General features: G+C 43.8%; 1 protein-coding gene across 2 annotated transcripts; it reads left to right on the top strand.

Annotated features, from left to right (window-relative positions):
• Nucleotides 1-63,873: 63,873 nt before the first annotated feature.
• On the top strand, nucleotides 63,874-515,585 carry PARP8 (poly(ADP-ribose) polymerase family member 8). 2 transcript variants are annotated; one of them, XM_029577668.1, is made up of 27 exons: nucleotides 63,874-64,163; nucleotides 64,569-64,669; nucleotides 65,538-65,592; nucleotides 185,571-185,608; nucleotides 212,838-212,927; nucleotides 221,631-221,701; nucleotides 228,419-228,496; nucleotides 234,418-234,512; nucleotides 244,735-244,795; nucleotides 255,212-255,302; nucleotides 270,147-270,213; nucleotides 272,975-273,097; nucleotides 283,867-284,422; nucleotides 320,938-320,991; nucleotides 321,083-321,178; nucleotides 332,184-332,276; nucleotides 336,792-336,917; nucleotides 348,159-348,224; nucleotides 387,251-387,318; nucleotides 400,323-400,371; nucleotides 406,763-406,875; nucleotides 410,513-410,585; nucleotides 446,412-446,481; nucleotides 452,844-452,920; nucleotides 472,736-472,805; nucleotides 476,269-476,353; nucleotides 512,314-515,585. In XM_029577668.1, exons 2-27 carry the CDS (start codon nucleotides 64,579-64,581, stop codon nucleotides 512,414-512,416), a joined length of 2,559 nt encoding a protein of 852 aa, XP_029433528.1. In that variant the 5' UTR covers nucleotides 63,874-64,163; nucleotides 64,569-64,578; the 3' UTR covers nucleotides 512,417-515,585. The 2 variants fall into 2 exon arrangements, with proteins under 2 accessions (XP_029433528.1, XP_029433536.1); XM_029577676.1 differs by lacking the exon at nucleotides 63,874-64,163 and adding an exon at nucleotides 64,196-64,466.
• The last annotated feature ends 20,208 nt before the right edge of the window (nucleotides 515,586-535,793 follow it).

Below are 535,793 nucleotides of genomic sequence, written 5' to 3'. Positions count from 1 at the left end.
AAAGTGTTCTCCATTTTTATGTTTAAATGAAATTCTATACGGAGTAGAGCGTGTCAGTGAGGAAGGCCGGGAATAGGTGCAGTCTAGGAGTCTCGCTTTTCTCAGCAGAAATGTGAATTATTCTGCAACAGCACTACCGAGTCCTGACTCCCCTTTACAGGCTTACCTGGTGGCTGGGACACCAGAAATGTCTTGTCAGATCATTCCCCCCAGAGCCGCTGCATTATGTTTCCGCAGTTATTTAAATTTTAGTCCTGTGGCAGTGAAAGTTGCAGTCTAAGTGAAGTTCATGATTTTGGTGCGTGGAAGAAGATAGCAATAATTCTTCCTAGAAGTATATCCGAGAAAGTTGTCAGAGTAAGGCTCTCAGAATTAGTTTTATATATTGTATTTGTTTCCTCTAATTTTTTTTCAGCACGTTTAAAAAATTTGAAAAATGCATTTTTATGCTGGTGTAGCAGGTACTCAGAATTCAGTAGAGTAGGCTGTAAACCAGTAAACCAGGTTCAAACATTCCTGCTTCTGCTCCTTTTGGCCTAGGGCAAGTCACTTCCCCCTAAATTATTTCAGAGGGCTCTCTAGAGTAAGGGAGATACCTACAGTTCCTGAAAAAGTGGAATATAAAATAAATAAATTCAGCTTGTTGATTGTTTTCATTTCTCCTTTGGTAAGGCTTACCAGCTTCTCAGGAAAACAGAAAGAGCTAGAGAGAAAAAATGTATTTGTTTTAACCAAAGATATAACTTTCTATATTTAACTTACACATGAAAAAAAATTGTTTCTTCATCAGCTATGAAACTAATATTAAATCATGTTTTTTTTCTACAATTTGATTTTTTTTAGCAAACAGGAAAAGAAAACTCAATTTCCTAATTGCCCAGAGTTCAGACTTTTTGTTACTTGTAACTTTCTTCCCTAATAGGAGATCCAGTTTCTGAAGTTTTGCTTTTACCAATCTTTTAGGCAAGTTTCTACAACTTGAGTCCTGCATCCCGCGTTGATTTCCACTGGCCTCTGGGCTATAGCTATCCTGTTGGCAGGTTTGCTGCCTCCTCTGGGGTCTATGCAGGACTGATAAAAAAAAAAACAAAAACCACCCTTCTGCTGGCTACATGCATTTATTCCATGTGCAGTTTCTCCAGCTACTGAGCATGTGTATTGCCCTTAAGCATGGCTGCTCTAAAGCAACAGCATCCAACAACTGAGCATGCTTTATGCCCTTCTCGCTCTCAAGGCTTCATAAAGAGAAAATCTGTGTAAATTCCATCCATGGGGTTAAATCTGCATCTAGTTATATATTTCCCTGTTCAACGTTCTGTCCTGTTGTCTATTCCAGGAGTCATCCATTCTAGACCACGATGGTGAAGAGCACTGGAATACCCCTTGGCATTTGTTTTATTCTGCATATGCAATTTTCTCCTTGAAACCATATGTTCTGATATCACTGGAGAGCAATTTTTAACATAATTCCTGTTCAGTTCCATTTTTCAGCTGTTTTAGACTTAAATAAGCATGCTGATTTCAAAACTGCAGTTTTCTTCTGTCACATGAAGTGTTTTTTCTACAGCCTATCTTAGGCCTGGATTTATCAAAATGCACTACATATTGCATGCAATAGGAAAAGGGGCGTGTTTTATGGTAATAGGCTGTTTATCGCAAAGTGTGCTTTCTTAGCGCTTCACATAGGTATTACTGCAAACCTGGTGATCCAAACATTCTACATGAGCCACTTGTTGACAGAAAGAACATTATATTCCCACCTCTGCACATAAAACTGGGTCTCATGAAGCAATTTGTTAAAGCTTTGCCAACTGAAGGAGACTGTTTCAAGTATCTCATTTTGGCATTTCCTAGCCTGTTGTTTGAAAAGGTAAAGGCTGGTGTGTTTGACGGTCCACAGATTTGGCAGCTCATTAAAGATGAACATTTCATCTGGACGATGTCAGAACTCCAAAAGAATGCTTGGTTGTCATTCAAAAACCTTGTCAAGGACTTTCTTGGAAATACACAAGCACCCAATTACACCGAAATTGTCCAGAAACTCTTGGAGAGCTTCAAAATGCTTCGTTGCAATATGAGCATCAAGGTGCATTTTCTGCATAGCCATCTTGTTGACTTCCTGAAAAACATTGGTGCAGTCAGTGATGAGCAAGGTGAACGATTCCACCAAGATTTGAAGGTCATGGAGGCACGGTATCAGGGTAGATGGGATGTACATAAGATGGCTGACTATTGTTGGAGCATCAGGCGAAATAGTCCACAGATTGAACACTGCCGGAAAAGCTATAAGCATAAATATTTACCTTAATATGTATGTTTGGTAGCAGAACTTTACGTCTTGTACACAATTTGACTTATAGTAACAATATATAGCCTTTGTATGAATAAAATAACTCTAAATAAACAGTATATTCAGGTAATTCTTTTCTTTTATTTCCTTTGTATGTACATTTTGTATGATTTTTGGGACAAAGGGAAGGCTTCCTGTACCTTAAAAAGTTGACGTGATAAAAAATGACCCCAGTTTTTCTCTGATTCAGATGTCAAAAGTTAGTCAAAAACAAGTGTCAGATCTAACTCAACAAAAATTGTGTTCCCCAGTGTAAGAGATTGCATGGGGGAGGAACTGCAGCACTATCTTTGTCACCATACAAATAATCATTTGAACATCAGTGTTGATTTGAAAACAATATAAAAGGCACAGGAGTTTCCATTGAGTGATGATGGTTTTGTGCACTGAGGGCTGATGTAGTAAAACATGATGACCTGAAGCACTTTTTATTGTGTTACACATGCCTTCCATAGCAGACCCGCAGCGCGGCCCTCTCACCTTTCTATACAGACTCCAGCTTCTGGTTCCTCCTCGCTAGTGGCGGTGGGCCGCCAGCTTCGACCTCAGACCACCCCTGGTGCATCCGGCTCCGCCACAGTTCCCAGTGACTCAGCTCAAAATGTCACTGCTCGTCAGGCCTCTCCGCGTGGCCCGCGGAGAGACGCCACTAGGTGCGCAAGCTTCACTGATCCTTTTGAAGGGCCCACGGCAGGAACCTGGCCACAGCCCCAGATGATGACGTCAAACTCTTCAGTGTATTTAAGCTCAGACCTCGCTACATAGCATTGCCTTTGCAACAGGTCTCCTCCCTACTCGAGTACTCGCTGATAGAGAATCGTCTCTGCGCTTTGTTCCTGACCCTCGTTATTCCTGGTTCTTCTTCTCCTTGTTCCTGTCCTGTCTATGTTTTGGATTGACTGTACGGATATTGACTTTGCTTTGCCTGACCATGCTTCAGCCTATCTCCAGACCCAGACCTCCGCTACGCCTGACCACGCTACTGCCTATCTCCAGACCCAGACCTCCGTTACGCCTGACCACGCTTCTGCCTATCTCCATACTCAGACCGCCGCTACGCCTGACCACGCTTCTGCCTATCTCCATACTCAGACCGCCGCTACGCCTGACCACGCTACTGCCTATCTCCAGACCCAGACCTCCACTACGCCTGACCACGCTACTGCCTATCTCCATACTCAGACCGCCGCTACGCCTGACCACGCTTCTGCCTATCTCCAGACCCAGACCTCTGCTACACCTGACTACGCTACTGCCTATCTCCAGACCCAGGCCTCTGCTACGCCTGACTATGCTACTGCCTATCTCCAGACCCAGACCTTTGCTACATTTGACTACACTACTGCCTATCTCCAGCCCTTGATCATTGCTTTGATTGACTCTCGCTATTGACTTCTCTGTGATCAGATCTCAGCATTGCTTGCCACAACCTCCGCTTTGCCACCGGTCCTGATCCAAGCTTGTCATTGATGCCTCTCCTAGCCTACTCCCTGGACATGGACTTATTAGGCTCCGGCCTACCTTTTCTCGAGCGCCCTCAGCCAACCTCGAGGCCAACCTCGAGGCCCACCTAAGTCCTGCCAGCCTCGGCACCCAAAGGCTCAACCCGCGGGGAACGAGGGCTGGTATAGGTGAGGTTCCAGCGGCCTCTGCAAATCAGCCCACTCCACCTGCTGACTGTGGGGACCCATAGGTCCCTACCTACGGGTAGTGTCAACCCCACCTCGGCACAAGGGTGCACCTCCGACATAAGGTTGCAAAGGCCATGGACTCAGTGGAGCCACGTGCCCTCCAGGCCATCCCAGGCCTGGCATCCAAGGTACAAGAACAGCAGCAGTTTCTTGAGGCACTGGCCTCCTCCATGGATCATCTTCATGCCTGACTTGATGCCCTCACTAATAATCCAGTTTCAAGTCCTGCTCCTCCTCATCCACAGCCATCTCCATCGATGCCTCGAGCCTTGTTGGCCCTCCCAGCGCCCCCGCACTTCAATGGTGACTCCAGGCTTTGCAGAGGGTTTATTAACCAATGTTACATGCAATTTGCTCTGCAGCCTTCTGTCTTCCAGGACAAATTGAATAAAGTCACCTTCATCTTATCCCGCCTTGAGGGTAAGGCGCTGGCTTGGGCTTCCCCCCTGTGGGAACACTCTGATTCTTTGTTAAAAGAACTGACTCAGTTTGTGGCTGTGTTCCAACAGACTTTCGATGATCCTGGGTGACATGCCATGGCAAGCACTAGTCTTCTACATCTCCGTCAAGGTCAAAGACGTCTCTTCGACTATACCATTGAATTTCGGACTTTGGCTACAGAGCTCGGTTGGCAGGAAGACTGCCTCCGAGCTCTCTACCTGGATGGACTCTCCCCGCAGCTGAAGGATAAGTTGGCTGCACGGGAGCAAACATCCTCTCTTGGGGACCATATAGACCTGGTAGGCCTAATCGACCACTATCTTCAAGAGCTTCACCGGGAGAGTCGGATGCCCAAGAAGCCTTCGTGAGCTTGCTCCCGTTCACCTCCTATTACCAACCCTGCTTCTAGTAGAGACACTATGGTGGCTAAGACGGAAGAGCCTCTGCAGTTGGGTCGTGGGCGGCTGACACCGGAAGAGCGCCTCCGGCGGAGACAAACCGGTCTGTGTCTGTATTGCGGAGCACCTGGCCACCATCTACAGACTTGCCCCATCTATCCGGGAAACTTCCTGGCCTGAGTTCAATAGGGGTCCTGAACTTGGGTGCAGCCTCTCCGGCCCCTCAGTTATCTGTACCAATTACCCTGTTCTGGGATTCCAGGTCCTTTCCGGTTCTTGCTCTGGTGGATTCTGGAGCAGGAGGTAATTTTAGTCTCAAGGACCTCGTTCAGCTCTTGGGTACCTCTCTATGCATTGCTTCTATCTATGGAGAGCCGTTACCTGGCCAAATTTCCTTGACTACGGGACCTGTCCAGCTACGCACTGGTACCTTACATTCTGAGGAAATCGAATTGTTAGTGTTGGAGAAATCCATCCAGCCAATAGTTCTTGGCTCCCTTGACTACAGAAGCATTCTCCCCAATTCAACTGGGGTTTGTTGCACCTGGTGGAGTGGGGTCCTGCCTGCCACCAGACCTGTCTCCAGAAAGTGATACCTCCATCTGTTGTTCCTCTGGCTACTATGTCCTCTGGCATTCCTGTGCCCTACACAGCCTTTGAGGACGTGCTCTCCAAGCAAAAAGCTGATCTTCTTCCGCCTCTTCGAAGGTTTGATTGTCCAATCGATCTCCTTCCAGGGACCACGCCTCCTCGAGGATGCACCTATCCCCTGTCTCTCACTGAGACAAAGGCTATGATGGAATATATCCAAGAAAATCTTGTGAAAGGATTCATCTGCCCCTCTACTTCACCTGCTGGGGCACGATTCTTTTTTGTTGACCAATAAAGACGGGTCACTTAGGCCATGTATTGACTACCGTGGCCTAAACGCCATTACCCATAAGGATAAATATCCCTTGCCATTAATTTCTGAAATGTTTGATCGCCTCCAGGGTGCATCCATATTTACAAAGCTGGACCTGCGCGGAGCGTAAAGCCTGGTCAGAATCCGTCCCGATGACATTTGGAAAACCACCTTTAATACCCGGCATGGGCACTACAAATACTTGGTGATGCCCTTTGGCCTCTGTAATGCGCCCACAGTATGCCAACGAATGATGAACAAAATTTAGAGATCTATTGTACACCAAAGTCGTGGCTTACCTGGATCATATCGTTGTCTTTTCCAAAGACCTCGAGACTCATCGCACTGATGTCCAAACCGTTCTTCAACACCGTCGTGAGAACCATCTGTTTGCGAAATTGGACACATACTTGTTCGAGAAATCCATCCTACCTTTCCTTGGTTATATCATCTCCCAACAAGGGTTCTCCATGGACCCAGCCAAATTAAAAGGAATCTGGGATTGGCATAGCCTGTGGGTCTCAAGATGCTCCAGGGCTTCCTGGGATTCCTCAACTACTATCATCACTTCATTCCACATTATTCTACCCTGGCTGCTCCATTGATGGCCTTGACTCGTAAAGGTCAAGACATGCGGAACTGGACTCCGGAGGCCTTTGCAGCCTTCCATCACCTGAAAGAAGCTTTCCAGAAAGGGTCCTGTCTGTAACATCCTGACCCAAATCATCCTTTCCTAGTGGAAGTTGACGCCTCCGCCATTGGGGCTGGGGCAGTCCTAAGTCAACGCACTACCTCTGGTACCATAGTTCCTTGCTCTTTTTAGTCCCGGAAGTATTCATCTACAGAGCAAAATTACAGCATAGGGGATCATGAGCTGCTCGCCATAAAATTGGCTCTCGAGGAATGGCGCCTGTGGCTAGAGGGCACGCAACACAAATTTACTGTGTTCACCAATCATAAGCCCAACGTCTCAATGCCCATCAAGCTCGATGGGCGTTGATCTTTTCCAGGTTTTATTTTGAACTCCGCTATTGCCCAGCCAACAAGAATCTTCGGGCAGATGCCTTATCACGATCCTTCGAGCCTGAAGATACTCTGGAGGAACCTACTCATATAATAGACCTGGCCTGTATTTGTCTATCTGCCACTCATCCAGTTCCTGCTGGAAAGACGGTCATGCCCCAATGACTCCGTGAAAAAGTTCTCTGCTGGGCACATGATTCCAAATTCACTGGTCACCCAGGATGAGCACGGACCTTGGCACTGCTCCAGCGGTTCTTCTGGTGGCCCACCATGGTCTCCGATGCTAAAGCATATGTCGAATCCTGTAACATCTGTGCACAGCAAATACCCCTGGTCAGTCAACCTTTGGGTCTTCTACAACCACATCCAGCACCTGAGGAACCGTGGACTCACCTGTCTACGGATTTCATCGTGGATTTGCTGCCTTCAAAGGGTCACACCGTAATATGGGTAACCATAGACCGATTTTCAAGAATGGCCCATTTCATCCCTCTACTGGGCCTACCATCTGCTCCAGAGTTAGCACGTTTGCTTTTCCACCATATTTTCAGACTGCATGGCCTACCCAAAGACATTGTTTCGGATAGAGGGCCTCAGTTCATTGCCAGGTATTGGTGTGCTCTTTGCCAAAAATTCAGTATTAACATCAGTTTAACAACTGCTAATCATCCCCAAGCTAACGGAAAAGCTGAGCGAATGAATCGCTCCTTGAAAGCCTTCTTGCATGCGAACATCAATGACCACCAAGACAATTGGTCTGAACTTCTATCCTGGAAAGAGTTTTCTCACAACTCTCATATCGCCTCTGCTACTGGAACATCTCCATTCTCTATTGTCTATGGGAAACAACCATGACCACCATTGCCCATACCTCTATCAGTGCCGTCCCCTGCAGCACAGGCTACCGCAGATGCCCTTAAGATGTTATGGGAGCAGACAAATCTCCACTTGCGTCAGGCCGCTTCCCGGGCCAAAAGAACTGCTGACAGTCGACGTCGCTCGGCTCCTGAATTCCTCCCTGACCAGAAAGTCTGGTTAAGTACTCGGTATATCCGACTTCGAATATCATCCCAGAGATTTGCCCCTAGATATATTGGTCCTTTCTCAGTTACCAGATGCATTGGACCTGTCACATACTAGCTTCAGCTGCCTCCTATGCTGGGAATACATAATACATTTCATATGTCACTTTTAAAACCTGTGATCCTGTCTTGGCCTGCCCGGAAGGCTCCTGAGCTACCTCCATTGGTGGCAGAAACCGATATGACGTATAAGGTGCACAAAGTCCTAGACGTCTGCCGTAGGGGCCGCTGGTGGGAATACCTCATTTCCTTGGAGGGTTACAGACCCGAAGAGAATTCGTGGAAACCAGCTCAGAACATCCTGAACAAAACTCTCCTCCTGAATTTCCATCGTGCCCATCCTGGCAAACCCCGACCTCCAAGAGGGGGGCATAAAAGGGAGGGTACTGTTATGCATGCTGTTCGCAGCAGACCCACAGCGCGGCCCTTTCACCTTTCTATACAGACTCCAGCTTCTGGTTCCTCCTCGCTAGCGGCAGTGGGCTGCCGGCTCCGACCTCGGGCCGCCTCTGGTGCCTCCAGCTGTCAATAATTTCTGGACTCAAAGCCAGGGCAACAAGAACACTTCAACTCAGCAAAAGGTTTAAAATTTAATTTATTTTGGCTTTTTTAAAGAAGAGTCAAAGACAAGTGTTCCTGGGAGTTGCTATATGCCCTCTATCTGTAATAACTAGCATCTCAATGAATATATGACATGCCCTGACTTATATAATCAAAATACAGCACTACCGAAGTTTCCAGAATGAATGACGTGACTGCCCAAAGACTTATTTACAAAGATACATTATGCTGTTGTCATGACAATCTATCATGTATAGGAAATGCTTGTGAGGACATCCTCCATTCATTTGTAAAAATCATACTATTTACTTGTCTTCCCTGAAACCACCCTTCCACCATAAAAGTTCCTTTATCACCACGGCTTTGATGCACTCTGTTCCTTCTAGTATCCTGTTGTTCTTCTTTGTTGTGTAAACAAATAGCAAGTCTGTGGCTTCAATAGGAGTTAGGCCTGAATTCCGTTTCTTGGCACCAGGATTTAATTAAAACTGTAACTTTAAAAGAAGAATCTTTTCACCTGGCTCCTGTCCGTTGAGATAGGCATTTGTAAGACAAAAGCTTGCATCCTGGACCCAGCTTCCCTGTATTGTGGTGCAAACATGGTCATTGATGCCTTCCTGGCCTGTAATTATAGGCTTTGCAGAGCCTACAAGTTTCCAGATCTTTCACATTCTTTGAGTCTGATGATTAGAATTTCACTATATTTCAACAGTGTCAGTATGAATCAGCCCTCTGATGATTCTGGGAATGGCTGAATAAGCCACAGTTCTGAACCAGAATTATGAATTATATCACAGCTCCACCACAGTTCCCAGCTCAAAATGCGATTGTGAGTGCAGTTAGTATAGCTGTGTTTAAAAAAGGATTGGATAGGCAAATAATAGTCAGGCTAAATTTTATGGTTTCCCCATCTGGGTTTATCCAGATGTGGTTAAATCGACACAACAACGCCGAAAGGAATTCCTATCAATGAGAGCAGATTTAATTAAGATTGGGGCCCGCTTTACTTTAAAATACCCTTGTAGGGCTTGTATACTCTACAAAAGCAATAATTATATATTTCTAGAGCCTAAACAGTTAAAAGAGTTTTTGGTTGCTCACTCCCCACAGGTATCAGCAGCAGTTTTGGAGTAGAATGAGAAGGGGTTCCGTGTAGTGCTCAGTTAATTAGTCACAAATAGGAAAATGTTGTATTAATTTCTTGTAAAATGCTTTAGTTGTTATCTCCTTATTATCCTATAATAATGTTGTCTAAAATGCATTAAGATGTAATATGAACTTCAGGTGTTTTACGTTATTTTATTTAGATTTCTATGCATTAGACATCAAATTTTTCTGTAAAGAGTTTATATCTTGGAAAAAGTTTCAAAAATTGAAAATAAAGAATTGAAAAAAAAAAAAAAAAGGATTGGATAAGTTCTTGGAGGAGAAGTCCATTACCTGCTATTAATTAAGTTTACTTAGAAAATAGCCACTGCTATTACTAGCAGCGGGAACATGGAATGGACTTGGTTTTTGGGTGCTTGCCAGGTTCTTGTGGCCTGGATTGGCCACTGTTGGAAACAGGATGCTGGGCTTGATGGACCCTTGGTCTGACCCAGTATGGCATATTCTTATGTTCTTATGTTAGGCCTCTCTGCATGGCCCGCGGAGAGACGCCACTACTCGCACCACACCCTCCCTAGGTGCACGCGCACACTTCACTGAGCCTTTTGAAGGGCCCATGGCGGGAACCTGGCAGCAGTCCCGGATGATGACGTCAAACTCTTCAATTTAAGCTCAGGCTTCGCTCCACAGTGTTGCCTTTGCAACAGGTCTCCTCGCTACTAGAGTACTCGCTGCTGACAGAGAATCGTCTCTACGCTTTGTTCCTGACCCTTGTTGTTCCTGGTTCCTGTTCTCCTCGTTCCTGTCCTGTCTATGTTTTGGATTGACTGCACGGGTTTTGACTTTGCTTTGCCTGACCATGCTTCAGCCTACTTCCGGACCCAGACCTCCGCTACGCCTGACCACGCTTCTGCCTATCTCCAGACCCAGACCTCCGTTATGCCTGAATACGCTACTCCCTATCTCCAGAGCCAGACCTCCACTACGCCTGACTATGTACTGCCTATCTCCAGACCCAGCCCTCTGCCTCACCTGACTACGCTACTGCCTATCTCCAGACCTTGATCATTGCTTTGATTGACTCTCACTATTGACTTCTCCATTATCAGATCTCAGCATTGCTTGCCACGACCTTTGCTTTGCCGCCGGCCCTGATCCAAGCTTGTCATTGACGCCTCTCCTAGCCTACTCCCTGGACGTGGACTTATTAGGCTCCTGCCTACCTTTGCTCAAGCACCCTCAGCCAACCTCAGTTCCATTGGTGCCCGAGTTCCAGTACCTTACCCAGTCCAGAGTAGGACTATGCCACCTATCGTCTGCTGTCTCTGTGCTGAACCAATCACTCTTGCTAACCATTCTCAAGGCCCACCTAAGTCCTGCCAGCCCCGGCACCCAAAGGCTCAACCCGTGGGGAATGAGGGCTGGTATAAGTGAAGCTCCAGCGTCCTCTGCCAATCAGCCCACTCCACCTGCCGATGGTGGGGACCCATAGGTCCCTACCTATGGGTTGCATCAACTCCACCTCGGCCCAAGTATCCACCTCCAATGTAACATTTTGTAATTCAAATTTTGAGTTATTCACATATTTTACTTGTACATAAACATCAATAATCATATAATACATAATCAAAATACAAGATGAAACCCAGTTCACAATTTCACAATTTCACAATCTTATTTTCAATTTTCTCCCCTTCCCAACCACCCAGTCCTTACTGTGATAGCTGTAGCTGCAATAGCAATATTATTTCCTTTTTATCATCCTTATTATTCTAGATATTACAGTGTCAATGGCATGGGATGCAGTACACAGATATCAATCACAGGATGTGAAATGATCATATATATCAAAAAGATAGTGCAGTAATGTAGTAATATTAAGGATAATATATATGTATATATTAAAAGGAAGAGTTAAAACGAAAGGAAAGAAAACCTTATGTGAAAGTAATGACACATCAACTAGAGGGTTCAGATTGTTTAGTCCTCCAACTACATAGGGAGCCCAAATTTTCTCGAACTTGAAAAGAGAATGTCTCTTAATAACAGTACATTTGATAAGTGTGTATACATGATGTAATTTCCTTGAAACATCTAATAGAGAAGGAGGTTCACTTTTCTTCCAGTGATAGGCTAGTTCACAATGAGCCATTATTAAAATCTGATGAATCAATGACCACATATGAGTATCTTCTGAAAATTTAGGAATATTTAGAAGAGTGCTCTTAGGAGATAAAGTTAGAGATACCCCTGTAATCAATTGTGCCAGAGAGAATATTGCAACCCAATAGATACAGATGTATATGGACATTCCCACCAAATGAGGTAGAAAGTCTATATGGCCACATCAATGCCAGCATTTGTCATAAATGTTAGGGTAAGACTTTTGAAGACGCTCTGGGGTCAGGTACTATCTCATAAAAACCTTATATATATTTTCTAAGATAGAAATGGATATAGAGTTCCCGACAGTATGTAAAAAAAAAAAAAAGCTATTAGCCACTGTCCTGGAGAAGCGAGCACTGGCAGCTGGCCTGCGCACGCAGATTACTTTTGCTCTGGAGGAGCAGTAAATATTAAAATAAAAAAATTAGAGATAGGGTAGGTTTAGGGGGCAGGGAGGAAGGATAGAGTTAGGTGGAGGAGGGAGGCCCGATTGCATCACCACATGTTGCTTTGTAAAATTCCCCTCCCCCTCCCCCCCCCCGTGTGCATGAGTCGCAGGCTGCCCACATATGCGCATGCGGATTTTAAAATCTGGCGCGCATGTGCATATAGCCATCGGATTTTATAACGTGTACGCTGGCGCGTATATGTTATAAAATCGGCACAGCCATGTGCATGCGCTAGGAACCGTGCGCCACATGGCTGCATGCTTGATCCTTATAAAATCGACCCCATTGTATTCAGTTCTGGTCACCACATCTCAAGAAAGATATAGCAGAATTAGAAAAGATACAGAGAAGGGCAACCAAGATGATAAAGTGGTTGGAACAATCCCCCTATGAAGAAAGGCTAAAGATGAAGGACTCTTTTGTTGGAAACTGGACACTGAGCTTGATGGACTCTTGGTCTGACCTAGTATGGCGAGCCTTATGTTCTTATGGATTGCCAAATCATAGCCCTTAGTGGTATTATTCCTGCTAATGACTGTTCCAAAGCTACCCATTGTTTTCTCTCACCTTTTTTATTCCAATCTATAATGACTCTCAACTGTGCTGCAATATAGTATTTATTTATTTATTTAACACTTTTCTATACCGACCTTCATGGTAATAAACATATCAAATCGATTTACATAGAACAGGGTAAGAACTTTAACAATAAACAATCCAGGCCTTGTGTTCCTACAAGTGTTTGACCTCCATTGCTGTGCCTGTTCATCCAGGCCTTATGTCCCAAGGTGGGATTGACCTCTGTCCTCGACTGCTTTGCCTGTCAGTCCAGGCCTTGTGTTCCTTCAAGAGTTTGACCTCGATTGCTGTGCCTGTTCATCCAGGCCTTGTGTTCCTTCAAGTGTTTGACCTTGACTGCTTTGCCTGTCAGTCCAGGCCTTGTGTTCCTTCAAGTGATTGACCTCGATTGCTGTGCCTGTTCATCCAGGCCTTATGTCCCTAGGTGGGATTGACCTCTGTCCTCGACTGCTTTGCCTGTCAGTACAGGCCTTGTGTTCCTACAAGTGTTTGACCTCGACTGCTTTGCCTGTCAGTACAGGCCTTGTGTTCCTACAAGTGTTTGACCTTGATTGCTATTCCTGTTCATCCAGGCCTTGTGTCTCTAGGTGGGATTGACCTCTGTCCTCGACTGCTTTGCCTGTCAGTACAGGCCTTGTGTTCCTACAAGTGTTTGACCTCGACTGCTTTGCCTGTCAGTACAGGCCTTGTGTTCCTACAAGTGTTTGACCTCCATTGCTGTGCCTGTTCATCCAGGCCTTGTGTTCCTTCAAGTATTTGACCTTGACTGCTTTGCCTGTCAGTCCAGGCCTTGTGTTCCTACAAGTGTTTGACCTCCATTGCTGTCCCTGTTCATCCAGGCCTTGTGTTCCTTCAAGTGTTTGAACTCGACTGCTTTGCCTGTCAGTCCAGGCCTTGTGTTCCTACAAGTGTTTGACCTCCATTGCTGTGCCTGTTCATCCAGGCCTTATGTCCCTAGGTGGGATTGACCTCTGTCCTCGACTGCTTTGCCTGTCAGTCCAGGCCTTGTGTTCCTACAAGTGTTTCACCTCCATTGCTGTGCCTGTTCATCCAGGCCTTATGTCCCTAGGTGGGATTGACCTCTGTCCTCGACTGCTTTGCCTGTCAATCCAGGCCTTGTGTTCCTACAAGTGTTTGACCTCCATTGCTGTGCCTGTTCATCCAGGCCTTATGTCCCTAGGTGGGATTGACCTCTGTCCTCGACTGCTTTGCCTGTCAGTCCAGGCCTTGTGTTCCTTCAAGTGTTTGACCTCCATTGCTGTGCCTGTTCATCCAGGTCTTATGTCCCTAGGTGGGATTGACCTGTGTCCTTGACTGCTTTGCCTGTCAGTCCAGGCCTTGTGTTCCTACAAGTGTTTGACCTCGATTGCTGTGCCTGTTCATCCAGGCCTTATGTCCCTTGGTGGGATTGACCTCTGTCCTCGACTGCTTGGCCTGTCAGTCCAGGCCTTGTGTTCCTACAAGTGTTTGACCTCGACTGCTTTGCCTGTCAGTCCAGGCCTTGTGTTCCTACAAGTGTTTGACCTCCATTGCTGTGCCTGTTCATCCAGGCCTTGTGTTCCTTCAAGTGTTTGACCTCGACTGCTTTGCCTGTCAGTCCAGGCCTTGTGTTCCTTCAAGTGTTTGACCTCGATTGCTGTGCCTGTTCATCCAGGCCTTATGTCCCTAGGTGGGATTGACCTCTGTCCTCGACTGCTTTGCCTGTCAGTCCAGGCCTTGTGTTCCTACAAGTGTTTGACCTCGCCTGCTTTGCCTGTCAGTCCAGGCCTTGTGTTCCTACAAGTGTTTGACCTCCATTGCTGTGCCTGTTCATCCAGGCCTTGTGTTCCTTCAAGTGTTTGACCTCGACTGCTTTGCCTGTCAATCCAGGCCTTGTGTTCCTTCAAGTGTTTGACCTCGATTGCTGTGCCTGTTCATCCAGGCCTTATGTCCCTAGGTGGGATTGACCTCTGTCCTCGACTGCTTTGCCTGTCAGTCCAGGCCTTGTGTTCCTACAAGTGTTTGACCTCGCCTGCTTTGCCTGTCAGTCCAGGCCTTGTGTTCCTACAAGTGTTTGATCTCCATTGCTGTGCCTGTTCATCCAGACCTTGTGTTAGTTCAAGTGTTAGACCTCGACTGCTTTGCCTGTCTGTCCAGACCTTGTGTTCCTTCAAGTGTTTGACCTCGATTGCTGTGCCTGTTCATCCAGGCCTTATGTCCCTAGGTGGGATTGACCTCTGTCCTCGACTGCTTTGCCTGTCAGTCCAGGCCTTGTGTTCCTACAAGTGTTTGACCTCGACTGCTTTGCCTGTCAGTCCAGGACTTATGTTCCTACAAGTCTTTGACCTCCATTGCTGTGCCTGTTCATCCAGGCCTTGTGTTCCTTCAAGTGTTTGACCTCGATTGCTTTGCCTGTCAGTCCAGGCCTTGTGTTCCTACAAGTGTTTGACCTCGACTGCTTTGCCTGTCAGTCCAGGCCTTGTGTTCCTTCAAGTGTTTGACCTCGATTGCTGTGCCTGTTCATCCAGGCCTTATGTCCCTAGGTGGGATTGACCTGTGTCCTCGACTGCTTTGCCTGTCAATCCAGGCCTTGTGTTCCTTCAAGTGTTTGACCTCGATTGCTGTGCCTGTTCATCCAGGCCTTATGTCCCTGGGTGGGATTGACCTCTGTCCTCGACTGCTTTGCCTGTCAGTCCAAGCCTTGTGTTCCTTCAAGTGTTTGACCTCGATTGCTGTGCCTGTTCATCCAGGCCTTATGTTCCTGGGTGGGATTGACCTCTGTCTTTGTCTGCTTTGCCTGTCTGTCCAGGCCTTATGTCCCTACCAGGGCTCGACCTCTAACGCTGTGCCTGTCTGTTCAGCTTGGAGCTAGGATATAGTTTTCATGACCTTCATAATACGGGCCATTTTCACAAGATGTTTCTTAGTTGCTACATTAATGTTTCTAGTGCTATAGAAAACTGGTGGTAGTTGTACTTTAGTTCATCCTCTGAGTTCCCATTGTTTACAGAGGCACTGTACGGTACAAAGTCAACATAGGTTGATATTGTAGATTTGGACTTGAGTAGCAGTTTTCTTATTTCTGAGAGCTCTTCAAGTTCCTTTGTCATCAGCTGAAGTGCGTAAGTACAGTCAGTAGCTTCTGGGTATTCACTAGACGCCAATGGAAACACCCCACTCTAGGGGTGAACCCATTCTAGGGAGTCCTTTCCTGCACAAAGGAAAGGGAACTCTCTCCTGGGCCAGCCTGTCTTTCCCCCTATCAAAACCACAGGGACCAGACTACCTCCACTCTGCCAGCCTGTCTTGCCCCTATCAGCTTTCTGCCACTCTGCTTTGCTGCCATACACCAGATGACTCACTTAACTCCTTGTGGTGTTCTTGCCACTATCATGGTTCCTCAGTGTGTTGGTCTAGTCTATCTGCTTGCTATGTTCCCCCTTCATTGTCCTGTTGGATGTCAATGCCACTTGTCTTGCCGCTTTGCCTGTCGTACTGCCTTCGATGGTTCATGCATCTGCTATCGGTGCTCTCTTTTAAAGCTGTGGCGTGTTTTTGACACTCTCACTGCTGCTTTGTGCCTCTGTTAAAGCACTCTTGCCACTTCTGGTACCCCTTTGCACCTTTACAGTGCCTTAGGCTATTCATGCCACTTTGCCACAGTCTAAGTACCTTGGAGCTCTTTTGTTGTTGTGATGATTACTCCCCAGAAGTTTCATCAAAATTGATAATAAAACCCCAATTCTGCAGCCAAAAATAGGCTGGAAATCCTTCCCCCACTGACTTTAATGGGAACCGGAAAACAAATTCACATATCGACGTATCGGATTCTCCATACGTCTGAATGCAACGGAAATGACCCCCGACGAATATGTATCATGAATGCAACAAAATTTTTTTGGCTGCACATCCCTAGCCACTGCTACTACTGGCATCAGTAATATGGGATGTACTTAGTGTTTGGGTACTTGCTAGGTACTTGTAGCCTGGATTGGCCACTGTTGGAAACAGGATGCTGGACTTGATGGACCCTTGGTCTGACCCAATATGGCAATTTTTTATGTTCTTATGGGTTTTTGACATATGTTTGTATTTTTTTACCTTGGCTCTGGCAGCTTGCAGTATCTGCAGGGTTGAAAACCATTTTTTTGACAGGTCCAAAATACTTCACTCTGATCCAAACGCAGCTCAGTCCACATACTAAGGCTCCAACACAAGATTAACTATACAAATAATGCCACAAATCAAATTTTCAAACAAAAAAACTGGTATTCATGTTTTTTTACACAACATTTATAAATAAGTTAGACAAATCGAATAAGACAGATGCTATTTAAAGAGACTCTCACATTATAAATGTCAATGTAATCTATGTTTCTCCATACTCATTTAGTTAGTCATCAAGCTCTTATTGTAGTTTATGAATCGTATGAGTGTCCAAAAATCATTTAATGCCATTTAAAATGATCTGATTTCTCATGTGTGCAGATCAACATATTCATGAAAAAGACTTAGACAGGGTCATTTTCTTACATCACAGGTAACTTATGCGGCAGCTACGCACATATCTTACACCAGTTTTCAAAGCAAGCTTATGTGAATACAATAAGCTTGCATTACAAATTATGCCAAATAACATGCACAAACTCACTTGCACAAAGGTATACCTATTCTTTTCAGGGCATAACTTGTGCACGTGGATTCATATGCATACTTTTAAAAATCAAAAGTATGCACATGCATAAAACCCAACTCTACCACCTGGAATGCTTCTTTTTTGTGCGCATAATAATATGCACAAATTGGATTACATACATACTTTTATGCATGCATACACTGGGCAATTTTATAACAAGTCATTTATGCACCTAAATCCATATTTTATGCATATAAATGACTTTGAAATCTATCCCCATAAAATTCATATGAAGGAAATAATTTCCAGCGACGAAGATATCAGTTCTTTTAAATTATGGTGCCATCCTTCACACAAAACAACTATTAGATGATTCTTTTGGAACTATTTCTGTCAAAATATTAGAGAAACACCTGAGAAAGTGAAAAAGAAGGTTCCTGACGCAGATTCATATCGAAACATGGCTGACATCTGATTAATCAACATTGAGCTTAAAATGCTCTCTTAAAGCTGAATTTAAAAACCTGGCATGCATATTAATCGGGGGACATACCGATAATAAGAATAGGGATGTGCATTCATTTCAAATGAATTTTAAAAATGCGATAAATAAGGGCAATTTTTTCATTCAAGGGGCCCTGAAATGAATCAGGGCCCACCCCAAAATTAAACAAACTTTATTTGTTGCATTTGTTTGAAATTAATTTATCGATACCTAGGTCTGGTCACGAAGCTGGGGCCTCGCCTAAAGTTTAGGCTGAGGCCCAAAGTAGGGCCATGGGATATGCCCTAGCACAATACCAGTGCCTCTGCCTATGTTTAGGCCTAGGACCAAAGCCGGTGCCTCACCTAGGGCATATGCCGAGACCCAAAGTAGGAACCATGGCCTGGGCCTGAGCACAATGCCGGGGTCTCTTACCTGATCCATTGGGGATATCTGATGGGAAGGCCGTACCTCGAGTCCCGAAGTCTGGGTCTAGCCTGGGCCCAGGCCCGATGATGCAGCCTGGCCTGGAGGGTGGGTCTCGACGCTTGGGCCTCGGACTAGCCACAGCCTGGACCCATCTCGATGCCATGACTTGGCCCGGAGGCCAAATCCCAGTGCCTGGGATTTGGTTCAAACCCAGGCCTGATGCTGTGACCCGGCCTGGAGGTCAAGTCCTGACACCGGGGCCTTGACCAGGACTCAGGCCCATCGTCAGACCAGACATGGAGTCTGGTTTCCGATGCCTGGGCTTTGGTCTCTGTTCAGGCCTAGGTCCGGAGCAAAGACTTCATGCTGCACCCTCATTGTCCTCTTCTTTCTTCTGATACCATCCGCTGGGTTTGTGCCAGAGTTAATTAACTCAGGTGTATTCACCCCACTGGACAGCACCATTTTGATGGACGGCAATTGTATGGCAGTGCCATGCATCAAAATGGTGTCATCCAGTGGAGAAAATAGCTGTTAAGTCCAGCGCAACCCCAGATGGCACAACTCTAGTGGAGCTGTAAGAAGAAAGAAGACGACGACAAGGGAGCAATGCGAGGCCTGGGCTCCCCATAATTTGGGCTTATACACACCTAGGAAATTTTAAAAGCTCCAAGATGCACACATATCTCACAGAGATTCCAAAAGGGGCGGATTGTGGGCATGGTCTGGACAGGGCATAGGTGTTCTGGGACGGGTCCCAGATATGTGCACATAAATACTTACACGCTTGCTATGGAGGAGATGTAACTTAAAAATTAAAACTAAAAGCCATTTCTGATGTGTTTAAAGGTTTTGGAGCAGCTGGGGGAAGTTCAGGCTATTAAAAGAGAGAGGTTTGGAGGACCTAGCTCTGAAATAGGCAAACTAGTTAATGAAACACTGAAACTGGCAATAGCATGGATCTTGCCCATTATAAAAAAAAAACACCTTGACTTATGCAGTAGAAACAGGATTTATGCACATAGGCACTTGCCCACTTAAAATTGGGTGCACATGTGCCCACGGCCAGTGTGTTTTCTAACGTGTGTACATATGTGCGTGTAAGTTATAAAATCTCCATGTCCCTGGGTGTACACCGATGCACACGTATTAGTGTGAGCCTATGTGCCACTTTGAAAGTTACCATCCCTGGGATCTTGTGATTGAAGCTACTCTATGTGGATCTTTCAATAATGAATAATCAAAAAATCCATCTTCTGATATTTAATTTATATTCTGCTTTTCAGGCACTTTAAAGTGGATTGCATTCAGGTATTCTATGTATTTCTCTTTTCCTAATAGGCTCACAATCTAAGTCTGAGACAATATAAGTTGAAGTGACTTGACTAAGTCACAAGGAGCAATAGCAGGATTTGTACACTGGTTTCCATTGTTCTCAGCTCACTGCTCAAACCACTTTTCACTTTGTGTCCAACTATGCAATAATACAGTCCTGCAATAATATGTGATATATTTATGTATCCCCACAAAGGAACTAAGATAGAAACTTTCAAACGGGCGCACAGACGCACATACATTTGTATGTTATAAAATAGCCTGGGCACGCGTATGTGTGCACCCATGCAAATTCGAGTATATGCCATGCAAGTGGGGGAATTTTATAACAGGCGCACGCACATCCATGCCATGACCAGTTTCACCAGTTCATCCACCAGTTTGCTCAGTGTAGGCCTAAGTCTTCCAAAACCCCTGGTTCTTTAGCCTGCACTGCCCCCAGTTACACAGGCCCTTAAACCCCTCAGGGATGCTTCTGCTTTTATTTTTTTGTAACTTATACCACATCCCTAGCAGACGTAATTTACACGGCAGGCGTATAAATATTTGCATGCACGTCTCTTGGGCCCACCCTGGAACACATTATGCCCCTTTTATGTTCGAAGTGAGATAGCCATGTATAGTGAGATGTGCGCACGTGTAGGTACCTTTTAAAATTGGGTGGACATGTGAATGTCCTACATGCACGCATATCTCCCGATTTTGGTGGGCATATCCATTTTAAAATTCACCTAATGCCTGAAGTAGGGGTTGTATAAACCGGTTTCTTCACGCAATAGTGAGTATTTCAGATGTTGCAGGGGACAGAACACAGGTTTCAAGATACTCCAGCCACCTTAAATATATATACCAGGGATGTTCCTCAGGCCCTAAGAGTAGAAATACTACCAGACAAATGTAGAACTCATAGGACTCCTTTAACCTCACAGGAGAAAAATATTGCTCTGATCTGCTAAAGTTATCAAGCAATTGTATTGCTTGCAATAGATGATGCTACCTGTAGAATCTTTAAATATGCTGGTGCTGTTAGAATTTTTCATTATTGTGAGCTGCTTGTCCGGGAGGAGTACTCTTCTTCTCCTTTGAGAGTAAGAGGTTAGGGCATGTTGATGGCTCCTTCTGCTCAGCTGTACATGAATAGTAGAATCCTGACATCCTGAGTTGAAGGAACCAAAGAGAAGGAGAGAAATACCAGGGTGTAGTTAGACCATGTTATAGCCCCGATCCAAGCACTAGGAATGAAGGGTATGGATGATTGTTCCCCCAGTAACAGATTAATTCTAGAGTAAGTATACTGAAGGTAATGTTCAAAGGAATTAGGAGTGTAAATGTAACAAACTTTCGTAGCAATTTTCAAAAGCCATGTACTCAAGTAATGTGCACTTACACAAGTAAATCTTAAGGACAATTCAACAGCATATATTGTAGCAATTTTCAAACGCCCACTCACTCAAGTAACGTGCATTTACCTGTGTAAAACCCAATTTTAAGCATGTAAATGCTTTTTTAAAATCAGGCTCTATTATTTATAATACAGTCCACCATCTTACCAGACAAACTGTACATGTGGATGAGCGGATGAGTAAAATGTATATGCCCTATCATGTGATTAGTCAAGCTTCCATACATCAGTCAGACACTCCTCCTTCAGCTGATAGGGACCAGCTATATTTGATCCATAATAGAGTTGGGGCAATTTTTTTTTTTTTGGAATAGCACTGTCATCTCTTTTGAAATAAACAGAATTGTGCTCAAACAGAATACCATGTCCATTTTAATTTCTTTTCTTGTATCATGATTTTTAGTCATTACTACTTTTAGGAATTGCAGCTCCTTCCTGTTCATGGTAAGGGACGTTTCATTTTCAATTTCTTTGATCCAGCCATTTTCTGTGGTGATGAAGGGTTTTGATTGGACCATAACCCTAAACACTAATAGTATGATTGCATTGGAGGTCCAAGGCAGCATTGAGGTAGGCCATCACTCTAACAAATTTTGAGCAAGCTTGGGACAGATAAGGGAAGAGGGTTGAGATGTCATGTAGAAGACATGGGTGAGGGATGAGTAGATGTTGGGTTGCATTTAGGAATTTATATGTGTGTCTACCCAAAATAGACAAATCTCAACCGGGCAGACTGAGTGGGCCGTTTGTTTTTTATGTGCTATCATTTATTTTGCTACTATGTGATGCCAAAAAAGTAATTTCAATTTCACTTGATTTACTCCTAGCCCTGACAGTTATCGCCTTCTATTAGTATTTGGAAGGGACAGCAATTTTACTTCTAGCGTTTACTGAATTTTGATTATTTCCTCAGAGATCAGATCTCTTACACATTCATCCAGCAACAAGCTCTCTAGTGCCTTCCTTCTCCCCCCTTATATAAAATTACAATTAAATCATCTATAACTAATGTATAATATTTGTAATGATTTCAGCTGCTGAGCAGCTTCCCGTCAACCAGGGGACCCCAGTGAGTATACTCTACAGGCTGGCCAAGCTCCTTCCTGCATGCACTACACCCAGACTCCAGCCCTACTTAAACCTATCTGTCTCTTGCCACAATGCTTCTGGTTCGAGCCTTTGTTGGCTCCCTGCCTTAGCCATCTTTGCCTTGTGGTCTACCCAGGCTTTTCCTTGTCTTGCCTCGTGGCCTCTGATCCCATTCTTGCCTTGCCTTGTCTTGTGGTCCTCAGGCCTTCTGCTCTTAGCTATGTCTTGCCTTGTGGCCATTCAGCCTTCCTGTGCTCTGGCCTATTTAGGCCTTGCTTAGCTCTGTGGCCTCCCTTGGCCTCTCTCTGTCATGCCCCTCTGGACCTTCCTGTACGGTTGCCTTCAGGCTTTATGTTACATGCTCTGTGTTGTCCTTGCTTGCCCTGTCTTGGCCTGTCTTAATCGATTTCGGTCCCAGCCTCAGTCACAGTCTTACTCACATGGTTTTCCAGAGTTCCTGTCTTACCAGCATTCTTTTCCTGAGTTCCAGTATTACCTACACTCTGTTCCTGAGTTCCAGTCTTACCAGCACTCTTATTCAAGTTCTAGTCTAAACTGCACTATTCCAGAGTTCCAGCCTTGCCTGCACACTGTTCCTGAGTTCCAGTCTTATCTTTACACTGTTCCAATCCAAGCCTTGGTTCTAGCATTGTCTGCACTCTGTACCAGACTGTTCAAGCTTTGCCCCAGCCTTACCGGACTGCCCAAGCCTTGCACCTGTCTCACCCTGTCGTCCTGCAACATTCTGGATGTAGACGTCAACCATCACCTTCTCGAGTGGGGACAGGACCGAAAACCAGCCCAGTAAGTCTTATGAAGTTTTCTCTACTTTTAACCACTCCCTAGCTATAGCCAAGTCCCATCTCAAGACTGCAAAAAGAAAGTCCAGGATTTTCCAATCCAGTCATATGGGAGTGCAAGGGGTACAAATGTATAAATCCCACGTCTACAAGGATTTGTCTTGTCTATTGTTAGGAAGCGCTAGGAGAGCGGTTCCACTTTCCAGGGGTTGTGTGTTCTTGGACCATGACTCAACCCCAGAGGAACTCCGAAGAGGTGCCATGGCAGGCGAGGCATGCCTGAGCATGGGTTGGACAGGAGCGAGGCTGGACTGAAGACAGATGACTGAAGAAACTGACCCTCCTCTGGACCTGCATGCTTCGGAAGACCAGCAACGCAATGGTGGTCTTATGAACAGTCCTCCGACCATTCCAAGCCCTTTTGGATCTACCGCAGGGTACGGCAAGAAGTGGCAGGCCAGATGGAGGCCAGGACGGTGAAGACCAGAACATGGAGATTCAGACGAAGACTCAGGAACAAGGTACTAGGAAGCACAGACGAGACTCTGGAACGAGGTACTTGGAAGCACAGACGAGACTCAGGATCGAGGTACCTCGAAGCACAGACGAGACTCAGGCAAGGTTCTAGGTATTCAGAAGACTCAGGCAGGATTCAAGGTATTCAGAAGAGTCAAGCAAAGTACTGGGTTGAGACTGCGATGCAGCGCGCCCTACCCAGTCCACCCGCGGGACTGGTCACGGACCATGCTGGACTCGAAGAGCTTCTAGACGGGATGTGAAGCAATGAAAAGGAACATGTCTCAGAAGCTGTAGAGGCTTGCACCAAGGCGCGCCCTACACAGCCACCAGTGGCTGGTCGCGGACCACGCTGGGACGGTACAGGTTCTGGCAGAGTCTTTGGCACGGACGGAGTAAGCACAAGGGACTCCATAGACCAGGAATAAGGACAGAAGCAGAAGTCTCCCGGAGGCTTGTGCTGAAGAAGTGGAGGAGGCATTGCACCACAAAGTGCCCTACACAGCCCGCCCATGGGGCTGGTCGTGGACCACGACATGGCACACCAGGAAGGGTGGCAATGAGGAACCAGGGGTTCAGAATAACTGGACCACGGACATCAGGATCAGGAGAACAAACATCTGGACTGGATCACAGATTACAGGATCAGGAGACAGACCTCAGGACTGGATCACGAACATCAGGAGCAGCAGGCGGACATCTGGACTGGAACATGGACATCAGGACAAGTCAAGGAGCTCCAACGAAGAACAGGAACACAGGACCTTGAAGAAGTGCTGGAACATGGACAACTCCTGGAGCGAAGGACAGCAGGATCCCAGGAGTGTCTAACTCCTTGCGAAGGCAAAGCTGGAATGAACGCTGGGCCCTTTAGTTGGGCTGTAGAGGACAACCCCAGGGAGAAGCTTGCAGAGGGCCACACCTGGCTGGCCCTTGAAAAGCAGGAGAGAGGCACATGCCCGCGCCTAGGGAAGCTGGAAGAAGAGCAGGGTCCGCTGGTGGCATTCTTGGTCATGTGGAAGGCCCAGAAAGCAAGGTAAGCAGCAGAAGTGGCTTCCAGCTGCGAAGAAGTCAAGCAGAGAGAGTAGGAAGCTGCAGGCATGGCAGGGACAGCCTCCCTGCCAGGCAAGGACCTGAGCAGCAGCAGGCACCGGTAGGGATGGCTTCCTGCCGGCTGAGGACCCCGGGAGCGGCTGCAGCGCGTCGGGGAGGGCAGGAGCGGCAGCGGAGGTCCCAGCCACATGGGAGAGCTCTCAGTGGCCCGACCCTGCTGCGCAGGACTGGCAGCAGCTGGAGAGGATCCCGGCGACGGCGGCACGCTTGCCGTGAAGAAAACAGTGTCAGCGGCCCAACTGGCTGTGTGGGGTAAGGCGCCTGCCCGCGCTACTCGCGGGCAGGTTCATAATAGTCTATAATGTTCCTAAATGTGATGCTTCTAAATCAATTTGTGAAAGAAAACCTGCTCTCCCAAAAGTTTTACAAAGAAAGTCTGTCTCAACATTGGTTTCAAGTAAAATACACTTTTTGAGATCCCTAGTTCACTCAGTGATTGATCTGCAGCACCAGGCACCAAAAACAGCAAAACCTGTACCTGAATTATAACCCCTTATTTTTTCTCCTTTTTGCAAACAAGGCAAAAACTGTGAGGATTGACACAAACCTTGAATACAGTGACACTGTGGCTTCCCTGCTCCATTTGCAGACACCAGACTATCTGAAGCAGAAAGGGCTAATTAACTCAGGCAAATCTCAGTCCTTGTCAAGTGCAATCCAGCAGTCACTAACAAGCCCTTCGGTGAAGCCTCTGAGAGTAGCATGTGCTTTTACTAAGCTTAAGCTATACACAAAACCCAGATCTCCAGACCCAGAAGAGTTTTGCCTCAGATACTCAGTGCTCAGAAAAAAAGCACTGTCCATTCCCTCAGCCCATGAAAGGACCTTAGATCTGTTCCAGCCAGCCTAGCAAAGGGCCACAGGTTTGTTCCAGCCAGCCTAGCAAAGGGCTCCAGCTTTGTTCCAGCCAGCCCAGCAAAGGGCTCCAGTATTGTTCCAGTTAGCCCAGCAAAGGGCCCCAACTTTGTTCCAACCACCAGAAAGGGCCCCAGGTTTGTTCCAGTTAGCCCAGCAAAGGGCTCCAGCATTGTTCCAGTTAGCCCAGCAAAAGGCTCCAGCTTTGTTCCAGTTAGCCCAGCAAAAGGCTCCAGATTTGTTCCAGCCAGCTCAGAGAAGGGTTCCAGTTTTGTTCAGCCAGGCCAGCAAAGGGCCCCAACTCTGTTCCAGTTAGCCCTACAATGGGCCCAGTCCCAGATATTGTTACCCCAGCTGAGAACTCTCGGCCTGATGCAACCATCCCAATGGAGGGCTCTTGCCCAGCTGCAGTCAGTCCAGTGGAGGGCTCTTGTCCAGCTGTGCTAGCCCAGCAGAAGGCTCTCACTGAGATGTACCCAGCCTAGGAGAGGACTCCCGCCCTGATACAGCCAGTCCAGTGGAAGGTATTCATCCCACCATCCGCCCAATAAAGGGCGTTCTTCTACAGCTTGACTGCTCCAAAGAAGCTGCTGTACCACAGCTTGACTGCCCAGCAAAGAGTAGTCTTCCACAGCCAGATCACCCAGAGGAGGGCACTTTTCCCCAGTCTGATCGCCCAGAAGAAGGAGCTCTTCTAAAGCCTGATTGCCCAGAAAAGGGCATCCTTCTGCAGTTTGTTCACTAAGCAGGGGGCTCCTGTCTATAGCAGGTCTGCTCAGCAGGGGATGTCTGTCCACAGCCAGTTCACCCAGCAGAGCGCATCCACCTACAGTCCATCTGCCCAGGAGAGAACATCCATTCACAGCCAATCTGCCTAGCAAGAGCTTTCTGCCCTGACCAACAACCTCTCAGTCAATCTCAACTCACTCACCCAGTTTTGACACCCATGGAAAATGGGACCCAGGAGGAGGGTGTCTTAAAGGTGGGGTACAGTTATGATTTCAGCTGCTGTGCAGCCTCCCCTCCACCAGGGGATTCCAGTAAGCATACTCTATAGGCTGGACAAGCTCCTCCTTCCTGCCTGCACCACACCCAGACTCCAGCCCTACTTAACCCTGCCTGTCCCTTGCCTCAATGCTTCTGCATCGTCTCTATATGCTCCATGCCTTGGCCACTTTCCCTTGCATCAAACCCAGGCCTTTCCTCATCTTGCCTTGTGGCCTCTGGGTCTTCTGATCCCAATCTTGCCTTGCCTTGTCTTGTGGCCTCCAGGCCTTCTGACCTCAGCCTTGCCTTGCCTTGTCTTTTGGACCTCAAGCCTTCTGCTCTTAGCCTTGTCTTGTCTTGTGGCCATTCAGCCTTCCTGACTCTGCGGCCTTCTAAGCTTATTTCTGACCTCCGGCCTATCCAAGCCACGCTTAACTCTGTGGCCTCCCTAGACTTCGCTCTGTCATGACCCTCTGGGCCTTCCTGCACCTCTGCCTTCAGGCTTTATGTTCCATTTTCTGTGTTGTCCTTTTCTTACCCTGTCTTATTCTGTCTTAGTCTGTTCCTGCCCCAACCTCAATCCCAGTCTTACCTGCATGCTGCTACAGAGTTCCAGTCTTACCTACACTCTGTTCCTGAGTTCCAGTCTTACCTGTACACTGTTCTAGTCCAAGACTTGATTCCAGCATTGTCTGCACTCTGTACCAGACTGTCCAAGCCTTGCTCCAGCCTTAATGGACTGCCCAAGCCTTGCTCCAGTCTCATCCTGTCATCCTATACCACTTCAGAGGTAGTGTTCCCTATGATCTACCTGAACCGAAGCCACAACAATATTGTCTGCCAGCATTTTGGCAATTCAACATATGCGATCTTTGTTATATTTTGTTGAAATGCTTCTTTGGAAAGGGACCTTTTGTTGCATCATAAACCTCAAAAGAAAAAGGAAACTGCATCTCTATTGCTTTACTTCTGTGCTAATATAATTTCTTCTTTGATATGGGATATACAGTTCATAAATGTGTTTTAAGTGTTATAATAGATAATTGTATTCCCTGGCTAGATTATGCTCCAGAATGACTGACTTACTGCAGGTGATATCTAGTTAACTAACAGCAAAAATAATCTAGTTGAGGGATATTAGAGACTGAAAAGCAACACAGCTCAACAAAAAATGACAGAACTAGAGGAAGGCTGAGAAGAGGAAATTGCTGCTATGTGTTGCGACCATCGCTGCCCGACGTCTCCACTACGCCCACCTTACCTCTTTGGCGACCCCTCTTTGCCTGTTGGAAGTTTGGCTGCCGTGGCGTCATCTTGCCGTTCCCCTCCGGCATCCCCAGACCGGCTAGATGCCGCACTCTGCCATGTTTCCCAGCAGCCTAAGGGCGCACGCGCAGCCCCGACTCAAGTACCAGCAGTGGCGCGAACCTCAGGGGCGTCCCCCTGAGGTGATGTCATCTTCACAGGATATTTAAGGTCTCTGAAATCGCTAACAAATCGAGTTAGCAAGGGCTTTCCACCAGGTATCGGCGGATGGGATTCGCTCTCCGCATACCTAGCTACTCTGCCTCCTCGGACTTACCAGGGGTACCCGCTCCTCGGGGTCCTTGCTTTCTCTTTGCTTTTCAGATCACAGTTTGGAACCGGTACTCGCTCGAGGGCCCACGTTCCCTGACTTGCTACTGAATACTACTTCTGCCAGGAAGTCATCGCTGTCTACAACACCAGTGAGTTACCATCTCTCTCTCAGAGCATTCCCTGGAACCAGGTACTCGCTCCTCGAGGGCCTACTTCATTCCAGCTCCTGGGCTGCTTCTAAGAGGCTGTTGTGTGAGTGTTACCATCAAGGTTCTGTTCCTGAACTCTGCATACCCTGCCTACTCACTATATTCAGTTTCTCTACAGCTCAGTTATTCAGGATCGCTGTTCCAATATCTGAGGAACTACAGCCCAGCCGGGTGCTTCCAGCTCACTACTGCCACCTCTGGTGATTCGATATACTGTTTAATAAAAGAACTAGTGTGTGTCTGTCTCCATACTCTGAGCCTGACCGATGGTCCCTCTCGGGATCTTCCCCCGGGGACGTGGTCATCTGCCACCAGCCCAAGGATCCACCCACAACTACCACGAACACCAACAGATTGCTAACTCCATGGATCCGGCACAACTCAATGCCTTGCAGGCCATATCTGGCCTGGCCCAGCGCACTATGGAGCAGCAAGACGCCTTGGAGAAACTTACTTCAGCGTTTCATCAGCTACACACAAGAAGGTTCAAGGCACAGCTTCCAACCATGAAGGTCAGTTACAGGAGGTAACTTTAAAAACTGCTGTACTACTGGCGACTCCAATCCGCTTTTCCGGTGAAATCCAGAAGGCCCGGGGCTTCTTAAACCAGTGCTGCATGCATTTTGCCTTACAGCCATCTTTATTTCCTTCGGCTCTTTCCAAGACTACCCACATCCTTTCATACCTGGATGGTAGAGCCTTGTCTTGGACATCTACCTTGTGGGAGCACAAGGACCCCATTTTGCAGGACATAGAAGGATTTATGGACTTATTTAAATCCATTTTCAATGACCCTGCTCGAACTGCTGTAGCCAGTTCTGCTTTGGTAAAATTGAAGCAAGGCAGCAGATCACTGGCTGAATTTGCCATCGAGTTCAAAACTCTTGCGGCAGAACTCCGCTCGGACCCCAAATGTCTCAAGACACTCTTTTGCAGAAGCCTGGAGACCCGTTTAAAGGATGAGCTGGCTGTTCGCGAAACACCTGTCTTGCTGGATGAATTAGTAGCCTTGGCCACTTGGATTGATCACCGGCTTTGGGACAAGGTGAAGGAACTTCAGCCTAAGGCGTTACCTGGGTTGAAACAGGCTAGTTCTATATCCGCACCTCGGATGGTTCCAGTAATTCTTGCTGCTGATAAAGATGAACCAATGCATCTTGGTCATAAACGTTTAACTTCCAAAGAAAGAAGACTTCAGAAAAAGAGCGGCCTTTGCATGTCCTGTGGTCAGACCGGCCATAATGTCTCTACATGCACCATTCGTCCGGAAAAAGGATGGGCCTAAGTCCTGCAGAAGGACTGTTCTTAGGCCATACCGCACCCTCTCCTCTGCTTTCACTTCCAGTCTCTTTGACTTATGGACCGGTCACGGTTCAGACTCTTGCCCTGGTGGATTCAGGGACAGGAGGCAACTTCATTCTCCGATGTCTAGTGGAATACTTGAGGATTCCCCTCATCAAGTTGAAAGATCCACTATTGTTATCCTCCATTCATGGAAAGCCCTTACCGGGCGACGTGACTTGCCAAACCGTACCAGTTACTTTCCGCACTGGAGCTCTCCAAACGGAATCGCTCTCCTTCTTTGTACTGGAAAAGGCCATGCATCCTATCATCCCGGGGTTACCCTAGTTACAAGTACACCAACCTCAATTTGACTGGGCATCCTTGGATCTCTCCCGCTGGGGCCCAGAATGTCATGGGAAGTGTCATCAGGAGATCTCACCTATCATGTGCATGACCATGACTCCAGTGATGCCAGGGCTGCCGCCCCAATACACATCCTTCAGGGATGTATTCTCAAAAGAAGCAGCTGATTTTCTTCCTCCACATAGGCCCAGATGTGGGTGTAGGGGTTGTGTTAAGCCAAACAGGAGACTCGAAAGCCTTACACCGTACCCTGCTCAAGATACAGGAGCTATATTGGTGGCCTACTATCAAAAAGGATATCTATTCCTACGTGGCATCCTGCACCAATTGTGCTAAGAACAAACCTGCTTCTGGACAACTGTGGGGTCAGATGCAACCACTGCCAGTTCCAGATCGGCCCTGGTCACACATTGCTACTGACTTTGTAGTCGATTTTCCTACTTCCGGAGGAATGAATAACATCTGGGTGACAGTGGATCGATTTAGCAAGATGGCACACTTCATGGCACTCCCTGGCATACCTTCAGCCCTGGAGCTCGCAAAGCTCTTCATAAAGCACATATTCCGCCTCCACGGACTACCTTCTCACATCATATCTGACTGTGGATCCCAATTCACGGCACAATTTTGAAAGGCCTTGTGCAAATTGTTCAACATCACTCTAGACTATACTTCAGCCTACCATCCACAGTCGAATGGCCAAACTGAATGGATGAATCGTACCATGAAGCAGTTCATTCGAGCCTTTGTCATGTCACGACAGAACAACTGGGCCGAATTGCTTCCATGGGCTGAATTCGCCATCAACTCTCATCCAGCAACATCTACTGGATTGTCACAATTTGAAATGGTTTATGGACATTCTGCAACACCGCCACTTCCACTGAAACTCTCAGTGATGTCCCCAGCAGCTCAATCCACTGCGGATGATATCCACATTCTGTGGGTTCAGACAAAGGACATGCTGATCAAAGCGAGTGACCATGCTAACAAATACTACGATGTGCACCATTCGCAAGCCCCAGTCTTCAAACCAGGAGACAAGGTCTGGCTGTCAACCAAGCACCTCAGACTTAAACTACCTTCATCTCAGTTTGCTCCTCGCTATGTGGGACCATTCCCAGTCCTTCAACGTATTGGCAATGTCACCTACCGTCTGAAGCTACCACCTGGGCTCAACATTCATAATGCTTTCCACGTTTAACTTCTGAAACCACTCATACTCAGCAAATTTTCTTCCAAACCTCAAGATCCACCTGTCATCAATGCAGAAGATGACTTAGAATTCAAAGTCGAAGAGGTCCTGGATGTTCGTAAAAGAGGCAATACTTTTGAATACCTTCTAAAGTGGGAAGGTTTTGGCCCCGAAGAAAACTCTTGGGAGCCTCGGACCAATATTCTGGACAAAGAGATGCTTCATCCGTTCCACCTCGCACATCCTTCAAAACCCAAACCTGGTACCCGAAGAGGAAATCGCCCTTTGAACGGGGTACTGTTGTGACCTTCGCTGCCCGTCTCCACTACGCCCACCTTACCTTTTTGGCGACTCCCTCTTTGCCTGTTGGATGTTTGGCTGCCATGGCGTCATCTTGCCATTCCCCTCTGGCGTCCCCGGACCGGCTAGACGCTGCACTCTGCCATGTTTCCAGCAGCCTAAGGGCTAACACGCGGCGTGGCCCCGACTCAAGTAAAAGCAGTGGCGCGAACCTCAGGGGCGTCCCTCTGAGGTAATGTCATCTCCACCCACAACTACCATGAACACTAACACTATGATCTGATGTAAGATATTACAGTGAGTTTTTTTGGAAAAAAAATCCAACTTAGCAAAGTTTTGGAGGGCAGGGAGAGCCTGGAAGGTACAAAAAAATAAGTGGGTGAGAACCCAGTGAAAGTTAAAAATGTACTTGTATATGTTTCTTTTTGCACTGTGTATGATACATGCACTATGTATCCCAGTCTTTTCAGTGTGATTTAACAGTGGAAGAATAAATTCTCCTTCACTGATTTTCATTTGGGCTGACTCATGTATTGTTAAGTCCGTACAAGTGAGCCTAGCAGCTACAAAATGAAAGAAGATACAACCTTGCTACCCCAACACATCTATGAGTACCTGTATATATCAGAACCTAAGAACATAAGAACATGCCATACTGGGTCAGACTAAGGGTCCATCAAGCCCAGCATCCTCTTTCCAACAGTGGCCAATCCAGGCCATAAGAACCTGGCAAATACCCAAAAACTAAGTCTATTCCATGTTACTGTTCCTAGTAATAGCGGTGGTTATTATCTAAGTCAACTTAATAGCAGGCAATGGACTTCTCCTCCAAGAAATTATCCAATCCTTTTTTAAACACAGCTACACTAACTGCACTAACCACATCTTCTGGCAACAGATTCCAGAGTTTAATTGTGCACTGAGTGAAAAAGAACTTTCTCTGATTAGTTTTAAATGTGCCACATACTAACTTCATGGAGTGCCCCCTAGTCTTTCTATTATCTGAAAGAGTAAAAAACCGATTCACATCTACCCGTTCTAGACCTCTCATGATTTTAAACATCTCTATCATATCCCCCCTCAGCCGTCTCTTCTCCAAGCTGAAAAGTCCTAACCTCTCTAGTCTTTCCTCATAGGGGAGCTGTTCCATTCCCTTTATCATTTTGGTCGCCCTTCTCTGTACCTTCTCCATCGCAATTATATCTTTTTTGAGATGCGGCGACCAGAATTATACACAGCATTCAAGGTGCGGTCTCACCATGGAGCGATACAGAGGCATTATGACATTTTCCGTTTTATTCACCATTCCCTTTCTAATAATTCCCAACATTCTGTTTGCTTTTTTGACTTCTGCAGCACACTGAACTGACGATTTCAATGATGCCTAGATCTCTTTCTTGGGTAGTAGCACCTAATATGGAACCTAACATTGTGTAACTATAGCATGGGTTATTTTGCCCTATATGCATCACCTTGCACTTATCCACATTAAATTTCATTTGCCATTTGGATGCCCAATTTTCCAGCCTCACAAGGTCTTCCTGCAATTTATCTCAATCTGCTTGTGATTTAACTACTCTGAACAATTTTGTATCATCTGCAAATTTGATTACCTCATTTGCCATATTTCTTTCCAGATCATTTATAAACATATTGAAAAGTAAGGGTCCCAATACAGATCCCTGAGGCACTCCACTGCCCACACCCTTCCACTGAGAAAATTGTCCATTTAATCCTACTCTCTGTTTCCTGTCTTTTAGCCAGTTTGTAATCCACGAAAGGACATCGCCAACTATCCCATGACTTTTTATTTTTCCTAGAAGCCTCTCATGAGGAACTTTGTCAAATGTCTTCTGAAAATCCAAGTACACTACATCTACAGGTTCACCTTTATCCACATGTTTATTAACTCCTTCAAGAAAGTGAAGCAGATTTGTGAGGCAAGACTTACCTTGGGTAAAGCCATGCTGACTTTGTTCCATTAAACCATGTCTTTCTATATGTTCTGTGATTTTGATGTTTAGAATACTTTCCACTATATTTCCTGGCACTGAAGTCAGGCTAATCGGTCTGTAGTTTCCCGGATCACCCCTGGAGCCCTTTTTAAATATGGGGGTTACATTAGCTATCCTCCAGTCTTCAGGTACAATGGATGATTTTAATGACAGGTTACAAATTTTTACTAATAGGTCTGAAATTTCATTTTTTAGTTCCTTCAGAACTCTGGGGTATATACCATCTGGTCCAGGGTATTTATTTATGTATTTATTTATTTGAAGGCTTTTATATACCGAAGATCATGTACTGGTACATATCGCTTCGGTTTTCAGAGAACCAAAAATTGGAAATTACAGCAAACAAAATGAATGAATACATTGAACATGGAATACATAATACGTATTAAAGAGAACCTCAAGAAAGGCAAAACATCCAAACATAATAACAAGCATAGTATCAACTCAAACACAGACTATAAAGAGTATCATCTGGAACACGTAGATATTTGGGCCTTTGCCATAAGAACATAAGAAATTTCCATGCTGTGTCAGACCAAGGGTCCATCCAGCCCAGCATCCTGTTTCCAACAGAGGCCAAAACCAGGCCACAAGAACCTGGCAATTACCCAAACACTAAGAAGATCCCATGCTACTGATGCAATTAATAGCAGTGGCTATTCCCTAAGTAAAATTGATTAATAGCCATTAATGGACTTCTCCTCCAAGAACTTATCCAAACCTTTTTTGAACCCAGCTACACTAACTGCACTAACCACATCCTCTGGCAACAAATTCCAGAGCTTTATTGTGCGTTGAGTGAAAAAGAATTTTCTCCGATTAGTCTTAAATGTGCTACTTGCTAACGTCATGGAATGCCCCCTAGTCCTTCTATTATTCGAAAGTGAAAATAACCGAGTCACATCTACTCGTTCAAGACCTCTCATGATCTTAAAGACCTCTATCATATCCCACCTCAGCCGTCTCTTCTCAGAGCTGAACAGCCCTAATCTCTTCAGCCTTTCCTCATAGGAAAGCTGTTCCATCCCCTTTATCATTTTGGTTGCCCTTCTCTGTACTTTCTCCATCGCAACTATATCTTTTTTGAGATGCGGCGACCAGAATTGTACACAGTATTCAAGGTGTGGTCTCACCATGGAGCGATATAGAGGCATTATGACATTTTCCGTTCTATTAACCATTCCCTTCCTAATAATTCCTAACATTCTATTTGCTTTTTTGACTGTTGCAGCACACTGAGCCATTTGGATGTCCAATCTTCCAGTTTTGCAAGGTCCTCCTGTAATGTATCACAGTCTGCTTGTGATTTAACTACTCTGAATAATTTTGTATCATCAACAAATTTGATAACCTCACTCGTCGTATTCCTTTCCAGATCATTTATATATATATTGAAAAGCACCGGTCCAAGTACAGATCCCTGAGGCACTCCACTGTTTACCCTTTTCCACTGAGAAAATTGACCATTTAATCCTACTCTCTATTTCCTGTCTTTTAACCAGCTTGTAATCCACGAAAGGACATCACCTCCTATCCCATGACTTTTTAGTTTTCGTAGAAGCCTCTCAGAGGGACTTTGTCAAACGCCTTCTGAAAATCCAAATACACTACATCTACCGGTTCACCTTTTTCCACATGTTTATTAACCCCTTCAAAAAAATGAAGCAGATTTGTTAGGCAAGACTTCCCTTAGGTAAATCCATGTTGACTATGTTCCATTACATCATGTCTTTCTATATGCTTTACAATTTTGTTCTTGAGAATAGTTTCCACTATTTTTCCCAGCACTGAAGTCAGGCTCACTGGTCTATAGTTACCTGGATCACCCCTGGAGCCTTTTTTAAATATTGGGGTTACATTGGCCACCCTCCAGTCTTCAGGTACAATGGATGATTTTAATGATAGGTTACAAATTTTAACTAATAGATCAGAAATTTCATTTTTGAGTTCCTTCAGAACCCTAGGATGCATACCATCCGGTCCAGGTGATTTGCTACTCTTTAGTTTGTCAATCTGGCCTACTAAATCTTCCAGGTTCACAGTGATTTCGTTCAGTTCGTCTGACTCATCACCCCTGAAAACCATCTAACCTGCAACCTTAGATCCGGGGGTGATCTATTCCAATGAAGTAATAAGAGCATAAATACGGATAACAGATTTACTACTCTTCAGTTTGTCAATCAGGTCTACCACATCTTCTAGGTTCACCGTGATTTGGTTCAGTCCATCTGAATCATTACCCATGAAAACCTTCTCCAGTACGGGTACCTCCCCAACACCCTCTTTAGTAAACACCGAAGAAAATAAATCATTTAATCTTTCCGCGATGGCCTTATCATCTCTAAGTGCCCCTTTAACCCCTCGATCATCTAACGGTCCAACTGACTCCCTCACAGGCTTTCTGCTTCGGATATATTTAAAAAAGGTTTTTACTGTGAGTTTTTGCCTTTACAGCCAACTTCTTTACAAATTCTCTCTTAGCCTGTCTTATCAATGTCTTACATTTAACTTGCCAATGTTTATGCATTATCCTATTTTCTTCTGTTGGATCCTTCTTCCAATTTTTGAATGAAGATCTTTTGGCTAAAATAGCTTCTTTCATCTCCCCTTTTAACCATGCCAGTAATCATTTTGCCTTCTTTCCATCTTTCTTAATGTTTGGAATACATCTGGATTGTGCTTCTAGGATGGTATTTTTTAACAATGACCACACCTCTTGCACACTTTTTACCTTTGTAGCTGCTCCTTTCAGTTTTTTTCTATTTTTCTCATTTTATCAAAGTTTCCCTTTTGAAAGTTTAGCACGAGAGCCGTGGATTTGCTTACTGTCCCCCTTCCAGTCATGAAATCAAATTTGATCATATTATGATCACTATTGCCAAGCGGCCCCACCACCGTTACCTCTCTCACCAAATCCTGTTCTCCACTGAGAATTAGATCTAAAATTGCTCCCTTTCTCGTCAGTTCCTGAACCAATTGCTCCATAAAGCTATCATTTAATCCATCCAGGAACTTTATCTCTCTAGCGTTTCCCGATGATACATTTACCCAATCAATATTGGGGTAATTGAAGTCTCCCATTATTACCGCACTACCAATTTGGTTAGTTTCCTCTGTATACTGCTTACAGGAAAGAAAAATCCCCAACCTGTCACCAAATATGGGAGACTGAGAGGTATTTCCCAGGCTGGAGACACATTGACTCCAGTCTTTCCAAAACAGTTTTATCTTTATTTATAACACCAACAGATACATAGTAGTATTCTGTCTTTAGCCCAGGACAATGTATGTTCAGTACTTACAGCTTCTTTACAAGCTTCAACATTTGGACAGCAATATTCCACAGGAGCTTTCTTCCTCCTGGAGACCTGGGCCTCCTCCCTGGCTCCCAGTTCTTATTCCACCCCACGAAGAAAGAGCTCTCTCTCTCTCTCACAGGGAGTTAAGGTGGATCAGACATCTAGCCTGCTCCCACACAGGGCTAAGGAGTTAAAATAGGACCACTCCATCAATCTTGATAAACATTTTATCAATGTAGTCCTCAATCTCCAGGATATCTTTCAGTCTCGCCATCTCTTCTCCGAGTTTCACCATCTCTTTCCTGAGGGAGCCAATTTGCACACATCTTTCACACTGAAACAGTTTCTCACAGTAGATCAGGTCATCGCAGAAGAAGAGGACCGGAAGGCTCATCTGCATACTGCTCCCAGCATCCCCCGGGAGATGAGTCCAGAAGTCACCGCAAGTGATCCAGGGATTGAATTCCACAGCACCAGCTTCCAGAGGCCCCGTACCCTTTGCAGTAGAAGAGGACCGGAAGGCTCATCTGCATACTGTACCCAGCATCCCCCGGGAGAGGAGTCGAGAGGTCACCACAAGCGTACCAGGGATTGAATTCCACAGCCCCAGCTTCCAGAGGCCCCGCACCCTTTGCAGTAGAAGAGGACCGGAAGGGTGTGCCTAACGGCGTGTGACTCTCAAACCCTTCAATTATTTGAGTAAAGTGAAGATCAATTTAATGATGGTTAAAAAGGATTGGTAAGTATAGCTTTGGGAAATCTTTGGACTTATAAAAGTTTCAAGAAAGGTGAAATAATGGGATATATTCTTTAGAGTTTGTGTGTGCCTGAGGTAATAAGCAAGCCAGAGATAGTTAATTCTAGTGTCTGTCTTTCCACCCACTCAACCCTTGATTTTTAGGCAAGAGACTCTTTCTCATTAAAAATCAATCAGGCTCTTATCTAAATCATACTATTGTATTAGCCCTTATTGAAAGTTTAATCATCCCCTTGTAGGACACTAGCTGATTAATTGGTAAATTCACCAGTAAATATAAAGTACTCTAATTCTAACTCCCTTAGTATCCTAAACTTAACTAAGAACTCAACAAAATCAAGATGAAGGCAGCAGTCCAGCAGCAAGAGGGGGGCTTTCCAGTCTTTTGCATTGAGTGTCACATGCATGATTTTTTACCTGCTGGTGAAAGATTTTCTGTGTGCACTTGGTGCAAAGAGCTCCTGGCTCTCAGGGAACTAGTCTGATCTCTGGAGGCTAGAGTGGTATAGCAGGAAGTGATCCTAGAGCAAGGACCTGCTCTCCAGGTGATGTATTGTCCTCTTGCACTGAGAACAATTCTCCCAGGGCTACTGCCCAGGAGGGAAGGGTTAGGCTGGCATCATAGTTGGTGATTCAATTATTAGAAATGTAAATAGCACGGTGGCTGGTGGATGTGAGGACCGCCTGATAACTTGCCTGCCTGGTACGAAGGTGGCAGACGTCATGTGTCACCTAGATAGCATTTTAGACAGTGCTGGGTAGGAGCTGGCTGTCATGGTACATGTGGGCACTAACAACATAGGAAAATGTGAGAGAGAGGTTCTGGAAGCCAAATTTAGGATTTTAGGTAGAAAGCTGAAATCCAGAACCTCCAGGGTGGCATTCTTTGAAATTTTTGTGTTCCACGTGCAGGTCCCCAGAGGCAGGCAGAGCTCCAGAGTTTCAATGCATGGATGAGACGATGGTGCAGGAAGGAGGGATTCAGTTTTGTAAGGAACTGAGGAAACTTTGGGGGAAGGGGGGGACTTTTCCGAAAGGACGGGCTCCACCTTAACCAGATTGGAACCAAGCTGCTGGCACTAACTTTTAAAAACGAGATCGAGCAGCTTTTAAACTAGAACAAGGGGGAAAGCCAACAGTCACTCAGCAGTGCATGGTTTGGAGAGTTAGGGCATCCCAACAGAAAGGTTCCAATAAAAGCAAATGTAGTCCATGTGCCTATATGTAAAAAATCACCTGAGCTAAAGATTTCCAAATTATCCCTAAGAACTGAAAAGCAGGTTGTTAATACAAACAAAAAACACACTTTGAAATGTCTCTGTATGCCAATGCCAGAAGTCTAAGAAGTAAGATGGGAGAGTTAGAGTGTATAGCAGTAAATGATGAGATTGACATAATTGGCATCACAGAGACCTGGTGCATGGGATCTTCTTGGTATTTGGGTACTTGCCAGGTTCTTGTGACCTGGTTTGGCCTCTGTTGGAAACAGGATGCTGGGCTTGATGGACCCTTGGTCTGACCCAGCATGGCAATTTCTTATGTTCTTATTTGTCTGGACAGTGGTGGAACTGGTAACAGCGGCGACAGCTCTGGTGATGTTTCCCAGCCGTTCTACAGTTGCTGATGGCTTGTGGTACCTGTTAAAAAAAGAAAATGAGAAAGACCTTTTCCTCCAAATGAGAAAGACCTTTTCCTCAATTGCCCTGCAAGTAAAATTAGGTAGCCTGTGGAATCTAACTTCCACCTCTACACTCAGAATCTCTGATTGTAGTCCTGTTCGCTTGTTTAATTGATGCTTGGAAGTATGAAGTATCTTTCAGACTACAAAAATATTTATAAATCTATGAGATATGTATTTCATATAGTTTCTTTCTATGAGTCATTAGTTCTTGAGTCAAATCTAATGACTTCCACATATTCATTTTAAAGGAAATCTTACCTTGAATGTCGATTGAAGCAATCCTTTCCCAAACCCTTTCCCATAATTAAATAGTAAAAATAAAATATAATATAATATATATTATAATACATGAGACAAGATACCTATGTCACTGTTACAAACCAACATATACTATATTGTTTGAGTTATCATAAATCTTTGGCATTTTAAATCTGATATTCGGAGTTATCCGGTTACTTTCTGCGGCTAACTCTGGTCAGGCCATAGAGCTGTCTTAAAGTTATACATAACCAGCTAATTTTAAGACTGTGCCGCTGAATACACCCTGCTAGTTAGCTGGTTATATATAACACAGCAGCTGAATATGGACCCCTGTATTTTTAAATGTGAATGTAAACATGTTATTTTTACCATTTGAAAATTCAAGAAGATTTACTCACAGTCGAGAAATAATTGACAATCTAGCATGATAAATCATTTTAATAATTGTACAGATGGGGAAACCTCAAGGCTTTCTCTTCTTGTCTTGGAAAAGGTTAAACCTATGCTATGAGGTGAAAATAGGCATAAGGAATTGATGTTTAGAAAAGGACTTATGAAATAAGAACTCTGATGCCCTATAGAATTAATGTTGAAATTAACTTTTTACTTTTTTGACACAGATTTGCTATGTTAATTGTGTTTTTAATAATGGAGTCAGATTAATCATTTATGTGCCAATGGTTGATCAATTGTGTAATTTTAGATAGAGGCATGCATTAAATTATTTATTGATATGGGTCATTTGGAGACCCCCAATTATTTCTGCCCTTTTGTGAACCTGGTAGGCGTACAGAAGGCTCAGGAGTTATCAATATGTCTGGTTTGGGAAATGTTTAAATGTTTGTGCATGCAGTAATATTAGTTGACCACTGGATGGCATTTTAGGAAGATATTTATTAAATTGTGATAATGTGTTAATGGGAAAATGTGTGTCTGTTTCCTTAAAATACTGGGGTTTCTTGACAGATAGCCCTGGTTGAAGTGGGAGGTAAAAAAGTGAGGGGTTTGGGTGGGATTTTTGGTCTTTCTTTCCCTGCCTTTGCCAATATAGGGTAGAGTTCAGGGACTTCCAAAAAATGTGATATTTTGGAGTACACAGAGTGTTGGCTGCGAGGCTCAAGATCTTCCAAGGGGTGTGGGACCCTGCAAAAGCTCTCCCCCTCAAGAGTGAAGCAGAATTCCCCACTCTCTCCCCCCCCCCCCCCCCCGCTAAAAGCTTGGGACAAGTGTGGTGAAGGTTTGGAGGATGTTTTATAGGTCTAGCCACGTGATGTCATCAGAGTGCACCGCAGGACCTTTCCCGCCATGGGCTCTTTAAATTGGGCAGCGTCGGCCATGTGCATGCCTAGGGGAGACATGGCAGCATGGAGTCGGTGGCATCCTGCCACGAGGCAAGCTGGTGGTTCGTTGCTGCGAAGGACAGCTGGGCCTAGCATGGAGTAGACAGTGTCCTGCTGTGAAGCCAGCTGTGACCGGGACCCGGCCCAAGAGGAGAGGGCAGCAGTTCGTAGGGTTAGTCCGCAAACCGCCAAACGCAACAAGTATAAATCATAGTTCCTGCTCTCAGTGTTTCATTTTTCGGTGGGGACTATTTTGTCTCTGCACATACATCTAAATTCATCCAGTCATTTCTCCCTAATCCTGTACAGATCCCTACAAAACATGGAAATCCCATTACATCATTTTATGTACCCAGTCGGGGGTTGTACATGCCTATTGCATTGAAGTGCAGTCTGCTGTCAAAATTTAGATGGATTTTCCATCAAACAAGCAGAAGTTGCAAGGCTATGGTAGAAAAACCCACACATGAAGAAAGCCCATATTTGTTGCTAGGAGACCCATTTCCTTTTTCAGAGCATGGCTGACCCACAGGACATCCTCTGCTACTTCCTTCAGGTATAATCATAGATAGAATATAAGAATCTCCTTTTTGGGTCTAAGAAAAAAAGTGCTTTTTTTATAGAACCAAGGGGCTTTAAAAGCCTATTGCATAAGCCTTTATTATGGCACTACAGACTTCTATAGGAAACACCTCATAGAGTCACAAACAATACAATGACAGGGGACTTAGCACTATGGGAACCTTTCTCTGATAGTGCATTTCTCATGCACTATCAGAGACATATTTTGCAGACTTTACTTTCAACTAGAACCTTTTTCCTTCACTTTCTTTTGGAATATAAAGACATTAACATATACTTTTTATCTACTTTATGGGATCTGCCAGATACTTACAATCTGGATTTGCCACTGTTGGAGACAGATGCTGAGCTCAATGGACCTTGGTCTGAATCAGCATGGAAATTCCTTTGTATGTTCTTAACGATGGTATATAACTTAGCGACGGTATAGAAAAGTTTTTAAATAAATAAATAAATAAAAATAGAATCAAGCATCTGCAAGAGAGGTGTTGCAGTGGAAAGTCAGGAGGTTGCTTTGAAAAGGATGTAGCTCTCAACTAAGTCCTATACTTGACATACAGGTGGAACTAGGAAGGAAGAGGAGAAGGTAGCCTTTTGTTCCCAAAGTTGTGATGGTCATTTTCAACCCTACCACCTATACTGTGTTACACTCTGTGGTAGGTTCTCCTGCATGGCATGAAAAGAGTGGATGACAAAGAATTGGAGAGTTTTGATTTGCTTGAGTACAGGGGCCGGTCACATCTTAGTATGTATGATGTCTATTTGTCCATTGAGGTCTGCAGGTTGTTCGAGCCTTTAGGAATTACATTCCTCAGGACTTCAGTGTTTTTATGCATAAGGCACAGATGTTTCATGATTGATTGCAAGTATGGAGTGATAGTGCAAATCTGATTACCTCACTCATTGTTCCCTGTGCCACATCATTTATAAATAAACAAAACAACTGGTCATGATACAGATCCTTGAGGCACATCAATGTTTACCTTTCTCCACTGAGAAAACTGACCATTTAATCCTACTTTCCATTTCCTGTCTTTTAACCAGTTTATAGTCCACAAAAGGACAGTGCCTCCTATCCTATGACTTTTTAATTTTATTAGGAATCTCTCATGTGGGATTTTGTCAAATGTCTTCTGAAAATCCAAATGGACTAAATCTACTGACTCACTTTTTGTCACATGTTTATTAACCCCTTCAAAAAATGTAGCAGGTCTGTGAGGCAAGACATCCCTTGGGTAAATCCATGCTGTCTGTACCCTATTAAACCATATCAATCTATATGTTATGTGATTTTGTTCTTTAGAATAGTTTCCATGATTTTACCTGGCACTGAAGTTAGGTTTACTGGTCTATAGTTTTAAAATATTGGGGTTACATTGGCCACCCTCCAGGTATAATGAATGATTTTAATGATAGGTTACAAATTACTAGTAATAGAACTAAAAAATGAAATTTCAGGTCTTTCAGAACCCTGAGGTGTATATCATCTGGTCCAGGCAATTTGCTACTCTTCAGTTTGTCAATCTGCCCTACTACATCTTCCAGGTTCACCATATCTGAATCAACACCTTTGAAAACTGTTTCCTGAACAGGTATCTCCCCAACATCCTAATTAGTTAACACGAAACAAAGAATTCATTTAGTCTTTCCGCAATGACCTTATCTTCCCTACATTCTCCTTCAGCTCCTTGATTCCTAATGGTCCAACCAATTCCCTCATAGGCTTCGTGCTTTGATGTATTTTAAAAAGTTTTTAAGAGATTTTGCCTCTATGGCAAGCTTCTTTTCAAATTGTCTCTTAGCCTGTCTCATCAATATTTTACATTTAACTTGCCAATTCTTATGCTTTTTCCTATTTTCTTCAGATGAATGCTTCTTCTAATTTTTGAAGTAAGTCTTTTGGCTAAAATAGCTTCTTTCGCCTAGCTGTTTAACCATGGTGGCAATTGTTTGGCCTTCCTTTCGCCTATTTTAATGCATCAAAAACATCTGGACTGGGCTTCTAGGATGGTATTTTTAAACAATGACCATGCCTATTGTGCACTCTTAACCTTTGTAGCTGCATCTTTTAGTTGTTTTCTATTTTCCTCATTTTATCAAAATCTCTGTATCAGAGTATATTGACACTCCCTCATTCTACCTTAAGGAGCCCAGTTCAAGGTTTTAACCCAGTTTTCCTTAAGGCAGAACACCACAAGGGATTCTAGGTGAAGGGAGTTTCCTTTCATCCTACCATATGAACCCAGGCCTAGAAAAGCTTGGGGAGGCCCCAGAGAGCTGGTAGGACCTCACAATACACCTAGATGATGGACATTTACCTATTTGTGCCTGATGCAAGGTGAGCAACTATCTTGATTCTTGTATTTTTGAAGCCCTGTAAATACATATCTGTACCATAAATAAGTTGGTCCAGTCTTATTATATGCTTGAACTATGCCTGCGGCCACAGTAGCCATGAATATGCAATATATGGTGTCAGTTCAGGGTTTTGGTTTTTTTTTTGCTTAAGCAGGAAGTCCAAGTAAAAACCCACAGCCTCTAAGAATAAGAACAACAAAAAAACTGCTTGCAGAGTTTTTTCTTGGGCCTTCTGAATTCAATTTCTACTACAGCAGGCCAAGGGAGCTATCCCACCCTGGCAGTCATAATAATAAGTTAGGGCCAGACAGGCCAGCAGGTATTTTTCATTTTCTCCACCTTGTGTGAGTTATCCATTTGGGAGCTGGCCCCAAATGGAGATAAAATGGAGTAGGTAATACAGGTCCTGGCCACAAGACAGCAACAGCTGCAAAACACTGTAGAAACACAAATAGATAAACAGCAGCAGCCACAAGACCAATTAACGCAACAAGGTGCAGTCTCAACTCAGCAAGCTGAGGCTCTGTAATCAGCTATGTCCAGAATCCCTCTGGCACCTTCACCTTTGTATATTCTTTTAAAAATGAAGAGAGGAGAGGACCCAGAAGTCTTTCTAAAGAAATTTGAATGGACCTCCCACCTGTCAGCCTGAAAGAAGACTAGGTAGACAAGTTACTTGGTTAACTTGCTCGCCGGGAAGAGTCAAGCGGCATTCCAGGCTACCAATACAGATAGTAGGACTTCTTATGAGGATGTCAAGGCCACTATACTAATGAGAGCAGGGTACTCCCCAGAATACTATCTGCAGCAGTTCTGATGGGCAGCCCTACAGCCTGTGAAGAGCCCCAGAAACCTCTTTCATTGTTTGAAAGTTGCTGGGTGGAAGTGGCTCCAGCCGGAGGCATGATCAGAACTGGAAGTGGTTCATCAAATACTCCTAGAGCAGTTCCTAGATGGTTTGGACTAGCTCATTCAGAATTGTATCTGTTGACATGCCGGTCTCACCCTGGAGAGAGCCCTGGAATTGGTTGAAGCCTTCCACCAGGCACAGTCAATGCCTGCCTGCATAAGAGGCTTAGAGAAACAACCCATAACAATTCCTTGGCATGGTACAGAGAGGACCTCAGCAATGAACCTCCGAGATAGGGGGCTTGGGCCTCCATAACTGGTTTCCAGATGTAAATCTTCTCCAAATCTTTTAACTGTGGACACAAAGCACACTTTGTAAGGGATTGTCAGCATGGCCATAGCACACCTATGGATGTTTACTTAGTGACCCAGCCAACACCAGAAGAGGAAGGGCGCTTACTTAAAAATAATGATCTGAAGCAGCAATGTTCTACAACCTGGAAAAAAAAAAAGGGGAATCTAGCGAGGTGGGAACAACCCAGAAACGGAGCCTTGAAGACCCTCTCTGAATGTGCCCTTTGTGTGGAGAGTGGGCATAAAGAAGACCGCTCTCCATATAGGCAGCCAGAAACCTAAGATTCTTTAAGTGAACCTGGTAGGGCAGAAACTCAACCGGCACTATGGGAGTGTTCTTTCTGTAAAACAGAAGGTGATTGAAAGGAAGAATATCCTTGACTTGATGACCTTGAGTGTGAGTGCAAGTTAGCGGATCAATGTGAGAAGAAGCAAAGCTGCAATTTTGTGGGTGTCCTTTATAATCCAGGTGGAACTGGAAGGAGCTTCTACCCAGGCCTTGGTAGATTCCAGCTGTAGCAAAACGCTTGCTTCAGCAGGACATACTATTTCAAGGACATATTAATGACAAGAAAATAGAGATAGTAACATGTATACATGGGGACAAATAAAAGTGTTCAAATTCCTATGTACTCTTGATGATAATTGCAGGACAAACCATGTTAGAAGTGACTGTCCTCTCCGAACTTCCATACCCAGTAGCCCTGGGTCGAGATTATCTCCATTTTGCAATGTTATGCATACAACTCACGAGTGTTTGGGGCAGTACAGCCCAAGAAGAGAGGCACTTGAGACAGAACTGGGATGTGCCCCGGGCACGTCTGTTGACCAGACATGACCGAGTTGAGGAGGAGGATATATAATGGAGGGTACAGACAACTCCCTCATTCTATCTTAAGGAGCACAGTTCAAGTTTTTAACCAGTCTTCCTTAAGGTAGAATGCCACAAGGGATTCTGGGTGAAGGGAGGTTCCCTTCACCTTACCATAAGAATCCAGGCCTAGAAAGGCTGGTAGGACCTCACAATGCACCCAGACTGTGGATGTTTACCTGTTAGTTGTGCCTGATGCAAGCTGAGCTACTATATTGATTCTTGTATCTTAGAAGTACTGTAAATAAATATCTGCACCATAACTAAGTTGGTCCAGCCTTATTATATGCCTGAACTATTCCTGTGGTCGCAGCAGGCCAGAATAGACTACACTTCCTTTTGAAAGTTTAGTGCTAGATCCATAGATTTACTTCCAGTCATTACATCAAATTTGATCATGTTGCGTTCACTGAGTGGCCCCACCACTGTTACCTCTCGTACCAGATCCTGCATACCACTAAGAATTAGATCTAAAATGGCTCCCTTTCTTGTCAATTCATGAACAATTGGTCCATGAAGCAGTCATTTATTTCATCCAGAAATTTTTTCCTCCCTAGCATGTCCTGGTGTTACATTTACGTAGTCTATATTGGGGTAATTGAAATTTCCCATTATTACTATGCTGCTAAATTTGTTAGTTTCCCTTATTTCTCTTACCGTTTGATCGACCGTTTGATCATTTTAGCCAGGTGGACAGTAGTATACCCCCATCACTATACTCTTCCCTAACACACATGGGATTTCTATCCATATAGATGTTATTGTGCATTTAGTCTCCTGCAGGATCTTTATCCTGTTGGACTCTATGCCATCCCAAACATAAAGTGTCACCCCCCTACCAAATTGATCCACCCTATTGTTGCGATATAATTTTTACCTGGTATAGCATTGTCCCATTGTTTAGCCTCCTTCTACCAGGTCTCTGAGATGCCTATTATGTCAATTTCTTCATTCAGTGCTATACACATTAACTCTCCCATCTTACTTCTTTGACTTTTGGTATTGGCATACAGACATTTCAAAATATGTTCTTTGTATTAACAAACTGTTTATCATTTCACAAGGATAATTTGGAATCTTTGGTTCTTTTGCTTTGTTATTGGAATCTCTCTATTGGGGTATCCGAACTCTCCTGATTCATTAGTATCTTTCGAAGATACCTCCCTCTGAGCAATACATTCTTAACAACTGTTGCCTTTCCCCCTTTTTCTAGTTTAAAAGCTACTCTACCTTATTTTTTAAAGATTAGTGCCAACAATGTAAACTAAATCTGTAAAAGTTAGAGATTTCATGGTTAAGGAAACCATTTCTAATATTTTCTTCTCCATCCTTTGTATTGGATGGTTTCAGTTGATCCCATCAAATCATGTTCTCTGCAGTTATTAAATCTACTACTTATTACTTTGACTAGTAATGCAGTGGTATCAATTTTTGATAAGAGATGATTAGGTTGCAGCAGTTGTTTGGTATTGTCCAAAATGGACTACTGCAATATCATTGTAATCCCATTTTCGGGTAGCAGCTAGCTACCAATGGGGCCATAAATTAATTTATAGTTCTTAGGAGCTGGATCCACTCACGCTAGTTCTTACACAAGTGTCTTTCCCAAGGGCATCGATTCTTTGCTGGTGGGGAGTCAGAATTTCTCCTTCAAAGGCCAGAATGACAGGGATAACTATATAACTTTTTTCCCTGGGAGAGGTATAAATCCTTTACTACTATGAGTACTGTAGGTGCCAATAACATACAGGAGACTCAGACTGGAGTGTCCAAAAAGTAGACTTTACTGAAGGTGAATTGATAAGTAAATGGCACAGTTCAAACAATTTTCAGCACCACAGTTTGATTTTTGCTGTTCATAGTCCTTCCTCTATCTGTGCAAGAGTAGGGTAGGGGAAACACTCAACCTCCAGGGTATGGATAAATGAGGTTCCCTAGTGGACAGGGTATCCTTGTATGAGCATGAAAAACCCTTCCAAAGCTGGTAAAAATTGGCAAAACAGTCTAAACAGAGTCTCAATTGCCTTTCTTCCAGGGTGATGACTCAGAGTTGGTGTCCTCAGAATTAGTTCTATATTGGTCTTACTCACTGTTCCTTAGATGGAAAGGATTATCTCAGGAACATGCAGCTCTCAGATGTTCCTCTTGTCAGGGTATGAAGGGAGAGCAAAATGCTTCCTCCCACTTCTTGCAACCAAAACCTCTTTCTCAAAACTGAGTCCAAAACAACAGAAGTTCTCTGTAGCAAGTCACCACCATACCTCTGACCTCCATGAGGTTGCAGAGAGGCAGGTTTTCCCTATCTTGGGCCCCCAGGGAAGAGTTGCTCCATTACCTCTCTCCAGGCAACACCCAGGGGTCTCAATGGCTTCCTACAAATAAGTCTCTGAAATCCCAAACACAACCCTGGAAGCAAAGCCAGTCAGTGAGTGGATTGAAAGGGCAGTTTCCTGACCTTTCCTCAGTGATCACAGGCAGGGCTTGCCTGAATCCCAGAGATAGGCCCAAAAGTCCAAAGAAGGAAATGACTCCTGTACTTCCTTCAAACTCTACTCAAACTGCACTGCCTCCAAATATCTTAGGAGAGAGCTACTTTTATTTCCTCACCAGGGGGATGGCCATCCCAGCATCCTCAAAGTGAGAGACTATACCAAATGATGCCTCATCTTAATCTCTATCTTGTCTCTCTCTAGCTAAAGGAGTTAAACTAAGGACTTTACTGGTAATGAACCACAATGGGTTAGACAGTTTACCGTGGCCTGCCCAAGAAATAGGTGATTCATGGGCTTCAAATAATTCAAAATAATGCTGCCAGGCTGTTAAATGGGCTAAATAATAGGAAACATGCCATGCTATTATTGGCTGGACTTCACTGATTGCCCATATTTTTTGTCAGATTCAGTTTAAAAAGCTCATAGTGGTTTTCTCAAATTAGGTCCCATCCCAGACATAGATACAGTTCTCCTTCATATTCAAATGAAAGGGTTTTATTTACAAATACAGATTTTCTTACAACACAAAACCCTTTCAGTAGTCTTTTATTCACAGTGGATATTTTATCCATATCTGTTCATACCAGGTTGCTTTGATAGTAATCCGAATTCAGAGTCCAGGCCTTTGTTAATGCAATGGAACTTTGCCTTTCAACTCTATTGTACAACCTTCAGCCATCAAGTTTCCTGAACATTAAGCCTTTCCCAGCAACCATTTTGAGTCCCATGAGGGCCAATCTGGATCCTTGGGGATGGGACCATGTCTCAAGCTAACACGGATCTAAAGCTGTCTCGGTTTAATTCACTCTGTGGCTTCACCGACAGGGCACCAGTCTTTGATTAGGCAGACCCCAGTTCAAGGCCTGCCAAATGTGTTTTTACACTGACAACACTGCCCTCTCCAGGGTAACCTACAGGTATCTAACATAAACTCTCCCTGGGTCCTGGATCACCTATCTTACCCCTAGATTCATCATTCTGCTATGTTTATAGCTTGCGAAAAAAAAGGGGCGAGGGCGAAAGTGAGCAGCCAGCTGCATCATGTCGGTGCAGTTTTGCCTGCCACGGTGTGGCTGTACCGCACACTATCGCCACCCACAATACTGCTGGCGATAATGTGAAAAACTAGAGATGTGCTTAGTTTTAAGTTTTCGGGTTGGGCTTCGGGTCGGACGCTTCATGGAAAACAGTTTTCCTATGTTTCTTTTTTTTTTCGACAAAATGGACCGAACCCCCCCCCCACCCCTTCAAATTTACTTAATTACAACCCCCCCACCATCCCGATCCCTCCCAAGACTTACTAAAAGCCCTGGTGGTCCAGCGGGGTCCCGGGAGCGATCTCTCCCTCTTGGGCCGTCGGCTGCCACTAATCAAAATGGTGTCAGTGGCGCTTTGTCCTTACCATGTGACAGGGGCTACCGGTGCCATTGGTTGGCCCCTGTCACATGGAAGGAGAAATGGCGTGCCCACACCATTTTCAAAGATGGCGCCGGCCGTCCATTGCTCCTACCATGTGACAAGGGCCGACCAATGTCTCTGGTAGCCCCTTTCACATGGTAAGGGCAAAGGGCCACGGTGCCATTTTGATTCCTGGCAGGCCCGATGGACCAAGAGCAGAAGATCGCTCCCGGGACCCCCACTGGACCACCAGGGCTTTCAGTAAGTCTTAGGGAGGGATCTGGATGGTGGTGGGGGGGGTTGTAATTAAGTAAATTTGAAGGGTTGGGTTTGGTTTTTTTAAAAAATAAATGTACCCCTCCCCCCCCGCGCTAACTCGAAAAATACATTTTTTCCGAATTTCGGGGAAAATCTGTTTCAGGATTCGGGTCCTCCGAACCATGCTGAATTAGACAATTTCGTTGAAATTGTCCAATTCGGCAAAAACAAATATACATCTCTATGAAAAACATTATCACCCGCAGTGCTGCCGAGAGATCTCCACCCAAACCCCACCCACATTCCTCCCCTTCCCCTAATTTTAATAATACCCCTCGCGATACTGGCACATCGCACAATAAAGAATGACTTAATGGATGACCCTCCATCATCCATTAAGGCAGGATTCAAGGTCTCTTCATAACCCAATCCAGGGTTTCATTGCAGTAGTGAGCCACTGGGAGGCTGGAGTTCAATCCAACAGGGAGGAGGACAAGGCCTCTGGGGCCCTTAGAGTTAATGGTGTCAGTCTCACACAGTCTTTCTCTCACAATGTTTCATTTGGTACTCACTGGTGCAGCTTTCTCTTCATTGGAACTTCTCAGATGGAATTAAAAAAAATTCAGACAAAGACAGGGGAGTGGTGTTCAAAATAAAAGTATTTACTGAAGTTTAAAGAAAAGTATCCATGCAAGGATTACAAAGATCATCATCATGAAAAGCAAAATAATCACTCTCAAACTCACCATCTCCTTGTCCATCTTCCAACAGAACCAGGTCTTCACCATTCTTGAAAAGGGGAAAAAACGGCTTTTTCAAAATAGCAGCAACCCGAACAACTTCTTTTGGGCCGAGAACTCTTTTCTTCAGCACTGCACACCTCCTTGACTTTTAGAAAGGCAAGCAGGTCCAAAAACAACTTCTACCCTGAAGTAGGACTTCCCTTCATGGTTGGAAAAAAACGCACTAAGCAGGCCCACTCTCTAAAAGTCCAAAGACCTCTTCTTTTTCACTTCTGCACACAGGGAAAACCCCTTTTGACCAGGGGGAGAACGGAAATTGAATTTCTCCTGCTTTTCCTTGTAGAATACTGGGGCGCCACTTGGATCTCCAACTTCTAAAAATCTCAAGCCTTCAAAACTCCAAAATAGTAGGCAGCTCCCAACTATAACAGCAACTCCATCTCAAGCAACTCAACTCAAACTAAACTCCAACTTAGGAACCTGAGAACTCAAGAACTCAGAACTAAGCTAATCATGCTCAATTCCAGAATATAAAGGGGGAACACTGACCAATCCCAAAAGCAGGGGGCATGACCATCACCTGGGGAACTCAAAAATGTAAAAAACACCTCCCAGCAAATGAAAAAACAAAACAAAAAACAAACTACTTGATATGAATGCAAAGCCTCTATTACATATATGTAGCCAGTCCCCTGTTTGAGAGGTTATCATCAGTCAAGGGTGCTACAGGTCCAGGTCCAAGTTTGTATGGGGAGAAAGAATTATCTTTCAGGGTCTCTGGTTCTGTCAATCACTATCTCAGTCTCAATATCACACTCTAGCCAAATTGTCCAGAATAGTAGCAAAGAAGCCAAAACCAACAAAAGGATAGAAAACAAGAACCAACCCAATGTCCATCCATTCAGTTCTTGCACTATAGACAAAGAAAAAAAAACCAACTAGAGTCCAAAGTGGGGTTGAAAATGAAGTTTTTAGTGTAACTTAAAGAAAAGTATTCAAGCCAAAATCACAAAAATCAAAATCTGCAGACAATATATCACCATAACAAAACAGATAGTTTCCTTGTCTATTTTAAATCTTCTGTACCTTCAGCCTTAGAAAATATATCCGCACCAGTGAGGGTAGACTAACTAGAGTGTAGCTCCAGCATAAAAAAAACTGGTCCAGTGGAAAACTTATCCCCAAGCACAAAAATACTATAGAAAAAATGGAAAACTCCCAACTTGGGTCAAAACTCTCAACTTTAATCCAACTCTAAAAATTCTTCAAGTCTCTAGAGTTCTTGTTCTCAAAAGTCTTAGTCTTTCTCTTCACCCACACCCTTCACTGGTTGCATGGGCAAAAAGAGCTTTGATCCAGTACTTTGGGATACCAGGGGTATGCCCTTCCCTCTGGCACTGGTCAATTAATTTTCATCCAAAATCTTCTTTAAGTCTCTTTCCTCCAAAACCCTTACTCAAGATCCTGGAGAAATCTCTGGAGCTACTCTTCAACTCTCTCACGAGATCCTGAGGGAATCTCTATAACCACTGCTTATCCACTCTCCAGTCTCCTTCCCACTGAATCTGAGCATGCTCATAGGGACATTTATATCCCACACAAGCCTCCCCCAAAAAGGTGGGATTATAGCAATGGGAGGAATGCTAAATAACAAAAACCCTTCTACTGCTCTTGCTAGAAAATGATACATGGGAGCAGATATTAGTGACTGGCATAGCCTGTCACATACATATGAAACAAAGTTTAATATTTAAAAGTATATTGTCCAATTATGTGTTTTTAAAGGATTGTTCTTGGGTGGATGGAATGGTGAGGGAGTGTAATTTTATTTATTTATTAAAATCATATCTTATCAATAGAAGGCAGACTGTACTAACTAAGTGGGTCATATAAAATGCAACCATTAAAACATAAAACAAACAATAAAAATACATCCCTATAATAGATAAAACATTCAGAAGCAGTACTTTTGGCTTACTGATACATCATGCACTTTTCCTCCAGTAAAGCAATCCATAAGAATGGCCCAGTCAAAGAAAAAGCTTGGGTATGGGTCTCATGATGACAGTGATGACACTGCAAGCAAGAATTTATTCACTGAGAACAGGTGGCGAGAAGGAGTGTACATAATAAGCAAATTGGCCAAACATGATGGAGCATCCCCTCTAAAAGCCTTGAAAACAAGAGTAAGGACTTTAAATGTTGCCTTCTGAATTACTCTGTTAACCAATGTAACTACATAAATAGAGGGATAATATGCACTCTTGGGGACTTTATACCGGTACAGTAATTTAAAAAAATGCAAGCTGCGTCTACGGTAAGAAGCATCCGTGAAGCGTTAGGCCCGCACAACCCATTTTACTGTATAGAGCGCTATACAGTATCCTGGGTGCGCTGGCCTAACGCTTCACGGACACGCTGGTACCGGTATCTGTCATTTCAAATGACATTTCAAATGACAGGTACCAGGAAGTGGACGGTTCTCCTACGCTTGGGACTGCCAGTCCTCTCCCCTCCTCCCGAAGCAAGGCACAAAAAGCAGCCTTGCTCCGGGAGGAGGGGAGAGGACTGGCAGTGTAAAGCAACGATGTGACTTACTTTTTTCACAGCCCTCCTCCGGAGACGGACATCGACGGACACAGATCGCGGCTCTCCTGCCTCCCGGTGGTGAAGATGGATGCCTGCACGGGCGAAAGCGGCCCCTGTGCGTGCGATTGGGCCGCTCAATGTGTGACGTCACGACGTTTGGCGTCACGGCATGTGACGTCACGCATTGAGCGGCCCAATCGCACGTACAGGGGCCGCTTTCGCCCGTGCAGGCATCCATCTTCGCCTCCGGGAGGCAGGGGAGCCGCGATCTGTGTCCGTCGATGTCCGTCTCCGGAGGAGGGCTGTAAAAAAAGTAAGTCACATCGTTGTTTTACACTGCCAGTCCTCTCCCCTCCTCCCGGAGCAAGGCTGCTTTTCACGCCTTGCTTCGGGAGGAGGGGAGAGGACTGGCAGTCCCGCGCGTAGAATCGCCCGTCCTCTTTCCCCTCTCTCCCTTGCAACTTTTTTCGCTTTTTTTTTTTTTTTGCTTTTTCGCTTTTTTTTGTGCTTTCATTGCTTCGGGAAGTGGGGAGAGGACTGGGGCTGCCCCGGAGACCATCACCCATGGACGCGGCCAGGGCAGGTGAGCGGGGGCTGGGGGAAAGTTTGCCGCCTACCCTTACCCCTGCCTCTAACGCAGGGGTAAGGGTAGGCGGTAAGTTAGCAGGTTAAACGCGCGGCAAAACGGCAGGGGCGCGCGTTACTGTATGGGAGGGAATACCGTAGCTAATTCGATCATTTACATGTACTATGTGCTAGGTCTTACTTTCGGGGGAGGTCTTACATTTAGCAATTTGGCAAAACCTCTACGAGGTCTTATTTTCGGGGGATGTCTTATTTTCGGGGAAACACGGTAGGCTACAGCACCTGGCATTCCTGGTCCAGCCACCACTTCCATCGCTTCACGTCGGGCCGCTCCATGTGGCCCATAGAGAGACGCTGCTACATGGCACCACGCCCCTCTGTAGGTGCGTGCGCATCACCAATGCTTAAGTAGGGCCCGCGGCGGGAACCGAGCTGCAGGAACTGAGCTGCGGCCCCGGATGATGACGTCAGCGGAGCACCGGTACTTAAGCCCGGGCTCCGCTCTCTAGCTTTGCCTTTGCAACAGGACTCCTCGCTGGCTGAGTACCCGTTGCCTCCTGAGAGATTCGTCTCACTCCCGTGTTCCTGTTCCTCAATGTTCCTGGTTCCTGATCCCTTGCTTCTACGTTCCTGCTCTTCACCTTTCCTCGGATTGCCTACATGGACTTTGACTCTGCCTTGCCTGACCACGCCATTGACTCTCTCCAAGCCCGGACCTCTGCTTCACCTGACCATGCCACTGACTCTCTCCAAGCCCGGACCTCTGCTTTGCCTGACTACGCCATTGCCTCTCTCCAGACCCAGACCTCTGCATTGCCTGACTACGCTCTTGCCTCTCTCCAGACCTCTGCATTGCTTGACTACGCTTGACCATCTCCATGTTCAGACCTTAGCCTTGCTTGCCACTGCTTCCAGATTGCCACCAGCCCTGACTCAAGCCTGTTCTTTGACGCCTCTTCAGCCTACTTCCTGGACTTGGTCTATTCAGGCTTCGGCCTGCTCTTGCTTGGGCGCTCCCTGTCTGCTTACGTTCCTTTGGTGCTCGAGTCTCCAGGACACTACCTCATCCAGTGTAAAACTGTACCATCTTCCTTCTGCTGTCTATGGGCTGATCACGATCTCCTCATTGACGACATACAGAGGCCATCTAAATCTAGCTGGCCCCGGCACCCAAAGGCTCAACCCGCGGGGAACAAGGGCTGGTATTGGTGAAGCTCCAGCTGGTCTCTGTTCATCAGCCCACTCCACCTGCCAACGGTGGGGACCCATAGGTCCCTATCTATGGGTTGCGTCAACCCCACCTCGGCCCAAGGTTCCACCTCTGGCGCAACAGGTTGCAAAGGCCATGGACTCAGCAGAGTCGCATGCCCTCCAGGCCATTCCTGGTCTGGCATCCAAATTACAAGAGCAGAAGCAGTTTCTTGAGGCACTGGCCACCTCCATTGTCTCCATGCCCAGCTTGATGCCCTCACCAGTAATCCGGTTCCAGTATCTGCTCCTTCTCATCCATAGTCATCATCTACTAAGCTTCGAGCCATGTCGGCCCTACCAGTGCCCCCATGCTTCAACAGTGACTCCAAGCTCTGCAGAGGGTTCATCAACCAATGCTATATGCAGTTCGCTCTGCAGCCCTCCGTCTTCCAGGATGAATTAACCAAGGTCACCTTTATCCTGTCTCGTCTTGAAGGGAAGGTGCTGGCCTGGGCTTCTCCCCTGTGCAAACGATCAGACTCCCTCCTAAGGGAGTTGTCCTGGTTCATGGCTGTGTTTTGATGGACGTTTGATGATCCAGGGCAGCATGCCGTGGAAAGCACCAGTTTGTTACACCTTTGTCAAGGTCAAAGAAGTCTCTTTGACTGTACTATTGAATTTCAGATTTTGGCTTCTGGACTCACTTGGCAGGAATACTGCCTACGAGCTATCTACCTGGATGGACTTTCTCCACAGTTGAAGGATGAGCTGGCTGCACGGGAGCTCCCTTCCTCTCTTGAGGACCTTATAGATTTAACAGGCCGAAGTGATCATCGTCTCCAAGAGCGTCACCAGGAGAGTCGGATGCCCAAGAAGCCCTCTCAGGTTCGATCCCATTCGCCACTGACCACTAGCCCTGCCTCCAGTGGGGTCCCTATTGTGGCCAAGACGGAAGAGCTCATGCAGCTGGGCTGTGGGCGGCTAACCCCGGAAAAGCGCCTCCGGCGGAGACAAACCGGTCTGTGTCTGTATTGTGGAGTGCCTGGCCACCATCTACAGACCTGCCCCGTCCGTCCGGGAAACGTCCAGGCCTAAGTTCAGTAGGGGTCCTGAACTTGGGCGCAACCTCTCCGGCCCCTCAATTGTCTGTACCGGTCACCCTGATCTGGGACTCCCGGTCCTTTCCAGTCCTTGCTCTGGTGGATTCTGGAGCAGGAGGTAATTTTATCCTCAAGGATCTAGTTCAACTCCTGGGTATAAAGACCCGTCCTCTGGAGACTTCCCTGTGCATAGCTTCCATTTATGAAGAACCATTACCTGTTCGAATATTCCTCACTACAGAGCCAGTTCAATTATGCACTGGCGCTCTCCACACGGAAGAAATTGAATTACTAGTACTGGAGAAATCCATTCATCTGGTGGTCTTTGGACTACCCTGGCTCCAACGTCACTCTCCCCAATTTGATTGGGGTTCACTTCAACTGGTGGAATGGAGTTCCACCTGCCACCAGTCCTGTCTACGTAAAGTGGTTTCGCCACTTGTGGTTCCTCTGGCTACCACTTCTTCAGGCATACCCGCTCCCTATGCGGATTTTGAAGACGTATTCTCCAAGCAAAAAGCAGACCTTCTTCCACCTCTTCGGAGGTTTGATTGTCCCATAGACCTCCTACCTGGGACCACGCCTCCCCGAGGGCATACCTATCCTCTGTCTCTTCCCTAGACAAAGGCCATGACGGAGTACATTCAAGAAAATTTTGCAAAGGGATTCATCCGCCCCTCTACAACGCCTGCCAGAGCAGGATTATTTTTTGTGACAAAGAAGGATGGGTCTCTCAGGCTGTGTATTGACTACTGCGGCCTGAACTCCATTACCTGTAAAGACAAGTACCCTCTGCCGCTTATCTTGGAACAATTCGATCGCCTGCATGGAGCATTCATATTCACTAAGTTGGACCTATGCGAGGTGTACAACTTGGTATGAATCTGTCCTGATGATATTTGGAAGACAGCTTTTAACATCAGAGACGGGCTTTACAAATACCTGGTGATGCCCTTTGGTCTCTGTAACACGCCTGCAGTTTTCCAACAAATTATGAATGAAATTTTCAGATTTGCCAGAAAAATCTACGATCTCAAAACACGGGCATCCTTATCATCCCCCCCCCCCCAAACTAGCACACCTCTCCTCCACCAGACAACGCTCTTTCTCTGTAGCTGGCCCCACCCTCTGGAACAAGCTTCCCCCCCAACTCAGACTGGAACCCTCCATCCACGCATTCAAAAAGAAATTGAAAACCTGGTTATTCCAAAACGCCTACCAACTCCCCACTTAACCCCTCCCTCCCCCCGGCTCTCCCTCCCCTCGCTCTCATTCCTTTAGACCCCTCCCGCAATCTCTCTACACACCACATCCAACTTTGAGACCCTCCCCCCCTCACTAATCCCCCCTTTAACACCCACCCTCCCCCTTGTTTAAATTTTATCCTGGCTACATGTACCGTCTCTCCTGTTTAACCGTTTATTCTGGTTACTTGTGCCCCCTCAAGGCTTTCCGCCACTAGTTTATTAAAGTTCGCTTCCTAATTTCTCGTTACCCTGTAACCTTAGTTCCAACCACAGTTATTGTTAAATGTAAAATAGTACGACCCCTAGTCATACTATTCCAATTGTTGCCATGTGAATCGATATGATGTACGCCAACGAATGTCGGTATATAAAAGCAAATAAATAAAATAAATAAATGTGTGCTCCAGGTAAGGGTATTCTGCAAGCTTGTAGATTCTGTGTAGGGATCTATAACAGATTGGCTTGTTCTGTTTTCCTAATAGAAGGTGTATTGGTGTTTAGGACCTGATTAAATATTTGTAGCGTTACTTTTTCATAGATAGGGTTGTTACTGTTTGAGTGCATACCATAATGCAGGTGTAACTTTTTGCGCATTATCGAGTATTTTAAATGGGCCACGCACGCAAATACCGGCAGTTATGCGTGTGGTTGGGCCCTGTGCACGTCACATGCATTGTCAAAAGGGCCCGGTCATGAGCGAAAGTGCTGATACACGCACATGTGCCGGGTCCTGAAAAAGGGGCGGGTTGGGGGCGTGGTCTGGCTGGGGAGGGGCAGAGGTCAGCTGGGTCAGCGGCCACGTGCTGGCAGTCGGCTGGTACGCACAAACTACTTCTGCTCCAGGGGAGCAGTAAGTAGTAAAACAAAAAAAAATTAAGTCACTGGGTTTAGGGGTTGGGGAGGAGAGGGGAAGAGGGAAGGAGTTTAGGTAGAGGGGTAGGGAAGTTCCATCCCAATCTGCTCCTTAATTGGAGCAGACTGGGAGGGAATTGGGAAAGACCCGACTGCGTTGCTGCATGATATTTGCAAAAATTCACCCCCTGTTGAGCGCGCCACCCGCACACGCAAGTGCGGATTCTAAAATCTGGCGCACATTTATTTATTTTATTTATTTAAAACTTTTATATACCGACGTTAGTGTACATCACGCCGGTTCACATTAGAACTGATAGGAGGAAAATACAAAGAACAGGGTTTGGGGTGGGGATACAATAATGCAAGACTAGATAAAGGAAGAAGGAAGAGCAAACAAGCTAACCAACAGAAAATAAACAGAGTATAACATGAGGATGAGAAACTGATATATTTACATATTTACAGAATCATGCAGCACTGGAGGCAGTGGGAATTCAGGGTAGAGTCAGAAAAGTATGGTGGGAGCTAGTCAGGGAAGGCTTGTCTAAAAAGCCAGGTCTTCAAGTTCTTTCTGAATTTAGATGTACACGGTTCGAGACGGAGTGGAGCAGGGAGGGAGTTCCAATGCTTGGGGCCAGCAATAGAAAATGCACGAGCACATGTGCGCGAAGCCACCCAATTTTATGACATGTGCGTGCCAGCGCACACATGTTATAAAATCGGCACGTCCTGCATCTTTTAAAATCTACCCCTAATTTGTGTACATTAAAGCAGAGCCTGGGAGTCTGTTAGGTACTATATTTCTGTTTCCATTTCTCCAGTTTTGCACTGCATACAGAGTGGATTTTTTGGGTTTCCATTCCAGTCTCTGTCTCCATAATTGTAATATGCAGTTTTTCTGTACTTTGTGAAGGTCGATTCTACGTATGTGCCAAGGTGAGGTATTTTACTAGCATGTAGGCATTTGTATCAATCGTATTTGTTATATTTTCTCAATAGGACATGCATTTGTGGTAACTTACTTTCTTTTCATAAGGAGGGCTATTGGGTCTGGTAGGAAGGAGAGTTTATGTTACTGAGATGACACTAGAAATACCTTTTTTGCATGGTGAACTGTATGGTGTTAGGGGCGTGGACTCATGAGTCGGCTGAGATGGATGGTGATGCACTGTGGGAACCCACAGTGGATGTCACAGCCGGGAGGCGGCGCTGAGGAGAAGGCCCTGGAAGACTTCACGCTTGGAAGCCCGCGGTCCCCCCGGGAGGAGCCCGTGAGGAACCGAGCCGCTGGGACTTAGGCGAGGCCTCCTGGTGGGCGAAGAACTGGATACCTGTGGATGGAGTGAAGCCAGAAGCCGGAGTCCAGCTGGGGGCGGAAGCTGAAGCCAGGGTCAGTGGACGGACCAAGGTCGGAAGCCAGGGTGCTGGGCTCCCTCCAACCACTGGTGCCATTCCTCGAAGGCCAATTTGATGGCCAGAAGTTCCTTGTCTCCTATGCCATACATTTTTTCTGTGGGTAAGAACTTCCAGGAAAAGTAAGAACATGGCAGGGATCTACCGTTGCCGGATATTTGACTCAGGACGGCTCCAACCCCCATGTCGGAGGCGTCAACTTCCACAATGAACTGACGTTGGGGATCCGGATGATGGAGACAAGTGTCCTGAAGGAAGGCTGTCTTTAGTTCTTGGAATGCTTGTAGCGCAGCTGCAGACCAATTTCTAGCATCAGCCCCCTTCTTGGTGAGGGCTGTGAGCAGGGCCACCATCTTGGAATAGTGGGGTATAAATTGTCAGTAGAAATTGGCGAAGCCAAGGAAGCATTGAAGTGCTTTGACCCCCACAGGTTGAGGCCAATCCTTGATGGCCATTACCTTCTCAGGGTCCATGTGGAAACCCGTGGAGGACACAATGTACCCGAGAAAGGGTAGGGACTCTTGCTCAAATTGACACTTCTCCATTTTGGCAAAAAGCCGGTTATCCTGAAGCTTCTGCAGCAACTTGCAGACATCTCTGCGGTGCGTGTCCAGGTCCTTCGAGTGTATCAGCACGTCGTCCAGGTAAACGATGACTGAGGTATGCAACATATCCCTCAATACCTCGTTCATGAGATTCTGGAAAACCGCGGGAGCGTTACAGAGGCCGAAGGGCATGACCAGGTATTCGTAGTGACTGTCCCTTGTATTTAACACGGTCTTCCACTTGTCGCCTGGTCGTATCCTCACCAGGTTGAACGCCCCACGGAGGTCCAACTTCGTGAACACCTTGGCTCCTTGTAGTCGATCTAGTAGCTCCGGAATCAATGGTAGCGGGTATCGGTCGCTTCGGGTAATAATATTCAGACCACGATAATCTATACAAGGCCGGAGAGACCCATCCTTCTTTGCCACAAAGAAGAACCCGGCTCTTGCTGGGGAGTTAGATGGTCGAATGAACCCTCTGTCCAAGTTCTCCTGGATATACGTGGACATGGCCCAAGTTTCTGGGAGCGACAAGGGATATACCCATCCTCATGGGGGTGTGGTACCCGGGATCAGGTTGATAGCACAGTCAAAGGGTTGGTGCTCCAGAAGGAGCTCGGCCTTTTCCTTCTAAAAGACATCCATATAGTGTTGATATTGTAGTGACAGTGCCGGGCGGGGGGGGGGGGGGGTCAGGAGAGGTATCGAGGGTCAGTGGTCAGGCAGGTGTCAAAGCAAGACGAGCCCCAGGATGCAATCTGGAGAGTACCCCAATGGATAACTGGGGAGTGCTTCCAAAGCCAGGGTAGACCCAAGATGACCGGATGCATGGAATGAGGAATGAGATCTCCTCCACATGCAGGAGACCCATGCGAAGTGTTAGGGGCTTGGTACAAATAGAAATAGTCCCTGGAAGGGGGGTCCCGTGAATGGAAGACACTCGGATGGGAGGCTTTTGAGGTTGCACCCCGATCTGTAGTTGCTGGACTAAATCCCAGAGGATAAAGTTCCCTCCGGCTCTGGAGTCAATCAAGGCTAGCGTATCAAAGTTCCCTCCGGGGAGGAGGATAGTGACTGGGACAGTACACGAGGAGGTAGAAGTGGTGTTATCTAGGGTTAGCTCTACGACTATGCCTAGGTCCTGGCATTTCCCGGCCGCTCCCCACACTGAGCCAGGAAGTGGCCCTTGCCACCACCATATGGGCACAGGCCCTGGACACGACGTCGTCTTCTCTCCTCCTGAGAGATTGGGCCCCGGCCCAATGGCATGGGTTCTGTGTCTTGATTTCCTGGAGATGCAGAAGGAGAAGGTACAGGTTGGGAAAATGGGGTTCCAGAGTTCCCTAGTCTCCGAGCAGGCTTCCCCTCCCGGAACCGGCATTGGACACGGCGGCCCACGCGACCTGCCAAGTCAATGAGGCTGTTCAGGTCGTTTGGGAGGTCCCTGGCCACCAGCTCATCTTGGAGTCTTGGGGAAAGACCCTCCAAGAATATGCCGTGAAGGCTGTCGTTTCCCCAGTTCAGCTCGACTGCTAGTATCTGGAATTCCACTGAATACTCGGACAGGGGCCGGTTGCCCTGGCGTAGCTGAAGTAACTCTGAGACGGCAGTAGGCCTGGGGGAGGGCTCATCGAAGATCTGCCGGAAAGCTGCAACAAATTGCTTCAGGTTAGCCAGACGGGAGTCCTGATGCTCCCATAGTGAGGAGGCCCATGCCAGAGGTTTCCCGTCCAACAAGATAATAATGTAGTTGGTTTTAATCCAATCTGTGGTAAACTGGGCTGGCAGTAGGTTGAACCGGATGAAACATTGATTAAGAAATCCTCGGCATAACTTGGCATCCCCAGAGTACCGTGAGGGCGCTGGCAGTTGTGTGGGCGTGATCAGTCCGATATCTGCCACAGGTACGGGTACCAGGGGGCTGACTGCGGCGGCTCCATCTATCCGATTGGCTAATCTCTGCACGGTCGTCATCAGGGAGCCAATGCATATTTGCTGTTTTTGCAACCGCTGTGCCATATCGGGAATGGCTTTCAGGCCCTTGGCATCCACTGGGTCCAAGGCCTTGCAAACTGTTAGGGGCATGGACCCTTGAGTCGGCTGAGATGGATGGTGATGCACTGTGAGAGCCCACGGTGGATGTCGCAGCCGGGAGGCGGTGCTGAGGAGAAGACCCTGGAAGATTTCACCATTGGAAGCCCGCAGTCCCCCCGGGAGGAGCCCGTGAGGACCCGAGCCGCTGGGACTTAGGCAAGGCCTCCTGGTGAGCGAAGAACTGGATACCTGTGGATGGAGAGAAGCCAGAAGTCGGAGTCCAGCCGCGGGCGGAAGCTGAAGTTAGAGTCAGTGGACGGACCAAGGTCGGAAACCAGAAGTCAGAAACCGAAGACAAAGCCAAGGACAGAAGATGAAGCCAGACGTCAGGAGACGGCCCAAGGTCGGAAGCCAGAAGTCAGAAGCTGAAGTCAAAGCCAAGGACGGAGGCAGAATCAGAAGTCCAGGAATGGAGCCGGAGTCAAAAACCAGAAGTCAGAAGCCGGAGAGATGATCAGGGATCCGATATAGCAACTAGCAACTCTATCCAGAGTGAACCTTGTTGCAAGGCAAGGCTACAGCCGGCTGCAGGGTTTAAATAACCCTGCAGCGTCTGACGTCACTCCCGGGACTGTGCTTAGTTTTCCCGCGCTGGCCCCTTTAAACCCGGAGCCCCTGCATGTGCACCTAGAGGGCATGGCCAGCCACGGAGGATTGGTGGCGTCTCCCTCGAGCCAGGTCGGGCCTAGACGGCCGAAGAGCAGTTCCAGTAGCCCGGGCCGGCCCCGAGGTAGGTGGAGGGACCGGGGCACGGCCCGGGACGTAACATATGGGAAATTCCTAGTTCTGCTCTGCACCCATTGCTGGGGAGTCAGGGCGTTCCAGTAGATGCAGAGTATATGTTTTACATTTAGCCACATGATGGTCATGTGTTCAGTGTGTCATGCATGTGAGAACCATCTATCAGGGGCGTCCCGACCAAAAAAAGGTTGAGAACCACTCTTCTAAACTGCCTCATGTTTGGAAGCTGCATCTACTGTGTCTTAAGTGTGTCAGGAAATAAATCAGATGGTTAGACTTAAAGAGATTGGATTCCATAGTTTTATTTGTATTCACAAGAGTGCATGGAGGGTAGAGGGACTGGACAGTATACACCCAAACAAAGCCTACCCCTTGGAAAAAAAATCCTACTAGTTTAAAATAACTAGAGGGCAGGCTATATGAGCTGGCAATCCTACTCTGTGCCTGTAACCTTAGCAGCAGGGAGCAGCAGTGGCTCACACCTCACACCCAGGTTTACATCTAGTTGTGCCTCCATATACATGTAATTTAGCTTAATAGCTCACTAACATGGGCATATACTTCTTTTGTATCATTTAATAACTGATTATTTAGTTGTATGTGTACATGTACCTGGGTATGCAGTGTGCCCATCATGTTCCCTGCTCTGGTTACTTAGGTTGCATATTTTGAAGATATATTGCTTGACTCTAGCATATAGCAGATGAACCAGTTCTCACTGAAAATCTTTGGCAAGGCTTTCAAAAAAGATCTTCTCCTATGTTCCTTATAACCAGGAAACGTGTGCCTGGTGAGGGGAAGCACCTTACCTCAGTGCCAATATATTAATATTTACATTAGGTACAGTACGAGTACACATGTTTATTGTGAGCCTAAGTACATCCCAACGGAACTGGATTTAAGATTTTGACATTCACTGCCAGGACGGGAAAGTCCAGGGGCGGGGGTGGTCTTAGCAGCCTGGGTATTTGGCATCTTCATCATTGGGGGCTCTAGAGGCAGTTGCCTGTGTCTAAATCCGGGGCTGCTTCCTGAACTTTTTTCTTTTTAAATTCAGCTCTGAGCAATCCACCGGAGAGATAAAAGGCCTTGGAAGCCCACAACCGTCGCTCCTTAGGGCTGAAGCGATCGGTGCACACCTCACGCTGGGGGTTCATAAACCCACCGGCACATGCAGCTTGGGCTTCGCGTTCCTGGTTTAGGCCTGGGGGCCGAGGTCCGCGCCAGCCCGCGCTCCACGGTACGGAAGGGAGCAGGCCCCGAGCTCGCCCCCGCTTTCTAGGGCGCCTCTGGGCCTGGGTCTCTGCCTGTGGCTGCCTCGCTGATTAGTGGCGTCGTTCCCCGCCCCCCTCCCCGCTCTCTAACTAACGCTGCGGAGAGCAGCAGCGGCGGCGACGACGTTACCTGCTGTCAGGAAGAGAGGAGGAGGAGGAGACTGCGAAGGAGCGACGGGAGGTGCTGGCAGTAGCAGCAGGGCGGTCACGGCGGGGAAAGCGCTCCTTTATAACGTCTTCTCTCTCTTTCTCACGCCCGCAGAAGAGAGGTTTCTGCTGGGGCTTTTTTTTTTTTGTCTGTTTGTTTGTTTAATTTATTTTTGACAGATCAACAGGGGGAAAGAAGGTCTCTCTTTTTTTTTCCTCCCAAGGATTCATTACATGGGGATGTGTTCAAGGCAAGAGAGAATTCAGAAGGATATCGACATCGTGATCCAGAAGTGCAAGGCGGAGAAGGACTGCCTGTTTTCAGGTGAGCACTCCCAGGTTACGTTCAATAATAACAATGATAATAAACGGAACAGGTTTTCCCCTTCTTCCTTTTTTTTTTTTTTTTTTTTTTTTAATTGTTGCTTTCCTAGCCTTTCTACCGATGAGTCACACATTTATAAGATGCTTTGTGCTGGGCCATTTCTTTTGGAGATGAGAGGATAATCCAAAACGTCAGTGAAATGAACTTCCTCCGGTGGGTTCCGCCATCAATCTCTTAAATTAACATATACACATATATGTATATGTACATATATATATACACATACACACACACTCATACATACAAATAAATATATTTGGGGTGGGGGGGGGTATGCAATGAAATTTTTTCAGTAAGTAGTTTCATGCAAAACATCGAGCAGCTCTGGTTCTGGCTCAGTGTTAGTGATGGTGGCCCATTGTTTTGTAATGACTTCCTGAACGCAGTTCTAATTGTACTGACGTTCTTCACTGCAAGGATTTCAAAGAACGCCTGCTAGAATTTTTTTTTTTTTAAAGAATGCTTTATCTCTCTCTCTCTCCCCCCCCCCCCCCCCATGCTTCCCCTCTCCTCTTCCCTGCCCTCCCCATGCATGGGTTAACGGCTCAACACTTCTGCGTCTGCTGCTGCTTCCTTGCTTGAGAATGGAGAGCGCTGCTGTTGCCATAGCACCGGGGTACTTGTTGAAAGGTCTGGGGCTTTCCTGCCCCGCCGATCCACCCCGTCTCTGGGCAGGGAGGGGGGAAGGAGGGAAGTGAGGGGGGGTATTGCATACCCATTTTAACCTGGGGGGAAAAAAAGACAGCTTTCAAATATAATGAATCGTCAGAAGAAAAAAACCCAAATAAAACAATTCTTTCTTTTGTAGATTTCCGATACTCCGACTCCACTTTCACCTTTACCTACAGCGGAAGCTCTAAAAGGTACAGTGCTTCGCTTCCACGAGTTAATCTCCCGTCTCTCTGATCTCTTGTGTATTTGCAAACAAATGCCGATGAATGATTGATTATCTTTTGTAGCTCATACATAAGAGTAGAGGATGGGCAGCCGGCTGTTGACAAGGAACAGGTGATACAGCACCCTATGGCTCCAGAGTTCATTTTATCAAATTCTCATTGCCTGTGCAATCAACTGATCAACTGACTTTTCTCAAAGTCTACAGTGGCTGCAAAGATAATTTGTATGATTGAAAAATATTTTTCAAATTCAGTTTGATTAAAAATTGTTAAATCAACACAAAAACAATTCAGTGCTTATCTAAAAGGTATTATAAATACATTAGCTTATTTGTTTTGTTTTGAACATCATAACTATAAACATCACTGTGATTCTAGTTAAGCTGTAATTGTAGATATTTACATTATGTATTTGTTAATGGATTAAAATCTATGTATCTTATACTAGCAAGCACATATAGCACTGAAGAAGAAAAGAATTCAGCCAGCAAATCAGAAAATTATTAAAGTAACCCAAAATAGATTATAGTTGACCATTGCAGTGCCTATCATTTCACCTGTTCCAGAAGCAACAGAGCAATTTTTAGTATGCAAAGTCTGTTTAAATTGCAAGCTGAATCTCAGTTGATTTGACAGTTGTTAGTGTACACATTTTGATCAGTCTTTGGACATCAGTTAAAGTTAGACATGTTAATGATCCTCTGTAATGCCTGCGAGTTCATTGTAAAAGTGAAACCAAGTATTGTGCTTCTCATGCTAATAGGAAATTCAATAAATTCTGTTCAATTATTTATTAATTTTGTTAACTCTGTTTCTTGATTTCTGTAACATAAAATTACTCTTGTAATCCAAGCTTTTAAAAAAAAACCTTTTCGAGGACATAGATAAAAATAAACTACAGAATAAGTCATGTATACAAACAGGGCTTAATTTGTGGAAGAATGTGCAGCCAGAAGTTCTGCTCCAGCCCCTCCACTTCAGGCAACCTGCAGGAAAGAGGAGGGGAAAATAGTGAGTCTGGAACAGACAGAACATAGAATAAGCACTCTGCTCTCTAATCCAGGCCCTTCCCTCGTGTTGCTTCCCTTTCCCCCTCTCTTCTACAGGGAACCGGAGGAGAAGGGATGATACTGAGGCAGATACTGCAGAGCAAAGAACAGACCCAAAAAGGGGTTGAATTAGCACAAGTTTGAAACTTATGAGCAGTAGCACCAATTGTGAATGCTTCAATCCTGGCCTTCTGGAGGCTAGAGTGGCAGACCTAGAGTTGCTGAGGCAGACAGAGGGGAACAGTGATGAGACCTTCATGGACATAGTAGCCAAGTCCCAAATCTAGTCTGGCAGCCCCAGTGCTGCCTTGGATCAGAAAGGTCTCCTGGTTGGAGAGCATCACCCTGGTGTAGCAGGAAGTGATCCTGTAACAAGAAACCTGCTCTTAGATGATGCATTTTCCTCTTGCACCGAGAACAAGTCTCCCAGGGCTACTGCCCAGGAATGAAGGGTTAGGTCGGCCATCATAGTGATTCAACTGTTAGAAATGTAGATAGCTGGGTGGTTGGTGGACATGAGGACTGCCTGGTAAACTTGCCTGCCTGGTGAGAAGGTGACTGATCTCAAGCATCACCTAACTAGGATTTTAGACAGTGCTGGGGAGGAGCCAGCTGTCGTGGTACATGTGGGCACCAACGACATAGGAAAATGTGGGAGGGAGGTTCTAGAAGCCAAATTTAGAAAGCTGAAATCCAGAACCACCAGGGTAGCATTCTCTGAAATGTTCCGTGTTCCACGTGTAGGTCCCCAGATTCAGGCAAAGCTCCAGAGTCTCAATGCATGGATGAGATGATGGAGCAGGGAAGATGGATTCAGTTTTGTAAGAAATTGGACAATCTTTTCGGGAAGATGAATACTTTTCCGAAAGTACGGGCTCCACCTTAACCAGAGTGGAACCAGACTGCTGGCGCTGACTTTTAAAAAGGAAATAGAGCAGCTTTAAACTAGAACAAGGGCAAAGCCGACAGTCCACTCAGCAGTACATGGTTTGGAGGATGGTATCTTCGAAGAATGCTAATGAAACAGTGTTAGGGCATCCCAATGGAGAGGTTCCAATAACAGCAAAAGTAGTCCATGTGCCTATAAGTAAAGAATCACCTGAGCTAAAGGATTCCAAATTATCTCTATCAACCGAAAAGCAGGTTGTTAATACAAACAAAAAATACACTGAAATGTCTGTATGCCAGAGCCAGAAGTATAAGATGGGAGAGTTATGATGAGAAGTGAATGATGAGATATGCATAATTGGCATCTCAGAGACCTGGTAGAAGGAGGATAACCAATGGGAAAGTGTACAAGTTATATCTCAATGATAGGGAGGATCAGCTTGGTGGGGGTTTGGCGTTTTATGTCCAAGAGGATAAAGATCATACTAAAGACTAAACGCACATTAGAATCGATACGGATAGAAATACCATTTTTGTTGGGTAAGAGTATAGTAATAGGAGTTACTATCGTCCACCTTGCCAAACTGATGAAACGGATGATGAAATGCTAAGAGAAATCAGGGAACCTAACCAATTTGGCAATGCAGTAATAATGGGAGATTTTAATTACCCCAATATTAAATGTATAAATGTAACATCAGGACATGCTAGAGATGAAAAGTTCCTGGATGGAATAAATGACTGTTTCAGGAACCGATGAGAGAGGGAGCTATTTTAGATCTAATTCTTAATGGAACGCAGGATTTGGTGAGAGAGGTAATGGTGCTGGGGCCACTTGGCAATAGTGATCATAACATGATCAGATATGAATTAATGACAGGAAGGGGGACAATATGCAAATCTACAGATCTAATACTAAATTTTCAAAAGGGAAATTTTCATAAAATGAGGAAAGTAGTTAGAAAAAGACTGAAAGGTGCAGCTGTAAAGGTTAAAACTGTATAACAGGTGTGGACATTGTTTAAAAATGCCATCTTAGAAGCGCAGTCCAGATGTATTCCAGCAATAGGAAAGGTGGAAGGAAGGCAAAACCATTACCAGCATTGCTAAAAGGTGAGGTGAAAGAGACTATTTTAGCCAAAAAATCATCCTTCAAAAATTGGAAGAAGAATCCATCTGAAGAAAATAGGAAAAAGCATAAGTATTATCAAGTTAAATGTAAAACATAGATAAGACAGGAGTATATGAAATGAAGTTGTCCGTAGAGGCAAAAACTCATAATAAAAATTCTTAAAAATGTATCCAAAGCAGAAAACCTGCGACTAAGTTGGTTGGACTGTTAGATGACCGAGCAGTTAAAGGGGCTGTTAGGGAAGATAAGGCCATTGCAGAAAGACTAAAGGGTAGATTTTAAAAACATATGCACGCGCCTCCATGTGCGCACAATTTTATAACATGTGCGCCGGCGCACGCATGTTATAAAATCCAGGCTGGTGCATACAGGGGGGTAGATTTGGCCGGTTTATGCGCAGAGATTAGAGCGGGCCTCCCCCTACCTACCGTCCCTCCCTTTTCCCCTCTCTTCCCCGACCCCTTTTCAGGGCCTACCTTTTTTCATTTTCTTTATTTCAGAACCTACGCCAGCTCCTGAGCTGGTGTAAGTTGTGTGCGCCAGCAGGCTGCTAGCGCGCAATCCCCCAGCACAGTAGCAAATGACCGCTGTACCGGCCACCTCCAGCCCTGTCTCTCCCCTTCGCCGGACCGTCCCTTTTCTTGGGCCTGCCTCTTCTGCGCATAACGGGAGTTACGCGTGTGGCCAGGACTGTTTGAAGATGCGCGCGTTGTGCACAAGGCCCAACCACACACATAACCCCCGTTCTCTCCGCGCGCAGGGGATTTAAAATTTATCCGTAAGTGAATTTTTTGCTTCTGTGTTTACTAATGAGGATGATAGGGAGATACCGGTTCTATACGTGGTTTTCAAGAGTGATGAGTCAGATGAACTGAACCAAATCACTAAAACCTGGGAGATGTAATTGGCCAGATTGACAAACCAAAGAGTCGCAAATCACCTGGACTGGATGGTATGTACCCTAAGTGTCTGAAGGGACTAAAAAATGAAATTTCAGATATATTAGTTAAAATTTGTAACCCATCATTAAAATCACCCATTGTACCTTTAGACTGGAGGTTGGCCAATTTAACCCCAATATTTAAAAAGGGCTCTAGTGGTGATCCGGGAAACTATAGACTGGTGAGCCTGACTTCACTGCCAGGAAAAATAGTGGAAACTATTGTAAAGATCATAATTACAGAGTATATAGTAAGACATGGTTTAATGGAACATAGCCAGCATGGATTTACCCAAGGGAAATCTTGTCTCACATATCTGTTTCATTTTTTTGAAGGGGTTAATAAACATGTGGCTAAAAGGTGAGCCAGTAGATGTAGTGTATTTGGATTTTCGGAAGGCATTTGACAAAGTCCCTCATGGGATAGGAGGTGATGTCCTTTTTGTGGATTAGAAACTGGTTAAAAGGCAGGAAACAGAGAATAGGATTAAATAGTCAATTTTCTCAGTGGAAAAGGCTAAATAGTGGAGTGCCTCAGGGATCTGTACTTGGACCGGTGCTTTTCAATATATTTATAAATGATCTGGAAAGGAATAAGACGAGTGAGGTAATCAAATTTACAGGTGATACAAAATTATCAGAGTAGTTAAATCACAAGTAGATTGTGACAAATTGCAGGACGACCTTGTGAGACTGGAAGATTGGACATCCAAATGGCAGATGAAATTTAATGTGGACAAGTGCAAGGTGATGCATATAGGGAAAAATAACCCATGCTATAGTTACACAATGTTGGTTCCATATTAGGGGCTACCACCCAGGAAAAAGATCTAGGTGTCATAGTGGATAATACTTTGAAATTGTGGCTTCAGTGTGCTGCGACAGTCTAAAAAGCAAACAGAATGTTAGGAATTATTAGGAAGGGAATGGTAAATAGAACGGAAAATGTCATAATGCCTCTGTATCGCTCCATGGTGAGACCACACCTTGAGTACTGTGTACAATTCTGGTCACCACATCTCAAAAAAGATATAGTTGCTCTGGAGAAGATACAGAGAAGGGCGACCAGAACAATAAAGGGGCTGGAATTGCTCCCCTATGAGGAAAGGCTAAAGAGGTTAGGGCTGTTCAGCTTGGAGAAGAGACGGCTGAGGGGGGATATGATGTGTTTAAAATCATGAGAGGTCTAGAATGGGTAAATGTGAATTGATTATTTACTAGAGATGTGCTTTCGGTAAAAATTTCGTGTCGGGCTTCGTTTTGGGGCCCCCCGCGGGAATTTCGTTTTTCCCGTGGTTCAGGGTTTTTTTTTTCGGGGGCCCTGATTTTCGGGTTAGTGGCACTAACCTGGCAGAGTTAGTGTGCACTATTAGGAGTTAGCGCGCACTAATGGGAGTTAGCGCACACTAAATCAAAAATGAATTTTCCCGAAATTTCGGAAAAAATTAAATCGTTTTTCAGTTCTCCTGAACCATTCTGAATTAGGCATTTTCGTTGACATTGCCTAATTCGGGAAAAATGATTGCACATTCCCATTATTTACTCTTTCAGATAATAGAAGGACTAGGGCATAATTCTCTATCTTTTTTCTATCAGGACACACCTGAGAGATGTGGCACACTGAACACATAACCATCATGGGACTAAACATAAACGTATACCCTGCATCCACAGGAGTCCCCCTCCTTCCTAACAATGGGTGCAGAGCAGAACTAAGACATTTCCCTATATATCTCACCATACAAAAAAATATTCTGATTCTGGTGTCATCTTAATAACAGCATCACAAACTCCCTCTACTACCAGGTGCTTTGTAAAATAATACAAACAAACCCCATTCTGTACATGTCTAGCATACCTCAGCAGCACTAGCTCCAAGAAATGAAACAGCAATAGCCCTACCCATGAAAAGGCAGCAGTTCATCACCAGTGCAATATAATATTGAGAAAATACAACAAATAAGGCTAATACAAACTTCTAGTAAAGTACCTCATCTCAGTCACATACACACAGAACACAGACAGACCTGCCTTCACCACATATAGAATAAAAGACCACAAATTACAAATGTGGAAACAAAACCTGGAATGGAAACCCCAAGACCACCTTCTGCATGCAGTGCAAAACTGGAGACTAAAAACAAAACTATATTTCCTCCTACACTAAGCAAAGTTCAAAGAGAGAAGGAATGCATATTTCCAAAACTGACATAGTAAGGCCCTTATACCCAGTCACTCTCCTCCATGTCCCTATCACCCCTCACTTCTCCCAACTACTCAATCATCTCTTCACATGCTCATATACCTGTCCAACATTCCTGACACCCCCCACCCCACATCCTCCCTTCCCTCTCCTCTTCCCTACACAGAATCTGTCTGACCACCTCTTTCCTACTAGGGATGTGCATTCGTTTGCAACAAAATAGGAAATAAAGATGATATTTCCTATTTCATTGCATTTCTGGGGGCTGATAAAACGAAAGGAAAACCCATTTTTTAAGATGGCACGGCCATCCATTGCTCCTACCATGTGACAGGGGCTGACCAATGGCACCGGAAGCCCCTGTCATATGGTAAGGGCAAAGGGCCACGGTGCTATTTTGATTACTGGCAGCTGATGGCTCGAGAGGGGGAGATTGCTCCAAGGACACCACTGGACCACCAGGGACTTTCAGTAAATCTTGTGGGGGTCAGGAGGGTGGGGGGTTATAGTTAAATAATTTGAAGGGTTGAGGTGGTTTTATTTTTGTTTTTTCGGGTTTTTCCTGAAATAGAAACGAAAAAAGTTTTCGGGTTCGGGGAGTGGACCGAAATGGCCCACCCCGGACCTGAAAACGAAACACCAACGAAAAAAAAGTGTGCACATCCCTATTTCCTACCCCTTCCTGTTCAGCATCCTCCACTCCCCGCTGCCCTCTCCCCGCTGCCCCAGCCCCACACCTCCATCTCTTTCTCCACTTCCATCTCTCCTCCCTGTCCAGCGGCCTCCCTCCTCCACCTCTCCCTACCCAGCAACCTAACCTCCTGTTCCCCACCCCTTCCTATCCAGCAGACTCCTGACTCCCTATCTCCCACATTCCTGCACAGCACATTCCTCCCTCCCCCCCCCCCGGCTCCCAGCCAGCAGAAAAGACTTCAGTCCAATCCAGAGTCTCCCTCCCTCTTTATCAGCAGCAGATGAGGGCAAGAAGCATTGAGGAGAGGAAGATGCACCTTTCGCCCTTATGCTCCTGCTTTCATATCCAGGCTTCATGGGGTGAAGAGAGCATCAGCAGTCTCACTGCCAGGCCAGGCAGAGGAAGATAAAGCTGATGTCCTGCTGGGGCCATATGAACAGGAGTTGGTGATATCAGGCTCTGATCTGGATGAAGGAGGAGGGAACAACCTCTCACTAGCCAGGAAGAGAAGGCAGCAAGAGCAGATTCCTGTCATGCCCAGTGAAAGAGAAATCTGCTAACTCCTGCCCAGACTGATGAGTAAAAATCAGTCTTCTGCTGGCTCTGCGACACACCTCCCTGGATTTTGCAACACACTAATGTATCCCGACACAGCTGTTGAGAACCACTGGACTAGGGGGCACTGCTTGAAGTTAGCATGTGGCACATTTAAAATAAATCGGAGAAAATTCTTTCGCTCAAGGCACAACTTAGCTCTGGAATTTGTTGCCAGAGGATGTGGTTAGGGCAGTTAGTGTAGCTGGGTTTAAAAAAGGTTTGGATAAGTTCTTGGAGGAAAAGTCCTTTAACTGCTATTAATCAAGTTGAATAGGGAATAGCCACTGCTATTACTGGCTTTAGTAGATTGGGATCCACTTAATGTTTGAGTACATGCCAGATACTTGTGACTTGGATTGGCCACTGCTGGAAACAGGTTGCTGGGCTTAATGGACCCTTGGTCTGACCCAGTAAGGCAACTTCTTACGTTCATATGTTCTTCATGATAAGTACTACAGCTCATACATTTCAAACTTGTGCTAATTCAACCCCTTTTTGGTCTGTTATTGAGGGCATAATTTCTGAATGGCATTCTGCAACCTTTTTTTCTGGGACTCAAGGAAGCAGAGTAGAGCTGGCAGTATAAATTAGTTCTGGCTCCTCCCTGGAAATGGAGCAGAGCTGCTAGTGCAAATCATTTCCTGCTCCCTGCCGAAACAGAGTAGAAATGGTGGTGGCACAGATCATTTCTGGCCCCCTAGTCCCCACAGAAAGCAGAGCAGAGAGTTGGAGCTGCTTATCCTGAGATAAAAGCAGCCACATGACCTTGATTTTTGTGCAATTTCCTGGCACTGTTGAGAAGGGCATGAGGGAGGATGGTAAGGTTGAAGAGATATGAGGTGAATGCCTGTCTGCCCTCTGTTTCTTTTGTTGTGAGAGAGTGTGTGTTTTAGGAAGCAAGAACATTTACACCCAGCTCTGGCCCCTTTCCCCAACCTCTGCTCCACAGTTCCACTTCCTTTTTATCTAAAAATTAAGTCCTGTACACAGATATCCTCTGAAAATATAAACTGAAACATGGCATAAGAAAGTTACAATCCTCTTGCAACATGGTTCTTTTTGAATGATTTCTCAGATTCTGTGCCCATGAAAAGCTGAGCTATTGAATAAGGCTCTCTAGCAGTGTGCTACTGGAAAAAGTATTTAAGGTTTCAAGGAACACAATAAGTTGCCATTTCTTATGGAGATGGATTTTAGATTTTATGCTGTTGCATGAAGGTTCATAAACTTGACATTTTAAAAGGTATTGGGGTATTGTATTAATTTTGTAATACAAGTGTTGTAAACTCGTAATATGAGAGGGCCATTTAGTAGCAGTGGTTCGTCTCTCCAGCATGCTTACCCTCTCTTACCCCTTTACCCTCCCAATGCCCTCTTCATCATTTTACGGCCTTTTTCACCCTCTACTACTCCCCCCCACCTAGCTCCACCTTTCTGTATCTCATCTTCCCAGTTCTCCTCTCTGGTTCTCTCACTTTTCTTGTAGGGGCAGTGCTGTGATTTTAAAAATGTTGTGCTCAGTGCTCCCCTATAATGTTCGTACTCCAGGATGGTGATGCTCCCCCAGCTCTTTCTCATGGTGTCTATGGTGGGTTTATTGAGAGGTTGGCTGGGAATTTTGACACGTTAAGTGACTCCAGTTCAGATAACTTGGTTACAAGTAGATATTAAAGAGGGAAAATGATTTTTGTTTATAAAATACTGTGGTCTACATCTGTTGTGGGCCTGCCCATGACAGCCGCGTGCAGCCCCCCACCTACCTGCTGCCTTGAGTGCAGCTGGGCTGTGGCCGACGCTGTCTACTGCGGCAAACCAAGCCGCGAAGCTCCTGGCTCCCCCGCGGTCCTAGTGCTGCTGCCGGGAGTTCCTTCTTCGCGGCACAGAGCCGCTGCTTCAGCCAGTCTCTTCTCTCTGCGGCAGGGCTGCCGCTGCCACTGTCCTCCAGATCTCCCACACGGCAGGGACGCTGTCGAGGTGCAGTCTTCTTCCTGTTTTCAGTATAGGTGTGGGCTTGCGCCTCACTTCAAGATTTAAAGGGCCAGCGGCGGGAAAAGCCCCGTGGCCCTCATCAGTGACATCATCTACCTGTTCCTGCTGCAGCCCTATAAAAGGGCCTTGCTGCCATTCTTCAGTGCCTTCGGATCGGGTTTGCACAGTTTCTGTGATCTTCCTGCCATTCCAGGTCTTCCGTGGTCTCCTGTGCCTTGATGGATCTTCGTTACACGTTCTTCATGTTCCTGAACTTTGTCTCTTTGATGTCCCTGGTCTCGTCCCTTATCGAAGCTCCCTCGTCACCTGTCTTCTGTTCCTGATGTTCCAGATGTTCCTTGTCCAGATGTCCTGTGTCCTGAGGTGCCTTGTTCCTGATGTCTGATGTTCCAGTCTTGACTCCGTCCGTCTCATCTTCAGCTCTTTGTCCAGTTCCCAGGTCCCTCTTCTGTCCACCTCTCTTGGCGTGCCATGCCATGGTCCGTGACCAGCCCATGGGATGGCTGTGCAGGGTGCCTCTTGGTACAAGGCCTTCTTCTCGTCTGCAGCAACAAGCCTCCGGGAGACTTCTGTTTTAAAGCCTTGTTCCTGAGTATCTTGTTCCCGGTCTTCGGAGTTCCCTTGTGTCTGCATCCATCCATGTCTAAAACTCTGCCAGAACTTGCTCCACTCCAGCGTGGTCAACAACCAGCCACAGGCGGCTGTGTAGGGCGTGCCCTGGTGCAGGCCTCTACTGAATCTTCACCATGTTCCAGTTTCAAGTTCCACGCCTTCACCTTGGAGTCTGCTTCGCGTTCAGCGTGGTCCGCGACCAGCCATGGGCGGCTGTGTAGGGTGCGCAGTGATGCAGTTCTCACCCTGTACTTTCGCCTGTTTCTTGAATCCTTGCCTGAAACGTTTGAGCAACCTGAATCCTTGTCTGAGTCTTCTGAATATCTTGAATCCTTGTCCGAGTCCTCTGAGTTTCCTGAATCCTTGTCTGAGTCCTCCGAGTCTTCTGAGTATCCTGAGTCCTAGCCTGAGTATCCAAGTCTTCATTTGAGTCTCCTGAGTATCCAACTCCTCGTCTGAGTCTCCTGAGTATCCAAGTCTTCATCTGAATCTCCTATGTATCCAAGACTTCATCTGAATCTCCTGTGTATCTAAGTCCTCGTCCGAGTCTCCTGTGTATCCAAGTCCTTGTCCGTGTCTCCTAAGTATCCAAGTCTTCGTCTGAGTCTCCTGAGTATCCAATTCTACATCTGAATCCTCCGAGTATCCCGAGTCTTCGTTTGAGTCTTCATGTTCTTGCCCTCAGCCTCTGTCTGGCCTCACACCCTCGTCATTTCCCAGTGACGGGTCCAGAAAGGCTAATGAGTGGCCGGAGGGCTACTCTCGAGATCAGCATTGCATTGCTGGATCTCATTAGTGCGTGTAGGTCTTGATCCGAATAATCCTCACCTTATCTTCACTCCAGCCTCGCTCCTGCTCCACCCGTACTTGTACCAGCTTACCTCCCGTGGTGTGTCTTGGGGCTCCTCCCTGAGCTGTGCCCAAGGGCTAACTTCCTACTTTAGATGGGACCACGTCTCTGAGCTCCTAACAGGGCCTGAGGGCGCGCTTCCACAACAACATCAGGGGTGAGCAAACTGGGGAGGCAGGCCCTCCGAGAGGGGGGTGCTTGAACAGTCCTAAAGAGGGGCACACGGGATGTCCAATCAGGGAAGAAAAAAGGGCATCACAGTCAAATGTCACTGTTATGGAGGCACTGCAAGCTCAGGAGGGAAGGATCTACCAAAATTTGGTGACAACATTGTAAGAATGTCATGACTTAGCCATGCATCTATTTATTTATTTATTTATTTATTTATTTGTCTATCTATCTATTTATTTATTTATTTAACAAACTTTTTTATACCGGTATTTGTGAGAACATCATATCGGTTTACATCAAAACTAAGGTTGGAAAATTGATCGAACAGGGTGGGGAGAACTGGGGGGGGGACGACACAATAACTGGATAAAGGAGAAGCAGAGAGAATAATTAAGTAATTAACAGTTAATTCGTTCAAGGAGGTCAAAACAATGCATGGCATCTTTCAGTGGGCTGGGGAGAGGAGCTGCTTCTGCTGTGGCAGGTCCAGGTGGAAGCTGCTTACTCTGCAGCAGAACTGGACATGGGAACCACGCTGGACATGGGAACTGCCACTGTAGTGTTCCACAACCCAGGAAGAGCTGCTACCCTCAGGCCTCAGTCCAGGATTAGTTCCTGTTGCTGCCAGGGATGTGCAAATTTGCTGGGCTCGCACGTGCTGAATGGATTTTAAAAGCTGCCAAGATACCCACATATATCCCAGAGTGAGCCCATCTCAAAATTGTTTAAAAAGGGAAGGAGAGTGGGCGTGGAGTGAATGGGGCATGGCTTTTCGGGGCATGAACCTGAGATATGCGTGTAAATACTTGTGAGATCTGATGCACACCGAGGCCCTCTGTTGCGTAATTTTACTTCCACTATGGATGACATTCAAGTTAAACAATAAAGAAAAATAGGTAGATCTGCAGGGTTTTAAGGGTCAGGGCTGTCTGGGGGAAGTGAAGGCTATTAAACTAGAGAAGACTGGGGGAGCTATCTCTTAACTGTGTGAACAGGGGACAAACTGATAAACCTGGGAATAGCGTTAACCTGCAGCATTTGCGTGCACATTTGCGTGCACATGCATGCGCCACTTAAAATTTGGTACACATGTGTGTGCAGTCAGGCTGTTTTATCACATGCACATATGCATGTGTATGTTGTAAAATGGTGGCATCCCTAAGCACGAGCCGATGTATGCGCGCAAATGTGCGCATGCAAGCTGGTATGAAAGTTAACGTCTTAGTAAAAATGGTAAAAAAGCAGAAAAAAGAAAAAATGGGCAGAGTGTGATGGAGTTTTTCTCAGCTCCTAAAAAATTTTGGTTAGCATCTAAGGGGATAAATTTCAAAAGGATTTACAAATGTAAATGTAACCACCATTGTAGCAATTTTCAAAATTCATTTACCCGGGTAAAAGTACACGTATGTGGATAAATCTTATGGACAATTCAATGGCATATATTGTAGCAATTTTCAAAAGCCCAGTTACATGGCTAAGTGCATTTACAAGGGTAAGACCCATTTCAGGCCCTACGTTTTTTGAAAAAAATTTCAGCCTTTACCATTATTGGGTGTTGCCAGTGTATCTGGCTATGGTGTGGCGTATCTCTGTGTATTTAGATCTGTATCTTTAGTCCTTGTCTCTGTGTGTAATGTGGTCTGCCTGCCTGTGTCTCTCTCTTCGTCTGTCTGTGGTGTGTCTGTCTCTGTTTTTCAGTCTAGGCGTGGTATGTCTGTGTCTGTACCAGTCTGAGTGTTGAGTTTTGTTGTGGTTACGTGTGTTTTGGTGGAACCTTGGGTGATGTGGAGATGACCACGTCCACGGGGAGGAGCCCTGTGAGGAGCCACAGCACTGGGCTAGACTCGTACTACTAAAAAACACAAATAGTTCTTTACTTGACAGCTTGAAGAAAGCCACCAGGTGGCAGTAGTGAGGCAGTCCGTAGTTGCAGTCTCAGGGACCTCGGCAGAGGGAGCCCTTCTCTCCTAGATGATGTCAGGAGGTTCTGCAGCAGGTCTCCCAGCGAGGAGATATTGTGGATGAGATAGACTGAGAGTTAGCATACTCACTAGGGGGTAGATTTTATAAATGTATGCGCGGGTGTACTTTTGTTCGTGCACCAGGCGCGAACAAAAGTACGCTGGATTTTATAAGATACGCGCTTAGCCGCGCGTATCTTATAAAATCCGGGGTCGGTGCGCGCAAGGGGGTGCACATTTGTGCAACCTGCGCGCGCTGCCTGTTCCCTCCGAGGCCGCTCCGAAATCGGAGCGGCCTCGGAGGGAACTTTCCTTCCGCCTCCCCTCACCTTCCCCTACCTAACCCACCCCCCCGGCCCTATCTAAACCCCCCCTACCTTTGTTGACAGATTTACGCCTGTGGAAAGCAGGCGTAAATCTGCGCGCGCCAGCAGGCTGCTGGCGCGCCATCACCTGACCCGGGGCTGGTCCGAGGCCTCGACCACGCCCCCGGGCCAGCGCCACGCCCCCGGGCCCGCCCCCTAGACGCCGCATCACTCACGGCCCACCCCGAAACACCCCCGACATGCCCCTCCATGCAAGCCCTGGGACTTATGCGCGTCCCGGGGCTTGCGCGCGCCGCCGAGCCTATGCAAAATAGGTCGGCGCGCGCAGGGGGGGTTTGGGGTAGGTTTTCGGGGGTACGCACGTATCCCTTTGAAAATCTACCCCTAGGTGTTTGCTGTAGATATGCGATTCCACCAGGTATGTTTGTAGAAGGTACAGGCACTGAGACAGGGAGAGCAGGCCCTCGAGGAGCGAGTACCTGTTACCTGTAAGGCACCTGAAATAAAGCAGAGGGCCTCCGAGGAGCGGGTACCCAGGTTAGCAGTTACCCTGAAGGACAGAGAGAGAGCTTCCTGCAAGCAGCACGGAAGCGGCAGAGTAGCGTAGACAAGAACAGATTCGAGTCCTTGCTTAACTCAGAGCTAGCAAATTAGTGAAGGTAATATACCCGGATGGTGTGACCATCAGCATGAGGGAACACCCTCGAGGTTCGCGCCAAGGGTGGTACAAAGACATGGGTTGTGCGCGCGCGCATCCTAGAAGGCACCTGGGAGGAGCAATGGCAGGAGGCTGCAGCATAGCCGTTCCGGGGACGCCAGAGAGGTTGGCTTGTAGACGCAGCGGTAACCATCTTTCCCAGGTAAGCGGGAGGAGCCATGAATAAGGTGAGGCAAATGGGGCGAAGCTGTCTAGAACTGAGAGACGCAACAAGTTTCTGTCTTTCTGTGGGATATCTGTGTATGGGATGTCTTTGTCTCTCTTTGCTTGTCTGGGTATGGGATAACTGTCTGAGTGTGGGTTCTTTGGGGGTCTGTTTTGCTGTCAGTCTGGGTGTGGGGTGTCAGTCCATCTGGCTATGGCGTGTCTGTCTCTTTGTGCCTGTGTGTGTGTGTGTGTGTGTGTGTGTGTGAGTGTATGTATGAGTGTACTCCTTTCAACAACTTGAAGAGAAACCAAATGGAGGCTATGAGTCATAGGCTTTGAGTCACTGGTTGGCAGTGTAGCTCCTTGGTGTATACCCTTCATGTATGTATGTGTGTGAGTGTGTGTATAGTAACCCATCATGGATAGTAACCCATCGTGGGGGCCCCCAACCAATTGCATGAATAGAAGGGGTAGGGGTGCAGTTCAAAATGTTTGCTCACTCCTGGTCCTCATGATGTTGTCACTAAGGGCCTCATTTACTAAGCATTTTTCTCATAGACACAGAATGGGAGCAAAGCCTTAGTAAATCGATGCTGTTCCACAGGTTTATTGCTGTTTTTTTCATTAATTTTCCCCTGATTTAATTGCTTTATCAGAATACTAGGAACTGGTTGATTTATGTATTATAGGACAAGAACTGAAAATGCGTAGGACAACTTAAAATATTCAGTATTGTTGTTAAGATGTCTTTTGTTCCTTCATCATCCCCTCCTACTTCTTAACTGCCTTTATGGTCGAGACAGGAAAACCTCAAACTGAAACCATGGCCTGCTTGGTCTCCTGTTGCCTATTACATTGAAGTTCTGATCGATTCCAAGTTGTTATTGTGTTGATGGAAGAAATGTGTGGTTGCTTGTATATATGGTATGACAGACCTTTTCCTAGTAAGCTGTAATCCATCATTAAAATCAGCTACAGTACCTGAAGACTGATGGGTGGCCATTCTAATGCCAATTTATAAAAAGGGGTTTGAGGTGATCTGAGAAAACATAAACTAATGAGCCTGCAAAATGGTAAAACATGGTCTTAAAATCAAAATTACTGGCCATATGGATAGACATGGCTTAACTGAGAAGAACTAACATGGTTTTAGCAATAGTCTGGCTTGCCTTACAAATCTAATAGAAGTAGAAAAGAGTGAGCCATAGTGCATTTGGATTTTCAGAAGTACTTTGACAACATCTTTCATGAGAGACTTCTCTGGAAATGAAAAAGTAATAGAATAGAAGGAAATGTTCTATTATAGGTTGGTAACTGGTTAGACAGGAAACAGAGAGAAAGGGCTAAATGCCCAGTTTTCTCAATGTAGAAATTCAAATAGTGGAGTGATCCAGAAATCTGCACTGGGGCAATGCTGTTCAACATACACTTAAATTATTTGGAAAAGGGAACAAGAAGAAAGGTGATTAAATTTGCAGACGACATAAAATTATTCAAAGTTGTTAAAAAGGCAGCAAATTGTGAGGAGTTACAAGGCTTCGAGAGACTAGGGGAATGAACATCTAAATGGCAGATGAAATTTAATATGGATTAGTGCAAAGTGATGCACAAAGGGAAAAATAATCTAGACTGTTGGTAAATATCATGGTTTAAGAGGTAAAGAAGTAGCACTGGGGGTTAATCTGGAAAGAGAGAATAGGAAATCCATTTATATTTGTGTGAAATACATGCTTTTGCAAGCAGAAGAAATGGATAGAGATTTAATAGTGGGTATTTACAAAATTGCTATGAAAGGGCAGGTGCTAATTAGGATATCCCAGCTGAGGTGTGTTCTAGAAGCAGGGAGATCCTGGTTTCTCTGCAAGGAGAACTGTTCTGTGAACTGGTAATGGAACCCACATAGAGGGGCAATACTGGATCTGTTCCTTACCAGTTGGGGACAGGTTTCTGAAATCATAAATGATGATCATCTGGGATCTAGTGATCACCAGATAGTTTATTTCAGTATTAGAGTGCACACAGTGATGACCCGCTCTAAGGCAAGGATCCTAGATGTCAGGAAAACTTCATTTGTTAAAATGGAGGAGTATCTCAAGACGTTGTTAGCTGGATGGGAAAATATAGGGGAAGTAGAAGAGCATTGGGCAAAATTAAAAGGAGATATGGTAGGGGCAACTGACTTTTTTGTTAGGAAAGTAATAAAAGTTAAGAGGAAAAAGAGGCCACTATGGTTTTCTAAAGAAGTAGTTGAAAAGGAAAGAAAAAAAGGTTATCATTCATAAATTACAAAAAAAAAAAATCACAGAAAAAGGAAGACAGATGACAATATTTGGAAAAACTGGGAAAGTAGTCAGAAGAATGAAGATACAAATAGTATAAAAAATATATACGGTAAAATGGAGATGACATGGCTTTTTTTTTCTTTTAGATAATATTGTATTGTAAAAGTTTAAGCCTCCCCTAGCCAACTTGTATGTTTCAATGAATCTCTAGGTGAACAGACACTGACTCAACTACATGGTACAAATTAAACATGAACATATATGTAACTCTTACATGTATCACTTTATATTGCTATGAGAGCTATTATACACAATGGAGATTAAATGACCAATCATAAGTCACTACCAGCAATCTGTGCCTTCTTTGCCATGTGTTTAATAATAGGGATGTGCAATCGTTTTTCCTGAATTAGACCATGTCAACGAAATTGCCTAATTCGAATGGTTAAGGAGAACCGAAAAACGATTGATTTTTTCCAAAATGTCGGAAACAATTCATTATTGAGTTAGTGCGTGCTAACGCCCGATAGTGTGCACTAACTCTGCCAAGGTGTGCACTAACCCTAAAATTGGGGCCCCTGAAAAAAACCCCCCTGAACCAAGGGAACCAAGGAAAGCAGACATCCCCAAAAGAATCACACTCAAAAGACCCCACGAGACCCAAAACAATAAGGATTAGCAAGTGCTGAGCTCTCACACACAGATCGAGTAGTCCCTCTGGCGTCACTCTACTCCTGAGCCCATTATATTAGAGCATTGTGGCTGCTTTCGGTCACCAGGGGGAGCCAACTGCTACACTTGGCTGCAGTAGAATGCGGAAGAGAGCAGCTGGAACGCCAAGGGACCTGACAGCACGCCTATGACGGGAGTGACGCCAGCAGGACCACCCGATCTGTGTGTGAGAGCCTGGCACTTGCTAATCCTTATTGTTTTGGGTCTCGTGGGCTCTTTTGAGTGCGATTCTTTTGGGGTGTCTGCTTTTCTTGGTGAAGGGTCAGGGTTTGGAGAGTTATGATGATGTTCCAGAATGTGTTGACTTGACTATATTTGAATAAATGTTGATTTTTTGTTCATGGAAAAATAAGACATCACCTGAAAATAAGCCCTATCGCATCTTTTAGAGCAAAAATTAATATAAGACCCTGTCTTATTTAGGAGAAACATGGTAGCATGTCCCCTTGCAACTCCGTGAATCATTGCTGAAACTCAGATCGTGAGAGCGTGTCTCCTTCCACATCCTTACGTGGCTTGATGATCGTGCCCAGATCAGTGCAGTCTATAGATGCGTCACTGTGTAGACCAGCTGCTTGAAATTTCATTTTCTCTTTTGGGAAGCCATCTCCTAAATAGGCTGTTTCCACACAATACACACTCTTGAGTTGCCCAATAGATAGCTTGAAAATGGGGATGTTAGCGGATTAGGCCGGGAGCTACTGAATCAGGCTGCTATCGCTAGCGGTGATGTCACATCCTCCTAGTATTGGTTTTTAAAGTTTTGAAATGTGATGTCCCCGGTACCTAAGGGAGTTGTTAAATTATTATGTCCCCAGTAGGAATCTTAGATCCTCTCAGCGAATGTTGCTAGCAAGCCCATCCATAAAAACAGCTTATCTGTCTACCACCAGAAATCATGCTTTGCCTTGACTGGGCCCAAGGTCTGGAATTCACTTCCTGACTCACTAAGGAAGATAGATTGTATTAGAATTTTTAGAACGCAGCTTAAAGCTCACCTCTTTCATGAGGCTTTTGGATGCAGCGGTGTATAACCAGTTTTATGCAGTAATTTTTGGCATGTAAAACTTCTTATTGTGTTTACAGATTATGTTTAATAATTTGTTTAATACTATGCTGTATTTTATTTGTTTTAGAATGTATAATGTATTTTATTTGCATGTCTACATTTGTAGTTTGCCTAGCATGATGTGGGTTGATATAGACAGATGCTGAATATTGTAAATAAATAAATAAATAAATACTTGTTCTTACTGTTAGGCCCTTGCAAGAGTGAGACAGCTTCCAAGCTATCTTGGAAGTTATGACAATTTTGAAATATGAGAAGACCTATGTTTTATTATTGTTTTTTAGATATTTCTTTCTTTTAATTTTTTTATTTACATTTATTGTATTTTTACATTTATATTTGTATATGTTTTTATGATTGTGATTTTGTTTATTTGACAAATTTATATATTTATTTATTTAGGCATTTTAGATACCGGCGTTTCAGAATAAGATCATAACGGTTTACAAAATCATCATTCAATTGTAAACTGTCATGATTGAATACAGAATGATGGTATAGAAATTTAATAAATATATAGATAAATCTTGGCAAGATGGATTAAGGAGGCAATAGCATCTGCATACTTACTGAAGGGATGGCAAGTGCAAGAGATGCTCCATGCTCTTTCCATAAGGGTCCAGGCATAATTGTGGATAGAATTCTTTGCAGTGGCCTTAAAAAAGCATATCGGAGTATGCCCATTCATTTGAATTCCATGTAACTGATGATGTTAGCTATTACCACCCGGTGCAGGAATGTGTGCTCAATGCACATTTTTTATGCCAAAAAATTAACTTCAGCTCTGGAGGTGGAATAAAGTTTACTCACAGTCAAGGACTCATGACAAACAAAAAATTTGATTCTCTGTGTTATGATAAATGTGCCCCTTGTTTGGTAGGTTGTTTAGTGAGATTAGTATAAGATTTAGTTTTATGGGGTCAGAACAAAAAATAAGAAAATGTGTGTAGGAAGTAGTGGAGCGGAGCAAGATCATTAGTTAAAGGACATCTTAAAAAATCATGAGTGATTCCTTTCCCTTTGATAAATAACATGATCTAGTAGGATGATAATGTAATGTGGGAGAAAAATCCAGGCTAGAACAAAAAATAGAAAATTACCTGTCTAGGGGGTAGGGGGTTTGTGCATCTCTTGCCCCTTTGGAATGTATGATGGTTTGCTGTAGTGGCAACTGGAGAGTTTTCTGGAGGTTGGGAAGGGCACTACTCTATGGGCTGCAGCTGCCTTATGTTTCTCTTTGAAAATGTTGGTGCTGTTTGACTCCAGAGCTGCGCCAGCATTATACTGCAGGAGGCAGCACTTGCTGTGGGAGAATTTGACAGTCTACTGCAGCACAGGTGAAGGCAAGCAGCCACAGGAGCGTTGCGTTTGCTGCCACAGCGCTTTGAACAGGAAGACTGCCGGAATGGGCGGAGCCAGTGGCACAGTAGAGATAGTATTGCTGCCACTGCTCCTCCTGACCTTAGTGTCAGCCAGGAAAAGCTCTTGCTGCAGTGGTTTAAAAAAAAAAAAGAGGCTTCCAGGGGCACAGGGATCCTTGAAATAAGTTAAACAAATAAAATTGAGAAAAATAAAAGAAAATAAACATAAGGGGGCAAGTCGTGGGGTCCAGAGGGCCTTAGACAGACCCTAGGAAGTATGGAAAATCCAAAGTAAAAATTGGTAGCAGCAGTGCTGCCAAAACAAGGAAAAACAACAAAAATTAAAATTAAAATGGAATAAGCAAAGGGGACATGAGAGAAGTACTTGGGAGTTCAAAGTATGCTTCTGCCACTGGTACAAGTGCAAGTGAGAGTTTAAAAGCAACATTGGTGATATTGTCAGGCCGATGCAATAAGGTGAGTCCAGCCTAGCATGTGCGTTTATTTGTGGTTTAGCATGTGTTTCATGTGCACAATAATAGCATGCAATGCAGCAATGCACATCCTAACAAAAGCATGCCAGGTTATGCCCATTGCATTTAAATTCCATGATGACATTAGCTATTACTGCCTGGTGCAGGAACATGCGCCCAATGCACATTTTTTATGCCATAAAATTAACTCCAGCTCTGGAGGTGGAATAAAGTTTACTCACAGTCAAGGGCTCATGAGAAACATAAAAAATGTGGTCCTCTGTGTTGTGATTAAAGTGCCCCTTTTGTAGGGTAGGGTTGTTTAGCGAGATTAGTATAAGATTTAGTTATATGAGTTTAGAACAAAAAATAAGAAAATGGATATAGGGAGTAGTGGAGCAGAACATGATCATTAGCTAAAGGACACCTTAAAAAATTGTGAGTGATTCCTTTCCCTTTGATAAACAACACACATTGCAGATTTCCATAATTTCATGTAAACAATGCACTTTTATTAGGGGCACACAATTTAGACATCTGTGCACCGGATGCAGTAAACTTTTGAGTGCCAGAAATGCACATTTCTCCTTAGTGTGCCCTTTTTATAAGCTGCTTTACTTTCTTACTTTCTTTCTTTCTTTCTGAGTTCACTTGGAGAATGGCCACTGCCATTAGCAATGGTTACATGGAATGGACTTGGTTTTTGGGTACTTGCCAGGTTCTTATGGCCTGGATTGGCCACTGTTGGAAACAGGATGCTGGGCTTGATGGACCCTTGGTCTGACCCAGTATGGCATTTTCTTATGTTCTTATTGCATCGGGTGCACAAGGATAAGTGCACGTTAGGAAACTGGGCACTCATTATGAGTGCCCGTTTTTTGCATGCTTCTTATTGCATCGGCCTGTCAGTGATTTGTGACCATTAAACAAACATAAGAGGTCAATACATGAGGTGATATACTTAAATTGGTACACTGTTACACCTAAAATACCCAGAGAGCATCTTTTGGGGCAGGAAAAATGTTAAAGGAAATACTTTTTTACTTTTAAACTCCAGGTCAGGTAAGAAAGCCTATTCCATTCTGGATTTTCCCAAGCCTTGTTCACCTGTTCAAAAGCTGTAGCCTTGGAAACCCTGGCATGGCTTGAGAAAACAAACAAGTGGAAAGACACTTTTGGGGGGTGGGGGGAGTGATTTGACTAAATGCCCCAGCCCTAAGACACTTTTTAGAGAACTAAAAGACATTAAAATATCTTCATGTCCTCTCGTAAAGGAGAGTTTTGGCATCTGTGATGCTGACATGCTTAAATGGAATTTAGAAATGTCACTAGTAGTTTCTTGGAGACCTCACCAGAAGAAGGATACTGTAACATCTTTCCGACCTTACAGTTTAGAATTAAGAAAAGAACAACACTAGCGACTGAAGGAGGCAGGCTTATGTAGCTGTTAGTCTGTAGCAGAAACAGCTTGCTTTGCCCTTACAGTACAAAAAACATTAAAGCAACAGTTAGGAACACTCTGGAGTGGATGTGACATGCATGAATGTGTTTTTCAAAGTAGATTTGCTTTCTAATTCTTGAAAAAGATAAAGGCAAGAGCATTTAAAGTCTATAAAGTTGAGTTATGGAATTTGTCATTTTTTTATTAGCATTATTTAAATGTGCTTGAAGAGAGAAGTGGAACAGAAACAGAGACTGTCCCTGTGAGTGAGCATTGTCCTACCAGCCTACACTGATCAGAAAGGTGAACCATCTTTATTGACTTGTGAACAAAGGAGACTAAGACAATGAATAAACCATTCCCTGTACATAAAGGAAAGTGGCTCCGATTTCTGAAAATTAGAGTTTCACCTATTAGAGAGGTTATAAACCCCTTCCAACAAGCCTTTACAATAGTGTGGTTTATAAATGTTTTTAATAAATAAAAAACTGAACTTCAGAAATTGCTAAAATCAGTAAGTCCACCTTATGGCACAGAGCTATAAAGCCCTTGCCCAACAAGTGAGTTAGGGACAAAGACATTTTTATTGTTTTAATACTTCCATATGGAAATTGTGGAAGAAAGAATATTCCTAACTCTTCCTTCAATAATTAGAGTAGGGACCTTAATTATCCTTTTGTTTTGGGTTACAGCTAGTAAAGTTCACCAGCTCTTCATGAATATATAATAGGGAACATTTTCAGGTCACCAGAAGAATAATAGGGAAAGTGTGCTCCGTTTTTTTTTTTTTTTTTGTCTTTTTGTTTTATAGAGTAGTAGGCCTAGAGGAAAGGATAAGTGAAGGATGAAGCATACCAAAGGAAGAAGATACAATGTACTCAGCTGAAGGAGAGGCACCAATCCCTAGCAGTGTAGGTAAGCAACATGCTCTAGCAGCTGACCTGTAGTAAAAGTTTGGGTGCACACCAATGGAGTCACTTCAGAGATAGCTAAGACAGACAGAGGAAGAGACAAGACACAGACCCAATTAGAAGATTAGGGTATACACAGAGAAAGGAAAAGGTCTTTAACTACAAAGAAGTAGTTATCTTTGGTTGCCCTCAGAAGAAGCACAGAACACCTGTAAGAGAAAAAAAACCCCCACACAGAATCAGATTCTTATTTAAGTATAATAGCTTAATTAAAATAATTAAAAGGTTTAGTTAAGTTTTGGACTGATACTTATCTGATAAAAAAACAGGTGTATCATTTTCAGAACCGGTTCTTCAAAACAGAGAGAGAAGTATTAGAGTTTTATTTATGTAGGCTTTGCTATATTTATTAGGAAGAATATTTTACATAAACCTGTTAAGAACATAAGAACAAAAGAAATTGCCCTACTGGGTCAGACCAAGGGTCCATCAAGCCCAGCATCCTGTATCCAACAGAGGCCAAACCAGGCCACAAGAACCTGGCAATTACCCAAACACTAAGAAGATCCCATGCTACTGATGCAATTAATAGTGGCTATTCCCTAAGTAAACTTGATTAATAGCCGTTAATGGACTTCTCCTCCAAGAACTTATCCAAACCTTTTTTGAATCCAGCTACACTAACTGCACTAAACACATCCTCTGGCAACAAATTCCAGAGCTTTATTGTGCGTTGAGTGAAAAATAATTTTCTCCGATTAGTCTTAAATGTGTTACTTGCTAACTTCATGGAATGCCCCCTAGTCCTTCTATTATTCGAAAGTGTAAATAACCGATTCACATCTACTCGTTCAAGACCTCTCATGATCTTAAAGACCTTGTCACTTCCTTTGCTACATACAATAATTTTTTAAAAAACTATTTGACATCTCTTGACTTCCCTTTCCTATTGCCCCTGCTCTCTCTCCCTACCTTCAAGAGACTAGGTTGGGTGGTTGTTTGGCCCTTACGTATTATATCCAGTAGAAGAGAGAGCGCCTGGGAGTGTCCTCTACAAGCAACATTGTGAGCCCCTACTTTTAATTAATAGGGAATATCTACTGCTTGTTGCTGGCATTAGTAACATGAGATCTATTTAATGTTTAGGTAACTGCCAGGTACTTGTGACTTGGATTGGCCACTCTTGGAAACAGGATACTGGGCTTTGTGGACCCTTGATGTGACCCAGTGTGGCATATCTTATGTTCCTCCCTACCACTGGTGTTAGATACTATAGCGGGCTTCCACTTGTAGGATGGATTACATGGCACCCCTAGAAATTTTGTCATATACATCAGCTTGGGCTGTTTCAGAGGTATCTTTAATATATAGGTTTCCCCTATGTCTGCGATCTATTAAGTGGTATCCATTTTTCCACATGGTACAGCATCCCACTGACATCCAACAGAATGAAGGAAATGCAGACACAGTTGGTGCAGGAGGCAGAACTGAGAGTTCTGTGGTTGCTACAGAAGAGGTACATGGAGGGGCCCTGGACCATAGCCATGCACATTCCATGGGACAAGAAGATCCCAGACTTTGCTAGTGTTTCAAGCAAGGCCAGGGATTTGTCTGTTGAAGACTGGATAGAGAGGACAGAAGCTGCTCTGAAGGTGCTGAGAACCCCTGAAGAGGACCAATTGGAGATGGTGAGGGATCATTTGGTTGGGCAGGCTTGGGTTGTGGTGAGGTTTACCCCAAGGGCACAGCTTCGGACTTTGAATGATCTGTTCACCTGGCTGAAGACAATATATGGGAATAAGATTCCAGTAAGCTTGAGGCTGCAGAAATTGTATAATAGGAAACAGGAAGCTAGAGAGACCCTGAGGATATATGGATATGCGCTACAGGAGATGTTGACAAGATTGTTAAAGAGATATAAACACTGTCTGGTAAATTCAGAGGGTATGTTAAAAGAATGATTTGTGATGGGTATGTGAGACAACAACTTAACGAAGGAAATGCAGAAGAGGCTTATGGACCAACTGACTCTGACATTTTCAGAATTACTGCAAGTGGCTGAGTTTTGAGCAGAGGAAGATGAATACTCTTCTCTTCTGGAAGAAAATAATTCTCCATTAAGAATTTGCACTTGAGATCAGACCAAGGGAGCAGTGAGGTTGTCTAATGCAGTGGTTCTCAACCTTTTTTCTGTCGGGACACACCTGACAGATGGTTCTCACATGCGTGACACACTGAACACATGACCATCATAGGGCTAAATGTAAACATATACTCTGTATCTACAGGATCCACCCTGACCCCCCAACAATGGCGACAGAACAGAACTAGGACATTCCCCGTTCAATTTACCATACAAAAAAAGATATTTCTGGTGTCATCTCAGTAACAGCAACATAAACACTCTCTCCTACCAGGTGCAATAGCCCTCCTTATGAAAAAATTGTAATTTACACCAGTGCATGTTCTATTGAGAAAACACAACAAATAATATTGATACAAATGCTAATAAAATACTTCACCTCAGTCACACACATAGAATCGACCTTAAACAGTAAGGGAGACCAGAAGGGGTTTGGTGGTGAAAAATTTGCGAAACCCAAACTGTGAGGGATGCACTATATTGTGTTTTTCTATGTGCTCTGATAGTTGCTGATTTACCACTTTTTCTAATAGTTTAGCCAGGAAAGGGAGATTAGATATTGGTCTAAAATTTGTTAGGTCTGAGGGGTTTAAATGTGTTTTTTTTAAAATGGGTTTAACTACGCCACATTTTATTTTGTCAGGAAAGTTGCCTTGTGCAAAGGATATGTTGATCATATCAGTCAGAGGTTTGGCTAATAAATTTGATACTAGTTTTAGGGATTTCACTGGGATTGCGTCTGCTGGATGTGTAGCCGGATTCATTTTTCTTATGAGAGTCTCTGTTTCAATTGAGGAAATGCTTTCGAAGGTGGACCATATCGTGTCTGGGTTTTTTGGTAAGAAGATCCTGTTGGTATTAGATTTAGGTAGTTTTGTCATTAGGTTTTTGATCTTGTCTCTGAAGAAGTGAGCAAGATCCTTATACTTAGTTTCAGAATTGCTATCAAGTATCGCTAGTGGGGTGGATTTATTCAGCAATTGATGACTAACCTGGGTTTCTTGGAGCAGTTTTATCTATCTGAGATTCAAATTATTCCAGGTGAACCTGGATCAAGTCTGAAAAGTTTAAAGAAAAGATCAACTGGCGAATTTCCAAGAGAAGGATACAGGGTTGCACTCCCAACTTGACCCATAAGGCAGATCCACTCCTAATGCAGTATGGTCAAGAGATGCTAAAGAAATTATTGATGTTAAATTGGAAAAATACTGAGATAATGATAACTGATCCAGAAACTCCTAAAGGTCAGAGATGCATGCTGAAAACAGATGCACACAATAACTCCCAGAGTTTCAGTATGTAAATATTGTGGGGCAGATTTTCAAAGGGGTATGCGCATAAGATATGCGCGTACCCCCTGAAAGCATGCCCCAAGCTCCCCCTGCATGCACCAAGCCTATGTTGCATAGGCTGCCGGCGCACGCAAAGTCCCGGGACGCGCGTAAGTCCTGGGGATTTGCTTGGGGGGCGTGTCGGGGGTGTGTTGGGGGCGTGGTGCCAGCCCGGGGGCATTCCAGGGGTGTGGCTGAGGCCTTCAAAACTGCTCCCGGGCTGGGGAATGGCGCGCTGGCAGCTGGCCGGCACGCGCGAGTTACACCTGCCTTAGGCAGGCGTAACTTTTAAAATAAAGGTAGGGGGCGATTTAGTTAGGGCTGGGGGTGGGTTAGGTAGGGGAAGGGAGGGAAAGGTGGGGCGGAACAAAAAAAAATTCCCTCCGAGGCCGCTCTGATTTTGGAGCGGCCTTGGAGGGAACAGGCAGCGTGTGCAGGGCTCGGCGCGCGCAAGGTGCACAAATGTTCACCCCCTTGCGCGCGCCGACCCCGGATTTTAAAAGATACACGCGGCTACACGCGTATCTTTTAAAATCCAGCGTACTCTTGTTTGCGCAGGGTTGTGCGAACAAAAGTACACCCGCTCGCTTCTTATAAAATCTACCCCTGTGTGTTTTGCCCCCAATACCAATTATACTGGAGAATAGGGGTGTGCATTCGTTTTCGACGTATTGGCAATCTGCAACATATATGTCCCTATTCGTTGTATTTGTGGGGTCACGAAACATATGGCAAACCCCCATGAATACAACGTATCACTAACAAATAAACCCCCACCCTGCTGACCTCCCAAGACTTACCAAAAGTCCCCGGTGGTCCAGCGGAGGTCCTGGAGCGATCTCCTGCACTCGGGCCGTCGGCTGCCGGTATTCAAAATGGTGCTGATAGCCTTTGCCCTTTCCATGTCACAGGGGCTTCCGGTGCCATTGGTCGGCCTCTGTCACATGGTAGGAGCACAAGATGGCGCCAGCTGTCCATTTCTTTTACCATGTGACAGGGGCTGACCAATGGCACCGGTAGCCCCTGTGACATAGTGAGGGCAAAGGCTATCGGCGCCATTTTGAATACCAGCAGCTGACAGTCCGAGTGCAGGAGATCGCTCCAGGACCCCCGCTGGACCACCAGGGACTTTTGGTAAGTCTTGGGGGGGTGGGGGTCAGGAGGGTGGGGGGTTGTAGTTAATTAAATTTAAAGGGTTGGGATGGGTTTTTGTTTGGGAAATGAATACATATGTAACTAATGAACGGAGAGAACGGATGCAACAAATTTGGGGTCCCCACGAATATGAATACCGAATGGGACGAATCCGTCCCTGCTGCACATCCCTACTGGATGTAAGGACAATTTGTCTTTGATTTACAAGGTATTGGTGGAATGAAAGAGAACAGTACACAGAGTACAATGTATGACTGCTCTCCAAACTGCTTCAAAGAACATTTGCTAAGCTCCTTCTTAAATACACAATTCCATGTAGCAATATAGTACTGTCTGACCTTTTTTGGCTCTTCTTGTCAAGCGCTGTCTGTCCCCTTGTAATTTTCTAGACAAGTTAGAAATAGCTTGCAAAAATACTTCCTCTCCCTACCCCCCCCCCCCCCCCCCAACATCTGTCCTCTTTTTCATGCCCACAATCAAGCCAGTTCTTGGGAAATTTCTTGCTCCAATATTTCTTGCTTCATTATCTGCTATTAGCAGAACTTCCTTTTTTTGCACAGCTGCAGTTCTTCCCCTTGCCCACTCAGATTTCCACATACTGGGTTTGTGGATCTCTGGCTCATTCTGTCTGACCTTAGATGTTCACTGGTCAACATTTTATAATATCAAAATGAGGTATCAAAAAATTTTTTTTTTCTTCCCCAGAGGAAAAGTCAGAAAGAGAAGGAGCATTAGTAATTGCCAGTTCTGAAGTAACTCTTCATGCCCTTCCATTTGATAAATATGAAGGTCCATATTCAAAAGCATTTGGCTAGAAGTTATCCAGCTAAATGAAAATTTGGGCACCTAGGAGGTGATTCATCAAGGTGCGGTAGTGCTCTGACATACATTATATCGGGAGGGGGGTCAGAGTGGGGGGAGAGGCTGGGAAATTACTTCTTATTTCCTTTCCTTTCAGAGGGAGGGTAGAGTGGGGCCCAGGATGCTTTTATTTTTAAAGTTGGGAAGGGGCCGTCGCTGTTACTTGAGGGGAGGGGGAGGGAGCTGTTGCTGTCACTTGGTAGAGGGGTGGGGGCTGTCTGTCACTTGGATGGGTGGGGGATTTGGGATCTCACTTGGGATATCACTTGGTTGGGGGGAATCGGGATTGAGGACTGGGGCCACATTTGATTTTTTTTGTTTTGGGAAGGGGGGGGGGGGAGGCTGTTTCCATGCATGTCTTTTTTTAAAAAAATGATATTTTAGGGGAGTCAGAGCCGCCTCAACTGGTGGCCTTGGATTGAGACTGGGATCAGCACTGACCCCTGCACAGTCTCCCCTTTTGCACGCAATTTTTTTTGGGGGGGTCAGCAGCCTTTTAAGGCAACGGCGGTCCAGTGACTTTGGGGCCATCATCACATTAAAGGGCTGCTTGCCGTGTTCTTTTGTTAAGCAGTGTTTGCCCACAAGCAAAAGAATGAGCCATGATACTTGTTTGGAGGAGGGGACCCACTATCACGGCAACATCCACCATGATATTGGGACCTCTTCTGTGAAAAACATCACCACCTAGTGCATCCGGGGTTAGCCAGCTACAATTTAGCTGGCTAAATTAGGGGTGTTCCAGGGGCATAACTAGAAAGAGGTGAGTTAGCCAGCTAAGTTTTCCAGCTAACTCTGATATTCAAAGTTAGCTGACTATCTTAGCTGGTTAAGATTGGTTGGGCCAAAGAGCTGTCCTAAAGTTAGGCAGATAAAGTTAGCTGGCTAACTTTAAGATAGCTGGATATATTCAAAAGTGCGGCTGCAGTACTGAATATACTTCCAAAATTAGTTGGTTATGTTTATCCGGCTAACTTTGCTGTCAGGACAGTGACTGAATATGGATCTTTACTTATTTAATACCATTTCTACTGAATAGTCAAGGCAGACTGCAGCCATAAAGTGCTATAGACATCACAGGTTCGATATTCCGATGTCAGATAGCCTGATAGTAGGACTTATCTGGCTATCTAGTGGTATCTTACTTTCAGGTTATGTTCAGCAGTTGCTAGATAGGCAGTAAGTCACTTATCCGGCTGTCTGGCTAGTTAGCTAACTTGGAGGTGAACAGTGGATGAATCAGGGCGAGGCTAAATAGCAAACTTAAGACTTATCTGGATAAGTTTTCCGGGAAATCCTCTGTTCAATGACATTCCAAACGCTGTTTTCATTGATAATTCTACTATTCACATATCTCAACATGCCTGCAATCTTGGTGTCATCTTTGACACCAAGTTAGATATGAAAACTCATTAAATCGGTCATGAAATCTCCCTATTATAAATTACTTCTCCTTAAGCAAATTAAGCCTTTACTTGAACCAAGTGATTTCAGAACTGTTCTCCGGTCACTAACGCCCTATCATCGATCAATAGCTTCCTCAACAGCCTTAATCTTGCCCTTAACACTTCCAAAACGGAACTTATTATCATCTCCCCACCTCATAACCCATTAAGTACCCTTCCCCAAACCATCTCATTCTCACAGCACGTTCAAGACCTTGTTGTCATGATAGATAACCACCTCAACCTGAAAAAATTCATCGGCTCAACGATGAAAGAATGTTATTTCAAACTTAACACCTTGAAAAAACTCAGACCACTCTGTAACAATTTCTGCACTGTACTACAAGCCACTATGCTCTCCAAAATTGATTATTGTAATTCCCTACTCCTTGGTCAACCCAAAGCCACTTTTAAACCTCTTCAAATGCTCCAAAACGTCGCTGCCAGAATTCTTACCAACACCCGAAAAATAGACCATATCACCCCTATCCTCAGAGATCTTCACTGGCTCCCCATCTCCTACTGCATAATCTACAAAACACTCACTATCTTACACAAAACCCTTTACAACCAGAACATGCGCTGGTTGAATGACTCCATACAATTCCAACAGACCAACCATATCCTCTTATAAAGGCACTCTAGACACCACTTCTCCGAAGCTTTCCCATCTCAACACCACAAAAGAACGTGCCCTATCCATTGCTGGCCCCTTCACATGCCTCCCGATCTCAGACAAGAGCAATGCATTCATAAATTTAAGAAAAACTCAAAACATGGCTCTTTAAACAAGCTTACCCTTAACCGCCCCTCTCCCCCACTCAACCCACCCTGCACATCACAAATTATAATCTCACCCTCTTTTATGCCCTCCCTTGTAATCTGACCCTCACACCGCTCAGGCCTCGCTCCATGGACTTCCCATCCTTTCTTCCCTATGCTATTTGCCCCCCTAAGCCATGTGCTGATATTGTTATTGTTTGTGTTATCCATATATCTTGATATGCCTTATAGTTATTCGCCGTGTTGTTCCATATGTTGCGGTCCGCTCCGCGACCCTCGTGTCCCGGCCCTTACCTCAAAGTTCCAGCTGGGCCACTCGATGCCTGAACCAGCTCCATGAAAGTCTCCGAGGGGGAGACGCCATTACCCTGGGCTCCTTAGGCGTGCGCGCGCGCTGTCACGACGCTGATATAGCCCGTTTCTCGTCAGAGCGCACTCCGCCCCCGCTCCTGACGTCAGACGCCCAGTCCTACTTAAACTCCCCGCGGACCCCACTATGATGCCTTTCAACCGGGTCCCTTGCGGTGCCCAGTTGCCCTGAGCTCCGGTGTGTGACTCCCTTGCACACCGTTCCTGCTTGCCTGCCTGCTTGGTCTACTACGTGACTTGCTCGCACTTCTAACCTCTTAGTTCTTGCCTGCTTCAGCACCTGTCCAGGTTCCTCCCTGGTCCCGCTCTGCCTGCCTTCAGCTTGCTACAGTTCCTGCCTGGTTTCTCTCTGCCTGCCTTCAGCTCGCTGCAGTTCCTGCCTTGTTTCACGCTGCCTGACTTCGGCCCGCCGCAGCTCCTGCCAGGCCTCCTTCATCCGCTTCAGCTCCAGCCTACTCAAGATCCGGACCAGAGATCACCTAAGTCCCAGCGGCCGGGTTCCTACGGGCTCCTCCCGGGGGACACCGGCTTCCAGGGTGAACTTCCTGAGTCCCAAGTGGCTGGTCTCCCAAGGGCTCCTCCCGGGGGAGTACCAGTTTCCAGGTGAAGCCTACTGTCTACATCAGCCTGGTCTGCCTACCGGCCTGCTGCCCCGAGACCATAGTCCAACTACCCCAGGTCTCCTGCAGGCCGGCCTAAGGGTCCACTGTCTAGCTAGTCCACAACACCATATTTCTTAAATGCCTTCATTTCCTTAATTCCCCTTGCCACAGCCCTTGTTTCTTGTAACTTTCGTTCTCTATTAACAATGTTTAATGTAAACCGGCATGATGTACCTATGAATGTCAGTAGATAAAAAAAAAAAATCTTAAATAAATAAATAAAATAAATAATACTTACAGGGATCAAATACTGAAATCTCTCTGTTGGTCTCTTCCAATCTACAATCAGATCTCTCCAATTAGTACAAAACACAGCCGCTTGTTTATTTACTAACATAAAATTACATGAACACATCATACCAGAAGCTGCTTTTGCTGGGAGATTCAGTCATCAGAGGAACCAATTTGGGTAATAAATTTGATGGGTACGCAACAGTAAATGCCTTCCAGGATCCTCAGCTATTAGAAATGCCAGCCAGATAGGCATCACAATTACAGAAGAAAGTAGAGATTTTGTTCTCAATGTTATCATCTTATCTGGGAACCAATGATCTTGCTATGCATGGTTTCCTTGCAGAACAGAAATATTTCCAAAACCTAGGGACAAAGATTAGACACATGGCAAAGACTATTGCCTTTTCAGAAGTATTACCTGTTCCTGGAAAGGGGGAAAGGCTTTGCCATATAGATAACTTCAATGTCTGGTTCAAAGCATGGTGTAAATCAAATGGTTTTGGTTACATTGGTGGCTGGGGCCTTGTATGGAACAGTAAAAGGTTATGCTGTAAGGATGATCTACATTTGTCCTTGGCCAGAAAAAGGATGTTCAGCAAGAAATTTAGAGTATATATTATCAGGTATTTAAACTTGAAGGTGGGGGTGGCAGGAGTTGGCCAATGAAATTGTCATGTCATGCCCAAGCAATACAGGAATTGGGAGAAGAAAACAACAAAGTCAATCAGCTCAAAATAGCAGAAAAGATGACTAAGAAGAGCAGCTGAGTTGGAAAACCTTGACCACAAATGCTCGTAGTCTGGGCAGTAAAATCCCAGACCTGCAGGCCTTAATGGTGGAAGTGAACTTGGACATAGTTGCTGTTACAGAGACCTGGTTCACTGAGTCTCATGAATGGGATACAACCATACCAGGCTATAACTTGATAAGGAAGGACAGAGAGAACACAAAAGGGGGAGGAGTAGTTCTTTATGTCAAAAACAATATCCAAGCAACTGAACTGCAAGGAACGGAGCGGAAGGATGGAGGGCTGCCATCTCCAAAAAAAAAACCCAACAAAAACAAAAACAAAACAAAACAGGGGTGGGTAAGAGTATGGGGCAGGGGTGTGGCCTGCTTGTTGCAGCGGTTGCTACCCCTAATTGAGCTGGATGTTCACTGGGATGCAGATATGGCGCTTCTCTCTACATTGGTGGTGGGGTGGAGGGGAATTAGGGCTGGAGGGTACTGGAAGCCAATAGTAACCGGTGGGAGAGAGAAAAAGGAAAGAAAAAAAAAAGGATAAAGTGCGTAGCTTGCTGGGCAGACTGGATGGGCCGTTTGGTCTTCTTCTGCCGTCATTTCTGTGTTTCTATGTTTCTGTGTGGGGGAGAGAAAAAGCCTTAATGGCCATCCTAAAAAAGAGATGACGGTGCATCAATTTTTACTGGAGTGGTTTAGAGGCCTCTGACTCAAATGGAAGAACTAGACAGAGATCTGGTCAAGACATCCAAAAGGTGGGAAAGAAGGGAGAAGTGTTGATTTTTGGCAATTTTAATCTGCTGGACGTAGACTGGAGAATCCCTTCTGCGGAATCTACCAGAAGTAGAGAGATAGTGGATTCCCTTCAAAGGGCACTGTTCAAACAAATGGTAATGGAACCCAAAAGGAAGGGAGTTATACTTGACCTAGTGCTCACTAGTGGGGATCATGTCTCTAATGTCCATTCCATTTGATGATCACCAGTGATCATCAAATGGTATGGTTTGATATCGCAAATAAGATACAGAGAGGTCATACGAATACCTAGTTTTGAATTTCAAAAATATGGACTTTGTCGAAATGGGGATGTACCTGGAGGCAGAGCTAGAAGACTGTGAGAAAATGAGAGATGTGGAACAACAATGAGCCAAACTAATAGGAGCAGTTAAAAAGGCAACAAATCTATTTGTTAGAAAAGTAAACAGAAGTAAAAGAAATAACAAACTGATCTGGTTCTCAAAGGACGTGGCTGATAAAATAAAGGCCAAAAAAACCCCAGCATTCAAGAAATATAAAGGATCCCAAAAAGAGGAAGACAGGGAAGAATATCTGGTGTGAAACTGAGGGAGATGAAGAAAGAAATCAAGAAAGCAAAAAGTCAGGTGGAAGAAAGGGTTGCCAATGAGGAAAACATTTTTCAGATATATCAGAGAAAGGAGAATGGTCTGAAGTGGTATAGTGAAATTGAAAGATGACTAAGATCAATGTGTAGAAAGAGACAAAGAAATGGCCAAAATATTAAACAAATACGCCATTGCTGTAAACCGTTATGATGGAATTTACCGAATGACGGTATATAAAAACTTGTAAATAAATAAATAAATTTCGGTGTTCACTAAAGAAGACCCTGGAGAAGGACCATCACTAGTTAACAAGACTGTGGATGGGGATGGAGTAGACAAAACTCCGTTTACAGTAGAGAATGTATGGGAAGAGCTAGGAAAATTGAAAGACAACAAGGCCAAAGGGGCTAGATGAGGTACATCCCAGGATACTGAGAGAACTCAGAGATATACTGGTGGGTCCGCTGAAGGACCTGTTCACTAGATCCCTGGAAACGGGAGTGGTGCTGCAAGATTGGAGAACAGTGGGAGCATAGAGGAGGCTGGAAACTACAGGCCAGTTAGCCTCACCTTGATGGTGGGAAAATTAATGGAGATTCTGCTGAAGGAAAGGATAGCGAACTATCTACATTCCAGTGGGGTGCTTGACTCGAGGCAGCATGGATTCACCAGGGGAAGGTCCTGTCAGACAAATCTGATTGATTTTGTTTTGCTTGGGTGACTAGAAAATTTGATCAGAGAAGAACACTCAATATGATTTACTTGGATTTTAGTAAAGCTTTAGATACAGCCCCACATAAGAGACTTATGAACAAAATGAAAAGCTTGGGAGTGGGTGCCAAGGTACTAATATGGATTGCAAACTGGTTGACTGACAAAAACAGTATGTAATGGTAAATGGAACCTACTCTGAAGAAAGAACGGTATTAAGTGGAGTGCCACAGTGATTGGTTTTGGACCGGTTCTGTTCAATATCTTTGTGAGCAACCTGGCGGAAGGGATAGAAGGTAAAGTTTGTCTGTTTTTGGATGATACTAAGATCTGCAGCAGAGTGGACACGCCTGACGGAATAGAGAGAATGAAAAGCGATTTAAGAAAGCTTGAAGAGTGGTTGAAGATTTGGCAGCTGGGATTCAGTGCCAAGAAGTGCAGGGTCATGCATCTGGAGTGTGGCAATCCAAAAGAGCTTTATGTAATGGGCAGTGAAAGAGTAATGTGCAAGGCCTGGGAGAGGGACCTTGGTGTGATAGTGCCTGATGATCTGATGGTGGCAAAGCAATATGACAAGGCTATAGCTAAAGCCAGAAGAATGCTGGCCTGCATAGAGAGAGGAATAATCACAAAGACAAAAGAGGTGATAATGCCCTTGTACAGATTCTTGATGAGGCCTCAGCTGGAGAACTGCGTTCACTACTGGTGCCGGTATCTCAAAAAGGATAAAGTCAGGATAGAGGCAGTCCAAACAAGAGTGACCAAAATGGTGAGGAGTCAGCATTGGAAGAAGTGTGAGGAGATGCTAAAGGATTTGAATATGTATACCCTGGAAGAGAGGAGATATGAATCAGGGTTCCAGATACCTGAAAGGTTTTAATGATGCACAATCATCAAACGTTTTCCATTGGAAAGATAACAATAGAACTATGGGACATGGAGGACGACTCAGGACCAATATCAGGAAATATTTCTTTACACAGAGTGTGGTGAATGCCTGGAATGCCCTTTCGGAGGATGTGGTAAAGACAAAAACAGTGAAGGAATTCAAAGGGGCATGGAATAAAAACTGTGGATCCTTAGAGGATGGAAATAAAGAAAAGAGTGCATGAGAGTAACTGGGAGTAACTTACTAGTGTGGCAGTTTCTTAACAAATAAGCCTTGATATTGTTAATGCAACTCCATCATTGCTCTCTGCTTCAAAAGCAGTGGGAAAAGAGGAATTGGATTCAGACAGCAACCAACGAGGACCCCAACTTTTACATTTTGGGGAACAAGTAAACATGGAGATAACTTGCTGATGCAGCTTTTACCACCCTTAATCACTAAGGGCCGGATTTTAAAAGCCCTGCGCGCGTAAATCCGGCCAGATTTATGCGTGCAGGTCACTTGCGCACCGGCGCACCTATTTTGCATAGGCCGCTGGCACGCGCATAGCCCCGGACGCGCGTAAGTCCCGGGGCTTCGTAAAAGGGGCGGGAGGGGGTGTGTCTGGGGTGTGTCCGGGGTCAGGGGGCGGTTCAGGGCGGGTCCGGGGCATGGCGCTGGCCAGGGGGCGTGGTTGAGTCCTCCGGACCAGCCCTCGGGTCGGGTGATGACGCACCAGCAGCCCGCTGGTGCGCGCAGATTTACGCCTGCTTTTGGCAGGCGTAAATCTGCCAGCAAAGGTAGGGGGGGGGTTAGATAGGGCCGGGGGGGGGGTGGGTTAGGTAGGGGAAGGGAGGGGAAGGTGAGAGGAGGCAGAAGGAAAGTTCCCTCCGAGGCTGCTCCGATTTCGGAGCGGCCTTGGAGGGAACAGGCAGCGCGCGCTGGGCTCGGCGCGCAGGTTGCACAAATGTGCACCCCCTTGCGCGCGCCGACCCCGGATTTTATAAGATACGCGCGGCTACGCGCGTATCTTATAAAATCCAGCGTACTTTTGTTCGCACCTGGTGCGCAAACAAAAGTACGTGCTCGCGTAAATTTATAAAATCTACCCCTAAGCTTGATATTTTTGTTGCAGTTCCATCATTGCTCTGTGCTTCCACGGCAACGGTTAAGGGAAATTGGATTCAAACAGCATCCGAGGGCCCTGACTTTTACAGTCTGGGAAACTGATAAGCATGATAGTAAGCTGTACAGTGTAGCAGATACTGGAATAAGCATAAGCTTGCTGGGTAGACTGGATGGATCATTCGGTCCCTTTCTGCCATCATTTCTTTGTTTCTATGGTCACCAGTTTTATTCTCCTTGCACTGGTTACCTTTATAATGGAAAATACAATACAAAATATTATCCACAATACATAGTCTCATATATAATGTTAAAAGCCCATGGCTACTTGCCACCCTACAGTTCTGTGTACCTTCACGTAATCTTAGATCTAAAAATCAATTTCTTCTGCACGTATTTAAGAGTTTTTTTTAAAGAGTTTTTATATACCGTCATTAAGTTATTTATGATCATAACGGTTTACAATAGTGCAAGAACTACCAGGCTCACAGTTACCCATGAACAGGCTTTTTCTACTGCAGGTCCAATAAAATGGAACTCCATTCCATCCACCCTCAGATCTTTATGTAATACTAAGGATTTCAGGAAGGCATTGAAGCATTATTTAATCTAGCATTTAAAGATTTAGATGAATCTTAATTGATTTTCCTATTTTTCTTTTCCTCTCACTATATCTTTTCCCCAATTAGATTTCTTATTCAGGTTTCATTATCCAGGCTTTGTATTGATTATAAATGTTTTTATATTTTTGTTTTCTGTTGTTTTATTATGATTGTACCATTTGTAACCCGCCCCGAATGTTGGAGGGCGCGGGTAATAAGTCATTTTAAAATAAATAAAATAGATGGATACAACTAGTGTATGTCTAAGTAGAAACCTTTACGTGGATATTCCGGGGCATTCTCATGCCCTGGAATATCCTTGTAACTTAGCCGGATAAGTTTTATCTGGCTAAGTTATTTAGCTGTATAGGCTATGAATATTTACCCTTATATATTTGACATAATGTAATGGAAAAATCAAAAAGACGTCCTTGATAAAATTGAGATGTTGTGAATATCACACAGTGATGCCAGCATACAGAGACTATGGCCACTTAAGAGGAAATATTTTAAATTTCAGCTCCTTAAAAGAATAAAGAACAAAGAAAGAAACTAAGTTGCTTGTGTCCTAGAATTCCAATCACAGTTTCAAGTGAGGAAAAGCACTACAACCGAAAAGCAGTAGGAACCTGGATGGGATTGGGAGATGAGGTGCTCCTGAGCAATTGAAGTCGCAGAGGGAGACATAAGATCTAGGATACCTGGGAGACCATACCATCACTGCAGTGGAGATCTTAGAGCCCAAGGGGCGTACATGTAAAATAGAAGCACAGAATGGAGCCTCTAGAGTAGTACACTACAATGATCTCTGAATGTGTCCCTTTTCTGCTGAAAAGAGAGAAGAGAGATACTTGCATTAGCCAGCGAAAAGGATAGTTCAGAAGTCCTGGAGGTAGGGGTGAGACCTCCTGATTCCTATTAAAGAATGAAGAACCAGATAGAATTTTAATTCAAGCAAAGCATTTCAAACTCTTTCTTGAAGAGGAAAGCCCTCTTGTTAGTAGTCCTAAACCAGAAGAAATACATTTGCTCAGGTGTTCAGAAAGATATATCTTCAACAAAATTGTAAAATTTATTAATTTATTCTATTGTTAAATCAGAAGTTGAATACTTTATATCCCTGTTTATATCTGAGGGACAGCTAAGCTGGCAACAAGGAAGTTTGATAGATAAAGTTTCCGCAAATTAGTTTGAGCGAGCTCATTTTATCTTGTATGCATCCCTAATCAGGGTATGTGTTGGTGTTTGTGGTAGTTGTGGGTGGATACTTGGGCTGGCGGCAGATGACCACACCCCTGGGGGAAGATCCCGAGAGGGACCATCGGTTAGGCTCAGTGGATGGAGACAGACACACACTAGTTCTTTTATTAAACAGTATATGGAACCACCAGAGGTGGCAGTAGTGAGCTGGAAGTGCCCGGCTGGGCTGAAGTCCCTCAGATACTGGAACAGCGATCCTGGATAACTGAACTGTAGAGAAACTGAATATAGTGAGTAGGCAGAGTATGCAGAGTTCAGGAACAGAACCTTGATGGTAACACTCACACAGTAGTCTCATAGAAGCAGCCAGGAGCTGGAATGAAGTAGGTCCTCGAGGAGCGAGTACCTGGTTTCAGGGGACGCTGTGAGAGAGCGATGATAACTCACTGGTGTTGTAGGCAGCGAAGACTTCCAGGCAGAAGTGGTATTCAGTAGCAAGTCAGGGAGCGTAGGCCCTCGAGGAGGGAGTACCGGTTCCAGACTGCGATCTGAAAAGCAAAAGAGAAAGCGAGGCCCCCGAGGAGTGGGTACCCCTGGAAATCCAAGGAGGCAGAGCAGCTTAGGTAGAGTAACCCTTGCTAACTCGATTCGTTAGCGATTTCTGAGACCTTAAATATCCGGAGTGGATGACGTCACCTCAGGGGGACGCCCCTGAGGTTCGCGCCATTGCTGGTACTCGAGTCGGGGCCACGCCATGCACGTGCCCTTAGGCTGCTGGGAAACATGGTGGTGTGCAGTGTCCAGCCGGTCCGGGGACGCCGGAGGGGAATGGCAAGAGGATGCCGCGGCAGCCAAACTTCCAACAGGCAAAGAGGGAGTCACCAAAGAGGTAAGGTGGGCAGAGTGGAGACGTCGGGCAGCGATGGTCGCAACAGTATGCTGCTTGCAAATGTGATATAATTATGATGTGAAATGATTATCCTAATGTATAACTTAAGTGAAACAAAGAATGAATAATTGCACATGTTGAGGACAACATGATGTTAAAGTAGGGGGGGAATGTAATAGGGGCTAAGTTTAAGTGTTATTAAAAAGAAATATATTTATTTATTTAACAGCTTTTCTATACCGACATTAGAATGTACATCATGGCGGTTTACATCTGAACAGTAGGTGGAAAATACAATGAACAGGGGTTGGAGAGGGACAACAGTAGAAACTCGAGGGCAGGAGGCTTTAGGGGGGAGCCTGAAAACTGAACTAGAGAAGTAACAATAACTCGAGAGGTAACATATTTAAATATTTACATGATGCAAATTACTTGGAGCGAGTCAAAGATAACAGAGAAGCAGGAGAAGAGGGTGAGAGAGGTACGTGGAAGTCTGGAAATGCCTGGTGGAAGAGCCAAGTCTTTAGCATTTTCCTGAATTTAGTATGGCAAGGCTCCAGGTGGAGGTTTGTGGGTAGGGCATTCCAGTGAGTTGGGCCAGCAATTGAGAGAGCACGGTTCCTTGTTGCTGTGAGTCGGGTACCTTTGAGATTTGCTCTAGTGGGGCGGGTGGATTGTATGGATCGGAGCGGTTCGCTGAGCCAAGAAGAATTATTTATGTAGATGGATTTGTGTATGATAGTGAAGGATGTGTGATGGGATGGGGAGCCAGTGGAGGTCTTTGAGGATGGGGGTTATGTGGTCTGATTTGCGTGCGTTCATGATTATCCTTGCAGTGGTATTCTATAGTATTTGGAGGGGTTTGATGGTGGAGTAGGGAAGGCCAAGGTACAAGGAATTGCAGTAATCCAGCTTGGATGATAGGGTGGATTGGATGACGGTTCTGAGATCGTGTGTGTGGAGGAGTGGCTTGAGCTTTTTTTATAACATCGAGCTTGTAAAAGCCTTCTTTTAGGACGGAGTTAATGTGTTTTTTTAGGTTTAGATGTGGATCAATTAGAATACCAAGGTTTCGTATAGGAGACTGTGAAGTGAGGGAGGTGGCTGTAGGGTCGTTGGGAGGAGAGAGCTTAAGGGTTTGGTGGTTGTGGATGAGGAGAAGCTCAGTTTTTGAGGAAATGAGGGCAAGTTGTAGGGAGGTGAGTAGTGAGTTTATGGATACAAGGCATTTCTCCCAGAAAATTAGTGTTGTAGATAATGATTCACGGATAGGGATGATGATTTGTACATCATCTGCATAGATGTAGAAATTGAGGCCAAAGTCAGATAGATGATGGCAGAGGGGCAGGAGGAAGATGTTGAAAAGGGTGGATGATAGGGAGGAGCCTTGGGGCACTCCTTGGGTGAGGGCGAAATGTGTGGATTCTGAGTTGCCAAGTTTAACAGAGAAATGTCTGTTAGCCAGGTAGGATTTGAACCAGAGTAGGGCTATTCCAGAGATACCGATGTCAGCCAAGCGGGAAATGAGGAGGTTGTGGCTAATCATATCAAAGGCTGCAGAGATGTCAAGGAAGGCAATGAGAAAGCTATGACCGTGGTGAAGGCCAGTGAGGAGGGCATCGGTGAGGGATAGTAGAAGGGTTTCTGAGCTCAGGTTCTTACGGAAGCCAAATTGTGAGGAGTGAAGAATGTTATTGTCTTCAAGATAGTCCATAAGCTGGGTGTTCACCATCTTTTCCATGATTTTGGCGATGAGGGGGAGATTTGAGATGGGACGGTAGTTGGCCGGGTCTTTAGGGTCAAGAGATGGTTTTTTGATCAGGGGTTTGACGACTGCGTGTTTTAGGGAATTGGGAACTGAGCCAGCGGATAGGGAGCTGTTAATGATGTCTGCTAGTGGTTTGGCAATGATGTTGGGGATGGATAGGAGGGATTTGGTGGGGATGGTATCGGATGGGTGGGATGCGGGCTAGATTTTTTTGAGAATGGACTCAATTTCCTTGGAGGAGGTGAGGTCAATGGTGTTGAGTGAGTTGTTGGGGGAGGTGTGGTGGTTGCTGGGCATGGGGAGTGGTTGTGGGAGAGGGAGAGAACCTGAGGAGTATGTGTGTTATTTTGTTATGGAAGAATTGAGCGAGTTCTTCACATTTTGTGCTGGCTTCTTCGTCAGCGATGAGAGAGGCGGGGGCTTTGGTGAGGGCGGTGACATATGAGAAGAGGGCTTTGAGGTTATAAATATATTGATGTATTTTGGCAGTGTAGTTGTCACGTTTGGTTTTTTGAAAGGCAAGGCAGTATGTGTGTAAGAATGATTTGTAGGCGGTGGAGTTTTGTTGGGCTGGGTCTTTACGCCAAGCTCTCTCTTTAAGTCTAAGGTTGTTTTTCTGTGGTGTACCATGGTTTGTTGTGTGGGGGTGTAGTGTGTTGCTTGCGGGTGATGAGAAGGCATAAGTTGTTGGCTATGTCGAGGGTGAGGTTATCCCAGGAACTGAGTGCAGCTTCGGGTGAGGAGCAGTCTAGTTTGCTTAGGGATTCGGAGAGTGCGGTGATAATTTCTTCGGATGAACAGGGTTTGCGTAAGGAGAAGGAGTTGTTTTGGGGAGGATTACAAGTGGTGGTGGTGCTTATGGTAAGGTGAGTCTCAATAAGTGAGTGGTCAGACCAAGGGACAGGGGTGCAGGAGGCAGGAGATGGTATGTGGATGCAAGAGTTGATGAAAATGAGGTCTAAGGTGTGCCCCGCTTTATGTGTGGGGGTGGATATGATTTGGGTGAAGCCTAGGGCCTGTAGTGCGGCAAGGAATGTTTCACATGATGGTGAAAGGGGTATGGAATCTACGTGAATATTGAAGTCTCCTAGTAGTATGGCAGGTTTATCATAGTTGATGTTGTTGGATATGAATTCAATGAAGGGGAAGGGATTGTGTTCCAAAATGCCTGGGGGGAGTAGACTAGGCAGATTTGGAGATCTATGGATCTAAATAGGTCAATTTCGAGTTTGGGTGGGGGGCTGATGTTCAAGGGCCTGAGTTTGAGGGTTTTTTTGGCGGCTAGGAGGATGCCTCCTCCTCTTTTTTTCGGTCTGGGAATGGAGAAGATGTCCTAGGAATGTGTGGGGAGTTGGTTTCAGATAACAGTGTCAGAATCCTTGAGCCAGGTTTCCGTGACTGCGCAAATTTCTGGTTTTCAGTCTAGAATGAGGTCGTCAAGGATGTGGGTTTTTTTTTTAGAGAGGGAGTGAGCATTAAAGAGAATGAGGGATAATGTGGTGAGGCCAAGGAATTGAGTTAATGGGGAGATAAGGATGGGGAGTAGGGATTTGTGCTGGGGTTGTGGGTTCACATGATGGAGAGAAGGTGATCTGAGTGAGGGGGCGATGTATACGGGGTATTGGAAATGAGGGAGAGATGGAGCATAAAAGAGGGGGCATGGAAGGTTAAGGTGGAGGCTGAGGAGGGTATTACGGGGAGTGTGGGGATTAGTGGGGAGGGGGACGAGGGGGAGGTTGGCAAAGGCGTAACTAACAGAATCAGCACAGTGCAATATATAGCAGTAACAGCAGTAGCATATAGCAGTAACAGTTTCAGCAGGGTGCAGTATATAGTAGTAATAGATGGGTAACGGAGTAATAGATCGCTAGCTGATTTCACAATGGAGCAGTAGTAGACAGTCACAAAAAGTTATCAATGATTCAGTAAAAGCCGGAACGATTACAGAAAGGTCGGGTGCAATGGACTGAGGGTACTCCAGTCAGTCTGTAGTTCACTAGTGTCCGGTGGGGGCACACTAAGGGGTGCACCAAGGGGCAAGCTCCTTGGTCGCGCCCGACGCCTGTGTAAGAAGGAGAGATTTAAAAGCAGAATCCTTTAGCTTGTCTGACGTGTTCCAGCTGGGGGAGTGGTTAGCAGCCTCATGGTGGAGGGGAGGAGCGGGCTCGATCGGAGGGCTGAGCGCAGGGTAACTCAATCCAAGCCCTGAGCCCTGGCTTGGAGAGCAGTGGAAGCAAGCAGAAAGTAGGTACCTGTGTGAGAAGGAGAGATTTAAAAGCAGAATCCTTTAGCTTGTCTGATGTGTTCCAGCTGGGGGAGGGGTTAGCAGCCTCGTGGTGGAAATAATAAAAATACCTGCTGCTGTCCCTGAATAGGTGCTGGAATGATTGAAGGGGCTGTTGTGGCTCTGGGAACAATAGAAATCCAAGGCTTCAGATTATGTGACACTGAAAAGGGAGCCCAGGCTGACAAGGAAAGAGAAAAGCCTCCAGCAATGCCATGCTGCTGCAATAGGCAGACATGGGAGGTTTTCTTGTTTTCTCTTGTGATCCTGGAAAGGGTTCAGAAGGATGTAAGGCATTATGCTGTTATGGCAAAGTTTTCTGAAAGCACTGGGAGGGGGCAGAGCTAGTGGCGTGGGAAGGCCAACATTGTAGTTACTGCTTCTCTTCCCGGCCACAGCAACAGCTGCATGAGGGGACTCGCATCCTATGATTTTAGATGAAATTGCAGTCAGAAGTACTGTAAACTTTGGGCAAGCTGAAAATAAATGCAGGCCGGGTCTGGCAGCGACATCAGAGTGACATCACTTCTGGTCCTTTGGTGCTACCGGAAATGTTAAAATAAAGTAAAAAGTAAAGTAAGCAAAATAAATTAATACAAATGTAAGGAGACATATCCTGGGAGTAAGGGGAACATGGTATTGCCTCTGGAAGTTTAAAATACAGTATTAAAAAAACAGCAGCGTCTATGCTGTCCCAGTAAAGAAAATATAAAAAAATAAATAAAATAAAGCACAAAATAAATAAGGGAACACATAAGATGTGACAAGGGACCACTAAACCTGTCCTAACCACAAGAAAACTATAAATGGGGAATATTACAAATTACACCAGCATTATCACTGGTTTTTCAGCCATAAAATGGTATACATGAGACAATTGGAATAATAAGGTATACTGTGTGTGAAGGGTAGCGGGTGTCTGAGCTCTTTGTTCTGTGGCATAGTTGATGCAACCTCCAGGGCGAACCCACGAGTCTTTTGCCAACGGCTGGTGAATGCACCCTGTATCGGGACAGTCTAGAGCTTTACCTGTACCAGCCATCTCCTCTGCAGGTTGAGTCCTTGAGTTCTGACAGCTAGCAGGACTTAGATGGGTTCCTAAGGTGGTGAAGAAAACTAGAGTACAGAAGCACATCGGGGTCAAGGCAGGCAGCAGGCTAATAGAGTCAGAAACAGGACAATGCAGAAGATAGCTAGTAAGAATAGGTCCAGGCAAGGGGTCAAGTCTAGGTGGCAGTCAATCATGGTCAAGTCCAGGAGGCAGGCTATTATGGTCAGGTCCAAGCAAGGGGTCAGGATCCGAAGAGTCAGGCCAAGGGTGGATGAAGACATACAGAAGACACTGGACATGATGAACAGGACAAGGTGGACTGGTGAGGAAAGGCTGAAGAAGACAAAGATGAATGAGGCAAGGGTGGAGAAGCAAAGCTGGACAAGGCAAGGCAGGAAGGCAAGACTGAACTCAGGAACACACAAGTAACACATACTGCAAGGCAGGAACCCCATTGCTGAAGAGAAGTGAGGTAATGCTTTAAGGCCCTTGCTTATATAGCCTGGCCAGGCTGACATCATCGGGAGGTGCTGCTCAGTGTTTTCTGCTGCGGGGCCTTTATTATGTGCCCCTGCCCTAAGGGAAGGTGGTGGTCTGCCTATGTCAGTGGCAGTCAGCAGCATGCAGTTCGGCAGCATTCTGCCACAACAGAACGCCTCTGGCAGCATCATTCAGCGTTGGATGTGAGTGTGTAGGCTTGCAGAGCAGGCCTATGAACTGCCAAATATAACACTATGCCAGCGCCTATCATTTCTAAAACAACCTGGGAACATCTTTTGGGACAGAAAAATATGAAGGAAAAAACTTGATTTTTAAAACTCCATTCCATAGAGAAAACAATATGCTGGTCCGAGTTTTCCTATGCCATGCTCAGCTGTTTAAAATCCATAACTACGGAATCTTGAGTATGGCTTGCGTAAACAACAAAGTGATTAGCCTGTTGAAGGACACTGTATGGGTAAAGTAGCCAGATCCCCTGGCCCCAAAACAGACTTTGAAAAATTTAAGGATATTAAAATTATTTCCATGTTGTCCTCACATGTGACTGGATAGTAACATATCAAATACTGTCTTCTTTAAAGGAACCTCAGAGACTTCCTCATAAATATTTCCCTAGAGACGCCACCTAAAGGATTGATACAGTTGCACTACTAAGTTAGAGTGTTTTAGGATCTATAGCAGGTTGGCTTTTTCCATTTTACTAATAGAAGGTGTATTGGTTTTTAAGGCCTGGTGTAATATCTGCAGTGTTGCCTTTTCATAGTTAAGGTTTTTACTGTTTTAGTGCTGGCAGTTAGTGTTCCTTCTTCGTATGGGAGGCATACTACTGTAATTGTAATTCAGTTTACTTATGGCCTTCTGGAAGCAAAGCCCACACCCAACATGCATTATGTAGGCCTAATACCATATCCATGCCAAGTGTTTGTTTTGCTTTTTTGTAGAGCTTTCTGGATGGCACCACAGTAGTGCATGTAAAAATAATATGCATGTTGTGATATTTTTATCTCAGAAAACAATACTTTGAATGTCTTTTCATGTAAAATTGGTTATTATAAATGCAAAATGTTTTATTGTGTGTGGTGAGGGCTGGGAAGGAGGTGGCACAAAGCTGTAAAGTTCACCTAGAACATCTGATAATCTTGCACTAGATTGATAGAGAATTTGCCATACACAGACCTTTATCATTCACCCACCCCTCACTTCTCCAGGGGCAAATGCTGGGAAAACATGGAAGGAAGGCAAAACGATTACCGTCATGGTTAAAAGGTGAGGTGAAAGAGGCTATTTTAGTCAAAAAAAAAAATCCTTCAAAAATTGGAAGAAGGATCCATCTGAAGAAAATAGGTTAAAACATAAGCATTGTCAAGTTAAGTGTAAAGCATTGATAAGACAGGCGAAGAGAGAACTTGAAATGAAGTTGGCCATAGAGGCAAAAACTCATAATAAAAAATTTTAAAATATATCCAAAGCAAGAAATCTGTGAGGGAGTCGGTTGGACCATTACATGACTGAGGGATTAAAGGGGCTCTTAGGGAAGATAAGGCCATTGCAGAAAGACTAAATGAATTCTTTGCTTCTGTGTTTACTAATGAAGATGTTGGGGAGATACCAGCTCCGGAGATGGTTTTCAGGGGTGATGAGTCAGACGAACTGAACAAAATCACTGTGAACCTGGAAGATGTAGTAGGCCAGATTGACAAACTAAAGAGTAGCAAATCACCTGGACCAGATGGTATGCATCCTAGGGTACTGAAGGAACTAAAAAATGAAATTTCTGATCTATTAGTTAAAATTTGTAACCTATCATTAAATTCATCCATTGTACCTGAAGACTGGAGGGTGGCCAATGTAACCCCAATATTTAAAAAAGGCTCCATGGGCAATCCGGGTAACTATAGACCAGTGAGCCTGACTTCAGTGCCAGGAAAAATAGTGGAAACTATTCTCAAGATCAAAATCGTAGAACATATAGAAAGACATGATTTAATGGAACACAGTCAACATGGATTTACCCAAGGGAAGTCTTGCCTAACAAATCTGCTTCATATTTTTGAAGGGGTTAATAAAAATGTGGATAAAGGTGAACCGGTAGATGTAGTGTATTTGGATTTTCAGAAGGCGTTTGACAAAGTCCCTCATGAGAGGCTTCTAAGAAAACTAAAAAGTCATGGGATAGGAGGCGATGTCCTTTCGTGGATTACAATCTGGTTAAAAGACAGGAAACAGAGAGTAGGATTAAATGGTCAGTTTTCTCAGTGGAAAAGAGTAAACAGTGGAATGCCTCAGGGATCTGTATTTGGACCAGTGCTTTTCAACTTATATATATATGGTCTGGAAAGGAATAGAAAGTGTGAGGTTATCAAATTTGCGGATGATACAAAATTATTCAGAGTAGTTAAATCACAAGCGGATTGTGATACATTACAGGAGGACCTTGCAAGACTGGAAGATTGGGCATCCAAATGGCAGATAAAATTTAATGTGGACAAGTGCAAAGTGTTGCATATAGGGAAAACTAACCCTTGCTGTAGTTACACGATGTTAGGTTCCATATTAAGAGCTACCACCCAGGAAAAAGATCTAGGCATCGTAGTGGATAATACTTTAAAATCGTCGGTTCAGTGTGCTGCAGCACTAAAAAAAGCAAACAGAATGTTAGGAATTTTTAGGAAGGGAATGGTTAATAAAACGGAAAATGTCATAATGCCTCTATATCGCTCATGGTGAGACTCCACCTTGAATACTGGGGTACATTTTAAAAGAAAGTGCACATGCGTACTTTTGTTCGTGCATCAGGCACAAACAAATTTACGCTGGATTTTATAAGATACGCGCATAGCCGCGCGTATCTTATAAAATCCGGGGTCGGCGCGTGCAAGGGGGTGCACATTTGTGCAACTTGCGCACGCCAAGCCCTGCGTGCGCTGCACGTTCCCTCCGAGGCCGCTCCGAAATCAGAGGGAACTTTCCTTCCACTCCCCCGCACCTTCCCCTTCCTTCCCCTACTTAAACCCCCCCCCACCCGGCCCTATCTAGACTCCCCCCTACCTTTATCTGAAAAGTTACTACTGCCTCCGGGCAGTAGTAACTTACGCGCGCCTGCGCGGCAGGCCCCGACACAGGCCGCTGTGTCGGGGTACTCGGCCATGCCCCCGGACCACCCACACGCCCCCGATCTGACACCACGCCCCCTGGCCACGCTCCCGGCCGCTCCGTTTTGCAAGCCCCGGGACTTAACGTGCGTCCCGGGGCTAGTGCGCGCCACCGAGCCTATGCAAAATAGGCTCGGCACGCGCAGGGGTTTTTTAAAAGAGTTACGAGCGTACCTTATGCACATAAGCCTTTTAAAATCCGGCCCACTGTGTACAATTCTGGTCGCCGCATCTCAAAAAAGATATAGTTGCGATGGAGAAGGTACAGAGAAGGGCAACCAAAATGATAAAAGGGATGGAACAGCTCCCCTATGAGGAAAGGCTGAAGAGTTTAGGGCTATTCAGCTTGGAGAAGAGACGGCTGAGGGGGGATATGATAGAGGTCTTTAAGATCATGAGAGGTCTTGAACGAGTAGATGTGAATCGGTTATTTACACTTTCGAATAATAGAAGCACTAGGGGGCATTCCATGAAGTTAGAAGTAGCACATTTAAGACTAATCGGAGAAAATTCTTTTTCACTTAACGCACAAAAAAGCTCTGGAATTTGTTGCCAGAGGATGTGGTTAGTGTAGTTTAGTGTAGCTGGGTTCAAAAAAGGTTTGGATAAGTTCTTGGAGGAGAAGTCCATTAACGGATATTAATCAAGTTTACTTAGGGAATAGCCACTACTATTAATTGCATCAGTAGCATGGGATCTTCTTGGTGTTTGGGTAATTGCCAGGTTCTTGTGGCCTGGTTTGGCCTCTGTTGGAAACAGGATGCTGGGCTTGATGGACCCTTGGTCTGATCCAGCATGGCAATTTCTTATGTTCTTATGGGAGACAGGTGGTAACATTCCTGGAAGTGTGACAGGGTTGGCAGTTTCCTAAAAATACTGAATTATCCCTGATACTCTGCTCCTCCTTCTCGGAACTCTGGCCCCTGCTTTCCTCCTTCTGCAGCATTTCAAATGACCGAAAGGACCGGACTGTAAAGAGATCCTACCCAACTTGCCCCTCTTGATGATTTGATCTGTACCATACCTTGGGGGGTGGGGTATGGTGGAAACGCCATCTCATCCCTTGCCTCAGGCAGCGGATTCCCTTGAGCCGCCCCTGGCTAGGTCCTCCAAACTCCCCTAATTGAATAGCTTACACTCCCCTCAGTTACGCAGGCCCTTCAAGCCCCTCAGATATGGATAGTTTTTATTTTTTTAAACTTACACCTTGTCCCTAGCAGAAGTAAACTTACACAGCAGGGGATCTGGGTGCACACTCAGGCAAGTAAATATTTACACTCACATCTGTTGGCCATGCCCTGAAATGCCCATGCCCACTCACACCCATGCGTAGCGAGAGATACACAAGCATCTGGGTGGCTTTTAAAATTTGGTCGGCATGTGTGAGCCCGACTTGTGTGCATATACCCCAATCTGTACACGTGCTGGGCTTTTAAAATTCACTTTTAAAGGAACATCTAAGATATGAGAATGATTCAGAGTATGGTTGGAAAGTAGTTTACACTAGTCAGATTTGATAATGTGCATAGAACCTCCAGGTAAGAGGCAGGGAGGTTTAAAAGTAAATTTTAAACTGAAACATGGAAATAGTTTAGTTTTTGTGAGGACATTGAATGAAGGTAAGAAAGAAGTTTGATTGTGGCTAAACAAAACCAAATACTTGCTTTATTTATCTTCCTGTCCTTCATCAATATCTCACCTACTGTCAGCAGGAAAACTGTTAATTTGTGCAAGAAGATCCCTGCCTAACAGAATCTGGGGTGTCATGATCTTATGTATGATATGTCACTTAAACTGCAGGTTGTAAATTCTTATAAGTTCTATTATAAAGGGGATCAGCAGTAAATTGTTAAAAAATCAGTACTAAAAATATTGGCTATATCAATGAGATAAAAATTATATTTTAAATGCCATAAGTATCAGAGAAAAAAGACTTGCACTTGCACACAGATGTTACTTCTTTGGACACACTAACTATGGGAATGAAAATTCTTTTGATTTGTAGCACTAGCTACTCAAAGAGTACAACTAGTCTTTTAGACACACTAATACCCTTATTGTTTTGCTGTTTGAAGTTTAAGTAATGTATGTACTTTGAAAGGATTAAAGAATTGGAAGGGCACCATATCCCAGTGATTCAAGTAATGGGTAGATAGAGCTTTTTAAACAGGAGGGCAAGAACAAATAGGGAGTGAGTTTCTCTTCTTTCATACCTACCTCATTTGTATAATTTTTTGCAGTGGTTGGATCATTTGGGAAATCAGCCTATGACTGTTTTGTATATAGAAACATAGAAACATAGAAATGACGGCAGAAGAAGACCACATGGCCCATCCAGTCTGCCCAGCAAGCTTCACACACTTTTTTCTCTCATACTTATCTGTTTCTCTTAGCTCTTGGTTCTATTTCCTTTCCACCCCCACCATTAATGTAGAAAGCAGTGATGGAGCTGCATCCAAGTGAATATCTAGCTGATAAGTTAGGGGTAGTAGGGGTAGTAACCGCCGCAATAAGCAAGCTACACCCATGCTTATTTGTTCCACTCAGACTATGCTATACAGCCCTTATTGGTTGTTTATCTTCTCCCCTGCCGTTGAAGCAGGGAGCTATGCTGGATATGCTTGAGGTATCAGTTTATTCTTCTCCCATGCTGTTGAAGCAGAGAGCCATGCTGGATATGCATCGAAAGTGAAGTATCAGGCACATTTGGTTTGGGGTAGTAACCGCCGTAACAAGCCAGCTACTCCCCGCTTTGTGAGTGTGAACCCTTTTTTCTTCTCCCCTGCCGTTGAAGCAGGGAGCTATGCTGGATATGCGTGAAGTATCAGTTTTTTCTTCTCCCCTGCCGTTGAAGCAGAGAACTATGCTGTATATGCATAGAAATAGAAGTAACAGGCTTATTTGGTTTGGGGTAGTAACCGCCGTAACAAGCCAGCTTCTCCCCCCTTTGTGAGTGCAGATCCTTTATTCCACATTTCCTCTTGCTGTTGAAGCTAGAATGATGTTGGAGTCACAGTAAGCATGTGTATGTTTATTGAATAAGGGTATTGTCTCCAGGCAGTAGCCATCATTCTGGCGAGTCACCCACTCTTCATTGGCGGCCTCTTGACTTTATGGATCCACAGTGTTTATCCCACGCCCCTTTGAAGTCCTTCACAGTTCTGGTCTTCACCACATCCTCCGGAAGGGCATTCCAGGCATCCACCACCCTCTCCGTGAAGAAATACTTCCTAACATTGGTTCTGAATCTTCCTCCCTGGAGCTTCAAATCGTGACCCCTGGTTCTGCTGATTTTTTTCCTACGGAAAAGGTTTGTCGTTGTCTTTGGATCATTAAAACCTTTCAAGTATCTGAAAGTCTGTATCATATCACCTCTGCTCCTCCTTTCCTCCAGGGTGTACATATTTAGATTCTTCAATCTCTCCTCGTACGTCATCCGATGAAGATCCTCCACCTTCCTGGTCGCCCTTCTCTGTACCGCTTCCATCTTGTCTTTGTCTTTTTGTAGATACGGTCTCCAGAACTGAGCACAGTACTCCAGGTGAGGCCTCACCAAGGACCTGTACAAGGGAATAATCACTTCCCTTTTCTTACTCGATATTCCTCTCTCTATGCAGCCCAGCATTCTTCTGGCTTTTGCTATAGCCTTGTCGCATTGTTTCGCAGACTTCATATCATTAGACACTATCACCCCAAGGTCCCTCTCCTGCTCCGTGCACATCAGCCTTTCCCCCCCCATCGAATACAGTTCATTCGGGTTTCCACTCCCCATATGCATGACTTTGCACTTCTTGGCATTGAATCTCAGCTGCCATATCTTTGACCACTCTTCCAGTTTCCTTAGATCCCGTCTCATTCTCTCTACTCCTTCCGGCGTGTCCACTCTGTTGCAGATCTTAGTGTCATCCGCGAAAAGACAAACCTTGCCTTCTATCCCGTCCACAATGTCGCTCACAAAGATATTGAACAGGACCGGTCCCAACACCGATCCTTGCGGTACACCACTTAAAACCGCTCTCTCTTCAGAGAAGGTTCCATTTACCATCACACATTGTCTTCTGTCCGTCAACCAATTTGCAATCCAGGTCACCACCTCGGCACTCACTCCCAAGCTTCTCGTTTTATTCACCAGTCTCCTGTGCGGAACCGTGTCAAAAGCTTTGCTGAAATCCAAGTATATGATATCGAGTGCTCTTCCTCGATCCAATTCCTTGGTTACCCAGTCAAAAAAGTCAATCAGATTTGTCTGACAGGATCTTCCCCTGGTGAATCCATGTTGCCTCTGGTCCATCAATTCTCCGGACTCTGGATAGTTCACTATTCTCTCTTTCAGCAGTGACTCCATTACTTTTCCCACCACCGAAGTGAGGCTGACCGGTCTGTAGTTGCCAGCCTCCTCCCTGTTCCCACTCTTGTGAAGCGGGACCACCACCGCTCTTCTCCAATCACTCGGCACCACTCCCGTTTCTAGGGATCTATTGAACAGGTCACACAGCGGAGCCGCCAGAACATCTCTGAGCTCCCTCAATATCCTTGGATGAATCCCATCAGGCCCCATGGCTTTGTCCACTTTCAGGTTCTTTAGCTCTTCCCACACATTTTCTACTGTAAAAGGATTTTCATCTATTCCACTTCCCACCACTTTTTTGTTGTGTAGAGATGGTCCTTCTCCAGGGTCTTCTTTAGTGAACACAGAGCTGAAGTATTCGTTTAATATTTCTGCCATTTCTTCATCTCCCTCAACACATTGATCATTACCACCTTTCAATTTCACTATACCACTTTGGACCTTTCTCTTTTCGCTGATGTATCTGAAAAATGTTTTGTCTCCATTTTTTATCTCCTTGGCAATCCTCTCTTCCGCTTGACTTTTTGCCAACTTGATTAATTTCTTTGTCTCCCTCAGTTGAATCAGATATTCTTCTTTGTGTTCCTCCCTTTGGGATCTTTTATATATCTTGAATGCTGTTCTTTTAGCTTTAATGCCCAATCTACTAAAAATAAAATGTTATATTATTGAAGTACCTGAAAGGCAGAAAGTAGATAAATTGCCTTATTATTGGTACTCCAGTCTGATTTATTGTGCTTAACAGAAACCTGGCACCCTGATGCTGATAATGTTTTGTTCCATTAGTTATGCCTTCCAGGGTATACATTTTCCATCTGCCAAGGATAGAAAAAAAGGTGGCAGCGTTATTTTGATTTATAAAGATAAACTTCATATTATGTTAACTACCCATGAGATTGGTCATGGGTGTGAGAATTTAGTCAACTTGCGGTCCTGGGTATTAGGATTATTAAATTGGCCACCTGGGTCTGACGTGCTGATCTTATGACCAATGCAGATTTCATTTACTTTCTTCTTAGATATGAAAATTTAATGATTGTAGGAGGTTTTAATGTTCATTTTCATTGGGAGCCGAAAGAGTCAGTAGTCAACCTCCTTTCAAATTTATCAGCACTTCAGTTGTCTCAAATTATTAATTCTCCTACAACGAGCAAGTCATACACTCAGTTGGTTGATCATTCCAGAAATATGGGCAGTCGAAGGTTGTATTTTTTACCTCACAGTTGACCCTGTGCTGCGATCTATCATTTCTTTTGAAATTTAGGTTCTGGCATAATAGGTGTGTCTGCTAACTGTTCCATAGGTTTCAGGAAACCATTTTGTTGCCCCATTGACTTAGCAAATATGGGGAAGAATAGTCTGTAGTTCTAGATGCTTGAAAAGTGTTCATGGCAATGTTTGTTCTTTAATTTTGGCCCCAAAATCAGCTTAACTCTTAGAGAAAACACCCCACACTGATTCTACTAGACAAAATTCCTTTGTAATCCAGTTGTGAAAATTCTGCTTAATCCTTGCATCACAACACGTGTGTCTTAAAAAAAGTGTGCAGATTGCTTTGCTGTTTCAATAAGTTAAAAATAAGCTACATTTATATAGTTGGCCATTTCACTAAAATGGTCTCAAAGGGTATACTCTGAATCTAGATTACCTTTACCAAAGACTCAGTCTAACTCAGTCAACTAATTAAAATATCACACTAGATAAAGAAACCGTTCTAAGTTTAAAATTCCCAACGCAAAGAATTTATTTTCGCTTTTCATACCTGCCAAAACCTGGCTGGATATACTGGATACTTCTTACCTCACGTGGTGGCTCTCTGCCTAAAACAAAGAACTCATCCCTCTTTAATCTTTTTTCAAGAGATAGCTCATTAGTAATCATTTCTCTCCCTCTTATTGGCAAACAGGCATGAATAATTAATAAATCACATCACTTAGAATATCTTCCTCCTAATTAATTTGCACACTTTTTCATACAGAAGTTGGAATTTACTGTGTGCAAAGGAGCCTGGTAGAACAGTTCACAAAATATGACACCACCTCATTGAGATTTTTTCTTTTTTTGCAGAAACTGGTCGGTGAAGCCATTTTTGCATGCAGATTTTCATCATTGAGTTGCTTTTGCATGATTTTGCATGGAGTGGCTTATTAATGATAAATTTAGATAACTTTTTGCATAGCAGACTACACATCAAACCTTTTTATTTATATTCCGCTTTTCAGCACTTCAAAGCAGATTACATTCAGGTACTGTAGTTATTTCTCTGTCCCCAGATGGCTCACAAACTAATAGGGTCATTTATCATATGTGCAATAACGCCCTACCGCACGCGATAATGTCTGCATTGCGACGGTATTATTTAAATGAGGGGAAGGGGAGGAGTGTGGGCAGGGTTTGGGCATGGTTATGGCCCGGCAGCGCTGCGGCGATGTTTCCGCAGTGTGGCCGGCGGTACAGTTTTGTCCCCCTACCCCTTTTTTTTTTTTTAGCATGGCTTATCATTCTACTATAAATATAGCTGAATGATGAATCTAGCTATAAGTTTGTACCTGTGGCAACAGAGGGTAAATTGACTTGCTCAAAGTCACAAGGAGCAGCAGTGGGTTTTGAACCCTGTTCTCCCTGGTTCAAAGCCCACTGCTCTAACCACTAGGCTTCTCCTCCACTTTTTTCTTCTTTTGTGAAGTCCAAAAAATTTGCAAAGTCCGCTTTATACTTATAAAGAGGACATTTTCGACCAAATTTTCAAAGGCCCGCGCATGTAAAAACCGGGGTTTACGTGCGTGGCTGGGCCTTGCGCGTGCCACACACATTTTCAAATGGGGCCCGACCAAGTGTGTAAACCCCGGTATGCGCACAAGTGCCGGGCCTCTTCAAAGGGGCGGGGTCTGGATGGGGGTGGGGCAGGGGCGTGCCGGGACAGCGCTATTGTATGCTGCTCAGTGTTATGCATACTTTAAACAGCATTGAAGGTGGGCTTTCTTGAGTAATGGCTTCTTTTTTCTCAGCCTACTGTACAGGCCAGAATTTTGGAGTACTTGGTTTATTATTGTTACATACATACATAGCACAGTGGATAAATGTATATGTTATTTTTTAGCTCACATCAATCCATGCTTTCACCATATAATATGATATATACCATTCTTTGGATATGTGTGACCTTCACAAGTTATCCGATGCAATTGTTTAATTTGTATATGTCTCACAATCCAAAAAATCCCCTTGAATTGTTTGTATTTAAAATATTTTTCAGAAAAATGTTTTTTGGAAATATTCGCCATGAATTGTTTGTACTTCAACTATTTGTACCTCCATATCCTACCACCTTTCTAAGTTTTCATCCCCTTTCTTTATTATTTTTTTTATTATTTTTTACTGTTACTCTTAGCTTGTATGGGAGCCATGTATCCTTGTTTCTTGTTCTTCAGTATTAATTTCTTATTTATTTTCTTTTTCATACTTTATTTTCAGATTCAGTTTTGGGTCCCTCCTGAAACTTTTCTCCCAGGGCAGATTTTAAAATGTACGTGCACGGCCTACATTTGAGCGCGATACCGTGCACGCACAAATGTACGCCTGATTTTATAACATGTGCGCGCATGTGATAAAATCAGGGGTCAGCGCACACAAGGGGCTGCACACTAGTGCAACTTGCGCGCGCCGAGCCCTCGGGGAGACCAACTGGCTTTCCCCGTTCCCCCTCCAACCTTCCCTTTCCTTCCTCTACCTGTCCCGCCCCCCAGCCCGAAACCCCCCTTTTAAAATCTGCCCCTAAATGTGTAAGGATTCAGGAGCCATTGTGTCTCTTGTACATGAGAAGCGTTAAATCTGAAGAAATAATATCACATAATTGATTTTTAGATCCTTTACTACCTATCTCAGACTGTTTTTAGCACTAAAGGAAACACACAAACTTGGAAAGTGGGTGATGATTGAAGATTCAGAGAAGTAGTAGCGAATGACAGAGTAATCACAGTCATATGAATATTATAAACACAGCTGGCCATGTGATGTATGCAGTTTCTCATGGCCAGATTTTCAGAAGTACAGTGCTTGCTTTTTGAATGTTGTTTTTATAGACATTCTATCAATTTTTTGGATTCAGTTTTCTTTCTGCTTCGTATATTTTTGGGGTTTCCACTTCTTTCAAAATCATTCTCTACTGGAGTATGGCATCAAGAGCCAGGTTTTTTTTACTTCCATTTCATATTGCCCCTCAGCTCAATTCAGCAACAGACCTTGGCCAGGGACTAATGAAACCCTTGAGTCTGGTTATTAGGCCTCACTGTTGAATGATGGTTTAGCTTAATCTTTGTCCAGTGGCTGTGAATACAGCCTCCACAGCATCTCTAGCATTGGCTGAGCCGCCAAGGAGCAGATTCTTGGCTTGAGAATCCAACCCAAGTGTTTCACTGGTTGATTTGAAATTCTGTGTGGAGGAGATGTGACCAACAACATTATTACTCCATTTCTCACCTTAGAGAAGGGGACAGTAGGTTACATGTGAAAAGATTAGTAAATTTGTATCTATTTTTACTATTTCTACTACATATCATTTCCATAGCACTGCTAGATGTGTACAATTTTATATAAATACACATAAGAGACATCCTCTGCTCCATGGAACTTACAGTTCAGTCAAGACATATAGGCAAGACAAATGAGGGACTATATAAAATGTTGTTTTTTTTTATTTATGCATTTTCCAAATACAAGCAAAATAGATTAGTTTGATGAATACAGATATCATACTGTACAGGAAATACAAATTCAAAAGAAATTTCTTTATCTGAATAAACACAGGAAATAGTGGGAGAGTAGGTGTAATAAAGTAGTTAACAGAGGAAAAATAGAGGGAATCCGAGTTCTCCCATATTCCGAACAATTGAAATAAAAAGAGTAACATTTGGTATACATTCAAACTACCTCCAGGCCCAATGCTGTAACCTCTTGGGTATGTGAATCTAAGAATGTTCGGAGCTGTGATATTTCAAAGAAAAGATACTTTTGATTCAAATAAATTATCTCACATTTACATGGGAATTTAAGGAGAATTTTATCCCCCATAGCTTCCACCTCAGATCTCAGTCCAAGGAACTTTCTTTTCCTTTCCTGAGTTGTTCTGGATAAGTCAGGGTATATCCATATCTTTTTCTCTGTGGAAAATTGCAGTACGATGTTACATAAAAAGTCGAAAGTACTGCAACACGGTCAGACGCAAAGGAAAAAGAAACATGCAGTGTTGATATATTGGATATGACTATTTCAGTTGTAGATTCAATTATATCCATCAAGTTCAAAGATTCAATTATATCCATCAAGTTCAAAGATTCCTCGAGGCTTAATTCTGGTAGTTGCATTAACTTTTGAAGGAAGATAAATTTTAGAAACAACTGGAATTGCTTGTTGAGGCATTTTCAGAATGTGTATGAGGTATTCTTTAAACATATCATATGGTGATATTATATCCAATTTTGGAAAATTGAGAATTCTGAGATTCAAGTATTTTAAAGAATTATCAATCGCTTCAAACTTTTTCTCATTAAGGATATCTGCCCGAGCAAATCTTTGTTGCCAGGTTTCTATATTTCCCATCCGTTTTTCCATTTGTTCCAATTTAGTGTTATTTGTTGAAATAGAAGACTCAATATTAACAAAATGTTGATTGGAATCCACTGTTTTTCTAGTCAGGCTAGCTATTGCCACCTCCAGCAATTTTATGGCAGTCCAAAGAGATTCTAACGAAATCTCTGCAGGCTTCTCAAATGGAAGTAAACTGCTCCTTACAGACTCAGATTCCACCTCACCCGCTGCAGCCTGGAGTCCTCCTCTCCTCCCCTCCACCGGCAATCCCCATTCAACAGAGTCCCTGGTTGTTACCGGGAAAGAAGGCCTCACCTGAAATAAAGCATGAGCTTCATCTTGTTTAACTTCAGAGGAAACTTCAGGTGATTCAGGTATTCCTTCCTCTTCTCTACTGCCACCGTGGTTCTCACTTCCAGTAGTAATCAGATGGTGGGGGGGAGTGCATGGAGCGCCGGGGCTCAAAGATATTTCGGCCAGTAGCGCCAACACCCGCTCTGTGTCTGAGCCTACAGCGGCATTCTCTTTCGGCGTGGTTCCAGATGTCGGCATGAAGAAGGTAGGAATCCACAATTGTGAAGTCTCTATCTCCCTTACCTTTGCCTTCCGCTTGGTATGCAGCATTTTGTTGCCGCTATAGAAATAGAAATATAAGGAGGTCATTTATCAAAGTGCTATATGGCGTTTTTGCATGCATTAAGCACCTTTAACGCATGCAAAAGCATTAAAGGTGCTCACCCAAAGTTGAGATTTGTGCAATGTTCTCTCAACCTAGCTTGATGTTACCCAGGTAGTCCATCAAGCTAGGCTGAGAGAACATTGCACAAATCTCATCTTTGGGTGAGTTTCCTCACTCTGAAGGTCATCAAATCTTCACAAGAGAGCACTGTTCTGTTCGTACGTCTCACTTTGAATGTCAAAGTAGCCCCTAACCCCTACACTAATACCTAAAGCTCACCTCAAGTTACTAGGTGGGCCTCCTATAGAGATATAAATACCTACCTAGTATGAGAGCATTATGGCTCCTCTCTCTCTCTCTCTCTCTCTCTCTGTGGTTGTAGAAGGGCCCTTATAGCTAAGCTGGGCATTTTGATAAATCCAGGCCTAAAAAAGGTATTTCTGTGGAGAGCACCTGTTTCTTGTCTACCTCACAACATGGCCATCTTGCTCTCCCCAAAATGTATTTATTAAAATAAACATGGTTAAAATAAAACAACTTCAAATATAACTTTTATAACAACTTCAAAATTGGGTTTTAAGTGAGAAATGAATATGACTAGAACGGCATGATGCATCAGCTCAGAAGGCTGTTCTAGGCATATGGTGCAGAAAGGTGGAATTGACGATGGAAGAGAAGAACAGATAAGAGCTGCTTGTTCAATGAACAGAGTTCATGAGGAAGGATGTAGGGTAGTAGAAGTAATGAGAACCTGCAGAGCAAAGGTTCTCATTAGGAGAAGTCTGAATTACATGCAGAAAGACTGGGAAGCCAGTACTGACTTGAGCAGAGTGGGTTATATTGGAGGAAGATAATTTCTGCAGCTGAAATTTGAATAGACTGTAATGGAAATAAATGTTTCAGTGGGAAACCTGTGAGGAGCAGGTTGTGGTAGTACATGCATGAAGTGATGAGAGACCCCACTGGAGAATACCAGAAAGAGCTACACAATTTCCTGAAGGTATTCCCCATTAGAATACACAAACAGATTCACCCAGACACACTGCAGCTTTCTCAACTAGGTACTTTCTATCTATTAATGTAAAATGCAGAAACCAGTGAAACCTGGATACACATTCTTTCTAGCATCAACACCATCATGATAGGAGTGTCTGGCTCATGGACCCTTTGCCGCTAACACTCCTAGCTACTTTCATGACCCCACAGATTTTCTGGGGAAATTCCATTCTATTGGCCACCTCCTAAACCATGGATGTTGAATCCTTTTACACCAACATCCCCCCACAAAGAAGGACTAAAGCCATTAGAAATATCATCCCAGATGCCCCCACAACTGTTCTGGCCAACAAATTGCCATTTTGTTCTAGTGCACAGCTAGTTCAGATTTGAAATTGTATCAGCAAATCAGCAGCACTGCCAAGGGTATCCACATGGCTCCACAATATGCCAACATTTTCATGAGTGACTGAGAACAATGTTTCCTCAACTCTGACACCCAGAAGCCGCTCTTCTACCTAAGGTACATTGATGATGACATCATCATCAGGACCCACAGACTTGTGGCTAAAGAATTCCACTAATAAATCAACAAACTCCACCCCACTATCAACCTAAGAACAATCCACACAGCAAGTCCACTTTCTGGACATCAGTGTCTCAACTACATGAGGGATGCATAAGAACCACATTTTACCAGAAACCCACCAACTGTCATACATACCTTCATGCCCCCAGCTTCCACCCAGCCCCTACCATCAGGCCCATTTTCTACAGCCAACTCCTATGGTATAATTATATCTGTCTCATCTTTTGGAGAGGGACTCTCATTTGGAGAAATAATAGACATTTTTTGAATTATAATACCCACCCAATGAGATAAGAAAATAGATCAACAGAGCCAGGCAAATACCCAGGTACACTTTGCTATAGGATCATCTCAAAAAAGAAAGTAACAGAACATTTCATCAAGGATCTATAACCCACCCTATACAATGATTCCACCCTCTCACAGGCCATGTGTGGGTATTCATCAGCAACCACAAATTGTACAACAATGACACCAGCTCAGAAACCAGATCCTGCCAGAAACCCAGATGCCAACTTTGTCCATATATTAACCCAGGCAACACCGTTTATTTACTGATTTTTATTTATTTACTGATTTTCTTTACCATCATTCGGTATAGCCATCACAACAGTTTACAACAGCAATAAAATTACAATAAAATAACTCAAAACCATCACAGGACCCAGCAACATCAACTACAACATCCAGGGCTCATTCACCTGCTCTTCTTCCAATGTAATATATGCTATCACCTGCCAGCAGTGTCCTTTTGCTGTCTACATAGGACAAACAGATTAATCCCTAAGGAAAAGAATAAATGGACATACATTTTACATTAGAAATGGCAACATTCAGAAACCAGCAAGAGAACATTTCAACCTTCCAGGATATTTATCTGACCTTAAAGCTGCCATATCCTACAAAGAAACTTCAAAAGGACAGTCTAGCATGAAACTGTTGAGTTTGGAGCTCAACATAAAACTTAACACATTCTCCCTGTGTCTAAACAGAGACAATGACTTCATGGCGCACTGCAAATATCTATGAACTTAACTGTTTTCAGATCATTGTGTCTTTTCAAACTTACTTCAGTTGTCAGTAGGTTGGACTATAATGCAACTAACACCCTCCTTCCATACCCTATCCTGCCTAATTCAGTACCTTCTCTTTGTTCTCTATCTTTCCACACACCACAGCCCTCCTTCCCCCCATCTCCATATATATTTTACCCACCTCCTGTACTACACTTCATGCATCTTATGAAGTAGACTCTGACCTCAAAAGCTCATGCCTCAATAATTTGGTTAGTCTATAAGGTACCACCCACCTCTTGTAATTTTGGGGTTTTTGTATTGTGAATCTACTCAAGTATTGGTTAGGTTGAGGTGCATTGTGCGATGATCCATGTTTACCATAACTAAGGGGGTCATTCATCAAATCATGATTTGAAAATGCAAATTAGGGAAAGGGGAGGAGTTTGGGTAGGGTTTAGATAAATTAGGGGCCTGTAGCGCTATGGAAAACAATGTATCACACATTATTGCCCTCAGTAGTGCCGGAAATAGCTACAGCTATTTCATTGGCGCTATGGGGGCGATAGTGTGCAGCACAGCTTCAACAGCTATAATTATAGTGGAATGATGAATCTAGGGGTAAGAGAGAAAATAAACAGAACCATACTGCTTTTGAATGCTTTTGAAATTAAAATATGAATACTGCTTCAGGACATGCTAATTACATTTTTTAGTCTATGCTATCGTTTGTAAAAAGAACTAGATTTTAATATAGCTCTGTCAAAATAGTGTACTGAGGATTGTAGATGGTCTATATAATGGAAATCAGTGTTTTAGCACAGACATCTTGCAGTTTTTAAGTAGGGCCATTTTTTTTAGATATTTTTATTTGGCAAGCTATGAGTTTTACAGAGGATGCCAGCAGCATTAATGTAGTGCTGTAGGTGTTAGCTATGTGTTTTTGCAACTGTTGAATGAGGTTTTTTACACAAAAAAGGAGAAACCACTATTTTGTTGCAATTATGAGTAGCAGCAGGGAGAAAGTGTTGCTGGCTGCCTCTATCAGGCTCCACAGCTTGCCAGATAAAAATCCCCCCTAACCAGTAGCCCTATTCTTAACATATATTCCTTTTTATTCTTTTAATATTCTGTACCCTAGGACATATTTTCCAATTTCTGTATACTTTTTTAAAAATTGATTTAAAGTATACTTACATGGAAACCAAAAACAGAGCCCTTGTTTTTAGGCACACTTAACCTCCAGTAACTAATTATTTTCAGATCAATAGCTCTTTTGCATTTCTGCCAGTAGGATTAGTTTGCTTATGGATGTTTTTCAAATAGCAATTTGTCTTTTTAAAGTTGAAACAGTTGAGGGAAAGAACACAATGGTTTCTTACAATTTTGTTCGCAGTCCGTACTTTACTGCAATTTGGATCAGTTCTCATCTGTATCTATGTGAATATGCATAATGTAAACACCATCACCATGGGTTTACAGAATGCTGCTTTATCATTTTCTGTAGGGCTGATAGACTTATAGCATACATGAAAGAAAGAAGAGACTGTAGGTACCCACTTAAGGGGTAGAGGTATAGAAATCTGCCATGAATAGAGGAAAAATTATTACTTCCTTCTCTGAAGAAATGAGACAAATGGGATACACACTGTGGTTAAGCTAAAGAAAGAACCTAATAAGCACTGTAAAGAAGTGAAAATTAGACCAACAGATTTTCATCTATGAAATTCATCTGTAAAATGTATTTTTTGTTGAACAAGCAGGGCTAAATTAGCCATGACACATGAGTGATATCATCTGACAGCGCTGAATGTACCCATCTCTCCTAGCTCATACTAAGCATATGTGAGAGTTAAGAACATAAGAACATGCCATACTGGGTCAGACCAAGGGTCCATCAAGCCCAGCATCCTGTTTCCAACAGTGGCCAATCCAGGCCAGAAGAACCTGGCAAGTACCCAAAAACTAAGTCTATCCCATGCTACTGTTGCTAGTAATAGCAGTGGCTATTCTCTAAGTCAACTTAAGTTCCTGTGGGGGCACTGCCTCCAGAGCCCTACAGTCTTTTTTCATCTGAGCTGCTGCACGGATGTATACCCTTTTTATCAAACCTCTTATCTATGCTCTTCTCCATTACCAAGTCCAAATTTTAATCTTTCCATCTTGTTACTCTGTATGCTGGAATAGACTTCCTGAGTTGGTGGTCATGCTCCCTCTTTGGCTTTATTTAACTCCAACTAAAATCACACCTTTTTGAGGCTGCTTTTAAATGTTAATCCCTGGTTCTCATGATGATACCCTTTTTGGTTCCATCCATTTTAAATAATAAATGAAACTCTTCATTTATTATTTTTTTATTTGTCCTGTTTGGCTGTCTTAAAGAGACTGTAAGCTCTACCAATGAAGGACTGTCTCTTACGTGTATTTGTACAGTCCGGTAGCACTATAGAAATGATTAGTAATAATAGCAGATCAACCTTTTCATACCAAAAATAGAACATTCAGCTGTTTGTCAATCCACAACAAAATGCAAACTTTGAATAAATTACAGAAATAGAACTAAATAAAGTATTGTGTCCTGGCATAGATGCTTTACAGTTAGTCGTGAGACAGAACAATTTCTGTTCTGAATAAAGATGCCCATGGGATCATTCTTTGGATAATCTGTCACCATAAAGTGAAAGATAGTAAAGAGAACTTTACTGTAAACCACAGATTATCTCCAATTACAGAAAATAAAAATCTCGTTGGGTTGCCTGAGAGAATATCTTATGGTCATACTGTAAGCAAAGATTATCAGTAGTGTGAATGTAAAATAGGAAAAGAATGTGCAACTCTACCATTTTTTGATAGATATAGTGCCTTCAGCAGGTCAGTGCCAAATGGCTTGTTTATAAAAACTGTCACATTATCTCGCCACTTTTTGATTTAAAGGTCAGAGAAAATTTGAGTGAAAGCTTGACTTTTTAAAGGTTTGTTTGCCTTAATGTGTGTGGAGAGGGAAGGGAGTTTTTTTTAAATTTTATTTTAATAATGCTAGATTCAGATCCATAAATTCAGAAGTTGTGGAACTTCTAGTGCAGTACCTCATCTATGGAAATTGTGAATAAATAAGCATTTGAGAACTTTTCACATTCTTATTTGCTTTGAATTAGCATTATCTCCAGATCTGAAAATATATGAAGCATGCCTTAAAAATATTTGAAACTACAATCTATCTGAATTATGAAAATGATCAGGTTATCATTTTTAATCTTAAACTCCGGAAATAAATATTTTAGGGGGATTTCCTATCATTGGTCCTGCCGGTCACCTTCTGATCACCCATCAGACTTCCTTCCCACTTTTCCCTTCACCCTATAATTGTATTGTTTTTTATGATCTGTTTATTATAATCACACTACTTTATATTTCCTGGTAATGGCATCTTTTTCTCATTTGAATTCTGACCTGACAAAGAAAGTATTAGTTCTAGAAAGCTAATTAAGAAATGTATTGAATTAATCCAATGAAAAGGTATTGCCTTATTCATTTTTTTTTTGTTTTTATTTGTTAATCTTTATTTCTGTGCACACATATGTAAAGTGAGGGGAGTTAAATGTTATGGAAAGTTTGAAAACCTTTAAATGGCTAAATAGAGATGTACATATACAGTATATGCAAAGAAATATTAGTAGTTCCCATACCATGACGTTTGGTTTGAATTTTAAGTAAAAAATAGTTCTGAATATTGTTCAGGAAATGGATGTGCATTGATTTTGAACTTGTGTATCCATATTCTGCAGTTTTCTCCTTCAGGATGCTCATTTGCCATTGCTTTTCATCTAGCATTATTGCATGCAAATCCTGTATCTATCGCAGAATTTCCCAATGTCTTACTATGTTAGCATTGGATGATAAATTCATCCATCAGTAAGATATCAAGGCTGGCACAGTGTATGGTAAATTAGGAATAGCATTGGTCTGTGCTATGCTGGCATGATAAATTAGCCCTATAGTGTAGTAATTTCCTGGTAGACGAGTCAATAAATTCTAGCTTGCTTTTGGACTCATGCAAGACTCCAGCTATGCAAGATAACTTTTCAGTTTTGTTGTAGCCTGCCTTATTCATAAGCCGAACAGGCCTTTTAGGTGAAGACATATTTAGTATAGATTATAGTAAAAAAAATTATGATCAGATGTGAATAGATTCAGATTCTTATTCTAGTTCTTTAAACATTCACACAACAAGAAGGTTTTATGTTGCTTGGAAAGAAAATTGTAGGAAATATGTTTGATTTTTTTTTAATTGTATCTTCTGTTTTTGGCTATAATTTTTGAATTGGAAGGTGAGGTTGACTCCTTTTACATGTGGTGGACATGCCCAATTATTAAACTTTATTGGGTGGAAGTTTTATACTGGATCCACAAGTTTGCCAGAGATCTTCCTCCACTGGATCCGATTATAGTTTTACTCAGTTTTGCCAGCATTAACTCCCTACCCTCTTCAGAAGTTGTGATATCACTATCCATACATTTGCTGGGGGCAGCTAGATGAAGCATTGTTCAATTCTGGAAAGCATATATTAAGCTATCAATAAACAGTAGGGTGGCCAACTGCCTGGGTTTGGACCAGACAGATCGGTTTTTAAACTAATTGTACAGTGTCCATCAAAGAGGCCAAAAGAGTAAGGCATCTGTCACTCAGCATTCCTGCCAATCATTTCACTCCCCTGGGGTGAGGGGCAGATGCTTCAGACAATCAGGCTTAGTACCATCAGCCAATGGCAGAAGGTGCAGACCGGGACTGGGAGTTCATGTGTCTGTCAATGAGATTAATGGAGCTGGGATCCCATGGAGAACTCCTGCATGGCGGGAAGGGGAAGAAAAACTAAGGCAGGCTGTGAAGATGATGGGTGATGCTGTGACAGTCTGGTACTCTGGACTTGTTGCCAGGTGCAAGTGAATTTCATATGGGGAGGCCCGGTCTAAATGAGAGGGAGAGAGGGAGAGCATGTAATTGTCTGTGTATGAGAGAGAAGGGGAGAGAGAGAGAATGGGGTGGATTTTAAGAGCCCTGCTCGCCTAAATCCGCCCAAATCCGGGCGGATTTAGGCGAGCAGGGCCCTGCGCGCCAGTGAGCCTATTTTACATAGGCCTACCGGCGCGCGCAGAGCCCCGGGACTCGCGTAAGTCCCAGGGTTTTCTGAGGGGGGCGTGTCGGGGGGCGGGCCCGAACCGCGCGGCGTTTTCGGGGCGTGTCAGGAGCGTTCCGGGGGCGGGCCCGGGGGCATGGCTGCGCCCTCCGGACCCGCCCCCAGGTCACGTCCCGGCGCGCTAGCGGCCCGCTGGCGCGCGGGGATTTACGTCTCCCTCCGGGAGGCGTAATCCCCCGACAAAGGTAAGGGGGTGGGTTTAGACAGGGCCGGGCGGGTGGGTTAGGTAGGGGAAGGTGAGGGGAGGGCAAAAGAAAGTTCCCTCCGAGGCCGCTCCGATTTCGGAGCGGCCTCGGAGGGAACGGGGGTAGGCTGTGCGGCTCGGCGCGCGCCGGCTATATGGAATTGATAGCCTTGCGCGCGCCAATCCAGGATTTTAGTAGATACGCGCGGCTACGCGCGTATCTACTAAAATCCCGCGTACTTTTGCTGGCGCCTGATGCGCCAGCAAAAGTACGCCAAATCGCGCGGTTTGAAAATCTACCCCAGCGTTTGTACATGAATAAGAGAGCACAAGTTGCAGGAACTGGAGGATACTTAGGGGTAGATTTTCAAATAGCGCGAATTGGCCTACTTTTGCTGGCGCATCAGGCGCAAGCAAAAGTAAGCTGGATTTTAGTAGATACGCGCGGAGCCGCGCGTATCTGCTAAAAACCTGGATCGGCGCGCGCAAGGCTATTGATTTTGTATAGCCGGCGCGCGCCGAGCCGCGCAGCCTACCCCCGTTCCCTTCGAGGCCGCTCCGAAATCGGAGCGGCCTCGGAGGGAACTTCCTTTTGCCCTCCCCTCACCTTCCCCTCCCTTCCCCTACCTAACCCACCCGCCCGGCCCTGTCTAAACCCCATCCTTACCTTTGTCGGAGGCGTAAATCCCCGCGCGTCAGCGGGCCTCCTGCGCGCCGGGACGCGACCTGGGGGCGGGTACGGAGGGCGCGGCCACGCCCCCGTACCGCCCCGGGCCGTAGCCACGCCCCCAAAACACTGCCGACACGCCCCGAAAACACCGCTGCGCTCGGTCCCGCCCCCGACACGCCCCCGACACGCCCCCCTCCGAAAACCCCGGGACTTACGCGAGTCCCGGGGCTCTGCGCGCGCCGGTGAGCCTATGTAAAATAGGCTCACCGGCGCGCAGGGCCCTGCTCGCCCTAATCCGCCCGGATTTGGCGGATTTAGGCGAGCAGGGCTCTGAAAATCCGCCCCTTAGTATGAATGCAGGTTCAAGGGCATTGGGAACAAATTTATACAATTGAGGGGGTCCTCGCCCCCGCCCCCTCAAGTGTCTAGTCCTGGTCTGTGGAAAAGCTGGCCATCCTAATAAATAGTTGGATACAAATGATTTGGAAGGAACTAACCAATAGCATACCTTCCGTGAAAGTTGTTAATAAATAATCTTCCAATGTATAGCAGAAGTCAAAAAGACTAATATAATGATTATAAATCCTTATTAATAATTCCTAGTAAAACAAATATCATTACACCATTACTCAAACCTATGTTGTGCTCTCTTGGCACAAGAGGCATATTTGCCATATGCAAAATCATATTCAATATTTGAAGCTCATATTATGGTGCAAGTGATGAAAATCCTTCTTACCTTATAAAGTTAGAGACTGCAGCAAGCTTCTTAATTCAGCCCATTAACGGGAATATTCACCAGAGTCATCCTGTTACTCCTTGTAATTTGCCCTCATTTCATGTACTGTACCTTAATGCCATTGACTATCTTGGCCTACATGTTTCCTAATAATCCCAACCTACTTTCTCCGCTTAACCTTTCTGTGAAGAGGTTGTGCTAAAGGATGAGATTTATCCCACTTAAGTTCTATCTTCATTAGCTCTGGTGTACAGTTGCTTCTAACACAATCTTACCGCAAGATCGAAACTATCCATATCTTTCTCAGGTACATCTTTCCAGTCTATAAAAACCAATGTAATTAGCACCTCTTCCACCTTTTTACTCTTTCCACAGAAGACAATGGTGGGACCAGTTAAACCACCTTATACTCAGTGTCTTGAATTTATACCTTTTATATTTTTCTCACCTTCCAATTCTTTACTTTAATAAAGGTGGCTAAAAAAGTTTTAAATACAGAACACATATCCAATAGAACAATGTTCTGAATAGATGGTAGAATTCATAAAAGACATTTATCTTACAATACACTCAAATTTACTGCATGCCTTAACGTTACCTATGGCATTGAAAACTCTCCCCCCCGCTCCTGAACTATGCTGCACAATCTTTCCATAACTCTAACAATTTGGGATTACTTTCCCCTGGAACCAGGAGAAATAACAATCAGATTCAGAATTGCAAATTTGTAACTTTTCCCCTAAAAGACTTAAAAAAATGGGGGTCATATTCTAAAACATATTCTGATAACTGTCTCTTACTGTTGTAAATTAAATAAATGACACTTCTCTCCACCCATAACAAGGTTCAGTATGGTGTACAATTAACACTTTGATTTATTCAGGTATTGTAATGGTTAGTGGGTTTGTGGACCCTTGGCCTGAGGTGAGTGTTGTTACTACCTGTGGGGAGGAGCCCCACAGATCTACTTCATCGGGAAGCGAGGTCAGGAACAGCATAGAGTTCAGGTAGGGACTGTGGAGAGATCCCGAGGAGTGGGGGCAGGAGGCACAGCAAGGAGGGAACCCCACAGTTCGTAGCAGACTGGGAAACAGTACCTGGGCAGAGCCCTCAGGAGGAGATGGTGCTAGGCAGACCCACAGCGCGGGGAGCGCAAGGCAGGACGTGCAGGAGGTATACAGGAGGACAGCCCCGGGGGCAGAGCCACACAGCGAAGGAGGTACTGACGCGATGTCGTAGGCCAATCTGTGGAGTGGGGAAGCCCAAGACAAGTGTTTAAAATCATGAGAGGTCTAGAACGGGTAGATGTGAATCGTTTTTTTACTCTTTCGGATAATAGAAAGACTAGGGGGCACTCTATGAAGTTAGCATGTGGCACATTTAAAACTAATCGGAGAAAGTTCTTTTTCACTCAACGCACAATTAAACTCTGGAATTTGTTGCCAGTGGATGTGGTTAGTGGTTGTGGATGTGGTGTACAAGAAAGAAGAAAAAGACTTCTAATACTTATTTTATTTATTCATTTATTCATTTGATTTATATGATGCCTTTCAGGCACTTCAAACCTTTTGATACTTAAAAGGTATCAATAAAATACAAGGATCATATATTTTCCAAAAGAAAGGAAGCTATAGAACTAGGAGTCATGATATGAATTTCCAAATGGATGGACTCTGTAAAAACGTCAGAAAATATTTTTTCAAAGAAGAGATGGTGAAGACAAGAACAGTAAGGTAATTCAAAAGGTATGGGATAAGTAAAGAGGTTCCATAGTGGCTAAATGATGGAAATGAAGAACCAGGGCAATCTGTGGTAACTTTTGGTGTAATATTTCTGCATGGAGTGGCCTCTACAGAGTTGCAGTTATAACCCTAAACACCTTGCTGGGCAGACTGGATGGACTATTTGGTCTATATCTACTGTTATTTACTCTGTTACTGTGACTGACCATTCTGCTGGGCTAATCATGAATGTTGCCTTCCTAGCTAATCAAAGAACTCCTGATCATTCCTGCTATAAACCCAGCTGGACAAGCCTGATTTTCTTTTACATTCTGGGAGAAGCAGCTGCTTATTTTCCTAAATGCAATAGATGCTGATCTCAGAGAGAGACAGAAAAGATACTCTGACTGCTTTCTTCTGAAAAGTCTGAAAAATAATTTAATCTCTCATAGGGATTAGTGCAGCTGTGATATCTTTAAACTGTACAAGATGTTAGGTGATTTAAATACCTGTTAAAACATTGTAAAACACATGAATATATATGTTCTGTTCAAGCAGTTGCTATATTGATCAAGTATGTTTAATTGATACAAAACTCATTAAAATCTCTAAGGTTAGATTAGTTTAATGAATTCTTGTTCTATTTATAATGAATTCTGATCGATAACAGTTTGAGTAGTCATTAAATTTTTAAACACTGTAGTTAATACATTTGGAGCTTCCCATTTACTCCTACATCTCGTCTTTCTCTTTAGATTTATCCCCTTTCTCCTTTCTGTCTCCTTTAACACTACCTTGCTTACCTTTCCTGTGCTTCTTTTCCCCAGGCTGTGGTAGAGACATTGGCTGTAGTATAGGGAAACAATGAAGACATACTCCTAACACCCACAGTTACTTGTTCTCCCATGTGTTTTTTTCGAAATTGGAAACATGAAGGGGAACAGTTATAAGGATCAGGAATACACTCACTGTAGTCTTTGGTTAGTGGCAAGATGGGCTCTATCCAGCCACAGACTGCTTCTTCTTTATCTCTTTGTCTGAACTAGGCAAGAGAAATTTAATAACCGGGCAGCCCGGTCATCCATGGGTTCTAATCCGCCCCCACCCCAGCCCCGTTGGACTCCACCACTTACACACAAGGAAGATGCAACATATAATTTGGATGCAAAGGCCACAGCTGTTTATTAGAATCCCTAACATGGGAGTCTAATTAGGCATTGAGTCTGTTCAATAATGTTTAGAAAATTGTGGTCGAGCAGGTGCCGATAACTCTAATTTCTGCCCATGTGGAACCGTGGGGTTTCGCGCCCAGCAAGGCCCCGGAACAGGCGTCATGACTGCCAAGCACCGGATGGGATCTCAGCTTGGACCACCACAAAGCAAAGCCCTCTGCCAGAGCTCATCCGCTGGAGGGGATCCCGGCCCGGCTGCCACAAAGCAAGCCTTGCCAGAGTCCCCCCCTTCCCCCCCATGTATCAGCCCTCAATCTTTCAAGGCCTCGAGGCCAGGTCCAACATTGATCATCTGTGACAAATGAATGAGGGCCCTTAGGCCTATCACGTACATATTGGCACCTCCCAGCTTCCTTCTAATGCTTCTACATTTACAAATGCTCTCCTGGACTCAGTTGCTGCCGCCACAGGGACCCGTCACGCGAGGCCATGGAAGCATCTTCCACCTGCGCTTGACAGGCACCCCCCAAACAATGGCTACAGCTACTGCATCTGCTAGGTGAATAGCCTCTGCATAGTTTGCAGGAACAGTCGTTTCCTAAGTTAGACAAGTATACCCTATCCGGAACATATAGTTCTGCACAATGCCCATCCACCCATTCATTTCACAAATGATAACCTCCCTGAAGTTGTATGGCTTTGGCTACCTTCTGGTTGAACTTGGCATCAGGCTATGTCGGGGCATGATTTCGGACCAGCAGATCTTTGTGAATGGCCATGAGGAGGCCAGGCGGCTAAAGTCCTTCTTGACCGAGTTCATCAGAGTATTGCCGATGCTTTTACCTAAGTCATTGCCACTTTGGTGAATGATGATCAGATCAGGTGGTGCTGAGCTCAATCTTCTCGACTGCAACATGGGTCATAGCTGATGCCACCGCATGCCTCCTTGACCCAGCCATTTGATTGTCCAACCTTTCCCCAAGAGCATGACCAAACTTCCCTTCAATTACTCTTCTCTGTGAGTGCGTGATGAAAGAGTGGCTGATGATCCATGCAGAGTGACACCGAATGGCAGATACAAGTGAAATAGGAGACTAAGTCATGGCACGTGCTTGGCCAGGTGCAAGCGCAGGGGAACTGTCATTGTGCCTAATGTATGACGCGTAAGCTCTCAACCTCCAGTGACCCAACCACTTGCAGGATTCTGGCGGAGGCAACAATGGAAGCGGCTCCAATGCAGAACGAGTGAGTGCCAAAACATTTGCTCTGGAGCCCAGCCTCCAAAATTCCACCGAAAACTGTTTGTGAGTTAAAGGGAATTTATCACAGTGTATCAGAAAAAAACCATTCCCTTTTGGGCGTAGGGTTAGATATAGGGTTACGGCTGCTACCGGACATGTCTCCAAACCATTAACCGCAGTCAGTGTGATGACTTGGACATGGGTGCCCTGATCGGTCTTTGACTGCTTCAGCATTAGGTATAAAGTGCCGTCTAAGATGCTGACATCGTCCCCCAACAAGTCCTGAAGGTGTCATGCATTATGCAAAGGTGCCGGAAACTCACTGGTGTGCAAAGCACCAAAAAATGCCAGAGCAAAAACCACCCAGAAAAGCGCAGTTTCAAACTCATCAGTAGCTACCGCAGGCAGGACGTACCACATTTTTAACAGTAGATTGTGGGTTAGTGGTCTCCGAGCATCATGCTGAGGCAGGGACTCTCTGGCCCAGCCGAGCATCACTCTTGTCTCGGCAAATTGCTGCTCTGCACGACCCGTTTCTAGCTTTGAGAAAAACGCTAGGGCCGCTAGGTGTGATTGGACCATGTTCCTGGACATTCCCTGCCTCTTGGCATGAACTATATATCTAATCAAGAAGTCCTCTGGAACCTGGTGACCGAACCAGTGGTTTGCAGTGAGAAATGCCTTCATCTTGTTGTAGTTGCGGATGTATGAGTTCCATGTGGATGGGGCAAGTATTCTTCGCAGCATCTTGCGTGCTGTCCGGTTCAGAAGGACCAAAGCTGTTCCAGGACCTCTCTGCCATTCGGTTCGGCTTGCGGCGCCAACTTTCTGAATAGGGACCACTTGCAATACGAAAGAGAGTCAGCTAATTCATTGCGCATTCCAGGACCATGCTTTGCCAGTGCAACAGTGTTCGCCCGTAGGCAGCATAAAATGAATTCCCTGAGCAACTCTGCCATCAGGAGGCACTTGGAAGTCTGATTGTTAATTGATTGGACCACAGCCACATTGTCACACCATAGCATGACCCTTTAACAGCTGAGAGTACTGCCCCAAATATGCATGGCAACAACAATGAGAAAAAGCTTGAGACATGTGATATTCTTGGTTAAGCCACAAACAGTCCAGCTGACCGGCCAACGTGCTGTACACCAATCTGCCTTAAAATAGACACCAAAACCAATGCCTTCTGATGTATCAGAGTATAACTGAAGGTTGTTGCTGCTGAACGGGCTAGGGAACCAGGCTGAGACACTATTGAAGTCCCTGAAGAACTTGGACCAAAGCTTCAGGTCTTCCTTAATGGGCCTGCTAACCTGCAAGTGGTCATGAACCAGGCCTACTGTGGACTGAATCAAAAGACGTAAGAATATCCTTCCCATGGGAATAACGCATACAGCGAAGGCGAGGCTGCCTATGAGGGAGCTCATGTGTCTCAGCGTGACTTTTCTGCTGCACAAGGTGGATGCCACCAGTTCTGACAATTTTGTTAACTTGTTGCCTGGGAGTCCGGATTCCATATGCATAGAATCAAGCTTGATCCCTAGGAAAAGGACTTGTCTTCTGCCAAAGGGACACTGAATCTGCTCGCCAGTTCACGAAACGTGTTGAACAGCTTCACGCATTCCAGCGAACCCTTTCTTCCTATGAATAGGAAATCATCCAAACAGTGAACTAGCGATGCTAGCCCTTAAGCCTCCTCAGTTGCCCAATGAAGGAAGGTACTGATGGTTTCAAAATAGGAGCAAGAAATTGAGCATCCCATTGGCAAACACTTGTTGTAGTAAAAATCGCCCTCAAATTGAAAACTGAGTAGATGGAAACTGCTTGGATGAACCAGAAGCAGCCTGAATGTAGACTCAATGTTCACTTTAACTATAAGGGCACTCTGACCACAGGATCTTAATAAATCCAGCAGAATATTACACTGAGCAGTATTCCGAGGGAACATGGTCATTCATGGATGCTCCGAGTGGGTGAGAGAGGTTGTATATGAGCCTGTATTTTCCAGGCTCCTTTTTGGGAATGACTGCTAGGGGAAATAGCACTAGGTGCTCTAAAGGAGGCTCAGCGAATGGGCCAGCTATGTGCCCAAAGTAAACCTCCTTTCCGAGCTTCGCCTGCACAATGTCAGCCAGAATGTGTGCTGAAGGACCATTAGCCACCTTAGCAGATTGTAGCTGACCCACGTAAGGAATAAAGAAACTATCTCGAAAACCACTCAGTACAGTATTTGCCTCGGCCCTATTGGGGTAGTGAGCCCGCCACAGAAGCATTGCTTGCTACCTCACAGTGGTTGGGGCTAAGGCCCTCCTTCCCCTCACTTATTGCTGTGCGGTCAATTGTTGGCTTGGTGGGGAGCAGCGCATCAACTGCAAATGTGTTTGCATTTGCAATCAGTCGCGGAGCAGGCACCACGGATGAATTTCCTGCAGGCGCCGCTTGTCCCTGACTTACGCTTAGCTTGCCCGCCACGTGCCGGCTCATTGCGAAAGGGCTGCGAGCTAGCTTTGGAGTCTACAGCCTGGATAGTCATTTTTGTGAACCACAGGCTGACGTCCAGTCTTACCATGATATGGCAGACCTACTGGCCATTCACTCCTGGAAGGCCTCATTGTAGTTGAGCCATGCAAAACCACTATATTCTTTGTATGCACCCAAGATAGTGTCTAAGTAAGAGAGCAAGGGCTGCATAGCAGAGGGCTCGGAACACACCACAACTGAAGTCAATCATGCAAAAGCACACACCCAGGTTATGATCTCTCTTTGCATGGGCTGAGCCGTCTCTAGCTCCTTTCTCCTCTCCCACTTGGTCTGGCCCCCACCTCCTTTGCCTCTCCATCAAGTGAAACAGATCAATATAATGACTGTGTCTTATATGATGTCTGAGGAGCCTAGGCACCAGTTCCCAAAGTTCATGCTCTGATTCCGACTGCTCATGGGGGCCTATGGCATTATCCCGGTTGCACCCGCGTGCCACAGGGGCAGGACCTGGACTATGGGAAGAAGAGGAGAATGAGCTGGAAGAGCCACTAGGTGAGAAAGACGAGAATGACAACTGTCTGTTCCTTGTCCTCTTGCACTTTTCTCTGCCTCTGCGCTCCCTCAGTGGGACCTCATCTATGCTTTGAACATCAGGCTTACCCTGCTTCTCGTCCAGCTGCACTAACGGTGAAGGGGTCCTTAGTGGCGGCTTTGGTGCCAATGATCTGCGAGTAGTGCTGCAATGGGACCCGGCTGAGTGCACTGACGATGTCTCAAGCTGCATGTGTCACCACCTCCGTCTCACTGTAGGCTGTCTAGAAGTGCTGCTGGCCGCTCTCTGTGACCGTGCACAGGGAAGTGAATATGCCCTCCGAATTCCTCACCACTCCCGGGGTATGGTGAAATTTCCCAGGGTGGGTAAGGTGGAGATCGAAATGCAGTTGGGGAATAGCAAGGCCATTTATCCCACCTGGGCCAAGGGTTGACATTGTATGGCATGTATCCTCAGTAATGGGTGACGCTGTCTGGATCCCCATAGGGGTAACCATCATAGGCGGGCCAGCGGTACATCTGGCGCCAAGGGCCGGGACTGGCGTGGAAATGCTCTGATGGTGAGCCAGAAGCGGCCCAAGATGGGGACCTATACTGCGTCTCGTCCCTTGGGCAACATAAGTTCCTGACGCTGGGCTCGCGAGGAGATGCCGAGGCATGCTCTGGTGGCCAGCCGGACTTTAAGCACGTGGATCAGGTACCATGCTAGTAAGGATTAGAGATGTGCATCGTTTTTTGTGTTCGTGTCGTTCTTCGTTTTTCGGCCGCCATGGAAATTGTCGTTTTTTTTCGGTTCGGGTCTTTTTTTCGCGAAAAATCGATTTTTAGTTAGTGCGCGCTAACTCCCCATTAGTGCACGCTAACTCCCCGTTAGTGCGCGCTAACTCCTGTTAGCGCGCACTAACGGGGAGTTAGCGCTAACTCCTGTTAGCGCGCACTAACAAAAACCGTTAGATTTTGTTACTTTTTGTTAGTTTTTGTTAGTGCGCACTAACGGGAGTTAGTGCGCACTAACGGGGAGTTAGCGCGCACTGACTCCCGTTAGTGCGCACTAATCGGAAAAACGAATTTTTGCGGAAAAACGGGAAAATCCTGATTTTTTTCGGGCTCCCTGAAACATGCCGAATTGGACAATTTTGTTGCAATTTTCCAATTCGGAAAAAACGAATGCACATCTCTAGTAAGGATAGGCAGGACAACTTGTGTCTAGATGACTGCCCGATTATTGATTTCCTCAGGGGGTAGCTGCAGCGCATCTGTGCTGAGGGCACTGCTACCGATGCTGCTATCCTCCACCACTTTTCCTCCATGGCCCCCCTTTTTTTGCCAAATTAGCCAAATTAAGCTTTTTGTTTGGAGTCTTTTGGACCTTATGCCATGCTTCGTGGCTCCCTTACTAGTGGCTTTAGCTCCTCTAGGTGGCCCAAGTGCCCTACCTCCTCCCCGTTGGCTTCTAGCTCCCCTGCGGTCAGAAATGCCAGTGTGCGGGAGGACCATGGAGGTGGGACCAGACGGTTCCAAACCAGTGGGTGCCTCAAGTACAGGAGTGCCTAAAACCCCCGTAATGTACGGTGCTGGGGCCTGCTGAGCTACAGCCAATGAGTTGGACCACAGGGACATCTGTAAAGGCATTGGCAGTACCTCCTTAATATAAACATGTATTGGCCGAATCGTAACAAATTAGGATAAGATTCTTTATCGATATTTTATATATATAAATGTAAATCTAAATGCAAAAAAGGAACAAAAATGCTTAAATAAACAAAGATATTGACATTCTCGTGTCTCAAAAATGTTTATTGATTTTTATAACAAATACTAAAACATATTGAAATACAACAGCCACACAACTTAGTGTATATTAATGAATCCAAAATCCATTAACAGCTTCAACAATGATGTATGATGTCAAAAGCATTATATCTCAGCCACCATCAATCTTCTAATCTGGTTAATGCTTAAGAACTTCCAATACTTTTCAGTTCTTGGATATGATTTACCTCATTATTTCCTGACAAAGATTGATGGTGGCTGAGATATATAGCTTTTGACATCATACATCATTGTTGAAGTTGTTAATGAACTTTAGATTTGTTAATTTACACTAAAGGCCGGATTTTAAAAGGGCCATGCACACAAATACTGGCAGTAAGGTGCGTGGCTGGGCCCTGCGCTCATGGCGCACATTTTCAAAACGGCCCGGCCATGCGCATAACTGCCAGTATTTGCACGCATGCACAAGTGCCGGGCCCTGAAAAAGGGATGGGCAAGGGGGCGGGGACTGGGTGGGGCGGGTCAGAGGCTGTCTGGGACAATGGTCATTAGCTGTTGTTCTGTGGAAGTGTGTGCTGTCTGCCGGCTGGCAAGCGCAAGTTGCTTCTGCTCCGATGGAGTTGACTGGGAGGAAACTGGGGGAGGCCTGATTGCGTTGCCACACGTAATGTTTGAAAATTCAGCCCCCGCGCACATGCGTGTGTGGCCAACGGATTTTATAATGCGCATGCATGTTATAAAATCAGCATATCCGTGTGTGTGCCGCGGGAACCGCATGCTCATGGATGCATGTGTGCTTCTTTTAAAATCTACCCCTAAGTTGTGAGGCTGTTTTATTTGAATATGCTTTAGCATTTGTTTTAAAAATCAATAAACATTTTTGTATATGAGAATAACAATATTTTTGTTTATTTAAGCATTTTTGCTCCTTTTTTGCATTTTGTTTTACATTTATGTATTTTGCTGGAACTTATTAAAGATTATTTTCTGTCTGTTTATATATATATATATTTTTTTGGAGCGACAAGGACGCAACAGAAACGGAGGGCGGCTCTAATATTTAGAACCTTATGGGTATGTCAGCCCAATTACCAACTACAGAGTACCCCGTGAAAAACTGGAGAAGCTAAACTTCCTTTAAAAACAAGAAAGTGGTTAGCTTCTACAGCTACTGGTACAATTTGTATATATCTTATTATTATTTCTTATTTTTAGAAATAACTCACCTGGGACATCAGGCACAGAGCCGAGGAGGAGAAATAGCTCCACTCAAGGGCCAAGGAGGAAGAGGCTGGACAAATGAGAGGCGGCGGGATTTAAATTGCCCGCCGGCTGCCCTCCCCCTGATGTCAGCAACACCAGCTCCCCCCGGCCAATCGAGTGACCCGGAATCAGGGCGCGTCTGGATGATGTCGCCGTACCCAACGCCGGGCCAATCGGGTGGGATCGAAGTTATCAGCAGCAGTGCCACCGCACTGCAGCACCCCATGTCGCTGGCAACCTGATGATGGCGCCATTCTTGGTAGCACGTGTAGGGGACAAGGGTCAGACCACTCCCCCTGCAGAGTGGAGATACGGCGTTGGCGCGGCGGGGGTGGCTGCTTGCACGGGTGCATCAGGCGCCCGGTTATTCATGGCATCCCCACATCCGTGCTGGGGTGCTGCCCATTTATGGTAGATATACTAGTGTACAGGGTCTGAATCCACTGGAAAAGAAATGATCCATTGAACTAGAGAATCTGGATGAAATGTGTGCTGTGGATTTGAAATCTTTGTGACCAACATCATGTGTACACACTACAGGCTGGAAATCAATAATAATGACAGATATTGAAACTAGTTTCATTTCTGCAGTAATCCATGGGAACATAGTTTGTTTGCTGCGTCAAAGCTGTCATTTGCATATTTTGACCAAAAAAAGTCTTCCTACTAACTTTTCCTTTCACAAATTAACTGGTATAGTTATAATTATATACATTTATCATACCGTTATTAGATTATACAAAGCAGTCTGCTAAAAAAAAACCCTTGATACTCTGCCTTCCTCTTTTTCCTGTTTCCATTGCATCAATACAGCATTATGGTTTTAGTAAATACATATTCCGAGAAGCACCGATATTTATACTTTGTGGTTTAGTAAAACTGAAAAAAAGCCTCAAGCTGTATTATGCTCTGAATAAAGTATCATGTTGTCTTATGTGCTTATAATGCAATAATTATATTCTTAGTTCAAATTTTCAGGTATGAGACTCAAAGGTAAACTCAGGAATAATATCATACAATATTTCTTCACGCAGTGAGTGATAGATGCAGTAAAGGCAAAAACATTAGCAGAATTCAAGATGGCATGAAATGTGCCCATCAGATCCTAAAATGCGACGGAGTGATTAAATTGGGCAGACTAGACTTATTTATTTGAATTTGATATTCAGCCTTTTCCTAGAAAAGGCAAAAGGCAGATAAAAAAGAAAGATGTGAATTGTAGAACCTGTATTTGGGTGTGGAGGTGGGGGCAAGAGGACACATAATATAAACCTGGGAATTGAGCAATGCAAAACTTTATAGGTAGATGGATCCATCAAGCCCAGCATCCTGTTTCCAACCTTGGCCAATCTAGGCCATAAGAACCTGGCAAGTACCCAAAAACGAAGTCTTTTTCATGTTACCGTTGCTAGTAATAGCAGTGGCTATTTTCTCTGTCAACTTAATTAATAGCAGGTAATGCACTTCTCCTCCAAGAACTTATCCAATCCTTTTTTAAACACAGCTTTCTCACAGGACAAGCAGGATGGTTGTCCTCACAAATGGGTGACATCGAGGATGGAGCCCACCACGGAAAACTTCTGTCAAAGTTTAAACAGAACTTTGACTGGCCCCTACTGGGCATGCCCAGCAAGGCACTGACCCTGCAGCCAGCAGGGGTCTCCCTTCAGTCTTCTTTTTTCCGCGCAGCAGTTGCCACGCGGTGAAAGGAGCTCTCTAACCACGTTCCTGACAGGAATTTGGAAGTTAATTTCCTAAGAAAATTTGCCCCTCAGGGGTCTCCCTTCGACAAATTTTTAGTCATCTTACGGAACCCGGTAAGTTTTTTGCCTTTTTCCATCGACTATCGTCGAATTTGGCCCTTGAGGCCTGTTGGCACTTACCGATCCCCAGCCTAAATTTTGGCTTCAGGCCATGGCAACGGGGTTCCGCCGTTGTCCGGATTGTACCCGGACTATGTCCATCACAGACCCCCACAGGGTTTGTGTGATGTGTTTGGGTAGTGAGCATGATGTCCTGACTTGCACCAAATGTGCCTTAATGACACCCAAGGGTCGCAAAGCCAGGATGGAGAAGATGGGGCTCCTCTTCCATGCACCCACCCCAACGCCATCGATAGCATCGACGTCATCGGAACCGGCACCGTCGAAGTTGTACCATCATCGTCAACCCTCCGGTGACCGTCCGCCATCGATCGCTTCTCGGCCGTCGACTCCCGTCCCTTCCCCGGATGGGTGAGGGGATCGGAAGGAAAAGCACCGCTATCGACGGCACAAATCTCGGCCTGTCGAGGATCCACAGCCATCGACCTCTGCTCAAGCCGAGCCACCGACAAAGAAGCCGCGAACAGACCGGACACCCTCCACGTCTCGTTCGCAGGCATCGAGGAAACCCTCACCCTCCCGGGGTGCGGGGGCCGTGATCCCACTGGTTACGGTGGTCCCTCCGGCCCTGCCTCAGCCTCCCTCTCCCGTCGAGCCGGGTATGGTTACCCCTGGTCTCCGGGCAGAACTGGACCGGCTGGTCCAGGAGGCCATCGAGAAAGCGATGAAGAAATTGCAACCTCCATCGGCACCGTCTCCGGCACCGGTTCCAGTGCCGCCCCCGGCACCGACACCGGCACCGGCTTCGCCACCGAGGAGGGAACCGACCACCGAGCCATTGATACAAGCGCTAGCACCGCTACTGAGCCGCATGGAGGCGCTCATGACGGCCCTTCCATCGGTGATTCCAGTGCCATCGACAACACCACCGTCTCCGACTGGATTTTCATCGGCAGGAGAAACACCGTTCCGGATTCCCCCTTCCGGGGTGGTTCCATCGGTGCCTTCTGGTATATCTCCACCGATATATCCTTCGGTTCCATCCATTCCACGCCAGGCACCAATTCCATCGACAGCACCGAAGCCATCGATGCCATTTCTGGTTCCACCTACGGCACCGATTCCACCTCGGTTTCCATCGATGCCTTTAGAGCTTCAGCCAGGTCCATCAGGGTTACAAACCCCACTTGATCCCTACGATACCTGGGGTGATGATGATGATACATCTTCTGACACAGATTTGCCTTCGCCTCCATCTCCTACAGAGAGTAGAAAAAGATCTCCTCCTGAGGATCTATCTTTCATTAACTTTGTGAAAGAGATGTCAGAAGTTGTACCTTTTCAACTACAATCTGAAGCTGATGACAGACACCAGATGATGGAACTCCTTCAATTTCTGGATGCTCCAAAAATCATCGCTTCCATCCCTATACACCAGGTGTTTTTGGATCTGCTCAAGAAAAACTGGGAATCTCCTTCATCAGTGTCCCCAGTTAACAAAAAAGCTGACTCCACCTACCTTGTCCAGTCAGCACCAGGTTTCCAAAAACCTCAACTGGATCATCGCTCTGTTGTGGTTGAGTCCGCGCAGAAGAAGGCCAAGCGTCTTAAGCCACACTCTTCTACCCCACCTACCAGGGACAACAAGTTCCTAGATAGTGTTGGACGGAAAGTCTATCATGGAGCTATGTTGATTTCACGCATAGCTTCATATCAACTTTATATGACTCAGTACAACAGAGCCATCCTTAAGCAGATGCAAGACTATGCTGACACGTTACCAGACCAATACCAACCGCAGCTTCAAGCCCTTCTTCACAAGGGATTTGAGGCAGGGAAGCACGAGATTAGGACTGCCTACGACATATTCGATGCTTCCACAAAAGTTTCAGCCACAGCCATCTCAGCCAGACGTTGGGCTTGGTTAAAATCATCCAACCTTCGCCCAGAGGTTCAGGATCGTCTTGCTGATTTACCCTGCTTAGGCGATAATTTGTTTGGAGAGCAAATTCAGCAGATTGTGGCGGAGTTGAAAGACCACCATGAGACGTTGAAACAACTCTCATCTGTCCCACCTGAGCTGACCTCCAAGCAACCGCAAAAGAAAGACTCTAAGAAGTCATTCTTTCGACCACGCCGTTATTACCCTCCATCGGCCAGGCCTCGTCCAGCTCGATCCTCTACTAGGCCTCAGCCGCGTCAGCCTAGGAAACAAAGGCCTACTGTAGCCCCTCCTCCTGGGCCTGCGGCTGGCCTTTGACTCCCCTGTAGGGAACACATGCCAAACCCCTCTTCCGGACATCCCTGTAGGAGGTCGACTGTACCATTTTCTACAACCTTGGTTGCAGATCACCTCAGATCAGTGGGTGCTAACAATTATCGCACAGGGTTACCACCTCAACTTCATAACTCTTCCGGCAGACTCCCCGCCTCTTCAAGCGTGGAGTCTATCCACCCATTTGGCTCAATTACAACAGGAAGTATCCCTTCTTCTGCAATCAAATGCTATAGAACCTGTTCCTCCCTCTCAACGAGGCAAGGGATTCTATTCCAGATACTTCCTAATACCAAAGAAATCGGGGGGACTACGTCCCATTTTGGACCTTCGAGCCCTCAACAAATACCTTCAAAAAGAGAAGTTCAAAATGGTAACCCTAGGTGCGCTGCTCCCTCTGCTACAAAGAGGGGATTGGCTGTGCTCTCTCGACCTCAAGGACGCTTATACCCACATTGCGATCACACAATCCCATCGCAAATATCTGCGGTTTCTAGTTGGCCACGACCATTATCAATACCGTGTCCTCCCTTTCGGTCTAGCTTCTGCCCCACAAGTCTTTACCAAATGTCTCGTAGTGGTAGCAGCATTCCTCAGGAAGGAAGGTGTCCACGTCTACCCATACCTGGACGATTGGCTAATCAGGGCCTCCACCCAACAGATAGCTCAATCCTCCCTAAAATTGACAATTCAAACACTTCTTTCCTTAGGGTTTCTCGTCAATTACGAGAAATCTTGCTTAGTCCTGTCTCAAACCTTATCCTTCATTGGGGCAGACTTGGACACCTTACAGGCAAAGGCTTACCTTCCTCTTCAGAGGGTCCACACGCTAATGTCCCTGGCTCGCCAGCTCCAGTCTCAGAACACTGCCACGGCTCGCCAGTTCCTCATTCTCCTAGGGCACATGGCATCCTCGGTTCAAGTCACTCCCATGACCCGACTAGCCATGAGAGTAACACAATGGATTCTACGACACCAATGGATTCAAGCTTTTCAGCCTCTGTCCTCCATAGTCACAGTCACAAAAGCGCTGCGCCTATCCTTAACCTGGTGGACGACTCAGGTCAACCTCCTTCAGGGCTTACCCTTTCTTCCACCGGATCCGCAAGTAATCCTAACCACCGACGCTTCTCACATCGGTTGGGGAGCCCATGTGGACGACTTTCAAACCCAAGGGTTATGGTCCAAAGAGGAAGCCGAACACCAGATCAATTTCCTGGAACTTCGAGCAATCCGCTTTGCGCTCCGCACTTTCAAAGATCATCTCTTTCATCAGATAATCTTAATCCAGACGGACAACCAAGTGGCCATGTGGTACATAAACAAGCAGGGAGGCACAGGCTCCTTCCTTCTGTGTCAGGAAGCTGCGCAGATCTGGGCGGAAGCCCTCTCCCACTCCATGTACCTCAGGGCCACTTACCTGCCGGGAGTAGACAATGTATTGGCAGACCAGCTGAGCTGTGTCTTCCAACCGCACGAGTGGTCACTCGATCCTCTGGTAGCGACCTCTCTGTTTCACAAGTGGGGTTCTCCCCGCATAGACCTCTTTGCGTCCCCTCAGAACCACAAAGTGGACGATTACTGCTCTCTCATTCGGAGCCGGCACTCTCGGCCGAGGGATGCATTCTCCCTCAAGTGGACAACCGGTCTGCTCTATGCATTCCCTCCACTTCCTCTTGTGTCAAAGACTCTCGTGAAGCTACGCCAGGACGGGGGAACCATGATCCTGACAGCACCTTACTGGCCACGCCAAGTATGGTTTCCAATACTCCAGGATCTCTCCATCCGCAGGCACATTCCTCTGGGAAAGGACCCGCATCTGCTCACTCAAAACGACGGATGCCTCCTCCATCCCAACCTCCAAGCCTTGTCCCTGACGGCATGGATGTTGAAAGGTTAGTCCTTCAGCCTTTCAACCTTTCAGATTCCGTTTCTCGGGTCCTGATAGCTTCACGAAAGCCTTCCACAAGAAAGTCTTACTCATACAAATGGAAAAGGTACACATCATGGTGCACTTCTCAGTCCCTTGATCCCCTTTCCTGTCCAATCTCCAAATTCTTGGACTATTTATGGCATCTCTCTGAATCAGGTCTTAAAACCTCTTCTATCAGAATGCATGTCAGTGCGGTAGCCGCCTTCCATAAGGGTATTGGGGGTAATCCTATTTCAGTACAACCCCTAGTAACACGCTTTCTTAAGGGCTTGCTCCATCTAAAGCCGCCCTTGCGTCCTCCAGCCCCATCCTGGGACCTTAACCTGGTTCTTGGTCGTCTTATGAAACCTCCTTTCGAACCTCTGCACTCCTGTGACTTTAAATATCTCACTTGGAAAGTGTTATTCCTTTTGGCTATTACTTCAGCTCGCAGGGTTAGTGAATTACAGGCCCTAGTTACCTATCCGCCTTACACTAAGCTCCTGCAGGACCGGGCGGTACTCCGCACTCACCCTAAATTTTTACCTAAGGTAGTTTCTGAGTTTCATATCAATCAATCCATCATACTACCTATCTTTTTTCCCAGGCCCCACTCCAACTCTGGAGAGCAGACCCTGCATACCCTAGACTGTAAACGGGCTCTAGCTTTTTACCTAGACCGTACAGTTTCTCACAGGAAGAGCACTCAATTATTCGTCTCTTTCCATCCTAACAAGTTAGGACAACCTGTGGGTAAGCAGGCTCTTTCCTCCTGGTTGGCGGACTGCATTTCTTTTTGCTATGAGCAAGCTGGCATTCCTTTTCAAGACCGTGTTAAAGCACACTCTGTGAGGGCCATGGCGACGTCAGTGGCACACCTTCGATCGGTGCCGCTTCCTGACATCTGCAAAGCTGCAACCTGGAGTTCTCTCCATACCTTTGCAGCCCATTATTGTTTGGACAAGGCTGGAAGACAGGACTCCATCTTCGGCCAGTCTGTCTTGCGTAACCTTTTTCCAACCTGATGTACCAACACCCTTCCACCTTCCCGGTTGGGTGCGGATGCCCTTTCCCAAATTTCTCCTCACGTATTGTGCCTGCTGCACACCGTTGGGTACATTTGGTGCAAGTCGGGACATCCTCAGCTCGGTACTCACCCATTTGTGAGGACAACCATCCTGCTTGTCCTGTGAGAAAGCAAATGTTGCTTACCTGATGTAACAGGTGTTCTCACAGGACAGCAGGATGTTAGTCCTCACGAAACCCGCCCGCCTCCCCGCGGTGTTGGGTTCGTTTTATTTTTACTTTCTAGGCACTGCCTGTAGCTTTGAAAATCAGACTGAAGGGAGACCCCTGCTGGCTGCAGGGTCAGTGCCTTGCTGGGCATGCCCAGTAGGGGCCAGTCAAAGTTCTGTTTAAACTTTGACAGAAGTTTTCCGTGGTGGGCTCCATCCTCGATGTCACCCATTTGTGAGGACTAACATCCTGCTGTCCTGTGAGAACACCTGTTACATCAGGTAAGCAACATTTGCTATACTAACTGAACTAACCACATCCTCTGGCAACAAATTCCAGAGTTTAATTGTGGGTTGAATGAAGAAGAACTTTCCCCGATTAGTTTTAAATGTGCCACATGCTAAATTCATGCCCCCTAGTCTTTCTATTATCTGAAAGACTAAATAACCGATTCACATCTACCTATTCTAGACCTCTCATGATTTTAAACACCTCTATCATATTCCCCCTCAGCTGTCTCTTCTCCAAGCTGAAAAGTCCTAACCTCTTTAGTCTTTCCTCATAGGGGAGCTGTTCCATTCCCCTTATCATTTTGGTCGCCATTCTCTGTACCTTCTCCATCGCAATTATATCTTTTTTGAGATGTGGCGACCAGAATTGTACACAGTATTCAAGGTGGGGGTCTCACCATGGAGCGATACAGAGGCATTATGACATTTTCCGTTTTATTCACCATTCCCTTTCTAATATGGTAATTCCCAATATTCTGTTTGCTTTTTTGACTGCCGCAGCACACTGAACCAATGATTTCAATGTGTTATCCACTATGACCCCTAGATCACTTTCTTGGGTGGTAGCACCTAATATGGAACCTAACATTGTGTAACTATAGCATGGGTTATTTTTCCCTATATGCATCACCTTGCACTTATCCACATTAAATTTCATCTGCCATTTTGATGCCCAGTTTTCCAGTTTCAGAGGTCTTCCTACAATTTATCACAATCTGCTTGTGATTTAACTACTCTGAACAATTTTGTATCATCTGCAAATTTGATTACCTCACTCGTTGTATTTCTTTCCACATCATTTATAAATATATTGAAAAGTAAGGATCCCAGTACAGATCCCTGAGGCACTCCACTGCCCACTCCCTTCCACTGAGGTTACCAGGAAAAGCCCACAAAGCTGATATGAGATCTGAGGGAAGAGAATAATTGAAAAGTGGAAAATTCTTTTGCCATGTCTTCCTGAATATTTCATGTGGTGACCTCATTATATAACATCTAGACCAAATCTCAATAAGGTACCCACTACTACTGAAGTATGAAGAGAAAAAAAATATTCGGCCACATGTTTTCCAGGATGAAAAGGTGTCTATCCTTAACCTTAGTACTAGGCCTAATGATCGAGGTAGCAATTTTGAAGAATATTCAGGTGGAGACAACATCCTTGGTGCAGTTATAGATCAAGGTGAACTTATTCTTGTACTTACTGCAGCAGGAGAAATGCCATAGAAGCTAATGAAAAAATTAAGAGGACTCTTAAAATAAAACTGTAATAATGTACTGCTGTTTTTATGCCATAACCCCTACATTTAAATCATGAGCTCACAAACAGAGCATACTAGACAATGAAAGACAAATATCAAAGGAAAAACTGAAAAAAGCAATTGATAGAAATTTAAGATCTCTGTCAAATCAAAGAAAAGAAGTACTTGAGTGATAAATCCTTAAAACAGCTTGACAAGAACACATAGGGCCTGATTTTTAAAAGCATTTACACACTTAAAATTTGGTTTTATGGGATAAATGCACTTTAGTCGAGTATGTGAGCTTTTGAAAATTGCTACAGTATTTGCCATTGAATTGTCCATAGGATTTATGCGCATACGTGCACTATACGAGAACATGGTTTTTGAAAATTGCTACTATAATAGTTAGATTTACATGTGTATATAATTTGGAAATTACCCCTAAATTCAAAAGGAAAGGAAAAAGACAATTCCTCCTTGGAAAAAACATATGAAGGGGAAAAAAAAAAGCGCCACTTAGCTGGATAAGTTCCGACTTAGCGGGATAAGTGTCGCAGTTTAGTTTATTTATTTTAAATATTTGGCAGTGGTGAGTGGCCATCACTTAGACCTAGAGTCATCATTTTGCTATAAATTTCATTAGGATAGTGCCCGTGATAAAAAAAGGGGCATGGTTAGGGTAATTTTCCAGATACCACAAAACAATATTTTACCACATAGGAATTTAGCACAATGTGCATTAAATTTATCACACTTGTGATATTTTCACATTGCAAGCTGAAAAGTGCCCAGACAGGCTTTTACCTTAGACTCTCTTTATAAGGCTTGCATATAAGTAAAGTATTTATACCACTGTAAGAGGGGCAACTAGTAACTCGGGGTGAGATTTTGGTGGTGGCCGAGGTTTTGGGGGGCAGTTTTACATGCACAGTCAGAGGTACGAACAGCAAGTAGACATCAGTGAAGATGTTTGTGATTTGGAGTGATGACAGGTACACAAATTTGAGATTTGTACTTTGTACTCTCAACCTAGCTTAATAGCAGCTAGGTAGAGAGTGCATCAAGCTAGGTCGAGAGTATATTGTACAAATCTCATCTTTTTATAACTGTCATCGCTCCAAATCACATAAAATCTTCACTGATGTCTACTGTGCTATTCTTGACTGTGCATGTAAAACTGCCCTCCAAAACCTAGGCCACCACCAAAACCTCAAGTTTAGAATGGCCCCTCTTACAGTGGTATAAAAAGATGCCTAATATGATTGTGTACATCCATAGAGACTCTCAGGCTCTCGCTCTATCTCTCTCTCACCCGTGATAATGTGATTTAAGAAATGACCCTGTTAGTTGGAAAAATCTAATTGGCTAAGTATTTATCTGGTTAAGTAGTAGAAGAATGGGTAGGAGTTGAGTTAGCTGCATAAGTTTTCTGGTTAACTCTGATATTCAGAGTTAGATAACTTATCTGGCTAACTCTGGTTGACCCATATAACTATCCTAAAGTTTTCCAGAGAAACTTATCCACATAAAAGGAGAAAGAGAAGGCAAACATCAAAATTATGGAATGACCCAAAGTAACAACAAGAGCTGGAATGTATGTGCATCAAACACAATCAAGTACATTTTCAAAGGAATTATCCATGTAAAATTAGCATATATGCACATAAGTAACTTGTACTCATATACATGCTATTTTATAAACATCAAATGTATGTACATGCATGTTATAAAATCGGGCGTACATTTGTGTGCGCCGGATTGCGCGCACAAATGTACGCCCGCACGTACCTCTTAAAATCCGGCCCATGGTATGCAAATTCTGAAAGGTAGTGTAGGTTTTACTGTCAGAGTAAAGCAGTTTTAAGAGGGAAAAGTAGTACCTCATATTTAAAAGTGACTTTGGTAAGATAGCGTATACGGGGATAATTTCAACAAGTCACATAATGGCAAAGTCTGTTTGCACTTTTCTACTCACACACCTTTCAGAAAGTTAAACTACAACAGTTTTTTGGTTTGGTTCCAGTTCAGACTCAGCTCATATTGTGATTGTTCTGATTAGTTCCGGTGCAGTCCAATAAAGGATAAGTAAGTGGATAAGCAAACATGAACCAATTGGTTCACTTCCAGTTCACATCCTAATGATCATTTGCAAAGTGAAGCAAAGGAAACTATTAGGTACAAATCTTTTACAACTAGTGTCAGCCATAAATATTAAGAAGTATGCATGAAACAAAAATTGAATCCTAAGTACTTGATAATAAATTTAAAATGCTTATTTCATTTGTACTGTCAAAATAAAATGTAAATCTTTCAAGATACAGTATATATAGTCTTATTCTGATTCATTGAAAGGAGAGATGCTATTGCTAGGTGATTACAATCTGCAGGATGCTGATTAGGACATCCTGGTTATGGTGTCATCTAGAAGCAGGGATATCCTGGATTTTAGAAGGAAGAACTGTTCAGGCAACTGGTAACAGAATAGACACGTGAGAGGTAGTTATTAGACCTGGTACTTAAAAATAGGGAGAGTATTTCTGATGTCATAAATGGGGATCACCTGGGATCCAGTTATCACAGGAAGATGTAGTTCATTATTAGAAGATGGGTATTAATGAGTCATTCAAAAGTTGAGGGTTCTGGGCTTTGGGAAGACAAACTTTGTTAAGTTGCTAATGGAAGTTGTGGATAGAACTGAAAGAAGATATTGTAAAGACAGCAAACATTTTTGCTAAGAAGTTATCCTGAGGGAATACTGAGAGCAGAAAATGTTGCTGGTGGATGAAGAGGATCAGTGAATACTGCTTGCTGTGTAATATTAGGACTTAAAAAGTTTGAGGAGAGGTGACATTGTGGAGTATATCAACCTTTAGTATGTGTTCTTTGATTAAAAGCTAGGACAGATAGGTGATTTCTTTTAGTGTGTGTGTGTGTTTGGGCCTTGAACTGAAACAAAAAGCAGGCTAGGAATAGTAAAGGATTTCTTTAGTGTGTTTGTGAGCTAGTGTTATTATATTTTCGTAAGTATTAGAGCTGTGAGTTTAAAGGTTACTTACTTGAGCTGAAAATGTGAGAATTCTGGTTCCTGTGCAATTAGTGACTAGTTTTGGGATCTCCCATCTCCCCTCTCAGACTTATTTTCTGTTAAATAGATACCCTTTGTCCCATTTAAAAGGAAAATCTTCAAAATAGGAGTCAGTTAGTGAGTTTGAATATCATTTAATTAACACAGATTTTAGTTTTTGACTAATTTTAATCTTGTTGCCGGTCATTCACAAACTAACATAAATCACCAAGTTATCAATTTAAAAAAATTAAAGGTGAATTTTAAAAGCCCTATGCATGCCAGAGCCAGGAGATCTGTGTGTGTTTCAGCCCGGGGCGTGCTGCATGGATTTTAAAAAGCACCTGGGTATGCGTTTGTCTCCCAGTATGCACACAAATCAAAAAGTTTAAAAAGGCGTGGGGCATGGTCATGGTCTCAGCAGCGCATGGGCAGAATATGGGCATTCCATAAAAGTGATTTGAAATGTGCGCTTAAGTATTTACGCGCACAAACGCACACCAGAGTCCCTTTCTCGTAACTTTATTTCTGCAGTGGATGGTGTGCAATTTTTAAAATGAAAAAATCAGGGCTTGTAGGCAGGGTTTGAAGGATCGTGGCTAATAGGATAAAAGGGAGGCATATTATCTAGGTGGCTTAGTCCTATCCTTTACCTCGGTGAACTGGCAATGGATTCAGGAAATTGGTAATTGTGTCAGTGCGCATATCTAATAAAATCCCCCCCCCCCTTTTGTGGTAGAGGCAGCATTTGCAGGTGACCATATAAAATTGTGCACACATGTACATGCGTTCTGCCAATTTTATTATTTACATGTCATGCATAGTAGAAGTGAATGTGGACAAGTCCATGGGGCCGGATGAAATACATCCCAGAAAACTACGAGAACACAGAGATTTCCTGACAGGATGCTTAATGTTCAATAGATCCCTGGAAATAGGAGTGGTGCCATGAGACTGGAGTGAGGCACAAGGAGTCTCAGACGGCTTCGACCCTTGTGCCTCACCTTTTTCTCAGCTCTCCCCACTAGCCTTGGGAAGATGGCTACCGCCGCGTCTGCAAGCCGCACTCTCCGGAGTCCCTGGATTGGCTATGGCGTTGCCTCCCGCCATGTTTCTCCCAAAGGCATCCTAGGGTGCGCGCATGCATGCTACCCATGTCTTTATTCCAGCTATGGCGTGAACCTCAGGGGCGTCCCCCTCAAGTGACATCACGCCATCCGGGTATTTAGCCTGTACTTGTTTGCTAGCTCATTGAGTTAGCAAGGATTGGTCTCGGCCGGTCTAAGCTACTCTGCTGATTCCGTGCTGCCACTGGAAGCTCTCTCTCTGCCCCTCGGGGTATTGTCTAACCTGGGTACCCGCTCCTCGGGGGCCCTCTGCTTTATTTCAGGTGCCTTACTGGGATCAGGTACTCGCTCCTCAAGGGCCTGCTCTCCCTGCCTCGGTGCCTGTACCATCTACTTCAGCCTGGTGGAATTGCCAACCTACAGCTACCATCTAGTGAGTAATATAATTCTCAGTCTGTCTCATCTACAGCATTGCCTTTCCTGGGAAACCTACACCAGAATCCCCTATACCAACATGGTGAGACAGGTTCCCTCTTTGCTTCGGTGTTTACTGAAGAGGATGTTGGGGAGGTACCCGTAATGGAGAAGGTTTTCATGGGTAATGATTCAGATGGACTGAATCAAATCACGGTGAACCTAGAAGATGTGGTAGGCCTGATTGACAAACTGAAGAGTAGTAATCACCTGGACCGGATGGTATACACCCCAGAGTTCTGAAGGAACTAAAAATTGAAATTTCAGACCTATTAGTAAAAATGTGTAACCTATCATTAAAATCATCCATTGTACCTGAAGACTGGAGGGTAGCAAATGTAACCCCAATATTTAAAAAGGGCTCCAGGGGCGATCCGGGAAACTACAGACCAGTTAGCATGACTTCAGTGCCAGGAAAAATAGTGGAAAGTGTTCTAAACATCAAAATCACAGAACATATAGAAAGACATGTTTTAATGGAACAAAGTCAGCATGGCTTTACCCAGGGCAAGTCTTGCCTCACAAATCTGCATCACTTTTTTGAAGGAGTTAATAAACACGTGGATAAAGGTGAACCGGTAGATGTAGTATACTTGGATTTTCAGAAGGCGTTTGTCAAAGTTCCTCATGAGAGGCTTCTAGGAAAAGTAAAAAGTCATGGGATAGTGCCCATGGATTGCAAACTGGCTAAAAGACAGGAAACAGAGAGTAGGATTAAATGGACAATTTTCTCAGTGGAAGAGAGTGGACAGTGGAGTGCCTCAGGGATCTGTATTGGGACCCTTATTTTTCAATATATTTATAAATGATCTGGAAAGAAATACGACGAGTGAGATAATCAAATTTGCAGATGACACAAAATTGTTCAGAGTAGTTAAATCACAAGCAGATTGTGATAAATTGCTGGAAGACCTTGTGAGACTGGAAAACTGGGCATCCAAATGGCAGATGAAATTTAATGTGGATAAGTGCAAGGTGATGCATATAGGGAAAAATAACCCATGCTATAATTACACAATGTTGGGTTCCATATTAGGTGCTACAACCCAAGAAAGAGATCTAGGCGTCATAGTGGATAACACATTGAAATTGTCGGTTCAGTGTGCTGCAGCAGTCAAAAAAGCAAACAGAATGTTGGGAATTATTAGAAAGGGAATGGTGAATAAAACGGAAAATGTCATAATGCCTCTGTATCGCTCCATGGTGAGACCGCACCTTGAATACTATGTACAATTCTGGCCGCCGCATCTCAAAAAAGATATAATTGCGATGGAGAAGGTACAGAGAAGGGCTACCAAAATGATAAGGGGAATGGAACAGCTCCCCTAAGAGGAAAGACTAAAGAGATTAGGACTTTTCAGCTTGGAGAAGAGACGGCTGAGGGGGGATATGATAGAGATGTTTAAAATTATGAGAGATCTAGAACGGGTAGATGTGAATCGGGTATTTACTCTTTCGGATAGTAGAAAGACTAGGGGGCACTCCATGAAGTTAGCATGGGGCACATTTAAAATTAATCAGAGAAAGTTCTTTTTTACTCAACGCACAATTAAACTCTGGAATTTGTTGCCAGAGGATGTGGTTAGTGCAGTTAGTATAGCGGTGTTTAAAAAAGGATTGGATAAGTTCTTGGAGGAGAAGTCCATTACCTGCTATTAAGTTCACTTAGAGATTAGCCACTGCCATTAGCAATGGTAACATGGAATAGACTTAGTTTTTGGGTACTTGCCAGGTTCTTATGGCCTGGATTGGCCACTGTTGGAAACAGGATGCTGGGCTTGATGGTCTGACACAGTATGTTTCGGGACTGCTACCTCTGGATCACCTCATTACTGCCACCTCTGGTAGTACACATCAAGCTGTACAATAAAAGATCTAATTCTGTGTTTGTGCATCCTGAGTCTAGCCCAGTACTGTGGCTCCACACGGGGCTCCTCCCTGTGGGCGTGGTCATGTTCCACAGTACCCAAGAATCCACTCAAACACCGCTAAACCATAACAGATTGCTAACTCCATGGATTCAGCTCAGCTCACCGCATTGCAGGCCATTCCAGGCCTGCCCCAGCGAATCTCCGAACAGCAGAATGTGCTGGAGAATTTGACTGCTGCATTCAACCAGCTGCACGCACAGATGAACTTACCCACCACCACCCGCCAGAAGTGACGGTGAAGACAATTGTACCCCTATCTGCTCCAACATGCTTGTCGGGGGAAGTTTGGAAATGTAGAGGTTTTATTAACCAGTGTTGCATGCACTTTTCCTTGCAACCTAGCCATTTTCCTACATCTTATGCCAAGACCACCTATATCTTGTCTTATCTGGTGGAAGAGCGTTGGCTTGGGCCCTTTCTCTGTGGGAGTGCGATGATCCTATCCTACATGATGTTGCCGGATTCCTTGAACAGTTCAGATCAGTTTTTGATGACCCTGCCCAGCATACTACTGCAGGATCTTCATTGGTTCACCTGAAGCAAGGTACTAAACCTTTAGCTGACTTTGCTATAGAATTCAAGACACTGGTGTCTGAATTACATTGTGACCCTAAATGCCTGAGGACCCTCTTCTTTGAAGGACTGAACTCTTGTTTGAAATATGAGCTGGCAGCTCGTGAGATGCCTGAGACCATGGCTGAACTGGTCCCACGATAAAAAAGGAAATCAAACAATCTACAAAGCAAAAAGCCCCATGGTACACCCAAGAACTGAAAACCTCAAAGCGAACACTGAGACAAACTGAAAAACAATGGAGACGAACCCCCACCTCAAACCTGAAAGACAAATACAGAACGCTACTACACAACTATACAACAGATCTCAACACAGCAAAGCGCAATTTCTACACGTCAAGAATTCATGATTACCAATTTAACCCAAGGACCCTCTTCGCCTATGTCAAAGATTTAACCAACCCCATCCAAAATGACACAACGCCTAACTCCAGCAACATCTCCAGCGAAAAACTAGCTCAATTCTTCAAGGACAAAGTCGACAACATTATTGCCAAGATTCCACAAACCCACAACGACCCCACTGCCATCCACCCCCCCATCCACATATGGTCACAATTTGCACCTGTTGCTTCTACAGAAATCGAACCCATCATCAAAAAAACCAACCCTGCATCCCACCCATTAGACCCCATCCCCGTCAAAACCCTAAAACTCATCAGAGAGATCATTGTCAAACCAATAACCTACATCATCAACTTATCCCTCGAACAAGGAATCTTCCCAGAAAAACTCAAAAATGCCATCATCAAACCAATCATCAAAAAACCTCAACTCGACAAATCAGACCCAGCAAACTACAGACCAGTCTCTAACCTCCCATTCCTAGCAAAAATCATAGAAAAAACAGTCAACAACCAACTTACAGACCACCTTGAAACCCATAATGTTCTTCAGCCAGCACAGCACGGTTTCAGAAAATTCCTCAGCACTGAAACCCTCCTCCTCTCCCTTACAGATACCATCCTCAGAGGCCGTGACAAAGGCAAATCGTTCCTCCTGATACTCCTTGACATATCAGCCGCCTTTGACACCATCAATCACAGAACACTCCTCGCCAGACTTAAAGAAATTGGTCTTCAAGACACCACAATCAAATGGTTCAAATCCTACCTCTCAAACAGATCCTACATCGTCAAGACAAACTCATCCGAATCCTCTCAAGTGCCCCTCACACATGGGGTCCCACAGGGTTCTTCCCTTTCCTCAACCCTCTTTAACATTTACCTCCTCCCACTATGCAAATACCTTTCAGATGCAAACCTCACCTACTTCGTCTATGCAGACGACATACAAATACTTCTCCCCATAAACAAGTCCATCCAACTCACCATGGAAAAATGGAACAACCTCAGCTCAAATCTGTCCCAATTACTATCCCAACTATCACTATGCCTCAACCAAGCCAAAACAGAAATCCTTCACATCCACGATGACCGTCCCTCTTATCCCCTCAAGTGCACCCCCTCCAACCACCCAGGAACCTCAATCAACACGGGAGTGCCACAGATCTCACAAATCTCACTCACTCCATCCACAAGAAACCTAGGAGTAACAATTGACAGCCAACTCAACTTTCAACGACACATCTCCAATACAATTAAGGATGGATTCTTCAAACTCCAAACCCTGAAAAAACTTAAACCCCTTCTCCAAGCGCACGACTTCCGAACAGTCCTTCAATCAATTATCCTCTCAAAACTCGACTACTGCAACTCCCTTCTCATCGGCCTACCAGAAATCCACATCAGACCCCTCCAAGTTCTACAAAATGCCGCCGCCAGAATCATCACCAACAACAAAAAATCCTCCCACATCACACCTACCCTCAAAGAACTCCACTGGCTACCCATCACACAAAGAATCCATTACAAAACACTCACCCTCATGCACAAAAAAATACACAACAACAAAATGAACTGGCTAAACAACGCAATACATCCACACCCCACACAAAGAACCCTCAGATCCACCAACACTGGCCTCCTAGCCATCCCCAATCTCAAATCTGCACACCTCAACGCAACCCGCAAACGAGCCATAACAATAGCGGGACCCACCCTATGGAACACCCTCCCCACCTGTCTCAGAAATGAACCATCACTGCAAACCTTCAAAAAACACCTAAAAACATGGCTGTTTTTAAAAGCCTTCCCACCCGACCCTTAACCTGCCCGAACGCAACACACCTCATCCCATACTCAGTCTTCTCACCCCCCTGAATCCCTCACTCCACTACTTCCCCCCACCCCACCTTCCCCCCTCCCTTCCCTCATCCCCCCCACCTCTATTCCTAAATTACCTTACCAACAAGTCCCTAATCCTAAATTTATTTTATCAACAACACATTCATGTACATATGTTATTTTCTATAACCTTTTGTTATATCCTATAACCCTTTGTTCCATGTACCACTGTTATAATATGTTATAATTGGTTTTCTTTTTTTTTTGGTTACCATGTTATAATGTAAAATAGGGCGGACTACGCCCTATTCTCTTGGTTATCTGGAAACCGATGTGATATCTCGATTGAATGTCGGTATATAAAAGAAATAAATAAATAAAATAAATAAGAATTGGTTGCCGACTTCGTGACAAGGTTCAAGATACCAAGACTCCCAGAAGACCCTTTCAGAGTGAAGCTCGAGTTAAGTCCACACCCAGGCCTGTTCCTTCGGGTCCAGTTGCTGGTGAGGAAGAACCAATGCAATTAGGCCGCAGGCACCTGACGTCAGAAGCGAGAAGAACACGGAAGAAGTTGGGGCTTTGTATGTATTGTGGACAAGCTGGCCATGCTGTTCAAACATGCCCTATATGTCCGGGAAACTGGCAGACCTAAGTCCTGTGGGAGGATTTTTCTTAGGTCTTACTGCGCCCTCTCCTCCACTCTCTCTTCCTGTATCCTTGATCTGCGGACCCTTAGAATATCAGACTCTTGCCCTAGTGGACTTAGAGGCAGGAGGTAATTTCATTTTACAACGATTAGTGGAGCACATGCGGATTTCCACTACCACCATGACGTCTCCACTACTCTTATCTTCAATTCATGGAGAGCCCTTACCGGTTGAAGTAACCCAGCTCACCAAACCAGTATGTTTACGGACCGGTGCTCTCCATTCTGAAACTATCTCCTTCTTTGTTTTAGAGAAAGCCATGAACCCTATAGTACTGGGGCTACCGTGGCTGCAGCAGCTTATGCCTCAGTTCAATTGGGCCACTCTGGAACTTTCACATTGGGGTCCAGATTGCCATGGTAAATGTCTGATGGAGGTCGCTCCTATACCCTGAATGCCAACTACCCCATTGATGCCTGGGTTGCTGCCTCAATATGCATCTTTTCAAGATGTATTTTCCAAAGAAGCTGAAAACGTACTACCACCACACAGATCCTATGACTGCGCCATCAATTTGAAGCCTAACACTGAACCACCCAAAGGACAGGACTACCCCCACTCCGTGGTAGAAAATAAAGCCATGTCCGAATATATACAGGAGAACCTTCAAAAAGGCTTGATAAGACCCTCCAAGTCTCATGCTGGCGCAGGCTTCTTCTTTGTGGGGAAGAAGGATGGAACGTTGTGTCCATGTATAGACTACAAAGGTCTAAACAAGATCACTGTGAAAGACCGCTATCCCTTACCACTCATCTCAGAGCTATTTGATAGACTACAGGGAGCCAAAATATTCTCCAAGCTTGATCTCAAGAGAGCCTACAACTTAGTTCGAATCTGCTCTGGTGATGAATGGAAGACAGCCTTCAATACCCGGGATGGTCACTTTGAATATCTAGTGATGCCCTTTGGCCTGTGCAATGCCTCAGCTGTCTTCCAAAACATGATGAACGACATTCTGCGGGTCCTTCTCTACAAATGTGTCATTGTATACTTAGATGACATCTTGATATTTTCCCAAGAAATGACCACTTATCTGGAGGATGTCAAAAGAGTGCTGCAAAGACTCTGTGAGAATCGTCTATACGCCAAGTTGTCTAAGTGCAAGTTTCACAAGGAATCAGTGCCTTTCTTAGGGTACATTGTTTCTAACCAAGGTTTCCAGATGGACCCACAGAAGCTGGAGAGCATTAAGAAATGGACTCAACCCACAGGTCTAAAGGCTCTCAGACGATTTCTGGGTTTCACCAACTACTACTGAACATTCATCAAGAAATACTCCTCACTAACTGTTCCGCTTACAGCTATGATGAAGAAAGGTGCCAACATTGCCAACTGGTCTATGGAGGCAGTAACAGAATTCCAGAAACTAAAAGATGCCTTCTTGAGCAAGCTGTGCCTCTGACATCCAGATCCGACTAGACCCTTCATTGTTGAGGTCGATGCCTCTAATGTCAGCGTAGAGGCTGTGCTAAGACACGCCGGTGATTCTAAGGCCTTACACCCATGCTCATTTTCCTCCCTTCGCTTCTCACCAGTGGAGAAGAACTATGGAATAGGAGATAAAGAGCTCCTGGCTATAAAGATGGCATTTGAGGAGTGGCACCCTGGCTTGAAGGAGCACAACATCAGATCACAGTCTTTACAGACCATAAAAATTTGGAGTACCTCTGCCACGCACAGCACCTAAACCATAGACAAGCGAGATGGTCCCTGTTCTTCAACAGATTTGACTTTGTGCTGAAATACCGCCCTGGAGATAAGAACACCAGAGCAGATGCCCTCCCTCGCTCATTCATCTCTGAGGATGTTCCAGATGAACCGCAGCATATCATTGACCCAAATAGAGTTATCTTGTCAGCTACTCACCCAGTACCTGTGGGTAAAACCATCATACCCAAGAATCTAAGAAAAAAGCTGTTAGCATGGGCTCACGACTCCAAACTGGCTGGACACCCTGGTCAACGCAGAACTCTGGCTAAAGTGCAGAAGTATTATTGGTGGCCCACCATGAAGAAGATACATTCTCCTATGTTGCTTCCTGCTCAAATTGTGCCAGACAGAAACCACCACCCGGTCGTCCTTGGGGCCTACTCCAACCCTTGCCAGTACCGGATGAGCCATGGACACACATTGCTACAGACTTTGTGGTAGATTTACCACTCTCAGGAGGAAACAACATGATCTGGGTAACAGTAGATCATTTCTCAAAGATGGCTCATTTCGTGGCTCTCTCTGGCTTCCCCACAGCCATGGAGCTTGCAAAGCTCTTCGTCACACACATCTTTTGCCTACACGGCATGCCTAAGCACATTGTCTCTGATTGAGGAGCCCAATTCACAGCTAAGTTCTGGAAGGCATTGTGCAAGAAGTTTGATATCTCTCAACGTCACCTCAGCATACCATCCACAGTCTAATGGGCAAACGGAGAGAATGAATAGGACACTCAAGCAGTTCATTCGTGCCTATGTGGGCACTCATCAAAATGAATGGGCTGAACTGTTGCCCTAGGCTGAATTCGCTATCAACTCTCATCCAGCAACATCTACTGGATCAACACCATTTGAAGTTGTCTACGGACGATTACCAATTCCACCACTGCCACTTCCACTGTCAGTGTCGTCCCCGGCAGCTCAATCTACTGCCAAAGATATTCAACAACTATGGACCAAAGAGATGCTTCGTAAAGCAGGACAAGGAGCAAAGAAAGGCTATGATGCTCATCATTGCAAGGCTCCAGATTTCCAGCCTGGTGACAAAGTCTGGCTATCCACAAAGCATTTAAGACTCAAGCTACCTTCACCTCATTTTGCTCCACGCTTCGTTGGACCCTTTCCCATTCTCTGATGACTAGGCAATCTTACATACAGTCTGAAGCTTCCACCATCATTGAAGATTCATAATGCGTTCCATGTCTCACTATTGAAGCCACTAGTCTTTAGTGAGTTCTCAACCAAGACACCTGAACCTACACCCATTGATAAAGAAGAAGACATCGAATACAAGGTAGATGCTATCCTTGACGTAAGAAAGAGGCAGAGTATGGGAATACCTCCTGTCATGGGAGGGTTATAGACCTGAAGGAAACTCTTGGGAACCTTTGGCAAATATCATTGATAAAGAGATGCTTCATCTATTCCATAGAATGCATACTCAGAAACCAAGACCAGGTAGTATGTCTGGTAGGGGCCCTTTGAAGGGGGGTACTGTTGCGTCCGTCGGTCTCAGATGGCTTTGACCCTAGTGCCTCACCTTTTTCTCAGCTCTCCCCGCTAGCCTTGGGAAGATGGCTACCACCGCATCTGCAAGCCACACTCTCCGGCGTCCCTGGAGCGGCTATGGCGTTGCCTCCCGCCATGTTTCTCCCAAGGGTATCCTAGGGTGCGCGCGTGCTACCTATGTCTTTATTCCAGCTATGGTGCAAACCTTGGGGGGGGGGGTTCCCGCTCAAGTGACATCACGCCATCCTGTACTTGTTTGCTAGCTCATTGAGTTAGCAAGGATTGGTCTCGGCCGGTCTAAGCTACTCTGCCGCTTCCGTGCTGCCGCTGGAAGCTCTCTCTCTCTGCCCATCTGGGTATTGTCCAACCTGGGTACCCGCTCCTCGGGGGCCCTCTACTTTATTTCAGGTGCCTTACTGGGATCAGGCACTTGCTCCTCGAGGGCCTGCTCTCCCTGCCTTGGTGCCTGTACCATCTACTTCAGCCTGGTGGAATCGCCAACCTACAGCTACCATCTAGTGAGTAATCTAATTCTCAGTCTGTCTCATCTACAGCATTGCCTTGCCTGGGAAACCTACACCAGAATCCCCTATACGAACGTGGTGAGATGGGTTCCCTCTGCTGAGGATCCCGGGACTGCTACCTCTGGATCACCTCACTACTGCCACCTCTGGTGGTACACATCAAGCTGTACAATAAAAGATCAAACTCTGTGTTTGTGTGTCCTGAGTCTAGCCCAGTAATGTGGCTCCCCACGGGCTCCTCCCCGTGGGCGTGGTCATCTGCCACAGGACTCAAGAATCCACCCAAACACCGCTAAACCATTACATGGAGAAGAGCGGTTGTTGTCCCGCTTCATAAGAGTGGTAGCAGAGAGGAGGCTGGAAGCTACAGGCCGATTAGCCTCACTTCGGTGGTGGGAAAATTGAATGAGACTCTGCTGAAAGAAAGGATACTAAACTATCTACAATGAAGTAAGTTGTTGGACCCAAGGCAGCATGGATTCACCAGAGGAAGGTCCTGTCAGACAAATCTGATTGATTTTTTTGATTGGGTGACTAGAGAATTGAATCAAGGACGAGCACTCAGTGTTATCTATTTGGATTTCAGCAAAGCTTTTGACACTGTTCCACATAGGAGGCTTGTGAACAAAATGAGAAGCGTTGGAGTGATCGTCAAGATGGTGGAGTGGATCACAGACTGGTTGACTGATAGGAGACAGTGTTTAATGGTACATGGAATCTACTCTGAAGAGAGAACCATGTTAAGTGGAGTGCCACAGGAATCTGTATTCTGACCAGTTCTGTTCAGTATCTTTGTGAGCGACATTGTAGAAGGAATAGAAGATAAAGTTTGTCTATTTGCAGATGATACCAAGATCTGCAATAGAGTGGACATGCCTGAAAGGGTAGAGAGAATGAAAAGGGATTTATGAAGGTGGTCGAAGATTTGGCAGTTGGAATTCAGTGCCAACAAGTACAGAGTCATGCATCTGGGATGCAGTAATCCAAAAGAGCGGTATGAGATGAGGGTGGGTGCATGGACCAAGAGCAGAATATTGGGGTAATAGTTTCTGGCAATCTGAAGATGATGATACAATGACAAGGTGATAGATAAAGCCAGAAGAATGCTGGGTTGCATAGAGAGAGGAATAACCCGTAAGAAAATGGAGGAGGTGATGCCCTTGTGCACGTCCTTGGTGAGGCCTCACCTGGAGTAATGTGTTCAGTTCTGGAACCCTTATGTCAAAAGGGATAGAGACAGGATGGAGGCGGTTCAGAGAAGGACTACCAAAATGTTGTGGGGTCAGTATGTGAAAACCTATGAGGAGAGACTGAAGGATATGAATATGTATACCCTGGAAGAGAGGAAGTGCAGGGGTGATATGATACAGACCTTCAGATACCTGAAAGGTTTTATTGATGTGCAAACATCAAACCTTTTCCATTGGAAAGAAATCAGTAGCACTAGGGGTCATAAAATGAAACTTCAAGGAGGACATCTCAGAACCAAAGTCAGAAAATATTTCTTCATGGAGAGGGTAGTGGATGCCTGGAATGCCCTTCCAGACAAGGTGATGAAAACCAAAACAGTGAAAGAATTAAAAGGGCATGGGATAAATACTGTGGAACCCTAAAGGCTAAAGGATGGAAATGAAGAAAAGAGTGCATGGAGGAAATTGATGGTGTGGCAGTTATTACCCTTAACCAATAAGTCTTGATACTGTTGATGCAACTCCATCATTGCTCTCTGCTTCAGCGGCAGGGAGAAAAAGGGAATTGGATTCATTCAGCAGCTGAGGGCTCCAACTTTTATGGTCTGGGGAAACAAGTATGGGGGTAACTTGATGATGCGGGGGTTATTACCTTTAACCAGTAAGACTGATACTTTGATGCAATGAAGAGAAGAGGCATGGGGGTGGCTTGCGGGAATGATGGCTACTACCTGGAGATTAATATCCTTATTCAATAAACATATACACGGTTATTGTCCTTATTCAATAAATATACACATGGTTAATGTGACTCCAACATTGCTCTATGCTTCAATGGCAAGAGGAAATGTGGGAAAAAGGATTTGCATCCACAAAAAAGCAGGGGAGTAGCTTGCTTATTACGGTGGTTATTACCCCAAACCAATTAGCTAGATACTACACTTAGATGCATCTCTACCACTGCTATCTATATCGAGGGCGGGGGTGGAAGGGAAATAGAACTAAAAAGTTATTTAAAAGGGACAAGAGTAACAGATAAGTATGAAAAATAAGTGTGAAAGCTTACTGGGCAGACTGGATGGACTGTTTGGTCTTCTTCTGCTGTCATTTCTATGTTTCTATGTAACTGAAACATTGCTCTCTGCTACAATGGCAAGGCATAACAGGGAATTGGATTCAAAGCAATCAATGAGGTCTAGTACAGGAATCTAATAAGCACAGGGGTAACAGGGAATTGGATTCAAACAGCAAGAATGAGGGCTCTGACTTTTTTGGTCTGGAAAATAGATAAGCATGGGGTAACCTACACGGCACAGCACAAACTACCATAAGGTTACTGGGTAGACTGGATGGATCATTTGGTCCTTTTCTGCTGTCAATTCTATGTTATGTTTCTATGTTAAAGTTACGAGGCAAGGGACCCTGGCACACGCCTGGGTGTGTAAGTATTAACATGTTAATTTCAATGTGAAATCCAGGAATGTCCATGCCCTGCCCAGACCATGTCCATGCCCCACTCCTTTATTTCAACTTTTCATTTGTGTGCGTAGCGGGAATTATGTGCATATCTGGGTGGCTTTTAAAATCTGTTCGGTGCATGCTGGCCCGACATATTCATGTAGCTCCTGGTTTAGGTGCGTACCGGCCTTTTAGAATTCACCTGTTAGGTAGAAAGCTGAAATCCAGAACCTTCAGGGTTGCATTCTCAGAAATGCTCCCTATTTCATATATGGAACCCCAGAGTCATGCAGAGCTCCAGATGCGTAGATGAGACAATGGTATAGGGAAAAGGGTTTTAGATTTGTTGGGAGCTGGGGAGCATTCTTGGGAAGGGGGCTTCCATTCTGACGGGATGAGCTCCACTTTAACCAGAATGGAACCAGGCTAGTGGCACTAATCTTTAAAAAGAAGATAGAGCAGCTATTAAACTAGATGGGTGAAAGCCAACAGTCACTTAGAAGCACATGGTTCGGAGTGATGTATTATTAAAGTATACAAACAAAACAGGGAAGATAGGCATCCTATTAGGTTACAATAAATGGTAAAGTAACCCTGGGGCCTTTAAGTAAAGAACAGACAGAGCAAAAGATCCCAAATTATCCATGTCAACTGATAAGCAGATTGTTGATACAAACAAAAAATATACTTTGAAATGTCTGTATTCAAATGCTAGAAGTCTGAAAAACAAGATGGGAGAATTAGAATATAAAGCACTGAATGAAGAGGTAGATACAGAACCAATGTCAGGAAGTATTTCTTTACGGAGAGGGTGGTGGATGCCTGGAATGCCCTTCCAGAGGAAGTGATGAAGACCAGAAGTGTGAAAGACTTCAAAGGGGCATGGGATAAACACTGTGGATCCATAAAGTCTACAGGATGTAAATGAATGTGGGGAAAAAAAAAAGATTTGCATTCACAAAAAAGCAGGGAGTAGCTTGCTTTTTATGGCAGTTACTACCCCAAACCAAACAAGCCTGATACTTCACTTTCAATGCATATCCAGCATAGCTCTCTGCTTCAACAGCAGGGGAGAAAGTCTGATACTTCAAGCATACCCAGCTTAGCTCTCTGCTTCAACGGCAGGGGAGATAGTCTGACACTTCAAGCATATCCAGCATGACTCTCTGCTTCAACGGCAGAGGAGAAAGTCTGATACTTTAAGCATATCCAGCATAGCTCTCTGCTTCAACGGCAGGGGAGAAAGTCTGACACTTCAACCATATCCAGCATAGCTCTCTGCTTCAACGGCAGGGGAGAAAGACTGATACTTTACTTTCAAAGCATATCCAGCATAACTCTCTGCTTCAACGGCAGGGGGAATGAAGAAAAGTGGATCTATATACAGACAACCAACAAGGACTGAATTACATAGTCTGGGTAAACAAATAAGCATGGGTGTAGCTTGCTTATTGCGGCGGTTACTACCCCTAACTAATTAAGCTAGATATTTCACTTAGATGCAGCTCCAGCACTGCTCTCTACATTAATGGTGGGGGTGGAAGGGAAATAAAACCAAAAGGTTACTAAGAGCCAAGATAAACAGATAAGCATGAAAAAAAAAAAAAGTGCGGAACTTGCTGTGCAGACTGGATGGGCCGTTTCGTCTTCTTCTGCCGTCATTTCTATGTTTCTATCTCAGAGCCTTGGTGGAAGGAGGCTAACCAATGGGACACCAGGGTACAAAATTATATCGAAATGATAAGAAGGATCAAATTGGTGGAGGGGTGGCAGTATATGTTAAAGAGGGCATAGAGTCAAAGAGGATAAAAGTTCTACAGTTACCAAAATGGAGCTGGTGCGCGCACGTGGATACAGTGGTTTTATAACATATGTGCGTATCTGCACGTATATGTGCACATGTTATAAAATGAGCTACATGCACGTACATGTGCGCCTGGCTTTAGATTGACACACTCATGTACGTGCAAATACCGACTTGAGCGCGAAAGTGGGGAGAATTTTAGTAGATACGTAAGCCAACACAATTACCTGTTTCTCCAGTTCATTCCCTGTTCGCTCCAGTAAAGGAAAGGATTTCCTAAACCCCCTAGCTAACTTGCCTCCCTTTTACCCTATTAGCCCTGATGCTTAAAATACTGCTGTCTAGCCTAGTTATTTTATTACTTACACACCGTCCATAGCAGAAGTGAAGCTACGTGGTAGGGGACCCCAACATGTGCTTCTGCACGTAAATACTTACATGCAGATTTCATGTCACAAATTCGGCCTGCCCATTCCCCACCCCTTTTTGCTATCTGTGATTTATGCACTTAGCGGGCGATAAGCGTGTCCTTGTGCGATTTTAAAATCCGTGCGACACGCACCAGGCCAATTCATGTGCATATCTCCCGACTTTGGCGCGTGTAGGGGTTTTAAAATCAACCAGAATAGGGATTGAAATTCCATATGAGAAGGGTTATAAATAGCAGTGGGGGTGTACTTCCGTTCACCTGAATAGGATGAACAGATAGACAATGAAATGCTAGAAATTAGGGAAGCTAACAAAATTAGCAACACAGTAATAATGGGTAATTTTAATTACCCTGGCACTGACTGGGTGAATGTCACATCAGGACATGGCAAGGAAGAAAGGTTTCTAGATGAAATAAATGACTGCTTTATGGAGCAGCTCATACAAGAACCGATAAGAGGAGGAGCTATTTTAGATCTAACCCTTAGTGGAAGGAACACATGATTTGGTGCGAGATATAATAATATTGGGGCCATTTCGCAATAGTGATCATAGCATGACCAAATTTGACTTGATAACTGGAGGGAGAACATTAAGGAACTCTACTGTGATAGCATTTAATTTTCAAAAGGAAAATTATGCGAAAAATGGTTTGTAAAAAACTGGAGCAACTGCAAAGGTTAATATTTTATATCAGGCATGGATGCTGTTTAAGAATACCATCTTGGAAGCCCAGAACAGATATATTCCATGTATTAAAAAATGAGGAATGAAGGCCAAACAACTTCTGACATGATTTAAAGGCGAGGTGAGAGAGGCTATTATAGCAAAAAGAACATCTTTCAATACATGGACAAGGGATCCAAATGAAATAAAAACAGGAAACGGCATAAGCACCAGCAAACTAGATGCAAAGCATTGATAAGGAAGGCTAAGACAGACAGGGTCATTTATCATTAATCATTTATGGCCCTAACAGACGCGTTAAATAGCTCAACACACACTAGTATGCAAATATGACATTTGCTATGCAAGTGAGAGGAATTTGGACAGAGTTAATGGTAATGAGCGGTTCCTAACATCAAATACGATAGAGTAATGTGGGTTTAATGCCAGAAATAACTACACCTTTTTTCTGTGTGTTGTGGCCGCGTTAGCTGTGTGTTCCCAGGCAAATTTTTTTTTTATCACACGAGAGAGAGAGAGAGAGACCAATATGTCACTTTACTATTTATACCATTGTAAGAGGGGGCACTTTTAACTCAGTGTGGGAGTTTGGAGGGGTTGGAGGTAGGTTTTGGGGGGGGGGGGGAAACAGGTTTACATACTCAGTAGGAGGTGTGAATGGCAAAGTTGTCATCACTGAAGATTTTCTGCTATTTGAATCGATGAAAGTTGCATTCTCTACTTAGCTTCAAACAAGCTAGGCAGAGAGTGCAACAAGCTAGGTAGAGAGTGCACTGTACAAATCATCTCCTCTTGAACCTTTCATCGATTTAAATCTTCCTTTTCTGGCCAGACCGGTAGAAAAAGTAAGCTTTGTGTGATTATTAGACTTTTGCAGGAGGCTCGGATTCTCCATCCTCACCAGTGAGGCTTTAGAAAAGCTCATGACATCAAATCTGTTTTAGTGCTCTGGTTAATAGTGTACAATTACATGCACATCGAGGGGATTTTCTCCTGGTTTTCTTAGATCTTTTCACTGCATTGGATGTTGCCATCCAGAGCATCTTGCTACAACCTCTACAGGCATTGGTATAAAGGGAATAGTTGGTGAATGGTTTACTTTTCTTTTGACTGACAGAACCCAGTTTATTTTATAGGCAAATATGTATTCACATCCAAAAAAGCTTTTTTGCAGTGTTGCTTAGGTTTGGTCCTGTTGCAGATTCTTTTTAATATCTATCTGTGGCCCATCTGTTGATTTAATCCAGACTTTCAGTACTGAGTGTAATTTGTTTGCAGATGCTATTCATATCTGTAAAAAGTTGAGACAGACTAAACTACTGCAGTTTACAATGTATCACTTTACTTAGATGCACTGACTTGGTTGAAAGACCATAAAATCCATCTCAGTCCTTCTAAATCAGAACTGTTCAGTAGACAGAATAGGCCCCATTTGACAAGTAATAGATATGGTTTTACAACCTAAGAGGCCAATGTAATAAGCTGGGCTAACCCTAGTGTGGCATTTAACTCCTGTTTTAGCACACGGTATTCTGCGCTAATTTAACCCATGTATGTAGTAGAAGCTTTTGCAATGAAAAATCCCATACTAAAACAGAGGTAACAATTAGCACTAAGATTAGCATATCTCCATGCAAATGCCATAGTAATGACCTATTAGGCATTTCCTGCAATGCAGGGAGGTGCACTCTGGGTCAGACAGCCTGATGCTCATCTTTTTTGTTATTTATAATTTTATTGAGCATATATGCAGAAATATATAACAATAAACCAATAGTCATATCCAGCATATTGTGAAAGTAAATATAGAGTTATAATGAGCAAAAAAAACCAGACAAAAATACTCAATACAGTTTTCAACATTCCCCCGCCTCCTACTCCCCACCTTCTGCCCTCTCTCGCCCCCCACTATATAATTAAGAAAAAAAAAAGGAAGGGGATAAGGAACCATGTATATAGCTAACTCTTAGATGGATTGTAGAAAAATACTTAAAAACAGGTGCCCAAATATTCCGCACTTTTCCTTCTTTCCCCCCAACTTAACAGATAACAATTTCAATTCCACCCGTTTATACACCCCCTCTGACCAATCAGAATATTTGGGTGGTGCAGATTTTCCCCAAGAGGGCAGCAATGTCCTTTTTCCGAGAGCTAGTAATTTCATCCCCAAAGCACATTCCCGCCCTCCCCAGGCCTCAATAGGCCAAAAGGACAAAACAAATATTCGAGGATCATCAGAAATGTTCACTTAAAATATTGACTACCTTCGATGCCATAAGGGCCTTCTGTACCATAGGCATCTGTGAATTGATGCACCAGTCATCGAGTGTCATGGACCTTGATGTGGCGGAGTAGCGGCAACAACCTCTAATATCCCAGGACTGCCATTGAACGCCATGGTACTACTCGATGCCATCAGAGCCCCCTTTGATGCCATCAATGCCATCGATGCCCAGGGGCTATCGATGCCATTGATGTCATTGATCCCATCGAAGTGCATGCAAGGGCCATCGAGGTGAGTAGTCTCGATGCTGTGGTGATCCTTGATTCCATCAAGGTACATAGCCCGGATGCTGTGGCCGCCTTTGATGCCATCGAGGTGAGTGGCCTGAATGCCCTGGCCATCCTCAAGGCTGTTGCGGTTCGTGGCCTTGAGGCCAGTGCGATGTGGAGCTGCCTCGATATCATCGACACTCTCTGCCATCAAGATGCTGGGCTGCCATGGAGGCCATTGGGTGTTTTAGCCAGTGATGCCATTCGTTGCCACTCTCAATAATGTCAAGCACCATCAAAGAGTCACTAGGATTGCCACTGAGCGCCCTAGTCACCCTCAAGGCTATCGATTGCCAGGACCTGAGAGCCTTCGAGTGCCACTGACGCCTTCTGGTGACAGGGGTTTTTGCCTTGGATGGACTTGGTTCTGTCGAGCACCTAGGTTGCCATCTACTAAAGGCACCCTGGACTGCTGAGGCATCCAGGCACAGTGTTCCGGTACCCTCAAGGCCCCTTTGCGGTATCCAGATGGGGCACTGAGGGGCATCAGACTGTCTCATCACTGGCCTACAGCTATTGGGTGCCATAGATGCTGATGATCTCAGGGGCCCTGAGCTGCTGGGATTGGGGGCATTGGAGACCCTGCCTGGCTTCATGCACCTTTGGTGCTAATGAGTTCTAGCGAGGCTATCATCAGCTATAGCTGCTGGCAAGGGATGCCATTGAACTCACTGTATTGATGTCCTTGGATGTATTGGTGAGCCAAGAGGAGCCATTGATGGTGCCAGAGGACATCGGTTCCTTTGGGCATCGATGAGGCATGTTGGGGCTGCAGATCCTCTGCCTGCAGGTGCCCCTGGCATCCTCGGTACCTCAGGTCCATCGATGTCTTCGGGCATCAGGGTCTCTATTGGTTCTGCTGGGCTCTCTATGTCCGCGGTTGCATGTGGAGTGGGGATGGAACTGTTCAAGACATGGTCAAGAGCCGTCGAAGCCCTGGATGCCACATCATTTGGTGCCATTGATGCGATCCATCAGTGAGCGTGAGAGCGCTATGGCCCTATGGGTTCCATCAACATGGTGGGCACCAGAAGATGCAGTCAGATGCCACAGAACATGACCACATAGCACCAGTGGCACTGTTGGTCACCATGGACTTTGCTGCTGCCGTTCCATGAGGGAAACAGTGTGAGCCATTCCCGATGCAATTTCAAGGACTGTATCCAGCCTCTTGGAGCGTTATCAGGTACTTGGGGATACCAGGGGCAACGCCATAGAGCGCCACCCACCACCAAGCCATCATCAGATCCCCAGTGGTACTGGGGAGCCATTGTCAAAATGTTCCTATTCACTCTATTGGGAATTAGTGTAGCACAGCATGAGCGGTCAGGTGTGGCAGGGCATTTACTCTAAGCGTCTCACGTGCTGGCAGGTGGCATTCTCCTTGTCTGTGCAGTACACAGCATGCCAGGGTTCTGCCATCATCGCGTCAAGGTATTAGTCTCCTCATCTGTTCTGTAACTGGCGAGGAAGGCTGCCATCACATACTCTGTGATTGCTTTTCGGCAGTGCACTGTCATCAACTCTGGTGGTGCTTGGTCTTTGCTGTGCCTTGGGATTCTAGCCACTAGCACGGCAACTGAGTTTGTAACTGTGCCACTATCCTTAGGATGGGATACCACTGTATGAGTACCAGTCAGTGTGCTTTTACAGTGGAAGTCACTATTCTTCCAGTTGACGTCTACTGTGTGTGTGTGTGATGTGTGTATCCCTCGTGGTGAGCACAACAGGTGATGTGCCACAGCCACAGGTCTGACCTAAGATTGCGTCTTTGGTTGAACTCCTATGGGAGTGGATACCAGTAGGGTAATGTTAGGAGTCTTCCTCTTCCTTAGAAGAGGAATATCTCTTTCGATCCCTCTCATGTTAAAAATTCACTTTGTGGGGAAGTCCTTGGGCTCTGTCCCTTGCAAGTTTATCGCTGAACTGGAGCCTCGATTCTTATGAATCAGTGCATCTCTTTGTAGGCCAATACCAGGAGATAGCAGCGGCAGTCACTGGACCAGTTTTTCTGGGGTCCCTCCATTGATTACCGTGGTGGCCTACCCCATCTGAGGGTGGCTGCACATGGCAGATTGGTCGCTTCTGAACCTTAGCGCTTTTCTTAGGTCATCTTAAGGCACAGTGGGTCTAGTTTGTGAGGGAGCCATTCCAGAATTGGTCTCCCCATCGTACTAGGAGTCTCATCTTCGGTGTAGATTTCTGGTGAATATTAGAGATTTCTCCCACCAGGAGTCACCTTTGATACCTGAGGAGCTCAATAACGCTGGCAGCCACCACTTACTCCTTGTGCTTGCGTCCTTTTCTTGCCGGGCCCTCCCCCCCCCACCCCCTTTTGCCTTTGTTCCTCCCGCTTGTTACACTTTTCACTTGTCAAGTGACCACACCAAAACATTTGTTGGTATAAACAGGCCGCAGCTTTATTTTTCATTAACATACTCATAAACTTCCTTGGGGCCACCCGAGCCGGTATTCTGTCCGTGACTGCCCGCCATAACCAAGCCAGGCGTCCTTTAGCCCTGGGCCCCCGCCGAGTCCCCGCTCCCAGGCAGGGGTCCCGCCATTTTGGCACATTTGGCGCCCCGCCTTTGCACCCCCTCTGTGCGGACCGGCTCCCACGCCGTCCGGTGATGCCGCTGGCACCACTTCCAATATATCCCCCGGCCCGGGTAACCGCCTAACACCCGCCACCAAGCTGCGACAATCACCCCAACATTACACATATTGTTTTCCTAACTAACAAGTAAGTATTCTGACTAATGCCTTATGCCCATTTGCCTATCCCTCTTGCCCCTTCTTTTTATTTTTTGGGTGGGGTGGGTGGGTGTCGTCTGGGACCCCGGAGCAGGGAAAAAGGGCCTGGTCTCTCACCTCGCGGCTTTTTAAGGGGGGCGCCGCGTCATCGGCCCGTGCCGCTGTCGCCCGCCGATGACGCGGCGTGCCTGTCGCCGCTGATGACGCGCCCCCTCGACCCGAGGCATCCCCGCCCCCCCCTTGCGGCCGCCGCACATTGCCGGTGGCGCGCCGTTATGGGGGCGGCTCGGCCAGTCGCCCGAGCCCCCCTATTGAGTGTTCTACATGGAGGACTACTATTGCCAGTCATTCTCGCCTGTGGGACCCTACCTCAGTGAGGTGGGTTCTAGTCTATCTAATTGGCAAGTATGCCTTTCAACCTATCACCATATCCATAGCTGAGGGAGCTGGGAGACAAGGGACCCCGCAACAGAGGTGCCACTCTTCGGTTGCAGTGGCTTGCAGTCTATATGTCCCATTTTAGGGATAACCCTGTCTGCGAACAGGGAGTCCTGGTTCATGCAATGGTTGTTCAGTTTACTGTTTACTGCCTTCTGTGGGACGTATATGTAATCATGGTGGAGGTATTAATACCTAATGTACACACGACAAGTGCAGAAAGTCTCTTGTTGGCCAAGTAATATATTTATAAACAGTCTTTTAGAGAGTTCCCCGACACAGACCCCGTGTTTCGCCAGTCCGGCTGCGTCAGAAGGGACAAAATTTAATGCCACCAACCTGTTAAAAACAGAATACATATGTATCGACCAAATGAACAAAGGGGTCTGTGTCGGGGGACTCTCTAGAAGACTGTTTATATACAAGTGGAGCTGCTAGATCTGAATTGATACAATTAATTAATTAATTAATTAATTAATTTATTTATTTATTTTAAAACTCTTCTATACCATCGTTGAGTTGGATAATCATCACAACGGTTTACAAAAAGGCACGATAATGAAACAATATGAGTGGTATAGATTACAGATTAACCATGTGCCATCATAGAACGGTAACAATTTAGTATAAAAAACTATGGGCTAGATTTTAAAAGCCCTGCGCGCGTAAATCCTCCTGGATTTACGTGCGCAGGGCACTCGCACGCCGGCGCGCCTATTTTGCATAGGCCGCCGGCACGCACCAAGCCCCGGGACATGCGTAAGTCCTGGGGCTTCGTAAAAGGGGCGGGAGGCGGCGTGTCCGGGGTGTGTCTGGGGTCAGGGGGCAGTCTTGGGCGGGTCAGGGGGCGTGGTGACGGTTCAGGGGCGGGCTGGGAGGGCGGTCCCGAGTCCCCCGGCACTGTGGCCTGTGCCGGGGGATGCGAGGCGGCACGCGCAAGTTACGCCTGCTTCAAGCAGACGTAACTTGCCCAACAAAGGTGGGGGGGGGGGGGGGGGTTTAGGTAGGGCCGGGGGGTGGGTTAGGTAGGGGAAGGGAGGGGAAGGTGGGGTGACGTGGAAGGAAAGTTCCCTCTGAGGCCATTCCAATTTCAGAGCGGCCTCGGAGGGAACGGAGGCAGGCTGCGTGGCTCGGCGTGCGCAGGCTGCCGATTTTGCGCAGCCTTGCGCGCGCTGACCCCGGATTTTATAAGATATGCGTGGCTACGCGCGTATCTTATAAAATCTGGTGTACTTTTTAAAGATCTACCTGTTTGTGTGTAAGTTAAGCTTGTTTGTTAGGAACATATTAGGCGGTTTTAATTTAACATTAAAATGCATTTGTAGGTTACAAGTAATTACTTCTAGTTTGGTGTGTCCTTATCCTTCAACTGTTTTTTTCCTTATCTTTATCTCTGTATAAAGCTTGTTTAAATAGCCAGGTTTTCAGATTGGTTTTGAATATTTTCAAATTTCTCTGCAGCCTTATTTCGAGTGGCATGGTGTTCCATAGCACGGGGCAGCCAGTGACAGTGCTCTTTCCCTTACTTGCATGAGGCGTGCTGATTTGACAGAGGGGACAGTTAGTAAAGCCTTATTAGCATATCTCAGGTTTCTTTGCGGGACATGTACGCGCAGTGCAGTGTTAAGCCAGTCTGCTTTTTCATCGTGGATTAGTTTATGAATTATACATAGTGTCTTATATTGTATTCTTTGTTCAATTGGGAGCCAGTGCAAATCGACGAGTGTTCCGGTAATGTGGTCATTCTTTTTTTTGCCAGTCAAAATTCTAGCAGCTGAATTTTGTAATATTTGTAGTGGCCAATAAATATATTACATGAACAACAGGAGACTTTCTGCACTTATCGTGTGAACACTAATATTGCTGAGTACAGCAGCTGCTCCAGTAGCGGTATTTTGGTATTAATACCTAAGCCAGGTTGGTGGGCAGTCTGATCCAAGATCACACTGACCATTCCCTGGTACCCTTAGGGTTTCCAGCCCAGTGAAGAAATCCTGTTCGACCTGGGTTTGCACTTGCAGCATCCTGGCTTCCTGTCTCTTGGTGGAGTGTTTCTGGATTTCTTTCCTGGGGGATTCATCCTCAGCTTCAGCTATTCCAAGCAGGCTGAGGGCTCTATCTCAGTGGTTAGGAATTTTCAGCTTGGAGAAGAGACGGCTGAGGGGGGATATGATAGAGGTGTTTAAAATCATGAGAGGTCTAGAACAGGTAGATGTGAATCGGTTATTTACTCTTTCAGATAATAGAAAGACTAGGGGGCACTCCATGAAGTTAGCATGTGGCACATTTAAAACAAATCGGAGAAAGTTCTTTTTCACTCAACGCACAATTAAACTATATTTGTTGCCAGAGGATGTAGTTAGTGCAGTTAGTATAGCTGTGTTTAAAAAAGGATTGGATAAGTTCTTGGAGGAGAAGTCCATTACCTGCTATTAATTAAGTTGACAGAAAATAGCCACTACTTTACTAGCAACAGTAACATGGAACAGACTTAGTTTTTGGGTACTTGCCAGGTTCATATGGCCTGGATTGGCCACTGTTGGAAACAGGATGCTGGGCTTGATGGATCCTTGGTCTGACCCAGCATGGCATGTTCTTAAGTGCTTATGTTCTTATGAGATACAATCTAATGACTTGTCCAGTGGTCTACCTCCTTGTGTTCTTCGCTCCTTTTGACTTCCATTTGGAATATTGAGGGGAGGGGAAGAAAAGCTAGGGCATTCTTGGTACATCTTAGTGTATGCCTGCAGGAAAGTTACACCACTTTTTTCCCTATATTTTCGCCAAGTTCTGGCCAGTACTGTCTTTAGTTTTTCTCACTTCACTAGGTTGTCCAAAGTGCTTTTCTGCTCAGTTGAACTATCCTGTAGACAGGATGGATAGCCCTGCCCTTGATAGGGTGTAGTGTGGGTGAGCTTCAGACCTAACTTATCTCCCTGCTCAGAGGTTTGAGATAGCGATCCCATTCAGGGATTGCCTTTCATCCCCTGAACCTCTTCATGCTGCCGTGCATGGTCCGCTATGTTTGGTAATTTGGCATATAGGATCTGTTACATACCATGCTGTTGTTGCTTATCATTCTTAGAGCATTGCTTTGATTTTTCTGCCCATTGTACCTACCAGCAAAATGGAGGAACACTTCTGCAAATGCATTCTGTCCTTCAGATGCCAGTGGACCAAAGTTTTTTTCTGGAGAGCTCTCAGGTCCCAGTTGGGTTTTTGGTTATCTTGTAAAACCGAAGGAAACTATGCGATCTTCTTCCAAGAGTCCTTCTCTTGTTTACATCTCTAGACTTTTTCCTGTATCCAGGAGGTTCTAGACCTACTGTTGTTGTCTGGGTTTACTGATCTGAAACCCTGCTTGGAATTTTTCTGTGATGCAGAGTATGTTTCTTGCTGGCACTTGCATCACTCCCCTGCCTTAGGTGCCTCTGCTGCACATTGGGATTTTGTGTCTCAGTCTGTTTTTTTGTTTTCTTTTTGTAGAACCCAACTCTTCCCGCCTAGACCCCTTTGTGTGTTGGCTACCTCACAGGCAAAAGGTTGAGAGGAGGTGCTTTTAGCACTGTGCAGTTTCCTTCTTTGTCCTTCATGGACAGCCTATAGCTTGGAAATCAGCCATATGTGAGGACTACCATCCTGCTTCTCCTCAAAGAAAACAGAGTTTCTTACCTGTAACAGGTGTTCTCCGAGGACAGCAAGATGTTAGTCCTCATGAAATCCACCCGCCTTCTGTGGGAGTTGGTTTCTCCAAGTATGAGCTATATCATGGATTTAGGGAATCTGCCTAGGGGGCAGGGTGATACCCTACATGTGCAGCTGTAGTTATGTTTGAAAGTTCTAGAATCTTTGAGATCAGCATTCCGGACCGGGTCTCCATATGATGATGTCACCCGGACCGGGGTTCCATCTGATGAAGTCACCCGAACCGGGAATCCATCCAATGATTTCACTCATATGTGAGGATTAACATCTTGCTGTCCTCGGAGAACACCTGTTACAGGTAAGCAACTCTGCTATCACCTTCAGTCGAGTGGGTACTGAATAGGTATGTATGGTAATATGATATTGCTGTTCTGTAATATCAAGGGATCGGGAGCATTTCCATATATCTTTTCAGATATAATCCCATTCCTCCACTTACATCTCCATACCTAACACCTTTTTACAAGCAACTATTACCTTGAGTGGTTCATTTGACTAGGGCCACTGCTTGTCCCTATATATCTGGCTCAAGCAACCCATCACACTTTTATTAACAAAAATTGCCTTCTCCACCAATTTTGGACCCCTCACCACTGTGTCCCTTATCCAAGGGCTGCACACCATATTTTCACAATTGCAAAAAGGCAAAAAATGGAAAGGAATGTAGATGGAACTGCTCACGGAAACCCTGCCATGAACAGAAAATGTCCTGGGTAAATATTGGGAAAAGAACTTAAGGATAGTGTGAGTTACTTAGGCTTTCCATGTGGCCTGTCGACCGTACGATGTGCTCTGTCAACCAAAATCACCAGCGCCATGCTTTCAGGCTGCAGCACTTCAGATAAGAAGCGTTTGACAAAAACAATCATATCCAAAGTTTCTTCTCCCTCCGGGATCCTCATGACACACACATTGCTTCACTGCAAGTGATCCTCCAGGTCAGTTAACTTCCTTTTTAACTCCACCACTTGCTCTTGTAGATCTTGTAGAGTTTGCAGCATTAGGCTCCCAGTCTTCCAGATCAGAGAAAGCTGTTCCAGCTACCCGGAAGGAGAGCTTATCCTATCATCCACTCCTTAAGGGTCTTCATATCTTTGAAAATATCCTCTCACAAGCCTCAGATCTCTTTCACAACTGTATCCATTTGCAGCTCAGTGTCTTTTGAGACCTGGCCTTTCCTGCCAGTCATATTGTCAGCCATGAGCATGTCCCCAGCTTCCCCTGAATCTTTATAATAATCTGTAATCTCGCTAGTCCATTCACCGAAATTGAATCCTCCAATTCCCCATAATTAGCACATATGCTCACCAGAGGACAATTGTAGTCATGGGGTTACGATGGCTCTGAAACAGATGGATGAAATAGGGCTAGCGACGGAGCATTAACAAAGAGCAGCTACCTCCATAAGTGCCTTCTAGCATCCCCGTGCCTATCTTTTTACCGCAAGAAATTTAACTCCTGGGTCTGAGCAGGAGTTAAATTGGTTCAAGTTAATTATTCATAATTGGTTCAAGTTAATTATATATTTTTTAAACTGAGTGCTGTTCCCATAAGAGCTAAGAGGGGATAACCAGAAAAATGCCTCTGAAGATGGCTTTCTGTTGCTTTTTGCTTTAGCCAGGCTGACAGGGTAGCAGCTGGGAGTGGAAGAATAGGGAGCTGCCCTTTTGATCTGCTGTTCAGGGCTGAGTGGTGAGAGAAAGGAAGCAGTGGCCTTTCTAGTCAGCAGCATTGTTTGGGCCAACTGGTAATGGAATGCTACTGCAGGAGACAGGAGACAGTTGAGGAAAATAGCAACCAGAAAATCACTGAGAAAGGAAGGGAAGCAGGTAGCCGTCTGCTCCGCTAACTTTTCACTTAACTCCCCCGGAGACATACTCATCCTTTTACTGAGGATTTGCAGTTTAATGGCATTCGTTAGTTTTGGGGGTGGTAGGAGGACGTTTGACTGTCATCATTCAGTGGAGAAAAAGGTCCTGTCAGTAGTTAATTCATTGCTTTTAGTTCTCTGCCATATTAGTCAGCTACTAGAGATATTTACTATTTAGCCCTAAAGTTTCAGTTCAGTTTGTATTTTTTGTTTGAGGGATTTCTTTTCATTTAATGTTTTCTTCTGTTCAGTTCATTTGCTAAATTAAAAAAAAAAAATTAAACATGAAAACATTCTCCCCTACACCAAAATAAGGGCCTCTGGTGGCCCTGGCTGGCCCTTCCTGGGCCAAAAAATTGACTGGCCCAGTGCTGGGGCCAGGTCTGTGTCCTTCTTTCCCATTTAAAAGTACCAGCAGTGGGGAGCTACTACCCAAGCCCCCACTTACCCCCTTCCTGGATTCTGCTGCCAAAAGGGCAGAAACAATGCCCACTTGCTCTCGCCTGGATACTTTGGCACTTTAAAAATGGTGCTTTCCGCCTGGATGACGTCACCAAAGGACCTGGGTGGACGTTAGTGGGCATTCCTCCTTCTTGTTCGACAGCAGGATCAGTGAAGGGGGTAAGTAGAGACTGGAGTAAGAGCTCCCCAGCCCTGGCACTTTTAAATGGGATTGGTCAAGGGGAATTGAGGGATGGCTCAGGGGTAGGGTAGATTAGCTTTTTGGCCTGGGAAGGTTCAGGCAGGGCTACCAGAGGCCCCCTTTTTTTTAAATGCCACAAATATGAAAATACCAGAACAATTTCAGGTATTTTAATAGGAGGCTATTTTCAGTTTGTTCTATTCAAAACAAATTGAAACTGGCCGCATTCGTTGAATTATTGGCATTTGTTAGAAACAAATGCACATCCCTAACAGTAATGCCTTCATCTTGAGAGGAAGGATCTGACGGCTGTCTTACATGCATTAGTCACTCATTGTTTAGATTACTGCCATGTTCTCTATCTATGTATGCCATAGATCTGTTTCGTGCAATTCCAAATCATGCTGAATACTGCTGTAAAATTAATGATGAGGCTAAGTATATTGATTGTTTTTTTATATATTCTTTAAGACTTGTACTGGCTACCTGTTGGGAGCAGAGTGAAATTTAAACATTTGAGTATGATATTCAAATGTCTTAATCAATTAGTCTTGTATATCTGAGCAAATTGTTGCAGGGTTACCAACTGGGTAGGAGTCTTAGCCTTTCTCAACAGGCATAACCAGTCAATCTTTTGTTGACTTAAGCAAAACTTACTTTGACCCATCATCAGCTTTTAGTTGTATGGTAACCATCTTGTGGAATTTGCTCCTGCTAGAACAGGGGTTCTTATCTCAGACCTAAGGACACACCGAGCTAGTCAATCAAGGTTTCAGGATATCCACACTGAATATGCATGAAAAGATTTGCATTCAATGGAGGCAGTGCATTCAAATCTATCTCATGTATATTCATTATGGATACCCTGAAAACCTGACTGGCTGGGTTGAGAATCCCTGTGCTAGAGATTCGATTTGAGAGTAATTATTTGGCTTACAGGAAAAAAAAATCAAGGTCTGGCTGTTTCTTCAAGCTTTTAGCTTGTGCAGGGGTTGGCAACTCCTATTCTTGATTGCTGTAAGCTGATCTGGTTTCCAGGATATCCACAATAAATATGCATGAGATGCATTTGCATGCAGTGGAGGGAGTGCATGCAAATGCATCTCATGAATATTCCATGTGGCTATCTTGAAAACATGACCAGCCTGTGGCACTTGAGTGCCAGAGTTGCCTACCCCTGAAATAGTGTCTTATAGTTAATGATTGGACAAGTGGAGGAATATGGATTATGATGTGTTGGATGGGTTTCAAATTTGTCTAGTGATTGGGGTTGGGGGCTGGGTCATATTTTGTACTTACTTTTTGTCTTTAAGTTTTTAGTGTGGGGAATTTTGCTGTGTTTTATCAATCTTTCCTGGACCCTAATGATCCTATGCTCATTGGGTGTTAGTTGTTGGGAGTTGCTGGCAGGGTTGGATTTATTATGTACTTATTTGCATGAGATTTCTTTCATTTGTTGCATGTGGGTGGAGCAGTGTTTTCCTATCCTCTCTTGGAGGTACACCCAACCAATCTAGTTTTCAGGATAGCCAAAATGAATATGCATGAGATAGATTTACATTTACTGCCTCTATTGTATGCAAATTTATCGCATACATATTCATTGTGGCAATCCAGAAAACCCAATGGGCTAGGTTGCCTGCAGGAGAGGGTTGGGAAACACTGGTGTAGTTTGTATTCTGTATCAATGCTGTTGTTTTTATATACTCTGCCTTGGGCCTTTTCAGATAAATGTGGATTATCAAGTAAAATAAAATAAATATAAATAAACATTTACCATTCTAAGCATTTAAAAAATTGCATGTTTACTTATATTTCAAACCTTTCAGCATCTTATGAATACACCTATGAATGATAGAGTAGTAATATTTTTTTGTAAACTGCTGTTTTCTAACTCTCATTTTTTTTTTTTTTAGTGTGGCATATTCAGTGCATGTGTCTGAGGATTATCCAGGTAAAAAGCAATGCTTTTTTCAGATCATTCTTGAGAGTTTTCTAATTATAAAGGGCCTGATATTGAAAGCACTTTCAGCACTTGATATCTGGATGAGTAGGACTGAATATCAGCGGCTGCAAGATAGCTGGATAAGTCACTTATCCCTCTATCTCTTAGGGGTCGATGCAATAATTTTCGCGGAAATCGGGTGCTGACTTCTCAGCGCCCGCTTTCTTAACGCACGCATGGCGCCCCCAAGGGGGGCACCATGCAATACGCAAATTAGGGGTCACGCTAGCAAGGAGGTGCTAGGGTCGCTTGCATGACCTTAGCGCCTCCTTGCTAACACAACCCCGCGGCAGCTGCCGGTTATGAAGACCGATAAACTCGGCGACCGTTTTTATTACTGGCAGATGGCTGGTTATGAAAACCGACGCCGAGTTTACCGGCCTCTGTCTTCAATAACTCAGCGGTCTGCCGAGGTTTTTTTTTTGTTTTTGTTTTGTTTTTTACTGAAGAAGTACAGAAAAGCAGTTTTTTCTGCTTTTCTATACTTCTTTTACATGCGCTCAGCTATTAACGCCTGCTCCAGGCAGGTGTTAGTATCTGAGCGATAATTGTGCGTCTGAGACGCACATTTAATTTTTTGAATGCAGGGTGAATGAGTAATAGCCTCATTCACCTGCATTTGCATGTGAGGAGCGCTATCTCATTCACTCCGCGTTGGATGAGGGTTAAATAGGCGCTAATCCCCCTATTGCATTAGGGGTGGATTAGCGCCTATTTAACCTGTGTCCAACAGCGGGTTAAACAGTGCGCTTGTGTGAGCACACTGTATTGCATCGGCCCCTTAGCCAGCTAGATAGAGGGTGGGCAATGGGCAGATCAGGGCAGTTCTATATAGCTGAATAACTTATTCAGCTAAGTAGTGATATTTAGCCTTAGCTGGATAAGTTATATGGGTAAGTTATATGTGCCAACAAGCAAGTTTAACTTAGCTGGATATAACTTGTCCTGCTAAGTAGTGACTTATACGCAGATATTCAGTCGCATAGCCATGCTGCTGAATATCCCTTGTAACTTAGCTGGATAAATCATATACAGCTAAGTTACTTAATAGCCAGCTTTCAATTTTGATCCCAAAATGTCTCACGAGTGTAACTGAGTGCAACAAAATCATTTGTTTCTTTGATTAACCCTCACTTTTATCTTATATGCAATCTTTTTCTCCCTGTGTTAATACAGAACTTGTTTTGGTTTGTAATAAATTGTAAGAGTTTGTCTTCTTGTGATATGGCCCTTTAAAGACAGCATTCGACTGCCTTTTTAAAGACTGATATTGTGCAGATGGGAGTTGCGCAATAATAATTCTTGACTTATTTGAAATGTTTGTCCTCAAGAAGGCTGTTATGTGATATCTAAAGGGCCCATGGGTTTTCAGACATCTGAAAATCACAATTATGAACAGTAGTGCCATATTTTTGTTTCCCTCATTGTTTAGGGCACCGTACTAGAACGGAAAACGACAAGGATATAAGACGTTGGCTTCCATGCTCCTACGCTGTTGTGACTGAAAAACACTCAAGTCCCACACACCTCTTGATAGAATTTTTTTAACAGCACCCAGATGCACACTCATAAGAATATATTTTTTAATGTAGTCAACTTTTTTTTTATGAGACAAATCATGAGGTGTTTTTTTTAAATGCACTTTAGAGTATTGTTTAACACAAATTGTAAGGATTAAATTGTATATGTCAAGATTCAAGAAGGTTAATTTGGAACTGAATGAGAACCCCTAGAGTTGACAAATTTAATATAGTATAACCATAAGCTTTAAATGTATTGGAATGAAGATAACACATGAAATACTGCAAAATCATTTGTTTAGCAGGGATGCAGCTCATAAAACTTAGTCCAAGCAGTTGCTTAGTGCCAAGAGTTGGGTGTTTGCAGATGCCTTTAATTGAAACAAAAACAGTGTATAATATTTCCCCTAACGTGAAACACTTAGATTTCTTCCTTGTGTTTACCTGCACTTTTCTAACAAGTATTTCTAGGTTCAGTTTGAAGTAGTATTTATTGAGCACATATACAGTATCTTTGATGTCTTGGGGTCATAGGCAAACAGAATGCTAATTTTCTTTCTAAATTAGATCAAAGTCCTCTAAATTCTAAGAAATGTAAAGATATGTAGGTTATAATTTTTCTTTTTATTAGACATTTTAAAGTGATACATGTAAATATACACAGTAGAAGCATGTTCTATAATGTTCAGTACATTGATTAGTTGATTTTAGTGTCATAGGGTTGAAAAACATCTATTCTTCATTCTTCGTAAAGCTGTAGAGTTGAGAGTTAGAAACATACATTTTATACCACATGATAAAAAAGAAAAGGGACATCACCTTAAATGTTTTAACTATTTTCAGAGATAATACAGATTTCTCAGCATTCAGACCAGTGGGTTAACCACCTTTACTAGCAGATGGAGATGGAGCAAAGATGACATCACAGTATATATACCCCTGCACTGACATCAGCCCACCAGTATTCCTCGTCTCCAGCTGATGGTGGATATGCATCTCCCTAGAAAAAAAAAAAAAAAGAAGAGAGAGAAGGAGAAAAGAAGGAGATTAATCAGGCACCACTTCTCCTGAGGTGATATTTTGTGGTCCTTCCCTCAGTTGAGTTCTCTTGAGATGATATCTCATGATCCTTCCCTCAGTTGAGTGCCTCAGTTGGGTAGCCATTTTTCTGGTGTGGACTTAGCTGCCAGAAGAGAATCAGCTGAAAAGCTAGCGGGCGCAGGAAGCCAAGCATGGCGGTAAAGGCATTAGCCCTCTCCCCCCCAGCAGCTGGAGACCGACTGTATTCGGCCGGGACGGGCTGAGCTCAGGTAAAGGGATATAAAAAAAAAGAAAAAAAGAAAAGAAAAGAATACATATATAGGAGAGAGGGATAATTTTAGGGATTCCTCTCCTGCTCTTCTGATCTGGTCTCTGAGCCTTGGTGTGTCAATCTGACGTTCATTCCCATCTCTGTGAGGGATTTGGGGAGTCTCGGCAGTTTTGATGGATTGAGCATCCTTTTGTCTAGGCCCTGCTCTCAGACTTCTCTGAATGCCACATGGTAGGCTGTGGTGGTGTTCACGTGCCTCCTTCTGCGCAAGTCTGCCATGAAACAGTGACTGGCGTCGGTTTGCACCTGCACGTCCAGGTTGGGCATCTGTCTGGACTGTGTGGATTGGGTATCCAAATTTTGGGCATCCGTCGTTTGTGCGTTCTTCAGATTCTATTGCCTAAGCTCATCATAAAAGAGTATGCGCTTATGGGACATCCTATCTTAAATATAGTTGTCCCATACTTGGGTGCCATAATTTTGGGCATCCTGACTTTTAGGTGCCCTGTCTGAGCTTGTTTTGTACAGTTGGATGCATAATTGTCAGACGCTTGTTTGTAATCATGCTGCTAGTGGACGTCTTATCCATGGTGCCGGTAGCAAGAATCCTAAGCACCTTGTGAATTGCACTGCTTGCCATATGCGGGCATTACTGCCTGGAGGCTCAGGGAGAGTTATCTCCCGCTGATTTGGCTGAGCCTGGCCCTTCCCAGCAGGATGCGGGAATGGGACTGGAGGGGGATGTCTCAGAAGTTTCGTCTGGTTTTGAGGCTCCCCTAACTGGAATTTCAGCAGGGGAAGACTTCTCCGTGGGCACCTCTCTGATGCCCCCTGGTCTTGGTATGGATCCTTTTGCCCTTTTTATTGGGTGGAATTTTTTTCAAGGGCTGCAGTCCTTTCTAATGAATCGGTGGAACTGGCCAAAACTAGAAGTTTAGAGTCGCAGGCTGCACAATCCTGCAAGTCTGCTGCCTCGGAAAGCGTCGAAGTACGCCCCTGGCCTGCTGATGATGTGAAGTGCTGAAAATCGGAATATAAATAATAAAATAATAAATAATAAATGAGGGTGATACTCCTTGGAAGATATAGTACTTCCTCTGAGTTTGGAGTCATATAGATGGGTCACCAGCTCTGATCTCTCACTGATGATGCTGGGAGTGCAGGGTGTAGGTTCCATGTCTGAGCCAAAGAAGAATCCCATTTTAGTGCCTTGATTGGCCTTGAATGGGGCATGCTGGAAACTAATTTTAAAGGGGACGAGCCTTGGTAGGGCTGTACCCCCTGGGTCCAAAAGCGAGAGAGAACAGTTGTGTTTTCCAAAAGTGGATGTGCTGGTGTGTGCAGTCTCGAAGCAGACGATCTTTCCTGCAGAAGGGGGAGTGGCATTGGAGAATGCGTAGGATAGAAGAATTGAGGCTATTTTTATGCAGGCCTTGAGGCGGTGGCAATAAATTGCAGTTAGCCTTTTGCTGCCTCCTGGCGGCTCACGCTTGTTTGCCTTTATCTCAGGAAGTCGATGAGACTAGTTTGAATGCTGGGGCAGTGATGGAACTGGCTACCGCCTTTTTGGTAAATGCGGTCTGCGCCTTGGTCTGTCTCTCTGCCAGAGGGGTGGCTTCACTGTTAGCGGCCATGTGTCAACTGTGGCTGAGAATTGGTTGGCTGCTACAATTTCAAAGTCTAATCTTATGAAATTGCCCTTAAAGGATCTCTCTTGTTTGGGAGTGAGTTGAATTAAATGCCAATAGGAGGGGAGAGTTCCATGTTCCACGTTTACCAGAGGATTAAAAGCAGGTGCCGTGCTCGTTCAGCGTGAGGGGTTTCAGACATTTTTGACCATACCGAGAAGTGCATTCTCAGCAGGCTTGACTTCTGAGTAGGTCTTAGTCTTTTTGGCCCAGATAGCCAGGCAGGGTGTAGGCTCGGGTGGCAATGCATCCGACCCCCTCAATGAGGGGGTGCTAACCTACCTCCTAGAACTTGAGTTAGGGGTTCGCCTGTCTCCTCTTATCGAAGGTAGGTCAAGATCATGTCAGACCAGTGAGTTCTGGAGATGATAAGGAACAGCCATGGTTCCGGAGTTCTGCATTCCTTGGGATGACTTTATGGTGTCGCCCTGCGACTCTCCAGAAATGAGGCTGGCAGTGGAGGTTACATTGTCAAGGCCCTTTAGCTGGTGGGCCATGTTTCTAGTGCTTAAGTCACAAAAAAGTACAGGCCGCTATTCCATTTATTTAATTGTACCCAAGAAGGGGGTTTCCTTTCACCTGTCCTTGTCCTAAAGAGCGTCAATAGTCATTGTGTGTGGCTCATTTACACATGGAACCTTATGCTCAGTGATAATGGCAGTGCAGTCAGAATTTTTTATGTCTCTGGATTTGTCAGAGGTGTATCTAGATATCCCATTCGGCTGGAGCATCATCGCTTCTGCAGTTTGATGTTTTGGGGCAACATTATCAGTTTTTGAATGCTACCTTTCGGTTTGGCCACCATGCTCAGGACCTTCTCTAAGGTTCTGGTGGTGGTAGCAGTGTTGAGACAGAATGTTATTCTGCTTTACCTGTACCTAGACATTTGGATAATTTGGGCCAAGGGTATGGGGAGTGTCTTTAGGCCTTGTGTAAGGTAGTTTCCTTGTTGCAATTCTAAGTTGGTTGTTGAACTTTGCCAAGAGTAATTTATAGCCATCTCAGATGCTTGAGTGTCTTGGTGTTTGTTTCGACAGAAAGCAAGGCATGGTGTTCCTGCTGAGGCCTGCATTCAGAAATCTATAGCGCAGGTGCGGCTATTGACAGAAGCAATTCGCCCAGCCATATAGTTTTACCTGCTGGTGTTAGGTTGATGGTAGCAACCCTAGAAGTGGTTTCATTGGCAAGGGCACATATGCGTCCTCTTCAGTGCACACTGGTTGCACCAAGGAGTCCATGGTCAGTACTTCTTGATATGGCTTCAGTTACTGGTGAAGATAAGCATCCAAATGCAGTGGTGGTTGAAAGCAGATCATCTAAGGAAGGACATTTCCCTACGTAAGAACATAAGAACATGCCATACTGGGTCAGACCAAGGGTCCATCAAGCCCAGCATCCTGTTTCCAAAAGTGGCCAATCCAGGCCATAAGAAGCTGACAAGTACCCAAAAACTAAGTCTTTCCCATGCTACTGATGCTAATAATAGCAGTGGCTATTTTCTAAATCAACTTAATTAATAACAAGTAATGGACTTCTTCTCCAAGAACTTATCCAATCCTTTTTTAAACCCAGCTACACTAACTGCACTAACCACATCCCCTGGCAACAAATTCCAGAGTTTAATTGTGCGTTGAGTGAAAAAGAACTTTCTCCGATTAGTTTTAAATGTGCCACATGCTAACTTCATGGAGTGCTCCCTAGTTCTTCTATTATCCGAAAGAGTAAATAATCGATTCACATTTACTCATTCTAGACCTCTCATGATTTTAAACACCTCTATCATATCCCCCTTCAGCCATCTCTTCTCCAAGCTGAATAGTCCTAACCTCTTTAGTCTTTCCTCATAGGGGAGCTGTTCCATCCCCTTTATCATTTTGGTCACCCTTCTCTGTACCTTCTCCATCGCACCGATATCTTTTTTGAGATGCGGTGACCAGAATTGTACACAGTATTCAAGGTGCGGTCTCACCATGGAGCGATACAGAGGCATTATGACATTTTCTGTTTTATCTAATAATTCTCAATATTTTGTTTGCATTTTGACTGCCGCAGCACACTGAACCGACAATTTCAATGTGTTATCCACTAAGACGTCTAGATCTCTTTCTTGGGTGGTAGCTCTTAATATGGAACCTAACATTTTATAACTGTAGCATGGATTATTTTTCCCTATATGTTGCGGTCCTGGCCGCGAGCACCGCGGCCAGGTCCTTACCTCCTTATTCCCGGACCTGGTCCCGCCTCCGGAGCCCTGGCTTGCGGCCTCTTTGGCAGCGTTCCCGCTGGGGCTGCGCCGCCGCAAAAGTACCTGAGGACGCCCTGCTCCTAGCCGCGCGCGCACGCCACTTGGGCGCCTTTCTAGCCCGTTTCTCGCCAGTGGTGACTCCGCCCTGTTCCTGACGTCAGACGCCGCGGCCTTGATAAGCCGGCCACAGCCATCCAGTCCTCGCCTTCCAATGGGTTAGCTTCCCGGTTTCCTGTTGCGCTGTGCCCCAGAGTGACTCGCTTGGCTTCATCGCTCCGTACCTGCTACAGTACCTGCTTGGTTCCTGCCTGCCTGCTACAGTACCTGCTTGGTTCCTGTTTACCTGCTACAGTTCCTGCCTGGTTCCAGTACCCAAGTCTTGCTACAGTTCCTGCCTGGTTCCAGTACCCGAGTCCTGCTACAGTTCCTGCCTGGTTCCAGAACCCAAACCCAGTTACAGTATTGCTACTGTCCTAGTCTGGTTCCAGTTACCTGTCCTGATCCACAACCCGCCTAAGCCCCAGCTGCTGGGCGCCTACGGGCTCCTCCCGGCGGGGCTTCGGCTTCCAAGGGTTCCTGCCTGCCTGCTACAGTACCTGCTTGGTTCCTGTTTACCTTCTACAGTTCCTGCCTGGTTCCAGTACCCGAGTCTTGCTACAGTTCCTGCCTGGTTCCAGTACCCGAGTCCTGCTACAGTTCCTGCCTGGTTCCAGAACCCGAACCCAGTTACAGTATTGCTACTGTCTTAGTCTGGTTCCAGTTACCTGTCCTGATCCACAACCCGCCTAAGCCCCAGCTGCTGGGCCCCTACGGGCTCCTCCCGGCGGGGCTTCGGCTTCCAAGGGTGAAGCCACCTAAGTCCCAGCAGTTGGGCTCCTACGGGCTCCTCCCGGGGGAGTACCAGCTTCCAGGGTGAAGAGCATCTACGTCCCGCCTGAACATCTGCTTCCCGGCCTGCTATTCATTAGAAACATTGACCATCTATTCCCAGTCTCCAGCAGGTCGGCCCAAGGGTCCACTAAACTGAGACTCCCACAACAGATTGCAAGGCCATGTACTCGGCGGATGCACCCGCTCCCTCGGATCTGCCCGGGATTGCCCGGCAGATGCTACAGCACCAGAGCTGCATTGATACTTTGGCAGCCATGGTGGAATGGCTATCCTCCCGCCTGGAGTCCTTGCCTCCCACTGGCAGGGCCCCTGAGGGTCACGGCTCTTCGGTGACTCAGTTACCGGCACCCTCCCACTACGCTGGTGATTTAAGGACCTGCCGCGGCTTCCTGAACCAATGTTTTGTACGGTTCTCCTTGTTGCCTCGGCAGTTTCCCTCGGATGCGGTGAAAGTGGCATATATCCTGTCATTGCTCGATGGGAAAGCCTTGATATGGGCTTCTCCCCTTTGGGAAAACAATGATTCTTTGCTAACGGATTTACAACTGTTCATCACGAACTTTCACCAGGCCTTTGATGAGCCCGCCCAAGTAGCCACGGCTATGTCTGACCTGCTGCAGCTTCGTCAGGGGGTTCGCTCCTTGGCAGATTACGCAATGGAGTTTCGGACTTTAGCCCCGGAAGTAGGTTGGCAAGATGGTAGTCTTAAGGCCATCTTCCTGGAAGGCCTCTCTGGACGCATTAAGGATGAGATTGCGGCTCAAGATCTGCCAGAGGACCTCAACGCCTTGATTGAGATGGCTGCTCGCATTGACCGCCGCCTACAGCAACGGGCCAAGGAGCAGCGCTCCTCTTGCCACAGTCCAGCTCGTGGGCCGATACCTGCACCCTCTCCTAAGAGTTCTCGTCCAGACGCCCCCATCTGTGAAACCATGCAGCTGGGACGGGCCCTGCTTTCTGCTGAAGAAAGACAACGTCGCCGTTCGTTGAAGTTGTGTTTATATTGTGGCCAGAAGGGCCACTTCTTGGCACACTGCCAGGAGCGTGCAGAAACCCGCCAAAGCCTAGGAGGTCGGGAGGAGCTCCTCCTAGGCTGTGCTACAGCTCCTCAATGTACAGTCCCTGTTACTCTGGAATACCCTGGAGGATCCTTTGAGACGATGGCATTCCTGGATTCTGGAGCTGGAGGTAATTTCATCCTGCACGACCTAGTCTCCCAGTTGCGGATTCCTACGCATTGTCGGGAGGTCCCATTACGAATTACCTCTAACCAGGGGACGCTCCTTCCTGGTCCCATCCAGATGTCCACGGCACCCATTACGATCCGCACCGGGGCGATCCATTTGGAGGAGATAGCCTTCCTAGTGTTGGATAAGGCTGTCCACCCTGTGGTGCTAGGGTTGCCGTGGTTACAGAAACACGTGCCCACGATTCAGTGGGATACGCTACAGATTGTTAAATGGAGTCTCTTCTGCCTAGCTAATTGTATGAAAGTGCCTAAGACTCCTGCACTTCCGTTGATGCATTCTGCCGTGGGTCCCCCTGCACCTTATGAGGACTTCACGGATGTATTCTCCAAGACCAAGGCGGAGATCCTTCCGCAGCATCGTCCGTATGACTGTGCTATTGACTTGCTACCTGGTACTATGCCCCCTCGAGAAAGGGTTTATCCCTTATCTATACCTGAGACCCGGGCCATGTCCGAGTACATTGCAGAGAATTTGGCCAAGGGGTTTATCCGCCCGTCCAAGTCGCCTGCAGGGGCAGGCTTCTTTCTTGTCAGCAAGAAAGACGGCTCACTGAGGCCGTGTATAGACTATTGAGGCCTAAATTCGATTACCAAGCGAGACTGCTACCCGCTCCCGTTAATCCCGGAGCTCCTTGATCGGCTTCAAGGAGCAAAGATTTTCACAAAGTTGGACTTACGAGGAGCATACAATTTGGTCATAATCCGTCCTGGAGATGAGTTGAAGACCGCGTTTAATACCCGAGACGGGCATTACGAGTACCTCGTGATGCCTTTCGGCTTATGTAATGTCCCGGCGGTGTTCCAGCAACTGATGAATGAGGTGTTACGGGACCTTCTGAACACCTGCATAATTGTTTACCTCGACGACCTGTTAGTCTACTCCCAGGACCTGCCGTCACACCGTCAGCATGTCCGTCAAGTGCTCCAGATACTTAGGGAGCATGGCCTGTACGCGAAACTGGAAAAGTGCAGCTTTGAGAAGACCTCCCTGCCATTCCTAGGCTACACAGTCTCTGCAGCAGGCTTTCAAATGGATCCTGAGAAAGTGGCGGCTATTAAGAATTGGCCCCGGCTGAGGGGTCTTAAAGCGTTGCAATGCTTCCTCGGCTTCTCCAATTTCTACCGTCACTTTATTCCCAATTACTCTCATATTGTGGCTCCGTTAACTGCCCTCACCCGAAAGGGGGCTAACGCAGTGGATTGGCCAACTTCTGCCTGCCAAGCTTTTGAGGCCCTCAAAGAAGCCTTCTTATTAGACACCTGCCTTTGTCATCCGGATCCCAGCCGGCCCTTTGTGTAGCAGGGCCGGCTGGGATCCGGATGATGCTTGGCTTCGTTGCTCCGTTCCTGCTACAGTACCTGCTTGGTTCCTGCCTGCCTGCTACAGTACCTGCTTGGTTCCTTTCTGCTTGCTACAGTACCTGCTTGGTTCCTGTTTACCTGCTACAGTTCCTGCCTGGTTCCAGTACCCAAGTCTTGCTACAGTTTCTGCCTGGTTCCAGTACCCGAGTCTTGCTACCGTTCCTGCCTGGTTCCAGTACCCGTGTCCTGCTATAGTTCCTGCTTGGTTCCAGAACCCGGGTCTTGCTACAGTTCCTGCCTGGTTCCAGTACCCGAGTCCTGCTATAGTTCCTGCCTGGTTCCAGAACTTAACCCAGTTACAGTATTGCTACTATCCTAGTCTGGTTCCAGTTACCTGTCCTGATCCACAACCCGCCTAAGTCCCAGCGGCCAGGCCCCTACGGGCTCCTCCTGGGGGGGGCTTCGGCTCAAGGGTGAAGCCACCTAAGTCCCAGCGGTTGGGTACCTACGGGCTCCTCCCGGAGGAGTACCAGCTTCCAGGGTGAAGAGCCTCTACGTCCCGCCTGAACATCTGCCTCACGGCCTGCTATTCATTAGAGACATTGACCATCTATTCTGTCTCCAGCAGGTCGGCCCAAAGATCCACTAAACTGAGACTCCCACAACACTATATGCATCACCTTGCACTTATCCACATTAAATTTCATCTGCCATTTGGATGCCCAATTTTCCAGTCTCAGAAGGTCTTCCTGCAATATATCACAATCTGCTTGTGCTTTAACTACTCAATAATTTTGTATCATCTGCAAATTTGATTACCTCACTCGTCGTATTCCTTTCCAGATCATTTATAAATATATTGAAAAGCACAGATCCCAGTACAGATCCCTGAGGCACTCCTCTGCCCACTCCCCTCCACTGAGAAAATTGCCCATTTAATCCTACTCTGTTTCCTGTCTTTTAGCCAGTTTGTAATCCACGAAAGGTCATCGCTACCTATCCCATGACTTTTAAATTTTTCTAGAAGCCTCTCATGAGGAACTTTGTCAAACGCCTTCTGAAAATATAAATACACTACATCTACTAAATATACTACATCTACTGCTAAACGTCCCATCACTACCTTTAGCTAAGCTATCCAATGTAAGAAACAGAGCCATATCCATCGCTGGACCTAAAATTTGGAACTCACTACCAGAGTACCTAAGCTCACAAAGTAACACAAAAACATTTAAAAAAGAACTCAAAACATGGCTCTTCAGACAAGCCTTCAAAGATGGAATTGGCTAACCACACATAACATATTTCACACATAACCACTGTAGGTTAAAGAATTACAATCTCGTGGCTATTATAAAGGAAAACTGAACTCTCTAATTACTGATAACTCTATATATAACCACAGGTATATTTAAAACTTAATATTCGCAGGCTCAACTAGCATCGATATTCATTTTTTTCTCACACAATTTACAGAATTCGGAATTTGTTTCTTAACTCACCTCACGTTGCTAAAAAAAAAACAAAAACAAACTGATATAAATTATATAAGTTAATTCACATCCTGTATTTCAGGAACCTGTTTGATACCAGTTGCGTACAGAATGTATTGAATTGTTGTTCTATCCAAATTTATTGAGTTGTTGACTCACATCTTGAATTTCATGAACCTGTTTGATTCCAGTTGCTTATAGAATGTATTGAGTTGTGCTATCTGAATGTATTGAGTTGTTACATCTGTAAACCAGAGTGTAGGCAGCTGGCTGAACTTCGGTATATAAAAACATTTAAATAAATAAACAAACAAATAAATAAATAAATACCTGTTCACCTTTATCTACATGTTTATTAACCCCTTCCAAAAAGTGAAGCAAATTTGTGAGGCAAGTCTTGCCTTGGGTAAAGCCATGCTGACTTTGTTCCATAAACCATGTCTTTCTATATGTTCTGTGATTTTGATATTTAGAACACTTTCCACTATTTTTATTGGCACTGAAGTTAGGCTAACTGGATTGCCCCTGGAGCCCTTTTTAAATATTGGGATTACATTGGCCACCCTCCAGACTTCAGGTACAATGGATGATTTTAATGATAGGTTACAAATTTTTACTAAAAGATCTGAACTTTCATTTTTGAGTTCCTCCAGAACCCTGGGGTGTATAACATCCGGTCCAGGTGATTTACTACTCTTCAGTTTAGCAGGACAAACAGTAGTGATCGGTGTAGCAAAGGATTCTTTATTGGAATATGCCCGACTCTGGCCGAGTTTCACTCACGTAGGAGCTGCCTCAGGGGCTACTGTTCCAATGATTATTTCTCATATGTAACACTTCGATATGAAAGCAACACAAATTGTTGATTTGAATTCTTGATATTTACAGTTCAATCAGAGTCTTTGATGGGAAATCCAATGTCAGTGAATTTCTGAAATACCTGTTTCGCATAGTCCACAGAAATTCACTGACATTGGATTTCCCATCAAGACATATGAGAAATAATCATTGGAACAGTAGCCCCTGAGGCAGCTCCTACGTGAGTGAAACTCGGCCAGAGTCGGGCATATTCCAATAAAGAATCCCTTGCTACACCGATCACTACTGTTTGTCCTGCTTTCCTGCAATATTGATCGGCTTCCGCTTTGCTTTTTGGGCCCTACTCTTCAGTTTATCAGTCAAGCCTACCACATCTTCTAGGTTCATCGTGATTTGGTTCAGTCCATCTGAATTATTACCCAAGAAAACCTTCTCTGGAATTGGTATCTCCCCTCATCCTCTTCAGTAAAGAGAATTGTTTAATCTTTCCGCTGTAGCCTTATCTTCTCTAAGTGCCCCTTTAACCACTCGATCATCTAACGGTCCAAATGACTACCTCGCAGGCTTTCTGCATCAGATATATTGTAAAAAGTTTTTACTGTGAATTTTTGCCTCTATGCCAACTTCTTTTCAAATTCTCTCTTAACCTGTCTTATCAATGTCTTACATTTAACTTGCCAACGCTTATGGACTGTCCGGGACTCATAACTGATGTGAGCCTTCAGGGTTGGGAGGCTCACTGTCAGGAGTGGATAGTGTGGAGGCACTGGACTACAGTCTCTCTGGAGCATTGATCATCTGGAAGCATGTACCATACATTTGGCATGCTTGCTGTTCGTTGACTGCTAGCAGGCTCAACCGAACAAATATGCTGAATATGGATCTCTATATTGATGTGGAAGAAGAGAGATTAAATTTCACTTAATTTGTGCATCCCCTTAACACTTACATTCTCATGACAAGATCTTGATTATGCTGTTCCAGTTGGTGTTATTTGCCATTAGTTGGTTTTTGGCATGAGAGCTGTTGATGTTGTTTTCTTTAGCATTTATGTATTTTGGGCCCACGCATTAAGTATTTTTTCCTATAGACACAAAATGAGAAAAACATTTTAATGCTAGTGGTTTTGGAGAATACATGTTGTATGTAAGTGTCTTTACCCTAAAGAAAGTTGCAGGAATGAGACAGAAATGAATGAATGGGTGAATAATAAATGAACTCTCTTTAATTTTTATTTTGTTGTTTTATTAAAGAAAATATATAAATAAGTCCCAGATACAATTCAGATTTGTCACTTTTATGTTGCTGGTGTGGCAGTTACTTCATTTACCAGAAGGCATGGAGGTTACTATCCTTAACCAATAAGCCTTGATGCTTGTAATTCAACTGCAACATTACTCCCTACTTAGATGGCTAGAAGTACGGAAATGAAGAATAGCGTGCAGCGGTGTAACTTGCTGGTGCAGCAGTTACTACCCTTAATAGATACTCCCTGCTTAGACGGCAGGGGGGAAAAGAAGAATTGGATTCAGACCTCAACCGAGGTCCCTGACTTCTATGGTCTAGCATATTGATACACAGACACAAGGAAAAAAGCACAGGACTGCTTCCTTGGACAAGTCATAAAGGAAATGAAGAAAGCGTGCATGGGGTAGCTTGCCAGTCTGGCAGTTACTACCCTTAGCAGAAAGCATGGAGATTACTACCTTTAACCAATAAGCCTTGATGTTTTAAATGCGACTGAAATATTGCTCTCTGCTTCAACAGCAGGGGAAAAAGGGGAATTTGATTCAGACAACAACCAAGAGATTCCTGACTTCTGCGGTCTGGGGTACTGATAAACAGACCTAAGGAAAAAAGTACAGGACTTCTTCTATGGGCAGGTCCATAAGCAAAGCATGTCAAACAACACTGTCTGAATTTTCAAGAAAGCTCTTCACCCGGTAAAAAATGTTACTAGCTGAAATTTTTATGGGTATCATAAGGCTTGGGTATAATTGCACAGAGAGTCAGTTACTACCCTTAAAAGAAATATGGGAGTAACCTGCGCAGAGTGGCAGTTACTACCTTAAGCTTACTGGGCAGACTGGATCGACCATTTGACCTTTTCTGTCATCATTACTAAATATATGTAATTCTTTCTTATGCACTAGAAATCACATTTGTTGGTAGCATTCTAAAATAAGAGGCTTTTCTTTATCCTACTATTTTCTGACATATATAAGCCTGCCTCTTGCTGTCATAAAGTGGATTAATTTAGTATTGCATGCATGCCAGAGAAATCTGAAATCTCTTCTCTGTAAAGATAATACCAGATATTTAGAAAAAGGGTTTGCTATGTGGTTTTGAGTAAAGCCCAGAGTAGCTTAGAATATTGAATCATGCAGGCTGTCCACAGAACATGACTCAGTGTTTTGACTTTTTCCACATTCTTACTTGCATAGATTAGAAAAGGTTTTACTAATATCATGTAGTTAAGCAAGATTATTAAAACAAGTTAATGCATTTTATCTACACTTTTGTAAAAATGACAAATTTGAGTGGGAGTTTTCTTTTTTTGCATGATAAATTACTATTCATTATCACCAATATTAGTATTAAACTGAATTTCTCACCATTTTTGCAATTTTAGGATAGCCAGAAGGATTATTTTATATGAGACATATGATTTTCAATTATTTTTTTTTACTGAATAGATATTGAAATAACCTTTTCCAAAGCAGATGAATGTCAGTTTTGTGCATAATGGTGTCAATATTCCAAAAAATCTGAGCTCTTAAATTTAGGCCTGAGGAGGCCATTTATCAAATCACGTTACGGCCTTATCGCGTGTGTTACAGCATTATCACACGCGATAAATACAGCAGTGCACAATATGTATGCAAATTTGAAATTAGTAGTCAAGTGGGAGGACTTTGGGTGAGATTAATGGAAATTAGGGTGTGCTAGTGTTGTGGGCATTAGACTATCTGTTGTGCCCGTCGGTCGCAGACAGCTGCGACTTTTGCTGCTCACCTCTTTGTGCCCTGTGTAGGGAGGATGGCCACCTTGGCCAAGGAATGCCTTGGAGGGCGCCGCCCTCCAAGGCATTCCCGGGACGGTGCTATGCTCCAGGCAGCCATATTACTTCTGGGGTGACCTAGGGCACGCGTGTGCTCCTGCCCCTGCCTTAACCACGTTATGGCGGGAACCTCGGGGGCGTCCCCAGCGCATGACGTCACTGCCTACGTATATATAATCTCTTCAGGCCAGCATGCCACCAAGTTAGCAAGGATTCCTGTCCTGCTCAGTTCCACCATTCTGGGACTTTGCTTCATTGTTCCTGCATTCCTGTCTGAGTGATCTAGGTACCCGCTTCTCGGGGGCCTTGCCGCACTCAGGGCTATCCGCTCCTTGGAGATTCATCTCTACTTGCCTCACTTCTCTAACCCAGTGAGTCTCTTCCTATTTCCACAGACGACCCTTCAATGCTCCTGTACCTCAGGTCTCCACGGTGCCTACCACTACAGCTGGCTACTCTGTTCAGAGTGAGTACTGGATCTGCTCTACAACTTCCTCCTTCTTCTCTGTGTGGATTCTCGGGTTACCCCGCTCTGCAGACCACTACCGGATCGACACTGTCTTGGGCAAATGTCTACCACCAGCCTCCGGCCTACCCTGCTCTGCAGACCACTACTGGAGACAGCCTGCCCAAGTTTCTATGTGAGAAGGTATTCCCTGGGTTACTCCACGCTGCGGACCACTATCAGGACAGCCTACACAAGCTTCATCTAGAGGAAGTACTCCCTGGCTTACCCCACGCTGCAGGCCACTACTGGAGAGACCAGGTTACTGGTCATCTACTTGGGATTGAGTCTATTAACCCGCTCCTCGGGTTATCTTGCTATATAATAAACTAATGCCTCTGGTGTCCATCACTGCTGAGACCCCACCTGTTGTGGTGAGTCCCCACAGGGCTCCTCTCTGTGGGTAGAGTCAGCTCTTGCCACAGCCCAAGGGTCCACTAACTAGTTCTAAACACACAGAACGTAACACTATCGTACATTATTGCAGGATTTGTCATGGGAAATTATTCCTTTTTTTGGCAGTACATTGAGAAAATAATTTATCACAGCTGATATCTCGGATTGTGCTATTATTGTGGTGAATATCGAACATGATAAAAAACTGTAATGATAATGGACACATCTACCAGTCCTTTCTTGCCCAATAAAACCACTGGTTCTTACCCGGTCTACCTTCCTAAAGCCATATTGTTTGTGGTGAGCGTAATTATCTTGGCATACTGTATGCATCGGTAGGCTGTCCGCAGATGACAGCAAACGGATCTACACCACCTCAAGAACAGCCAAGGCCTGTTCCAAGCCCTCCTAGGGAAGTAGCAGCAGTGCAGGCAGAGCCACGGGCCCAGCAGGATCACGGCCGGGCCCAGTGGCCGGCACGCAGGCAGCCAAGGCGCAGTAGATTTAGGGAGCATATCTTTCCTCCACAGTTGCTGTGCCATCTAGACGGAAGAAGCCTGCTGGGCCCGTTCTCACTACAGAGTTGCTGTGCCATCTAGACAGAAGAAGCCTGCTGGGCCCGTTCTCATGCCTTTTCGCTCCACCTCCTCTTCCGGAGTGGGAATTTTCTTCGTGGGGAAGAAAGACGGGATGCTCCGCCCCTGCATCGACTATTGTGGTCTGAACACTATCACCCAGAAGGACCGTTACCCTCTGTCACTCATCATGGAGCTCTTTGACCGACTCCAAGGGGCCAAAATATTTTCCAAGTTGGATCTCAGAGGAGCCTATAACCTGGTCCTCATCCGAGAGGATGATGAATGGAAGACGGCTTTTAATACCAGAGACGGCCACTACAAATACCTCGTTATGTCATTCGGCCTCTGTAACGCCCCAGCCGTCATCCAGAACTTAATGAACGAGGTGTTCTGGGACATGCTATACAAATGCGTTGTAGTGTATTTCAATGACATCCTGGTATTCTCTAAGGATCTTCAAACCCATTGCCATGATGTCGAGAGAACCAACTGTTCGCTAAGTTAGAGAACACCGTTCCTTTCCTGGGCTACATCGTTCCAGCCAGGGCTTCCGGATGGACCCAGAGAAGCTCAAAGGCATTTGGGACTGGCCTCAACCCACTGGCCTTCGTTCCCCGCAGAGGGTTCTCGCCTTTGCTAATTACTATCGATCCCTTATCCACCACTATTCCACCCTGGCAGCCCCTCTCACGGCCCTTACCTGCAAGGGGACGAACCCTTCACAGTGGCCGCCTGAGGCTGTCACAGCATTCCAGAAGCTAAAGGCTGCCTTCCTCCATGAACCCTGTCTCCAGCATCCCGATCCTTGGTGCCCATTCATAGTGGAAGTGGACGCTTCCGCCGAAGGAGTTGGTGCAGTCTTGAGTCAGTACTCCGCCAATAACACGCTCCATCCCTGCTCCTTCTCCAAACGATTTGGTGGTCGACAACCACTTCCTCCACTACCACTGCCCCTGTTGATGCCACCACCAGCGGCACAACTGACCGCCCAAGAACTACATTGCCTCTGGGGGCTCAAGCAGCAGCTGCTATATAGGGCAGTACAAAGAACTAAAAAATTCTCTGACGCCCATCGCAGAGCAAGCCCACAGTTCGAACCTGGTGACAAGGTTTGGCTCAGCACATGGTATATCTATCTCAAACTCTCCTCGGCATGCTTAGCACCGTGGTACATCGGGCCCTTCCCGCTGCTCCGCCGCCTGGGCCCAGTTACTTACAAGCTTCGCTTACCGCCCTCACTAAGGATCCACAACTCCTTCCACGTTTCCTTGTTGAAACCTCTGGTCCTGTCTTGGCCCTCAAGGAAACCACAGCCACTCCCATCAGAAGTGGACATCACATACCAAGTACACGATGTCCTGGATGTGTGAAAATGTGGGCGAAGATGGGAGTACTTGTTCGCCTGGGAAGGCTTTGGTCCAGAGGAGAATAGCTGGGAGCCAGCTTCCAATATTTTGGACAAGAACCTCCTTGCACAATTCCACGCTGCCCAGCCTCAAAAACCAAAACTCCCTGGGAGGGGGCCTAGAAGGGGGATACTGTTACACCCACCAGCCGCGGCTACCCACGGCTGGCACTATTCACCCCATACCTCGCTCTTTTCCCAGCTCTCGGTACTCTCGTGGCCGCAGCTAGTCACTGCCGCTATGCTCCACTGTAACCCCGGGACTCCATGTGGCAGCTGGGACACCACCAACCTGCGCTTCAACTTGGGCCTTCTCTAGGTGTGTGCGCACGCCGCCAGGCCTCCTTTTAAAGGACCAATGGCGGGAACTCAGGGGCCATCCCCAGGTGATGACATCAGACCCCCGGGCTATTTAAGGATGGCCTCTCTCACCTACTAACTGACTTGACAATGAGTCCCTGGTTCCTACTTCGGTGATCCCTGCTTCATTGTTCCTGACTTGCTGATCCTGCTCCACGGGACCCTGCTTCAGTGCTCCTGCTCCACGGGACCCTGCTTCAGTGCTCTTGCTCCATGGGACTCTGCTTCAACGCTCCCGCTCCACAGGGTTCTGCTTCAGCGCTCCTGCTTCAGTGCTCTGGTTCCATGGGATCCTGCTTCAGCACTCCTATTCCTCGGGACCCTGCTTCAGCACTCCTGCTTCAATGCTCCTGCCCCACGGGGCCCTGCTTCAGTGCTTCCACTCCACGGGGCCCTGCTTCAGTACACCTGCTCCACTGGGCCTGCTTTAGCACTCCTTCTGCACTGTACTCGGCTCCAACATCCCAGCCTCAGCACTCGGCTCTTGCCTGCTGGACTATGGCCATCAGCACCGTGGCCCCAGATCGGGCCCTCTTGGCCTCCCAGGCCTTGGCTTGACCTGTACTCCTTCCTCTGGGCCACCCAGACTTAGAACCGGACTTGACCACCGCTTCTTGCCGCCTGCCCTCGACCTTGGACAGGACCTCCGTTTTTCCACCTTCCTCGTCTGGCCGCTCCCCGAGGACCAGCCATGCTGAAGTCTGCCTAAGACCAGCTGGCCCCGGCACCCAAGGGCTCAACCTGCGGGGAATGTGGGCTGGTACTGGCGAAGTTCCTGTTGGCCTCTGCTTCCTGGTCAGCCTTGCCTCCCGATGGTGGGGACCTGTGGGGATCACCCCCATATAGGTAGCTCCAACTCCAGCTCGGGCCAAGGGTCCACAATCCCTAACAATTTGTAGTGTTGCTTTTAAAGGTCAGGGTTGTTACTGTTTGAGTGCTGACTGTTAGTGCTATTTTGGTATGGAAAATGTATTGTATTATAATTTGTAATTCAGTTTACTTATGGCTTTTTGAGGGCCAAGCTCACACTTTATAATAGGCCTAATACTATATATGTTGCAAGTGTCTTGCGTTTTTGCAGGATTTTCTGGTTGACCCATTGTAAATATAATATACCTAATGTAAATGATGTTTTTACCTCAAAAGACTTTTTCATATAAGATATGTTGTAAATGCTTAGGGGTAGATTTTCAAAACTAATGCGCGTGCGTCCATGTGATTTATGTGCGTAGGCTTTTGAAAATCTGCCCCTTAATTTGTAATTGTGTGTAGGAGGTCTGGGAGGAGGAGGGGACTGGGTGCAAGGCTGTAAAATTTGCCTAGGTGGCCAATACCCTTGCACCAGCCTGGAGAGAGGTCTTCATACACACACACACAAACAAACCATTCACCCTTTCCCACTTCCACAGGGGTCAAATGTTGGGGAAGGGTGGGAGGCAGGTGGTAGAGTTCCTGGGAGTGTGACTAGGTTACCAACTTCCTGGAAATATCAATAGAACTCTACTACGTGGGTAGGCACACCGATGCGTGTGCCGGTACTTCTGCCAGCGCATCGACGCACTAGCACTTCTGCTGGCACACCCAAACTTTAAGCCGGATCACCAACGCACTAGCGTCAATACTTCGGCCCTTTGATGCACAACAGCGCGAACATCATTACAGCACCTGACGCTATGTATTCAAATTACTGGAGGACTTACAGTTTTTCTGCCAATTCTGAACCGACAGCATCAAAGCCCGCCTGACAGAACTTCAACGCCCTGCATAAACACCTTCAACAGCTGGCCAGCCTCCCTACTGTCTCCTCCTGCAGGATACTCCTCCCAATGGTTCCTATCCATCAGGCTCTTCCACAGGGTACCCTCAATCCCTGCTGAGCTACTATATAAACCGGTCTCTCCATCATAAAATATACGGGGGACAGAACCATGAGGTGGGCACTAGGATAGTCTGTGACCCAAGCAACAGATGTTGGGAATACTTTGAAATTTTCAACATTTCTGCAGAGCCTATGACCTTGTTTCACTCACTATCCTTAATCTTTGTGGAGCAAGAATAGGGAATTTCCCTTTTTTGGGACTGCTGACCTCCCGTCAGATAAATCTCACATTCCGTCTGCGGAAATCTTTCCCTCCATGATACAAATTCCTCCGACCTCGATCGTGATGGAAACCACGATGAAGATAGTAAAAAAAAAAAAAATAAAGGAACGAAAGTCTACAAATGCATTCCCTTCGGCAAGGATGGTATATATCTCGACGCCTTCGATACAGAGGCGTTCTACTCTACATGCATTTGACGATTCAGAAATACATAATTTTTGTGGCATAGTTTTTTCACGTGTGTCTCCGGCCTCTAAAACCTCTGTCCCAGGATGCTCGACCCCACAAGCATTCCATGACATGGAGGAATGTTCACAACACCTTCTTCGTTCCATTTATGAAGGCTTCGACACTTCAGTGGAATCCAGTGCAGCTCATCATTGGGCTTCCTTATGGATGAGCGCCATTCGTGACGGCGTTCACAAAAGAGAAAAAAAATAAATAAAATAAAATAAATAAATATTAGGCAAACTCCCCTTGTCCTCCCAACAATCTCATTGGGGATAAGCTAGTGAAAACAGTCGCTCAGCTGCGGAAGCAGAGAATGGGGGTCATGTCTCTGACCGCCCCCTTCGCAACGCCTCATCAAGACCCTATCCCAGATGACCTGTCTACCCACATCATCCTTATGGGCCGTATCAATTTTACCGGCCCCCGTCATTCTGACAGAGTCATTTTCGATCTTCACAACCGCAGGCACGGCGACAGCGTTCACACCACTCCTCCCCAGGCCTTGATGACCCCTCAGCGTATTTAAGGGTCCTTGTGCTCACTGACTGTGGTAGGAGGCAGGTTCTCCCACAAATTTCTATCCCAGGAACACATTACAGCAGAGTTTTGGTCTGCACATTGTACGGGAAATACACTCTCTCAGCTTCCCTTCTCTCCCCTTTTTCCCCGCACCTGGTCCGCCTTGAACCACCACAATCCACACTACTGGCTTCTGTCCTCGCACCTTCACCAGGGCTTACTCCCAATACTTCTTCCTTCCCAAGAAGTACAATAGCCTCCGGCCATCCAGAATCTTCCCTTCTCTCCTCAGATACCTACTGAGGAAAGAATTCTCTGCCCCAGAGGTTTTTTCACGAACGAACTCGGGATCCAGATTGCTAGGGGAAAAGAAGGAACAGGGTGAGCTATATAGAGGGGACAGTTATGAACACCTCAACCCAAAAGGGAATGAGGTCAACATGAACACTGCAAGGTATAAGGTAACTCCTTAAAAGTAATTATGACAGGATCCAGTACAGTTTTTCTATCTGGGCGAATACCTGCGGGTGGCCACTAACCAATCCACCCTGCGAACCAATCTTCCCATATACACATTTTCTTGTCTAGTCAATCTACGCCTGCTCATCGCCTACGTAAAATCCCATCTACAACCCATTCAGGCCTTCATGCTCTTTTGACTTCATTCAGGGAAGGGCCTCCTTTCTGGGGCCCCGGGTGCCTGCCCTGACAACATGTGCTGGTTGCATCCAAGCGGCAACCACTACCCTAAGCCTGACAAACCCTCATCATTCTCAATCACGGGACAGCTTCAATCTATGTCATCCCTCACATGCCACTGCATATGCGTCTCTACACACAGGCCTCAGCTCCCAATAGAGTCAGTGCTTCCATCCTTTTTTTCCATTCCTGTCACACTCACTTCCAGCATGTACACAGATTGGGAGTGCTGGCTGACTACATCGGTGCTGCCTGCAGGCTTGACTCTCCGACCCCCTCTGTCTCACATGCTATGCTTCTACCAGAGATTCAAGGGCTGTCGTCCACTGGGAAATGGGTGCGACACATGACTCGCCCAAAATTTCGGACCCCCGACACACTCTTCGAACATTCAGGCAAGCCCTCCACAGACAGACTCCTATGGTCCACCCGGACAACCAGGTTCCCCTGTTCTACATCACCAAAGAAGGATCAAACAAAGGTTCCTAGTCCCCTGCAGAGCAGCTGTAGGAATCCTCGAAGGGGTAGAAAGCAGATCCATCTCCCTTCACCCTACTTACCTACCAGTAATTAACAACTCCAGAGCATACAAGCGTCACAGAACATTTCATACCTTTGACTGCAAACTTCATCAGGAAGTGACAAATCAAAATCTTTAGCACTAAGGGGTCTCCAACATCTCAACCTCTTTGCAACTGAACAGTACAGAATACTTTACCTTTTTTTCCTGGCTGTACCCCATTGCCTTCTAACTACCACAAAGGGCATTCCTCATAAACTGGAAGGCGGCCTACTCTCTCCCATAACCCGCCTTCCCCACAAACAGCGCAAGCCTAATTTTCGTCACTCTAGTGTCGAGCCGGCAGCCATGGGATGCCTTCCTAATTCAGATAGCAGTGGAACAACCAATCCCTCTGAGAAACAACCTATGCCTCCTCACCCAAGCCGTGCTTCACTGCTCCACCTGCTTCACTCATCTCTGAATTTCACTGCATGGTAATTGCATGGCTCATATTCCAACTCTGGGATATTTCTCCTCATCTTGGAGTTCTTCAGATCTCATTCCGAATCAACCTCTACTCACATCAACCACTGGCAGAACGAGATGCACTGCACCTCCCGCTGCTCAGCTAATAATGCACTATGCTCACCTGCCCACCGGAACGTTTCCTGGCTTTCCTCCAACCCCTTTGCGGGAGCCATCTGGCCATCTTCAGTCAGAGTACACCTCAGGGCCATAGCATTCTCCTCTCAATTTGGAGCCTTTCGCTTGCCCCCCGCTCGCTTCGGTCTCATGTTGGGAGTCCTGCGTCTCTGGTCCCAGGCCGAAAGCCCATAGTTCCGTGGCATATACACAGGGTGCTGGGGCAAAGGCATGCTTCCATCCTAAGAACCCCTAGACACTTGCCATCTTAGGTACCCCTCCTGGAAATTGCCGTTTCGGTCACTCTCACCTTCCCCAAGCACATCAGCGAGCTACAAGCCCTGCTATAGTAACCCCCCTACCTAGAGTTTTTAACACGGCAGGTTTTACGGTACGTACGCATTCCACCTTCCTCCCACCAGAGTTTTTTCGGCTTCCACATCAGCCGAACCATCACCCTCCAGTTTTTCCCCAAAACCTCAGGCCTACCAAGGCGAGCTTAGACTCCACGCACTAGGTTAACCGAGCACTCAATTCTGAGCACTGTCACACTCCTGACTGCAAAGCCTCAAAGTTTTTCGTCTCCTTTAACTTGAAGGCCTTAGACTCCCTGTCTTCAAGGGCACGGTCTTCTCCTGCATCTCGAGCTACATTCTTTCTGCTTTCAACAGCATACAGAGACCCTGCCCGCCTCCCCTAAAGCACACCGGGTCCCTGCTGTGGCTTCTTCACTAGATCATCTCCATGAACGGACTATCCTGCCTATTGCAACATAGCCCAATGGGCCTCGCTACATCTGTTCACCTCCTGCTACTGCTTAGACAGGCAGACTGCAGATGACACACATTTGAACCACAACTCTCAGGGAGCACACGTCTCATCCATGGCAACAGCAAGACATAAAAACTGTCCGCCTGTTATCTATGTCTTGAGTGCATTATTTTCCCTCGTTTTTAATCATGAACACATGATATGGGCTATATCCACTCAATACTTCACCTGGGGACTCCCAGACAGCATGGCTAATTCATGCTGCTTATCTATGGGAAAAGAGCAAGTTTGTTCACCATAAACGCTATTTTCCATAGATAGCAGATGAATTAGCCATGCTGACTCTCCTGCCTCCCCGGACAGTTTTCCACCATTGCATCTTGTCTTGCTTTGATACGGAGGAGACTCGAGGTGGCGCAGGATGGTGCAGGTAGGCGCACCTCGCTGGCAAAAATCAGTTTAGCTTTGAAAGCTCCGCCACCTAGTGGCATGGAGGATATCCCAGACAGCATGGCTAATTCATCTGCTATCTATGGAAAACACCATTTACGGTGAGCAAACTTGCTCTTCTTATCTATATTTCTAGCAGTTTCTGTACCTTATGAATAATTTCTGCCTATGTACATTTTTTTGCTTCTCTAAATGTTTTACTGCTAACAGCAAGTAATTTCAGTGAGATCTGCACAGTGAGCTTGGTTTGATCTTGTCAAAAGCACAAACAGGTCAAACGCCAGCTTTTAAAATTCTACAGTTATTACAGAGAAAAAGTCTGTGAGGACCTTTGGACCAGTCATACTAGGGCTTCTTTTATATAGCCTTCTATTTGATATACATCTAATGCTGGTCCATTAGGGAGCCTCTGGTGGTGGGCTTCTGTATTGCTGTTTTAGCTTCATGGTTTTTGCAGGATATTTGCTGAGCCAGAGGCCCATAGCTCCAGTGCAAGATCCCTTGGCCTTTAACACCCAAGGTTACAGGTTTGATCTCTGCTTCCCCTGACAATAGTGAGGAGTTGATGATAAAATGAAGATGGCTCAGGCTAATCTTTGCTTGCTGGATGAGCCTGGAGGAACAGGGATCCTTTAGGTATGTTGTGGGCTTGAGGAGAGAGTTGACTTCATCAGTTGTCCAGAAAACAGTGTGAGGGATTGGAGTGTGGTGGAGGAGAAGATATACTTGGTGATGATGTCAAGTTCTGTTCATATGTAGCTGATTTTAGTCAGAAAAGTTTGGATAGTTTATTACAGTTGGATTCTATTATAAGGGAAGAGGTTAGTGTGCTAGTGAATCCCAGTAGTTTGTTGACTGTAGGGGAAAGTTCTCTTGGTGAGTTTTTCACTTGGACTATTGTCTTAGAGAAGTATGTCTTCTTGGTATCTGTGGTGGCCTTGTGGTAGTTTGCCTGGTACATCCTGCAGTTGATTATGTTAGTTAGAGATCTTGATTTTTGCTAGCATTATTCCAGTTTCTATTCCATTTGTTTGAGTTCTTTTAATTCAGTGAGTACCAGGGAATGGGTTTAGGATGCTTGATGTGGGTGATTTTCTTTGGTGTGAGTATATTGATGGCTTCCATGAGACCTGCATTCCTGGAGTTAATCAATAGGATGATTGAGGTTATTGGGTTGGATTTGGAAGGATTGGGTAGGTTGTCTGGGCTCATATCTTGGAGGGCTTGCAGAAGCATTTGGGGCTCAAGTGGGTGGTTGGTTTGGTGGTTATCATTTTTGAGAGTGTTCTGAATGGGAGCAATTGCATTTTGAGGCATATTAGATAGTGATCTGAACAGGAAAGTGGTGGGATTTAGGGGTAGTTGATTGGCAGCTCTCAGAGTAGTTTGTGCAATGTGAATACCAGGTCAAAGGTATAGCCAGCTTTGTGTTGAATTGTTGATTCATTTGGTTATTCCTAGGACATCCAATTTAGTGCAGTGCTAGAAACATTTATCTCCATCAGCCGTAAGATGAAAATTGCGTGACCCAAGGAATCAAACATGGAGCTTAGGTCTAAGAAGACAAGGAAAATATCATTACCTATATCTAGATCTATAAGAACATCTTTGGATAATGATGTGAGTGTAGTCTGATTCCCATATGTTGTTCTAATGTCAGATTGGAAAGGGTTCAACAGATCCTATTTCTCAGATATATCTGCAATTGTGTCAAACCACTTTGTCTTTAAATAATTCATATTAATAGCTATGTCCACAAGAACAAGCTAACCTCCCAATACAAATCATACATTTTAAAAAGTAAAAAACCACCAGGGCCCACAAAAGGGCACATAAAGAGTTCTGATTTCTGTAAGTGTTAACAGAACAGGAAGTGATTGTAAGAAAAATTACCACACTAAGTATATATTTCATGCTGTACATGTATCAGTGTGGTTTCTGCAAAGGAATCTGATAGGCATAGATACAGTACTGCTGTGATTTACTTGAATTCATATTTTTAACAGTGAAATAAAAATCGAACCTAAAATGAGTATTTAGATGATTAATTGTAGTAGTCTCAACTAAATTATCAAACAATTTGCTTGCTAGTACTGCTACTTCAAATGAAAAATTATGGGCATCAGCTTACTTAACAGATTAACAACTTTTTAAAATGCTGAGTTTTTAGTTTATTAAATTAGTGCACTAGTTGTAGCTGTGTTAGGAAATGCACTATGCTGTTATATCAGATATTGTATATCTGTGCATGATATCTCTGCATTATTTTTTTTTTCTGACTAAAGCAAAACTAGTATATGATCAGGGTACAATATTTGCATGTTTAAGGGTACTCAAAGATGAAACATGGTAAAAGTGTAATTTCTGCAATCTGTACTAATTATTAATTTCCCGTAGAAAGATTTGCAAAAGTGATAAAATCTCTTTTTCTTTCCTAGATAATACCTATGTGTCAAGTTCAGTTAATGATGAAGATGTGCTAGTTACGACAGAACCAATTCCAGTAATTTTCCACAGAATTGCAACAGGTATTATTAAAGATTTTTATTGGTATAGGTGAGGGGGAGAGAATATTGATTTATATGCATAAGTAGAGGTATTTATAGATGAAAGATATTTTAGCTCTCCTTTCAGTTTACATTTAAAATAGGAGATTAAATTACTAGATTAAAAAAGGCATGTGGTGGTACTTCATTAATAATAAGTGGTTTTGGGTAGACGAGAAAACAATTTTGTTCTTTTCAATTTATTCATATACAATATGAGGCCAATATTCAGTAGGCCGATTAGTAGAAAGGTTATCCGGATAAGTGGCTGAATATGCCACATTTGCCATTTAGACGGGTGACTTTTGGGTTGTCCTTCTAAATGGCTTTTGAATCTGGACCAATATGTGTTCATTTGAGGTATAATAATCCAAAGGAGCTGTATGTGATGGTGGGCGAGAGACTGATGTGCATGGACTGGGAGAGAGACATCAAGGTGATAGTATCTGATGAGCTGAAGGTAGCAAAGCAATGTGACAAGGAGGTGGCTACAGCTGGAGGAAACTGGGCTCTATACAGAGAGGCACAACCAGCAAGAACAAAGAGGTGATAATGCCCCTGTACAGGTCTTTGATGAGTACTGTAATCAGATCTAGAGGATAGAGACATAATGGATATGGTCCTGAGAAAAGCAACCAAAATGCTGTGAGATCTGTACCGCAAGGCTTATGATATGAGACTGGAGGACCTAACTATGTATAATCTAGAGGAGAGGAGAGACAGGGGCGATAGGATACTGACTTTGAAATACCTTAAAGGGATAAATGATACACAAGAATCAAACCTTTTCCAATGGAAAGGAAGCTATAGAACCAGGAGTCATGATCTGAAACTCCAAGGCAGTACACTCAGGAACAATGTCAGGAAATATTTCTTCATAGAAAGGGTGGTGGATGCATGGAATGCCCACCTAAAAGAGCTGGTGAAGACAAACATGGTAATAGAATTCAAAAGGGAATGAGATAAACTTAGAGGATCTTTAATTGCTAGAGGATGAAATGATGTTGCTAACTTTTAGATATGGCATTTCTGAATGGGGTAACCTGCATGGAACACAATTAATACCCTTAACAGAAGGCTTGGGGGTGAGGGGGAGGGGTAATGCTGCACGGAGTGACAGCTACTACCCTTAACAGAAGGTGTAGGGGTAAAGCTGCACGGAGCGACAATCACTATCCTTTACAGAAGACACTGGGGGGTAACCTGCATGGAGCAGCTATTACTACGAAGCAACTTGCTGGGTAGACTTTATCTGCTGGCATTTACTATGTGTTCGGTATAAGGAAATCCTAAAGAGAACTATGCTAGTATTATTTTAGTACATTTATAATATAGGGGACACTTTTCAGACTGTTTGCATTAGGATAAAAAGGCTGCACATACTTCTGTGGAATTAGAATGGAAAAGACACTAAGGGTGTCTTAGGATCTTCATTACTAGGCCAGTCTGCAAAGAGTAATGCTGTGGAACAGAAAACAGAGCTAAGCAATTTGTTTTTGCATGTGTCTAAAGTCTTTGGATCTGATTAAGAAATGAAGGATTAAGTCATAATTGTCTTAAATCAAGAATTATTTTAAACCCACACCTGGAATATTACATCATAAATGAAACTGCAGTAGTTCCCCATTTTGTAGGAGATAAACATGTTTTCCAGTTGAAAGAATGAAAAACATTACATGATGCTCCATCTAAGATGGAAGACAAAAGGACATCTGGTCCTTGGATCTAAAATGGTGGATAAGATCTAAGACGGAGGAAAGGGGAGTATTATAGCTTACTTCATACTAATTACTAGTCAGTATATCTTTGGATGAAGGAATAAACCCCATCCATGATTGGCTCTATGAGGGGATGATGTAATGAGAATATGATGAAAGGAAGAAGATAGTCAAAGAATAATGTATTGATTGGCTGTGTATGTGTGTAATGAAAAATGAAAAGTATATAAAGAGCTGCCTGTGTAGGATGGGGGGAGCAAACTGAATTTTTAGATTTTATTGTTAGATCTATACTTTTTGCAATAAACCACATAAAAGAGGAAGGTTTGGTTTCATGTCAGATTTTCTTGCTAAAAGCACTCTGCCACTTTAAGAATTTGCTCCCGGAGACAAAAAGGGACCTGTGAGCAGTTTTATTCTGATATCAGGATTTTTGGAAAAGAAATATGGAACATTTTCCTGAATTCTGTATTTCTTACCTGTGAGCTGTGCACCAGTTTCCGAAGAAGGAGTATGTGCATACTTTGCTTTGAATCTTGTTGTGGATACAAAATACAAAATACACCTGCTTTTTCTGTGGGTTGGTTATTGCTGGAAAAGTATGCGCCAAGATTTAAAATGTCATCTACGTGTAAACTTTTCCTTTCCTGACCAAAACATGTTCCCGGGAATGCTATCTCTCAATACAGATAAAAGTTTCTCTTTGTGGAACAATGGACATGCTTTTAGCTGTTTTGAGGGAGAGTAGTTTTCAGATATCTGGTTAATGGGGGTAATATGCTTTTACCCCATAAATTGCTTTGAAAATTGTCCTATCAAATCCATCAAATTCTTAACATTTCACACAGAACTGATCCATGTTTGCTGAAGTTTGGAGGGAAACAATCAGATTCAGATTTGGATTCGGATAAATTTGCTGGCATGACAATTTTACATGTGTTGACAAAGTAATATACAGAATGATTAAAATAAATCGGTAGGAAAACAAAGGAAAACATTACAAAATGGTAATAAGAAGTAAAGGGGTAAGTTACAGAACATACAACATCAGGAACATGTCTCAGATTTGGTGCTGCTCCATATTGTCACTGGTCAGGTTTCATCTCAGGCCTGTGGCAGAATACTCTTCTTGTCCCCTTTGTTTTTAGCCAAAGTAATTGATAATGCTGTTTTATGTCAGTTTTCAGATTTCCTGGCTGAGTATTCCACACTAGACTAATTTCAGTTTGGATTTAGAAAGCACCATAACACTGAATCTCTTTGCTCTCAAACTTAGACAGTAAATTGGGGTTTTGACTCAGGCACAAAGTATATGCTTGTGCTACTCTATCTACCCTCTGCTTTTGTTACGGTAAAACATAATATTCTTCTCTCCCGCCTTTCCACTCTTGAGATCTCTGGTGCTATGCTGACTTGGTTCACATCTTTTCTCTCTCACTATACCCAACAGATTAAAATTAATGCAGAGCTGTCATCTTGGCATCCCATTCATACTGGTGTACCCCAAGATTCAGCATTATCAGCAGTCCTTTTTAATGTTTATATAACACTGTGCTGACTGCTTTCTGACCTTGGGGTCCAGTATAAACTATATGTGGAAGATATCCAGTTCCTGTTCCAGCTAAAATCTTCATGGGAACTGACTACCCAGTCCACTATTCATTGCTGGCTTTGTCATAACAGGTTTATTTATTTATTTATTTAAATTCTTTTACTATACCGATACTCAAGACGAGGTCTTATCGTACCGGTTTACAATAGAACAAGGGGAAACCAATTAACAACTATGTAGAAGTTAAAGTTACAATAAACAGGGAGCGAAACATGGGAGATGGAAGACAGGAAAGATATATTAACGATAACAACTGAAGGTTAACGCTAAATGTTGACAAGTCCAAAATCATCATTTTATCATGTACCATTGACTCTGGTATTTGACATAAGAACATAAGAACATGCCATACTGGGTCAGAACAAGGGTCCATCAAGCCCAGCATCCTGTTTCCAACAGTGGCCAATCCAGGCCATAAGAACCTGGCAAGTACCCAAAAACTAAGTCTATTCCATGTTACCATTGCTAGTAATATACAACAGTATATAAGCAATAATAAACCTTAATAGCGGTGGTTATTATCTAAGTCAACTTAATTAATAGCAGGTAATGGACTTCTCGTCCAAGAACTTATCCAATCCTTTTTTAAATACAGCTATACTAACTGCACTAACCACATCCTCTGGCAACAAATTCCAGTGTTTAATTGTGCGTTGAGTGAAAAAGAACTTTCTCCGATTAGTTTTAAATGTGCCACATGCTAACTTCATGGAATGCCCCCTAGTCTTTCTATTATTCGAAAGAGTAGAAAAACGATTCACATCTACCCGTTCTCTAGACCTCTCATGATTTTAAACACCTCTATCATATCCCCCCTCAACTGTCTCTTCTCCAAGCTGAAAAGTCCTAACCTCTAGTCTTTCCTCATAGGGGAGCTGTTCACATTCAGCACATTCCCATTCTTTCCAAAGTATAAAGCCTAGGCGAAATCCTTGATCCAGCTCTTTTCATGAAATCCCTCATTAACTCCATAGTTAGCGCCTCATGTGTTAATCTATGTCTATTATGACACCTAGACTAATTTCTTAATAATTCTGATTTCCCTACCATTCTGCAATCACTGATATTTTCTGGATTAGATTTTTGCAACTCCCTGTTTATTGGTTTGCACATGTAAACTCTTAGGTCCATATAGCTTGTTCAGAATTCCTCCACTCGAATTTTGACTGGCTCAAAAATTCACTATCACATAACTCCTGTTTTATACTCGCTGTATTCGCTTCCAGTTTATTGACTCATCTAGTACAAAATGGCTGTTATTATCCACAATCTTATTTATTTATTTATTTATTTTTAACTTTTATATACCGACATTCCTGTATAGAATATAAATCACACCGGTTTACACGGTTCAAAAAAGGTTTGGATAAGTTCTTGGAGGAGAAGTCCATTAATGGCTATTAATCAATTATACTTAGGGAATAGCCACTGCTATTAATTGCATCAGTAGCATGGGTTCTTCTTAGTGTTTGGGTAATTGCCAGGTTCTTGTGGCCTGGTTTTTGGCCTCTGTTGGAAACAGGATGCTGGGCTTGATGGACCCTTGGTCTGTCCCAGCATGGCAATTTCTTATGTTCTTATGTTCTTATGTTCTTAACTTGAAAACATCGCCTCGGAACGTTACATGGAACAAGAGGGAAAAATAAATAACTGAGATACATTTGAATGTTACATGGAAACAAGCGGGGAAAACAACTGGGATACTGGGACTTCGAAAAGGCCCATTGAAACAACCAGGGAGCATAACATTACTCGAAAGTAGATAATGCATACTTAATCAATGGATAAATAAATACTTAATAATACTTAATAAACACATTAGGCAAAGTATCTGAGCCATAAGACAAAAATCAAATAACTTGGAAAAGGGAGGAGGAAAAGCATCCATTTAACAAAGGTATTTAAGTAGGAATGTGGATCTGGATGAGGTCAGGGGTCCCCCCCGAAGACTTGCCAAAAGTCCCTGGTTGTCCAACGGGGGTCCTGGAGCGATCTCCTGCACTCGGGCCGTCGGCTGCCAGTATTCAAAATGACGCCGATAGCCTTTGCCCTTACTATGTCACAGGGGCTATTGGTGCCATTTTGAATACCGGGAGCAGACAGCCCGAGTGCAGGAGATCTCTCGAGGACCCCCGCTGGACCATCAGGGACTTTTGGCAAGCCTTGGGGGGGGTGGGTCAGGAGGGTGGGGGTTTATTCGTTAGTGATTCGTTGTATTCGTGGGGGTTCCCCATACGTTTTGTGACCCCCACGAATACAATGAATATGGCATATACGTTGCGGATTGCCAATACGTTGCAAACGAATGCACACCCCTATTAAATCCCATGATGCTAACACCCAGGAGTAAGCAGTGGCTTTCCCCAAGCCTACTTGGAGGCTAATATTCAAAAGTCATTTAGATAAATAACTTAAAGTTATCCATCTAAATGGCAAGATTTGGGATATTCAGCCCTTTATCCAGCTAGATTTTAGATTTTAGCCGGATAAGTAAATATCCGGCTAAAATCTAGCCAGATAAAAAAGAGGCGTTTCAGGGACGTTTGGGGGAGGATTCAAGTTATTTGGTTAATTTAGCTGAATTTCTGTTTTATTTGGTTCTGTTAACCAGGTAACTTTAGGCCTGCGTCCGAGCAGGCCTAAAGTTATCCAGTCTTGTGTGGCTGGATAACTTGCTACTTATCCAGGTTTCTTGAAAAGATATCCAGGTAAATAGTGCTGTCAAAAACAAAACAAAAGCAAAAAAACAAAACAAAACAGAAGTAAAGGGTCCTGTGGCCCAATTCTCTTCCCCCATCTCCACATTTCATATAAGATCCAGTTTGGGGGAGTTTCCAAGATGGCGGTTCGAATGGCGGTGCTACTGCTCTCTCCGGATTTCTTCTAAACATTCCTGGTTTTGGTAAATCGGGAGGTTTTCTACTTTTTCAATATGCCGCATAAACGTAAGGGGAAGGTTCGGGTGTACCCAGCAGAGCCCGTTACCACCCCTGAGCAGAGACTGATATCGCAGTATGCTGTCCCATTACAGATGATGCCGGGGTTAAGCCCTGGGCGTCATCTGTAATGGGTAAGGAGAGGAGACTTACTCTCGTCGGGGGATGTTACTCTGTCCCCGCCGGATCCTAGACCCCCTCCATCGGATTCCTCATCGGGGGCATCGGTGGATGCGGAGGCAGAGAATGGTCTATCCGTCGGAGGCCTTGAGCCGGCTGGGATCCCCGATGTTGAACTGGAAGTAAACCCTGCCTTGGGAGAGCCAGCGCTTCGAGACCCCGAGAGTGGAGGGGCAGTTGGAGGCCCTGAATCTGCTGTAAGGGAAAGAGAAGTGCAAGTAGTCTCCCGTGGAATATCAAGTCAGAGGTTTGAGGATTTAAAAAAAAAAACGGAGGTGGTGACAATGGACTCCCCCTGGGAGTTCATGGCAAGTATGTCAAAACAGTTACAGGAACAGTCACTTCGGGTGGGGAATGTGGAAGGAAAATTGGACTTAATAATAAGAGAAGATGATTTAGCTGCACACCAGCAGTCTCAGATTGTGGAAGCAATTAAACAAGATGGGAAAGATATACAAGTAATGTCTGGAGGTCTTGCACGCGAAAACTCCAGCTTATCACGGAGACTGGAATCGGTCGAAAATTACTTAAGACATTTAAACATTAGATGTCTGAATTTTCCTAAGATAATGGGAGAATTGCCTTTACTTATGTTGAAACGATACTTCAAAGAGGTTTTAAAAATTCAAGATGATAGAATTCCACCATTTAAGAAGATCAGCTTTCTGAGTCAGAAAACTGTTATTAATCAGGAAAAAAGGGAGATAAAACCAGAGTTTCTAAATTTGACTCAATATCTAGAGAATTCGGACTTTGAAGTAGTGGACAGAGCGACATTGTTTGTGTCATGTTATTCAGAACAAGATTTTGCTTTCATTATGAAAGCTTATTTCAAGAATTTAAATGCTCTATTCCACGGACCGAAAGTTCGACTGTTCCCAGATTTGGCCAGACCCACTCAAACAAGGAGAAAAGAGTTTTTGCTACTAAAGCCTGAAGTAACAGTGATTGGGGCGATGTTTTTATTGCGCTACCCATGTCGCTGTATTGTAAAAAAGTCCAATAATACTTTTGTTTTCTTTATACCTGAACATCTGAAGCAGTTTCTTGTAACTAGACGACAGGACAGTGCCATTGAATAGATCTAGGACATAAAGGAATGTAATTGGACCGCCTATCTTTGAAGTTTATCTTTAAATATTATTGCTGCAATGTGTCTTCCTCTTAACAATAGAAAATACTCTCCTAAATTTTCCTTTTCTTTGGGTTCAGTAGTAATGTAGAGATTTTATAAAGTGGTGTAGTGTATAACTTTAAAATATTTCTTATTACTATTGTAACCATAATTTGATGCAAAGTGTATTCTTTGTTTAATTATTGTATAATTTTCAGAAATTAAAAAAAAAAAAAAAAGATCCAGTTTGGCCATTCAATTCACAGCCCCTAAACTCTCCGTGTATTAATGAAAACCTTGGCGATCCCGAGGTCATAACTGCCCCCACCCCTTCCCCATTTAAAATCATTTGTTAATCTGGCTTCCCACCCCTGGATGCTCCTAAATGCCCAGGCTGCACCCTCCCCAACCCCTCACGATATCAGAAACATCCCTCTGCCAGGAATGAGCTCTATACTCACCTGTTTTCAGTGATCCAGGGCTGTTTCTGTTAGAAGAAGAGCTGGAGGCATAAACTTGCTAAAGGTTTACTTATAGGGCCCATGATCTACAGTGGGTCTACTGCAGGTTCAGATTCTCTTGTACGCCTTCTGAGTTTAGGGATAGAATGGCCAAGTCATCTGCTTATAGCAGTCATTTGACTTGTGAGTCATTTAATTTTAGCTCTGGAACTAAGGAGCTCACTGGTACTGTGGGGAGGTCATTGATGTAGATATTGAAGAGGGTGGGGATCAAGTTACATCCCTGTCTCACTCCTCCTTCCTGTCTGTACAATCAGGAGTAGTGCAATAGAAATTATCTGAATAAAAAAGTAGTTTTAAATGTAATATAATTTTGATTACATAAGTTATTTTGAGGATCTATAATGAATATGGTAGGCTTATTCATGAAATACATTGAATGCAAAGCTTGCAATGATAAAAATATGTGTAGTGCAATGTAATATAGAAAGATTTAAGCACAAAGATATAGAAAGATAGATGATAGTGTGGGAAAGATCATGAGAAAGGAGACAAATTAATAAAAATCAGTCAGTAAAGTATTACAAGAAATTTGATTTATACTAAAAAAAATTGACTTTTGTGTAAAGTTTTAATAGTTTAATCTATTTAATGTTATTTTCAGAATTGAGAAAAACTAGTGATGTTACCAACTGCTTATCCATAAAATCAAAACTACAGAAGGAAAATGGAGAGGTAAACTCTTTTTTATTTGTATAATTATATTCTATAGCATACACTGTTTAATAAGGCAATAACTGTCATAGATCCTGTGGTCTTGCAAGCTAATTTTAAAGGCAAACTGTCTTCAGTTGAGCTCTGGGGGGTGGCTGGAGAAAGAAGAAGTTTGATCAGGCCATTGATCCCTTCGTCTTTGTCTCAGGGGGAGGGGGAGATGATTTTACTTGGGTTCTGTTTGCTTGAAATATTTTAGCATGCAAGTAATATGGACATTAAACTTTTTTGTGTTAATGTTAGTGCTGCAGTTGGCTATTGAGGGCAAATTTTACTGTGACCTTGCTAAAATGTCTTCCAAAGAAAGTTAATCCCATCTTAATATGCATGGCAAAATTTTATCAACTTGCACACACAAATTTATTTAGAGTGATTTTTGTTTTCAAGGGCAGGCAGGATGGCAGTCCTCACACATGGGTGACATCATCTGATGGAGCCTGGCATGGAAAACTTATGTCAAAGTTTCTAGAACTTTGACTGTGCCTCACTGGGTATGTCCATGCTTACCATTATACCATGTGTCCACATGGGGTTCCTTCTTTCTTTATTTTCCATAGAGCTCTCTGGTTGTGGCTTTGTGCCTCTCACACCTGTTCTGGGCCTGTTTTTGTTTTTTTTTGCCAGATTCACAGGATCATTCGTCACTGAGTCCCATGATTTTATTTCTTATAGTTTTTCTTAGGTAAGGTTTTTAGGTCATTTATTTAAATTTTTATTTGATTTCCTTACCTGAGATGGGGTTTTGACTGGGTTGCAGAGAACCTAGCCAGTTTCCCAGTACCTGTAGTGGAGGACCTGTTATGGTTTCAAGGTGTTTGAGTGTATTCTTGGGTATTGTGGAAGATGACCACGCCCACGGGGAGGAGCCCCGTGGGGAGCCACAGTACTAGGCTAGACTCAGGACGCATAAACACAGAGATTTGTATTTTCTTGTACAGCTGATGTATACCACCAGAGGTGGCAGTAGTGAGGTGATCCAGGGGTAGCAGTCCAGGGACCCTCGGCAGAGGGAACCCGTCTCACCAAGATGGTATAGGGATATCCAGGTGTAGGTTTCCCAGCATGGCACAGCTGTAGATGAGACAGACTGAGAATTAGATTACTCACTAGATGGTAGCTGTAAGGTTGATGATTCCACCAGGCAGAAGTAGATGGTAACAGGCACCGAGGCAGGGAGAGCAGGCCCTCGAGTGAGTACCTGATCCCAGTAAGGCACCTGAAAGAAAGCAGAGGGCCCCGAGGAGCAGGTACTCAGGTTAGAGAATACCCCGAAGAGCAGAGAGAGCTTCCAGCGGCAGCAAGGAAGTGGCAGAGTAGCTTAGACCGGACGAATGCAATCCATTCACGATCCTTGCTAACTCAATGAGCTAGCAAATAAGCGTAGGCTAAATATCCGGATGGCGTGACGTCACTCGAGGGGGACGCCCCCGAGGTTCCCGCCATGACGTGGATAAAAACGTGGGTGGTGTGTGCGCGCGCACCCTAGGAGGCCCTTAGGAGAAACATGGCGTGCGGCTTTGCCATAGCTGTTCCTAGGATGCCGGAGAATGTGGCTTGCAGATGCAGCGGTAGCCATCTTCCCAAGGCTAGTGGGGAGAGCAGAGAAAAAGGTGAGGCACAAGGGTTGAAGCCGTCTTGAGACCGACGGACGCAACAGGACCTTCCTGTTGGAGGGAAGCTACAGTTGTACTTAAACCACTAGCCAATTTAACTTTGGACATGTGGGTCCTCAGCATAATCCAAAAAGGGTACAGATTAAACCTAATGGGTTTCCTGCCAAATTAGCCCCTGGACTCTAGTTGGGGGTTAATTGCATCATGAACCACTTTGCACGGAACTCTCTTTCCTCTTAATGCCAATGCGATCGATCATTAAAACTTAAAGTGAATTCTTCTAAGTCAGAAGCTATGTGATTTGTGAGAAAACAGCTTGTTTTCTCTCCCTGTACCACATACAGAAACTATTCCCACCTTAGGTGTGACTCTTGATTCTGCTGTCAGTCTCTCCACATATTTCTAATCTGTTACAGAAATCCTATTCTTACGATTCATTAGGCACCTCCAATCATTTTTAGATGCCTCAGACTTGAAATTTCTTACTCAAGCCTTGATATTCCTGAATCAAGCTTTGATATTTAGTCGAATTGATTATTGTAATTCCCTGTTTCATAGACTAATCTGTAACCAGAACAGACGATTACAAACTGTTCAGAACACAACCTCCAAGGTAATCTTCAGTAAGAGAAAATTTGATTATGTCACTCCTATTCTGTACAACCTTCATTGGCTTCCAGTTTCTTTATGAGTACTGTTCAAAGTAGGTTAATTGACTTTTAAGGTCTTTTGATTTGGAATCCCTTCTTATTTAGCACATCTTATAGTACCTCATTCTCCATCACGTACACTTCAATTTTCACAGCAAAAACTTTTGGTTCTACCATCCTCTAGACAAATTAAGTTATTTATTATGTACACGAGAGATTTGTTTTCTTGGCTGACACCTTGCTTGTTTAATAATCTGCTATTACAACTATGCTGTGAGAAAGACTATTTGAAATTCAGGAAGACACTAAAAGCTTTTCTTTTCTCCAAGGATTTCTCTGAATTTTCTTAAATGTTTTGTTTCTAATAGCCATTGTTATATTTACTTTTCTTTTATTCTGAATTTGTTTGTATACAGACTTTGTTTTATTTGGTTTTGTCGATTTTATGAATTATTTGTTTTATGTTTATTTTATCCAGATTATCCTCCATGTTTCTTGGTTATTTTAAACAGTTTGATTAGGTTGTACTTTGGAATTTTTTTCATCCTTGCCTTGTCATCACTTATGCTGTTCTGGTCTTCCTTGCTCCACCAGACCTACAGCCTAGAGTCCGACCGTGCTCCCTTGTTGTTCATGGGCATGCTTCTCTGTTACGTTTCCGGGAGACCCTGCGAGGCCCACCTAAGTTCAAGTGGCCCGGGTCCCTATGGGCTCCACCCGGGGGGACCGCAGGTTTCCAGTGGTGAAACTCATCCTAGCCTCTGTCTCCTCCTGTGCTCCGCCCCCTTGGGGCAGGTGCTTCCTGGTCCCAGGGAGCCATTCTCCACTGCTCCAGGACAAGGGTCCACCTCCAAGCACAACCCTATATATGTCACTCCATGGCACATCTCCATATGAGGAGAAGCCAATGGACCTTGAGGTCTCAGTGGCTGCAAGCCACTTAAGACTACCAAGACAGTATCCAGACCACAAGACAACTCATGGACCCACTGTCCTGGTGGCAAAACAATTCCAATCTGATCAGGGAAATTCTCTTCCAGATTTCTCCAGTAAAAATTATCCTTACAACGGATGCGTCTAACCTGGGCTGGGGAGCTCATGTAAAGGTGCTCTGCTTGCAGGAACTGTGGTCAGCTTGAGAAAAATCTCATTAGATAAATTTTCTGGAACTTTGGATGATCCGGCACACTCTAGAAGCTTTCAGATATCAGCTACCCAACAAAGTTATCCTTGTCCAGACAGACAACTAAGTTGCAATGTAATGTATTAACAAGCAGGGAGGTACAGGATCGTAATTCCTGTGTCAGGAGGCCATCCAGCTGTGGGCGTGGGCAGTCTCTAAGGAGATGGTGCTCAGGGTCTGTTACGACTGTCGCTTACCGACGTCTCCACTCTGCCCTCCTTACCTCTCTGGTGACTCCTCCTGCGGTTGGCGGACATTTGGCTGCCGCGGCGTCTGCCTGCCGTCCTCTCCGGCGTCCCTGGACTGGCTTGGGTGCTGCCTCCCACCATGTTGTTCAGCTGCCTTAGGGCGTGTGCTGCGTGGCCTTGCTTCAAGTACCTTCAGTGGCGCGAACCTCAGGGGCGTCCCCCTGTGATGACGTCATGTATCCAGGATATAAAAGGCCTATGCGATTGCTAGCTAATCGAGTTATCAAAGGTTAGGTTTATGAACCAGGTTTCTATTGGATGGGATTTGCTCTCCGTACCTTGCAACTCTGCCTCCTTCGGGCCTACTCTATTTAGGGTACCCACTCCTTGGGGGCCTCTCTCTCTCTTATCTTTCTGGTCGCAGTCTGGAACCGGTACTCGCTCCTCAAGGGCCCATGTTCCTGGACTGGCTACTTGGATTCCACTTCTGCCAGAAAGACACCGCTGCCTATAACATCCGTGAGTTACCATCTCTGCCTCTCAGAGCTATTCCCTGGAACCAGGTACTCGCTCCTCGAGGGCTTTCCTCTACTCCAGCTCCTGTGCTCCATACTGAGAGTCCGCTGCATGAGTACATTACCAACGAGGCTCTGTTCCTGAACTCTGCATATCCTGCTACTACTCACAATCTCAGTTCTCTCTATTACAGCACAGCCATTGGGATCACTGTTCCAGAGCCTGAGGAACTACAAACCTAACCGGGCTACTTCCAGCTCACTACCGCCACCTCTGGTGGTTCACCAATCCTGTTTAAAAAAGAACTAGTGTGTGTGTGTCTCCTACGCTGAGCCTGACCTCTGGCCCCTCACGGGATTTCCCCCATGGGCGTGGTCATCTGCCACCGGTCCAGGGATCCACCCAAAACCCTTACAAATAATAACAGGGTCATGTATTTGGCGGATGTGGAGAATGTCCTCAAGGACAGGCTGAGTCAATTCTTGGAATGCCATGAGTGATCCCATGACCAAAGGGTGACGACTCAGATCTTCCATCACTGGTTCATATTGGTGGTGGATGTATACATGTCCCCTCGGGACACGATGGTCCCACTCTTCTGGGTATGTGGCAAACTAGCCTCTGATGCCTTTGCCCTGAATTGGGGCAGATGATTACTGTTCACCTATCCTCCAATCCCACTCAAAGAGATAGGGGGACCTTTTGGCTGAGACAGATCTGGTTCCTGCTTCTTTTGGAGATGTTCATCAGAGAACCCCCTCAGACTGGGGAATTCCCAGATCTCATCACTCAGGATCAGGGCAGGAATTGCCATCCCAATTTTAGGTCTCTATCGCTCACCACTTGAATGTTGAGAGGTTGATTTTGCAACCACTTGAATTGTCTGACAATATATTTCGAGTTCTTTTAGCTTCGAGGAAGGATTCCACTAGAAGATCCTATGGATTTAAGTGGAAGAGGTTTGCTGTGCGGTATAAGAAAAAGTCTCTAGATGCCTTTCTCCTGTTCTACACAAAACATAAGAACATAAGAAGTTGCCATACTGGGTCAGACTGAGGGTCCATCAAACCCAGTACCTTGTTTACAACTATGGCCAATCCAGGATACAAGTACCTGGCAAATACCCGAACAGTAAACAAATCCCATGCTACTACTGCCAGTAATAAGCTGTGGCTGTTCCCTAAGTCAGTTTGATTAATAGCAGTTTATGGACTGCTCCTCCAGGAATTTCTCCAAACCTTTTTTAAACCCATCTACACTAACTGCTTTAACCATAAGCTCTGGAAATGAATTTCAGAGTTTAATTGTGCATTGAGTGAAACATTTTTTTCTCCAATTTGTTTTAAATGTGCTACTTGCTAACCTCATGGAGTGTCCCCTAGTCCTTGTATTATCTGCTTGATTACCTTCTACATTTCTCTGAGTCTGATCTCAAGACCAACTTAATAAGAATTAACCTTAGTGCAATTGGCACCTACCATCACCATACAGAAGATAAGCCCATCTCTGTGCAAACTTTAGTTGTCTTGTTTCTGCAGAACTTGCTTCATTTGAAGCCCTCCATCAGGCCTTCTGATATGTCTTGGGAGCTCAATGTTGTTCTTTCCCAGCTGCTAAAAATCTCCCTTTGAGCCGGAGATGCAATCTGCGAGCCAATTAGACTATATCTAATTGGCTCGCAGATTGCATCTTCTTCTGTTATGTCCAGGTGGATCTGAATCTGGTAGCCATGTCAAGGCTTATTCTGTCTGAGCTTTGGCAGTGTCGGTGGCTCACCCCATAGAGGAGATCTTCAAGGTTGTGACATAGCAGTCCCTCCATTCTTTCACTTCTCATTACTGTTTGGACAGGGATGGCCAACACAATAGTAGATTTGGTCACTTTGTCCTCTGGAACTTGTTTGAGGTATAAAACTGACTCCTTTCCCACCTAGGGCCTGTTTTTGTTCCAGGATGCTCCTCACAGATAAGTATAAAAATGGAAAAAAGGCTTGTTGCCAACAAAAATATGATTGTGCCCCTTGGCATTTTCAATTGTTTTTCTCCTTTTTTTTGTTGAGGGAAGACTAGCTAGGGATTCCTCATGTGTGAGGAATGACATCCTGCTTGTTCTGGTAGAAAGCAGAGTTGCTTACCTGTAACAGGTGTTGTCTGAGTACATCAGAATAACAGTCCTCATGAAACCTACTCACCATAGAGCTGGTATCACTATTTTTTGTTTTAATTGCTAAATGCAAGACTGAAGGAATCCTGCATGGGCGTGTGGTATAAAGGCATATGGGGGCATGCCCAGTGAAGCAGAGTAAATGTCTAGAAACTTTGGCATACATTTTTCATGACGAGCTCTGTTGGATGATGTCATGCATTGTGAGGACTGACATTCTGCTGTCCTTGGAGAACAGGTAAGCAACTCTGCTTGTATAGGGCCCTTAGAATTCTGTAGAAAAAGGGAGACTTTCTAAACAGGCTTATATGGCAAAATGTAAAAAGTGTAATTGCTATATTAAAGTCATTTATTATTTTTATAAGGAATCAAGACACAGTAGTACACTGGAAGAAGATTCAGAAGGAGACAATGACTCAGAGGAGTTTTATTATGGAGGACAGGTACGTTTGATTATTATGTTTGAGTATTTAAAGCTAAAATTCATTGTATGCCTTCCATTAAGAAGAATTGTTGTTTGCAATATTTTGGAAGTTACAAAATTGATGTGACAAAATGTTTTGCTCATAATGTTGTCTGACGTTTCTGCAGTCACTGTGATTAGTGTAAAACACATGCTAAAGAGTGCGTGTTCTTTGGACCCTTGCCCACCACAGGGGTAGGGTTAAAACAGTTTGCTTGCATTAGTGAATTCTTCTTTACAAAATGGTATTTGTCCATCAAGTTTAAAATGGTCTGTTATCTCCCCTTTGCTTAAGAAATCCCAACTAGATCCCTCTTGTTATGAAATCATCATCTCATTGTACACTTGCCTTTTATGGCAAAAGTTTTTTAGAAAGTTGTAACTTCCCAAATTTCTAAATTTGTGGAAAGAACAGATGGTTTAGCAAATATTCAGTCTGAATTCCTACCAGGTTATAATACAGAAGGTATCCTGTTATCTTTATTGGATGATGTTACAATACCTGGATGTGGGTAAATTGGTGATGTTGTGGCAGTTAGATTTATCTAGCACCTTTTACTTGGATTTTGAAATATTATTTGGAAGATGCTGGCAGGTGGGTTTGGGGAATAAAGTTATTGAATGATTGGATCTCTTCCTTCTTACATGATAGACTTCAAATGATCCACATAAGAGAAGATTATTTCACGTTGGAGGAAGAACAATGTGGGTTGCCACAGTGATCTTATTTGCCCCCTTTACACTTTAATATTTTTATGCAGCCCCTGGCAGATTTATTTCAAGAGTTGAGAGTCATGGAATATGTGTACACTGATAATATCCAGTTTCTGGTACCAGTATATAACCCACTGAGGCACACCCCCTTTTAAAGGATGCCTCTGGCACACCCCTTTCCAGAACAAGCAACTCCTGAATCGCATCCAGAAGGTGGAAGAAACATGAGGTCTTGCATAGGTTAACCAAATGGAGTCCTTCCAGTCAGCCCCAGCCACTTCGAGGGTCTGCAAGGTCTGAGTGATCAAGGTCAGTCACTCATCTCAATGAGAGAAATGGAGAAGAGTTCTATGTGGCTCCAAATTCAAGGGAATCTCCCCTTCCACAACAAGACTTTGCTGTTCGGCCAAGCTTTCCCATAATTTCAAGTTTCTTCCACAGCTCCCACAGACTGTCCCTACCCAGGGCCCATTTTCATGTTTAATCAGCCATAGTAACTTTTCTCCCTCTCCCCTCCATTAGTCAACTTCCCTCCCCAGTCCGCTTGAAATCCCTCAAGTCCATCTCCTTCTAACTGTACACATTGTTTTTTTTCCTAGTTATGTTTTTCCAAGTTGTTCTCATCCTTGTTCATTGTAAGACATATTACTGTCATTATTTATTTGCCTGTTGGAATGTAAACCGGAGTGATAAGTAACTCTGTTACCTGAACCTCGGTATAAAAAAGTTATAAATAAATAAATAAATAAGACAGCCACTGTCATCAGCATCAGTGTCTTCTCAATCTATATGCATTTGAACCTTGAAGAGTGGTCAGGCATAGTGGCGGTCTGGGGCTGGAAAGAAGCTGAAGAGTAGTTAGGCGTAGCGGTGGTCAAATCCAGAGAGTCCGTCCAACTCATAGACGAAACAGGAACAAGGAGAACAGGAACCGGGAACCACAGGAAAACAGGAACACAATGATGAGATGATTCTAGGAGCAGCAACGAGTACTCGGAGTATGAGGAGACCTGTTGCAAAGGCAACGCTATGGAGCGAGGCCTGAGCTTTTATACACTGAAGAGTCTGAAGTCAGCATCCGGGTCCGCAGCCAGGTTCCCGCCGCGGGCCCTTTAAAAGAATCAATGGTGCGTGCGTGGCTAGGAAGGGGCGCGGCGCTGATGGCAGCGTCTCTCTCCGGGCCATGTGGAGAGGCCCGATGATCAGGGACATCTTGGCTGGCAACATTGGATAGCGTGCCAGGACCGGAGGCACTGGAGGAACCCGAGGTCGGAGCTGGTGGCCCACCACTGCCAGTGAAGAGGAGCCATGAACTGGAGTCTGTCTGAAAAGGTGAGAGGGCTGCGGAGCAGCCCTCTCACCTTTTCAGACAGACTCCACGTGTAGACCTCTCACGTGTAGGCGGCACGTGTAACAAGTTTGAACCCTGGCGAACACTATTCACCCAAGTGTGTGGTCTTATTTACATGTCCTAGGGTTGATGGCTGCCACTTTGGAAGTAGTTCCCTGGGCACGGGCGCATATGCGACCCCTTCAATGTGTGTTGCTTTCCCGATGTAACCCGTAGTCGCAGGACCATGCAATGAGGTTGCTCTTATCATTAGAGGTAACGTCTCAGTTGCATGGCTGTAACAAGCTGTTCATCTCAGGAATAGAGTTTCCTTGGAGATGCTGGTTTGGTTGATACTCATGACAAATGTGAGCCTTCTGAGCTGGGGAGCTCGCTGTTAGGAGTTGATGGTGCAAGGTCGCTGGAAAACAGAGAAGCGACAGGGGAACAACAGATTGGAATCGCTGAGCGTCTAGAAGCTCGAGCAGCCCGGATAATGTCGGACATTGTGGCAGTGGTGATTTACATCTATCATCAAGGTGGAACCAATAGTCAACAGGTGTCAAAGGAAGTAGAGGCCTCATGATGTGGGTGGAACAACATCTTCTAGGCATGTCCACCTCTCACATTGTCTGAAAGGAAAATATTCAGAGCATATTTCCTTAGCAGGAGAAACTTTGGCCAAGGAGGTTGGGAGCTGGCAGATGAAGCCTTTTGGCTCCTTGTGAACTGATGGGGCGTACCAGACCTAGACCTGTTGGGGACCTTCAAAATTGCGAATGTTCCACACTTTTTTCTGTCGCAGGTGGAACCTAAAGGTGCTAGGCATCGACACTCTCATTCAGAAGTGGACGTGAGGCACCCTGCTGTATGTGTTCTCGCCCTGCCCTCTGATGGACAGGATTGTCTGGAAGATTGCAAGTCACGCCAACACTGTCCTTTTAGTTGCACCAGATTGGACTAGAAGGCCATGATATGTAGATCTCCAGAGGCAGCTGGTGAGCAATCCCCTCAGGCTACCACCTTGGAAGGATTTGTTGTGGCAGGGACCCATCCTACATAAGGGTCTTGGCCGCTTTTGTCTTGCGGTTGGCCTTTGAATGGGATCAGTTGTTGAAGTGGGGTTATTTGCCTGTGGTGATTTATGCTGTACTCCAGGCCAGGAAATTTTATCTATTTCCCTAGCCTAGAAGAAATTTGTCGAGGCCTGGTGTTCTGAGTGAGGCTTTTCACCATTAAGGTGGATATTCCTTTACTTTTGGAATTCTTACAGGATGTAACAAGCATGGAGGGCTTTCTCTTTCTTTTCCGATGTATCTCATTTCTTGAAGGGAGTTTTAACACTTTTACCCCCATCCCCCTTGCGGCTTCTGGAGCCTCGGTGGGACCATATTTGGTCCTAGTATTCTTGGTAGGTCTGGCTTTTCAGATGCTGCATGTGCTTTCCTTATGGCTGCCTTCCTTGCAGTTAATATGTTTGATATGTTGGGTATCCAAGTGGCAGGCTCTTCTTGCATGAGCCTCTTATGTGTATGACTACAGGAGTGGTACAGCTTCAGACGATGCCCTCATCTTTGGCCAAAGTGGTTTCAGAGTCTCATTTGAATAAGTCTATTTCCCTGCCCACCTTGGACAGGAGCAGAGATGAAAGTTAATATTGTCTTTTGCGTTCCTTGGATGTCCAGCAACATTTACTGCATCTCTTAGAGGTGACTAAATCTGTTTGGTAGTCAGATTGCCTGTTTGGCTCCATGGTGGCAGTGAACAGGGAGTACTGGTGATGCAGGAAATGATAGCCCATTGGGTTAAAGAAGTCATTATGCCTGCCTATGTGGCTGCTGAGGTTTCTTTGCCGAAACAAATTAGACCACATTCCACAAGGGCTGAGGCAGTATTGTGGGTGGAACTTCGTTTGTTGTCACCCTACTATTTAGCTAGATACTTTAAACAGTTATCCAACTAACAGGCCGATACAGTACAGTGCGCTCCAGTGGAGTGCACTGTACTGTATTGGCCCAAATCTGGGCTAAATCGGCCCAAATCTGGGCTAACAGTGCGCTCCAGTGGAGCGCACTGTTAGCCCAGATTTGGACGCGCGTTTTTGACGCGCTAGCTTTACCCCTTATACAATAAGGGGTAATAGTGCATCGAAAACGCGCGTCCAACCCCCCCGAAACTAACAGCGCCCGCAACATGCAAATGCACATTGATGGGCCTATTAGTTATTCCCGCGCAATACAGAAAGTGAAATGTGCAGCCAAGCCACACATTTTACTTTCAGAAATTAACGCCTGCCCAAAGGCTGGTGTTAATTTAGGCCAGCACCAGGGAAGTGTACAGAAAAACAGAAAAAACTGCTTTTCTGTACACCCTCCGACTTAATATAATAGCGATATTAAGTCGGAGGCCCCAAAAGTAAAAAAAAAAAGTAAAAATTAAAAAAAAAAAAATTAAAAATCGGCTTGTGACCCGCAGGTCAGAAGATGGACACTCAATTATTCCGGCGTCCGATTTCTGAACCCGTGGCTGTCAGCGGGTTTGAGAACCGACGCCGGAAAAATTGAGCGTCGGCTGTCAAACCCACTGACAGCCACTGCTCCTGTCAAAAAGGAGGTGCTAGGGACACGCTAGTGTCCTTAGCGCCTCCTTTTACTTCAGGCCCTAATTTGCATAGGCCACCCTCCTGAATCGCGCACCCAGTGGCCTGTGCGCGCCCTGGGAGAGTGGGCGCTCGCCAGCCCTCCCGCGCCTTTTTCTGTATCGGCCTGTAAGTGGTGGTTGCTGAACATGCTAAATATTGTAACAGTACCACTTAGTCGTATATGTCTGAACTTATCCTGCTAAGTGGTGCTGAATATTAACCTCTTTGCTACTTAATAACTGTAGTAAAGTAATTTAGAAAATAAGGTTTTGCTGACTTGCAATTTATGTAAGTAAGAATTCCTTCTGAACAAGGGCCTGCTTGTAGTTAATGTCTTTTCTTGAGGAATGAAGTGAAGCCAGTGACAACAGATGACATTAATTAACAGGAAACACATTGTTCAAAGTGTATCATTGCTGTTATAAGCTATAAATTGTATTAGGGTATTTAAAGAGTTTTTAATATATTTTTTTAGAAATCAACCAGTAACATGGTCAAAACATTTCTGAGGGAAAAATATCCTATATTCCAGTCGGTCACTTGGCATCTTATCATTCTTTTTAACTCAAAGTAAATATTAAGAGTAGTTTAATACCATTAAATAACTGATTTACTGTATAATGTGATATCATAGCAACAACATTTTTGTATGATTTCTATCTTTCAATAAATAGTGTCACAACCTGCAAATAATCCAATGAATGAATTGAATTATTCTGCCTCTACAGCACCTATTAATGTAAAACTTTGTTTTATTTTTCTTTGGAAATTAATTTCTGTATGTGTTTGGATGACCCATTTTCACCAAAAGCTGTTTCTATTACAGAGCTAAAGTTGGTTTATGAAAGTATAGTAAAATAGGAGAAAAAAGGAGAAATTACTTTGTCACTTATGCCCTTGATTCAGCAATATTTTTCAATCAAATTTGTTTGTCCTACAGGATATACTTATGTTTTCCAGTTGAGACAATGTAATTTGATTATTGATGCCTTTTATGTTTTTGCAGTTGTACAGTAACTTGATTATTTGCAATACAGCTGGTTTATGGCTTTGATGTTCTTGTGTGAATATAAGCCATAAGTTCATTTAGTAATGGTGCACACATTTTTTTACATAATTGAATATCAAGTATAAACTGTCATTAATCTATTTAACTTGATCAGCATGCCAGTCATTCCAAAAAAGTAGAACTTTTATATTTTCTGTCCTTTTCCAGGTTAGCTATGATGGAGAGCTTCACAAACACCCACAGTTGGAAGCTGATTTGGCAGCTGTGAGAGAGATCTATGGGCCTAATGCTGTATCTCTCAGGTAAACGCTTGTTAAATAGAACTATATACTGCAGTTTTTTATTTTATTTTCCTATTGCAGTGAAATGTCCTCCTTCAACATGTATAAATGCAGTGTAGGGGACTAGATGAGAAGACAGTGGATAGTGATGGAAAAATATTCAATCACAAGGTTTATATGACAGCAGAAAAAAACTGAAATGACCCATCTTCTCTGCCCAGCAGTTTTTATGGTTGTAACTGCTGCTGTGTACAGATTACCCCCTATGCTTTTTACTTAGGGTTGTAACTGCCAATTTGTGCAGGTTATCCTCATGCCTTTCTTGGAAGCACAATACAATCATTTCAGTATGATTTAGGGTTCAACTATTGCTCCATGCAGGTTACTACAGTGATTGCTTTTCATCTTTTTGCCAGTAAGGGATCCTCTGTATTTATCCCATGTTTATGTATATTTTTGCTTTTGTCTCATCTCACCTTCTCCTACAGAAGGGCATTACATGCATCCACCACCCTTTCTCTAAAAAACAAATTTGATGATGATCCTGCATATTTTCATTTCAAACTATGGCCTAGATTTATCAAAATGCACTAAATATCACAAGTGATAGGAAAAGGGGTGTGTTTTATGGTAATAGGCTATTTATCGCAAAGTACACTATGCATAGGTATTACTGCGATAACTTTTTCACACTTTGCAGTAAGTACTACAATTGCTACCTACAACCACTTGGGGAGGGGGAGGGGGAGGGGGAGGGAGGGAGAGAGAGAGAGAGAGAGAGAGAGTTAGAGTTATAAGGCCCTCATACTAGGTAAGTATTTATACCTCTATAGGAGGCCCACCAGCTACTCGAGGTGAGGTTTAGGTACTAGTGTAGGGATTAGCGGCCAGTTTGACATGCCGAGTGCGATGTACGAACAGAACAGGGCACTCTTGTGAAGATTTGATGACCTTCGGAGTGAAAAAACTCACCCAAAGATTAGATTTGTGCAATGTTCCCTCAGCCTAGCTTGATTTTACCCAGGTAGAGAGTCCATCAAGCTAGGTTGGTGTTATGGTGTTTTCGCATACATCAAAGGCGCTTTCACATACGTTAAAGGTGCTTTTTGCATGTGAAAATGCCTTAACACATGCGAAAATGTCATATAGCACTTTGATAAATGACCCCTTATGACCTCTAGGTATACAGCTTGCTTTCCATTTGAAAAGCTTTATTTGTGCATTATTATCTTTTAGATATTTAAATGTCTGTATTATATTCTTTCTGTATCTTCTCTCCTCTAGCGTATACATGTCCAGGTCCTAAAGTCTCATCTCATATGACTTTTGGTGGAGATCCCACACCATTTTTGATGCCTTTCTCTGGACTGCCTCTTGTCTACCTCTGTCTTTTTTGATATATGGCCTTCAGAATTGAACACAGTATTTTAAGTGCGGCTTCACCAGTGACCTGTACAGGGGCATTGTCACTTCCTTTTTCCTACTGGTTATACCTCTTTGTGCATCCCAGCATCACTCTGGCTCTAGTCATTGCCATTTTACTCTGTTTCATCATCTTGAGATATGTTTCCTCATATGTGCACTTCAGCATCTTACCCCTCCTCCTGCCTGAGTACAGCACCCTTGGATTTCTGCACTTTTTGCATTCAGTCTTAATTGCCAAGCCCTTGAGCACTCCTCAAACTTTCCTAGGTCATTTGCATTCTGTCTACTCCCTCAGATGTGACCACTCATTTGCCTGCATTGGAAATAACTATAAAGGAATACAGGAGGGGGGACAATTATCTTCCCCACCTACATTTTTTATGAAGGAAGAATGCCCTCCTTCCATACACATACATGAACTTATTTTGGAGTATAGTTATAGCCATGGCCTACACCCATACAAGTGCAGAAAGACAGTACAGGAAACACGGCTGTGGAAAGAAACTCCTCTTTTTAATAGCTATCCTGCTCCTCTTCCCTCCATCTATGTCTATTTCTCTCTGCATTTCTCTTTCTCTCTATATATGTGTGTTATGTATAATATTCTGATGTCATTTCCGGCTGGGCTCAGCCGGCTGGGCTCAGCTTTTTGTTTGGTAGTTAAATGCCAATTGATATTTGGGCCAATTGAAAAATTGGCCCAAATATCACACTGAAATGTAAATTAAGTATTTGCTATGAATTTTTTATTTTTATGTTCCTGGGGGTACACGGGACATCTCAAACTCTTTCAAGGGGCACAATAGTAGATGTTAACTGTGCTAGGGTCTTTGCAACATTGTCTGAGAATTAATATATAGTATTTCTCTGATGGTACAGTTATAATCTTGCATCTGTTATCTATACTCTAGACCACGACCAAAACCTCACCTTGAGTTACTAGCTGACCCTCCTATAGTGGGCTCTCTCTCCTTCTCTACTCTGCTCTACTCCACTCTACTCTATTCTATTCTACTCTACTCCACTCCACGCCTCTCCTCTCCTCTCCTCTCTCTGTTCCCCTCCCCAAAAATGCCCAAAATGGAATTTGCAATATTTATCGCATATCACACAGCTTAACGCCAGGAAAAAAGGGGTAGTTATTTCCAGGATTAAAAGTGTGCGATAATGCCCCTCATTTTCATTAATCCCACTCAAACCCCTCCCCAATCCCGTCCCTTTGAATAAATTTGCCAAATTTACATTCACGCTGTGTGCTGTGATAACTATCACGTGCATTATGGTGTTATCATGGTTATTAACACCATAACGTATTTTGATGAATGATCCTATTTATTTATTAACAGACCCTACTCTTTCCATGATTTCTCTCAAATAGTTTTAGTTTATCAAAATCCCAGAATTGCTCACAGAGTCTGTTTTTTGGAAAAAGGCTTGATACTGCCGACTTTGATCACTTGGCAAGCAGGTATATTATCCAGATATTCAGAGGAATCAACCCAGGTATAGTTATTTGGATAAAGTAGGCTTGCTATTTGTGTGGACTAAATTATATACACATATTTTTCTGGATAATGCTCAATATGGTGCTATTAAGTTAAATATGCTAGCCCACCCTAACTATTCCTCCAGCTCCACCCTTTTTTGTTTGAGTCCTCACAGTTAAAGTTCCCCATAAATATTTTGAATATGGATCTCTCTGTTAATAAGTCTCCTAATAAAACAGGATTTTGGGATCCAAGATGGCCGTGGCAGAGCAGTTCGCGTGAGCTCCATATGTTTCTTTCCTTATTGAGCTGCGTTTGTGCAGGTTATCCTCATGCCTTTCTTGGAAGCACAATACAATCATTTCAGTATGATTTAGGGTTCAACTATTGCTCCATGCAGGTTACTACAGTGATTGCTTTTCATCTTTTTGCCAGTAAGGGATCCTCTGTATTTATCCCATGTTTATGTATATTTTTGCTTTTGTCTCATCTCACCTTCTCCTACAGAAGGGCATTACATGCATCCACCACCCTTTCTCTAAAAAACAAATTTGATGATGATCCTGCATATTTTCATTTCAAACTATGGCCTAGATTTATCAAAATGCACTAAATATCACAAGTGATAGGAAAAGGGGTGTGTTTTATGGTAATAGGCTATTTATCGCAAAGTACACTATGCATAGGTATTACTGCGATAACTTTTTCACACTTTGCAGTAAGTACTACAATTGCTACCTACAACCACTTGGGGAGGGGAAGGGGGAGGGGGAGGGGGAGGGAGGGAGGGAGGGAGGGAGGGAGAGAGAGAGAGAGAGAGAGAGTTATAAGGCCCTCATACTAGGTAAGTATTTATACCTCTATAGGAGGCCCACCAGCTACTCGAGGTGAGGTTTAGGTACTAGTGTAGGGATTAGCGGCCAGTTTGACATGCCGAGTGCGATGTACGAACAGAACAGGGCACTCTTGTGAAGATTTGATGACCTTCGGAGTGAAAAAACTCACCCAAAGATTAGATTTGTGCAATGTTCCCTCAGCCTAGCTTGATTTTACCCAGGTAGAGAGTCCATCAAGCTAGGTTGGTGTTATGGTGTTTTCGCATACATCAAAGGCGCTTTCACATACGTTAAAGGTGCTTTTTGCATGTGAAAATGCCTTAACACATGCGAAAATGTCATATAGCACTTTGATAAATGACCCCTTATGACCTCTAGGTATACAGCTTGCTTTCCATTTGAAAAGCTTTATTTGTGCATTATTATCTTTTAGATATTTAAATGTCTGTATTATATTCTTTCTGTATCTTCTCTCCTCTAGCGTATACATGTCCAGGTCCTAAAGTCTCATCTCATATGACTTTTGGTGGAGATCCCACACCATTTTTGATGCCTTTCTCTGGACTGCCTCTTGTCTACCTCTGTCTTTTTTGATATATGGCCTTCAGAATTGAACACAGTATTTTAAGTGCGGCTTCACCAGTGACCTGTACAGGGGCATTGTCACTTCCTTTTTCCTACTGGTTATACCTCTTTGTGCATCCCAGCATCACTCTGGCTCTAGTCATTGCCATTTTACTCTGTTTCATCATCTTGAGATATGTTTCCTCATATGTGCACTTCAGCATCTTACCCCTCCTCCTGCCTGAGTACAGCACCCTTGGATTTCTGCACTTTTTGCATTCAGTCTTAATTGCCAAGCCCTTGAGCACTCCTCAAACTTTCCTAGGTCATTTGCATTCTGTCTACTCCCTCAGATGTGACCACTCATTTGCCTGCATTGGAAATAACTATAAAGGAATACAGGAGGGGGGACAATTATCTTCCCCACCTACATTTTTTATGAAGGAAGAATGCCCTCCTTCCATACACATACATGAACTTATTTTGGAGTATAGTTATAGCCATGGCCTACACCCATACAAGTGCAGAAAGACAGTACAGGAAACACGGCTGTGGAAAGAAACTCCTCTTTTTAATAGCTATCCTGCTCCTCTTCCCTCCATCTATGTCTATTTCTCTCTGCATTTCTCTTTCTCTCTATATATGTGTGTTATGTATAATATTCTGATGTCATTTCCGGCTGGGCTCAGCCGGCTGGGCTCAGCTTTTTGTTTGGTAGTTAAATGCCAATTGATATTTGGGCCAATTGAAAAATTGGCCCAAATATCACACTGAAATGTAAATTAAGTATTTGCTATGAATTTTTTATTTTTATGTTCCTGGGGGTACACGGGACATCTCAAACTCTTTCAAGGGGCACAATAGTAGATGTTAACTGTGCTAGGGTCTTTGCAACATTGTCTGAGAATTAATATATAGTATTTCTCTGATGGTACAGTTATAATCTTGCATCTGTTATCTATACTCTAGACCACGACCAAAACCTCACCTTGAGTTACTAGCTGACCCTCCTATAGTGGGCTCTCTCTCCTTCTCTACTCTGCTCTACTCCACTCTACTCTATTCTATTCTACTCTACTCCACTCCACGCCTCTCCTCTCCTCTCCTCTCTCTGTTCCCCTCCCCAAAAATGCCCAAAATGGAATTTGCAATATTTATCGCATATCACACAGCTTAACGCCAGGAAAAAAGGGGTAGTTATTTCCAGGATTAAAAGTGTGCGATAATGCCCCTCATTTTCATTAATCCCACTCAAACCCCTCCCCAATCCCGTCCCTTTGAATAAATTTGCCAAATTTACATTCACGCTGTGTGCTGTGATAACTATCACGTGCATTATGGTGTTATCATGGTTATTAACACCATAACGTATTTTGATGAATGATCCTATTTATTTATTAACAGACCCTACTCTTTCCATGATTTCTCTCAAATAGTTTTAGTTTATCAAAATCCCAGAATTGCTCACAGAGTCTGTTTTTTGGAAAAAGGCTTGATACTGCCGACTTTGATCACTTGGCAAGCAGGTATATTATCCAGATATTCAGAGGAATCAACCCAGGTATAGTTATTTGGATAAAGTAGGCTTGCTATTTGTGTGGACTAAATTATATACACATATTTTTCTGGATAATGCTCAATATGGTGCTATTAAGTTAAATATGCTAGCCCACCCTAACTATTCCTCCAGCTCCACCCTTTTTTGTTTGAGTCCTCACAGTTAAAGTTCCCCATAAATATTTTGAATATGGATCTCTCTGTTAATAAGTCTCCTAATAAAACAGGATTTTGGGATCCAAGATGGCCGTGGCAGAGCAGTTCGCGTGAGCTCCATATGTTTCTTTCCTTATTGAGCTGCGTTTGCCTGTCTTTAATGCTGGATACTGCTTGAAAACTCAGGGCAAAGGAGATAACTTACCCTGCAGTTTCTTCTGACTGCTCTGTTTCTGGTCCAATGGACACTCACATCGTATGCAGGACCCGATCGGGAGTGTTGTCCTTGGAGGAGGAGACTGGAGAGGCTTTGCTGGCTTCCCCTCCGGACCTGTCAACTTCTCTCTCCCCGATTGTGAGGGTTCCTCCGGCGAACCTGGCTGCCTTCAGGAACCTGGATATGCTGTTGGGAGGGGTAGTTGCCGATGTTGCTGATGCCCCACGATCCCGTACAGGGCCAGACCATTCAGAGAGCAATGAAGGAGATGCCAGTGGAGGCCCCTATGTGGGCTGTTCCGGCTCATCGATGGAGGGAACTATTCAGATCCAGGCTGAAGCTGCCTCCACCCTAGATACAAGACCTTTGTGTAGATTTTCACAGCCTACCCTGGTAAGACCCAATTTAATAATGCTTGATTCTGTATGGGAGGCGATAGAAAATCTTGGAATCTCAATTTTCCTGCAGCTGAATCCTGTTGTGGACAGAATTAATGTAAATGAAACTAGTTAATCTCTTGGAAAAGTCGAGGGACTATCTTCAAAAGGGAATTGGTTAAACAAGAGATACAAGGTTTGAATCCTACCCAGGATTTACCTATAAAAGAAACCAGCTTTTGCATAATAAACTTGAGAATTTGGAAAATGTAAATCGTGGAAAAAATCCCCGTTTTATAAATTTTCCTAAAATCCCACACACGTCTGCTAAAGATATGTTTAGGAAATATGGAAATTCTGAAGGTTCCAGAGACAGTGATACCTTCATTATCTAAATTGTATTATATACCTCCTTTCAAGAGGCAAGAAAATCAGGCAGGTTCCCAGGGTATGGATTCCCTAATTCCAAACATGGATATATCTCTGCTCCTGGAAACATCGGATAGTGCTCTTGTGGAAGCGGCCATGATGGTGGTCACCTTTGCCTTTGGGTCCTGAGATTATTCTTCAGGCATCGTTCTGAGCCTTTTCTTCACTTTAAAATTAGGGTTTACCCTGATGTTTCCAGACTAACACAGAAGAGGAGGCAACAATTTTTATTGACGCGACCCAGAGTTACACAGATTTTTTGTCCTGAAATATAAGTATCTTCTAAGATATAAGGATCTTTCCTATGTATTTCCTACTCCTTTTCAATTAGCCTTTTTTCTTAGTGATAAACCGATCTTGCAGCCTGGGGGTGGGTGGCAGGAGTTAGCTCAGCCTGTTCCTCCTTTAGATGGATGAAGACCCTTAAATTGAACAGCCCGCTATATTAGCATTGCTTTTTCTTTTTCCTTATTCCCTCTTTGGGGGTTTCTTTGAAATTATGATATTGAATCCCCTATTGTGGACTTATGGAATTGAAGAATGATTGTATTCCTCATGTTTCTATTGTTATTTGTATGCTTTTCTTTTTCTGTCCAAGATTGTTTTCTTGAAAATTTCATACATTAAATAATAATAATAATAATAACACAAAACAGGAATTTCAAATTCTCTGTGTTGCTTTTTAGTTTCCAGTTAATATTTTCTTAGTTTACTATTTATGATAAATATTATCAGCATTATTGCTAGACAGTGAGAATGGACTAGACTGTTGCATTTGTCTACTGTGTTTTCCTGAGTTGATCAGGAAAATAGGATAATCATTGTCCAGTGATTTCAATTAATTGTCTCATATATGCCAAGGAAAGCATACTTATTTGTGGGTTAATCTGACAAATTATGGGCCCGATTAGCTAAGACATTTTTTCCATTCAGTGTCTGAGTGGAAAATGCTTAGGGGCAGATTTTAAAAGCCCAGCGCGCGTAAATCCAGCCGGATTTATGCGCGCTTATGTTGCATAGGCCACCGACGCACGCAAAGCCCCGGGATGAGCGTAAGTCCCGGGGCTTTGCTTGGGGGGCGTGTCGGGGGCATGTCGGGGGCGGCGCGGCATTCGGGGGCGTTCCGGGGGCATGGCCGAGGCCTCCAAACCAGCCTATGTGCCGGGGAATGGCGCGCCGGCAGCCCGCAGGCACGCGCAAGGTAGGGGGGGATTTAGTTAGGGCTGGGGGGTGGGTTAGGTAGGGGAAGGGAGGGGAAGGTAGGGGGGCCAGAAAAAAAAGTTACCTCCGAGGCCGCTCCGATTTCGGAGCGCCTTGGAGGGAACGGAGGCAGGCTGCTCGGCTCGGCGCGTGCAGGTTGCACAATTGTGCACCCCCCTGCGCGCGCCCACCCTGGATTTTATAACAATAATTTAAACATTTTCTCAAGACCATACGCCAATAAGAGTGAACAGACTTTTTATATGCTGGACTGCAGAAGAGGGGCAGATTTTAAAACCTGCGCGCGGGCGCAGATTTGTTCGTGCAACCCGACGCGAAGAAATCTATGCCAGATTTTATAACATGAGCGCGCAGCCGCGCGCATATTATAAAATCCAGGGTCGGCGTGCGCAAGGGGGTGCACAATTGTGTAACTTGCGCGTGCCGAGCCGCTCAGCCTGCCTCCATTTCCTCCGAGGCCGCTCCGAAATCGGAGCGGCCTCGGAGGGAACTTTCCTTCCGCCCCCCCTACCTTCCCCTCCCTTCCCCTCCCTAACCCCCCCAGCCCTACCTAGAACCCCCCCATACCTTTGTTGAAGAAGAGGTAGGTGTAACTTACGTGCGCTGGCCGATGGCCGGCCCGCGATCCTGGGCACAGCGGCAAATGGCCGCTGTGTCTGGAAGGTCAGGCCTCGCCCCCGCCCTGCCCCGGACTGCCCACTCCCCGCCCCTTTTTGCAAGCCCCGGGACATAAGCGCGTCCCGGGGCTTGCGTGCGCCGCCGAGTCTATGCAAGATAAGCTCGGTGCGCGCAGGGGCAACTTTTCAGGGTTACGCGCGTATCGTATGCGCGTAACCCTTTGAAAATCTGCCCCTTGATGTTCTAATTCGAGAAAATAGTCTTAGAGAATGTCTTCACAGCTATTCAACCCAGTCAAATAGGGTTTCCATCTGGATTTCTGATTGCATTTCTTATTGTTATACTCGGGGCAACAACTTCAATGCAAGGTGAAAACCCATCAAGTCAGGGCTATGGCAACTTCCTTATCCCATTTTCACTCTGCGTCCATAGAAGATATTTACAAAGATGGCACCTGGTCTTCTGTCCACACATTCACTAATCATTACTGCCTTGATAATGCTTCATGTCAAGACAGCAGTTTTGGCCAAGCAGATCTCAAAAGCTTGTTTAAATCCTTCAACTTTCTTGCCAACCAAACATAGGTTGCATGATATTCACTAATTAGTAAGAACATAATAAATATTGGGAGGGTGCACTTGTGTGGTTGTTTACTGTCCTACTTGTCCATGGAGAATGCAAAGTTGCATTTCTATAACAGGTATTCTCCATGGACAGCAGGATATGATTAATTTGCTTCTGGGATGGAGAATTTTTGTGGTGGTGTCTATGTAGGAATATCCTTGCATTCTCGGGAAAACTACCTTGAGTTTTCTAAGCTCTGGGAGAGCTGTTCCTCCTTAACTCCATCTAATGATGTCACCCAATTATGTGGCTGAGTTGTCTTGCTGTCCATAGAGAACACTTGTTACAGGTAAGCAACTGTGCTTTAAGAGAAGTGTATGAATTGTGTTCTCTTTAATTAAGCTGTGTTAGACCTACCCACAGAAATATCAAACCTGTGTATATATAACGTTTTGGAGGAAAAGTTGACTTGGTGGCAACAGTGACATATTGTACGGCAAGCATCATGGTATGAAAAACATTAATATTTTTGTAGTTCTAGGCATGTGGTGTTAAGTCTGGAGACTATCGGCTATAAACATTCATATTAATATAATAGATGATGGAAATTAAAAAAAACCAGTTAGGCCATCCCTGCCTACTTATTTCTCACCACATGTTAAAGTCATTCAGTTTTAGTAAACTGGTATAACCTACTTTGATATAAATCAATAGTTTGTTTTAGGATAGTACTATTTAGATTTATGTTTTACATATAATCCTACATAGAGTAACAACTTTTCTCTTTTTTAGGGAATATGGAGCAATTGATGATGTTGATATTGATCTGCATATTGATGTTAGCTTTCTTGATGTAAGTAATATGATTGTTTAATAAACTTTTAAGCTTTTTAAATAATGTACAGAGCAAAGTGCTTATAAATGCTGTATGAAATGTTCCATTTGTACTTTGTGAGATGTCAATATTATAATTGCTGTTGAACGTATTCAGCTTTCTGAAATTTGGCAAAATCCCCAGGAATTGAAATTGGACCTTATATTGTAGAACTGTAATTATCACTAGAGCTAATTTCTGACAAATAAACTTGCAATAGTCATTTTTGTGCATATTTTGCATATTTCACTTGTTTGCATTTACTGTGCAGACTGTACAAAGCCTCAGAACTCATCTAGTTTAAAGGAGAACTGCCTTTTATAGAGGTTAGACTCATCCTAATTGTCAGAGAATATTTAGTTATTTATTTAAAAGTGATTATATACCACCTTTACAACACATGTTGATCAAAACAGTTTACAACTGCTAATATACATAATTAAAATAACATAAAATTGACACACTATAAAACAAAAAAATTAAAGGAAAAGGGCTTACAAACTTGGTCTAGTGCCATAAGAATCTGGTGGTAGAGATGTATGTATAAATCTGTGCTATCCGATTAAAGCTGTTTTTCATAATTCTAAGATTTTTTTACATTTGATTGAATTATACAGTCTAACTCATATAGGGCCTCATTTTCCAATATCGCTAATAAGCATGTGTATCACGAGTTGCACTATCACCTATGTGAAAGGCTGTTATCGCAATTTGCACTATTAGCCCAATTTGGGCTACATTGCTGGTATATCGTGGTTCACGATGTCTCGTGACAGGCCTGTTTCAGAGAGAGAGAGAGAGAGAGAGCTTTTGTTACTTGCTCAGTCTTCTGAAAGATACAATGCTAGAGCAAAGAGTACTAGTAGTGGGATATTTGCTGCTTCAGCCTATACAACAACAACAACAGGCAAGGGATAATCCAACGCCTCCTAGGGAAGTACCCACACTGGACCCAGAGCTGCAAGCCCAGTGGAGCACACTGGCCCACATCAGGTCTTGCCATGCAGGAGGGCACTGAGGGAGCACATTTGTTATCCATACAACACATTGTTGGGGATGCCAGAGAACCACGTAGTTATGAGGTATTGCCTGAGCTCTCAGGCTATCAGGGAATTATATTAAGAACTAAGAGGGGATCTGGATCTGGTCACAGAAAGGTCCTGCGCTATACCAGGCCTCACCAAACTACTGTGTGCCCTGGATTTTATGTCATCTGGCTCCTTCTAAACAGCAGTCGGGGTCATTGGGAGAATGTCCCAAAGTCTTTTTCCCACTGTCTGGGCCAGGCATAACAGCTGTACCTAGCCACATTAATCAGACTTGAAGAGAGACTTTTATGCCATTGCCACCTTCAAATAGTCTGAGAGCTATTGACTGCACTCACATAGCCATCATCTCAGCCCATGGCAGGGAGGAGATCTACTGCAACAGAAAGCTCTTCCACTCCATCAAATAGTGCAAATAGTGCAAGAGGTCAGTGACGCTTGACTGTGCATCCTGAACATGGTCACCAGGTACCCAAGAGCTGTGCATGATATACTTAGGAAATCTGCCCTGTTTGAAGACCGCCTCCATGGAGACGGTTGGCTCATAAGTAAGATCAGGGTTTCTTTCTGTAGTCCCTCTCCAGCTAGGTGTTTACAGCAAACGGCAGTGACAAGGGGGGCTGACAGAAATATGACTGCATTGGTTACATGACAAGTTGATTGCACAGTTAGGTAAACAAGCCATCCTGCCAGGGCCTAGTTTTTTCTCTCCATGCTATAGAGGCTTACTATTGCTATGTGTTTCTACAAAGCACTTTCTACTAAGGTCAGTGTGTGACCGAGCACTGCAAACTTTCAACTGATCAGCATAAAACAAGGGGCAGTTGAAATCTTCTCTCTTGGAGATGTTGAAAAGTTACTTGTCTACCCAAACCTTTATGGGTGCACAGTGCAGAGACTCCCTGATAGTGCTCTGTCAGCGCTTGGCTAACGGTGCCCATATTGGTATCTTGTCTGCAACGCTTTGTCTCTGACAACCAGGATGTCAGCCATAGTTTGTCTTCACCATCACAGGGGTATATGGATTCAGTGGAAGCTGTGGAAGTAGCCTTTTCGGACAATCCTTTTCAATGTGTCTGACAAACATGCATCTCTGGAGGACATGCTGAACAGCCAGGGACATGAACAGTCATACCACAAGGTTTTCTAGTGGCAGCTGTGATGTACAACTTTAGTGTTACAGGCGTGCTAGAACCGGGTAGAGATTGCTTGCTTTTGAGTGACATGTACACATTTTGTATGTACCCCAGAATCATGTTTCCAATCATGAAGATCGGACACAACATAACAAAGTGCAATAGCATACATATATAAGCGGATTTTAAAAGCCCTGTGTATCTTGCTCCATCATGCGCCACACAGATTTTAAGAGGCGCCCGAGTAAACACATATTTCCTGGTACACCCACAAATCAGGAAATAAAAAAGGTGCGGTGCATGGTCAGAGTCTGGGTGGGGCATGGGTAGGACATGGGCATTCCAGGTCTGTAATCTGAAATATGCATGTATTTATGCACACAAGTGTGCGCTGGGGTCCTCTATTGTATAACTTTACTTCTGCTATGGATGGCATGTAAATTTTAAAATAAAAAAAAGTCAAAGCTAGTCAGCAGGATTTGAAGAGTCGGGACTAATAGGATAAAAGGGAGAAAGGTTAATTAGGGGGGTTAGGAAGTCCTAGCCTTTTTCTGGGTGAACTGAGAATGGACTGGGGAAACTGGTAATTAAGTCAACATGCGTATCTAATAAAATCCTCCACTTAAGCGATAGAGCTGGCATTTGCATGCACAAGCATACATCCACACAAAATTGTGTGCACAAGTACACGCATACAGATGATTTTATATTATATGTGCATATACGCACACATGGTATAAAATGGTCACGTCCATTCATGCGAGCCAGCATACACGCGTCCATGAGTGCCCATGCAGCTGTTTAAAAGTTACCGTCATAGTGTTCCCGTAAAACGCCACATGGACTAAGGGTTTAGAACTAGTTTTTTATGCCTCATATCTAGTTAGAGCATGGCTTGTAGTGCTGTGGGTTGGCAGTGAGATAAGTCACGGGGAAGTGAGTGATGAGGCCGTTCTCTCTTTGGCACAGGAGATTCTGGCTGTGGTTGCAGGACCTGGCTTCTCATGCCCATTGCTCTTCCAAACATGCAAACAGAGAGGAGGTACAAGAGGCCTTATGTTCTATCCACTGTGTCATAGAATGCACCTTTGGACTTCTCAAAAGTAGATTTTGCTGTTTAGACAAAATGGGGGAGGGGAGCTTTAATGTATGCCTCACCCAGAGTCGTTGACATAGTGCTGCTCTGCTGTGTATTCTGCAATCTGGCTCTATGGTATGGCACCCCAGTAGACATTGTTCCAGATCTACCTGAGTATCCCCGTGTTCCCCTGAAGAAGCCGAAGAGAACACACAGACTGGCAGCTAGCTTTGGCAAAGTGTTATATAATGCTACTTTGCCTGATAGTCATCATCTAGTCCTTCCCCTTCCATGGAAGAGAGCCCAGCAGAGTGGCTTGTGCTGGTCTCATCTCTATCTTTCTTTTGCTCACAGGTCCTCTGTCTGGGTCAGTGTGTAACAGAAACCACTTATGCCTAGTTAGCAACATCATGATAATGGAGCAGTAGGTGCAATAGACAGTAGTAGACAAAGAAGACACAAAATAAACCTAACACCAAAGAGATACGGCTGTCCTAATATATGCAGGTTGTAGGAACATATCGACAAATTTGGCCAATGGTTCCAGGATGGAACCATTGGCAGAAACGATGGGTCGGCATGGGGATCTCTGTAAAGTTTTATGGATTTTGGGGACTCCATAAATCACTGGTGTACGAGGAAAAGAGACGTTTAAGTAATTGTATTCTTTAATTTATTTTATTTATTTACGATTTTTATATACCGATGTTCATTTCAAAAAGAGATATCACATCGGTTTACAATAAGGTACAATAGGCAATTCACTATCCCCTAAAAGGGCTTACAATCTAAAATTTTTGTACCTGAGGCTACGAGATTACAAAAATAAAATCATCAAAATCAAAGTTCTTAACAATTAAGCAAAAGGTATAACAAGGAGCATATTAAACAAATAACACAAAGGGTGCACAAAGGGGAGTGCCCCTTTGTCGCACCCCTTCGGCGCGCGGCACCTGCTGGCTTGGCGCCTTTCAAACTGCCCGGATCCGTTTGCGATGATGTCAGGGGAGGGGGCAGATCTCAGAATCATGGCTTTCCCCACAGAAATCTCTCCTCAGTTTCAAAGGCAGTTTTTTCAATTTTTTTTTTGTCTTTTTACCTTGGATGTTAGCTGTTACAAGGTGATCAGCACTGGTGGGTAGCCCTCCCCATCACAAGCGCCTGCTGGCTTGGCGCCTTTCAAACTTCCCGGATCCGTTTGTGATGATGTCAGGGGAGGGGGCGGGTCTCAGAATCATGGCTTTCCCCACAGAAATCTCTCCTCAGTTTCAAAGGCAGTTTTTTCAAATTTTTTTTTGTCTTTTTACCTTGGATGTTAGCTGTTACAAGGTGATCAGCACTGGTGGGTAGCCCTCCCCATCACAAGTGCCTGCTGGCTTGGCGCCTTTCAAACTGCCCAGATCAGTTTGCAATGATGTCAGGGGAGGGGGAGGGTCTCAGAATCATGGCTTTCCCCACAGAAATCTCTTCTCAGTTTTAATGGTTAGAAAGTCTTTTATTTGTGCGTCTTGAAGAAATTTTTGAATCTTCAAATGTAGTTCTGAAGTAGGTTCGGATTGCAAAGGCTTGTAATATGTTTGGTCCCCTAGTTGACAGAGGATCTCCGTGCGATAATCACTGCAATTCATAATGACTGTAGCTCCCCCTTTATCTGCCGGCTTGATAACAATCTCTGTGTTTTTCGCTAATGATTTCAATGCTTGGTTTTCTGCTGTAGATAGATTGTAAAACGTGTGGTATGGTCTAGACTCAATCTAGGCAACTTCCTGTAAGACCAATGTCTGGAAGGCTTTAATCTGTTCATCAACAATCTCCGGAGGAATCCAATGAGACTTCAATTTCACAATTTATGTATCTTGGGGAGCTTCAGGAAAATGTGGAAAAAAAGTGTTTGATCATTAAAAGCCAAAAAACCCTATATAATGATATGCAACATGCAAATGAATTATGTTTATTAGTGGGAAGAAAAGATAGCCCACGATTTAAAAACTCGTTCTTCATTTGCCGTCAGATTGTGACTGGACAGGTTAATTATCGATGACTGCTTATGTTTTGAGAGCTAGTGAAGGGTTTGTGCCATTGGGATTCCTCTTCGTTGGCTGCTTGCTGATTTGTTTTTCTGCCATGGGATCGAGGTGGACGGGAGGAATAATGACATCTGTCTAAAAAAGATTGCCGTTGTGGACGAGGGTCTTGTTGTTTATCAGATCCGCTTGACGAGTCGTCTGATGTGGCAAATGTCACTTTTTTAGGTTTGGGAGTGCTGTCTTCTTTTTTATTAAGCCACGTGTATACACACTGGCATTAGCATAATCTGTCTTATCTCTTTTAAATGTAGCTATTTTGTTCCATTTAATATCTGCTTTGAATTTATCAATGGATTGTTGTAAATCTTCCATAGAATTTTGAACAATTTCGATCTCTGTGTTGGCTTTGTATTCATCCTCAATAACCACTATTTCGGCTTTTATTTCTTCTGTGCCAACTTTGGTATATTCAATGATAAGAAGCATGAGGTCCAGGGAGCATTTGTTTAAAATTGCTGCCCATTTAGAGTGAAAATTGCGTCTTTCTGTAAACATAAGAGGTGCCTTATTAATACGTAAGCCGCGGGGTATAATTTGTTGCTTGACGTATTTAATCATGGTGATATCATGTAGTTCTGCTCTGGTGTTTCTTTTATGAAGATTGACTAAATCTGCTAATAAATCAGATGATGGCGCTATTATTGTGGAATTTGAGAATAATGATGCTTCTTGTGCTATGAGCACAACGTGTTCGGTAGAGGCGGCCATGTTAACTTGGGATAATTAGTGAAACAATCAAAATAAATACCCAAAGATAGCAAGAAAAATCGAACTGAACAAGTTGATATAAATTCTGCTATTATATGAAGCTCTTATCCAATCTCTTAATAAAGGTATAATGCGACCATCATATAATGTCACAGTGTGCTTGCGGCTTATATGTGAACATGGGGAGAACAAAATATGGAGAATGCCAAAAATGGGAAACGACGTTGGAAAACCCACGGCCATTTTGTTAAGATGCCAAATATGGAAAATTATGTTAGTAAGCCTGCGGCCATTTTTTAAAAAGGCAAATATGGGAAATGACGTTGGTGTGCCAGCAGCCATTTTTAAAAGGCTTCTCATATGAAGGAATACCATTCCACTTTACTATAAGTGACCACCCCAATGAACTGATAGCTGTATATATAATGAGTGCTATACATGGCGACCCTCCATATGCTACAATAAGTGCCTCCCTTCCAAATTGCTGACCGCTGTGCAGGTATACTATTTTAGACTTGTCCAGACTACCTAGACTTACTTCTATTCTGAGAATTATACCCAAGTGCCAACCAGGGAGGATACAAGAGTTATGACAACACTTGGGAAATTTCAAACAACATTCATGGCAGATAAAGACTAAAAGGCCTATCTATTCTAATCAAATAAGCTTTAGAAGCATTGTCATTCAGAATTTTCATGTATGCCTCGCACACAGCCTGAATATTCAAGGAGTAGAAGTACTATTGTAGTATGCCACTTCTTTATTAGATGGAAAGTCGAGAGAAACATGGGTGTAGTCAGTTACCCCATCACATTTAGCATACCAGTGTATCAAAAAAAGCATGTTTCATCTCTTAAACTTGTGCCTTCTAGTAGTCCCTGACCTGTTCCAATGTGGTACTTGGTTGAAATGTCTGGGAAAGGATGACTGGTCCATTCCGCTACTTATACCCACTGTATTTTAGAACTGATTAGAAATTGTAAGTCACTGAGTAGCTTTACCAATCCAGGTATGGCATACCCACAAGCTGTGAAAGGATCAATATCACTCCAAATAAGAACAAAATCGCCCTAGAGCTCAACCTGTATCTGCGTACCACATCCGTCTCTGATAATCCCTGCAGTGTTGTCCTTGTTCAAAATGTATGCTACGTACAGGACCTCCTGATGATTGTTTGAGCCAGGTGATCAATCCTTTTTCTTCCTCCTTTCTTCTTCATTGCCTCATCTTCATCTTCACTTTCTCTTTCTTCCCTAGTTCTAATTCTAGCCCCAACACAAGAAAGGTAGGTGAGCAACATGAAGAATCACAAGTAAATCATTTTGGTACAACAGAGAAGCTGACATAACAACCCACACTAACACTAGCCATCAGAAATGTGAGTTAACTTTACTACACATGTGATCAGGAGTTAAAAAACTTGTGTTAAGCCATCAGGGCTTTAACACACTTCCCTGCACTGGCAGGCCGAAAACAGTACAGTGCGCTTGGTCGAGCACACTGTTTAATCACCTGTTTGGACATGCGTTTTCGATGTGCTACTATTACCTCTTATACTGTAAGGGGTAACAGCGCGTGGAAAATGTGCTACCAAACCCCCAAAATTAATAGCGCTCATCACATGCAGAAGCATGTTGATGAGCCTATAAGTTATTCGCCTGGAATACTGAAAGTAAAATATGCGGCCAACTGCTTTTCTGTACACCCTCCGACTTAATATCATAGCGATATTAAGTCGAAGGCACCAAAAATGGACGCCAGTTTTGCTGGCGTCCATTTTCCGAACCCGTGGCTGTCAGCGGGTTCGATAACCGATGCCAGTAAAATTGTGTCGGTTGTCGGACCCGCTGACAGCCTCCTTATTAGCGCGCGGCCTTCTTTGAATACAAAATTGCGCGATTAGGAGAAGTGCCTGGGCGTGCATCGGGAGAGCGGGCGCTCGACTCGGAGCGCTGGCTCTCCCACACCTCTTAGTGCATCGGCCTGTGGGAGTAATAGCGAATTCCTTCACTAACATTGGATTTACATGCAAGTGTACTAAAATGTGCATACACATTTTGATTTGCAAAACTCCTTGTTAAATGAGGGATAAAGTTGTGCCCACAGTTTTGCCATGTTGGTGCTATAGATCTACCTTCTTCATAGGGATCTGTTGTCATAATCAGGCTGGCCTCAGCCAGAATATTCAGAAACTAGCTCCTCTCTGGATCTTTTCTCCTGTTTCATATTCATTAATAACTCTGTGGGGTTCCTTCAGCTTATTACACAGACTCAACCTAATGTACTACAAACTGCCTGATTTTATTGATTAATATTGCTTCTCTCTGTTCTTCCTGTTCATTATGTATTGATTTCCTTACATATAAGCCCTTTTTTTAGTTATACACTTGCTTAATGATCCCTGTTTTTAGTCCCTAACCTATTAAACTTTTTATTTGTCTTATTTTTCCCTCCTTCCTCCTCTTTGTCTTGGGTAGTAAACTTTTATAATTTAAACCAGATTTATTAAGTAGTAATTTGCATTAGTTTCTAAATTATGTTTCTCATAGAGTTAAATTAGGCATTTGGTTTATGACAACCATTTATATTGCAGTTTAAAACCCATCCTGGCATATAATGTCATTGGTACACTGTGTTTTGAATTTGTAGTCTCTAACCATATTTGTGTGGTTGAACAGCTTCCAATTTTACTTAATAAGAGTCATATGACAGCAAGTTACTATATTATAGAAAACAATTTGATTTACAATTTTAATCTTTAATTTAATAATTTTATTTTTTTTTTATTTCAGGTATAGAAAGCTAGGCAAGTCCAAAAGAGACTAAATAGGACTTTAATAAAAGAGACTAAATTGCAAGATGGATACTGGGTACAGCAGATTAAGATGGAAGAGGAAAGGGTTGATTGAAAACTATAGGATTATATTTAGAAAGGTTCCAAACTAATAAATGTATTGGGTATTTCAGGATTATTTTAGCAAGATAAAGCACTCTTGGACTGCAAAAGTGATAGCAATTGGGCAGCAATACTCTCAGCCTACAGCTTGGAGCATTATGAGGTCAATATTCAAAGCCATTTAGTTGGATGACTCACAAGTTATTTGGCTAAATGGAAACATTTTGAAAATTTGGCCATTTGGCTAAATTATAACTGGGTAAGTCCTTATCTAGCTATAATTTAGCTGGATATAAAGAGGCATTCTGGGAGCTTTCCAGAACAGGCCAAATATATCTTGCTAACATAGCTGATTTTCAATTGTAGCAGTCTAACAGGGTCATTTATCAAATTGCGTTATGGCGTTATCGCAGGCATTAGGGCCCTAATGCCGGTGATAACACCATATTGATGCGATAAATAACGCATCGCAAGATGCATATGCAAATTTTTAAAATTTAGTCAAAATGAAGGAGTTTGGGCGGAGTTTATGAAAATGAGGGGTATTTAACATTGCGTGAGATAGCGTAACGCAAGCTATTGCACGATTTAATGCTGGAATTAACTACACCCTTTTTTGGGGGCGTTATGCTGTGTGTTGTGCCTGAAATGAGATTTGCGATAAATATCGCAAATCCTGTTTCGGGCAAGGAGGGAGTGGAGAAGAAAAAGAAAGAAAGAAAGAGAGAGCAAGTGAGAAACTGGGGAGGCACACATTAGGCAATTTTTTTATACCACTGTAAGATGGGCCATTCTGAACGCAGGGTGATGTTTTGGTGGTGGCCTAGGTTTTGCGGGGAAGTTTTACATGTACAGTCAGAAGTACGAACAGCTCAGTAGATATCAGTGAAGATTTTATGTGATTTGGAGTATTGAAAGGTACACAAAGATGAGATTTGTACAAAGTATTCTTGACCTAGCTTGATGCACTCTCGACCTAGCTGCTATCAAGCTAGGTCGAGAGTGCAATGTATTTATCTCATCTTTGTGGACCTATCATCACTCCCAATCACACAAAATCTTCATTAATATCTACTGTGCTGTTCATACCTCTGACTGTACATGAAAAAATTCCCCCACCCCCACAAACCTAGGCCACCACCAAAACCTCACCCCGAGTTACTATTTGGCTGTCTCACAGTGATATAAATAGTTTACTCATAAAGAGTCTCTCTCTCTCTTGCCCAAAATGCCGAAATTTATAGCAAAATGATGAATGTAAGTTAACCAGATAACTTTAGACCAGTAGAGGCTTGTTCTAGTTTCAGCTTAAACCCCATAGGAGCAGGGGGAGACTGCCAGACAAAAATAACTCCAAATTGCTGACAATACATAGTTATAAATATGTTGGAGTAGTCAAATCAGATTACTACAGATTTTTTGTTTTGTATTGTTTCTCATTAGGAAGAAATTGCTGTTGCTTGGGATGTAATCCGCACAGAGCCTATAATAGTGCGCCTGCACTGTTCCCTTACACAATATCTAAATGGCCCAGGTGAGATTTTAATTATTTTTCTTTGTTTGCCACAAACTTGATGTTTCCTGTAAATGTGTATTCCCATAGTTACTGCAACATTGTTCCTCATTTGGTAACAAGAAAATTAGTAGCCATATGGCACAGTATAGCTGTTTAAAGATGAAATTCAGGGCTTCCTAACACAATGTGTTGTTGGTAATTTAGAATGATTGGTTAATGAATTACTGTCAAGGCTGGTAAAGAAAAAGGCCGTATGTTGTTTGCTGTACATCCTTTTTGTGATGTTTGATGTTTTATTTTATCTAAATTTGATAGAGTTGAAGAGTTGTTGTCATACTGAAGAGACAGACATTTGTTTTTCCGTCGATAAACAGGGCTGAATTAGCCATAACATGTGAGTGACACCAAATGGACCTCTTTCTCATAGCTAGTAGAGCTTTTGGTCTACTGAATATGTGTGAAAATTCCTGCTCGGGCATTGTTTCTTGAGTGCTCTCAGTCTTTTTTCATTCAAGTACTAGCACAGACATGCACTTATTCTCTATCTCTCTCTTTGTTTTTTTCTTTAAACATTTATAAAACTTTATCTTTAAGGTTGCTTCACTGCCTCAGCAGCCCCCAAACAGTACTTTTCAGTATTACCTTTAAAAAAAAGAAAATTTTTTTTATCTGAATGTCTTCCAAGAAAAAAGCCACAGTAAGTAGGTTTAAAGACTTTGTGTTTGGCAGAAAAATGTCCATCTCGTAAACGCTACAGTAAGGCCTCTTTCTAAAGCACAGCTTTGTCCACTTCACTGATAGAGCACCAGTTCTTCTAAAATATCTTTCCCATGGATAAAACAGGCTGAATCTTCAGGGTCAAGTAAACATAGCCACCATGTGTCGAAGAAAAAGAGGCATCACTTCACAGAACAACCATAGCATTGAGCATCGAAGAAGACATTCTCTAGTGCACTAGCACATTGGCACACAGTGGTTCGGTACTTTTGATGCACATTAGTGTCATTGAAACACAATGCTCCATTGGCATCATTGATGCACAGAACTTCATTGGCGCCATCCAAGCACAAAATTACATCAGCACCATCAAAGCATAAGTCAACATCGCCATTGATGCAAAAGTCACTGGTTCCATTGAAACACAAGTCTTTGACACATTGAGCCCATTAAACCATTGGAAGCTTCACTGTATTATACTGCAAATCTTCCAATGCAATTATATGCTGGTCAGGGCAAGCTCTTCACTAGAACAGAAGGAGATATGATTTCTTTTCCATCACAGATTACTAGAGCCCTCTCACCAATGAAATTGCTTTCACAAGGTTTGTGTTTAGAAACACCAGATCTTATTTGCACTCCGGTGTCTCTTATTTCCAATTGGCCACCAGTACAAATTCTATAAAGCACAGAGCATATGCAATATTCAATTTTAGTATCACAAGATGTTCCACCAGGTCAAAAGCCACGTCAGCCACTTGATCAAGTAGCAGAGTTGGTGAAGGATTTCTTTGCCTCATTAATGACTAAGAATAGAAAAGGTACCATTTAGTCATTCCTGTCCAGGATGTCATCTTTACTTCCATGAGAAGGAGTCCCAGAATCCCCAATGCATGGGGATTCTCTACTGGAACCCCTGCCAGGGGCTTCTAGCCCATGGCATTTGCACACAGTGACTCTAGCTACATCAAGGATACACACTAGGAATTCTCTTCTCTTAGAAGACTGAGGATCCCTCCTCAATCGCCAGCTTCATCATTGAAGTCCTGGATCAGTGTTCCTTGACCTCTAGGCTCTGAAGAGGAATTGACGAGAATCTTCTCCCACCCCCATCCAGAACCCTTGTCTCCTCCAGGACACTTGTCTCCTACTCCAGGTTTCTGGACAAATTAGGAAAAGCTCTTGGAGTGACTATATGTAAGGGCAGTGACCCTCATGTAAACATTTTGGGTTTCCTTCAGAGAATAACCTCTTCAGAGATAAACTGGGAGAAACAGTGACTCAGATTAAAGAACATGTCATCATAGTACAGTCTTTCTCTATATGACCGGAATAACAGTCCATATTTCGTTTTAAAAAGACCTTGAAGTCGATGTTGAAAGCGCGTTTAGCGCTGGATAGCTGGATAATTAGGACTTATCAGCTATCTAACAGTCTTCTGAAAATCAGCAGTCACTAGATAGCCAGATAAGGCACTTATCCAGCTTTTAGCCTGCCAAATTGTGGGCAGGCAGTAGGCAGATCTGGGTGAGCTACTTATCCACTTAACTTAACCGGATAAGTAGCAATATTGTTCTTATCCAGTTAAGTTAATTGGATAAGTTAGGCTAGCCATAGAGCTGGTCTAACTTACCCAGATTTAACCTTAACCACGGATATTCAGTGGAATAGTTATGCTGCTGAATATCCTTTGTAACTTAGCTGGCAATTTCAATGTTACCGATTGCCATTCCTATTTCAGCAACAACAACAGCTTCAACTCATGCTTGGCAAAGTGAATGCTGTCATCTTGTGCCAAGTTATTGACCACTCTTCAAAACCCAGTAATTATCCTCTCCTGTAGGGGGAGGATCCACCACTGTTTAGAAGTATGGTGCATGATCACCAAAGACTGCTAGCTTCTCAAGATTTTTGAGTCTGAATATCACTTGTGTTTCTCAGGGCTGTCTGTGCTTCTTTACCACTCAGCCTTCAATCTGAATCCATTTCACTGCACGCCTGGAATTGGAGTCTCTCCTTGAACAGCGATCAACAGAACTGGTCCCTCCCCATCTCTTGCGAAGTAGACCCTTGTACTGAGGGGGAGTTGACGCAATCTGCAAGGAGGAGCCCTGCAGGTCTCCACCAGCAGCAGGTGAAGTCAGTTGAGCCCTCGTTTGCCGGGGCCGGCTAGACTTAGGCATGGGTCTCTGGGTGGATTTATCCTACATGGTGCAAGATGGCAAGCCAGGAGCGGGAGAAATCCAACAGTGACAAATCCGAGCAGAAGTTCAGGGCTAGTGGCAAATCAGACGAAGTCGAAGAACCAGGCTGAAGGTCAGGACAGGCGATGGTGATCAGTAGAGATGTGAATCGTGTCCTCGATCGTCTTAACGATCGATTTCGGCTGGGAGGGGGAGGGAATCGTATTGTTGCCGTTTGGGGGGGTAAAATATCGTGAAAAATCGTAAAATCGTGAGCCGGCACATTAAAACCCCCTAAAACCCACCCCCGACCCTTTAAATTAAATCTCCCACCCTCCCGAACCCCCCCCAAATGACTTAAATAACCTGGGTGTACAGCGGCGGTCCGGAACGGCAGCGGTCCGGAACGGGCTCCTGCTATTGAATCTTGTTGTCTTCAGCCGGCGCCATTTTCCAAAATGGCGCCGAAAAATGGCGGCGGCCATAGACCAACACGATTCCACGGCAGGAGGTCCTTCCGGACCCCCGCTGGACTTTTGGCAAGTCTTGTGGGGGTCAGGAGGCCCCCCCCAAGCTGGCCAAAAGTTCCTGGAGGTCCAGCGGGGGTCAGGGAGCAATTTCCCGCCAGCGAATCGTTTTCCGTACGGAAAATGGCGCCGGCAGGAGATCGACTGCAGGAGGTCGTTCAGCGAGGTTCCGGCGCCTCGCTGAACGACCTCCTGCAGTTCGATCTCCTGCCGGCGCCATTTTCCGTACGGAAAACTATTCGCGGCGGGAAATCGCTCCCTGACCCCCGCTGGACCTCCAGGAACTTTTGGCCAGCTTGGGGGGGCCTCCTGACCCCCACAAGACTTGCCAAAAGTCCAGCGGGGGTCCGGAAGGACCTCCTGCCGTGGAATCGTGTTGGTCTATGGCCTGCCGCCATTTTTCGGCGCCATTTTGGAAAATGGCGCCGGCTGAAGACAACAAGATTCAATAGCAGGAGCCCGTTCCGGACCGCTGCCGTTCCGGACCGCCGCTGTACACCCAGGTTATTTAAGTCATTGGGGGGGGGTTCGGGAGGGTGGAGGATTTAATTTAAAGGGTCGGGGGTGGGCTTTAGGGGGGTTTTAGTGTGCCGGCTCACGATTCTAACTGATTTATAACGATAAATCGTTAGAATCTCTATTGTATTGTGTTCCATAACGGTTTAAGACGATATTAAAATTATCGGACGATAATTTTAATCGTCGAAAAACGATTCACATCCCTAGTGATCAGACAAAGTTGAAGAACCAGGCAGTGGGTCAGCCAGAGGATGAAACCATGGAACAGTGAACCAGGATGCAAGAAGCCAGGTAGTGACCCAACAGCGCAAAATCCCAGGGGACCAGCGAAGCAGGAAGCCAGGAACCAAGAGAGATTGCCAAGGCGCCGGAAAGGGGGAGAGCTGGCCTTAAATAGGCCAGCTCCTCTGATGTCATAGAGGGAGCGTTGCCGGCCATTCCAGCCACTGGCCCTTTAAATTGGGGGAATTGGCCGCGTGTGCACCTAGGAGGCAGGCCTAGCATCGGCCGTGCAACAGCCCCGATGGTGTCCTGCAATGAAGGAGGAGCACAGCTCAGCCTCTCGCTGCACTATGGAGGACCAGCCGCCATGCTGGGCCCACTGCAGGCATGAGGACCGCAGCGGCACAAAACCTTGTGGCCTGGCTCGGCAAAAGGGCAAAGGCGGTGGGACACAGGGCTGGCCCGTGGACCACTGCACGTAACACCATCTCCATGGACATGAGTTCAACTCCTATTTCATCATCCCCAAAAAATCAGGAGGACTGACAAGTAGCCTAAACAAGCATATATGCCAGGAGAAATTAAAAAAGAATTACCTTCACACAATTCCTCCCTTCATCCAGACGAGGTCACAGGCAGGCCGAGGTCAGAAGGCAGGTAGCAGGTAGAATGACGAGGTCACAGGCAGGCCAAGGTCAGAAGGCAGGTAGCAGGCAGAGTAGTCAAAGAGCAGGCTGAGGTCAGTACCAGTGAGACAGTCCAAAGGTACTACTTGGGGAGACGACAGACAAACACAGGACAAGAGAACACTGGAACGGAAGGATGCAGAAACAAGGCTGGAACAGAAGGATCCTGGAATGAGACTAGAACAAGACTGGAACAAAACTGAAACAAGGCTCAGAACGCAGTGACAATCTAGCACAAAACTAACCTGATTGCCAAGGCAAGGAAATGCAGGTAGGGACTTCCTTATATCTGGGAATCAATCAGGGCACGCCGCAGAGCTAAGACCTGCCCCTGGCCCTACAAGAGGCCGGGCGGTCCGCGCATGCGCGTAGGGGTATGGCCGCCATGGAGGGCACCGAACTCTGACGTAAGGCCTGGTGCGCAGTGGAAGGTCCGGCGACCGCTATCGCGGGATGCCGAGGCCTGGTAGAGCTCGCAGCTGCCACTAGGGAGGCTGACCCGGGACCTGCCGTGGAACCAGAGAAGTGAGCCGGCCCGTGTGCGGGACGGACGCGGACGGAGTACGTAACATGTCCACAGCTGCTTTTGAAGAGAATACTGGCAGGCAGATGTAACTGCAGGAGTGTATGTACTGTGACATCAGTTTACTCCCTTTTCCATCTGCTGGTAGGAATGCATAACCCACTTGTTCTGGATTCATCTGACTGTCCTAAAGAAAAGGAAATTATCAGGTAAGTAGTAATTTCTCATTTGAGGTGAGAAAGCTCATTATCTAACCTTTCTCTACTTCGACAGTTATACGTTGCTGAAGGATCATCATGGGATCCAATAACATAATTGTTAGAGTCAGCAAGTTTTGATTGTACTTCTGCAAGATATTGAAACCTGCTTTGCACTACTGTCACGCCACCTTTATTGGCAGGTTTTAATTTAACTGATGTATTAGGTCACCACCTCGTATATTACCATGTATGTGTTTGGAATATTGAAGGAGTAACTCTGTAGGCAGTTGTGAAAGCAAATTGTACATGGCGGTAGTTCAGCGTCAACTTATTAATTGAAGTTGAGAGTCTGAAAAGGACAAGCACTGTTGGATTGTATTTATGCCTTGAAATTCACTAAGGGGAGCGCAAGTGAATGAGTGTAAATTCTTTTAGGAAGTGAATAGAAAACGGTTGTTTTGGTTTGTCCATGGATAACTAGAAAAAGACAAAGGATTTTGCGGGAAAGCATAATTTTTGGCGCTGCCGTACTGTGAAAGTCAGGAGGTGAGACAACAGAGTCAAGGAAACTGAGACAGAATCAGTGTGATCAGTATAGGGAGCAGTAAAAACAGTGGTACATCAAAGTAGATAAAGATTAACAAGACGAACGGCAAGGAATTTATGATTGTCGTGAGATATAGATCATTCATTCAATATTATCATAGTTCCCCTGAAGAAGCCGCAAGGTGAAATGAGGGCCCGGTTGGGATAGATTCAATATTCAAATATAAATGCTGGTACTATGTAATGGACTAGACTTAGTTTTTGGGTACTTGCCAGGTTCTTATGGCCTGGATTGGCCACTGTTGGAAACAGGATGCTGGGCTTGATTGACCCTTGGTCTGACCCAGTATGGCATTTTCTTATGTTCTTATGTTCTTATGTATTGCTAAGATTGTGAATACAATGAAAATGCAAGGTAATGTGTATTATCCCAGGACAAGCAGGATGCTAGTCCTCACATATGGGTGACATCAGTAATGGAGCCTTATGTACGGAAAAACTTCTATCAAAGTTTCTATGAAACTTTTGACTGGCATCAGAGTGCCCACTGAGCATGCCCAGCATGCCATGATATTCCCTGCCACAGGGTCTCCCTTCAGTCTTCTTTTTTCCATGGAGCAGTTAGCCTCGCGGTTAATCTAGAGTCCTGTGGTGAATTTCACTACACGTACAACTTTAGAAAAAAGTTAGGAAAAACTTTCCACCACAAGGGTCTCCCTTCCGTTCCATCGCGGTAAATTTTTTCCCCGTGATTTTCTTTGGTTCCATACCATTTTTCAAGCCAGTGCCGTCGACGGCTGTCCGGCAAAAATGGCCTTGGGTTTTAAAAAATGCCCGAATTGTGCGCGAAATATGTCCATTACGGACCCGCACCAAGAATGTGTTCTTTGCCTCGGCGAAAAACATGACGTCAAGTCCTGCAATTTATGCGCCGAGATGACATCGAAGGGACGTCGGCTCCGGATGGAGAAAATGGAGCAAGATTCAACTGCTCCCAACAACATCAACGTCAGCCCAGTCATCGCCTTCTGGATCGATACGGCAAGTCGTTCTTAAAAGACGACTTCCAGGAGAGGCCGGAGATGCTTCTACTCCCTCCCCCTCGCCGTCGTCGAAGGCGTCCACCTCTGGCAGCGAAAAGCAGAAGGAAAAGCATCGGCATCGGCATCAACGCCAGCACGCCATCGAGCCGGTGCCCGCTGAGCCATTGACTGACTTGGCCTCCTCCGCCAAGAAAGCTTGGACGAGCGCGGAGGCTCCGAGGCCTATGGTACCAGGGCGATCCCCACCGATACCAGTGAAAGGCACCATACCTCCTCAGGGCTCTGAGGAGGTATCAGTATTGCCATCGCCGCCTTCCCCCATAGCTGCTCTGATACCATCAGCTATGCGGGCGGAACTTGATGGATATATCCGTCAAGTGGTTCGACAAGCTCTCCTCGATGCGGTACCATTCCAGCCATCGACACCGATGTCGCCATCGACACCAACTCTGATGCCTTCGGATCCATCACCATCGATGCCGATACTTCCATCGATTCCGCCACTGATGCCCTCGGTGCCGCGCCCGATGCCTGCATCGATTCCACCGGTGACTCCATCGGTGCCATCCTCAGAATTTGCGGTTCTTCAACCACTGATGCAGAAACTGGACTCTTTACTCAATGCCATATCGAAGAAACCAAAAGACATCCAGGATGAACCCATTCCAGGACCCTCAGGAGTTCCTAGGCCTCATCAGCCTCGGTCCCCTTTACTTCCACCAATGCTAAAGGGGACACCGTTGGTGCCTACTAGGCCACAACCAGTGAGGTCCCCAAAAGATACAGGCACAGATACAGATACAGATTTCTCTTCAGAAGAGGACATTCTATCTGAACCATCACCTCCTGAGGACCGTAGGAAATCTCCTCCGGAAGACTTATCTTTTTCAAACTTTATTAAAGACATGGTGGAAACCATTCCTTTCCAGTTGCAGGCAGAGGTGGATTCCAGGCAAAAGACACTGGAAGTTCTACAATTTGTAGACCCTCCCAAGGAGATTTTGGCAGTGCCAGTACATGAGGTATTACAAGAACTCATGTACCAAATATGGGAACATCCCGGTTCACTGGCATCGGTAAACAAGAGGTCAGATGCCACCTACTTAGTCCAGAAGACCCAGCTACCTCACCAATCCGTGGTAGTGGAGTTGGCCCAGAAAAAAGCAAAAAGGTTGAAGTCTCACGCCTCCACACCACCTGGAAAAGATAACAGATTCATGGACAACTTAGGACGTAAAGTCTTCCAAGGATCTATGTTGGTATCTCGGATTGCATCTTACCAACTCTTTATGAACCAGTACCAACAAAATCTTTGGAAACAAGTCCAAGACCTCGTTCACACACTTCCTGATCAATATCAGGAACCCTTTCATCAACTGGTTCATAAAGGCCTAGAGGCAGGCAAACATGAAGTCAGGGCGACTTACGACAGTTTTGAAACTGCATCACGTCTCTCGGCTTCAGGAATAACTGCTCGTAGATGGGCCTGGCTAAAGGCGTCTGATCTCCGACCAGAAGTACAGGAGAGACTGGTTGACCTTCCTTGTTTGGGTGATAACCTGTTTGGCGACAAGGTTAAGGAAGCAGTTGCAACTATAAAAGACCATACTGAGATACTTAAACAACTCTCATTACTGCCTCAGGAGACACAACCCCCGGTCAGGAGACCTCCTAGAAGGAATATCAAGCGTCCTTACTACCGCCAACGGTGCTACTATCCCCCATCAAACCGAGCAAGACCATCTCACCCAGCTCAGTGACCTCAGGCTCGGCAAAGGCCTGCCAGGCCTCAACCTCCTCCTCAGACTGCATCAACGTCGGGATTTTGAAAGACAATCAGAGAGCAGCAGCCCATCCACCAATCCACTTCCACACCTGCCAGTAGGAGGTCGTGTAGCCTATTTCCATCACACCTGGACCTCCATAACCACAGACCAATGGGTACTTTCCATTACAGCTCACGGTTACTGATTGGATTTTCTCACTGTACCAAAAGAAACTCCACCAATCTCATCTTGGACAGTGAACCACCATTCCAAAATTATACAAACAGAATTATCCACTCTTCTGGGAGCCAGGGCCATAGAACCAGTTCCCAGGCCTCAGCAGGGCAGAGGATTCTACTCCCGCTATTTCCTCATTCCAAAGAAAACCGGAGGCCTCCGTCCCATCCTAGACCTCAGAAATCTCAACAAATTTCTCAAAAAAGAAAAATTCAGGATGGTATCGTTAGGCACCATGCTACCTCTCCTTCAAAGAGGGGATTGGCTCTGCTCTCTGGATCTTCAAGACGCCTACGCTCACATTCCCATCTTTCCTCATTGCCAGTACTTGCGATTTCTGATCGAAGGACAGCATTTTCAATACCGAGTGCTCCCATTCGGCCTAGCCTCAGCACCTCGAGTGTTCACAAAGTGTCTGGCAGTGGCGGTGGAGCACCTCCACAAACAGAAGGTGCATGTATTCCCTTATCTAGATGATTGGCTCATCAGCAGTCAGACACAAGAAGGAGCTCTCAATTCCCTCAAGCTCACAGTCAACTTGCTTCACTCCTTGGGATTTCTCATCAATTACCAGAAATCCCATTTCACACCATCTCACCTACTACAATTCTTCGGTGCAGATCTAAACACCATCATAGCGAAAGCATTTCTTCCAAGAGACCGTGCCCATACACTCGTTCTCCTGGCACACTCTCTTCGAACTCAATCTCAAATTACAGCTCATCAGTGCCTCACCCTACTCGGTCACATGGCCTCCACAGTCCACGTCACTCCCATGGCCAGATTGACCATGAGACTACTGCAATGGACACTAAAAACACAGTGGATTCAAGCCATTCAACCATTGTCCACTCACGTTCAGAAACCGCAGGAACTGTGTTCCTCCCTCCTCTGGTGGACATCAATGAACAATTTGCTCAAAGGTTTGCCTTTCCAGCATCCAATTCCGCAAGTGACATTAACTACAGATGCGTCCACTTTGGGCTGGGGAGCACACATTGGTCATCTGAAGACCCAAGGGACGTGGACAAAAGCCGAAGCCTCTTTTCAAATAAACTTCCTAGAGCTTCGAGCTATACGTTATGCGCTACATGCATTCAAGGACTGCCTTTCACACAAGACTGTGCTGATTCAGACAGACAACACAGTAGCCATGTGGTACATCAACAAACAAGGGGGAACAGGTTCCTACCTCCTTTGCCAAGAAGCAGCACAGATTTGGGACTGGGCCCTAGCACACTCAGTTCTTCTACGAGCCACTTACCTAGCAGGCATCCGCAACATAATAGCCGATCGCCTCAGTCGTCAGTTCCAACCACACGAATGGTCCTTGGATCCAGCGTCAGCAACCAAGATCTTTCAACGCTGGGGTCAACCAACAATAGATCTCTTTGCATCCCATCTGAACTACAAAGTGAGCAATTACTGCTCCCTGATACAACAGGAGAACAGCCTACCAAAGGACGCCTTTGCTCGCCATTGGAACTCGGGCCTGTTATATGCGTATCCACCGATACCGCTCATAACCAAAACTCTAGTGAAGCTGCAACAGGACAAAGGGACCATGATACTCATAGCCCCATACTGGCCTCGACAAATATGGTTTCCCACACTGCTAGACCTCTCAGTCCGGGACCCCATTCGTCTGGGAGTAGCTCCCACTCTCATAACTCAGGATCAAGGTCGGTCGCGCCATCCCAACCTTCAGTCCCTATCCCTGACAGCATGGATGTTGAAAGCTTGATCTTACAACCACTCAACCTTTCAACCACTATATCTCAAGTGCTGATAGCTTCACGTAAACCTTCCACTAGAAAGAATTATTCCTATAAATGGAAGTGGTTTACTTTGTGGTGCACTCAGAAATCTTTAGATCCTTTCACTTGCCCCACTACCTCACTACTAGATTACCTGTACCATCTTTCAGACTCTGATCTTCGGACTTCATCTGTAAGAGTTCACTTGAGTGCAATCTCTGCTTACCATAACAAGATGGGAGATGCACCTATCTCTACACAGCCTCTCGTCAGTAGATTTATGAAGGGTTTAACTCACCTTAAACCTCCAATTCATTCCCCTAGCATACAATGGGACCTAAACGTAGTATTATCCAGGCTCATGTGTTCCCCATTCGAACCCATACACACCTGTGACCTGAAATTTCTTACATGGAAAACTGTATTCCTCATAGCCATTACATCAGCTAGAAGAGTCAGTGAACTACAAGCACTTGTCACATATGAACCTTTTACAAAGTTCCTACATGACAGGGTGGTCCTCCGTACTCATCCAAAATTCCTTCCAAAAGTAGTCACGGAATTCCACCTGAACCAATCTATAGTTTTACCAACATTCTTTCCAAGACCTCACTCTCACCAGGGAGAAAGAGCCTTACATACCTTGGACTGTAAATGCGCGCTATCCTTCTACTTGAACCGCACTACAGTACAAAGGAAATCCAGTCAACTATTTGTATCTTATGATCCAAACAAACCAGGTAAAGCAGTGGGTAAACATACTTTGTCAAACTGGCTAGCAGATTGCATACAGTTTTGTTATGAAAAAGCAGACCTTACTCTTCAAGGGCGAGTAAAAGCACATTCAGTCAGAGCAATGTCAACCTCAGTAGCACACCTTTGCTCTGCACCTATTCTGGACATTTGTAAAGCAGCAACATGGAGTTCTCTTCACACCTTTGCAGCTCACTATTGTTTAGACAAAGAAGGAAGACAAGATTCAGCCTATGGACAATCTGTCTTAAAGAACTTGTTTCCAGTGTAATCCCAACTCCTTCTACAACCAACCTGCTGTGATCTTCGGCTGATTCATTTCAACAACAATACTTCACTGTTGCCTCAATCCCAAATGACTCAGCCTCTAGCTTGCTAATCACCCATATGTGAGGACTAGCATCCTGCTTGTCCTGGGATAAAGCAAATTTGCTTACCTTGTAATAGGTGTTATCCCAGGACAGCAGGATGTAGTCCTCACGAAACCCACCCGCCACCCCGCGGAGTTGGGTCTGATATGTTTTATTATTTTATTTTTGGCTAACACTAATTGCTACAAAACAGACTGAAGGGAGACCCCTGTGGCAGGGAATATTATGGCATGCTGGGCATGCTCAGTGGGCACTCTAGTGCCAATCAAAAGTTTCATAGAAACTTTGATAGAAGTTTTTCCGTACATAGGGCTCCATTACTGATGTCACCCATATGTGAGGACTACATCCTGCTGTCCTGGGACAACACCTATTACAAGGTAAGCAATTTTGCTTTACTCATGTTGATGTTAACCATTGGAAAGCTTTGTAAGGGATACTATGTTATTTGCACTTGGAAGATTTAAAAGTTATTTAAAAGTTGGTTTTGCACAAAGTATGAGTATGAGGGTTGAAAAGGGTGGTATGGATGGGTATGAATGAGTGTTGATTTTAATAGAATGTTGGCAAAGTATGTAAAATTTGAGCTATTTTATGTGAGTTTTTGTTTGTAACTTTTGTGACACTTGTTGTATGTTTTCTCACAAGGATTTAATAAAAGAGGTAATAGTTAAACAATTATTGTGCTTTTACCCAGTTCCGAAAGGAGCGTTAGTTGTTAGTAGGATTTAATAGGCACTATAATAAGTAGAATATTGCCTAACAATTGAGTTACTATATATATATATATATATATATGTGTGTGTGTGTGTGAGTGTGTGTGTGTGTGTGTGTGGGGGGGGGGGGGCACCTGAGGTACATATGGGGATGCTTAGATATGAGAATTGGGGATGATTTTATATGTGAAATGTGTGGGAGGTGGCATGGGTATGGATATATGGGTGTGTAAAAGAGTGGAGTATTTGTGGTGGGGTATGGCAAGGGTTCATGGGATGCATGAAGATAGATGAGTGGCAGCAAATACCTGATTTTGGGTGGGATGTGTGGGAACATGAGGGGTACAGAATGTGTTTGTGCCTGGGGAATGTGTGACTTGGGGATGTGTGCGAGGAATGCTTAACAGGGTGGCTTTCTTTGATGAAGGGATATATGGGAGGGATGGTAAGGGTGTGTGTATGAGTAGTTTGGAGAGTGTGGGGGAGGGTATTTATATAAGTAAGGGTGTCCATGTGGGGTTGTAGATATATATGGGTGGTACATGGGTGTGTGGGTATTGATTTTATGTGGGGATGTGTGGATATGTTTGGGGGGTTGTCTGTATGGAGAAGTCAGCAATGTATAGGGTGTGTATAAGTAGTTGGGTGTATATAGGCTCTATGATATGTGTGGAGGGAATATGTGAGTTATGTGTGTTGGGGAGGGGAATTGCTGGGTGCATGGTGACGTCAGGCCTGGTTTTGTCAATAGGCACACTAGGCCTATGGCAAAAATCTGGGGAGGAGGGGGGCAGCAGTTTGGCTGAAGATTTACTGTCTTCCAGAGAATAGCCTTCTCCTTCCTAATATCAGCCCCTCCCTTCACAGGCGGCATGCAGGGAACAGGATGGGAGGTAAGTGAGCCTGGAGCACACATAGCAAAGGGAATCATTTTGGTCAGGTTAAGAAGTGTTGAATAGGGATCATTGGGGAAGAGAGATTGGAGGATGAGAATGGATCAATTGGGGGGAAGGGGAAATCTTTGTGTGTGAGAGAGAGAAGGGATTGGTGCTGGAGTGTGATTGTGCCAGATTGAGGAGTGAGAGAGGAAATGGAAGGGAAGCAGGACCAGAGCATATTAGGAAAACCTGACTTTTTACCTTTCCACACCCCCACCTCCACCAGTGCAATTCAGATTTTCTTTCCCTTGATCTCACATTTTATCCCTCTTCCTGGAAATTCTGGAACCTCCCATCCTCCCTCAAAATATTATTCTCCCTCCTCCCCTTTCTCAATCCCAGAACCTTCCTCCCTCTCCTTCCTTTTATCCCATCCCAAATTCCTTATTTTTATCCTTTCCTTGATCTTCTCCCTTCTTCCATCCTCCCTATCCCATTCTTTCTATCTCTCCTCTCCTCCCCATACCCATTCCTCTTTCTGTCTCATACTCCTTCCTCCTTTCCCCAGTCCTTTCACCTTTCCTAACCTCATTCTTAGTCTTTCTTCTTTCTTCTCCTCATCACTGGGCCTCTCACCTTCTCTTTCTCTTCTGCCTGTCCCTGAGAGCTCATCCCCTCACTGATTCTTATATCTCTTTTCCTCATCCAATAAAAAAATAGTAAATTATCAGACAAAAGCAAGGTTTGAATATTTATATTATGTTATCAAAATTAACGTAATGATGGAAATGTTTGACAATGTTCTTCAGAATTTTCCAATTTTTGTAACAGATTCTATCTCTGAACTGCCACAGCAATTCTGTCCCTGAGCTGCCACAGCTGTGTCAGATTCTATCCCTGTGCCTTGGACCTTCTGTTCCCTGATGTCTGATCTTATCTGGGGTGAAGGGGATGATGGCAGCAACAATGCTTAGGGGTGGAAAAATCTGTCTCTGGGTGGAGTGCGTGTTGGACAAGAGTGGGGAGTGTAATTGCGTATGAGGTACTTTTGTCAATGTGTGTATTCGAACCAATTTCAATTTAGATTGATGCAAGCCTATATCCTTTAAACTGTTGGAGTACCTACATGCCATGTACAACCATGTCAAATTCTTTCAGAAATTCTGACTGAGTTTTGAAATACATGCATGTTTATCTCTACTGTGTTATTTTCCACAGTGCCCACTGTTGATGTGTTTCAGATCTCTACGAAGGAAAGGTTTGGTTTGGGTCATCAACTGAAAAAGTAAGTTGGAAAATAAATTATATTTACTATAAAATAATGTGATGGTATTGTTTAAATTCAGTGATTATATTGCTCCATAATTCTAAAAGTGCACCATATTTGCAATAAAACTGTTAATATGAAGGGAAAAGATTGGCTTACATGATTTTTTATTGTAGGTTATTTGTATTACTTTTATGCTTATTTGACTTGCCTATACTCAGCTCCAGTTCCAGTCCTTGCCTGCACTCAAGTTCCAGTTCCAGTCCTTGCCTGCACTCAAGCTCCAGTTCATGCCTGCACTCCAGCTCCAGCTGTAGTCCTTGCCTGCACTCCTGCTCCAGTTCCAGCTCTTACTTGCACTCTGTTCCTGTCCAAGCCTTGATGAAGCCTTACATCTTATCCAAACTTTGCTTCAGCCTTAACAGCCTGTCCAATCCTTGCTGCATCCTTAACAATCAGTCCAAGCCTTACTCCAGACTCACCATGATGGTCTGCCGCTGCAGGGCCTGCTGGTCATCTGAACCCTAGGGCTCAACCTGCAAGGGAGGGGGCTGGTTAAGTGGAAGACCGGCCCTAGCCTTGCCCCATAGTCCTACGCCACTTTAAGGGTGGTCTTTCCTACTTCCAGCCAGGATCTGAGCCATAACTAAATCTCAGCTACTAGTCGGTCTCTGATGTATTTGTCTTTTGAATCTTTCATTTCTCAGATATCTGAAAATTTATATGGAGACTGAATGTAGACCTCTGCTGTGTCCCTTTGTCTCCGAGCTTGCTGATAAAACATAAACTTTCATGGATGATATTGCATTTTGGAATGAAATGTCCATCATATTTCTTCATTACAGCATCATAATTTTTTCTCTCTGCCTCTGCATCAAAGGTGAATGAGCTGTAAATATTCTCTACCTTACAGCCTATTGCATAAATCAAGGAACAAACCTGGACTGCATTCAGTTTTGTGGCATTCCTGAAGCATGTAAATTGCTGTTTCCAAGCAGGCTAATCTACTAGCTTGTCAAAGCAAAAAGCTCTCTCGAGGGTTGAATTTTGGCATCTTCACCATTTTCGATTTAGTTCAATTCTTACACCGTCATGAGCATCAACCACTCAACTCACAGAAGAGACTGGAGGTGATTTAGTAAAACATGACTATGAAGAGCCAGGTTTTGTCAGCTTTTCCCAATAATGCCTTGCTTATTAATGCTAGTCTTAGGAAGAGCTCTATGATGCCTCTTGCCTCCCAGGACCCCTTGTATTGGTTCTCCCCACTCAGTCCACGGATTTTCCTAGAAATACTGAAGACATGAGAATAACAAAATGGGAACAACTGAAACAAGTTAGAACATGAACTTAAACCCACATTACATGCATACCAAACTAAAGGGTGTTTGGTCTAAACTGGCAAAAGCAACAGAAAAAGAATTATCAAGCAAGAGATATTCCTCTTCTGTTAACTCTTTACAAGTCTGTACAACATAGAGTTTTGCTTCAGCAGTGCCTTACTCAGGTGGGTAAACTATGACTTGCAGAACCCTATCTTCAGAGCATTGCATCTGCTGATTCTAACCTGCCCATAAATTAATGTTTAATAAACTTACATATTGACTTCCAGGCAGTCTTACACATTTTTAGCATTAGATGTACCCATTCTTTCTGCATGTGAAGATGCCAGAGTTCTTATCAAGAAAGCTCTCACAAACCTTGCAGACAAAGAACTTCTGCCTTAAAAGATTTGAAGATCCACTTTTAGCCATCTGGCAGGGGACTTCTTAGAAGCTGGCTTATGCTTTTTGTTTGCTTCAAACAATTGTTTCAATTTTCTGAAAGACTTTTGCTTGTCCAAGGAGTTTATGTACATACTTGCAATACAATTGTCAGTTCACCCACGATTACCATTAGTGCTAAATTATAAGGACATAATTTTCAAAAGGCTTAACACATATAAAAGTAGCATATGTCGTAGCAATTTTCAAAAGCCCATCAACACATATAAAACCTTTTGAAAATTCAGTGAAATTTCAAAGGAATTATGTGCATAAAAGTAGCAATTTTTAAAAGTCCATTTATGTAAGTAAAAACTATGTAATAGCTTTATGCATGTAAAAGCTTTGGAAAATTTCCTGCTAAAGAGGTAATTTTCTAAGGAGTTACACAATTTTCAAAAGCCATTTGTGTCAGTAAAGTGCACTTACACGTGAATAACCTATGGACAGCTCAATGACATATACTGTATTGTAACAATTTTCAAAAGCCTACTGTGTAAAAACGTTTACATTTACATGTGTAAAAACGTTTTATATGTGTAAATCCTTTTGACAATTACCCCCTTCGTGTATGCGCCACTAGAAGGTGCTGAGAGAAAAGATCTACTGAGTTAATAGGTGATGCTGTGCCCTCCATGCTTCACACTGGCAAGAGACTAACAGAAAGTGAATTAGCAGATAAGCAAAAGTAGTCTTTTCTATACCTCTGAATATGACTGGATGAATCACAACTCATTCACTGCTCATTGTCTGTTGAGAAGTTCATGAATGTACAATTATAATGTTTTAATCTTTGAAGATGTCTTGCTGTTCAACTTTTGCTTATTTCTTATCCTAACAATGAAAACTGTGTTTCTGTCAAGCAAAACTGTGTCTCCTAATATTAAGAGAAAAGTGATATTTTAATGCACTTCTTTCCTAATTGCATAAAATCTGATAAGAGTGCTTAACTAAACTAAAGATTATTTGAAAACATAACTTATAAATGTAATGATTGACTAATGTTTGAATTTCAGAATCATGCAGACATTTGTTATGCAGCAGTGGAAACAGAGTAAAGAAAAATCTAATTGTTTGCACAAGAAAATATCAGATAAGAAAGTGAAATCCCCTCTGCACATATTTTCTACATTGCGCAGGTAACACAAGCTCCATGAACTTTATTGTGCCCTATTTTATTATGCACAAAATTCATATCCTTTGTACTTTACTCTTGGGTTTCCTGTTCAGTTATGCTATATGACATCAAGAACTTGCTGTGTTTTGCTTTTAATGTATTTACTTCTTTATTAATTATTTATTGTTTACATTTGATAATCTATTTTTATTGCAAAACCCCAAAGTGGATTTCAATTTTAAATAGCAGAAACAAAACACAAACATAGCATTATTATATACACCCCACCTTTCCCTTCCCTCTCCATCCATCTTCCCAATAATACAACAAAATCAGAATGAATTCACCATCCTATTTCAACAAACCTAATACAATTGTATAATTAAAATAAGAATCTCTCCCTCTCCAATCCTCCTATCTCTAATCCATCCTTCCACACCATGGCATCCAGCTTCACATAGCAATTCTGTATATAAATGCCCAAAATTCACCAAATAAGAATCCTTCCCAAGTCCCTTCATCTTAAATTGATGGTCCCCACATAATCCAACCCTCCACCGAATCCCACATAATACTACCCTGCCCCTTTCCATCTAAAATATTTCACACTGCACAAGTAGATCAGGTAGCTCACAGAAGAACCACTTAATCCAGACTAGTTCACATCATCCTAATGCCAGATAATGCTTGAGGCCATATTCCGCTGATCTGTTTTCCATCCTGTAATCTCCCCTCCTCTTGAATTTGAGAAAAAATAGCCTAAAAACCCTGCTAGTCAAAAGGCTGCTAAAAGAGCTAGGTTTGGGATTTTTTCCTGAAAGTGAAATAATTTGGTTCTAAGCAGGCTTCCAGGGGAATTGAATTCCATATTGATGGGAAAAAGCACTACATTTAGGGGTTCCAGTTAGGATGAAATGATTAAGGTTGGCTTGATGGGGAGAAGAAGGGGCAGCTGCAGGCGGCCTTTGGTTTAAATTCAATTATCACCATACAAAACCTCACTGCGCCTGTGATATATCAAATATGAATCTACATTATACAGGCCATCACATATTTGTCCTTGCTCACTAATTTATATCAAAGCAAATGAATCACTTTTTTAAGTGAAAAAATTACTTTATTAAATCACATCCTCATGTATAAATATTATGCCTATAAAACATCCAAATAAAGATATTGTTATGAATCCTTCTGCCTGCGGGTCTCCCCGCGAGCAGGCACTCACCCTTGCCGTTTCCTGCTTCACCCGACGCGGCATGGACGCCGACGTCGGGCCTGCCTGTGCGGCCGGAGCCACTGTCTTGCCTTGCCCATGCGGCCTGGAGGCCGCCCCGGATCATCCTCTTCACCGCGGCCGGAGCCACGGACTTTCTGCCTCTCTATCGCAGCCGGGACCGCCGCCGATGCCATCTGATCTTCGCGGCACGGAGGTCGCAAGCCCCGGGCTCTTGTAGCGGCTGGAGCCACCCCCGGGGCCTCCTGCAGCGGCTGGAGCCACTGCCGTCATCGGGCCTGCTCCTCAGGCCCAGCCCTGAGTCTGTGCGTGGAGTCGTCGGTGCAGGCCACTGTCCACGGTCCTGCACAGCTCTCCTGCTGCTCCTTAGGCACCGGTGCGCGCCTCTCCTGGATTTAAAGGGCCAGGCACAGGAAGTGTGCTGGCCCTACCTAGGGAGTGGACTTCCTGCTCAGCCCTATAAAAGGGCTGCTCCGTCATTCAGTCTTCGCCTTGCATCGGAGTTGCTTCACTCTGGAGGCTCCTGCCTGCCAGAGCTCCGTCAGGTCTTCCTTGTCTTCTCCATGGAGTTCTTGTTGCTTCGTCTCGCCATGTCAAGTTACGTCTTCGTTGCCTGAGGTCCCTGTCCAGGTGTCCTGGTGTTTCGTCTTGATCTTCTGTTCTTGATGTTCCAGGTTCCTTGATGTCCTGCTCCTGTGTCTTCGTCTTTAGCGCTCTTGAGCCTTCTGATACCTGTTAGGCCGGGGGTCCCTTGGATGATGTGTGCCCGAGCGTGGACTAGCCTACAGGTGGACTGGTGTCCTGTGCTCCTGAGCTGTCATGTCCTGCCAGCCGCTGGTGGAGCTTCGGACGACATCGGCTCCATCATTGGAGTTCTGCTTCGACTGGATCCTTCCCTGCGCTTGTCCCGCTCCCAGCGTGGTCCGTGACCAGCCTCCTCGAGCTGTGTAGGGTGCGCAGTGGGACAGGGTGGTCCGCTACTCAGTCCCACGGGTGGGCTGAGTAGGGCGCCCTGAGAGACAGTGCCAATGTCCTTCCGCCCAGCTTCTCGTCTCATCTGGACTTTGTCAGTGCCTCGTCTTGTCCTGGATGCCGTTGCATCACTCTTGGCATCATGTCTTGTTCCTGATGTCGTCGCATCGACCCTGGTCCGGGATGCCGTCGCTTCGGACACTGGTCCGTGATGTCTTCGCATCAGCTTTGCTGTCAAGTCTTCGTCCGTGATGCCGTTGCATCGATCCTGCTGTCATGTCTTCGTGTCAAGGCCCATCTGCCCTCAACCTCAGGCCAGGCCTGCTGTTCCATGTTGTTCCATGCAGCAGGTCCGAAATGGCTCGGAATGGTCAGAGGACCGTTCACATTCCAACATCATCTGTTGTTGGCCATGGGAGCTTGCCGGCATGGCAGAGGGTAAGACCTTTAGCCATGGTGGAACACGCCATCAACCCTCGGTTCAGTCCTGAATCCGTCTGGGGTCGGGCTGAGGCCCAAGGGCACACTAAACCACCCTCACTTAACAGATATATATTGGTTTTTCATCCACACATCGATCAACAACATATTCCAATTCCCCATTCTCACCACACTACCCCATACGCATCACTCACGCATACTTTTACCCAATTCATACATACCCTTAAAAACATATACCACCACTACCCCAAATTCCTTTGTAACCATCAGAGTAAAAGTGAATACTTCAGTCCATGAACCATAAGTTTTTTACTTCCCGTAGATGAATTAGTGATACACTTGTCAAAACTCTTGAATACTGGGAATCCTGCCTCGCAAAAATTAATGACCTGCTCGCCAGCCTAAACCTGGTATTTAACACCGCCAAAACAGAACTCATGCTAATCTCTCCAGAAATGAACCACAATGCCAAAACCCCTACAAACAACTCACTCTCCCCCCAAGTCAGACCTAGGAGCTTTAATTGATAATAAGATGAACATGAAAGCATTTGTCAATCGTACTACCAAGGACTGCTTCCACAAACTCCAAGTGCTGAAAAGGATAAAACCGCTTTTCCATTTCCATGACATTAGAACAGTTCTTCAAGCAATTATTTTTGCAAAACTAGATTACTGTAACGCTATCCTACTAGGTCTCCCTTCGTCGTATACTAAACCGCTACAGATGGTCCAAAATGCGGCGGCAAGAATCCTTACCAACACAAGAAGAAGAGACCACATCTCCCCCATACTAAAAAACCTTCATTGGTTCCCTATCCATTTCAGAATTATATACAAGTCCATCACCATCATATACAAAACCATCCACCACCTTACATCACTCGAAATTCAACACCCTCTAAGCCAACATAACTCCAAAAGACCAACCAGAGAAGCATACAGAGGAACCCTCCAGGTACCTAATACGAAATTCACGTGGCATATAACCCTGAGAGAACGGGCCTTTTCGACAGCTGGACCTTCTCTCTGGAACTCCATTCCCACGAATCTTCGCCATGAACCTTGCCTCCTTACATTTCGAAAAAGACTCAAAACCTGGCTATTTAAACAAGCCTTCCCAGAACACTCCTAAATCTCACTTCATCTACTCAAAAAATGTTTCCACTCCAGCTCTGTAAATAATTAATTAACTAAGATGTTAACTTACTCATGCCTTTCTCTCTCTTCTCCTAGTTCCATAACCCTTGTTCATTGTAACTTCATTTCCTATGCACGAGTTTTCAGTTTTATGTTGTCCTGCACTCCTTGTTATAATGTAAACCGGCATGATGTGATTTTTCATGAATGCCGGTATATAAAAACCCTAAATAAATAAATAAATAAATGTTCAAATGTTCCAAAAATGATGCTTCAAATGTGAAAAATTTTTTTTGCTGATCAAAGTTGATTATTTCACATATTTATTTATTTAACAATTTTATATACCGACCTTCATAGTAGATTACCATATCGGATCGGTTTACAGTTTAACAAAGGGAAAAAAACTAGAGTAACAAATTCACGTAAACGAAAGATAACCAAAGCAGGAATAAGTCAAAGTTACAATCAACAGGGGGCGAGAACTTGGAAGCTTGCAACAAGCTGGAAAGAAGAAAAGGCCAGTAAAGTAATTTTACCGTAGAGTGTACAAGTTACAAACTTAAGAACGGTGCTTTAATCTGAATATGGAGTATGGAGTTCACTTTAAATATGGAGTTCACTTTAAATGTATGTATGGAGTTCACTTTAAATGTGGAGTTCACTTTAAATGTAAAAGACTGTCAATAACCACTTATGGTCACAGACGCCACTTCCCAGACAAAATCTTTCTCACAGGACACTTGAAAAGAAAGTCACTTTGAATCCCTGTCCATTGCAATTAATGGTCATCAACTTTACTTCTCCAATGTGGCCTGTCTTGCAGCACACCCAAAACAACCTGTTTTACAGCACATCCGATGCCATGGCGTTTCGGCGGCTGTCCTGCCACCTGCATCAGGGGATAATGTCTACTCAGCTTTCGGGTTATCACCGGCTTGATGTTATCTTCAAATGTATCTTCTGAATTAATAATGAATAAGTCTGGGAACAATACAGATCAATAAGAACTCAAGAAAACACATATTCTTATGAATACCATAAAAGACCCAATTGGGATTCAAACTGACTTTCTTTTCAAATGTCCTGTGAGACAGACAAGGTACTTGGTCCGAAGGCGAATACTCTGTGCATTTCCATACTCTGGCCTCAGAACTATAGTTGGGCAGTCGGTTTTCATCTTCAGGCAAGGGATCTCAGAGCATATAAAGGATGAGTTGGCTGCCAGAGACCTGCGTGAGACGCTAGAGGGTCTAATCAGTCTAGCCATCCATCTAGAATTAAGATTCCAGGAACAGGCCCAGTGAGCCACAGCACTCTCCGCTGATGCCAATCAGTCTCAGTGCAGCTGGAAGCTGAACACTCGACTCAGTAAGTTGATAGTATACACCTGCATTGTGAGTTTAAAAAATGTGCATAAACCATAAAATGTGTACATTTTAAAAGGCATGCACAAATCATGTTTTCATGCCTAAGATTTATACACACAAAATATGCTTTCTACTCAGAAAGCATTTTTGTGCGCATAAATCATATTTTATGCATGGAAAATTATTTGTGCACATAAACTGTTTTCTGCAAATAAAATATGACTTATGCGCACAAAAAATATTCTTGATGCAGAAAGCATTTTTTGTGCACATAAATCATATTTTTTGCATGGAAAACATGGTTTTTGTGCACAATGCATGTTTTCTATGCATAAAATCCAAACTGCAGGTCTCAGTACCACCTTCTGCCCATAGACTGACACTAGTGCTGGAAACTTTACTCCATCTCAGACTAGTTCTCAGTGCTCAGAAATCAAGAGGTAAACTAGAGCACCTCTTTGCATTAGGGAATAATACCTAATGTTGTCATTAGCATGAAATTTCCAAGCCAGGGAACTAACTTAAACGCACAGGAGAGTTTATGCATTAAAAAATGCGTGCACAACCAAGGATAAACTGTGCATTGTAGTGAGCATACCTTTTATACATCGGCCTCTGTAACTGCCACATTCATGAAAGGCCTAAATCTTCTTTGTCCTCCAATTAGAATTCCTCCTACCACATACTATCTAAATACAGTACCTGAATGTAATACATTTTGAAGCGCTGAAAAAAGTGCAAAAAGCGGAATATAAATAAATAAATAAAAATATCATTCTTGTTCAGCTCATGAAATCACCTTATGAACCTCTACCATAGTAGAATTGAAATTTCTGTCTTGGAAAATTTTATTTTTGATAGCTATAAATTCAGCCCACAGATTTAAGTGAGTTGCAAGCGTCTGTTTCATATTCTTTGTATACACACATTGTCAGTTAGAATTTTAATAGTTTTTAAAACTGATGCAGTTTCTGCCAAAAATGGTCCCTCATTTTCACTTGAATCAGTTCATTGTATTACCAAAATTTTTTGAGATCACTTGCCAGTCAAAGTGTAATTTGGAATTAAATAATACACCATGAATACTGTTTAGCATATTAGTCTTTTTTTGCTTTATTGATTTGTTCGTGTATTTTGTTAAAAGGGATTTGCATTTTTCTTGGGATTCCATAGATTAGCATTTTCACCATTGCTTTTCAGCTTTTCTCATTGTTTGTTTAGTGTGTCTTAGCTCTCCACTGTACCAAGGTTATTTTGTTTAGAGGTATTGCATTCTTTTTTTCAATATTTTTTCTGGATTGGGCATAGGTTATCGGCCTTTTCATTGATGATTTTATCCCAGGAGTCAAAAGCTCAAGAGGCGTTAACATGTTTAAAATCAGTTATCTTATTTTTAATAGCTTCTTCAAGTATTTTCGGTTCTTTCTTTTTTCTGTATGTGAATGATTGATTAATATGTGATATTGTTTGCTGTTTGTTGAGGAGGGATATTTCTGATTTTATTAGTTGGAGATCAGACCAGTATGAAGTGGGATGAATTTATTATGCAGTTATTGTGATTGGCGAATATTAGGTCAAGGATGTGTTCTGCTTTATGAGTGGGGTTGGTTACAAATTGTGACCATCCCATTGCTTCCATGGTATCTAGAAAAATTTCACATGCTGTAGTTTTAGATATGCTGTCTATATGTAGGTTAAAGACCCCTATGATTAAGGTGGATTCAGGTGATGGAAATATTTTTGTGAAAATTTCGATTAGGGTTGAGCAGTCTTTTTGGAGTGTTCCAGGTGGGAAATAGACCGTACCTATATTTAGCTGTGTTGATTTTAGTTTTGCCACCTTGTAGGGAGGATTAATCTCATCTTTATAGGGTTTAAGTATCAGCTCTTTTTTACTGATTATTAATAGACCCCTACCTTTATGTTTGTGTCTGGGGAAGTGAAAGATATCATAGTTGGGGTGATCAATTTGATTTAACAGGACATTATCTCTGTCTTTCATCCATGATTCAGTAATGCAAAAGATGGTAGGTTTTAGTTCTTCTAGTAGATCATTTATCAATGGAGTTTTCTTTGACAGTGATTGAACATCTAGTAACAGGAGAGTAAGCATTAGGCAAGAAGAGATTACAGGAGAGTTATTACTTATCGTGGGGTAGATCAGTTTTGTGCTCTTTTCCTTGCTTATGTTGTAAGATTCTATGAAGATTTCCATATATTTCTTGTCCTGTGATGGTTTCACTGAGGAAGATTGGCTCCATTGTAATAGCTGTTTGGTATGCGTGGTGTTAAAATATTTATTGCAGGCATCACTTCAGCTGCACACAAAGGGGCAAGCTCCTTTGTTGCATTCCTTTGTGCACACACCAACAGTGCGCACTCTCTGGCAGAAGCACTTTCGGCGTAGCTGCCGGGATTTTGGGTCTTCGGCGGTGGTGGGTGGGTGGGCAGAAGGCAATCGATGGGTGGGACTAGGCCACCTGGCACCGGTGTATTCTTCCCTCACCTGTGGGGGGGAGGGAGCGCCTCTCTTCCTGTTCCCACCGGTGCCTGTGGGTCCGTTGGTTCAGGTGAGGGGGCATCGACGGCCGCGATCCCCCTCGAGTATTGCTGCTGAGATTTTGGGTATTTGGCAGTGGTGGTGGGCGGGCAGAGTGTGATCGATGCGTGGGTCTAGGCTGCCTGGTGCTGGTTTCTTCTTCCCTCATCTGTGGGGGGGAGAGAGCGCCTCTCTTCTTGTTCCCGCCGGTGCCTGCAGCTCCGTTGTTGGCTCGGGGGCAGCAATGGCCTCGATCCCCCTCGAACATTGCTGCTGGGATTTTGGGTCTTCGGCGGTGGTGTTGGGTGGGCAGAGGGCGATCGATGGGCGGGACTAGGCTGCCTGGCACCGGTGTCTTCTTCCCTCACCTGTAGGGAGAGAGAGAGTGCCTCTCTTCCTGTTCCTGCCAGTGCCTGTTGCTCCGTTGTTGACTCAGGGGAGAGGGGCAGCGGCGGCTGCGATCCCCCTTGAGTGTTGTCACCGGAATGTTATAAAATTGCCTCATCTCCGGGCAGTCACTGACACACATGCCTATATGTGCACTCGAGCACCTGTTTGAAAGTTAACGTCGTTTTAAACTAATTCCTTCAACTCTCCCACCGTGTTCCACTGCTGATAAAAAAAAACTTTGGGAGTTAGTTTCAAAAGGATTTACACATTCAAATCTGGGTTTTAGGTACATAAATACATTTCTGAGATTGCTACAATACATGCTATTAAATTTTCATTAGGTTTTATGCATGTAAGGGCAATTTAAGGGCCTGATTTTTTTAAAGCAATTACATGCTTAAAAATGGGTTTTATATGTGTAAATGCACTTTACCTGTGCAAGTGAACTTTTGAAAATTGCTACGATATATGCCATTGAATTGTCAATAGGTTTTACCTGCAGTAGGTTAACTTAATGGGTGTAAATAGTTTTTGAAAGTTACATTTATATGTGTAACTCTATTGAAAATTCATCTGTATGTGCGTAAATGGGCTTTTGAAAATTGCAATGATATATGCAACTGTCACATGCGTAAATCCTTTCAAAGATTACCCCCAGAATTAATACTTACATGAAACCCTCAATTTACAATCCTGACTTGTGTGGCTGATTACTGTCCTGCTTTTCAATGGAGAAAGCAGAGTTGCCTACCTATAACAGGTGTTGTCCATAGAGAGCAGGACAAATCAGCCACACAATCCCACCCTCCTGCCTTCTAGAGAAAATTAGTTTGCTATAAAGATTGAGGAGACTTCCATGGTTGTAGCTGTGCTGAAACCCTCTGTGCCTGCTCAGAAAGACCTTTTAATAAAACTGAGTGTTTTTGCTTTTTAAGCATTTTAAATTAATTATTAATTTATGAAAATGTGATATAGAATTATCACATAACTTCACTGTCTCGGGTTGTTTTCTAACCCTTGCTGTGAAATCTACTGGAAAAGCAATGATTCAAAGCAGGAAGAACCTTGCTAATCTTATATATATTTTGAAGTCTTCTTCTTTTCACCTTAATGTTAATGGTTCAAGCAAATTTACATAATGACACTGTTTGCAACACTTTGGATGCTTTATTGACTTTAGCCCGCATTTTAAAAAGGCCATATGCATAAATTTTGGCGTTTACACATGTGGCCGGGCCTTGCATGCACCGTGTGCATTTTACAACGGGCCTGGCCACGTGTGTAAACCCTGGTACACGCAGAAGCGCAGGGAAGGGCGGGCTGGGACAGCGCAATTAGCTGCTGTCCCGGGGAAGCATGCACCAGCAGCCAGCCGGCGTGCGGAGGTTACTTCAACTCTGAAGTTGGAGTAAGTAGTAAAACAAAACAAAAATGAATAGGTAGGGGGTAGGAGTCAGGGAGGAGAGGGGAAAAGGTAGAAGTTTAGATAGGGGTATAGGGAATTTCCCTCCCTATCCGCTCCTGCGTGCGCGAGTTGCAGGCTGCCCGCATATGTGCGCTCGGATTTTAAAATGCAGCATGCATGTGCGTGCAGCCATCAGATTTTAAAACATGTGCATGCTGGCGCGCGCATATTATAAAATTGGCGCATTTATATGCGTGTACGGGTCTTAAAATTGACCCCTTTATGCTTTTCTTTCATTCACATAACCCTTGCAGTTGCATTAGCCATGTATAAAATATATCGTTCTGAAAAAGTTTGTACTTCAAATACTGTAAAGGAAACAAGCATTATATACCCTGTTTTATTATGGAAAGTTATTTCTAGATAAACTGTCTTTATAACTTTGTCTAAGGGCAATGAAATTAGGGAGCATAAGTTACACTAGTTTTCAAAGGGAAAGTACATGCATACTTTCCTTTTGAAAATTATCCCACCAAAACTACCTGCATAAAATTACACCTGCTAATTTGTGTGTATATTTTTCCGGAAAATTTACATACATACTTTTGAAAATATAAAAGTGTGCACTTAAGAGCAAACCGCTCCCCAGCCCTAGCCCAGGAACACCTCTGCTCATTGTAGGCCTGATTTTAAAAAGCATTTACTCGAGTAAAAACTTCACTCAAGTAAGTGGGCTTTTGAAAATTGTTACAATATATGCCATTGAATTGTCCAAAGGATTTACTCGCATAAGTGCACTTTACTTGAGTAAATGGAGTTTAAAAATTACTACAATAGTAGTTACATTTATGCGCATAACTCCTTTTGAAAATTAACCCTTTAACTTTGGGTTTTACACATGTAAATGCACATTACCCTTGTAAGTGGGCTTTTGAAAATTGCTACTATATATACCATTGAATTGTCCACATGATTTACCTACAGAAGTGCTACATTAGTAGTTCATTTACATGTGTAAATCCTTTAAACAGTTACCCCCTATGGGTAGACTTACAAGCAGGCTCTTTGCACATAAGTTTACCCACATATCTGGTAAGCAATTTTATAACAGGCCATATCCACAGATAAAGCAGATTTATTTACTGAAATGCCTTTGAAAATTACCCTTCAAAGGTGTAAGCAATGCAGTGTGTTCTGAATATATAAATTCAAATGTAGATCTTCCTAAGTAATAATCCTAAAGGTTTGTTGGCAATCATGCATGACCTAATAATATCCGTAATAATTTATCTTTGTTAAAGGTCGCCAAGCTATCCTCCACCAGGATGTGGTAAAAGCAAATCAAAATTGAAATCCGAACAAGATGGCATCTCTAAAACTCACAAACTGCTGAGAAGGACTTGTTCTAGCACAGTCAAGACAGAAGATGTGTGTGCAACAAAGTCTCACAGAAACTTTGGTCGTTCGTTATCTAGTGATCCCAGGGCTGAACAGACAGTGATACTAAAACCACACAAACTGTTGAACCGTCCATGCCCGGTGGCTCTAAAGCAAGATGAGTGCATTACTTTGAAGTCGCATAAACTGCTAGCCAGATCATGTTCCGGGGATCCTCGATGTGAGCACAACAGCACCTTGAAGCCCCATAAACTTTTGAGCAGGTCGTATTCCAGTAACCTTAGAATGGAGGAATTAGATGGACTCAAGAACCACAGGTTACTTCACAAGTCTTACTCTACTGCACCTAAATCTTCAAAAAATGAGCTTTTCAAGGAACCTATTGCAGAGGGCAGGAGGCTCTCTCTTACCTCAGGGCTGATTGGTATCCTAACACCATCATCATCTTCACAATCTGCAGTGCGTAACCAGTAATTTTAGTTTCATTTTTTTTAACAATGTTCTTAAACTTGTTATATATCATAAATGCTTTATTTTAAAATGTTAGGTTTGGGTGTAATTTCTATTAAATGACATAAGTATAATATTTTGATAATATATTTAAAAAAATTTGGTTATTTAATTTTTCCTTTTCTGGGTAGTGGAAGGTTTTACTAAAAAAAATTATCTAATTTTAACAGCTGTCATCTTTATATAGAGGATCCTGTTTCTATGTTTAAAAACAAGTTTTTAAAATATCTTAAAATACTCACTCCATTTTAGAATAGTTAGCATTGGCCTTTCAAATAGAGAGAGAGAGATGGAAAGATATAGGAGTCGCTTTATCAAAGTATATTAATGCATTAATGCTTGTGCTCACATTAGCACCTATTAAATAGATGTTAAAAGGTTTCCAACAGTAGTAACATTAAATTTTATGATGAAGTAGTGAGAAGCAAAACTGTAGAAATTACCTCATCTGCTATTGAGGATAATAAGTATTTGGGTAGGGGTAAAGTCTGCTTGTAAACTTTACACAAACTTTTAAATAAAATAATTCTGCATGTGATTTTGGATTCCGCCCATCAGAGCACCTTCCCCAGTGCGGATAAAAGTATGCACAGAATTGAGTTACATTTCTATCCACACTGAGCCCTGAGCTAATTTATATCAGCCGTATCATGTGCATAAATTTGTGTTTTATGTATGTAAATGGATTTAAATATCAGGCCCATCATGGGTAAATCATATGTGCATTAAATAGGGCAAATGTTAATGCAGATGCATTAATACCAAAAACTTAACTATAATACCTAAGTGGTGTAGTTACATTTTTGCATTAATATACATATTAAGTAATCCGCTGCAGTGTATTATGCATATAATTATCTTGTGAATATCTCATAAATATACTTATTCAAAATGGGATTAATGCTATGAATTTTGTTAATTTACTATAATTTTGCAATATATAGCCAAACATCCATCAAAACTTGAGTCTGAAGTAAAATGAAGAGCACTCCTTCAACAAAGAAGACCAAAAATACAGGGCCTGATTTCCTGTGGTGTTTGGCTGTGAAACAAAAGAACGCGCCATGCAGCTGCAATGTTTTTAAGGGGAGGGGTTTCACTAGTGTGGAAAACTCCCCACAGTATAGTGGACCCCTCTCACAAAAAAACATTGCAGTTTAATTCATCCAGGTGACAGTTGGCTAGGTTTTTTTTAGTTATCCAGCTGCATGTAGTTATCCTGCCAAATATATGGGGACAAGTTATCTGGATAACTTCACTAACTGGCTTACTGAATTTTGGCCTCCAAGTAAATGATCTCTCTCTACAAGCAGCTAGGCAAGTAGAGAGATCATTCAACTGTGCCAAAGTAGAATAATTCTTAAAACCTATAGAAAGGCCAAGGACAATTTTCTGGGCATGTTTGGACTTTCCTGCACAAGCAGCACCGTGTGGGACTCCCTTTTTGTCCAAGAATCTGATTGAACACAATTTACCATATCCACAAGAGACTACATTCTTCAGGAAAAATCTTTTTTTTTATGGTAGTGTTGGGCCTCCTCAGACACCCTCTTATTTGCCCTAGACAGGTTTATTTTAGCAAATAGCAAGTTTTCTTTTCTTTTTTTGGTGACAGTTGCAATGCTCCTTCGCTAACTCTGTTAAGGCTCTTCAGCAGCACTTAACACTTACTTTTGCCAAGATTTCATTTGATTTTGTATTGTCATTTTTGCTTACCATGTCACAGAAGCAAGCCAGCAGCTTCAAATGGGGTGCCTTATACAATCGCAATATGCCCAACATGCACTATCATAATGATTAATTTAATTAAATATATGACTTATATTCTGTAACTTCCAAAGTTGTATACTCATTCAGTGCTGACGACCTGCGTTAAAACATTTTACAATATTTTCATGTACCTTCATGTACCTAAATTCCATCTTAAAATCCCTGGGGCAGATTTTATAAATCTGCGCACACGCGTACTTTTGTTTGCGCACCAGGCGCGAACAAGAGTACGCGGGCTTTCAATAGATACGTGTGTAGCCGCGCGTATCTATTAAAATCCGGGGTCGGCGTGTGCAAGGCTGCCCAAAATCGGCAGCCTGCGCACGCCAAGCCGCGCAGTCTGTCTCCGTTCCCTCCGAGGCCACTCCAAAATCAGAGCGGAGGGAACTTTCCTTCGTCCTCCCCTCACCTTCCCCTCCCTTCCCCTACCTAACCCACCCCCCCGGCCCTATCTAAACCTCCCCCCACCTCTATCCCGAAAGTTACACCTGCTGGAAGCAGGCGTAACTTTACGCGCGCTGGGCCGGCTGCCTCGCTCCATGTTCCGGTCCGGGGGCTGGTCCAGGGGCTGCTGTCACACCCCTGGAACGCCCCCAGGCCGGAACCACGCCCCCGGACAAGCCCCCGAAACGCCGCGTCACTCCCGGTACGCCCCCCGACATGCCCCTCCATGCAAGCCCCGGGACTTATGCGTGTCACGGGGCATGTGCGCGCCGCCGAGCCTATGCAAAATAGGCTCGGCGCGCGCAGGGGGGATTTGGGGTAGGTTTTTGGGGGGTACGCGAGTATCTTACGCACGTACCCCTTTGAAAATCTACCCCCTGTCTATTACAATATCAAGCTAGTTGCAAACCTCCTTACCCGTTATAAATATCAGAGTCCCTTTGGTTTATTAACCAATACATTTATATAACATCTCATTTTTTTGTAAGCTAGGGACCAACTTGCTACCTTCCTTTAACTATGTGCTGATGAACGGGGGTGGAGGGGGGGGCGGCAATGTGGAGGGGTCTTACAGAAAATTAAAGTGAAGGGGAATATTCTTTCCTCTCTCACCCGGTCTATAATTTCATTGTTCAGCCTCGCAGCTGGTCTGTGCCATTTTAAGAAACTAGCTAGCCAGTTTAAGAAAATGTGTTTTTTAAAAAAAGGTTGCTCTTATTATAAAAAACTAGAAAATCTCTCTCCCAGCCAGTAATGACCTGAGAAAAGAAACAAAATACCTCCCAGTCACCTGTTGATCATTCCAAAAAAATATTTTAAAAAATCCCTCCTTCTCCTTTCCCCATGCAGTCTGCCCAGAGGTAGTCATTAAAAAATAATCCCTCTCTTCCTTTTCCCTTCCCAATCAGCCACCAGCTCTGTATGAAAAAAAGAAATGCTTCCCTCTCTCTCCATCTTCCCTGTCAACCAGCAATATTAATGCAGTTAATAACTCCACCCCCATGGACTTTTTATTCCATTTGTGGCCATTCCTGAAGCCCAGTCTTTAGGAGAGGAACAGCTGTAGCTAAATGTTAATGAACCACCGTGAGACTGAATTAGTGTCTGTACAATCTCAGGCCCCGTGGTGGCTCTGTCATCCTGGATTCTGTAGGGAAGGTGGAACCTGAGAGAAAGCAGACATTGTTTCAGTCTCATGATGGCTCATTAGCATTGAGCAGTAGTTGTTACCCTCCTAATGATCAGACCTAAGTAAAGGCCCCAAGTGAAAAAAAATAAACTCTGCAGGGCAGAGTGGGGAGAAGCTTAGGAAAATCTCTGCTGGCTGTGGTGCAAGGTGTAGCTCAGTGTGTGCTGCTGCAGGGCAGGTCTTGCTTCCTCTTGAGGATCCTTCTGCAATCAGTCAATCTGTAGATCAGCAGAAATGTTGCCAGGGAGTGGGGCCGGTCTATGGACTAGTTATTAAGGAAAAACTGATCTATATGACAAAAATATATATGATGAGCTGAAAGGTAGATCCTTTTGATTGTCGCAGTTTTAAAGAACCCACATCATATATTCTCTCTAATAAATGGATTCTTCTGGTCAGCTTCGTTATAGAATACCATAACAAGGAAGGTACATTCTGCATTTTATTGTGTGGCCCCACCCTTGCTCCAGACTATGAATTACCCCTATGCTTGAGGTGGGGAGTACCACATGCAAAATTATATTTACTAATATGATTTAGCTTTGGGTTCGTAGCCTGAATGGGGAATGAGGCAGAGTTCCAGTCACCCTGATACCACATTTCTGTGCCCTTCCCACACAACCTCTCACATGTGGCACCACAGACCAGATAAAATTATCATACCAGAATAAAACAGTGATTAACCCTTTTAATAGTATTGTGTAAGTAGATAGTAAATCCACCAGAATATTAAATGGGAAAAGTACAGCAGTGAAGAATAATATAAACGTGCATTTCTCTTATTTTATGTCAAGTAATGAAAAAATAATCCTGGATATGGCCTGTTAACCAGGCAACCAAAATATTCATATGGATATTAAAAAAAAACATAGGGAACTCTAATAGAAAAAAGTTTGGGGAGGGTGGGGGGGAGGCAGTGAAGTACATAACTTTCAAAAATTGTCTTTACCCCTGAGTACTCAAAAAAAAAAAAAAAAAGGAGGGGGGGTGAGAAGGGGAAGCAGATCCACCCCAATCTCACCAGTTCGTAAAGGGCGCACACTGTCCCAAACACAAAATTGGTTGAAAAGAAAACAATCAGGAAAATGAAAAAGACTCTCTTTATGGTGAAGCTGACTAGATGATAAACCAAACAGATGAGAACTGCAGTGTGTGAAAGGTCTCACTTTCCCAAATGGTTTACTTGGTACTAAACAGAAAGGTAACCTGGTTTCAGTCTCTTACAGAAAGGCTATGGTCCATCAGCTTCTCTTTCCCAGTGCTATCTCATTGGGCTGTACCTGCCAACTAGGGTTTATGCTTGACTTTGGCTGAAAGGCTGAAGCAGTTAAGATGAGATATTGAATTTGTGACATAAGGCAAGGAAATAAACATTCTCCTTTCTTTATTAAGATACTCTCTGTGCAAAGTTTAGATTACTTAACTCAGTCTCTTAAGAGGGTGATCTAGCTAGATCACCCTTTTACATGTAGCTCGGCCATGAAGAAAGAACAGCTGTCTGTCTCTCTATTTCCTCAGAGCACAGATTGCCTCTTCCTCTCAATAATCAGCTCTTCAGGAGACGAACTGATTGCAGGGCTTCCAGATGTACTCCGTTCTTCCTGGCTCCAACTCCTGGCTGACACCACACAGAAACGGAGGCAGTCAATTTGTGCCTTTTCTTCCTTAAATGGTCTCCCAGCATTTCTTTGGCTTCCTCCTCTGCTGGCTATGTAATGCTGTTCTCTGGGCAGGCTAAACAGTACAGTCCTTTACCCCACTTGATAACATTTTGAGTGCTGGATGTTGGTTCTTGCAGAACATTTGTTCTTATAATTGCAATCGATGTTTGGATTTAGAGCATGGTGGTCCCTAGTTGTGATGTCTAAACTAAAATGTCACCTAGTACCATTAAATTCCAAACATTGAACTTTCTGAACTCAAAAGACCAAAACAACCTCAGTACAACAAGGGATCAAGCAACATCCCCATAGACAAGAGACAAAGCTCAAGTAGAGTCCAGGAACAGTGAGCTATCTTGCTTCTCCTACTAGATTCAAAAGAAGGATTCCTCCTCATTTTGTTTGGCTTCGAGGAGACATCCTGAGCAGAATGCTCATTTGCTGATGCTCAAAAACAGAAAGAAGGGAGATTGAGCCCATTGCTTTACCCACTCCCAAGTAGCTTTGTCAAGAACTGAGCAAAACCTCTCTATTGCTGACTAAGCCACAATGTTCTTCCAATGTTATATTGGAATCAGAATCTGAGGAGTTCTTGGATCTGTGGATGATAACTCTGAACAGGAGCAATCCCCAGACTTCTCCTTGTATCACTGTCTTCCACAAGCAAGGAGTAGATCCTCATTGGAAGATCTCTCCTATGTAATTTTTGTGTAAGAATTACTTTTATTTTGAAGGAGAAAGATACATCAGGTCACTTCTTTCTAGCTTTTTTTGTTACCTCAATGCCTCTACGGAGCTAGTGGTAGTACCTACCTATCAGCTTCTTCAGGATATACAGAAGCATATGTTGCAGACCTCATTCACTATACTTCCTTTTGCTAAGAAAACATACACCAAGTACTGGCATCTACTGGATTCAGTAAGGTCCTGATATTGCACCAGTTTGGATTTGTTGAATCCATTCTGAAAAGGGCCAAGAAGTTGTTGCATCACTGCTTCAGAGTGTGAGTCTGAAGCCTCAAAACCTTTTTTTGTTTTAGGATGCTATCCTTAGTTCCTGCACAGCTTCTCATTAGGTCTGCACGATTGTATATATGCATACCATTCTGCAATAGATTATGAGGTTTGCAGAATTTCACCTTCCAAAGAATTAGGAGGACTTTATTTACCCAGTGAAATAAGGAAAAGAAATGTGGAAAGCACTTGGTTTATGTGATCTGTAATGCTTTCAAGATGGCATTGGAGGCCTCCACCATGGCTATTGGAGCACATGGACTCTTAGTTTAGTTTATTAAACATTTTTTCACCATTTTTCTCACAGAATGCTGTAAGTGGTTTACCATGGTAAACTAGTTCAACATATTATAAACAAAACTCAATTTTCATAGACAAAATTATACACCTCGGCCTCCTAGTAGAGGTGCATAACATGCTATGCAGTGAATAAAATCTTTTTGATAAGAAGGTCATGGAAGCAGTCGATTTCATAAATGACCACTACTTAGTAGTTAAGACACTGTCCACTGCCATTTCTGATCCACCTTTCTCCTCTTGCAGGTTCTTTAATGGCACAGCAAGAATGCAGGTTTTTAAGAAAGCATAATTCTCTGTTCACTCAGCCCTGGCAGCAGCAAAACTCAAAGCTTCATCAGCTAGATTGCAGAAGCTCAAAATCACACTCAGCAACCAGGTAAAACCAGACTTTGAGTTTTGATTAGATCCAGAGCTCATAACCAGAATCCCAGTTTCCATGCCAGAAAATTTGGCTGTCAGAGGAAAGCTGAGATTTTATTTAAACCTTTGACCCTTGGTACCTTCCAGTCAGCTGGATTCTCCATATAGTAAAGAGAGATTACAAATGAAGATTGTAGAAAATCCCACCAAATCTCTTTCCAAAGGGATTGTTTCCTTTTCACTGGGACATGTTAAAGAAAGAGTTCTCTTCCGTCTTGCAGATCGATGTAGTCAAACCTGTATCACCACAGGAGAAAGAGCAGGGATTCTACTCTACATATTTTCTGTTGCCCAAGAAAACTAGGGGATATCATACCATCTTAGCCCTAAGAATCTTGAACAAATCTCTAATGAAATAAAAGTTCAAGATAATTTCCATGGGATTCATCATTCCCCTTCTAAATAGAGCAGACTGGCTATTCTTATTGGATATCAAAATACCTCTTAAGTTTGATTTATTTTTTATATAGGTATATGTATCTTAGATTTGTAGTAAGGAAACACCATCTTCAGTACTGTGTTCTCTCATTGGCCCCTTGTGTCTTCACAAAATATTTTGCTGTTATTACAACATATCTACACACACTTGTCAGGAGGATCCCCCAAGACTTACCAAAATTCCCTGGTGGTCCAGCGGGGGTCCGGGAGTGATCTCCTGCACTCGGGCTGTCGGATGCCAGTATTCAAAATGGCGCTGATAGCCTTTGCCCTTACTATGTCACAGGGTCTACTGGTGCCATTGGTCGGCTCCTGTCACATGGTAGGAGCACAAGATAGCACCGGCCGTCCATTGCTCCTCCCATGTGACAGGGGCTGACCAATGGTACCGGTAGCCCCTGTGACATAGTAAGGGCAAAGGCTATCGACGCCATTTTGAATACCGGCAGCCAACGGCGTGAGTGCAGTAGATGGCTCCCGGACCCCCGCTGGACCACCAGGGAGTTTTTGGAAAGTCTTGGGGGGGTCAGGAGGGTGGGGGTTTTGTTTAAATTCGCTCGTTTAGATGGCTGAATAATTTGGTGAAGATTTGTTGCATTCGTGGGAAATTGTGATACGTTTCGCGACGCAACGAATACAACGAATATGGCCCTATACGTTGTGGATTGCCAGTACATTGCAAACAAATGCACACCCCTAGCAATAATCAATATACAAAAGGACCAAAGCATAAACCACAGATTTTAACATCGAAGAATGCAAAAAAGGTCTAATTTGTCTCTGCAGTTTAATCTTAACATAGCTATTTCTAACCAATTGCATAACATGCTTTTCCATGCTCAGAGCTGAATCTGACTTTGGTAGAACATCCACACCTATCAATTTCAAAGGAACTTCCACCTTTCTATTCCTTAAATACAGAATCTCCATTTTTCCAGTATTAAAAAACAGCTTATTCATATTTAGCCAAATTTTCAATCAATCCAAACAGTTCACTAACCTCGAATAACAGTCTTCCAGTTCTGGTTTCAGAGGAGCCCAAATCTGTACATAATCTTCATAAGTATAAGGTGAGAATCTGGCCTTTCAAATGATCTTGCTACTTGTCTCATAAAAATGCTGAACAAAATTGGTGAAAGGGAGGATCCTTGCAGTATCCCAGAACTAATATCAACTGTTATTGAAAGTTTATCTTGAAATGATACCACTTGTTTCCTCCCATCCAAAAAACTCTGCAACCATTTCCAAACCAATCCCTTCATTCCTAATGCTTCATACTGGTTTAGCAACAACTATGATCAACCAAATAAAAAGCACTTGATAAGTCTAGTTCTCCTAGGACAAGCAGGATGGTAGTCCTCACATGTGGGTGACATCATCAGATGGAGCCCAGCACGGAAAACTTTTGTCAAAGTTTCTAGAAACTTGCCTGGCAGACTGAGCATGCCCAGTCAGCTGCTATCCGAGTATACATGTGAGGTCCCCCTTCAGTCTCTTCATTTCTACGGTGCAGTAGCCTTGCGGTTGTGGAGCTCCAAACCCTTGAAGTGTTGTTTTGCATTTTTTAGGGTTTTTCTTTCTGCTCCAAACCCTCGAAGTGTTGTTTTGCGTTTTTTCATGGTTTTTCTTTCTGCGTTTTTCCTTCGCATTCGGCTCCCGTTAGGTACCCTTGGCTTTTGCCTCTGCAATTCACGGTCGATTCCCATTTCCAAGTCCCCATCGATCATCAACCATGTGCCAGCCTCTTTTTCGATGGCATCATTGGGTTTCCGAAGGTGCCCCAGTGCCTGCGGACCATGTCCATCACAGATCTGCATGAGGTATGTATCCTCTGCCTGGGGGCCTCGCATGACATCCGAGGGTATCATTTGTGCAATCAAATGACTCCCCAAAGGGTGTTGTGCTCACTTGGACCAAATGGAGAAACCTTTTGGCTCTCCAAAACCTCCACGCCTAAGGACCGTGGGGAACCGTCCCCTTCTCTTCCCCTGGCAGTCCCGCTCGCCAGTAGCCCTAAGGATCGGAGAGAGGGAGATCAATCCTCGGTGGTCTCTCCCCTCCCCTTAACCTCAGGGTCGTCATCGTCCTTGGTGCCGTGGAAAGACTAGGCCAAGAACCAGAAACTCAGGAAGCATCGACGCCGGTCACCGTCCCGACGGATCTGGTTCCTGAGCGGCATTGGCAGCCATCGAGCCACCACAAGCCCCATCCTCCGGTGCTCCTGGTAGCCCAAGGCGTTCTCCACCAGCAATGGTGCTGGGGGCCGTGCCCCCTCATGATTCCTCCAATGGTGTGCCGGCGACTCCTCATCCTCCTCTTATCAGTCCTAACCAGACAGGACTTCCAGGAGCAGTTGGACCACAGGGTTCAATTGGAGGTGATCAAAGCGCTTCAGAGCGTCGAGTTGCCGTCGCCAAGCTATTGTGTCAGAGTGAGGAGTCCCTTGTTCTGATAGATGTGCTGAAGTCCCTCATATGCCCAGAAAAGCCTTCTAGGCTGCATGGGAAGGGAGGAACAGTGAAAGTGAAACATGAGTTATACCATAAATCAGTCCCACTAAACACAAATGTTGGCTGAGTTTGCACAATACTGCTAAAATCTCTGGTTTTTAGTTTGGTAGCATTGGAACTCTGTATCAGGATCAGCAATCCTATATTTTTGTTCTGTAGTTAGGGTAGATGTTTGCACTCAGTGGAAAAACATCTGTAACAACTTTTCTAATGCTCTAGCATTTAGGTTCACTGAGTGTTTGTGAATTAGTGAATCTATTCTACAAATAGGGAAAATATTCAGCCACAGCAAAGCAATTAAAAATCAGCATGGCTTATTGCATAAATGAAAATAAATAAGTCAGGCTAATTACAGTAATACACCATTTATTTTTTTCCATATAAGAATATGAAATTTAAGATTTGACTAGTCATGCAGATATGCTTTATGTTATATGCACAAAACATTTCTTCAATCTAATCTCCTACTAAAAGGAGATATTGTAAAGGACACTAACATTTTTTTTTAGGAAAATAAATAAAAATAAGAAAAAAAAGAGTCCACTGATTTTCTAAAGAAGTAACTGAAAAGGTAAGGAAAAAAAGTTGGCGTTTATAAATTACAAGAGACTGCAGAAAGAGGAAGACAGACAACAAAATCTGGAAAAGCTAAGAGAAGTTGTGAATATAGTCAGCAGAGCAAAGATGCAAATGAAAGAAAACAGCAAATACGATAAACAGGAAGACAAGACTTTTTAAAAATATGTTAGTGACAGGAGGAAATGCAAAAGTGACATTGTAAGACTCAGAGGTAAAGGAGAGGAATATGGAGACGATGACAAAGAGAAAGCAGAATTGTTTGATAAATATTTCTGTTCAGTGTTCATGGAGGAAGGGCCAGGAGTACATAAGAACATAAGGCTTGCCATACTGGGTCAGACCAAGGGTCCATCAAGCCCAGTATCCTGTTTCCAACAGTGGCTAAGCCATGTCACAAGTACCTGGCAGGATCCCAAGGGATTGATAGATTCCAAGTTGCTTATCCCAAGAATAAGCAGTGGATTTCTGCAACTCTACCTTAATAATGGTTAATAGACTTTTCCTCCAGGAACTTGTCCAAACCTTTTTAAATGCAGCTATATTAATCAATTTCACCACATCCTCTGGCAACAAATTCCAGAGCTTAATTATGTATTGAGTAAAAAAATATTTTCTCTTATTAGTTTTAATGTATTACCAGTAACTTCATTGGGTGTCCCCTGGTCATTGTACTTTTCAAAAGAGTAAACAACTGATTTACATTTACTCGTTCCATTCTGATCTCTATCATATCTCCAAAAATAGCAAAGGTGCTCAGTTTATTTATAAGTGCTATGCTGAACTGTGTCAACAGGCCTTACTGTAATTCAAGTACACTATGGGGCAGATTTTCAAAGGGGTATGCGTGTAAGATACGCGCGTACCCCCCGAAAACCTGCCCCAAGTTCCCCCCGCGCACAAGTCCTGGGGCTTTCCTGGGGGGCGTGTCGTGGCGGCGCATCATCCGTGGCAGGGCCGCGGGCGTGGTTCCAGCCCGGTGGTGTTTCGGGGGCATGGCCGAGGCCTCCGAAACAGCTCCTGAGCTGGGGAATCGCGCAGCCGGCGCGCATGAGTTACGCCTGCCTCAGGCAGGCGAACTCTTCAAACAAAGGTAGGGGGGTTTAGATAGGACTGGGGGGGGGGGGTGGGTTAGGTAGGGGAAGGGAGGGGAAGGTGCGGGGGGGTGGAAGGAAAGTTCCCTCCGAGGCCGCTCCGATTTCAGAGCGGCCTCGAAGGGAACGGAGGCAGGCTGCGCGGCTCAGCGCACGCAGGCTGCCGATTTTGCACAGCCTTGAGTGCGCCGACCCCGGATTTTAAAGGATACGCGTGGCTGCGTGCGTATCTATTAAAATCCGGTGTACTCTTGTTCGCACCTGGTGCGCGAACAAAAGTATGCGTGGGCGTACTTTTATAAAATCTACCCCTATATCTAACACTCTCCCCTGATCCAACACCCTGGTCACCCTAGATAAATAGATCAGATTTGCTTGAAAAGACCTACTGTTGGAAAAACTACATTGCCTCTAATCTTCTAATCCAGTGTTTTCCAGAAACTGCACTATCCTCTGTTTTAGCAGCAATTCCAATTTACTTACCACAGACTATTCGGCCTGTAATTTCCAGGCTCCTTCTTCCACTTTTGTGAAAAGAAAAACACCTTTGCTTTTTCCAGTCCTCTGGAACTACTCCTGTCTCTAAAGAAGCATTGAAAATGTCAGCCAGTGGAGCTGCTGGAACCTCTGCATGTTCAATTAATGCTCTCATATATATCCCACCTGGCCGCATCACTTTAGCTACCTTTAGTTTAGCTAGATTTTCACAAATACTGTCTTCTGAACATTGCGGTTTACCTACCTTCCAATCCTATTTACGCTCATTTTCTGTGGTCCTACACCATTTTTTTTTCCACATAGAACTTGAAATTTAAGATTTGACTAGTCATACAGATGTGCCATGTTATATGTTTTATGTTGTAGGCCCTAAAGTGACTGAGTAGGTTATAAACTGGTTGAATGAGAGGTAATGATTAATGGAATTCACTCCAAGGAAAGTGGCATTACTAGTGCTGTGCCGCAGAGATCAGTCCCTGGGCTAGTTCTTTTCAAAGTTTTTGTAAACGATATTGCAGAAGTACTCTTGAAAGATTTGTTGTTTTGAAAATCATTCCAAAATCTAAAACAGGGTAGACAGCCAGGAAGGTGTGGAAACCATGAGGAGGGATCTAGTAACACTTGAGGAATGGTTAGAGTCTAGCAGCTAAGACTTAATGCTAAAAAATGCAGTCATGCATTTGGGCTGTAAAAACCCAAGCACAAAACAAGAGCGGGATCTGGCGGTGATCATATCTGATGATCTAGCAGAAAAGGCAATGACAAAAACTAAAGAGATGCTTGGGTGCATAGGGAGAGGAATAGTCAGCAGAAAAAAAGGAGGTGATCTTGTCCATGTATAAGTCCCTGGCAAGTCCTCATTATACAATTCTGGACTGGAGATTGTACCTTCTAAAGAATATAAACTAAATGAAATTGATCCAAAGAGTGGCTACTTAAATGGCAAATGGTCTTCATTCGAAAGCATTTGGGGAAAGACCTAAAGATCTAAACATGTACACCCTAGAGGAAAGGTGTGTCAAGGGAGATATGATAGAGGCATTTCAATACCTTTGACATACCAATTCACAGACGACAGGAATGGACTCAGGAATAATCAAAGGAAATACTTCTTTACAGAGAGGATGGTGCATTCATGAATCAGCCTTCCAGTGGAGGTGGTAGAATCAAGGACAATCAGAATTAAAGAAAGCATGGGATAAGCACAGGGGATCTCTGAAGGAGTGGTAGGGATTGTAGTGCTGAGTAGCTGGTGTGGATGGACAGACTAAATCGGCTGTATGGTCTTTTTCCGCCTTCTTATTTCTACGTTTCTATGTTACTTTTCTATAGAAAACTCTGCTTAAATGTCCTGACTTCTAAGAACAATTGTGTTTGTCGTTCTTTCCCTGTACAAAAGTGTGTGCCCCCCCATAAACCTTTAAATAACGTGGAACAAAACTGCTAATTATTTAAAGCAAAAATTATTTGAAAGGGAGCGGTGGTAGTTTCATATATACGCTGTTTTTGAATATGTTTTGGTACCATCCAGCTTATCCAGTATTATTCAACTTATAATCATTAATAAACCATCGTCCTCCATTACCATTTTAAATTGCAGTGCCACCAACAAAATTTTTTTAAAGAATTTTGTATATATTTCAGTTCTTTATGTTCAAATCGCCATTCAGTACAGCTGTGTTATCACTCAATGTGATAGCCAACTTTAAGAACATAAGAACATAAGAACATAAGAAAACGTTCATCAAGATTTATAAAAATTAATTACGCCGCTTTACTTAGCTTGTTGTATACTCGCTTGTTATAATCCCGACTTGGCCAGGTTTCAGAAAGACTCCTTTGAAAGGGGAGCAAACTTGCATATTTCCCTCTCATTCAACTTTGTTATCTCAATCTTACTCATACCACTTCTGTGATTCAAAAATGCCTGTACAGCAGGTAAAGACAGACTAAGTATCCAGTTTGCTTTTCCAGTTAGTCTTTAAAAATAATTCCAAACTTATATTAAAACAATTGTATTTAATATCACTGTTAACAACAAGTAGTTTTCAGCCTATAATATCCAATACATCTCTATCTGTATGATTTATTTACCCTCCAAAGTACAGTACAACTTTTTTGAAAACGGGAACATTTTTTCCCAAGATACTGTAGCAAGTATTTCCTAAATCATTCAGTTGCACATTCAAGAATTTCACAAAATGCAGTTCCACAATACTTGTATGGCATCCCATTTTTATGTTTACATTTTTTCATGTTGATTATCATTAGATTAAAAATTAATGAATAAAGTATTTTGGGGGAAATGTCAAGATTTGTTTTTGCTGGTTCCCTTGTGAATCAAATACATAATAAAAGTAGCCTCCCTTTCTCCTAGGACAAGCAGGATGATAGTCCTCACACATGGGTGACATCATCAGATGGAGCCCGGCATGGAACTTTGATCTCAAAGAATCTAGAGCTTTCAGCATGCCTTACTGAGCATGTGCAGATATAGTCATCATCCTACCCCCTAGTCAGAGTCCCTCATTCTCTTGTTTTCAGCGGAACTGTCGTCTCATGGTTGTGGAGCTCATGCTCTTTTTTATGAGAAAATTTTGTTTTTTCACAGTATTCAGCTTTGCTCTCTTATAGGTTTGTAAGTGATTTTTTCTAGAGCTGCAGTTTTTCTTTCTTGTAGTTTATTCTGTTTCCAACTGTCTGCCGGCCGCATGGTGGGTTCTCCCCTGTGCAGCCTGTCAGAGTCTGTTATTAAAAAAAACCAAAAACCTGCTCCTGCAGGTTTTGTATTTGTGTCCTCTCTTTGCTTTGTCTGTTTTTTTTTCCACAGTACTGACAGGACTGGACTAAGCAGTCCTTTGGTAGTCCGTGTAGGCCGCTGAGCCTGGGGACTCACCTGAGTTCTTCCTGAGCTGGAGTTCTATGCAGTTCACTGATCGTTTGGCATCAATGGATTCAGATGGTGGAAGGCTCGAGGACGATGCCATTCCTGTGCGGGGGAGAACTCATCCCCCCATGTCTCAAGTAACTAGTCTCCATGGGCAGGAGCCCTGAATGATGTTGCCTCCCCTCCTGCTTGCCAACCCTGGCAATGCAGTCTCCCTGGGAGAGAGGGTGAGCAGAGCTTGGATTAGCAGCTTGCTGCCGCACCTAGGTGCCATGCCCATGAACAGTTGCCCGTGCACAGCTGTGACCAATGCACCGTTCGTCTGATGCATTGATGTCAGAACCGCATTGGGGACGGGGGCCATTTTCGCGTACCAGGGTCCCCTTGATGCCCTCGAAGTCCAGGGTCACCCTCGTTGCATCAAGGTGTGTGACCGCCCACAATTCCATGGTGGCCTTGTGTGCCATTGGCATTGGTGGAACTGGAGTCTCGCTGCACTGGTTTATTTATTTATTTATTTAGAATTTTTATATACCGACATTCTTGATACAAATATCAAATCATATCGGTTTCCATTATAACAAAACAGTTGTGGCTAAGGCGTTACATTAAACAAGGTGTCTGAACAATAGAACGTAAATATTAAATAGTAATAAATGTAACATCGAACAGCGTTAATAGGCATAACAAAATAATAAATGGAACAGCGAACAATGTTAATAGGCGTAACATGTACTAATGTATCTACTAGGGTATCTTTCATAACCTATGGACTATACAAATCAGGTGTAAGCAGGCCCTAAGGGAAGTAAGGATGATCATGGATCCCATAGTGGACTGTTATGCCCTTTGACCGGTGTCAGAGTGTTCTTGAGACTCCGGGAAGGCTTGTCGGAAGAGCCATGTTTTGAGGTGTTTCTTAAAAGTTTGATGACATGGTTCTTGGCGAAGCTCCGGAGGCAGTGAGTTCCAAAGGGTGGGCCCGGCTGTAGAGATTGCTCGTTTTCTTAATGAGGTTTTGACCGGTGGAGCATATAGAAATCCTTTGTAAGCGTTTCTGATAGGTCTTTGTGATGTGTGAGGGTGGAGTTGCGAGCATAAATTGAGGTGGGCGATGCCAATAATATCCTTGTGGATCATCATTAACGCTTTGAAGGTGATCCTGGATTTTATAGGGAGCCAGTGAAGACCGCGTAGGATTGGTGTGATGTGGGCTCTTTTGTTAGTGTTAGTGAGTATCCTCGCCGCTGCATTCTGGACCATCTGTAGGGGTTTGATAGTTATGGCAGGTAGGCCTAGGAGAAGAGAGTTGCAGTAGTCTAGCTTTGTAAGTGTGATAGACTGAACTACTAAGCGGAAGTCGCTGAAATGCAGGAGGGGTTTCAGATTTTTGAGCACTTGAAGTTTGAAAAAACATTCTTTAGTAGTGTTGAGGACGAAAGATTTTAAGTTGAATAGATTGTCGAGTCGAACCCCTAAGTCTCTGATGGAGGGGGAGTGGTTGATGGATGATTTTGCGAATTGGGCTGCGCTTTGGGAGTTGATGAGAGTGTGGTTTTCGTCAGGTGAGATGATGAGGATTTCAGTTGTATTTGAATTGAGGATAAGGTTCAAGCTGGAAAGCAGAATATTGATAGAATGTAAACAACTGTTCCAGTGTGCCCAGGTTTTTTTGCAGGGATTCAGTGATAGGAAGAAGTATTTGAACGTCATCAGCGAAAATATAATACTTTAGTTTGAGGCTGGAGAGTAGTTGGCAGAGTGGTAGCAGATAAATGTTAAAAAGCGTGGGGGAGAGGGGTGATCCTTGTGGGGCTCCTCGGTTTGATTTGATTGGGAGTGATTCTTTATTATTGATCCTGACCTTGTAGAATCTATTCTCCAGGAACGATTGGAACCAGCTATGTGCTTCTCCTTGAATTCCTATATCAGATAGCCGCTCCAGTAGGATGGAATGATTAACCGTGTCGAAAGCGGCGGATAGGTCGAGAAGGGCGAGAAGGTAAGGTTGTTTTCTTTCGAGATTGAGAAGGATGGTGTCGGATAACGATGATAGTAAAGCTTCCGTATTTTGAGATTTCCTGAATCCGAACTGGAAAGGGGAGAGTATGTTATTCTCCTCCAGGTAATCAGACAGTTGTTTGTTTATGAATCTTTCCATCACTCTGGAGATCAAGGGAAGGTTAGCGATTGGATGGAAGTTTGCAGAGTCAGCCGTCGAAAGGTTAGGTTTTTTTAGTAAGGGTTTTAGGATAGCTATTTTTAGTTGTTCTGGAACCTTTCCTTGAGTTAGAGAGCAGTTAATGATGTCTGCTAATGCTTTAGAAATGGTGTTTGGAATGGAGAGTAGAAGATTGGAGGGTATTGCGTCCAACGGATGAGAGGAAGGTTTGAGCTTTTTGAGTATGATTTTGATTTCCATTGAAGATGGGGTCTCGAAAGATGTTAAGTTGAAATTCCTGGTAGGTGTTGAGGAGCTAGAAGGCAGTGTTGTCGGCTGTAGGGTAGAGATAAGCTTAAGGAGGTTGGTTATCTTCTTATCAAAGTAGATGGCTAGTTCCGTGGCTTTGTTGGATGCTTGCTCGTCAGGGATGATAGGTGGCAAAGGTTTTGTAAGAGATGTTACAAATGAGAATAAGGCTTTGTGGTCGAATGAGAAGTTGTGAATTTTTTTTGCAAAGAAGTCTTTTTTGGCTTTGAGGATGGCCATCCTGTATGTATTCAGGTGGGCTTTGTAATTTAACATTGTGACGATAGAAGGAGACTTGCGCCATCTGAGTTCTTTATTCCAAAGTTCTTGTTTGAGGATTTTAAGTTCCAGAGTGTACCACGGATGCCTATTAGCTTGAGGTGGTTTCAAGGATTTAGTGATGGTGGAACAGGATTGATCTGCGACCACACTTGTTATCTTGAACCATGAGTTAATAGCTGAAGGAGCGTCCGTGAGATCAAGTCGGTTAAGCTCTTTGGTGAGCAGTTTGCTAAGTAGGTCTGTGGGGCAAGATTTCCTTTATTGTATTGTGGTTTGGGCATTGAGGTCACTTGATGCCACGGTGCCTTTGATGCACTCAATGCCATGGTGCTTTCAGTACACTCGATCCCTCAGCATGTTACATTTGGTGCACTTGCCACAGTGCCCTCGATATCACGGTGTCTTCGGGGCACTCGATCCCTGACTACAGTGCCCTTGGTGTACTTACCACGATCTGTGCCCTCAGTGACCTTGATGCCTCGGTGCCCTTGCGACTCTCAATGCTTCAGTACTTCACTGCACTTAGTACTATGGTGACTGCGGTACCATCGATGCCGCTGTGCTCTCGATGCCTGTGGTACTCTTAATGTCCGTGGGGCCCTCAATGCCATTGACTTCCTTGATCCAGCAAGGTGTGTGCATGGCCACCCTAGGGGCTGGCGAGGTCGAAGTGGTGGCAGGCCTCGATGCAGTCAACTAGAGATGTGAATCGGGACTGGAATTGGTTCCGATTCTGGTTCCGATTCACATGTGGGTTTTTTTTCATTGGGCCCGATCGCGGTTTTGTTTATCGGCTGCGCCCAAGCCGATAAACAAAAAACCCACCCGACCCTTTAAAACTAATCCCTTTGCTTCCCCCTCCCTCCCGACCCCCCCAAAAATATTTTACAGGTACCTGGTGGTCCAGTGGGGGTCCCGGGAGCGATCTCCCGCTCTCGGGCCTTCGGCTGCCACTAATAAAAATGGCGCAGATGGCCTTTGCCCTTACCATGTGACAAGCTATCTGTGCCATTGGCCGGCCCCTGTCTCATGGAGGGAGCCCTGGATGGCCGGCGCCATCTTTAAAAATGGCGCGGGCCATCCAGTGCTCCTACCATGTGACAGGGGCCGGCCAATGGCATGGATACCCTGTCACATGGTAAGGGCAAAGGGCCATTGGCGCCATTTTGATTAGTGGCAGCCGACGGCCCGGGAGCGGGAGATCGCTCCCGGGACCCCCATTGGACCACCAGGTACCTGTAAAATGTTTTTGGGGGGGTCGGGAGGGTGGGGGAAGCAAAGGGATTCATTTTAAAGGGTCGGGGTGGGTTTAGGGGTTATTTTTTTGTGCTGTTTTTCCCGCCCTCCCCCAAAATGATAAGAGAACCCCCACAATCAATATCTTGGGGTTTTCCTATCGTTTCGGGGGAGCCCCCAATTTCTGATGATTTTGAAAATATCGACAATATTTTCAATTGTCTGAAGCCCGATTCACATCCCTACTATCAACCCATCTAGGTCGTCGAGGTGCGCAACCTCAGTGCCAGCATGACCACAATGCCATTGCGATGTGGTGCTGCCCCAATACCATTGATGCCTTGGAGGCCATCGAGGTTTGGGCCACCAGAGAGGCCTTTAGACCATCAATATCTCTCATTACCACCTTGACTATGTCAAGCCCCACTGACTAGGCATCAGATTTGCCATTGAGTGCCCTTGTTGCCCCTGTGGCCATAGACCGCTCTGCAGCCTTCTAGGGAAGGAGTTATTGACCTCTTACGGATTGAGTACAGGGGTCACCATCTACTTGAGGCACCCTGGTGTGCTGGTGCATCTGTACGCAGTGGCCCGGTCCCTTCAGGGCTCCTGGGTGATGTCCACTACAGAGCACCTGGAAGCTCAGAGCTGTCCATTCAGCTGATGTTCCCAGTGTTGGGGGCCCCGCCAAGATGCACACACCATCAATATTAATGTGCGCTAGCAAGGCTCTCGTCAACCATAATTCTTGTAAGATCATCGAGCTTGCGGCATTGAAACCACTGGGGGAATCGGTGAGCCGAGGGGAATTGCCGTCGGCACTGTCGGTCGTTGATATCGATGACCTGTTGGGGAGCTGCAGGGCCTGTAAATGCCAATGGCTTCTTTGGTCCATACCTTCGTGCGTTGGGGACTCTGGCAATCGACGTCTGTGGGCACCTGTGTCGCCAGGAATGGCACTGTTTACTGGCAAATTTTATAGATCACAGGACATGTCCGCAGTCCTTCATAAGCACCTGCATTCGCCAGGGATTTCACTGCAGTCATTCCCTGTTGGACTCGCAGGTGAGCCATTTTCTCCGCAGTTTCAATGGACTGTCTCCCGGAATGTTCTCAGGTACTGAAGGGGGCGATGCCACAGATCACCACTCTCCACCATGTCTTACCCAGAGTATCAATGGTGCTGGGGATGCCATCCTCACACTGTCCTCTGCTGGAGTTTTGTGGTGTTGATGCGCAGCTCGCGAGGTTGGGACAGATAAGGCATCTATTCCAAGGGCTTCAGTTGCTGACAGGTGGCATTCTCCCTGGCTGTGCAGTCCTCAGCCACACTAGAGTTCTGCCACCTTTTGGCATGACCTCAGCTTCTGTGTCAGTACTGCATAATGCTGAGGAGCATGGGTGGGGGAGGTGTCATTACATGCTTTGTGCTTGGTCGTGGGGCAGTGTGTAGCCAGTGACTCGGGCAATTGGTTCTCTGACCTCGCTGGGATGTGGGATTTCTTCCACAAGCACAGCACTCAGGATCAAGGGTGTGCCACCATCCGTCGATTGGTTACCACTACATGAGTCTGCCCAGCGTGCTTTCTCTCCAGAGGGCATCCAGTTGCCCTCTGTTGCCTGGTCGTTGGTGTGTGTGTGTGTGTGTGTGGTGTGTGTGTGTGTGTATGTGTGTATTGTTCCTTCCAGGCAGTCACAACAGGTTATGTTCCACTGCCAGAGGACTGGCCTAGGACTACACTTCTGGTCGGATCCCAAGGTGAGTGAACTTTCTCTGCAGAGGAATACGTCTTTTGCCCTCTACCATATTCTTGTGGAACAGTCCCTGGGGCTCTGTACCTGATAAATGTATTCTCTCTGATGCAGAACCCTGAAATTTTGAATCGGCACCCCTCCTTGGAGGCCAAGGCTGGGGAGCAGCATCAACAATCATTGGAGCATCTTCAGCTGGGGCCCCTCTGGGGATTGTAATGGCAATCTCCCCTATATGAGGCTGGCTGCCTGTGGTGAGTTGGTCATGTCGGTGCCTCAGTGATCAGTGATTGTGCTTCAACTTTCCTTTTCAGGGTTGCTAGGTCTTTCAGGCTCAGGAGGCCCCTATCCCATTGCTTCCCTCTCCCCTCTGGAAGGAGTGATTTGATTGAGTTCCAGGGCAAGCCTTTCAGGTTCCCCTCTGGACTCCCGACCATGCACCCCTTTGAGGTGTGTCCCTCTTTTTCCATTCTCGGACAAGGGGTTGCACTGCTCTGACTGGCACCAGCCTCGAATAGCACTCTCCCATGGGTGCTCTAAGATGCAGGAGGTCTATCCACGAGGAAGCCTGTCCAGTTTTGCTCCCCTGTGACCCTCCAGATGTCCCCCAGTTCAGGAGTCACTTTGGAAGCTGCTGGACTCAGTGGGCACTGAGTCCAGCAGCTTCCAAAGGATCGCTGTGGGCACTGAGTCCAGCAGATTCCTTAAGGATCGCTATCAACTGTCAGTCTTGCCTGTGGAACCATCCTCTGTGAGGAGAGTTTCAGTCCATCAGCTGGGTAATCGTGCCTTTCACCCTTTTGCCATGTCCATGGCTGAGGGAGCTGGAGGCTGAGAACCCCACAACAGAGGCACTGGCCTTTGCTCACAGAAGCATGCAAGCTGTTCTTCCCCTTTTTTCAGGATTACTCTATCTGCAGACAGAGGAGTCCTGGGTCATGCAACGTTGTCCATTGCTGGGCCATGTGCTCCCTTAGGAGGGGAAGTTTCTCCCCTGGGGCAATCACTCTCAGTTTCTGCTGTTTCAAGAAGACTGAAGGCTCCATCTCTGTGGGTTTCTCCCTGCTGGTTTCGGCAGCAGTTTGTTTGGGGTTGGTAGACAACCAAGTGACTTGTGCTTGCCACGGCAGTCCATCGGTCTGCCTCCTTGTGTTCTTCACTCTTCTGAGTTCCAATTGGATTGTCGAGGGGAGGGGAGGTAAAACTAAGGCACCCATGGTATATCTCTGTATACCTGCAGGGAAGGATACACCACGTTTTTCCACTTATTTTCGCCGTTCTCTGACCAGTACTGCCTTAGTTTTTCTCATTCTCTAGATTGCCCAAAGGGCCTTCCTACTCCCCTTGTGATCCATGACAAGATAGATAAACCTGTTCTGACAGGTGCTCTTGAGTGAGCTTCAGGCCTATCTCATCTCCCTGCTCAGGAGTTTTGGGCTACAGGTCTGTTTTGGTGATTCGGTGATTCTCTCTCATCCCCTGAAATCCTTGACGCTGTCCTGTGTGGTCAGCTAATATGTGAGGACTAACATCCTGCTTGTCCTAGGAGAAAGCAGAGTTACTTCCCTGTAACAGGTTTTCTCCTAGGACAGCAGGATGTTAGTCTTCAAGAAAACCTCCTTCCTTTCCTGGGAGTTGGTTTCTCCATGTATGAGCTATATCATGGAATGAGGGACTCTGCCTAGGGGGCAGGGTGATGACTACAGCTGCACATGCTCAGTAGGGCATGCTGAAAGCTCTAAATTCTTGAAGATCAAAATTCTGTGCCGGGCTCCATCCGATGATGTCACCCATGTGTGAGGACTAACATCTTGCGTCACTTTGGACCTGAATGCAGGGTGAGGCAGCCACAGCAGGAGAGTTTGGAGGGGGACACTGTCGCCCCAAAATTTTGCTGCCTGATGAGGCTGGGTCACCCTGCCTAGTGATAGAACCATCCCTGACTGTGTTAGGCACAGCCATTTACTAATGTGTGTCTCCAGTCTACTCTGAGTAAATCTCTCCCCAAGCAGAGTAGAGACTCTTGGGGGCTCCTAAGACCTTTGTTCCACCCCTTGAGGTGGACAAAGTCACCAAAATAAACCTTAAAGAGCATAAAATTGTGGTGCATGCCTTCATCTTTTTCAAAATTCCCCTTCCCGGAGGCCGCCCACCCCCAGTCTAGTCTACCCTCCCAACCTCACCCTCCTGGACTTAAACAAACTTGCCCTGGAAGTCTAGTGGAGATCGAGAGAGCCCCCAAGCTCTGACCACAGAGGAGGCCATTTTATAAAATGGTGCAGGCCAGCCGATAGCTTGCTTTTGTCCATCATGTGATAGGAGCAGCTGGCACCATTTTGGAAAATGACTGCTGCTAGGTCCAGAGTCTAGGGGATGCTCTGGGCCCCCACTAGACAAGTTTGGTAAATTCATGTGGGGGGTTCAAAAGAGTGGGAGAGCTAGCTTCCAAAGTAGAGGGGAAAAGAGGCAGGGTTTGGCATTTTGCCTGTGCCAAAATTTTATACCCTTTACACCTTTTCACATGGGCCACTTCACAATGTTTTAATCTGTCGGAGGACCAGTGAGCAGTTTTTGCAAAAATATTAAGTAACTAACACAAAAAAACTGTGCATGTTTATGAACAAACTTCAGATAAGACTAATTTAATAGTTTACCTTTGTGTTACTATTTTGGGTATTGTTTAATTGAGATAACTAATACAGAATTGAGCAATCTTTTCAAACTATGGAGCTCTTCTGTTCATACAGTCATTAAAAGAAAATTCTCTCTCTTTCTCTCTCTCTCTCACTGTGTTGCCAGTCGACATGGCCCCCAATACCCCAAAAGTTTAAAAGAATAAATGCCATGCATGGCAATGGCTCCCCCACCCCTACTCTTGTCATCAATAAAGTGAACCCCCAACCCCCTTCCTATGGAATTATTTTAGGCAAGGACTCCCCTGCCACCCATCTCCAGTCCTAGAACAACCTAAATAGTTGGGGGTATAGTGCCCCTCCCTAGCTCCCAAAGGTATATGAAAACTCATTGGTGTTCCGTGTTTCCCCAAACCCCTACCCCTATGCAATCCCAATGGCTCCCGCAGACCCCCCTCCCACATCCCTTAAACCTTAACAACTAGTCCTTGATTTCTCAAAGGGGCCTGGGGCATCCGCCAGCCCGGGCCTGTTGGCAACATTTTTCAATATGGTGCTGATCTGACCTTGCCTCAGTTATGTGACTGGGCAAGGTCCAGGGATCAGATGCAGACCATGTGAGGGTTTGGGGGGGGGGGGGGGGGATACTGAACATCAATGATTTTCATATACCTTTGGGGGCTGGGGGGCAAGTGGAGCACTATGCCCCCAACTATTTAGGGTGCTTTTGGAGTTGGAGGTAGGATGGGGGTCCTTCCCTAAAACAATGGAAAGGGGAGTGAAGGGGTCACTTTATTGATGATGGGTGGGGGTAGAGGAAGCGGCCGTCATTGCACATGACACACATTCTTTTTTTTTACCTTTTGGGATGTCAAATCTGCTTCAACTGATGGCCTTAGGTTGAGCCAGGTGTCAGCTCTGAGCCCTGCTCAACCTCCCCATTTTGCCACAACAATTTTTTTGTTTTGGCAGTGGCCCTTTAAGGTGATGGCAGTCCCATGAGGCTGAGGCAGCCACTGTGTTAAAGAGCTGCTTGCTGCATTCTTTTGTCCCATGGTGTTTGGCCACAAGACAAAAGAAAGCACCATAGAGCTGTGATGTTTTTTGGGGGGAGGGGACCCCCTTTCACGGCAACACCACCCTGAGATAGTGGGTCCCGTCTCATAAAAAAAAATAAAATGTGGCTTAGTGGCATTAGGCCTAAATGAAGTGATAGAAAAATAGGCCCCAAATTACTTCTATTAGTCTGCTTCAGCCTGAGATTGTTTCTTTATGTTGAAAAACATTTTAACACATAAAGTGCTGAGAAAATGTGTGTGAACTCCTGAGTATGATCTGTATTTTCATTGTTTATATTCAAACCCTGATTAGATTCTAATCTAAACCCTAAGAGAGAAAAATATACCAATTGAATAAATATTCAGATGAAAAGGATAAATATATTTTGATATATTCAATAAAAAGGTTCAACTATAAATATCTTTGTATGAAAATATATGTGAATCCTTCATTCAGTAACTGTTGGCACAATCATGAGCAGCAATAATTTCAACTAAATGTTTTCTGTAACTGTTATTAATTTTCTCACATGGCTCTTGAGAAATTTTGGCCCTGGGACTCTGGGATATTTTGACTCTGGGATATTTGAGAGTTTCTTTGTATGAACAGCTTACATCAAGTCTTGCCACAGCATTTAAATAAGGTTGAGGATGGGTCTATGAGTTAGTCAGTCCAAAGCATGAGAACTACTTTTCTTCAGCCATTTTTGTAGAATAGTGCACTGCATATATCCTGCACATATGTAGTTATAGCACTATGAAGCACTGATTACTGAACTTGCCAGAGAATTATCCAGCACAGATGACATCATTCCTGGAAGGATGGAACTAAGTTTGTTATTCTAACTGATAAGAAGAGGCCTGTGGCCTATAGTAAGAGCAAGCTAAAGTACACATGTTAACATATATATCGATTGGCTATTAAAGGTAAAGGGTGTGGATTATGCAGATGACTGATAATAGCAGACCCCAGACCCTTTATAAGCTGATGCACACGTGAAGAACACTGAGCAGATTTTAAACAGACCTTGTACACCTTTGCTTGTACTATTTTTCTTTCTGTAATTCTCTGCTCCAATAGAGGAATCTTCCGCCTTCCTCTGTTTAATTACCTGTATTAATAAACCCCTTTCTTTATTACCGTTTGAAGCTGGCATTCATTCTGTAATTAGAGGGGACGCCCCTCTTTTAACATCTGGAGCCACCGCTGGGATTCATAGGAAAGGATTTGCGCCCCTTTCCCGTGACTTACCGGCTACAGCAGTTTGCGGACCTGCTTAAAGCTTTTGACTACTTAACCAGTTCCACTTAGGGTGACCTGGGGTCATTAGCGTACTTTAGTACTGGCAAGATCGTGAAGTGAGTCCGGTGGCTGCCACGGAGGTCACCATTAAACTCTTCTCACCTTTGGATTCAAGACGTTGATCCATAGGGAGAAGTCCTTCAGTTCATGATTGGGTACGTATGGGATTTAATTTTAATTTTTTTTAAGAAAAAGTGATTGATTTGATTAATGTTTCAGTTATCTATGTCTTCTCTTTTATTTTTTACTATAGTTTGTTAGTCTGCCAGACCTAGTTTAACTTGTAGTTCGTGCTTCTTTTGAATGACATTCCTTACTGTCTGTGGAATCTGCTTTCGAGTACTTTTTTTTTTTTTTCCCAGCTATGTGTGTGTATACCAACGAGCTAATTTAGCAGGTTTTGTTCTGTATTATTTCAACCTTTCAGACTTTCACTTCAGTTTGGTGTTCTCGTGCAGATTTTCTGCTCCCCCTCTCCCCCTCCCTTTTTTTCTCTCTGCTGTTCCGTTTATTGTAGTTGTAAACCTTCTGCATTCTTTTCTCCTTTGCCTTCACTTTCTTCCCTCTCTCTCTGACTGTTTAATTTGCTCTGTTTAAATGCTGTATGTTTTTCTACTTTCTCCCTTGCATTTCCTTGCTTCTGCTTGCACTTTCTTTGTTTCTTGAGGCGGGAGACGCCTTCCCCCCCCCTTGCATTCCTTTGCATTCCTGTGCCAAGTGGCGACCGGTTTCTTTGTCTGGTGTTCATCCTTCTATCTGCCACCTCGCTTTCCCTCCTCGCCCCTCCCAACTCGCCCCTCCCTTGTCTCTTCTCCGTGCATGTTGGGTAATTGAGTTTTGCTTCCCCCCCTTTAGTTTTGTCCTTTTTTGGTGCTGTGCGTTGTCACGCCCCATCCCCTGCACATTCCTTCCTGCTTACGTCAGCGCCTGCTCGTGTCTGGCTTTTTTTGTTTCTCCTCACTTTGGGCGTTGGCTCTACACCTCCCCCCCCCCTCCCTGCCATGCTTCGTCCTTTGTAAACGCATTGCATTCTGGTTTTGTTAGTTTTTTTTTCTCTCTCTGTGTCTCTTTCTCTGCCTGTTTGTCTTCTCCTATTTTTTGCTGTGTTGATTTTCTTTCACTTTCGTTTTCTTTGTGTGACTGGCTTCCCTTGTTAGTTTAACTGCAGCTATTAAAGTTTTATGGCTTCATTGCTCATGGTCTGTTCTTTTCTTGCCTGCTCCCTTCCCCCTCTTTGTTCAGCGCTCACGGAGCGATAGGAGTGCGTGACAGCGTTGGTGGTAGCCCCCACCGCAGTGAATCCCCTGTAAACGCCTTGAATTCTGGTCTTCTTAGTTTTTTCTCTCTCTGTTTTTTTGTGCCTGTCTATCGCCTTTACTGCTGGCTGATTCCAGGTTTCTGGTTTCCCCGTGAGGCTGGGAGATCGCCTGCTGTGTTAATTGCTGTTCGCTTTGCATTTCCAAAGGGCTTTTCTTCAGCCCACTGCTCTGTTCTTCTTTTACTTGTGCTGTCTTTCCATCACTGGCCTGCCCCTACTAACTCTGACCTTAAAAGAAAAAACTGGGAGAAGTTACAGCATCAGAGATTATTTTAACTGATCTTAAATATGTTTTCCACGTACATCCAATGCTCAGCTTAGTTCTGACGCTGTTTCTACTGTTCTCTGTGATTCCCCTTCCGTAGTTTACGCTCGGCATTTCTTGCTGCTGAGTTAAGTGCCTGGGTTATTTGGACGTTAGTGCTCGTGCCCCACCCTTTGGAATTTCTTTCTTTGCTCAGAGAACGGAGGTGATCCCCCCTCCCTTTTTTCTGCCTGCTGTCATGTTACAATTTGTGGCTTGTTAGCACACAGATACAGAACGCAGGGGGAGCTTCAGCCCCCCCCTTCTCCTGCCACTGAATTGCTTACTTTCCTTTATATAACAGTTTTTATGCTTTCCTGCCTGCAAATGTTCTGTTCCTTTTTTTTTAGCTCCCGTTAGTTTCTGAACCACTTTTGTGATTTACAGTTACTTTCCTTTAATTATCTGTTTGATTTCCTACCTTTGTGCTCCTCTGGGATTTTTTTGGTGCATGATGGGAATTGCAGTTTTTGCATGGAAGTTGACTTGCCTACTTTTAGCATAGTTACTGAGCCCTGAATTTTGGACATCTACACTGCTGTCCTTCTTTCTAGTTAACTGTTCTGGTTTTTTTTTTCTTTGTTCTTTGTTTCAGATGAGAGGCGCAGGGCAACTCTCGCCTTTCCCATCCCCCCAGCCCCTCCCTCACACATTCCTGTATCGGGGGAGAGCGGACCCCATCAGTCTGCTTCGCCCCTATTCGCCCCCCCCTCTCTTCCTGTAGTGTTAAGTTGTGAATTGAGAGCCCCAGGTACTGGCCTTGCCTCCTGGGATTGGTAGTCATTTTCTTGTGTCTCCTCCCACTCCCTTGTCCCCTTCCATGGTGCTTGGTGGGAAGTGAAGTTTTGTTTCCAGCTCCTTATCTTAGTGCCTCTCCGTGCCTGTCTGTCCTGGCTCATGCTGAGTCCTCTGGCGGCTGACGTCATGACACCCCTCCCTCTGCCATTCCCTTTATTCCTGTGTTCACTGCTTATTCTTTTCTGTCTGCATTGCTCTGGCCCGTGCTCTGTCTTTACTTGAACATACAAATACACCAATAAATAACTCTTGAACCTTGTGAGCTCTCTCTCTCTCTTTTTCTGTTTATTATTGTCCTCTGTCCTGTGCTATCCTTTCCATTGCTCCCAGCTCTGCCTGCACAGCTGACTTTTATGGCATCATCTGCTAGGACATATTTTCAGGATACTACACGCAGGTTATTTCTTGGTTTAAGGTATTCTATAATTCTTACATTTTGTTTGCAACAGCTATATTTTCTAAGTTCCGCCCCCGCAGGGCTTTGGCCAGTGCTGAGGCCATCCCTAGTCTCCCTCTCTGGTGGGACAATTTACAGGGTGCCGCAGTTTGCATCTTTTCCTTTCATCCTCCTTGCTCTATACATCCTGGACTTTTACTGTTTTTAGGTTTCATTAAATTCTTTCCTTTCATTTGCCTATGGCCACACCAACATACACATACACACAATAACAAGAGACTCCCTTTTCATACTTTGATCAGTTTAGTTTACTGGAAAGCGTACCCTCCCCTGCACTTTTAGTTTTTTCCTTTCTCTATTTATTCCTGACCAATGTTTGTATAGTACTCTTTCCTACAGGAGTCTGTGATCAGTTGGCTTTGAGGGCATTATCTGCTGCAGTTTGCAGGGATCTGCCTTCATGTTTCAAGCTCACTGCTTGTCTCGCTGTGTGGTGACGGAGATAGGGTTTCTCACAGGAAGGTGATAAAGGCTGTACGTGTGTTTAGTTTAACCATGGATTAGCAAGGAATTGAATGTTACTAAGATAATTCATTGTTCTTGGGACATTGAGTACAACTTGAATTCTTTAGCAGTCAGGATTCTGTCTCTTTCACGGTATACAGTGCTTTGGTCATTGCGCTGGCATACTTACAGTACAGTCCTAAGTCTTTTCTTGCACACTGGAAAATTGCCCTTATGTATCAGTTATATGTTCTAATTAATGATGTTTCCTCCTTTCACAGAGGTGAAGGTTTTCCCCAGCAGCGCAAGAGTTATCCCGGTAACCATGCTTTTGTCACAGGCCTGTCTTTCAGAAAAAAAAAAAAAAACAGAGTGAAAGCTGAATATTAATGAGCACAGCGCCTCCTAGTGGCGCAGCTATATTAAAGAACCAACAGTAGCTTTATGACTGTAGTTTGCTGAATTCATATCAGGATATTTAGTTTCAAATGAGCTGTAATTCCTCTAACCTTTATCTGTTCTCAGATTTTATGTTTCCCCAGGTCAATAGTCGTTGGACCATTTGAAGATTACATTTTCTTCTTTTTCTCCGTTTTTCATTGTTTTTCATTTTTCAACTGATTGTTTTTTGCTTTTTCTTTTGTTTTTATTCTAGATCGATCTAGACATTTTCTCAGTACTTTTTTATGTTTTTTTTTGGCCTACCTTTATTTTTGATCAGGGGTTTGAGCTCATCAGAAGTAAACCATGTGTTTCTTGTTTGTCTTCTGTGTTCTGATAAATGAGTGCCGTTGTGTGTCAAAGTTTAATGTTTTTTGTGATGTGATGTCTGTGGTGAACTCTTCTCCCTAATTAATCTGAATTTGTTTTGCTCTTATGGTAGCTTCTGATCAAGTAACTTACCTACTGTCGAACTGCACGGCTCTGTTTCCTGTCCCTGACGCGCACTAAGCTGAATGACCTGTTTTCCCCCATCTGCATCATTGAATTCAAAGATTATCCTGACTTGGACTGTGAACTGTTTTCAAAGACTGCCATCATACATCGTATTCATTGTTTTTGTCTTGCTCAGATGCTGTTTGGTCCTATTTGCAAATTGCCATTATTTGGACAGAATTAATGCTGGTTTTTCTAAATTTTGTAGTATCTTCCCTGTCTAACTCCAACCTCTTATATCCGTATATGATTATGTAATATGCTTTTCTTCACCCATTATCCGTGTCTATGAAAGCTGCCTTGATTACATTACCCACATACTATATCCCACTGATTGCTCTCTTAGAACGAGATATGCCCCAGTATGGTCAAATGTTTTCTTGAATCCCTTATCCCTGGACAATGTTTTATCCACTATTGGGCCTACAGATGCTTTGTCACATGACTGCACTTGCCTGATGTTTCAACAGCCCTTTTTCTTTGCCTTCTTTTCTTTGTTACTATTAGTTTGCTTTTGTATTTCCAGTTTGGTATTCACTTTTTGCATTAACATGTTTATTCTTTTTTGTGTATTATTCTTTTGGAATGGCATACTCCCTGTATGCACCACTGACCCGAATTGTAATGCTTGCATCACAGTAACTATAGATGGTACGACTAAAACTTCTACTCTGCTATACAAATTCCCTTATGATTGTGAAGGGACAGTTACATACCGTTCTCATAATTCCACACAATACAGTGTATGTGCATACAACCATTACCTGTTTTGACCCTACTGAAGTCCCTGCCCAACAATGGATACAAGTCCATAAATGAGACACTCCTCAAGATCTAGTTATGACATTTGCCCTTTGACTCTCTACCGAAAGGTCGGTTTCCCTCATTTTTAAGTATATTCCCTACCCGCATTCTGGGATTTGACCTATAGATGTGGTAATGATTTGGCTTGGCCATACACGCTCTTATCCTTTAACTATCAGGTTTTTCTCTGGATCTCCCCTTTTCTTATGTGCATATATATTTCTGCTACATCAGAGTACGTTACATTCATGCTGTTCTATTTGCTGTAAGCTATTTCTAGCATTTTCCCACTCGTCTTACTGTTGGTACCTCTGCATCTCTTTGACTTATTCTTTCTTCTACAGCCTGTACCTATAGTAATTACTTTGCTGGCTTTTTATATTCCAATATCCTATTCCCTTTATACTCTGATTTCTCTGTAACCTTTTTGAACATTTCTTCCTGTAACACTTCCTTTCAGATTTTACCTGGAGTTTGTTTATACCCTCTCACAAATATTTCCTGGTAGTTTTATGGCCTTTGTGCTTATTCTGAGATTGATCTCCTTGTAGAAATTTACCCATTCTGAGGCTTCCTCTCACAAGGATATGCAACTGTACCTACTCCTACCTATGACCAGAACATGCCTTATGTTTTTGTTGTTTTTCCTTCTCCTCCTTGTCCATTTCAATGGATTACCTCTTCATGTTTTCTCTGTACCTTTTAAGAAGGATGTCCAACTGCTCTGCTAGGTTATCCCTCTTGATTGTTATATTTGTGACCCCCATGTGTAAAAGCACCGATCCCATCTCATGTAAAGCGCAGTGGATATTGGCCCACTCCATCGTTGCAACAAAGTGCATTCATAGCCCTTACACAGAATTACACACTATAGCTATAGGCAATTCTTCTTGTTTTTCTCAATCTTTTCTCAACTATACCATGCAAGCTCAAATGGTAAATTCTTATTGGCTCAATATTGTAACCTATTAGAAAGGCTCTTGGGGTTATGGAACTCCAATTTATATGTTGAATCGTATTATAAGATTGCAAGCTGTTGTTGAAATAATTACTAATGAAACTGCTAAAGCACTGAGAATATTAGCCACTCAGCAAAAGGGTTTTTGGAATGCTATTTATCAGACTCATCTAGCATTAGATTATATACTAGCTGTAGAAAGAGGATTATGTGGTAAATTTAACCTCAGTAACTGTTGTCTTCAAATAGACGACAAGGGTGAAGTGATTGAGGAAATCACTCGGAACATGATGTCTATAGCACATGTACCGGTGCAAACCTGGAAAGGACTTGATGTCAGTGATCCATTTGGATCCCTTGGCTCATGGTTTTCTAGTTTAGGTTCAGGATTCAAAATTCTAATTGGCTCCATGTGTACAATTGCCTTACTTGGGCTAGTTGTTTGTCTCTGCTTACCATGTCTCTGTATCTGCCTACGAAAATGCCGTGATCAAGTTTCTGAAATGCTGGTGACACAGACTAGCACTCGGATCATGCTTAATCAAGCTGAAACCTTGAACCTGATGCTTCTGGATTCTCATGCTGACACTGTACCATTCCCCACCACCTGTAATGACTATCTGTGAAAAATGAGCATATCGGTACGAAGACGGGTAATGCCTCTCGCCAGTAAGGAGTAGCCTTAACTAGGCTGGGCAGCCTAAGACATGGCGATATGTGACTCAGATAGGTATGAAGGGTTCTTAGCCAATCACCCTTCACAGGGGGATATGTAGAATAGTGCACTGCATATATCCTGCACATATGTAGTTATAGCACTATGAAGCACTGATTACTGAACTTGCCAGAGAATTATCCAGCACAGATGACATCATTCCTGGAAGGATGGAACTAAGTTTGTTATTCTAACTGATAAGAAGAGGCCTGTGGCCTATAGTAAGAGCAAGCTAAAGTACACATGTTAACATATATATCGATTGGCTATTAAAGGTAAAGGGTGTGGATTATGCAGATGACTGATAATAGCAGACCCCAGACCCTTTATAAGCTGATGCACACGTGAAGAACACTGAGCAGATTTTAAACAGACCTTGTACACCTTTGCTTGTACTATTTTTCTTTCTGTAATTCTCTGCTCCAATAGAGGAATCTTCCGCCTTCCTCTGTTTAATTACCTGTATTAATAAACCCCTTTCTTTATTACCGTTTGAAGCTGGCATTCATTCTGTAATTAGAGGGGACGCCCCTCTTTTAACATTTTGTAATAGATTTTCTTGAATGTTTAGGGTCATTGTCTTGCTGCATGACTCACTTTCAGCTTAGCTTCTTCTTGCAGATGAATAGCTTGACTTTGTCCTCTAGAATTTTCTGCTTTAAAGCCACCCAGATCCTGATGCAGCAAAGTGGCTGTATACCATGATACTTAATATCATCATGTTTGACAGTTGGGAAGAGGTACTTTGGAGCAGTGTTTGGTTTTCACTAAAGAAAACTTTGTTATTGTCACTGAAAAGTTCAATTTTTGACTCATCTTCCCAGCAAACACTATTTCAGAGATCTTGTGTATCATCTCTAAAACCTGAGAAAGCAGTGGTTTCTTCCTAGCTATCCTCCTTTGAACGCCATTTTTAGTCATTTTTTCCCTAATAGTTAATGCATGCACTCTCACAAAACCACAGCAAGAGAAGCCTACAAATCTTTAGATGTTTCCAGGTTTCTTTGTGGATGTTTTTCTGATTTGTCCTTGGGTAATCTTGGCAGGATGACCACGCATGGTTAGAATCATTGTAGTCTTTAATTTTTTCAATTTGTTCCATTTATAGACTATTTGTCTAAAAATGCATGGATGGAGCCCCATATGTTTAGAAATAGTCTGTCTGGACAGATGTACATCAACTATTCTTTTTCATAGGTTCTCTGAAATTTCTTTTTATTTATTTATTTATTTACTTATTTATTTTAAATCTTTTCTATACCGTCGTTAAGCGGGTGCCATCACAGCGGTTCACAATAAGGCACAAAAACTATGTTGAATAAAGTGTCTAGATTTCTAACTCTTAAACAGGTGCCATCAAAAATACTGTAACATTATATCATAATAAGTACTATTTGGTGAGTGTTATAAGTCATGTCTAGTTTTTCTAACTCTGCTAAAAGTTTGGTGTTACTTAACTTTAGTTCTTTGTTGTTTAAGATGATGGCATGATTAATTCCAACTAATTTTTATGGTGAAAGCCAAGTTCAAAACATTTTGGACCTTTATATAGGTCAGAATACCCAAACTTTACACAAAATTTCCTCTACAGGATGGTTTACTTGTTACCCAATTATTTCTGCACCTGAGTCTAATTAATCAATTAATTGTGCTAAGGAAATAGGGGCTTTACTTACTATTTCACACGCACTGACTTTGAATTATTCTTAATGTGCCTACCTTGTCTATTAGTGTGTCTGAAGAAACATGGAATTGTTTAATTTATACATTGTTTGTTGCATAAGACTATTTGGGATCCTGCCAGGTACTGGTGAGCAGGAATGGCCACTGTTAAGAGACAGGATGCTGGGCTTGACGGACCCTCAGTCTGACCCAGTATGGGAATGTTCTTATGTTATGTAACAAAGGGTATTGTGGTAAGAACTTGTAAATTTCATTTTTATACTTGGGATTAACAAACTTTTAAACAACCGTGTAAATTTATCCAGTCTTTGCAGTCATAACAGAAAAAGAAAGTCATACAAGATAACTGAAAACTCATGAAACTGTCAAAGAAAGTGATTCTGGGTGTTCGAATGTATTACACTCTTAGGAAAAGAGATGTGCAACTTCAAAAAAGATTTGTCAAATAGCTTGATGAACCTGGAAAAATTTTGAAGGTTCAACATATCGGAGCAACTCCAATGTAGATTCAAACATTTGCCTTCAGATTTCCGTCAAATTGGAGGAATATGTTTGGAATTTTTGAAAATCCAAAGACAACTTTTTTGTATTATGTTTCAATTTATTAGAAAGTGCCCTAGGCCTGCAGGTAAACATCTAACAAATATGTCTAGTGAATTTCAGAAAATCCAAAAATGACATCAAATTTAAAACGGGCATAAATTTGCCTGCCTCAAGTTTGACTTTGAGTTGTTCACGTATCTCCATTGAATAACTTCATGCTGCACTTTCTCTGGTACTCTTGCAGCAAAAAAGTTTAGTATTAATCTGGAAATACTTGCCATGAATCATTCCCATGAGGGAAGAAGTCTACTATATACCATTCAACTCATGACTTATTTTCACTTTTATCTATAAATGAAGTCCAGTAGTTTCTTTGTTATGCTTTTTGTTTAAACAGAGTTAAGATCACGTCTAATTAATAATAAAGAATTAAATGTAATAATTTATAGTAAAATTATTTCATATTTTCTGAATCATATAGCTCAAGGAAAATGTTCAAGTGAGCATTTTCCATAATTTTCTCTCATCTTGCCCTTGTCACAAGTTAGTGATAAGATTTAGCAGAATTCACAGATTTATAGGAATCTGACAGGAGCTGTGATGTGGACACTTCTATGGTGGCACCAGAAACTAGACTGAGATCACCAACTCATTTCATATAAGCCACCTTAGCTGCATTTGAACTTAGCTGGATTTGGCCTAGCAGTGAAAGACTGTGTAATAATAATATCACCATAGGGAAGCGATAGCTAGGCCACCAATTCAAATCCCAGTTAAGGTGGCCTGTGTGAAATGAGATGTTAGTTATAGTTCCTTAACACCCTTAGTCATTTGAACTGGCATAAGAAGAAATGGCAATGTTTCTGTTAGCTGTTCTGTCAAAAATAAAGGTATAGTTCAAATAGATGAAGTGGTGGCCCATCATAAAGAGGAGCATGAAAAGCCAGACTCTAGATATATAACAATTAATCCATGCTTTAATGCAAGTTGAACATAGTTCCCACTAGTGTTCCAGTTCTCACAGAAACTTCATTCAAGTTCTTGCAAGAACTGGAATATTTGTGGTAAGTGTTTGATGTTATATTTATTAGAGATTAAGGGGTAGATTTTCAAACCGCGCGATTTGTCGTACTTTTGCTGGCGCATCAGGCGCAAGCAAAAGTATGCGGGATTTTAGTAGATATGCGCGTAGCCGCGCGTATCCGCTAAAATCCTGGATCGGCGCGCGCAAGGCTATCAATTCCGTATAGCCGGCGCGCGCCAAGCCGCGCAGCCTACCCCCGTTCCCTCCAAGGCCGCTCCGAAATCGGAGCGGCCTCGGAGGGAACTTTCTTTTGCCCTCCCCTCACCTTCCCCTCCCTTCCCCTACCTAACCCCCCCTTACCTTTGTCGGGGGATTTACGCCTCCCGGAGGGAGATGTAAATCCCCGCGCGCCAGCGGGCCGCTAGCGCGCCGGGACGCAACCTGGGGCGGGTCCGGAGGGCACGGCCACGCCCCCAGGTTGTAGCCACGCCCCCGGGCCTGCCCCCGGAACGCTCCCGACACGCCCCGAAAACGTTGCGCGGTTCGGGCCCACCCCCCGACACGCCCTCCTCAGAAAACCCCGGGACTTACGCGAGTCCCGGGGCTCTGCGCGCGCCGGTAGGCCTATGTAAAATAGGCTCACCGGCGAGCAGGGCTCTTAAAATCCGCCCCAAATTGTCATATACCTGGATTGTCTGGCTTTGTTTGAATTTTATTTAATTTTGGCAGGAGTTGCTGTAGGGTTTCATTTTTTTTTAATATAGAAATGTCCATGGCTTGTGATTGTAATGTCAAGAATTGTGCAAAAAATGTCTGTGCCACCAGATTTTTTTTCTTTTTGATTATTGAAGATTTTATATAAAACACATAATAGATGCTTGGTACAAATCACAAACCAACTCTCATTTGTGTAATAATAATAAAGTAAGTATTATTTTCTTCCAGCCAAGTTATGACGCAAAATGCATTCCTGTACGAGATCATGGCTTTCTTGTTCAGGTAGGAGTTAATACCCAGCTCATTTAAAAAATATATCGACTACCTATTATTCTGTTTGAGGCCAAACTTGCAGCATTTCTTTTTATCTTAGACTATTGAGTTTGCTGAGCAGCGGATACCTGTGCTGAATGAATACTGTGTGGTATGTGATGAACCCCATGTGTTCCAGAATGGCCCCATGCTAAGAGTAAGTTTATAAGTTATGTAACTGTAAATTTTATGGTGCACACTTTCTTGAGCTAATTTGACAGCTGGATCATACATGATTTATTTTATTACCAAAGAAACAGGGAACAGTTTTTTAAAAGATTAATTGGGGCAGGTTTAAAACGTACTTTCCACATGCATTCCTGGATCTTTTATAGTGTGATAAGGTGTACCTTACTTTGATGCCAATATACTAAAATGCACTTAAACTCACAAACAAGAGCATACATGAAAAAAGTATCATAAGCATGTGTAAATTAAGTGTATGCATGCTAACAGTGCTTTTAGAGGTGAATTTTGCAGTATGTCTTTGATAGTGAGACAAGGAGAGTTTTGATGTTGTGTCCTTTGCAGAGTCTGGATTGTGCTTATTCTAGGCCAGGGCTTCCCAAACCTTTAGCCAATGTGACCCCATTTTAGCACTTTAAAATTCACATGATCCCAGAGGACAACCAAACCTGTTTAGCGGGTGTGTAGTTCACCTCCAACAATCCCTCCACTTACCATTCCTGCACTCCAATTGATCCCCTCTCTCAACCTCCACCCCCCTCCAGATGGCCTCTCAACCTCTGCCCCTCCAACTGATCCACTCTTACATCCCCCAATTACTCTCCTGTTCCCAGCCTAGCCACTCGCTCACCCACTCCAGCTTTTTACATCCTCCCCACTGAACCTCTCTCATCTCCAAGTCATTTTTGTAACCCCAATTGATCATCTGTCATTTATTTATTTATTTATTTATTTATTTTTATTTATTTGACAGCTTTTTTTATACCGACATTAAAATACACATCATATCAGTTTACATCATAACGAAAGGTTGAAATTACATTGAATGGGGGGAAACCAGAGAACAATAAACAAAAGAATAGGGGCTCTGAGGAAGAGCCAGAAATCAAGCGAGGAAAAAAAGGGGGGGGGAGGAGAGGGATATGAACATATTTACAAAGATTGAACATGATAATGCATAACAACATATTTACAAAAATTGAGGATGGATATGAGAATGGACATCCACTTCCTTTCTCTTTTCTCGCATACCTCCCCAGTTGATACTCTCACCCCTAGCTCCTCTTTTGCATCCCCCCTCTCACCTTTCACAGCCAATCCCTCTCCCACTGATCCAACATTCAAACCCTTCCTATATCTGATCCCTCCCTTCAAACAGCCCCCATCCACACATCCCCTTTACTAGAATCAGCAGCAACATTTTCCTTTGGGCCTCAGGTGATAAGTGGATGACAGCTAATGGGAAGAGAGGGCAGGCTGATGACAGGGGCAACATTTTTCTCTTAGGTAAGTTCAGCAATGGGAGAGGATAGAGAAGAAGTGACAACCTGCACAGACCTGTGCACACTTTGCCTACTGTTCCCCAATGGCTGGTCCAATGCCTAATGTTGAAGTGCAATTGGCAGCAGCATTAGTAATGAAAGTCAGTAAAAGCTCACAGGCCCTGCAGTGGCCCCAGTCCCTCCTCATACATGGCTTCCTGTTACCGTGGAAACTCAAGCAAAGGCAGGACCATTGCAGGACCCAAGAGTACATGCTAGCTCAAAGATCCCATGGTGATTTCCACTACTTCTGCTGCTGGTGATGTCTGGAGAGAACTGCCCTTTGAGGCACTTGTGACCCCGGCTGGAGGTTTTGTGACCCCGTTTGGGATCCCGACCCACAGTTTTGGAAGCTCTGATCTAGGCTGTTGCTGTCTTGAAGGAAGTTTCTCAGTTGTCTGGTTACCACAGATTCTGTATGTTTAGATAGTATGAGGAGGTTTTTTATTTGGATGGTGGTCAACACAGTCAGAAGTATCCAGTGAGGGTTTATTTAGTATGGATCTAACATTGGTTGATTTTTATGAGGTTAGGGTAGTGTTCCTATTAGAGCAAGACATTTACATTTTTAGAGAGGTGGGATGTGAGTGAGTCTGCCAGCTCCTTGAGCAGATGGATGGGACATGGTTCAGAATCACAGCCTTGTATTTCCTAAGTGACGTAAGACCTTTGATGTTGAAAATTGTCGAGCTGTTTGAAGACAGGATTTGTGACTCTCTCGTTAGGATTATCGATGGACTCTGAGTATCCTGCCTTGGATGCAGGGGCAAGAGGGGCAGTATCTGCTATGCTATCCTGTTGATTCTGTGGACAGTAGTCTCCAGTCCTGTTTGGGCGTGCATTTATGTTTGCTTGATAGTTAGGGTATTCTAGGTTTGAGCAGTGGCTTGAGGGTAAAGTATATTTTTCTGGCTGTTTCAGGTCAGATGAGGTCAAGGGTTCCAGTTTGGCTATATTGTAGACAATTTAAAATTAGTTACAGGTGCTTTCCCTCTTGGGTGAGTAATTTGGAATCGCCATGGCTAGGTTTGTCTCTTTCCATCTAAGTTGGGGTAGGGGCAGCAACTAGATTAAGTTTGTTGTCGGACTGAGAAGTTAGGTATTCTGTTGTGGCTTCCTGATGGGTGAGATTGTTAATTTTATTTATTTCCATTTTGAATCAGCTCTCCACTGCTCCAGATGATGTACAAAACCTAATAAAAAAAATGCATCAAAAATACAACATAAAGCATTAAATGCATCATCATTATATAAAAATAGATATGAAAACAAATATAGGGACAATAAAAAAGGCAAAAATAATATAATAATCATAGATTGACTGAACACAGCAACTTGAACCCAGCTCAACCATCACATCTAAATACCCATAGATCCATCCAAAAATAGGGAGTCAATTAAACACCTTCTAAAAAAGAAAACTTTCTGAAAAAATAAAGCTTTCAAAAATCAGCTGAACTTAAAAAAATCAGTTTCTATCATTACTTCCTATGGAAGCAAGTTCCACAAAATCAGGACAGCATAGGTAAAAGCCCAAGATATATTTCTGGCCTACCTATATTGTCTACACGATGGAACACATAACAGGTAATCATTAAATGAACATAAACAGTGACCAGGAACATATTTCACAAGCTTTTTACCTAAGAACTCAAGAACCAGACCACACAAGGATGTAAATCCCAGACAAATGATCTTGAATTGTGCTCAAATTTGAATTTAGAGCCAATGAAGTTTAGCTAAAATTGGAAAAATATGTTCCCTGACACCAGAACCAGAAATTAGTCTGTTTGCAGCACATTGGGTAATCTGCCTGCTCTTAAGAGACTGTAAGGAGTTACAGTAGTCCTTTGGAGTAATCACTAAGGCTTCAACAACCATTTGAAGTTGCAACATAGATAATTATGGCTTCAAACAGTGAACCAAGCACAACTTATGAAAAGTTCTGCTACACAGCTGTACAATATGTTCTTCAAAATAAAGGTGAGAGACCAGGGTTACCCCTAGACTCTTAACCTTGTTTTTTAAGGAGAGAAAGGAACCACCCAAAGCAATACGACTAGGGATGTGAATCGGTTTTTCGGACGATTGAAAATATCGTTGATATTTTCAAAATCATCAGAAATTGGGGGCTCCCCCAAAACGATAGGAAAACCCCACAATATTGATCGTGGGGGTTCCCTTATCGTTTTGGGGGAGGGCGGGAAAAACGGAATAACCCCTAAACCCACCCCGACCCTTTAAAACTAACCCCTTAGCTTCCCCCACCCTCCCAATGCCCCCAAAAACCTTTTACAGGTACCTGGTGGTCCAGTGGGGGTCCCGGGAGCGATCTCCCGCTCCGGGCCGTCCTCCCGCTCCCGGGCCGTCGGCTGCCACTAATCAAAATGGCGCCGATGGCCCTTTGCCCTTACCATGTGACAGGGTATCCGTGCCATTGGCCGGACCCTGTCACATGGTAGGAGCACTGGATGGCCGGCGCCATCTTGTGGCCTACCATGTGACAGGGGCTGACCAATAGCACCGGTAGTCCCTGTGACATAGTAAGGGCAAAGGCTATTGGCGCCATTTTGATTACTGGCAGCCAATGGCCCGAGTGCAGGAGATCGCTCCCAGACCCCCGCTGGACCACCAGGGGCTTTTGGCAAGTCTTGGGGGACCCTCCTGACCCCCACAAGACTTGCCAAAAGTCCAGCGGGGGTCCAGGAGCGATCTCCTGCACTCGGACCGTTGGCTGCCAGTATTCAAAATGGCGCCGATAGCCTTTGCCCTTACTATGTCACAGAGGCTACCGGTGCCATTGGTCAGCCCCTGTCACATGGTAGGAGCACAAGATGGCGCCGGCCATCCAGTGCTCCTACCATGTGACAGGGTCCGGCCAATGGCACGGATACCTGTCACATGGTAAGGGCAAAGGGCCATCAGCGCCATTTTATTAGTGGCAGCCGACGGCCCGGGAGCGGGAGGACGGCCCGGAGTGGGAGATCGCTCCCGGGACCCCCACTGGACCACCAGGTACCTGTAAAACATTTTTTGGGGGGTCGGGAGGGTGGGGGAAGCTAAGGGGTTAGTTTTAAAGGGTCAGGGTGGGTTTTTTGTTTATCAGCTCGGGAGCAGCCGATAAACAAAACCACGATTGGGCCTGATAGAAAAAAACACACATGTGAATCGGAACCGGAATCCGAACCGATTCCGGTTCCGATTCACATCTCTGATATGCACCCTTGAGAAATTCAACCACATGTTTACTGACTGCAAGCACCTCTGTTTTAGAGGCATTCAAAGTCATCTTACTAGTCTTTATCCAGCAGATACAACCCCAAGACAGTCATTAATACAAGTGGCCGAATTGGTCAATGAGACAATAAATCTAAAGCTCATTAGCATAACAATGGAATAAAACCTAAAAGGTTCTGATGATATCTAACACAGCATGCAGATAAAGATTTAATAACATGAGAGATTCCACGTTGCAGGGAATAAGAAGGGGATACCTTGCCATCCCAGAAAATAAACTGAAAACAATTTGTCAGGCAAGATCTGAACCAATTGGCTACTGCACCTCCAACACTGAGGAATGCAAGTCTGGTTAACAGAATCTCATGGCCCATGATATTGTAGGCAGCTGATGAATCTAGCATAATCTGAAGAAAATAATTTCCCTATCCAGTCTCAATCTCAAATAATTTAACATGATTTACAGAACTGCCTCAGTGCTACATTTGTCCCTAAAGCCTGCTTAAAAGATTCAGGAAAGGATGCTTCCCTCGATGGTATATTGTTTGTTGTCTCTGAGTTTGAGTTGCTCTCATCCAGAATGTGGTGTCCTTCATCTAGTCTTTTGAAACTCAATTGTTTTGTAGTGAAAGAAGTTGGCTAGTTGATTGCAGGTTGTGGTTTTTCTGGTACCATGTTGCAAGGCTGGGAGTGTTTCTAGGAGGCCATTAACAATATGGAACAATTCTTCAGTGGGGTTTCTCGCCCCAGTTCTTCTGCATCATTGATGGCCATCTTGTAATTCTTAAAGGATAGAGTCCATTTTTAATTTATCCTTCCCTGAGTGTTTCTGCCTTCTTTCTTTCTTCCTTGTAGCAGATCTTTTTTTAGTTTACTGAGAGGTTTGGGTGGATTGATCTGTCTTTTTTTCCCTGACCAAGTGTTGAAGAAAAGTGAAATCACTGATGATCAGACCAGAGCACAGGAATGGTGACCAACTTGTAGATGGATCTGCTCTAGACCTCAGTTGATCTCTGGCTTTTCGCTTCCTTCTTTGCTGTTAGAGGCATTCTGAAACTGCACATCTATCTTTGCCCACACTGGTTAGGTTATAAGGAATTTTACATGTCTACCTGCATAAAACCTTTCAAAAATCTAGCTCTTCAAGTAAATGTATTTGGTTCCCTGAACACTTATTTTAACTTTCAGAAACTTCAATTTTATTAAAAGACTGACTGATCCTATATATTTTCCACAGCATAACTGACTCTCAGTCTCAAAGAAAAATAAAAAAAGTTGTAGCAATTATACCTAGTTTTTGGCTCACATCAATGGTATAACAAATAGATTGTTACACTTCATTTCTTAATCAATACTATGTAATCTTGAAGGGACAGTGGATCTCAAGATAACATTTCAGAATCATTACTCTGAACCTTTTTCAGGTCTATGGACTTTCAAATCAACATATTTAAAAAAGTCTCATTTTAATTTGCCTTATTAAGCACCTTATGGAAACAGACACATCTAAATGTATATGCTGTAAAATACTGAGGCAATAATAGACAGGATTTTATTTTTATTTATATAAACTTTTCTAAAAAGTGCATGATCATCTTAATTTTAGTTATTAGTCTGCTATTGGAAACTTTTCTGTGTTGTGCTTTGAATTATACCTTCTTGTTTGCCACACTTTTAAATCTAATGCATCTCAAGCACCTCTTCAGTGTAGTATCTGGAATAGGTGACACAGAAATGTAAATACTGTTATAGCTACGTTAAAATTTAAATTTGCTTCTTAAGTCCCATAGCGGCATTTCTGTGTTTCATTTGTTTGCTTAGATCTTTACTTGTCTCATTTGATTGATATCTTCTAGATTAGGAATTCTCAAGATTTTTTATTGTACTCTACTTGAGCTGTCAAAGTTGTGAAAATATTAATAATCTCAAGAAATTAATGTGCTTAGAAAGTGCATAATATAAAAGATCTGTTGATTGATTGTACAATATAGCCATTACATTTCTGCAAAACTGAAGGCTTGGCTGCTCTCCTTACAAAGGGCTTATTTCATCAGACATTTGAAGGACATCATGCATATAAATGGATTTTTTTCCTTAGAGACCTGGATTCTTTGTAGGCCTGGTACTTCATTAACCTACTCCTCCTACCATCTCTCCTTCATCTGTAGTTCACAGTCTCAACTAAGATGTTTAAACAATGCCATGCTCCATAGAATAGTTGATGTACCATAGGGAAAGAGGAGGAAGGTAAACCAAGGGTTACACTACTGTATTCTTCTTTGCAGAGGAAGTAAACAATTTGAAGCTTACCTCCAAAAAAAGGAAATAAGGCATCTAGTAAACAATTTAAATAATTTGGGTTAATTAATGTGCAAGGTAGCTTATAGCATTATTAGTAGTTGATGTACAAAGTCCCGGCCCCTAAAGAGCTTTTGATCTAAATAGGTATTTGAGGCAATGGGAGAAAAAAATGACCTGCCCAAGATCAGTAAGAGTATCAGCAGTAATTTGAACCTCGTTGGTTCTCAGCCCACTGCTCTAATCACTAGGCTACTACTTCTCCTTCTCAGCCCATTGCTCTAACCACTTGGCCACTCTTTCATTATGAATGCAGTTGAGTCAAAATCATCTCACACTGAGGATGTGTCTCAGGAGCAAAGGGTTAGATGGTCGTTTAAGTTGGTAAATCAATCATTAGAAATGTAGATAGCTGGGTGGCTGGTGGGCGGGAAGATTGCTTGTAATTTACCTGCCTGATGCAAAAGTGGTGGTCTTCACACTTCACCTAAATAGGATTTTAGACAGTGCAGGGAAGGGAACCGACTGTCATGATACATATGGGTAGGTTCTGGAAGCCAAATTTAGGCTTTTAGGTAGAAAGCTGAAATCCAGAACTTCCAGAGTAGCATTCTCTAGAAATGCTCCCTGTTTCATCTGCAGGACCCTAGTGGCAGGAAGATCTCTAGCAGAGTCACTTAGGAGCATATGGTTTGGAGTGAGGTATCTCCAAAGGATAGTGTCATAATAGGAAAGTTAGAATATCCCAATAGATAGGTTGCACCAAAGGCAGAAGTAGCCCAGGTGCATTTAAATAAAGAGCAGAGAGAGATAAGTTATTCCAAACTAATAGGCAGGTTATGAATATGATTAAAACTCATACTTTGAATTGTCTGTATGTGTATACCAGAAGTCTAAAAAAATTAGATTGCAAAGTTAGAATGTATGACACTGAATGAAGATGTAGACATAATAGGCATCTCTGAGACCTGATGGAAGGAAGATAACCAATGGACACTATTAGCAGGGTAAACATATATCAAAATGATTGGCTGGGTCAAATTGGTGGATAGGTGATGCTATATGTTAAGGATGGCATAGAGTCAAACAAGATAAATGTCCTGTAGGAAACAAAATGTACTGTGGAATCTAAGCTAACAAATTGGGAAACATAATAATCATGGGAAATTTCAATTACCCCAATATTAATTGGGAAAATGTCTCATCAGGACATGCTAGGGAGGTAACATTTCTAGATGCTATAAATGACTGCTTCATGGAGCAGCTGATCCTTGAACCAACAAGAGGGGAGGATATTTTAGATCTAATCCTCGCTACAATACAAGATCTGGTGCCAGAAAGAGCAGTAATGGAGCCACTTGGCAATAGTGACCATAATCTAATCAAATTTAACATAATCACTAAAAGGGGGACATTAAGGAAATCTATTGTAGTAGCATTCAAATTTAAAGAAGGAGAAAATGAGGAAATTAGAAAAAAATAAATAAAAGGAGCAGTTAAAAAAGGTTAAAAGTTTTCATGAGACATGAATGCTGTTTAAAAACATCATCTTCTAAGCCAAGACAGGATGTTTTACATGCATTAGTAAAGGTAGAAAGAAAACTAAATGATTGCCAGCATGGTTAAATTATGAGCTGAAAGAGGATATTAAAGGCAAAAGAACATCTTTCAAAAACTGGAAGGTGGATCTAAATGAAGAAATTAGAAAAGAGTATATAAGCATTGGCAAATTAGATGTAAAACATTAATAAGGCAGGCCAAAAAGAATTTGAAAAGAAGATTACCAAATAGGCAATAGCCCAAAATAAAAATCTTTTCAAGCATATTCTAAGCAAGAAGCTTGTGAGTGGGTAGGTTGGACCACTAAATGACCGAGGGGCAAAAGAGGCACTCAGGGGTAGACAAGACCATAGCAGAACAACTAAGAGGTCCATATTCAGAAGCATTTAACCAAAATGGCGCCGGCGCCATTTTGAATATTGGCAATACGGCACAAGTGCAGAAGGTCGCTCCCGGTTCCCCGCTGGACTTTTGGCAAGTCTTGTGGGGGTCAGGAGGCCCCCTCAAGCTGGCCAAAAGTCCCTGGGGGTCCGGGAGCGATCTCCTGCACTCGTGACGTCGGGTGACAGGAACCAAAATGGCGCCGGCGCTACCTTTGCCCTGTCATATGGTAAGGGCAAATGGCCACCGGCGCCATTTCTATTAACGCAGCCGTGGCCCGAGAGCGGGAGAACACAGGAGATCGCGCCGGGACCCCCCACTGGACCCCAGGTAATTTAAAACATTTTGGGGGGGTTCAGGAGGGTGGGGGATTTGTTTTAAAGGGTCGGGGTGGGTTTTGGTGTGCCGGTTTTCCCGCCCTCCCCCAATTTACGATTTTTTGACGATAAATCGGGGGAATTGTTATTGTATCGCGGCTCTAACGATTTTTGACGATTTAAAATATATCTGATGATTGTTTTAAATCGTCAAAAAACGATTCACATCCCTAGGGGCATGGCTATGATAATTTGAGTTATCGCACCGTGCGCTATATTATTATTGCATCCCGCAATATTTGTACTTTTCAAGTTTCAAAGTGCCCAGACAGGCATTACTCACTCTTGGGGGGGGGGGGGGGAGAGAGATACTGACTCTTTATAAGGCTTTCATAGTAGTCAACTCTTTTTACCACTATAGGAGGGCCAGCTCGAGGTGAGGTTTTGGTAGTGGTCTAGGGTTTTTGAGCCAGTTTTACATGCACAGTGAGACATACGAACAGCACAGTACACATTAGTGAAGATTTGGAGTGAGGAAAGTCACACAAAGATGAGATTTTTACAATGTTCTCTTGCCCTAGTTTGATGGTACCCTGGTAGATAACGCCATAACGCATTTTGTGTTAAGCCTCAGCTCATTGTGCAGCATCTATCAAAAAACAAATAAAATGTTAGTTGTTATGAGAAAAGGAATGGAAAATAAAAGGGAAGATATCATAATGCCTCTGTATCAATCCATGGTGTGGGCAACAAAACAGGATTTTTGGACATTGGCTGCTAATCCTGTTTTGTTGCCCTCACGGCTTTGTTAGACAGCCTTCCTTGCTGTTTCTTCAGTCAATCCATGGTGTGACTGCATTGTGAAATCTGTGCATATTCTGGTCTCCCCATCTCAGAAAAAGATATAGTGGAACTAGAAAAGGTGCAGAGAAAGGCTATCAAAATGATAGAGGGGAATGGTTCCCTTATGAGGAAACTTAAACATGTTAGAGCTCTTCATCCTAGAGAAGAGGTGGCTGAGAGGAGGTATGATAGAGATATAAAATTATGAGTTAGGTGGAACAGATAAATAGGGAATGGCTATTTACCCTTTCAAATCATACTAGGGCTTGGGGGCACTCTTAAAACACTTAAATCAGAGAAAGTATTTTTTCACTCAACTCACACATAAACTGTGGAATTTGTTGCCAGAGGATGTGGTGAAAGCAGTTAGCATAGATGAGTTTAAAAAGGGTTTGAACAAATTCTTGGAGGAAAAGTCCAAAAACCACTATTAGCCATGTAGACTTGGGGAAGCCACTGCTTATCCTGGTTATGAGCAAGAAGGACTGGAATTATTCTTTGGGATTCTACTGGGTACTTGTGATCTGGATTGGCCACTGTTGGAGACAGGATGCAGAGCTTGGTGGAACTTTGAGCTGACCCTGTGAGGGAGCACACAGGAAAGTCCCTCTGATTACCTTAAATCCCTCTGATTACCATTGTTATATGGACTGGTCCTCCTTAAGTCCCAACCCAGTAAGGAATTCTTGGCCAAGGAAGACTCCCCTTACTACAGGATAAAGAGTCAAGGCACAGAAGGGTTAGAGAGGCCCCAGGGTAAAGGCAGGAAGCAAGCATATAAAATGATGTGTTAACTGCTACAAGGTCTGCAGAGGTAAGCAGCCTTTCTCTTTTTGTATTTTTGTCTGTAAATAAACATGGTGTGTGGGAACCAGCCAGAGTCTGCTTCCTTCTGTCCTCCTGACTGTTTTCCAAGCTATGACCACTCTCAGTTACCTGAGACCCATTATGGTATTTCTTATGTTCTTACAGGTAAAAAAAAATCAAAATTAACAGATTTATATCTTCTTTTTTGTAGCCTACTGTATGTGAACGAGAGCTGTGTGTATTTGCATTCCAGACTCTAGGAGTAATGAATGAAGCTGCTGATGACATTGCTACTGGGGCACAGGTAAATATCTATTGAAAATGATTTAACATTTTCTTTTATGATCCTATTCCTAAGTTTCCTTTTACTTTTTTCCATGTGTGTGTCTCCCTCTTCCCTCCCCCTTTTTATTCTCAATTTGTATGGAAAGGGAAGAGAGTGAGACTGCCTATTGGGAAGCTTATGACTCCCAGAGAGGAAGGTGGCTTGGGTTTCCCAAATTTTAAATTTTATAATAGGGCCTGCCTTATGAGATCTATGGGAGATTGGCTGCTGAATATCAGCGCATACTCTGACCTAGGTATGGAAAGGATGCTCGTCTTACTATTAGATTTAAAATACATCTTGCATATAAAGAGAGAAGATTTTCCGCCAAATCTTTATCATTCCTTAGTTGTTAAAGCTATGCAATTTATTTGGAAATGTGTTAGGAAGATGATTAATTTGCCATGGGAGTCTTCAGATTTCTTCTTTAATGGGTAGTCCTTTTTTTTTTTTTGGCCCAGAGATTCGTACCCCAAATTCAAGAGACTGGCTTTGTCTAGAATAAAGACAGCCCAAAATATTATTAATTTCTCAAGCAAGATATACTCTTTGATCACTGGTTATTGAATATGGGGTTTCAAATGAGAAAATTTTTTGCTTATGCACAAATAAGTTTCGACTATATACCATACCATATACTTCAAGTAGCTTCTAAAGGCTTATTCATATGTATAATTCTGGAAGGCACACATTGTCTTTATTTTATAAATACATATATTCTCTTCTGAGTTATACAACTTCCAAAAGCTTAGCTGAGACATGGAAATTAGACATGGGCGAAGAGTTAAGACAAAGAAAATACATTTCTGTGTAACTTTGCTATATATACCACCACAGAAAATGTAATGTTACAGGACTCCGAGTGCAAATTCTACACCGAACAGTATTTTTTCCACATAGGGTAAATAGAGCTGGAATATGTGCATCAGATAAATGTTTGAAGTGTGATAAGGATAAAGCTACTTTATATCATTGTATTTGAGAATGCCCTAAAATTCAGATTGTTTGTGAAATTACATTTGCTAACTGTTATAAGAGGGAAGAGTGTTCCAAATTCTTTTATTCTAGGTTACCTACCAGAAAATATTTTTATAAACATACCACATAATCTACTGCACAAAGGTACTAAAGTGTGGAAAGCAGATATAATAGAGAGGTTTTTATTGCAGTTTAAAATTTCAGTAATAAACTCTTTGAAAGCAAATCTCTGTTCTGTAGAATCTGGGAATCCTATTTTAACTTTCTGCCTAAGGATATATAAGCAAATGTTCAATTGACTTGACATGTCATTATCTTTTTCTCTTGACTGGATGTTTGTTTCAAACATATATGGTGGTACTAATATATTGTGAGACATTTTGTAGTTATACCTTGCTCACCTTGTCTGTCTTTATTAGGTATTGTAATTACCCTTTCCATTATTTCATAACGTGTTACTTTATTGGGATGTGGAAATATGAGGAAGAAAAATTCCTGACCATTGTTATAGTTGCTACTTTTAAGTGTGCCTTATATAGTTTAATAAAAAAATTATGTATAAATAAAAGGCTCTAACTTTTATAATATAAGCAGATGTAACATACCCAACCCACCCCTCCCCTCCCCGAATATTAAACAAGCAGGAAACCAGACAAGGTAAATAGAGAATAATAAACAGGTCACGCCTCCAGAGTTTGCTTCCTGTGTAAGGTCATCTTCTTTGCAGTACTTCTGTAACTGAAGTCCAATTCCCATGCTGACTTCATACATTTCAAATCTCACCTCCTTCCAATCCTTATTTCGCTTGCCAAACAAGATTATCAGGGGTCAATAATCAAAGCCATTTAGCCAAAAAAACTCTCAAGTTTTCTGTTTAAAGGTGACTTTTTAAATATTGGAGCATTTATCCGGCTAAAATATAGCCAGATAAAAAGAAGATTTCCCGGGCAGACCTAAGTTACCCATCTAACTTAGCTGATTTTCAGTTGTATCTGGCTAAGTTAACCAGATATCTTTAGACCTGCCTTAGAGCCACTGAACTGGATATTTTTAAAAGATATCCAGTTAAGTAGCACAAAAGGAAAGGCAATTAAAAAAAAAACCGTGTGACTATTAAGCCCAATCCTACAGCTGCCCACCCACGAAAATGAATACACATAACTGGGGCTGCATCAGCCAACTCCTCTGCCACATCCTTCAGTCCCCCAGTTTTAAAATAAGAGTGCAGTAGGGCCTGACCACTCTAACGACCCCCTCCTTCTTGGCTCAAACTATAGGATCCTTTCCTTCCCTCCCACTCGGAATCTTGTACCCCAGACTCTCTTGCCCCAAATCTTCCAACCCCACTGGCTCTTCCAGTATTGCTGCCAGAGCAGTGCTTCCTCTCCTCCCTCTTTCTGTTTCTGTGGATGGCACTCTCATCCTCCCCACTGCCTGTAACCTTGGGGTCATATTTGTTGACTTTCTCGCCTTCTCTACACACATCCAAAGCACTGCTAAAGCGTGTCATTTTTTCATCTGTAGAAATAACAACTAGGACCACTGTGGTTTTAGAGTGAGGTAGAGACTTATATATATATATATATATATATACACAGCAAATTAAAGCATTAGTGCATGGTCACTTTATTTGAAAAGTCACTACGCTTTTGTGTTATGCTAATATTTTTTATATAATCATAACGCATTCTTATTTTTTTTAATTTTTTGAAAATGCAAATGAGAAAGCAAGCTTTGCTGAATGTTAGCGGCTGCTGAGATTCAGTGTGGCACATATAACCTGATGCACTGTATGTTTCATTTGCTTCATCAGGGGCAAGTGTGTTTCTCAAATACATGCAATTCTGAAAAAAAATGGAACACTAGTCCCCCAACGTTTCAACTTTGACTATTTATAACAACAATTTATAAGGCAATACCTGCTTTTATTGTAGATATCAATTATGACATTGGGTTCTTTACATTACATTTCTTCCTCTATAACCCAGTGGATGAGCCTAAGGAAAGGATTGATTTTAGCCATTCACTTAGACTACTTCAGCTTGTTAGTTGCGGACTTCCTGCTGAGCCATCTTTCTCCACTACAGACTATTTAAAATTTGGATGCACTTCAACGTCATTGTGACCAAGTATGCGAAAGCATTCAAGTTGCCAATGCAGTGACTTTAGAAGAGGGATTTTTTTCTATAGCTACTTTATTAGTTCCCTTGACTTTATTGGTTCTCTTACTCGTCGACAATTGCATTCTGTTTTCTCTCTTTTCCTCATGAACTCTGTTCATTAAACATGTCACTCTTATCTGTGTCATTCTCCTCCACTACCAGCTCTGTGTTTTCCAACTTGCTACACTGGGATAGAGCTCCTGAGTCAGTGTGTCATGTTCGCTCTATGGCCACATTCAAATCCAGTCTAAAAACCGCTTTTGAATTGTAATCACGTCTGTACAATAAATACACTTTCCATAGACTCTTACCTGCCTGGTATCTTGTCTTGACTAGATTGTACTAAGCTCTGTAGAACAGGGATAGTCTGTTATGTGTAGCTGTACATGTGTTTAGTAATGCTTTAGAAATGATAAATAATAATAATAATAATAATAATAATAACTGTATTCACATACAGCAAATAGGACCATCCCTTGCATGTACCGTAGCTATCAAAACATCTTCCTCCAGTTCTGTCTACCATGTAGACAGACAATCTCTGCTGCTCCACCTCCATGCCTGCCATATATCCAGTTAGGCTTTCCTCTGCTACCCATTATTCAGTCTCCTAACATATTTCCTAGCTAAGCTGCCCTTATCCAGTCTGACTGTGCTTCTAGGTCCTCCAGCAGAGTATCTTCATCAGCCAGTCACAGCTTGTGGAAGCAAAGGTACCATGGTAATACTGTCTGCCTGTCCTTGTTTAATGCTTTCTCTTTAGTCGTCACCTTCTCCTTTCTTCCTTTCTGGGCCTTGGCAGGAATTTTCCTACTGGGGCACAGATTATAATAAAATTCATGAGAAGGAAATGCTCCAGAGGTAGAGAAAGTGGCGAGGGGGAGGAAAAAGGCATACCAAGGATACAGTGCTATGCTACATGTGGCTCTAGGGCACCTTGACCTAGTTCCTTAGCACAGCTGTATTTTTAAGACGCTCCTTCCCTGAGTCAATTCTGCAGTTGTATCCATTATAATCATATTTTTTATAGCAGTTAAATATGTTTGTGTGGGATTCCGACAAAGGTGAGTAGAGATGTATCAGATTTACTTAAATTCAAAATGATAAGAGTGGCTAAGTAGAAGAGGTACTTTCAAAAAATGTAAACACTGACATCATCTCCTTAGAAGTGAAATATGAAAATGGAAATCTTTATGGTTTTGTTTGTTTTACCTGCTGGCTGAATCATGTGAAGTACTACTACTGCCACTCTTTCAACATCAATAGAGTATGTGGCACTGAAAGAACACGGTACCACAAAATAAAGTACACACTCACTAATTTTTTTTTTATGTATGTCTTCCTTTGCTTTCAGGTAGTCGATTTATTAGTTTCCATGTGTCGATCTGCTTTGGAATCTCCCCGGAAAGTAGTCATTTTTGAGCCATATCCTTCAGTTGTGGATCCCAATGATCCTCAGATGTTGGCCTTTAATCCTAGGGTAAAACATTATTTATTTGTTTTGGTGTGGGGATTGGAATTTGCTGTGCATAGGGCTAAAAACTGACAGAAAATCATCTTTCTCTGTTGACAGGCAGGATGACATGTGGGTGCCATCATTTGACAGTGCTAATGCAGAAAAGCTCTCTCAGAGCACAGAAAAGCCTTTAAGGCTCTTCTCAGTCTCATTTTGATCACTTATTTGACTAGACTCATGTTCTTTCATTCTCTTACTTCTCTAGTATTTTTTCATTCATTTTTGTGTGGAAAGTATTCTTTTCTGCCACGGGTTTTCTCTACATTCCCCTTAATTTTACTAGTTAGGTTTTTTATCATAACTTTATAAGATTTTTATGCCATCATCAATTCGCTGGGTTCCCATTTTAGTGGATGATGAGCATTTTTGGCTCCATGTCAGCCTAATTTTACCTCAACTATTTTTCCTCACAATGAAACAGAAATAGGTCAGTGGCTTCAAAACATTCTCCATATGTAATCAAAAGATGTCCATAATGGAAGACTGCATACAGTGTCTGGGACAAGACCATGATGTCCCTAGATGCAACATTTGTGCCAAGATATCACCTATAGCCATCTGTTCCAAAGAATTAAGTTGCTTAGCTACAGTCCTAAACATTTTACTGGGCAGACTGGATGGACCATTTGGGTCTTTATCTGCTATCATTTCTTATGTACTATGGGGATCATTTTATGTTGCTATGCGGGCCGAGATATTTTATTGCAGCGGAGGGGAGCAAAATATCACAAAGGGGGAGGGAGTTCCCATCATATTTGGTTCCTCCTCAGGAAAATATTGTGACAGTATCCTTGTGATATTTTATCTTGCAGAAAAATTCCATGAGAAAATATTGCAGAGATAGGGGAAATATTGTGCAATAGCCACCCCTTTTCCTGGGGCCGTCATGGTCTTAAATGGCTGGAAGCGACTCAACCCTTGGAAGACCCCTGCCTATCCCCCTGCCGCATGTTGAGGTAGCTTAAAAGAAAAAAAGTTTAAAAAATTGCTGGGTCACATGGTGATGCCCTGCCCAAAGCTCTTCCTTTTGAAGAAAATGCCCCCCCCCCAGTTTGTTCCCTCCCCCAAGGCATCTAACTTCCCCACTCCCTCCCTCCAACCCCTGGGCCCTCCATATATTAGAGGAACTCTCTAGTATCTAGTGACTACCCCAAAATCTCCTCCCCTTAGGTGTTTAATTGTACCTGCAGTGGCCCCTAGGTGTCGGGTCAGTCAATGCCATATTTCAAAATGGAATCTGTCAGACTTTACCCCATCACATGATGGGGCAAAGGCCTTTTGACTGCAATTTTAAAAATGGCAGAACCTTGGGTCCCACTAGACACCAATGATTTCTTCTAAGGTATTGGGGGCAGTCCCCACCAGACACCAGGGAACTTTTTTGTGTAAAGGGAAGTTTGGGGGGGGGGGTTGATTAGGATGGAGGGAGTAGGATCCAGGGTAGGGCCAGGAGGTGATATTTTTGTAAAGGGGAGAGGTTTGAGAAGGGGGGCAAGGCAAGGCCATGAGACATGTAACATTTTTTTTCTATTTTTCTTTTTTACTTCTAAGTAGAGATGAGCATCATTTTTCTGGGTAGGGTCAGGTTTCAGTTCGGGCACTTCGTGGGAAAACTCGTTTTCCCATGGATCATTTTTCGCAAAAATGAAGCTGGAACCCGAACCCAGAAAAATGAATAAAAAAAAAATATGAATCGGAAAAAAAACCACCCCAACCCTTCAAATTTACTGTATTACAAACCCCCACCATCCCGATCCCTCCCCATGACTTACTAAAAGCCATGGTGGTCCAGTGGGGTCCTGCAAGTGATCTCTCCCTCTGGGCCGTTGGGCTGTCAGGCCTGCTATGAATCAAAATTGCGCCGATGGCCCTTTGCCCTTACGATGTCACAGGGGTTACCGGTGCCATTGGTCGGCCCCTGTCACATGGTAGGAGGAATGGATGGCCGGCGCCATCTTGTGCTCCTACCATGTGACAGGGGCTGACCAATGGCACCGGTAGCCCCTGTGACATAGTAAGGGCAAAGGCTATCGGCGCCATTTGAATACTGGCAGCCGACGGCCCGAGTGCAGGAGATCGCTCCAGGACCCCCGCTGGACCACCAGGGACTTTTGGCAAGTCTTGGTTTTGTTTTGTTTTTTTAAAATAAATGTGCCCCTCCCCCTGCACTAACCTGAAAAATGAATTTTCCCCGAAGTTTGGGGAAAATCCGTTTCATGCTTCGCGTCCCCCGAACCACGACGAATTAGGCAATTTTGTTGAAATTGCCTAATTTGTGATAAACGAATGCACATCTCTACTTCTAAGCTGTCTTTAAAAGTGCCAGGGCCATAGGTAGCAGTATCGCTAGACCCCCCGGGAGATCTTTTCCATTTTGGGAGTAGCTGATTTAGAGCCTCTGTAGGTCCTTTAAGCTGTGATCCAGGGTAGGGCCAGGAGGTGACATTTTTGTGAAGGGGGGAGGTTTGAGAAGGGAGGCAAGGCAAGGGAGTATCCTGGGGACATCCAGATGTGCATTAGTATCCCAAAGCCCCCAGGATCAGTTATATACAATTCCAGAGTTTTTGTTAAAATAACACAGTTAGCTTTTTTTGAAGCAAGCAATATTATTTTATTACCATAAAATTGGCTATTAATGAGCTGCTTTGCATGCATTTGAAAATTTTATGCAAGTAAATCACAGCAAAGCAGCTCATCATAATACAGGTGGGTTTTTGGCCTAAATATCATGTGATAACATCATGAAATGCAATTATCACATAATAGAGTTTTATGTGCGATAAATGCTGTTTTCACATATTAATCGCTTATTGTGGTTTAGTAAATGTATCCCTATGTTTGATATTTTTGGTTCAACTGTGAAGTTTTATGCTCCATTGGTCTTGAAGTTTTTGGTGCAAAAGGATCTGGGAGCTGCACCACTCACTAGTGGCTCATTGACACCAAAGAGCTGAAGTTTAGGAAGGGCACGGAGCCATCCCACACTTCACACTCATCCAAGACAAAGGTTTCCTGCACATCAAGCTTGGCCTCAAAGGGGCATGGAGCTGAGCATCATGCAGAAACTTCGGAGCTAAAGTGCTGTCCCTATTAGTACCTAAGACCCAGAGCTTGGAGATAAAGATATCAGCCATTCCTATTCCAATGCAATAACAGGAGAGATCAAACCCGGCAACTTATCTCTCTGAAAGAAATGAAGAAGAGTTCTGTACAGCTCCAGATCTGAGGGAATGTCCCCTTCCTCATCCAGGAGAGTCACCCCTGTCATCATTGGTATCATCATGGTCCACCTGCATTAAAACTCAGTCAAATCGTACTGCGCCATGGCACTTGACCATGGAGACAGGCAGAGGAGTTCTCAGAGAGCATGGAACCACCTGCTGGGGACAGCGCCTGATCTGATCACGCAGAACTAGGGCACCCTGCGAACCTCTGGGCATTGGCCCTGACGGCTTGGATGTTGAGCGCTTAGTCCTTCAGCCCTTGGCCCTCTTGGACTGTGTCTCCCAAGTGCTGGTTCCATCCCCTTTATCATTTTGGTTACCCTTCTCTGTACTTTTTCTAATTCTACTATATCTTTTTTGAGATGGGGTGACCAGAACTCAAGATGAAGTTTCACCATGGAGCAATACAGAGGCATTATGATATTCTCTCTTTTATTTTCCATTCCTTTCCTAATAATCTCTAGCATTCTGTTTGCTTTCGTGGCTTGCATATTGAGCAGAAGATTTCAACGGATTTTCAAGGATGATACCTAGATCTTTAATCAATTTAACATTGCAATTTTGTGTTTCCTGTAAAGATTTCTCCACCAAGTCCATCCACGGATTAAACTCTTTTATCTGTTCTTCATATATGTTAACTTTAACACTGAGAGCTTCTAGCTTTGCATTTTGTCCTTGTAAAGAATTACCCAGAGCAGACACCAGATCCCATATAGCTTCCAAAGTCACAATTGCTGGCTTAGGAGGTAACTGGAAATGAGTTAACTCACCCAGCTTTCTCTCCTCAGCATTTTCCACCAACACTACACTGTAGCCTCGTTAAGCTCTTTCTGCTCCCTCTCTGGCGTCGATGTGACTAACTCCCCTCCCGGGGTTGTCTGAAATCCTGCAATGCATGAGAAGGTCGGAAGTGAACCTCCTCTCTGCCCCCCTCCCTCCGGAATCGCAGGAACCACTTCGGGACCTTGCTTCACTTCAGGTAGAGGAGGATCTGGGGAAACTTCCAACTTTGGAGTTCGAGGTGCCGTGGGACTAAAGGTAATATCTCCCAGCGATAACAACGCTTCCTCATCAGTTACCGCAGCGGGGGCTTCCTCCCCTTGTAATGCTGCTTTCTCAGTGTACATCGAAATAAGACGCTGCCCAGAGGGAAGGGTCGAGTCGGAAGGGTAGACTCTAACCTTTCCCTTCCTTTTTGCCAGCATATTTTAGTGAAGTAAATTGAAGACCTCAGCAGCGTCTTTCCATATGCCGATTTATGCCACCATCTTGCTTCCCCCACTAAACAACTATACCATTCTGAATTTAAGACTTCCATTTTAAATTCCTCCTCCTCATTTTTCTTTTTATTTCAGATGCTTCAACCCTGGGGAGCTCACATTCACTAGTCCCACAACATAGTCCTCTGGGCTGTTTAGGAAAGACTATACCACATCAATTTCCTAGAACTTTGGAAAGTATTGTACACTCCAAGGGCTTTCAGAGACCAGGTCGCCAACAAAACTGTCTTGTTCAGACAGTCAGGTAGTTATGTTCTTCCTGAAGAAGGGAAGAACTGGATCACTCCTTCTGTGTCAGGAGGCAGCCAGTTTATGGAACTGAACCATCTTATAAAGGACAGCTCTGATAGTCGCATATCTGGTAAAAAAAAGACAATGTCTTGGCAGACAACTTAAGTCACATTTTAAACCTCCACAAGTATTCTCTAGGACACATGGTGGTAGATATTTTTGAGGAGTAGAGAATGGATGTTTGCATCCATTCTAAGCAAGAAAGTCCTCAGCTTCTGCTGCAGGAGATGATCATAAAGCAGACTAGCATCAGATGTTTTTCTCTCTAATGGGGTAAGGTCTTCTGTTTGCATATCCTCCAGTATCTCTGGTTGCAAAACCCATAGTAAAACTCAGAGATGACCAAGGAACTATGGTTCATGTAGCTCCTTTTTGCCAAGGCAGATTTGTTCCCTCTCCATCAAGAACTGTCAGAAAACCAATTCAGTCTGAAGCTTCTCCAGTCTTGATCACTTAGGTCCAAGGGAGTCTACTTTATTTATTTTATTTATTTAAATTCTTTTAATATACCGATGCTCAAGACCAAGTCTTATACCGGTTTACAGTATAACTGGGGGGAAAAAACCAATTAACAACGATATAGAAGGCAAAGTTACAAAAAACAGGGAGCATAAACATGGGCGTTAGAAGAGAAGAAGAAGATCAGACGAGTACAATTGGAGAGCCATGTAACAAAATAGTCAGCGAACAAATTGATTGCATATGTAAAAATAGCCATGTAGCAAAATAGTCAGCAAACAATTGATTGCATATAGAGTATCTGAATTTTTGATGGGTAGAGTTGTCCTAAGCGGTTGAGGTATCTGACTCCCACAGCTTGGATATTGAGTGCAAGATAGTACATTTCCTTGGTTTCTCCAATAATGTCTCTCAAGTTCATCTAGCTTCAAGGAAAGAATGTACCTGGAAGTCTTGTAAGTTGAAGTGGAGATTATTTACCATATATTGTGAAAAGATGTCCCTAGACACTTTTTGTCTCACACAAAACCTTGATTATCTTGTACATCTTTTGTAGTAGACCTGAAGACCAACTTAGAGTTCACTTTAATGCAATTGGCGCTTATCAACATCATGTAGAAGTTAACTCCTTTTCTGTACAGCCTTTGGTTGTCACATTTATTTGGGGCTTGTTTCAGTTGAATCATTCCATTAAGCCATCCATGGCATACTGAAAGCTCAATGTGGTACTTATTCAGCTAATGAAAGCCCCTTTTGAGCATCTAAACTCTTGTGGGCTCAAAACCTAGAAAGTCATAATTTTCATGGAAGTCACTTTGACATGTAGAGTTAATAAGCTCAAGGCCCTTATCAACCCTACACTAATTTTATCTTTATAGGGTGGTGTTGAACAAATATCCTGAGTTCCTAACTAAAGTGGTATTGGACTTTCACCTTAATCAGCCACTATTCTACCAACATTTTTTTCCCAGAGCACATGTTCACAAGAGTGTATAAGCTTTACACAGTTTGGATTGTCTTTACCTTCTACCTTGGTGAATTAAAACCCTTAGAAAATCCACCCAGTTGTTTTGTTATTATTTTGGTCCAAGCAAGCCTTGGATTGCTGTAGCCAAACACACCTTCTCTAATTTGAAGATTCAATTTCCTTTATATTATGCCCAAGCGGTTCTAACATTGGGTGGGCACGTCAAGTGCCAAATGTTAGAGCTATGACTGGATTTGATGTCAACCTGAGCCTGGCTTCAATTGAGAATTGCAAGGCTGTGACATAGGCTTCCATCCACACATAAAGGAAACTTCCATCCACACATCTAAGGAAACTGGAAGAGTGGTCAAAGATATGGCAGCTGAGATTCAATGCCAAGAAGTGCAAAGTCATGCATATGGGGAGTGGAAATCCGAATGAACTGTATTCGATGGGGGGGGAAAGGCTGATGTGCACAGAGCAGGAGAGGGACCTTGGGGTGATGGTGTCTAATGATCTGAAGTCGGCGAAACAATGCGACAAGGCGATAGCTAAAGCCAGAAGAATGCTGGGCTGCATAGAGAGAGGAATATCGAGTAAGAAAAGGGAAGTGATTATTCCCTTGTACAGGTCCTTGGTGAGGCCTCACCTGGAGTACTGTGTTCAGTTCTGGAGACCGTACCTTCAAAAAGACAAAGACAAGATGGAGGCGGTACAGAGAAGGGCGACCAGGAAGGTGGAGGATCTTCATCGGATGACGTACGAGGAGAGATTGAAGAATCTAAATATGTACACCCTGGAGGAAAGGAGGAGCAGAGGTGATATGATACAGACTTTCAGATACTTGAAAGGTGTTAATGATCAAAAGACAACGACAAACCTTTTCCGAAGGAAAAAAATCAGCAGAACCAGGGGTCACGATTTGAAGCTCCAGGGAGGAAGATTCAGAAACCAATGTCAAGAAGTATTTCTTCACGGAGAGGGTGGTGGATGCCTGGAATGCCCTTCCGGAGGATGTGGTGAAGACCAGAACTGTGAAGGACTTCAAAGGGGCGTGGGATAAACACTGTGGATCCATAAAGTCAAGAGGCTGCCAATGAAGAGTGGGTGACTCGCCAGAATGATGGCTACTGCCTGGAGTCAATACCCTTATTAAATAAACATACACAGGCTTACGGTGACTCCAACATCGCTCTAAGCTTCAACAGCAAGAGGAAATGTGGAAAAAGGATTCACACTCACAAAGAGGGGAGTAGCTGGCTTGTTACGGCGGTTACTACCCCAAATCAATAAGCCTGATACTTCACTTTCAATGCATATACAGCAAAGTTCTCTGATTCAACGGCAGGGGAGAAGAAAAACTGATACTTCACACATCCAGCAGAGCTCTCTGCTTCAACGGCAGGGGAGAAGAAAAGAGGGTTCGCACTCACAAAGCGGGGAGTAGCTGGCTTGTTACGGCGGTTACTACCCCAAACCAAATGTGCCTGATACTTCACTTTCGATGCACATCCAGCATGGCTCTCTGCTTCAACGGCATGGGAGAAGACTTATACGTCACGCATATCCAGCATAGCTCCCTGCTTCAACGGCAGGGGAGAAGAAAAACAACCAATAAGGGCTAATAACATAGTCTGGGTAAAACAAATAAGCATGGGTGCAGCTTGCTTATTGCGGCGGCTACTACCCCTAACGAATCAAGCTAGATATTTCACTTGGATGCAGCTCCATCACTGCTCTCTACATTAAACGTGGGGGTGGAAGGGAAATAGAACCAAGAGCTAAGAGAAACAGATAAGTATGAGAGAAAATATGTGTGAAGCTTGCTGGGCAGACTAGATGGGCCATTTGGTCTTCTTCTGCCGTCATTTCTATGTTTCTATGTTTCTATGTAAAAAGCCCATTATTGCTTAATATTAACTCTCAGTGTGTGGTAGTAGGTTTGGTTAGTCTGTTTTTCAGGGTCTCATTGAGGTTTAAAATCGAACTTCATCCCCAATAGGCTCAATTTTTATTATTTTGAGTTGTCTTCTATTTAAAAAAAAAGCAAAGAAAAATAATTGAAAGGGGCTGCTCCTCCCAAAAATATATTCTCCCTCCCATTGACAGTTGGTTATTTTCCCCTCATTTGTTGAAAGGCAACCTTTGTGGTTGATCATCCTGCATCTGGAAAGAGAAAACTAAATTGTTTACCAGTAGGTTGATTAGACAGACATATCCTCCATCCTGACCTTTGGAGTTGGCTATTCAGCTTATATATAAGTGAGGGAACTTATGTGGCAGTAGCTGCATGGGAAGGTTCATGCATATTCAGAAGAGCGTTTCTGGGCTCTAAGAGAGCTTTTCCTTATTGGTGCTGTTGGATGATATCACCCACATGTGTGACTGATTATCCTGCTGTCAATGGAGATCACCCGTTCTAGGTTAGCATCTTGATATAAATTTCAGATTCTGAGCCTGTATGTGTTATAGCCTGATTTCAGATGTTAGAATTTGTTGTGTAGCTAATAGTTGCATGCAAGTACATTCTGGTCATTAAGAGGCCAATATTCAGTTGGCCGTTTAGTGGACAAGTTATCCGGCTAGAGTTAGCAAGATAACTTGTCCTGGATATTCAGTGGAGTAACTGTCTCACTGAGTATTCCTGAATAAAGTTATATGGCTAACAATAGCCAGATAACTTTAAGCATAACCGGATATTCTTTTAAATATAGCCGGTTATGTATAAAGTTATCTGGCCTTGTGTGACCGGATAACCAGCCACTTAACCAGATATTTTCAAAAGATATCCAATTAAGTGGCAAAACTAGTGAAAAATAAAATGCAGACCTGCAAGCCCTGACTAAATCCCACCCCCAATCCAAACTTCATGGTTGAACCCAGCTGTCTCCTCCCCAAACAGCCCAAATCGGAATTAAAAAAACAATATAAGGGCCGGGGGTTTGCACCAGAGTCTCCCTCCTCCCCCACCAGCCATCAATTTCCAGGTTTTCTCTTTTAAATTTTAACATCTGTGGGCCCCCTCCTTCCTCTCTCCTTCCTCCCACATCCACTCTTATCCTCCCTCTACCTTAAAGAGTCATTTCTCTTCAGCCTGGATAGTGGTAGCCTCTTACCATGACCCGGGCCCGATGCGTCTAGTGTTGCTAAGGAGCTACATTAGAAGCAGGTCTACAGATAACTGTAGACTTGTTCAGAAGCAGCTCTAACTTCATCCGGCTAACCTAGCCGGATATATCCGATATTTGGCTAGATTAGTCAGATATCTCAGCCCTTCTCCGGAGCACCCTCAAAACGCCCCTTATTTTTAACTAGTTACCCAGCTAGAATTTAGTTGTATAAAGGCTGACTATAGCCAGCTATGCTATTTGGATGGATGTTAGGTTATCCGTCTAAATGGCTTTTGAATATGGACTCCTAAATCTATATGTTTCTGAGCACACAAACCACTTATGAAGGTAAGTGGTTCATTGCAGGTGCAAAGTGTATGGGTAAAGAATACACAAAGATTTCAAAATGAAATCCACATGAGTTCTTTATCTGACCCGCTCTAACCTTGTTCCCAAGGTGAGAGGAGCAATTTTCAAATATTTTGTAATGTATGTGTGTTATTGAACAGTTATGGTCCTGAGGTAGAAAATTCGCTGAGGCAAATGCCCTCTCTTTTTTCAAATGTTCTTCGGGTATGTGCCTTTGTGCTCACATTGTTCATACAACTGTGTTTAATACATTTGATGCAATACCAAGTTCTTAGTTCATCGATAACTCTTACTAACTTCGCCCTGTTATTTTTATCTCACATATTGTTAATATGTCTGATGTATATCTAAGTTTTTTGGTTTAGCGATAATATCTAAAATTTCTTATTACATTCACCTTGTTATATGTATCTTGTTCGATGTATTTTCTAACGTTTGTTCTATGTATGTACCATTACATGAACATCGGTATATAAAAGCCTTTAAATAAATAAATAAATATATAAAAACATTTTTTCCTAATAAACTGAGCAAATAGGGGTAGATTTTAAAAGGAGCGCTTGCAGAATACATGTGCACGCACTACCCAGCGTGCGCACATGTACACCCGATTTTATAACTTGCGCGCGCAGGTGCGTGCAAGTTATAAAATCAGGGGTCGGCACGTGCAAGGGGGTGCACCTTGTGCGCACCGAACCGTGCTGCCTTCCCCTGTTCCCTCCCAGGCCGCTCCGAAATCCTGTGTGCGCAAGTTATAAAATCAGGTGTACATGTGTGCGCCGGGTAGCGCGTGCACATGTACGCCACGAACGTTCCTTTTAAAATGTACCCCTATTTGCTCAGTTTACTAGTTAAAAATGTTTTTATATATTCAATAACTGTACAATAACATACATACATTCCAAAATAATTGAAAATTGTTCCTCTCACCATGGGAACAAGGTTAGAGTGGGTCTAGTAAAGAACTCATGTGGATTTCATTTTGAAATCTGTGTATTCTTTACCCCATACTTTGTACCTGCAAATCGGAGCGGCCTGGAAGGGAAGTTCCCTTCCCCCTAACCTGACCTTCCCACCCCTTCCCCTAACGTTTCCTCTCCCTAGCCCTACTCTAAACCCCCCCCCCTCCCCTCCAAAACATTTTTATTTTACCTTTTGCAACTGCCTCTGGGCAGGCACAAGTTGCGCATGATGGCACACAATCCTCCGACACAGCAGCAATTTCCGCTCTGTCGGAGGCCTCTGGCCCCACCCCCAGACCGCCCCTTTTGTAAAGCCCCAGGACTTACATGCGTCCCGGGGCTTTACATGCGTCGCCGGGGCTTTTTAAATTAGACCCGGCGCGCATAACCCTTTTAAAATCTGGTCCCTAGGACCTAAAATTATGAGAAACTACAAATATTTAAATGAAGGTCACATTCTTACAGATTGATGTTTGATACAGAAGAAAGTAACCTTAAACATGTTCATGTTGCATATCTAAATAATTGTTTATATCTCAACAGAAGAAGAATTACGACAGAGTCATGAAAGCACTAGATAGTATTACATCTATTAGAGAAATGACGCAGGTCTGTATAAAACTTAATGTCTGAATATGTTGTTTGTATTATTTTTGTAGAGCAATAGCACTTCTTGATCAGTCAAGATTCTTATATAATGTATAATTTTTAAGCATGATCTTCCATGATCTAATGATTTCCCAATGCTCTAGCCTTTCTTAGTCCCTCTGTTTTACTTACCGGGTATCTCTAAGAAAGTGATGGGAATTATAATGCTAAATTAATTGGACAGATGGGCAGACTAGATGGGCCATATGGTCTTTTTCTGTCATCATGTTTCTATGTAATAGTTGCATTCTATTTTACTTGTCACTGCCTTTTTTCCTGATTTTGGCCTTTGTTCTTGCTGTAAATGAAGACATGATACAATTGAAAGCTTTTATTTGACTTAGTATTCTGTTTATTTTATATACTCTTTTTATCCATTAAAAAAAATAAGGGGCTTTAAGAGGAAAATTATTATGAAATAACAGAAAATATTAAACAAATTCTTCAATTCAGTATGCCTAGAGGAGGACCATTGTTGGTTGACAAGTGTGTGGATGGCAATGAGATAGATACAACTCCATTTACAGAAGAGAGTGTTTGGTTGTATTTAGCAAAACTGAAATTGGAAAAGGCCATGGGGCCAGAAGAGATACATCCCAGGATACTACAGGAGGTCAGAGAGGTGCTAGCAGTTCCGCTGAAAGACTTATTCAATAGATCTATGGACCTTCACAAAAGTAGGACCAGAGAAAAGGCTGGAAACTACAGGCCAATTAGTCTTACCTCAGTTTTGGAAAAGTTAACAGATACATTGCTAAAGGAAAAGACAGTGAGCTATCTACAATCCAGTGGATTGCAAAATCCGAGGCAACATGACTTTACTAGAGGAAGGTCATATGAAATGAATCTGACTTTTTTGATTGGGTGACTAGAGAATTAGACCAAGAATGAGGACATACTATGATTTATCTGGATTTCATCTTTTGACCCTGTCCCGCATAGAAGGCTTATGAACAAAATGAAAAGCCTGGGAATGGGTCCCATGGTGGTAGAACGAATTATAAATTGGTTTGACAGATGATAACAAGTAGTGGTAAATGGCGCCAAGAATTTGTTCCAGGGCTGGTTCTGTTCATATTTTTGTGATTGACCTAGCAGAAAGATTAGAAGGAAAAGTTTGTCTGAATCTTCTGTTCCCGGTGCAGATAAGGCTGTCTTAAAATTTGAATTAATATATAGTAGAGAATCTGTGCATAATAGATATCAGTGTTTCTTAATATTCCTCTACTAGTGATTTGATTTACTAGCCTCTGAGCGCTGTGTAATAGGAAAGTCTCTCAATTTCCCTTCTTTCAAGTGCTCTTACTCTTAATTTCTGTGGTGCTCTTTCTGGGGAAAAAGTCTCTCAATTTCCCTTCTTTCAAGTGCTCTTACTCTTAATTTCTGTGGTGCTCTTTCTGGGGAAAAAAGTCTCTCAATCTCCCTTCTTTCAAGTGCTCTTACTCTTAATTTCTGTGGTGCTCTTTCTGGGGAAAAAGTCTCTCAATTTCCCTTCTTTCAAGTGCTCTTACTCTTAATTTCTGTGGTGCTCTTTCTGGGGAAAAAAGTCTCTCAATCTCCCTTCTTTCAAGTGCTCTTACTCTTAATTTTGGTGGTGCTCTTTCTGGGGGAAAAAAAACAAACCACAAAAACAAAAAAAAACCCCCAAAACCCTGCTGGTTTACTTTCACTTTTCCTTCTGATCATTGCTCTGTGCTCCATTAATATCTGAGTTCTCTGTGAAGTAGAACTGCTCAGTTTATACCTTTCTCTAGGTCTGTTATTATATAATAATTATAATTGGTTCCTTGCAAACTGTTTGTTTTTTAAGATCCAGTATAACTGCATTTCTATTTTGTATAGCTGTTCTTTAATAATCTGCTTAATATTGGCACAGAAGTGCTGAGGGATCTTTAATAGCTTAAGGACGAATAAAGTTCCAGAAAGTGTCCTGCTCTACTCAGCTTGTCCCAGGTTCAACTGTTTGTTTCCCTCCCACCCTACCCCTCTACCCACCCACCCCTGGCCTTAGATTCTAATATAGACTGACTAAATTAGCATTAGCAACAAGATAAATTAGTAAATTGTTACCATCTAAGAATCACCAACCCAAAACTTTACCAATATGAGAACTATCCGTTGCAACTGTTGTGGAGCCTTTATTCTGAGGGAAAGCATCTGGAAACTTAGAACTTGCCCAATCTGTGCACAACTCTCTTCTATGAAAAAGGAGCTGACTGAGGTTAAAGCTCAATTAGCTTTAATTACAAGAAATACACCCACATTGCATTACTCAGGAAATAATTCCCCAATACCAAAGAATAACCAGGAGTCAAGAAAAAGAAATACAGTAGGCTCAGGTAGAATTACACATGTGTCCCATAGTCACCCATTCGTGACAGATTTGCAGCCAACAAGTATAACCCCCCCACTCAAGCAGGTCATTAAGTAAATCATTAAAAACCAGGATTACAGTGGGCTCTGGTAGAATTGGACCAGTTACTAGGAGACGCACACAGTATCAAATGCAACAAGAACAAAAAGCCTTCCCTATATTAATAACTGAAGTCCTAGAGAAAAACATTGAAGTGTTACCAGAAAAGAGAGAACACCAATGCATGCAGAATTTCAAGATACATAACCAAAAGAAAAAGCTAATTGAGATCGATAACTCTGTCATCAGTGGCACAACTGCAAAAGGAAAGAGTGAAGTGAATAACAAATCTCAACTAAAGTCTCATAAGGAGTACAGGAAAAGCAATAATCTTAAAGAGAGTACCTGGAAAGCTATGACCACAAATGCTCATAGTTTGGGAAATAAAATACCAGATCTGCAGGCCCTAATGACAGAGGCAGAAGTGGACATTGTTGCTATCACAGAGACATGGTTCACAGAATCTCATGATTGGGATACGGCAATACCAGGCTATAACTTGTTAAGGAAGGACAGAGTGGATAGAAAAGGGGGAGGTGTGGCTCTTTATGTCAGAAACAATATCCAAGCATCTGAGCTGCAAGGAAGTTGGGGCAAGGAAGAAGCACTATGGGTCGACCTAAAAAAAAGATGACGGAGCATCCATTTATATTGGAGTGGTTTACAGGCCCCCGAACCAAAAGGAAGAGCTGGACAGAGACCTGGTTGAAGACATCCATAAGATAGGTAAGAAGGGAGAAGTGGTGATCGTTGGTGACTTTAATATGCCAGATGTAGACTGGAAAATCCCATCTGCAGAATCTAAAAATAGTAGAGCAATAGTGGATGCCATGCAAGTAACTTTGTTCAAACAAATGGTATTAGAACCCACGAGAGAAGGAAATATACTCGACTTAGTGCTCACTAATGGAGATAATGTCTCTGATGTCCAGGTGGGCGCCCACCTCAGCACCAGTGATCATCAAACGGTATGGTTTAATATCACTAAAAGAATATGGAAAAGAAGTATAAAGACCAGAGTTTTACAGTTCAAAAACACGGACTTTGACGAAATGGGGAAGTACCTAGAGGAAGAACTAAATGGATGGGAGAATGAGAGAGATGTGGATCAGCAGTGGATCAATCTAAAAGGAGCAATCACCAAGGCAACTACTCTTTATGTTAGAAATGTAAAGAAAAGCAAAAGAAAAATGAAACCTATCTGGTTCTCAAACGAGGTGGCTGACAAAATTAAAGCTAAAAGAACAGCATTCAAGAAATATAAAAGATCCCAAAGGGAGGAGCACAAAGAAGAATATTTGATTCAACTGAGGGAGACGAAGAAATTAATCAAGTTGGCAAAAAGTCAAGCGGAAGAGAGGATTGCCAAGGAGATAAAAAATGGTGACAAAACATTTTTCAGATACATCAGCGAAAAGTCCATAATGGTATAGTGAAATTGAAAGGTGGAAATGATCAATGTGTGGAGAGAGACGAAGAAATGGCAGAAATATTAAATGAATACTTCAGCTCTGTGTTCACTAAAGAAGACCCTGGAGAAGGACCATTTCTACACAAGAAGCTGGAGGGTAGTGGAATAGATGAAAATCATTTTACAGTAGAAAATGTATGGGAAGAGCTAAAGAATCTGAAAGTGGACAAAGCCATGGGGCCTGATGGGATTCATCCAAGGATTCTGAGGGAGCTCAGAGATGTGCTGGCGGGTCCGCTGTGTGACCTGTTCAATAGATCCCTAGAAACGGGAGTGGTGCCGAGTGATTGGAGAAGAGCGGTGGTGGTCCCGCTTCACAAGAGTGGGAACAGAGAAGAGGCTGGTAACTACAGACCGGTTAGCCTCACTTCGGTGGTGGGAAAAGTAATGGAGTCACTGTTGAATGAGAGAATAGTGAACTATCTACAGTCCGGAGAATTGATGGACCAGAGGCAGCATGGATTCACCAGGGGAAGATCCTGTCAGACAAACCTGATTGACTTTTTCGACTGGGTAACCAAGGAATTGGATCAAGGAAGAGCGCTAGATGTCATCTACTTGGATTTCAGCAAAGCTTTTGATACGGTTCCGCACAGGAGACTGGTGAATAAAACAAAAAGCTTGGGAGTGAGTGCCGAAGTGGTGACCTGGATTGCAAACTGGTTGACGGACAGAAGACAATGCGTGATGGTAAATGGAACTTTCTCTGAAGAGAGAGCGGTTTTAAGTGGTGTACCGCAAGGATCGGTGTTGGGACCGGTCCTGTTCAATATCTTTGTGAGCGACATTGCGGACGGGATAGAAGGTAAGGTTTGTCTTTTTGCGGACGACACTAAGATCTGCAACAGAGTGGACACGCCGGAAGGAGTGGAGAGAATGAGACGGGATTTAAGGAAGCTGGAAGAGTGGTCGAAGATATGGCAGCTGAAATTCAATGCCAAGAAGTGCAAAGTCATGCATTTGGGGAGTGGAAATCCGAATGAACTGTATTCGATGGGGGGGGAAAGGCTGATGTGCACGGAGCAGGAGAGAGACCTTGGGGTGATAGTGTCTAATGATATGAAGTCGGCGAAACAATGCGACAAGGCGATTGTAAAAGCCAGAAGAATGCTGGGATGCATAGAGAGAGGAATATCGAGTAAGAAAAGGGAAGTGATAATCCCCTTGTACAGGTCCTTGGTGAGGCCTCACCTGGAGTACTGTGTTCAATTCTGGAGACCGTATCTACAAAGAGACAAGGACAAGTTGGAAGCGGTACAGAGAAGGGCGACCAGGAAGGTGGAGGGTCTTCTTCGGTTGACATACGAGGAGAGATTGAAGAATCTAAATATGTACACCCTGGAGGAAAGGAGGAGCAGGGGTGATATGATTCAAACTTTCAGATACTTGAAAAACTTTAACGATCCAAAGACAACGACAAACCTTTTCCAACAGAAAAAAATCAGCAGAACCAGAGGTCACGAGCTGAGGCTCCAAGGAGGAAGACTAAGAACCAATGTCAGGAAGAATTTCTTCACGGAGAGAGTGGTGGATGCCTGGAATGCCCTTCCGGAGGAAGTGGTGAAGTCCAAAACTGTGAAGCACTTCAAAGGGGCATGGGATAAACATTGTGGATCCATCAGGTCCAGAGGACACGTATAAAAGAGTAGGTAGCAAAACACTGCACGGAGCGGCAGTAGCCACAGAGGCATTCATGGAGCCGGATGCCAGTGGCCAGTGGTAGGTGTTCCACCTTCACGGAGCGGAAGGATGGAGGGCTGTCATCTCCCAATTAAATAAAAAAAAAAACAAAAAACAAAACAGGGATGGGATCCATCAGGTCTAGAGGACGCATATAAAGAGCAGGTAGTAAAATACTGCACGGAGCGGCAGTAGCCACAGAGGCATTCACGGAGCGGGATGCCAGTGGCCAGTGGTAGGTGTCCATATAAAGAGCAGGTAGTAAAATACTGCACAGAGCGGCAGTAGCCACAGAGGCATTCACGGAGCGGGATACCAGTGGCCAGTGGTAGGTGTCCACCTTCACGGAGCGGAAGGATGGAGGGCTGTCATCTCCCAATTAAATAAATAATAAAAAAAAACCAGGGATGAGATCCATCAGTTCTAGAGGACGCATATAAAGAGCAGGTAGTAAAACACTGCATGGAGCGGCAGTAGCCACAGAGGCATTAACGGAGCGGGATGCCAGTGGCCGGTGGTAGGTGTCCACCTTCACAGAGTAGAAGGATGAAGGGCATCCATCTCCCAATTAAAAAAAAAAAAAGAAAAAAAGAAAAAAACAGGGATGGGTTCATGGGCTATAGGTATTACCAATTATTAGGCTTTTCAATATTTGATGATAGTTAATGTGACTTTCAAGGCATGCTTCACTTTCGGTGCATGTCCGGCATGACTCCCTGCTTCAATGACAGGGGAAAAGAAAAACTGATACTTCACACATTTCCAGCATTGCCCTCTGCTTCATGGCAGAGAGCTATGCTGCCGCTTACCCAACTAATCAAACTTAATATTTCACTTGGAAGCAGCTCCATCACTGCTCTCTACATTAATAGTGGGGGTGAAAAGGGAATTAGAACATAAGGTTACTAAGAGCCAAGAGAAACAGTTAAGTATGAGAAAAAATAAGTGTAAGGCTTGCTGGGCAGACTGGATGGACCGGTTGGTCTTCTTCTGCCGTCATTTCTATGTTTCTATGTAAGATCTGTACCAGAATTGCCATGTCTGAAGAAGTAGACAGAATGAAAAGTGATCTAAAAAACTTAGAGGAGTGGTTAGAGATTTGACAGCTGGGAGTCAGTGCCAAGTAGTGCAGAGTCATGCATTCAGGGTGTAGTAATCCAAAGAAGCTTTATCGTTGGGTGATAATGTATGATGATCTGAAGTTGGCAAAACAATTTGACAAGGTAGTGGTTAAGGCTAGAGGGATGCTGGGCTGCATAGAGAGAGGCATAACCAGCAGGAAAAAGACATGGCAATGCCTCTGTTCAAGTCCCTGCTGAGGCTTCCCCTGAAATACTGTGTTCATCTGGAGACCATATCTCAAAAAGGACAGAGTCAGGATGGAAGTGGTCCAGGAAAAACTGACCAAAATGTTGTGCTGTCTGCACCAAAAGATTTATGACAAAACTGAAGGACCTAAATATGTATACCCTGGAAGAGAGGAGGGACAGGGGAAATAGGACACACATTTTTAATACTTGAAGGGTATTAATGATGCACAAGAATCAAATATTTTCCATTGGAAGAAAGCTGTAGAACTAGGTGACAAAATATGAAGCTCCAAGGGAGTAGTATCAGGAACAATGTTGTGAAATATTTCTTCATGGAAAGGGTGGTGGATGCATAGAATGTCCCTCTTATAAGAGTTAGAGAAGACAAGAATGGTCATGGAATTCAAAAGGGTGTGGGATAAACACAGGAGAGCCATAATGGCTAAAGGATGGAAATGAAAAAAAGGGATAAACTGTATTAACTGGGGTAACCTGCATGGAACAGCAATTACTACCCTTAACAGAAGGCATGGTGGATAACTTGCATTAAGTGGCAGTTACTACCTTTAAAAAAAAGAGAAAGAAAAAAAAAAGCTTGTTGGGCAGACTGTGTGGACCATTGGGACTTTTTCTGCTGTCATTTATTATGTTACTATATATGTTAGGAATGTGTTAATTACATAATTATTGGAACATAAGTTGCAAAATAGTTACAGTTAGTAATTGTATAATGAATTAGAACAGCCACTGAACTTGTGAGCTTGTCAAAGGGATAATATCCTTTATAAGTCATTTTAATTTATAAATTATAATTGCCAATAATAACATTGACCTGTTATTTCCTCTCCTCAACAAAAACAGACATACATATCAACTGCCAAAAATAGCTTGCTGGTCCATCCAATCCACAGATTGCTTGATTTATATTTCTCAAGTGCTATAACTGAAAAGCAAAATTTAATTTAAATATTAAAATCACAATATAAACCCAAATTATTATTTTAAAATGTTACTTTTAATTGATACAATTTATTGAATGGTAAGTAAAATGTAGGAAATGAAGTAAAACTGTGTGGGGTTTCTGAATAATTTCATTCCTAGTGTGTGTAGTTAAAATTACTACTACTTTTTACTGTTTGATTTGTTTGATGAGCTTGTGAGCCTTAATCCTCTTTGCTTACAGTATGTCACATATCACTATAATTCATGATTTCAGACAGATTTCTTTACCTGATGCTCTTTGGATGCTATACACCTTGGACTATTGAAAGGGATTGCGAAGTTGATTATTAACATGAAAGAGCCATATGTATTTTTCTCTTTGAACAAATACAGGGGCCGAAGTAATAAACCACATTGACTTTAGGGCAGCTTTTTACTCCCGCTTTGTCATTTTTTTTTCCAGCCCTAACATAATCCCGGTATGTAACAATTTTAAAACATACTGGGATTATGTAAGGAACTGGGGACCTTTTCGGGAAGGGGAAGTGTTTTCCAAAGGGATGGGCTCCACATTAACCAGGGTGGAACAAGGCTGCTGGCTCCAACCTTTAAAAAGGAGATAGAGCGGCTTTTAAACTAGAACAAAAGGGAAAGCTGACAGTTGCTCAGCAGCGCAAGGTTCAGAGGACGGTATCTTCAAAGAATACTAATGATGCATTAGAATTAGGGCATCCCGACAGTGAGGTTCCCATAATAAGAAATGTAGTCCAAGTGCCTGTAGTTAAAAACTCACCTGAGCTAAAAGATTCCAATTTATCCCTGTTAATTAAAAAGCAGAATGAAAATACAAACAAAAACACACTTTGAAATGCTTGTATGCTAATGCCAGAAGTCTAAAAAGTAAGATGTGAGAATTAGAATGTATAGCAGTGAATGATGACAGACTTAATTGGCATCTCAGAGACAAGGTGGGAGGAGGATAACCAATGGGACAGTGCCATACAGGGGTACAAATTATATCGCAATGACAGAGAGGAGCATACGGGAGGTGGTGTGGCACTTTATGTCTGGGATGGCATAGAGTCCAACAGGATAAAGATCCTGCATGAGACTAAATGCACAATCAAATCTTTATTGGTAGAAATCCCTTGTGTGTTGGGGAAGAGTATAGTGATAGGAGTATACCTTCTCATCAATCAGTTCACTAATTTATTTATTTATTTATTTATTTGAATTTCTTATATACCGGCATTCGCGATGGGAGTCGCATCATGCCAGTTTACAAATAACAGGGTGTGATAAAAGGATAAATACTTTAAAAAACTTAGAACATTAACATGTGATAGAAGAATAAAGTAGCAGTTACAATAAAACAGGGATAAAATGTAAACTTGGAATGTAGAGAAGGCGAGAGAAAGATTAACAATGAGATAAAAGATAATAACCAAGGTAAATAAAAACCTAAGAAACTAATGAATTATCTCATCTCGATCTTTCCAATGCATCTACAGCCACCACCTCATGGTGCAACATCACCAAAAAGATCGCAGACATAACCTGCCCTTCCATCACAAAAGTAGTACAACCTTCGCCAGACAACAGGAAACCCTGGTTCACCCCAGATCTGAAGCTGCTTAAACAAGAGCTAAGAAATAAAGAACACACATGGAGGAAAAACCCATCCCACACAACATTAGCTAATTATAAAACCTCCCTCAATGCTTACAGGATCAACATTCTAAGATCAAAGAGAGATTTTTTCTCAAAAAAAATACACCATTTCAGCTTTGATTCGAAAGCACTATTCTCCTACGTTTCAGCCCTCACTAAACCATCGCCTCCTACCATCCCTGATGATCAAGCACTCAACAAAGCCTCGGAACTAGCAAATTACTTCAAGGATAAAATTGATAAATTGACTATCTCTCTCTCATCATCTATCTCATCACCCCCACTCCCTCACATTACCCCACCTCAACTAAATACAACGATGGAAACTTTCGAGACCACATCAGCACTTGAGATAGAAAACATACTCAAAAAAATGAAACCGTCCTCTCATCCCTTAGACACAATTCCTACTAACCTACTCATCGCAATAAGTAACTCCATATCAAAACCAATTGCAGACATCATTAATTGCTCTCTTTCCCAGGGTCTAGTTCCCGACCAACTTAAACTAGCTATTCTTAAACCTCTACTTAAAAAACCGAACCTCCCTACCACTGATCCAGCTAATTTCCGCCCAATAGCCAATCTGCCATTGATCGCCAAACTCATGGAAAAGATAGTCAATAAACAACTATCTGAGTATCTGGAAGAAAATAACATTCTTGTATCATCCCAGTACGGCTTTCGGAAATCGTTAAGTACGGAATCTCTCCTTATTTCTCTTACCGATGCTATTCTAGCTAATATGGACAAAAAACAACCACATCTTTTGATTCTATTAGATCTCTCTGCGGCCTTTGACACTGTCAACCATTCATCTCTATTAAAATGTCTGGCAGATATAGGCATTAAAGGAACAGTCTTCAGTTGGTTCAAGTCCTTCCTAGCAAATAGACAATTCAAGGTAAAGATTAACAACAAAGAATCACAATCGATCCCTTCCAACCAGGGAGTCCCTCAGGGTTCCTCCCTTTCCCCTACCCTCTTCAACATTTACCTCCTACCTCTATGTCGTCTACTTACTAAACTAAATCTAACTCACTATCTCTATGCGGATGACATCCAGATACTCATCCCAATCACAGAATCCTTACAAAAAACCTTGAATCACTGGAACAATTGTCTGCAACAGATCAACCAGCTTCTCTCTAGCCTTTGCCTCATTCTTAACAACAACAAAACTGAGATTCTAATCATCAATCAAGACATCAACTACAAACTCCTAAACCCAGCTGACCTACTTAGTTCATCCATTCCCATATTAAATCACTCACCACATGTTCGAGATCTTGGTGTCATGCTAGACAATCAGCTCAATCTTAAAAAATTTATAAGCACTACCACCAAAGACTGTTTCTATAAGTTACAAGTCTTGAGAAAGTTGAAACCTCTTCTTTATTTCAATGATTTTCGGATAGTTCTACAAGCAATTATTCTATCAAAAATCGACTATTGCAATTCGCTTCTTCTTGGCCTTCCTACTTCATCAATCAAACCCCTCCAAATGGTACAAAATTCTGCAGCCAGAATCCTTACCAATACGAATAAAAAAGATCACATCACCCCCATTCTCAAACTCCTCCACTGGCTGCCAATAAAGCAAAGGATCCTATATAAAGTATACACTGTAATTCATAAATCCATTCACAATATCTCCCCTCTTCAACTAAGTACCCAACTACGTCTTCATTTTTCTTCTAGACCCATCAGAGGAGCATATAAAGGCACACTCGATGTACCCTCAACAAAATCTTCACAATATAAACGTGCCATATCTACAGCAGGCCCCATTCAATGGAATGCCCTCCCACCAGATATTCGGCTAGAACTTTGCCACTCTTCATTCAAAAAAAAACTTAAAACATGGCTTTTTAGCCAAGCTTTTTCTGAACCATGAACATTTTTTCCCTCCAGCTAGCAAGAGCGTCTCTTCATCACAAACTCCATGCTCTTTACTACTACCTGACTCGTTATCTAATTGCAGGACATATGAGATTCTCTCAATTATACTTTTATGATTTTTATTTTTATGTTTAATAAGACCTATTAACTAAGTTTTTTTTGTTTTTTTTTTTTTAGGTTTCTCTTCTCTTTTCTTTTAGTCATTAATGTTACAACATTATTGTTAAGTTTTGAACTAATGTACCCTATTCCAAGTTTCATAACCTTGTTCTATGTAATGCCTTTATTGGTGATTTTCATGTTCTGTTTCAATGTAAACCGATGTGATCTGTATTTCATACAGGAACACCGGTATATAAAAACCAAAAAATAAATAAATAATACTACCTGGCCAAGATGGTGAGACGGACAGTGAAATGCTAAGAGAAATTATGGAAGCTAATCAAATTGGTAGTGCAGTAATAATGGGAGCTTTCAATTACCATAAATTGGTGACGTGGTATCATACACTTTTAGTTTACTAATGCTATAATAATTTTTACTCAATGTAGGAATGTCTATATTAAATTAGGGCAAAAGATCAAGAGCAGGAACTTAATTAGTCCAAATCTTCGTTATTGTAAAAAGATCAATATTTTATTGTACTTCAAAGCGGCTACTCCACAAGCTCCAATAGCAAATTCAGGTTTTCCATCCGGTCCCCCGACATGGACCGTGTTTTGCCGAGAGCTGCGACCTGAGTGAAACAAGCTGGACCTGAGTGACGTGTTTGGAATAACACACTGTGCTCAGTCCCTCCCGACGCAGCTCTCGGCGAAACACGGTCCGTGTCGGGGGACCGGATGGAAAACCTGTATGTGCTATTGGAGCTTGTGGAGTAGCCGCTTTGAAGTACAATAAAATATTGATCTTTTTACAATAACGAAGATTTGGACTAATTAAGTTCCTGCTCTCGATCTTTTGTTTTGTGTGTCAATCACTTTTTGATGAGCAGACGTTCTCCTCCTTTGTTTATATTAAATTAGGGATCATCATACCACCCACTGTGCATTCAAGTTAATACTTGTATTTGTGCACTTTAATGGGTCTTCTTTAATCATTGGTCCAAACAGTTCAGGATTTATACTTTGTTTTTTGTTTTTTTAAATTTTTACTTAAAATATAGAAGATATAACTTCCCTTGTGTTGGTGTCAGAGTCAGAGGTCCAACGCGCGCGTTTCGCGGTCTGCTGCTTCTGTAAATTCAGCTGACTCTCTTAGTCCGGCTCTCCCAGCATGACTCAAGAACAGGATTTGAACCGGCTTTCTCCGGTGTTCTTCATGTCTTCATGTCGCTGGTAGCTGCTAAAGGCTACTGAACGGATTAAAGGTCCCTCACAATATTCGGACCCTGCACCATTTCTCTGTCTCAGCATTTGGCTCTGAAGCAGCGGACCGCGAAACACGCGTGTCGGACCTCTGACTCCGACACCAACACAAGGGAAGTTATATCTTCTATATTTTAAGTAAAAATTAAAAAAAAAAAAACGAAGTATAAATCCTGAACTGTTTGGACCGATGATTAAAGAAGACCCATTAAAGTGCACAAATACAAGTATAAACTTGAATGCACAGTGGGTGGTATGATGGTCCTTAATTTAATATAGACATTCCTGCATTGAGTAAAAATTATTATAGCATTAGTAAACTAAAAGTGTATCATACCACGTCACCAATTTATGTTTATACAAATTGTGGGCTCACATACAAAGAGATATCTTATATATTTAGATTTCAATTACCCAAATATTGACTAGGTAAATGTAACATCAGGGTATGCTAGAGAGATAAAGTTTCTGGATGGAATGAATGATAGTTTTATGGAGCAATTGGTTCAGGAACTGATGAGAGAGGGAGCAATTTTAGATCTAATTCTCAGTGGAGCGCAGGATTTGGTGAGAGAGGTGGACTTAGTGGACCTAGGGAGGTCAGGGTAACGGTGCAAGGGCCAACTGGAGCTTCGCCCTGGAAGCCCGCGGTCCCCCAGGGGGAGGAGCCTGTAGGGACCCGGGCCGCTGGGACTTAGGTGGGCCCTTGGAGGCGGTGGTCTTGAAGGAGTCCTAGGTCAAGTGCCAAAGGGTCAACGCTCACCAGACCGAAGTCATGTACCAGAGAATCACCGCTTGCCAATCCGGAGTCAGGAACCAGAGAATCACCGTAAGCCAATCCGAGTCAGGAACCAGAGAATCACCGTAAGCCAATCTGAAGTCAGGAACCAGGAACGTCAAGACGGAACAGGTACGAGATCCAAAGCTTGAAGACTCACAGAAGCAAGCAGACTAGACAGCGCTAGGGGTCGTTGCCAAGTCGAGGAATGAGCAGAGGAAGTCTCCCTTTATACTTCCTCTGCTCCAGCTCATAGGGAACAGCTGAGCCTGGTTAAAGGGATCATGTCCCTTTAAGGCTAATGAGGAGGCGTGGCCTCATGCCTAACGATGACGACGGCCATCTTTGATTTTGTCCCGCGGAGGAGAGACGCCGCTGGACGCCGCGAGGGGGGAGCAGGACGGCTCCCCCTGCAATGGGCAGCTCGGGAGGCCGTGTGGGGGCGACGGCCAGGATCGGGGCTCCCGCGGCGCGGCTAAGGTAGGGGGCCACAGGTGGAAGGAAGGCAAAACGATTACCGACATGGTTAAAAGGTGAGGTGAAAGAGGCTATTTTAGCCAAAAGGTCTTCATTAAAAAATTGGAAGAAAGATCTAACAGAAGAAAATTGGATAAGCATAAGCGTTGGAAAGTTAAATGTAATACATTGATAAGACAGGCTAAGAGAGAATTTGAAAAGAAGTTGGCAGTAGAGGCAAAAACTCACAGTAAAAACATTTTTAAATATATCCGAAACAGAAAGCCTGCAAGGGAGTCAGTTGGACCGTTAGATGATCGAGGGGTTAAAGGGGCACTTAGAGAAGATAATGCCATTGTGGAAAGTTTAAACAATTTTTTTGCTTTGGTGTTTACTGAAGAGGCTGTTCGGGAGATTTTCATGGGTAATTATTCAAATGGACTGAACCAAATCATGGTGAAACTAGAAGATATGGTAGCCCTAATTGACAAACTGAAGAATAGTAAATCACCTGGACCGAATGGTATGCACCCAGGGTTCTGAAGGAACTAAAAAATGAAATTTCAGATCTATTAGTAAAAATGTGTAACCTATGATTAAAATCATCCATTGTACCTGAAGACTGGAGGGTGGCTAATGTAACCCCAATTGTTAAAATGGGCTCCAGGGGCGATTTGGAAAACTACAGACCAGTTAGCCTGACTTAAGTGCCAGGAAAAATAGTGGAAAGTGTTCTAAATATCAAAATCACAGAACATATGGAAAGACATGGTTTAATGGAACAAAACATGGCTTTACCCAAGGCAAGTCTTGTTTCTCAAACCTGCTTTTTTGAAGAGGTTAATAAACATGGAGAAAAAGGTGAAACGGTAGATGTAGTGTATTTGGATTTTCAGAAAGCATTTGACAAAGTTCCTCATGAGAGGCTTCTAAGAAAAGTAAAAAGTCATGGGATTGGTGGTGATGTCCTTTCGTGGATTACAAACTGGTTAAAAGACAGGAAACAGAAAGTAGGATTAAATGGACAATTTTCTCAATGGAGTGGGGTGGGCAGTGGAGTGTCTCAGAGATCTGTACTGGGACCGGTGCTTTTCAATGTATTTATAAATGATCTGGAAAGGGATACGACGAGTGAGGTAATCAGATTTGCAGATGATACAAAATTATTCAGAGTAGTTAAATCACAAGCAGATTGTGATAAATTGCAGGAGGACCTTGTGAGACTGGAAATGGCAGATGAAATTTAATGTCGATAAGTGCAAGGTGATGCATATAGGGAAAAATAACCCATGCTGTAGTTACACAATGTTAGGTTCCACATTAGGAGCTACCACCCAGGAGAGATCTAGGCGTCAAAGTGGATAATAATATATTGAAATTGTCAACTCAGTGTGCTGCTGCGGTCAAAAAAGCAAATAGAATATTAGGAATTATTCGGAAGGGAAAGGTGAATAAAACGGAAAGGGGCAGATTTTTAAAATTACGCACGGGGGGGGGTACATTTGTGCGCACTACCCGGCGCACACAAATGTACACCCGATTTTATAACATGTGCGCTCTGCCACGTGCATGTTATAAAATCTGGGGTCGGCGCGCGCAAGGGGGTGCATACATGTGTACCTTGCGCTCGCCGAGCCCTAGGGGAGGCCCGATGGCTTTCCCCATTCCCTCCAAGGCCGCTCCGAAATCGGAGCGGCCTTGGAGGGAACTTGGAGGGCCGCTCCGAAATCGGCCGCTCCGAAATCGGAGCGGCCTTGGAGGAAACTTTTTTTTGTTTTCCCCCACCTTTCCCTCCCTTCCCCTATCTAACCCTCCCCCCAGCCCTATCTGAATCCCCCCCACACATTATTTTGTTCAGTTACGCCTGCCTCTGGCATAACTTGCTCGCGCCGGCTGTCTGCCACGCCCCCAGACCACCCCAAGACTGCCCCCAGACCGCCACCACGCCCCCGGCCATCCCCCCGGACTGCGGCCCTGCCCACGGCCCGCCCATTTTTGCAAGCCCCGGAGCTTGCACGCGCCGCCGAGCCTATGCAAAATAGGCTCGGTGCGCGCAGGGGGGGGGAGGTTTAAGAGTTACGCGCGTAACCCTTTTAAAATCCACCCCAAAATGTCATAATGCCTCTGTATCACTCCATGGTGAGACCGCACCTTGAATACTGTGTACAATTCTGGTCACTACATCTCAAGAAAGATATAGTTGCGAAACAAAATGATAAAGGGGTTGGAACAGCTCCCCTATGAGGAAAGACTAAAGCAGTTAGGGCTGTTAAGTTTGGAGAAGAGACGACTGAGGGGGAATATGATAGAGGTCTTTAAAATCATGAGAGGTCTAGAATGGGTAAATGTGAATCGGTTATTTACTCTTTTGGATAATAGAGGGGCTAGGGAGCACTCCATGAAGTTAGCAAGCAGCACATTTAAAACTAATTGGAGAAAATTATTTTTAACTCAGCACTCAATTAAACTGAATTTGCTGCCAGGGGATGTGTTTAGTGCAGTTTGTATAGCTGGGTTTTAAAAAGGTTTGGATAAGTTATTGGAGGAGAAGTCCATTACCTACTATTAATCAAGTTGAGTTAGAAAATAGCCACTGCTATTACAGGCATCGGTAGCATGGGATATACTTAGTTTTTGGGTACGTGCCAGGTGCTTGTAGCCTGGATTGACTCTTGTTGGAAACAGGATGCTGGGCTTGATGGACCCTTGGTCTGACCCAGTATGGCAATTTCTTATGTTCTTATGTTCTTATTTGGGAGTCTGTTCTGATACAACATTTTCTTTTAAATTTCAAGGAAAAGCAGTTGCAAAAAAAGGCTTTCCATAAACTTCATTTGTTGTCATTTGAAACCTTTGTTGGGTGTAGATGACTTAAAAATTGTCAAGCATGCTCTTGGGATTTCATCACTTGTTTATTGCAATACATTGTACAATGGTAGTAAGTATATGTTGAATAGTGTGGCCAATAATGCTGATCCCTGAGGGACTCCTGTTTGAAGGTTTATTTTATTTGACCTTACGTCCTTTATCTGTACTTGGTAGTATCTGTTATCTAGGTATGATTGGAACCATTTGATTGTTTTGTTACTTAATCCTATTTCTTCTAATCTATTTAGTAATATGTTATGATATACGGTATCAAATGCTGCTGATAGGTCAAGCATCATTAGTATGTACCACTTACCGCTGTCAAAGCCTCTCATGATGTTATCAGTAAGGGCAAGTAGTAGCGTTTCTGTACTGTAATTTTTGCGAAAAACATGCTGTGATGGATATAGGATACTGTTATTCTCTAAGGGGCGGATTTTAAAAGCCCTGTTCGTGTAAATCCGCCCGGATTTACGCGAGCAGGGCCTTGCGCGCCAGTGCGCCTATGTTCCATAGGCCTACCGGCGAGCGCAGAGCCCCGGGACTCGCGTAAGTCCCGGGGTTTTTCGAGGGGGGCATGTCGGGGGCGTGTCGGGGGGCGTGCCAGATCGGCGTGGCATTTTGGGGGCGGGAAGCGGCGTTTCGGGGGCGGGCCCGGGGGCATGGTTTCGGCCCGGGGCGGTCCGGGGGCGTAGCCGCACCCTCCAGAACCGCCCCCAGGTCGCGTCTCGGCACGCTAGCGGCCCGCTGGCACGCGGGGATTTACTTCTCCCTCCGGGAGGTGTAAATCCCCCGACAAAGGTAGGGGGGGTCTAGATAGGGCCGGGGGGGTGGGTTAGATAGAGGAAGGGAGGGGAAGGTGAGGGGAGGGCGAAAGCGAGTTCCCTCCGAGGCCGCTCCGATTTCGGAGCGGCCTTGGAGGGAACGGCGGCAGGCTGCGTGGCTCGGCGCGTGCCGGCTACACGAAATCGGCAGCCTTGCGCGCGCCAATCCAGGATTTTAGCGGATACGCGCGGCTACGCACGTATCTACTAAAATCCAGCGTACTTTTGTTTGCGCCTGATGCTCCATCAAAAGTACGCGAAGGCGCGCTTTTTAAAAATCTACCCCTAAGTGCTCAGCAAGTTGTTTTTGTATGGCTTTTTCTATTAGTTTTGCGACTAGTGGTAAGTTTGATACTAGCCTAGTTCAGAATGTTTGGATCACTGTTTTTTTTCTTTAAAATTGGTTTTACAATTGCCCCTTTTAGTGAGTCTGGCAAGGTGCCTTCTGTTAAGGCTAGATTGATAATCTTTGTTAGTATCGGGGATACTGTATTGGCTACTTTCTTTATGTCCATGGTTGATATAGTGTCTATTGCATGTGGGGCGGGGTTTATTCTTTTTAGCATGGTTTCGACTTCTAGTTCTGTGATTTCATCGAATTCTGTCCATTGATTAACATCCCTTTTTTGCATTATAATGTTTTGTTTGGTTGTGTTAGGAATCTTGTTTTTTAGGTTCATAATTTTTTCATTAAAGAAAGTAGCTATTTCATCACATCTATTTTCTGGTAAGTTTTGGGGGGTATCAGTTTTATCATTGGTGAGACTAGGGGGCACTCCATGAAGTTAGCATGGGGCACTTTTAAAACTAATCAGAGAAAGTTATTTTTTACTCAACGTACAATTAAACTCTGGAATTTGTTGCCAGAGGATGTGGTTAGTGCAGTTAGTATAGCTGTGTTTAAAAAAGGATTGGATAAGTTCTTGGAGGAGAAGTCCATTACCAGCTATTAAGTTCACTTATTTATTTATTTATTTTGAATTTTTATATACCGAAGTTCTTGTAGGAAATACAAATCAATCCGGTTTACATGGAACAGAAAAACACCAAAGGCCTTAAATAAATGCCCAGGCTTTAAATGAAACAGTTAAACAGAACAACTCCATAGAACAATTAAATAGTAAATCTCTCTGGGTTTTACATACAAGCCCAAAGGCTTTAAATAGAACAATTAGAGAATAGCCACTGCCATTAGCAATGGTAACATGGAATAGACTTAATTTTTGGGTACTTGCCTGGTTCTTATGGCCTGGATTGGCCACTGTTGGAAACAGGATGCTGGGCTTGATGGACCCTTGGTCTGACCCAGTATGGCATTTTCTTATGTTCTTATGTAAGTGTCATGAAGGATACAGTAGAAGATCTGAATTCTAGAGGCAGAGTATCACAGCAAAGTTTCCAAAGCCTGTAAATGCCATGCTTCATAGAGTTTTGTGACCTGAAATGCAATAAATCATTATAGAAATAATTCACCATAAGCTGTTCTCGTAAAGAAATACTAGGAGGAGAAGCCTCAATCCAATAGCTCTTCCAGATAAAGGAAGCATTTCTTCACTACCCTTAAACTGTCAGCCTTTGCAGCAAATCTTAAAATGTTATATTTTTATAAATTTTTTGATTATTTTACCTGTCTAGATATTTTGATAGTGTGGGATATACATTTTTTAAGTAAATAAATAAAGGACAGGAGTTTTAGCATGGAAAAATCACAAGGTAAAATAGAAATAAAAAGCCATGCTAGAATTAGTGCATCTCATGAAAGGAAACACACTAAAGGAGAGATACCTTTACAGAATCATTTTACTGTGGGAAATTTAATTCCTGGATTAGAGCAGGAGATACATTTCCTGCAGTAGAGCAGACTGAGTGGTGAACGCCTTCCCTCCCTATCACCCACTCAAGTTAAAAATAATAAACAAATAAATTAATTAAAATAAAAGTTAATAAATAACAAAGTAGATATTAACCCTCCCTATGTAGTTGCAATACTTAAATCACTACAAATAAACATCGGAATGGTTTATTGCCCCCCAGGAATACTTCAAAAAGACTGCTGTCCACTAATCGAAGTCTAAAATATTTCTTTCATCTGAATCTACCCTCATAATAGGTGACTTCACTCTTCATGTTCCTCTGCCTGTGAAATCTTCTTAGAAACATTGGAAGCAAGGCTATGGTCACAATTCGTAACTAAATCAACACATAAAGCAGGACATATTCTAGATCTTATTTTTGCCAATCATAACAATTGTATGTTAAATACCTCTCACCCAATTCTGCCTTGGTCGGACCACCAAATTAGTAAAAGCGGCCATAACCTTCCTGAACCCAACAAAAAAAAAAAAAATACAAATAATAATCCAACATTCTCCTACAGAAAAAAGATAGAGTCAGTTCAACTTGCAGAATCAATAAAAAATAAACTAACTGATTTCAACCATGCTAATGCCTCCGCAGCATTTGACACTTGGTACAAACTGATCAAAGAAATAGCTGATAACCTAAGCCCAATCCAAATAGAAAGCAATACAATCTGATCAATGTACATCTAAACAAAAGAAACCATGGTACACTGAAGAATTAAGATGTGCCAAACAATCATTGAGAAAATCAGAGAAACTCATGGAAATGCCCGACTTCTGAATTATTTGGAAAATACAGATCACTCCTTTCCCAATACCGGGTGTTAATCAATAAAGTGAAAAAAGAATAAAATCTGCACACCTAGACCTAATTAGTAGATGAGCATTTTCAGTAGCAGGCCCAATTCTCTGGAACTCCATCCCCAAAGAAATCCGCTTAATTTCAAACACAAAGGAATTCAAGAAACTTCTCAAAACATACTTTTTTACCTTGGCATACAAAACCAATTAATAGAATTGCACTCACAATTTCTAAAGATAATATCTTAATCAACATGTTTTAATTAATTTTAATGTATTAATATGCAATGTCTTTGTTTTACTATGTATGTTGCATTGTAAACCGCTTTGATGGCCAGTTCTCTACCCATACTGCGGTATATAAAAATTGATAAATAATAATAAATAATAATAATACTATGCTAAGCAGATTCATGGGAAATTTTTAACTCCAAATCACTCTTTGACGTCGTTAAACATCTAATCAAGGTCCCGTCTTCCTTTGTCTCAAGCAACAACTGCCACCCAAAGAATGCCTGCAATGAATACACCATTCATTTGTTAGAAAAAATAAATAGGCTAAAAGTTCAGTTCTCCACATGCTCACCAATGATAGAACATGAAAAAAAAAACCTCGAACCAGCCAAATGATCGCTTTTGACAGAGTATCTAAACTTCAAATCTCCCAAATTATTACTAAAATAAAACCTGCAAATCACCCACATGACCTCATTCCAGCTAGCTTCTTAAAATTAATTTATGGCATCATAACTCCAACAATTACATCCTTAATCAATCAATTACACTCGGAAGGTTTAGCCCCAGATAGGGCGAAACAAGCAGTGATAAAACCTGTACGAAAAAATAGTACCAGCAATATCTGACAATTGGGAGAATTATTGACCAATATCCAACCTGCCATTTCTCTAAAAAATTTTTGAAAAAGCTGTATTATCACAATTAGAAGACTATCTAGATGACCATCACATTCTATATCCAAACCAACTGGGTTCAGAAAAAATCTCTCAACCGAGACTTTAGTAGTATCCTTGATGGATCCCATATTATAGGGATTTAACAATGACAAATCCTACATCCTGGTACTAATTGGTCTAATGGCAGCATTTGACACTGTTGACCATACCCTACTATGCCATCAGCTGAGTAAAATTGGAATTGATGGCATTGTTAGTATGTGGTTCACCTCCTTAGTATCAAAAAGGACATTTGTCATAATAAAAATGATTTACAATCCAAATAAAAATAACCTCCCAGTCTAATCACAGCTGTGGGAGGACTTAGTTCTTTTAAACAATCTCCATTGAGCAACTGTTAGTCTGGCTTTTAAAGAGAAGAGAAGAAAATGATATGCAACACTTCATCTTTCATTATATTTATTATAGATAAAGTTTCATTATATTTATTAGAGATAAAGTTCGACATGGCTGTGGCATAGTTGCTCTATTCATCTACTCTCTCCCATCAGCCTCCGGGGCTCATCCCTAATATCTTTCATTAACAGAGCAAGTAACCAATCAATGCTTTATTCCCTGATGAAAAGCATTCTTACATGATATCATTATTCTTATTGACACATAATTTGTCCAATCACAAACCTAGTTTAGGGTATGCTACAAATCATTTAAACAAGATCAAATATTTAAATGATACCCATTTTCCATACATACTAGATGTTATCAATTGCAAGGTTATGTTATTTTATTATTTTATGTCTGTCTATTTAATTATGAATGTTCTTTGTAACCTGCCCCGAACACTGGAGGGCACGGGCAATAAATACTTTTAAATAAATAAATAGCCTGCTTCATATTTCGACTACAAAATGTTCAAAACAAATTCTAACAAAACATTCACTACATGAGATAACAGCAATTCAGAACAATAACATGCTTGCTAAACTCTACAAAATAGAAATGTTTCTTTTTCTTATAAATCCACTGGGGCAGATTTTCAAAGGGGTACGCGCGTAAGATACACGCGTACCCCCGAAAACCTGCCCCAAGTTCCCCCTGCGCGCACCGAGCCTATGTTGCATAGGCTCAGCGGTGCGAGCAAGCCCTGGGATGCGCGTAAGTCCCGGGGCTTTCCTGTGGGGCGTGTCGGGGGTGTGTGCCACAGTGACGCATCATCTGGGGGCGGGGCTGTGGGTGTGGTTCCAGCCTGGGGGCATTTTGGGGGGGTGGCCAAGGCCTCCAAAATTGCTCCCGGGCCGGGGAATCGCGCGCCAGCAGCCGGCCCGCACAAGTTACGCCAACTTTCGAAATAAAGGTAGGGGGGGGAATTAGTTAGGGCCGGGGGGTGGGTTAGGTAGGGGAAGGTGGGGAGAGGCGGAAGGAAAATTCCCTCCATGGCTGCTCCGAAATTGGTGCGCGCAGGCTGCTGATTTTGGGCAGCCTTGTGCGTGCCGACCCCGGATTTTAATGGATACGCATCCAGCGAACTCTTGTTTGCGCCTGGTGCGCGAACAAAAGTACGTGGGGGCGTATTTTTTAAAAATCTCCCCCACTGTGTTTCTCTATATAGTCAATCTATCAAATATAGAAACCTTTAAGAAACCAGAAAAATATATTTTTTACTCAATTCAAACATTCCAAGTCAAGCTGGGCAACCATATATCTGACACCTTCCTGATCGATGCAGGGTTCAGCTCTCTCAGCAACTTTATTCAACATTTATATGCTGCTGCTAGGTAAATTACTATCTGATCTAGGAATCACCTTCTACCTATTCGCTGACAATATTCAGTTTTTCATACCATACTCCAGTTTCGCTGAATATACAACACTGACTCTAGCGACACACATGAAGGCCATTCAACACGAACTATCCAAACTCAAACTAACTCTTAACACAAAAGAAAATTGAAATCATTCTATTAAGAAGAAACCTACCTTTAGCATCTCTGCAGACTCTAGACCTGGGTAACTTTAATATTACCCCCTCAGACCAAGTATGGGACTTAGGAATACAGATTGACGAGAACCTAACAATAGAAAAGCACATAAATAAATTAATCAAATCAGGCTGTGCTAAATTGAGATTACGACATAGATTGAAACCATTGCTAACTCATGCAGACTTCCGCATGGTCCTGCAAACCCTCGTCTTCTGAAACTTAGACTACTGTAACTCACTTCTACTTGGAATACCTAACTGTCTACTAAAAAAACTATAACTGCTGTAAAATGCCAGGGCAAGACTCTTATTTATTTATTTTTATTTAACAGTTTTATATACCGAAATTCTTGTAAAAGGTTACAAATCAGTTCGGTTTACATTGAACAGTAACAGTGCTTCCGAATATGAAAGCAATTACATTGAACAGTAACAGTGCTTCCGAAAATGAAAGCAATTACATTGAACAGTAACAGAGCTTCAGAAGCGAACAATTACCAAGAACTAGGGATTACAGTAAGATAATTCAAGCCGATAACATTGATACGGAAACCGTGTATCGGAGAGAGTAAATATAATACACACTTGAAAGCATAGGCTAAGATCTTCAAAACTATGAAACAGCAAACTAGGGATTGACGATAACAATGGATAGCAAAGACAATATCAAGGAAACTGAGGGCATATCAGGGTGTCACTCTACAAAATAATAAGAGGCAGGTGGGGTTAAGATTAGGTATGAGAACTGTAGTGAAAGGCAAACAGAACCTTAGTAGTGGAGCTAAATCTGGACATGAGTTTTTAGACTAAAGTGATATAAATGATAGTAAGAGTCAAAAGTACTACTCATGATCGGGCAGGTTTTAGTTCAGAAGATTATTTGAATAGGAAAAGGCCTGCTTAAACAACCAGGTTTTGAGTCTTTTCTTAAAAGTGACCGGGCAGTGTTCAAGCCGAAGATCTGGGGGAAGAGAGTTCCAGTGTTTTGGACCAGACACTGAGAGGGCTCTCATTCCTAAATTTGTTTTTAGAAAAGGAACCTGGAGGGTGTCTTTATATGCTGCTCTTACTGGCCTGGATGGTAAATGCTGTCTAAGAGGGATCTTGAGTTCCAAAGGTGTGATGTTGAATATTGCTTTGTGAGTGATGGTTAGAGCTTTGAACAGGATTCTGTAGTTGATAGGGAGCCAGTGGAGGATCATGAGGATAGGGGTGATGTGGTCCCATTTTTTGGATCTGGTTAGAATTCTGGCTGCGGCATTTTGCACCATCTGTAATGGCTTGATGGTATTTGCAGGGAGGCCGATCAGAAGAGAGTTGCAATAGTCTATTTTTGAGAAGATGATTGCCTGAAGTACTGTATGGAAGTCGTGGAAGTGGAGGAGAGGTCTAAGTCGTTTTAGAACTTGGAGTTTGAAAAAGCAGTCCTTGATAGTGTTGTTGATGAAGCTTTTGAAGTTGAGTTGTTTATCCATGAGGACTCCCAAATTTCTGACTTGGGAGGAGAAAGTGGGAAGGGTTGCAGGATGGGGGTTAGACAGTATAAAATTGCCGTTGTGCGAGATAAGTAGATATTCTGTCTTTTTTGTGTTCAGGATCAAGTTGAGGCTTGATAGAAGGTTGTTTATGGACTTGAGGCAGGTGTCCCAGAACTCGAGGGTTTTGTTTAATGATTCGGTGATAGGTAAGAGAATTTGTACGTCGTCCGCGTACAGATAGAAGATTAGATTAAGATTGGAGAGGAGATGGCAGAGAGGGAGAAGGTAAATATTGAAGAGGGTTGGGGATAGTGAAGAGCCTTGGGGAACTCCCAGCATAGAGCAGACAGGTGGGGATTCTTCATTGTTGATTTTGACTTTGTAGGTCCTGTTTTGAAGGAAAGACCTGAACCAGCTTAGGGCGGTGCCTTTGACGCCGATGTCCGATAGACGATCTAAAAGATAGGCGTGGTTCACCGTGTCAAAAGCTGCAGAAAGGTCGAGGGGAATGAGAAGACTTGGTTGTTTTTTTTCCAGACTTGTGAGTATGGAGTCTGTGAGTGTGATTAAGAGTGTTTCAGTGTTGCGAGCTTTCCTGAACCCGAACTGAGAAGGGGAGAGGATTTTGTTGTTATTCAAGAATTCTGTGAGTTGCTGGTTTACTATTCTTTCCAAAATTTTTGCGATGAATGGAAGGTTTGCAATAGGGTGGAAATTGGCTGGATCATCCGGGGAAAGATTTGGCTTTTTTAACAGAGGTTTTAGGATAGCAAGTTTAAGTGGGTCAGGTACATGGCCTTGTGAGAGAGAACAATTGATGATCTTTGCAATATGCTTGGAAATAGTACTAGGAATGGAGATAAGCAGGTTGGACGGGATCGTGTTCAAAGGGTGAGGTGCAGGTTTGAGCTTTTTGAGAATGATTTCTATCTCCAGTGAAGATGTAGGCTCGAAGGTTTCAAGATTTGTAATCGGAAGAGCGGTTGCAGTAATGGGGGGTGGAGGGAGGGGAGTATTGTTATACGTGAGCGGTGCCAAGAGGTTTAAGATTTTCTTCTTGAAATAAGTAGCTAGTTCGGCTGCTTTGCTTGCGGCTTGATCATCTGGAACCGCAGTAGGTGATGGTTTGGTGAGGGAGGAGACAAGAGAAAATAGCGCTTTTGGGTCATAGATGAAATGATGGATTTTTTGAGCGTAGAAGTTTCTTTTTGTGCGGAGGATGGCGATCCTGTATTGATGCATAAGTGTTTTGTATGCCGTCAGGTTACTTGTAGAGGAAGGGTTTTTGCGCCAACGGTGTTCTCTGCTTCTGAGCTCTCTCTTGATGGATTTAAGTTCCGGTGTGTACCACGGTTTTCTGTTGTCCCTATTTGATTGAAGAGTTTTTGTAGTTAGTGGGCAGGTGAGGTCTGCCACTTTTTTTGTGATTTTGGACCAGGAAGCAGTGGCCGAGTCTGCGTCAGTGAGGTCGAGCTGTTCTAACTCCGACGTTAGGTGATTGATGAGTGTGTCTGGGTTACATAACTTCCTGTATTGGATTTTGGTCTTTTGAGTCTGAGAAATGATAGGTTGATGATTTTTTAAAGTGGTGGAGATAATCTTGTGATCTGACCAAGGGATAGGAGTACAGAATGTGCCCGAAGAGGGGGAGAGGCTCTCATTTAAAAAGATCAGGTCCAAAGTGTGTCCTGCTTTATGGGTAGGTTCGTTGATGATTTGTTTGAAGCCCATGCAGTTCAAAGAATTAAGAAATATGTTGCAGCTAGAAGACAGTGGGGTCTCATCTACATGGAGGTTGAAATCTCCCAGAAGGATGGCTGGTTTGTCTGAGTTAATAAGTTTGGCTATGAGCTCTATTAACGGCGATGGGCCTGCCTCAAGGTAGCCGGGAGGGGCATAGGTTGTTTGATTTGAAGATGGCAAGTTCCAGGGGGGAGAAGCATTTGCCCACTGAAGAGAAAGTCTAAGTTTTTTTATTTGCAGCGAGAAGCAGACCTCCACCTCTCTTCCTAGGTCTGGGGATAGAGAAGAAGTTGTATGAGGAAAGCGGAAGTTGGTTGATTAGGGCAATATCTTCTGTTTTTAACCAGGTCTCTGTGATGACACAAAGGTCAGGTTGGGTCTCCAAGAGGTAGTTGTGGAGAAGGTGAGTTTTTTTTGCGAGGGATTGAGCATTTAAAAGAGTTAGGGTGAAAAGCGTAAGACCTAGAAGTTGGTTCAGAGGCGAGATCATGATTGGGGTTAATCTCTTTTGCAAAATTGAGGGTGAGTAGGGGATATTTACTAATTTGCTCCTGCTTTTGTGAATGCTATTAAGACTTTTGTGAATGCTATTAAGACTCTTAATAGCATTTAGAAAATTTGATCACATCTTACACGCACTGATAGGTCTTAGCTGGCTGCCTATACAGTCCTGAATCAATTGCAAAGTTTTAACTTTAATGCATTCCGCCATCCATTCTAATGACTCTGGCCTGATAGGTGTAACACTACAACCATACAAGCCGCAGAGATTATTAAGATCTCAAAACAAAAGATTACTTACCGTGCCATCATTACAGAATACTCATCTATCTCCATAGCAGGCCCTTTTCTATGGAACTTTCTACCTGAGCCTCTACGACTGACTCCAGAAACAAAGAACTTCAAACGTGATCTAAAAAACATGGTTTTTAAAAAATGCCTATAACCTGACTTAGATCTATCTGAACTAAAAGCAAGCTCCTACAAGAACAATTTCATTAAGAATAACACCTTAAAAACCTCCTTCTTTTTACCCCCATACACCTTGGGGCGGATTTTCAGAGCCCTGCTCGCCTAAATCCGGGCGGATTTAGGCAAGCAGGGCCCTGCGCGCCGGTGCGCCTATGTTCAATAGGCCTACCGGCGCGCGCAGACCCCGGGACTCGCGTAAGTCCCGGGGTTTTCCGAGAGGGGCGTGTCGGGGGCGTGTCAAGGGCGGGCCCGATCCGCATGGCGTTTTCGGGGCGGGCCGTAGCGTTTCGGGAGCGGGCCCGGGGGCGTGGTTACGACCCGGGGCGGTCCGGGGGCGTGGCCGCGCCCTCCGGACCCGCCCCCAGGTCGCGTCCCGGCGCGCTAGCGGCCCGCTGGTGCGCAGGGATTTACGTCTCCCTCCGGGAGGCGTAAATCCCCCGACAAAGGTAAGGGGGGGGGTTTAGACAGGGCCGGGCAGGTGGGTTAGGTAGGGGAAGGGAGGGGAAGGTGAGGGGAGGGCAAAAGAAAGTTCCCTCCGAGGCCGCTCCGATTTCGGAGCGGCCTCGGAGGGAACGGAGGTAGGCTGCGCAGCTCGGCGCGCGCCGGCTATACGGAATCGATAGCCTTGCGCGCGCCGTTCCCGGATTTTAGCGGATACGCGCGGCTACGCGCGTATCTACTAAAATCCAGCGTACTTTTGTTGGCGCCTGATGCGCCAACAAAAGTACGCCAAATCGCGCTATTTGAAAATCTACCCCCTTGAGTTTAATGAACTAGAACGTCCCTGTAGACACCTTGAGATTAATGTGCTAGAGCTTCCCCTTAGATACATATCACCCCTGATTACATTAGCCAATGTAAGTGTCGTTCTTTGATATGTTTGTTATTTGTTCACATTAAGTCAAGGTACATGTTGATCTATAATATGTATGTCATGTTGTAAACCGTTGTGATCTTCATTTGGAACGACGGTATATAAAATGGCTAAATTAATAAATAAATGTTAAAAAAGTCATGGCTGCGGACACATTCCATTTCATTCTATTCCCTTCTTTCCCCTGCTCCCTGTTAAGTGGTGGGCAGGTAGGCCAGCTGAGCAGGAACCCCTCTCTCCGACCCATCCGCCAAAGAAGTAACCAGGGCACCTTAATTCCCAACCCTCCCCTCCAAACCCCCAGCTGGAGAAGGAGTAGACTTTACCTTCCCCGCCCAGCTCTCAGCCATACTGACATTAATATTTATTTATTCACTTCACTGGCTGGCCATTGATTGGTCCTTTCACTAATAGCTGATACTGAAAAGACTGATCCCCATTCAGTGGAATGCAGCAGGTAAATAGGAAAAGGTTATTTACCCTTTCCAATAGTACTAAGACTAGGGGACACCTCATGAAATAAATAATTGGGAAATTTGTTTTTCACTCCATGCACAATCAGGCTGTGGTATTTGTTACCAAGGAATTTGGTCAAGGCTTCTAGAATAGCTGGGTTTAAAAGGAGATTGGACAAGTTCCTAGAGAAAAAGTCCAGGTACACTTTGGAAAGCCACCACTTATCTCTGAGAGTGAGCAACTAGGAATGGATCTATGTTTTTGGGTATCTCCTAGTGACCCAGATTGGCCACTATTAGAAACAGGATGCTAGGCTCAATGAATCTTTTGTCTGACCTAGCATGGCAAATACTATGTTCATATTTATATCCTGGTGTAATTCCATAAATGATATCAATCAAGAAAGATGAGGACGCAGAGAAGTACAACTGATTTTTAGAGTCAGCTCAAACAAAAGCATAAACAGTTCCTTCAACCAGTCGCTAATTTATTGATATAAACAAAGATAAATTATAAAGCAGCTGTGTCTCCCAAAACGTACGTGTTTTGCAGTTAGTGCGAAAACTAAAGAACAAAACAACTAAAGAACAAAATCACTACAAAGTGTATAACAAACATAAAAACAAATCCATCTTCCCCATAGATTCCTGTTGATCTCTGACCTTCCTTTCTTTTCTTTCCAAGCAGGGATTCTCTGTGATTACCCCCTTCTTTCTTGATCTCCCCAGAGTCACTCTTCTGGTTGTGCACATCAGCATCTCATGCTCCTCCGCCCCCCATTGCATACTTTTTGCTACTTCCAGTTCCATATGATAACTCAACCCCACTCCCAAAGTAACTGCAGAATTTTGTAAAGATTTTTGAGATACTAAATATTTGTTTTGTAAGTTGTGAGTATTGTTAAACTTTTTAACATTCATTAGCATGAATTTATTTTAGTGAAAATAATGACAGTTACTTTCAAATGGGCACATGGGTGCACATATATGTGTATGGGTCAGCGCACATCCAGAGATGTGGCAGTTTTATAACATGCATGCATATTATAAATTAGCCTAGGCACACGTATATGTGCGCCTGATTTTGAGCTTTTGCATTCCCAGCAGCGGAAGTCAGGTTTGAGCCGCGTAAATGAGGGAATTGTATAACAGGTGCGAGTCCACATCATAACCAGTTTCACCAGTTTTCTCAGTGTAGAGCCTGGGCCTGAATCTTTTGCCTGCACTCCTCCAGGTACTCCAGACCCCTTAAACTCCTCAAAGATGCCTGGAAATAAGAACATAGGAACTTAGGAACATAGGAAATTGCCATACTGGGTTAGACCAAGGGTCCATCAAGCCCAGCATCCTGTTTCCGACAGTGGCCAATGCAGGCTACAAGTACTACCAATGCTAGTAATAGCAGTGGCTATTTTCTAAGTCAACTTGATTAATAGCAGGTAATGGACTTCTCCTCCAAGAACTTATCCAAACCTTTTTTAAACCCAGCTACACTAACTGCCCTAACCGCATCCTCTGGCAACAAATTCCAGAGATTAATTGTGCATTGAGTGAAAAATAATTTTCTCCGATTAGTTTTAAATGTGCTACTTGCTAAATTCATGGAGTGCCCCCTAGTCCTTCTATTATCTGAAAGAGTAAATAACCAATTCACATTTACCTGTTCGACCTCTCATGATTTTAAAGACCTCTATCGTATCCCCCCTCAGCCGTCTCTTCTCCAAGCTGAACAGCCCTAACCTCTTTAGTCTTTCCTCATAGGGGAGCTGTTCCATCCCCTTTATCATTTTGGTCACCCTTCTCTGTACCTTCTCCATCGCAACTAAATATTTTTTGAGATTCAGCGACCAGAACTGTACACAGTTTTCAAGGTACGGTCTTACCATGTAGCGATACAGAGGCGTTATGACATTTTCCGTTTTATTCACCATTCCCTTCCTAATAATTCCTAACATTTTGTTTGCTTTTTTGACTGCCACAGCACACTGAAGATGACGATTTCAATGTATTATTCACTATTTATTTATTTAGGAGCTTTTCTATACCAGCATTAGTGGGTACATCATGCCAGTTCACATTCAACAAAAGATGGAAAGTACATAAAACATAGTATGGGGAGGGGACAGAAAGAGGGAAGCGGCCAAGATGGCAATGGGAGAGAACAGGTCCTTTACATCTGCCAGTAACAAGAGATGACAGTAACGAATTAAACATGTGAGACAGCAAGTAGTAGCGAAAATCGAGAATCAAGAATCGAGAACAAAAACTATATACAGAGTTCGGTGATATCTGCGGGGTACAGAACAATATATATGGCTAATTTCAGGGTGGATGGCACAAGCGGGTTAGTCAGGGTAGGCCTGTTTAAATAGCCATGTTTTTAGTTTCTTTTTAAATTTGAAGGGGCAAGGTTCAAGGCGGAGGTTTGAGGGCAGGGAGTTCCATTGTGTGGGACCGGCAATAGAGAAAGCCCGATTCCTTGTGGATGAAAGATGAGCTTTTTTAAGGGATTGATCATGGAGGGTTGCTTTATTGGTTGTTCTGGTGGGTCGAGTAGGATTTGTGATACTGAAAGGAAAATCAAGCCAGTTGGAGTCATGGGAGTATAGGGATTTGTGGATGATGGAGAGGGCTTTATATAGGATACGAGATGGGATGGGGAGCCAGTGTAGGTCTTTGAGGATGGGGGTAATATGGTCGGATTTGAGGGTATTTGTGATGATTCATGCTATTGCATTTTGGAGCATTTGGAGCGGTTTTATGGTAGATTAAGCGAGCCCAAGGAGGAAGGAGTTGCAATAGTCCAATTTTGAGGACAGGGTGGCTTGAATAATGGTCCGGAAGTCATGGGAGTGTAGTAAGGTTTTTATTTATTTATTTATTTATTTATTTATTTACTTTTCACTATACCGATGTTCAGGACAAAATAGTCATATCACACCGGTTTACATTGAACACAGGGTAAACAGCGAGATATAGGAAAGATACAAAAAACAGGGTACCTTGAGTTTGAAAAAGCCTTCTTTGAGGATAGAGCTGATATGTTTCTTTAAGTAATTGTTGGTCTAAAATGATTCCAAGGTCTCTTACAGAGAGTTGTGCAGTGATGGAAGTGAATGATGGGTCATTTGCCAGGGAGGGTTTGGGAGTAGAGTGGTGGGAGATAAATAGTAGTTCCGTTTTGTTGGAGTTAAGGGCGAGGTGGAGGTTAGTGAGTAGGGAATTCATAGATGAGAGACAGGATTACCAGTACTTTAAAGTGTCGGAGATGGATTTATGGATCGGTATGATGATTTGAACATCATCAGCGTATAGATAGAACTTTAGATCAAGGTCTGAGAGTAATTGGAGGAGGGAGGTGAGGTAAATGTTAAAGAGTGTAGAGGAGAGAGAGGAGCCTTGGGGGACTCCTTGCGACAGGGAGTCAGGGGAGGAGATAGCATTACCTATTTTGACAGAGAAGGTCCGATTAGTCAGGTAGGATATGAACCATAGGAGGGCTAGGCCAGAGATGCCGATGTTCGCTAAGCGGGAGAGGAGGAGGTTGTGGCTTATGGTGTCAAATGCAGCCGAGATATCAAGGAGGGCGAGTAGGTAACAATGGCCCTGGTCCATTCCTCTGAGAAGGTGGTCAGAGAGGGTAAGTAAGAGGGTTTCCGTATTAAGGTGCTTGCAGAAACCAAATTGTGAAGTGTGAAGAATCCTGTGGTTTTTGAGGTAGTCCGTGAGTTGCGTGTTGACTACTCTTTCCATGACTTTGGCGATAAGCGGGAGGTTCGAAATGGGACGGAAGTTAGCAGGGTCTTTGGGGTCTAGCGAGGGCTTCTTGAGGAGGGGTTTGACCACTGCCTGCTTGAGAGTGTGAGGGACTATGCCTGAAGAGATTGAGCAGTTGATGATATCGGGTATCTCTTTGGAGATGAAGTTAGGAATAGAAAGGAGTGCATTAGCGGGGATGGTGTCAGAGGGGTGGGAGGCAGGTTTAATTTTTTTGAGTATGGATTCAGTTTCTTTGGTGGATGTAAGTTCAAGCAAGGCTAGGGAGGCAGAGGGTGTGCAAGTCCCTGTGGGAGGAGTATGCTGAGGGTTGGGGAATCTGGAGAGGAGGTTTGATATTTTGCTATGGAAGAAGAGTGCCAATTCTTCACTTTTGGCAGAGGCTTCGGAGTCAGGTATGGAGGGCGGTATGGGTTTGGTGAGGCCTGCAACATTGGAGAAGAGCGCTTTGCGGTTGTACATGTATTCTTGGATTTTTGAGGCATAGAAATCCCATTTGGACTTAAGGGTGGTGGTTCTATAGCTGTGGAGGGCAGATTTGTAGTCGGAGGTGTGTAGTGGAGATGGGTTCTTGCGCCAAGTTCGCTCTTTCTGTCTGAGTTTGTTTTTCATTATTTTTAGTTCGGTGGTATACCAAGGGTTAGAATGTTTGGAAGCCGGGGCAAGATCACGTCGAGTGATTGGGCAAAGTTTGTTGGCAATGTCCAATGTGAGGTTGCTCCATGAGGCTATGGCAGTTTTGGGGTTAGTACAATCAAGTTTGGGTAGAGAATTGGATAGTGCTGAGATTAGATCGTCACTAGGGCAGGACACAATGATGCCTAGATCTCTTTCCTGGGTGGTAGCTCCTAATATGGAACCTAACATTGTGTAACTATAGCATGGGTTATTTTTCCCTATATGCATCACCTTGCACTTATCCACATTAAAATTTAATCTGCCATTTGGATGCCCAATTTTCCAGTCTCACTTTTATTAAGACTTACATCTCCTTCATGGCAGAAGTTAAGTTACATGGCATTGGATCTAGGCATGCACCCAGTCGCATAGGTACTTGTGTGCACATCTCTTGGCCTCACCCTTGAATGCCCATATCCTGCCCCCACCACACACACATTCCCCCCCTTTTTTGTCCGATGTGAGATATTCATGCATCAGGGTTTGTGTGCATGCCGGTGGCTTTTAAATTGGGTGGGTGCGCACATGTTCTACATGTGTGCACATCTCCTGGTTTTGGTGCATGCCTAGGTTTTAAAATTCACCTTAATATGAACATCATCGGCTCAGTGTGTTGCAGCAGTCAAAAAAGCAAACAGAATGTTAGGAAGTATTAGGAGGGGAATGGTTAATAAAACGGAAAATGTCATAATGCCTCTATATCGCTTCATGGTGACACCGCACCTTGAACACTGTGTACAATTCTGGTCGCCACATCTCAAAAAAGATATAGTTGCGATGGAGAAGGTACAGAGAAGGTCAACCAAAATGATAAAGGGGATGGAACAGCTCCCCTATGAGGAAAGGCTGAAGAGGTTAGGGCTGTTCAGCTTGGAGAAGAGATGGCTGAGGGGGGATATGATAGAGATCTTTAAGATCATGAGAGGTCTTGAACGAGTAGATGTGAATCGGTTATTTACACTTTCGAATAATAGAAGGACTAGGGGGCATTCCATGAAGTTAGCAAGTAGCACATTTAAGACTAATCGGAGAAAATTCTTTTTCACTCAACGCACAATAAATTTCTGGAATTTGTTGCCAGAGGATGTGGTTAGTGCAGTTAGTGTAGCTGGGTTCAAAAAAGGTTTGGATAAGTTCTTGGAGGAAAAGTCCATTATTAATCAAGTTTACTTAGGGAATACCCACTGCTATTAATTGCATCAATAGCATGGGATTTTCTTAGTGTATGGGTAATTACCAGGTTCTTGTGGCCTGGTTTGGCCTCTGTTGAAAACAGGATGTTGGGCTTGATGGACCTTTGGTCTGACCCAGCATGGCAATTTCTTATGTTCTTAATTCACTATTTGCTGTTACTTGAGAATTAAATAAACTTGCATAGACCCATCTTTCCAAATATATCCAAAGCAAGAAACCTGTGAGGGAGTCGGCTGGACCATTAGATGAACGAGGGGTTAAAGGGGCTCTTAGGGAAGATACGGCCATTGCAGAAAGACTAAATTAATTCTTTGCTTCCGTGTTTACTAATGAGGATGTTGGGGAGATACCAGTTCCGGAGATGGTTTTCAGGGGTGACGAGTCAGACGAACTGAACAAAATCACTGTGAACCTGGAAGATGTAGTAGGCCACATTGACAAACTAAAGAGTAGCAAGTCACCTGGACCGGATGGTATGCATCCTAGGATACTAAAGGAACTCAAAAATGAAATTTCTGACCTATTAGTTAAAATTTGTAACCTATCATTAAAATCATCCATTGTACCTGAAGACTGGAGGGTGGCCAATGTAACCCCAATATTTAAAAAAGGCTCCAGGGGCGATCCGGGTAACTATAGACCAGTGAGCCTAACTTCAGTGCCGGGAAAAATAGTGGAAACTATCCTCAAGATCAAAATTGTAGAGCATATAGAAAGACATGATTTAATGGAACACAGTCAACACGGATTTACCCAAGGGAAGTCTTGCCCAACAAACCTGCTTCATTTTTTTGAAGGGGTTAATAAACATGTGGATAAAGGTGAACCGGTAGATGTAGTGTATTTGGATTTTCAGAAGGCGTTTGACAAAGTCCCTCATGAGAGGCTTCTACGAAAACTAAAAAGTCATGGGATAGGAGGCGATGTCCTTTCGTGGATTACAAACTGGTTAAAAGACAGGAAACAGAGAGTAGGACTAAATGGTCAATTTTCTCAGTGGAAAAGGGTAAACAGTGGAGTGCCTCAGGGATCTGTACTTGGACCGGTGCTTTTCAATATATATATAAATGATCTGGAAAGGAATACGACGAGTGACATTATCAAAATTGCGGATGATACAAAATTATTCAGGGTAGTTAAATCACAAGCAGACTGTGATACATTACAGGAGGACCTTGCAAGACTGGAAGATTGGGCATCCAAATGGCAGATGAAATTTAATGTGGACAAGTGCAAGGTGTTGCATATAGGGAAAAATAACCCTTGCTGTAGTTACACGATGTTAGGTTCCATATTAGGAGCTACCACCCAAGAAAGAGATCTTGGCGTCATAGTAGATAATACATTGAAATCTTCGACTCAGTGTGCTGCAGCAGTCAAAAAAGCAAATAGAATGTTAGGAATTATTAGGAAGGGAATGGTTAATAAAACAAAAAATGTCATAATGCCTCTATATCGCTCCATGGTGAGACCACACCTTGAATACGGTGTACAATTCTGGTCGCCGTATCTCAAAAAAGATGTAGTTGCAATGGAGAAGGTACAGAGAAGGACAACCAAAATGATAAAGGGGATGGAACAGCTCCCCTATGAGGAAAGGCTGAAGAGGCTAGGGCTTTTCAGCTTGGAGAAGAGACGGCTATGGGGGGATATGATAGAGATAATTCAAATCATGAGAGGTCTAGAACGGGTAGATGTGACTCGGTTATTTACACTTTCGAATAATAGAAGGACTAGGGGGCATTCCATGAAGTTAGCAAGTAGCACATTTAAGACTAATCAGAGAAAATTCTTTTTCACTCAACGCACAGTAAAGCTCTGGAATTTGTTGCCAGAGGATGTGGTTAGTGCAGTTAGTGTAGCTGGGTTCAAAAAAGGTTTGGATAAGTTCTTGGAGGAGAAGTCCAGTAACAGCTATTAATCAAGTTTACTTAGAGAATAGCCACTGCTATTAATTGCATCAGTAGCATGGGATCTTCTTAGTGTTTGGATAATTGCCAGGTTCTTGTGGCCTGGTTTGGCCTCTGTTGGAAACAGGATGCTGGGCTTGATGGACCCTTGGTCTGACCCAGCATGGCAATTTCTTAGGATCTTATGTTCTTATGTTCTTATGTTCTTATTTATTTATTTATTTATTTATTTATTTATTTATTTATTTCGTGATTTTTTTATATACCGCGGCACGTTAATAACATCACCTCGGTTTACAATAAACAATAAATCAGCAACAAGCTTTACAGTCAATAAGAATTCAGGTGTACATAAAAAATATCAATTAAGAATAAATTAAGAACCAATTAAGAACAATTAACAAATAAACTAATGATAAACATATTCCATAGTTAATGGCGAGTCTAATAACTGGGAGGAAAGAGCCCGATCAAGTAAAATTTAGCAGCGGGGAATAAATAAATTGGCGTGTGGCATTGGATCAGAGAAACATAAGCAATAACTGGCATTTCAGGAAAAGAGATGGTCATTGAGTGTAAGCTTGTTCGAACAGCCAGGTTTTGAGGTTCTGCTTGAATTTCTTATGGCAGGGTTCTAGATGCAGGTCTGTGGGCATTTTGTTCCAGAGGTTTGTTCCCGCAATCGTGAAGGAGCGGTCTCTTGTAGTAATGTGTCTGATGTGTTTAAGGGAAGAAGAAACAAGTTTGGCTTGGTGCATTTTTCTTATTGATCTCTTTGATGTGCAGAAGATAAAATGGTCGGAGAACCACTGCATATCTTGGTTATAAATCGACTTATGAATGAGGGAGAGAACTTTGAATAAAATCCTAGATGCTACAGGCAGCCAGTGAAGGAACATGAGCACTGGTGTGATGTGTTCATGGCGGTGAGTATTAGTAAGTAAGCGTGCTGCAGTATTTTGTAGCATCTGTAATGGTTGTATGGTGTTTTTAGGGAGACCTAGTAGTATAGCATTGCAGTAATCCAATTTTGACAATATTGTAGCTTGTAGCACTGTCCGGAAGTCATGTGGATGTAGAATACAGATGTGAATCGTGTCCTCGATCATCTTACGATCGATTTCGGCTGGGAGGGGGAGGGAATCGTATTGTTGCCGTTTGGGTGTGTAAACGTGGGGTTCCGGACCGCCGCTGAACGACCTCCTGCAGTCGATCTCCTGCCGGCGCCATTTTCCGTACGGAAAACGATTCGCGGCAAGAAATTGCTCCCGGAACCCCGCTGGACTCCCAGGAACTTTTGGCCAGCTTGGGGGGGCCTCCTGACCCCCACAAGACTTGCCAAAAGTCCAGCGGGGGTCCGGAACGACCTCCTGCGTCAAATCGTTTTCGTCTATGGCCGTCGCCATTTTGCGGCGGCCATTTTGGAAAATGGCGCCGGCTGAAGACAACAGGATTCAATTGAGGGGGCCGTTCCGGACCGCCGCCGTTCTGGACCACCGCTGGATCCCCAGGTAATTTAAAGCATTTGGGGGGGGGGTTCGGGAGGGTGGGGGATTTAATTTAAAGGGTCGGGGGTGGGTTTTAGGGGGTTTTAGTGTGCCGGTTTTCCTGCCCTCCCCCTTCCCCCGATTTACGATTTTTTAACGATAAATCGGGGGAATTGGTATTGTATCGTGGCCCTAACGATTTTTGACGATTTAAAATATATCGGACGATATTTTAAATCGTCAAAAAACGATTCACATCCCTAATGTAAAAGCGGTTTGATTCTTTTTAGCATATGTAGTTTGAAGAATCCGTTTTTGATTGTAGCCGTGATGAATTTCTTTAATGAAAAATGATTGTCGATGATAACGCCAAGGTTGCGGACTTGCTGTAAGTTGAGAGAGTCCGAAGGTGAATGTAGATTAGGGTTAGAGGAGATGTTATTGTGTGATGTGATGATGAGGAGCTCTGTCTTGGTTGTGTTTATTGCTAGGAAGTTTTCAGTAAGTAGTTTTATTATTTCCACCAGAGCAGAATCCCAGATTTTTAGAGCATTAGATAGGGAATCGTTGATGGGGATGAGGATCTGTACATCATCTGTGTATATGAAATGTGGGAGATCCAGTTTCACCAGAAGTTGACAGAGGGGAGATAAGTATATGTTGAACAGTGTAGATGAAAGAGAGGATCCTTGTGGAACACCTTGTGCTAGTTTTCTGGGTTTCGAAACATGTTCTTATATAAAGGGGTTTTTTTTTTTAGATATTTAAGAAATATGTAATGCAAGCATAAACTTATCTTCTATACCATCCAACGTTCCTCTTATTATTTTGTGGCTCAGTTCAGTGGCAGAAGGATTGTTCTCTACATGCTTTTAAGTTATTCATTGTGCAAATTAAGTTAATTCTGCTATTAGTTTGTGAATATTTTAACAATTTTTATTAGGATAGTTTTAGTTATATTAATTATTATGTTGTTTTATTTCTATGTAATCCGCTTTGATATGCTGTATTGATTTGCTGGTAAATCAAGAATAAAATATAAATGTTCTGAAACCTTTGAAATCAAGGAATCTTATTGTATAGTCCACTTGACTTGCACATCAGTTTAGGCTCATTGAGCATGTAATAAATATTAGTACAAAAAGTGATCTTTTCTAAAGAATATTTTCATTATTTTAGGCACCTTATTTGGAAATCAAGAAACAGATGGATAAACAAGACCCCCTTGCCCATCCTCTGTTGCAATGGTATGAAAACTGCTTACTGCCTTAATCATAAAGCAATATGTTTTATTTTTGATAGCTATACTTTACACATTTTTTGGCAAAGTCTCTTAGCTACATATCTGATTTTAGAGCATCAGAAAGCATGCAGTAATTAGTACATATTTCTGACTCTAGACTGTTTACTTTCTGCCTCAGCAGAATAGCTAACGTTTTTAAGTATAGCTTTTACAGAAAAAAATATACTTTTTGATTTGTAGTTTATCTGTTAAGGCATCTAACTATTTGAATACATAATTATAGAATCTTGAAATGGAATGATATGCTGGTAATGCTAATTTAGGTGTTAACATGCTTTAAATGTCTGCATTACTTCTTATCACACACTAATGCAATGTTAATGCAGTACTTAATGCACATTAAAAGAGTAAACATTTAAAAGAGCTGCTAATGTGCATAAATATGCAAAAAAGCATCTCAGTCAAATATAGCGCAATTTAGGTTAATGTATGCACCAACATTATTGCTGATGATAACACAAAACTTTAACTCACCTCTGGAAGTATAGTTTGTCTTTGAACTAAATATATATGGTAAGTCAGATTTAATTTGCATTGTAGTAGTCTAATTAATGTTCTATTCCTTAAAGGCTTTATACCAGAGATGGCTTACTCCAGTCCTCGAGTGCCACAAATAGGCCAGGTTTTCAGGATATCTTCAATGAATATGCATGAGAAAGATTTGCATGCACTGTCTCCATTGTATGCAAATCTATCTCATGCATATTCATTGTGGACATCCTGAAAACCTGGCCTGTTTGTGGCACTTGAGGACTGGAGTTTGCCATCCCTGCTTTACACCCTTCAGTGAATAGCACTTTAAATATCCTGCAGGAGTGCGTATTCATTATGTGCTACCCTGTAGGTTTATCACATTTTAGTAAACCAGGCCCTTTTTTTGGAAAGTCTTTGTGTAAAACCTATAATACTTTTGCTGTAGATACCAAATTATTAAATATATAGTTAAGAATTAGGGATGTGATTTGGCTGAACCTTTTGGTTCGGCCTTCATATTGGCCCACCGCGGGAAATTTCCTTTTTTCATGCCGACTTTTTTTTTGGCTGCCCCGAAACGAATTTTCCCGAAATATCGGGAAAGGTCCGCTTTGCGCATCCCTATAATTTCTAGAGATGTGCTTCGTTTTTTTCTACCAGGTCGTTTTTTGACTCGGATACTTCGTGGTAAAATTTGGGTTTTCTCGTTTAGTTTTTTTTGAAAAACGAAACGAGGAAACCCGAAACCGGGCCAAAAAACGAAACGGGAAACAAAGCTAAACTCCCCCCCCAAGCATTTAAAATCATTTTTGTACATACATACAAACTCCCCCCCCCCCCATCCCGATCCCTCCCCAAGACTTACGAACATCCCTGGTGGTCCAGCGGGGTCCCGGGTTCCATTTGCCCTCCGTGCCCCGTGTGCTACTGCAAGCCGTGCTCCTCAAAATGGTGCCAAATAGCCTCTGAACTACCATGTCACAGGGGCTACCGGCGCCATTGGTCAGCCCCTGTCACATGGCCATCGGCGCCATCTTGTGCTCCTATCATGTGACAGGAGCTGACCAATGGCGCCGAAAGCCTCTGTGACATAGTATGGGCAAAGGCTATCGGCGCCATTTTGATTACTGGCAGCCGACAATGAAATCGCTCCCGGACCCCTGCTGGACCCCCAGGGATTATTGGCAAGCCTTGGGGGGGTCAGGAGGGGGGTTGTATTATAGTTAATTTAAATGTTTGGGGTGGTTTGGGGTGGTTTTTAATTTTAAAAAAAAAATGTGCCCCTCTCCCCATGCAAACCCGAAAAACGAAGTTTCCCCGAATTTCGGGGAAAATCCTTTTCGGGTTTCGGGACCCCCGAACCACTACGAATTAGGCAATTTCATTGTAATTGCCTAATTCGTGATAAACGACTGCACATCTCTAATAATTTCCCCCCACCTCCCGACCTCCCCCCCCCAAGACTTACCAAAAGTCCCTGGTTGTCCAGCGAGGGTCCCGGGAGTGATCTCCCCCTCTCGGGCCGTCGGCTGCCAGTAATCAAAATGGCGCCAGTGGCCCTTTCCTCTTACCATGTGACAGGGGCTACCAGTGCCATTGGTCGGCCCTGTCACATGGTAGGAGCAATGGATGGACTGTGACATTTTTGAAGATGGTGTGGGCTATCCATTGCTCCTACCATGTGACAGGGGCCGACCAATGGCACTGGTAGCCCCTATCACATGGTAAGGGCAAAGGGCCATCGGCGCCATTTTGATTACTGGCAGCCGACGGCCCGAGAGGGCGAGATCGCTCCCAGGACCCCTGCTGTACCACCAGAGACTTTCAGTAAGTCTTAGGGGGGGTCGGGAGGGTGGGGGTTTGTAATTAATTTAATTTGAAGGGTTGGGGTGGGTTTGTGTTTTTTCTTTTTTAAGTGAGTCCTTTCTCCCCCCCCCAAAAAAAAAAAAAAAAAGAAACGATAGGAAAGCCACACTGAATTTTGTGGGGTTTTCCTTTCGTTTCGTCAGGCCCCCGAAATGCAACAAAATAGGAAATATCATCTTTATTTCCTATTTTGTTGCAAACTAATACACATCCTTATTAGGAATTTATTGTCTGGTTTCTTTTCAAAGTTTATGCTAATAGTTTCATTGAAGTCAATATTTTAAAAAATAGAAAATAGAGGGGAGGGGTCTGGAGAGCATCGGGCACTAGCCCTTGCATGTAAAATGTTTTCTCCTTGGACAAGCAGGTACAAATTCTTCCACACAAGCGGAATAATTTCATCCAGTGGCACCGACATAAACATGCTCTTTCAGAGCTCAGAAAGAGAAATCTTTCTGAGCATGTGTTGGAGTTCCTGTACTCCAGCCTTGCTCGAGTCTCTTCAGTCAGTTTATTTCTTCTGATGCATAAAAACTAACTTCTGCTCTCTCACAACTGCCTGCATTTTTTCAGGGATTTTTCATCTTTTTATTTTCTTCAGTTTTTGTAGTTATTTTCTTCTTTATTTTATTTATTTTTCAGTTTGCTTAAAAAAAAAAAACTTTCACAGTTCATCATGTCAGGAAGACAACCTTTCAAATTATGTGTCAAATGCAGCCACAAAATGGCTAGTGTCAACCACCACGACATCTGTGTTGCTGCCTTGGCTATTCACATCATCTGATCAATTGCAGTGCATGTGGAAGTATATACCCACATGCCTTGAACTTTTTGGAATTTAAACTGAAATATGAGTCCTCCTGTTCCAACAGAAAAAGTCTTATCTTCAGACAGACCAGTACTTCTCAATAAAATGAGGTCAGAGTTTCCAAAACACTGAAGTTGAGAAAACTTCCTCTTCATCTTTCTCATCAGGGCAAGGATATGTCCCCCTTTGACATATAAGTCTCGACACCACATGCATAAATTGGCGCAAGAGACCTCCATGAAGAAATTTAAAAAAACAATTCTCCTAGGACAAGCAGGACAGTAGTCCTCACACATGGGTGACATCATCAGATGGAGCCCGGCACGGAAAACTTTGACTGGCACACTGAGCATGCACAGCTTGCCACTATCCACAGGTCCAAGCGGGGACCCTCCCCAGTCTCTACTTTTCCGCGGAGCTGTTATCTTGTGGTTGTGGTGCTCATGCTCCTTTTCTGTGTTGGAAAGCTTTTCCTGGTTGATTCGTTGACTTTCCTGTGCCAGGTCCCTCTCCATTTCCCCGGCTTAGTTAGTTGGGCGACATAGTAAGTTTTCCTCCTTCTGTATGGTCAGTTCCCAGTAGTGTTTTCCTCGGTACCTGCTGGTCATCAACTGCTTACCGGATGTTTTTGATTATGACATTGTAGGGTTTTTGTCGGTGCCCCCAGTGCCCTAGGACCGTGTTCCTCATGGATCCGCATGATGTGTGTATCCTCTGCCTGGGGACATCGCACGACATTTGGGGATGGTGTTTTTGTGACCAGATGACCCCCAATGGCCAGCGTACCCACCTGGATAAAATGGAGAAGCACTTCAGTTCAAAGAAGTCAAAACCTTCTATTCCGGCATTGGGGGCATCGACACCAAGAGGCCAAGGGGAACCGATGGACACTGAACCTTCGCTGTTCACCGGGGTCCTCGATGGAGAGAGGTTTGGGGATTGGCTGTCACCGCTGTCTTCACGCTCCAGGACGTTGGGATCATCTCCTTCCAGCGATCTCCGTCTACACATGGTACTGGGCTTGGGTCGGCACTGGAACCTAGTGTGATGCCCCTGAAGCTACCTGACGCAAAGGAGGCATCACCCTTCATCGACCTCGGGAGTCCCAGGTGTTCCTCATCTATGCCGGTGCTGGGCACCGATCCCTCTCGGGGCTCCAAGGGAGCTCTGGTGATGCCTCCACCTCCTCTGTCCATCCTGTCATCGGCAGATTTCCAGGACGAGTTGAAGCACAGGGTGCAAAAGGCAGTCGTCTGAGACCTGCAAGTTATCAAGCCGTCAGCCCCACCGGTACTTCCACCGGTGTCAGAGCATGTGCCCTCAATATTGGCACCTCTGCTGGAGTACCTCAATGACCTTCTTGGTGTCTTCCCTATGCAGCTGCTGCAGGTGCCTGGGGGCCCATTGATACCTCGGCGGCCACCATTGTCTTCTCCGTCTGGTGCGATCCCCACTGTGGGCTCCTCTGAGGAGGAAGGCCCGTCGCAACTCACACCACCGTTGAGGCCCTTGGTGCCACGGCCAGCATTGCCCAGTCCAGGCATGAGTCTTTCAGGGGCCTTGATGTCCTCAGTGCCCATGGTACCCTCGGTGTCCAAGCCGAGGGTCCTGGGAAGGGGCCCTCCACTGGTGTCTCCGGGTGATCTTAGTAAGGAAAACGCCCTGTATGACCCATGGGGGGAATGATACCTCTGAGTCTTTGTCTGATGACTTGGGGGATCTTCTCTCGGACCCATCTCCTCGGAGGAGCAGCGTTTGTATGGGCCATGGCAGAAGCCATTCCGATTCAGCTTCTGACGGAAGAGGATGCCAGGCATAAGATGCTGGAAGTTCTCCAGTTTGTCAATGCCCTGAAGGAGGTGGTGGTTTTTCCCGTCCATGAAATCTTCAAGGAGTTACTCCTTAGGATTTGGGAACAAGTCATCTCCATGCCTCTAGTGAATCGGAAGGCTGATGCTGTTTATTTAGAGCAGCATGCCTTGGGGTTTGAGAGGCATCAACTCCCTCATAAGTCAGTCGTAGTGGAGTCTGCCCTCAAAAGGTCCAAGCGTTCCTGCACCCATGCCTCTGCCCCTCTGGGTCGGGAGCACAGGGTGCTCAATGTGCTGGGTAGGAAGGTGTTTCAGGGAACCATGTTTATTGCCCATATTGCATCCTACCAGCTGTACATGACACAATACTCTAGGAATCTCTGGAAACAGGTCCAGGAATTCTCCGAGCATCTGCCCCAACAGCAGTAGGACACTTTGTTGGCAGTTGTCCAGCAGGTCCTGGAATGTGGCAAACATGAAGTGCACTCCACCTATGATGTGTTTGAAACAGCAGCTAGGTGGAAGCAGTGAGCATTGGTGCCCGCAGGATGGCCTGGCTCTGAGCCTCTGATCTCTGGCCGGATGTCCAGGAGAAGCTCGCAGACCTGCCATATACTGGCAAGAACCTCTTTGGTGATAAGTTGAGGGATGCCATGACTCAGATGAAGGATCACCATGAGACCCTTCAGCATCAGTCTGCCAGTACATTGGACCCACCATCCTCTGCCAGGAAATCCCTGAGGCAGGGCCCGAGGAGGTCTTTTTATTTCCAGAGGAAGTATTATCCTACTGCCTCTCCACAAGTTCTCAGCGTGTGGGCTCTAGGAGTCACCCCAGACAGCAGCAAACCCCCAGGCCTCAGCCAGCACCCCAGCCAAGCCCCGCTATGGGGTTTTGACTGGCTGCTAGGGAGCATAAGCCAATCAGCCTGTACCCTCGATGCTGGGCCCTCCAGTCGGTGGCTGGCTATGGTTCTTCGTGGACCGCTGGCTCAATGTCACCTCGGACCAGTGGGTCCTGTCCATCATTCGTCAAGGGTATCAGTTAAACTTCCTGGGTGTCCCCTCGGACTCACCCCCATGCCTGTCTTGCAGGTTGTCCTCACATCAGGAAATACTCTTGATGATGCTCTCCACCCTTGTAATGGTCAGAACAGTCGAACCCTTTCCACTGCAGCAGCAAGGGCAGGGGTTCTACTCTCGCTGTTTCCTGATTCCAAAGAGAACAGAGGGACTCCATCCTATTTTGGACCTGACAACCTTGAACAAGTTTCTAAGAAGAGAAAAGTTCAAAATGGTCTGTTTGGGTACCCTGATTCCCCTCCTGCAAAGAGGGGACTGGCTTTGCTATCTTGATCTGAAAGACGCATATGCCCACATCGAGATCTTCCCCGATCATATTTTTGGTTCGTTGTGGGCAAGAAGTATTTCCAGTGCAGGGTGTTGCTGTTCGGCTTCGCCTCGGCCCCACGTGTCTTCACCAAGTGTCTGGCAGTAATGAGTACATACCTCTGCCATCTGGGCGCAGGTGTTCCCTCTCTTAGATGATTGGCTGGTCAAGAGTGCCACCCAGGACGGAGTGCTTCAGTCCCTGCACTTGACCATTCGGGTGTTGGAGCCACTGAGGTTTGTCATCAACTACCTGAAATCCCATCATACTCCGTTGCCTCACTTGAGCTTTATCGGCGCCCAGCTGGACACGTCTCAGGCCAGAGCCTATCTTCCTCACAATTGGACGCTCGCACTGGCATCCCTTGCGGGAGTGGTTCACCGGAGCCGGCAGGTCTCAGCCTGCCACATACTCCGACTCCTGGGTCACATGGCTGTGTCCGTCCATGTTACTCCCCTGGCTTGCTTACATATGTGTAGAGCTCAATGGACATTGTGGTCCCAATGGCAGCAGGCCACTCAGGACCTCCACGTACAAATCTGTGTTACTCCGGCTCTCTGGACCTCCTTGACTTAGTGGGAAAGCCTGCCCAATTTGGAACAGGGGGCTCTGTTTCAGTCTCCCCCTACTCAAGTTGTGCTTACCACGGATGTGTCCACCCTAGTTGGGGCGCCCATGTGGAGGGGCTCCGCGTGGAGGGGCTCCGCACGCAGGGTCTGTGGTCTGCTCAGGAAGCTCAGTGCCAGATCAACTTCTTGGAACTTTGAGCGATCCATTACGCACTCTGGGCATTCAGGGTTCACCTATCCAACAAAGCAGTCCTGATCCAGACTGAAAACCAAGTGGCGATGTGGTATATCAACAAGCAGGGAGGTATGAAGTCATTCCTCCTGTACCAGGAGACAGTTCATATTTGGTCATGGGCTAGGTCCCAGGGCATACTGCTATGAGCCATGTCTATTGCCGAGACGGAGAATGTGGTGGTGAACCGGCTGAGTTGAGCCTTCCGGCCCCAGGAGTGGTCCCTGAATCAGAAAGTAACAGATTGGATCTTCTGCCTCTGAAAAACCCTGGACGTGGATCTCTTCGCCTCCCCCTGCAACAGCAAGGTGAAACAATTCTGCTCCCAGTAAAAGGCAAACAGCAAACCAACCTCAGATGCCTTTGACCGCCATTGTGGCAAGGGCCTTCTGTACATATATCCTGTGTTCCTCTGGTGATGAACGCTGTCCTGAAGCTTTGGCAGGACAAGAAACCATGATCTTCATAGCCCCTCATTGGCCGAGGCAGATCTGATTCCCACTCCTGCAGGATCTCTCTGTCCGAGAACCGATCATTCTGGGGACTTCCCCCAACCTTGTCTCACAGGATCAGGGCAGGGTGCACCATCCCAACCTCAGGGTGTTGTCTCTGACAGCTTGGATGTTGAGAGGCTAATTCTGCAGTCCCTTGACCTGTCAGATGATGTGGCTTCCAGAAAACCTTCCACCAGAAAGTCTTATGGCCTGATGTGGAGAAAGTTTTCCATGTGGTGTGAGACTGATGGCTTAGATCCGTTCTCCTGCTCTACACCAAAACTGTTTCATTACCTACTACATCTTTTGGATGCTGGCTTGAAGACCAACTCCATCCGAGTACATCTGAGTGCCATCAGTGCCTACCACCATGTGACGCCCTTAGTGTTGGGCAGCAGCAGCAGCAGTAGAAAAGCTCTGGCAGCCACATGCAGCAACTTAGTAGCTGATTCACTAAGTGTATTTCCCTTAGATAGAAAATGGGAGAAATGCCTTAATGAATCTGGCCCTTAGCCAGCTTCCAGCACCACACCATATCATTTGTATATAGAGGGAGCTGGTCTATTGTAACGGGTTTGTATGTGTTCTCTTCCCCTGTCTCTTTGTTTTAAAATTTGGAAGAGACACTGGTGGGGCTTTCATTGCTTTTCTAGCCTTCCTTTTGGCCATATGAGACCTCTCCTTGTCTACATTGCCTGTTTTGTGGAAGATGGTGTGTGCAGCAAGTTGTACCTGGGTGTAGCGCAACTTGCTGAATTTCCTGGAATACACGTTCCCAAGACAGCTGCTTGCAGTACAAATCACTGTATTTAATGTGCAAATGTTCCTGTTACACTCTCAGCTCTGGCTTCTTTTCCCTGAGACAGCCATGTTTTCTTAGTAAGACAACTGGATAGCCTATTATAAGCCAAGACAACTTCAATAGCAGTGCTCAGAACTCAGTTTCTCTCATAGTATCTTAGTACAGGTTCCATTCCCTAATTTAAAAGGCTGCAGGCTGGGTTGCTTACCAAGGAACTCCTTCTGGCATTGTGTCTCTCTCCTTCTGCCTCTTTTCCTCTCTCTACCTGGTTAGAGCTCTCACTTCCTTTTTAACCACAAGGTTTCAATCAATGGTTCACCTCAGCTGTATCTTGCACTTATTAACACGGGTTGTCTGGGCTGTACTTTCACTCTAATTAGTCTTCTGCTGTTGCGTTCGTGGACCCTTGGGCCAAGGCAGGATTGGTGCTACCGCAGGTTCCCACCATCGGCAGGCAGACCCAGAGGGAGCAGTGACCCAGTGGACGTTTTACCTATACCAGCCCTCATTCCCCGTGGGTTGAGCCTTTGGGTGCCGGGGCCAGGAGGTCTTAGGTGGGATCTCTGCTGATGGCAGAAGAGGAGGTCCTAGGGTTGTTTAGATTTTAGGCAGGTGGAGGTCAGGCAAGTCCGAAGTTTGGGCAAAGGTCAGAGGCAGGCAGCGGTCAAGTGTATCCATGATCAGGCACTGGTCAGAGACAAGCAATGGGCAGACATATCCATGAACAGGTAGTTGTCAGAGGCAGGCATATCTGGGATCAGGCAGGGGTCAAACCAGGAAATCTGTCCAAGAGGAAAGGAGGTCTGGATAGGCTGAGCAAGTAGGCAATGAGGAAGAAGCTGGCAAACTGAAGACAAGGATGCTGGAACTGAAGCAATGAAGACAAGGATGCTGGAACTGAAGAAATGAAGACAAGGATGCTGATAGGTGTAGGTGGACCTGATGCTGAGGCATTGAAAGCAGGAGAAAGCAAGTCCTTTATAGGGCGTTGGCAGTGAAATCATCATCTGGTGATGTGAGGCTTTTCCTGCCACTGGCCCTTTAAGTAGGCAGAAGTCTGGTGCGCGCATGCCTGAGGAGGTGTGGATTGTCGATAATCCACACAACCGGTGGGGTATGGCCGTGTGGATTGTCGACAGCATCTTGCCACATCGGAGCATGGCAGGCTACCATTTGAGGCACGGGCAGTGTGTCAGGAGACGGCAGGGAGCTCCTGGCTGAGAAGGTGAGCACGGCAGTCCACAGGAGCAGCCTGTGGACCGCCAAACGTAACATCTGCAAAAATTCCCAGACTACATTTCCCAGCAGTCTTCTGATTCCTGGTGTATCTGGTTTTAGGTTACCCAAGCCAACTCCTATTAAGTTTTCTTTCTCCTTTTACACCAGTGTTTCTATGAACCTGTCATCAGAGCTCCCTCTATCCATTAATATTGCTAACTCTCCTATCTTTTTTGGTTGATGCCTTAATGTGAAGCTCCTGCTTATTCACAGTGGGGCAGATTTTGTAACCTGCGCGCGCAGGGTACATTTGTGCGCGCTACCCAGGGCAAACAAATGTACACCCAATTTTATAACATGCACGCGCTGCCACGCACCGAGCCCTAGGGGAACCCCGATGGCTTTCCCTGTTCCCTCCAAGGAGGAAACTTTCCTTCCGCTCCCCCCACCTTCCCCTCCCTTCCCCTCCCTTCCCCTATCTAACCCACCCCCTAGCCCTTCCTAAATCCCCCCTACCTTTCTTTCATGATTTACGCCTGCCTTTGGCAGGCGTAACTTGCGTGTGCTGGCCAGCTGCCGGTGCGCCATCCCCTGGCACAGCTGCTGTGCCGGAGGCCTCGGTCCCACCCTGGACCGGTGCCCTGCCCCTTTTTCAAAGCCTCGGGACATACGCGTGTCCCGGGGCTTGCGCGAGTCGCCAAGCCTATGCAAAATAGGCTCGGCGCGCACAGGAGAAGGTTTTCAGGGTTACGTGCGTAAGTTTCACGTGTAACCCTTTCAAAATCTGCCCCAATGTGTCATACAACATTTTTGTTAATGTAGGTGTTCCATGGGTTTAAAAAGGTCAAGAAACACTGTACTACATAAGCAGAGAAGAATAGGGTCTCTAAGATCATGACAAGAAGCAATCAAAATATAGACTTGGGCAATACATCTCCCAAGAAACCATGCTTTAGTAGATTCTTTGAGCTGTCACCTTCAACCTCTTCAATACCTTTTCCAATAATAAGGAACTCCTCAACTAGATCTCTTGGCAGCTCCCTTCAGTCACAAACTTCCACTATATTGTTCCAAGTAACCTGCCCAAAATGCCATAGTATCAGGTGCCTTCACAGTTTTCCATACAGAAAATATGATATGCTTTCCTCCAGTTCTGCTGATTGTCAAAAGCATGGATTCAAGTATGGATTACTTGAATTCAAAGACTGGCTTTAGTTCAACCAATTCACCTCAGAATTTTTCCACATCTTCTAATACAATTCAAAGGGTCATTTCTTTACCTCCAACCTTCACACTCTAGCACTGACAGAACTGATATTGACTTTGAACTGTGAAGTCATGTCTTTTAACTCAGCAATAAAACTAGTATTACTGGCAGCAAGAAGACTACCTATGAGACATTCCTACAACTTTATATTGAACAGATTATCTATTTGGTGTAAATCTCAAAACCAATACATTTTTTAGTGTGAAACTTCCATACTGTTAAAAACAACTTCTTCATCTCTCATTAAAATCCAACTCAGTGAGAGTACACCTAAATGCTTTTGCAGCATATTACCATTTCTCCAAAGGCTTTCTGGTATATTACCTTCCAGTGGTAGCAAGATTTATTGAAGGCCTTTTTCATTTTCACCCTCCTATAAAGGATTCACCAAAACAATCGGACCTGAACCTAGTTTTTTTCAAGATTGATGAGCACTCTATTTGAACCTATGGCATCTAATAATATCAAGTTCCTCACTTGAAATGTTCGCTTTTTAATAGCAGTAACGTCAGCTTGCAGAATGAGTGAACTCCATGCTCTAGTAGTAGATGCTTCATACACTCACATTTATAAGAGCAAAGTGATATTAAGAACCTATCCTGAGTTTCTCCTAAAAGTAGTTTCTCAATTCCATTTAAATCAATTTATAGTTCTTCCTTCATTTTTTCCCAGACCTCACAATAATAAAGCAGAGTAAGCACTCCATTCCTTAGACTGTAAAAGAGCTCTAACTTTTCACAGGACGTCTTCTCAATAATTTATCTCTCATTATCCAAAGAAACAAGAATTTCCAGTTGGGAAACAAATATTTTTGTTCTAGCTGTCTCACTATATCACCTATAGTTATATAGATGCAAGTTTACATCTCCCCAATAAAATCAACACTCATTAAATTCAAGCAGCTGGAACTTCAGTAGAATTTCTATGCTCAGCTTCTGTCCAAGATACCGGTAAAGCACCTACCTGGTCTTTTGTTCACATTTTGATGAAGCATTATTGTCTAGAAGAAGACACTTGCAGAGATAGTGCCTTTAGCCAAGCAGTATTAAAAAAAAATCTCTTCAAATTAATAGCTTCAATTCTCCCATAGTCCACTATTGCATATTTCTCATAAAGAAAACCAGAAATCTATTCACACAACCCTTCTGTGGCTGAATTTGTTCCTGCTTGTCCATGGAGAAAGCAAAGTTGCTTACTTGTAACAGGTGTTCTCTATAGACAACAGGACACATTGGGCACACAATCCCTCCCTCCTCCCCTTCGAGTTGAAGATCTGCTAGTGAAAAAACTGAGAAGTCTCACAAGGGACCACTGCCTGAGAAATTCCATGTGTGCTCAGAAAGACTTTTCTTTCAGATCTCTGAGAGAGCATGTCCATGTTGCTGCCACTAGATGACGTCATCCCATTTCTGTGTCTGATTTGACTTGCTGTCTATGGAGAACATCTGTTATAGGCAAGCAACTTTACTTTCTGGAGTGGGGAGCTGCGAGATTGGGTCTCAAGGCCTACACACTTCTTTTTGGCACTGTCCTTTGAATAAAGCCCTTAAGGTAAAGCCTTCAAGTAACATGTTTCCAGATAACTGTACACCTGTTGGCCTGCCACATCTAAAGTTAGCCAAATTAGTCAGTTAAGTTACTTAGCTAACTCAAATCTACATCAAAACACCCCTCAAATGCCTCCCACACTGGATAAATGTCTATGATATTCAAAACTCAACATTTGTCTGGATAACGCAAAAGTTATCCAGATGAATACTTTTAAATATCGGCCTCATTCAGTTTGAGACAAAAAAGACAAAATATTAGATTGTCATATATGGACTGTTTGATTGCAGAAATATTACTACCAGTTTATAGAACATCTCCAGTTTCTTTCAGAAATCAAAACAGTGTTACTATATTGAACAGAACTACTGAGGCATGTTAGACACAGCTAGGATTTTTGAGTGTCATTTCCTTTGTTGAAAAAAGTTATTGTGTACATTTTTCACATGACAGCTTATTCTTTATTTCAGGGTAATTTCCAGTAATAGATCTCATATTGTAAAATTGACAGTTAACAGGGTAAGTTTCCATTTTATGTTAAAATCTGAGATTTATTAGCTAAATACTTTTTAAAAGTCATATGAATTTTAGAGACCCTGAGGTATGCTTCATCGGTGCATTCATGGAGGGCTTATAACTGTATAAGTAGTAAAGTATCATAACAAGTTCTCTGACTGGTTATTGTGTCTTGCTCCTGCCTCTCCTTATTTATAGTTAGATAGGGCAGCGTTTCCCAATCTTTTCAAGCCCAAAGGCCCATCTACATTAATGTTGTGCAGAGCAGGCAGTACAGATATGGAGAGGATTCATATAGCAAAAGAAGAGCTAGGTAAGCATTGAAAGCTTCACTAGTCTCTTCCAAATTTTAAAACATAAGACAGGTGGAGGCATGCATGAACCCATCACAGGTGGAATAGCTCCCTTTATAAATATGTGCAGGACAAGGGAAAATTTGGTGTGGTGTGGGCAGCCAAATTGGTTTGTTACATTGGCTGTTGCACACAACTGATGGAATTCCTCCATTGCTGCTGCTGCTCCCAACACTCTGTGTGTCACATCCAGTGTTCAGTGCATGCTTTCCCTGTCATACTTAGCTGGGGAGGGGATTAGACAGATGGATGGACTCATGGGAGGTAGCTCAGGAGGGGGAAGAGAAGGAGGTGCTTGTGCAATGTGTGTGTTGCACAAAGTGCATCCCAGCTATCCCTCCCCTGCATGCTGCCTGTTTCTTCCCATACTCCATTGTTCATGCTGTAGCTAGGAAAGGGAAGCATGCTTGATTACACATGTTCTCAGAAAGGAGCTCCTGGATGTTTAAAAGCCTTTACTGGTGTCACTGGTTGCTGCAAGATGCTGAGGACAGAGCCCTGATAATGGACTGGATTTCATCATCAGGCAGTGGTGACTTTTCCCTGGCACATCTAATCAGGTCTGAAAGCACACCAATATGTCTTAGCACACTGGTTGGAAAACAATGAAGTAAGGTGAGGGTTATGATATAAGGGCTTGAGCAAATGATAATTTACTACACTAGTTTAAATTATTATGTCAATTGTCAATAAGCATTTGTCCATTTACTAGGGATGTGCAGAGGGACGCCATACGTTGCATTCGGGATTCGTATTTGTCGGGGGGCAGATATGTTGCATTTGGCAAGGGCCCCCCTCCCCTGTGCTGTCATCTGAGCAGCTGGGCACGGCTAACGGTATTGGAAGGGGAGGGAGTGGTTGTCTCCCATAGACACAGAGAAAGGGGGAGGATCTTGTAGCTGCGTTGGCATGACTGTTATGGGAGAATTCTGCCCATGGGAGAAGGTCGGCCCAATCATCCTGTCATTCATTCACAAAAGCTCATAAAAAATGTTTTAAGGTGTGGTTAGTTCGTTCAGTTTGCCCATTGGCCTGGGGGTGGTAGGCTGTAGTAAAATCCAGTTTAACCCCAAATTTGTTGCACTCCCCGCGCCCCCACTGGTGGTCCAGTGGGGGCGCGGGGAGCGGTCTCCCGCTCTTGGGCCATCGGCTGCATTAATAAAAATGGCGCCAATGGCCCTTTGCCCTTACCATGTGACAGGGAATCCGTGCCATTGGCCGGCCCCTGTCACATGGTAGGAGCACTGGATGGCCGGTGCCATCTTTGGCGCCGGCCATCCAGTGCTCCTACCATGTGACAGGGGCCGGCCAATGGCACGGATTCCCTGTCACATGGTAAGGGCAAAGGGCCATCGGCGCCATTTTTATTAACGCAGCCGATGGCCCAAGAACGGGAGACCGCTCCCCGCGCCCCCACTGGACCACCAGTTAATTTTAAAACGATTTTGGGGGGTTCGGGAGGGTGGGGGAGGGTTTTTTTGTTATCAGATCGGGCCCCATTTCAACAAGCATTGTCGTAACCGGGTTGGAACGACAGTCTTCCCTGCGGGAACTACATGGGTAGTGGCCATCAGGATTCGTGCTGGATCGATAATGAACCTCGGTGGGTCTGGAAGATCTTCGGCCTCGGAAGCGCAAGAGAGAGCATCTGCTCTGACATTTTTGGTGGCTGGCCTGTATTTCACCAGGAAATCGAAACGGTTAAAAAATAAGGACCAGCACGCTTGACAGGGGTTTAGACGTTGGGCTTGGCGGAGATGTTCTAGATTCTTATGGTCAATATAGACCGTAATAGTGTGTTGAGCTCCCTCCAACCATTGTCACCAAGCCTCAAAAGCTAGTTTTATGGCCAGGAGCTCCTTATCTCCAATACCATATCCTTTTTCAGCTGGGGAAAATTTACGAGAAAAATAGGAACAGGGGTGAAAAACCCCCTTAGTGGAATTTTGACCCAAGACAGCTGCATGGCAGTGGAAGAGGCATCTACTTCCAAAACAAAAGGACATGCAGGATCTGGGTGGTAAAGTCAGTTTTCAGAAAGGAAGGCCTTAAGCCTGAAAAAAGCTTCCAACGCCTCCACAGACTACTCTCTGGTATTAGCTCCTTTGCGAGTTAGTGCGGTCAATGGAGCAACTAATTGAGAGTAATGAGGAATGAAGTGTCTATAAAAATTGGCAAAACCCAAAAATCATTGTTAGGGAGCACCGACCGGAAGGCTGGGTCCATTCCCGGATGCAGGCCACTTTATTCGGATCCATTTGGAACCCTGTATTAGAGATAATGTATCCTAAAAAAGGAAGGACTCCGCTTCAAAAATGCATTTTTCCAATTTTACATAGAGCTTGTGGGCTTGCAAGTGTTACAGTACTTGTTGGACATCACCGCAGTGAGATTGCAGATCTCTGGAGAATATCAACACATCATCCAGATAGACTACTACTTTATTATATAATAGATCCCGAAAATTTTCATTCATCATGGACTGAAAGACTGCAGGTGCGTTACACAGTCCGAAAGGCATTACTAAATATTCAAAATGTCCATCCTGAGTATTAAATGCAGTCTTCCATTCGTCACCCGGCCTGATGCAGACTAAGTTATACGCCCCTCGTAGATCAAGTTTCGTAAACACTTGGGTGCCCTGTAACCGGTCCAGTAATTCAGGAATGAGAGGCAATGGGTAGCAACCTTTCCTGGTTTTGGCATTTAATCCTCGATAATCTATACAAGGCCGTAGTGTACCATCTTTCTTGGCCACGAAGAAAAAAACAGCTCCAGCTGGTGAAGTAGATGGGCGAATGAATCCCCTGTCTAAATTCTCCTGGATATATTGAGCCATGGCCTGAGTTTCAGGGAGAGATAGCAGATACACCCTTCCCCGAGGAGGCTATGGGGATGCTTTTCAGCTGCAGGAACTGGGAGACTAGTCAAGATCAAGGGAAAGATGAATGGAGCAAAGTTCAGAGAGATCCTTGATGAAAACCTGCTCAAGAGGTCTCTGGACTTCAGACTAGGGCGATGATTCACCTTCCAACAGGATAGTGACCCTAAGTACACAGCCAAGACAACGCAGCAGTGGCTTTGGCACAAGTCTGTGAATGTGCTTGAGTGGCCCAGCCACAGCCCAGACTTTAACACGATCAAATGTCTCTGGAGAGTCTTGAAAATAGCTGTGCATAGACATTCCCCATCCAACCTGAAAGAGCTTGAAAGAGTCTGCAGACAAGAATGGGAGGAAACCACTAAATCCAGGTGTGCCAAGATTGTAGGGTCATACTGAGGAAGACATGAGGCTGTAATCACTGTAAAAGGTGCCTCAACAAAGTACTGAGTAAGGTATTTGAATACTTAATTTAAATGTGATATTTCAATTTTTTTTAAATTAATTTTAAAAAATTTCTTCAAACCTGATTTTGCTTTGTCATTATGGGGTATTGTGAGTAGATTGAGAAGGGAAAAATGCATATTATCCATTTTAGAATAAGACTGTAACCTTACAATATGTGGAAAAAGTGAAAGGGTCTGAATACTTTCTGAATGCACTGTATTTAGAGTTAAAATTATCTAAAATTGGCATGATGCATTACTGAGCAAAACACAACATCAGCTTTAACCCACGCAAGACTCGCAGTTTGAGAGCCCTGAACATGTAGCAGCCTTGATTTGGGAATTAAAAGTTAAGACAGGATCAATAAGAACACCTAGGCTCTTAACTTTAGAGGAACTGGTATCTGGATGTTATCAACTTTGATAGAAGGAGATATAAACAGTAGAATCCCGTGTTGCGTTACTAAAAACTTGTTTTTTACGAGATTCAATGCTAATTAATTATGTGACAACCAGCGTCGCACAGTAGAGATACAACAAGATATTATGTAGCTGAATCAGCCCATGATGACCCAATTTGGACATAGAATTGCATGCCATCCACATCTACTCTGTAATCCGAACAGAGGCCAGCAAGCAATCTGAAAATTGGTGGCATATAAATATTGAACAAGGAAGCAGAAAGTGCTGACCCCTGTGGGACACTTGTCACTAACATATGCCTTCTGAACGTTCTTGGACCAATTCTAGTCTGTTGTCAAAGTCCAACAGGTAAGATATGACTCAGTTTAAAACAGTACCTGAGATTCTACACACTCTCGGTTGATACACCAGAATCAGATGGTCAAAGGTGTCAAAAGCTGAGGAAATATTTAAAACTGTTAGGGCATATCTCTTCCTTTCATTTATCGGTTTTCTCAGTGAGTTGACAAGAGAGAGTAGTAGAATCTCAGTTCTAAGAGTTTTACAAAAACCAAATTTTAGATGATCTGATACTGAAATTTAGATCTGATACTCATTAAGGTTACTAGAATGCCTGGCCTATTTTGGGCTTTGTCAAACATACAGTATACTGGATTCCTTTGAGCAGCACCACACCCTAAGTCATTCTGGTGCTGTCACACAGGGAAAACAATGTTCTCTTCCTCCATCTGCTTGTAGAGGGACACAGCCCACCTGATTAGATGGGACTGGTGTATCAGGACTAATGGAATGAAAATTAACAGGTGGTAAATTTCTCCATACATGCTTGCTACACTTTGCAATCCATGGGTTAAAGGGAGTCTTATCCTCTGGTCCTAGTGTCTCTTTTACATGAAGGAGATACTAGTGGCTATGGTGCATGAACAGGAGAGCTGGAGGCAGAAGCACAGTGGGGATGCAGTGCAGGAAAGAATGGCCATCCCAGAGAGGAGTGAAAACACAAGCATCATGTTAGCTACCACTTCATCCCCCATCTCAATACGCCAAAGCTATTTTGCCCCCTCAGAACCATCTCTCCTGAGGCTGGCCATAGCTAAATCATCTGTCAGTAGAGAGCCTCGCCCCAACAAAAGACACTCCATCAGAAATTTCTGTGTTGGCCTATCCAAAAGAGGCCATCAAGGACATGGATATAGATGCATTGGCATATTAGGCACACAAGTCCATGGTGTGGCTAGGTCTGACAGGATCTGGCCAAGATGGTTTAGGGTTATCTTTCCTGCACACCAACCAATGAACACATGTTCTCAATACACAGGGGACGTCGTGAACCCTCATCCTTCAAAGCTAGCATCTGAGTTGATGAAAAAAATTGTTATTTTTGAAAATCAATCTGCCTATGCTGGGTTTTTCAGAATGTCCATGTGAGTGGAAAGACACCTGAAAGTACCTTGGAGATCTTTCTGCCACTCTTCCTATCTGCCATGCCCCTCACGCTACACCTTAAGGGTCTTGCAGCCACTCTGCCATGTTGCCATCCATGTCACTAATGCTACACTTTGTGGATCTTGCTGCTATTATGCCTTGCTGCTATATCCCTGGTATACCACCTTCAGGATCTTGCTGTCATGCATGCAACTGATGTTACACCTTATGGGTATTCCTGGCGCTCTGCTTTGTTGCCATACCCTTGACTCTACACCTTGTGGGTCTTGCTGCCATCCATGGCCCTAATGCTACACCCTTTGGGTCTTGCTGGCACAATACCATGCCACCATAGCCCTGACACTATAACTTAGGGATTTGGATGCATCTTTATTGTTTGCTGCTTAATTCCCAATTAGTTCTTGCACTCTACTTCTTGGTTATACAGGGGTGTTTTGTCCCTAAACTAAATTGTAAAAACAGTAAAAAAAATACAAGTTTCTCCTCCTACTTTACTTCTTTTCTAATTCTTTACCTTGCTGTTTTATTGTAGGGTAGCAGTAACAGTATTACTTTAAATAATATTCCAAGCCTTTCTCACAGTTCATTTTCAGATTAAGTATTTCAAGGAGCAGTTTCTTTTCAATTTTTTTCCATTATGGGAATTAGAAAAAGATGTTTTGTTTTGTTTTTCAGATCATTTCCGTCCATTATTTCTTGCTGTCTGAGGCAAATACTGAATGTGTGGGACTTTTCCTTTAATCTCTGGTCTACCTAATGTTGTCTTCAGGAAAAAATAATCTCTCCCAATAGCATGTGATTAGCACTAACATTTTGTCTCTTAATATTATTTTCTTGTTTTACAGCAACTGAAATTTATGCACACCCCTCATCAGTTCCTTCTTCTCAGTAGTCCACCAGCCAAAGAATCCAATTTCAGAGCTGCTAAAAAACTGTTTGGGAGCACCTTTGCATTTCAGTGAGTTTGAGTCTAGTAAATTCCGTCAAGACATTTTTCTGCCTATATATTTGTGCATATTCTTGCCATTTGCCATAAAAGGAAAGAACATGCATTTTTTCCAAGAGGTTTCTGCAGGAATATGGATGTTTACTCATGAAAAAACCCTCCCTTTGTAAACTGCCCTCATGCCCCTCTACAAGGAAAAGGGGCAGTGCTGGGGCCGGGGATGGGCAGGGCAGACTGAGATACATGCCAGGATTTCTTTTTCAAAATGAAATCCTGGTGCATTATTTACACTGCATACGATGCATCTACAAAGTATGCAGGGGTAAAAATATTTCCACAGCACTGGCATCCACAAAATTTTCAAAAGGAAACTCTGCAGGGAGTTTCCATTTGAAATCAGCTTGCAGTCCTATCAGTGCAAAGTAGGCTGAAAATGGGCTTCAAAGAGAACTACATATTATGATTTCATTCAGAATGCACATGGCTTTGCAGTGGCTGATGCACCAAGGCCTTTCAAATATTTCAGTTTTGGGATTGTCTCTACTGAATTCTGGTTCCTTTTCTCGAACTGAATTTAATTCTGTTTTCAAGCATTTTTATCTATTTATTAAACAAGATATTACAAATGTTAATAAAATAAGTACATATTGGGGCAGATTTTAAAAGGTACGTGCACTGCATACATTAGTGTGCGCTACCCGGCACGCACATATGTACGCCCGATTTTATAACATGTGCACCCTGCACGCGCTGAGCCCTCAGAGAGATCAGCTGGCTTTCCCCGTTCCCTCCAAGGCCACTCTGAAATCGGAGCGGCCTCGGAAGGAACTTTCCTCCCCCCCCCCCCCCACCTTCCCCTCCCTGACCCGCCTCTCAGCCCTAACCCCCCCCCCCCCCCCCCCCCGTACCTTTGTTTTGGGAGTTACGCCTACCGGCCAACTGCTGGCGTGCAATCACCCTGTGCCAGAGTCCTTGGCCACACCTCACGGACTGCCCAGCCATGCCCCTGGACCACCCCACCACGCCCCCGTACCGTCTGCCCCACCCCTGCCCCGCTCCCTGCCCGCCCATTGAGAAAAGCCCCAGGGTATACGCGCGTCTCGGGGCTTTACGTGCGCCGCCGGGCCTTTTGAAAATAGGCCCGGCGCGCGTAGGGCTTTTAAAATCTGCCCATTGTGTATATTGGTAAATGCATTAATATGTATCACTTTGCAATTCATATTCAAAGGGGCCTATGCACTAAAGCATAGTGTGCATACAAAATAATGAGCTGTGCATTAAGGCCCTAGCTTTTATGCTAAACCAGAGTCTAAGAAAACTAGTGGATTAGAGTTAAAATTAACACAAATGAGGGATCATATGCAAGTTAGGCATTAGAGGGCACATAATAGCATGAAATGCTGTCCTTCACCTGCTATTTACCATAAACCCATTAAGGACTAAAATGCAACACCTGCCTCAGACCAGGAATTGACTATCTATAGCACCTACTATTAAAAGGTCTCAGCTGACTGCAAGCATTGGGGTTTACAGATGGAGGAGATGTGTAAGAGATTCTATTGTAAGAGTTTACTTCCAGATCTCCGAGATAAAACACATTTTCCTGCAAATCTGTTTGGAAAAGAGAGAACCCAGTATACCCTGTTTTTTAAACTTCCTTACACTACAAAAATGGCTTTTCAAATCAAATGGTAACACAGGACAAATGGAATTCAAATGTTTCATACTCCATAATATAGAAAGCATAATGGTTTTACTGTAGGGGCAATGAGGGCTTTTTGAAGTCAAGTATTTGTTTGATCGGACTACACATCTTTCAGTCTTTCTCAGTCTGGGTCCTTTCTGCAGTTGCAGTTTGAATCTGGGCTCCAACTGCACCCATATACTGTAGACTGGGACATCAACGTGCTGATTCTCTGATTTGCTGGATGTGATGTTGGTATCCTCTCAGGCTATTGTTCTGGGGAAATTCAGGATCCACATTGAAATAACCACTTTCTTAGCACCTAGACTGATGAGTTTAGGATCAGTGGGTTATGTACCTCTACCAGCAGATGAAGATGGAGCAAACTGATATCACAATATATATACTCTTGCAGTGACATCAGCCTGTATTCTCCGTCTCCAGCAGATGGTGGATGTGCATTTCCCTAATAGGGATTGCTTTAGATTTTGGTAGGAGACGTAAAAGGAAAATTAATTTGCCCCGCTCTCCTGCGGTGATACCAAATGGTCTCTCCCCAGTTGAGAATTCCTGAGGTGATTTCCATGGTCCCTAAGATGAGTGCCTTGGTCCGGTAGCTGGTTTTTCAGCCGGCGTGGACTTAGCAGCTCCCCCCCCCCCCCCCCGGCTTCCTGCACCCGCTGCTGAAAGGCAGCGGGTGCAGGAAGCCGAGAGTGGTAGTGATGGCATATGTCCTTTCCCCCGTATATGGAGACCATCTCTGTACTCAGCCAGGAAAGGCTGAGCTCAGGTAAGATTCAAAAAAAGAGGGCCTGGGTAAAAATGTGTTAGGAAGAAGAACTGATCTTGGAACTTCCTTAACTGGTGTTGTGAGCGTGGAGCCTTGGCCTGAGATGGTGTTGGCGCTACCTGTGGGAGAAACCCCCACAGATCTCCACTGTCAGGTGGCGAGGCTGGACGGGAAGCAAAGGCCAGCTGGAGCTTCGCCACTACCAGCCTACGTTCCCGCAGATTGAGCACTTGGGTGCCAGGGCCGGCTGGCCTTAGGTGGGCCTCTGCATGGATGATTCTGGCAACACGGCCAAACAGGGCAGAGGCTACCAGGAGCTGAGGGCCCGAGGCAGGAGCCGAAGACGTGGTCAGTTTCGGTCCAGAGATCTGAGGCAGGTGGAAGGGTATGTGGTCAGGTCTGGGCCAGAGGCAGAATACGTGGTCAGGTCTGGTCCAGAGGTCAGAGGCAGGCGGCAGAAGGCGTAGTCAGGAAGCAGACCGGGTCAAGAGCCAAGGTCTGTCCAAGGGAATAAAGACAACGGAGCAGGAACTGGAGAACAGGGACAGGAACTGGGAATCCGGAGCAGAAGCAGGAACAGGAGACAGAAGCAGGTACAGGAATGCAGGAACAGGAACAGCAACTCTGGAGCTCAAGCAGACAATAGTGAGGAGACTTGTTGCCAAGGCAAGCTCTGACGGAACTTGTGCAGTTTTTCAATTTTTCCATCCAGCATATCCAAAAAATGTTTGAGTTCAGTTTTAAGGTGGCCCTGTCTGTGCTTGCTCTCCTGAAATCCATCCTCAGAGCTCTGATTTTTTCTTCGATGTCCTTGTTCTTTTGCTCAGCAGCCTGCAGTTTTTCCATCACCGATTTACATTCTGACATTAACTGGGGTACAATTTCTTCCCATTTCCTGAGGTCGTCGAATTCTAGCTCCTTGTTTTGAAGTTCAGATTGCAGCTCTTGAAGTCTTATGCTCTGGTGTGCATTTCTTTCCTTTTCTTTGCATCCCATAAAGATGAATGCTGTGTCTCTGATCAAGCTACTGCCCGGGGTCTGTGAGAATCTGCTGAAAACTACAGTGGTTTAGATGACTGAAACTATTTGTGTTGTATTAGTTAATAATGTGTACAGTATATCATACTCATTGCTCTGCCACAATACTAATTTAAAATCTTTTCCCATTTTTAAAGTGGTTCTCATATTGAAAACTGGCACTCTATCCTGAGGAATGGTCTCGTTGTTGCCTCCAACACAAGATTGCAGGTAATTGCTTACATTTACAGCTTTTTCAAAACCACACTGCTTGAGATTAAATCTCCTAGTCACTCTATTAATTCAGTTTTGTAAAATAAGCAGTTATTTCAGATTCTTGGAGAGCCTTGTGATTCTACCCATCAGTAAGAGTTGACTTATAAATTGTGCAGAGCTACCAGTAGGTGATACAGTTGAACAGCAATGAAACTAAGTGAAAACTTGAAAGGAATATTTTGGAGAATGAATATCTTTTATAATATAAACAATATAGGGAACCACTTAGTGTATTGGGTTTAGACATTGATTGATATGTGCTTTAATTCTGGAGAGCCATTTCAGAGCTTGTGATGTACAACCCTGCTTGCCTTTTGAACAGAAGTAACACAGCTAGTAAATTATTTTCAGTAAACTGCAAAATAAAAATCTTGAGTATCTACCTATCTCATATTTATTTATTTATTTGTTTAAAAATGTTTATATACCACCTTTACAAGTAAGTTTGCTCAAAACGGTTTACAAAAGACATAAGAAATAAAATATAATTACAAATCATAAAAATAAAATAGAAGAAAAAATTTACATGAAACTAGTTAATAAAAACAATTAAATAAGCATTATTTTACAAAACAAGAGAGAGGAAGGTAGTGCCTGTGAAACTATAAACAGAAATTGAAATACAATATGATTGTTTATTCATTGTACCTGCTCGTTTAGTGGAATATTGTATACCAACTGGAAGAGGTATGTCTTTAATGATTTTTTTAATTGATTTTTGTTAGCAATTTGACGGAGTGTGTTTGGTATGGAATTCCAGAGAAACAGACCTGCCACAGAAAAGGCACGTTTTCTTGTAAAGTGTAGTCTGGCAAGCTTTGGTGAAGGAATTTCCAAAAGGTTTTCTTACATTGATTACATATTATCACAACTAACTGCAAATCTTTGGCAAATTCAAAAATTTAAAAAGTGGTGAATATATGGGCATTTATACATAAAGGTGATAACACCAAACCCTTGGAACTACACTTATAGGGTCATTCTTTATTGTGCGATGTGCCACTATCGTGGCAGTATTATTAAAATTAGGGAAAGGGGAGGAGTGTGAGCGGGGTTTGGTCAGAGTTATCTCCCGGCAGCGCTGCAAATGATAATGTGCGGTGCGGCCACACCGCGGCAGGTGAAACTGTATGGCCTCAATGCGGCCAGCTGCCCACTATCGCCCCCCGCCCCTGGCCCCTTTTTATTCGCGACACATCATCCTTAATGGAAGTGTTCACCAAAATATAATCATAGTCCAATTAATGTGCAATTACATCAAAAACAATCCTCTTTCTTTTCTAAAATTAAAATATTTTGTTATCAATCAGCAGCAGTCTCAACAATCATTATACAATACAAAATACACACCACCGCTTATAAGATACGTGTAGGGTGTAGACATCCTAAAGTCCACATCAATATCCTTCTTTTAAATGCTCAAAACAGCTGTGTTTCAAAACACTTTGCCCTTCTGCAAAATTCAGAAATGCATCCCTTCTCTCAGGAATCTATGAGAAAACCCCAAGTTTTTATATGTCTAGCAACAGACCACATGATCACATTATACCAATTAGAAAGGGTATAATTTTCTTGAATAGTTAAGCTGAAAAAACATGTATTAACTTGCCAACCAAGAAAAACATGGTTTTATGGTGCCAAATTAAAAAATTCTTATGACCAACAGATAGAATGTTACAAAAACGTGTTATTCCTTATCAGAACACTGGGTTCATTCACCATATCAAGACTGAAACTGCCAGGATGTAACATATTTAATCCATCAATCCACCTTCGCTCCCATTCAGACAACCAAGATTCAGTGTCACATCAATGAATAACTTAACTGCATCTCTACAAGAAAGTTTCTGCTCTTGGTTACACGTTGCAGAGATATGGATCTTTTATTTATTTATTTGATCTTCTGCTTTTCAGCCAATTCAAAGCAGATTCCATTCGAGTACTGTCATTCATTTGAAGATTTATGCTGGTTTGTCACAGATCAAGTTAAACAGTCTTGGAGGGGGCGGGAAGCTGATGCTGAATCATGGTTGTCTTTATGAGAACTAGGATGAATTGATAGATTAAATACTTTATATCCTGGTTATTTGAATCGTGAGATGAAATAGATGGTGATCTGATTAGGAAAATAAAAGAAACATTTTGCAGCATTTTATATGTTGGTCATATGCATTTTTATATTTGGCAGCAGGAAACCATGTTTTTCTTGGTTGGCGAGTTTTGATCACGTCTTTTTAGTTTATCTATTCAAGAAAATTGTACCCTTTCTTATTGGTTTAATATGATCAAGTGGTTTGTTGCTGGAAATATAAAAACTTGTGTTTTTCTCATAGTTTCCCAGAGGCAGTGGGCATGGTGTGGTGGGATATGGGCATTTCGGGGTATGAACCTGAGATATGCACGTAAATACGTATACAACCTGGTGAATGACGAGCTCTCCTGCCGCGTATCTTTACTTCTGCTATGGGTGCCAAGTAAGTTAAAATTTAAAGAAAACTAGGCAGATCTGCGGGGTTTTAAGGATTGGGACTAACTGGCGAGACTGAAGGCTATCAAACCAGGGTGGGGTTGGAGGAGCTGTCTCTGAACTCCACAAACTGGGGTCAAACTGGTAAAACTGGGAATGGCTTTGGCATGCTCCCCCTTTAAAATCCCCGAGTTTATGTGGTAGAGGTGGGATTTGTGAGCACAAACGCACGCCCACTTAAAATTTTGCACACATGTGCATGCAGCCAGTCTATTTTGTAACATGCGAATGTTTGCTATAAAATGGCCACACCCCTGGGCGTGGTTCAAGGTATACATGCAAGTGTGCACACGCACATCAGCTTGAAAGTTACTGTCCCTGATACCAAGTACGGTTCCAAATGTTTGGTATTAACGCCTTTACCTATGAATGCCTAAATATTCACCACTTTTTAAATTGTTTTTGCCAAAAATCCACAGTTCAAATAAACTCCACCAAGCTTCTAAAAAGTAAAATATTTACTTTATTTGATTTGATTTAATTTATTCATTTTTCTGTCCTGTCTTTCTATGTAAATGCTCAAAATGGGTTACAGAAATATCAAATACAAATGCAAGTAGAGCTTCTATTAAAATACTTTAGTAGATCAAAATTCTGCAGATTTAGACATATTCAAGCGATCCAAGATGGCGTTTTGAAAGAAGGACATGCAGGGAGAGCTCTGCTTATTGTTTCCTTTACCTTTGTCCTTCATTATGGTGAGAAGAAGTAAGGTAGACGCCAGGCTGTACCTTCAGCCGTACCCAGAGAGATCTCTATATGACATCAGACTATTGTTGCTTCTTTAGTCCAGGCGGGTTTTGAAGTTACGGGAAGTTCATCTTTGAATGGAGGCATTCGAGCCAGCTTCCATTCTGACTCTGATACATCTAGGGTTGCCAACTAACTCCAGATTTTCAGGACAGGTTGATCCAGTCCTGGTTTTACTCACCCTCATGCAGGAACTTATATAGGGCCTCATTTTCCAATATCGCATTGGTAACGCATTAAGGGGCGTTTCCCATGCAAATGAGGCTTTTTTTGTGCAGCGGGGAAACTTCGCGTGCGGCGATGTTTTCGCGATTTGCGCAAATGTATTCGCGAATACATCTTCGCGGTGCACGATAAAACAACCAAAGAATCATCGCACTGCACGAAACAGGCTGTTTCATGAAAGGTAGGGGGTTGGGGCCACTTTCACATTCAACATGAGACGTACGAACAGAACAGTGGTCTCTTGTGAAGATTTGATGGCCTTCGGAGTAAGGAAACTCACTCCAAGATGAGATTTGGCCAATGTTCTCTCAACCTAACTTGATGGACACTCTACCTGGGCAACAACAAGCTAGTTTGAGAGAACATTGGCCAAATCTCATCTTGGAGTGAGTTTCCTTACTCCGAAGGCCATCAAATCTTCACAAGAGACCACTGTTCTGTTCGTACGTCTCATGTTGAATGTGAAAGTGGCCCCAACCCCCTACACTCATACCTAATCCCCACCTCGAGTTACTAGGTGGGCCTCCCATAGGGATACAAATACCTGTCTAGGGAGGAGGCACTATAGCAAGGTGCTCTCTCTCTCTCTCTCTCTCTCTCTCTCTCTCTCTCTCTCTCTCTCTCTCTCTCTCTCTCTCTCTCTCTCTCTCTCTCTCTCTCTCAGCATACTGAAACAGGCCTGTCCAGAAGCATCATGAACTGTGATATACTGGCAATGTAGCCCAATAGTACAACTTGTGATAACAGCCTTTTGCATAGCTAATATTGCAATTTGCAATACACATGCTTATTAGCATAAGGTACACCCCTTTTTGGTATCGCATGCGATATTGAAAAATGAGGCCCTAAGTCTATACATAACTGGCTAAGTGGTGCTAAATATTGGGCCTTAAATCTTTGTAATTTACTGGCCCTAGACGACATGTTAGAACAAATCAAGCAATTTTTGTATCATAGCAATTCTAAGGTAGCAAATAATTTCATTGTGGTGATCAGTGATAGCTATTTTCATGTTATAGGCAGGACACACCTTGAGCCCTGTGGCTTTCTTTTCAACCATAGTGGGAGATATAGTGTGTGTCAGATTAAATGTTTAAATTTTAAAAATACACGTTATCTCCCAAATTAAATAAATTTAAAGCAGATGTAAAAACAAGAATTATGAATAGAATCTGGTGTTCTGAGACAGCCTCACAACCAAAACTAAAATGAGGGAAGAACACAGTGGGATGTCTTGACTCGTTTTGTGGAGAAGGGATAGAAAGTCTTGCACGTGGATATGTGTGATCCCAACCGCATATGTACTGCAAAGCCTTCTGCATGTTTCTAGTATTAGCTGGGATTCTATCAGGATCTCAGTTCTGTCAGTGACATCTAGAGATGTGCATCGTTTTTTGTGTTCGTGTCGTTCTTCGTTTTTCGGCCGCCATGGAAAATGTCGTTATTTTTCGTTTCGGGTCTTTTTTTTCGCGAAAAATCGATTTTTAGTTAGTGCGCGCTAACTCCCCGTTAGTGCGCGCTAACTCCTGTTAGTGCGCACTAACAAAAACCGTTAGATTTTGTTAGTTTTTGTTACTTTTTGTTAGTTTTTGTTAGTGCGCACTAACAGGACTTAGCGCGCACTAACGGGGAGTTAGCGAGCACTAACTCCCGTTAGTGCGCACTAACCGGAAAAACAAATTTTTGCGAAAAAACAGGAAAATCCTGATTTTTTTCGGGCTCCCTGAAACATGCCGAATTGGACAATTTTGTTGCAATTTTCCAATTCGGCAAAAACGAATGCACATCTCTAGTGACATCACACACATGTAGGAATGACTTTTCTGCTTGTCCACAGAAAATGCACATAATTTCCCTTGGAAAGCTGTATCCCTGCTTGAGCTTGTTTAATGTAAATATGGTTAATAAATATAAATACAGTAAAAACATAATAAGGCACAAGGTCCAGGCGGCTGTTTGAAAATTGCCCTCTTAATAAATATGCTTGAAGGTATATTTGCTTATATTGGGTATAAGAATCAAATTGATGTATTCAAATATATCTCATGCATGTTTATTATGGATAAACTGAAAACCATCTGTGCTAGGATGCTCCTGAGGACTGGGTAGAGAACCATAATTTTAATCAATAGACACATATCCTCTTTTCACTGAGGTTTTAAGTTAAAATTGCAAAAAATGTTTATCTATACTCCATTATTCTTATAACTTTCTAAATCACCAGTATTTTGTTTTATTAATTTTCAATATCATAAGACAAGAATATCTTGTACAGCAATTGTTCATATCAGAGAAAAAAAATTAATAAATACTAAGCTAATTATACAGATAATGGAACTTATATTAAAGTCCACAAAATAGAGAAGATCCACGGGTTTTGAGCCAGAACATAAGGAAAACGAAAATAAAAAACCTCACAAAAGGAAGGACAGCAGATATATAATTATATAAGCAGGTATAAACAAACATCCAATTCATTTACGATGATTTCTTTGAATCTACAAAGAAAGTATTCTTAACATTCTCAAACTGCAAGAAACATTTACAAGGAAAATGAATCACTCAGACAGCCCAGACGACAATTGCCTCCTGGCTCATTGCCAAAAACCTCTTCCTTCAAGCTTGAGGTCCCCTGGACAAGTCAGGAAAATGTTTGGTCCAAAGAAAAGAGCAGCCCTATGCCTAAAATAAAATTGCAAAACAGTACCTCGATCCTGAGGAAAGGCAAAGGCCACTAGTAATGTCCCTCTAGTTGAAATTACCAATTCAGCAGGGAAATTACCAATTCAGCAGGGAAATGTTTTTATTTTCTTTGAGGTATCTCAATTGCAAGATTTTCTGAATGTTAGGATGCAGATATCTATTAAAGATGGAGGTGTAAGTAATTAGTATATTGTTGAAACTTTCATGAATATCCAAATTATTCTACTATAATGTTTTTCAAAAAAAAACATTTTCCTCACTTACAAATTTCATCCTCTTGGAATTGCCTCTATGATGTTTAGTTTTTGAACAAATATGTTTACTTCTTATCTGTAAGTTGTGTAATTAGAATGTATGTTCAAAACTTTACTATTTCATTTTGCAAAGTTGATTCTTACTTTGTAATAGTTTTGAAAAACTAATAAATAAAAAAAACAAAACTGCAGCATTATTTGGCCCTCCCAGGACTGTGGGGCCACCATGTCTTAAAAAGGCAGATCAGCCCTGACAAACACCCCCTAAAGTGTGTAAAAGACACTAGAGGTCTCCATGGGCTCCTCTGCACCCTCCTGCCACCCCTGGAGGCAGCCAAAATATTTTTTAAATGTATTAAAGTTTTAAACCTACAGGGTAGGTCTCGCTCCCAACTCCCTAACCCCTTCCCCTTTGACTTAAAAGTCAGAGCCCGAAGGCTGGACCCCCCCAGTTTAGTCAGTCCTGTGGACTTCACCCTGCACTTACAATAGAAGCCCTGGTTGTATAATGGAGGCTCCAGGCCTTTTAGCAGCCATTTTTCAAAATGGTGCCAACCTCTCTTATCACATGATGTGGGAAAGGCATGGTTTGTCCTATGCCATTTTGAAAACTGGCCACCACCGGGCCCAGAGACTAGGGGCACTCCAGGCTTCGACTACACCACCAGTGCTTTTATTGTAAATGCAGGATGGGGGCTAGGGTGGGGGCCTCAGCCTCCAGGAGGTATGAATATCTGTGTTTTTCTGCCAAAGTTATCCCCAAAGTTTTTTAACTATATCTTTTTATTACATTTCTGCCACTCTATGGTTACAGTGAAGGAGAGTCAGGGGATTTATCAAGACCCCCCTAGGGTCTTTTACATACCCTGGAGGGTGTTAGTCGGGACTATTGGCCCCTGGAGCATCAAAACATGCATTAGCATCCTGTTATGATTTGTGGGTATGTGGGCCCTTGGCCCGAGAATGGAAGACCCCCCACAGGCCCGCACCATTGGGAGGCGAGGTCAGAGACAGCGAGGAGCTCTGGGTGAGGCAATGGAGAGGTCTCGAGTAGCCAGGAGAGGACTCCCGTAGAGAGTTAGGCTGGAGGTAGCACCTGAGCAGGGATCCTGAAAGGAGAAGTGCCAGACAGACTGCAGAGCGGGAGGAGCGAGGCTTACCAATCAGGAGGTACTCTGGAGGGCAACCCCGAGGGGAGGAGGTGCACAGCATAGTGGGTGGTGATGTAACGCTGTAGGCCAATCCTCAAGACAGGGAAGCCCAAGCTGAGCCTCAGGTGATTAGGTAGCACAGCCCTGTGGAGCGGGGAAGTGTTGGCAGTCTCGATATAGTACATAGTCGCGACCCCGAGGAGTGGGGAAGCATACAAAGTCCCAGAGAAGCCAAAGGGCGCTACCCTGAGGAGTGGGGAAGCTCTGGCAATCACTCAAGGAACACATAAGCGCGGTCCCGAGGAGCGGGAGGCGTGGACAGTCTTGTTCAGGCAACGGGCGCAACCCCGAGAAGCGGGGAAGCCCCACTGTAGAACTCACAGATAGCAGAGGTGTCCCAGAAGAAGTCCTGAGGAACGGGAGGCCTTGCAGGTTAGAACCCAGGAGACACAGAGCCAGCCCAAGGAGCGGGGTAGGTGAGGAGAGTAAGTCCCCAATGCGTACATTGGCCCCCGAGGTGTGGGTATCAGACAGGGTCCAAGTCCAGAAGCACGAAACGTAGTCACAGGAACACGTAGGCAGTAGTTGAAGACGTACTGAACTTGTTGCCAAGTCGGCTAGCTGAGGGTGAAGGTGAAGTTTAAATACCCTGGTCTGATGACATCATCAACCAGAGATGCCCCCGAGGTTCCCGCCGAGGAGGCTTCAAAGGAGGGCCCAGTGGCACACGCTCAAAGTTGAGGAGAATGGCGGCAACATCCAGATCGCCATGAGAAGTCCCAGGGAGCGCGGCGGTGAAAGCTGGCCCAAGCCGCGAGCAGCCCCAGGGAGGGCAGGAGAGCAGTGCAGGAAGTAAGTACGCGCAGTCGCAGCCATCTGCGACCGATGGGCATAACACATCCTAGTGCTCCTGAGGGAAGTTAGCTGCAACTCTCACTATATCTCAAATAATGTGGCCTGTAATTTTTGAGGCAAGCTGCATTATTTGATTTGCATGTTTTAGGGTATGAATGAGTTGATTAGCATGCATTTCTATGATAATCAGCTCATTTTCAGACACACAGTACCAGAGGCTGAATAACTCAAGATATTTTAAATACCTAACGTTATCATTGTGTTAGGCCATTTACCACATGGTAAACGGCCTAACGTGGCTTAGTAAATAACCCCCTTAATTAGCCAGATAAGTGTAGAACTGCTATTTGACTGTCCAAAAGTTAGTCAGATAAAATTATTTAGCTAACTAAATGATAGCCGAGTATATTCAGTGGTATGACAATGCCACTGAATATCTCAGCCAGGTTAGCATGATAAGTTTATCTGGTTAATTTGTACAGCTGGCTAATGGCTGATTAGCAGCCCCTGAGGCTTCTAGACATCTCTCCAATGATCCTTGTGCTATTATCAGCATATAAAGCCTTTGACGCCATCAACATCAAAGATATCTGCATCAATGCCATCAAAGTTGATGTCTTTGCCTACTGAACAGTCTTCATCAAAAGTGTCTCCTCCTCTTCAGAGTCAAGATTGAATCCAGGAAATCAACATCAAAATGCCTCCACTCTCCTCCTACTCCCCTACAAAAGGAAACAGGGTTGAGTGCAAGAGTGAAAACTCTCAAAGCTGAACATCAGGCTCTGGCATTGAAGCTTATGCACTGAATCAGCCTAAGGGCAGAGGCAAAGGCCAAGGCCTAAGTACCCAGATAACTTTAGGACTTCTCTGAACATGATCAGACTTAGCCAGCTAATCTTAGCTGGCCAGCGCTGATATTCAGCGCTAGCCAGCTAAGTTGAAGTCCCACCCCGAAACACCCCTGCACTACCATTTATGTATCCAGCTAAGTTGTAGACAGATAATAACATACCCAGCTAAAACTTTTCTGCTCGGTGAGTGACATATTGAAACCACAGGTTTGTCCAGCTTAGTGCTGCTTAGCAAACAACTCTCCTAAATGTTGATCTCCATGAGTCTGATATTCAAAAGCCCTAGCCCCTAACTTAAAGAATTAGGCACCAAGATATTTGAATTTGAAAATTATACTGGGCTCAGCGCCTAAATTTAGGAGTTTTAAAAGGGACAGAGACAGGGTGGAAGCCCAAATTTAGGTGCTCAGTGCTGATTTCTAGTGCTAGGCTCCTAAACAGGAGATTCAATACCACACGTGTATTTAGAAGCTTCATGTTTGGGTGCCTTAAGTTCATTTAGGAGCCTTTATTCATCTGTTTAAGGTAGGAGCCTTATTTAGGTACTTATATTTAGCCATTTAAGGTGGCTTATAAGGCTTCTAATTAATCAGGCGCTGAGCCCTCTTTGAATATCAGGCTCCATATTTTTTGTTAGTATTGTTAGTTTGCTTTATCTGTAATAAAACTAATGATTAGTGCCCATGGTAAATGTGTGCTAATTTCTAACATTTTTAATTATATTTTAGTATATCAGTCCCACCTAGCTTTTATTTGTTTTGACAGCAACAGGCCAGACCTTCCATTGCCAAAATATACCATCACTAGCTGGGAAGCAGATTGTATTGATTACTGTTATGTCCTTGCAGGTGTAAAGGAGTGGCCCTACGTCCCCCTCCTTAAACTGTGTGGAATCAGGCTAGATGCCTGTTCCACTTTAAAACACATAGAGAGAGATAGCTCTGTGGGCAGAAGCCTGCTGGGCAGGATAAGAAGCAGAGCCCAGCTAGGAATGTGAGGCCCCTGTGTCTCCATGAGAAGAAGCTCCTGAATCCTCTGTATAAGCTTATGGTGTGAGTACTCTACTGGAAGGTTAGCAGTCTACATGATTGTATGTAAATGCTGTTGTGAAAGAGGTTGAATTCCATGTAGAGTGTGTCTTCACACAAAGTTGTAAGGAGAAAAGCTCCTCTTTTTTAAAGACAGGGAATCCAAGTGAATTACTGCCTTGAAAAGCAAGATTGTTTTTCCCTTTTTTCCCCTTTTCACAGAAAAAGAGAGAAAAAGTTGGTGCAGAGAGATTGTATTTGACTAGGGCATGGGCCCTGAAACAAGTAAAGCTGCCAGAGTTAGCTGTGTGTGTATGTGTGTGTCTGAAAGGGTGTGGCCCTTCAGCAGCAAGACAGCTGCCTTGCACAAATAAGCAAGGATGACTGATCAAGAAATAGAAGCATGGATTCAAAGCCTCCTGGAAGGACAGCGGCAGCTGTAACAATGTGCCATAAAACACCAGACTGCTTAGACATGTGCCTGGAAGGAATGGGGAGCAAGAGGTGTGCTCCTAACTGCCAGCCAGCCAGAAGCAAACTAGGCAAGGTCTTACTAATGCTGGAAGCAGAGAAATAACTGCAGCCTCATGAGTAACATGACCAGGTCTTTACACTTCAGAGGAAGTTATAAACAGTAAGTGTGCTTAAGCCAGAATAGAGGCTATGGAAGGGGTGACAGGAAAACCTGGCAGGGAACCAGTGAACACACTGCTGGAACAGGAGGTGAAAGACAAGCCAGATTTGCAAGATCAGGCAGAGCTAAATGCAAATGAAAAGAATGAATTCCAAGTGAATGGACCTGCAGAGACTGTGACTGTTATACAAGAGAGTTCATGGTGGAGCTTTACAGCCTGACAGGAAACAGGCAACACAGACTGCCCAGAAGGAGGTGATCTCAAGTTGCCTGTGGGAACCAGCACCAACTGGCCTGAGGAATGTGCTGTGGAGGAGCCAGAGAGAGGCATTGCAAGGAGACCCAAGAGAGGTACTGATGAAAATCCAGAGGGAGGTGCTGCAGAGTCCCAGATGCAACTGCTGCAGAATGTCTAGAAAGAAACGCTGCAGGTGAAAACAGTGCAGAGGAGTAATAAGATGCAGTAGTTAAAATGGAAAAAGAGTGGAAACAACCACAGGAACTCCTAAGGAAAGTCCAGAGAGTTCAGTCTCGGAAGGAGTGGTACCCTAAGCAACAAATGGACTCAACTTTAGGACTGGGGGTGGACACTGGGCAAAGGATGCAGTGGGTGGTGGTAATGTTGCTATATGTGGTACTCTAGTGAAAGGGGTGGAACACGACCCTATAGCCCCAACCAAGGGTCTACCTGGTGCAAGGCCAGGAAAAGTGTATTGGGGAGTGGATGGGATCTAACATGAGTGAAAAAATGTGTCCCAATGGATTCAAGCTGAGGAGGAGGGTATGTAAAGGAGTAGCCCTACTACCCCTCCCTAACCTGTGCAGGACCCAGCCAGATAACTTGTCCATCTTAAAACCCACAGAGAGAGAGAGAGAGAGAGAGCTCTGTGCATGAGAACCTGCTGGGCAGGACAGGAAGCAGAGATAGGACCGACACGTCCATTAGGCGAAACTAGGCGGTCATTTATGGCGCCATCCAGTAGGAGCGCTGTGCCGAAGATCAGCCATGTGGTAGCGCGAGCGTTCCGCTAATAGCAAAAAGGAGTACAGGTTCATCAGCCGCGAGCAGCCCTAAGAAGCACACCGAAGCAGGTAGGAGGTGTGTGCTTCCCCAGGACAGCGGCTAATGGCACTGTCCCGGCCCACCCCTCCCCACCCAGACCACACACCCCTGGTCCACCTCTTTTGCAGGACCCGGCATGTCTGCACGTAACAGGGATTATGTACATGGCCGGGCCCGTTCTAAAATGCGCGTGGCACGTGCAAGGTCCAGCCGCACATGTAACCCCCGTTTTTATGCACGCAGTCCTTTTAAAATCAGCCCTTCAATGTATAAGCTTATGGTATGAGTATACTGCTGGAAGATAAACAATCTAAGTGACTGTATGCTGAATGCTGTTATAATAAAGTGGAAATCTGTTGAGAAAGAGGCTGGAGTCAGTGTAATGTGTGTGCCTCCAGCCTGAAAGTTACTCAGCTATCGCACAACAGGTTTGACCTTAGAAAACGATGTCAAAGACAATACTGTCAGGCAATGGTGATGTCATTTGCTAATTTAGGAGACAATTTTTAATTAGCTTGAGTGTTTACAGATGGTACCCGTGGACCTGCAAACTAATTTCAAAGCAATCACTGTGGGGAGTTTCTCTTTGAAAATTCAGGCTGTTGTACCTATGGAGTTTGCACCTGTTTTACCATAAGTATTAAATTCATATAGTGACGTATGCACTAGGATTTCAAAATAAAATTCCCACATACACTTTACCAACCTCATTCTCACCCTTTTCCCCATGGCAAAATCTAGATGCCTTGTCGAATTTGATATTTAGATTTAGCTGCTGAGGGGAAGGCAATTTTCAGTCTGGAGAATTTACCCATGTAACTGTTTGGTACCCAAGAAAATTCCTATGAAAATTGTCCTCATAAGGTCTGCCTCCTTACAAGAATTTTACAAGGCTGCAACATGATATTCAGGCCAGATATTCATCAAAAACTCTTGCCTTATTACAACCTCTCACCAGAGTTCAAATTCTGACATGTCCCACAAGGCCTTTAGGGAACAAAGCCTAGCACCTATCATCATAGAGTCCATTTGTATTGGTTTCTAGGTTGTCTTTCTGTTCTTCTGTTCCATGTTATGGTTCAGAAAATGAAAAATAACAAGTCAGAAAATTGTACTTAGGCCACGTAGCAGAACATAGCATTTTCACAGAGCACACACCTGATACATGAAAACAGAAAGACAGATGTATAGACGCTGAGAAGTAAATAGGCATGTTCACTCATTTATGAAATGTGCCTAAAAAGGATTTAAAAAAAACAATATCTATAGTAAGTTTCTATAGCTATTTTGGTTCCTCTCCACTCTCTCCTCTTTACTTCGTTTCAGTTCTCTACTCTTAGTCCCTCTCATTCCCAGCCCTTCTCTTCTCCACTTTTTTTGCCTGCTCCCCTCGCTCCACCCCCCGTTAAATGTAATTTTCCTTTCTTTGAGTTAATTGTAAACCGGCGTGTTGTGTTCTACGTATGTCGGTATATTAAAAGCTCATAAATAAATAAATACATAAGAGGATTATCATCTGTTATAAATATATTTTTGTGGATTTATGCTTGGTGGTGGTGTTCTTGTCCTGTTTTTCCCATTTTTAAGTAATGAGAATCCTCAACTAGTTAGTCCCACATGGTGAACTCAATATTGCTGCTTGCCGACAAAGATCGTTTAATTGCTTACCTGTAAATGTCATTCTCTGATAGTGGCAGAACACTGAGTCACACTATCTGCTTGCTTTCTCTTTTCGTGGTTGTGCTTTCCTCCTCCCCTCAGTTGACAGACAGTTGGTCTACTGCAGTTTGTAAAGCCACCCACTCATGTTCAAAGCTTTCCTCTAGAAAGCTCTTGAAGTATTTCTCCATGGTGTTACTAATTGTTCTGCTTCTAGGAAGGAATGACAATTACAAGTAGGAATTTGATTTTTCTCTCAGCCTTTGGAAGCTTCACGCAGATATAGTGTCCTTTCATCCATCCATGTTTCTGAAATATTAAATTGTGAAGCACATTTGGATCCCATTTAGGTGAAAGAACTTAACAAATCAAAATTAGCATCATCAGTATTAATACTAAAATATAGTAACAGTGCATTTTTTTATGACTAGAATATTTTCTTGTTCATGGAAATAAATTCAATTGTAATTTTATAGTTAAACTGCTTGTTTTGCACTTGAATAACATATTAGAGGAAGCTGTTTTGTGTTTGGGTTGAATTTTGTCTCTTCTGCTATTTAGATAGTAGCTTTTCAATAATAATATTACCAATACATCTTTTTAGATCAGTGCTGCAGGCAGTAGTTCTTGGTCAATTAGATTACTGCAGTAGCCTTTATGTGGACCTATCAAAGAACCAGATATGCATATTACAGCTGATACAGCATGGAGTCACCAGGTTACTTGTAAGTGTTAAACTAATGGACCATATTTATTCTGTTCTTCAAAACTTACATTGGCTTCCTGTGAAATGGAGAATTCAGTTTTAAAATTTGGTTATAATTCATAAAATTCTTTACTCAGAAAGCATATGTTATTTTGTAGATAAGCTAAAAATTTATCTCCCAGCATGCACATTGAGGTCCTCATGGTTGAATCTGTTAGACATCCCAGCAACTCGGCATTACAAACTTCAGCAGACCAGAGTTTCTTACAATGGTCCAACTTTGTGGAATGCTCTGCTAGCCGAGTTTAGGGATAAGATGGATATGACAAATTTTGGAAAAAATTAAAGGTGTTTTATTTTACAGAAGCTTACATGTTATGTACATTATATTATGTGTTGCTGGTGTATATTGTTATATCTTAGCTGATTTTATTTTTATTTTTGTTATATGTATTTTATGTTTTTATGAATTAATTTTTATTTGATCTATGCTGAATAATACATTGGAAAAAACAGACTTAAAAACTTCTAAATAATAAGTAAATGCAAAGCCATTTCAGTAAAATTTCTTGGAGGCGTCCACAGTAGACTATTTAATGTGTTTCTCCAGCTGATATTTCAAGTTAAAATATTAGAAGTTCACCATCGTCAATAAGGCATGAATTAGCCATTAAACATAGGTGACATCATCTGATGGCACAGACATGGACCCAGCTCTCAGAGCTTAGAAAAGATTTTACCGAGCATATGCAGGAATTTGTACGCATGCATTGAGCCTCTCAGTCTTTCCTCGTCTGAGCTACTGCACAGACATGTGCCAGTCTCTCTTAGAATTTTGTTATTTTGGGAACCTAGTGCTCCTGTCTTCCTTGTTGTTTTTAAATGTTTCTGCCACTGCCTCAGCAGCCCCTCAAAGAGAACTTTTAATTTCTTTTAAAAAAAAGGGGGGGGGGGGGGGAAACAGAGAGTAAGAGGTTGAAGAGTACAGAGAATCTCAAGGCCAAGAAGCTTTTAATAAGCAGCTTTAAGGCCTACATCTGTGAGTGATGGATGTCCATCATGGATTTGCACTCCATCTGCTATTGCTGTTTGTTCCCATACCATAATGCATCCTAGGATGCAGCACTACTGCATCTGGATGATGGAGGCAGAAAGAAAGGTGCTGATGGATAAGGGCCCCTAACCTCATTATAAGGGTGAGCAGTGGAGCATTGTTGGGCTGCTGGCACTACATTTTGAGGTGGAAAGATCTCTCTCCTTGATCCCACAAGTATGAAAAGGTTCCCTTTCCTGTGGTGCTGGCTTCCAGATTCTCCTTCAGTCAGGGGTTGAATGTGGCGCAAAGGTCTGAGGTGCTGGAAGAGGCACTAAGAAGAACCAAAGTGGCATGGGGGACCCCATTCAGGGTCATTCCCCTTGGAACTGAAGAAGAGATCAGAGCAGGACTCTCTTAGAGCAGGGCCATCCTCGAGGCCGAGATAGGATAGGTGCTGTGTTCATTCATGGCACAGAGGAGTCCCATGGCACTGAACCATTTGTTTTCTACAGACCCAGGGCCTAACCATGTTTTTGTCACAGATCGTGCATTCTAAGGCACAGACAACATGCTTAGCATGGCAGATCAAGCCACCATTGATGGTACTGGAGTGGAGCACTTGGGAACATTCATCCAAGAGTCCCACGCTGTCTATCATGGCCACCATCTATGGAGCAGGGTGCTAGTTGAGGGGAGTTGTTGATGCAACTGGTGGGGAGCACTTTGGAATTGGCCACCTGTGTAGCAGGGAATGCAGCTTTGTCACTGGGTTCCTCTTCAGCTGTACTGGCAGCCCTGACCAAGGATGGAACCAATCTGATTTTCTGAAGATGATGTTTGTCCTTCAGCTTTTGCTTAGAGGGACCTTCAATCAATGGGAGAAAAGCAATGCCTAGTGGCCAACTTTCAGGGTGCAGAAGTAAAAGTAGAATGATTAATTTTCAAAAGCTACTCACAAATGTATTAGTCTAATGAAAAGGGGTTGCCTTTCTCATAGGACAAGCAGGATGGTAGTCCTCACATATGTGGTGACATCACAAGATGGAGCCCAATCATGGAACACTTCTGTCAAAGTTTCCAGAACTTTGACTGGCCCCTACTGGGCATGCCCAGCATGGCACTAACCCTGCAGCCAGCAGGGGTCCCCCTTCAGTCTTCTTTTTTTCCGCGCAGCAGGGATCCCTCCTTCAACTTTTTCAAGCCACGGTACTCCGGTAAGGTTTTTACACGTTTTCCGTTGATTACAAATGAGTTTGGCCCTCGTGGCCTACTGGCCGTCGACTGTACCGTGGCTCAATTTTTTCATGGCCATGGCGTCGGGGTTCCACCGGTGCCCAGATTGTAATCACACCATGTCCATCACAGACCCTCACAAAGTCTGTGTAATGTGTCTCGGATGGAAGCACGATGTCCTAATGTGCACCAAATGTGCCCTTATGACACCAAAAGGTCGCAAGGCTAGAATGGAGAAGATGGAACTTCTCTTCCGTGCTCAAACCCCGACGCCGTCTATTGCATCGATGTCATGAGAATTGGCACCGTCAACTTCGCACCAGCATCGACCTCCGGCCAGTGACCATCCAGCATCGACGACTTATCGGCCTTTGACACCCTCTACTCCCCCTCTGGACCAAGGGGATCATAGAGATAAACATCGCCACCGGCATTGAAAGTCTCGGACCATTGAGGGAGCAAAATCATCGACTTTGCCATCATCCAAGCCGCTGTCGAAGAAGCCCCGTCCAGAAAAGGCACCAACCTTTTCGGCGACCGGGTCACCGAGGCAACCCTCACCCAACAGGGTATCGGGAGCCGCGACTCCACCCTTAACGGTTGTCCCTCCGGCTATGCCTCTGCCTCCTTCTTCTTTCCAGAGCTGGGGCTGCTTGCTCTAGGTCTCCAAGAAGAACTGGACTGGATGGTTCAGGAGGCCATTGACAAGGCGATGCATCGACTCCAGGTTCCTCCAGCACCGACACCGGTACCGATTGCAGAACCGACCACTGACCCAATTCCAGCAGCGTTGGCACCGCTACTCTCGAGGATGGAAGCGCTTATGGGCACTTTTCAACCAATGGACCCCGGGTCACCGATGGCTCCGGTACCCTCCCCGCTTGATTTGTCATCGGGAGGAGAAACACCGTTCCACCCACATCCCTCCATCGGGAGTTCTGCTGATGCCTCAGCCGTCGATGCCGATACCTCCGTCGGTGCCACCGATCCACCCATCGGTGCCAACGCGTCCATCGGCACCACCGAGCCATCCATCAATGCCCTCGATGCCTGCACTGGTGGTTTCGATGCCTTCATCTGTGCCTCCCGTTATTCCTTCCAGTCCTTCGGAGCCTCGACTAGGACCTTCGGGAATCCCACCGCCCCATTCTCCTCTAGTTCCTAGAGGAGCATGTGCTGATCCCTACGACACCTAGACTGATGATTCTTCACCAGACACCGATGATTTGCCTTCACCACCTTCACCTACTGAAAGCAGAAAGCATTCTCCTCCAGAGGACCTTTCCTTTATAAATTTTGTGAAGGAGATGTCTGAATTGGTTCCCTTCCAATTACAGACTGAACAAGATGATAGGCATCAAATGATGGAGCTGTTACAATTCCTGGATGCTCCCAAGGAAGTAACCTCCATCCCTATTCACCAGGTTCTTCTGGATCTCCTCAAAAAGAACTGGGAACATCCTGGCTCTGTGGCTCCAGTCCACAGGAAAGCTGACACTACCTATCTCGTTCAGTCAGCTCCAGGCTTTCGCAAACCTCAATTGGATCACCAATCTGTGGTTGTCGAATCTGCCCAGAAAAGAGCAAGGAGATCAAAACCTTGCACTTCCTTTCCCCCAGGCAAGGAACAGAAATTTCTAGATGCCATTAGTCGCTGTGTCTTCCAAGGATCAATGCTCAGCTCCAGAATTGCCTCTTATCAGCTCTATATGACCCAATATAATAGGGTCTTATTTAAGCAGATACAAGACTTAACAGACTCCCTGCCTCAACAATTTCAAGAGCAACTCCAAACCCTAGTAAACAAGGGTTTTGAGGCAGGCAAGCATGAGATAAGATCATCTTACGATATCTTTGACACTGCTACCAGGGTATCTGTAGCTGCTATCTCGGCAAGACGATGGGCCTGGCTCAAATCTTCCGACCTTCGCCCTGAAGTACAAGACAGAATATCCGACCTGCCTTGTGTAGGAGATAATCTGTTTGGCGAGCAGATTCAACGGACAGTGATTTGATGAGAGATTTTCTAATTCTGCAAAATGGATTTTCCAAATAGCAAAAACCAGAGCGAATGAGAATATTGTATCTCTTCAGACCTTTGAAAGTCTATATCTGTCCTAAAAAGAGATATGAGTGGCTCCAACAAAACACAAATATTGATTAGGACATTCACTTGATGGATCTTTTCTGTCCAGAAAACTTGAACTTTAGGAAAAACCATAACACATCAGCAAAACACAAACTCTCCATCCATTAAGTGAACCCAAAATTTTCATCTGAAATAAAAGCAATGTTGTGAAATATATTTTATGGATAATCTTAAATTTGCATATCCCTGATTCTAGGAGAAGAGGCTTTGAGTAAAACTGCTATACTTCATACCAATCCAGCACGGAGATACAGTAATGTATATTAACATTGCAATCTTCCTCAGTATCTCATCAGTATTATGTGCAAATAGTACCCAACAGAAATCAAAAGTTTATAATGGCCCTCAAAGAATAAACTTCTAAGACTTTGAGAGACTGAATGATTTTAATAGCAAACATAAGGTCTGATTCACTAAACCATGTCCCATGGGTAAAAAGCCTTAGTGAATCAGATCCTAATGTTTTAAATGCCCAAATGTAAATCAGTGAATGGGAGGGGTAAATCATAATGGGTAAATTTTCAGAAATGTGCCTAACTCCAAAATCTTGCTTGTAATTTTAAGCGTAATCACCCCACCCATATGATTTTCAGACGTAACATACCTGCATAAAACAAATTTGAATATCAAGTTGTTATGAAATGAAATAGTCACAAGTAATTCTGCCTATTACAAAAGAGACCCAAAGTTGTATGTAAATGTTGTACCATTTACATGCATTATTTTTGAAAATTAAGGTTAACGGCCAAATTTTAAAATGGCCACGCGTGTAAAAAAACGGGTTATGTACAGAAGTGCCGGGCCCAGAAAAAGGGGCAGTCCAGGGTGAGGGATGGAGCTGGAGGCGGCCAGTGCTGTACCGTGGAAGCGTGCGGCGGTAGCCTGCTGGTGCTCGCAAGTTGCTACTGTTCCTGAAGAGAAGCAAGAGGTAAAATAAAAAATTTGGGGTTAGATTGGATAGGGATATGGGACAGGGAGGAGAGGGAGGAGAGGGAAAGAGGGAGGAAGATCAGTTAGGTGCATTGAAAACTTCCCTCCCAGTTCCCTCCTTAATTGGAGTGAACTGGGAGGGAACTGGGAGAGGCCCGATCTTGTTGCCGCACAGAGGTTGCATAATTTCTCTTCCCTTTGCGTGCACTGCCCACTCACATGCGCACAAATTATAAAATCCGGCACGCATGTGCGTGCAGCCCTCGGATTTTATAATATGCAAATGCTGGCATGTGCATGTTATAAAATCAGAATGTTCATTATAAAATCTACCCCTGCTAAGGAGGTAATTGTCAAACATCCCATATAAGGAAATCAGCAAAAACACACACCAGTTACACCAATTTTCAAATCAGACTTACGCACATTAATCTACTTTGAAGACATTTTTTTAGATACTCCTATATCAGTGGAGGAAATCGCAACGGAAATTAACTCTTTCCCTATGCATAAGATTCCAGGACCTGATGGGTTCCCTGTTGAATTTTACAAGACCTTTGGTCTTTTGTTCCATCCCAAAGTCAACAATAGTCCTTTTTTCTTTTTTTTCACATAGAGGGAACAACTGAAGGTAGTTTTTTAGAAGCTCACATTGTGTTATTAGAAAAGCCCAGTAAAGATCTTCTCTTAGTATGGAATTATAGGTCAATTTCCCTCTTAAATTTTGATTTTAAAATTCTGTATTGGGAGATCTTGTTCATGCAGACCAGGCTGGATTTTATGACAACTCAAGGTTGTTTCATGATTTTATTTATGTAGCTCAGTCTCATTGTACTCCCACCCTTACGATGTCTATCAGTGCTGAGAAAGTATTTGATCGTGTAGAGTGGGAATACATATTCTGGGTTCTAGCTTGGTTCAGATGCGGAGAGGAATTTATTAGGTTTGTTAGGGTTATATAGTTGACCCAGATTGAGAATATTGGCAAATAACCTCCTCTCGGATAGCTTTAATTTGGGTAGGGGCACTAGACAGGGATGCCCTCTTTCCCACTGCTTTTTATGTTAGCCTTGGAACTTCTATTGTTGGTAATACGATAGACAGAATCTATTAACGTTAGCAGCTGCCACTTACTCCTTTGTCCGTCATCCATTTGAAATTAATCCTTACCTGTACATTAACACCCTTTCGGACATTATCCTCTATAATAGTAATCACACATACTCTGTCTTTTTGTATAAAATGGCCGCAGCTTTTATTTTAAACATAACATGATAACTTTTAAGATACCCGAGCCGGTAGTGTGCTTTTTCCCCCGCTGCCCGCCGCATGAACCAAGCAAGGCAGCCTGACTCCGTGAGTCCCCCGCCTTGTTCCCAAGCAAGGGGGCCATAGCCTCCTGGCGCCAACGGCTACCCCGCCGTCATGTGATGACACCAGCACCACTTGTAATCCGGCCCAACCGGCCCGGGTACCCGCCTCCCCCCTTTAGCTGTGACATATCCCCAAACATTTGATATACATTAAACTGTGCTTACTAACTGTTTGCATGTTCTAACACATTGTGTCATTTGCATAATAATTGTAACTTTTTCCTTGCGATCAGGGTGGATGGGTGGGTTTCCCTCTGCTTGGGCGATCCAAAAAGGGTTGCTCAGAGCGTGCTGCGGCCCTTTAAAGGTCCGCGAGCATCATCCGAGGGCACTGCCGGCGCCCATTAATGACGTCATAGCCCCGGGACGGGGCCATGACGTCGCGTCGTCCTCGGCCCTTTCCTGACCCGCTAAACAGGTAGGGAAGGGCCGGAGAGGGGGGGTGTTCCTCGTGGCCGCCCTATTCTTCCTTGGCCCTCCCCCCACCTCCGTCGCCACACTCGCTGCCGTCAAGGGTAGGCTCCGGCCATGCGACACCGGGCCCACCTATTAATGTTAGCAGCTGCCACTTACTCCTTTGTCCGTCGTCCATTTGAAATTAATCTTTACCCATAACTTATCACCCTTTTGGTCATCATCCTCTATAATAGTAATCACACATACTCTGTCTTTTGGTATAAAATGCCAAAGCTTTTATTTTAAACATAACATGATAACTTTTAAGATACCCAAGCCGGTAGAATGCTTTTTGCCCCACTGCCCGCCGCATGAACCAAGCAAGGCAGCCTGACTCCGTGGGTCCCCCGCCTTGTTCCTGAGTAAGGGGGCCATCACCTCTTTGCCTCCCGGCGCCAACGGCTACCCCACCGTCATGTGATGACACCAGCACCACTTGTAATCCGGCCCAACTGGCCTGGGTACCCACCAAGACACGAGGTAGGGAGGACCCTTGCCTCGTGTCCCCCCACTAATATGCCAGCTGTGTCTTGTGCCTCAATGGCATCTTGGAGGGTATTATTGAATATGTCATATCCAATATCCGATAAGTGTATGCTGTCTAGTCTGAAGAGCCCTGGGGATATATCATCGGTCCACTGATGCCTTATCTGCTGTCCCATTTTTTGTATCCATATACTGATTTGTCTATTCACTTTATTTCTCCCCCACCCCCATAATTTTGACTCTTTCCATTTTGGTCTGAGAATAATATCTGACCAGCATATTACGGCATTCAGGTATAGCTCTAGTATCCTGGCCAGGTCACTTTTAACCTTTTAACCAAGCGCTTACATGTCCATGAACACAAGTCATTGCCTCCCAAATGCAGTATAATTACATCCAGAGCTGCCCTCGTGTGCTTCATGCGCCGTATGAAGGGCAATAACTGTTCCCATTGCATGCCTGGTTTCCCCATCCATTCGATGACCCAACCTTTTGGTGCCAGATCCAAGTGCTGTCCGTATGGCCATTCGCGTGCTCTTTTTGCCGCCCATCAGACGTAAGAGTGATGATTAATCCATGCTATATTCTGTCTCTATTGCCCATCTGTAAGATAAAATTAACAATTCTTGTTAGCCATGTCCACTCTGTCCAATCAGACATATCAATTGACCGCCTTAGATTACCAACGTCCAATTTTCTTTATTGCGGCCGTTTTGAGTCCAGCCTGTGCCGCGCTCGTGGCAGCACCAATTCAGAATGAATGTATGGTGAACATTTTTGAGTCCAACTTCATTTCTGTTACCGATGCTCTTAGTACTACAGAGAATTGGAATATGGTAAGCGGCATACCATCTGCATGTATCAGCAGGTGCACTCCCCCCTTCGGCCACACTGCCTGATACTTTCTCATGTTATATATTGGACAAGTTTCACACTCTGGAACTTTGTTGAGTGATAACGTGGTTCCTTGTCCTTCTTGGTCCGTTTTTGATTTCTGCATAGTTATTGTTAGTTTCTCTGATGTCCACACCACGTTCTTCGTAAGCAATCCGCTAATTCCTTTGTCTTCCTTGTTGTCTGCCACCAATTCACTCACTCTGAATGCTCCGAAGAATGCCAATGAGAATGCCAGTCAAAAAAGTCCTGTTTCTAAATCTGAAGAGCAGATTGATGATAACTGTACCCATAACGTTCTCAGCGTGTTGTGTGTGATTGGATGCCTGGTATCCTTGGTGGTGCCAATCTTTCACGCCCATCCGGTCATCATCTTTTTGATAATGAACAATTTGGTGGGATCACCCCAACAACTTGGTGGGACTGGCATACTTTTGCAAAGAATGCCAGTCCAGCCAAGCATTTTATTAAGGTTTTCCTTGTTACTCCATCCTCCTTTGAAGAGTCAATGTATCTGACAATCAGGTCATCGCTTATTAGGCCTTGTTGCCAACCATTCTCTCCCAAGAACTTGGCAACAACTACGTATCCCCGGCAGTACAAGTGCCAAGTGGATAGGGCAACTGATCTGCATATTAATTCCCGTGTGGTTGTTGTCCAATGTTCTGTAAGCATGCTGGCATTGGTGTTCCCGCTTTGTCCACTGTTGGTAACTGCGTACGAAACAAATACCATTTAGTACGGGCTAAGGAATCCGCTGCGCCATTATATATTCCCGGCACGTGCTTAGCGTGCAGTGTGGTGTTATTACGTAATGTCTCTAAAACTATTTCTCTTAGTAAATTGACATCCATCGGGCACTTGGCCGATTGTGAACATAAGAACATAAGAAAATGCCATACTGGGTCAGACCAAGGGTCCATCAAGCCCAGCATCCTGTTTCCAACAGTGGCCAATCCAGGCCATAAGAACCTGGCAAGAACCCAAAAACTAAGTCTATTCCATGTTACCGTTGCTAATGGCAGTGGCTATTCTCTAAGTGAACTTAATAGCAGGTAATGGACTTCTCCTCCAAGAACTTATCCAATCCTTTTTTAAACACATCTATACTAACTGCACTAACCACATCCTCTGGCAACAAATTCCAGAGTTTAATTGTGCGTTGAGTAAAAAAGAACTTTCTCCGATTAGTTTTAAATGTGCCCCATGCTAACTTCATGGAGTGCCCCCTAGTCTTTCTACTATCCGAAAGAGTAAATAACCGATTCACATCTACCCGTTCTAGACCTCTCATGATTTTAAACATCTCTATCATATCCCCCCTCAGCCGTCTCTTCTCCAAGCTGAAAAGTCCTAACCTCTTTAGTCTTTCCTCATAGGGGAGCTGTTCCATTCCCCTTATCATTTTGGTAGCCCTTCTCTGTACCTTCTCCGTCACAATTATATCTTTTTTGAGATGCGGCGACCAGAATTGTACACAGTATTCAAGGTGCGGTCTCACCATGGAGCGATACAGAGGCATTATGATATTTTCCGTTTTATTCACCATTCCCTTTCTAATAATTCCCAACATTCTGTTTGCTTTTTTGACTGCCGCAGCACACTGAAACGACAATTTCAATGTGTTATCCACTATGACGCCTAGATCTCTTTCTTGGGTTGTAGCACCTAATATGGAACCCAACATTGTGTAATTATACCATGGGTTATTTTTCCTTATATGCATCACCTTGCACTTATTGAAAAGCACCGGTCCAAGTACAGATCCCTGAGGCACTCCACTGTTTACCCTTTTCCACTGAGAAAATTGATCATTTAATCCTACTCTCTGTTTCCTGTTTTTTAACCAGTTTGTAATCCACGAAAGGACATCGCCTCCAATCCTATGACTTTCTAGTTTTCTTAGAAGCCTTTCATGAGGCTCTTTGTCAAATGCCTTCAGAAAATCTAAATACACTACATCTACCGGTTCACCTTTATCCACATGTTTATTAACCCCTTCAAAAAAATGAAGCAGATTTGTTAGGCAAGACTTCCCTTTGGTAAATCCATGTTGACTGTATTCCATTAAACCATGTCTTTCTATATGCTCTACAATTTTGATCTTTAGAATAGTTTCCACTATTTTTCCTGGCATGAAATCAGGCTCACTGGTCTATAGTTTCCTGGATCGCCCCTGGAGCCATTTTTAAATATTGGGGTTACATTGGCCACCCTCCAGTCTTCAGGTACAATGGATGATTTTAATGATAGGTTACAAATTTTAACTAATAGATCAGAAATTTCATTTTTTTTTAGTTCCTTCAGTACCCTAGGATGCATACCATCCGGTCCAGGTGATTTGCTACTCTTTAGTTTGTCAATCTGGCCTACTATATCTTCCAGGTTCACAGTGATTTGGTTCAGTTCATCTGACTCATCACCCTTGAAACCATCTTCGGAACTGGTATCTCCCCAACATCCTCATTAATAAACATGGAAGCAAAGAATTAATTTAGTCTTTCTGCAATGGCCTTGTCTTCCCTAAGAGCCCCTTTAAACCCTCAGCCATCTCCCACCGACTCCCTTGCAGGTTTCTTGATTTGGATATATTTACAAAAGTTTTTATTATGAGCTTTTGCCTCTACGGCCAAGTTCATTTCAAATTCTCTCTTTGCCTGTCTTATCAATGTTTTACACTTAACTTGACAATGCTTATGCTTTATCCTGTTTTCTTCAGATGGATCCTTCTTCCAATTTTTGAGGGATATTTTTTGGCTGAAATAGCCTCTTTCACCTCATCTTTTAACCATGCCGGTAATCGTTTTGCCTTCCTTCCACCTTTCTTAATGCGTGGGTTACATCTGGACTGTGTTACATTTACCCAGTCAATATTGGGGTAATTGAAATCTCCCATTATTATTGCACTGCCAAATTGGTTAGCTTCCCTGATTTCTCTTAGCATTTCAACACCTGTCTGACCATTTTATCGGTGAGGGTCCCTATATCTTTTCGAATAGTTATTCTATGCTCTTGGGTATTCAGGTATACAATCATACCTGACCAGAGTAAAGTGTTTGAGGTATTAATGGCTCTTGGCTTGCAAGTAATTATGGAGAACTGGAAGGGTTACTCCATATTGAATGTGTCATTTTGATAGAACACAATCAGTATAGTGTGCTGATTCGAAGAAACAACATTTGGCAAACTTATTTGAAGGGCTCAACTCCATGCTGTTTGTAAACCTGTAAAAGACTTCTTCCAGTAAAATTATTGTTTATATTTTTGGATATTCTCTGCTATGTTTTTTGCTTCTTGCTTTCCTCTTTTTTTTTTTGTTTTAATTTTTGTTTGGTTTTGTGCAGCGTATTAAAACATTTGAACTAAAAAATAAATAAATCTGCTTTGAAAATCATCCCATTAAAACTACTCTGCAGTAGTGACACCTGCTATTTGGTGTGCAGAATTTAAGAAAATTCAAACCCCCTTCCCAACTCCACATGCAGGAATGCTTCAGCTCAGTCTGGGTACACTTTCATCCAATAATGGTGATGTGCATACATTTACCCCAATAATGAGTGGGCAGTTTTATAAAATGTGATTTTATGTGTAAAACACTATTTTGCTTGCAGACGTCCCTTTGAAAATTACTCCCTAAATTCATAGCAGCCTTCTTCTCTCCTGCGAACCCTTTTTTGAATATTATCTTGCTTTTAACTTACATTTGGAATATGCTAAATTTCCACTTGAATGCATACAGTTAACTTGAACTCATAGCACCTAATTTTTATGTATTTATGTCTTGATTAAGCTTATAAAAATAAACCCACAAATGTGGCAAAGTCATCAAAATCCATACAACAACCCAAAATTTCAGACTGCACCTACTTAAGAATTTTAGGAACTTGACTTCTCCAGATAGAGCTATATTATCAAATATTACTACTATAACTCAATTTGTTTTTGGTGTTCTCCTTTTCATTATATATTGTCTGTAGATAGTGAAGAATACTACACTTGTCACTTTAAAATGATCTTGTTGTGCTCAGGGGTGGACCCTTGTCCTGAGGCAGTGGAGAACCGCCTCCTGGTAGGGACTAGGAGGCAACTGCCCCCAGAGGGCGGAGCACTGGAGGAGACAGTGGCTAGGAAGAGCTTCACCACTGGAAGCCCGAGGTCCCCCCGGGAGGAGCCCGAATGGTCTTAGGTGGGCCTCGCATGGTCTCCAGGGAGAGTGGAAGTCCAGTGTGTTACGGCTGTGGCTGCTGTGCTACCGCCTCACCACCAGGGGTCCCTCTAGGGCTGGCTTTCCTGACAGGCCCAGTCCATCTCCTATGTCCACTCTATGCTCTGGGTGTGCCCTCTTAACCCTGCCTGACAGTTGCCTCGGTGCTTCGGCATCGAGCTCACCTGGGCTCCCTGCTCTAGCCTGCCTTGCGTGGCCTTCGGGCCTATCCTTGCCTTGCCTTGCCTTGCGCGGCCTTCGGGCCTATCCTTGCCTTGCCTTGCGTGGCCTTCGGGCCTATCCTTGCCTTGCCTTGCCTTGCGTGGCCTTCGGGCCTATCCTTGCCTTGCCTTGCGCGGCCTTCGGGCCTATCCTTGCCTTGCGCGGCCTTCGGGCCTATCCTTGCCTTGCCTTGCCTTGCGCGGCCTTCGGGCCTATCCTTGCCTTGCCTTGCCTTGCGTGGCCTTCGGGCCTTTCCTTTCCTTGCCTTGCCTTGTGCGGCCTTTTGGCCTTCTTCCTTGATTTCCATACCTGGCCTACGGGCCTTCCGTGTGTGTGTGTGTGGCCTACGGGCCTTCTGACCTGCCTTGCCCCGCTATTGGTGTGTGGCCTACGGGCCTTCCGTGTGTGTGTGTGTGGCCTACGGGCCTTCTGACCTGCCTTGCCCCGCTATTGGTGTGTGGCCTACGGGCCTTCCGTGTGTGTGTGTGTGGCCTACGGGCCTTCTGACCTGCCTTGCCCTGCTATTGGTGTGTGGCCTACGGGCCTTCCGTGTGTGTGTGTGTGGCCTACGGGCCTTCTGACCTGCCTTGCCCCGCTATTGGTGTGTGGCCTACGGGCCTTCCGTGTGTGTGTGTGTGTGGCCTACGGGCCTTCTGACCTGCCCTGCCTTGCTTACTGTGCCCTGACCCAGCCTGGACCCAGACACTACTGACTGCCGCCTGCCCTGACCCAGCCTGTACTTAGACACTGCCACTTGCCGCCTGCCCTGACCCAGCCTGAACCCAGACTCTGATTCTTGCTGCCTGCCCTGACCCAGCCTGGTACCTGACTCTGTTCGAGCTTCCTGTCTCTCTCCACCTGGAGCCACCCTGCCGGGTGGTGTTCACGACTCCTGACCGGAGCCCAAGCGTAACACAGTGTGCCCACAGACAGAGAGGGAGCGCTGTCAGGTTCAAGACTGGAGGTCAGGTGGAACAAGGAGGACCAGAATAGCGTAGGTGACGACAAGGCTAGGAACAGAGCCAGAATCTAGAGACGAGGTCAAGCAGGCAGAGGTCAAAGTCCGGGAGTCAGTCCGAGGAATGGACAACATAGAAGAGGTCAGATACCGGAGGTCAGACGAGGTCACAGGCAGGCTGAGGTCAGGAGGCAGGCAGCAGGCAGGCGAGTCGAGTAGCAGGCTGGAATCAGAAGGCAGGCAGCAGGCAGGCAGGTCAAGGAGCAAACCACGGTCAGTACCAGGCAGTCAGTCTGGAGGTACTACCTGGGAAGACGTACAAATGAACAGGAACAAGAGGACGCTGGAACTAGGATGCAGGAACAAGGCAGGAACAGATGGATCCCAGAACGAGACTTGGAACAAGACTAGGACAAGATTCAAACACAGTGACAATCTAGCAGAACGCCGACCCGATTGCCTTGGCAAGGATGTACAAGCAGGGACTTCCTGATTTATTTATTTATTTATTTATTTATTTAACACTTTTCTATACCGACCTTCATGGGCAAGCCATATCAGATCAGTTTACATCGAACCAGGGTAAACAACTGTAGAGACAAAACTTAAAACAAAAGTGTGGAAGAGGCAAAGGAATAACAAGGAATCAATCAGGGCGTGCCACGGAGCTAAGACCCGCTCTTGGCCCTACAAGAAGCCGGGCGGTCCACGTGCGCGTAGGGGCGTGGACAACAGCCGAGGATGCCGAGCTCCGGCGTGAGGCCTGGTGCGCAGTGGAAGGCCCGGTGACCACCGCTGCGGGACGCCGAGGCCTGGAAGTGCTAGCAGCTGCCACTAGGGAGGCTGACCCGGGACCTGCCGTGGAACCATGAAGGTGAGCAGGCCCGTGCGCGGATGGGACGCGTAACAGATCTTCTTTATCAATTTCCTTCAGTGACTCTTTTCATCTGCACCCTCCTCTTATACCTTAGGTATTTGCTATCCCATTTTGTCAGTTAATTTTATTAATGGTATCTTCTATAGTACTATATTTGATAAGGTGATACGTTTTTATTTGACTATCTTAATACATTTCTTGACTAGCATTCAGAAGCTATTTATTTATTCGGTTTTATATACCGATGTATAGTTTTTCAACCTACACAACGGTTTACATTGTAAAAATTTAAAAAAGAACAGACATGATACTTAAATCAAATTACACAAATTAAAATACAATTTGGTCTTAAGATAAAACTGAAATAAACATTAATTAGTTCATAAATAAAATCACTTACAATAAATGGATTAAAATGAAATTAAAAATAATGAAAATAAAGATAAAATCATGTGCTCAATTCTATATCAAATGCTTGATTAAAAAGCCACATTTTTAGTACCTTTCTAAACAGTTTCATATCTCTTTGTAGCCTCAATTCAGGTGGCATAGAGTTCCACAGTTTTGGGCCCGCCAACAAGACAGCTCTTTCTCTGACAATAGTTAGTTTGGTACTTGCAACAGAAGGAACAACAAGAAATCCTTTATTTTTTATTTTCAGGTCAAAAGAAAATGATCATGTCATGAGCAAAAGATGACATTACCAGAAAATACAAATGAACCTCAAAATTCATTCTAATATAGAGCCATGGCAAGGAAAGGAGAACTGTGGAAAAAGTTGTCCTCTGCGATTTATACACCTTCCCTTAAACTGTGCAATACCCTATTTTCTTTTAAATGTATTTTCTAATTAGATGTTAATTTTTTTAGCTTATTTCTTCTTTGTTCATATCTATAATTGCATAAATAATAGCTTTCATAATAGAGCCATTCTTTTTATGAAGCCAATAAAATAGTGAACCTAATCAAATATGACAAGAGACGGGTGGCACCTTATAGACTAACCAATTTATTGAGAAATGAGCTTTCGAGGACAGAGTCCACTTTGTCAAATGCATCAGTGGACTTTATCTTTGAAAACTCATGCCTCAATAAATTGGTTAGTCTATAAGGTGCCACCCGCCTATTGTCATTTTTGCTATGCCAGACTAACACAGATAACCTTTGAAGATCTATTCAAATATGTATAGAAACAGAATATGATGAAAGATGCCTACAAGGACCAGCTTGTCTGCCCATTCTCCCTTGATCTCTAGCTTTACTCTTGCTTCTCTACTGATTTGTACTTGTCCTATTCCTTCTTGAATTCCAATACAGTTTTTGCCCTACCACCTCCATTGAGAAGCTGTTTAACAAATTCATCATTCTTTTTGTTAAATAATGGTTACTTACATTACTCCTGAGTCTTCCATCTTCATATCATAGGGCTTGGTGTTGGTTTAAATGTGTATGCTCATCCATCCAGAATAATAAGGAACCAAAGAAAGAAATAAAACTGACTGGCACAAGGAGCAATATCCTGCAAGGAGTCAAGTCTGTACAGCTAGGAGTTGTTCATATTACTGCCCTTTATTAAAAAATAAAAGCATAAGAAAAGGTGATGAACAGCATTAAATTAGTATAGACAGAGAAGCTTATACAGCTAACAGTTGAGTTATATCCTTAGTTAGAGCAGTGTAGGTAGGGACCGCTAGTCAAATTGGATAGGCAAATGGGTCCTTATTGGCTGACATCTAATCTACTATGTTACTATTTTAAAGACTTCTTATCGTAGAATAGGGGTAGGTAACGTTTGTCATCAGGTGTTGCAAACTGGTCATGTTTGCAGGATATCAACAGTAAATATGCATGAGATTCATTTACATACAATGCAGGTGATGCATGCAAATTCATCTCATGAATATTCAAATTGGATATATTTAAAGCCAAACCTCCTTTTGCACTTGAGGTCTGGAGTTGTCTACCCTTGTTCTGTATTATTTATACCTTGAAAGTGTTTGAATGTTTCTGTCATGCCCCCTTCCTCTTCTCCTTTAGGATATACATATCAAAGTCCTTAAGTTTCACCTCATAGAACTTACGTAGAACAGTTTTCAAAGTCGGGTAACTAACTAGGTTAACTGGCTAGAGGTGAAACTTGCACCCTGAATAGTGGCTTAAAGTTTGCGTATACTCTGGGCCGGTGCTAGCATTTTTGCTGCCCTGTGTGAACAATTACTGTGCTCCCAACTACTCCGTTCATTCATTATGGGGTAGATTTTCAAAAATACGCACGGGCATACATGTATGCACGCACATGTTATAAAATTGGGGGTGGATGCGCGCAAGGGAGTGCACAATTGTGCACCCGGCACACGCCGACGCCCACAAGATTCCCCCGTTGCCTTCCCCCTAAACTAACCTTCCCATCCCTTCCCCTAACTTATCCTCCCCCCAGCCCTATCCTAATCACCCCCAAAATTTTAATTCACCTTTTGCACCTGCCTGCTGGCACACAATCCTCCAACACACCAGCAAATGGCCGCTGTACCAGAGGCCTCTGGCCCCGCCCCCGGACCTCCCCTTTTGTAAAGCCCCGGGACTTAGACACATCCCGGGGCTTTACACGCATCACTGGGCCTTTATAAAATAGGCCAGGCGCGCGTACCCCCCCCCCCCCCACACACACACACACGTAAATCGTCTGGATTTACGCATGTAGGGTTTTTAAAATCAGCGCCTATCTGTCCCAGGCCCACCAAAAAAAAAGCCCTGCTCCCTTCAGTAATACAAACTTTAAAAACTGACACCACCACCACCCCCACCCGAATCCTTGTCTTGTGCAAGAGTATTCGGTGCCCTAGGTGAACCTTATAACCTTGCATAACGTCCCCTGTCCCATTCCACACCCACAGGTAAGATTTATGTATTTATATTTTACTTGAAAAGTATCAAAGTTTAGTATTCTGTGGTAAAATTATCACTTACATTATGGGGTAGATTTTAAAAGGTGAGCATGCGCGTCTATGTGCATGTGATTCCCGGCATGTGCACATGGATGCACGGATTTTAAAATCCGCACACGCTTGTGCGGGTGGCACAGGCATGGAAATTTTAGTAAATTACATGCGGTGATGAAATAGGGCCTTCCCCTATTCCCTCCCAGTCCACTCCAATTAATGCACGGATGGGGGGGAGGGAACTTCCCTACCCACCCCCTGCCCTACCCCTCCCCACCCGGACCAAGCCCCCAGCCCAGCCCTTTTTAAGGGTCCGGCACTTGTGCACATAACTGCCGGAATTTGCATGCATGGCCGATTTAAAATTCGGCTGAATAATTATATGTACTGCTGTGATGCTAACCAGAAATCCCTGCAAAAAAAAAACACCTGGAACCCATATGGTATTAGGCCTATGGGTGTGTGCTTGAACTTCTGAAAGCCCGAATACACTAATACACTTCCTATTAGGAAAAAGACTCACCCTCAGTCACACAAGCAGAACATAAATAGACCCTCACCAGATACTGACTAGAGCAACCATAAAGAAGAAATACAAACATGTAGACAAAAACTGAATTGGAAACCAGAAGAAGCCAGACATTCTGCAATTCAACAATGAAAAAACAAAACCATCACCATTCCTCAAATATCATACAAAATCAAGAAATTAAATACATAATCATAATACTAAAAACATATTAATAATATTTCAAAAAAAGCTGAATAATAAAAGATCAAATAATTAAAAATTCATACAATATTTTTTAAATATCCCAAACACCAATAAAATATTTTGAAACAGTAGACACATCAAATAACACCTGAAAAATAAAAATAAAAAGGATTTTAAAAATTTACACTCTCCATAGCTGGTAACTTTTGATTTCCAGTCACCCTGAGACTGTCGTGGATTAGTGGGAGTAGGATGCACAAACTTTCTCCTCTCTTATACACACACACACACACACACGCTTCTCCAGCTCTTCTTTGGGTGGAATCTACCAGCAGCCCCAGGCCCCTATTTTCATCTCAGTTGCTGGAATCCACCTCCAGCCCCCATTCTGTCACATGCACACCCCAGACAAGCTCCCATTTACACCCACACACCTCAGACAGGGTCCCATTCACATCCACCCAAATTCCAGGTAGGCTTCCATTCTCAGACACACAAAACCTCTGCCCATCCCAGGAAGGCTCCCATGCATGCATGTGCACATACATGCACATGCACACACATACACCCCCCCCCATCCCTGGCAGGCTCCCATTCTCACACACACCCATCCCAAGCAGGCTTCCATTTTATACATACACATATACATTCGCATCCCAGGCAGGTTCCCATTCATACACCCACTCATCCCAGGCAGCTTCCCATTCACACACACATAAATCCCAGGCCGCCTGCCATTCACACATACACCCACTCATCCCAGGCAGCCTCCCATTCACACACACACACATACCCAACAGGCAGTCTGCCATTCATACACAAATGCAGACCAGGCAGTCAGGGTCCATGGGTCATTCCTCCTCCACTGTTGCTGCTAGCCTGCACCTTCTTCTTTGTGGAGAGCAGCTGTTGTGTGGTTCCTCTTCATGTGCTGGCCCTGAGGTAATTCAACACTCGTGGTGCTAGCATTTCCTGTATCCTCATCTTGTGCATCCTGCTTCTTCCACTGCCGTTAGAATCAGGTCCTTGAGCGGCAGCACAGGCCTCTTCCTACTCCCGTGGCTCTCTATGAGATGTGCCACCCTGTGCAATTGCACGGTTAGCACACCCTGTGGCACAAGGCCTATGTATACTTTCACACAGAAGCTGTGAGGTCTGGGTCTGATTTATAGAGTTATAGCAACTACGAATGAAAAATCTGTTTCCTTTGCTGCTCTGTCTTCGAGGGTAATACAAAGTATTGGGACTGTTATAGATTATCCCCCTCTTTCTGATGAGAAGAGAACTTTAATTTTGGCTGATCATAAAAATGGATCTAAGGATTCACATTTCTTTACATACAATATTTCAAGCTTTTTCCAGATTAAAGACCTTTGTTGTTGCAAAACTGGAATTACAGTATGAGGTTGTTGTTAAATTTGAACATTGCATTATTGCGAAAATAAGGTAGATAGATCTAATAAAATAGTTGTATCTTTAAACTCTTTAAGATGTCTCCTTTATGGGATTTATGCACTGTTATATTCAAATATAATATAGTACTTCTCTGAAAACTAGATGATTCTGAATATATCCTGAATTGAAGTAGTCTGCACTGAATTAATTTTCCAGTGCTGTATTTTGTTTGATCCAGACCATTTGTCTGATTTTTTTTTTTTTTTTAGGAATCAGCAAAAATCTAGGAAAGAGATGATTAGATCTATATATCATTTGAAGATTGAGAACCTCTACACTTGCAGTATTCCTTATATAGTTGTTTTCTTTTTTAACTTTGAATCTTGGTCTGTCTTAATAGTGGACTTAATTTGTGAAAGTACTGCACCATGTTATGATTTATTGCTCTTCTTTATTTGTGAACTCTTGTGGCAAATTTCAGTCTAATACACAAATGCTCAATAAATTCATTTTTAAAAAGATGCATTCCTGAGGGTATGTTTAGGTCGGCAGAGTAAACTATGTGCACGCAATTGTATTTTAAAATGTATATGCACAGTTTTACCCCATTTTTCTGCCCACAGAAATAGTAGGTGTAAAGCACACAGGTACCCATACAAAGGTTAAGTGAATTTTCAAAGTTAAACAGCCTATGTTGTTTCTCTTTTAAAATTCACAGAAAATTACACACATAAAATAATTATTTGCCTCCCTTGCACTTGCATGGGTTGCTCAAAATTGCTCCCATGATGCAAACTGTGAACAGTTTGGATAGCTCTCCTTTGTAGACCCTTTTGTAGACGTGGCCTGTAAAAGTGGCCATGATACTCTGGATGAAGTCTGATCAATGACTTGGATCCTAGAGGAACGGCTTTAGCTCTAGTTTTTGTGGTGGCTGTTTGAAATTGAAGATAACTATTTTTATTCTGGTGAAGATATATAGGGGAAAGTCCACAAAGTATTTTTAAAGATATCTGTTTTATAAATTAGCTTTCTGAGAGCTAGATGTCATCAAATAGAAAGCATCCTGGAAAGGCTAACTACTTCACTTTGTTTAATTATGTACATTTAAAACAAACTGAAGAAAATTCTTTTTCAATCAGTGCATAGTTAAGCTCTGCAACTCATTGCCAGAGGATGTGATTACAGCAGTTAGTGTAACTGGGTTTAAAAAAGGTTTGTATAAGTTCCTAGAGGATAAATCCATAAACTGCTATGACGGTAATGAATAAACAATAGTAGCTTGTGATCTATCTAATGTTTGGGTACTTGCCAGGTACTTGTGACTTGGATTGGCCACTGTTGGAAACAGGATACTGGGCTTGATGACCGTTAGTCTGACCTAGTATGGCAATTTCTTATGTTCTTATGTTGTTTGTTGCTATTCAGTAGCATCTTATATACTTGAGGAGAAGCACTGAAAAATGTATTGAATCTTGATTTACAGCAAAATTTTACTTTTTTTTCAGCTCCATGGTGCAATGTATGGAAGTGGAATCTACCTTAGCCCAATGTCAAGCATATCATTTGGTTACTCAGGTAGTTATATATTAGATACTTTTAATTTATTTGCATATTTTTCTCTCTTCAAATCACTGTCTCTTTAATGAAGTGAATCCTTGATAACAGTATTTCTGCAGTGAAGCAGTAGTACATTATAATCAAAAGCAGCCAGAATCATCTTACGTTTGACAAGAAAGGATAAACAATTAACAGTGAGGTCAATATTCCAAAAACTAAAGAACAAATAACTTATCCAGGGATATTCAATTGAATATCCTTGAATAGCGTTATCCTGCTATATATAGCTTGATAATTTTGAAACCTAACCAGCTATCTGTGAATATTAGGGATGTGAATCGTTTTTTGACGATTTAAAATATCGTCTGATATATTTTAAATCGTCAAAAATCGTTAGAAGCGATATTTAATAGGAATTCCCCCGATTTATCGTCAAAAATCGTAAATCGGGGGAAGGGGGAGGGTGGGAAAACAGGCACACTAAAACATCCCTAAAACCCACCCCGACCCTTTAAAATTAATCCCCCACCCTCCCGAACCCCCCCAAAATGTCTTAAATTACCTGGGGTCCAGTGGGGGGGTCCCATTGTGATCTTCCACTCTCGGGCCACGGGTGCGTTGATAGAAATGGCGCCGGCGCTACCTTTGCCCTGTCATATGACAGGGCAAAGGTAGCGCCGGCGCCATTTTGCTTCCTGTCCCACGGTTCAGTGGTCATTTGCCGCTGTGCTGGGGGATCGCGTGCCAGCACTCTGTCGGCTCATGCAACTTGCTACTGCTCTTTCGGAGGAGCAAAATGTAAGTTAGAAAAATGGGGGGGGGGGCTAGGATAGAGATAGGGGGCGGGTAGGAGAGGGGAAGGGGAAGAGAGGTTAGGGTAGGGAGTAGGGAAGTTCCCTCCCAGTCTGCTCCTTAACTGAAGCGGACTGGGAGGGAACTGGGGAAGCCTGACGATGCGTTGCGTGCAATTTTTGCTTTAGTCTGCCCCCCCTTGTGCACGCCGTCCGCGATTTTATAACATGTAGAATCAATGATTATCTAGTTGACTCTGCAATTCTATTTGAGGCTGTAGTGTTGGGCATTCAAAAGTTTGGAACATACAGCAAGTACTGAGTTCCGGTTTTAGCTTTGTCTCCTCAATGCTCCAGCTTCAGCTTCAACCCCTTGAGTGTTATCTACTCCTGATACTTTTAAGATAAGTAAATTAAAATAATTAAGCACAGAAAAATGTTATGGTGTTAGCACTTGTGGATCTAAATCCTGCACACTATAGGCCCGCAAGCGTAAAAAACAGGGGTGAAGTGCATGGCCAGGCCTTGCGCGCACCGCGCGCATTTCAAAAAGGTGCCCAGCCATGCACATAATCCCTGTTATGTGCACAAGAACTGGGCCTCAGCAAATGGGTGGGGAGGGGTGGTCTGGGGGGGCGGGGGGCGCGGCAGGGCTGGATGCACCCGGTACAGCCATTTGCTGCTGTGCCGGGGGATCGCACGCTGGCACCCATTTGCTCCTGCTCCTTTGGAGGAGCAAAAGGTAAAAAAAAAAATAGGGGTACCTAGGATAGGGATGGGGATGGGTAGGAGAGGGGAAGGAAGGTTAGGGGTAGCAAAGTTCCCTCCCAGTCCGCTCCTTAATTGGAGCGGACTGGGAGGGAACTGGGGAAGTCCGACGAAGCGATGCTGCACGCCACCCACAATTTTATAACATGTGCGCACGTATTTTTTTTTTTTTTTAATCTACGCCATATCTTTATGTGACCCATGATTAAATCTTTTTAAGCACAAGAAGTTGGGTTTGAAATACAAATTTCTATGTAAACCCAGTGCTTTATGATGGTCACAATAAAAAATTATGTAATATAAGTTTGGTAGGTAATAGTTTTGGTTTTTTTCTCATTCCATTATAAGTGAGATATTTTTGTAGGTTATAATATTATTCTTGCACTTTTTGGGTTCGTTTAATTTAGTATTGAAATCTTGCATAAACATCTTTATAATTGACAAGAAAACAAACAAAGCAACTTTGCTATTTTTACAACAACACAACAACACAAAAGTATTACAACTTACAGTTCAGCAGTGTTTTCTTTTTCTAGGCTTCCTTCTCTCCCCGGGGCCTATGTTCCCTCCTGGACCTGCTTAGTTATGCACCTTTCCCAGGGACCTCTGCCCAGGACCAAGATTCCCTGCTGTATTAGGTTTAGGGTAGATCGGACCAGTTCTCTGGAGCTGGACCTTAAAGGTGTTCTGGGGTCTTCTCCTATATACCCCCCTCACAGAAACCAAACCACAGAGAAGCTTCAGGTTCTCATTAGAGTAAACAGAAAATCTCAGAGACTCTCCAAAGCCAATATTCATCATTATTTGCCCAGTAAAGAATCCGAGTGGCTTTTTAGAGACTTTTGAAAGGGGTTTGATTCGGCCCACATGGCCTTTTAATTGTAGCATGGGAGCATAGGATTTCGCTGCTCCCATGCTAAAATAAAAACTCAAAAGGTGTAGATAAAATAAGATGGCAGAAATATGTCAGCCGGATTATTTTATTTACATAAAATATCGTGTGATAGGCAAATTAATAGCAGGCCTAAATTTAGAGGTCCATATTCAGTTGCTGGCTGGCTAGAAAAGTTAGATGGATAAACATATCTGGCTCACTTAGATGGGATATTTAGTGGCATGGATGTGCCATTGAATATACCCAGATATCTTAAAGGTAGCCAGATAAGTTTATCCAGCTAATTCTTGGACTGTTCTTCAGCTGTCCTAAAGTTATCCTGCTATGTTTGCTGGATAATGCTGAAAATGTTTATTTATCTCACTACCTTAGCCAGATAACTGGCACTGCCCCACCCTCAAGATAGCAGAATAACTTTTTAGCTAAATAGCACATTATTTGGCTGTCTCAGGGCTGGTCAGCACAGCAGGGCTTTCATATCCCACCATAAATCCAGTTAAATCTGAAATTAGCAGGATGCATTACGCTGATTATTGGTTTCTTAAATTTTAGATTCTAAATTTAGGTGAATTTTGAACCAAAAAGTGAGGTAGCTATGTTTGACTGAAAATAGGTTCCTAACAGGGGGTTATTTTTCAGCTTGCATTATGGCCTTTTCGCACGCATTAAAGCGTTTTTGCATGCAAAATGCATCATATCGCATGGTACGATGCTAATTTGGAAAAGGGGGAGGAGTTTGGGGTGAGATTTCTATCCAAGTGGGCTGGCTTCGCAAACTGTGAAGCCATACCGCACAGTTTTAACACCGGAAATAACTACACCTTTTTCATTGGCGTTAAGCTGTGTGATATGGCTATATTGCACTTTGCAATCTTTTCACAAATGGCATTTTGTGTATTTTAAACTGAGAGAGAGAGAGAGAGAACCTAGCTATAAGGCCCTTATAGTAGTTAGGTATTTATACCTCTATCTGAGGCCCACCTACTAACTCGAGGTGATGTTTAGGTAGTCGTGTAGGGGTTAGGGGCCACTTTTACATGCAGAGTATGATGTATGAACTGAACAGTACACTCTTGTGAAGATGTTACCCAGGTTGAGAGTCCATCAAGCTAGGTTGAGAGAACATTGTACAAATCTCATCTTTATGTGAGTTTCCTTTCTCTGAAGGTCATCAAATCTTCACAAGAGTGTACTGTTCTGTTCGTACGTCTCACTCTGAATGTTAAAGTGGCCCTAACCCCATACACTACTTCCTAAACCTCACCTCGAGTTACTAGGTGGGCCTCATATAGAGTTATAAATACCTAACAACTATAAGGCCCTTATAGCTAGGTTTTCTCTCTTTCTCTCTCTCTTTCTCTCTTTCTCTCTTTCTCTCTCTCTCTCCTCCCCCCCCCCCAGTGGCTGTAGGTAGGAACTGCAACAATTGTGGAATCACTGCAAAGTACAAAAAAGTTATCACACTCTGCAGTAATACCTATATGAAGTGCTAAGATAGCACACTTTGTGATAAATATGCTATTACCATAAAACATGCCCATCTTCCTATCACATGTGATAGTTTGATAAATCTAGCCCTTAGGTGCCTAAATTTACATGCTCAACTTTTTTTTTTTTAATTTTATTTTTATTCATTTTCATCATAATAGAAGCAGGATATATTCTTACTATTAGAAAAATAAAAATGCAATCATCACAAATAAGCCTAATCATGTAAATAATATTACAGGAAATATACCTTTTTCCATCAAGAAAAGATTATTGTTGGAAAGCGGACATCCAGGAGAATTTACAAAATAAGATAAAGAAACAGGCTTAACATTAAGCAACCTCTATATTATGGCTCCTCAGACCTGTAAATACTAGGAGAGGTGGTCACTATACTCCTTGAATTTATAAATGACTTAAGCAGTTCGGGCAAAAAGAATATAAAACATTCATTTTGGGATCTAACAATGCATTTGCTCGGATATCTCAGTATGAAGGAGAAACCTAAAGAAACAATTTGTGCCCTTAAAGCAAGAAAATCTCTCCTTCTTTCTTATGTTGCATGAGCAAAGTCAGGATATATTCGTACTTGAGATCCATAAAATGGAACAGATATACTTCTAAAATATCTTCTCATGACTTCACTTAGATCTTTCTCTGACACAAACGATACCAGGAGAGTTGCATGCTCATAGAACTCAGCTGTTGAATCCTCCAGGAACTGTGTTAGATTTTCCAATATTTCAGGGCAGTTAATCATAAAAGCTTTTTCTTTAGAGGAAACAGGTAGAAAATTCATCTTGCTAACACAAGGAATCTTTTCTTCTTCAAATTTAAGAATTTCAAGAAAATATTTTTTCAGAGTAGTATAGGAAATCTCACCCTCTGTTTTAGGAAAATTCAGAAAATGTAGGTTTAAATGCCTGGAGTAATGCTCCAGGTTCTCAAGCCTACAGGAAAAACTAGTTAAATCTTTAATCAATTTAACATTACAGTCCTGAGTTTTCTGCACTGCTCTTTCCATAGAATCCAAATGTGGTTTAGTCTCTTTTAATTGATCTTCACATGAGTTAAATTTAATATTGAGATTATCCAGCTTTGCATTGTAATCCTGCAGCGAACTACCCAGAGCAGCTACCAGGTCCCAAATTGCATCCAAAGTCACTATTGCTGGTTTAGGAGGTAATTGAAAGTAGGTTAACTCACCCATTTTCCTCTCCAAAGCATTTTCCGCCAACAAAGTTTCCCTCGTCCATCCATCCATCCGTCACATCGTCCCTCCGGGGTCAATGTGACCAGCACACCACCTGGTGTTACCGATAGTCCCGTGAGAAGTGAGAGAGTCGAAGGCATTTCTCCTCTCTGCCCCCCCTCCCTCCGGAGTCGCTAGAGCCACGTCAGGACAATGAATCACAGCTGACAGAGGGAGTTCCGGGGAACCCACCACTTTTGGAACTCGAGCAACCTGGGGACTTAAGGTAGTTTCCCCCAGCAAAGTTGATGCTCCTTCATCGATCACCGCAGCGAGGGCTTTCTCCCCCTGTTCTGTTGCTTTCCCGGTGTATGTGGTAATAAGACGCTGCCCAGAGGGAAAGGTCGAGTTGGAGGAGTAAACTCTTACCTTCCCTTTTCTTTTTGGCGGCATTTTTGTTTAGGTAACTTCCTGATGCAGCTACAAGTGATATTACCATGACCAGGTTCACACCGCCATCTTGCTTCCATTCAACCTCAACTTTTTTTTTAATATTGCCTTCCTACTGACTTATCTATGTTACTCTAAATTTCATCATAATTGAATGGTGTTTCACACACATCCCAAGTTCCTGCCAAAGGTAGTGTCAGACCTCCATTTGAATTGGTCAATTGTCCTGCCAACATTTTTCCCTAGGCAACCTACCCATAAAAGTGAAGCAGCTCTATACTATGTATTGCAAAAGAGCTGCAAACCATTATGAGCAGATTTCTCAAACTCTTGGAAAGTCTTTATTCTTTATTAAATAGAAAAATGAGGAGGGGGCAAGGATCTCCCCAATAAAACATTTTTTTAACCTCTTGGCAGTTGTCGTTGTGTTCTTCCATTTATGTTCAAGGTAATCCTTAACTAGAGAGTTCAACTGTGTGATGAATGCTGCTATGTATCTTAAGACAAGCTTAAGAGAAGCCAAGTTGCTAGCCTGTAACAAGAGTTCTCTGAAGATAACTATTCACCAGTCCCACAAACCCACCTATCTGCCTTTTGGGAGTTGTTCAGTCTTTACTAGAATGATTTGAAAGTTTTATTTTGCCTGGTGCCAGGCATAGTAAAATGACCTAATTGTATGATTGGAGAGCTGTTGTCTTCAGAGATCAACTTTGTTTACTTAGTTCAGTTAAAAAGAATCCGAGGATTTTGTTGCTTTGTAACCTACAGTATATTTTCTGTATGATATTGTTTTTAGGGATGAATAAGAAGCAACAGAAAGTTTCAGCCAAGGATGAGCCGCCTCCTGGTGGTAAAGGCAGTAATACAGTACAGGTAATGTGTTCAAAGGTCACCATGTTTATTAGAGATAAAAAGAAAAATAATGTCTCACAGCTTCAGTACATCTTTGAAAATGATTATACATCCCCTCATCTCTTCCTTTGCTCCTCCCCCAACAAAAATATCAGATTTGTTAAATTCTTAATCATAACAATGTCTGTTTGTAAATGTATATATGTATTTATGTGTGCTTATATATGTATATAAATACTGTAAGCTTGCCTACCTGTAATCAGAGTTCTTCGTAAGCAGTAGGATGAATTAGCCAATACACATTGGTGATGTCATCTGACAGCACTGAGAAGGATCCGACTTTCACAGCTCAGTGAAGACTGAGCATGCGCAGGAGTTCTCACATGCACACACTACCTTGTGAGCTTCTCAGTCTCTTCCATAGCTTAAGCTTTAGTGAGGTAATGGACACGTCAGGGACGGGTGGATATTAAGAATGACTAATTCATCCTATTGTCTATGGAGAACCTTGTTTACAGGTAAGCAAATTTGCATTCTCTGTCGACAAGCAGGCATGAATTAGCCATTTTGTAAACTGGCCAGGGCATGAAGGTGCACTATATAATCCACTAGCCAATTTGTTTGTCAACTACCCTTCACAATGTATTGGGATCAAAGGACATGAATGGTTGAGACACTTGACAGAGAGGTTGAATCCTCTTAAAATAACATACAAGGACCCTCTTACATTTCAAGGAGTGAAAAGCCCTTTCTCCTTCATGTACATGTGTTCATGGAAATAATGTAAGTAGCACAATAGCTTGATTAATATGGACACACTTCAGGGAGGAATTTCGGTTGAGTTTTTAGAACCATCCTATTATGAAAAAACTGGTGAATATGAAATCAGAGTCTGTAGTTCATTTTTTCTCTTTGCTGATGTGACAGCCATGAGAAATAACACTTTCCAGGTAAGAAACTTTAGGTCCACCTTCTCAAGAATTTAGAAAAGAGGTTTCTGAGTTGAGCTAGGGCTACACTGAGATTTACTAACTGGAGGTCTGTAATACCAAAATATTTTCATGAACTTGGACACCAAAGTGCAGAGTGAGACTGGAGCTCCATCTAATTGCTGGTGATATGCTGCAATAGCATGAGATGAACTTTGACTGAAGAGGTGCTTAGACCTAAGGGCAAAAGGAAGAATAGATACTAAAGCAACTCCCTCCAACCACAGTAAAAGGAAGCCAGATGGCTGGTCCTACACCAAGCCAAGAACTCCTTTTTCTTGAAACTTTAGTTTCTTCTAATTGAAGGCTTTCTAACCGAAATAAGTACAATCTTCACTTTCTTTGGAAGGAGCAAGGAGGAAACTACTGTGTTCAGTATGCTTGCAGTGAGATTCAGAAAGTAGAGCATTCTGCTTACTTCTGCAATGAGAATCGGGGAAGTTTAATGGAATCTGACACTGAACTGATATATGGACAAGATAAGGAAACCACACTTTCTGTAGCCAGGCTGATGCAAGGAGGATTATCCTTGCCTTCTTCCGAAGGTCCTTCAGGACAATACTGGTTTTTAGAGGAATAAGCAGGTATACATAGGTAGACCAATGTTCTAATTTAGTGGAAAAGTGTCAGGAGCTGATCTATAGCTGCTAAAATGCTTGAAGCAGAGATTTCTGGCCTTCCTATTAACTTTAAAGACAAATAGATCAATATCCAGTTTTTCCCAGTGACTAAACAAGTAATTTCTGACTCTTTGATCCAAGGACCACTAGTGCAGTTGTAACAAGCTGCTGAGGTGATCTGCTAACATATTCTGCTAGATTGCTTGGAGATGCATAGTGAAAGAGGGAGAAAAATTTGAAAGCTATGACTACAAATGCTCGTAATTTGGGCTATAAAATGTGAGTATGTGAGTTTTTTATGGCATTGCTCATATGCCTGAGGAAATGTTTTTTTTAAAGCAGGCAAATTGTTTTACATTTTATTTTTTTTCTTCTTTTATTTTCTCATATCTTCTTGAATTTTATGATATTATTTATCTTGTCTATTCACTTTTCTTTCTGATTTTAATTTGTATTTATACTTTTAATCCTTGATTTATATTGTATGGAATCTTTTCACTGTTATTGTAAACCATTGTGAAAGAACACAGAACAACGGTATATAAAAGTTTTAAATAAATAAATAGAATCTCTGACCTTCAGGCCCTAATGGTGGAGGCAGACTTGGGCATTGTGGCTGTTATGGTGACATGTTTCATGGATTCGCATGATTGGGATACGGCCATACCGGGCTACAACTTGTTAAGGAAGGACAGAAAAGGGGAGGAATAGCTCTTTATACCAAAAACAATATCCAAGCTACTGAACTGCAAGGAATGTGGGGTAGGGAAGAAGCATTATGGGCCGTCCTAAAAAAAGATGATGGTGCATCCATTTTTACTGGTGTGATTTACAGGCCTCCGACTCAAATTGAAGAATTAGACAGAGTTCTGGTTGAAGACATCCAAAGTGTAGGAAAGAAGGGAGAAGTGTTGATTGTTGGAGACTTTCATCTGCCAGACATAACTGGAAAATTCCTTCTGCAGAATCTACCAGAAGTAGAGAGATAGTGGATGCCATGCAAGGTGCTCTCTTCAAACAAATGGAAATAAATGGAACCCACAAGGGAGGGAGTTCTACTCGACCTAGTGCTCACTAATGGGGATAATGTCTCAAATGTCTGGGTAGGTGCCTACCTCAGCAAACGTGATCATCAAACAGTATGGTTTGTCACCGTAAACAGGATATGGAAAAGTCACACAAAGACCTGAATTTTGACTTTAAAAAATGGGGACTTTTTCGAAATGGGGACATACCTGAAGGTAGAACTAGAAAACCGGGAGAAAATGAGAGAGATGGAACAACAGTGAACCAAATTAAAGGGAGCAATTACAAAAGCAACAAATCTATATGTTAGAAAAGTAAACAAAAGTAAGAGAAATAAGAAACCGATCTGGTTCTCAGAGGGAGGTGGCTGACATAATAAAAGCAAATAAAGCAGCATTCAAGAATTATAAAGGATCCCAAAAATAGGAACACAAGGAAGAATATCTGCTAAAACTGAGGGAGATGAAGAAAGTAATCAAAAAAGCAAAAAGTCTGGCAGAAGAAAGGATTGCCAAAGAGATAAAGTGAGGTGACAAAACATTTTTCAGATACATCAGAGAAAGGTCCAAAGAGGTATAATGAAATTGAAAGATGACTAGGATCAATGTGTGGAGAGAGACAATGAAATGGCAGAAATATTAAACAAATACTTCAGTTCGGTGCTCACTAAAGAAGACCCTGGAGAAGGATCATCACTAGTTAACAAGACTGTGGATGGAGGTGAAGTAGACGAAACTTCATTTACAGAAGAGAATGTATGGGAAGAGCTAGGAAAATTGAAAGCAGACAAAGCTTTGGGGCATGATGAGGTTCATCCCAGGATATTGAGGGAGCTCAGAGATGTGCTGGTGCATCTGCTGTGTGACCTGTTCAATAGATCCCTGGAAACTGTAGTGGTGCCAAGAGATTGGAGAAGAGTGGTGGTGGTCCCGCTTCACAAGAGTAGGTGCAGATAGGAGGCTGGAAACTACAGGCTGGTTAGCCTCTCCTCAGTGGTGGGAAAATTAATGGAGACACTGCTGAAGGAAAGGATAGTGAACTATCTACAGTCTGATGGGTTGCTCGATCCGAGGCAGCATGGATTCACCAGGGGAAGGTCCTGTCAAATGAATATGATTGATTTTTTTCGATGTGAATTACTTGGATTTTAGTAAAGGTTTTGACAGGATCCCACATAGAAGACTCATGAATAAAATGTGAAGCTTGGGAGTGAGCATCAAGGTGGTGCCGTGGATTACAAACTGGTTGACAGATAAAAGATAGCGTGTGATGGTAATTGGAACCTGCTCTGAAGAGAAAATGGTGTTAAGTGGAGTTTCACAGGGATCAGTGTTGGGACCGGTTCTGTTCAATATCTTTGTGAGCGATATTGTGGAAGGGATAGAAGGTAAAGTTTATATATTTGTGGATGATACTAAGATCTGCAACAGAGTAGACATGCCGGAATGAATAGAAAGAATGATACATGATTTAAGGAAGCTTGAACAGTGGGCAAAGATATGGCAGCTGGGATTCAATACCAAGAAGTGCAGAGTCATGCATCTGGGGTGTCGTAATCCAAAAGAGCTGTATGTGATGGGGGATGAAGGTCTTTTGTGCTCGGAACAAGAGAGAAACCTTGGAGTGATAGTGTCTAGTGATCTGAAGATGGCGAAGCAATGTGACAAGGCGATAGCCAGAAGAATGCTGGGCCACATTAAGGGAGGAATAACAAGTAAGAAAAAGGAGATGATTATTCCCTTTGTACAGGTCCTTAGTGAGGCCTCACCTGGAGTACTGTGTTCAGTTCTGGAGACCGTATCTCAAATGGGACAGAGACAGGATGTAGGCGGTCCAGAGAAGTGTGACCAAAATTGTGGTGGGTCTCCATCAAATGACTTATGAGGAGAGGTTAAAAGTCCTAAATATGTATACCCTGGAGGCGAGGAGGTTCAGGGGTGATATGATACAAACCTTCAGATACCTGAAAGGTTTTAATGATGCACAATCACCAACAAACCTTTTCTATTAGAAATAAATCAGTAGAAGTAGGAGTCACGAAATGAAACTTCAGGGAGGACAACTCAGAATCAATGTCAGGAAATATTTCTTCACAGAAAGGGTGGTGGATGCCTGGAATGCTTTTCCAGAGGAGGGGGTGAAGACAAATACAGTAAAAGATTTCAAAGGGGCATGGGATAAACACCATGGAGCCCTCAAGGCTAGAGGTTGGGAATGAAGAAGAGTGCATGGGGGTAACTTGCTGGTGTGGCAGTTACTACCCTTAATCAATAAGCCTTTATGCTGTTGATGTAACTTCATCATTGCTCTCTGCTTCAACAGCAGGGGGAAAAGAGGAAAAGGGGAATTAGATTCAGACAGCAGCCAACAAGGACATTGAATTGCACAGTCTGGGAAAACAAATAAGCATGGGATTAACTTTTTGATACGGCCTGATATTTTTGATGCAACTCCAACATTGCTCTCTGCTTCAATGGCAAGAGGTATTGGAGAATTGGACTCAAATAGCAATAAACAAAGGCTCTGACTTTGATAATCTGGAAAACTGATAATTATAAGATGACTTGTTTGGCCAGTAGTTACTGCCATAAGCTTGCTGGGCAGACTGGATGGACCTCCTTTTCTGCCTTCATTTCCATGTTTCTATGAGAGACCCACTGTGAAGGAGTATATGGGGGAAAAATGGACCAGCTACAGAGATTTGACCTGATCCACCTGAAGCCCTATAGCAGCAGGGAATCCTGGTCTGGAGCAATTCCCCTGGGGCAGAGAATAACTAGCTAGACCCAGTAGGGAGAGGAGGCCCCAGGGATGAGAAGGAAGCCTATGGAAGGCCAATATTGCTGAACTATGAATTACATAGCTGTTTGTATTTGAGAACTCCTAAGGTAAGCAGAGCTGCTTCTATTTTGTTTTGTTGTCATTAATAAAAAGTTTATAAAAGAACAGAGTTCAGCCTGTTCTCTGGCTAACCTAAGCCTACTCACGGTATTACACCCAACTTCACAACTTCTAGATTAATCCGTCACCAAAGGGATGATCTTATCCCAAGGGTCATAGAGACATGATGGGATAAAGGTTGATAGACTCTGCATGTATAAACAATTCAAATTAACCACATGCACTTCAGCTGCCATGTGAGCAAGAAAGACTAGCACCGTCCTTTCTGACACTCTGTTCTATTGAAAGAAGGCCCTTACTAGGCTCATCAGCACTGTGACTCCATTGTTAGGAAGAAGCCTATCCAGAAACTGAATTCTTTGACAGGAACCAAGTTCGACCTGGCAACATGGATGATGAGGGACTACAGAACTCCTAATGAAGATGGGCCTGTTGCCAACTAATCATTCAGGTATGGGAATACACATATTCCCTGTGGATGAAGCTATGCTACCACTACCACAAAGGCATTTGGAGCTACCAAAAGGCCAAAGGGGATAACCATGTTCTAGTAGCATGCGTCCTTTACCAGGAACCTGAGAAACCTTCAATGGGCGGGATGAATGGGAATGTAGGCATAATGTTTTTTTAGACCCAGAGCATATAGCCAATCTGTCAGCTGAATGAAAGGGAGAATCATCTGGAGAGAGTTCATCTTGATCCTCTCCCAAACCAGTAACTTGTTAAGTCTTCAGAAGTCCAGTATGGGCTTCAATCCTCCTAACTTCTTGGGATTAGGTCATATCAGGAAAAGATTCACTGACCACACTCCTGAGAGGGGGCATGTTTAATCACCTTCTGACAGAAGAATGACTCCACCTCCAGCTGACGTTAGGCAGATTGGGAAGGGTCGGAGCTAAAGACTGACATCCATTGGGTTGAAGGAGGATGAGAGAAACACAAGTTGTAGCCATACTCCACAATTTCTATGACTTACTGTTCCCTTGTGATCTAGAGCCATTCCAGGAGCAAGGACTGCACACATCACCCTACTGAAGGAAGGAAGAGGGAGGTTTCAGAGTCATCAAAAACTTCTGCCCAGCTTGGGCTTCCTCTGCTGCTGAACCTTGGGCTGACGCTGAGCTCGAACAGGCAGCTTTCACTGCTGAAAAGTGGGAGGGGCTCAATGACACTGATAAGAGTAAAAGGGACATTTTTGGAAGAAAAGCTGCTTGTACAACTAACATGGACACTTCTTCAACCCCTGACCACAAAAGAACACTAAGTCATGACCATGACGATTAAGAAGGTGAATTATGCAGAAATATCTTCCAGTTTGATGGGGAAACATCTGGAAGGAACTGAGAGTAGACTGAACCTGCTTCCTTCTCTCTGATGCATGAAGGGATTCCCCTTCAGGTGAATCCAACACTTTATGGTGAGGACTAAATCCCAATGCTGGAATCTCTTGCAGAGAAGTATGCACCAACTTAGAACTTGAATCAGCTCTACTATACAGCAGATTCTCCTCCATCTTGGGCTGGAGATATTCTGATCTTCTTTGGTCTTCAGGGTTTAAGGAGGCAAAGAAATTCTTCTCTAACTCTGAAAACTGGGCTCCTGCTGGCTGATGAACCCTCTGAGCTGTAATTGGAGGATGGATATCTTGTTCAGAAACCCAGATCAGCTCATTTTCACTCAAGACCTGGTAAAACTGAAGAGGAACCCAGTGCCATGACTGCAACCCGTCTTCACCAGTGGCTGGCTTCAAGGCGCTCTATGCTGCTTGTGTTGGCAATTCCCATTGACTAATAGTCCACACTATAGATGGTTCCAATAGCTCCTTCAGCATCATGAGAGCTCACACAGTTCTCATGGGACAAACATGGAATCCTGGTTTGCTCTGGTTCCAGATAGAACAAATGGCTCAACATACTGGGGATCTTCCATGTCATGAATGAGGATTATTATTTTCTTATTTGTCTTTTCATATTCTACTATCTCCATCTCAGTTGGTTTGGAGCGAATTACAACAATATTCACAGTTTACATAAAATATAACTTAACAAAGATGTCAACAAACATAAATAAAAGGCTAATATATACAGTTATTAAAACAGTATAGCAACTTGTGAAACTTTGTCTGACATAGACATTGTTTAAAAATACCATTTCGGAAGCCCAGATAAAATGTATTTCTTGCATTAACAAATGTAGAAGGAATATCAAATGACCGCAAGGGTGGTTTAATGGTGATAGAAAAGTTGGCAGTCATAGCTAAAAGAGAATTCTTCAAATAATGGAAAACAGACACAAATGAAGAAAATAGGCAAGAGCACTGGCAAGATAGATGTAAAACAGCAAGTACACAAAGACAAACTTTGAGAAAAAGCTTGCCAGTCAGGCAAAAACTAATAATAAAACCCATTTCAAGTACATTTGAAGCAAAACGTTTGTGAGGGAGTCAGTTGGGCTGTTAGATGACTGAGGGGAAAAGAGGTGCTCAGAGAGGACAAGGAAATAGAAAAATTGAATGAATTCTTTGTTTCGCTCTTTACAGAGGAGAATGTTGGAAACATAGCCATATTAAGACTATGAGGTTGTCAGGTTTGTGGACGATACAAAATTGTTCAGAGTGGTTGAGTCACAAGCGGATTGTAATATATTGCGGGAGGGCCTTGTGGGATTGGAGGATTGGGCATCTGAATGGCAGATGAAATTTGGTGTGGACGGGTGCAGGGAAGGATGGCCCTTGCTGTAGTTACACGATGTTGGGTTCCATGTTGGGAACTGCCACCCAGGGGGAGATCTAGGCATCATGGTGAATGATGCTTTGAAGTCATCGGCTCAGTGTGGTGCGGCAGTCAAGGGGGCGAGCAGAGTGTTGGGAATTATTGAGGGGGAATGGTTAATGGAACAAGAAATGTCATAATGCCTCTGTGTCGCTCCGTGGTGGGACAGCACCTTGAGTGCTGTGTGCGGTTCTGGTCGCACATCTCAGCAAAGATGTAGTTGCGATGGAGAGGGTGCGGAGAGGGTCAACCGGAGTGATGGGGGGGATGGAGCGGCTCCCCTATGAGGAGGGGCTGAAGAGGTTGCGGCTGTTTAGCTTGGAGAGGAGACGGCTGAGGGGGGATATGATAGAGGTCTTTAAGCTCGTGAAAGGTCTTGGGCGAGTAGATGTGAATAGGTTATTTACACTTTCGGATAGTAGAAGGACTGGGGGGCATTCCATGAAGTTGGCAAGTGGTGCATTTGGGACTGATCGGAAAGGATTCTTTTTCACTCAGCGCACGGTTGGGCTCTGGAGTTTGTTGCCAGGGGATATGGTTAGTGTGGTTGGTGTGGCTGGGTTTGAAGGGGTTTTGGATAGTTTCTTGGAGGAGAAGTCCATTAACTGCTATTAATCAAGTTTACTTAGGGAATAGCCACTGCTATTAATTGCATCAGTAGCATGGGATCTTCTTGGTGTTTGGGTACTTGCCAGGTTCTTGTGGCCTGGTTTGGCCTCTATTGGAAACAGGATGCTGAGCTTGATGGACCCTTGGTCTGACCCAGCATGGCAATTTCTTATGTTCTTATTGCTGGATTCTTAGATGTGAGGGTGATATACCAGGAGAGTGTGTAGCCAAACTTGCAGATTACCACTTGTTCTTGGGTAGGCACTGGTACAAGGAGCACCAGGTGGAACTAGGAAATCCCAATGAACATTGCACAGAAGGAGGAAAGCTAATCGTGGAGGCATATTTTTATATCTGATGATAAATGGTACACGGACTTGAAGTAGACAATTGGAAGGAAGCTCAGGGTTACTGACCCCAGACTTTTGCAAAGCCAGAAGGGTGAGAGAAGTCCCTTTAATAAGGTCATATTAAATGCATCTCAGGTAATATCTGCATGTTACTACAGTCTCCCATATGGTGGTGGAGCTGATCCCAAAGGGAGTTGAAAGCCGATAGACATCAGTGCTATACTTTATGCAGGAAACTGTTTCCTTGTAGGGGATTTCCCCGAATGGCTGCATAGATGTAGTATTCCTCAGGCTCAAATCAGATGAACCACTTCAAATTAGATGGTAAGGCTCAAAGAGGTAAAAGCTTGAAGACAGCAGAGGATTTCAACAGGTGTTTAAAGAAACACATTTCTACTATCATGGACGGTTTGTAAGTGCAGCCAATGGCAAAGATCCTTGCAGAGGCAACTTTTACCAGTGGAAAACAATTTGAGAGGCTGGCAAGTTCTTTTAATTATTCTTGAAGAGCCGTTCTCATTTCCAGACATGGATTTCCGGGGTTTAGGATTAATGGTTGTTGTGTGCCCGACCCGCGGAGGTCCGCGGGCCGGCCCCCCACTTACCTCCGGGTATCTGATGCAGCGGCAGCGTGGCTGAGGCCTGGTCAGTCCTGCAGCCTCCGGCAGGGCGTCCCCTCTGCAGGGGAGACGCCGCAGACGTCTGTTCATGCCCCGCCCCCTAGGCACGCGCGCGCACAAGGCCCGGACATTTAAAGGGCCCAGCGAGGGAAAGGAAGCCTTCACCTTGCGGGATGACGTCAGATGCTGCAGGTATATAACCCTGCTGGTCGCCCTTCTCCCTTGCCTTGCAACGAGGTTCACTCTGGTAAGAGTTGCTAGTTGCTGCTTTGGATCCTTTGGCTTCTGACTCCTGGCTTTTGACTCCAGCTTCCGTCCACAAACTTCTGATTCAGCTTCATCCTTTGGCTTCTGACTTCGGCTTCTGAATTCTGGCTTTTGACTCTGGCTTCCGTCCACAGACTTCTGATCCAGCTTCATCCTTTGGCTTCGACTTCGGCTTCGTCTAGGAGGCCTCGCCTAAGTCCAAGTGGCTCAGGTGCTCATGAGCTCCTCTCGGGGGGGACCGCGGACTTCCAGTGGTGAAGTTCCAGTTGGCCTCCTGGCTCCAGCTCTTCATCTCCATTCCCTGGATACCGCCTCGCAGGAGACCACTCGTAAGTCCAAGCGGCCCGGGTTCTTACGGGCTCCTCCTGGGGGGACCTCGTGTCTCCAGTGGTGAAGATCTCTTGGTCTCCTGTCGGTGCCGCCTCCCAGCTTTGACACCCACTGGGTATCTCCTCAGTGAGCCACCAACTGTCCTAGCTGGCCCAAGGGTCCAAGAATCCAACAATGGTAGCTCACAGAAGTACAGAGGATAGAAAACTCAAGGAGAGGATGGCAGCAACAGCTCTCAATGGATCCATGGGTAGTGATGTAGAATCCCAAGTGTGGTTCCAAAAGGAAGGCAGGGTCCTTCCAGGAGGATTTACAGTAAGGAGCTATGCAGGCTTACCGGACAAGCTGGAGGATGGCAATTACTGTCCTTTGCCTGGCAGCATAGATAGCACCAGAAGAGCAGATGAACAGAGAAATCAGGATCTCCCAATCCTGATTCTACAAGCTCAGAATGCTGTGTGAAAGACAATGGAGAATGATGGTGGGGAGCTCTGGATTCAGGAGACTTCACCATGTTGGTATAATGAAGGAACAACAAGATGACATCTTAGGAACTTGGAATGGGATTAGAGGCTGGAATTCCCACTTGCACAGAGCAGAGACAGGACCATAGCTGTAGATTCAAGATGACTCACCAGGTTGGAATTAAGGAGAAGAGAAATAACAAGGTGACATCTCAGAAAATCTGGAATGGAATCCAGAGCTGGGATCATCACTTGCGCAAGCAGAAACAGGGTCTTGGCTGTAGACGTCCCATGGCAAGCACCAGAGCTGAGTAAAACAGGGACTGAGTTGGAACTGATGAGACGGAGCCAGGCCTAGGGTGCAGGCGCCTCCTGCAGGTCATTCAAACCCAAGGACCTAGAGTTGCTGTGGAGTGTAATTTAAATGGATATACACTTCCTGAACCTCAATGATACTTGGTGGAGAAGCAGAACTTGGTAATGAGGAATGTGGAAACCCTGGGTGCAGGCGCCTCCTGCAGGTCATATAGAACCCAGGATGAGGTGCAAACATCTCAGTGGATTGAATGGAGATGGTTCCTGGAACAGTGGCAGGCGCCTCCTGTAGGTCGAGAAGGTTCCAGGACCAGACTGGACTTGGAGGGAATCTGAATGCAAGCGCCTCCTGCGAGTCATGAACAATCTAGAGAAACATTCTGAGAAAGGCGAAGACACACAAAAAAAATTCTTGATTAGGAGAAGGAAAAAAGTCCAGGAAACTTGGACCAAACAATTCTGGTCAAGGAACAAGATTATCAAAAATGTCCAGGAGCTTGAGCCCGTCGCAGGCACACACTCACCAAGCTCCCAGGCCTTCGAATTCTGTTGTGAACTCAGGGCCTTCGAGTCCTGTTGCTAAAGCGGAGGTGCGATCACCTGCTTCTGAGAGATTGTGAGCCCTTGGGCTATGGCGTGGCTCAGGGAGGAGCCCCAAGACAAACCATGGGAGGCACGGGTGGAGCAGGAACAAGGCTGGACCGGAAACAAGGCAAAGAAAGTCAGTAACTGGAACAAGGCAGGCTCAGCCCTCCACTGGACCTACACGCACCAGTGAGACCCACAACGTAATACTGGTCTCAGGACTAGCCCTCTGGTCAATCGGTAGCCCTTCCAGACCCTCTGCTTGGGAACGACGAGTGCATGAGGCCAGACAGAGGCTGAGGGCAGGAACAAGACGAGACATGGAACTTGGAACTTAGAAGACTCAGGGTACTTGGAAGACTCAGATGAGGTTACGTGGAACTTGGAAGACTCTGACGAAGACTCAGGATAATTGGAAGACTCGGCAGGACTCAGGATACTTGGAAGGCTCGGACGAGAATTCTGGAACTTGGAAGTCTCAGGCAAGGATTCAGAATTCATGCAATAGTGCTGGGTGAGTATTGCATCGCAGCACACCCTACACAGCCACCTGTGGCTGGTCGCAGACTACGCTGAAGTGGAGCAGGTTCTTGCAGTCTTGGGCATGGACGGAAGCAGACAAAGAAACTCTGAAGACCAGGACAGGATTCAAGACTCAGGATTCAAGACTCGGAACTCGGATGTCAGGAACAGACCTCGGCATTAAAAGCAAGGGCCTTCCAGAGACTTGCGCTGCAGTCATGAAGACAGGCCATGGGCTTTTCCCACTGCTGGCCTTTTAAATATCATGAAGAGGCGCACGCCCGTGCCTAGAGGAGCCTAGGTGATGGAGGAAGTCGGCGGCTACACCAGGGCTGTGGAGAGGATGATGATGGTGGCGGCTCCATGCCGCGAAGGAGCAAGGCTGGAGGCGGCAGGAAACGATGGTAGGATCCCGGTGGCAGGAGGCGGCAGGATCCCGGTGGCATCTTCCCCGCCGCGAAGGCGGAGTCAGCAGCAGCGGCTTCACGGCCACATGGGAGGAGATATCGGGTGGCGGCTCCAGGGTTGCAAAGGAGCCACCACCCGGCACTAGGGCCGCATGAAGGAGTCCTGCAGTGTCGGGCTGGGCCGCAAGAGAGCAGCAACAGTGATGGCGTCAGCCGGGGTGCGGGGCATCCCAGCAGCAGTGGTAGCGGTGAGTGGAGGGTATGCTCACTGAGTGGGCTCCGCAAGCAGGATCGTAACAAGGCAGTGTCAGAACATTTATTTAAAGCAGCAAAGCAGTTAGGAACATTGGGCCACAAAAAAACAGAAAATATTTTTAAGAGAGACTGGGACATGTCTGTGTAGTAGCTTAGATGAAGAAAAACTGTAGGTCTAATTTGGTAGCATGCACATGTGAAAACTCTGGTGCATGCTCAGTAACGTCTTTACTGAACTCTGTATCAGCTCCTTCAGATGATATCACTCATGTGTAATAGCTAATTCATGTTTGCTTGTTGATAGAGAATTGTATAACCTCTTTGAAACTAAGTTGCATCCCAGCAGTATTTGAAGTAGGCATGATAGTAAATCTTTTTAAAGAAAACAATAACAGATCTATCTAGAAGTATTAAAGTATAGAAGTATTGTTGCTTCTTTCCCTTGTTTTCATTAGTTTTTATTCTGTCTGTATGAATCAGTTTAAATTCTTTAATGAACTCACTCAGCATCTCAGAACTCTTTTCAGAGATATTTAATCAGTGATGAATGTTTTTGTACAAAACACAATACAGTATGTGCAAAGTCATCAAAGTGAGCTAGCTTTGTGCCTCAGGCAGTAACACTGTGTACCAGGGAATCTGGGTATGGCTATCTTGTCCTTCAGGGCCAGTTGGGTCTGGGTGTGCTACAGAGGTGGTACACTGAGTCTTAGGAAGCGAGAGAAGACAGCTGCTGCTAATGTCGTGGTCCCTGCCAACTGATGAGTGGTGCTGAGGGTGGGTCTCAGAAAACTCTTCCTCAGCTAGCAAGATCTTTACACTGGTTCCAAGTAGTTCAAAATATGCCAGCTAGGACTATCTTTTTGATGGTCTATGAAAAATAATATAACTCCCCTACTTTATAAATTACATTAACTTCATGTAACAGATTTGGTAAGGTTTAAATCGCTGACCATGATATTTAGAGCCATAAGAACAAAAGGTTCTCTTTATCTGCAAAAGAGATTGAACTGATACCATCTAAGATGAATGCTAATATCTAATCAGGGAGCATTGTTGCAGGTTTCATCATGTCGTGAAATAGGTAAAGTTACATTTTCAGTTAGGATATTCTCTGTGGCAGGTGCATTACTATGGAATGCATCTCCTCTTGATACTTAGGTTAGAGCTTAATTATCTAACCTTTAGAAAAAATATAAATGTTGGCTATTTCCTCTGTTTTGAGTTCTTTCTCAGTGTCTTTGCTGTGACTTAAGTTGGATCTCTAAATTGGTGTCTCGGGCTTTCAGGTTATTGGTCTGGGAAAGATCCAGGCTTGGTTGGATAGTGGATAGAGATACGAGGGTTTTGGTTTTATGGTTAACAAAAGAACATAAGATTTTCCATGCTGGGTCAGACCAAACGTCCATCAAGCCCAGCATCTTGTTTTCAACAGTGGCCTATATAGGCACAAGTACCTGGCAGGATCACAAAAGCTAAATAGATTCCATGCTTCTTAACCCAGGGATAGATTTTCCCAAGTCCATTTTAATAATGGTTTTTGGACTTTTCCTCAGAGCTGGTTTTGTGTCTGAATCAATTATCAGATTATAGACCAGTAGATGCAATCTCCACTGTATATCATACTTTATTCAACAAACTTTTTTTTGCTCTTTTTTAAGGGGTAAATTTATTTTAAAAAACTGCTCATGCTCTCTAATTTTAGTGTGTATTTGTTAAATGAGCACAGGAATTTCTCTACATATCTGAAGTATCAACTGCAGTTTCAATTGCATTACCCAATTGACTCAGGATGTAAAAATTTTAAATTTTGACAAACAATTCCTCCTCCTGGATCAAAAAATGATATGGCTCACAGTGCTGCTGTTGAGACAATTTGTTACACTTCAAACAGCATATAAAGATCAGTCAAGCAAAAAAATCAATTTTTCTCCACTTGGTGTCACTTTGTGATTCTTGTAGTGACACCTTTTTAAAATCCAGGTACACTAGCAGCTTTCACCACAACCTATGGCAACAAATTCCAGAGCTTAATTGTGCATTACTTAAAACAATATTTGTCTTGTTTGTTTTAAATGTACTTCTTAGTAACTTCATTGCATGTTCCTAGTTTTTGTACTTTTTGAAAGAGTAAACAAATGATTTGCATTCACCCAGTCCATCCCACTCATTATTTTATAGACTTCTATTATATCTCCGAGGGGGTGTGGATGATTATTAGGTCCTTATGATGGGTAAGAGCTTGGAGGGTATTGTTACATACTATATTTTTATATTGATGGTTTTCTTGATGTAAAATGGAGTTTTTTTATTTGCCGTGGGCAGTTCACATAATTGGGGAGATGTTATAAATAAAGATTAATTTAAATTAAATAAAGACACCCCTCCAGCCTCCAGGCCAACAAGTTAACCTCAAGCTTCCAAGTATGCCATCTGGGCACAAAGGAGCGAATATGGTGACATTAATAAGGGAGAAAAGGGTTTTTAAAAATGCAAAATCAAATCCAGCAAAGTACCACTTTTCTTGTTGTCAGAACTGTTAGGAATCTTTTGTTATTTTTGTTTTGTTTTGCTTTGGTTTTTTTGGAAGAATTTCTTTTACAGCCGTTAGCTATTATTTTTTGTACACTAATACTTAGAAATATCTTTCCATTATAGATGTATAATTCTGTAACACTGTGTATGTTGCGGTCCCTTGCGACCGGGTCCTTACCTCCGGCTCCGTGGCAGCAACGTCGGGGCTCTCAGGGCGTCCAGGTCTGCCCTGGCTTCCCGGGCGGTCGGCCCCGGGGCTCGTCGGGCCTGCTCAGGCCTTCTCGCGGCGGCGTCTCCACAAGGGAGACGCCACCAAGCCCCAGAACCAGGCTCCTCCCCCTCTGGGCATGCGCGTGCGCGAGGAGGCCCGATTTAAAGGGCTTTTCCCGCCAGACCGCGGGCCGCCCACAAAGTGACTTCAGACGCCGGCAAGTATTTAAAGCCGGCGTCTGCTTCCTCTAATCACCTTGCAACGAGGTTTCTCTGCTGAGTGGCTAGTTGCGTTCCTGTGATCCTGTGCTGGTTCCAGTCCTTGCTGACCCTGTTCCTGCTCCTGGTGTTCCTGCTCCAGCTCCTGGTGTTCCTGCTCCTGCTCCCGGTATCCTGATCCTGTTCCTGCTTTTCCTGCTTCCAGCTTCCATTGTTCCTGATGACCCTTGGTTGGTTTCTCTGGTTCTTGACCCCAGCTTGTTCCTGGATTCCGTTCTTGCCGCCTGCCTCAACCTCGGACAGTTTTCATCACCAGCCGCTCCTTCGATCTCCTAAGTCCCAGCATTCTGGGACCTCACGAGCTCCTCTCGGGGGGGGTCCTCAGGCTTCCAGAGTGAAGCCGTCGCCTCGGCTCCTGCGATCTCCTGAGTCCCAGTGGTCTGGGACCTCACAAGCTCCTCTCAGGGGGTCCTCAGGCTTTCAGGGTGAAGACTTCAGCTCTACGTGCGGCTTGGCACCGCCTCCCGGCCTACTTCACCGCGGAGTGCTCTCTTCTTCTACCATCTCACTCCACTAAGCCGGCCCAAGGGTCCACTGCTACGTCCGTAACAGTGTACATAATACACTTAGAGCCCAACTTTCAAAACTGCCCGCATCTGCCCAAGTACGCGTGTAAATGGGTGTAATCAAAGTTGCTTTTGTATTTTATAACCAATGCAGAATATACACAGGTTAGAAAATACCAGTACATATGTGCGCAGAAATGCATATATAAAAACCACAAGACGTGCCAGTTCATACTTATTTGAATAAATGCTGATTTATCCAGCTAATTAGCGGCATGTAGCCGAATAAGTCTGAAAAGCGTTATTTAGACTGACAAGTAGCACTTTTAGAAACATAGAAATGACGGCAGAAGAAGACCAAACGGCCCATCCAGTCTGCCCAGCAAGCCACGCAGTTTATCCATTCCCCCCCCCACCCTTTTTCTCCCTCCCACCCGTCAGTATTGGCTTACAGCACCCTCCTGCCCCAACTCCCTTCCACCCCTCCACCAATGCAGAGAGCAGCGCCGTATCCGCATCCCAGTGAACATCCAGCTCAATTAGGGGTAGCAACCGCTGTAACAAGCAGGCCACACCCCTGCCCCATACTCTTACCCACCCCTGCTTTGTTTGTTTGTTTTTGTTTTTTTTTTGGAGATGGCAGCCCTCCATCCCTCCACTCCGTGAAGGCGGAACACCAACCACTGGCCACTGGCATCCCGCTCCGTGAATGCCTCTGTGGCTACTGCCGCTCCGTGCAGTGTTTTGCTGCCTCCTCTTTATTTACGCCCACTAGACTTGATGGATCCACAGTGTTTATCCCATGCCCCTTTGAAGTCCTTCACAGTTTTAGACTTCACCACTTCCTCCGGAAGGGCATTCCAGGCATCCACCACCCTTTCCGTGAAGAAATACTTCCTGACATTGGTTCTTAGTCTTCCTCCCTGGTGCCTCAGCTCGTGACCTCTGGTTCTGCTGATTTTTTTCTGATGGAAAAGGTTTGTCGTTGTCTTTGGATCATTAAAGTTTTTCAAGTATCTGAAAGTCTGAATCATATCACCTCTGCTCCTCCTTTCCTCCAGGGAGTACATATTTAGATCAGAGATCGCTCCAGGACCCCCACTGGACCACCAGGGACTTTTGGCACGTCTTGGGGGGTCAGGAGAGTGGGGGTTTATATGTTAGTGATACGTTGTATTCGTGGGGGTTCGCCATATGTTTTGTGACCCCCCACGAATACAACGAATATGGCATATACGTTGCAGATTGCCAATACATTGCAAACGAATGCACACCCCTAGTTAATAGTAATGTTCATGTATAATCAATTTGTCCACACTTTGGCTTTTCCAGAATATACTGGTGGGCTGATGTCAGGGCAGGGCTATATGTCCGTGACATCAGCGAGTCAGCTTTACTCATCTGCTAGTAGAGGTGCATAACCCACTGGTGTGGATTGGCCTGCCTTCCTTAGAGAAAAAGAAATTATCAGGTAAGTAGTCATTTCTACTTTCAGGACTTATAGAATGAATATGCATTGAGATATATTTGCATAGAGTGGAAGCAGCGCATGCAAATATAACTCATGCATATTCAGTGTGGATTTCCTGAAAAACAGACCTGTTTGTAGCACTCTGGGACCAGAATTGCCTACCCCTGTATTACATCTTAAATTAGTAAATGAAACGTTAAAAAAAGAGCAATTTTCAAATTCATTTATATGGGTATGTAGCAATTTATCCACATAAATTAGCTGTCTGAAAATGTCCTGTCTTAATCTCACTAAAAGTTTGGGTAGTTTTCCATAACGGACTGCAAGAAGGTTGAGCAAGGAAAATGACACATGTATACTAATGTATAGATTCTATTTTCAAATCTGCACACTAGTATACATGGCTAGACAACTATAGAAAAAGTTCATATAGCAAAGGTGAGTAGTGTGTAGCATGGGCAGCCATCACCTATCTGGCTCTGCCCCAGCTCCTTTAACAGGAAAAAGAATACAACAGAATCAATAAATACCAATGTATGAGCAATGAAATTGAATAATTAAATGCCTCAGCTCTATTAGAAGACCTAACAAGAGAATCTAACCTAGGCGATTCCTAAATTCCCTTCTAAATCCCCTCCATTCCCTGATGTAATGAAGCGAAGGAGCCATAAATTGGCAGACTCAGGGTTTGCCATCTTCCAGAACACATGTCCTGCCTTAGTGTTCTTCACCAGTCTGTTCATGTTCAGGCATCAATAGGCAGCCTGTCATGCTCAAAACAAGGCTGCCAGCCCATAGCTTCAGGCCATGACTGTGCTGGAGATCAACCAGACTACCAACTTGCTTGGGGCCAAGCAGGCACTGGCAATATCTAAATTCCTAGCCGTACCTAAGAATTTCTTGGTCAGTGGCCCAGACAGCAATCAGAGTTCCCTTTTGTGAACCCCTCAAGCCCACCCGCCCTGCCATGTAGCTCCATTGATTCAGCCACCTTTTTCCCATAACCCTCCGCTGCCTCCCAACAGTTGTGACAGTTGCAGCAAATTCCATGCCCTGCTTTCCACATGACTTCCTGAAGTTAAGGAGGGTGAGGATGGAAATGAAGTCAAGAAGATAAGCCCTGGCCTCCTTCATATATTCCCCTTCACTCTATCCCCCCCCCCCCCACCAATCATACCTGTATGCATCCGTGGCTAGCTAATACTGTACCTCTGGTGTCAGCTGCTATAGGAGAATGTACCAGGCTGATGGAAACTGAACCCTGGAAAGTTTGCATGCCAATTTGGCCAAGCAGCTAGAACCTGTCAGGTTGTGTTGCAGCCAGCCATGTAGGTGCAACAAGGTCTTCTCCATTTCCCCAAGCAGGTAAACCAGAGAGGAGCCAGGCTGATGCACAGACATCATGTAATACGCGGCGTCCTTGTACTTGACATGTCGCCACAGTTTTATAGGAGCTCATTTCTTTTTGTAGTTTCTTATTAAAGATTAGCACAGAACACACTATGGTAGGAATTGCTGCCGTTTGTGATTCTTGGCTCATGTTAGTTCCAGTTGCACTCCTAAATTGTAATTGTGTGACTTTTATTAGTAGAAATAACAGAATTAGAGATTTTTTTTCCTAAGGATGATATCACCCAGTATTTAAGCTGCTAATAAAATGAAACCTTTGTTACTGACCAGGAGAACTTTGCCATTACTTTTTCAAGACAGCAATGATTTGGTAATGCTAACAATAACTCTTTTGTTTAAATAATTTATATTTTTCTTCATTGTTTTAACTAATTATTTTATTTTGCTTCTTTAGTCACAGAAGAAAGGACAACAGTCACAATTTCTGCAGAGCCGTAATTTAAAATGCATAGCCTTATGCGAAGGTAAGCATACAGCATTTTATTAAAAAGCTTCAAATGTTACATGAGAAAAGAACTTTAGATGTCCTGGAAGCTTGTATGTTAAAACAGTTGTTAACATAATAGTTAATAGTATATGCCTTCCCAATTATTGTTGATTTTCTTTAAAGAGCTAGTACAATCAGTAAAACCAACTAAATATGTGTAGTGATTGTTATATACCTTTATTATTGCACATTTATTTGTAATAGTGTAGGGCCTAGTGATGAAATGTAAGTTGCAAGTTTACAGATGGGATTCTAAAATAGAAAACAACATACAGCAGTGACTCCTGTTATTTGGCCTTGATAACCTACAGTACCTGAATGTAATCCGCTTTGAAGTGGCTGAAAGGCAGACTATAAATTAATAAAATAAATACATGAATAAAATTGCTGCAGCCAAAATGGCCCGAATTACGCTTACAAATCTAAGATATAGTTAGATTGATGCATCACTGGCAGCTCAAAGCCTATCAGTCCCAAAGATTGTAATACATGCACTGTTGTATTGAGTGGTATGAAGTAGGTTTCCTCACTAAGAAGAAGATGGGCAATTGGAGAAACGCTTGGTAGAGGGGATGACAGCAGGCAAGAGCTACAACAGTGGATTGCATAAGCAGAGGGTGTGATAACATTGAACCCCCTAGTATGCAATCCTATCACTGCACGTAAACATTTTGAAATGTACTTTTTACTTATATGAATTAAGACTTTGATTGTTTGATATTTTGTTTGTAGATGCATGGATTTAAAAACAATTACAGTTATAAAAGTTGTGAGTTTTGAGGGAAATGTGTAGGAATATCTGGTGTAGATAACCTTACAGTAGATTATCAAATTTAACCAATAACCTTATGATACAAATTCATTTGTTTTAGGGAGCAGATACAGACACGTTTATTTATTTATTTTTATATTTTATATACCGGTGTTCGATTTTACATATCACATCGGTTTACATTCAAACAAATGCAGGAAATCAGGCGTTTCCTTTGTCTAATACATTGAACATTTATAATATGGAAATTGTTAATAAGCGATATAAAAAGAACATAGAGATGGTTAACACTACGGGTTGCACAAAGGGGAGTATATGAGGTAGTCAACTAATTTATTAGCAACATAAGTAAAATAAAAGTGATAACATTCAATTATTCTTTCTTTTGTTTTGTTACAGTTTCAGTTTAATTGACAGTGCAAGCACTGTCAAGTAAGATAAGCAGCAAATGAATGTTATCTTTAAACTCAATTTAGCACTTAATATTTACACAATTGCCAAAATAGATCAGCCCAGCTCTAAGGTAACTTAAGCCAGTGTTCTCACCCTCTGTGGTATTGCACAAGTCCAGGGGTCTGCCTCACAGCAAAGGATAATAACTCTGGCAAAATCCCTTTTAGTGGATGACAGATAAAACCCAAAAGGACTCACAGACACCTCCATGAGATATGATAGCAAAAAAGGAGGGAAAATTCACTAATTGATCAAAAGTCCATCAATGGGAAAAATTGGAAAAGAGTTGCATTCAAGTTAATGAGCAATGATGCTGAGTAAAACTCAGTCTTAGCTTTCAATTTTCAGTCAAGCTTTTCAAGTCCCAGTTATAGTGACCTGCACAATCAGTTCTGGTAGCATGGCTCTCAAACCGAGTTTTTGGGTAGTTTGTGAAGGAAAACAACCACCTGGGTAACTCAGAGTCCTTTTTTCTAAATCTCTCTCTTGAATATTCAGTTCTAAAAGGGTAAATATTGATCCGGATTGGATATTTCCACCTCCTATAGACACAGGCTTGGTGGGATGCGCATGTCATCTGGGTCTCACTGCATAGGAATATTCTCATGCTCATGTAACTATTTTCTTCTGAGGGACATCTCCATTAAGGCACACAAAAAAATTTAGATCTGTTTAGGGCTATTCTCCTTTGCCAAAGATCCCTTCCACTTGTAATACCGCAAGGGTGAGCTTTTTCTATGGAGGGAAAGCATATGCTTGTGGCCCAGGTGGTGAGGTTACTTCCTTTCTGGAGTGCAGCTGGTTAGGGTAAATCTTTTATGCTGATCAGTACAAGAAGTGCAGAACACAAGATTGGGTGTTCAAAATTAATTTTACTGATTTAAGGAAAAAGTAATCAATATCCAGGTGATATAAATGTCTGTGCAATAAGTATCCTTTTTTCTATCTTTGTGTAAGTGCTGAACTTTGAGTTCCGGGGGAATTCCTAACTCCCTTTAAGTGAGAGATTAGTGGTCCCCTACTCCCGAAGGAGTCCAAACTGCAACAGAATCCTTTTTGGATTTTCACTGTCCTACTTGGATCCAGCAGACTTCCCATTGAAGATCCTGATGGAGTCTACACTGATGCTCTGCAGTCCCTTATTTTTGCTTATTATTTGCTTCTTCTGAGCTTCCCAGGATATAAGGCATTAAGACTCTCCAAATGAAAGAGAGAGTAAACAACACTTCCCTCTTCCAAAAACAGGATATCTCACTATAACTGTTCTAATATCTTCAGAATTCACTGTCCCTGCAGCTCTTCATTGACTTTGGAAGATTACTAACAAGGCTCAGTGACCTGGTCTCTGGATGCAGTGGGGGAATCCTTCCTCAGAGTTCCAGACTGTAATTCAGGCAACTATTCTTTAATACAGTCCAAGTCCTTAATACATTCTGTTGATCTCTCTACGTTAGCACCTGACCTGGCAGGAAATGAACAAGCAGGGTTTTTTTTCTCAGAATATATGTGGTGAAGCTGTGGGCCTCACCCAAAGGAAAGGGACCCACTCCAATAGGGCTACTCTCTCCTCAAGCTCTCCTTTCAACTCCCCCTGAATCTAAACCTTGACCCTCTGGTTATAGCAGGGTCCACCCATACAGCTATCTCATAGAGGAGAAGCTGTAAAATGGTATTCCCTCTAGTTAGATGTTTTTTCTACAAGGACTAGGGACACCTAGTGGTCAACCCTTAGGAGTGCCACACTCATTAGAGTCCATCAGCAAAACAAGTATTAAAACAATACCTGTTTCATAGCTGGTATCAAGCAGGATACATAGTTTCATCAAGGACATGTTCTCACTTTTGGTCCAAGGACATTTTCTTCGTTCTGGTCCAAAGTTCTCCTTCTCTTTTTGGAGGTGATGATAACTCTCTGATATGAAGAAATAAACACAGACTTTTCTCCTTTGTGCAAAAAAAAGTCTCATATAAAGTTGGCAAAAATGTCACATAGCAGTAAACTCCATGTTTGCTTTGCGTTTAGGCCTGCACTTTTACTCAGTCTTTGTACTTAGCAGTAGGCCTCAAAACTTCATGATGTGTATCCTGTTTAGGGCCACTGTGTTTTCCCTCAGACATCGGTTATAGGTTGAAGAGTGGCACAAGGTAAGGTTGTCTTATTTGTAGCAAAAGATGAAAACTTTCTGTTACAGATGCTTTTGCTATCTTATTACAGTGATAACCTCATCTGAACTGCACAAACATGGGGAGATCTGGGTAGTTCCAAATACTGATCATGTCTGTACAAGATTCTTCTTTGTGTAAGTATGATGTTTTTTTCATAATAATATTTACTTTGGACTTGATTCACATGTGGTGTTTTAGGCTATCACTTGGCAAATAGCAAAATTTCAGGTTTTGATTACCAAAAACAGTCGTAAAAGAGTTTATTCAATAGATTTTCAATATAAGTAAGCATTAGTTTAACTCGGCGGAAAAAATACATGTTTGGCATTCATGAATTACTATAAACACTTTATTTATTTATTGAAATTTCTATTTCATCCACTTGCAAGAATTTCTATTCTGGGCGGATTACAACAAGATAAACAAAGTAAAACAACAGTAAAACAATCAATAAAACAACATGCCAAAAATAATACAAAATATATATATAAAGCATAAGTAATAACTTCAAAATCATCTACTAAAATCAAAACAAAACACAGCACCCAAAACATTAAAATTAAGAAAGCAACTAGGACATCTTAAATGCTTCTGTAAATAAAAAGGTCTTCAGAGCTGTCTGAAACAATTTATAGTCAGACAGTGGCAGTAGCTCTAAGGGAAGCCTGTTCCAGAAGATGGGGCAATGTAAGAAAAGGGCTGACTATTTTTCCCCTGTAAACATGTGGCTCTAGCACCAGGAAGTTCCTGGCAGGAACTGATAATAGGTTTAATTAACACATTCTGAGCTGACCCATCAAAGGTTAGTCATCCCTGCAAATTGTATTTTCACCTGCCAGAGTCCTCCCCCCTTAAGTATATTTGTTCCACTTCAGAGCAGAAGCAAATTTTTAAGCTTCCCCTTTTGCCTCATAGCTCTTGTTATCTTTTTTGGGAGTTAAAATAGCAGCTTTCTTTTCTTTTCCTCACATGTAAAATCGTGGGAGCCAGACCAATGATGCCTTCTTTCCTTCGATTCTTTCATACTTCATTAGACTCAAATATTCTTGACCTTTTTTGTTTCATCCATCCAGCTCAATCAGAGCCAAAGCTGGGATCTGGTGCCTTGAGCATTCATTTTCAATTATCCGGTGAATTTTCCCCCTATTTTATATCTGGTCTCAACTTGCTTTTAGTCCAGTGATCAGCTGTGGGCTTTGCAATCAGGATCTCTATATCCAGCCACTAGGTTTTGCCATTTTACGATGTCTATGAATCCCTCCCTCGTAGGGACTATGAATGCTCCCTCCACAGCATCCCCAGTCTTGGCTGATCCAGAGAGTGAAAGACCCAACCCGGGAATCAAACAGATCCCTCCAAATAACAGTGCACATCAGTACTACTCAGCCGTCAGACTGGCTTGCCTAGTCATTTTAAGGATAATTCTGTAATAGCCCACATTTATTTCTATACCGTCGTTTAGTGATATACCATCACAACGGTTTACAAATAGGCACATGAATAAATTTGAAATAGATTTTACTTTAAACAGAGGGTGCCGAAGTTGTTCAGATACATGATTCAAAATATTATAAGCTATATGTAGTGTGTATTGAAATTCCCTTTATGGGCTATCCATATATGCGATGTACTGTAATTCTTTAACTTAAAACTTAAATGTGATAAAAATAAAGGTAAAGAACGCATATATGTTATCTGGTGACTTTTGCCTGTGTGTATAAGTCCTTTTCTAGTTTCTTAGTACTACCTATTCCCCATTCTCATTTTGAAAAGCTTTTTTGAAAAGCCATGTTTTTAGGCTTTTTTTGAAGAGTTTATGGTCTCTCATTAATCTTATTTCGGGTGGCATTGAGTTCCATAATATAGGGCCGGCTAATGATAATGCTCTTTCCCTTACTTGTGTCAGTTTAGCTGTCTTTACAGAGGGTATGGTTAGTAAGGCTTTATTTGCTGATCTGAGATTCACATACATACATTAGATTAGATTAGATGGCAAAAAAAACCCACAAGTTGCATACATTTTTAAAGCAAACTTGTGAGTAAGTTCACTTTGAAAATTACTCCACCAAAATTACCTTATCGCATTTACACCTGCTATTATTTGCACAGAAATGTTTTTTTAATTTTACATGCATGCAAAAATATCCTCAACCTCACTCCTAGTTGTGTCTCAGCTCTGTCTGGGTAAAGTTAACACATATAGAACATACATGCTTAAGTTTATTCGCCTAATGGGTGGGCATAGAAACATAGAACATGACGGCAGGTAAAGACAGTACAGCCCATCAGTCTGCCCATCCACGTCTCTTGCTAAGCTTTGTAATCCATTCCTGTCCTTCAAAGATACTCTCTGCTTGTTCTATGTTTTCTTGGATTCTGATATGGTCCTAGTCTCTGCCAGCCTTTCTGTAAAGAAATAGTTCCTTAGATTACTCCTGAGTCTACTCCCGTTTCACCCTCATCCTATGATCCCTCATCACAAAGCTTCCTTTCCTTTGAAAGAGGCCCACTTTCTCTGCATTTATGCTTTGGAAGTATGTACATTTTTCTATCATATCTCCCCTTTTTCACGTTTTCTACAGGCTATACATGTTTAGATCTTTAAGTCTATCCCATTTGCTCTGCACCAAATCTATTTGATTTATAAACCTGTTGAAGGTGCAGTATCCAAAACTGTACACAGTGCTTCATATGAAGTCTCACTGGAGTTATTATCTTCTTTTTCACACTGGCTATTCCTCTCCTTATGCACCCAACCATCCATCTGGTTTTTGCCGTCCACTTGCCTCCCTGTATGGCCAATTTAAGATAATCAGATATGATCACATCTATATCCCGCTTTGTCTAACTTGTTGCAGCTTTCTCTATCATCCACAAAAAGGCAAAACTTGACAGCTTTTCCAGAATATTGCTGATGAAAACATTTAAGAGAACAGGCCCAAGAACCAATCCCTGTGGCACATCTTTTCCTCGGCTGGAACTCCGTTTACTACTACAATTTGTCACCGCCTACTCAACCAGTTTCTAACCTAATCAGTCAATTTAGGGCCCATATCTAGGGTGCCCAGTTGGTGTATAAGTTGCTTATGCAGAACCTTGTCAACAGCCTTGCTAAAATCTAACTACACAACATCTGACGTTCTCTCTCTGATTAGATTCATCTGACAAGACCTATCTCTGGTGAAACCATGTTGCCTTCTATTTTAAGAGTGTAAAGAAATGCCATGATGGGTCAGACCAAGGTCCAAGATGATCACAACTTCATTCTCTCAGGCTCGTGATGCCAGTGTTTTTCTAATAGAATGATGTTAGTTTACAATTTCCAGTGGATGAGCCATATCACCTTTATTATGCCTTTCTGTATACAGACTTTCTGACACTAGCATTTGACATCCAATGACAAACGGGTAGATTTTCCACTGTCTGCACACGTAAATTCCAGCCTTTATGTGCATGGCCAGGCCTTGCGCATGCCGAGCCAAATTTCCACAAGGCCCGGCCACGCGCGTAAAGGCCAGTACGCGCACAAGTGACGGGCTTTCTGCAAGGGGTGGATCGAGGATATGTTCTGGGAGGGGCAGGCTGGGGGCGGGCCGGGACAGCGCCATTGTTTGCAGTCCCAGAGCCTCGCGCGCTGGCTGGCTGCCGACACACGCAACTTGCTTCAGCTCGGGAGCTGAAGTACGTTGCAGAAAAAAAGAAAAAAGGTAGGATTTAGGGGGTGGGGAGGAGAGGGGTAGGGGAAGGGGAAGGGAGATTAGGTAGGGGGAGTAGGGAACTGGGGAGCGTCACCATGTGGAAATTGCAAAGCCCCCCCCCAACGCGCAGGCCGCCCGCACATACATGCATGGATTATAAAAGGCCCACAGATTTTCCACCATGAACGTGCCGGCGTGCACATGGTAGAAAATTGGCGCGTCCTTGTGCACGCACCAGGGACGCGGCACACTTATGTGGAAAATCTACCCCATAGCAGGTAACTATTTCTAATTCTGTTTTACAGAATATGCTTTTATCTGTTTTTACCATTTTTTTTCATGCTGGCTATAAACTATCTTGTTCATAATCTGCTATTGTGTTTTGCAATTATCAATCGCTCACCTGGAGGTTTAAGCTCAATTTAGCTATTCCTGGTTTTCATCCATATGGTATTTCTGAAACAAATGAATGTATTTCCCACTATACTTGGGCTTTTGTCAATTGGTTTTCCTCATTTGCTGTTTGGATTCTTTAAAGAGTTTTTTGTCATATTTTGCAAATTCTGTTGCATCTTTCTCCTCATATGCTGGTAGATTCTCACACATTCCTACCACTTGCTGAAATGATCATCCAGGTTAAAGGATGGAGACCAATTTCAGCTTTTTATTTTTGTACTTAGCACTTTTTAAATATACTGATATGTATGCTTGAAGGCTTATCATAGAATACTGTAGACCTGATTTTCAAAATTATTTACATGCTTGAAACTGAGTTTTACATGTGTACGTGCACTTTCCCTATGTAAGTGTGCTTTTGAAAATTGCTACAATATATGCCATTGAATTGTCAGTAGGTTTTACCTGTGTAAAGTACACTTACCTTGGGTAGTTTTTGAAAATAGCTGTGATAGTATGTTACATTTACATGTGTAACTCCTTTGAAAATACATCCATAAGGTCCATTCTACCTTCAGCTCTTGAAATGTGCAGTCTTGGCATACACTGATTCTAACAGATTACTTGACAGACATGGAGAACTTGACGGGCATCGGTGACATTTCATATAATGTCACCGATTTTTTCCAGGGAAAATTAAAAAAAACTATACAAGTAAATTTTAAAAACCCCATGGGCACAAACATTGGGAGATACACGCGTCGGCAGGCCGAGCGCATTTTAAAACATCCCAGCCATGCGCGTATCTCCCGATATGCGTGGAAGTGCTGGGTTCTAGAGATGTGAATCGTGTCCTCGATCGTCTTAACGATCGATTTCGGCTGGGAGGGGGAGGGAATCGTATTGTTGCCGTTTGGGTGTTTAAAGTATCGTGAAAATCGTGAGCCGGCACACTAAAACCCACCCCCGACCCTTTAAATTAAATCCCCCACCCTCCCGAACCCCCCCAAATGCCTTAAATTACCTGGGGGTCCAGCGGCGGTCTGGAACGGCAGCGGTCCGGAACGGCCTCCTGCAATTGAATCGTGTTGTCTTCAGCCGGCGCCATTTTTCAAAATGGTGGCGCAAAATGACGTCCTCCTGCAGTCGATCTCCTGCCGGCGCCATTTTCCGTACGGAAAACGATTTGCGGCAGGAGATCGTTTTCCGGACCCCCGCTGGACCCCCAGGGACTTTTGGCCAGCTTGGGGGGGCCTCCTGACCCCCACAAGACTTGCCAAAAGTCCAGCGGGGGTCCGGAATGACCTCCTGCAGTCGAATCGTGTTGGTCTATGGCCGCCGCCATTTTGTGCCGCCATTTTGAAAAATGGCGCCGGCTGAAGACAACATGATTCAATTGCAGGAGGCCGTTCCGGACCGCTGCCGTTCCGGACCGCCGCTGGACCCCCAGGTAATTTAAGGCATTTGGGGGGGGGGTTCGGGAGGGTGGGGGATTTAATTTAAAGGGTCGGGGGTGGGTTTTAGGGGGTTTTAGTGTGCCGGTTTTCCTGCCCTCCCCCTTCCCCCGATTTACGATTTTTTGACGATAAATCGGGGGAATTGGTATTGTATCGTGGCCCTAACGATTTCTGACGATTTCAAATATATCGGACGATATTTTAAATCGTCAAAAAACGATTCACATCCCTACTGGGTTCTTCAAAAAGGGTGGGCTGAGGACAGGATATGGGCAGGGCAGGAGCCGGCCAGGACAGCACATGCCGGTGGCCGGCTGACACACACAACTTACTTCTGCTCCTTAGAGTAGGTAAGTTGTGAAACAAGAAATTTTAGTGTAGGGTGGGTTTAAGGGTCGGGGAGGAGAGGGAAAAAGGGTGGAAGACTAGGTAGGGGGATAGGGAAGTTCCCCTTGAACACATGAGTTGCCACCTGCCCGCACATGTGCGAACCGATATAAAATCGAGTGCGCAGGTATTTTATTTTATAACATGCGCGCGTCGCAGCGCGCATGTTATAAAATCGGCACGTCTCTTAAAATCTACCCCATAGATTCTTAGAATATGCTTATAAGGATAACAAATTGAGGTGCCAACTCAAGAATCCAAGCACCCTGTCATGATGACCAAGTTCACTGTTGGAAGAAACATATTTTTGCTTTTCCTTTTCTTGTCCATGTGTTTCAAAGGAGGATAGGGATAGCCCAGCCAGTAACTGCTCAAATTCAATGCTGGCAGAAAAGAAAGTAATCACAGCCTAATACCATAGACTGGGTCTTATATAGAGGATCCAGTCGCAAATTGATTACATCTATGGGAGGATTCAGGCATCTCCATCTCTTGTCTAGGCAAGTAGCCGGAACAGCGGTTGTTCCCCTCATGGCAGACTCTAGTTTCTCCTGATGACACCAGGCCCCTCTTAATTGATTACTATTATGCAAAATTGATTTCCCAAACCACTAAATGGGCAGTACTCTATAGGAAGGCAAAAGAGGTTAGGGCTGTTCAGCTTGAAGAAGACTTGGCTGAGGATGGATATGACAGAGGTCTATAAAATCATGAGTGGAATAGTCTGGGAAAATGTGAATTGATTATTTGCCGTTTGAAATAATACAAAAACTAGGGTGCAAGCCATGAAGTTAGTAAGTAGCACATTTAAATCAAATTGGAGAAAATTACTTTTCACTCAATGTACAGTTAAACTCTGGAATTCATTGTCGAAGGATGTGATAAAGGCAGCGAATGTGGCTGGGTTTAAGAAAGTTTTGAACAAGTTCTTGGAGAAGTCCATAAACTATTATTAACCAGATAAACTTTTAACAAGCTACTACATATCCCTGGGGGTTAGCAGCATGGGATCTATCTATTTTTTGGGAGCCTGTCAGGACTTGGATTGGCCATTGCTGGAAATAGGACACTGGGCGTGATGACTCCTCAGTCTGAACCAGTATGGCAATTCTTATCTGCCAAGTTTGTGTGAGAATTTATTTTGCACTTCTTTGTCCAAAGTACTAGTATACATTTATTTCTTTTTAGTATAAATGTTCTCCCTGTCCCCTAATAGTGTAGATTTGAGATGGGAGCAGGAGAAGATAAAAAAAACAGCCAGCTATTTCATACTCCCAAACATTAAGAAATATAATTCATACAACAATCAATCTCCCTTCATCATGGAATATTTTACTGAAGAAAGTTAGACAGACCACCTCACTCTCAGCAGCTCTTACTTCAACAGCAACTATCTCAGGACAATTTTATAACAGTTGATTTCAACAGATAAAGCATGGTTTTATCCACAGAAACACCTTTGAAAATTACCCTCCCTAAGCATAAGAAGGTTGATATTCAAAAGGGCTTGTCCGGGTAACCTTTGAAGTTACTGGACAAACCCTCGAGTTTTGAATTTTCCACCCCTCTCAGGTAAGTCATTGCCCAGCTAAAATTTATTTGGATTAAAAGAAGTAGGAGAGAGAGAGCATGGCTAAAATGTATCCAGCTAGCACTGAGCACTGGTGCTCAGTGCTAACTGGTTTATCTGGCTAGCACTGAGCACTGGTGCTCAGTGCTAGCCAGATAAACATAGTCAAATAAGTCTGGTTGAGATTACTCGGGTAACTTTATCCAGGCATATTCAGTGGAACACTTATCTAAGTATGTTCTGCTGAATATTTGAGTAAACGTCCCCACTCCCTGGCTTACTTAATATGGACCTCAAGGTGGATTTCCATACTTTCTAGTATGAGGTTCATAACTTTGAAACTTTCCAAGCTATTAGAAATAGCAAAGGCAGCATGTTAAATATTGTGGTTTCAGAATTGCTTTATTTAGATTATTATGCAAGTAACACAATGTTTTGTGAAACCACAAAATTGTTTATAAGTGTAAGGAGGTCCATATTCAAAAGCCATTTAGATGGATAATTCAAAAGTTATCCATCTAAATGGCAAATGTGGCATATTCAGCCAGTTTTCTGTCTAAATTATAGCCAGATAAAAAAGGGGCATTTGGGGCATTCCAGGGAGGAGATGATGTATGCAGCTAACCTAACCGAATATTGGGTATATCTAACTAGGGGCCTCATTTTCCAAAGAGTTACCGCGCGCGATACGGCTGTACCGCCTGCGCTAAATTCGCGAACCGCGATAACAAGCATATATCGCGGTTCGCGAATGCAAATATGGAATAATGTATTCAGGGGGCGGAGTTGGGGCGGGGCAAATGTAAAGTAGGCAGGAGGTACCGCGTGGCGCGAAACCCGCGGCGGTGTTAGCGCGGACGTATCGCGTGGCGCGAACCCTGCGGCGGTGTTAGCGCGGCTCCTAACGCGGCCAATAACTACAACCCTTTCAAATGCGATACAGTCTATCGCGGCGCACAGCGCGCAGCGCGCTACTAGCGCGTTGAACGAAAATTTGCCAAACCAATCCCCATAGACCTACAAATGTAGAGCTGGCCAATAAAAAGGCCTGTTCTTAGTAGGTGAATCTGCTCCACACATCCACAGTGTATGGGGCAGGTGCAAGCCATGGCTGACCAGGCCAGACGCAGACGCCAGGATGTTGGTCGACGTCGCCATCGTTACAGGCATAGGATCCATCTGCCACGAACCACATTGCTGGGAACGCCAGAGGATGTAGTCATCAGCAGATATCGCCTCAGCACTCGTGCCATCATGGAACTATATGGAGACATACGAGGTGCCCTTGAGGCCCGAACCCGAAGGAGCCGTGCCATCCCCGGCCTGACCAAACTCTTGGCCGCCCTGCATTTCACAGCAAGTGGCTCCTTCCAATCCACGGTAGCTGTCGTGGGTGGCATGTCACAGAGCACCTTTTCCCGGTGTCTGCACCAGGTCATTGCAGCTGTTATGGACCGCATGCCTCGCTACATAGCATTCCCACGCAACAGACAGGACCTGATGGACCTCAAGCGTGGTTTCTATGCCGTTGCCCACTTTCCGAATGTCATTGGAGCTATTGACTGCACCCATGTGGCCATCGTTCCACCCCGTGAAACGGAGGCAGCCTACCGCAACAGGAAGCAGTTCCACTCCCTCAACGTGCAAGTGGTGTGTGATGCTGGAATGCGGATCCTCTCGGTGATGTCCAGATTCCCGGGGTCAGCGCACGATGCCTTCGTACTCAGGCAATCAGCTCTGTATCGCAAATTCGAAGATGGCCTGTATGGCGATGGTTGGCTTGTAGGTAAGATCCACGTTAACATACATATCACATGTTTGCAAGGGTCATCTCTGTAATGGCACACAAAGGTGATGTAGACGCCTGTTGTGATGGAGTCACAGGTCCCCATCACAACAGACCTGAGTGGGACATTGTGTTACTGAAAGTGGCGTAATGGCTCAGGCACCCAACTATGTACCATTGGCTGCCAAGCACAAACTATGCAGTACGCCCTGTATGTGGCATGGCTTGCTCACCTCACCGCACAGGTGGACAGCCGACACATATTGGGTGGAGCCATGGCTACTGGCAGTGTGCAAGATGAATTGAGACCTGTCATGTGAGAGCAGCTCACATCCACAGGTGTTAGTGTGCCCCTGACGTTCCTGAGACCTTGCATGAACATCTCTACTCAGTTGTGCACATTGAGGGGCAGCCAGTTGACACCATGTATGTTGTTGGGTAGGCATACCGACAGAGAAGGTGTACCTGAGCACATATGTCAGTACACAATGACTGGAGTGCATACTGCATATGATTTCAACACAGGGACGTCAGGACAGTGGTGTAATGCACCAACCGCATACACAGAGCTGACATACATCTCACTGTTTAGGGGCCCTTCACGTGCTATAACGCCTAATAGCCACACACCAGCTGTGTGGCAAAGCAATCCTGACACCACACACATAAGGTGTAGGGGAACAGGAATGGGCTGCCTCGTGCCATCCGGTTCAACTGCATGTATTGAGCACATACATCCATGGGACAGAAACATAAGTATGTGTAATCTGTTCCCTATGTCATTGCTACAGGAGACGCAGCCTATGGATGCAGGCCCTGGCTGATGACCCCGATCCCCCAGCCTGCCACAGAACAACAGCTGGCCTATAATCGGTCCTTAACTGCTACCCGCATGGTCATCGAACGTACCATCGGCCTTTTGAAGAGCCGCTTCCGATGCTTGGACAAGAGTGGTGGAGCGCTACTGTATGCCCCCCACAAGGTTGCTCAAATAACCCTGCTTTGCTGTGTGTTCCATAATGTGGCTCTTCGCCATGGAATACCTGTGGCTATAGCCCCAGACCTCAGACCTGATCCCCCATGTGCGCGGGCACGACGGCATGACAACACACTCAGGGGCAGCCAGGTTCGGCAACACCTTATACAGACACACTTTTAAGGGTGGCATGGGGCAGACCCCTGCCCCAGACGGCCTGTTTGCCCACCGATGGGTTAGGAAATAGGTCAGTGTGCAGAGCTCCTGTCAGTCTGCTACGTGCTTCACCTGCTATGTGTGTCCACCCAACAACTGTGTGGGGTGCTGGCCTGCCACAGAGGATGGAGGCCTTAATAGGGTGGGGAAGCGCTGCCTCAAGCCTCTGCTGAGGTGCTGTATGTGTGATACCTATTCTGTGCCATTGGGCTAAGCACTTGCTACATACTCTGGGTTGCTGTGCAGTGCACCTCTGCCATCCAAGGTGTACCACACACCTGTGTCATTCCAGATATGGCACACATTATCTGATGGAGTTACCCAGCAACACAGTGCACCCCAGCAGCAAGGACGAGCTACCTGGCCATGCATGCTCCTGGAAGCAGCACACACACATGCTGTCAGTCCCCCTCATGATATAGATGGCCCCTGTTGGGACACACAGCCACCATTTAATGCAGGCCGGACATACTCCCGTCATGACATCTCACCTGAAGAAAGTGTCAGCAGTGCTGGCTGCACGGAGCTGTGGGCTGGGGCTACCCAGCCACCCTACGCATTCTTGCCTACAAAGGTGCTGGCCTGACTGTTGGCATGTGATGGGGAGGACAGCGTGTCAGGCAGGGCGAGAAAGCAATGGCTGACCCTATCATCTATGGGGACCCCAGACATGGCTGTTCATGCAGGCTTGGCCAGAACTCCACTATTATTTAACACCTAACAGTCAACACACCTCACCATAGATAGGACTATTAGCTACCCCTTACAATGTGATTATATATACTTATCGTGTTTTCCTTTTCATATGTTGCCTTCTTACTCCAAATTCCATATTCCGCTGTTACATGTAACAGCTTTTTCTGCACTATTGTTCAAGTGTAAGCTTATTTTGCACTCCTGTGTCATGTGAACCAGCATGATGGGACCATTGTCAGGAATGTTGGGATCTAACAAACTGAAATAAATAAGCACAATAAATAAAGGATTCCTCATACTGGAAGCATGTGTGGCTCATAACGTATGTAGGGTACAGTGGCCTGTCGCCCTCATACTGTACGGTATAATGGTACACAGGGCAGGAAGGTGACCGATTGGGCTGCGGATTGGTCTGCGCTCTGACCATAACCACGCCTCCCCCCCAGTCTGGCCACAAGATATGCCAACCCATCCCCCCCAGCTTGTGTGACTGGGACAGGTTGCTGTGTTGCCACTATCTGACAATGATGGTGCTGCCCACTGCAGCACCCCATACCAGGATGGCATCTCGGGGTACAGGTGGTACCTCGGCTCTGCATTACACACACACACACCCCCCTCACCACCATCCACTCTTGCTTTGGCCCTCAAGCATGAGCCCATGCAGATGTACACCTGGAGCCTACAGGTACTGTACCTTATGAGGGTGCACCCGTCTGGCAGCACGTGAGCTGGCTGCACCCAGCGATGTCTTCCACAAGGGGATACAAGGAGGGCCAATGGTGCCATCAGCCCCTGCCATGGCTGGTCACAGTGTTCATATACCGCACACTTGGCCAAGCAAATGTGCATCCGTAACAATTGTGCCACCTGCTGCACCACAGTTGTATGGTCCTGGTTTCCACTAGCTGGGTATGCAGACATTAAACAGGCTGCACGGTACATGCTGTATGTTCTGACATGGCTACCTGTTGTTAATGAGGTGGAATGTGTCAGTGACACAAGATGTGCCTAAGGGTGTTGAAAAATACCATCACAGTGTTCAGTGTTGCACTTGGCCTCTGCCTCAGTGCATACACGGGCCACACAGTGCCATGGACATGGAGGCAACACCGTACACCATGTATGGCAAGCGTTCGACAGGTGACAGCTTCCTGATGTCCACGTACAGTGGAAAACCATCATTCATGGATTGTGTCCTCCATGGGTGCACCAACAGGGTCCTTAGTAATGCCATGAATACAGAACTGTGTGAGACCCAGTGATACAGATCTTCAGTATAATCTACTGAATTAGAACAGGACAACAATCATTCACATGCTGCAGAACCCCAGTGTACCTCCCTCCCTACAGGTGTGCTGGTCAGGCAGACGGTGACAGCTAACCAATGTGGCACACACATCATCATCAGTAGAACATTACTGTTTCCACATGCTGAATGACCTGTGGCACTGCCTGACAGGCCATATGTGTAGGAGACCCCCTTTACCTTGCTTCCCAAGTATGTGGTGCACAGGAGCTGGTGCACAGTGGTGGTACCAGTACTGCTAACTGCGCTGTGTGCAGGCATATAGGGAATAAGGGCCACACATGGACCTACATGTCCCTCCGCGTGACATAGATGCACCCATATTGGTACGTTGGGAGGGTAGGCGTCCCATCCACATGATGTCCCTCAAAAAAGGCTTGCAGGTACAGGAGCTTCACAACAGGGTTTGTGGCACAATGGGTGTGAGGTGCCTACATAACATGATGGTGACACAGGTCACACAGTCTGTGTATTATGTCTGCTGAAAATGATGTGTGAGCAACATTGTATACCTGTAACTGTCGCAACTGCACACCTGTAGGAAGGAAAGTCCACTGGGGTTCTGCAGCATGTGAATGATTGTTGTACTGTTGAGGGACAGTTATGTCTCACAAATATCTGTCACAACTGACCGATACCTCTGACTGCCCTGTACTGGTTAGCCAATCAACATGCCCTATCACCAAGGACAGTCCACCTTGGTGAGTGGCTGGCATATGTGTGTGTAGTGACCTAACATATGTGAGGACACAGTAGGACTCTGGACCACACAGTGTGGGCCATCAGATGGTGGGCCATGGGCACCATTGGAACAGGTAAGGGAGGAGCCATGCACACCCCACAGCTAGGAGATGGCACCAGAGGGATGTGTGCCACTATGGATGGGGACCCCTTGTTGCGATACCTGCACCTTTCAGAGCCACAAAATCCTACATGGGTGAGCAACAGTGACTACACAACAGCAGTCACCACATCAGTGTGCACATGGACACCCGCTAAACACACTTAAGGGCTGTTAACCATACCTTACACCGCTTGCACCCTGTACACAGCTATGGCGATTGTGCATTAACATTGTTCCCCTCGCCGTACAACTGACAGCCCACTTAGCTGGCTGCTGACAGTCTGTGCAACTGCTGTCATACACAGCATGCAGATAGCAACATTACCCTTCCCCTGCCACACCTGTCAGGGGCCCACAACCTTAATGCTACATGCGTGCCTAGACGATGGTGTTCCTGGAACACAACCATGCTGCCATGGTGGGGATGTACAACGATGTATGGGATTGCACAGAGTACAGCTGGAAAGGCCTACACAGTATTGTATGCCAATGGTGCCTGGAAATGGAAAGTGTGCCTGCGCTACCACTATCATGGATGTCGTGCATGCCAACCTCCCAGTCAGTCACCCAGCAGTGGTGAAAGCAAATCGCCCACTTACCTGCAGAGGTGAGAGACTACCTAGGAGCCATCGTCAGCTAGTACCTTATCATCAGTTAACCTTACTTACGTGGTGTGTGTAATGCCGAGATAGGTACAATACTGCACCCTGGTCAGATATCCATGTCTGGACTCTTCACCGACATCAGTGCATGACATGAGCAGTCCCATTGCAATCCACAGCTGGCCACCCCTTCCCCTTTCCTCACAGATCAGGAGTGCTGCCATACATCAGCACACTCCATTACTGTGCATTCCCTGTACTGAGGAACAATACGTCTACTACTGTTAGGGACATGTCTGGTACTGCCCTATGTTGAACTCTGTAAGGTATGTGACAGAGAGATGCACAGGTAGCAATACTGAATGTCAGGCAGGGGCCAGTTTGAACACTCAGTATTGGTGCAATGTGGGATACAACATGCAAGGTGTGGCGGGGGTACACCAACAGCACATTAGGAACATGACACGGACACAATAGGTGGCAGGTTAAACAGGATATTTATTCGTGACAACATTCAGCAGGGTATAGACAAGTATTACGGCAGCAGGAACAGCATACAATTTATGTTCCTAGATATTCATGATCTGCAAGTACTAGATAGCTAATGGATCCAAAGTGATCCAATTCCGGACTACATCACTCCACCATCAGCAGTATTTACACATATGCAGGCAGTGGGTGTTATCAGTACAGGCAAAGCATGATTACCTAGGAACAGGAAGTGGCACCCCAATAGCTCAGATACCGTAATACATTGATTACCGCTGGTCAGTATACAATGAGTAGACAGGCATAGGCCCCAGGCAGTCCAAGTTGAAAGAGTGCACTGAAAGAGGACAGCCTGACAGGCCAGCCAGCAGAGTGAAAGTCCAGGCCCCAGGCAGTCCAAGTTGAAAGAGTGCACTGAAAGAGGACAGCCTGACAGGCCAGCCAGCAGAGCGAAAGTCCAGGCCCCAGGCAGTCCAAGTTGAAAGAGTGCACTGAAAGAGGACAGCCTGACAGGCCAGCCAGCAGAGTGAAAGTCCAGGCCCCAGGCAGTCCAAGTTGAAAGAGTGCACTGAAAGAGGACAGCCTGACAGGCCAGCCAGCAGAGTGAAAGTCCAGGCCCCAGGCAGTCCAAGTTGAAAGAGTGCACTGAAAGAGGACAGCCTGACAGGCCAGCCAGCAGAGTGAAAGTCCAGGCCCCAGGCAGTCCAAGTTGAAAGAGTGCACTGAAAGAGGACAGCCTGACAGGCCAGCCAGCAGAGTGAAAGTCCAGGCCCCAGGCAGTCCAAGTTGAAAGAGTGCACTGAAAGAGGACAGCCTGACAGGCCAGCCAGCAGAGTGAAAGTCCAGGCCCCAGGCAGTCCAAGTTGAAAGAGTGCACTGAAAGAGGACAGCCTGACAGGCCAGCCAGCAGAGTGAAAGTCCAGGCCCCAGGCAGTCCAAGTTGAAAGAGTGCACTGAAAGAGGACAGCCTGACAGGCCAGCCAGCAGAGTGAAAGTCCAGGCCCCAGGCAGTCCAAGTTGAAAGAGTGCACTGAAAGAGGACAGCCTGACAGGCCAGCCAGCAGAGTGAAAGTCCAGGCCCCAGGCAGTCCAAGTTGAAAGAGTGCACTGAAAGAGGACAGCCTGACAGGCCAGCCAGCAGAGTGAAAGTCCAGGCCCCAGGCAGTCCAAGTTGAAAGAGTGCACTGAAAGAGGACAGCCTGACAGGCCAGCCAGCAGAGTGAAAGTCCAGGCCCCAGGCAGTCCAAGTTGAAAGAGTGCACTGAAAGAGGACAGCCTGACAGGCCAGCCAGCAGAGTGAAGGTCCAGGCCCCAGGCAGTCCAAGTTGAAAGAGTGCACTGAAAGAGGACAGCCTGACAGGCCAGCCAGCGGACAAGGTACCCAGCGGTTCAGCATGTCGGCAGCAGGCAAACACATGAAGGGTCTGGCTACAGCAGTGAAGGGTCAGGACCAGACAGCAGCAGGAGGCCCAGGAGCAGCAGGAGGCCCAGGAGGACACAGCAGCAGGAGGCCCAGGAGCAGCAGGAGGCCCAGGAGGACACAGCAGCAGGAGGCCCAGGAGGACACAGCAGCAGGAGGCCCAGGAGCAGCAGGAGGCCCAGGAGGACACAGCAGCAGGAGGCCCAGGAGGACACAGCAGCAGGAGGCCCAGGAGGACACAGCAGCAGGAGGCCCAGGAGCAGCAGGAGGCCCAGGAGGACACAGCAGCAGGAGGCCCAGGAGGACACAGCAGCAGGAGGCCCAGGAGCAGCAGGAGGCCCAGGAGGACACAGCAGCACATGGCTGTTGGAGACATGAGGCACAGATCGCACCACACAACCAGCATTAACATTCCATCAGCAGACCGGTCATCCTACAGCACACTGCCAGAATGTGCAGGCCTTGAAACAGAAGGTGGCAGACAGCAGAGTGGCACAGCGGATGGCGGTGGCAGACAGCAGAGTGGCACAGCGGATGGCGGTGAGCCAGGTGAGCAGGTGGGTGGGGGCATTGCATGGTGCCTCCACCTCCATCTCGACGGCACTGCCCCTCTGTAGGGAGCAGCCAGCGGGACACCCTCTTCCATCTCGACGGCACTGCCCCTCTGTAGGGAGCAGCCAGCGGGACATCCTCTTCCATCTCGACGGCACTGCCCCTCTGTAGGGAGCAGCCAGCGGGACACCCTCTTCCATCTCGACGGCACTGCCCCTCTGTAGGGAGCAGCCAGCGGGACATCCTCTTCCATCTCGACGGCACTGCCCCTCTGTAGGGAGCAGCCAGCGGGACATCCTCTTCCATCTCGACGGCACTGCCCCTCTGTAGGGAGCAGCCAGCGGGACATCCTCTTCCATCTCGACGGCACTGCCCCTCTGTGGGGTGTGCATCACAGTGTTGATTGGGTGTACCTGCCCATACCCCGTTTATGGGCCATGTTGGTCCCCTCAGGGCCCCTTGCCACGTCCCGATGGTCCGCTGGGTGGTGGCATTTTCTTCGGTGGACGGCCCCTGCGGCCTCGGGACACTGAGGGACTTGGCTGGGGCGTTGAGGTTGCCGAGGACGAGGCCTGCACATCTGGCAGCCGCTGCAGAATCTGCATCAGGATGTTGTTCTGTGTGGCTATCGCTCCTGCGATGCTGTTGCCTGCAGTCGTGATGTTGTTGGCTGCACTCGTGACTGCTGCACACAATACCTGGTTGTCCCGCCTCTGCTGCCGCCATGCTCGCCTCAGGGCACGCATCTCCAGCACTATGCGTTCCAAGCCTCCATCAGCCACTGGTTCCAGTTGGACAGGTGGCACTGCTGGCGGTTCCTCCGGTCCGAGGGGATGTCCCATGGCCATTGGTGGCGCAGCTCCCGCTGCAGAGCTGCATGGGGACATTAGCGGTGTGGGTTGGATGGGCGGGGTAGCCAGTGAGGTCCCCAGGATGCCTGCCCGCGGAGGAGTGTGGGGGGGGCCCCACTCAAACTCCTCAAAGGCCTCAGGCAGGGTATAGGGGCTGCCTGGGGGTGGCATTGTAGCCTGCACCACCTCCTCCTCCTGCTCCTCCTCCTCCTCCTCTGACCACTGTGTCTCCGCGTCCATGTAGAATGGCCTCGTCAGCATGGGCGGCCGCCTGAGCCCTGGTGGATCCCTGCTTGTGCCTGGGCCCTCCCAGCTGTCATCAGAGGGCTGCTGCCTGGGACCAGATGGCTCTGTAGGAAGATTGGGGAGAAAGAGGATACACTGCATCAGTACCACAGCTGTTCTGTCATAGTACTGTGATGGCACACAGGGGCAGCTAATGTACAACCAACATGTCATTCTGCATATACAGTACAGTTGGGTCCTTTGAGACATTCCTCATGGCATGGGTGGTGAGGTTGAGGCTTGAGGCCCAGCCCTCATGGAGACAGTGACCTGTTGCCAGCATGTCTTGCACCCTGCTGCCTGCCCCTTGCTGACTGGGGGAGGGGGGCTGGGCCCAGAAGCCTGGCCTGTGCACAGGCCAGGCTTCTGGGCCCAGCTCACTGAGTCAGTTTGGGCCTGGCCTGTTCACAGGCCAGGCCCTCATGGAGACAGTGACCTGTTGCCAGCATGTCTTGCACCCTGCTGCCTGCCCCTTGCTAACTGGGGGAGGGGGGGCCACTACAGTTCTGCAGAGCACATGGGTAACAGAAACTGAAACCTGGCCTAAACATTGTGTTACGACCGTTCACAGGGGGGGGGGGGGGGGGGGGGGGAAAGGGCCCCAGAGGGCAGCTTACCATCTTCGAGGTGGGATGTATCCAGGTGGGGATGCAATCCCTCGAAGACATCTGGTCCCAGACGCTCCATCAGTTGCTGCTCCATGGGTGTGAAGCGGATGGGGCATGGGGACCGTCCGCCTGTGGCCTTCAGGTACTGGTTCCTGTCAGCGATGCGGGTCTTCAGCTGGGCCTTAACGTCACGGTAGCGGTGGGCCACCTGCTCCCCGGTGCGAGGGATGCCGCTCTCCCGCTGTATGTGGCCAGCTATGCTGGCCCAGATCTCGGCCTTTGCTGCCTTGCTGGTCCTCACTGACAGATTGCCAAACAGCCGCGGATAGTGGCGCAGGACACCCTCGATGAGCATGTCATTGTCCTCCTGGCTGAACCTGACAGCACGCTGCCTGACCCTGGCCTGGCTGCCTGGTTGGGGTGCCACTTCCGGAGGGTTTTCCTCCCTGTCCTCTCTCTCCACCCCCCCAGGTTCCCCACTCCCTTCCTCCCCCCCCACCTGACCCTGCACTTCCCACTCCCTTCCCCTCTGCCCTGCCTGTCTAGCCCTACCTCTTCCCGCCATCCTATCCTGCCTTACCCCCCCCCCCCCCCCCTCCCTCCTATCTCTTCCCTCCTGCCTATCTCTCCCACTACCCCTGTCCCGGTCCCTGCTCCTACTCCTCAGTCCCCTACGTCCCTCCTCCTCCCCCTCCTCCCTCCCCCTCCCCATCCCCCTCCCCCTCCCCCTCCTCTCAACACCCCTCTCCTCTCCTCTCCTGCCACTCCTCTCACGCTCCATCCTCCTCTCTCCTCCTCCTCACCACCACCACCACCAACACACTCCTCTCTCCTCCACCTCACCACCACCACCACCAACACACTCCTCTCTCTCCTCCTCACCACCCACCACCACCAACACACTCCTCTCTCTCCTCCTCCTCACCACCACCACCACCACCACCACACTCCTCCTCCTCCTCCTCCTCCTCCTCCTCCCCCTCCTCCTCCTCCTCCTCCCCCTCCTCCACACAGATGGACAAACAGTTGACTAACAAACTTGCACTCAAACACAGATTACAAAAGACACAAGGTAAAGGGAAACAAAGTATAACAGAAACACAGGACAGCGCACTCAGTATTCAATTCTCTAAACCACTTCTCTATACCACCAACACCTACCTTCACTATCCAACACTCCTTCCAAACCCTCAAAGGAGGAGGGGCAGGAAGTCAGGTTTTATACCAGACACATTATCGCGTGACGCGGTATTTGGTTTCATTTTGTATCGCGTACCGCGGCAACGGCGCGGTACGCGATATTATTTTGACCTTTTCCTCGCGTACTGCGATATTTGTTTCGCCGCACGCGAAACAGCTTCGCCGCACGCGAAACAGCTTCGCCGCACGCGCTGGTAGCGCGTGCGGCGAAACATTCGCGAACCACGAAAAACCACCTATTTGCATGGGCCACGCCCCCGATTTTTATCGCACGCGGTAACAATGCGTTACCACTGCGATAATGGAAAATGAGGCCCTAGGTTAGCCAGATAACTTCATTCAAATGTATGCTTCCAGCGCTGCCTCTGTCAGAACAGCATTAGAGGTGCCAGGAGCGGGGCATTGGGCCCCTCCCTCCCAGCTTACATCATAAAGGGATGGGGAGGGTCCAGGGGGAATGGGGGGGGGGGGGGGGTTGCAGGCACAAGGATTCTCCTTTGTAGGTGAATGCGGGGAGGCATCCCAATGATATGTGTAATGTGGGACCGGGGATTAGGGCCAGACATTGAATGCCGGGCACTTCCTCAAGGTTTCAAAGGTTTTAGGGATGGGGGAAGAGAATATGGCCTAACAGAGCCCTAATATCATGCTTTGGGGGGGGGGGGGAGAGATTGGCTGCATGCTGTACTGTTATTTTCTTAGCAAATGATAATGCTACTTAGCCGGCCGGAGCGCGCAAGTTACGCCTGCCTTGGACAGGCGTAACTTGTAAAATAAAAGTGGGGGGGAATTAGTTAGGGCTGGGGGGTGGGTTAGATAGGGGAAGGTGGGGGGGGGGGGGCCGGAAGGAAAGTTCCCTCCGAGGCCGCTTCAATTTTAAAAGAGAAACTACATGGGCAGTTTCTCTTTGAAAATCCACTTAAAAGTTACACAGAAACAAAGAACCCATGTATCTTGCACCTGTGACTCAAATTAGGTATGTGTGCATATTTAAAAATGTAATTTATCTGCATATTTCCCCTCCAATCGCCCCACTCCTCCTGAAAAGCCACTGAGCTGAGAACTGTTTTTAATACCGCAGTCTAGCCAGCTAACACATTCTGAAAACTGCCCTCAGAAAAGACAATTTTCAAAGGAATTTAGTCAGATATCTAAAGTCACCGGACTAGACCCCTAAATTAAAAATTGTACCCCTGAGAATAGCTAAATCTAGTCATCTAGGCCCGATATTCAGTGCTGGCCGGATAAATAACCTAGCTGGATATGACATATCCGGCTAAGTTACAAGGCTATGCCGCTGAATAAGAACATAAGAACATAAGAAAATGCCATACTGGGTCAGACCAAGGGTCCATCAAGCCCAGCATCCTGTTTCCAACAGTGGCCAATCCAGGCCATAAGAACCTGGCAAGTACCCAAAAACTAAGTCCATTCCATGTAACCATTGCTAATGGCAGTGGCTATTCTCTAAGTGAACTTAATAGCAGGTAATGGACTTCTCCTCCAAGAACTTATCCAATCCTTTTTTAAACAGAGCTATACTAACTGCACTAACCACATTCGCTGGCAACAAATTCCAGAGTTTAATTGTGCGTTGAGTAAAAAAGAACTTTCTCCGATTAGTTTTAAATGTGCCCCATGCTAACTTCATGGAGTGCCCCCTAGTCTTTCTACTATCCGAAAGAGTAAATAACCGATTCACATCTACCCGATCTAGACCTCTCATGATTTTAAACACCTCTATCATATCCCCCCTCAGTCGTCTCTTCTCCAAGCTGAAAAGTCCTAACCTTTTTAGTCTTTCTTCATAGGGGAGTTGTTCCATTCCCCTTATCATTTTGGTAGCCCTTCTCTGTACCTTCTCCATCGCAATTATATCTTTTTTGAGATGTGGCGACCAGAATTGTACACAGTATTCAAGGTGCGGTCTCACCATGGAGCGATACAGAGGCATTATGACATTTTCCGTTTTATTCACCATTCCTTTTCTAATAATTCCCAACATTCTGTTTGCTTTTTTGACTGCCGCAGCACACTGCACCGACGATTTCAGTGTGTTATCCACTATGACACCTAGATCTCTTTCTTGGGTTGTAGCACCTAATATGGAACCCAACATTGTGTAATTATAGCACGGGTTATTTTTCCCTATATGCATCACCTTGCACTTATCCACATTAAATTTCATCTGCCATTTGGATGCCCAATTTTCCAGTCTCACAAGGTCTTCCTGCAATTTATCACAATCTGCTTGTGATTTAACTACTCTGAACAATTTTGTGTCATCTGCAAATTTGATTATCTCACGCGTCGTATTTCTTTCCAAATCATTTATAAATATATTGAACAGTAAGGGTCCCAATACAGATCCCTGAGGCACTCCACTGTCCACTCCCTTCCACTGAGAAAATTGCCCATTTAATCCTACTCTCTGTTTCCTGTCTTTTAGCCAGTTTGCAATCCACGAAAGGACATCGCCACCTATCCCATGACTTTTTACTTTTCCTAGAAGCCTCTCATGAGGAACTTTGTCAAACGCCTTCTGAAAATCCAAGTATACTATATCTACCGGTTCATCCTTATCCACATGTTTATTAACTCCTTCAAAAAAGTGAAGCAGATTTGTGAGGCAAGACTTGCCCTGGGTAAAGCCATGCTGACTTTGTTCCATTAAACCATGTCTTTCTATATGTTCTGTGATTTTGATGTTTAGAACACTTTCCATTATTTTTCCTGGCACTGAAGTCAGGCTAACCGATCTGTAGTTTCCCGGATCGCCCCTTGAGCCCTTTTTAAATATTGGGGTTACATTTGCTATCCTCCAGTCTTCAGGTACAATGGATGATTTTAATGATAAGTTGCAAATTTTTCCTAATAGGTCTGAAATTTCATTTTTTAGTTCCTTCAGAACTCTGGGGTGTATACCATCCGGTCCAGGTGATTTACTACTCTTCAGTTTGTCAATCAGGCCTACCACATCTTCTAGGTTCACCGTGATTTGATTCAGTCCATCTGAATCATTACCCATGAAAACCTTCTCCATTACGGGTACCTCCCCAACATCCTCTTCAGTAAACACCGAAGCAAAGAAATCATTTAATCTTTCCGCGATGGCCTTATCTTCTCTAAGTGCCCCTTTAACCCCTCGATCATCTAACCATCCAACTGACTCCCTCACAGGCTTTCTGCTTCGGATATATTTAAAAAAGTTTTTACTGTGAGTTTTTGCCTCTACAGCCAACTTCTTTTCAAATTCTCTCTTAGCCTGTCTTATCAATGTCTTACATTTAACTTGCCAATGTTTATGCTTTATCCTATTTTCTTCTGTTGGATCCTTCTTCCAATTTTTGAATGAAGATCTTTTGGCTAAAATAGCTTCTTTCACCTCCCCTTTTAACCATGCTGGTAATTGTTTTGCCTTCTTTCCACCTTTCTTAATGTGTGGAATACATCTGGACTGTGCTTCTAGAATGGTATTTTTTAACAATGACCACGCCTCTTGGTCAAGGTGGTACTTAGCCAAATAAGTTAAATCCTGCTAAATTAGATCAGCTTTATGGCTGATCTAACTTATCCGATTAACTAAACCAGATAAGAATGAATATCGCTACATTTCCGGTTAAATAGCACTGCCCATATCCACCCATTGCCAGCCCACAAATTGGCCAGCTAAAAGCTAGCCGGATAAGTGACCTATCTGACTATCTAGTAGTCGCCGATTTTCAGTGGACCGCTAGATATCTGGATATCCAGCTGTCCAGTGCTAAATGTGCTTTCAGTATCAGGCCCCTAGTTTCACTTGGTGGATGGATTTAGCTTCAGCAAAAATGACCAGTCCCAGGGGCAGAGTTGAATCAGGGAGGGAAAAATGGAAACAGATTTGAGTTTCAAATTGAAATTTTCAAATGTACAACTGACCTGCATATATTGCAGACACATGGTTCATGAATGCTATTGTACCTGCATATATTGTTGTTAATTTTGAAAGGAAAACTAGGAAGTAGCTATAAAGTACATGGGTTCAAAAGTACCCACAGATCTTACATCTATATGAGTTACTTAAAATTGCCCTTATTAAATATATAATATTGGGCTCATTAATGAAGGCATTACAGTACTGTAAATTTTATCCTGGGTAGGAAAATGGTTCAGAGAATCAAAGTATAATGCAATAGTTTCCCTTCTCAATTGTGGCTTCAAATGCGCTTATGCTAAGTAGCAAAGTCATTTTCTGATGTGTTATAATTCCCTGTAATTTTAAGTCTGAAAGGCAGATTTCCCTCAGTTTTAGGATAGTAATAGAACCTGCCAAGTAGTCCATTTGAAACTTTTGATAGCATAACATGTGTCTTTGGTTCACCTAACTTGTTTTATCCTGCTCCAATCTTTCCATTATGATGGGGAAGACAGTCTCAAAACAGTTTAATTGTTTCTCTAATAACTGCCCTCCTCCGGCTAGATAAAAGAATGTGCAGTCTTACACAGCACTTATACTTTTACCTGGGCTACAAGAAGGCATTCCAAAAGGTGATTAAGACAGCGGAGGAAAGTAACATGCATACATGAGACAAGTGCATACACTATTTTGGCTTACCTCATCCCCCACCTGGCCACCCATGCAAATACTACAGATGCACATTATGCAGTTACTTTCAATGTGGGTAATTTCTCTTTGAAAATTAGTGTAAAGTACAAGCATTAAAAAGAGTTCACGTGGTTTGAAATTATGCCAGCTATTTGGAACTTGCCCCATAATATATAATATAGTAGTAAATATTTAAAATTATATGTGTTACAAGTCTCTGGGGACAGTTTCCCATCTAAGGGGCCGATGCAATAATTATGAGCAGAAAGCGGGCACTGAACAGTCAGCACCCGCTTTCTTAACGTGCCCCCAGGCGACCCGTCCGGGGGCGCAATGCAATATTTAAATTAGAGGTCACGTTGGCAAGGAGGTGCTAGGGTTTATCAGCGTCGGTTTTCCTAAACGCCACACAGCCAGGGGGGGTTCAAGAAATGGACACTTGTCAGTTGAGCATCCATTTCCTGCCTCCCGACTGCTGTCATTTTTTTTTTTTAAAGTTTACTTAGTTTTGTTTTCCTCCTACTTAATATTGCAATGATATTAAGTAGGAGGCAGTATAGAAAAGCAGATTTTTCTGCTTTTTTGTACTAGTTTAAGGAGCACTCCGTAATTAACGCCTGTTCCAGGTAGGCATTAATTCCGATCGCTAATATATGCATCCTGGACGCACATTTTTTTTTCTTGCATTGGGAGTGAATAGTTAATAGGCTCATTCACATGCATTTGCATGGGATGAGCGCTATTAGTTTCACTCCGCGTTGGACGCGCGTTGTAGTTTCACTAATCCCCTTATTGCCTCTACAACCTGCGTCCAACTGCGGGTTATACAGTGCGCTGAGCTGAGCGTACTGTATTGCATTGGCCCCAAAATGTGTACAGTGAGTGGTTTAAAGGTGATTGGAGACTGAATTTCCAAGCTTCACACATCTCTTGAATTGCCATTAGGTTATAATGACTTGAAGATATCAATTATTTTAAATAAATATAACGGATTTGTTTTATCATCCTTAAGCATGACTTGTGATATAACCACCTCCCAATAATAATCATATTTCCTTTGGATTAATGGAGTCAGTACTAAAGAAGCCACTAGATGTCGTCATTGTTCCACTCCATTACCTCTGAAATAGCATTTCTGTTATAAAGAAGCATCAATTGTGAAATAGAGGTGTCAGTTTGAAATTGAAAGTCATCACTATTAGAATCTAAAACTTTCCTTCTCTGTTTTTAAGATTGTATAATTATGTGAGCAAAACTGGACTAGCTCTCACAATAAGTGACTATCATGTACTATAAGTCCTTACACTAATCTTAATTCTACCTCAGTGGAAATACAGCATTGCTTTTGCTACTGTCTTCATTGAGACATTGGTATTGCCTAGTGCTTCACAGATAATTCCTGAAACTACAGATGATTCCAGTGCATAAATAATAAATCTTCATTTAGTTCATAAACAAGATTTATTGAAAGACTAACCAGATAAAAATAGTTTTCTCATGGGAAAGCAATTGCCTATGAGGTTAGGTGCTCTGTAGCAAGGCGTATAGTTTTAATAAAAGGAAACCACTGTCATTGTCATCCCATATTCCTACCTTTTTTGTAACACTGCAAAGGCTCCCTTCCCACTCTCCTTAAAATGGCACCAGTGTCCTATAGTAACCCCACCCAAGCATATCTCTCCAGCTTGAATTCAGCCCCCTACCCACCCATGCCAAGTATAATCCCTTGCCTGGAACCTAAGAAAACCCTCCCCCACTCAGTTGAAATCCTGTTTTCTCCCCAACCCTGGCAAAGTCTCAAAGGGTAGCCTCCGATCAGCTGATGTCATTTTAAAAATCGGAGTTGGAGCTGCAGGAATGAGGGGATTGTTTCTGCCTAGAAAAATCTAGAACCTTGCCAGTTTGAAGAGGAGGGTCAGAGATTCTGAGGAGATACTACTTCCAGATGAGGAGTATCTTTGTGCTTTGGGCAGGGAGGTTTACTCAGAGCAAGTGGAGTTACGCTCAAGCCAGGGTTTATTCCAGGAGGTGGGAGTGGATGTTGGCGATGCTTGGAGGGGTTATTAAGAACATAAGACATGCCATACTGGGTCAGACCAAATGTCCATTGAGGCCAGCAATCTGTCTCCCCAACAGTGGCCAATTCAGGGGCCACTCTTGATCCTTTTAAGGAGAATGAGGAAGTTGGCCTAAATGCACATAGAGATCCTACTAGATCTGTACCAGAAACCATAAGAAATATTCCATTGTTATTAGGAAAATGAAAGAAGTGGTTAGAGTGGGTTCAAGTTCCCCCATGTAGAGATTGAAATGGAGTATTCTTAGAGTATATAAACCCTTATCACCATCCTAGGATGTGGAACGTTTAGTAGACTCTTCCAGGGACAGCATGTCCTTGGCTATTCCATGCTTTTGTTTATTCTCTAAGGAGGATAGCCGCTGGAGTTTCTAGGAGTGAGACTTGGGTGTAGGAAGGAGACAGAATGCCTTTGCTCAGTTATAAGACCATGTTTTGGAACCTTTTCTGTTTCTTTGAGATTTTGTTTTCCATCTTCCTAATCTCAGGTTTTGAATTCCTTTTTGAGTTTTTTTTTTCCTTTAAAATACACAAGTATATCAGAGGCTCAGTGTATGTAAAACCAAAGAAATGGTGTTTCTCATCCAGAGGACATGGGTGGAATGTAAGGAGTTCTGGAGAGGAGTGAGTTCTCATCCATTCCAGGATAAAGGAGAGAAGGAGTGAAAAGGAGATTATTTGGACCTATTAGTAGGTTCCTTATCATCTCAGGGAAATTCAAGGAGAAGAGATGTGCTTATCAAGTACTGTGAAGAGATGAAAGAGGAAGAACTTCAGAAGAGGTAGGAATGTTTGGATGTGTCTATGATTTCAATTTGATTAAAAAGACATCCCCCTATTAATTGGGAGGGAGGTCATAAACGGCCCTAACATTGATTGGAGAAGGCAAGAGAAATTGGGTTTATTAATTGGACTTTAAATTGAACTACCAATATATTAATTAAAAGAAGAGAGGTCACAAATCTACTTAATGAACTGAAATTGTATCATCATTTATCGAAACCATTAAAGCTGTAAACTTCATTAATTTCATCACTTGCCAATAAAAGTTATGTTGGAAACCATTCAATGCTTCCAGTGTGATCATTGCTGCTGTGATCATTATTGCTTTTTACAATAAATTTTAAATTGGGATTTGAGTAATTGCAATGCCCAGGGCCTAGAAGAGTATTCTCCCCCTCACTCAGGGAATCATGGATACTCAGATAACGTAACAGCTTGGGAAGGCTTTAACTGAAAAGATTGTTTGAGGTGTGGTTCCTGGGGCACTTTATCCAGTGCTAATATAAGCATTTTATCCAGTGCTACTATAAGAAGTTGCCTTTCTGGTTGAGACTGAGGATCCATCAAGCCCAGCATCCTGTTTCCAACAATGGCCAATTCAGGTTACAAGTACCTGATAGGTATCCAAACATTAAAAAGATCCCATGTTACTGATGCCAGTAATAATCAGAGGCTGTTCCCTAAGTCAACATGATAAAAAGCATTTAATAGAGTTCTCCCCCAGGAACTTATCCAAACCTTTTTGAACCTAGCTACACTGACTGCCTTAACCACATCCTCTGGAAATGAATTCCAGAGCTTAATTGTGCATAGAGTGAAAAATATTTTTCTCCAGTTTGTTTTAAATGTGCTACTTTCTAACCTCTAGACTACCTCCTAGTCCTTGTATTATCTGAAAGAGTAAATAACCGAATCACTTTTACCCATTCAAGTCCTTTCAAGATTTTATAGACCTCTATTATATCCCCCCCTCAGCCATCTTGACTCCAAGCTGAACAGCCCTAATCTCTTTAGCCTTTCTTCATAAGGACACCAGCATAACTCTCTGCTTCTACGGCAGGAGAGACAGACTGATACTTCACACATATCTAGCATAGCTCTCTGCTTCAACGGCAGGGGAGAAAGTCAGATACTTCACTTTCAATGCATATTCAGCATAACTCTCTGCTTCAACGGCAGGGGGAATGAAGAAAAGTAGATCTATATACAGACAACAACCAACAAGGTCTGAATTATTTAGTCTGGTAAACAAATAAGCATGGGTATAGCTTGCTTATTGCGGCGGTTACTACCCCTAACTAATTAAGGGGGGTCATTTATCAAAATGCAATAAGGTGTTTTCGCATGCGTTAAGGGCTTATCGCATGCGATAGGCCCTTACCGTGTGCAAAAACGTGTTTAACACATGTGATAGCACCATATCGTATGGTGCGATGCAAATTCAGAAAATGGGAGGAGTTAGGGGCAGAGAGTGGGCTGGGTTAGCCTGTCTGTGAAGAGCTATCGCACAGCCATAATGCCAATTTTAACTACACCTCTTTGAATTGCGTTAGGCTGTGCGATAGCTGCCGTGACGTTAGGTTTCATTGCCCTTTGTGATGTCTCCTGTAAGGCCTATTTCAGCTGAATGAGAGAGAGAGAGAGAGAGAGAGAGAGATACTGGCCATAATATCATGGCCCATAGGTAGGTATTTGTATCCCTATAGTAGGCCCACCTAGTAACTCGAGGTGGGGTTTAGGTAAGAGTGTAGGGGGTTAGGGGCCCTTTGAGATACTACGTGACACCTACGAACAGAAGTCTCTTGTGAAGATTTGATGGCCTTCGGAGTGAGGAAACTCACTCCAAGATGAGATTTGGGGTGAGTTTCCTCACTCCGTAGGTCATCAAATCTTCATGAGACCTGTTCGTAGGTGTACATAGAATGTCAAAGTGGCCCCTAACCCCCTACACTCTTACCTAAACCCCACCTGGAGTTACTAGGTGGGCCTACTATAGGGATACAAATACCTACCTATGGGCCATGATATTATGGCCAGTATCTATCTCTCTCTCTCTCTCTCTCTCTCACTCTCTCTCTCTCTCTCAACAATGGTCCCCCAGTGGTTGAATGCAGGAAATACAACAGGTCTGGCAGAATCTGAAAATGGTATATTAGCATAAAACACACCCCTTTTGCTATCGCATGTGGTACTTACCACATTTTGATAAATCCAAGCATAAGCTAGATATTTCACTTAGAGGCAGTTCCAACACTGCTCTCTACATTAATGGTGGGGGTGGAAGGGAAATAGAATCAAAAGGTTACTAAGAGCGAAAAGTAACAGATAAGTATGAGAAAAAAAATGTGCAAAACTTGCTGGGCAGACTGGATGGGCCGTTTGGTCTTCTTCTGCCGTCATTTGTATGTTTCTATGTTTTCTATGTTCCATGCCCATTATCATTTTGGTCACCCTTCTCTGAACCTTCTCCAGGTGTTACAAGCAGATCTGTTACCATAATCACTTAACACAGTATTTACTAAAAGGACAATAAATAAAGCATTTCTGCAGGTAAAAGTGTTTTACCTGCAGAAATGGGGACTTTGATCATTTCCCACCTTCAATGTGGAGAAAAATATACATGTTCTACAACACACATATTTTTTTCCACATTTTGAAGAGGGGTCCCTGGGGCTAGTGAGAGGGCAAGAAAACGAACAACCTGCATAGTTATGGTTTGATTATTGGTGCAAACCCTGTAGGTAAAAATTACCCACAAGGTTTGTACCAACATGGGAATTTTAATTTTTGTCCGTCCCCCCCCCCCCCCTTTCAAGTGCTTATCATCCTTTAATAAATACTTTGTTAACATCAGTATTCTAATGCATGTTACTACACATTTTTAATACACTTTAGTAAATAGGAGTCACATTAACTTAGTAAATAATAGCAGATAAGGACCTTTTCTACCATTCAATGTGCCCAATTTAGATTTTTCCCTTTTGCTTTTTTTACCACCATAGGTAGAAATGGGAGCTTTTCATGGCTTAGGAATGTGCCAGAGAACAGATAACTCTGGACTCTGGCCATTTTTCAGGCAAACTTTTTATTATTGTCACAAAAGTAACAGAGAAAAAGTTGCTTGCTTCAGTAGTAATAAAACATAAGCATTAGCAATTATGCATACATAGTTTTGACGTAATACCTGCTTCTTACACTTCTCTGGGGCCTTCTCCTTCCCTCCTGGGCCTGGCTAGTTATCCCCCACCTATGAGAAAAACCCTGGGACCAAAATTACCTACTGGTGTATGTTTTACGGTGGACCAGACCAGATACCTGGAGCCAGTTCCTTAAGGTGTTTTGGGGCTGTCTTATGTACACTCCTTCACACACCCTCCCCCTCAGCTCAACCTTCATTGGTTAAGCTCCTGCCTGTACCAGGGAGGCCTCCATGTAAAGAAAATTGGCATTTACCTTCTCCTTCTCAGTGCTGTTTCACACTTTGGACCTTAGATTCCTGCTAACAAAGGCTAATAGGTGATCCAGGCTATCTTTCTTATATACTAGGACTGCTCCTAAGCCCCCTTCCAAGACTTCTGTTTGAAGTCTGGGCTTCCTCAAAACTGGTTCTGAGCACTAGACCTTCTTTAGATTGTGGAAGGCCTCGCTGGGCACATATAAAGTTATTGGGATTCCCCTCCTCCACCTAATCTGAGGGAGGACAAATATTGACTCTTGAAAGATGTGGGGAGCTTACTCTAATTCAGAGCCTTCACTCACGCCAGTCCATAATGCTGGGAATATTCTTTTTCTCTTTCCAGGTTCATCTACTGGGCTTAGGTGTCTTGGGGGTTTCATATCATATAAGTCCAGGTTTTCTAATGAGAAGAGTTCCTGAAATTACCCTTTGTTATTGTCCCATTAGCCTTGAGCTAGTTCTCTATTTATTTATTTAAAATATTTTCTATACTGTGGTTTAGTAATGCACCATCACAACTGTTTACAGAGAGGCACGTAAATTTATATTTGGTTAAAATCTTACTAACAAAGTGTTAAAACATTTATCGGTAACATGTTTTCATAATATAAGGTATATGATGTGTGATCTGGATCTTGTCCTTTTATATGATTAATAGGAAAAACCATACAAGAATTGTACTTTATACTGCAGATCTCTTAAATTAGTCTATAATAATGAGTAAAAATAATAAAATATACAAGTACGCTACTAGGTGACTTTTGCTGTGTGTAGATGTTCTTTTGCTTGTTCATTTATACTTCTTATTCTCCATTCTCACTGTAAAATGCTTTTTTGAAAAGCCATGTTTTTAAACTTTTTTTAAAGAGTTTTAAATCTCTCTGTAATCTTGTTTTGAGTGGCAATGAGTTCCATAATGCTGGTCCGGCTAATGATAGGGCTCGCTCTCTAACTTGGGTCAGTTTTGCTGTCTTGACCAAGGGGATGGTTAGTAGAGCTTTATTAGCTGATCTAAGACTTCTCTGTGGGACGTGTAAGCATAGTGCTGTGTTTATCCAGTCCGCTTTTTCTTCGTTGATCAGATTGTGAATTTTGCAAAGTGTTTTATATTGCACTCTTTGTTCTGTCGGCAGCCAGTGTAATTCGGCAAGTGTTTGAGTGATTTCGTCTCTTTTGCTTTTACCAGTAAGTATTCTGGCAGCAGAGTTTTGTAAAATTTGTAGAGGTCTTATTGTTGAATACGGTAGTCCCAGGAATAGTGTGTTACAGTAGTCTGTGCTAGTGAATATAAGTGCTTGTAGAACTGTTCGGAAGTGCGCTTGGGTTAATAGGGGTTTAAGCCTCCTGAGGACCATAAGTTTGGCGTAGCCTTCTCTAACTTTTTGTGATATGTGTTGCTTAAGGCTGAGTTCTGTGTCAATTATTACTCCTAGGTTTCGAGCTTTCTCGGTTAGCTCCAATTCTTGATCGTTTTTAAGTTTGATGGGGTTTTGAATTACCTCAGTTTTTAAGTTCTAGGTGTATAAATTCATTTTTTTCGATGTTAATTACTAGTTCCATTTGGTTTAGTAATTGCTTAATTATATTTAGGTACATCATTGCTAGGTTTAATGTCTTATCGATTGTTTCCTCTACGGGTAATAGTTGAATGTCATCAGCATATATGTAGTGTATGATACCTAGTCCAGCCAGGAGGTGGCATAGAGGCAGCATGTAGATATTAAATAGTGTCGCCGAGAGTGTGGATCCCTGGGGTACTCCTCTAGGGTCCTAAAGTGTAGATAATCCCTTCCCAGTATAATAGCATAGGGGATAACAATAAATTGTATCTTAACTTGTCCAGCGGGAGTTTTCAACACAACCTGACTAGTCGAGTATTGTCACTGGCACTATTTTCTCATAATCAATCTGACTTCTTTTGACTAGTTACCTCTGAATGAGCGTTTTTATAATTCCGAAGTCTTCCTAGACCCGAGTTGAGTTATCCAGTTCCACTAGAATCACAAAAGGTGAAAGCCTCAAATGAGGTATGTTCATCAAGTTGCAAGACTGAGGGGACATCAAATTGTCACTGAACAGTTTGAATCCTACATAGTAACAGTCCTTGGCAAAATTACCTTTCTCTCCACAGTTAAATCAGAGTGACAGGACTGGGTCTTTAGACTGGGGTAAAGGATCGGACCTTTCCTACTTTGAAGCCCGCTGTAAGGGGTCTTACATTCATACTGTGGCCTCTGGGATCCTGCGAGGGTTGCCTTTCTAGCATTCACGGTTGTTCTGGCATCCACTGGGCCTAGTGAAAGATGTCAGCTGCTACAAAGGTGGTCTCAGGGGTGAGATCTGGGTGCCAACATACCCATTTTCACATAGGCCAGTTTAGCCCATCCAGAAACTGGTCTAGGAGAACTAGCTTGGCTACTTGAAGGCTTGTTTTCCCTTCTGGCTCCAACCACTTCCAACAGACATCCTTTAGCCAATAGAAAAGGCTCTGTGCACTTTTGCTGGACTGAAGGGTTCCCCACCAGAACTGTTGCCAATATACCTCCCATGTGTACCCAGCGTTTTCAAAAATGACTGCCTTGACCTCTGCATAGCAGGCTCTTCCATTAGGGTTGGCAGCCTTCCTGCTGCTATAAGCAGATTACCCAGATAAATGGTCCATGTGGCTTCTGGCCAACCTGCTAACCGAGCAGTTCTCTCAAAGTTCTTTAAGAAACAGTTGGGATCCTCTCCTGCCGTTATTTTATATATCACTGGGGAAGGTGGAGCTCCCAGGTTATGGTAGCTTGGACAGCATGGACCATCTGTGTCAGTGCTTTTTGTTGCTGATAATTGTTCTTGTAGGACTTTAATCACTGGCTGCAGTTGCAGCTGGCTTTTTCTGAGGTTCTGTACCAATTGCTCCATTTTGACTTACTGGGCACTGGACACACAGAGGCTTTCTTGGAGGCCTTCTTCTGTTTAGGTGTACCCACAAAAAAAAAAAAAATCTTTCCCTTTCCCAGGGGAAAAAAAAGGAATAAAAATGACTCTGCTCTGTCCAACTTTGACTTAATTCCCTGACTACCTGGGCAGGGCTAGCCCTTTTAACCCACTCTACATAACTTCTAAGCTGCTGCAGCAAGTTCCTGCCCCCCTAAAACAAATTTCTCTTTTTTTCTGCTGCTGGTGTGGGTCCCTGTTTGTGCAGCTACTTAGAACAGGATCATCCCACTGCTGACACATTTTGTAAATCTGTGGGAGCAGTCTGTGGCTTGGGAATGTGCCAGGAAACAGAGGACTCTTTACTCCAGCTGTTCTTCAGACAAACTTTTTATTATTTTCACAAAAGTGATAGAGAAAAGTCTGCTTACCTCAGCAGTAATAAATCACAAGTGATAGCAGTTACATATATACAGTTTTAACAGACCCTGCCTACTACGCCTCTCTGGGGCTTCCCCCTTCCCTTCTGGGCCTGGCTAGTTAATCCCCTGCTATGGAAAATGCCCTGGGATCAGGATTTCCTACTGGTATGTTTTATGCTAGATCAGCCAAGATACCTGGAACTGGTCTCTTAAGGTGCTCTGGGGTTGTCTTATATACACTCCTTCACACAAGTATACAAATTCTCAAAACTAAATCGACACCTGCACCCTTCAGATCTCCCACCAGACTCAACAACCCTGCATCTACCAGTACCCCACACCCCCACACCCTCCATCTGTCCCAAGCATGTCCAAACACTGCCACTGCAATAGCCTTTACCACCAGTGCCAGAAGGCCTCCCCAGTCTTTGTCATCTTTCACTTTGATTCTCAGAAGGCCAACTCCAGGTGACCCTGTATTCCAGTGGTTCTCAACTTTTTTTCCATCATGACACATCTGACAGATGAGGCTCATGTGCGTAATACATTGCACACTACATTTAATAGCTATATTAAAAACAAAATCCTGGATATTATTTTATTGTTGAAAATGATGCAGGAGAAAGATAACATATTCTTTACATTTTGGTAACCGCTTGTAAAATATCATTATTAAATTGTATTGTTTCACAAAATCTTAATCTTACCGCTTCAGTGAGAATTCTGGGACTGATATGTACATGCAGCACAGTTTTTTGATACAGACAAACTCTCATGCATTTCACTGTCAACTTCAGGAAGTTCTGACCTCTTCTAGAGTTTATTCAGAGCAGGGTTAGGAAATATCCCCTTTCAACTCACCATACAAAACATATATTCAAATTCTGGTATCCCTTCAGTAATAGTACTTCAAAATCCTTTCCCTGCCAGATACTTTGTGAAATAAAATGAAAACCTGCTAAAAAAAAAAAAATTAGAAATTATATAGCATACCAGCCATATCATAAGAGCACTAACACCCAGGTCTTAAACAGCAACAACCTTACCTATGAAAAGGCAATACTGCAAATATAGAACACAATAAACTTTCTATTGGAAAAACAAAGCAAGCAGACTGCTGTAGATCCCTACACAGAATCTACATTCTAGTTAGCAGAATCCCTCACTTCTGTCAAACATGCAGAATGCAGACTGACCCTTATCTGATCCAAAATGACCCCAAGACTTTGTATTTCAGAAAGTACTGGAAGCAAAAATCCATCATTGCAAATTGAATCATCCGAGCCCTCTAAAAGACGTTGCCCCACCTAGGAAGGATAAGTTTTAAAGCTGCACGTGCGCACTTATATATGTATGTATATGGGTGTGTGTAAAGTAGATGTAGTATTTTATAACCTGCACAGATACCATATGCACAGGTTCTAAAATACGACTATATAAGTACACAAAAATGCTTGCATATGAAAAAACCACATGCAGCACAAGTTTGGACTTAACCAGCTAAGTAGCACCACATATCCGGATAAATTCTGATTTATCCAGCTAAGAAGCAGCAAAGCTACTACTTAGCCAGTTAAGTCTGAAAAGCACTACTTGTCCATCTGAGCAGTACTTGTCAGACATACCCAGTTAAATGTTGCTACTTAGCCGGATAAGTCTGAACTCGTCAAAGTAGTGGGAAAGGCACTACTTAGCCGGATAAGTCAAATTTAGCCAGATAAGTGTATGCAAATGGGGATTTTCAACATGTGTGCGTCAATGAAATAACCAGTTTTACTAATTAATCTACCAGTTCACTTAGTCCATCTGTAGTTCATGGCCTGAAATTCTTCCATTTCACCCAGACCCCCCACCCAGTCATTTTTTCACATTTTTTTATGTTTATGCTCACTTACTCCGAATATTGAGCAGGGGTAAATATACACAAGGAAGATGCCATATTTACATGTGTAAATAGCTTATAAAATACCAACTTACTCGTGTAAATGTTGTCTCCTCCCCAGAACACCCCTAGCCCACTCCGTTTTTATACATGTAAATGTACTCGCGGACCCTGATATATGTGTGATTGTTGAGGTTTCTAAAATAGCATAGACTCGCTTATATGTTATATTTTATATGTGTAAGTGCTATTTTTTATGCTGACATCCTTTGAAGATTCACTTTAAAGCATCTTAGTTTTTTTTAGTATTCATAAAATGGCCATTATTAGTTAACCAGTCCTTCATCTGGGTGAGGGACTCCTGGAAAACATTTTCAGGAAACAGTCTGCATAATTCAAAGGGAAACTAGAGCTGGATGCTGGATATCTTCAGCATACATAAAGTAGCACACATCCAGTGTGCTTTAGCTTAGTAATCGTCTCAGGAAAATAACTAATATTCAGTAGTATTCAAGTTTATTTAAGTATATGCTACATACTTAGTATTCACCATTTCTAAAATTGTAAAAATACTTCTGTATATAAATTAAAGTGACTCTCTTTTTTCTTTCCTCTTAATTTTAGCTATGAAGATGGCCAAGTTGGAGACACAAGTATAAATACACAGGAACCAGGCATAAATAAAGAAATTCTTCGTGTCATTGGTAACCAAACGGCTACTGGTTGAACAGAACACTCATTGAACTGGTGAAATCTAAATGTCTTCCTCAGTTTCAAAGCTGGATTTTGAGCTGAAGAAGATGAAAAAATGAATATCTTAACATTATTCTCTTTAGTGACACAAAATTAACCCTTTGAATACTTTTTTAACTTAGTGTTTCTAACCTCATTTAAATACCTAAAATGGTGCAAGAAGTATAAGAAACTTCAAAGTTCTATATTGCTGTTTAAAATGTAATAGCACTTGAACAGAAATTATGATTGTTCTAAATAAAAGGCCTAAGGTTTTTAGCTAGTACTTTTGTATAAAAATCTTTAGTCAGTATTCTGATAGGTAGTCATTTTAAAGTTAATATGAGTTGCATGCAAATGGAAAAATAAAGATTAATCAATAAATTGTAAGCTATACCTTTTATTGGGCTAACTTATTGCAGCTGTGACTAGCTTTTGAGAGCTATGTTCTCTTCATTAGGTCCGAGCAGAATTAAGTTACAGATATTGCCTGAAAATGCAAGTAAATTAAACATTGCATTACAGTAGTGATGTGGTGGAATTTGTTTATATAGTTTCAAAGAGTTAAAAAGCATTACAAGTATTTTGAGGGGCTTATCCCTGTTTGAGGTCCCCTTTTAAAATCCCCCGATTTACACAATAGAAGCAGAATTTGCATGCACATGCGCACACCCAGTTAAAATATGGCACACATGTGCACATGGCCAGGCTATTGTATAACTAGTGTGTCTATTTTATAAAATGGCCACGTACCCGGGCGCAGGCCGATATATGCATGCAAATGTGTGCACACGTGCCGGTTTGAAAGTTACTGTCACAGTGTTTTACCCCCCTGACCTAAATACATCTATGGGAATGCCTCTTTTTAACCCGCTAAAAGTATGTGCACTATAGAAGCCCGCACATATGTTTAGCTGGGAGGACAACAATTTTCAAACAGACCAGTTAACGCAGGTAAGTGGCTTTGAAAATTGCCCTCATGGAAGGTAATTTCCATCAGCCTGTGGATGTCTAAACTTTGCAGGTACAAAATAGTCGCACTTTAGCTCAAAGTTTCAAAACAGACTTAAGCGCATAAATCATCTTCGAAAATCTGCAGATGTCCCCATTACATATGTCCATATATGAACAGAAAATTGTAACTGCTTCCAAGCAGATGTAACTTTCTGCATGTATATTTATGGGTATACCTTTGAAAATAAAAAATATGTATAAGTGCTTCCCCTACCCCATCTCCACTCCCTGGAATGCCTACCAAGAGTACATGCATAATTGAGTTATACATGTACTTTTTCTTGCACAACCCCCTGGATAATTTTCAAAAGCTGATGCACATGCATAAACCAGGATTTATGTATGTAAATCCTTTTGAAAATTACCCCATGGTGTTTAAAAAATGTAACTCTGTTATTGGAAGTAGTCTATTTCAAATGAACTAAGAGTTATAGAATTGTTAAACATTCTCTTCTCCTTGATTCCTAATCTTAAAAATGTCATCATTATACCAGTACCAGCTATGTCCTTAATATCATCTCCAAGAAAAGTGCATGTTTATTGAAAACACACAGAAAAATCGTACTGCAGTGCAAAGAGAGGACAACCGCAGAACAAAATACTTCTTGTAATAACTTATAACTGAGAGCCAGAACACCTAAAAAAAATCATAAGAAATAAAGTGGTACATTTTAAAATCCTGGTATGCACCAAAATTGGGAGATGTGTTTGCATGGAGGACATTTACGTGTCCACCTAAATGTATAAAGTAGGGGGATGTGCGCGCATGTGTCAATGCGCACATATCTCACATTGGAGAAAAAAGGGGCAGGGAATGGGTGTTCCAGGGCGTGGCCAAGGAATGTACATGCAAGTACCTACACGCGCTCAGGTCCGGTGCTGTGTGAGCTTACTTCTGCTATGGAGGAGGTGTAAGTTTAAAAAAAAAAACAAAAACAAGCATCTGTGAGAGGTTTGAGGGGTCTGGGATAACTGGGAGAAGTGCAGGCTAAAGAACCAGAGTGGTTTTGAGGATTTAGCATTCCCACTTGCAAAACTGGGTGTGCACATGCACGTGCCTAGGCTGTTTTATAACATACATGCATATGTTGTGATATATATCCAGCTAAGTAGCGCTGTGGTGACATATCCAGCTAATTAGAGCTGTTTAAGACTTATCTAGCTAAGTAAGATAGCCAGATAAGTAAAAGAAAAGCTTTACATAACTATATAACTATATAACTATATAACTAGCCTTTGAAGACTTATCTGGCAATCTTATTTATCCACATAAGTGGCAGACATCTGCTATGTGTGTGCATTTGTAGTCCTAAGTGTAATCATTTACAGGAGGAAATGTAACTCGCATATTTTCCTTAGCACTAGCTGGATTTTACGCGTGCAAAATATCAAATTTTATAACATGCGTGCGTGAAGGAAATTACCAGTTTTGCAATTACTCCACCAGTTTGCCCAGTCTATCTCTAGGTCATCAAGATCCCCGTGTTCCTTCAGACTGCACTTCCTCCACTTTATCTAGACCCCGCACAAGGTCAGGATTTCCCTATAAAGAATTTTATTCTAATTACACCTGTTAATTAGCAGGTGTGAATATACGCAGGTAACAGCCATATGCACATCGCGTTCGCAGGTTTTAAAATAGCAATTTATATGCATAAATGTTGGCCCTGCCCCGGAACACCTCTGGCCTGCCCCTCACCACCCCTTTATTATAAAAGCAAACTTATTCTCACACCATTATTTATTTTATTTATTTATTTATTTGCAGATTTTTCTATACCAACATTCATTTAGTGAAAAACATCTCATCGGTTTACATTTAAACAAGAAGGATAGCAACAGTACATTACAAGTACAATTATAGATGATACAAGATGATATTAAACAACGGTAAATATGATATTAAGCAACGGTATATTACAAGTACAATTATAGCGGATACAAGATGATATTAAACAAACTAGTAATTAAGTAATCAAGGCGTGAACTATCATACCCTTAATTGTAGCAATTAAGGGTATAATAGTTATAGTAATACAGGCTATTAAACAGACAAGTAATTAATTATACTTGTATGTTTAAGGTTTATAAAATAGCACTTGTGCGAATATGCGGTACCTGGCGCGCACACATGTATGCCCGATTTTAGAACATAAGAACTTAAGAAATTGCAATGCTGGGTCAGACCAAGGGTCCATCAAGCCAAGCATCTGTTTCCAACAGAGGCCAAAACCAGGCCACAAGAACCTGGCAATTACCCAAACACTAAGAAGATCCCATGCTACTGATGCAATTAATAGCAGTGGCTATTCCCTAAGTAAACTTGATTAATAGCCGTTAATGGACTTCTCCTCCAAAACATATCCAAACCTTTTTTGAACCCAGCTACACTAACTGCACTAACCACATCCTCTGGCAACAAATTCCAGAGCTTTATTGTGCGTTGAGTGAAAAAGAATTTTCTCCGATTAGTCTTAAATGTGCTATTTGCTAACTTCATGGAATGCCCCCTAGTCCTTCTATTATTCGAAAGTGAAAATAACCGAATCACATCTACTCGTTCAAGACCTCTCATGATCTTAAAGACCTCTCTCATATCCCCCTTCAGCTGTCTCTTCTACAAGCTGAACAGCCCTAACCTCTTCAGCCTTTCCTCATAGGGGAGCTGTGCACCTTGCGCGCGCCAAGCCACGCTGTGTTCCCCTATTCCCTCCCCTCTAACCTAACCTTCCCACCCCTTCCCCTAACCTTTCCCCCCCTAGCCCTACTCTAACCCCCTCCCCCCGACCTTTGTCAAACCCTTTGCGTCTGCCTGGAGGCAGGTGCAGGTTGCGCGCGCTGGCAGCCTACCGGCACGTGATCCTCTGACACAGCAGCAATGGCCGCTGTGTCAGAGGCCTCTTTTCCCAACCCTCCCCCGGACCGCCCCTCCCCGCCCACACCCCGCCCCCTCCCTGCCCCTTTAGTAAAGCCTCAGACTTAAACGTGTCCCGGGGCTTTACACGCATCGCCGGGCCTTTATAAAATAAATCCGGCCCCTTGTGTGCACATTGGCATGTCCCTTTCTTACATGCACAAAGTTACTTGCAGACCCTGATTTACACGTGTGAGTTGTAGTTTTGAAAATAGCATGTATTGGTGTATGTTATATTTTATGATAATTTTTATGGAGGTCATTTTTAAAGGAGTCACACATGTAAATGTAACATACTACCATAGCAATTTTAAAAAGCCATTTACATGCATAAAGGTTAATTTAAAAAGCCCTACACGTGCCAAAGCCGGGAGATTCGCGCGAGCTCAGGTTGGTGTGCACCGCGTGGATTTTAAGAAGCACTTAAGTACGTGCATATTTCCCGATATGTACACAAATCGTAAAGCCAAAAAAAGGGGCAAGGCATGGGTGGGGTCTGGGCAGACCGTGGGCAGGACATAGGAATTCCTGGAAGTTATCTTGAAATATATGCATAAATATTTATGCGCACAAGCATGAACCAGGATCTCCTACTGCTTACCTTTACTTCTGCTGTGGATGGCATGTGAGTATTAAAAGAAAAAAAACTAGGCGAGTCGTTGTTTTTTTAAAGGTCGGGGTTAAAAGGGAGGCTACATAACAGGGTGGGGGGGGGGTTAGGAAGTCCGGTATGTTAACTGACCGAACTAAGAATGAAGTTGTAAAAAGGGCTCTTTCATCGGCGTGCATTATTTTTAAAATGGCCCCCATTTACATGGTGAGCCAACATTTGCGCGTATTTGCATGCGGCCATATAAAATAGCGCGCACATATATGTACATACAGCTGATTTTATAACATAGGCATTTATACGCGGGTATGTTATAAAATTACTGTGTCCATGGACGTGAGCCAGCATACACACGTACATATACGCCCACACGGCTGTTTCAGATTACATCATAAAGTGCACTTACACATGAATATCATATGGACAATTAAATGGCATATATTGTAGTAATTTTCAAAAGCCCATTTACATCGGTAAAGTGCATTGACACGTAAAACCCATTTTTAAGCATGTTAATGCTTTTTAAAATCAGGCATATGCACACAGTGTTTGAACATTCACTTGATAGCTACTACTGCTAGATGATGAATCACTGAAAGAAATAGTACTGCTACTACCTACCGGTTCTGTGGCTTCACCAAGTTCACACAGTGCAGTATACACAAGAGAGCTTACAATCTAGTTAAGACACATACTGGCCGATACAGTAAAAACCACAGGACAGCCAGTGCTCTGAGGTGAGCGCCCGCTCTCCCGAGTGCCCAGGCCACTCTCCTGGGCGCATGATCGAGTATTTATATGAGGGCCCACGGTAAAAGGATACTAGTGCGTCCCTAGCGCCTCCTTTTTGACAGAAGCGGTGGCTGTCAGCGGGTTTGACAGTTGACGCTCAATTTTACTGGCATTGGTTCTCGAACCCGCTGACAGCCATGGGTTCGGAAAATGGACGCTGGCTAAATTGAGCATCCGCCTTCCAACCCGCGGACAGATTTTACATTTTTTTATTTTAAATTTAACATTTTTTTAAATTTTGGGGCCTCCGATTTAATATCGCTTTGGGCAGGCGTTAATTTCTGAAAGTAAAATGTGCGGCTTTGCTGCACATTTTACTTTCTGTATCATGCGGGAAAAACTAATAGGCCCATCAATATGCGTTTGCATGTTGCGGGCTCTATTAGTTTCAGGGGGTTTGCCGCGCGTTTTCGACACGCTATTACCCCTTACTGTATAAGGGGTAAAAATAGCGCGTCAAAAACGTACGGCCAAATCGGGGCTAAAGGTGCGCTCGGCCGAGCACACCATACTGAATTGGCCCGATACTGTATATAGAAGAAACAAGAGCCTTGGGGAATTTAATTATAAAAAATGGTTACAGAAACAACAAGGCTGTTATCCGGAAGCTTCACAGTTTAAGATTTAAAAGCACCCTACTTTCCTAGTTCTCTTTCTGGCAGCCATCTAATCTGAAGCAAAATGGAGCAACGCGTGAGCTTCAAAGAAGAAAATAGCACAGCACCATGCAATATACCATGCTGAAAACTGTGCCAGCACATATCAAAGGACCCTACAATTATCCCAATGGGAAAGGCATTCAGCAAACGAGGATCACATACTTTCTTATTTATTAATGTAGTATATATTATCAAATGTAGAAAATGTAATGAAGGTTGCTAGATCTCTGAAATGTGTCAGAAGTTAAAAACCATAATAACCCTTCACTAATGCAAGGTAACACTGGGGAGGGAAGGGGAAAAGGAGCAGTTTTCCAAGGCAGACCATTGAATTAATTTCAATTCATTTCATTGCATATTTCCATTTTGCCTCAGAGCCCAGGAACCCATCAAAGTGGATTATAACATTCAGCAAAAAAAAAGAGATAAATGTATAAACAACCTCATAAAACTAACGCCATAAACATTCATAAAAATTTGAACTTCTTAAAAAAATTAAATCAACTATTATAACTTTTAAATGCTAAATTAAGCCTTTCTTCTGTGTCTCCAACAATAAAATTACAAATATAAGAGCAATGCTCCATGTAATGCCAAAATAATTCTCTGCATAATAACATCATACTAAACAACTGAGCTGAACTCTGTTAAGCTCTAACAGGCTAATTTTAAAACGAGTGTACGTGTGTCCGTTCATGTGCATATTGATATACGAGGGGCGATACACTGCAGTTTTAAATCATGCATGCATTTGCACGCATATGTTTTAAAATACACCTCCCGCACATAAGTATGCACCTAATCTTAACAGATTGCTTGAGAAAACTTACCTTGCATATCTTTCCTAGGACTCTGCAGGCTTCTGCGCATGTATGTGAGCAGATTTTAAAACATGCTCATGTGAGGAGCAAACCAGTTTTTCCAATTAGTCCACCAGTCTGCCCAGTTAATATTGAGGTCGTCAAGACCCCTCTGGTTCTTTATCCTGCACACCCCCAAGTTGATCTAGACCCTTCACCCTGTCCTATAACCCTTAAAACTGGAGATCTAAGACTTGCTCCTTATCTAGAGCAGCAGTAAAGTTACACAGATAACAAGCTGACACGTGCTACAGCCTCTGCTTTTAAAATAAGGAGTTAGCGCACATAACTATTGACCTCGCCCCGGAACACCCATGCCCCACCCCTTTCCTGCCGTCTTATTTTTGACACACGCATGGATATATATGTGCATACGTCGCAGTTTTTTAAAATATGCTTTGCTCACGTGCAGCCACATACATGCATTGTGTGAGCATTTATGCATGAGCAAAGCTTTTAAAATCAACCTTTAAATCTGTAGTTGGCTGAGATTTCTCAATTGGACCCGCAATGCATTCCATAAAAGTGGAGTAATACCTGAAAAAGATTGATCCCTAGTTTTCAAATCGATTCAGTTGATGGAATTTCTAATCATATTTCTCGACTGTATCATAATGTCCTCATTGACTGCAATACTCTATTCTTATCCCTCAAATAAATAGGTCCACAATCTGCCAAGGCCTGAAACTTTAAGATTAAAAGTTTAAAATTAATTTGTACTAAAACTGAAAGCCAATGTAAATCTTCGGGGGGCGGGGGGTGGAGGACCCTCTCCAAACACATGCTTTCTGTCACATTCGTGGCAGCTGCCTTTTGGTCTACTTATAACCTAATAATTGTTTTTGGAAGTAATATAAGTGTGTTAAAACCAATGGGGCAGATTTTAAAAGGGTTCCGCGTGTATATTACGTGCGTAACCACAAAAACCGCTCCTGCGCACGCCGAGCCTATTTTGCACAGGCCCGGCGAAGCGCACAAGCCCCGGGACGCGCGAGTGTCCCGCGTCTTGAAAAAAGGGGCGGGGCGGAGAGGGGCAGAGCCTCCAGGCACAGCGACCATTTGCTGCTGTGTCCGGGATTGCGGGCCGGCCGGCGCGCGCAACCTACGAGTGCCCAGAGGCAGGTGCAACTTATAAAGGTAAGGGGGGGTTTTAGGTAGGGCTGGGGGGCAGGTTCGGTAGGGGAAGGGAGGGGAAGGTGAGGAGGGAACGGAGGAAGGCTGCGCGGTTTGTCGCACACAAGTTGCATAATTGTGCACCCCCTTGCGCGCACCGACCCTGGATTTTATAACATGCGCGCGGCTACGCGCGCATGTTATAAAATTGGGCGTGCATTTGTGCGTGCCGGGTTGCGCGCACAAATGTACCCCCGCGCGTACCTCTTAAAATCCAGCCCAATACTTGTAAAGCCATTCTTAGATCTTGGGGGCATAAAAAAAGTCTGCAGTTGTCTAACCTGTCAAAGACAAACTTATAATCAGCATACTAAAAGAGAACTTCAAATCTATCTAAAAATATTAAAATGTTCAAAAAATGATCAAACACTTTAAGAATTCAATAGGGATGTTGCTTTTCGGATGCATTATAAAACATATTCCTCCTGTAGCTGTAAATTCTAGTATTTGTCTTCCTCTGCTTTTTTAGCCCTCTGTAAACACCTCATTTTCTCTATTCTTTTATTTTAGAGTTTTAAAAACAATCACCACCACAAGATATAATGGAATTAAAAAAATGTACAGAGAAGGCCGATAAAAATGATAAAAGGGATAGAATGGCTGCCGTAAGAAAGGCTATACGGTTAGGGTTCTTCGGCTTGGAGAAAAGATGGTTGAAAGTGGATATGATAGAGGTTTATAAAATAATGAGTCGGATGGAAGAGGTAAATAGGAAACAGTTATTTACTCCATGAAACTAGTAGGCATCTTATTTAAAACAAATTGAAGATTGTATTTTTTCCCCCTATGCACAATTAAGCTGTGGAATTTGTTGCTGAAGGATGTGGACAAGGCTTCTAGCATAGCAGGAGGGGTTTGGACAAATTTCTGGAGGAAAAATTCATAAACAATTATTAGCGAGGTGGACTTGGGGAAAGCCAGGAAAGGTAACTTTCAGAGGGGCATGTGGGTACACATTGATGCGATTGTGTCGACACACACCCAGGGACATGGCTATTTTATAACATACACGCACATACATATATTATAAAATAGCCTGGGTACACGTATATGTGCGTCCTGTTTGGAACTAGGCGCATACAGCCGCGTGCTTCCGGCTATGAACTGCGCAAAGGGGGGAATTTTATTACCAGTGCACATCCACGCCATGACCAGTTTCACCAGTTTGTCCACCAGTTTGCCCAGTGTAGACCTAGGTCCTCCAAACCTGCCTGGTTTAATTGCCTGCACTCCCCCCAGTTACCCCAGGCCCTTAAAACCCTTCAGGGGTGGCTATTTTGTTTTTTAAATTTACATCTCTTCCACAGCAGATGTAAAGTTACACAGCACTGGACCTCGGTGCGTGCCTAGGTGCATAAGTATTTGAGCGCACATCTCTTGGCCCCTCCCCAAAGTGCCCACACATACCACACCCACACCACACCCCTTTTTGAATCATAGTGAGTTGTTCGCACTTCAGGAGATGCACACGCAATTAGGTGGCTTTTAAAATCTGCTGGATGTGCGCATGGCACGCACATCTCCCGATTTTGGCACATGCTGGGCTTTAAAACGTCACCTCAGCTAATATCTGGTAGCAAGTAACAAGAAACCGTACCTACTCTTTGAGATTGCCGGGTACTTATGACCCTGAGTGGCCAGTGTCGGAGACAGGATGTTGGTACCAATGGACCTTTGATTTGACCCATCATGGCATGTTTTATGTACTTTATTTATATATGCTAACAATATCATTCCTAGCTCATTCTGCACTCACCTGATGAAGGGAGCATAATTCTCAAAAACTTGTTGTAAATCTATTAAGTTAGTTCAATGTAAAAGGTATCACCTTCAGCTTGTTGTTTGATCTTTATTTTTATAAATCCCAGTGGACTAATATAGCAACCATACTACTTTATTCATACGGAAATGTAAACAAAGAAGACAGGTTTTGAGGTGTAGAAGCTGAAATGACAGGATATTTTGCAATAAGTGTGTTTTTTCAAGCATTTTAATTAAGTTTGGCAGTTATGTGAAAACAGTATTTGTGACAACCTCTCCTACTTGTATTACACAGAGCAACCAAAATTCAACTTTTCTAACATGGGAATACTTTTACTGGAAGTTTGCCTCCAGACTGATTCTTGGCCATAACAAAACTACAGATAACTACAATAATGGTGCAGTCAGAATATCATCTCCCCTCTGTTAAAAATAAATTACTTTCCAGAACAATCAAAGAGGGTCATTCATCAAAGTGCATTATGGTATTAATGCCCACGATAACACCATAATTCATGCGACGGTTATCGCAGCGTGCAGTGTGAATGCAAATTTGTCAAATTTATTCAAAGGGGTGGGATTGGGGAGGGGTTAATGAAAATGAGGGGCACTATCGCACTGGAAATAACTACACCTTTTATCCTAGCATTTAAGATGAGTGATGTGCCTGAAACAGCCGTAATGCAATTTCTATAAATATTGCAAATTCTGTTTTTGGTATGGAGAGAGAGAGAGAAAGAGCCTCTGGTGTGGCATACATAGTAGTCAACTATTTATTCTGCTATAGGAGGGCCAGCTAGTAACTCAAGGTGAGGTTTTGGTGGTGGTACAGAGTTTGGGGGCCAGTTTCACAAGCAGAGTGAGACATACAAACAGCACAGTACAACTCAGTGAAGATTTGATGTCATATGGAGTGAGGAAAGTCACACAAAGATGAGATTTCTACAATGTTCTTTCGCCCTAGCTTGATGGACTCTACCAGGGTACCATCAAGGTAGGGTGAGAAAGTACTCTCTCTCTCTCTTTCTTTCTCTCACATGCAATAAAAGCCTGTCTGGACAATTCGAGAGTGTGCGAAAGCGCTACGATGGCATGCAGTGTGGTAATTCTGAAATTATCATACCCACGCCTCTTTTTGTTATGATGGTCGCTATCCTTGTGAAAATTATAGTATTTTGATGAATCTAGGGGGAAGTGAGGTGAAAATCAGAATACCAATGTCTGCAGAGAAGATGACTGATAGTCCTCAGGACCTGAGTAAATTTTCACAAAAAATATTCATTAACAAAATATAAGTAAATGTGAGAATAATGGAAAGAAAAATTGACATTCTGAGAGTAATTTTATAAATGTATAGGTAGGGCTAAAGTCTGCATGCAATTTATACAGGCAGGCTTCAGTCAGCATTTTCAAAGGGAACCTATGGGGCAGATTTTACAATCTAAGCGCAGGCGTAGATTTGTTCGCGCAACCTGGAGCGAACAAATCTACGCCCGATTTTATAACATGCGCGTGCTACCGCGCGCATGTTATAAAATTCAGGGTCGGCACGCGCAAGGGTGTGCACAATTGTGCAACTTGCACGCGCCGAGCCGTGTAGCCTGCCTCCGTTCCCTCCGAGGCCGCTCCAAAATCGGAGTGGCCTCGGAGGGAACTTTCCTATCGTCTCCCCCCACCTTCTCCTCTCTTCCCCTATCTTACCCACCCCTACCTAAATCCCCTCCTACCTTTATTTGAGAATTTACACCTTCCTCCAGGCAGGCGTAACTTGCGCGCACCGGCAGCCAGCCGGCGCGCAGTCCCTCGGCACGGCGGCTGTTCCGGAGGCCTCGGCTTTGCCCCCGGAACGCCCCCAGGCTGGCGCCCCACCCCCGGCCCCGCCTGGAACGCCCCTTTTTTGAAGCTCCGGGACATACGCGCTTCCCGGGGCTTGCGCGCGCCACCGAGCCTATGCAAGATAGGCTCGGGGTGTGCAGGGTCAGCTTTTCGGGGGTTATGCGCGTAACCCTTTGAAAATCTGCCCCTATGTGCATAAATTTGCTTTGAAAATGCTCAGGTAATTGGTCCAGTATGTGCACATATTAGCTCACACAAAGCTACACCTCCTCTGTTGACAGCATAACTTGTGCAGATTTAATTGTGCCATATTTTTTAAATCAAAAAGTATGAAAGGAAGTTCCAACTCCGCTCCATCTTCATGCCCTGGAATGCTTTTCTCCTGTTATGCATGTATTTCTATGCACACTGAGGTCCAGCTTATTTTATAATAGCAATTTATGCACATAAAATCAGGTTATAATGGCTTAAAAAATTCAGCTCTGTATGTTCAGAGGCATAGCCACGGGTAAGCCTTGGGGAACCTCTGCACCCTCACTTTTGGTACAGGCCCCCCACCCCTAGCTCATGATTCATCTGAATCAGCCCCCTAAAGGAACAGGAGCTAGAGGTCCTGGAGACACTGGAATCATTGCCAGTCTATAATCCTGTGTGCCTTTATGAGGAATAACTTGAATGGGAAACACCAGTGCCCTTGGGTTAGACATGTAAAGAGTTTAAATTAGCTGTATTAACTGCAGAGTTAGGGCAGTTAGAGGGTAAAAAGAGAGGCAATTCAGAGTATTGCCAGAAATTAAAAGGGTTTTGTAGCCACTGCAATGAAGGCCAATCACAGTGCCCAATAAAGCAAATCGGAAGGCGGTCCCACGTAGCCAAGGCAAAAAAAACAACAAAGGGACAACCTTATGCCGTGGAATAAGGTTGTCCCTTTGTTGTTTTTTTTCGCCTAATCACAGTGCCCAATGCATGATAACCTGGTGCCCCCCAAAAAATTCAGTTCTGGCTATACCCAGTGGCAGATTTAAGGTTTTGCCATCCCTAGACATTGCTGGTGCTGTTCTCCAACCTCTCCAAGAAAATCAGACAACAGAGAATGGAAGCTCTAAAGCACAGCCTCATAGTTTACTGTAGCAGGAATTAGAAAATGCTGAAGCACATTGGCAAATATTTCCATCTTTTATATTACATTCTAAAAATATTTTTCCAACCACAGGGAGGAAATCTCAGAGATAGGAAGAGAAGGAGAGGGGGAGAGGAGAGTGAGAAGTATTGGGGATGGAGGAGGAGAGAGAGAGATGGGGAGAATTAGGAATCTAGGTTGAGGGGAAGATGAGGGAGAAAGATACTTAAAGGGGAGCAAAGGATGGAGGATCTGGAGTTAGGAGTTGGAGGGAAGATTCCAGGGTCTGCGATAAGGGAGAGAAAAGAAAGAAGGGAGGTTCCAGGCTCTGGAGGATAGGAGGAAAGATTTGAATTCCAGGGAAGGGAAGAAGAAGGAGGAGGTATCCCCACTGTGCTCTGGTCCTTTTCCCTCTTGCATCCCCTCTTTAACTTCCCACCCAATCTGGTGTGTGAATAAACACATATATGCAGCACCAATCTTTTTTTTTTTTTGGTCACACATATACAGTCCTCCTTCCATCCCCCCATCCCCCCCCCCCAGTCCATTCCCCAGCTAATCCTGTCTCATATTCTATGCCTTCTCTTCACACCCCCCCCCTCCCCAATGATCCCTCCACACAGCCCCTCGAAATCTTAGCAAAATGACTCTCCTTTGCAGTCTGCTCCAAGTTCACCTTCTCACCTCCTGTTCCCTGGGGCTGGATAAAGAAGCAGAGAACTCTTCTCTTCTGAGATTGATTCAACACAGCAGAGAGACAACAGTCAGCCTGCCGCCCCCAGATTTTTGCCACCCTAGGCACAGGCCTAGTGAACCTGTTGACAAATCCAGGCCTGGCTATGCCACTAGTGTGTTCTCATAAAAAGTCAAAGCTAATCCTGTGTTATGATTGGCAGATCATTTGGTAAATTCATTTAGTTGTTACTATAACTTCTCTTAAGTGTCAATCCAACAAAAATTGTCAAGCCACCCAGATTGCACTGTGAATGTAATCACTTTAGCACACATAGGGGTAGATTTTAAAAGAAGCGCGATCAGCCTACTTTTGCTTGCGCATCAGACTCAAGCAAAAGTACGCTGGATTTTAGTAGATACGCGCGGAGCCGCGCGTATCCACTAAAATCCTGGATCGGCGCGCGCAAGGCTATCGATTTTGTATAGCCTGCGCGCGCCGAGCCGCGCTGCCTCCCCCCGTTCCCTCCAAGGCCGCTCCGAAATCGGAGCGGCCTCGGAGGGAACTTTCCTTTGCCCTCCCCTCACCTTACCCTCCCTTCCCCTACCTAACCCACCCACCCGGCCCTGTCTACACCCCCCCCTTATCTTTGTCGGGGGATTTACGCCTCCCGGAGGGAGACGTAAATCCCCGCGCACCAGCGGGCCTGCTGCGCGCCGGGCCGCGACCTGGGGGCGGGTACGGAGGGCGCGGCCACGCCCCCCGGGCCGTAGCCACGCCCCCGTACCCGCCCCCAAAACGCTGCCGACACGCCCCCGGAACGCCGCGACGACCGGGCCCGCCCCCCGACACGCCCCCCTCCGAGAACCCCGGGACTTACGCGAGTCCCGGGGCTCTGCGCGCGCCGGGAGGCCTATGTAAAATAGGCTTCCCGGCGCGCAGGGCCCTGCTCGCGTAAATCCGCCCGGTTTTGGGCGGATTTACGCGAGCAGGGCTCTGAAAATCCGCCCCATATGGTATAATATTTATTAATGGATCAAGACCTAAAAATGAACCACAATGTGCCCATGGGTATATAAATAATGTATAAAGAAACTGCACTGTAACTAGTCACATTTTATCCTCATAAATTTTAAAAAACCATACCAAGAATTTTAAAAAATTAGAAACAAGGACTTGCCTAATGCCAGACTGTTGCTTGGATTTTCCATTTCCCTTCCATATACTGTACTTATAGTTCTACCAAGTTTCAAAAGGAAAAGGATTGATACTATGTTAAACAAGATAAAATTAAAGGAAAAGGCAGTTTACCACATACTCTTGGTATTGTCTTGCCATGGCCATTTTTCTCATCTCATTCGATCTCTACGTTTCGGAAGTATTCAATACTTGAGTGGTGCCAGCAGAATCTGGCCAGTCTTAGAAAACCACTGCAAATGTTGGGAACACCAGCACAGTATTACACCTGTACATGAGAGAGCAGACCCCAGTTAGGCTCCTTGCTGACTCTGGTAAATGGTCATCAAAAAACAAGAACCTTGAAGTCCTTCTTTACCTATTTTAAATTCACACTAGTGTTTAGCATTCAAAGGGTTAAGCAATGCTCTGTTGTCAGTATCTCATGATTTAATAGCCATGCTCAGTAATGTTCTGTTTCAGAATATTTAATGGCAAAATGTTAATAATTCTGAATTTTTATTTTTTAAATACTTGTACTTTTCTGAATCACTTGAAAAACTGTTTACTAATGCTGTATGATAGTTGTTTTCATTTTATAGTAGTTGGTACTACAAGTAAATCTGGTAAATAATGCTAAGCTTATCATTGATTTTCAAATGTCATTATAAGCAGTAAAACTGCACTTGTATTTTTTCTATGACACAATGGTATTCTCTTTCTTTTTTTTTTGTTAAATACAAAAGTATGACTAAATAAACTTGTTGAACATTTGAAAAGAAAACGATTCCACAGGTTTAAAAAATAGAAATATTTATTTTCTCTTTTTATAGTTCATTATTAGACACTTACGCTAGAGTACACACTTTTAATCAGCATAAGTTTAATTTTCAGTAAATTTTTTTGAAGGTACAATAACTACAACAGAAGCAAATGAAACATTAACTTTTTAGCATTTTAATATATTTGTATTTGTGACCAGAAAAACTAACACTGTTGCTTTCTAGGTCAGTCATCTACTCTGGTAAAATCAGAAAACAGTTTTCTGAAACAAGATCCATTGTAAATAAGATCTTCATATGCCATTACTGACATATGTTACCTAGGAAGGCTGGGTGGATTTTAGCTGGACTGAAATTTTGCTTAACATAATTTGGCAATCTAATAGTTTCCAACCTAAAGCATATGCATAGAGAGAATTAATATAAATAAACCCTGTTGTGAAATATCACATAGTATAGTGATGGAGGCTACAGCAGTCTGGCGCTGTCTGAAAATACTTAGCATAGTTTAACATAACTTTCCATGGAATAGTTTAAAACCTATTCCTTTCAGCATGTTAATTCTCATGTTTACAGTGCTTTTAAATTAAACAGAGCCCTAAATCGTTTTCCAAACAAGATATTTCAGAAATATGCATACAGCCACCAATAACATGAATGGACATGCAGTATTTTTCAATAGTTGCACATGGGGAGGTCAAGTTTAATATTACCAGCAGGCCTGCCAGCTGATTTTCAAAAGGAAACTGCCCACATAGTTTCCCTTTGAAAATGTAGGTGGTACATACACTGTGGGTACTTTTGTCGCCCCATACTTTGCACACGCATGGGAGCATGGGATCAGGTGCAAAATATGTGCCAGAAAGTATTGTGGTGATTTGAAAATACAATCTCTGTGCCTACAAATAAATACTTTCTCTTCCCTAAATTAACCCCACCCTATTTCCACCACAAGCAAAAGTACATGTGCTATGAAACAGTGTGCCTACTTTAACAGCTGTAAGCAAAGGTTTAGACGCCCTGGTCAAATTGTATGTTTCAATGAATCTCTTAAGTGAACAGACACTGACATAACCTCTACATGGCACAAAGTTCACCACCAACAACTTGAGTCCATACACCAGAAGAAACTGAATAAGGTAGGGGTGTGCATTCGTTTTGAACTTATATGTAAAACGCTACTTTTTTTTTTTTTAACTTAAAAAAGTGATGAGGCGAAAACGATCGGATTTCCAACGTATTCAACATAGCTATGTTGAATACGTTGGAAATTGCGATCGTTGATCCTAAATAAAAATTTAAACCCCTCACCCTCCTTAATCCCCCCCAAGACTTACCAAAACTCCCTGGTGGTCCAGCGGGGAGTCAGGAAGCCATTATTCTATTCCTTTGCGAGGAGCACGTGACGTCCGCGTCACGTCGGAGTGACGCGGCCGTCACGTGGTCCACCGCGGTTCCGCTCCCCGACCCCTCGTTGGACACAAACGGAACTTTTGGCCAGCTTGGGGGGGCCTCCTGACCTCCCCAAGCTGGCCAAAAGTTATATAAAACTAAAGGAACATTACTTAGTTTACTTTGGTTGTCTTCCACCAACCCACAATATTATCTTCAATCATTCTTTTTTGATAAAGTTTTTTAAATAAAATTTGCAAATAAAAGATGTCCTTATCTTTATGTGACTTATCTTCCAATCTTCCCAACACAGGTCCATGTTTCTGCATTGGGAGGCTTCTTTACAGAGAAGAGTTGAATTATGAAATATTCTGCTCTCCTCCCCACCTCCCCCATTTCAAAGCACGAACCCATGTCAGGGAAGCACTGGGAATGTCATTTCCTATGGGGAGGATTTTAAAAGGGTTATGTGCGTGCCGAGCCTATTTTGTATAGGCCCGGTGACGTGCGCAAAGCCCCGGGACACGCGTATGTCCTGTGGCTTTGTGAAAGGGGCGGGGGTGGGACCGAGGCCTCCGGCACAGCGGCCATTTGCTGCTATGCTGGGGGATCGCGCGCAAGTTACGCCTGCCTTAACTTACAAAATAAAGGTGGGGGGGTTTAGGTAGGGCTGGGGGGCGGATTAGATAGGGGAAGGTGGGGGGAGGGGGGCTAAGGAAAGTTCCCTCTGAGGCCGCTCCGATTTCGGAGCGGTCTCGGAGGGAAGGGGAAAGCCATCGGGGCTCCCCTAGGGCTTGGTGTGCATAAAGTGCACTAGTGTGCACCCCCTTGTGTGTGCCGACCCTGGATTTTATAACAAACCGGGCATACATTTGTGCGCACAAATGTAGGCCATGCACATAGGTTTTAAAATCTGCCCCTATATGAATAAGAATATGCTTTAATTGCAAAATAATTTTCTTTAAAACTTTAATAAAACAGGGATAATATTGTGGGCTGGTGAGAGTCCACAATATTATCCCTTGTACTATCTAACAACAACAACAAAAAAGGCAGGTAATATTGTCCCTGTATAGATCCATGGTTAAACCTCACTTGGAATTCTGTGTACAATTCTGGAGACCGCACCTTCAAAAGGATATAAACAGGATGGAGTCTGTCTAAAGGGTGGCTACTAAAATGGTCAATAGTCTTCAATCTAAAATATATGGGGATAGACTTAAAGATCTAAATATTTGTACTCTAGAAGAAAGGCTAGATAGGGAGACAAAAAATAGTATCTGAATTGAAGAAAGCTTGGGATAAATACAGAGGATCTCTAGGTAAGAATTAAAATGATAAATGAATTGGGCGGATGGGCAGATTGGATGGGCCATATGGTCTTTTTCTTCTGTCGTGTTTCTATGAAAGATAGCCAAAATAAGCTATGTGATGGTGTGTTGGTTTTATATGAAAATTTAAAATAAAAATTATGATAACATTTGAAGTGGAGGTGTAAGGAGGAAACTTTAATTTATACTAAGTTAAACACAACTTTATTCAAATTTTAATTCCAAATTTCTTTTTATTTTCTGATTTGAGCAGATTGAGAACAATAAAACAGCTAATATTAGCATGTGCAAAAGTTTGGACACCCTTTCACTGAGAACTTACAAACACCTCTTATGGCAGAAATGACAGCTTCCAAACATTTCCTGTAGCCTGCTTTTGGAAATTTTTCCCACTCTTAAGAACATAAGAAATTGCCATGCTGGGTCAGACCAAGGGTCCATCAAGCCCAGCATTCTGTTTCCAACAGAGGCCAAACCAGGCCACAAGAACCTGGCAATTACCCAAACACTAAGAAGAACCCATGCTACTAATGCAATTAATAGCAGTGGCTATTCCCTAAGTAAATTTGATTAATAGCCATTAATGGACTTCTCCTCCAAGAACTTATCCAAACCTTTTCTGAACCCAGTTACACTAACTGCACTAACCACATGCCCTGGCAACAAATTCCAGAGCTTAATTGTGCATTGAGTGAAAAAGAATTTTCTCTGATTAGTCTTCATTGTGCTACTTCATGGAATGCCCCCTGGTCCTTCTATTACCCAAAAGTGTAAATAACCGATTCACATCTACTTGTTCAAGACCTCTCATGATCTTAAAGACCTCTATCATATCCCCCCTCAGCTGTCTCTTCTCCAAGCTGAACATTCTTAACCTCTTTAGTGTTTCCTCATAGGGGAGCTGTTCCATCCCCTTTATTATTTCGGTTGCCCTTCTCTGTACCTTCTCCATCGCAACTATATCTTTTTTGAGATGCAGCAACCAGAATTGTACACAGTACACCATGGAGCAATACAGAGGCATTATGACATTTTCCGTTTTATTAACCATTCCCTTCCTAATAATTCCTAAATTCTGTTTGCATACTGAGCCGACGATTTCAAAGTATTATCCATTATGATGCCTAGATCTTTTTTCTGGTTGATATCTCCTAATATGGAACCTAACGTCATGTAACTACAGCAAGGGTTATTTTTCCCTATATGCAACACCTTACACTTGACAACATTAAATTTCAGCTTCCATTTGGATGCCAAATCTTCCAGTCTTGCAAGGTCCTCTTGTAATGTATCACAATCTGCTTGTGATTTAACTACTCTGAATAATTTTGTATCATCCGCAAATTTGATAACCTCGCTCGTCGTATTCCTTTCCAGATCATTTATAAATATATTGAGAAGCACCGATCCAAGTACAGATCCCTGAGGCACACCACTGTTTACTCTTTTTCACTGAGAAAATTGACCATTTAATCCTACTCTCTGTTTCCTGTCTTTTAACCAGTTTGTAATCCACGAAAGGACATCGCCTCCTATCCCATGACTTTTTAGTTTTCCTAGAAGCCTCTCATAAGGGACTTTGTCAAATGCCTTCTGAAAATCCAAATACACTATATCTACCAGTTCACCTTTATCCACATGTTTATTAACCCTTAAAAAAAATGAAGCAGATATGTGAGGCAAGACTTCACTTGGGTAAATCCATGTTGACTTGTGTTCCATTAAACCATGTCTTTCTATATGCTCTATGATTTTGATCTTTAGAATAATTTCCACTATTTTTCCCGGCACTGAAGTTAGGCTCACTGGTCTATAGTTTCCCGGATTGCCCCTGGAGCCCTTTTTAAATATTGGGGTTACATTGGCCACTCTCCAGTCTTCAGGTACAATGGATGATTTTAATGATAGGTTACAAATTGCAGAACTCTTCTAACTCAGAAATATTCTTAGGTCTCCTTGCATGCCCAGCATGTTTGAGATTTCCCCACTGATTTTCAATAATATTCAAGCCTGGTGACTGTGAAGGCCACTCCAAAATATTCATGTTTCTTTCCTGATTTTGACATATGTTTTGGATCATGGTCATACTGAAATATCCACCCTCTTCAGCTTCAGTTTTCTCACTGACCATGGGTCTAGAAAATATTAATATTTAATTGAATCTATTCCTTCCTTCCACCTACCTATTTCACAATGCCAAAGCATAATAGATCTACCTCCATGTTTAATGGTTGGCAAGGTGTTCTGTCTTCAATTGCTTCACCCTTTTTTCTCCTAATGTATCTTGTGTGGTTGTGGCTGAATGGTTTAATTTTAATTTTATTTATCCATAGCACTTGGTTCTAAAAAGTTTCAGGCTTATCAAGGTTGTGTTTGTGTCGCAAACTTTAGACAATGATGGTAACTTGAAAACTGGCGCGTGGACGCAGATGTGCACATGCTTGTCAGCTTGTGTCCAGGGACATGGCTATTTTATAACATGTGTGCATGTTATAAAATAGCCTGGCCACATGCATGTGTGCTCAATATTAAATGGACGTGCACCTGTGTGCTCAAATTACACTTCTTCTGTGTAAGTGGGAAATTTTAAAAGGGATATGCACCAATGCCATTGCCTGTTTTACCAGTTCTCCTCAGTTTGCCCAGTTACCAGCTAGGTCCTCCAAACCCCCCATGATTTGATACCTGTACACTACCCAGTTACCCTAGACCCTTTACACCCCCCCCCCCCCAAAATGGCTCATATTTTTTTTACTTACAAGCCATCCATAGCAAAAGTAAAAGTTATGCCGCAGGGGGCCTCAGCTCATGCTGGATTGCATAATATTTTTGCGCAAATATCTGGTTAGAATCCCAAAGCGCCTATGTACCACCCATGCCTCGCCCAGATCATAGTAATGATAATGACGGCAGAAAAAGACTAAAATGGTCCATCTAGTCTGCCCAGCAAGCTTCCCAAGGTAGTAACTTGCAGGTTACCCCCATGTTTCTCTTAAGGGTAGTAACTGCCGCTCCATGCAGTCAGACCCATGCCCTGCCACTTTTTGAGATGTTTCGAGATACATACACAGCGGCATTTACAAGTGTATTTGGGTGGCTTTTAAAATCTGCTTGGCATGCACAAGTCCGACATATTCATGCATCCCCTAATTTCAGCACACGTTGAGCTTTTAAAATTCACCTTTATGAGTTTTTTGTTGAGGTCATAGGAAAAGCTTTCTTCTGCCAATTCTGCCATACAGATTATTGTTGTATAAGCAATGCTGTATTACGCACCTGTAGACAATTACTCCAGGGTCAGCTAAACTTTTCAGCAGGTCATTTACTATGATCTGTGAGTTCTCTTCTGCAGATCTGACCAGTTTTCAGGCATTTCTATCAGAGATTGCTTGTTTAATTAAAATATAAAAGATAAAATTCCAGTGCCGATTGGATTAGGCAAATGCACAAATTGTTTAATCATATTCCAGACTGTTGCCGGATAGATTTTTCTTTTTCTAAGATTTTTTGGTTGCAACTAAAAGCACTGTGATGAATATCTACTTTTAGTGCCCATAGACAGCTCTCCAACATTGCATACTACGTCCAAAACAAAATGATTTTGTGCCCCCAGAGACTTTTAGGGGTAGATTTTAAGAGCTATGTGTGTGCGTCCATGTGCGCGCGCTACCCAGTGCGCACACATGGGCGCGCAATTTTGTAACATGCATGCTATGGGGTAGATTTTGACAGGGTTAAGTGCATAAGGTATGCGCAGAACCCCCAAAAAGCTGCCCCTGCGCACGCCGAGCCTATCTTGCATAGCCTTGGCGGCGCGCGCAAGCCCTGGGACGAGCGCATGTCCCAGGGCTTCGGGAGGGGGCGGGTCCGGGGGTGGGTCCAGGGGTGGTCCGGGGGGGGGGGGGGGGAGCAGTCCCGAGTCCTCCGGCACAGGGGCCTGTGCGGGGGATGGTGCACCAGTGCGCACAGGTTATGCCTGCCTCGTAACCTCTGAAACAAAAGTAGGGGGGCCAGGTGTATCTTCTGAAACAAAGGTAGGGGGGATCTAGTTAGGGCTGGGGGGGTTGGTTAGACAGGGGAAGGGAGGGGAAGGTGGGGGGGAGCAGTAAAAAAGTTCCCTCCAAGGCCGCTCCGATTTCGGAGCGGCCTTGGAGGGAATGGAGACAGCCTTTGCGCAGGTTTTAAAATCTTCCCCTTAGGGCTTTTAAAATCCGGGCCATAATCACTTGTATGATTGTGTATCTTATAATGATCAAAGCAGTACTTAACTTCAAGTTCACTAGAAGCCTTCAAATGGTGACTCGCTTCACCATCATGTAGAATTGGGGCTCCATTTGGCTGCCCACACTTTGTATGATACCAGCAAGATAAAAACTCTTGATGTAAAACCCCTTCTAATTGTCAGTGCTAAATTGTTTATTTTAAATTATTTATATTTCGCAGTTCTAAAATATCTATCGCGGATTACAAGAAGCATTTATAATAATTTAAAGCGTACATATATAAAACCAATAAACATTAAATTAAAGATCTGAATGAGAGTCATTCACCATAAGCCGGAATAAAAAGAAAAGATTATCCTACTTACAGAATTTAAGGTAGCCCTCTTACCCAAGAATTATCATTGGCAGAGCAATCATGGAAAAAGCTCTAGTTCTGGTCCTCTGCAGATGGCAGGCAGTGCAGAAGTTACTATAATCATTTTCACTCAACGCACAATTAAACTCTGGAATTTGTTGCCAGAGGATGTGGTTAGTGCAGTTAGTATAGCTGTGTTTAAAAAAGGATTAGATCTTGGAGGAGAAGTCCATTACCTGCTATTAATTAAGTTGACTTAGAAAATAGCTACTGCTATTACTAGCAATGGTAACATGGAATAGACTTGGTTTTTGGGTACTTGCCAGGTTCTTATGGCCTGGATTGGCTACTGTTGGAAACAGGATGCTGGGCTTGATGGACCCTTGGTCTGACCCAGTATGGCATGTTCTTATGTTCTTATTAATTGGGATGATGAGTGCAGATTTCTTGAAGGCATATACCATGATAATTTATCAGCCAAACAATAATCTTCCTAATACAATGCTTTGTGTATTAAAGTATACAATTTAAATTCAATTCTCTTTTCAATTGGCAACCAATGCAACTTTTTAAAAAATGATGTCATCCTAACCTCGTTGTAGATTAAACATCACTCACACTGGTGCATTTCGAACCAATTGTAATACATGAGGCAAGCATTTCAGCAACCCAGTATATAAAGCATTACAATAATCTAAATG

This window comes from Rhinatrema bivittatum, chromosome 1 (genome assembly GCF_901001135.1).
Source record: "Rhinatrema bivittatum chromosome 1, aRhiBiv1.1, whole genome shotgun sequence".
NCBI classification, from domain to species: domain Eukaryota; kingdom Metazoa; phylum Chordata; class Amphibia; order Gymnophiona; family Rhinatrematidae; genus Rhinatrema; species Rhinatrema bivittatum.
Note: the sequence above shows the minus strand (reverse complement) of the source record. Positions and strands in the feature narration are given on the sequence as shown.

Bases quoted from the DNA above. Each gene is read 5' to 3' on its own strand.
- PARP8 (XM_029577668.1), top strand. From the start codon at position 64,579: ATGGGGATGTGTTCAAGGCAAGAGAGAATTCAGAAGGATATCGACATC. The intron at 332,277-336,791 runs GTAAATATCTAT...CTTTGCTTTCAG, and splicing joins ACATTGCTACTGGGGCACAG to GTAGTCGATTTATTAGTTTC. The intron at 348,225-387,250 runs GTCTGTATAAAA...TCATTATTTTAG, and splicing joins CTATTAGAGAAATGACGCAG to GCACCTTATTTGGAAATCAA.